The sequence below is a fragment of the Sarcophilus harrisii genome, chromosome 1 (genome assembly GCF_902635505.1).
Source record: "Sarcophilus harrisii chromosome 1, mSarHar1.11, whole genome shotgun sequence".
NCBI lineage: Eukaryota > Metazoa > Chordata > Mammalia > Dasyuromorphia > Dasyuridae > Sarcophilus > Sarcophilus harrisii.
Genome location: NC_045426.1, coordinates 57,319,083 through 57,895,798, shown reverse-complemented (window position 1 = coordinate 57,895,798; position 576,716 = coordinate 57,319,083). Strand labels below are relative to the sequence as shown.

At 44.9% G+C, this 576,716-nt stretch overlaps 2 protein-coding genes and 1 pseudogene across 2 annotated transcripts; 2 read left to right on the top strand and 1 right to left on the bottom strand.

The window, feature by feature from the left end:
- Nucleotides 1-178,346: 178,346 nt before the first annotated feature.
- On the top strand, nucleotides 178,347-179,574 carry LOC100925939 (annotated as a pseudogene).
- A 111,131-nt stretch (nucleotides 179,575-290,705) lies between these two features.
- Nucleotides 290,706-568,050, bottom strand: PLXNA1 (plexin A1). Its single transcript, XM_031964586.1, has 32 exons — nucleotides 567,977-568,050; nucleotides 549,592-550,833; nucleotides 528,535-528,717; nucleotides 425,376-425,516; nucleotides 416,175-416,251; nucleotides 415,686-415,857; nucleotides 415,017-415,158; nucleotides 414,784-414,939; nucleotides 412,446-412,545; nucleotides 389,538-389,652; nucleotides 381,176-381,376; nucleotides 362,695-362,791; nucleotides 362,296-362,486; nucleotides 361,431-361,509; nucleotides 360,127-360,376; nucleotides 358,203-358,370; nucleotides 357,248-357,341; nucleotides 356,692-356,931; nucleotides 356,382-356,525; nucleotides 355,565-355,799; nucleotides 351,329-351,471; nucleotides 347,519-347,775; nucleotides 344,821-344,887; nucleotides 333,244-333,390; nucleotides 332,015-332,174; nucleotides 331,247-331,350; nucleotides 328,595-328,691; nucleotides 327,905-328,095; nucleotides 326,304-326,473; nucleotides 317,545-317,757; nucleotides 314,356-314,506; nucleotides 290,706-297,301 (listed from the first exon to the last, which is right to left on the bottom strand). The coding sequence occupies exons 2-32, from the start codon at nucleotides 550,726-550,728 to the stop codon at nucleotides 297,206-297,208; spliced, it is 5,718 nt and encodes a 1,905-aa protein (XP_031820446.1). The 5' UTR covers nucleotides 550,729-550,833; nucleotides 567,977-568,050; the 3' UTR covers nucleotides 290,706-297,205.
- LOC116423161 (basic proline-rich protein-like) lies at nucleotides 566,341-568,150 on the top strand. Its single transcript, XM_031964507.1, has 2 exons — nucleotides 566,341-566,643; nucleotides 566,747-568,150. The coding sequence occupies exons 1-2, from the start codon at nucleotides 566,341-566,343 to the stop codon at nucleotides 568,148-568,150; spliced, it is 1,707 nt and encodes a 568-aa protein (XP_031820367.1).
- Nucleotides 568,151-576,716: the final 8,566 nt, after the last annotated feature.

Sequence of the window (576,716 nt, the reverse complement as noted above, 5' to 3'; positions counted from 1 at the left end):
CGTCTCCCTGAGTTAGAATCTAGTCTTAGACACTCACTAATTATGTGACCCTGGGCAAGTCACTTAACCCTGTCTGCCATGGTTTCCTCATCTGTAAAATGATCTGGAGAAGGAAATGGCAAAACCATTCCAGTATCTTTGCTAAGAAAACACCCAATAGGGTCAGGAAGAGTTGGACATGAAATGATTGAACAATAGCAATAACAAACTAGAACATGTTCAGAAGTCAGCAGAGTGATGATAATGGCACAATTAAATTCAACAAACTTTTACTGTATATTATACACACACACACACACACACACACACATTATATATCTATTTATATGTGTACATGCTATTTCCCAAATGGAATATAAGTTTCTGGAAGATAGGACTATTTCATTTTTATTCTTTGTATCCACAGTACTTTGTACAGTGATGTAGAGTAGGTTCTGAATCAAATCCTTGTTGACTGGTCAAAGTACCTACTACGTGTGAGACACTATTCTAGCTAGACTTGGGAGAGCCTTGAATGCTAGGCAGGCTAAGAAATTTTCATTTTACCTTAGAAATAATTGGAGAGTGATTTAATGGATGACCTTAGAGTCAGGAAGTCCTGGATTCAAGTTCTGCCTCAGTTTTTATTGCTTTTTACACCTGTCTATTAGACACTATCCCCGAGCAATTCTCTAATATTATAATACATAGGAATTGTATCCACAGCTGTGGAAGGAGATTCCACACCTGGAGTTTCACATATGAGTGAATTCACAGATTTGAAACTAAAGAAACTGGGAGGCAGTGAAGGCTTTTGAGCAGAATAGTTACACATTGGGAGAGGTGATAAAAGACAATTAGGTAAGTGAAGAGAAGGGACATATTTAGGGTTTTCTTGGTAGAGACATTGGAGGGGTTTGCCATTTCCTTCTCCTACTCATTTTGCAGATGAGGAAACTGAGGCAAATAGAGTTAAATGACTTGCCCAGGGTCATACAGCTAGTAAGTGTCTCGGGCCAGATTTGAACTTGGGAAGATGAGTCTGCCTGACTCCAGGCTTAGTGCTCTAGCTGCTGCACCATCTAGCTCTCTGTTGCAGGGTCAAGTGAAGTTTTTTTTAAAAGATGGCTGAGACTTGAGCATTTCACAAAGTAGAATAGGAGTCAATAATTAAGAAGAAATGGAAGGTAAGACAGAGAAAAAGGATGATCAATGGGACAGGATCCCAGAAGAGACAATGGATTAGGATTGAGTTTATCAGAAGAGGGATTAGCTCTGATATGACTACATAAAGCTCTAGTTGGATGAGAGGTGAAAGGAAGAGGGATAACAGAGTTCATTTCAGATGGTCTGAGTAGAGTAAGAAGTGGGCATGTTTAGGAATAATCAAAGGAACTGAGAGTTTTTATCCTGAGAGAAGATCATTTCACATATCGTCTGGTTCCTGTTAGTCAGACATTCCCCAAAGAGGGAGAGTCTCTGTTTGCTGAGACACGGGACTGAGACCCACAGCCCTTGCATTCATGTCCTGAATCACAGTGTTCACTCATCAGGATAACAGGGTGACTACTGTCTGACAGCACCCCGGATAGATTAGGAGACTGCCCACCATTATTAGCCTGACCTGATTTGTGGGGTATCTGAAGGAAGGGATTAAACTCCTAACATACTCGGGACACATTTATTGATGTGCCTTAATATTTACAGCTACTAGTCAGCAGTGAGGGCAATGAAATCCAGAGGTGAATGTCACAGGACAGGGAGAGAAAGAAGGAAATAATCTGGAAGAGAAATTCGGCAGAGTTCTAGGTATTGTCTACAAGCACGTGCAGAATTCCTGCTGCCATATACCAAGAGTACACTTGTGTGGTCCTGGAGTTAGAGGTATGAGTTCTCATCTGGAAGGAGATTGTAGATTTTTTTTCTAAAGCTTTACTAGGGTTCTTTTTCTGGGCATAGCTGGTTCAGTTCATTACTGCTCCATTGGAAATGATTTGGTTGATCTCGTTGCTGAGGATGGCCTGGTCCATCAGAACTGGTCATCATATAGTATTGGTTGAAGTATATAATGATCTCCTGGTCCTGCTCATTTCACTCAGCATCAGTTCGTGTAAGTCTCTCCAGGCCTTTCTGAAATTATCCTGTTGGTCATTTCTTACAGAACAGTAATATTCCATAATATTCATATACCACAATTTATTCAGCCATTCTCCAGCTGATGGACATCCATTCAGTTTCCAGTTTCTAGCCACTACAAAAAGGGCTGCCACAAACATTTTGGCACATACAGGTCCCTTTCCCTTCTTTATACTCTTTGGGATATAATCCCAGTAGTAACACTGCTGGATCAAAGGGTATGCACAGTTTGATAACTTTTTGAGCATAGTTCCAAACTACTCTCCAAAATGGTTGGATTCGTTCACAACTCCACCAACAATGCATCAATGTCCCAGTTTTCCCGCATCCCCTCCAACAATCATCATTATTTTTTCCTGTCATCTTAGCCAATCTGACAGGTGTGTAGTGGTATGTGGGAGATGACTAAAAACCATTACATTGAATTCCCAATCCCTATATTTATGCACACCTGCATTTTTGATTTCCTTCACAAGCTAATTGTACAATATTTCAGAGTCTGATTCTTTTTGTACAGCAAAATAACGTTTTGGTCATGTATATTTATTGTGTATCTAATTTATATTTTAATATATTTAACATCTACTGGTCATCCTGCCATCTAGGGGAGGGGGTGGGGGGGTAAGAGGTGAAAAATTGGAACAAGAGGTTTGGCAATTGTTAATGCTGTAAAGTTACCCATGCATATATCCTGTAAATAAAAGGCTATTAAATAAAAAAAAAATAAAGCTTTACTAGGGGATTAAGTCATATCAGGTGTAACAAGTTAGGGGGTGGGGTCCTAATGGTTTGATCTTGGGTTAATAGGGCCAGGAATTTCCTAAATGGGGCCCAAGTTCGGGAATATATTTCCCTACTTGTTTTCCTGACTATCTATCAGGAAGATGAGGCACCTCTGACTTGCTGGTCATCAGGGAGGCTTATCACAGTTTCCCAGAAGAACATTGTGGGGTATAACAAATGATCCATTGACTGCAAGAGCAGGCAAACTATGGACTGGGTAAAAGGGGGAAGAACAAGAGGCTCTGAGGGGATCATGCACCTCTTTGGGGAGCTATATCCCATTTTTAGCATATTAATATCAAAGGATCACATTAGCATTGCATACATTACAAAGATAAAAGAGAGAATGTGCTAGTTGGTCTTCAAATCTTGAAGGATTTCTATTTAAAAGAGAAATTAGCTTCTTTCTGTTTAGTGTCAGAGGGCAGAGCTAGGACCAATGGGAGAAGTTATAAGGAGGCAGATTTTAGTTAAATGTAAATAAGAGCTTCCTTGTTTGCAACTGTCCAATAAGAAAAGAGTCTGTCTTATGAAGCAGTGAGCTCCCTGTAATTGTTGATGTTCCAACAAATTGGATGACCATTTGCTGAGGATGCTTTGAAGGATTCATGTATCAGGTAGGAGCTTAGCCAGAAGATTTCCCAAATCTTTTCTAATTTTGAAATTCTAGAATTCTGGGCTTTTTACAATTCCATGGTAGCGAGTAAGGAAGTTGGAAGCTAGAAATAGTAAAATGACTTGCCAGGTTCCTGGGAGGTAGTGAAAATGGACAAGAACTTCTCTTCTGACTTTAGAGTTTTGATTTTTTCATCCAGTTGGTAGGAGGAAGAAAAGTTTGGAGAGGGATGAGGTGATGAGGAGGGAGAAGTACCTATGTAGACCTCGGGGCCATTCACTTGGACTGGAACAGAAACTCTGTTGTTGAGATTTCCCTGAAACATCAGATCAGAAGGAAAAAAACCTTTTCTCCAAAGCTAGAACCGTGATGAATATGTCATAGCTGTGGCACCCATCTGAAAATCAGAAATCTGGGATAGATACTGTGTGAGATCGAAAGAATCTAGACCCAGAGGCAGGAGAGGTGGCCCAGATCTAACATCACACGACCTTGAACAAGCCTCTCCTTTTCCGCTTCAGAGAATATGCTGCCCTAGATGGTCTCAAAGGGCTTTCTTTGTTTTGGAAGTCTACATTCTAAGATTCTTTTCTAGCCCTAAATCCTATAATCTTTTGAGATATAGCCAGTAAACAAAGTTGAAGAAAAGAGAGCAGTCTAAAACCGTAAGTGGCTTTAGGTCACTAATGAGTGGATAAGAAATTGAGATATTGGTTAAGGGTCAGACAAAGTCAGGTGCACAGGTAGGGAAACGGCGAGGTAGTGGGAAGGATTCTTAGGAGGTAGCTAGGGAGCTCATACCTTTTAACTCTGTATTAGAGCTTTTATTCTTGCCCTGTAGGCTTAACCCCCTTCCAAATGAAACAATAATGCTGGATTTTTAGGCATCCGTGGGGAAGATGTTTCTGGCCACTGTGGGTTCCTATATTATCCCAACAAAGGTAACTGTGAACTCTGTCTATGCTTAAGGCTTACCCAGAACCCAAAATCTCCACCAATATAATAGGATAGGTACAATTTTTAGAGTTATTCCTCCTTTAGGTGAAGGGTGGATCAGAGATATGAATTCTGAGGATTAATGGAAAATATAAGACACAATGGTGCCAGGTAAAAAAGGAAGATTCGGCTTAGAAGATGAGACAACTGACTCTGGGGGATGGGAAGGTGGGCACTGAATCCCCTCTTGTAAAACCCAGAAGACAATCAGCCAGCTCTAATGAGAGACAGGTATGTGCGACAGACAGAGGGAGTGTGATTTAATTATGACTCTACATCTATCCTTCCTTCTTGTTCTCCTTCCTCCACCCCAGCCTTTCTATTTCAAAATTAGCTGTCATGTCGCTAAAAATGTTACAGCCTTCGGCAATCAGTCCACTTAATGCTAACACAGCAGAGGGGATCATAAAAATTAGAGCTAGAAGGGACATTGGGGATTATCCATTCCGGTCCTTCTCCTTTTATAGATGAGGAAACTGAAGCACAGATAAGTTAAGTGAATTGCCCTGGGTCATTTAGGTAGTAAATAATAGAGTGAAGAATTTAGCCTCTGTCTTCTGACCCCCAATCCAACGTTCTTGCCATTATGCCATACCGCTCCTCTTGTGGTAAAGCATGACAAAAATAACTGGAGGTGATAAGAGAGCTGTCAAATCGAGATTCGAGTATTTTCACATGAGGAAGTTTCCCAGATAATCCTAGTAATGTTCCAATCCTGGAATTATCTTATCCTTCCAGCCTCTCCCTCCTTTCCAGATCTGGGAGCCAAATCCTCAATTATCTACAATCTTAAGCCAAGCCAAGTATGCCCATGACAGCCTCCAAAGCTATAATTTTCTTAAACTATAACAACATCCATTCATATAGGGCCTTAACATTCTAACTAACTATAAACTAACGTTCATATAGAGCTTTAAAGTTTGCAAAGCACTTTATGTAATTTCATTTGAGCCTAATAATGATCCTGTGAGGGAAGCATTAAAGTTACTATTACTGCCATTTTATAGATAAGGAACCTGAGGCTCAGATAGTTTAAGTGATTTTCCCAGGGTCATATAACCAATAAATGCAAAAAGCAAGATTTGAACTAAAGCCTTCCTGATTCCAAATTTGTCATTTTTGTTCATTATGCTGCAATCCCTTGTGCAGGGTAAGGGAAGTAATATTTCTTCTAGGATCTGTCCTGGTCACAGATATATATGGTCAAAGCCTTTAACTGAGTTTTCTTGCTCTTGAAAGCTTTGGTGATTTCAGCTTATCCCCCTTTCCCACTCCCACCCCATAATTCCTTGCTGTTCACTTTCTGACTCCTTCCCCTTTGAAAGCAGTTTCCCTGGTGGCTGTACCTTAAAGTCTTTTCAACCTTCTCCAAGATGGACAATTCATGTTTCACTGGCCTTGATTTGGGGCAGAACTGGCTCCAACCAGATGCTAAATTCTTTCTCTTAGGCTTAGAGAAATACCACATAGCCACACATTCTGGAGTCCTCCCCCAGGCCTTTGTTCCTCAGTTATCTGAAGGAGCTCTGTTGCAGCCATGATGCTGTACCAGTCAGTTCAAGCTTTGGCCTTTTGGTTTTCCATGGCACTAAAGGGTGTGTGTGTGTGTGTGTGTTGTGCGCATAGGAAGATAGAGTTTGGTTCTGTTGCAAACTGTTGGGTCATCTTGCATAGCCCTGCTGCAGGAGGCAATGGGATGAAGTATTTGGGGAGGGGGTGCTGAATCAGTATATGTAAGGGTCAGCTTTCTCCACAGTGAATTCATTGGATGGTTGCCCTGTTAGGTTTTACGAGGCAGATGAAATGACTTTTTCTCTTGCACATGATTTTTATCTTGAAGGAGTTTGTAAAGATCAGAGAAAATATCTCATCCTTTATCTTGTCTGTCCCGTAACTGGAAAGTCCACAGATGTATTGATGGAAAGGACCTATATAATCCAACCCTTTCATTTTAGAGATGGGGAAACTGAGGCTTAGAGGGGAAAATGACTTGTGCATGGCCCTGCAGGTATTTGTACAAAGGCCCTCCAACTCCAGATCCATTCTTTTCTTCATTGCACCATACCAAAGCTGAAGCATTTAAGTTAGAGCATATACAGAGGAAAGATATTAGGGAGCATCTAGAAATCACATCATTTGAGGAATGGTTGAAGAAACTTTACCAGAAATGGATTACCTAATACTTTTGTTTATTTTTTTCTTTTTTCTTATTTTTTTTGGCTGAAGCATTTGAGGTTAAGTGATTTACTCAAGGTCACACAGCTAGGAAGTGTTAAGTGTCTGAGGTCATATTTGAACTCAGGTCCTCCTGACTTCAGGGCTGGTGCTGTATCCACTGCAACACCTAGCTGCCCCTATTTTTATTTATTCTTACAGTTTACAAAATGCTTGTACATCCATTTGAACTCTACTACAATTCCATGAAATAGTCAGGGCAGATGTTATTTTTATTTTACAGGTAAGAATATTGAGGCTCAGGTCATACACATAGTAAATGACAGACTAAGAGTAAAATAATGAAATAACCCTCAATAAAGTTGGAATACCAGTCCCACTGAAGCCTTAACAAGCACACCCTCTATAACCTCCCCAACAAGGCCATGTGGTCTCTTCTTGAATATTTCCGGTGTTGGGGGACTCACTACCTCTCAGTATCTACCCACTTTTGGAAAAATCTCTTTTTAAGGAGTTCTTCCTAATATTGGGCCCAAATACGCTGTCCTATCACTTTGCTCTTAGGTCAGCCATCTGGGACAAAAGAGAATAAGTGGATTTCTCTTCCTCATGACAGTCCTTTGTAGTGCGGATGACCTGGACTAGAATCCTACTGCAATTTAAGTGCTTGGAATATTTTAGGCAATCCAATTGTCTTCTATAAACATCAGTGAATTAGTCATCTGTTAAAAGATGGGATTGGACTAGATCCGATCTTTGTGGTGCCTTCCAGCTCTAATATGACCCTGCCATTTCCTTTGTATTCTGTGGTCTAGATTGAAAAATTGAAAACTCAAGCAATTACACATTGATTAAACAGTTAAGCTCAAAGCCAGGAAGAGCTGTGTTCAAATTCTACCTCTAGTCCCTACTGGCCATGACTCTGGACAGATCATTTTACTTCTCAGAATTCTGAGAAACTCTTGAAGATTGGAACTTGCTGAGTAGATGCTAACCTGCGTTGAGAGAGGATTTTCCTCACCTGGGAGTTTCTTATTCCAGAGGATGGACATCCTCTGTTCCTTTAGCTCATTCTTCCTTTAAACCCATTACTATAATCCTTCTCCAACTTGTCAGTGTCCTAAAATGTGAGCCACAAAGCTGGACACAAGATGTAGTTTAGCCCAGGTAGAATGAGACAGGACTAACCCCTTCTCTAGGCAGCTCAATAAATAGAGTGCTAGTCCTGGAATCAGGAAGACCCGAGTTCAAATCTATCAGCAGACACTTACTAATTGTGTGACCTTGGGCAGGTCACTGAACGCTGTTTACCTTAATACCTTGAAGAAGAAAATAGCAAACCATTCCAATTATCCTTGCTAAGAAAACCTCATGGATAGTATAAGCTCCTGTAATTCACAGGGTCACAATTCAGATGAGGCTGAATGACTGAACAACCACAAATCCCACCCTCACCTCCCCCTTTTACCTCCTAATACTATATTTCTGTCTCATCTTGTTATTCATCTTCAGCTTGTGGTTCCCCTGGGTCTTCTGACTCTTGGTCCCATTCTCCTTCCCCAAACATCTCTAGGGCTTTCTCCTGGAAGACAGTCTCTGTAGATGCACAAGACAGAATTAGAATGAATGGCAAGGGTGAGAGTGAGGGAAACTATAGGAAAACATATTTCAGTTTACCACAGGGAAGAAATTCCTGTCACTGAGAACGGGCTGTTCAATAATAGAACGGGGCTGTCTCGAAAGACAATGAAATATTCTAGGATTAGCTATTAACCAATTACCTTCCTGAGGCATTGTAGAAGGGGTTTATAGAATCACACCATAAGCCTTGACCTGGACGGGCCCTTATGGCAATTTATTCCAACCCCTCTCATTTTAAAAATGAGGAAACTGAGACCCAGAGAAATGGATTTGTCCATGATCACACAGGGCAGATTTGAAATTTGAACTTGAGTTATATGACTTCACATTTAATTCTCTTTTCACTCATTAGACCACAAGTTGTTTTTTTTTTCTCAAATCTAGGATTACATGATTTTATGAATCAAAGAATTGAAGGTCCCAAGTTTCAACATTCAAGATTCTATGAATCCAAGATTTTAACATCATTCAATGCTATATCTAGGAGGAAAAGGACTTTGATGATCATCAATCTAAGTTTTTATTTTACAGATGAGGAATTGTGGTTCCTCTAGGTTAAATGACTCATTCAAGGTCAAAAAGGTGGAAATAAGAGACATAGGATTTGGATCCTCTGACTCAAAATCTATATTAAAAAAAAAGTCCTTCCCTTTCTGTGTCCTCTAGGGGCAGTTTTACCAAGGGGATGAAGTCTACCCACTGCTCTCAGTTGCTTATTTTGAGGGTAAAGGCCAGCAAAAAGATGGAAGAAACATGACCGGGGAGGGGCTGAGGGGCGAGTGCTGTGGCAGAGCTGAGCCCAGCAAGAATGCTGCTGAGAAGAGTCCCCATTCCTGGCCCTGATTATGCATTTAACTGCATTTCTAAGCACATCTATTTTTTCGCCAGTGCTCGGAAGTGCAATTTTGCTGCTATTCAGATACAATGTGGCTTCTCTCCATGCTCGCTCTCTCTGGGTTTTAATTACAAGCGGCTGGCTCCGGCTTCTCCAAGCTGGCCGTCTAGGAGATTCATAATTTCAGCCTGACACCATAGTAACCACTTAGTTTGATTCAGGACTCTGGTGTCATCACTGGCTGAGCTTGAATAGAATGGAGGGGGGCCACAGATGGGGGGAGATAGAGGAGAGGATAGAGGTTTGTATTTCAAGACAGTAGCTCATAGAAATAGCAATTATTTCTGTTTCGTAGGGAAATGTAAACAAAAGGTCAGCTTTGGCCAGGGTGCTTAATTTTTATTCTTCTGCATCAACTGGACCGCCATGGAAAAATTCGATTTGTTGGTTATTTTGTTTTATAGCGCCCCGTTCTCTACCTTTCTTTCCCCTCCTCTCCCTCCCCCCACCACTTAGTGACAATGGCAGGCACCAGGACAGAAAGAGAAGGACTTCTTTGTGGAAAGAACATTAGCTTCCCATTCATTGACACTTAGGCGGTTTTTCGGAAGCCCGCAGCAGCATCTCTGGTATCTTTTCGCTTTCTTCCACTTATGAGACCATTGACCTAGTTCTAGCCTTTTACACTTAGACTGTTGCAACAGCCTCCTGTTTAGATTCCTTGTTTCTCCTCTTTTCAATCCACCTTTCACATAGGTGCCAGAATCATCCTCCTAAAATTCCACTTTGACCGCGTCATTCCCTACTCGAAAGCCTTTGCTGGCTCCCCTTTTCTTCTAGGATAAAAAATAAAACCCTCAGCCGGGCTGTTAAGTACACAGGGGTTTGGGTTTAATCTACCTTTCCAGGCTTGTTTCATGTCATTCTGCTTCATATTCTTCCTATACTTTACATTACAGCCAAATGGCACTATTAGCTATTCCCCAAACTCACCATAATCCCTGCCCCCATGTATTTGCACTCCCTGCTCACATCTACATCCCAGAATCCTCATCTTCCTTCGAGTTTCAGCTCCTGCTTCTCTGGGATGTCTCCCCTGATTCCCCCAAAGCACTTCCCCCTTCCCCACAATTGTTCCTGTTCTCTGTCTCCCCTGACAACCTCCTATTTACTTATTTATCTTCATTCTTCCAGTAGAATTTAAACTCCTTGAAGGCAGGGATTATTTCATTTTCATTTTTGTATCTGTTGCCTCAAAAGAGACAAAAGCTAGATATGTGGTTTCATTAGTAGTGGGATGGAAAGGAATCACCTTCTACTATTTCAAATTAGCCCCTTTCCTTACAACTTCCTAGAGCCCTGAGAAGTGACTTGTCTAAGCTCCAAGGTTGCACAGCCAGTATGTGTCAGATACAGGTACTGAACCTAAATCATCTTGGCTTTAGACCAGTCTCTATTCACCATGCTGTACTGTTTCATTCCTTAATTATAGGAAATGGTAAGTAAATGCTGAATTTATTTGAATCTGATTTAACTTTTTCTTTTTTTTTTGCTGAGGCAATTGGGGTTAAGTGACTTGCCCAGGGTCACACAGCTAGGAAGTGTTAGGTGTCTGAGACCAGATTTGAACCCAGATCCTCCTGATTTCAGGGCTGGTGCTCCATCCATTGCACCAACTGGCTGTCCCTGGTTTAACGTAAAAAAAATTACAGAGAAGGTAAATGGGGCCCAGAAAAGAGAAATGACCTAAAGTTCACATGGTGAAATATGGGACCATTATGGACTACATCAAACAACAGTTGGAATGTGAGTTAACTGATCTTTTCAACTGTTAGAATGTAGTAAAATGGATGCCCTGGGAGAGACAGTGTGAGATAGTGAAAGGGATCCTGGATCATTATTTGGAACAGCTTGTTTCCCAACCATGCTACACTCTATATGACCTTGGACAGCTCATCACATTCATTGGTAAAATGAAGATCCAAATGAGATGATCTCAGGGAATCCTTCAAAAAGCCCGATTCTGACGACATGGAGCAAATTAATCCCTTTACCTTTTCGAATCTGTTTCCTCACCTGTAAAGAGGTGCTTCTATTATTTACTTCATAGGGTTATTGGGAGAATAGTGCTTTGTGAATGGTAAAGTGCTTCAAAATGAGCTCTATTAGTATTACCTCTCTTGCTTCCTTTGCTTTTCCTACCAGTGGTCCTCAAAGTGTAGTCCAAAGAATCGTTGGGGTCTCTGAACCCTCTCAGAGGGTCCACAAATTCAAGAATCTTTTTTATTTTTAATATAGTAAATAGCTATAAATAACCCATGTGAACAAAAACTCTTTGAACAGATGCTCGATAGTTTTTTAACAACATGAAGATACTGAGAACAAAAGTTTGAGAACCACTGCACTAGGCAGTCCAGAACTAGGGTACTCCCAAACTGCTAAAATGTTGCCGTCTCTTCAATTCATCTGACTGCACACCTGAGATAATTCTGCCTCTAACTTCCTCTGGGGCAAGAATGACCTCCTTGAGGTTTGGGCCTCTCAGTCAATCCACATTCCTTTCTTAGATACCTAATATGTGCCTGGCATGGAGCTTGGCATTCCCAGCAACCCCTCCTGTGGGTTGTAAATGAAAACCAAAGTTAAACTGGGCAGGGAGTCTCTGATGATCTCTGGTGAGCCAGATTATTGTGGATCCATTTAAGAGGGCTTACCTGCCCGTCCAGTGAGGAGATGGTTCCCTGCAGGGATTTGATTAGCTATGTACACAAAGCTCAGATCCTTTCCAACACAGCTCAGGGTTTTTTCCCTGTCTATTATCCACCCTCCTTCCCCCACTTTGTCTCTCTGCCTGGAGTAGAAGACATAGTATTCACAGCAGGTTGAGAGGGGGTTGGGTGACATGAGGCGGATGGTCGGTTTCCTAGGAAACTCAGGCTCTGGACAGGGAAAGAGATGAATCAGTCCACCTGCTTTTTCCTCAAACTCTCAAGCCCATGAGCATCTGCATTCTCCCTAAGAACTGGCTGCATACTGAGACCCTGAGGTGTGCTTAGCAATGCAATAAAATCCCCTTCTAACAAAATGCCAGGACGTAGTGTGATGTTGGAAGAGGAACGTAGGCTGGGGCAGGAGTTAGGCAACCAGAGATCTGGCCCTGACCTTGTCACCAACTCACCATGTGATGTAGGGCGAGTCGCTTAATTACATAGGACCTCAATATCCACATCTATAAAATGGGAGCAGCTAGGTGGTGCAATGGATAGAGCAACAGCCCTGAAGTCAGGAGGACCTGAGTTCAAATCTGGCCTCCAGTACTTAACACTTCCTACCTGTGTGACCCTGGGCAAGTCACTTAATCCCAAATGCCTCAGGAAAACAGAATCTATTCTACCTATTTGATGCTTTTGCTAAAGCTTTCTTCAATATTTTTTTATGGTACAAAGGTGGCTCTGGGGTCTCTAGGGCAATACTAATAGATTATAGATTCTGGCAGTTCCTATTCCATTGGTGAAACTCTGGACACAGGCCAGGTAATGGACTCTGTATCTGTTATCTAGGCAAGAGAATTCCTTTGGAGAGACTTGTCATGAGGAGACTGACCCTAGGTGTTATAATGTTAGTTATAATATATAATTTTAGTTATAATGCTTTTTTTTTGGTTAAGGCAATTGGGGTTAAGTGACTTGTCCAGGGTCACACAGTCAGGATGTGTTAAATGCCTGAGACCAGATTTGAACTCAGATCCTCCTGACTTCAGGGCTAGTGCTCTACCCACTGCACCAATTAACTGCCCCTAGTCATAGTGCTAAATACAAAGCTTGTCCTTTTCTTCCTCCCTTCCTTCCTCTTTTCCTTCCTCCCTCCCTTCCCCCCTTCTTTCCTCCCTTTCTTTTTTCTCTCTCTCCTTCCCTCCCTTTTTTCTTCCCTCCCTCCCTCCCTCCTTCCCTTCTTTCCTCGCTTCCTTCCTTCCTCCCTCCCTCCCTTCCTCCTTCCCTCTCTTCCTTCTTTCCTCCCTTCCTTCCTTCCTTCCTTCCCTCATTCCTTCCCTCCTTCCTTCCCTCCCTCCTTTCTTTTCTTCCTTCCTTTCCCCCCACCCCCTCTCCTTTCCTATCCATTATTAGTGTAACTGTAAATTAATGCAAACCTTATGGAAACCAATTTATAACTAATGCAAAAAAGGTGGCTGAAATGGCCATGTCCTTTGATCCAGAAATTTCACTCCTGGGCATAGATTTCAAGGAGAGACTCCTTCACAAGAAAGACTCTGTATATAACAAAATATTTATAGAAATACTTTTTTGTGGTAGCAAAGAACTGGAAACAAAGCAAAACCAATCCGATATTCAGTACACATTTATGCAGTGGCTACTGTATGCCAGACACTGGGATAAGTCCCGGGAACACAAATAAAAAGAAACATTATTCTTTCCCTCAAGGAGCTTCCACTCAAAAGAGGGAGACAAGACACAAAGGGGAACTGGGGGAGGAGAACACCAGGCCGTACCCCGCAAGTAGAATTGTTCCGTAGGACTGAAACCAGAGGAGCAGCAGAGGAAGAGTGGAGTGAGCTCAGAGTCCAGATTCTACTCTCCATTAAAGAAAGCAGAGGAATTTGGTACTCCAAGCCGCAGCCCTTCAGTCAGAGGGGAGAGAAGGGAAGGGAAGGCAGTGATAATCCCAGCTTGGCTCGGCAGCTTGGGGTGAGGTTAGAAGTGATGTCACCTGGGAGGGACAGCTTGTCTCTGGGAGGTGAAACCAGGTAAGGCAACAGATGCAAAGTCATGAGAAGTGTCCATGGATTGGAGAATGGCTCCTCTAACTGATGTATGTAAATGTATTTTTTGCATTGTACTAAACAAGAAATGTGACAATACAGAAAAGCATGGGGGCACTTATATGAACTGATACAAAGTGAAGTAGATGGGATTGATTATCATGTGGAGGAGAAACAAATCTGGAGTGAAGTAGCCAATGAAAACAACTGCTCCAAACACAGTGGAGAAAGAGAAAAATATTCCTAGAGTCAATCAAGACTCCCTTTTTGGTCTTCATTCCTAGGATTTTTTAAGATGTGGGATATTGGGGGAGCTAGGTGGTGCAGAGGATAGAGCACCAGCCCTGAAGTCAGGAGGACCTGAGCTCAAATCCCATCTCAGATATTTAGTACTTTCTAACTATGTGACCCTGGGCAAGTCAACCTCAATTGCCTCAGGGGAAAAATATATTATATTGGTATATCTGAGAGGCACATTCATAGATGGAATGCGTTTTCCTGGGAGATTTGTCACTAAAATAATGGAGATGGGAGAAAGTTGAAAGTTAAATATCAGTTTGATGCCAGAACAAGAGAGATAGGAATATCCAATTTCAATTAAGCTCTCCTCCTCTTCTCTTCTCTTCTCTTCTCTTCTCTTCTCTTCTCTTCTCTTCTCTTCTCTTCTCTTCTCTTCTCTTCTCTTCTCTTCTCTTCTCTTCTCTTCTCTTCTCTCTTTCTGTCTCTTTTCTTCTTCTCTTCTCTTCTCTCTTTCTGTCTCTTCTCTTCTCTTCTCTTGTCTTCTTCTCTCTCTCCCTCTTTCCTAGAATAATAATATCTCAGTGCTAGGAGAGGTATCATGACATAGACTTGACAGTGTTGGAAAAGACTCTAGAACATAGTGCTAGAACTGGGAAGCAACTTAAAACATGTATCTTTCTATTCCCAGTACCTAGAATAGCTACTTGCACAAAGAAGGCAATTAGTAAATGCTTCTTAGACTGGATGATACCTAGAAAGTAGAATGTCATATTTGGAAAAACACTCTTGTGATAGAATGTTGGAACTGCAAGGGACCTTAGACACCGAGGCATCAGAACTGGGAGGGACCTTAGAACAGAATGACAATTTTGGAGAGGTCCTAAAACATAGACTGTGAGAGCTGGAAAAAGGTCTTAGCATGTCATAATGATATATAATGGAATGTGAAAGTATACAAATTAATAAAAGTTAACTTTTAGATAGTACCTACTATGTGTCAGGGACTGTGTGAAGCACTTTACAAATATATTTCATTTGATTCTCCCAGCAACTGCTCACAACATTTTACAGATGAGGAGGTTGAGGAAAACAGCTGAAATAACTTTCTCAGGCTCACAGACCTAATCAGTGTGTCTGAGAGAGGATTTGAACTCAGGCCTTCCTAAAACTCTGTCCATTACTACTCTCTTCACTGTATCACCCAGTTGTACTGTTATATAGCTTATTCAGAGGTGTGAATCATTTTAGGACATAGAATATGAGAGCTAAGAGAGGCATTTGAACATTAAATATCTGAGCTGGGAAAGATGTTAGAACACAATGTCAGCCTTGAGTTGGGACCCCAGGATTTAGAATAACTGTACTGTGAAGAGACTAAGAACTCAGAATGTGAAAGGAGACTTGCAAAGCAGAACTAAGAGGAACCTTACAACGTATTGCCTTTATAGTCCTGGGACCTGCATAATGTCATGCACAGAGAAGATGCTTGTTGGATTGAACTTGAAAATGGAAAAAAACAGTGGTGCTTAAAAAGTGCTTAGACATCATCCAGCCCCTTCACTTTGTAGAGGAAGAAACTGAGGGTCTAAGAAGACAAGTATATTGCCCGGTGGCCCCCTGAGAGTAAGCCGAGAGAGCTGAAGTCTGAACTCATTGTGCCTGCTGGAGAACACTGGCATATTAGTACCATGGTCTTAAAGAGTGACTGCTACATGAACGGTGACCCAAGAAAGAATTTGTATGCCAGGGCTAGTCATTGTCAAGAATCTGTTGTTACCAGATCAGCCCAGCAGCATTTCTGTGGACCATCTGTCAGGATGGGGAAACAGCTTCATTGTGGAGTCCGCTCTGCGAGGGCACCGAAATCAGCTTTTATTGAACTAAGAGCTTTCCAGGGATGGAGCAGGGGATAGGGGATGCTGGTTTCTTAATCACCAGCTGGACCAAGAGGGAAGAAGCAAGTAGCCCAATCGCCGGCAGGGTGCTTTCACTGGCTCATTGTCCAACTGGCAGTTTGGGGCCAGCTCTAACCCCTATGAGATTGCATTTAAATGCTTTGGTCAGCTAAGAGAAGAAACAAAACCTGCTTGTCACCAGCAATTATGGGGAGAAACTGCCCTGTGCCAGCAATTATTTCTGTTGAGTTCAGTTCCAAGGGAAGAAAGGGGACCTTGGGTTGGCTTCTCTGGTTCAATCATATTTAATCTTTTTAAAAGCTTTTTTAAGGGCCATACTCCAAAGATTTCCTCATTAGAAACTCAGAGACACTAAGAAATCACCTCATCTACCCTAAATCCCTCAGTTTTGAGGGAAAACTCAGATTCCAAGAAGGGAAAAGCCTGAATCACTGACATATAGAACCAGGACTAGAACCCATAGTCTCTCAGGGAAGATCTGGAGTCAGGAAAATGCATCTTCCTGAGTTCAAATCTGGCCTTTGACATTTACTAGCAAGGCACTTAAGCATCTTTGTCTCAGTTTCTTCATCTGTAAAAGCGAGCTAGAGAAGGAAATGGCAAACCACTTCAGTATCTCTGCCACAAATAGGATCACAAAGAGTTTCACACAATTAAAAATGACAGAACAAGAGATGGTCACTTAAACTGGGTTTTTTTCTGTGTACATGCTCCCTCAGTAAGTCTGGACTTATATTTTTTGAGTCTTTAAGTCACTTTAAAGAAAGTAGTCTGCATCAGAGAGCATAGATATTGACTCCTTTTTGTTCTAAGGGACCATACCAAGCAAATAGATCAGTAAACATTTAGCTGCTGCACACTTCTCATAGGGAGCAGAAGCTTAGATCTATAAGACAGGGGAAAAGAAAGGAGAATTTCTCCCTCTTGAGACCTTTGCAGAATTTTCTATACACATTAGTGATTTCAAAATCTTTCTTCTTGTTTTTGCTCCACTAGGAAATCTGAGACCAGCCAAAAAAGAAAAGTAAGGAATAAAAAGGCTTTCCAAATTAGGAGGGCAAGGAATAGTTTACCTGTCAGATCTTTGGAGAAGAAGGAATTTATGACCAAACAGGAAATAGAGAATATTATTAAATGCAAAATAGATAATTCTAATTACATTAAATTAAAACAGTTTTTGCACAAACAAAATCAATGCAGCCAAAATAAGAAGGGAAGCAGAAAGTTAGGAAACAATTTTTGCAGCCAGTGTTTCAGATAAAGGCCTCATTTCTAAAATATGTAGAGAACTGAGTCAAACTTTTAGTACAAGTCATTCCCCAGTTGATAAATGGTCAAAGAATATGAACAGACAGTTTTTAGATGATGAAATCAAAGCCATCTATAGTCATGTGAGAAAATGCTCTAAACCATTATTGATTAGAGAAATGCAAATTAAAACAACTTTAAGGTACCACCTCACACTTATAGATAAATGTGGGAATGAATGTGGGAAAAGTGGGATATCAATGATAGAATTGTGAACTGATCCAGCCATTCTGGAGAGCAGTTGCCAAAAACGCTATAAAACTGTACGTACCCTTTGATACAGAAATGTCTGGGTCTGGGTCCCAAAGAGATCATAAAAGAAGGAAAAGGACCCACATGTGCAAAATGTTTATAGCAGATTTTTTTTTTGTGGTGGCAAGGAATTGGAAATTGAGTGGATATCTATCAATTGGGGAATGGCTGAATAAGTTATGATATAATGAATGTAATGGAATACTATTATTCTATGATGAGCGGGTTGATTTCAGAAAGGCCTAGAAAGACTTACATGAACTGCTGCTAAGTAAAGTGAGCAGAACAAGGAAAACATTGTACACAATAACAGTAAGATTGATTGATGATCAGCTATGATAGATGTAGCTCTTCTCAGCAAGACAATGATCCAAGATAATTCCAAAAGGCTTTGAATGGAAGATGCCATCTTGCCTTGAGAGAAAGGATTATGGAGACAATGTAAATCGAAACATAATATTTTCATCTTGTTTTGTTCTTTTTTTCTCATGGTTTTTCCCTTTTGTTATGATTTCTCCTTCCCAACATGATTCATATGGAAATAGATTAAAAATGATTGTACATGTATAACCTATATCAGATTGCTTGCTGTTTTGAGGAGGGGAAGGTAAGGAACGGAGGGAGAAAAAAATTAGACTTTAAAATCTTACAAAAATGAAGTTGAAAAACATCTTTTATGTGTAATGGAAAAATAATACACTATTAATTTTTTTTTAAAAAGAAGGCTTTCCTGAATAAGTTGAAAGGAGAAGTTGTTTGCCTTGAGAGAAAAAAGATTTGAAACTAGAGGAAAGCTTCCTGTAAGGGCTTCAGATGTAAAGCTGTCCAAGTTCTTGAGTGAATCAAAAATCTGTGTTTCACTTAAGTCTGGCAAAGAACTAAAATCATTCTAAGCAATGAACAAGAATTTCTAGATATTGGTAAGGTACCTAACTGTACTTAGATGTTTGTATTTCTTTATATCTTGCTTAAATTACATGTATCATTTTAATATAGCTTTTAAAATTATGCTTAATTTTTCTAATAAAAAGTACTGGTTTTTGGAAATTTAAGCAAGAAAGCATTATCATCCATGTCACTTTTTTTTAGCCATATGTATGGGGAAATTTACTAGTTAGACTATCTCTAGGTACCATTTTCCCCTATATCAATGTCTACAGGTGACAGTACAGGAATCTGGGAGAAAAACAAAGCCTTTATTGCCTAAGCCTTCCAAACTTAAACCTGTCACAACTCCAATGCCATGATGGGTTCTGGACTTTCCTAGGTGCTGGCAATCAACAGTACACTCTTTCCCTTCCACTTTAGAGGATGTGAAATTTTCTTTGATGTTCAGCTCACTTCTGGTTTTCTTCAAAGATCAGTATTGTATACATACTTACATGTAGACATGTCATCTTCTCCAATAGAAGAGACATCCTACTTAGGGAATAGCACATCTTCACAAATAAATGCATAATGGCAGGTGCTAACATTGGGGGAATCACAAAGGGGTTCTTGATGACAGTGCTCCTTGAATAGAGTCAGTATTACTGAGAAACAGAGGAAAGGAGGGCACAGGGCACAGCCTGGGAAAGAACATGGAAACAGTAAATGAAGTGAATGAAGATTAAAAAACTGGCCAGTATAATTAGAGCTAGCATGCATGTAGGGGCAGTAATATGTAATTCTCCCTGAAAGATTGGCATGAGTTGCATTGGGAAAAGTTTTTTGCTTTAGCTGTGGCTCCCACCTCTCAGGGGTTATGTAGAATGGACCATAGTAAATACTTGATGGTCTGACTAGCTCGGCTCACCAAAGCAATAATCCAGATTCACATGTCTATTCAAGTCAGAGTCAAGCTGGCTCTATATAGCCTTTATCTTTCCCATGCTTTACAATATAGAAAGTCTAAGATCTCAGAGTGTTCTGTTTCTGCCTCCATTACCTACCACCAGGTAATTAGTGGAGTCTTATCAGTGTCACAAACAAAATGGCTAGATTAATTTCAAGACAGGGGTAATGGAGACCACAGGGCTATCCCATTTACTAGACTCATCCATGCCTTTTAGAAAATAAAAATGTAATAAATCATTTAGACATTAACATATAAATTATTTACCTTCACTTTCTACTTATAACCTGGGAAACGCTAAGAAGGGGTTAAAATAAATGAAGCATTTAAATAGTATCACAGAAATGCAGAATATTAGAGCTGGAAGGATCTGTAAACATGCTAAAAGTGGAAAGATCACAGAACATCAAAGTCAAGGCTGAAAACAACAGAGCTATTGATATTAATAACAAACTGATATTTATATCATATTTAAAATTTTACAAATCACTTTTCATACATGATGTCATCTGATCCAGTAATTCTGTGGTGTATATCCTATCATTATCTGTGTTTTACAGAAGAAGCAACAAGTTTAATGTGGATAAATGATTTCCCCAGGGCTAGTAGTTAACATGTATCTGAGGAAGGACACAAAACCAGGTCTTGACCCTCAAGCCACCAAACACTTTACTCACTACTCAAAATGCTGGGATTTTGCTTCTTTTACAGAAAAGAAAGCCAAGTCTCAGGAAGAGAAAAGGCCATGTTCAAGATCATGAAGCAATTTAGCAACAAAGATGGGGCCAGAACCCAGTTGTCTTGGCTCCTGAACTAAATCTAAAATATCGAGAAAAATTCTAAGAGTTGATGGAGAGTGATGTGACAAGATGATAAAAATGACGCCAATGACACCATTGCTAAGAAGAAGTAAAACTGATGAATTTTAACGACCAATCTCCTTCCTTGAGAACTGTTCACAAAACACATCTTTCCTTTTACTAAATAAGTGAATGACTCCCAAGACAAAATCTAGTAGACCCTATTAAGTAGACCCAAGTAATGCTTGGTTTTTCTTAAATGTTTTTCTTCATTATAAGGGAAGGTTCAATGGTATGGTTGGAGAGTTAATGATTTTAATAGAGACAATAAAATACAACAATAAAACCTTAAAAAAGAAAAGAAATGCAAATGTTGTACCTTGTTCTAACTAAAATTGTTATCAATTTCTTTAAACATTACCTGTTTATCATTTGCTTACTTATTGACTACCCCAGCCTTTTAAAAAAACCAACTCATTTATCAACAATTTTATAATGTCAGAGGAGGAAAAGATCTTAAAACCAAGAATGTCAGACCTGGAAGAGACTTCCTAATCTACTTCCTTTATTTGATAAAGGTAGAAATTGAGTCCTGGAGAAAGAAAATAACTAATCTAAGGTTACAGCAACAATCCATAGCAGAACAAAGAGGAATAATAAAAATAATAATAACAATAATAGCTAGCATTTGTGTAGCTCTTTAGGATCTATAAAGGGTTTACAAGCACTAGCTTATGTAATGCTCACAACACCTCTGTGAGGTAGACACTATTATTATCCCCATTTTAAAGATGAGGAAACTAAGAGAGAGGATTCAGTGGTTCTCAAAGTATGATCTAGAGAATCCTGGGGATCTCTGAAACCCTTTTAGAGGGTCTACAAATTCAAAAATAGTTTTTATTTCCAATATGGTAAATATCTATAAATATAATCCAGATAATCAAAAACTCTTTGGAGAGATTCTCGATAAATTTTAATAGGATAAAGATACTGAAAACAAAAGTTTGAGAACCACTGGGTAAAATGATTTGCTATCAAGTGACTTCCTGGTCACACATTAAGTGTCCAAGCCCAGATTTGAACTCAGGTGTTCTTAACTCCAGATTCAACACTCTTCCCACTATACTGTTTACTTTGGTTGGTTGTTATCTTTCATTCTCAAAGAGGAACAAAATAATATCACATATTAGAATTAAGGTACAGTCAACTGTCTGACTGTGGCTGATCAGACCAATATGAGCTCAGGAGACTCTACTAGAGGTCAGACACAAATAGCCCAAACAAGCATTGGGAGTAAAGATGGCTCCAAATTTGCATGTTTCACGTTATTTTGGAGCTTCTGCAGTTCTGTTTTGCTCAGAGTTCAGTGCCTTCTTTGCTGTGAGCATACCATACTGCGTCGTCCTTTGCCAAGTCTCCCATGTTTTACAATCAATTCCAGAGTTGTTCAGAGAGACCTCGAGAGTTTCTTTGTATTGCTTCTGTGTGAGTTTTCCATAAAATACTCTTTTGGTCAAACTCACATCTGGCATTCACACAGCATGGCTAGGCCATTGGAGTTGTGCTCTCTGCAGTAGAGTTTGAATGCTTGGCAGTTCTGCTCAAGAAAGGACTCAGATGGCTGGTACCTTATCTCGCCAGGTGATCTTTTTAAGAAAACCTAGCTCTGGATTAGAATTTGTCTCCTGATCCAGATTTCCTTTCCCTATGTCACTCAACCCACTTTGGATTTCTTGGCTCCCAAAAGTCCACTGCTTGGTGTCCAATATTTTCAAACAGAAATAGTTACGATGATGTGATGAAAAATATGCAACGGTCTAGGTTCTGATTTTCTAATGGATTGTCTAGGGCGAATAGTTTACATGGAAGAGACAATAAATATGTAGAATAGAAGATTGGTCCTTGAAGCCCACAAGGGCTCAGAACTGCCTGAAATCCATCCCATCAATTACCTGATGGAAATTGGAAGATTGGCCCTTTGAGCTGCTAACAACCAGCCGCCACTAGGGTCTCATCAGGAGGGGAGGGAAGAGGGGAAGGGACAGGGAGTTTTCTTTCTGCCAAGTCGGGAACAGAAGATGCTAACTTGATCCTAAGCCCCTTCCTCCAAATCCCCACAGCTGTCTTGAGAACAGCTAAATGTGGAGCTCATTATTATGCCACGATCCCTCAAATTCTGGCTATAAATTCATAGCCCTGAAACATCTAAATAGCCTTACTACTTATCCCAAAACAATAATAATCAGAATCATCATGGCTTACATTTCTATGGCACCTTATAAATACAAAGCAGGCAGCACACAGCAGTGTGGGAAGAATTGGATTTAGAGTCAGAGGACCAAGGTTCAAATCTAGGCTCCAATACTGGCTACCTATGTGATCTTTGAAAGTATTGAACTCTTTGGGGCCTCAACTTCCTCATCTGTAAAGTGAGAGTGATAATAATAGCATCTAGTCAGAGAGTAGTTGTGAGAATCAAATGAGATAGCAGAGATGAATTGTTTCTTAAACCCTAAAGTCTGTCCAAATGCTAGCTATTATTGTTAGCAGACTTTTATTGGTGGAATTTGATGCAAATTTGTCCTACTCTATAGTTTCTTTCCATTGATAGCTAGACACTATGGAGAATGCTAAAAAAAAAAAAAAAAGGTTATCGGCACATTGATACATTTCTGGTGGTCAGTTTAGTTGAGGTTATGAGGGAGAGTTTCATATGAAGGACAAGCTTGAATGGATGGATGGTGATTGAATTAAATAAGCATTTTTTAAGTGCTTACTATGGCTCTTGGCCAGGTGCTTCATGCAATGGTTACAAAGTCATGAACGGTAATTCTCTGTCCCTTAAGGAGCTTGCAATCTGATTGGACAAAACAACACATTTAAAATTAAGAAAAATGTAAAAATATATGCAAAGTAATAAAAAAAATCATTTCAATGGGAATGAAGGAAAAGGGAATTATTAACAACTGGAGAATAATGGAAACTCTCCTTTAGAGGATAGTACCTGAGCTGTGCTTTGAAAGAAGGTTGGAAAACTAAGAGGATGAGTTGAGGGGGGACGTTCTGGGGTTTGGGGCCAGCCTGTGCTAAGGTATTGATATAGAAAATGGAATGTGAACTGTCTCATTGGAATTTAATGAACATGTTGATGAAATCACAAAGGCATCTACCTGGAGAAGCGAAATGTGGAGAATGGACACGATCGCTGCCTGCAAATTGATGTTGGATAAAGCAGACAGTCTATAGAGGTAGATTTCATGTTGGTAAAGAACTTTCCATCAGTGAGAACTATACAATAACGGAAAAGTCCTAGAAAAAGTAATGAGCTCCCTGTAGCTAGTAGCTCCAAGACTCTTGTTTCTAGGTATGTGGCCCAAGTAGGGCTCATCTCCCAGCCTTATGTTAGGCAAACTCCCAGTAAACATACTCTGCATGCTAGCCCTTGCTTCAGCCTGTGTCCCATCCTGGCTCCATTTACTGGCTAGAACTGCTTTCAATCAGGATGGTGAAAACTTGGAGTCTTCCCTAGTCTTCACTCTCAATCTCACCAAAGACATATCAGAAGTAAGCACTGTGTTGGGGAAGGGTCCTGATGCTTCCAAATGCTCTGTTCCTGCTTAGAGAGTAGTGATGCTGGAAAGAATCTTTCTGTTCCTCCCTCTTTTCTCCTCAAGAGCCAGACCATAAAGCCTATAAAGTATCTGGCAAATGAGCAAAAGGTGGCACACAGTTCCTATTGTACTTTTCTCCTGAATTTGGGCTCTCCTTCTCTGAGCATCATGCTGTCCTCCGTCCTCTGGACCAGGTTATCTTAAATTTCCTTATCAAGTCTATAATTCCGTTCTCTGAGGTTATGATTCCTTTGTAAAAAATTATTTTTCTTTTGAACTTAACAAACACCAAATGGAAGGGCATTTCTATATAGATTGTAGAAAGCAAAAGAGAATTGTACATGGAACTTCAAGTGTTTATATGAAAAACATGCTTTTCTTTTAAAGTAAATAATAAGTTGGACGTGTAGCTTTCAAAGCTGTCCTTGCCTGTGCTTCTTTTTGGTTTTTCTTCTGTTTTCTTCTTTACTTTGACAAAATAAAATGATTGAGGCTATGATCATTTGCCAAGTACTTTAAAAGGCTTTTCAGTAAATCTATTAATCAGTGCAATTTCTGAAAATCTGTCTCTCTTCACCTCTTTCCCCCTTCCTCCTCCCCTCTGTCTCTCTTTGTGTAGATATGATTGTGCGTGTGCACATGTGTGTGTGTACTGTCTCTTTCTCTCTGTGTTTCTTTGTCTGTCTGTGCTTCTCTCTCTCTCTCTCTTGCTCTCTCTCTCTCTCTCTCTCTCTCGCTCTCTCTCTCTCTCTCTCTCTCTCTCGCTCTCTCTCTCTCTCTCTCTCACACACACACACACCATCACTACCATCACCAGATCTGTTGTATTGTACTATATTGTATTCCAACATCACTCCAATCATTTAATTTCTAAAATGATCTTTTTATGTCTGTGTGTAAAGATAGAGAGTATATGTGGGTGTATACAGAGTGTGGGCATATATAATATAATATATAATTTACATATATACATACATATAATATATATTATGAGGGGCATGATATATAATATATGTGAGTGTAAGGATATATATATATATATATAAATATGTGTGCAAACATATATGTATATACCCCTACACTCATTATTTATATATGTGTACATGTGTGCACATATATATCACATATGAGTATGTGTATATGTATATATGTACATATATACATATACACATACTCATATGTGATATATATGTGTGTACACACATTATGTGTGTATATATACATATATCCATCACTAGTTACTTAATTGGCCTATAATGAATTGATGACTATTATGTAGATCAAGTGAAATATTACAGGTAAAAAGAATTTTGTGAACATTCATATGCTTTACAAATATAAGCTATCGTTCTTCACATAGTTGGGTCATTCACCAAGTAATTCCAAGATAATCAATTTGTCTTCCAGCTTATTGTAGTGGGGAGGAGGGAATCCTTCATTCTGACACATGTCTCCTCTTGGCAAGTCATCAAAAATGGGCCCTGGCCAAAATGAGCCACCTGTTTGCCTTCTCCATCTCGGGATGGACAGACGGGCGGCTGAGGAAGCAATGGCCCCAGCACTGACAAGCTTGGGGCTGGGGGTACCCTTGTGGGCCTCAGGGGAAGGGCAGCTTGGAGTGCTGAGAATTCTTCTGAAGCTCCAGTGCCCCCAGCCATGCCCCTAGTTAGCTTCTAGTGACCGTCAGCTTTTGACAACACCCTTTTCCAGCGAATGCATCATTTTCCTCCTGCCTTGGCTGCCAGCCTGTGGAGACTGGGGAGCTGTCAATTATATCAAGTGCGAATTCATTAGACCTGATTCAGGAGAAGGAGGGAGTCACTGAGAGCCATCCTCCTGGTTTAGCTTGAGATGCATTCTTTCCCCATCCTCTCTCAAAAATATTTATCTATGCTAATTGAGCACAGAGGCAGCTAAGTTCTGTGTGGGGAATTGTCTTATTCATTTAGCTGCTTGAAAATATTGTATGAGCTCTGGAGATTGCTTTGCGGTCTTGTGGGCTGAGTAGGAACCTCCCCCCATTCATTCTGTTCAGATCCCAGAACTTCTTGTTCCCTGGGGGTTGGGTCTGCCCTATATAGAAACAAAAATAGATAGTTGTACAAATGGTGTGATTGGAGCTGGAATACAATATAATAACACAACATTATACAGCAGAACCCAAAGTGCTCTGTATGTGTATTGTATGGTAAGGACCAGGATCCCAATATGGGTCAGCAGTGTGATGTCATAGCCCCTAAATCTAATGTAGCTTGGGATGCTTTAAAAGAAATACAAATTCGAGTAAAGAAGTCAGACTTTGCCCTGGTCAGACCCTATCTAGAGTATCATGTCCAGTTCTGGATACAGAAATTTTGGAAGGCATAATAAGCAGGTAAATATTCTAAGGATGGCAACCAGACAGGTAAAAGTCAGATAAAGATGAATTGAAGCTGAGAACATTTAACCTGGAAAAGACAAGGCTGGAGTGGGAGGCAGAGAGTAGGAGACATGATAGCTGTGCTCTCGAGTGTTGGAAGGGCTACTATGGGAAGAAGAGATTAAATTCATTTTATTTGGCACCTGAGAGAAAAATCAAGAGTGATAAGTGGGAGCTGGGGGAAAAAACACATTAACAGTGCTTTCAGGAAAACCTTCCTAACACCTAGAACTGTGCCCCAGTGTCATGGATTCCTCTTCTTGGAGGTCTTTGAGTAGAGGGCACTACTTGTCCAGTATTTTATACTGGGGATTCTTTTTGGGTATGGGTTGGATTAAATGCTCCCTTCCAACTTTCAAATTCTGTGATTTTGTGAAAATAAAAGAAATTATTCACAGCATAAGGTGATTCAATGCAACCTAACACAATAAAACAATATCATCCATACCATTTCATACCAAATATAACTGGGTGTCCAAGTGGGTAGAACCATTAGATCTAGACTCAGAAAGACATGAGTTCAATCTTGCCTCAGGTTGCAACCTAGACAATCACTTAATCTCTATTTGCCTCAGTTTCCTCAACTGTAAAAAGGGAATCATGATGGCATTTTCTTCCTAGAGTTGTTATGATGATCAAATGAGGTAATATTTATAAAGCACTTAGCACAAGATCTGGCACATAATAGATGCCTAATAAAGGAGTCCCTTCTTTCTTTACTTCCTTCCTTTCTTCCTTCTTTTCTTTCTTCCTCCTTCCCTCCCTTCCTTTCTTCCTTCTTTTCTTTCTTCCTCCTTCCCTTCCTTCCTTCCTCCCTTGTTCCCTCCCTCCTTTCTTTCCTTCTTTACTCCTTTCCTTCCTTTCTTGTTTACATCCATCCATCCATCCATCCTTCCTTCCTTCCTTGTTCACATCCATCCATCCTTCTTTTCTTCCTTCCTTCCTTCCTTCTTCCTTGTTTCCTTCCTTCCTTTTTCCTTGTTTCCTTCCTTCCTTCTTCCTTGTTTCCTTCCTTCCTTAAGGGTTTTTCTGCTCTATGCACTGCTCTAAGCACCAGAGAAGACAATTTCATACTCTTCCTCTTCAACATCATTCCCCTACATATTTGTTTAGAGGCAGCTTAGAGGGATAAAAAGAATCTTCAACTTGAGGGTCAGGAGACCTGGGCTCTACTCCTGGTTTTACTACTAATTCACTCTGTGACTTGGGTTAAGTAATTTTTATTTTCTTCCTCAGATGAAGGGGTTGGATGAGGTAATCTCCAAGGTCCCTCCTAGTTCTAATATTACATGTTCAAAGTTTCTTTTCAGAGTGTGGCCTAAGGTCTCCCCAAGTTCTAATTCTCTGTGCCCTAAGGTCCCTTCCAGTGAGCCTCAGGAAAGAATGCAGAATCATAAAATCACTGACTCTTCGAATCTTAGACTCCCAGGACAAGAATGTTAGTTTTGAAGTCATCTAGATTTATTCCTGGGAGTGCCATGGTGCCTCCTAGAGCATCTCTGGCAGGTCTTCATCCAGACATGGATGGACATGCTAGTTACAGGGAGCTCATCACTTATCAGAGCAACCCTGTTTTATTTTCAGAAAACTCCAACAATTTCATCCTCAGATTAAGATGAAAAATTATTTTCAAGTATTCACCCCAGTTTAGCCCTCTGGAATCAAATGCAGTATATCTAGTCATTTTTTTTTCACATGACAATCCCTCAGGCATTGAAGACAGTGACCTTATTATCTCTATTCTCCTTTCCCAACATTCAGTAATTTAATCCTACTTAATGAAATTTTGAAATAACATCACTTCCTTCAACAATTACTTAAATAACGTAGGGTATTTTTTTCCAGTTTCCTCACTTTTTGGTCTTTTCTTAAGTGAGGGAGACCAAACAATCCAACAATTTCTGAATTTTTCCTTAAATGAGATGAGTTCTCAATGCAATTCCATGATACTTAGATTCGGTAGTTTTATGATTCTGCAATCTTTCCTGAGGTTGACTGGCAGGGACCTTAGGACATAATCTGCTGAAGCTAGAAAGAAACTGAACCTGGACCATTAGATAGAAAGGTCCTTAGAGTTCACCTCGTTCACCACATTACTGCCAAGTATTAACATCCTGATACTAATATCCTGTTCTTTGCTCCAAGATCTCTCTGTTCTCAAGTTCCTGCCTACTTTAATGTTGTGTTCTAAAATTCTGTCCTAAGGTCCCTCCTTTATTGTTTGGCCATTTTGGTCATATCAAACCCATTTAAGTTTTCTTGGTAGAGATACAGAGATGGTTTGCCATTTCCTTCTCTGGTTCATATTACAGATGAGGAAACTGAGGCAAACAGCATTAAATGACTTAGGATCACACAGCTATGAAATGTTTGAGACCAGATTTGCACTCAGGAGAATGAATTCCTTATTTCAGATCCAGGACTCTATGGCAACACCTAACTGCCTCCAAGGTCTCTTCTGGCTTTGACATTTCATGTTCTAAGGTCCCTTCTTGTTCTCTCAATCTAATGGTCCTCCTGGCTCTCACACTGTGGAAGTGTTTTCAGCTTTCTTCTAGATTCTGGGACTGGGACTAAATCCTCACCGTTGGGGTCACTCCCTAAGGGCCTTTTGGAGCCACAGTTGTCATTCTTTGGGCTCGCCGCGTCCTGTCAGTGCCTCTTCTGAAGAGCGTGGTAGCCAGCCCTGGACACAATGTCAGAGCATTGCTGAGTACAGCAGGACTATTGCCTCCTGTGATCCAAACACTTTACTTCTATTCATGCAGCTGAAGATTGCATCTTTGCTCTCAGAGGGAAAGGGAAATATTTTTTCTCTCCCTAGTGCTTCCCAGGGCTGTAAATGAAATACATTTAGCTGTGTGAAAAGCCCAGACAGGGGAGGAAGTGAATTACTTTGGATTGGGAATGGAACTAAATTGTCAGGCAGCCCTGGTGTGACAATTGCAACAACCATGAAGAGTAGGGGCTCTAATTCCAGGCTCAGCTTTTTTTGAGGGTCTTCCTCCCCTCTCCACTCCCTCCCTTAGGAGGGGTTCCTAGGAGTTGGATGAGGAGAAGTCCAGATCCCCTGGAGCTAGAAAGTAAGGAAGGGGGGATTGCTGCATTCAGCTTTCCAAACTGCCTTTGAAAGTCTGGTAGTATAGTGGGAAGAGTTTTGGGTGTGGAGTGGAGTTTCAAGTTCTGGTTTTATTAAGTGCATGATGTAGGACTTTTTTACTCTGAGCCTCAGTTTTCTCATCTTCAAAATGGGAATAATCATGTTTGTACTATACCTCTCAAGGTTGTTGTGAAGATAGTTGCTTACATTTAATGTGATATTATAGTAATTATATATATATATATATTTATATATAATTTCATTCCACTGAAACACAGGGAAAACTGAGTTGGGTTTCCCTGGCCCATTTCCATTGAGTCTCATAGGTTCAAGCTCAGTGCTGAAGTATTTGGCCCCTTGGGAAGATCTATTCATCCCTTGGTTCCTATTATGGAAACAGGGGGAGGGAGACGTATCAGAGGATTGGCCTCTAGGCTAAGAAAAACCAACTATTCAATAAATTTTAGAAAGAGAGACAACTTCTATTCTTGATCTAATTATTCCTTCTCTCTGAAATGTGTGACACAGAACTCTCCTCTCCCTTTCCCCCCTCCCTCTTCCTCCCCCATTTCTTTCCTCCCTCTTCTTCTCCCCCTTCTTCCTCTCTTTCCCTCCCTCCCTCTCATTTCTTTGTCTCAGACTCTCTCTCTCTATTTTTGTGAATTGGAGAGGAGACTTGCCCTGTCCAGGTCTCTTTGGTCATTTGCACACGTTAGGCACTTTTAACCTAAGCCAGAGCCCACCCCCCCAGCCAAGCTGCTTCTGCTTTTGTGTCTTTTCAGGAACACAGGTGACAGGAAAACAGTCGTGAGATGGATACTTCCAGCCTTAGAGGTGACCTCATGAATTTGAAAGGTCAAGAGCTCCTGGGTCCCTCAGTCAGAGCTGATTGACAGCAGGAAGAGGTTTCAACTCTAGCATTCCTTGAGAAAATGATTACAAAAAGATGATGATCTCAAGCCTTGGTCTGACTGTCCAGGCAGCAACCCCTCCTCCGATGGGATCTAGGGTTATACATAGATGACAAAATCTATAAAATGGTACAGAAATGGAGGATACGGTTATTGTTATTTTAATGCCACAGAGAACTAGCCCCATGTTGGTTTGTTCATGGGTTATCTCTAGGTAACCATTAGTTCATTCATCATTCAACTAATATGAAGTGTTCCCAATGTTAAGAATATTGTGCTCGGAGCTGGGAAAAATACCGAAATAATTGAGACAAGATTTCTGCCACTGACAGAACTTACAGTCTAAATGTTCAATACTTTAATCTTGATGAAGTAAGTTCTAATGATGGAATTTCAGACAGTGGGAGAGATAATTTGTGAGCACGGGTGAGTCAGTATCTCAAATTGCTACTCAGAATACACTGAGTAGGTAATCCATTCTTTATACTATGATCTTTCCTGGACCATCCATCCTGGTATGGTGGAAAAAAGCCTGAACTTGGAGTCAGAAGAGCTACTTTTAAGTCTATGCTCTGCCACTTACTATCCAAGTGATCTAGAATAAGTCACTTGACTTTTTAATTCTTAGTTTACCTTTCTATAAAATGGGTGGAACTCAAAAACCTCTGAATCAGTCCTAGAATTCCCTTTCAAATCTAAATTTATGAATCTATGATCACCTCCTTTGGGTTGTTTCCCAATTGCCTGTTCCTTTCCAAAATTTTCCTCTTCCTCTGCCATATTCTTCTACCTCAGACTGAGGGGAAAAAAAGGCAGGCTTGCCACCTCCAGGGTTCTCTAAAGATGGAATGGAACTGAGTCCACAGCTTTGGGGAATGAAAGCGAGTTCTTGTCTGTTTCTCAGAGCTATGGGCTTTTAAATTATCTTTACTACTGCATTTTCTGTGGCCTCTCAGAGGAAGCCATCCCCCAAAACATGGGTGGGATAGAAAGATATCAGTGTGATATGATTGACAACTAATGAAAAAACGTTCGTTTGTATACATATGTATATATACACATATTGAAAGAAGGAGGGAAGGGGGAAGAAAGGGAAAGAGAGGAAGAAAAGAGAAAAAGAGGGAGAACTATCTCAATCAGGTAAATTAAAGATGGAGGCATTTCTGTCTATGCAGCTAATGAAAAAAAATGGCTACCCACACTCATGTGGTTGGCAACAAATGTTCCCCTGCACCAAGGCTGTCTCATAAAAGCATGTCCCTGGCATTTTCTACTTAAGTATCTCCTTTTTAACTGGCATATGCATGTGCCAAAGCCTTGGTATACAAACGTACCCAAGAGATATTAATTACAGACAGTAATATAAGAGACATCTATGAATAAACACTGAAAAACAGAGGAAAAGTAAATTATCCCCGAATGAGGTAGAGAATGCCATAGATTCCCAAGAAAACATGGAATCACAGAAGACTATTCCAGAATGCCTTAAAAGAGAAATAAAATTGTGAAAGCAAGTACACAGCAGAAATAATAAACAGAATAGAAAAATTTAATCCATGATAGCGAATCTTGCCAAAGAAACAAGTGAGTTTCTTGAGTGAATTTGTGAATTGTAACTCTCAAGAGTGAGATCGGGAATACAAATATACAAAAATTAAAGACAATCCAAAAGAAGAGTAGCAAAAAGCAATAACGTTCAAAGAAAACATGATCACCATATCAGCAAAACATATTGCTCTTGAAGACAAAATGACAACTTAATGATTATGGGTCTCTTAGAAGAATATGACAAGTAAAAAAAAATGTAAGCATGATAATGCAAGAAACAACACTGTCCAGAACTTCTGAACACAGGAAATAAAGTGCCAATCAAAACAATCCACAGATTGCTTCTAGGAAAAAAAAAAAGAACCAACAGCCCACATTGCAATATCCAAGCATACAGTGGTTAAATTTAACAGTTTCAACAACAAAGAAAAATTCTACAAGTGGCCAGCAGAAAGATCTCCAAATATAAAGAAAGGAAATTCAAATAATGCAAGACTATTCTGTGTCCAACAGAAGCAATGGAGGAAATGGAATAATAATGTGTTACAAAGAGAAAAGGAATTCAAAATATAACTCAAGGTAAAATAATCCACAAATTTGAGTCAAAAATGTAGATAATTGATTTTTAAAAAAATAGACATTCAAAGTATTTACAGAAAAAAAAAACATCAAACATGAACATGTTTTGCTTTGAAAACAGAAATTTAAAAAATCTTAACTACTACAACCAAGGACAATGACAACAAAATAACAGAGACCACTAAGAAATATTTTTCTAAAAGTACACAGGAACAAAAGAGTGAAAGCAGAAGACAAATAAAAGTAATGGTAGAGAAACAGGCCTGAAAGCCCACGACATCCCTCCTATAGGCAAATTAATGTTTTTGTGGGAATAAAGCACAGAATGGAAGAGTGTATAAATGGGTAAAGAAAGTGAAGAAGATTGGAGATTATGTCAGTAAAGTTAAAAGATAACAGTGAAGGGAAAATAACTCCTGTAGTGTCTCAGGAAGAAGAAAACCTGTAGAAGAACTCAAAAGGAGACAAAGGAAAGAATTAAAATGGGATTAAAAGGAGAAATCTTGTCCAAGTGGTGGGAGAAGGTACCAATGATGAATTCTACAAGGGGCAATTGGGATGTTACAGTGGGCTTAATTTGCGTAGATTTGGGCTTAGAATGATTACTCAGAGGAAGGGAATCAGAATTCCTGAGAGTGACTAACTTTGAGAAGAATGGGAAGGCATGGACTAAGGAAGGAAGAATATAGGGAAAAATGATTATTGGCAAGATAAAGATTAATAATGAATTGTACAATCAAGAACATAGGAAGATTCTCACAATGAGGCAATATTTTTTCTATCACCTGCAGGAATTTGTAGTTGCAAGAGTTAAACACAACAGAAGAAGGGGTATGGGGGCAAAATCTTCAAGGCATTAACATAGAAACTGTTCACAAGAGAGAACCCCAAATAGCTAACTTAGATGCTATAATTCCATGAAAAATATAAAGACTAAAGGAAAACTAAGTAAGTATAAGGGCCATGAATGAAAAATTACAAGCCTATGATAGACAGAAAGGGAAGAAAAATTTGATAAAAATGAGAGATTCTCTTTAGAAAAAGATGCAAAAAATAAATACTAAAATAACTAGTAAACAATATAAGTTGAAGATTAGGAAAGGAAGAAGGATTTTACTTGATACTTAACTAAGGGGGAAAGAGGGATAATGAGTTAAATAATTGGAGAAAAAAAGGAAGAACACCAAAGGAACCAATAAGTGAAATTGCAAAACGAAGGAAAGGGGTAAAAATCAGGAAGGGGAAAGGGGGCTTGAGATTAAGGGGAAGAAAGCTGATGGAAATAGGATTTTCTTAAAGTAGATCAAACTGAAACAACCAAAGGGACAAAGTTTTATTTATAGAGAACAAAGGAGAAAACCTTAACTTGAGAAAAAAAATGTTAGAAACAAAAGGAGGAAAACGTAACCCTAACTCATAATTTTAAATGAGACAGCTAAGTGGAACAGTGGATGGAGCTCTGAGCCTGGGCTCTGAGTTCATATCATACTTCAGACACTTATTAGCTGTGGGAACCTTGGACAAGACACCCAAATTCTTTCAGCCATTTCCTCAAGTGTAATACTGTAAAAGGTAAAAATAGCACTTACCTTCCAGGATTGTTGTGAGGATCAAATGTGGCAGAAGATTTCAGTGTCCTTTACTTAGTTTTGTATAACCATAATTGAAAGAGAAACAAAAAGGAAAATATAGAATTGAAAATAGCACTGGAGAAACTAGAACTAAAAGATTTGTGGGACTTCTAAACAGGACTGCCCAAGAATACACATAATTTCCCTGCACCATATACATTTTTCCAAAAATTGACCATGACCAATAGCAAAGAAATATTACAAAGAAATGTAAAAATATAGAAAGAGCAAACATAGTCTTTATGAATTATAACACCATAAAAATAATAAAGTCAGGGAGCACAAATAATCTTAAATAATGAGTGAGTCAAAAAATACATCAAAGATGCAATAGTCACGTAAGAGAAAACTATAATGATGAAATAGCATGCCAAAATGAAATCCTCAGGGAGAAAATTCATATCACTACAAACATATATTAACAACAACAATAATAATAAATTGAATATTCACTTAAAAGGTTATAAAATCAAAAAGTAAATTTAGAATAAGCACAAAAGAGGAGATATTAAAAATAAGAGGCAAAAAATAGATAAGCTGGAAACACAAACTATAGGGGTGATGAGTAAAACTAAAATCTGCTTCATCAAAAAGATTTAATAAGATTGATAAATTTTTTTGTCAATGTGATTAAAAAGAATAGGCCAAAAATCACATTAAAATGTCAAATGAATAAAGTGAAATCACAACAAAACCAGAACAAAAAAGAATAAATATTACCCTTTATGCACAGTAGTAGGCTAACAAAATTAAGAACCTTCCTACACATACACACACACACACGCACGCGCGCGCGCACACACACACACACACACACACACACACAATAAAGGAATACCTTTAAAGTATAATGAAAGATCAAGCAGAGTTCTCAAATAATTCAGTCTCAGGGGAAAATTATATAAATATAAAGGAACTTGTTTTTCATTCATTCAGTTGTGTCTGACTCTTTGGGATCCCAAACAGTTTATAAGATTTTCTTGTCAAGGATACTGGAAGGGGTTGCTATTTCCTTCCCAGTGGATTAAGGCAAATAGAGATTAAATGACTTGCTCAGGGTCATATAGCTGGGAACTATTTGAGGCTAGATTTAAACTCAGGTCTTCTTGTTTTCAGTTCTAACACTATCCACTGATCCACCTAGTTGAATATCAGTTCAAAAAAAGTTAAATAATATCTTATTTAAGAGATTCGGAAAATTCATGCAAGAAATCATTAGTGGTAACTAAGAGTTATAGCAGGGATGGAAGGATGGTACAATATGAGAAGATAATCAATGTTTTAATCTTATTTTTATGATTAATAATATTAAAATTAATCATACCAAAAACATAAAAATTGTGTAAAAATCAATATAGAGTCATTTAGGCTAAATGGTCCTAATGCAGATAGGGACATGTAGACAAAACAGATTCTGTTAATTCTGTCAGGCAGGTAAGACTTGCAGCTTTTTGTTGGAATGGACTTTTGACCTGCTGCAGGAGCCGTAAGTCAATTCTCCCTCTGCTGCTCTAGAGAGTTAATGTTAGATCCTCTCACCAATTTCTGGTTCTAATAAGGAAACTTCCCCTTACCAAGCTTCATTCACACTCGTGACCTTGAGAAATCTTCCACCCCATCAGAGTAATTATGAATGTCCCCCCATACCTGAAACCAATTACATTTTCTCAATCAAGCCCATACTTAGAGTATAGAAATTTGCCACCTAGCCCCATTTTTGAGCATGTTCCCTCCCCAACTCATTTCCCTGACCCTTTGGATGGAGTGAATTTCTTGCATGTGGAGACAAGTTTATATTGCTATACTATGTGTGTTTATGCTTTTGTTTTGCCTCCTTGCTGTATTGCAAAATAATGATTGTAATATCTTCCTAAATACCAGTTTTCTAAGAATTCCCAAACCCAAGTATTTTCTTTAACCTAAGACATGCAGCTGAGGAAAAGGCACATGTAAAATGATTTAATTATCTCAACAGATGTGGAAAAAGCCTTTGACAAAGTGTTTATACCAAAAATTCTACAAAGTATAGGCATAGAGAGAACTTTTTAAAAAATATATCATAAAAAGTATCAGTATAAAATCAAAAGCAAGCATCATATGTAAAGGGGATAAACCAAGACTTTCCCCAATAAATATAGGAATAAAACAAAGAGGATAGAAGAAGTGATCATTTATATAGTGCTTATTATGTGCTAAGCACTTTACAAATATTATTTTATTTGGTCCTCCATAATAATCTTGTAAGGTAGGGACTGTTATTATAGATATTAATATAACATCTATCCAATAGTTAATTTTATAGTTGAGGAAACTGAGGCAATCAGAAATTAAGTGATTTGCCTGAGATCACGTATCTAGTAAGTATCTGAATCTTCAGACCTAGCCCTCTATCCACTATGCCATCAATTAATTCTAAGCAAAGATGCCCACTTTCCCCACTATTATTTGAAATAGCTCTGGAAATTCCAGCAATAGCAATAAGTCAAGAGAAACAAATTAAAGGCTTAAAGACAGGCCAAGAAGAGATAAATCTGCACCTATTTGCTAATGATATGATGATTTACTTAGGAAATCCTAGGGAATCAGTAAAGATGCTAATTGAGATGATAAATAGTTCTAACAAAGTCATAAGCTATAAAATAAACCTTCCAAATCAACAATATTTCTATATAACAATAACAAAATTCTAAAGACATTAATATAAAAAGAAATCCCTTTCCAAATAACTACAAAATGCATAGACTATCTGGAAATCAATCCATCAGAGCACATAGAATACATGTATAGATTGTGTTTCTTTAAGGAGTATTTGTAAAAAGTATTCCTTGAATAAATAATTGGAGGAATATTCAGTGCTTGTGACTTGGCCATGCTGATATAATAAAAATGACAACACTGCCAAAATTAATTTATGGCATTAAGGAGATGCCCATCAAATTATCAAAAAGGATACTTTGTGGAACTTAATAAAATAATAACAAAATTAATTTTTAAAAACTATCTAGGATATAAAGAGAAATAATGAAAAGAAATTGAATTGAAAAGGAATAACACTTCCAGACCTCAAATTGTATTATAAAGCAACAATCATCAAAACTATCTGGTATTGGTTAATGTTGAGAGAGATAGTTCAATGGAAAGACTAGACAAAGGAGAATAAAAAACAATGGAACAAAATAATCTAGTGTTCGATAAACTGAAAAATAGAAATTACTTAAAAAAAAACTTCCTATTTCGATAAAAAACTGCTGAGAAAATTGGAAAGCAGGCTGACAGAAATTAGGCTTAGATCAACACTTGGCATATTTCACGATACATTTTTAAATAGATATAACTTTAAAGTTATAAATGTGACCTTAATATTAATTATCCTACCATGAAAAATTAGAAGAGAAGCAGATCATATAGCTTTCACAGCCATGAGTAGGAGATGTATTTTTAACTAAACAAGGTATAGAAGAAAATAGCAAAGAGAAGAGACAACTTTTATTACTTAAAATGGAAAAGCTTTTTGTGCAAACAAATTAATGCACCTGGGTTAAGAAAGGAAGTATTCAGAATTGGAGTTAGATTTTTTGCTCCATTATTTTTTAAAATCAGATTGGCTAAAGTTGATCAATTTTATTATTTTAGAGAATCAGCATATCTACATATATGCATATATATATATATATACTCATATATGTATGTATGTGTATGTACATGCATACCTCATCTACAGGAGAATGGTGGTGAGAGACATACACATATATTTTAATGTCCTTTTATATATATTTAGAAATCCATTTACATATGTGTACATATATATGTATGTACACATATACAAATACACAAAACCAAAAGCTGTTCCCCCCATAGATTATAGGTCAAAGGATATAATTAAGCAGTTCTCAAAAGAAGAATTGCAATATATTAAAAACCACAAGAAAGATTCTCTAAATTCTTTATAATGAAAGAAATGCAAATCAGAAGGTCTTTAGAGGTTTTTAATCCTGCAAATTAGCAAAGATGACCAAAAATAGGAGTAGTTAAAGTTGGAGGAATTGTGGAAAGTTATACTAGTTATACTAGTACACATTTTGGTGAAGCTTCAAATCAGTACAACCACTTTGTAAAACATTTGGGCATTATGCAAATAAAGCAACTAAAATGTCTTCCTCCTTAGTCCCAGATATCCTGTTACTAGACATACACACCAAGTAGACATAAAAAGAAGATATTCAAAAGAAGATAGTTTCCATATGCACTAAAATATTTAAAGCAACATTTTTTTGTGATAACTAATAATTGGGAACAATAAATTGGGGAATGGCTAAGGACGATGTGGTTCATGAATATAATGGAATATTACTGTATTATAAGAAAATGCATATATAATAAAATACAAAAAATCATTGAAAGACTTATATGAACTGAAGCAAAGTGAAACAAAAAAGAAAATAATCAGTGACTATAACAACATAAATGGAAAGAGCATCCACAAAAATAAAAAATCTAAAGGAAATACTGCAAAATCACAAAGAACAAGTATGACCAGAGTGGAGAGATATGAGGAGACCCCTCTATTCTACCTCTCTTCAAAGGTTAGAGATCCATATGTGTGCTAGAGTACACATATTTTCAGACTTTTTTTGATATATTGATCAGTTTTGTTGGTTTTTCCTTCTTTATCTTTACAAATACTATTTGTTAAATGGGATGGCTTTCTGGAGGGGGAAGGATTTTGGAGAGCATTGTAGTTATTTTTTAAAAAAAAATAACAAAATAACAAAATTAAAAATTTGCACCAAAAGAACAATAGAAATTCCCTGACAAGGAAAGTTTCCCTTTTGTCTTTGTCATCCCAGTATCTAGCACCACACCTAGTATATATAGGCTTAATAATTGCTTGTGAATAAATTGATTGAGAAATGTTACCTGAGAGAAAAATATATCAATTCTTATTGTTATAGAATCTTCCCTCCTCCCTGCTACTCATTAAGACCTCAAGGACACAGATTCTTCTTAAGTATTCCCTTTTCCCACAAGAAGAGCCTTGAAGGTTTTCTCCAAATGTCGATTCAATTAAGGGACATGAGACTACATCCATTTCTCACCAATCACTGTTATTGCATGAGCTGGTACTGGGGTGCAGAGCTTATACCCAATCTTCTCAGCGCCCCTGGTCTTGCCCCTCCTTGCACTCCTAGAGATGCAGACCCAACCCCTTTGCCCACTCAGAGCCTCCCAATTTGCCACATTCCACAGGATGACATCCACAGATTCCAGACAATCACATTGATCAGTTCCTCAAATTCAACTCTGCTCCTCTTCACCAGCCCATCTGAATTCTTCTGCACTCATTCAATAACCATTTCCAGCAACCTGCTATAGAACAGATCTCTACCCCCATCGAATCATGATCACTAGCATAAAAAGTATATATTGATGCTCTTTTACAGTTCAGGATTTAGATTACCATTAGCAGCAGTTTCATAGCTCTTTCTGTCTTCCAGACTAGCTGGCTGTCTGCCTTTCAAGCATAGCCTTCAGAATGAGCTCTCCTAGGATTCACTTTCACCTTTGCTGATTGCCGAAATGTTCAGAGAGCCTTACTTTCTCATAGCCTTGGATCCTAATATCATGAGTTAATCCATTTGAAGTTTAATGTGTATCAGCCTAATCTTCCACTGAAGTCTTTATGATGTTTCATCACGGCATGGAGGTGACATTTAAAGTCTATGCCAGTGGGTAGAAAGTGGACAGGTCTTTCCAAGCTAGAAAGACTTCAAAGCAGGCAGCTAGATGGTATAGTGACTACAGGGCTAAACTGGGTGTCAAGAAAAAATGACATTAAATCCTGCCTATCATGCTTGCTAGCTATATGATCTTGGGCAAGTCACTTAACCTTTCTCTGATTCAGTTTTCTCACTTACAAAATGTGGAAAGTAATAGCACCCACCTACCAGGGCTGCTGAGAAGATTAGAAAATGTAAAGTACTTTATAAACCTTAAAGTACTCTCTAAATGTTAGCTTTTATTATTAATATCACCTTGGTGAAAGATTGCAGGTATCACCTGAAGGTCAGGCAAGCTAAGTGCAGAAAAGCACATCACCAGTGGATTGGACTGAGGTGATGGATTTACTTGGCCAGAGCAAATGGTGAAGGCGTTATAATTTTCATCAGTTGGATGAGTGCCCACATTGATAAAATCACAGATATCTCCATATCAGTTAAAATAATGGCTCCGCACTGTTCATTACCTACACTTTTGGTCTCTCATAGAGAGACCAAAAAATCTTTGAGAAGAGGCAGTAATCAGGTGGATTTAGCTTCAATTTCTTTATCTGAGAAATAACTGTAGTAATAGCAGCAACAACAACAATAATTCACTTCTATAAAATACTTTAAGGTTTGCAAAAACATTTTATATGTGTTATGTCATGTGTTCCTCAAAACAATCATCTGAGATAGGTGCTATTATTATTCTCCATCTTAGGGATGAAGGAACTAAAGCTGGAATTAAAGGATTCACTGACTTGCCCAGGATCACTCAACTAATAAATATAGGTGGGATTATTTGAACTCAGCTCTTTCTGACTCCAAATTCAGTACTCTAGCCACTATTCTACCTAGATGCTTCATAATTCTTATCTTGTGGAGTTACTATGAAGACTAAAGGTGATCATATATATGCAACCCCCTCTCCAGGTTTCTTTCCTTAACTTTTACTCTCTCTGGTGGTTTGGATCCTTGAGGACCACCAGCAAGGACCCCCTGTTGGTGACTATTCCCAAAGCTCTATATCTGACAAGCCCCCACCAGTGTGTTCTTCTCAACAATCAGCCTTAACTCTTAACAATGGCTTCCATCGTGATGGTATGGTAAAAACAGTCGTGACCAAACATTCCCCTCACAAATCTGGAGTTTATTCTCCCACAAATACAGACCACATCTAAGGTGAGAGTAATCACACATTTAAAATATAACAGTAGGAGATATATGTATAGGAAATATTTGTTGCCATGACAACTTCAGAGCCATAGTGACCCTTGATGCCATTTCTTTCTTTTGTAGAGTATTCATGAATTTCATTGTATGATATCTATACTGTACAATATAGAGCTTGCTTCTCAAAGAGCACAATATTTCCACTACACAGGTTGCTTAGTTGGGTGACTTACTTCTTGGCTGGCAGATAGCTTTGCTTAAATTTCCTTAGTCTTGTAACTGGCCCACTCTCAGTGTGTCAAGGCCATGGCCAAAGGTTCATATAGGGAATGATCTATTTTCTAGTTATCTAGTACCCTTAAAGAAATCAATTCCATGTTCTCATTTCCCATTAACTTATGAGAAGTTCCAGAATAGATTAAAAGAAATAAGGTTGGCTAAGAGCAAAAGGGGTGGGTGAGAAGAGGGAAGTACAGAGAGGCAGACTGAAGCTTAATGTTGGGAAGAGTTTCCTCATTATGGGAGCTCTCCAAAAAGTGGAAAGGTGTGCCTTGAGGGGTATTGAGTTAGTACAGTGTGAATGGTCACTTTTCAGGGACATTCCCATTCACTTAGTTGAACTTTTAAGGTTCAGCTGCAACTGCCACCTAGATTCCTATGCTCTTTCAGAAAGATGGGGGAATCTCAATCTAAGCACAGGAAGAAATCTCTCTAGTTCTGCTACATTTAGGACCTTGTCTCTGAGGTTTGGTATCTCCTACAAAGTATGAAATTGGTTATTGATTGATTAGTAGTTAAAATGTTTATTAATCACAGCAATAACCATTGTAGCCAATTTCTAAAGGCTTAGATTGAGAACTATTTTGCGTACGCCTTGATAGTATGATACTTGATAGGAGACTGCATGTTGCTTTTAGTGAACCTGTCAAACTGAAGAAGATAAAGAAGATGAATGAAGAGTGATTCAATCTGGTCATGGAATATTTATCTTCACACTGAGTCTCTGAAGTACAGGGGAATATAAGGTTGAGGACTTTCTAAGCATGTTGACTAACCCTACTACTAGGGGATCTAGAAGAACTTTTTTGTAAGTCAGTGTAATTATAGATCAATCACAGTCCTGATTTAGTTGGCCCTAATCGACAGTGTATAATGGACTTATATAACCAGAATGTTTAAAAGCATTCGCTGAATGTAAGCTGTGTTTCTGGTCACTGAGGGAACCATTGACCTTTTTTATTGGTAATTGCTAGCTTTACCAATAAATAGATTATGCTTAAACATTCATGTCTCAGTTTCCCATCATTTTATAAGGCATAGAATGATCTATCCACATCTGCAACTAAGTGTAAATATCAACTGAGAGGGATGTGCTATTTCATCTCATCTTGTCACTTGACTCTTACAACTGAGAGGTCCAAAAGAGAAACATTCTTGTATTTATATACACTTAAAAAAACCCTTAAAGTTCTCAATAAATATCATATTATTTGGAGTCTAAGAGATCATATTCTTCAATCTTATAATTTTACATGTTGGAAAACTGAGTCTACTTTTCCAATCAGCTTTTTCCACAGGTTATAAAAGACTAAAAAAAGTCAAGGCTGTTAACTCTGATCGCAATACTTCTCTGCTCAATGCTAAAAGTGGTTCTCTACTGTCCAGAGTACAAACTCCAAAGCCTGCTATTCAGGACCTTCCCTGATTGGATCTAAAACTGCCTTTCCAGTCTTATTCACCAATGCACGTATTCTGCATTTCATAAAACTCAGCTACTTGGTTTCAAAACACATCCCATGCTCTCCTGCCTTCGCTGTTCCTACCCCCCCCCCACCTAGAGTTTTCTCTTGTTCTATTTCCTCATAAATAGCCTCCTCAAACCAAATTGGAGTCCAGTCAGCAGTGTGGGCACTATTCTCTGTAATGTATGGTTCCTTTAACAGATCTTGGAGGAGAGAATTTCTGCCTTACTGTGGAATACTCCTTTCCAATGCTGGCTACCTAGGTGACATCTCCCAGCTGCCTGGTGACCTGGAACAGGGGCGGTCATAGAATCCTCACCCAGCTGTTTCTGGCCATATGGCCAAGCTCTTAACAACAGACCTGAAGTGATACCCTTGAATAGGTCTGAGGGGAGCTGATCAAGGCAGGCGAGGAAGGAGGGGAGAAGCTAAATGAGGTGACAGGCCGAGGCTGAGAAGCCCACAAGATAAATGGGCCTGCAGGAAGCTGAAACGGAAAAACGAGAGAGAAAGGAAGCCATGGAATTGATTTCTTTCCTGAAAATAACCTTCCCTCTAACCTCGCTTTCCTGGTTCAGCATTTCTAGAGGCGATATTTTACAGGAATAAAAGGCAGGCAGGAGCCAGGTGTGTAGAGAATGAGGGCAGATGTGTTTCTCTAAAACCAGGGATGCCCCCAGTAATGAGGGAAGATGGAGATGGGGCTCCCTAATTACACTGACAATGACCTGGATTCTTCATGGAAAAGAAGAGGGGGTGGGGACATTGGTCACAGCTGGATGGGGGTGGGAGGAAGAGACACAATTTCCATCAGAGAATCCTTTAGAACTGAGAGGGACTGGCTGCTTCCTTGCCTTGGTATTTTGAGGTGACTGAGATAGGATTTGGAGCTGTTCCTTTAGGAGGGGTGGGAAAGATTGTGGGCATTGGGGTCAATCCCACCAGAGGTAGAAGATGCCTCTAATCATAAAGGAAAGCTCCAGCAATCTTCCACACCTGCTTCCTTCTTGCCACCTCCCCTAACATAGCAGATTTCATCATTTCAAGGACCCCTCCCCTTTGTTTCATTTCTAAAGCTCTAAACCAATCATCTTGAATTCCCTCAGATTTCGTATCAAAGCACAAATTAGTTTAATTAATCTAGTACAATCTATCTGGGCTAGTTTGGCCCAAGGATTCATCAGGAGGCCTCTCCCTCCCCCATTTCTTTTTCCTCCTCCCCTCCTCCCCAACTTTCCTTTCCAAGGACCTGCTCAAGCCCTTTGCAAAAAGGGGCCTGTAATTTCTGCAAGGGTGGGGAAAAAGCGATTGACTAAACCATCCCTCACTGGTGGCATTGTCTCCATCACCATGGTAACCACTGGTCCTGACACATGCATCTGTCAAGCACGATAATGGCGAGTGGACCCTGTCACAGCGGAGGCCGGTGCTATTCAAACACACACTCGGCAAATAATTGTGCGTGTCACAGGAGCCATGCTTGCGATTTGCCTAGCACCATCCCCCAGAAGGGGAGAACCGCCTGGCTCTCCATGCAGAATGGCCTGCCCTTATCAAATAGGCAATTTGTGGATAATTTAGACGATTAGAAATCAGGGGGGTGGCGAGGGAAGGGGGATGCAAGGTGCTCAATAAGTAGCCTTTATAATTGCACTGAAAGCTAAGCGGAGGTATAAGGGGGGTGGGAAGGAAAGGGGTGAATAAGGAGGGGCATCATGGGAAATTAAAACAGCCAATTCTACCAGGTTGTTAATGGAGCCCTTCTTCAGCTGTGGTCAGGTAGCTCATGATAGATTTTTAATTATGATGGGGGGGGAAATTTTCTTTTGAGGGAGAGTATGTGAAGGAAACAAGCCAGTTTTCCCAGCTTTGTTCTTTCTCTCTCTCTCTCTCTCTCTCTCTCTCTCTCTCTCTCTCTCTCTCTCTTTCTCTTTGTTTCTCTCTCTCTCTCTCTTTGTTTCTCTCTCTGTGCCTCTCTCTTTCTCTTTGTCTCTCTCTCTTTCTCTCTCTCTCTCTCTCTCTCTCTCTCTCTCTCTCTCTCTCTGTGTCTCTTTCTCTCTCTCTGTGTCTCTCTCTTCTTCTCCCTCTTTCTCTTCCTCTCCTACTTCCTTTCCCTCTCCCTACATCTCTCCCTCCCTCTTTCTTCCTTCCCTCCTTCCTTTCTTCCTTCCTTCTTTTCTTCCTTTCTTCTTTCCTCCTTCCCTCCCTTCTTCCTTTTACAAACATTTATTGAGAACCTACTGTGGGCAAGGTATTGTGAGAGGCATAGTGTTAGGCATTGTGAAAGATTCAAGGATATCCAAGAGACAGCTACTGTCCTGTTGTCTGGTCATGGAATAACTGGCCAAGGAGGGACACTCCCCTCTTCCTTGGGATACAGCTCTTCCCCAGAGTTTGTCCCAGAGCAAGGGAGGACCTATGAGTATTCTGTTCAGTTTTCATTCCCTCTACCTTTTGAGAAGAGACAGGTGAAAAAAGTGCTGAATTTGGAATCAGAAGGCATGTGGCTTGAAAGACAAATCTGTTACTTACTATCCATGTAATCTGGGCAAGCTACTTTTTATCTTTGTCCCCTTTCTTCCTTCCCCTACTTTTCTTCAGTGAATTTTAACTGGACAGCTCCTTACCATTGTGGAAGATTTACCCTGGGGAAAATTAACTGCCTCTAAATGGCACTGGACTAGGAGAAATGGACTCTGAGCAATGGTTTCCCAAGATTAATGTCCCTGTGGCATTATATTGGATAGAGGGAAGCCCAACCCCCTTCCCCTGGCAAGATGAGATGACTGGAATAAATAGGCACTTCTAGATCTAAATCCTATAACCTTCCCCCTGTTTCTACAGATTATGCCCTGGGCAGCAACTACAGCTGATGGTCACCCTTCAGTTAGTCAGACAATTAATCAACAAATATTTATTAAGTGCTTACTATGTCCCATGGTACAATTTAAATTTCTTGAGCACGTGAATAGTAAAGTTGGAGCCCAAATGTCCTTCACTCAGGAAAGTTGAAAAGCACTTCAGTCATGGAGAACCATGGGCGGATCACTAGAGATATGTTATTATGCAAAGGAGCTGGAAACACGAGGTGAAGTGAGATCAGAACTCATCTACAAAATCTCAAGAAACAGGTGAAGAGAGGTGGCAGGGCCAGGCCAGATAGCAAGTTCAGAGCTGACAGAATGAGAAGTTGAACAAAGACCCTAAGATAATTTGCGGCAACAATAAGGCAGTATCTTCTGAATATGGATTGGCTTTATCCCAAGGTATTGGAGACTAACCCTGTCTTCCTGCTCCCTCTTCCGCTGGACAGCTCCCCAGGACTTCTATAACTTGATATAGAGATAAGGAAGGATTGGGAATGGAGAAGTCATCTCTAAGTGTCAGTTGGCAGTGAGTAATAGGATTTGAGCCTGTCTTAGGAAAATGAATGTAGTGGTCAAGGTGGGGAAGTGAACTAGATTGAATAAGCCAGTTAGAAGACAACAACAATATTCTAGACACTGGATAATAGGGGTTTGAACTAGAAATAGAAAATACCAGAATGTGGAGGCCTTAGGGCTTCTGGAGGCTGGGGAGATGAGTATCTTGGAATGTAATGCTTTCAGAATGGCTCTGCCCAGATCAATCTCCAAAAGTACTTGAAATGCTACCATTTTTTTTTAGTATTGAAAGACTTATAAGGTTATTTAGAATCATTTAAAATATTTCAAATAACTCTAAAAGAGTTACTCGTTACTCCAATCTGAATAGGGATTAGCTGCCATTAAAATGGGAGCAAAATCTTAAGGGAATTTGATTCTAGATTTGCACTAAGAGATTGGAGATGTTTAAGGACCATGTCTAGGGTGAAGGGGCAGGTCAATTCTCCCAGAGCCTCCACAGCTATGAATCCTAACCCTTGAAGGAGTTGCAAAGCAGCCTTTATTTATGCAGATGTTCCTTGCAAATTGGGAATGAAATAAATTGGAGGCAAGAGGAAGAGGAGAGAGATCAGACAATGCAACTGCCTCTCAGTCTCCTTGTATCATCATCATCCTCTGAAATGAAGAGATCCATTCTACAGGCCTGAGTTAGACCTCCAGCAGCCACTGGCAGATGGCTCCCATATCACAACAGAGGGGGTGAGATACGGGTACTGAGAGGAAGTAGCTAAAGATGAACTTCTTAGATATTTTTATGTTCTCTCCTCATAGCAAATAAGCAAATAAGACATAATGAGACTGGGGAACAAAGGTGCCTCCCAGATCTCCCCCTAGAATTTACAGAATGTGGTCTTCAAGAACAATATCAGGCTTGCCCTTAAACCGAGGTAGCTATCAATTTGTCCTCATGTGGGCCCAAAGAAATCACTTTCTTACTGGCTATAATTGGTATCTTAATGGAATTTTTAAAAAGACCTCACTCCAGCCTTAAGTTTTCAGGTACAGAAAATCCTGGAACCATAGACATTTAGGCTCTGTACACAGCTCAGCTAGGGCTTGAGGTAATCATCATAATGTCACCTGCAACAGGAATGGGCCTGGAAAATTTCACCAATTACAGAGAATCCATCTTCTATTTGGACATGGCCTTGATGTCCTTTGAGATGGAAACAAAATGCATTCGATAATAATATAGGTAAATATAAATAATCAGTGGGCCCTCAAATAAGATGATATCTATTGTCAAATCTTCCAAGAAATACTTTTTGGAGAGACAACAATTAAGGGGGTATTTTGCTCTACTGAGTCCATTTTTTCCCATGGTCAACAAACAATGAACTCAGTGAGTCCTTGTATTTACCACACATACGTTTTATCCAATTGTGTGACTGTAAAGATGTGGTCCAGTAGAATTCTATTTAAATAGTCTATCTATTCCTTTCTTAAGCCCTTCTCTAAGATGCTCTTGATGTGTGTATAGATTTTTCTCAAAAATTCTTATAGATATGGGCAAATAAACATTTAATTGAATAGCTAACATTTTTTTTCAAAGCCTTTAACATCTTATTTTTTGGATTATGTTAATAGTGCCAAGTCCTAGAATTCTGCTGAGGTTTTTAAATGAAATTGAGTTACTCTAAGAATTTGGCCTAGTTATCTAGATGAGGAAAGCAGAGTGGCTATAAAATATCTATTGTCCAGAGATATGATATATTTGATGTTGGACAACCCATTGATCTGATCTAATAGGACAGACACAGCAAATATATGATGACATCAATCCAATTGAACCCAGAGAAGGAAACCAGGGTGGATGGCTGTTGGGAACTGCACAGTGCTTTTAATGACTCCTGGGTTCTTTCTGAAAGGTCCATCTTTTAAAATGTCAATATTTTTCCTATAAAGTTGTATGGAGTGGTGGTAAGGAATTGGAAATTGAGTGGATGCTTATAAATTAGGGAATGGTTAAATAAATTATAATACATGAAAGTAATGAAATATCATTGTTCTATAAGAAATAATGAATAGCAGTGATGAAGAGAGCCATCTACACCCAAAGAGAGGACTGTGGGAGCTGAGTGTGGGCCACAATATAGCATTCTCACTCTTTCTGTTGTTATTTGCTTGAATTTTGTTTTCTTCCCCAGGTTTTTTTCCTTCTTGATCTGATTTTTCTTGTGCAGCAAGATAACTGTATAAATATGTATACATATATTGGAGTTAACATATATTTTAATATATTTAACATGTATAGGACTACCTGCCATCTAGGGGAGGAGATGAGGGGAAAGAGGGGATAATTTGGAACAGAAGACTTTGCAAAGGTCAAGTTGATTGAAAAATTATACATGCGTTACTACTGGGATTATATCCCAAAGAGATTATAAAGAAGGGAAAGGGACCTGTATGTGCACGAATGTTTGTGGCAGCCCTTTTCGTAGTGGCTAAAAACTGGAAACTGAATGGATGTCCATCAGTTGGAGAATGGCTGAATAAATTGTGGTATATGAATATTATGGAATATTACTGTTCTGTAAGAAATGACCAACAGGATAATTTCAGAAAGGCCTGGAGAGATTTACAGAACTGATGCTGAGGAAATGAGCAGGACCAGGGAGATTTATATACTTAAAAAATACTATATGATGACCAGTTCTGATGGACCAGGCCATCCTCAGCAACAAGATCAACCAAATCATTTCTAATGGAGCAGTAATGAACTGAATAGCTACGCCAGAGAAAGAACTTGGTGATGACTAAAACCATTACATTGAATTTAATCCCTATATTTATGCCTATTTGCATTTTTTGATTTTTCAAAGTAATTGTCAATATTTAGTCTGATTCTTTTTGTACAGAAAATGTTTTGGTCATGTATATTATTGTGTATTAATTTATATTTTAATATATTTAAATCTACTGGTCATCCTGCATCAGGGAGGGGTGGGGAGTAAGAGGTGAAAATTGAAAAGAGGTTCAAATTGAAGTGAAAGTTACCTTATATATTCCTGTAAATAAAAGGCTATTAAATAAAAAAAAATAAAGTTCTCCATTTCAAAAAAAAATTATACATGCATATGTTTTGTAAGTAAATTTTTAAAAAGAAATAATTAACAGGCTGATTTCAGAAAAGCCTGGAAAGACTTATGTATGATGTGAGGAAGGAGAGTAGTGGAATATTATAAAGTAAAAGATTATGTAATCATCAACTATGATAGATTTATTTTCAGCAATAAAGGATCCAAGAAATTCCAATAGATTGGGATGGAAATGCAGGTTTCGAAAGGAAATATGGAAAATGAATGCATAAAAACACTATTTTCATTTTGGTTTGCTTTTTTCTTTTCATGTTTCCCTTTGATGATTTTTCTTTCCCAATATGATTGATATGGAAATATGTTAGAATCATTGTAAATGTATAACGTCTATCATAATGCTTTCTGTCTTATGGAGGAGAGAGGTAGAAGGAGGGAGAAGAATTGGGAACTTAAAATCTTATAAAAATGAATGTTGAAAACTGTCTATACATATAATGGGAAAAATAAAATACTGTTGAAAAGCAAAAAAAAAATTGTATTTAACACCTCAGCTTCTGAAGAACTAAAGTTATAGGGGTAATGGAAAGGCCATGCTGAATTTGCTGCAATATTTTGCTGGTAAGGACTTAGTTATGCAAGGAAGGCAATGTAAAGGATGTCTCCCTACAAAATTTGACTATAGATCACCTTCTCCGGGATATTCTTTTTTCTCTGGGTTTTTATGACATTTCTCTTTCCTGGTTCTTTTATTGTTCTGCCAACTCCTTAATTATCTATTTCCTGGACTATCACAATAGCTTTCCAAATGGTCTTCCTGTCTTATTTCAATGCATACTCTTCTCATTTGCCAAAATGATTTTTCTAACTTGTAAGTATAACTGTGTCACTTTGCTACTCAAGAAACTCAAGTGTCTCCCTATTACCTCCAGGATTACATATAGAATTCTCCACTTAAAATCTAAAATTCTTAATAACTTGAACTTTTCCTACCTTTCCAATCTTCTCACCCAATATTCTCCTTCTCAAACTCTTTAAACCAGCTACATTGACTTACTTGAAGTTCTTCTAACAGGACATTCTATGTCTTATCTCCTTGGCATTGAACTAGCTGTCTCCCATGCATAGGATGCTCTCTCTCATTTCCTCTGATTCATAATTTTCTGACTTCCTTCAGATCTCAATTCTGCCTCTTGCATGAGGTTTTTTCTAGACCATCCATCCAACTACTAGTGCCTTCTCTTTTAAGATTACTTTCATTCTGTATGAGTATATATATATATATATATGTATATATGTATATGTATATATACATATATTGCTTGTACCTAGTTATATGCATATTGTATTTTTATAAGATTATGAGACTTTTAAGTTAGGGACCATATTTTTTGCTTTTCTTTGTATCCCCAGCACTTATCATGGTGTCTCTCACACACATAGTAAGTGACTAATAAACGCTAGTTGATTCCTGGATGATTGAGAGATATAACTGAAAAAAGAATTGGGTTGGTCATATAGCAAGAACAAAATAATTAACTTGTTCATTATTATCCATTCAATATCAAGATATCTTGAAGAAAGAATCCAGTAACTTGGGTGGATCCCAAAACATGAATAAGAGGTATATAAAATGATAACAATGGATTGATTTCAATCTATGCAACTGAAAGAAATGCTTGACTTGATAAGCACATAAATCTATTCAAGTATTCAAGTATCAAAGGAAATGAAATAGTGAAATATATGTGCTATAAACATCAACTATGATTTATTATTAAGCCATAGTTTCCTCTTCTGTTATTTGAGGATCATAGTATTTAAGCTCATAGGATCCATAGATGAAAACAGATCTAAGAGATTACAGTTAGATATACATTATTGTGAATTAATCCCATGAAGCGAGAACTGCATATTTCTATAAGGCTGGAACTAATGACCATATTACATATAATCATCATTTTGAATAGTATAAATTTAAATACATGTGACCATTTCTTGAGATTCATTATTCACACTAATTGGAACCTACATGGTTCTAACTCACTGACACAGTAGCACCAGTCAATGCTTATGCCTATCTTGAGGCTAGACTTCTAGAAACTCCAGTAGACCCTCACATTCCCTGCCAAAAGAAAGAGTTGGAGGAAGTTATAAAACCACCCTATGTGGTCCACTTAGAAACTTAAGTTGGCTAATCTTAACTGGGCTCTCGCTGCAGTAAGGCAATCCTAATTACTTCTCTATCTCACCATAGTAGCTGATACAAACATTCTTTACCCCCATCAAGCCTTTCATGGCACCCTCTCTCTTACTGAGAATTTGATCTCATGTGTCACAAAAATTTTTTGCAGTCTTTTACTTTCTCTTCTTATCTCACATCCCCAACATCATTCTTTCCTATCTCCTCTTTCGGCCAGTTTCTGGTGAAGTTATCAAACTTACTAATCTCATTCTAAACTCTTATTTGATCTCTTAATGGTCAAATTAAATGGCTTTTTCTCACTCTTCATCCTCTTGACTTCTTTGCAGCATTTGACACTTTGCCTCTTGAATATTCTCTCCTATCTTGGTTTTTGTGACATTGATCTTCTGACTTATCTAAGTCCACAAAGGAAGTTAGGTTTCATAGGTTCAATTATTGCTTCTATGACTCCAAGATCTATGGATCCAGCCATAGATTTTTCTCCTCATATAACCAATTTCTTTTTGAACATTTCCCACTGGATATCACCTAGAATATTAATGATTTTGCTTCCCAACCAACTCTTTTCCAAATTTCTATTGAGGATACCATCATTCCCCTAGTCATCTTGTTTAACAACTTTGACATTATTCTTAAATCCTTGCTCACACTTATCCCACATATCCAATCTTGTCATTTTTTACCTTAACAACATTTTTCATATGTATATGTGTGTGTATAAAACATCCACACACATATTCTCTCTATTCATACAACCACCATTATACAGACTCTCATCATCTTTCCTGAATTCTGGTCATAGCCTCCTGTTTCCCTGACCCTTTACTCCGCTCTATCACACAGTTCCCAAATTGATTTTCCTAAATTATCTATCCCTAAACTATTTGCTTAACTGTGTTATGACTATGTCATAAATAAACTCCAAAGGCTATCTATTACTTATGGGAATCAATCACATGTCTATCAAAGCATCTTCACCCTGTCTGTGAAACAAGGCAGGGAATCATATATAACCAGGGCAACTGAAACACATATTCCTAGACTAGTGTCCCAGCTGGAATATCAATTTTCAATGTTGCTGCTTGTCTCTTGTAGACCTATCAATGTCATTTGTTGAGGTTATCAAGCCACAAAATGCTCTGCTCAACAATTGTCTCTTCCAAATATCTGTTTGCTAGAATCTCCACTGAGCTGTTCTCTATTGCTGTCTCCATCAAGCTGCTCTCTTTTGGTACTCACTAGAATCTCTACTGAACTGCTTCCTGCTGCCATCTGTTGGTCTTCAATTACTATATGGACCTTTTTTGATTGGGCAAGAGGTGTGGCTCTTTTGTGATTCCAAAATCCTCAGCCAGTTACACCCAGTCAGCTGAGGGAAAAGCACCCAACAACATTGTAGGATTTTAATTGTCTTTTGGAATGAATTCCCCTGGTACTGCCTGGATTTTCTCCACCTTATTTCCCTTCTCAATTATGATTTTAAAATTTATTTTTTTTTAATTCCTGTTGTATCTTTAGTCACTAGTCTGTGTTCCTGAATATAGTAAAAGAGATTAGGTAAGGCAGCTAGATGATACAGTAGATAGAACAGTAGTTCTGAAGTCAAGAGGATGAGAGTTCAAATCCTATCTCAGTCACTTTATACTTAAACTGTATAATTCTGGGCAAGTCACTTAATCCCTGTTAGAGAGAGAGAGAGAGAGAGAGAGAGAGAGAGAGAGAGAGAGAGAGAGAAAGAGAGAGAGAGGAGGGAGGCAGACAGACAGACACTAGGTGAAGGGAACAAAGTTGACACCATTTCCCTGAGCAAACAAATTGTTGTATTATGTACATCATTAATTTTTTTTTAGCACAAAATAGAATCTTAAATAAACATTAAAGTTTTTCTTCCCTCAAAAGAAGTAATTTAGTGGATAGTCAGGTTTAGGGGCTTAATCTGTGGCTATGAAACAGAAACAAACCATCTAGCTATAATCTATCCCCCCTCTTTTGTTACTAGCATCTTCTAACCGCTAAGATAAATAGTCTTTGCCCTTAGGAGAGATAATAACCACCAAGCATGGTAGGCAGTGAAGACAGACATCATCATGTTTCACAAAGCCATCAAGGCCTTTCTGCCAGCCTCTCTCAGAAACCTCCCTCTGAGATCTCGCCAACTCCAGCTCCAAAAAGCCTGGCTCATGGCTTAGGACATTGGTGCCCTCCCCTGAACATCCTTGGGTAGGAAGGTGATTAGAGGGGAAAGGAGGCAAAAAGAGAAAAGATGGAAGCCAGCCAGGGAACTTGTTTTCAGCAACATCTAATCTGTAATTGGGCTAATTCATCAGTATTTGTGCCTCAGCCTCTTTGTTTCTCCGGCGTCTGTATAACTCTTGATTGGAACATTTGCTGTTCCTTTTGTGAGATCCTAAATCCAATCCTCTCTGATGATGTACATGAATGTGTTTCTGATGGATGTTTTCCAGAGCCCTTTTGTTGCCTCAATTAAGGGATAATGAACAAGAATTGTGTCTATTTGTAAAACAGCCTAGCCATTTCTCGCTTCCCAATTGGCCGGACAATGTGTCTTAATTAAGCACAAAGACTTGTCGCTTAATCTACTGTCAAGAGCTCCCAAGTAGCAATAGTAAAGGTAGAAGGAAAGAAAAGAAAGGTGGGACATCCCAGTGGTCTGACACCCTTGGGACTGGATTTTGTCTTGAGGAGCCAGGAAAGGTCAGGTGAGATAGACTCCAGATCTTCCTCAGTAGTTCAATGGAAAGAGCATGGATGTCACAATGGGTCACGAGTTGGGAAAGAAGATGCAAAGAAGGGACTGGACCATATCAGCAGGATGGACATGAAACAAAGTGGGAAAAAGAGGGCAGCAGTGAGTCAGGAGGCAGGTAAGTCAACAGGGATAAAGACATTACACAGTCAAGTAAGGTGGAGGGTGCAAAGTCCAATCAAGAGGTCCAACAGTTGGCAGATTTATAGGAAATGAAAGAGTAGAGCAAGGAGAGTAAGTCCAGAGACCTGAGGACAGAACAAAAGAAGAAATCCAAAGCCCTTCCATATAGCTAATAGCTGGGAGGTGTTCAGTAATTCAGAAAGTCACAGTGTCTTGAGATTTGCAATAGAATTTTCCTCCCTTTGTGTACAAGCATTATTACTCCCAATTTAAGGATGAGGAAAGTAAGGCTTGGAAAAGTTACATGACTTGCTTAGGACTACACAACAAATAGGTATGAGATTGAAATCCAGGTCCTTTGACTTCAAGTCTAGTATTTTAACCATGGCACTATATTGTTTAACCTATATCTTCCAGTGGGAAGCAGCAGTGGGGACAGAATAATGAATTTGGAGTAACAGGACTTGATTTCCATTTTGCTACTTATATCCCAGGTTACCCCTAGGCAAATCATTTCTTCTTCTTGGGCCTCAATTTCCTCATCTGTAAAAATGAGGTGATGAGAGTTAATGATGTCTAAGGTTCTATCCAATTATCTATGACTTCATGCTAAGGAGTCCCAATTCCTCTCCGGACTTGGACTCATCAATTTGAGCTACAAATGATGTCAATGTCCCCCTAGTGCAACTCCATTTTGAGATGAAGTTAAAAAGCTCTGATGTCCAGTGTCACTCACAAAGTAACAGATAAAGGATTTGATCCCAAGTCTTTTAACTCCAAATCTAGGACTCATTCCAAAGGACCCTGATGTATTTTCCTGAGACGTGAGGCTAGATCACCAGTGTACCATTTTCTCTTACTCATCAGCTATAGAGAATGAAAACTCGGACGGCTTTGCTGAGAATAGTACATCAGGATTTCATACTACTCAAGCTCTCATCACCTCTTGCAGGGACAATGGTAATAGCCTTTTAATTTGTCTTCATTCCTCTGTTCTATTTCTCTCTAATCTACCCTTCATATCAATGACCAATTTTCCTAACACATTGTTCTTCTCATGTCATTCCTTTACTCTAAAACCTTAAATGTCTTCCCACCTCCTACCAAATAAATTATAAATGCCAGACGCAAGCATCAAAGGCCCTTCCACAATCCGTTTCCTGCCTTACCTCACACTATTTTCCTTCATGTATTCTATACCTCAGCAAAACTGGTCTACTCCCTATGGATGATCTCTTCTCATCTTGTCTTCCCTTGCTGTTGCTCATGATAATTGCTATGTCTAGCACTGACTCCTCATTTCCCTCTCTCTTTGTCGAAGTCTCCTTTCCTTCAAGAGGCAGCTCAAATGGTATTTCTTCCATGAAAACTTGCCTGACAAATCCCCATATGAGAGTGAGTTCTCTCCAGATTTCTCACAGTTTTTTGCCTGAATCCTTTCAGCACACTTATGAAATTCCTTATATTTAACATATCTGTGTACATTACTTTTTTCCCTAAAAGATTGTAAGATCCTTGAGAGTAGGACTAATTGTCACATCTCCCTTTGAATCCTCTCCCTCCACCTGGCACAAAGCTTCATGCATGGCAGATTTTTAATTATTATGGAATTAAATTGAATTCAGGGTGTCCCTCCCTTGCTTGAAAACCCTTAACAGCAATCATAAAATTGATATATTTTATATATATTTTATTTGCATAATGCTTTTTTAAACCAAAGTTCCCTCCTTCATGGAGGGATGGATGAAGGAAGATTTAGATCTATGATTGCATGATTCTAAGACAAGGTAGCAGTGTGGAACACAGATAATTTGGAACCAGAGGAAATGTGGTTGAATCTTGGCTCTGCCATATCTTGGGCAAGTCATTTTCTTTTTTAAAAAAAAGGGGGGTTTTACTATATCTTTTTTTTTTAACATGGCCTAAACTTTTCCTCCACCTTATCCCACTCAGAGAGTTATGTCTTATGAAAGTAAGAAGAATAAAAAAGAAAAGAGAAAAAAACCCCGTAAAATCATGTTAAAGAAAAAACCTCAATCCTGACATTATAGAGGCAAGTCATTTTCATTTAACCTTTTCTGTGACTCAGTGTCTTCACTTATGAAATAAGGAAATTTATGTGATGAGGTTCCATGTACCTTCTAGCTCTAAACCTATGCTCAATCAACAAGCAGTTATTAATATCCACTGAGGATAAAAATACAAATGCAATATTCCTTGCTTTCAAGTAAATCGATATGTATTTATTAAGTATTTGCTAGGTTTCAGACATATGTGGAGGACTCAGGTTACAAAGAAATGGAAAAGTAAAATCCCTGCTCTCAAGAAGCTCACAAATTCATTAGGAAGACAATATACAAACAAACTATGTACATTCAGGATATATACAGAATAAAAGAGAAATAACTTCAGATGGAGGGTGCTGGTAATGTTGGCTACTTTTAAAGAATGGGATTTGAGCTGTCTTGAAAGCAGCCAGAGAAGACAGCAAACAGAGGTGAAAGAGAGTATTCTAGGACTTTACATTCTCACGAGGGAGGTGACAAGTATATATAGGTAAACATAGTCAGGATGAATATAAGGAGATAAATACAAAGAAATACAAGACAGGAAAGGAAGACACTAGCAGTTGGGGTGGAATGGGGTGAGTCGGGAAAGCTAGGGATCTACAGCAGTGCTTGAACTGCATCTAGGATGAGAGAGTATATTTCTAGTTTACTCCAAAGTTCCTGAGCTTGTCCTTTTCCAATCTGGTCCCTCCCAACCCTATCTCCTACCACTCCCAAGCCCAGTCCTTTCAATCCATCTAGCCCTACCAGGTTACCAGTCCCACTTACTGAGCCTTCCCAACCCATGGACCATACTTATTTTCATTTCCTTACTTTTACTTTTCTTGTGCTCCAGTCTGGAAAGCCTCCATTCTTTTCTGCCCATTTGGATTTTACCCATTGTTTCACTCAAGCTCCATCTCCTCTTACCATCACATGTAAATGCAAAGAATAGAATGAGACACACAACTATAGATTCTAACAATTGGAAAGATCACCAGTATTCTTGATGCTGCTTATGTAGCTTCTGCTTGGATATGCTCAGTAATGAGGAGCTCACTACATCATTTGCAGTGATGGAGATGTTCAAGCTGGAGAAGAGAACGCTCAAGTAGGACATGATACCTGTCTTCAAGAATGTGAGGGGTTGTTTGTGGAAGAAGTATTACACTTGTTTTGCTTTGCCCAAGAGCATAGAAAAAAAGGAGCAATGGATGAACGTTGTAAAGAGGCAATGTAAGGAAATGTTTGATGTTGCCAGTGATTACGGCTGTCCAAAAGATGAATGGGCTGTCTCAGGAAGGTGTATGTGACACTGTTTGACAACCCTTTTATTACTGAGGGTTTTCAAGTAGAAACTCAATGACCACTTGTCATCAATGTTGTAAAAAAGGATTCTTGGTCACACATGGGTTGGGTCAGATGGCCTCTGGGATCTGTTCTAATTCTGTGATTCTGAGATTCTTTTTAAGACAGACTTTTATATAAAGGGTAACTCTGTTTAGGAAGTTCTTAAATTTAAAAACCTTCTTCCCTGTAATTTCCCGTGATGGGGGAAGAAGACAGAGAGAGAGTGGTCAGATATGTACAAGAACTAGGAGAGAGAGTAATATCCACTTTTGTATAGTCCACAAGTCTTTGCATTTTCTTTTCCTATCGGGGTCTCAAACTATGACCCATGGGCCAGTTGTGGCAGCTGAGGACATTTATCCCCCTCACCCAGGGCTATGAAATTTCTTTATTTAAAGGCCCACAAAACAAAGTTTTTGTTTTTACTATAGTCCGGCCCTCCAACAGTCTGAGGGACAGTGAACTGGCCCCCTATTTAAAAAGTTTGAGGACCCCTGACTATTAAATATTAGAGTGGATAGAGTATAGAACTTGGAGTCAAGAAGATTAGAATTCAAATCCTACCTCAGACATTACTCTGTTGTGTGAAATCATTTAATCTTATTGTGTCTTGGTTTTCTTATTGGTTAAATGGGAATTATCACAGTACCTGCTTTACAAGGTTGTCATGACAATTGATGGACTGAAATATATAAAGCCTTTTGGAAATCTATTTACACTATCTAAATGCTAGCTTTGTGATAATGATCATGTTATATTGCTAGTAGTTACTGACAGCTCACAAGAATGGTTATAGATTCATTAGGTATAGAAAAATAACAAAACCCAGTTATACCATGTTCTGAAGGCCAGAATTTCAGAGGAGAACAAGCATGTGTTCTTGTTGGGTTGTTTCAAATATGACCAACTCTTCATAGCCCCCTTTGGGGGTTTCTTGAATTGGTGTGCCATTTCTTTTTTTTTTTAATAAAGCTTTTTATTTTCAAAACATATGTACGGATAATTTGACCACATTGATCCTTGCAGAGCCTTTTGGTTCAGTTTTCTCCCCCTTCCTCCCTCCCCCTCTCCTAGATGGCAAGCAATTCACTATGTGTTAAACATGTTAAATATATGTTAAATCCAATATGAATAAACATTTATACAATTCTTTTGCTGCACAAGAGAAATCAGATTAAAAAAAAAAGTAAATGAGTAAGAAAACAGAATACGAGTGAATAACAACAAAAAGAGTGAGAATGTTATGTTGTGATCCATACTCAGTCCCCACAGTCCTCTATCTGGGTATAGATGGCTCTCTTCATCACAAGATCATTGGAACTGGCATCAGTTATCTCATTGTTAGAAAGAGTCATGTCCATCAAAATTGATCGTTGTATAATATTGATCTTGTCATGAACAATGATCTCCTGGTTTTTCTTATTTCACTTAGTATCAGTTTATGTGAGTCTCTCCGGACCTTTCTGAAATCATCCAGCTGATCATTTCTTATAGAATAATAATATTCCGTAACATTCATATACCATAATTTATTCAGCCATTCTCCAATTGATGGGCATCCACTCAGTTTCCAGTATCTTGCCACTACAAAAAAGGACTGCCACAAACATTTTTGCACATGTGGATCCCTTTCCTTCTTTTAAAATCTCTTTGGGATATAAGCCCAGGAGTAACACAGCTGGGTCAAAGGATATGCATAGTTTGATAACTTTTTGAACATGATTCCAGATTGGTCTCCAGAATGGCTGGATCCATTCACAACTCTACCAACAATGTATCAGTGTCCCAGTTTTCCCACATTTCCTCCAACATTCCGCATTATCTTTCCCTGTCATCTTAGTCAATCTGAGAGGTATGTAGTGGTATCTCAGAGTTGTCTTAATTTGCATTTTTCTATCAATAGTGATTTAGAGCACCTTCTTATATGATTAGAAATAGTTTTGATTTCTTCATCTGAAAATTGTCTATTCATATTCAATTGGAGAATGGCTTGAATTCTTATAAATTTGAGTCAATTCTCTATATATTTTAGAAATGAGGCCTTTATCAGAACCCTTAAATGTAAAACTGTTTTCCTAATTTATTGCTTCCCTTCTAATCTTATCTGCATTGATTTTGTTTGTACGAAAACTTTTTAACTTAATATAGTCAAAATTATCTATCTGGTGTTAAATTATGAGTTTCAATTCTTCTTTGGACAAAAATTCCTTGCTTTTCTACAGATTTGAGAGGTAAACTATCCTATGTTCCTGTAATTTACTTATATAATATCACTCTTTATATTATGTAACTCTTTATTTCTAAATCATGACCCCATTTAGATCTTCTCTTGGTATGTGGCGTTAGGTGTGTGTCGAGCCTTAATTTCTTCCATACTAGTTTCCAATTTTTGCAGTGGGTTTTGTCAAATAGTGAGTTCTTATCCCAAAAGCTGGGTCTTTGGGTTTGTCAAACACTAGATTGCCATAATCATTGCCTATTTTCTCTTGTGATCCTAATCTATTCCACTGATCAACTAGTCTATTTCTTAGCCAAGGATCACACGGTTTTGATGACCACTGCTTTATAATATAGTATAGCTGGCACAGCATTAATTCCCTTGAAATTCTTGACCTTTTGTTCTTCCAGATGAACTTTGTTACTATTTTTTCTAGATCTGTAAAATAATTTCTTGGGAATTTGTTTGGCATGGCAGTGTCATTTCTTTCTCCAGCTCATTTTACAGATAAAGAAACTGGACTTGTCCAGGGTCACACAGCTAGGAAGTGTTTGAGCTTGGATTTAAACTCAGGTCTTTCTGACTCTAGTCCCAGAACTCTATTCACTGTACCAATTCATTATCCTCTATGTTCTTACCCATAGGATAAAATGCCTCCAATGGACCCTGAACCATCACGATGCTACTTCTTGCCAAGACATGTACTCCTACTTGATCCTCTCACTCACCTAGCACTAAGTCATCCTCTGTTCACAAAATTGTAAAAGATCTGGTCTAAAGATCACCATCAGCAATAGCATCATTGTTTTTCTCCTTTAATATTATTGTACCCAACTCTGGAATAGATGGTAATGTCCCAACACTTTCTTTGTATAAAAGATTATACATGTTCTCTTCCCATTTCAGTGGTTGACGCTCCCTATACAATGAAAAAGTCCTTAATGGCAGAATTTCTAGAGAAGTTCCATTAAGGAACTCATTTTATGGGAACTGGGATTGTTTCAGGGTCCCCCAAGTGTCCTCTCTTCCTTAGTAAAGATAACCTTTGTTGGTAGTGGTCATGTGTAGCCATGGCCAGTGGGACATGGTGAGCTTCATCCAGGTCTGTCTCAATCAAAGACCTGAGTGTCAAAGAGAGCCCTGGCTGTGTAACTAAAGGATTAACTAATTAACCAACCCCATCCCCCATTCCCTAAGGAGGAAAACTATTACTTAATCTCTAGACAAAGAGACATCTTAACTACAGTCTAATAAAGAAGATTTAGCTTATAAAGGAAAACACACTCCAGACCCAACCCCTGGGGAAAGAATCAGCTTTCAGAATAACTCCATCCACAGAAGGAGTGGTCAAGCCCACTCACTAGTACAGAAGACTAGAGAATTGGCTGGGAGCGAGATTTTCTCAATTGAAAATTAATTGATCTCATTTTGGCATTTGAGAAACCAGATATTTATCTGCTAGGTAAATCAAGTGGATGCAATCAGAGGAACTGTGTGTAACTGGTATATTGGATGTAACCTGATGTAAACGAATGTGATTGAACTTAATCGTCAATGAATGATTGAACAAAAGTAGGCATTCGTATTAGATGTAATCCAGTGGGAAGATATTCAGGCAGATAGCACAGGTGTAAGTGGTTTGGATTAGGTATAGTATAACCAGAGGCAAGCCAATGAGATCCTTTGAAATGTATTGATACGGGCAATGCTATTGGCTTTCAATACCCTGCAATCTCTGATTGCCAGGATCTTGTAGCTCTCATATGAGAAGTAAGGAAAGGGTCCTAAAAGACGCTGAGAAGGCTACTGTTTCCTCTGAGCTTGAGACTAAGTAAAAATTTCCCACCCTCTAGTTTTCTCTCTGTCTTCAGTCAGCTATCAACACAGCCTGCCACACAAGGCACCCAAGGGACACAACAAAAACACACTGAGAAAGACATTATGGAGCCGCAGAATCCCCAGAGTTACAAAAAGTTCTCAGTTGGAGAATAGGTTCCAACCTATATCCAACTCTGCAATTGAAGTCCGACTTGCCAGCCATCCCAGAGGCTCTGTTTTTATATGTTGTCAACAGGTATTCTCAGATCGAGGCTGGGGCTCTTATCCAAGTCATTGGCAGAGATTGTTGCTTTCATGATACCATGCCCAACTGTTAGGGCTACCTGAGTATAGAAAGGCCAACTTGGTAGATCCATAGGACCTTACTGAAGTAGAATTAGCATAACTCAGTGACTTATTTGGTGTAGGGAGGTGATAATGAAAGAGGAGAAAAAGGTTAATGTTTTGAACTCGGATGAAAGGAAAGATTATGACTGGAATAGGAAAGTTTGGAGGAGGAGCAATTTGTAGGGCGGGGAATGGTGGGGAGTTCAGCTTCCAGTGATGGCTAGACATCTGGATATAGATGTACAGAAGAGAATAGGACTTTAACTCCTGATTCAAGAGAGTTGGGATCGGACATGGAGATTGAGAAGCCAATGATGGGATTGGATGCAATATCTGAAGGAGAGGGCATAGAAGGAAGAAGGGCCACTTTCAAATGGCCACCTAAATTAAATAGTATTATGGGATCTGAGAACTGCAAAAGACCTTAGAGATTACATAGCTCAACTCCATTTTTTTTATAGAGGAGGAAATTGATGATCAGTGATTGAAAATGTTGGGTAGTCTTTAGATTTGGAGGAAGGGGGTATACCTGTTCACAAGATCTTTCTTTGTTGTAATGTCAGAGAAACTGAGGCAAGATAGAGATTAGAGAGTTTTTAATATTTTATTTGAGAGGGAGAGATCATCCTGGGGGCATGTTGCCTGCAGGGCTGATGTCTCAAAGCATCCAGCATAGAATGTGAGTTCTCAATGACATATATATGGCTCTAAGCTCAGGTAGACAAAGGGGGGTGGAGTCCAAACTCTCCAGAATCTCCACGAAGGGGCCATCAATCTGGTGCTGACAGGTTGGGGGTAGGATCATAAATTCTTGCAAATTGGGAGGACTTAGGAGGTGTCCAACTAGAGCCAGGAAGTCTGGGACTTAGAGGTACCAATTAGTTATCTGAGATAGGACATCTAGAGTTTTTATCTTTTGGAATTCCAGATCTCCATAGCCCTAATTATCTCAATTCTAGTGAGCAGAAAAGTGGGGTTGCAACCAGGGGGATTGAGGCAGAACAATTCAAGGAACTGAGGCAGGACAATTTAGGGAAATTGAGGCAGGACAATTAGAGGAGACTGGAACAACAATGTTTTTTCTCATTTTTCACTGATTTTTCCCATCTCTATTCCTAACATCTCATCTATACCCCTTAGCATTCCTTGTGTTGTTCTAAACTCATGTTCTACATGGAGTTTTTTTCTCCCATCAATTATCTTTCACTGAGTTTTATTTATCTATCTTTTACAAATATTTATTCTGTGTGTGTTGTTTCTTCTAATAGGAGGAATATCTCTTTCAGAGCAGAGATTGAGTCTTTTTTCTTTGTATCCTATGTCTGGACACATAGTAGGTGCTTAATAAATGTTTCATCAGAGTCAGGAAATCCTGCCTTAAATACTATTTTTATCTTTATTTTAAACACTAGGTTAAGTGACTTGCCTAGAGTCACATAGCTATTAATATTAACTCAGGACTTCCTAACACCAGGCCCAGTAGTCTATCTACTAGACCATCTAGCTATCTCAAAAAACTGAAAAATTGTTTGAAAACTATTATGGTGAACATTGAAAAGTAACTGATTATTTGTCATTTATTGCCTTAGAGATTTGCCCGGGGTCACTAGGAAGTTAAGCAATTTCTGGAGCCTTCAGCCAGTATGTGTCAGAGGTTCAATTTAAACTCAGACTTTCCCAATGTCAAGACTGACGCTGGGGGCAGCTAGGTGGTGCCGTGGATAGAGCACCACCCCTGAAGTCAGGAGGACCTGAATTCAAATCTAGTCTCAGACACTTAATACTACCTAGCTGTGTGATCCTGGGCAAGTCACTTAACCCCAATTGCCTCAGGAAAATAAAAAAATAAAAAGATTGACTTTGTCCACTGGGCCACATTCTTTCTCATCAATGCTAATAACAGCTTGTGGAAGGAAGGAAGGAAGGAAGGAAGGAAGGAAGGAAGGAAGGAAGGAAGGAAGGAAGGAAGGAAGGAAGGAAGGAAGGAAGGAAGGAAAGAGAAAGAAAAAGAAAGAAAGAAAGAAAGAAAGAAAGAAAGAAAGAAAGAAAGAAAGAAAGAAAGAAAGAAAGAAAGAAAGAAAGAAATTCCAAGTCTAATGGACAGCTCAGTGGTGCTGAACACCAAGCTTGAGATCAGGAAGATTCATCTCCATGAGTTCACATCTGACCTCAGACACTTCCTATCTGTATAACTTTGAGCAGATCACTTAATCTTGTTTGTCTCAGTTTTCTCATCTGTAAAATGAGTTAGATAAGGAAATGGTAAAACCATTCTAGTATTTTTACCAAGAAAAATTCTAACAGGGTTATGAAGAATCAGACATGAAAAAGACTTTAAGATGTAAGTCACTTTACATACATTATCCCATTTGATATTCTCAACAATCCTGTGGGGTGAGTACAATTAATTATGAGTCTATTTCACAGATAAGAAAACTCATTCTCAGAGAGGTTATTACTGGTCCAGGGTCACACAGCTAGTCAGCGAATGAAACAAGATTCTAACTCAGATTTTGCTGCCTCCAAGTCCGTGCTTTATTCATTATGACAAGAGCTCTTTATCGCCTGTAGGGAACCCCCCAAGTCCCCGTACCTCTCAGCTCTAAGACACATCCTCCGACAGGGTTTCAGTAAAGAATGCTGATGAGCCTAAGTTCTTGTTAGGTATTCCAGGAGCAGTGTTTTGTCCTCTTCTTGTACTCATTTGTAATTGAATCCTCCTCAGGTATATTAGTGTGGCCCCAGGTGGTTTTTGCCTTTACTAAGGGAGAGAGTCAGTGGGAAGCAGAGAAGTAAGATAAAGGAATTACTTATAGAGACCAGGCTAATGGAGGAACAATGTAGTACCCCTGATGCTTCCAGGTGCTGAATTAATCTGGTGTAAATTATCAGATGATTAATGACTAACATGGAATGAGATCTTTTCCCACTGAGTCCTTGGCTGGTCTTCCTGCCAGAGGCAGAGAGGACTATGGGCAGAGACTCGAGGCAGTGCTGGGACAGAGGGGGGAAGCTACTGAATTCAGAGGTAGAGGACCTGCACCCCACAGGGTCGTAGATTAGAACTGATAGGATCGACCACTTCCTTTACAGATGAAAGCACTGAGGCTTGGAAAGATTGTGACAATTCCAGATTCAGCATTCTCCCCCCCTGGACTATAGCAGAAAAGGAACCAAAATTGGAGGCTGAGATCTGAATGGTAATGCTTGCTCTGCCACGTGTTCTCTGCATGATCTTAGACAAGTCACTAAATGGGTGCAGAGATAGAACACTGGACTTGGACTCAGGAAGAGTTATTGCCTGGCCTCAGACACATCCCAGATGTGTGACCCTGGACAAAGTCACTTAACCCTGTTTGCTTCAATTTTCTCAACTATAAAATGGGAATAATAGTATAATGGGAATAATTAGCAGCACTTACCAGACAAGATTGGCATGAAGATCAAATGAGATAATTATATGCAAAATGCTTAACACAGTCTGGCACATAGTAAGTGCTATATAGATATATTGTTTATAAATATACATATATATATATATATACACACATATATGTATATACTATACATAGTATTTTCATTTCCAAACATGTCTTCTCTACCCCACCCCTACATTACATCCCACCCCCTTGGGTGGCAAGTTATTCCTTGTACTCGGGACAACTGGACACTGGACAACCCAAATAGTTCCATTCTTTGTAATTGGAACAACTGGTCTCTGGATAACCCAAATGGTTCCATTCCTTGTAATTGGGACAACTGGCCACCAGATGACCCAAATGGTTCCAGAGGAGAGAGTGAATGAAGCCCAGTGCCCCATTAAATCCTTCCTTTCACTCCACCCTTTCTCTCTGACCTGATCTCCCCATGATGTACACAGGACTCTTCCCCTTTCCCTTCTGAGGCAGCCCCCTGAATGAGCCCCTTCATTCCCGTATAGTACAAGGGAAAGTTACTGGCTCTGGAAGCCAAAGACCCTGACTCATACTCTGCCCTATCACCTTGTGTGATTAACCAAGTAATTTCTCATTTCTGGTCTTCTATCCATAAACTGAGGAAGCCAAACTAGATATCTCTAAGCTCTCTTCCAGACCTAGACCAGTGATTTTACTCTTTAGTTTCCTTTTATCTTTCTTCCTTCTTTTCCTTTCTTCTCCTTCTTTCTCTGCTTTCCCTGACTATTCTTCTGCCTTCTCCTTCCTTCCCTCCTTCCTTCCTTTCTTCCTTCCCTCCCTCCCTCTTTCTTTCCTTCTTTCCTTCCTTCCTTCCTTCCTTCCTTCCTTCCTTCCTTCCTTCCTTCCTTCCTTCCTTCCTTCTCCTTTTTTCTTGCTTCTCTCCTTTCTTTCTTCCCTCTTTCTCTCCTTCCCTCTTTTTTCCTCCTTCTCTCCTTTCCTTCCTTCCTTCCCGTCCTCCCTCCTTTTTGCTCCCTCCCTTCATTCCCTCCATCTTTCCTTTCCTCTTTCTTCCTTCCTTCCCTTACTTTATTCCTTCTTTTCTATTTTCCATCTTTCCTTCCTTCCTTCTTTCCTTCCCACCTTCCTTCCTTCCATGTTTTCTTTTTTCTTTCTTCCCTTCTCTCTCTTTCTTTCTTTCTTTTTTCTTTCTTTCTTTCTTTCTTTCTTTCTTTCTTTCTTTCTTTCTTTCCTTCCTTCCTTCCTTCCTTCATTCATTCCTCCCTGCCTTCCTCTCTTCCTCCCTTCTTTTCTTCCTTCCTTCCTTCATTTATTTCTTTGCTTTTTTTCTTTCTTTCTTCCATCTCTCCCTTTTTCTTTCTCCTCCTCCATTTTTCTTTTTCTCCCTTTTCTCTCTCTTTTTTCCATCTCTCCATTTTATCTCTCATATACACATATATACAACTCTTCTTTCTTTGAGTTTTTCTCTTTTTTCTCTCTTTCTCCTCTTCTCTCCTCTCTTCCTCTCTTGTTCTCCCCTTTTCTTCTCTTCTTCTTCCATTTCTCTCTCTCTCTGCCTCTTTCTTTTTTTTTTTTCTTTCCATTTCTCCCTTTTATCTTCCCACACATACAAGTATTCCTTCTCTCTCTTTGGGCTTCTCTTTTTTTCTTTTTTTCAATTCTTCTTTCCTCTCTTTTTTGTCCTCCCCCTCTATTCTTCTTCCCTTTCTCCCTCCCTCTATCCCTTTTAATTTCTTTTTTATCTCTCCCTTTTATTTCTCTGCACACATATATATTACACCTTCTCTTTCCTCCCTTGGGCTTCTTCCTCTCCTTCTTTCTCCCCCTTCTCTCTCCTTTCTCCCTCTTTCTCCCCTCCTTCCCTCTTTCTCTCTCTTTGACCTCCTTGTTTTTTTTGTCTCTTCCTCTCTTTACCTTTCTTCCTCCTGTCCCTTCCCCTACTCCCCACTCTGTAACACACACACACACACACAAAACACACACACACACATATACACAGAGAGAGAGAGAGAGAGAGAGAGAGAGAGAGAGAGAGAGAAGAGAGAAACTATCTGTGTTCTTTTTGATGAAGAACTGTGAAATTCCCTTTGAATATTGCAGTAGAGAATTGGCAGTTTCCAAGGGAACAGGTTAGGGGAAAGTGGGGGGGGGGGAGGAGGCAGGAGAATTGGTGGGGGGAGGGTAAGGAAGGGAGAAGAAAGGGGGGAAAGGGAGGGGGCCTGGTGCTTCTTTCTGTTTTCATCTTCTTAATACTTCCTTCTTCCAGAGCAACAAAGGTGGATGTGTGCATTTTAATGATTTTTCCCCAAGAATAAACAAAAATAATCAGCCCTAATCTTGGTTGACTAAGAGCCAGGAGGGAAAGAGGGGATCTATTGAAGTCACTCTTGGGCATCGAGGGGAGGGAGTTAATGTCAGGCCTTTGTGTATGAAGGGCCTATTAGGAAGGCCTGTGGAGCAGTTTTCCTGAGTGCACTGGTGCCCATGTCACAAAAAGTGGTCCCAATGTGATTGTAAACATGCTCACTCTGCCTCCCGCTGGCCCCCGGTCGTTTCCATGGGCTCCCACTGGGAAAGCGGGGATTTACTGCTTCAGTCACAAGATGAGGTCACAGAATGCAAGGAAAGAAGGAAACAGGAGACCTTGCGAGGGAAGGCTCAAGACTCTCTTGAAAAGTAATAATTTATCTCCTTCCTTTCCCTGGAGAGAAAGCTTTGTTTCATTCAGTAAGATTGCCAACCAAACTGAGACCTTGAGACAGAAGGATGGAAAACCCAGGTGGCCCAGGTAACAATGGAAATGAGTGATGACAGTCACATGATACTGAGGAAACTTGAGAGCCAGGAGTCTTGGATTTTGCTCCTGCCTCTGACACTAAATTGCTATATCATCTTTAGTGAGTCTCTTCCTTACTCTGTACCTCAGTTTCCTTTTCTATAAAATGAAACAGTTGGATTAGATCAAGAATTTTTATCCTGAAATGTGTAAACTTGGCTTTAAAATTTTGAATAGCTATTTCAATACAATTGGTTTCTTTTGTAATCCTATGTATTTTATTTCACATATTTAAACAATGATTCAGAAAGGAAATCTATAGACTTTGGGGGGGCTACAAAAGAGATATAGCACATAAAATATTATGAAGTCCTGGAGTAAATATTCTTTGAAATCCTATTGTAGGATTGTCTTCAAGTCTAGGAGTTTCAATTTAGGATTTTAGGAAGGGTGCTAACCAGTTGGGACCTGCCCAAGCAAAGATGACCAGGGAATTCAAGACGATGTCATATGAGAAGTTTTACTTGCAGAAGAGTAGAATTTGGGGGAGAGACATAAAATCTCATGGAGCTTAGGATCTCACATATGACTGCCCCACTGCCTTACCAATAAGATGGGGAATACAGTGGGAATTGCCATGATGTACCTGGAGTTCATTTAACCTCACTTACAGAGAATTGTTGCTTTTGAGTGATAAAATTAGGGGAATGACAGGGAAACTAGTTAGGGAAAGTAGATACATTGACCCCAAGCAATGAATAAATTAAGTTTGACAAGCATTTATATACTATATTACAAGAGGTATATGAAGTGCTCAGGGAGGACTGGCACCTCTGGAGATAGCACTGCTGAGCACTTTTCAGAGCTGCTCGTCCATTTCTGGTGTCTACCTGTAACTCGTTTTCTCACTTGTGGCACCAAAAAGTTGTAGCATGCACAGTGATCATACCATTATAAAACCATCTTGGATGGACTAAATTAAATGAGATTGAGGGTAACTGGCAGTCCTCAAACCTGTGGTTTATGGAGGGTGTCTATCCCAAATATGTGAAGACTTTCACAAGTGGAATTAGCAGATGAGAACAATTCATTACAATGACCATGAGGGTGGCAGAAACAAGTGTAATGGAGTGCTTAGAGCTTGGTCAGACATGAAAGACCCCAAGGTCATCTATTGCATCCTAGGCTATTCCCATTTATCCTGACTTTTGTCTTGCCACCAGACTTTGATGAGTCTAAAAGAGAGAGAGTGAGGTGGATGACTTTATGCAATTATGTCTCACTTAAGTTTAATTCACCATGAGTCAAAACATTATCCATCCTATGATATCAGTGTCTCTTTGAAAATATAAAATGAAAAAAAATGTGGTGCAAGCTTCTGTTGTCGTTCAATCACAAACAACTCTATATAAACCCATGGACTTTGTCCATGAAGTTTTCTTGGCAAAGATACCAGAATGGTTTACCATTTCCTTCTTCTTTCCCCATTTTATGAATGAGGAACTGAGGCAAATAGAAGTTAAGTGATTTGCCCAGAATCATACAACTAGCAAGTATCTGATCCTGGATTTGAACTCAGATCTTCCTGACTCCAGGGTCCATGCCCCATCCGCTGTACCCCTAACTGCCAGCCTCTTTATTAGCTATTAAATATACAAAGACAATATTCCAAAATGATCCCTATTTGCAAGGAGTGTAATTACATTCTCCTGCGCACAGGTTAATAAATATAATATATGTACAGAGTCAATACAAATCAACCGCAAACAGCTAATAATTAGAGGGATCAAGAAAGGTCTTGTGTAGGTGACACCTGACAACTAAGAATCCCAAGAAATAAAGATGGGAGAGAGAATTCCAGGCCCACTGGTGTTATATGTGGCTGAAAGGTAGAGTTTACACAGTTCTTTACAAATATTATCTCACTGGATCCTCACAATCACCCTGAAACATAGAGGTTATCCCCCTATAACATAAGAAAATGGAAGCAGACAGAGATTCGAGTGGCTTGCCCAGGCTCACAAAACTGGGAGATATTTTAAGCTGGATTTGAAGTCAGGTTTTCCTGAGTGTAAGTCTGAACCTCTATCCATTACAAAGGTACCTTATACAAGTGATGGACAGCAAATGCAACCCCAGGCTATTTCTGAAAGAGTTTATTGTTAAAACGACTCATAATTGTGGAATGCTGACACTCTCATCTCTTCTCTCATTTTCTGTCCCTACAACCAGTAGTGTGGTAGCACCAAGCATATAATCAAGTGTGTATAAGGAGAGAAGAGGAAAGTATTGTCCTGGAATCTTATTAAAGGAGAGATGCACAAAGAAATGCTTACAAGAGAGATTCCTAGACAGTAAGGAGACAGTGTAGTAGAGATTACTGGCTCCAGAGTCAAAAGTTCTGAGTTTAAATCCTACAACTGATTTCATAATATATATCACTGGGCAAATCACCCAACCTCCCTGAGGCTCATTTTACTCATCTGTGAAACTAAGGGTTTGAATTAGACTGTCTCTCAAACTTTAGAGCTATGAATCTTCCTCAGGCAGCCTCACTCTCCCCCAAAACTATATGTTCACCTAGGTCTGAGGTGCACTGTGAAAGCAATCAAGGCTTTATGACAGCAGCCAATCTATTATTAGTCACATCTGCTAGTATAGTCCTGTCCCCCATAATGTCTGTACTATGCCAAGATGCTGAATGATCACAGCTCTCAGCTTATCCACTGCGCTGTCCAAGGTGCTGGGTGCCAGAAAGGCTCAGAAGGTAAAAGGATACAAAGTAGGTTAAAAATAGAAGCTAGGAGACCATGGCAGGGGTTTCAAGACCACCTGGGAACAACCAGGAGTCATAGACGGCTACAAAATCTCAGTTAGAGTCATGGGCTATTCTGAGAAGTCTTTACCAAAGTCAGGAAAGATTGTTTCTTGTGAGGATCCAATGAGATAATATTCATAAAAAAAATCAAGCCATTCTCCAATTGAAAAATGGTCAAAGAATATGAACAGACAATTCTCAGATGAAGAAATCGAAACTATTTCTAGTCATATGAAAAGATGCTCCAAGTCATTATTAATCAGAGAAATGCAAATTAAGACAACTCTAAGATACCACTACACACCTGTCAGATTGGCTAAGATGACAGGAAAAAATAATGATGAGAGTTGGAGGAGATGCGGGAAAACTGGAACATTGATGCATTGTTGGTGGAGTTGTGAACGAATCCAACCATTTTGGAGAGTAGTTTGGAACTATGCTCAAAAAGTTATCAAACTGTGCATACCCTTTGATCTAGCAGTGTTACTACTGGGCTTATATCCCAAAGAGATTATAAAGAAGGGAAAGGGACCTGTATGTGCACGAATGTTTGTGGCAGCCCTTTTTGTAGTGGCTAGAAACTGGAAACTGAATGGATGCCCATCAGTTGGAGAATGGCTGAATAAATTGTGGTATATGAATATTATGGAATATTACTGTTCTGTAAGAAATGACCAACAGTATGATTTCAGAAAGGCCTGGAGAGACTTACATGAACTGATGCTGAGTGAAATGAGCAGGACCAGGAGATCATTATATACTTCAACAACAATACTATATGATGACCAGTTCTGATGGACCAGGCCATCCTCAGCAACGAGATCAATCAAATCATTTCCAATGGAGCAGTAATGAACTGAACCAGCTACGCCCAGAGAAAGAACTCTGGGAGATGACTAAAAACCATTACATTGAATTCCCAATCCCTATATTTATGCCCACCTGCATTTTTGATTTCCTTCACAAGCTAATTGTACAATATTTCAGAGTCTGATTCTTTTTGTACAGCAAAATAACACTTTGGTCATGTATACTTATTGTGTATCTAATTTATATTTTAATGTATTTAACATCTACTGGTCATCCTGCCATCTAGGGGAGGGGGTAGAGGGTAAGAGGTGAAAAATTGGAACAAGAGGTTTGGCAATTGTTAACGCTGTAAAATTACCCATGCATATAACCTGTAAATAAAAGGCTATTAAATAAAAAAAAAAAGAGATAATATTCATAAAGTGCTTAGCATGTGAATAGCACATAATAGGTGCTTAATAAGTACTTCCTCCCTCCCTTCCTCCCTCCCTTCCTCCCTTCCTTCCTTCTTTCTTTCCTTCCTTCCTTCCTTCCTTCCTTCCTTCCTTCCTTCCTTCCTTCCTTCCTTCCTTCCTTCCTTCCTTCCTTCCTTCTTTCCTTTTCCCTTCCTCTATCCCCCCTTCCCTTCTCTCTCTGGCACTATACTAAGTGCTTTATGATTACTATCTTATTTGATCCTCCTGGCAAGTAAGTGCTAATATTCCCATTTTACAGATAAGAAAACTGAGGAAAAGAGACATTAAATGATTTGCCTAAAATCAGACTGCTAATGAATGGCAGACTTGAGATTCAAGCCCATGTCTTGTGAGTAAGATTATATGGAATCATATAATCTTAAGGGATGGAAGGTAGCTCAGCAGCTTTCTGTCTGGCCATAAATGTAGGGCACTGCCAAGACTAGTCTTTCAGAGTCCAAGTAAACCACAGGGAGCAAGTTTCCACGATTGATGATACAGGCAAAGTTGAGACCTGAGATTCAAGTAAAGGGCTTGCTCACCAGAGGAGCATGTAGGACAGTGACTGGACTGCTGAGTGTATTACACTTACAGGAAAGATGAAGGGGAAAATGTTCCAGGGTTTCATGAATTAAGAATCAACAAGCTTGATAAAAGAGATTATGGAGCAAGGCAAGATAACTTTTTCCAGTTATCTCTCCCAAGTATCATAAAATCCTAGCGTCTTCAGCCCTCTCAGAGATTGTAGGAATCACTGATCACTGAAAATTAACACTAAAAGAGACTTTAGAATACTGAATTTTAGCACTGGAAGGGATTTTAGAGCAGAAACTATCAAGGCTGGCAAGGACCTTAGGACATAGAAAGTTAACACTTTAATTAGCTGGGAGGGATTTTAGGATATAGAATGTCAGAACTGGGAACCTTGGAACAGAGAATATCAGAATTTGGAAGGGTCTTAGAACATAGAATGTTGGCTTTAAGACACAATATCAAAGAAGGAAGCAACCAAGCCATCCAGAATGCTGTTAGAGAGAACTTTTGACATCACCTAATTGTAGGGTCCAAAATTGTTTAAGCTGCAGTAAAAAAAAATGAAGTGGACCTCTGAGCCAATAAAATTATTTATTGTTTTTTTATTAAAGGAACTGGACTCCCTTTAATAAATTGGACCTCAGATCTTCCTCACAGTGTTTGATACATGGTGAATACTGATGAAGCAAAGTAAAATACAGAATTTCATTGGTTGATAGATCTTAACTTTGATCCTTCAGGAGGACCTACATAAAACACAGAACTTCTTTGGCTGACTTCAAAGATATTAATGTTATAGCAAGGTTTACTGAACTGACAGACGGACCCATGGACTGAGCCAACAGTTGTGATGTCAAAGCATCCACATGCCCAGTAGGCCAGTAGGCAGGCAGGTCATGGCAGGTCAACAAATGGGATCATTTGTTGGTCAGATGCTCGTGACCATCTCCCTATGTTAAACAATAGAGGAATGACAAAGAGCAGATGGTCTTCCATGTCATTGAGTCATCTCCACTATGTTTGGCTTAGTTTTCCACTCAGCAGCATGAAAGAATGGAGGTCCTATGGTTAACTTTCTAAGATTAAACAAGTAGACTTTATGATAAAGAACTTACAGTCTGTAGACTAGACTAATTAAATGTATGGTGGTAGATAAATATAATATTAATAATCACTATCCTTATTTAATCACACTATACTGATTAATATTGATTGGAATAAAATGGAGGTCTAATTATTTATCCACCATATAATCTAACTCTTTGATTTTACGCATGAGAGAACTGAGGTCCAGAGAGAAGAAATAAAACCTACTAGGCCAGCTCAAAGATATGTCAGAAATTTATGAGGTAAAAATAAAAAATCCTGTGTGCTAGATACTGTGGATATAGACAAAAATGAACAATTCCCTGTCTTTAAGGAGTCCACAGGATTATCTGAAGGGGCTGGGGAAGAAAACATAGCTCAAATTTGGGAATAATGTATACAAAGACAAAAAAACTGCACAGAGCAGCTTCTCTGAGGAATAATATGCAATAAAAATAATATGAAAGTAAGATCCTAGGTGTCATATAATAATGATTTATCTACTTCACAGATTTAGAACTGAAAAGAATAGGAGTTATCTAGCTCAGCACTTCATTTTATAGATGAGGAAATTGAGTCCCAGGGACTTTCCCAAGGTCACATAGAAAGTAGTTGTTAGAAGTAGAATTTGAACCCAGATCCTCAGACTCTTATGTCAATGCTCTAAGGAATTAACTTGAAGCAGTTTATGGGAGTAGATGTACAAATCATATATTCCTTTCTCTTCCTCAAATCATCCCCTTACCCACAAATCCCTTGGCCGAAGCCAGCACAGTTGTCAGCTTAAATAAAGGTCTTGGCAATGGCTGAAATGTTTGCTTTTATTTCTATCTGTATTTCTGTCAGCTTAGTCTGAGAAGCTCTCAGGGTTTCACTTGGACATAGAGTCATTGACATCTCCCAATGTATGAGGTGCCATATCCTATGACATTAAGTCCTAGGTAGTAGCAATAGAATATATATGGAGAGAGGGCTGTGGTCAAGAGAACTGAAGAATTGCAGAAAGTCAGATAAACACAGGGGCAGGCCTGAGAGGAGAAAGTCTCAGAAGCTAGCTACCTTAGAGGAACTGGGGGACCTGGAAGCACATGGACAGTCTTGGACAGGGACATAGCCAAGAAGGACAGAGCCAGGAAAAGGTGATTGAACAAATCAGGAAGATGCTAAAACTCTGAGCAGTCAAAAAAAGCACATGATTCTGAAAGAGGGGGTCAAGAGAAAGGACTTTGGACCCCAGGCCCAGGCAACTGAGCCACAGCAGCAGTGACAAGGAGATCAAGAACTAAGGACTCATTTTGTCTCAGCCGGAACCAGATGCATTGGTGTGGGAATATCCTGTTGGATAGCAAGGACTATCAATTGTGAGAACCACACTGAAGTGATGAGTTTGAGCATATGGAGAAGGGTAGCTGCTAACCTAGTCAGGTCTGGTACTGGTGTTGGAAAAAGCAATTTAATTCAACATTTACTCCAGACCTCCCTGGTCAGTACTCCCCAATGGGCGTTCTTCCCCTTATTAAAAGGTAAGTTCCTGAAGGGCAAGGACCATCTTTGGTTTTGTATTTGTATCCTCAGTGCTTAGTTTAGTATTTGGAAAATAATAAGTACTTAAGAAATGTTTCCTTTTTTTTTAACCTTTTCATTGCTTTTTTCCAGGTTATACATGTACATTAATTTTTAAATATACATTTCTTTATGATTCATGTTGGGAGAGAAAAATCAGAACAAAAGGGGAAAACCACAAAAGAAAAGAAAATAGAAGAAAAAGAAAAAGAAAAAAAGAAAAAATGTTTCTTTATTCAGCCATTCATCCATCTATTCGCTTATTAAGTTTCTGCCAATGTAGCACCTTGCTACATATCATGAATTGCAAACTGAGCACAGTTCCATCTACCTTGTGCCAAACTTTAGTTAGGTAGAGACCCTCTCTGCCATGCTCCCCACCCTGATCACCCCATTCCCAAGAACTTCCTGTTGTAATACCATCTGTTCTAGGAGACTACAAAGGCTCCCTGATTCCAGAAACTAGCTCAGTCATTAAGGTCATGCACGTCTTATTTAATCAGCCATCTCTCCCTTCAAGGGACCAGCTCCTCCATGAGGCTTTCTCTTCCCCAACTGAAAAGGATTCAGTTTCCCCTAACTAAAAAGGTTTGCTTCTTTATCGAATGCTTTTATAGCACTTTGTTTTTCTGTTTTTTTCCCAAATCTCTTCTTTGCTTCCATCACAGTCCCTCATTACATATTTATTGTTGTATATATTGTATTTGCCATTAAACTGAAGACTTTTGAAGATCCAGTGAGGTCCTTGATAGAGATTGTGTCACTTTTCATCTTTGCATCTTCAGTGACATGGGAATAAAGAAGTCCCAAAGAATATCAAGCTTGTCTTGGAGCTTATTGAGTTCCCCAGCAAAGCAGCCTCTCATAAAGGTGCAGAGACTTCCAAAGTGAGATTATGTAGGACTTTAATATGCTTAAGCCACAAAAGAGGGGGAAAGCTTCATGCAAAAAGGGAGGGGAAAGGAGGTTGCAAGAGCTAGACCAGTGATAGCCTTCCCAGACTTCTGAAATTGTGCCTTCAGAAGCTACAGAATATTTGAGAGTGGAAATGAGTTGCACCCAGCAACACTCCATCCCAGACTGCGTTTGTCTTGTTCCAAACACCCAGCCACGTGCTCAAGGAAGCCACCTGTGGTGCCAACTTCTGGGTTGACAGGCTCCATGCTCGGAGATACAACCTGTCTCTGTTCCTTCTCTCTGTTTGCAAAGCCTGGCCTAATTAGAGTGGAGGTGATGATCTAATTCCCTCCAAACAAATGCTTTGGATGCTGAGTTTTCCTTAAACAATGAAGCAGTGGCAGATGCCCCAGCCTGGGAGAAATCTGTTTCCACCTTTGGGAAGATGGAGACAACCCTATCTTACTGCCGCCAATAGTTGAGGTTGGAAATAAGCCCCAACCCTCACAGGCCAGCCAGCTCCCTCAGGAGCCAGGAGCCTCAGGGCCAGCCCATAGAGAGAGCGAGTCAAGAGTTCACACTGCCCATTTTGCCTGGACTCAATAATGGCCCGGTGTGGGGGTGAAATCCATAGCCATCCATGTGGCACAATCATAAAAGTACCTCCCTGATACCTCCCCAGCTGGGTCTCTGTGATACCTGGAACGGACCCTCATCACCCTTTTAGGATGTAAATGTTCCCTTCGAGGCAAAGCTTCCCTACTCACACAGAATCTCACAAGTGGGAAGGATCCCAAAGGTGATGTACTCTAGTTTCTTCCTTAATCTTCAATGGAACTTCCCAAGAGAGACCATTTTGCTTTGGAAGAGTTTTAATTATTAGGAAACTTTGCTTTATGCTGAACTTAAATTTGTGGATCTGCAAAATCCTGTTTCTGCCCTCCAAAACCAAGCAGGAAACAGATAATCTTGGGAATAGAAAGAAAATTTAAATTGGAAGTGGCTGCCAAACCTTACTCTGCTGTCAATTACCTACCTAAGCTACCATTCCCTCTCAGGGTCTCAGTTTTCTTCTATGTAAAATGAAGGGGTTGCATCAGATCTCCTATATGATCTTTTCTAGCTCTTAATCTATTAAATTAATCCTGCTACTGACTGAGTTCTAATCACAATGACTGTCGGGGTGGCAATTGCATAGACTTACACAGCCTTCTTTGAATTTTAGCTCCTTAGTCTAGAAAATAAAATAAAGTAATTGGGATGGAGAAGAGATCTCAATATAACTCCCTCATTTCTTCAAAAAAGTGGGGAACTTTAGGTGCCGAAAGGTTCACATGCTGTCCAAAGTGGACTTTTGCTGTCAGAAGGATTTGATTTATTCTTTGATATAAGGGGAAGCTCATTGGTTGAATGGGGTCAGCTGGATGGGTGAGGGGGGAAGGAAGGAAGGGCAGAGATGGTATATCCAGAAAGGATTTTGATATGAAAAGAAAGATATTAATAAAATGTTCCTTTTAAATTGGTGATTTCATTGATATAAGGAACTTCCAGGTAGACAGATAGATAAAGCATTTATTAATTATTTATTGAATGCCTGGCACATGCTAACTTCTAGGAATAAAAATACAAGTGAAAAAGAGACTCAGAAGCTCACATTCTAATGGGAAAGGAAAAATGAAAACAACTCTGCACATGCAGAACTTACATGTTATTTATGATTTAAGTAGAAGATAATCTCTAAGAGAATGCTTTAGCAGTTAGGAGGCCTAGAAATGTCTCCTTCAGAAAGGGAGAATTTGAGCCAAGACTTGAGGGGAGTCAGGAAAGTCACAGCCAATTGGTCAGAGACACAACCTAAGCCTTCCTGGATTTGAGGTTGGCTCCCACCTCATTACTCTATACTGCCTCTCTTGAAAAAAAAAAGAATGAAAACTCTTCAAATGTATATTTTACAGATATAGGATCATAGGGACCTACAATCTTACCTCAAACTTCTTATCCGCATGTGCTTTAACTAGAGGAGGAGAACACACATTTATTAAGCACCTACTATATGTCCAACACTGTGCTAAGTGATATACAAATATCCCATTTGAACACACTCCATTCTATTTTCTGAACCCAAATACTTTCTCACCTTCACTTTTTTGCTAATGGTACTCACTATACCTGGAGTGCCTTCCTCTGATTCTTCATCTTCCACCTCCAAAAATCCATCTATCCTTCATGACCTGGCTTACAGGCTACCTTTTCCATGAAACTCTCACTGATTGATCCTCTCCTGTCCAATGTGACATTGGCTTTACTAACCCTCTGTATTATCCATATTGCACTACAGCTCCTCTGGAGTTCTCCTCTGGGACCTCACCATGGCCTGATCTGAAGCATAATCTCCAGCAAGCAAGCCTGTCTGTATGATCTCCCAGCAAGATCAGCTCTGATCTCCTGGGATGAATCTATCTGACTTGATCGGTTCAAGTCATCAGATAGAGAATTGCTCTGCCCACAAAAACTCAGAAAACTGTCTCGTTGGACACAACTTTTTGTGGGAAAAGTTTCCACATAGATCTTGTGTGGGAGCTGCGTGCACTTACCATGCCCCAGACCGATGTGGTGGCTAATACCTGGGATCCCACTGTAGGAACAGAGGCTGAGACTGACCTGTGGAAACGGGAGTTCTGAACTCCAGCTTAAACCAATCAAATGCCCAAATGAAGTTTGGCACTAATTGCCAAATGGGGATCCCTTGGGAATTGGTGACAGTGAGCGTATTGGGTTACTTAAGGAAAGGTGGAACTGATCCAACCATTCTGGAGAGCAATATGGAAGTATGCCCAAAAAGCTTGCAAACTGTGCACACCCTTTGATCCAGCAGTGTCTCTACTTGACTTGTTTCTCAAAAAGATCATTAAAAAGGGAAAAGGACCCCCATGTGCAAAAAAGGTTTGTAGCAGCCCTTTTTGTAGTGGCTAGAAACTGGAAAATGAGTGGATGCCCATTGGTTGGGGGAAGGCTGAATAAGTGAATATATGAATGTTATGGAATATTATTATTGTGTAAGAAATGACCAGCAGGAGGATTTTAGAGGCCTGGAGAGACTGGCATGAACTGATGCTGAGGGAAATGAGCAGAACCAGGAGATCATTATATATGGCAACAACAAGACTATATGATGATCAATTCTGATGGACGTGGCTCTTTTCAACAATGAGGTGATTCAGGCCAGTTCCAATGGTCTTGTGATGGATAGAGCCATCTGCACCCAGAGAGAGGACTGTGGGGACTGAGTGAGGAGCACAATATAGCATTTTCACTCTCTCTGTTGTTGTTTGCTTGCTTTTTGTATTCTTTCTCATTTTTTCTTGTGCAGCATGATAACGGTGGAAATATGTATAGAAGAATTACACATTTAACATGTATTGGATTACTTGCCATCTAGGGGAGGAGATGGAGGGAAAGGAAGGAGAAAAAAATTTGGAACACAAGATTGTGCAAGGGTGAATGTTGAAAATTTATCTATGCATATGTTTTGATAATAAAAAGCTTAAAAAAAAGATGAGTTATCTTGACTGCAAGCCTGGTGTACTATTCATTGGGCCACCCAGCTGCCCCATTATACAACATAGTAGGTACTTAATAAATGCTTTTTGGAATGAATAATCATTTTCAAATTTCATTTTCATTGGATGAACCTCTTCCTATACTGGGGCTTTGATGTGTTCTTTTGAAAAGAGGATAATCATAGGTAATCATAGATCTCTAGCAGACCTTAGAAGCCATTCAGCCCAACTGCTTCATTTTACAGATAACCCAGAGAGGTTAAATAGCCTAGTCGATAAAGTGCCAGACCTGAAGTCAGGAAGGCTGGACTTCAAATTCAATCTCAGAAGCTCAGCAGCTTTGTGACTCTGAGTAAGTAGTTTTCCTTGCCTCAGTTTACTCATCTATAAAATGGGGATCATGATAACTCCTACCTCCTAGGGCTGTTGTGAGAATAAAATGAAATAATATCTGTAAGACATGTTGCAAATCTAAAAACATTATATAAATGACAGATGTTATTACTTATCCAGTGTCTCACAGACAGGTAAGTATCACAGGCTGGAATTTGAATGCATTGTTTCTGCATTCAGCCTGCCATATTGGAACTCTTTCCACTATATTCTGGGGTGGAACAGGATAGTTTCTAAGGTCCTGTGTGGTTCTAAATCTTTGCCCATATAAATCTTAGTTCTAAGTCATCCTCCTCACATTTCACCACCAATCCCGAAAAATGCCCCATTGTTGAAATCTACACTTCATTGGTAATCTTGCCTGGAAGTAGGGTTTGGATTCTGGAGTTGTTTTTTTCTCAAGCAGGGCAAATGACCCTTCATCCTGGGGCTGGGAGCCCCCGGGCCCAGGGGATTCCCTACACATAGGGCCAGGTGAGGCAGGATAAGTCCCCAGGGCATCTTCCCTGCCAGAACTCCCCTTGGCAGCGAGGACAGCCTGTCTATAATGGATCACTCCAGGCAGAGTCATGGGGAAACTAAATCCCTTTTAATATTCATGGCCAGTCTCTGGGAGAATGGATAGAAGGACTTTATACTTTCCTATAGGCAAAGCCATGCTGTTTATCAAAACTAAAGATGCGTGTACAGTTGGAGAACTTCTGGGGAAAGCACCTCTCTCCAGTTGAAGGACAGAGTAAAGGAAGAATGAAGGGCTGACGCACAGGGGTGTTTGGAGAAAGCAAGGGAGGGGGAAGAGCAGGGGACAGAAGGAAACCTCGTGCCTCAGTATCCCTGCAGGGTCTTTGCTTAGAGGAGACCCTGGAAAGATCAAACAGTCCTGAAGATTTCCCCCTTCCTCCCACCCCTTATGCTTCGGGAGCTGGCTGGAGGAGGATGGGCCTTGCACTTGGGGTCAGAAGACATAGATTCAAGCTCCACATATGGTATTTTCTAGCTGTGGAGCAGTGGGATGGCTGCTTACCCTCTCAGATCCTCACTTTGTACTCTAAAATGTTGGTAATGATTGTTGTATTACTTTTCTCACAGAATTATTGCGAGTAAAAGCCTCTGGAAACCCTATATTACCACAGAAACCCTCAAGGCATACAGGTATAAGATTCCTGGGCTTTGAGTCAAGACTTGAATTCTTATATTTTTTGCTGAGGCAATTGGGTCACACAGCTAGGAAGTTCTTAAATATCCAAGGTCAAATTTGAACTCAGGTCCTCCTGAGGTCAGGGCTGGTGCTCTATCCATTACAACAACTAGTTGCCCCAAGACTTGAGTTCTAATCTTACCTTTGACAGTCATTAGCTGTGGGACCCTGGGAAAGCCATTTAACTAAGTGTAAGATGAGGGAGTCTCTAGAATTCCTTCCAGTTTTAAGTGGATGATCCTAATCATCTTATTTCAAAACTCTTTCAGAACTGAGCATTCACAAACAACATTCACTGCAGAAGAAGAACGCTAGTTAAAGGTCAGTAACTTGTCTCGTGGCATGTTATAGTTAATAGTCAGAACCAGCTTTGGCCAGTCAAAGCCTTTGTTTTTCTTTACTAGCATGGAAAATAAAGTTTAAGGAGCCTTCACACAGAAGGCAAGATACTGAAAAAGAGTTCATTCCTTAATTCACATACAGAACAGCTTGGTTGTATACATTTTGATTGGATTAGGAAGAATTAATGGTTAATTTTGTTCCCCTAAAATTAAAGCTCTTCCTGTTTTGACATTCACCAAATGCTGAATGATGGACCCGGAAGAATTAGGGGACAGTAGCCCTGGCAGGGAACTTGGGGGAGAAACAATAACAAACAACTTTGATTTTTCACAATGGCCTCGTGCTCTTTGAGGGGGCACTGGTGACAGTGACCACAGATACGGGGCTTCAGACAGCAGTCCCCTTTTCATAAGTCCTGGTTTCAATAAAATAGAACATTACTAATACTTAGCTGTTTCCATATCCAAAATCTAGTTTTTCTCCCTTTTTGAAAATCAGGACACTTTCCCATCTCCATTCTTCTGTCTCCTCTTCTGAGCTCGCCGCTCCTCAAAGATCACCGACAGCGGTTCAGTGATCACATCTATAAGTCATTTCTGTACCCTGGGATGTAATTCATCCCAGCCTGGTGACTCGAACTCATTTAGAACAGCTGGGTACTCCCTTACTATCTCCTCACTTATCTTGGGCTTCAATTTCCTTTTAAACATGTTTGTCCTACCTTTCTAGATTAAAGATCATTCTCTTTGATAGAGAAGATGGAAGCAAAAGAAGATTTGAGTAGTCCTGTCTTTTTTATATCATCTGTTAACATTACACCGACTGCCCTAAGCAGGAGATTTTTCCCTTTCTTATTCTTCTTGTTCTGAATAAAATTTAAAGTGCACTTTTTGTTGCCTTTAGCATTGTTCCCAAGCCTTAGTTCATTCAGGGCTTTAGCCTTTCTGACACTGCTTTTACTGGTTCATGCTGCTCTTTGGAAACAATCCTTGGTTTTTTACCTATCCTTCCACCATTGGCATATGTCCTTTGAAGATAAGAGCCCATCAGGGAGCTTCCAAGTAGCATCATCCATCTCTTCAGGCACTTCTTCCCTTTTCTCTTCATAGGGATCATTCGCTCTCACCCCCCCCTTTACCCCCCCCCAGTATTTTACTATTTTAGTTTCCAGTCTTCTCTTGAGCTAACATCCCTTTCTGAGATCTGCTTCCTTAATATCTCGGACCCACATTTGACTGTCCAGTGCTCATTTTCTTGGGAATTATGAACTCTAAGATACCATGCTTACTATCTTCCAAGGTTTCTGTCAGTTTTATTTCACTAACCAATTATTTCTTCTTAGTCATAAGTGAGCCCATGGAGTCTCCTTCATTTATTCCTATGCCTCATGAGAGATGAAGTTATCAACAAGGTAAGTAAAAAATGAATCAAATTTTAGCTTTAAGCAAAATGAGACTCTTAGCAGATGTTAGGATAGCTGAACCTCCCTCGCCTCCATCTCTATTTTTTCTCCCTGCCAGTTTTATGATCAATATTCTGCAGTATACCTATCATTCAACTGGCCATGCTTTCTGTATCTCTTCTTCCTTGAGCCCACTTTTATTCTTCTTTCTTTTTTATCTTTTACAGAACTCATAGTCTGCACCACACACTTCATTAACCTTGTCTTATATGGTCCCTAATGCATATGTATAACAGGGACCCCATATATTATGTTTAATATAGGATATATAACCATACACTTAACAAATAACAATATAACATAAAATAAATAATTATTAATAATATATCTGATTAGCATATGTTTCAATACACACACATACATAATATCATTCTAACTAGATCATAAGAATTGCTTATGTCACTCAATATATCCTTTTGATTAGTTCATAATACCACAGATAGCCCCTTAGTATCTCCAGATGGATCAGTCATCAATATTAACCTGTCATTACAAAGTGGATCCTTAGTTATTTTAAAATAACAAAGAATAGCCTTTCATGTTTTAAACTTATTCAAAAGAGGGGGGGTGAGTAGTTTAGTTTTGCTCTAGAAGCCTGAGAAAATTGACTTTATTACTCAGTCTTTTCTTGATAATTTTCCTTATTTATCTTTTGCTTTAAATGTTCACAAATCAAATGTGTGGCTCACCTTTGGTTTCTTTTGCAAGAAAGACTCATATGCAGAATTCTGCTTTCTTTAAAGTTCCTATATTTTCATTCATAATTAGGCACAGTTCAGCAAGATGTCCTATTTAGGGGTGTATATCAATCTCTTTTCCTTTTTTGGAATGTTATATTCCAAACACTTCCCTGAGTTCTCATAGGTACAAAGTAGCCCAGAGTTATTTTAACTGATTTTTCTTTATTACTAAGGACATTTCTCATGATTTATCATAAAATTTATTGTTTGTCATTGAAATTCTGAAATTTAATCATTATACACTTTAGATTTTCAAACTTAGGGATTTTCACTATTGGAGAACTGTGGATTCTATAAATGCCATGAGTTTTTAAAACTTTGGAGAAGTTTTCTTGTATTATTTCTTAATAATGTAGTCAGCCCTTTGGCTGAATTAACTATGTTTGGCCAATCTGGTAGTCCTCTGTTCCTTTTGGCATTTTTGTGTATCCTTTCTTTAAAATCATTGTTCCCTTGGCTTGTGAAAGTGTGAATGCACTTTCTGTTAAGGTTGTTGTCTTTTACTTTTATTCTTCCAAATTTTCTTCCATTTATGATTTTTGAGTTTCACACCTGCCATTCTTTTTGGAACATCCACTATTTTGAAGAGATTCTTGACTGTATTTTCTAAGTTGTTCTCTCTGTTATTTATCTTATTTATTTCTTCTTTGGCAACTCTGATTTCTGATCTCATTTGCAATTCACTGCTTTCTTTTAAAGTTTTTTTTAAACACTCCAGAATTATGAGATATTCCATGATCTATCTAGGGAATCTGACTATTTCTCTTTTTTCAGTGGGAGTTTTTGATTTATTTTTTTCTAAAGCCTAATACTTATTCATTGGATTATGACCTTTTCTGCAATTCTTATTCTTTTTTTCCTTCTGTCTTTATGAATATCACTTTGGGTTTATGTGGTTTGGAGCTGGTTTTATATCTAGTCTTTCTCTCTTGACCTTTTGGTAGTTTGTTTCAATGTCTCTCTTCACTGCAGACCCCTGAGTCTGGGCAGCTCCAGTTTTCTTGAGTTGGAGGGGGGACAACACAGGTGTCTGACTGAGTCTCTATCCTATGTAAATTCCACTAGGAGTGATGTGGCTATAGCTCGTTTCTTTATTCCTTTCCTTTTAAGTACAGAAATCCCTTTTTCTTTTACTTGTTCTTCACTAATATGTCTGCTTCTTCCTTCACAGTTGTACCCCCTTTTCATCGAACTGGAAAAGATCAATGTTTTCTAACTCTTGTGACCTGAGGGGATGGAGTATTTAGGTTATGTCAGCCATGAGGATAAAACATGGAGGACTCTGCAGCCTGAGCTTAAAACATAAGTCTATGATGTTTGTGTTTGCTGTACAGGGTGGGCTGGAGGTTATTATGGGCAGTGGGAGCTTTAAGTAGTTTCACCTTCTGCTGTTATTTCAAAAGACATGTGTGTGTTTTTCTAGTTTCTCTTTGTGCATATTTTAATTAGCAAAGATTTGATGCATTTCTTCTTGCTTTGAAATTGTTGGGTAGGGAGGTTATTCTGAAAATGATTACTCTGTTTTCCCCTCAAAATTGGATCCTAACAAAGTCAACAAAGATTGAGTTTCTGTATAGACTATGGTGAATGAGAAAGACAGAAGGAAAGGAGAGGGAAATAAAGAAAGAGAAGATGAAGAGAGACCAATAGAGACAGAAAGAGACAGAAAGAAGAGAAGAAGGAAGAGGAACAAAGGAAGGCTGGAGATAAGGAGAGAGGGAGAGACACACACAGAGAGAGAGTTAGAGACACATAGAGAAAGAGGCAGAGAGGAAGAGCAGAAAATAGAACTGCATAAAAAGAAGAGTAAAAATTTACTTTTAATTATTAGATATCAGATACATCAATTGGGAGCTGACTCAAGCCTCTTATACCTCTCCAATGGAATAATCAAAGACTGTCTTCCTTCATCCCACTGGCTGTCCCTCCCATTGATTCCAAATCAGGAAGGTAAGGGAGTACAGACTAATGGGCAAAGAGAATACAATTAGCACCCAAGTGGTTTCATTCTGGGCCTGTCTTTTAGTAGCTCACACCTTGCTGCAGTTATCTTAGGTGAAGGGCTGTTTTTCCTTCTCACCTTCCCCTTTTGAATTCCCTAATGTTTTCGCTGCAGCAGCCACTGATGCATTTTAGAGAAGGGGCCACTGTGTCCTTACTCTAAGAGTTTCTAAGCTTTCTTAAATCACTAAGTCTTAATAGCTTAAAATAAAATGCCAAACTTTGATGCACTGGTGAAGTTTTAGTGATATATGTATAAGGGGAATGATAATAAAGCAAAATTTATCCCTATTTGTAGCCAATCATCCATGTTAAGTTATTGTCTGATTCTCAAAGTTATTGTCATGAATAATAAGTACATCCCACTCTGGTGCTTATGGTGTCTTGGAAGTGACCCTGCGTTGTTGAAGGCTCTGCTAGTGGAATCCAAGTTGTGAGGGGGTCAACCAAGGTGAATAGGTTTTGAACTTGGGCCAAGTTCATTCATCCTAGACCATTCATCCTAGGGCCAGCCTCCATGGAAAAAGGTTTCAAAGGATGAGCTTTTGAGAAATAGTCATACAGCCCCTGCTAAAATTGTGGAATGGTTATAATTAGAGGAGCTGCTCGCATCAATGAAATAATGGGTCTTTAAAATTATTGAAGAAACCAGAGTAAACATTCAAGCTGCAAAGTTGGTGATACAGGTTACAAAATAATTTCACTCTTTTATGAAGCATCAGAGCCAGGAGGGAACTCACAGGCCACCTTTCCTCTCTTCCTTTACTCTAATCTCTGATGATAAGATGGCCCTTCTCACCAAAGCCAACTCTTCTACTGGTACTTTGATCCCATCCTTCCTTTTCTCTCTAATCTCTTTCTGTCTCATATGCTCATTTCGTGCTGCCTACGGAGAAGCACAGAGCTTCCACATCCTGAAAACTAAACACAAAACAAAAGCAACAGCTTCATCATGCCTATTGTATTAGAAATATCAACCCTAAAATATTTTGAAAACTGATCGCATATAATGCAAACATCTTTGAGAAACCAACATAATACTTAAGTGTTAGCAGAGCTTAATTTCTCCTCAAAGCTACCACTCACTTTATGCTACTTTACCTCAAGTTATCATCTTGTACCTGTCTTCCTTTTCAAAGCAAAATTCCTAGAAAAAGCTATCTCTGCTCATCATCTCTGGCTTCCAATGTCTTCAATAGCTTGACACAGAAGTTACTGATCTCTCCAAAGTGACCAGGGATCTCTTGATTCCCAAATATGATGCTTTCTTCTCAATTATCATCTTTATTGACCTCTCTAAATCATGTGGCACTGTTTACTACTCTCTCTCTCTCTCTCTCTCCTCCTAGTGATTTGGTCCCCTCTGGGTTTTTGTGACATGGCTCTCTCTAGACTCTGCTCCTATCTGTCCACTCCTCAGCTTCCATATTTGTATATATCTTCTCCCTGGCACATGTAACCCAAGGCTCCCTTAGGGACTTTCTTTTCTTTTCTCTCTCCATATTTTCTTCTTTGTTTATCTTATCAGCTTTCAATCTTCATCTCAACACAAATGACTCTCTACCTTTTAAAACCTGCTTCTGATTCCCTTTTGAACTCCAGTTCTACATCATCATCATCACATATCTTATAGGTAACCCAAATTCAACGAATCCAAAATAGAATTAATTACCTCTTCCCTCAAAATGTATTACTCATGATCAGCAAGATGATTACAGAGAGCTGGAGAGACATGAACTGACTAAGTGAAATAAGCAGAACCAAGAGATCATTATACACAGCAACAACAAGATTATATGATGATCAATTCTGCTGGACATGGCTCTCTTCAACAATGAGATGATTGAGGTCAGTTCCAATGATCTTGTGATGAAGACAGCCATCTATGCCCAGAGAGAGGACTGTGGGGACTGAGTGTGATTCACAACTTTTTGTTGTTGTTTGCTTGCACTTTATTTTCTTTCTATTTTTTTTTCATTTTTGATCTGATTTTTCTTATGCATCAAGATAATTATATAAATATGTTTATACATATTGGATTTAATGTACATTTTAACATATTTAACATAGATTACATGCCATATAGGGGAGGGCGCCGGGGAAGGGAGGAAATTGGAACATAGGGTTTTGCAGGGGTCATTGTTGAAAAATTATCCATGCATATTTTGAAAATAAAAAGCTTTAATTTAAAAAAAAGTATCTTCTGAATTCCTATTCCTCATAAAGGCACCACCCTCTTTCTACTAACTCAAATTTGTAACCTAGGATTCATCTTTGACTCTTCATTCTCCCTCATAGAATGTAAGCTCCTTGAGGGACAGATCTATTGTTATTTTTGTCTTCATATTCCCAGTGCTTTGCACAGTGCCTAGAACAATATAGGTACTTGATAAATGTATATTGATTGTTTGGTTGAACAAAGTTGGAGATGGAGGGAGTAATTCAATCTGTCTCTTTCACAGAGCACCAAAAAAACAGATCCTCAGATACCACTTAACCTAAACTACTCATTTGCTAGGCAAAAAAGTTGAATTCCAGAGAGATTTCAGCATGCTATCCTGGAAAAATCAGAAATCTAGAAGACAGTAGTCTTGAATGGGAGACCCAGTTTTGCTGTTAATTAGTTGTGTCACTTCACTTTCATAAAATTTTAGAACTAAAGAAATCTTAGATACCATCAAATTCAATTTCTGTATTTTATAGATTGGAAAAGAAATTACTTGTCCAAGTTCTCAGAGATGGCAAAGGCACATCTGGGATATGAACTCAGGTATTCTGTTTCCAAATTCTATGCTCTATTATACCACACAATGTTCTAAACTTTTCCCACTAAGTCATACTGCCTCTCTCTTCTCTGGACCTGTTTCTTCATCTGGACAACCAGAAAATTAGACTTAATATTTAATTTTTTCTCTCTCTCCCCCCCCTACCCCACATACATGTATCACACGTACACAGCTAATGACAAAGCTGTACTTGGAAATGTACTTGGAAATTACTGTGCCTTTCCTTTAGGTAGCACAATAAATAGAGAGCTGGGACTGGAGTTAGAAAATCTGAGTTCAAATCCAGCTTGAGACTTTACTAGTTGAGTGGCCCTAGACAAGTTGCTTAACCTTATTCGCCTGTTTCCCCATCTGTAAAATGAGATATAGAAGGAAATGGCAAACCACTCAAGCATCTCTGCCAAGAAAACCCTGAATGCATGAGGAAAAACAACACATAGAGTTCTCTTTCATTTTTCATCACCCTAGAAACCAGCCCTAGGTTCTCCATCCTTGACCAGTCTGTATGTGTGTTGGGAGAAAAGGGCAAGTGATGGAGATGAAGGCCTTGTGACCAAGGTCCCCCAATTCCTCTTGGCAGGAGACAAATAGGTTATTAGTTGAGCATCAATTTGGGACATAGGAAAAGCAGATAGCACCCAGTCTGACCAGGCCCCGGAGAAAACATAAATATGTAACAGAAATGAGTTAAAACCTACAGCATATGTCACACATGTCTCTTCCCAACATAGTCCCCCTGTTAGTGTCAGGCCAGCCTCGGAATTGCCTTCAGTCTCCCCCAAACAGCCCGGAAGAGGTCATGAGTTGAGATTTATGAAACACAAAGGCCAAAAGCAACAAGTGGTGGGTGAATGGGACTGGGAATCCATCTCTGCTTTGATACTGGGGACTGTCAAACATGACCCCGATGTACTTCTCAAGAGGATTGCTGAGTCCACAGTTCTTTGGCCAGCAGCAGCAGCCCAAGCAGGACTCTCCAGTTCTCTCTTCTGGGCTAAAATTGGCTTCTCTGCAACAGACATTTCCCCAGGAGCCAGAAGTTTTGTGGCAGGATGTGGAAAGCTGCGAAGAGAAGAGATAAGATACTCTAACTCCTTTCTCCACACCTTTGAAGTGACCAGGCCTGGAATAAGATCCATTCTTACTTCTGCCCCATACAGTTCCTGATTTCCTTTAAGATATAATTCAAACAACATTTTCCACAGCAAGTCTTTCTTGATTCTGTCTTTTCCTCAATAACTAGTATTCTCCCTCCCAAATTACCCTAAATTTATTTTATGCATATTCTGTATTTATTTCTGTACTTATTGTCTCCTCCAAAAGCAGACAATATCCTTTAGATATTTAGAGAGCAGGGATTGTTTCTTTTTGTTTGTTTGTTTGTTTTGCCTTTAATTTCCAGTGCCTGGCACATAGTAGGTGCTTAAAATCCTTGTTATTGATTGAGTCCAGCAGTAGAAGGAAGGAAGGATGAAAGAGAAGACGATAAAGCCAATGTAGAATGAGATGGGAAGAAGAAAACAGAAGGGAGGTTGAGGAGAGAATTGGGGAGATGAGATCAAGGACAAAGGGAAGAGGGAAAAGGAGAGAGAGGAGAATGGTAGAAAGATAGAGATGCTGAGAGGGAGAGGAGAAAGGAGAGACTGAGAGACAATAAGGGAAGAGAAAAGGGAAAAGTGAGGGAAGGAGGGAAAGAGAAAAGAACAGAAGAAAGAAGAAAAGAGAAAGAGAAGATGTGGAGAAAACGAGGAGGAAACAAAAGGAGATAGAAAGATAGAAGAATGTTAGAGAAAGCTTTGGTTATTAACAATTTACCTCGCAAATAAAAAAAGTATAAATGTTAATAGAGCTTGTGATGTAAAAGAGAAGAGAATTTTGTTCTGATTAGGCATCCAATCTCTGACGACAGACAAGTTAGAATGTTCAACCAAAAATTACTGGCCCAGGCTCAAAGAATCAGAATCTGGTTCACCAGGACAATCATCTACCAAAGACATGGTCAAAAAGACACAGCCACCAAGGACACACTCATTATGGGAATATCAAGGGCGTTTCATAATCTTGGATACAAGGAATATCCAAACCAACTGACCGCCAAAGACAGACTTTACTTTCCTTATTTATCCAAGTAGCTATTTTTGTTCATTAAAACCTAGTTACTTGCTGTATCTGGCCAATATCCTGGAGTTCGTGCTTGGTTAATTTAAGCGAGCAAAGCTTTGACGAAGTAATTTTATTGTCCTCTGGGATTGGCCAGCTTATGCCAAGCCTCACTATTGCAGATGAAATTGAGTTAATTTTCGCTGAAATTGCTTCTTAGCAGACAAACACATTCCCCATCATTGTGGGCTTATGCCTTTGCAGCTCCATTATTTTTTAATTTACACACCCAGGCAGCAAGGGATTAATGCCCGAGGTACACAAAGACAACCTTGAGGGAAAGAGGGAAGAGAGAAAGATGCTCCTACTGTGGACACTCAAGGGTGAAGAGGTCATGGTTCTTGGACAAGATTAGAATTAATCCATGAATCCACCAATTGTCAAGCATTTTCTGTACATTCAGCCCTGTGCAAGATATTGTGGGGAAGAGGTGAACAGTAAGGAGAGAGAATACATGGCCCCTACTATGTTTAGAACTTAGACGGGGTAGCAAAATAGACATTTAAAATGAAAAAATGTACTGAAGAACATGGAACTGCCGGCAGATGCTCAGCCATGATTCTTTTCAATGAGGAGTGCTCAGATTCTGGTAGTCCCTTGATTACCTTGACAATTATTGGCGCCCCTCAAAGTAGGAAGGATCGTGAATGCAGGGAGGCAGGGATCTTTTTCTGACCTTTCTCTTTGCCATTTTATGAGTGACAATTGTTCACTTTGTTAGTTTGAAGGAATATAGAATGGTCAGTGTAGTTAGAATCTTGGCTCAAGCTCTTACCTACTGAGAAAAGCTTCACTGTATTTCAGGAAACTCTAATCATTAAACAAAACATAATGGAATCAGCCATAAAAGCATAGCTTTTATATATACATTTTATATAGTCTTACTCATGATCCCAAGAAGAGAAAGCAATATAATCAAAACATATTAATTCAACTACTGTTGACTCTGGACATTCACAGATTCAGAAAGTTCAGTCCCAGGCTATTGGCTTGCCACAAACACTGGTATTATTATTCCCAGATGCACTTCGGATGCCTAGATTCAGTTATTTTCAGTGGGAATTTCAAGAGTTTCTAATGTTGGATTTAGCAAATGCCCCCAAAGTTTTCCAACATGTCGACAAAATAAACCCCATAAGTGTCTGAGCTTGAATTTGAACTCACATCATTTTGATTCCAAGTCCAGTGTCAACAATGTCATTTATCTGCCTCATCTATAGAATGATGGAGTTGGGTTAGATCAGAAATTCTTCAACTGTATTTTTCAAAACCCTGTTATTTCATGTGATATGAATGGAAATTATGTGAGAAAAATTTCATGCTAGTGATATTTTTCTCCCTAAAATATTAGATGTGATATTGCTATGTCAAAATACTTGTCAAGTAATTTCTCCGTATGAGACTAGACTTAATATTCTCTATCCTTCTAATTTTCTAAAATTTCTCCACTTTACCTTTATTCTAAGGCTAGTCCATACTCTCAGAGATTTTCTACTCTTATCAGACCATACATGGGTGAATCCCCATGTACTGATGGTCGTAATAGTTTAAAATGTGTATTCATTGATGATACCTAAGATTCTTTTGAATTCTTAGGTTCCAGGATTTATAGGACTTTGGAGTTTAAAGGAGCATTAGAGAACACATACTCTACCCTGATAATTTTACAGATGTGAAAATTAAGGGTATGAGAGATTAAAGTGACTTATTCAAGATCACACAAGAAATCAGTTCCTTATATGATTAATGATCACTTCTTTGTAGAAGATTTAAAGATCTACATAACCCATCCTGGTTTCTGTCTCACATTACCCACTGCTTATTGGGTTTCCTATCGTATGTTCCATCAACATTTCAACTTTGGCCTGTCCAAGGCAGAACTCACTCTTTCCCTCCCTCATCCCAAACTTGTTCATTTTATGAACTTTTGTCAAGCAACTTTCTTCTAATTTTCTAGGACTACAGTCTTTAGAGTTATTAGCTACCCTCATTACAGGGGTCCTCAAACTATGGCCTCGAGCCAGATGCAGCAGCTGAGGACGTTTATCCCCCTCACCTAGGGCTATGAAGTTTCTTTATTTAAAGGCCCACAAAACAAAGTTTTTGTTTTTACTATAGTCCGGTCCTCCAGCAGTCTGAGGGACAGTGAACTGGCCCCCTATTTAAAAAGTTTGAGGATCCCTGATTAATATATCCAATCTTTTTTCTACCTCAGTTTTCACATGTGCCCCCTGGTCTCCCTTCACATAGCCACTTTCTTGGATTTTCATTACTCTTTCATCTAGATTATCATACTAGCGTCCCAATTATATCTCCTTAACTCAAGTGCCTCCTCACTTCCCACCACCCCGGCTACCAAAGTGTTTTCCTGTACTACTGGTCAGACCAAGACCCACCCTATTCAATAAACATCAGTGTCTCCCCACTGTCCCTAGGATAAGATACAAACTTTTCTGTTGGCTGCATACAGCTCTTCACAGCATGACTCCAGACAACTTTGCCAGGTTTATAATCCATGATTCCCTTTCATACACCTCATATCTTGGTCACACTGACATGCTGGCTATTCCTAATGCATGCTATCTCTAATCTCCCTTCCTCTGCACAAGTCATTTCCCCCATGCCTGGAATGCAAACCTCTCTTACTTCCATCTCTTAAAATCAGTAGCTTCCTTGAAAGTATAACTTAAGCATTCCCTTTTATGAGGTCTCTTTTTTTAAAAATCTCTTCAGCCACTAGTATCTCCCCTCTAAAATTGCCTTTTGTTTACTCTGAAACCTTTCCCAAAAGCCAGCTTGCTGTCCACAAAAGGACGATTGTCTAGGAGCAAATTAGACTAAGGAATGGTTTTGTCCCAAAAGTGCTACTTCAGAGTCAAAGGTCCTGTGTTCAAATTCTGGCACTGCCAGTTACCAGTCCTCAGTTTCTTATTCTATAAAATGGGAGGGTTGGATCAGATGGCTTCTAATGTTTCCTCCGACTCTCTCTATGATCCATAATCTATGAAATGATCTAGATTCAAGACATCAAGCAGAAGGAGTGATGTTGGCAAGGGCTCCTAGTTTCATTTGTTCCTTCTGAGTCCTTATTAAACTCCACAGTGCATCCACAGAGAAGGAAACAGATCCTCCTGAATGGGCACGTATGGGGAAAGAGAAAAACTTTAATAAATAATAATCCATAAGGAATAACCAGCCCCTTCAGATCCAGAGACATACACGTTGGATCATGAGCTCATCCGAACGCCTTCCCTTTGCCTGTAAGAAATGTTACGTTTTTTTCTCAGGTAAATCCTATTAGAATCTTGGAATAATCTCAGAACTAAAAGGAACCTAAGGGCTTCCTTCTCCTTCATGCGAGCATCTCTTCTAAAGATTCCCTGACAGGTCGTAATGAATCCTTTGCTTTCTCATATACAGGCATGGAGAACAAGGCACTCCATTGCTGGACAGCTCTAATTGGTAGAAATTCTTTTTTATTGAGTCAAAATTTATCCCCATAACTCCTTTTATTAGTCTTAGTTCTGCCATCTGAAGCCCCATGGTGCAAGTCTGCTATATCATGGCAGCCCCTCAGATATTAAAAGGCCAGAGATTCTATTTTTCCTAAATCTTCTCCTCAGGCTAACGTTATTAAAGGAATGGTTAGTGAACATCTAGATAAGGGAGTGGTGATCACAAAGAGTCAGCGTGGCTTCATCAAGACCAGGTCACGCCAGACTAACCTCATTTCCTTTCTTAACAGGGTTACCGGACTGGCAGATCAGGTGGAGGCTGTCGAGATCATTTTCTTGATTGAAGCAAAGGATTTAAGAGAGTCTCTGAAGCTATTCTTGTGGGAAAGATGGAGAGATGTGGGCTCGATGATAACACAGTTAAGAGTGATTGAAAATGGGTTTAATGGTTAGGCTCAGAGAATAATAGAAACCCCAATCTGGAAGGGATCTCAAAGGTCACCTAGCCCAATCCCCCACTTAAACAAGAACTCCAAGTACAATATCCCTAACAAGGTAGTTTTGAGGCCCCCAAAGGACAGGGAACCTACCATATTTTCTGAATCTACTTTTAGATATCTTGAACTATTAGAGTCTTTTTTTTATATCCAATCTAGAGCTGCTTCTCTATGACTCATTGCTCCTCTACAAGTTCTGCCCTCTGAGGCCACACACAAAAAATGTCAAATCCTTCTTCCCTAAAATTGCCCTTTAAATACTTAAAATAGTCCTATGCTATAGTGGACACAGTACTGGTCTTAGGTTCAAGTCCTGCTTCTGATACATAATGGCTCCATGACCCTGAGCAGATCATCCCACATCTCTAAACGCTAAGCCACATTTAAAGAGCCTAAGTTTCTGAGAAGGTACTAATCTGCATTAGTGGATGGAGTTTCCTGATCTGGGAGTTCTCTATATCAATGAAGTGACAGGCTTGGTCCCTATCTTCTATCAGGTCTCCTCCCTCCTAAGTCTTTTTTCCTCCAGCTCATATTTCCCCAGGTCTTTCTATGGATCTCAAGGTTTCAAACAGTCCAGCTGTCCCTCTCAACATGTGGTCCAGATTATCTCTGTCCCTCCCATAAGGTGGCACTGAGAACTGAGCTCATTCCCCCAGAGATGGGCTGACTAGGGCTAACCAGAGTGAAGCTATCACCTACCTCTTTCTGCATACCGGCCTTTATCTCAGTATGGACTAAGATGGTATCAGGGTTTTGGGATCTGTCACATCAGTGATCACAGGATAACAAATTTGGCCCAAAATGGGAATTGGGAGGCTACCTCATCCATCCAGTTTACAAATGAAGAAACGGAGGCTTTCATAGATAGTGACATGTCTATGGGATATGGGATGTGACATGGCCAAAATTTCATGGGAAGTAAGTAGCAGCTACGGGATTTGAACTTTCGTCCTCTGCCTTCATATTTAAAGTGCTCTAATACTTTTAAATTATTTACTCATATTGAGCTGATATAACCCTTCCTATGTAATAAATAACATAAAATATAATAAAATTCTTTACATAATATATATGCATGTGTATATGTGTATATGTTTCCATATCTATCTACATACTATATGTAAGCTTACATGATCCATCCATCAGTTTTTTCCTAAGGAACTATTGCCTTTTTTTTCCATTTGTATCCTCAGAAATCCATGATGTGGGGCACATAGTAGGCACTTAATAAATGCCTGGTGATTGTCATTCACACCTCCCACATCCAATATTTATGAAATGATTTGTTTAATCCAAATTTAGAAGTGTGCATTTTCCTCTGATAAATTCCATATGGCTAGATTTGTTCCATTGTTCTAGCCTGCCAAGATCTTTTTGGGTCCCAACTCTAGCATCCAAAGTTTTAACTATCCCTCCCAGCTTCATTTCATTTACAAATTTTTCTCCCATGGCTTCAACTAAATCATTGATTTAATATATATATTTAATATATATGTGTATGCATATATTATATATATATTGAATAGACACAAGAATGTCCTGGGGATACTTTGTGAAAGATCTCCCAGGAAGGAAAGCTGGCAGAGACGAGGACAAATGTGCTCATAATGGTTATGGCTTTTCACTTCCTAGTTAAAGAATGACCCCTGCTTCTAGTTCTTGGGAACCATCTTATCCCTTGGAAGGGGGGCACTGTCAATCCCAAACTGATGCTTACCAGTTTGACACTGAATCATTCTTGTTGCTCTCCTTCCTTTATCCATTTTTTAATCCCAGTTCTCCAATACTGATTCTTGCCTTATTCTCCAAAGACCAAGGTCCTGTCTGGGGCCCTAAACTTCCCATGGACTAAATTTCTTGCCCTCATGACTCTCTGCCTACAACCAGACCTTTCCTGATGATGTCAGCCCTGGGAATTTCTGGACCTTCACTGCCTGTCTACCTGCCTGCCCATCTCTATAGCTTTCAGTGTTTGCCTTCCCAATGTGCCTCCTGTTCCCCCACGGCCCTTATTACGTACTGCCTTGTAGTCAGTTCCAATTTTGTTTGTCCTTCCTTCTCCAAGAGGACCATGACATCAGGGAGGTGACGCCATGACATGCAAGGGAGGGAGGATTATACAAGGTCATGGGTCTCACTTTCCCTTTCAGAACCCTCTGGGTCCAGTGGCCAGATATAAATCAGATTGACTGAAGATGGCCAAGGTCTCATTTTGACTGAGGAATTTGACTCATTTTGACCCATTCAGGGATTAAGACTAGGTAAGAATTGAGATAAGGAAAGGCCTCTTAGGAAAAAAATTAATCCAGGAGGGGAAAACCCTCAGGATTTCTAAACATAATAGATACAAAAGAGATACAAAAGCCATTCTATAATGACCCAAATGATGACCAACTGGGGTTTAGTCTGTGACCTGTTGTCACTAGACTAGAGACAAAGTAATTTGGATTCAAGGCATAGTCCTTAAGAAATCTAGCTGGTGAACCCCAAGATATGTTGAGGGGTTTCAATGTTCAAAAAGAAAATTTGCATTTCTTTGGGCATCTCCTTAAAAGAGAGATTCACTTATTCACTTTCCAACTCACCACCGGGCTGCTAATTCCAGCCTTGACTCTCCCTTTCTCAGCTTGCACTCCCCTCCGATTGGGCCAAGGAGTATTAAACTCCTCCAAATGCCTTCCTTTAGAGAGGACAAAAACCGGACTCTCAGCTCACTCCCTTGTACATCTGTTGCCATGCCGGATATCAGTTCCTAAGAACAAGATGCCAGGTTCTCCCTATTGTCCTGCTCTCTCCCCCCTTCCAACTTTTCTGCCTCCTTTTGCATGTTATCTCCCCTTTTAAACTGTAAATTTATCGAGGGCAGGGTCTGTCTTTCTTTTCATTGATTGTATCTCTAGTGCTTAGTGTTTAATATGTGTTGGATTAGATTAGATTGGACACCCCCACAATGCTTGGTACGGGGTCTTCTTGCCCCCTCAAATATTTTTATGCTGATTAATTCCTTTGGTTTAGTATTGCTCAGTCCTGGCCTCTATTTGAAGAGGAGGTGGTTTTCCATTATTAATGTCTCCGGGTGAATAAATGAATATTGTAAGGAGAAATAGATATAAAAGTATAAATAGGCAGGGAATGTGAGGACACAGACTAGAGAATGCTCAAGCTCTACAAGGCTGTGGAATGTTAAATGGAGAACCCAGACCCTTAGAGATGAGAAGCAGCATGGGACCATGGGTCGTCTTGGACTTAAGGAAGACCTGAACTCCAACACTTACTCTGTGGCAAAATTATGTAACCTCTCTCAGCCTTAGTTTTCTCATTTGTAAAATGAAGGAGTTCAACTTAATGACCTCTGAAGTCCCAACTCTAAATCTATGATCTTATGAATTTAGAACATAAAATATTATCCACTAATCCCTCAAAATCTGTGCGCAGCATAACAGATAATAGTGCCCCTCCAGTGAAGACTCTAATTAGCAAGGGTCAGGGAACAAAATAATTACAGCATACTCAACGTGAGGTCATATAGGGGAGAAAAGGCAGGAAATTTGAGTGACAACTGGAAGAGAAGGGAAAAATAGGAGAGAAGAAGAAAGTGGCAGTTGTGTGTGTGAACGCCAACATCCCACTGGGATTTTCACCTAGACAATGCTTTGCATTCTTTTAAATACTTGACCCAGGTTTCTGTAATCCAGACTGACATGGAGGCAAGAAACTAGGTTTCCTGTATTTCCACAGAGCCCAGAAACCAAGATTTTTGCTATTTGCCCCAGGTAGAACGAGGGATAACTAGACAGAGACTGTTTCCAATGTTAATTTTTAAACACCTGGCTAAGAACAACTTGTACTCAGCTCCTGCTGTGTGACGGAGAAGGGAATTTTAGAAAATGGGTGATGAGGGTGTTTGCTATTAATTGTAATCCTCCTGTTATTTTTCTCATGTTTCTATTTTAAGTAAATTTTTGCATTACTATGAGGGGGCATGTGTGTGTGTGTGTGTGTGTGTGTGTGTGTGTGTGTGTGTGTATGTACCTGTCTGGTTGAGAATCAGAGGGAAAATGGGCATCCAAACTACTGCTAGGTCCTAACATTTGGGAGAAATGCACTAGAAATTAAAGGAAATCGTAAAGGCCATCTTGCACAGGGATTCTTAACCTTTTTGTGTCCTGGACCCCTTTGGAACGTTGGTTAAACCTCTGAATTTCTTCTCAGAATCATGTTTTTAAGTGCATAAAATAAAATGTAAAGGATTAAAAAGGAAATCAATCATATTGAAATATAGTTATTTATATTTTATTTTATTCTTTTGTTGAGGCAATCAGGATTAAGTGACTTGCCCAGGGTCACACAACTAGGAAGTGTTAAGTGTCTAAGGCCAGATTTGAACTCAGATCCTCCTGACTTCAGGGCCAGTGCTCTACCCACTAGCTGCCCCTAGTTATCTCCATTTTAAAAACTAATTTCAAAACTCTTTTTCTAGTCTACTTTCCTCATTTTGCAAATGGGGAAATTGAGGTCCAGAAAAATCAGCAGCATAGACAATAATCATACAAAGAATAATATGAGAATACTATTACACCAAGCTGAGCTGCCATCTCCTCCAGAAAACAACTATGCCCAAGTTTTCGTGCCCTGGCTCAGGTACATAGGCTTTCTATTTCCCTGGTATTATGGGAAAATCCTGAATCCTAGTGATAGCTTTTCTAAGTCATTGTTTTGTTTTGGTCTAATGACTTCATCTTTGTGACCCTCAGTTTCCTTTTCTATAAAATGGGAACAGTAGCTCCTGTCCTTCCTGCCCTATAATATACACCAAATTAAGCCATGGGATGGCAAAAAGCTTTAAAGGCTATACTGGGCGGGGGGTGGGGAGGGATTACTATTTTTCTTACAGAGGAAGGATGACAATTTTTCCTCTACAGATTTCTACATTTTCTGATCTCCCTGTTCTGTTTACCACAACCTGTATTGAAAGAACCACTAAAATCCAAAAAGCAATACATTTTAATAAAATGGTTGTTGAATTCTCAGGGACTGTATTGGGCTCCCTTCTGTTTTTGTTGTTTTCACCTTTCAAATTGATTCCCATTCTGCACTTTTCTCTGCTCTAAAATGGAGCAGCCCACCCTCCACCCTAAACCACACATGATCAGCCAGTCAATAATTAATCATCTTAGTATCATCTGTGGCCCAAATCCTTAACAATTCCCCCATCTCTGACCTGGCCCACCTCATGCTCCAAGCGCCCCCCTCCCCCTCTTCTCTCTCCTTGTCTTCTTCCTCCCTTCATTCCCTCATTCCCTCCTTTTGAAGCCCCCTCTAGGCAGCTCTTGGTGGAAATGAGTGTCCTGGAAATGAGTCTCCTGGCAGGAGGGAAGGAGAGAGCGCAGCAGGGGAAGCTTCATTCATACTCTTCTGGCTGACTTAGGAGCAGAGAAGACAGGAAGCAGAAGGCCCAATTCAGTCTGCCCATTTACTCCTCTCCCCAGCATGTCAGCTGAGAAGGTGGGCCCCGTTTTGAAGAGAGGGGAGACAGGAGGAGAAAATTAGAGAAAAACCATAAAAATCAGGGGAGTAGAACTGGGATAGAGGAGAAGGAAGGAGTGGATCTGTCAGGTGAAGGCAGACTTATTCTGTTTCTGTTGTGCCGGGTTATTTTGGATGTCAATTGTAAATAATAATTACTAGTATAGTAACAGTCCTTACATTTGGAAGATGCTTTTTACTAAGAGCATAGAATATTAGAACTAAAAACGACCCTAGAGTTACTCTAATACCTCCTTTCACATAAGGGAGAACTGAAATCTAGTGAATATAAATAATTTGGTCCGGTCAATCAATCAAAAATATTAAGCATTTGTCACATGCCAGTGAAATGCCAGAGAAACTGAGACAAGACAGAGATTATTTTTTAATCTTTTTAATGTGGAGAGTTTAGGCTGGCCAACCAAATCAAACTCATATTCAAAAACATTCCGCCTCAGGGAACTGAGGCAAGAAACTTTTATAGGGTTTTTAGCTAAACAGGATACATAGCCTGAGTATACAGTTTTGTAGTGGAATAAAGGCAGATGGGAGGGGGGGGGAGACACAGGGTTGGGTGGACAAGCCATAATTCCAGGAGAGAACCATAACTTAGTCCTGACAGGATAAAGGCCAAGATAAGAAGGGCAAGGGCAAGAGCTGGAGAGGTACAATACTCAAAAGGAGGGGAAATTATCCCAGCAAGGAATGAGATAAGGCACCTGGAGTTTTATGATTCAATGGTATTTCAAAGTTTCATTTCTGACTCAATCCTAATGGCAAGGAAAAAGGGTGGGGGCTATAATAATTTTATTCAGGGCTCTTTTGGGCACTAAGGGTGCAATGCAAAGCTAAAAACAACAGATCCTGTCTTCCAAAGACTTACATTCTATGGAGATCATGTTATATTATTTGGTTTGGTTTTTAATTTTTTAATTTTATATTATTTTAATTTTTATTCATATATATATAACATATATGAATGTATTTTATATAAATACATACATTAATATATATATATATAAATGTATTTGTATATTATGTAAATATAAATATAGTTATATTATTTTATTAAGCATTCACTCCCCCTCCCCTTTTCTTATTTAAAAGAAAACCCTTGTAACAAATGTTCATAGTCAAGCAAAACAAACCCCAACATTGGCCACATTCAAAAATGTATGTTTCATTTTGCATCTTGAGTCCATTCCATCTCTGTCGGGTGGGGACAGCAGACTTCCTCATTGGTCCTTTGGAACAATGGTTGGTTATTCTTGCTTTATGTTCTAGGATCATGGGGCCAGCCAGGACATTAGCCCAGTTCTTCTTGAGCTGGGACTCTCCCTGCTCATTCCACTAAACCTCCCATATTATTTAATTGTATCTGTCCAACTCTCCTTCCATATTATATCTGAGCAGAATGCAAACTCCTCGAGAAAGGGCTGTTTCACACTGACCACTGTCTTTCCCAGGACTCAATAAATGCTTGTTACTGCATTGAAAACAATGGGTGGGATTATTATCATTTGACAGATGAAGAAACTGAGGCTCAGAAAGGCGTTCATGGTAGAGCTGGGCTAAGAACCAAGATCTCCCTAGTCCCACTCAACCTCCACTGGAAGGACCAGCCAAGACTAACCCAAGTGGAGTGATCGGCTGCCTACATGCTATGATTTGAGAAGTACTTTCTACATAAAAGTGCTTCCCCCACCACTTAGCAGCAATCAAGATCAATTCCTTTGGGGGCATTAAAAGCTTCTGTTAAAATGCAAATGTTGTTTGCTGGCACTGGCTATTAACACCTCTGATTAGTTTTTTCAGACTAGTCTAGTAGAGAGCAGGGATTGAAGGGTAATGGGGCCCAGATTTAATATTGGAAGGAACTGGGAGGTCCGTGGCACCCAAAAAAGGTAAATCTTTGTGGAAATATTTGGTTGTGGGCAGGGAAAGGAGGAGAAGAAAAATCGAGGTTAGGACTGGAGAAACGGAGATTGGAGGAAGCACGGAGCTCCTGGGAGTGTAGCACATGAACGATGGGGTCTGAAAGGAGGCAGTAACATATGGAAAGGGAAGTCAAGGGAGGCTAAATAATGAGGGAACTTGAAACCTGCTGTAGAAGATTTAGTTGGAAATCCGGGGCTGTTTAACCCAGAGAAGAATGATGGCGGATTTGGGGGAGGGGAGGACATGGTCACTGCTTTCGGATATCAGTTAGGCTGTCACATGGGAGAGGAAGGAAATTCATTTTGTGTGACCCCCCTGAAGGCAGAAGGAGGACTAACGGGGAGAAGTTTCAGCTCAAACTAAGTCAAGGCTATTCAACGGTTAGAACTGCCCAATGACTTGTACAGTAGTGAACTCCCCATCATTGAGTTATACAAGTAGAGGCTGGAGAGCTACTTGTCAGAGAAGCAACAGTGGATGTTCTTACCTCAGATGTTTGAGGCAGAAGATCCCAAAGGATTCCTTGAAAATAAACAGCAGCCACTTTGTAGGTCTGTTTTTAATTGTGCAATTAGTGTTCCTTGTATTGATAAACTTATAGAAACTTCTAGTTTTGATGTGGAAGAGATTTTAGAGATCATCTAGCCTAATTTCCTTATTTGACAAATGAGGAAACTGAGACCTGGAGGAATTTATTGACTCAAGATTACTCAGAATAGAAATTAAAAAAAAACATAAAAGAAATATCTAAAGTCAAACAAAATTGTTTTCTTTGAGAAGCATTGTGATATAATAAAATGAAGTCATATTTGGAGTTAAAAGATCATTTGGAGTAAAAACTTCTGGGTTCAAATTCTAGCATTGACTTTTGCCTTGGGCATCCTCTCAATTTCTTCTTTCACAAAATGTGGGTAAGAAATACAGAGATGACTCCAGGGAAGCCACATTCAAGGTCTCACCAAGACAGGGAAATGACTTTGGGTTTCAAGGCCATGCCACAGAAGTGCAAGGTCCGGGAGAGGTCGGAGTGCCCTCGCCACTTGAAAAGGTTTTGTGGATGTTTCTGATGGCAGATTATAAATGCTGCCTCAGAACCTGCCAGAATAATTATGGGGAGGATCATCTCAAGTGGGCTGACCATTAAGGAATGAATTCTTTGGCCAAGAAGATCCATGGAACCAATTAAAATGCAAAAACATGCCTGAGTCTTTCTACTTTTTTCTTAGTCTTTCTACTTCTAAAGATGCCCCCCATCTCCAATTTATCTCTCTTCAGTCTCTGCCCATCTCCTATCTCCTTCCCTGCTGCCTCTCGGTACTACCCCAATAATTATTGTTCTATATCTGTCCTCCCTTCATGGCTAAACAACTTGAGAAAGCAGCCTGTATTTGGTGGCTCTACTTTCTCATCCATCATTCTCTTCTAAAGCGTCTGCAATTTGGGGTTCTGATCTCATAATTCAACGGAAATGGCTCTTTCCAAATCTCTTCATCTCCAACGACCTCTTCATCGCCAATTCCAATGGCATTTTCTCAGTCTTCTGGATCTCTGGATCTCTGCTGATTATCTTTTTTTCCAAAATACTCTCTCCTTCCTAGCTTTCCATGCCATTGAACTCTTCTGCTTCTCCCAAATATCTGGCCATTCTTTCTTATTCTTCTTTGCTGGTTCTGCAACTGAGTCATACCCACTAATCATGAATGTCTCTCATAGCTCTGTCTTAGGCTCTTTTCTTTCCTTTTTTTGCATTTCTTTTATTCTCATTTCTCAGTACAGTGCCTAGTGAATAGCAGGCACCTAATAGTTTATTGACTGACTGACTGGTGACTTCTCCTGATTTACATACTTAGTGGGTTTCTTAGGTAGGACTCAAACTCAGTTTTTTTTTTTCATACTCAATCCTACATTTTATCTACTGTGATCAATCATCTAAATGGCCATATTTTTACAGGGTCAAAGATGAAAAAATTTTGTTGTGTTCCAAATCTCTTCTATGCAGGCTGAAACTCTATTTTCTGATTTTTTTAGTTTGCTTGTATTTAAGGGAAGACAATTTTGACTTATTAAATTCAAATAAATATAGGGACCATTAAACCTTACATAAGAATTGATGCCTTCTGGGATATGTTGACTTAGAAAACCACATATTAACATTACCTAAGTGCTGGGGACACCAAAAGAGGCAAAATAACAATCCCTGACCTCAAAGAGCTCACAATCTAATGGCATCTATAGATATATACCTTGATACCTAGATATCTAGACACATGGACACATAGATATAAATATACACACACAAATATAGAATATTTGTACATTCTATATCCTCTATATAGAATATACAGGATAAAAGAAAGTACTTAACAGAGAGAAGGCACTAAACTAAAAGGGGTTAGAAAAGGCTTCCAGTAGAACATGGGGTTTTAGTTGGGGCTTAAAGGAAGCTAGTATTCAGTAGATGGAGATGAAGAGGGAGAATATTTGAAAGATGTGGAACAGAGAAAATACCCAGAGCCAATAAATGAAGTATCTCCTAAGTAACAGTACCAAACCATCAACTGCCTCTGGATGGCCATATCCAAAATAGAGCTTAACATCTTTCCCCAAACCCTCTCTTCTTCTGAGTTTCCCTATAACTATTCATGGAACCAGCCTTTTGGAACTCCTTTATATCTTACGCTTGTTCACCCAACATAATCAACCCATTGCTCAAGCTTGTCTGTCTTGTCAACTCTACTTTTAGAAAATTTCTCATTCTTTCTCTTCATTCATAAAGCTCCCGTTCTCCTTCAGGTTCTCATCACCTCTCACTAGGTTCATTATAATAGCCCCCTAATTGGCCTCCTTGCCAAAAGTGCCTCCCTATTCCAAGCCATCCTACACTGAGACACCAATTTTTCTTTTTATAATTTTTTTCAATTAAATATAAAAATAGTTTTTTACATTTTAAAAAAAATTGGATTCCAATAAATAAGTGAAATTTTGAGTTCCAAATCTCTTCCTCTTTCCCCCCTCAAGCTTGAGGGGCAAGTAATTTGATATAGTAGTCATGCAAAATATAATTTTATATTAGCCAAAGAGAGACTCAAAAAGTCCTAAGAAAAAGAAAGAAAGTTTTTTTTTTTAAAAAAGGATGCTTCAGTCTGCATTCAGATTCCATCAGTTTTTGGTCTGGAGATGGATAGTATTTTTCATCATAAATCTTTTTTTTTTTTTTTTTTGCTGAGAGAATTGGGGTTAAGTGACTTGCCCAGGGCCACACAACTAGCATTAGAAGTCTTTTGGAATTGTCTTGAATCAGTGTCTTGCTGAGATGCCCAAGTTATTTCCTGTCAATAATGTTTTTTCTAATGTCTGAACATGTCACCTTTCTACTCAATAAATACCAGTGGCTCCCTAGTACCTCCAGGATCAAATAAAAATTCTTCTCTTTGGAACTAAAAGCTCCTCAGAGCCTGGCCCCTTCCAACCTTTCTAATGTTCTTTTATTTTGTTCCCTTCCAAATACTCAACAACACAGCAGCACTCTCCTACTATAAATGCTTGTCACTGGCTGTTCCCTCTATCCAGAATGCTTTTTTATTGCATTTTTGCTATATTGTTTTCTCTAACTTTCTTCGGGACTTGAGTCAAACCCCACATTCTTCCGGAGTTTTCCCCCCAGAGTCTCGGGTGGCTGTGCCTTTCCCTCTCAGACTTCCCCTATCTTCTCTGTATGGACTTCATTATTTACACATTGTCTTCCCTATTAGAAGGTAAGCTTCTGGAGGTCAGGTGCTCTCTTTGCCTCTCTGTATCTCCTGCATTTAGCAAAATACCCAGCCCATACTGAGAACCTAATAAAGAAACTTGACTTGACTTAATATGACAGGAAAATCTGAAATTTATCTCTACACAAATATAAATGTCATAAAGATTCCATAATAGATTTAATGACAGAAATAATGTTGCTCAATGAGCGATGGTTAAAAGATTGTTAATATAAAATGCTATATAAATGACACATAAATACAAAATGATGTATACTGAGAAGTAGGCTTGCTGCTATCATGAAGGAAGTCTTCTACAAAGTTTAAGTGGCGAGCTCCTCCAGATGGTTTTTGTTTGAGGATAGCATTTTGTTGGTTGTATGGAGCCTCAGAATTCCCTTAGGGATACTCAGTAAGATCTATGGCCAAAGAGATTTACCTAACAATCTACACAGTAAATTCCAAATGGATGAAAAATGACAGTTGGACAGGCCATATATTAGAGAAATGCACTACAGATGTTAAGTGAATTTGGCAGAGAACTGAATGAGAGTAGACTGGAATCGTAGTACAGTGAAAAGGACGTGGATCAAACAAATCAGTAAGCATCTATAAAGTGTCTATTGTGAGTCAGGAAAACTTTCTGAGTTCAAAACCAGCCTCAGACACTTATGACCCTAGGCAAGCCACTTAACCTAACCCTGTTTGTCTCAGTTTCCTCAGCTGTAGAATGAGCTGGAGAAGGAAATGGCAAAGCCCTCCAGTATCTTTACTAAGAAAACCCCAAACGGGGTCATGAAGAGTCAGACATGACTGAAATGAAAGAATAACAACAACAACAAGAAGAAATGTGCCATCCACTATGTCTTCTAATGCTGGGAATACAAAGAAAGGGAAAAGATGATCCCTGTTTCCAAGGAGTTTATAGTCTAAGTCAGTGGTCCTCAAAGTATAGTCCAAAGAATTGTTGGGGTCTCTGAACCCTTTCAGAGGGTCTACAAATTCCAAATTATTTTTCATTTCTAATATAGTAAATAGCTATAAATATAACCCATGTGAACAAAAACTCATCCTCGATAGTTTTTTTTTTAACAATATGAAGATACTGAGACAAAGGTTTGAGAACCACTGGAACAATTGTGCAAACAATTATCCACGACGCAGGGTAAATTGAGATACCATTAGACGTAAAGCCCTAGTATTAAGGGGGACTGGAAAAAGCTTTGTGAAGAAGGTGGGATTTTAACTGGGACTTAAGGAAGCCAGGAGGCTTAGGTGAGGAGGAGGAGGATTTCAGGGATGGGGGATGGCTAATGAGAATGCCCAGACTAAGAAGATAGAGAGATAAAGCAAGGAGGCTAGTGTCATGTATCACTATAGGAAGGGAGATAAAATTTATAAGACAGAAAAAGTAGTGAAAAGTAGGGGAGCAGGCTATGGAAAGATCTGAATGCTAAATAGAGAATTTTCTGTTTTATAAAGGAGGGAGTAGGGCACCGCTGGAGCTTATTGAAAAGGAGCTGGGGTAACCCATAGGAGCTGTGCCTTAGGAAGATCACTTTGACAGGAGTGGAGGATGAGCCTCAGGCTGGAGATACGTAAGGTAGGGAGCCTAACCGGCAGGGTATGGAAACAGGCAGGTGATGAGGTTCCTGCCAGGGAGGTGATTGTGTCAGTGAAGAGAATGGAGCACAGTGGGGAGATGCTGCAAAGGTAGAACTGACAAGACTGGATCTGGGGGTGAGAGGAACTGAAGAATGGAGGATGACACTGAGGGATCACCTGGATGATTGGGAGGATTGCTAGGCATTAATGGGAAAGTTAAAAAGAAGGGAGAATTGGGGGAAAGAAATGAATTCTGTATTGGAAATGCCAAGTTTCAGATGTCTGTGACATGTTCAGTTAGAGATGTCCAGTAGAGATGGGAAGTAAACAGGGCTGCACACCTATTCCCCCTGCGTCTGCTCTGCCCCTGAAAACCTCTGCCATCTCTGAAGTTTTCTTGGTCTCAGTTTCTTCATCTGTAAAAATGGAGGGTCCCAGGAGTCCTGTGGTGCATCTGAGAAACGGTGCCATGTTTCTAATGATTCCAAACTGCTCCATGACCCAAGTCCTTTTTTAACCCCCCGCTTCTCCCGATGATGTGATTCAGTGTGAGTTTTAGATGCGGGATCTACAAATAATCAGAACTGACCCAAAGGGCAAGAGAAAAACTTAGATTGAGTGTCAAGAAGCCATCAAGAGCATGCGACTAATGATGACCGTTAGTGAGGGAAAGCCTGGTCAGAAAAAGAGTCCAGTCCTCTGGGTCAGCCAGGAGATGGAGGGCTGCCAGACGGATGGCCCAAGCTCAGCCTGGTGCCCATGGAATGGGGAAGGATCTAGGGGAAGGAGGAGAGAGGCAAGAGCTGGTCTGGATGAGAGATGGAGCACTATCAGAGCCGGGAGCTGGTTCCCCGGGTGAGATGACAGCAGTGTTAGGATAATGACACTCTACCACAGCCTGAACAGCCCTGACTATTTTCCTCAAGGCTACTCCATGGGTAAATTATCATCCATATGTATATACACATGCATTCATACACTTGCAAGCACACACTGCTGTGCATTTCATTACATATATGTATAATATGTGTATATATGCAGACTCATATCACAATGCACTGCTTTGTACATATATGTATACATATGAACAGTACATATACAATGCATTTATATGCATGTATTTTAATGCACGTGTGCATATATGTATAGAAACATGCACACTGAGATGTATTTGCATGCACACATGTATCCATCTTGTGTAGGCGTGTGTTTGCATGCATATTAACACCCATGTGCACAGAGCACTAATCTCTTTGGTGAATTCCAGTCCTGCTCTACCAGCTGCCTGCTGAATACCTCTGGGTGTCCTGCAGTGCTCCCAGAATTAGCATATCCAAAATAGAATTATTTTATTTCTCCCCAAACCCATGTCTCCTCCAAATTTCTCTTTTTTCTGCTAAGGACCATTATCCCTCCAGTCTCTCAGGTTCACAATCTGGGATTTGTCCTTGACTTTTCTCTCCCTCCCATCTCATATCCAATCCCTTACATGTTCTGGTAATTTTAATTTTACATTTCCTTCCTTCCTTCCTTCCTTTCTTTCTTTCTTTTTTTTTTTTTTTTTGCTGAGGCAATTGGGGTTAAGTGACTTGCCCAGGGTCTCACAGCCAAGAAGTGTTAAATATCTGAGGCTAGATTTGAACTCAGATCCTTCTGACTTCAGGGCTGGTGCTCTATTATTTCAACATCTCTTGCATTTATCCTCTTCTCTCCCCTTACCAGCACCACCCTGAGTCAAGCACTCAGCATCACCTACTTGCTCTATTACAAGTCTCCTTGTCTTTTTCCCCATTTCTCTCCAGCTCCTCCTCCTCCTCACCATCACAGCTTGTTCTTCCTAAAACATCATTCTGATCATGTCACTCCTTGCTTATGTGACTCCATATTTTCTCCAGCATAAAATACAAATCCTCAGTCTCTGCAATCTGTCTCCCCCATTCCTTTGCAGCCATTCTAGTCAAAATGCCCTGCGAGTGATTCTGTTTTCCACCTCCCTGTCTTTGGACACATCTTTGCTTCACAGAATCCCTGGCTCCCTTCAGAACACATCCCTGGGTCATCCTCTTCACAAGCCCTTCCCAATCACCACCAGGTGTTTGTGTTCCCCCTTCTTAACTAATGGCTGATCCACTTTGGTTTTATTTATCTGTTTCTGCATTATATCCTTTCAAAAAAATGGAAGGTCCTTGAAAGCAAAGCTTATTTTTGTTTTTCTTTTTCCAACTCCAGCACTGTGCCTTGTTCATAATTAACAATAGTGACAACTAGCATTTATATGGCACTTTAAGATTTACAAGGCACTTTTAAAATATCTCATTTTATGCATTGTTGGTGGAGTTGTGAACTGATCCAATCATTCTCAGAGAACAATTTGGAACTGTGCCCCAAAGGCTATAAAACTGTGCATACCCTTTGATCCAGCAGTCGCTCCTCAGTCTGTATGTACTCCAAAAAAGATCATAAAAAACAGAAAAGGATATTGTACATGTTTAACCTACATCAGATTGCTTGCTGTCTTGGGGAGGGAGAAGGAGGAAGAATAATTTCGAACACAAAATTTTACAAAAAAAATGTTGAAAACTTTTTTACATGTATTTGGAAAAACAAAATACTATTGAAAGAAAAACATATCTTATTGTATTTTGTATAACTGCAATGTGTCTTCTTAATGGGGGGAGGGAGGTAAGCTGAGAGAATCTGGAACTCAAAGTTTTAAAAATAAATGTTAAAATTGTTTTACATGTATTTGGGAGAAATATATATATATATATATATATTCACAATTTTGTAAAATAGATGCTAATATTGTCCATATTACAAATGAAGAAACTGAGGCAGGCAGACATTAAGTGACTTTGGTCAGGGTCAGGGTCACAGACCTTAAATGTTTGAGATCCAATCTGATCTTGCTCCATCATGCTCCAACCACTTGTGCCATTAATAATTGTTTACTGGATTGCGTTTGTTGAATTGGTTTTGGGAAAGTGAGGAAAATATAAAAAGCTTGAAATAATAGCTCAAGCTCTGAGGAGTAGCAAGGTGCACAGATCAGTGGTTTGGAATCCCTCCTTGGACACTTAACTAGCCCCGTGACCAACCCTGGGCTGGTCACTCTCCAACACTCAGTAATCTCAGCCGTAAAAACAGGGACTTACATTCAGTGACCTCTCAGGACCCTTCCAACCCTAATCCATGAATTTAAGAGCTCCCCTTTTTGCTTGGAAAAAAGCAGCGTTCACCTGATCACATCCGAAAGGTAGAAGACAAGGCTCTTCAGGGTTCCTGCTAGGGTACCACGGCCCCTCCCAGGAGTCTCTCTGCCTTCCATTTCCCCTAAAACAAAGTGTGGGAGGCCCCCCCAGTTGAGGATTCTCTGGGTCATGAACTCTCTTGTTCTCCTTCAAACGCCTGAGTCAGACCCTTCAGAAACTCCCAGGCAGCAGGCATTTAAGTCTGTGTCTTCCCATAGGCAGAGAGCTGTTCTGTAATTGAAGGAAGCATTACAGCTGCTCACCAGGCGGTGATGCTCCTATTCCCTCTGTGAGTCACTCACTTCCTTTCTTAATGGCTCTGCCTTCCATCACCCTCTGCTAATGAAGTCCCAGATTTCATTGGCTGAGTTTCCAAAGCCGAATTTCTGCAACGTTTCACTCTTGCCTCATTGTAAATTGGTTCCCTTTCCCTTGTCATTGCTTTTATTTTATTTTTTTGCTTCTCGGTCTTTACATCCTATCTTTTGTATTGTCTTCCAACTTGTTTCCATTACTCTTCCCCTCCAACCTCCCCCTCACTTCCTCTCTTCTCCCTCTCACTATGATCTCTTCTCAGTCTCACTAAGTTTTACAGACAAGGATCCTAAGATTACAGCATGTCAGCACTAGAAGGGACCTTAGAGCACAGGATGCTGGAGCAACAAGGGACTCTAATATGTAGAATGTCAGAGAGGGGTCCTTGAAACATAAGATTTTAGAGATTAAAAAGGACCTTAAAATGGAAATATCAGAGAAGAGATCTTAGAATTCAGAATTTCTTAAAGTGTAAATATCAGAGATCTTAGAACTCAGAATTTTAGTGACAGAAGGGACCTTAAAATATAAATATCAGAAGGGACTTTAGAACACAGAATAGTGCAGATAAAAGGGACTTAAGAATGTAGAATGTCAAATAGGGAACCTTAAAATACAGAACATCAGAGTTGGAAGGAGCTTTGGAAACTGTCTCAGTTCCTTGTGATGTAACCTCTGATTTCAGATGAAGCTGAAACTTCTTCTCCAGAATTACTAACCAGAGGGCAAGGATTTACTGTATCACCGAAAGAGCAATGAGCTTGGAGTCGGGGAACCCAAGTTTAAATCTCATCTCTGATCTTACTTCCTGTGTGACCTTAAGCAAGTCATATGACTGCTGTCTCTTCATTTATAAGATGAGGAGGTTGGATTAGAGGATCTCTGAAATTCCTTCAAGCTCCATGATCCTGTGATTTCTTAACTTTTAATACCTTTTCTCGGTCTTTATCCTTATTGCGCTCCCTACAACTGTTTGCATTGTTAATGACCTTCTTTCCCTTTCTGCTTTCTCCTTTCCCACTTTCCTAAAAATTGTTCTCTGGTTCTCCTACCTGTCTGGCAGGCTGTGAGCCTGGGGAATAGGGGGGCTAGTCCCACCCTTATTAGCAATAGGGAAGTTTGGAAGAGGGAACAATTTAGTGGGAAAGATAATGAGTTCAGATTTGGACCTATTGGGTTTAAGATGTCTACAGGACATCTAGTTTGCAATGTCTAATGAACAGTTGGAGATGTAAGATTGGAGTTCAGCAGAGAGTTTGGGGGAGAATGGACAGATGTAAGAATCATCAAAATCAAGATAGTAATTAAATCTTTGGGAGTTAATATGATCACCAAGTAAAGGAAGAAGAGAAATGGAACCAGTTCAGAGCCCTGGGGGACATCTCAATTTAGAGGGTTTAATCTGGATAAAGATCCAGTAAAGTAGATTGAAGGAGGGAAAGTCAGAGAGAAAGAAGGAAAACAAAGAGAGTGAATCTAGAAACTTAGAGAGAAGAGAGTATCAGGGGGGGAAAGGGTGATCGACAGTGTCAAATGGTCCAAAATAGACTTCATTATCTTCCCAAGAAAAACCATCCTGTCTTCAAACTTCCCTGTTTCTGTTGAAGGTTCCACCATCCTTCAGTCACCCAGGTTCATAACCTGTGTCATCTTCAATTTTTCTCTCTTCTTCACCCTTCATTTCCAATCAGCTGCCAAGTCTTTTCCATTTCATCTCCACACCTCTTCCATCTATTCCTTCTCTCCAGTCACACAGTTTCTACCCTAGTTCAGGCCAACAGCTTTCAACTGAATTTTTAATTGGTCTCCCTGTTTCCAGCATCTCCCTTCTACAAATCACCTTCCACAAAACAGTCAAAATAATAAGCCTAAGAAGCACATAGGACCCAATCATTCCCTAAAGTCCTTTACAATCTGGCTCCTTTCTGCCTTTAAATGGATCATAAAATCATAGATTTCGAGCTTAAAGGGACCTTAGAGACCTGAGTTAAACCTTCTCATTTAACAAATAAGGAGTCTGAAGCAGAGAAGATAAATTATTTATTCATCTGTTCAATAAACATTTATTAAACTCCTGGTATGTGCCAGGTACTGTACTAACCCTGGAGAAACAAACAAAAATCCAGGAAGGGTCCCTGCCCTCAAAGGTCTTACAATTGAATGGGGAAGACAACATGCAAACAAATGTAGGAGATATTCGATAGAAGGAAGGCACTAAGTTTAAGAAGGATTGGGAAAGGCTTTCTGTAGAAGGTGACAGTGAAGCTGGGAATTGAAAGAAGTCAGGGAGGTTGGAAGGTGGAGATGAGAAGGGAAAGCATTGCAAGGGAAGGAGACAGATGGAGGAAAGGCCCTGAGCTGAAGGACAGAGGGTCTTGTTTGTGGATCAACCAGGAGGTCGGCAGCGCTGGATCAAAGAATACGGGTCAGGAAGTAGGTGTCAGAAGCCTAGAAAGGCAGGAGGGGGCTGGGTTATATAAGGCTTTGAATGTCAAACAATCAAACTGGTCTGTGTACTATTTTCTGAATTTGGCGTTCTAATTACATTTCATCAAGTTGTTCCACAAGCCTCCTAGAATCCTTAGCTTTGATGGCTCTGGATGGAGTGATGTGTCTGGGATGAAGACTAGAATTCAAATCTAGCCTCAAACACTTAATAACTGTGATCTTAGAGCAGGTTACTCAGCTTCTCTGTGCCTCAGTTTCCTCATCTGTAAAGCAGGGTGAAAAATGATACCAATCTCTTGGGGTTGTTTTGAGGATAAAATGAGACAACATTTGTAAGGTGCTTTGCAAACTTTAAAGAGCTCTACAAATGCTAACTGTTATTAGTCTTGCTGTTGTTAAAGACTTAAGTCAGGGGCTACATCCTTCAGGATTTCCCTAGTTGCTAATGTTTTCTCTCATCCTCAAATTACTCTCTATTTGACTGTATTCACTTTATAACTCCTCGCACAACTCCTAGTAGACTATAAACTCTTTGAAAGCAAGGGATCTTTTTAATTTAATCTTTAAATTCCTGGCACCTAGAATAGCCCCTTTACTTAGTCCTAAAGTTTAATGTATTGGGCCAGCTTCTTTTTAAGAAGATTGAGACTCAATGAAACACAAAGTGATTTGCCCAAGACCTCACAGCAAATTACCAGCAGAACTATGATTAGAACCCAGGTCTCCTGACATTCCAGAACAACATCCTCTTTTCCTTTTCCTCCCCATCCCTTCCTTTTTGGCCCTCAATTTTTCTTTCACGTGTTCCTTGCTCTGACCTGTGGGGTTGGGAGACAAGCTTAAAACTGCACTCCCACTGCTGCCTCACTCCTTCCTAATGTAGGATATTTCCATTTTACAGCCGTCTAGATAGGTCAGTAAAAGACTGGGCCTAGAGTGAGGAAACTGAGTTTAAATCCAATCTCAGACACTTCCTAGCTGTGTAGCCCTGGACAAGTAACTTAACCTCTGCTTGCCTCAGTTTCCTCCACTGTAAATGGGTATTATAATGAATTTATTCCCCCGAATTGTTGTGAGGATCAAATGGGATCATATTTGTACAGTGCTTAGTACAGTGTCTGGCACATAGTAGGTGCTTAATAAATTTTTGTTCCATTCCATCTTTTATGTGCTGATGCTTCTACATCATCAAGCATCAAATTCTCCAGAGTATTTATATATTTTTTTAAACTAGTTTTGTATGGGCTGCTGTTCCTGGGGGATTTTATTCATCACTTCTGTAGTGTTAATGAGGCTGAGGATTTAGGATGGACTCACTAATGGGCAAGTCAATTTGGATCTTCTAGTTGTACATGCTGATGACTCATGCTGAACCCCAAGCCTGGTCATAGTATTCTAGCTCCTCAGTTGGAAGAGAATTTAGAGATGATCTAGCTCAATTTACCTCTTCAGGCAGTAATCTTCTATAAGGAAATGTATTTGAACATCTCCAATGATGGGGAGCTCTCTCTCCCACAGAAGCCTATATTACTTATGAATAACTCTCATTATTAGAAAGGTCTCCTGAAAGTGAACTGAAATCTGCCTTCCTATAACCCCTTCCCCTGATTGGTCCTAGTTCTCCCCTTCCAAGATGACACCAAACTAGTTGGCTCCTTCAGTTCTTTGGAAACAATTGGGCTCAATTGGGCTTGTCAGGAGCATTGTGTTCTTGTGTTCATTGAGAATGTGCATGGGGATCGGGGCAGAAATAAGATATGTTTTAGGGTAAAGACATGGCAAATTTGTTGTGTTGTTTGTCCTTTGATCTCAAAGACGACTATGACATTAGGGAGGTGATGTCATGACATTCAGGTGAGTTGGATTTAAGTAAGGGAGAATTATGCAAAGTCACCAGCCTCACTTTCTCCTTCACAACCATCTGGGTCCAGTAGTAAAATATAAATCAGGATGCCAGAGATGGCCCTGAATATAAAGGGAGATCCTGACCTTTTTAAGCCAAGGTCTTTCCCAGGTCTCAGGCAATGTCCATTCAGTGATTAAAGCTAGGTAAGAATTGAGGCAAAAAAGGCCTTTTTTTTTCCTTCCTTCCTTCCTTCCTTCCTTCCTTCCTTCCTTCCTTCCTTCCTTCCTTCCTTCCTTTCTTTCTTTCTTCCTTCCTTCCTTCTTTCCTTCCTTCTTTCCTTCTTCCCTCTTTTTCTTCTTCCTGCCTTTCCTTCCTTCTTTCCTCCTTCTCTCCCTTCTTCCTTCTTTCCTTCCATTTTTCCTTCCTTCCTTCTTACCTTTCTTCTCTTCCTCCATCTTTCTCTCTTTCTCTCCTTCCTTCTTTCTCTCCTCTCCTTCTCTCCTTCTTTCCTTCTTTCTTCATAAGATATTATACCTTTTCCTGCAGGTGCTATGCTCAAAGGAATATAATTTTTTTTGATTGCTGAAACTTCCCAAGATATTTTAGGCTTTACCGGCTAGATTTTTTTCTCAAGAGCCATCCTTTAAAACCTAATCAATCCCTCTGACTCTCGCTGATTGCCCTACAAAAGGTCCCAGGCCAAGCTCCAATTGGTCATTATTTGGGCTCTGATTGACTCAGTGTGAATGTAAATCACAATTGTTTCTGTTTTGGCTTGAAATCCTGAGGGTCTCCCCCTCCTAGTCTGGACTTGGCAAACAGAGCCAGGATAGAGGAAAGTGGCCAAAACGTTGAAAGGCCCATGAAAAGCAATTGTAGGAATTACCTGCAACGTGAGCTGGCCCCGGGTTCGCCTGAGATAGCCCAGATTCAGGATGTCATTTATGGAATAGCGAGCAAGCCCCCCCCTCTCTTTTATAGCCATCCACTCAAAGAGACTGGTGTGTGCCTGGAATATCTCTGTGGCCCAAGGAACAGTGACCTTGAAGAATGCAGAGAAGCATGCGAGGACTTCCATGACCTGATGTAAATCAGAGTAAGCAGACCCAGGGGAACAAAAGAAACAACGACTGCAACCATGTAAATGAGAAGCACATCAACAAGCCTGAAATTAAACATGAGGCAGTAAGAATGACCAACTCCTGAAGAAAAGACAAGAAAATGCATCTCCCTGCCTTCTTTGCAGAGGTCAGGCATATGCTGGGCAATATTGTGCCCCAGTCAGCAGATGTATCTGTCGGTTTTTCTGAACTGCTTTTTTAAATCTTTCTTTTTTACTCTTTGTTTACAAGCAATGGGTAGGAGAGGAGGAAGGGATAGACTAGGAAATGACAGTAATTTAAAACCAAAGATAGAAATTTTTTTAAATTAAAAATATACATCTCTCCACTCCAGCACACTGTCTGAAATCTCACCATCAGAGAGTCATTGCTCTAAAATAAAGTGATGCACATTCAGGAGTTTCTACTGAGATCCTTACCTTGAGTCCTAAGCTTAAGATATGGACATAGTAACTAGGTTAAGGTATCCCTGCTCCCAAGGAGAGGAAACCATTCACTGATCCATTAGCAAGGATTAATTTCCAATCACTATTTTGCCCGAAGCCTGCCCTGCTACCAACCATAGGCGTTTTGGCCCAAGGGGAGAATTGGACTCATTAAAAATAATTGTCGATGGTGTCTCCCTGAGTCCATTAATGCCTCTGGAAGAGCACAGGACATGCAGTCTCTGAGATTCCTTCTGCTTTTACAGCTGTTCTCTGAGAATCAAAGACTCGTAAAAAAGTCAGAGCTGAGATTTCTAGGACCTCAGACATCATGTAATCCAACTGTCCTCCTTCCACATTTTATAAAGGAAGAAACTGAGGTCCAGCGAGGGGGTAGGTCAAGGAGAGGGTGATCTCATAGCCCATTATTCATCATGAGATAGTGTGGCCCAGGGCAAAAATTTGGAGCTCAAATTCTTTTTTCAGACATCAGGTATAAAACATACCTATGCAGCTCACTCAGTCCTCAGTTTCAAATCTTAGTTCTGTGCCTAACTCTCTGATTCGTCTTAGTCAAGTCACTTCACTTCTCTGAGCCTATTTCCTCATCTATAAAATGAAGGAGTTGGTTTAAGTAGACACTAAGGTTTCTTCTCATTCAAAAGCTTTGATACTGTGAACCTCTAAGGTCATTTCCAGCTCTAAATTTATAATACTATGACCTTTTGTGCCTCAGTTTCCCCAAATGTAAAAATAAGAGAGCAATAAACCCAATTCCATGGAAATCTGAGGATCAAATAAAATAAGGTTTGGAAAGAGCTATATTGAGGTGAGTTTTATTCTTTTACCTCTGATAGAACTTTCCTCCTTCAGAAAGGGCAGCTAGGTGGCACAGAGGATAGAGCACCAAATTAGGAAGTCAGGAAGATGAATTTTCTTGAGTTCAACCCCAGCCTCAAACATTTACTAGCTGTGTGACCTTGGACAAGTCACTTAATCCTGTTTGCCTCAGTCTACTCATCTGTAAAATGACCTGAAGAAGGAAATGGCAAATACTCCAGTATCTTTATCAAGAAAATTCCAAAAGAGATCACAAAGAGCTTGACCCAGATGAACAACAACCTTGAGAAAGTGTATACTTTTATATCTCCATTGCTTGGCAATAGTCTGGCCCAGACAAAGTGCTTAATGGGTATTTGTGAAATGAAGGAATTTTCAGAATTGGAGCTAAAGTTTAGGTCCCCTGGAACTCAGTTCAGTGATATTTCCTGGGAAGCAAAATTGCTGCCTTCCCAACCTCTCAGGCCCAGGGCAAGCACAAGAACAGGAAGAAAGCATTTTGGAAATGTAATGTGCCTGCAGAGAGAGGGTACTTTCAGATTATGGATGAAGAATGTGCAACCTGGTGGCAGCAAGCATAGGCTTTGGATGTTTGGGAAGCAGAGGGGGAGAGAGGTCTCCATGAGGGATGTAGCAGGGGGCATTGGACAGCTGGGGGAAGCGTAATTAGGAACGTGGAAGCCCTAAGAGAGGGAAGAAATCTCAGAAAAAGGGGGCAGTGTTTGCCAGAGACAAACAGAGCCTAAAATCCATTCAGTCTTCCTTTAAAGGGGGCTCACAACTTTCCTGGTGCCTTCACTCTTCCTCAGAAGCTCTGCATGACTTCCCTGGGTCTCAGCTCCCCCTTTCAACTTCCTTTTTGTGTTGTCTTCCCCTCATTAGATCGTAAGTTCCTTGAGGATATTTTTTTTTGTATCCCAGCACTTAGCACAGCTCCTGGTACATAGTTGGTGCTAAATAAATGTTTATTAGATTTTATTAGATGAGGAAACTGAAGCCCAGGGTCACACAGATACTCCAATTTCAGTTCCTATCTGTGATGACTGAGGAGCAACCTGATGCAACAGAGAGTTTTAGATTTGGAGTCAGGAAGACCAGAGTTCAAATTCTGCATAAATACTTGCTGTGTGATCCTGCACAAGTCACTTAACCTCTCTATGCCTCAAGTTTCCTGATTTGTAAAATAGGGCTAATAACAGTACCTATTCCACAGGGTTATTGTGAGGATCAAGTGAGATAGCATATAAAGGACTTTGCAAATCTTAAAAGTGCTATATGTTTTCTATTATTATTATTACCTACCTTCCTTTGGTTACTTCCCACCTTGTCAATATTCTTCCTAAAAATGTGATGCCCAGAACTGAACACAACCTTCCACAGGAGGTCAGACCAGGCTGTTCAGGGACAAAGAGGGGACCCAAGCCCAGGTCTGGGGTGCAAGTCCGGCCTTTGATAAGAATAGTTGCAGGCCTGAAGAGGAAGCTCCATTCCTGCCTAACCTCACAGACCCTGGCCGCCCTCCGGTCCCGCTCTGTTCCGGCTGCTTGGCCTTCGCTTGCCAGGCGGGAGAGGCTCTGACACAGCATTAGACCAAATCATCCTTGTCAAGTATGATGTTCTCCGGGAGGATTTCTCCTGGCAGGTTAATGGCAGCCAGACCCTACTGCGTCCGGCCTGGCCTCCCGGACCACACGAGGGATGACTTGATGGACAGGCGAGCCTTGAGCTGGCTGCTTCCCAATTGAGGATAATGGCTTCTAAACTCCATGATTGACTTTTGCTCTTGCAACAGCCTAAGAAGCCTTTCTGAGGGCCAGAGGATTCTGACATGGTGGAGGGAAGCACGTGGCTTCCCCAAACCTCCACAGTCTTGTCTTTCAAATGAATAAGCGGACTTTCCCTCAGCCTGGTGCCCACCCCAGTTTGTCTGGGAGGGAGCCATAGAGTGTAATGGAAAGGCATTTGTTCCTTCAAACACTCGGATCAAGACTGGGCACAGGTGGGATATAACACTTGGTTCTCAAGCGTCTTCCAGGAAAATGAAGCAAAAACCAGCTATGAGGTCTACAGTGCAGAGAGTGCCAAAGTCATCTTCCTAAAACATGGGTCTGACTGTGGCTTCCTCCCTAGTCAATAAATGTAAACGGCTCTGTTACCTCCAGGATCAACCCACCCATTGAACCTACAAAGTCCCTCACAGCCTGGCTGCTTCCTGCCTTTGCAGTCTTCCTGCTTAACTCCCCTTCAGAAACTGCTATTCAGTCACCTTTGCATATTCCCATCCTTCTATCTCTCATCTCCGAGGCTTCTTGTTGCTTCGCCTAAAATACTCTCCCCTTCTCACCTCAGCCTCCTTGTCTTCTTGACTTTCCTCAGGACTCAGCTCAAATCTTACCTCCTGCAAGAGAGCTCCCCGGACCATCCGCCTTCTTGCTCGTGCTTTTTCTCTGAGATTATCTTCCCTTCATACAGTATTTATATTTTGCATTATCTATATTTGCAAATAAATATATTTGCATTATAATGCATTTATATTCACAAATATATGTATGTGTGCATACCTAGATATAAGTATATATACAAATACATATATGCTCTGCATGTTGTTTCCCTGGATAGAATTTTAGCTCCCCGAGGAGAAAGATCCCATTTTTGCCTTTCTTTGCATCTCTAGGCTTGGCACACAGCCTGCCCCACTAAAGGGAAATCTGTTATTGGTGACTATGAGCATGGTTAAGCCAAAAGAAGAGATCTAGACAATGGGAATCTCCACAGGAGATTTCTGGGAAGAGGTGACAGCTCGTCTGGGCTTTGAGGTTTTCCTCAAGGTGTCCTCAAGAAGGGACACCAACAGCTGCAGATGGGTAGTGGGGTGAGGATTTTCATTACCTAAAGAAGAAATAGCAGGGTAAGGATTAATGAGGAGAGCTGGATGGAGATTAGGAGAAAATCAATACATGGGAAAGACTGAAAGGCAGAAAAGTTTTGAAAAGGATGAAATAGAGTAGTCCATCTGGAAGATGATCAGAAAAAGGAAGGCCTGGAGAGAAGGAACAATTAGTGTCACTTGCCCAATTAGGACTTTATGTATATGATCTTAGATAAGTCACTTCACTCCCCTCAATTTTCCTATCTGTAAAATGGTGGAGGGAAATGGACTCAACAGCCTCTAAAGCATTTTCTAGCTTTAGATCTGCATTTGTGGGGTTGGGAGCCTGGAGATTCAACAGGAGCTGTCATCTTGCAACAATAGTTGAAGCAGATGACGACCAAAGGCTGCTTAAGGACATCTGGGTCTGATGGATGCAAAGCTCCAGATATCCAGGGCTCATGGCCAAGAAGGGAGGTTGCCATCATCTTATTCAGGCAGACCCTGCTTGCTTCGGCAAAAGCTTAATGTTGGGGGAAATGACATTACTGGGGGCAGGGAACTGTCTAGGAACAATGTCATTCTATAAACAGGCAACTGGCCAAAAATATCACAGCAGGTTCCACGGCTTTAAAGTGGGGTTTGGATATAATGTACCAATGCTGTTATTGTGAAATGATTCGAGTCACAGCAACCTTATTCAAGGGACGTCTATGTAGCTCTTGGAATCTATTATAATTTAGGCTTTGGGGCCATCCCTCAACAGAAGAGGAGAGTAAGAGAAGTTGACTTGTCAACGTCCTCTTGCCCTTCCCAGTTTTCTCCCCATCTCTTTTCAGGAGGTAGTCAATCAATTCCACTCCCCATTCACTTTACTTCCTCCCTCTGCCACCTCACCAGAACCTGCTCTCAAGAAAGGTTTAGATAAATGCAAGTACAACAAGTTACGACGGCTGGGTTGAGTGTGATGTCCCCTTCCGACATGAGGGCACAGAATGGCAGAGGAGGTAGAGCATAAGGCCTGAAAACCTGAATTCAAACCCCCACCTCAGACCCTTAGGAGATTCCCCAATTACTGGCAAGGGCTTAACCTTTCAACATTTCAGTTTCATCATCTGTACAACAGAAATAAATGTAATTACCTCCATTCCTTACAAGGTTATTGTGAGGAAAATATCTTGTAAATCTTAAACTATATAGATACAGCCATTATTTTTATTTTAAAGACAGACAGAAACTTAAACCAAAGGAATGAAGTTCTAATGCCAGAAATTCGGTCAAATTAACTAATATCTATATGGTGAGAGGGGTCACTTTTTCAGCAGCCCCACAATATTACCATTATGTTGAGTGCTGAGAAACATTCCAACATGGTTAATATGTTCAAATGGTGCCAAGAGGACATCCACAGCAAAAGGAACTTCAGCAGTTAAGTCCATGATTGTGCTTAAAAAGGCAAGGTTTCCCCCTTCACCCAGGGCCATCTACAGGCTTCCTGATCTATATCTGGCCACTGGAGCTAAGTGTCTCTGGAGGGGAAAGTGAGGCGGGTGACCTTGCCCAGCCTTCCCTCACTTAAATCCTTTCACTTGCATGTCGTGGCATCAAGTCCCTGATGTCATGGTCCTCTTTAAGAACAAAGGACAAACAGAAGCAACAATAATGATTATGATTATGGGAGGTCACTCACAATTCCTGGTTAAAGAAAGTCCTTCATCACCTAGAGCCCACTGAAATTCCTTTTAGATGTAGCTCTTTGCTGAACTCCAAATGTTGATGCCTTTGGAGAGCCCACAGTCAGTACTTCCTTCCAAGAGCATTCATACTCCTTGTAGCCACTTTTTCATGGGTGACTGTTATTTCTGGTCTGGGGTCTTTGATCCCACCTAGATGCACCTACTGTGAACTGGTTAATCTCTTCAATCCAAAGATATGGTTGATGTGGAGAAGGAGAGAAGGGACAAATGTGTGTGTATGTGTGTGTGTGAGAGAGAGAAAGATATATATATATATAGATATAGATATAGATATAGATATAGATATAGATATAGATATATATAGATATATAGATATATATAAAGAGAGAGAGAGAGACAGAGACAGAGACAGAGATAAAAAGAGAGAGACAGAGAGAGACAAAGAGAGAAAGAAAGAGAGAAGGAGAGGGAGAGAGATAGAGACAGACACAGATATGAAGGGAGGAAAAGAGAGAGAGAAGGAGGAATAAAGGAAGAGAGAGACAGAGACAGAGGAGAGATAGAGAGAGAATGAGAGAGACTGATTCTCTTTTCCCCCACTCTCACCTCCACCCCGAGCACTACTCTCCCCAGCTTTCAAACTGGAATTCTCCAAACCAGAACTCTTCCCCCACAAGAATGGTCCACTACTTAACTGACATCCACTGACTTGCTGTTTTTCTGTGAAACCTAAGAGTTGTAGCTTCACCTTCTCAATAATAAGATTGTCTCCTCTGTGGCATCATCTTCCTTTCATCCAATGGTCAAAACCCTATAATCCTCTCAAATTGATTGAGGACTTAGTCACACCCAGTTAACACTTTTGATGGACTGATTCAATTGAGGTGACTGGTGGCTGCGTCTTTTGTGATCACATTAACTGGAATGAGGTAAAACCCCGTCCTTTCACAATTCAGTGCCAGCTCCAATAACTAGATGCCTAAAGCCAGTTCTTAGCCTTGGCCTGTCAGCATATGAGCAAGAGGCAAAAAAGTCCCCATAAGTCACTGCTGTAGCTACAGCAGGAGACAGAACCAACTAAATGACTGGGCGCCTTTACCAAAAGATGCAGGAGCCCCATCACCTTTATGATCTTTAACATCCCACTGGAGCTGATTAGGTTCACAGGTTATGATGGAACTAATTCTTGATTGAAGATAATAAAAGGAAGAAGAGAGAGATTGGTGACAGATGACCACGAGGAGAGAAAGAAGCAAGGAATTGAGACAAATTTGTTCAATCCTTCTGAAAAGCAATTTGAAGCTATACCCCAAAAGTCACTAAATTGTGTATACCCTTTTTGACCCAGGTATAACACTACTAAGTCTATTATTGTTTGGTTGTTTCCTACTCTTCATGACAGTATTTGGGTTTTCTTAGCAAAGATACTGGAGAGATTTGTCATTTTCTCCTCCAGTTGAATTTACAGATGAGGAAACTGAGGCAAACAAGATTAAATGACTGCTCAGGGTCACATAGCTAGGAAGTGTCTGAAGCCAGATTTGAACTCAAGAAGATGAGTCCTCCTGACTCCAGACCTGGCACTCTATCCGCTATATCACCTAGCTGTGTAGACTTTTGTTGTTGAATCATGTCCAACTCTTTATGATCCATACTGGGGGGCTTTCTTGGCAAAGACACTAGAATTATTTGTCATTTTCTTCTCCAGCTCATTTTTATAGATGACCAAGTCATCTATATTGCCAATTACTGGCAAGGACTTAACCTTTCAACATTTCAGTTTCATCATCTGTACAGCAGAAATGTAGTATATCGGTACAGATACAGGATTAAGTGACTTGTCCAGGATCACACAGCTATTCAGTGGTTGAGGTCAGATTTAAACTCAGGCAGATTAATCTTCCTAACTCCAGGTCCAGTACCCTATCTATTGCACCATCTACCTGTCCCACTAGAAATTTACAGCAGAAAGAAAGGACCAATATATCCAAACATATTTGTAGTAGCTATTTTTGTGGTGGCAAAGAGCTGAAAACAAAGTAGGTGCTTATCGATTGGGAATGGCAGAACAAATTATAGTATAAGAATGGAATAGGGAATCATTTTGCCATAAAAATGAAGAAAGAGTTGTATTTAGGCAAGACTGTCAACTGGACCAAACCAGCCCTAACCTATGGATGGCCAGAGATGAACAGAGCAGGCTAGAGAGGAGAGCCAGAAATCAAACAGAAGTTCCATTTCAAATGGAGGGAAATGGCTTACAAGATTAGCCACAGGTACCAGGGCCCACTCCTGGGACTCATTTTAGTATGGCTGAACCTTTTACTAGTGTTTTGTTTTGTGTGTGTGTGTGTGTGTGTGTGTGTGTGTGTGTGTGTGTGTGTGTATTTATATTTTGTGTCTAGACAAAGAGTCAAACAGTGTAGTGTAGCAACAGCAATGAGGCAAGTTGTCTAGTGACAAAAGGTCCGTTAATAACAGGGTTTCATGTATGGGCCTGTTGGTGCTTGCTGGGACTTAGCTCTGGAAAGCGGGGTCTCTCCTAATATTTTACTTGTATAGACTGATCCAGAATGAAGTGAACAAAACCAGAATTATTTATACATTAACCACAATGTTATAAAGGAAAGCAATTTCAAAAGACTTAAGAATTCTCATCTGTGCAAAAACCAATCAAAACTCCGGAAAAATTAATGATAAGGTCAACTTCCCACCTCTTGCTGGACAGGTGATGGATTGTAAAAGTAAAATGAGATTTGCATTTTTTTAACACAACCATGGCTACATATATTAATTTTGTTTGATCATACTTTTGTTACAAGGGAGAAATTTTATTTGATGAAAAGCAGAGTGATAGCAATTTAGAACTATGTCCAAAGGGCTTTCAAACTGCGCATACCCTATGTCTGCTGGGTCTGTATCCCAAAGAGATCTTAAAGAGGGGAAGGGACTCACGTGTGCAAAAATGATTGTAGCAGCCCTTTGTGTAGTGGCCAGAAGCTGGAAACTGAATGGATGCCCATCAATTGGAAAATGGCTGGATAAGTGATAGTATATGAATATTATGGAATAGTGTTTTCTGTAAGAAATAATCAGTAGGAAGATTTCAGAGAAGCCTGGAAAGACTTACAGGAACTGATGCTAAGTGAAGTGAGTAGAACCAAGAGAACATTGTACCCGGCAACAAGATTATGTGATCAACTGTGATAGGGCTCTTTCAACAATATGGTGATTCAGGCCAATTCCAATAGACTATTGTGTCCAATAGATGGAGAGAGCCATCTGCATCCAGAGAGAGGGTTTTAGGAACTGAATGTAGATCACAACATAGTATTTCTATCTTTTTTGTTGTTGCTTGATTTTTTCATTCTTATTTTTCCTTTTTGATCTGATTTTTCTTGTGCAAAATAATAAATGTGGAAATATTATAGAAAAACTGCACATTTTTAATCTATATTGAATTACTTGCTGTCTAGGGGAGAGGAATGGGTAGAAGGGAGGGAGATAAATCTGGAACTGGGAAATGAATGTTGAAAACTATCTTTGCATGTATTATGAAAATAAACTATATTTTTAAAGGGATGGAAAGCAGAGTGATACCAAAAAAAGGAAGGAAGAAAAATGTTGATGAAAAAAAAACAGAGCAGAAAGAAATTCAGAAGGGCACATAAACAAACAATATAATGCTGGTACCATTACATTAAATTAATATACGTAATTTATGGACACTTAAGTATTAACAACTATGTAATATATTCCTAGCTTCCTATATTATCCCACTTTCCAAACTTTTTTGTATATAGGAAGGTTCATAGTTATTAATGATTTGATAATTCACAACAATAATGAAATTTGATTTTTAAAAAAGTCATGTCAAAATAACCGTAAGTAAGAGAGTAAGTGAGATAGTAGAAATAGCACCAGTCTTGATGGCATGTGACCACTTTTTTGGTTTGATTCTCTGGAAGGATGTCTGAGGAAGAAGGATTAGCCCTGCACTGATCAACCTTAGAAGGCAAAACTAAGAAAAATGGGTGAAAGTTTCTAGGAGACAAATTTAAGTTTAACGTAAAGAAAAGCTTCTATCTACCTTGAACTATCCAAAAGTAGAAGTGGATCCCTCGGGAGGTAATGCAAAAAAAATCAGAGATCTTCAAGGGAAAACTAGATAACTTCTTGTTCAAGATAGAGATTCTAATCTGGTTCAAGACAACCCAATTGCCTTGAAGATCATCTCCATGTGTGTGAGTCTATAATTCAGTAATATCTGTCCTACTGTATCACAGGATTAGGAGGAGATAAGCACATTTTGCTATTTACACATAACCTGTTATTAGTCCTGTTGCTATTATTGCTATGTCTCCTGAAGTCCCTGGCTAAGAAGAGAAGGCTGGATTCTGCATACATTATTTTGCCGGGGTGGCAAGAGGCAGCTCCGTGCTTTGAAAAGGGGGTGGGCTGGAACAGTCTCCCCTCTGACTCTCCAAAGGGTGAGGACGGCTAAATACCAGGCTGATTAGAGATTTCCCCAACACTGAGCCCTGTGAATCCTCTCCACTGGCTCCAAAGGGCTCTTCACCTGCCTTTGCCAGGTGGCTCTCAGTGGAAGCCGTGGAAGATAAGATTCTATACACGGCTGGTTCATTAGTTGAAGATGACATTGAACCACTCTTGCTTCTCAAGAGCCTGTGATTTCTCAGTAAAGACTCTTCCACAACAGTGATGGTGATTGTTAGTGTGGGTGGGTAGGTGGGTGCATTCACATGTATGTATACGTGACTCACGCACATGGGAGGCTCAGTCCACTTACCCGGAGATGAGCACGCCATTTGAGGAGTCAAAGTATGAATAGATAATGGTGAATAAAGGGGAAAGCTGGAGAGACTTCGATCTGAATTATTTTCACCTCTTTTACCATGAGAGTTACATTCCTTTGGCTTTTGGATTTGTCCAAGTTAATAAGCAATTATTAAAAGTCCACCATGTATAGGGTACTTTAATAAGAACTGGAGGTACAAAGAAAGGCAGATGACAATCTTTGTTTTCTCTCATGGGAGAGATGACAAAGAATCACATCCCCTTCTTAAAATGCAGACCCACTCCCAGCCCCAGAAATATCCAATAATGTGAATCAAAGGACTTACATGAGGAACTTAGTCATTTAAACTTTCTGAGCCTCAATGTCACCATCTATAAAATGGAGAACATGATAGCTGGGCTAGCTGCTGAGTGGAAGCGTTAAATGGTGGAGAGAGAGCCAGCCTTGGTAGAGGATCTAGATTTCAGCCCTTCCTATGATAAACTGATTGTGGGACCATGGACAAGTCATTTAACTTTTGATGTAAGACTACCAGTTATTAACAGATGTGCATTGGTCCAGAGCAGAGGAAAGCAATCAGCCAATTTATTAAGTACCACTGGGGATCCAAGGAAAGCCATCACTTATTCTCACTCTCAAGGAGCCAACAGTTTAATGGAGGAGACAAAAGGCAAACAACTATGTACAGAAAATTTTTTTTAAATTGAAGATAATCAATAGAAAGATAATACTAGCATTAAGGGAGATTGGGAAAAGTAGGATTTTACTTGAGAGGAAGTCAGAAGAAGGCATTGAGAAGGAAGAGAATTCTAGGTATGGGGGACAACCAGTGAAAATACTGGAAATGGAGTGTCTTATGCAAAGGGTATGTCCCTGGATCACAGATTATGGAATGGAACAAGGTACAGAAAGACTGGAAAGGTGAAAAGGGGTCATCCTAAAAAAGATTGTTAAAGCCAAACAGTATTTTAGATTTTTATCCTATAAGTAATTGGGAAGAAACTGGAATTCATTGACTAGAAGAGTGGAATATTAGATCTGTTTGATGAAAACAAGAACAAAAAGATTCGACCCAACAGGATCATTAACCTCAAAGCTGAAGAATTCATGATTTTATAGATGCGGAAACTGAGGCCCAGAATGGATAAAAGATTTGCTCAAGTCACACAGTAGCAAATGGAAAAGTTGAATTTGGAAGTCTAATCTACAATTTCTACTTCAGGATTTCTAGGAGACTCAAAAGTTAATTGGTTTTGATTTTGCTGAATGCTATTTTTTCTTCTTCCTTTTAAAAACATTTCATATTATATGGGATGGCTCTCTGGGAAGAGGGAGGAGAAGGTATACAAGGGGAAATTTAAACAATATAAAAATGAAAGATATCAATAAAAATGTATTGTAAGAAAGTAAATTGGTTTGTAAATCTAAGAAGTTAATATAAACGTCAACAATTATAATGCTTATCATGTGTTGTCTCTTCCATCAGAATATGAGCTGGTTGAAAACAATGACTGTCAGATCTCTATTGCTATTCCTGGCATTTAGTACGGTGCTTTGCACATACCAGTCACTTGATAAATATTTTTTCATTCATTCATTCATATTTAGTAACCTTATATATGTAATGTTTCTAATAATACAATGTGGAGGATAAATAGCCTCAGAGCAGAACTATGGTTCAAGTGCTACCTTGAACATCATTATGTGAATATGGCCAAGTCATTTAAGATCCTTAGCAGACATAGTGAGTGACACAATGGAAAGAATCATGGACCTTCTGCCCCTTGTTTTAATAGACCAGTGCCTTAACCTTTCTAGAACTCAGTTTCTTCATTTATAGAATGGGAGACTTAGATTTGGTGATTATCCAGGTCCCTTCTAGTTCTCAGTCTATAAGCCTATGAAATTATGTCATGTGAGAGAAGGTGGAGAAAGGTGAGTCCAAGGAAGAGCAGATTTAACAGGAGGCATAAGAGCTGTCATTTAATATTTGAAGAGTTGTCATTGGGAAATGAAAACAGACTTCCCTGTGGCTCCTGATGATAAAAAATAGATCTGATGGACAAAAGTTACAGAGATAGATTTTAGCTCAATTTAAGAAAGAACTTTCTATCTACCACCCCAACCCCCACCCTTATTTGCAGAGGTGGTGGACTAGGGGTTTGGAACATCTCATACCTTGTCAGACTTACTTGATGTCTTAATTAGCTTGACGCTACTGCTTTTTCCTCTTTTTATTCTTTGTATAAGGGATGGCTTAGTAGATAGGGGAAGAGGAAGAATCTTTCTGAAAATGAAGGTAATGTAAAAATAAAAGATGTCAAAAATTTTTAAAGAAATTTTCTAAAAATAAAAAAGGAAAAAAAAAAAGAAATTTTCTAACTCTTTAGAGCTGTTCATTGTTCAGTGTAGACTGTCTCACCAGGTGGCTAGGTCCCCATCCCCTGAAGTGTTCAAGCACAGAGAGAGGTGACCATCTGCCTTTATTTTCCACAGGGGAGGGTGGTGTAAAGGAAGATCTTAGGATAATAGAATGAGAGCTGCAAGAAAGTTTGAAGATCATCCAGTTCAACTTCTTCATAGAGCAGATAAGGAAACTGAGGCTCAGAAAATGAAGGGACTTCTCCAGAGTCATTCAGGCCACCAAATGGCAAAACTGGAATTTAGACTCAGGCTCTCAGATACAAAATCCATAACTACTTTTTATGGGTCTTTCTATGGGATTTCTAATTTCCTTCCCAGCTTTCAAAAGCCATGATTCCAAGACTGCATGAGCCTCCCTTGTTTGGAACAGTCAAAGGTTCATTATGCCATTGATGCTTTCCCTAGGGCTCTCTCCCCTCTCTGAGACTCTGTGTTTTATGTCTTAATTAAACTGAAAGAATCAGAATTGGTTTAACGTCTGAAAGATCTGCCGGCGACAGAAGTTCCCAAGTAAGACTCGTGCACTTTGGGTAGCGGAGGCTGCAGAGGGCAGGACTAATAGATTGGTAATGCTGAGAGCGCCTGGAACCTGCTCCAGCCTCACACTCAGGCTACTCGAAGGCTTTTTCACACTGATATCGAATCAAATTACTTTTCATTTAAAATGCCAGCCCATAAATCCCTTGCACATCAGCAAATCGAGACTTTGCCCTGGTGACGACCACAAGGGGAAAGTTCGGAGGGAAGGAGGAGGTTTCAGGTTTTGTGGTACAAAGGAAAAACACTGGTCTCAAAGTCGGAGGAACTGAGTTCCTATCCTGCCTCTGACAGTCTTGAACAAACCACTCACATTGTCTGGACTGCATGGAAATGACCTCTGAGGTCCAGTTCTAGGTCTACAGTCCTATCAAACACCAGAAGCAGGGGTGTGTTCTACTGATAACCAGCCTTTTGTGCCATTATGCGCCAGACACTTTACAAATATTTCATTTAACAACAGCACTAGGAGGGTATGCTATTGTTATCTCCATTTTACAGTTGAGGAAACTGAGGCAGAGATTCAGTGACTTGCCCAGGGAAGCAGTAAGTTCTAAGGTCGGATTTGAACTCATGTTTTCATGACTCCAGGCACTGAGTACCTAGCTGTCGTTTCTCTAGGCATGAGGTTCCCTAGGATGAGTTCCCAAATATCTCCCCAGACTGGATACCGACCTAAATATAGAGATTCATTTCTCCAACAAGCTCCAAATCCAAACTCCTAGGTCTGATTTAGTTTATTCATTCATTCATGAGGCATCATGGTACTGGGGGAGAGCTGGATTGGGTCTGAATCTTGGAGCTGCTACTTACTACCTGGTTGTCTTTGGAAATCACCAAATCCCCCTAGCGCTCTGCAAAATGAAAGAGAGGGAAGGGTGGCTCACAAGGTCCCTTTCATCTCTCCATCTATGTCTGATAACTATTTATTAAGTATTTATTAGTATTGTTGTGTGCAAAGTCCTGTCCTGGGGGATATACAGAGATAATTAAAACACGTCTGTGCCATCATAATAACAATAATTCACATTCAGATAGTGGTCTGAGCTTTTCAAAGTGCTTTCTTTGCAACAACCCTTGAAAATCAGTAGTGAAAGTAGCGTGAGCCCCATTTTAAAGATGAAGAAATGAAGTCTCAAGATTTAGTCATAGTTGCAAAGCAAATAAAAATCAAAACTGGGTCTTAAGTTCATCTTCTAGCCCGACGATCATTCTATTATGCCCTAATGCCTCAGAGCATCCTCTAGATCCTCTGCAATCAGGTCCTGCCTTGGCTAGCATCCTCAGTCCAGTGCCCCCTCCTCCACTACCTAGAATCCAATGAGGGGAAGAGCACAGGGCTGGGACTCAGAAATGTGACCCTGTGCAAGTCTCTCTGTAAAATGAGGTGATTGGGCCAGGGGGTCTCCAGGGTCTCTCCCACTTCTAACAGCCCAGGGATCTGAGAATGTGTATTGACTCCTAAAATAGAGTTCATTTCAACTCTCTTCCAGGCCATCTGCATTCCCTGCTCTCCCCCCACTATCCCCTCTTCCTCTGAGAATCTCCTTAATTCTCTGTTCCAATTAGGCTGAGGCCCAGTCTGAGTGCATGTGCCCCCATCAGCAGATGCAGATTGGTAAGTGCTTGTGAAAGCCACTTAGGAAACTGTCAGGCTGAGGAGTGCCAAGGCAACAGCAGCAATCCTTAGGGAATGAAGGGCTCTGGTTCAGCTGGTTTGGTGTCTGGTCCTACTGATGTGATGGGCCTGAATTCTGCTCTGGGGGAGGGGATCACCTGAGCCCATCCTCACCCCCATTCTGCACAAACAATAAGGGGAGGACTTCACTCTTTCCTTCACTCTATTTCTCCCATCCAAACCTGCCAGGGATGAGGGAGAGGGATTGGGCCTAGAATAGTGTTTTCCTCCTGTCAAGAAAATCTTCCCTCTGGCTTCCTGCCATGCCATTGGAAGTCCCCTTGAGGTCATTTGCAGAGATCTGGGCTCAGCCTTCCTCTTGCTTCTGATAGATGCAAACAGTTATCAGCCCATGTCAGCCTTTTAGGCTGACTAGACTCTGAAGGCTCAGGGGATGCTATCACAATCAAAGCAACCCCCTAACTCGTCTTGAAGCCTTTAGTTTCTCCCCTTCCAGTCCATCTTGCACATGCTATCACAGTAAACTTTTAAGTGTACAAGTTGCTGCTCTATCCCTGAATTTTCAATGGCTCCTCATTGTCTACAAGGTGACAGAGAAACTCTTTAGAGCATTATAAGCAGCAAGGTGGTGAAGTGGTGAAGACCTGAGTTCAAATGTAGCCTCAGACACTCACTAGGTATGTGATCCTGGGGAAGTCCCTTAACTCTGTTTGCCTCAGTTTTCTCACTTGTAAAATGAGCTGGAAAAGGAAATGGCAAAGCACTGTAGTATCTTTACCAAGAAAATCCCAAATGGGGTCACAAAGAGTCAGAAGTGACTGAACAATAGAAACAAAATATAAACTCTCCACAACCTAACTTTGATTGATCCATTAGGATATAAACTCCAAGTGAGTAGCAATTGTTTAATTCTTTGTACTTCCATTTCCAGTGCTGAACACAGTGCTTGGCACATAGTAATCACTTAATAAATATTTGTGTTTACTTTTAAATAAATGTATTATTTATTTATTTTGTTTCCTTTTTTAAAAGTTGTGTTTCAAATTCTCTCCCTCCTTTCTACCCCGCCCTATATATTGAGAAGATAAAGTAATGTGATATCAATTATATGAAATCAAGCCAAATAGATTTCCACTTAATAAATACTGGTTGGTTTGACTTTCTAGATTTGTGTCTAGAAACTGACCCCAAACTGATGCTTTACCCAGTCACAGATAGAGATTTTTAAAATGATTTTGGGAGAATTGGTTTCTAATCCTAGCTTTGCGGTCATTAACTTGCAGGGTGACCTTGAATAATATTTTTGGCTCTTCTGCGCCTCAGTTACTTTTATCCATAAATTGAAGGGGGGTTAAATTCAGGGATCTCTTTCTCATTTGTGCATTCTCTGTTTTAAAATTCTGCCCAGCTTTCACAATTCTGTTTTACAGTACCTTCCAGTTCAGACATTCTATGTCCTAGGGCTCCTCCCAGCTCTCATTGTCTAAGCATCCTTATGTTTCCAGCATTCTATATTCTAAGGTATCCTCTACCTCTAGTGTCCAGATTTGTGATTTTATTCCCCTACACAAGTCTGCCATTCAAACAAGACCAATCACCAACCTACCCTCTCCCCAGCCCCAATATTGTAAAGGAGTTTCTTGTATGGGATTCTGTCACTCCCAAGGTCTTTAACTCCCAGCTTATATTCTAGCCCTGATTCTCTGACCTTCTCTACTCCAGGCTCTGACTCCTAGCCTTGTCCCTGGCATGATTCCTAATAAAATTCCACTCCAAAAGTTCTGCTGGTACCATGACCCCGGCCTTGGTCTCAGGCTGTCTTCTGTCCATGGTGCTGAGAAGAGAAGCAAGAGTAACTGAGCATCCTCAGGATGATATTCTTGTCTTCCCTGCCCTGAAGTCAGCCCAGCTCTCCAGTCTGGCTCACAGAAAGTGGCAGCCTCAGTCGTTGCCCGGATCCACGGCTGGTCACACTCTCCTGCCTTTCCCATCAGGGGTTTGGAAACCAGTCTCTGAACCTGACAGTCCTGTGCCGTGAAATGTAATCTCGTCTCCTTGGCTCAGCAGGTGACCCAAGGTGGTGAGTAACCATGGAAACCGTGGTGTCAGGCAGCATGGGAGCTGACAGGGGATGAAGTAGCTCTGTACTAAACACCTGGGCTGGTCTCTTGCCCAGGAATCATTGCCCATCGGTCCATAACAGGCCACAATGGCGGTGTCTTAGAATGTAAAAAATTATGCTTTCAGTGCCCTGGGCAGGGAGAAAGAGTCTTCTCATAGGAAAATTCCCAAAGGCTCCATTCCAGTGAGACTTAGCACCTAAAAATGTGAACACATATTTAAAGGAGGCTTCTAGCTTTTTGCCTAAATCCTAAAAAATTCTTCAGTCAAAGCTTGGAGCTCCCAAAGAAAAGGGATCCCAGAAAGCATTAAGATAGGAAAATATAGTTCTTCCTCAGTGGCAATGCGAAAGAGCTACAGAGGTGATTGTGTTAGCATTAATCAATTTTGCTCTGTTCTTCGGACACAAATCTGAATCCCAGATATAACCTAAGCCTTTACTCTAGCCAGATAGAAAACTAGCTCTGTAGTTACAGACTGCAGACTGACTTCTGAATGGAGACTAACAGTGGACACAAAATGCTCCAATAATACAAGTCATCGACTGCTCCATCCTCTGCCTGCCTCATCACACTGTCTCCCTTCTCCTACTTTAACACTTTGGGAATCTCTGAATCCACTTTCATATTGCTGGCCCACCAGTCACATATGCAAATGTCTGGGGAGTGGGAGAGAATGAGTAGTTCCTGCATTGACTTAATTTGTGGATGACTCTACTTCCCTTCAGGCCACCCAAAAACTGAGAGGCCACGGACAGTCCAAATATACAGGCAAAAGAAACCTACCCTCTATAGGATCTATTTGAAGATGCCAAAATATCCCCCAAATGGCTTCCTCACTCAAGAAAGAACCCTTTCATCCATCTTTTGGACAGCCCCAGCTAAGGAATCTGGGAAGATAGTACAGGCTTAAAAATCTCTACCAGAAAAATGGGACACTTTCATCTGCTCAAAGACTGCACTGGGAGCTGCTGGGTCCTGCTTTGCTGACTGATCCGTAAGAGTAGCCAGACTGTCTGAGAGATATGCTGCTGATCAGGGCCATCTCCACCTGCAGTATGACACCATTCCCCACTTTCCCAGCTCAATGAGTAATTCAGAAAAATGCATTTATCTGGGTCATTAAATCCCTAATTAATTTGGATAATCAACCTTCTCCTATGGGTCTTAAGTTTAAGGCTGAATGCCATGATGACAGCAAGAAATGAGGCACAGGGGTCCTGCTCATCCTTCCTTCCTCTCTCTCATATAATCATCCCAGTCCTAGAAGCATTTATGCCTACTATGTTCAAGGCAGGGAATATGAAGGTAAAGTAAAAATACAGAAGCAATACCTACCCCACATTGAGGAGATAGCATTCTACTAGGGATCTGTAGAATGTAAAATATAGATTAAATACTTGATAATTAGAGGAATAGGAAAAATATTTGTAACTAGGGAGATTGATAAGATGGCACATGGAACCTCGGGAAACTATGTGGTTGTTTTCTTTTTCTTTCTTTTTTTTTTCTAGAAGCTTTTCAATTTTAATGATAAATTTACTTCTTAGATAACAAGTTCTTGTGAATATCAGTTCTTGATCAGCTTTTTTTAAAAAAATAACTTTTTATTGACAGAACCCATGCCAGGGTGATTTTTTACAACATTATCCCTTGCACTCCATCCCCTCCCCCAGATGGCAAGCAGTCCTGTTATGTGGCTGTTTTCATTGACTCCCCTCAAGCCCAAGTTTTCATTTCTTCCCACTTGGCCTGTTACTATAGCCTCCATAGGTCTCCCTGGCTCCATTCAGATTCAACTCTATTTAATGCATAAGATATATTACCACCATGTTACCCTTTCTAAAGCCCAACTGGGATCACAACTTTCCCCTGGGTCTTCAATGATTCCCATGTCTAAACTCCACAATCTGGCTTTAATCTCCTGCTCAAACACCTTTAATAGCTCCCTATTTATCATTGCATTATAACTAAATCCCTCAACCTGCCATGGCCAGGCTCATGCTCACACTACCGATCCCAGCTTCATTTACAATTGCTTCACTTCTGTCCAGCCTTCTCATTGTCCTCAACACAGCCTATGGCCAATTTTACCTCTGCCTCTTAAATAAATACCACCAGAACTTCAAGCAAGCCCTGGCTCCAATCCCAAGTTCTCCATGCAACCTTCTCTGATGACTTCTGCCAATGCTGATCTCTTCCTTCTCTGAACTACAAAGCCTTTACCCTCAGCACTACACAATTTATTACTCAATTATACCCTGTCTTGTATTATTCTCTGTTTCATGCATGCAAGTCTCTTTGACAGTCAGTGATCTCCTCGAGGGCAACACCCTGTTTCCTCCTTTTCCTGGCTCGCCCTCTTTTTGGCTCCCCTTCAGCACCTAGCACAGGGATAGGGAAGGATACTATGCTCAATAAATCATACTGATTAAATGGTAGAATGACTAAGAGTTCTTGCCAGCATCAAGCAGAAAGTTGGAGGTAGAAGCAGGATTAAACACGCAGTGTTGGGTGGTTCTTGAATGATGAATTCAGCCCCTCTCACTCCTGTGTTTTTAGCACCTTTTTTCTCACCCTCTCTATGGAGGGAGCTTGGCTCCAGCTGGGTGCCTGCATCTCTGCTTCTCCTCTTCCTTTAGGAATGGGGTCCACTCAGTGCCGTTGAACAAAGCACTTATAACACAAAAGACCCTCTACTAGATGTTAATGATACAAGAACAAGAATAAACCAGTTCTTGTCTCAAGGAGCTTCCATTCTAATAGTCTCTGCAACTTTAGAAAGACATATTTTGAATCCTCATCATGGGAGAGTGTCCAGAAGTTTAGAAGACATTTGTCACAAAGGATCCAAGTCATAAAGGAGAGGAGGGAGAATGAGCCTCCTAAGGACTATGAGTAGGTCTGCTCTTCAGGGATGGCTGTCAATAGAAAATCTGGGGGTGGGGCTGAGGGAGCTTCTGTCTCAAAATAATTTCCCCACATATGCATCAGTTCTTGTAATTTCCACAGTCCATTGGGTTAAATTGTTTGTGGCTAGCCCTAAGAGGGGAAATACAGAGAGAGCTCATTAAGACATTAAACATAAAAATGGGACGGGTAGTTTTATTTGTATAGGGAACTTCTGAGTTGGGAAACTCCCTCTTCTAATATAGATCAGCACCTTCTCTTCAATTTATAGTCTTAGAGTCACTAATTTATAAAAGGGTTAAGTGAGCGACCCAGATCTTCATGACTTTGAGCCCACGTCTCTACTCACTAAACTACACTGCATTGACTGGATCATACATCCTGAGGACCTGGAGTCCAGGGAGGTTCTGTTCGCATTCTGTGTTGGTTAGGGGCCAGGTCCGTCACCCGGCAGAGTGTCCCCTGTAATAAAGGAACAATGGGAAGGGGAGGAAATGGCAGCATTCCAGGAGAGAGGTAGGGGAAAGATATACAGGCCTCGGAGCCTGAAGTGGGCTGTTTGCCCAGGCTTAACCAGGCTGAGTGATAGGAATCAATGCATCTCAAAGTTAGAGGGCATCTTAAAGGCCATTGAGTCCCACATGTGTGCACCTGAACAGGAATTTCCTTCACAAGCTTCCTGACAATCAGCGCCCACTTGAAGACCTCCAGAGTCGGGGAACTTTCTCCCTCCCAAAGCAGCTTGTTCCATTTTTGGAGGGCTCTAATAGAAGGTTCAGCTTTATGTGGGGCCAGACTAGTCTTCCTATAATTTCTACCCACTGCCCTCTAATGCCATATTGAAAAAACATCATTTTAGATATCAAGAGGAAAAGGTCCTTTACGAGCCAGCTTCCTCATTTTTAACAGATATGGAAATTGAGGCTCATGGAGAGGAGTTATTAAGGTTTAGAGCATATAATTAGATCAAACACTTCAAATGCAGCCCTTTCCCCAAATGCAATGTGCTGATTCACATCGCACAGTATGAAGATCCTATAAGACAAGAATGAATCAAAGAGCCAATTTTTTCTGCTCCCCCCCCCAACAGGGTAGAAAAGTCAAGTCACTCAAGCTTTAGGTGCTTGGAATCAAGGAAGGCAGGAGGTGCCACGGAGCAGTGGGGATTCTGGCCCCATTCTCTCCCAGCCAGTCTGCTGAATTCCCTGCTCCAGTGAGCATCATTCTCTCTGCCTCCCCTCCCTCTTGCCTCCAGAATAGAGCAGAGCCATAATCCCACTAAGCGCTTGCCAGCTTGGTGAGTCACTCGGGAGACAATGAGACCTAAAGCCCCATTTTCCTGGAAGGGGAGAGGCAGCTGCAACCCATCCCAGCATCCTCCAGGCCCAGCTCAAGCTTCCAGCGGTGTCTGACCAGTGAGGAGAAGCTAATCACTGCCTCCCAGAGCTGGCCTGACCCTACCAAGACCTAGAAGGGTTTGCTAGGTTTCATTCCTCCCTACTCTTTGCCCCTCCCCTTTTAGGGTATTAAAAACTGGAATTATTAAAAGGAATTGTTCAAACCCTTTAATTAGCTCAGAAGATAAATTCTTCCCCTTGCCCACAGGTCACGGCCATCAGCGGCTATTTATTAGCTGCATTGATTGAGAAGAACAGCCAGTAAATGGAAATAAATTGAATTCTATGGCAAAGAGGATTCTGTACAGGCTATTAATGTAAGACAGGAGGGCTTAGCAATTGCTCACATTTTTTTTTTAATTTTTTGCTGCTGCTGCAACCAGACGTTTTCAGTCAATGGAAGCACTAATGCTTTTTAGCTGGTGGGGATATTAACAGAGCCTTCCTACCAGCTCATTTATTGTGGATTCCTAGGGAGTAGCAGGGGAAGAGAGGAGGCAGCTAACACTGGGGTATGGACCCTACTGTTGATTTATTTATTCATTCACTGCCTCACTCGTGTATTTATTCAAACATTTATTAGATGCCTACTGTGTGCAGAGCATTCTCCCTAAGGTAAGAAGAGCCATACCTATTTTTAGTGATTCAGAGAACTCCCCCTCCCCCTTCCTCCTGACTCCAGATGGAATAGAAGCATACCATCTCACTTGTTTTAATTTATTTTTATTTTATTTTACTCATGTATTTATTCAGACATTTATTAAATGCCTACTGTGTGCAGGGTATTCTCCCTAAGTTAGAAGAGCCATACCTATTTTTAGTGATTCAGAGAACTCCCCCTCCCTTTCCTCCTGACCCCAGATGGAATAGAATCATACCATCTCATTTGTTTTTAAAATAACATTTTTTCCAATTACACGAAAAGACAATTTTAAAGATTCATTTAAAATTTTTTTGAGTTCCAAATTCTTTCCCTCCCTTCCCTCCCATCTCCCTCCCTGAGATGGAAAGCAGCTTGATATAGGTTATACACATGCAATCATCACTTCTTTTAAGATGGGGTCTTAACATATTTAACTTGTATAGGACTGCTTGCCATCTGGGGCAGGGGGTAAAGGGAGGGAGGGGAAAAGTCGGAACAGAAGTGAGTGCAAGGGATAATGTAAAAAAACTACCTAGGCATGGGCTCTGTCAACAAAAAGTTATAATAATAAAAAAAAGATGGGGTCTTAAATGGTCCTTAAGGATCTCGTAGAGGCTTGCACATCAATGTCAGATTGAGTGTGGACATAAAATTGGCTTAGTCTTTCACAGTTCAGAACACTGGAGCTCAAGAGATCCCTCAGTAGGACCGCACCAAGCCCAGCCACCGTCCCAGGTCTTCAGGCAAAGGCTGGATGAGCCTTGGGGAAGTTTAGAGGGATTTCTCCTTTAGGGAAGATTTTTCTGGAAGGCCACAGATTTCCCTTCCATTTCTACAATCCTTTGTTTTCAAAACTAAGAGGGCTGTTTGACTGTGGAATGGGAGAATATAGAACATCAGAGCTGGACGGGTTCTTAGAAAGGAGAATGCCATAGCTGGGATGCTATATAGATTCTCCCCACACATACAATCCAACTCCTCATTGTTGCAGATGAAGAAACTGAGGTCCAAGGAAGCAGAATGTTTTGCCAAAGGGAAGCGGAATAATAGGGAAGAAATGATAGGGAAGAGCATAATAAGAATTATTAAAAATTTAAAAATCACAAAAAGGCAAGAAAAGAAGAAGCATTAACATCTAGTGCTGTCGGGTTTATTATTTTTTTCATGCTGTCATCCTATGATATGAATGTCAGGGACTTCTGTGTAATTAAGTACCAGATGAATGGTAGAGACTGTAAATGTTACAGGAGTTCAGAGGAAGGACAAATCGTGGTGGGAGGCAGCTTGGTGGGATGAAAAGAGATGAGGAGTTATGAGACCTGGGTTCAAGTCCCATCTCCAGCTGTCAAAGATGATCTTGACCTTTCCAAAGGAGGAGAGAGTTCGAGATGGAAGGGACTTTTGACACCAGCTAGACCGAGGCTCTCATTCAATAAATGGGGAAAGTGAGGTTCAAGAACATGGATGATTTATGAGGGATTACAGGGGTAGTGAATGTGTGTGTGTATGTGTGTGTGTGTGTGTGTGTGTGTGTGTGTCAGATGTACAGATCCCAGGCTCTCTAGACCCAAAGTTCCATTCCACACCACTTCATCCAGAAAATGCAATATCTATTTTATTTAAGGCGTTCCCTAACAATAAACCTGCAGAGCCGGTGATATAAATGTTTTTATACCCATTTTATGGATATTGCTGTAATGTGATTGTGACATCCATCCTCCCCTTTCCTTCCCCTTCCCCAAAGCCTTGCCTGCATCCTAGTATCTCTCTCAATGAGCTCTATCTTTCCTTAGACTCTTTCCATACTGAATTGGCCCAGCAGATAATCATGTAGGTTTCTTTCTGGGCTTTTCAATAAAAAAAAAAGGCATAAGCGTACATAAACACTGTTCTTCAGTCATATCTGACTCTTTATGACTTCATTTACAGTTTTCTTGGGAAAAATACTGGGAGGGGTTTGCCATTTTTTGCTTTGGCTCATTTTACAGATGGGGAAACTGAGGCACACCGGGTTGAGTGACTTGTTCAGGGTCACACAGCTAGTAAGTGTTGGATTTGAACTCATGAAGATGAATGTTCCTAATTGTAAGCCCAGAGCTCTATCCACTGCACCACCTATTGTACATGAGCAAGTTGAGACTTTTAAATATTAGGTAACTAGCCTAAGTTCCCATGGAACTAGCAGGTTTTGGAGGTAGAATGGTGTTTGAAGCCAGATCATCCTGACTCAAGGTCTAGTCATCTCTCCAATCTTCCAAAGCCCCCTCATCCCGGGCCCCTGCTTGTTAAGGCAGCCTCTGATTTCATAGTTTGCATAGCCTTTCTAAAGGGTTGCAACATATTCCAATGAACATACTATAATTATACAATAAAAATAGTTCACTAGAGAATATGTGAGCATAAAAAGGAAGATGCAAGTACTATGTGGGGTCTGAGGAAGGAAAGACTGCTACTATTAGTTACCTAATTTGTACTGATGTTTGAACTAATAGTGCTATTTTTCTAGGAAAGCATAACTAATGGGATCATGTGTTTTACACTTCAGTCTCAGTTCATAGAATCATAGATTCAGAACTGAAAGGGGCCTTAAAAGTCTTTATTTTACAAATGAAAAAAATTGCGTGCAGAGAACTTAAGGAACATATTCAAAACTCACAGGACTTTATTCAGAGGAACTGGATTTAAATTCCAGCTCTGCAACTTAAAAGCTGTAGGACCTTATAGAAGTCATTCCCCCTTGGCAGGGTTTACCTAATGAAGTCTTAATTGCCAAAATCTCATGTCCTTTTCTCAAACCCTTTAACAATCCTTCTTAACCTCTCTTTGCCATTTGGTGCTGTTGACCACACCCTCTGGATTTGGATCCTGTTTTCCCTTGATTCTCCATGTATTTGTTCTTTCTCAGTATCCTTTACTTGATTTCATCTATAATCATGCTCCCTAACCAAGGGAATGTCCTAAGGGTTCATTCTAGGCCCTTTTCTCTTCTTTCTCTATTCTCCCCACCTTCCTTCTGTCTCTGTCTCTGTGTCTCTCTCCTTTATCACTCTCTTCTTTCTTACTCTTTCCTCCCTCCTCTCACTCACTCTCTTCTCTTTCTTCTTTTCCTTCCTCTTCTCTAACTCTCTCACTTTCCTTCTTTTTTCCTCTCTCTCTCTCTGTCTCTCTATCTCTGTCTCTGTCTCTCTGTGTGTCTCTGTGTTTCTGTCTCAATGTCTCTCTCTGTCTCTACATGTGTATCTCTCTGTCTTTGTCTCTGTTTCTGTCTCTCTATCTGTGCGTGTGTGAGTTTGTGTTGTGTCTTTCTCTCTCAAATCTCTTCAGTTCCCATGGGTTTAATTATCGTCTCTTAGCAGATGCTTAGGTCTATATTTCCAGCCCCAGACTCCCTCTCCTGAGCTTCAGTCCCATATCGCCAGCTGCCCACATTGCAAACTGGAAGTTTTGTTGAAATTTGAAACTCAGTGTATCTAAAATCAAGCTCATCTTTTCTCCTCAAACTCATCCCTCTTTCAAACTTCTTCTATTTCTCCCAAGAGTATGACCATCCTTCCAGTGGCCCATATTTACAGCCTTAGTGTCATCCTCAATTGCTAACCCTCATTCACTCCCAATATCTAGTCAATCACCAAATCATATTATTTCTCCCATCACCAAAACAATCCTCATCTCCATTTTTTTCTCTCTTCCATAGTTCTGACCCTAGTTTGGGCTTTCATATCTTCTCACCTAAACTATTGCAATAGCCTCCTAACTGGTCGCTCAGCCTCAAGTCTTTCTCCATTCCACTCCATCCTATCCTTAATCCAGCTGCCAAATGATTTTCCCAAAGCATATGACCCTGTTACTTCCCCTGCTCCACAAACTCTTTTTGTTGTTGTTGCCGAGTTGTTTCAGTCATGTCCAGTTTTTCCATGACCCCATTTGGGATTTTCTTGCCAAATACCCTGGAGCAATTTCCTTCTTCAGTTTATTTTACAGATGAAAAAACTGAGATAAACAGGGTTAAGTGACATGCCCAGGGTCACACAATGAGTAAGTATCTTGGGCCAAATTTGAACTTCCTAACTCCAGGCCCAGCACTCCATTCACTGCACCACAATCCGAATCCACTCTATCATTCTAGCCTTATTATTACACTGTTATGTTCTACAAATACTACAATTCATCCAGCCAAGCAGATTTTCTCACTGCTCCTTATACATGACATTCAGTCTCTCACCTCCATGCTGATATGTATGTCCCCTCAATTTCACTTCTTAATTGCCAAAATCTCACGGCCTTTTCTCAAACCCTTTAACCATCCTTTAGTTTTCTTCAAAACTCAATTTAATCATCACTTTGTATATGAAACTTTTCTTGATTTTCCCAAAGACAAATATCTTTTTTTAACCAAAATTACCTTGTATTTCTTAAAAGTATTTACATATATGCATTATGTGTGTATATATGTTTTTACTTTCTTCCCTGGATAGACTGGAAGGTCCTTGAGGACAGGGGTATTGTATCTCTAATGGCTTACAGTTCCTGGTAGGAATTTAATAAATGCTGGTAGATTGATTAACTAGTTGAAAGTCTAGGAAAATATTCATAGCAGCATTTTTTGTGACGATAAAGATCTGGAGACAAAGTAGATACCCATTGATTGGGGAATGACTCAACAAATCATTGCCCATGAATGTAAAAGGCCAGTACTGTACCATGAGAAGCCAAGGGAAGCATGGGAAGATTTATATGAATTACCACAGAGTGAAGAAGGCAGGATCAGGAAAAAAAACAGTATTAGTAAAGCCTTCAACATCATAAATGGAGACACACACACACACACACACAAAAAGTGAATGTAGGATAATTGTGATGACCAAGAAACACGGCCCTGAGGAGATGAGAACTTGTCCCTCCGTGCCTTCCCTGTAGAATTGGATGCAATGGGTGTGGAGCATTGAGGGCCCAGCCAGATTTGATTAACATCCTGGTTAGTTTTGGTCTAGTACTCCCTCTATTTTTTTATTCTTTGATACAAATAATGGTTTCTTAGGGTTGGAGTGGAAGTGAAAAAGTATCCATTAATGAAGGTAAAGGTAAAAATCAAACATAACATTTTTTAAACGTGCAGGAATCAAGGTTGGCTCAAAGATTTCCTGCAGCTAGTAGAGGCATCCTAGTGGTATCGTCCCAGGACTCTGTGAGGAAGGATGTAGATGAGCCCGGCTTGGGAACTTCCAGAGGCTCTAGAGCTTTCAAATCAACCACGTGCCGGACTTTCCCTGAGGAAGATTCCTTTTGAGGTGGAAATAGCTGACAGGGCACCTCTTGGGACTCAGCAAATGGGGTTAATGGATCGTACAATTACATCTCACACAGGAGCCTCATTCATTACTGGGAAATGCTTCCTTGGGAGTATTTACAAGTCGCCTGGAAAACCACCTGAAGAGTCCCAATTTCCCACCCTTTCCTGTCTAACTGCCTTCCTTCCTTCTAAGAGAGCCCAGAGAGTAGAAACCAGTCAGCCGCTAAAGCTGGACCACTGACTCACGGAAAAGATCATCTGAAGGTCCCACTCAAAGAAAAAGGCGACTTAATTGAGTTGAGTTGAGGATTAGATTTTGTTTTTAAGACCTAGATACAAAATAAGTTCTACTTAATTCATCTTCAACATGAATCCTAATTCAACATTAGCTATTTTTAATCTTGAATTCCATATCAGAGATAATTAGAGGAGAGGGGTGTAGGAAAGAAAGCACAAAGAGAGAAAAAGAGAGAAGACATGATATTGTGGAAAGGACACTGGATTTGGGGGCAGGGAGCATCTATCGTAATCACTGTGTCACTCTCTCTATGGTCTTTGCTGAATAATGTAGGACGTGGGGTGTGCAGCCTGCCTCGACCTGGTCTGAGACTGGCGTTTGAGTCTCGGACTTGGCTCTGTGGCAGGAGCCACCAAACTTCAGGCCTACATTGACAATGTGAAAATTTATGATGTCTTATTATTCATGTTTAGTATGATAGTTGTTTTTTTTTCCTGGTCATGAGGGAAGATGTGGGAGAGAGAGAAAATAAATGCTTGGTAATTGGGGGAAAAAGAAACATAAGGAACCATATTTTTTAAAAAATGAAAGGTAAGATATGGACTGCTATTGCTCTTTCCAGCTTTATTAATAACTTATTTTTACATAGCATTTCCAGTGTGAAGTGCTATCATGGAATTTTAATAGAACTTCAGAAAGGTAGACCTATACTCAAAGAACTCTGAAATCTGAGAATTACTGATTCACAGAATCCTAGAATGCTAGAATTAAGAGAATGCTAGAATCCTAGGAACTTAAAATCTCAGAAAGATGAACTCATACAGTATCAGAGTGAGAGAATACCCTAGAGGACCACATAGAGAGAAATAAAGACCTTTGGCCTGGGAATCAAATTTGGGTTTGAGTTGAGGTTATTATTTGTACCAAGAAGAATTGTTTCTCTTCTCTAGCCCCAAGTTTCCTTCTCTGTAAAAGAAAGTATTTGGACCAGATAGTGAAAGAATATCCGGATCAGAAGGCTCCTTAGGGATGAATCTTCTAGTCTAATCCCTTGCTTTTATATCCAGGGAAACTGAGACCCAGAGTGGGGAAAGTATTTGTCCGAGTCACCCCTTAGCAGATCCAAGACTGGAATCCACCCTATACAGGAGAAAGGGAAGCACCAGGGGCTAAAGCCTACTTGGCTTATTAAAAATAAAATGACATTTTCCACAAAGCCCCGGAATACAAATGGGAATTTAACACAAGGTAGAAAATAGGACAGCTTCCCAGAGAGGAGTTTGGGGAGATAGTGGGTAATTGTGGGCCTCAAATCCAAAAAGCTGAATAGAGGAATGCAAAGCACAAAGGAAAGAAAAAGGGAACATCTCTGCCAGTGAACTCGGAAGGGGAGCAGACTAGTGAGGAAAAGAAGCCTTCCGACTTGATTGGATGGGGAGACAAGCTCTTCACAGGTGACACTAAAAAGAGGATGTTTCATTCCCCCGACTCCTTCAATCTCGTTTCCTTAGACCATTGTCTTCTACAAAAGGTTGGCTGTGATGGGCAACGGAAAGCAGGAGCTGCCCCCCTGGGCTTTATTGATGAAAAGAGCAGGGAGAAAGAACTTAAATCTGATCAGCATCTCCTCTCGCACCTCCATTTGTCATAAAATTATAGAATGACAGAGCCAGGAAGAATCTTAGAACATAGAATGTCAGAGCTGGAGGGTCCTTAAAACACAGAAAGTCAGAGTGGAAGAGGCCCAAAGACCTAGAATATCAGAGCTGGGAGGGGCCTTAGAACAGAGAATGTCATAATTAGGAGTGACCTTGAGATCTAGAATATTAGAGCTGGAAGGGCCTTAGGATCTGGAATGTCACAGCTGGAAGGATCCTAGAACCTGGACTGTCAGGCTGGGAGGAACTTTAAAACCTTATTCCCTACTTTATAATTGAGAAACTCGTGAAGCTGAAAGGACTTTCCAGTGGTCACCAAGCCCACTAAGTGGCAGTTCCAAGAGTCAAAATCTGATCTCTTGATTCTGAACCAAGGATTTCTTGCATTTTCCACATCCCATCACTCTTGACAAAGAGGAATCTTCTTGGTAGAGCTCTCCTCTGGCAGGGCCAGCAACAAGTCTGAGTTTCTCACCCTCCCGGGATTTGCAGCGAGAATTACTGGTGGCCTGGCAGGGCAGAAGCCTGACTGGGGCAGAGCTAAATCTCATAAACACTGGGCCAGCCTCAGGAATCGAGGGCCTGGAGAATGAATCGCTCATTCTTTCAAACAAAGATTTATTTGGCATCAAATTGTTGGGGTGAATTTTTTGTTTGCCAATTAATCAAACATCAATTAATCATTTATTAATCACCAGCTATATGTCAGGCACTGTGCTAAGGATTGGGGATACAAAAAGAGCAAAAGACAGTTCCTGCCCTAAAGGAGCTCACAACCTAATGAGAGAGACAATAAGGCAGCAAATATTTACAAACTAAACTCTTCTTTCATCTCTTTGGCTCTGTCACTATCTCTGTCTCTCTTTTTCTGTGTCTCTGTTTATCTCTTTGTGTCTCTCTGTTTCTCTCTCTTTCTGTGTGTGTATCTCTCTTTGTGTGTGTGTGTGTGTGTGTGTGTGAGAGAGAGAGAGAGAGAGAGAGAGAGAGAGAGAGAGAGAGAGAGAGAGAGAGATGATTAAAAGAGGGAAGGCGCTGGAATTAAGAGGGGTTGGGAAAGGCTTCCTATACCATCCCAATAATATGCTGAGTTGAGTGTGACTGACCCCACAGTTTGTCCTGAAACTTCTACCACAGACTGAACCCTCATTCCAGCAATAGACTGAGTCCTGACTGACCGGAACCCGGAGTCCCAACTTTTGCCATTCACCAAATTCCACGTCTAGTCCTGGACTGACCACTGACCCAAATCCCCTTAACTCCAGTCTCGTTGTCATAAAATGGTCACATAATTCTGGGCCCAGAATGACTTTTCTTTTCATCTCCAAGGTACAAATTTTCTCTACTGGGAAAGGGGATTATTCTGGGAGGAATCTTAGAATATAGTACGTAAAACATAGAATGCCAGGGCTGGAAAAGTCTTGTTACATCATACAATTTATTTATTCAATAGAAAAAACACTTATCAAGTGCCATAGTGCACAGAGTATTGAGTTCGAATATGACATCTAACACATCCTGTGTGACCTTGAGCCAGTGACTTAACTTTTTCCACCTCAGTTTCCTCATCTGTAAAATAGTACTAATAAAAGCACTTATTTCATAGAGTTGTGAGGATCAAATGACATATTTGTAAAAAGCACTTGGCACAGCACCTGGCACATAGTTAGAACTTAATAAATTCTTCTTCTTTTCCCCAATTATGAAGAAATTTTCTATAGAACTAGGGGAATCAGCAGAGGCTTCTTTTAGAAAGTGTCACTTGAGTTTCCTGAGATTTAAAGGGAGTGAGGGGTTTCAAGAGGATGTTAAAGCTAGGAAGGATTGCATCCAGATTTCTTAATTTACTGATGAGGAATCTTCAGCCTGGGGATGGGAAGACCCTGTCCAAAGTCACATGAAGAGCTCAAAGCAAAGCCCATTTCTCCTCTCTCCCAGACCTGCCACAAGCCCTAGACTGACTGCCCTGGTAGCTTGGTCTCCTAGCTCCAAGGCTCTCACTAACATGTTGCTCAGCACAGAGGAGAAATCCAGGTGGAGGAAGCCAACCCTTGATCTTATCTCCCAAGACCAAAGCCTGTAGTTTAAACAAAGTCGTTAAGGTGTTTAAATATAATCATTGATTATTGTAAGTGTGCTTATGAGCCTTATTGGCTTAGATTTGTATCTGCTGGAGGGCCGTTCATCTTAAATAAATATGTTTTTAATAATCCCCGGGTATTTATGGAACATAAAACTGTCAGGCAAAACTAAGAATTAGAGATTCTGAAAGATACTTACGGCACGTTACTCTCATACAAATCCATTATTAAAGTCACTCACCGTAGGGAAGTTCTTTTTTAGCTGCTCCGGAACAAATAGAGGGATTTGGTGGTTATTGTCAATAAGTATTTTTAACAAGTTGTTGGTAGTTATTTAATCTACAATAACCACTTAATAAATGTAATAAGTTACACACAGATTTAGAAATATTTTATGTCCCTGTCTGGCACTTGACACAATCAAAGTAGGGTGGGAGGGGAATGGGTGAGCTAGAATCAGAGAATCTCAACGTTCAAAGGCAGGCTTTGTGGAACTGGGGGAAGAATCTGCCTTTAGTCAGATAGCCAGGGTTCAAATCTCCACTCTGCTATTCATTTTCCAGGTAAAGTCCCCAAGTCTTTTGAAGAAGGAGATTGGGCTAGAGTTCCCTGACAATTAAATCCAAGATGATAAGTTTATCCAGACCAACACTACTGAAAACAAGAGATCCCTTCTATAGCCTCACAAAGGGAGAAGCTAGGTGGCACAGTGGATAGAGCTGGGCTTGGTAAATGTTTCAAAAACATTATTTGGTGTGAACCACTACCATCATTATCATCATGACCACCAACTTCGGAAGACTCATCTCTTGAGTTCAATTCCGACCTCAGACACTTAGTGGATGTTCTGATCCTGGACAAAATATTTGCCTGTTTGCCTCAGTTTCCCATCTGCAAAATGAGCTGGAGAAGGAAATAGCAAATCCTTCCAGTATTTTTGCAAGGAAAACTCCAAATGGGGTCATGAAGATTGATTTACAACCAAACAACAGCGGCAGCAACACAAAGTTGTGATTGTTCAGCTCCTGCTTCCAGTGATGAGGAGTTTGATAACTATGGGGATCACTTCTTATTAAAGGTGGAAGGAAGAAACAGTTGTCAATATTAGAAAAGTTCTGCCTTAGAAGCAGCTGGGTGGTGTAGTGAGAGTGCTTGGCCAGGAAGTCATGAAGATCTGAGATCAAATCCTGCCCCACTCTTACTAACTATATTACTATGTATTAGCCTCTGTCTGTCTTTGTTTCTTTAATTCTAAAATGAAGACAATAAAAGCACCTATTTTGAGACTCAAATGAGATGTTTGTAAGCACTTAACATAGTGCTTGGTACATAGTAGATACTAAATAAATATGTTTCTTTCCTTTATGATGGGAAGTCAAAATTGATTTCCCTATAACTTCACTTGGCTGGTTCTTCTAGATCATGTAGAACCTTTAAGATCTTAAGAACCCTTAAGATTACGTAGAACAAGTCACCTCCTGGGTGTTCTTTAAAAAAACTAGACGAAGTCTATGTCCCTTCTATATAACCCTAACATTATCCCTTCAATGAACTGATAACGTTCTCTGGAGAGAAACTGTCCCTCCTTCCAGCTTCTGCAGTTGTCTTCTTGTCTTTCTTATGAAAGCCCAGGATGTAGACTGGGGGCCCACTGAAGGTGATGACAATGTCATCAATGATGATGGTGCTGGTGATGCTGCTGCTGCTGCTGATGGTAGTGATGATGATGATGGTGAGAGTGGTGATGGTGGTGGTGATGATGATGGTGGTGATGATGAGAGTGCTGTGATGATGATGATGGTGGTGGTGAGAGTGGTGTTGATGGTGATGATGATGATGGTGAGAGTGGTGATGATGGTGATGATGACAATGATGGTTCCCACCATATAGTGTTTTTAAAATATTTACCAAGTGATTTCCACATATTCTCTAGAGCTCAGCACAAAATATGGCACATATTTATTTAGTGCATAACTGAGGGTCTGGAACCTCACAACAACACTGGGTGATGATGTCACCATCCCCCTTTTCCAGGTGAGGTTGTGACACGTCCCACAGCCAGTAAGTTTATAATGAGGTGCAAGCCCAGTTCTTTCTGGCGCCGATGAGCACAGGGGCAGATCTGGGAACTCATTCCTTGGGATCCTTCTCATTTCTTGAGGAAGACACTTAAGCTCAGAGAAAAGGAAGTAGTTTGTCCAAGGACTGACATATAATAGTGGTAGAACTGCCACCATAGACAGATATTCTGACCCTCCCCCCTATTCCCCTCCATGGCTAGGACTTTTTTCCATTTCACTAGACCGTTGGTTCTTAATCTGGGGTCCATAATTTTTTAAAAATATTTTGATAACTATCTTAATATAATTGGTTTCCTTTGTAATCCTATGTACAGGGTCTTACAAAGGTCTTAGTGCCATTTTAAGCTATTAAATCTTTTAAGCCTTTTTAATGCATTTAAAAACCTTATTCTGAAAAGAGCCCCATAAACTTCCCCAGACTACCCATGGATAAAGGATAAGCACCCCTTCATCACACTGATCCTCTCTCCCTGTCCTGTCCCACTGGAGGCATAAAAGTTAACAACGAGCTATGTAAACTACTTGCCTCCCTAATCCCCTGTTCTGAGGGGACTCTTAGATGCAGTTACAAGGAGAGTATCCTTTTGAATCAGGTCCCAGAATGGACTTGGGTCAGCCTAGATAAGTTCAATAACCCTGGAATAAGAAAATTTACATTGGGAAGGGCAAGTACCATCAACTGGGGCCCAATGGGCCATGTGGGTTAAAAGGAATAGACTTTCCTCAGTTATCACTTCCACTGCCTGAGGCTGGGGGTCAGAGGCCTTTTTGGAGCCTCTGATTCTTGGCCCTTCATTCCCATTATGATGATACAAAAAAAAAAAAACAAGCAACTAAAACTTATTTTTAAAAAAGAAAATGTTCTAATCTAATGTGTTTCATTGTTATCTGCACTGTTATTTCATCTTCCTATTAAATTGTCAGCTCCATGAGGGCAGGGATCCGAACAAATTTTATATCAATGAAAACTTATTTTAATATCTGCCTAACCATTCTATCTTCTTAATAAAATGTAAACTCCATGAGGACAGGAACTAATTTTATATTTTCCCTTGTGATTCATACCTATGGCTCATATATAATAGGCACTTCATAATGTCTGTTGAATTGGACTAAAACTCAGTAGAAGTATGTAGATTTTAAATACATAGAATGATTATCGGGGACCAATCTCTTCTTGATCCTAATCTTATCTTTATTCCGTTCCCTGAAAATAAACTCATAAGATTTAGAGCTTCAGAAGACCATTTAGTCCAAGCTCCCCCAACACCCATTCTACAGAGGTGTACACTGACATCCAGAAAAAGGAAGTGGTTTGCCTGACAAAGACAACACAAGTAGTAAACAATAAATTCTGTATGGGAACTCAGGTTTTCTGGATCCAGATTCTATTGACCAATCTTTTACAAAATCTTATGGTTTGCAAAGAACTTAACATACATCTCCTATCAGTAAATCCCAGTCTCTGTACTTTATTTTCCTCTTTGTTACAAAAAGGACACTAGATTAGATTAAGAATTTTTAACTTATAGATTGATTTCAGAGGGTCCATGAACTTAAAGGAGGAAAAAAGACTCGATTTCAATATAATTAGTTTCCTTTGTAAGCCTATGTGTTTTTAAAGTATTTTAAAGCATTTTTCAAAGAAGGTCTGTCAACAAGGTCCATAACACAGAAAATATTAAGAATCCCTGGATTCGACAATGAACCAAGGTCTCGAATGGGCAGCTAAGTGGGAAAGTGGATAGGCCATTAGGCTTGGAACCAGGAAAATGCATGTTCCTGGGTTCAAATCTGCCTCAGACACTTACTAGCTGTGTGATCCTGGGTAAGTCACTTTACCCTGTTTGCCTCAGTTTCCTCATCTGTTAAATGAGCTGGAGAAGGAAATGGCAAATCGCTCCAGTATCTTTACCAAGAAAACCCCTATATGTGGTCACAAAGAGTCAGATGCAGACTGAAAAATGACAGCAAAAGGTCTCCAATAAGTAACTAAAGCAAGTAATTAGGCTAATGCCAGAGATATGCTTAGCACAGCACCTGGCACATAGCAGGTTTTTAACAAATATATATTGAATGAATGAAAGCCACTGGGTTTAAAATCTGCTTTCTAAATCAAGGCAGATTCTGGCTTCCGTTGACTAGCTTCACTTAGACCTGAGAAGTTCAGTGATTAGAATGCAATGTAAAAACATGATCAGAATGGTGAGCTTGATTCCCAGGGAGAACTGTGCTTTGTTCCATGGCCACAGAGAGACCCTAAGGCCCAATCAAACAGTGAACCTGAGTCCTAGCCACAGACTGAGCTCCAAGCCCAGCCTCAGAATGATTTCTAACCCTTGTCTCAGACTGACATTCATATTTTAGCCAGCTGCCTAGTAATGTGTATTTTTATTCATGAGAAGGACCAGGCAAGAAAGCATAGGTATGCTGTGTATGATCAGCACAAACCCTCCTCAATGCTAAACAACTTAACATATGAGTCCCATGGAGGATGGCTAAAAAAGACATATATACAGAGGAGGGAGGACAGCCATCTTATTTTTATTTCTAATAAATGTGCCATGAGAATTGAAAGAGGGTGTTGTTGATAGTGCAAGAAGCCTGGAAAGCTCTAGGGACAGAGACCATTGTGCTGACCACCCTCCTTCGAATCCCAGAATTGGGGAGGAGCTGGTCGAGCTTTCAGGGGTGTATTCTCATTGTTTTTCCTGCCATCTGCAAACATGCAATTAATGGTCCTGAATCGCCATTGTCAATTCCTAAGAATCCCTGAGCCAGCTGTGCAGGGACCTCACAGACCAGGTTGAGCTGACAGAAGCACATATTACCTGAGAATCTTAATTAACCAAATTAGCACCATCGCTTCCAAATGGGACTGAATGGTAGAACAAGCAGGTAGCAAAACCACTAGTGCCTGGGTCATTCTGAGGTCCCTGTTCAGTGAAGAAGTATTTAAGGTCCTGGGTGAGAAATGGGCCTATGGCTGAGCTTGAGGGCTGCTTTGAATGCCACAGAAGAGATTGGGGTTGCTAAAAAGTTATTTATGATTAAACTCTCTCTCTCCTAGAAAGTAACAATAATATCTGATAATTATATATTTCTTTACAACTTACAAAGTTTTTTTATATATTTTAATTTCTCTCTATATTTTAAACCTCTCATTTGATCTTTATTTCCCAGGGAGAAAGGAAGCATTTATATTCATTTTAGAGAGGAAGAAACTCATGATCCTATGAGGTTAAGAGACAGTTTGCCCAAGGTCACACAGATAATAAATAAATGCCAAAGCTTGGATTTCAACCCAAGTCTTCTGCCTCCAAACCCAGTGCCCTTTTGACTATGTGATGGCTCTGAACAGTCCCCAAGTCAGAGCACTCTATTCAGTGATAAGATGGCAAGGTCTGCTCCCTTTGCTCTGACTCCATTCTAAGGCAGTAGTGAAAGCAGTGGTGGAAACATAAGAATACCTGTGGGCTGCATACTGACCTAGAAAACCATATTAATAGTATCTATATTTTATTCTATTTTTATTTATTTTTTAAAACTTTCCCAATTACAATTTGATCTGGTTTGGGCAGTACTTAGTGGGTCTCATGAGGTCTGCATATTCCTCTGTTCTAGACAACTCAGATGATAAATTATTGAGAATTGCATTGCTAAAGGGAGTTAACTCCCTTTAATAATCATTTCCCAATAAGGAAAACCCTATAGAAACCCAACCCAGCTGTCTTGTTATTAATGTATGTACTTCTATGAGCTAAGGAACCAAAAATGAGGAAGATTACTCAGAAAGACAGTCATTTTCATCCTAGCCACTTCCAACAGTACATATATGGTCATTCCCCAAGTCAGTCCAAATATCAACAAAATCTTATAACTTAATTTTCTTCAAAGTTCAAAACACTATCAATTATCCTTTCTGAATTATAGACAAATTTCTTTTCTTTGAAATATAACAGTGATGATTGAGAGATTAGAATTGCACAGCAAGGCTCACTATCATTTATAATCTAACAAATAACAGATTGCCATAACACAAATACATAGCCCAAAATAATTGAGAATTCAGAAAGAAAAAAATGTATTGGGATTGGAGTACCATTATATATTGAACTGTTTCCCAGAACTGATATTTAAAAGCTTAAGAACAACATTTTAATGAATGCTGCCACATAGAACATTCAATAACCAAACTACATAGAAAAAAGAACTTTCAAAATATAGAGATCTACAAGAAATATAAACCATATGGAGACAGAACAAGGTCTATATCATATTGTCTGTAATTGAGATTGTTCCAAACATACTTTCAGTGACTCCACAGAAGATGAGCTCATATCAAAATACTCTTATTCAATTACAAAAAGCAATCATTTTATCTACCTCCACAATAGGTTGCAGAACATAAAATCTGAAGTAATAATATCAGGATAATGACTTCTTTTCTGACCATTTCTATCTAAACCCAATCAAAAAAAGGTGAACAGAGTAATGAGAATAATAAATAATCTGATAATCCTAGCTTGGATTTATACATGAGATTTTCAAAAGCAAGTAGTATTCCTACAACAACCCTGAGAAGTAGGCAAACACAAGCATTAATATCCTCATTTTATAAAGAAGCTGAAGGCCAAAGAGGTCGAATGATTTGCCCAGGATCACCCAGTTAGTAAAAAATCAAAGCTGAGATTTGAAACCACATAACCTACCTGCAAAACAAAGCATTCTTCAGTACATTATGTTATTACTAAAGGATAGTTTACTTTCCACTTTGTAATAATATGATCTTGTCCATTTCTTCTTACTCCAAGAGTTTTTTATGGTACTCATTGCTATTTACAAGCTTGAATACAAGCTTATTTACAAGCCCTGCAAATCTCAAGATTGGTAAAGAAACCAAAGCCTACTTCACCATTTTAAAAGTTTTTGGCTAATGAATCCACTCACCTTATTCAATGATGAGTTACCCATGACCAAACAAAATCTAGGAAAAGACTTCTAAGACTGAACATCACCAGTCATGGTGGTCTATCTCTTCTCCAGTGTCCCAGATCTAGACTTTTTACCTCTTCATCTAATGATTTGAGCATCAATTATATGTTCCTTTCCTCAGTAAAGGGGAGTGATCATGAGGCACATAGAAAATTCAAAGTGCAAACTTTCTGGAATAATTGGTTCCAAGTCAACCATATGGCTGGAGGAGGACTTGTGGAAGCTAGGAGAATGATGGGTTTGCAACCCTTAGTAGAAATTTTTTATTGTTGTTGTTTTCTTGTAAATAAGCTCTGTATATTGTTTGTAGGTTCTATGTTCAGAACAAAAAACCCCAGCTGTATGCAGCATGCAGACAAGTGTTTTTGATTCAGAAGAGTATGAATTGACTGACTCAGTACAGTCAACTCTCTCATGCACATGATTAGTGCTCACTGAAGTTCAAAAAGAAGATGAGGTTCACAGTGCATATGGTCTCAGAGCTAAGTTGTAATTTGGGAGATCTATAAAAATCCACTTATTCCAGGATAGTAAATTGACTATGAGGAAGAGAGAGAGACACAGAAAGAAACACACACATGCTCATACACACTCACACACACACACATATCAGAGAGACAGACAGAGACAGAGACAGAGACAGAGACAGAGACAGAGACAGAGAGAGATAAAACTCAGGGATAGAAGGTTGCTGATGCTCTGAGAACCACAGAAAGCACAATACTAACTCAGCACTTCTCCCCAGCAGGACATGTGCAAGCCCCTAGGGTGAGTATGGGACTCCCTAGTGAGTAGCTATCAATACCACCTGGCAGTTAAATGAATATCAGCTTACATTTACATAATGATTTAAGTCTTACTAAGGACTTTTGCTCCCATTACAGTATCTTATTTGAAACTCCAAACAACTCAGAGAACTACTCCAAACTCTAGTACCATTTCACAGATGAAGAAACTGCAGGTCAGCAGAGTTAAGTGACCTGTCCAAGTTCACCTAGATGGCAAATGTCAGAAATTGAACACAGGTCTTTGGATTCCAAATGCAGGAATCTTTTCATTATATAACTGAAAACACTCTTTTTATTTCTTGGTCTGAACCTGTGATGTCATTGATGTCAAAAATTCCCAGTGAAGAAATTCCATCTACCATTGTACTTGGGCAACTGTTTTGCAATTTAGAGTTTAGAGAATTGCTTGAGGGTTAAATGACAAAGCAATGGAAATAGATAGCAAAACCCCATGTTGGACATGGTAACAGAAGTTTAATGGGACTATAATAAGGGGTAAATAAGACTACAACAAAGCATCAAGGCACAGGAGGATTTACCTCCATTACTTTTTTCCTAGACCTCAGTACCCATCTCTACCAATATTTTTTTCCTCAAAGGCTGGCTCATCATTAGATGGCCTGACACCTCCCTCCACCACCACATCCAGCACTGTCCTTCTAGCTGGGGAACCCAGAGGCCAGGTTAGCAAGGCTGATGGTTCAGATATGCTGTACTACATAGAAAATCTTAGTTTTTATCTCTGTTTCTTTCATAATAGCTTACGCTGAATGGAAAGGGTGAGAAGTAGTGCTAGGAACCAAGTCTCAAAAATTTCTTGACATTAAAAAACTCAAGCCCACATCCCATGATGACTAAACACTAGTTCTTTCTCATGATCTCTGTGTGATTTTAAGCCAAAATAAACACTCCTACCCTTCCTGACTAGGCTTGTATGTACTAGCACTTTCAGCACCCTGGACAACTTCCACTCCACCAACTTGCCACAAACAGCAGCCCATTGCTCATTTTATAAAACCGCTGAACATTGCCCAGGAGATTGTAATCCATTGCTCCCCTCCAATGGTAAGAGATGAAGAAGGAATTTTCCTTGAAATTGGAAGCATCTGTAATTCCCATCCCCTCCCAGTTTTGGAATACCACAATTTCTGAACAAGTGGAAAGAAAAGAAATTTTCTTTTCAATTCTTTGTAAAGAGTGGAAATGGGTCTGCTTCTTGAATCAGAGGACCTGGCATAAACTTTACCTCTTATGCTTATACTTATGTGACCTTAATTAAGTAATTTTTTTTCTTTCTGAACCTTTAGGACAGTCGTGGCAATAGTTAAGGATAGTTAAGTCCATTCTAAAGCTAAAGTATTTGAGTTTTTGTTCCCATTTTAAAAAGTTTACTCTACCTTTTTTTTTTATAAATATCACATCCATTTCCAAAAATATGCCTCCTTCTTTTCTTACTATTGAGACACACCTTCTAATAAAGATTTAAAAGTGGAGAAAGAAATAACTTTCTTATCAAAACTAACCAATACATTGCCCATAGAACCAGAAATGGTCAATACTACACATCCATGGTCTTCCACTTCTGCAGTGAAAGGAGGCCTATGATCTTATGATATAATGCATTGCCTAGGGTCACACAATGAGTAAGCAACTGGAGCCCAGACCAAAAAAAATCCAAGTTGAAAATCCCAAACTTACAGATTAGAGATCAATGTCAAGATAGGCATTACAAACCAAGACAGATGGAGGCCACAGGGTACCAGACTGGCCTGGGAGAGAACTGAATCTGTGATTATAGCCTCAAGGTAAATTAAATTGAATATCCTCAAGACTGAAGCTAATCTGACAAGCTAATTCATAATAACACCTGAGAGGTGTGTTAATAGTGAACAGTGGCTTCATGTGTTTCTCCTTCCTATCTTACTTTTCTCTAATGTAATAGTTTCATTTTCACTGGGGACTTTACTATCTTAAATCATCTAGGGGAAAGCAAGACTCCAAATACTAGAAGAGTTTAGTATTCAAAGAGCCTTTGATTTGAAATTAGGAGACTTTTCCAAAAATCACGGATATGACACTTACCAACTCTGTGGTCATTTAACCTCCCAGAGACTGCTTCCCAATCTTTAAATTGGGGATAATTATATATTCATTAGCTACCCCACAGAGTTGTTGTTGGGAAAAAAGGAACAGAACTTTTGATTTTCTTGGTATAGGGAACTCCCAACTAAGGAAACTCCCTTGATTAATACAAACCAGCACTTTCTCTGTAATTTATAAATTTAGAATAGTGGTTGACAAACTATAGATTTCAGCCCATATGTGGCCCATCACCTGATTTTGTAATGTTATACTAGCTAAGAATGTTTCTGACATTTTTTAATAAAGTTTCATGGAACTACTGTTTACATATTGTCTGTGGCCGCTGTCACACTATAACAGAATTGAGTAGTTGAGAAGGGGACCTTAGGAAGCACCCTCATTTACACTGTTACTCTGCTTATTATATCTCACAATGATACAACTATAATTCAGAAACCTTTTAAGTGCCATGTATATTATCATACTGTAATAATACCAGCGAACACTTATCACCAGTCAAATAAGTAAAGAGAAAAAAAGTTTTATTACATTTTTCTAGCTCAGGGCTTTTCCTGAATAAAACAAATCATGCTCAATCATTATTATCAAAAATTTTATGTCTTCAGAAATTCACTTTTGATACAAAATTGGTCATCTTTCTTAATTAATTCAATCTAAAATTACAAGGCAAAACAGCACCTATATGGAAACTTTCGCTCTGGTAAAGTCAATTTGGCAACCATTAGTGTTATTTGAATTTCAGATAATGGCAAGCTACTTTATACACCTGTAAGGCTGTCAAAAGTTAAAACACAAAGTGAAATCTCCATCCCCACACAAATTTGCAAAGGATATATTTCCTGAATCTAAACTACAGTTCCAACATTGTTTTTCAGATCTCAACGAAAGTGCAAAAGCAATTCTCACATTTCCAAATTTATTTCTCCATGCAGTTGGACTTCTACCTAACTTTCAGTTAGAAGTACAATGTAACAACATGCTTAAGGACAAATACAAAAAGAAGAATCTAATAAATTTCCATAAATGCCTTCCAAGCAATGAATAGACTTTATTAAAATCATATGTTCGTGCATTGATATCAGCATTTGGAAGTACCTAGCTATGTGAAAAGATGTTTTAAAAGATGAAATTATATAAAATCTCATTACAAATCAGAATAGATGAACATTTGTAATTGAATTTAATAAAGAACCCCAATTAAGCTAAATGTCATCTTCCCTTCTAAAAGAGTCCAATTCTTCTCATTATTAGAGCTGTATCACAAAAAACTGTACTCGATTATTATTGCCATATTTTTAATTTCATCAATTAAAATTTGTGGAAAATTTTCCCACTTGTTATTTAAATATCTACATAATGTTCTCAATCTGACCTTCGGGTTTATAAATCTGAAATATTTATTATGTTACCCTTTACAGAAAAAAATTGTGATGATCCTTGGTCTTAAAATATTGTCTAAAGCACTGAGAAAAAGGTAGGAAAAGAGGAAACAAACATTTATTAAGTGCCTATTATATATCAAGGATTGCTCTAAGAGCTTTACAAATATAATCTCTTTGAGCAACTTTGGGAGGTAGATATTATTATTATTCATATTTCAAGTTGAGGAAACTGAGGCAGACAGTGATTAAGTGACTTGCTGTGGAGTCACACAACTCATAGGTACCAGAGTTAAGACTTGAACCCAGATTTTTCAGGTTTGGAGGGAGGATGTTGTGACAAATTAGTTATCATTGTGAGTAAATTACTTTGTGAAATTTAAAGTGCTATAAGACTAGGCGTTTTTATTAAAATAGGAAATCAGTGGTAAAGGACATGGCTGCCTTAAATCATAACACATAGGCAACCATCTTCACCATCATTGCTTAGAACCAGCTCTGCTAGTAGAAAAGCTTCCCACGGCTCTTGTAAAAGTGAAGTAACCCATGTTCTGGGGAAGAGAGTTCAGCTGCACACACTGCCCCTATGCTCCCAGCAAAAGAGCTGACTCCTTTGGGATCCTGGATGGATAGCTCAGAGCACAAACTCCTTGAGGGCAGGGTCTGTGCTTTGTTTTTGCTTTTTTATCCTCAGAGTTTAGCACGTTCCCCTGCTCCTGGGACATTGTATTTGTTGATTGTTGTCTACTGTCCTTAAATAATCACCAATCCTCCCCACCACCACCATGTCTTGTCCCTTTTCTAGAAGTAAGGGCAGAAATGCATAGAATATCCCTAAAAGCAATAGAAACTTCCTTACAATAAGTAATGAAACAAGAGAATCAGGCAGCCCTCAAATGCCATCTTAGCATTGATCTGAAATCACACACAACATCAGAGATGTAGGGCCATGGAGTCATGCTATCCATTCTCCTTAGTTTACAGATAAGGGAACCAATGGCCAAGGAGGTTCAATTACTTGTCCAGTGTTTCAAGCAGGCTGAATCCAGGTCAGAGATCTTTTCAGGGCGATCCTCCACCTCCATTTTTTATGAAAACCCAAGGTTACCCAGAGAGCTAGAGACAGAGTTGAGTGTAGAATGTAGAATCTAAACTTTGACTCAGGGCTCTCTCAAATACCTCACACTTAACTGACGCTCAAAAAGATCATTTCCAAGAAACAAATGCTTAGGACAAAATCTCTTTTGTCCACTGAATCTAGTTCTATAACCCTGCGGGGACTATGTGCAAGGTAGGGAAGGAAGGGCTCATCCATATTTCTCCAGCCAGTCAACAGTGATACTGCCTCTTCCCTCCCCTCTGCCCACCATCCCTATTAGAGCATTTCCAGTCCCCCCTCCCTGCAGGCTCCCTTCTTCCTTTCCAACTCGGTAATGGAGACTCACAGCCAGGCATTCATCACCAAACCTGCTGCAATCTACCTCTCTCAAGCAGGAACCCAGTGATTAGGATGGAGGTGGGAAGGCTGCACTGAAGGAAACCCAGCTTAATGAGAGGCTTCAAAGCACTAATGAGTTCTCCCATTCAGGCCCAGCCTCCCCCTGTCCCTGACCTCTACAGGGGCTGGAGAAGTGGCCCGTTCCCCAGGGAAGGAGTCAGCCTTCTAAACTAAGTCTGTGAAGCTCTAAGAAGAGCATCCTAGATTTGGAATCAGAGGCCCCGGGTTTTTGAATGCTTCTGTTGCCAGGAGACAGAACTCCCAGTCGGGAAATTCTCTCCACCAATTCAGATTAGTTATTGTTCTACAATTCATTGTTTTAGAGAATTTCATGGAACTGTTAGAACTTAACTTACCTTTTCAGAATTACTCAGCGAGCTTGTGTCAGACAAAATCCAAATCTTCCTAACTTCACGGGTGACTTTCTAGCCATAACATCATGTTGCATCACAATATACTTGAGCTAACTAAGGCAGGGCTTATTATTCTTACTTGACCACTGGGAAAATGAAAGATCAGAAAAGTTAAACGAGTTGCCTGAAATCACAGAGCCTCTTGGAATCCCTAACTTTACTTTTTTTTTTTTTTACTAAGTTCAATTCATAAATCACCATCTTTATAAGGCTCTACTAATAGCCCAAATTACCTTGTATTTGCCTTATATATGCTTCTATGTAGACATGGCGTTTACCACCAAATAGAATATAAGCTTTATGAGGGCAGGGACTGTTTCATATTCTGAATACTTAACACAGTGGCTTTTACAGAGTAAACCTGCAGTAAGTGTTTGCTGACTGATTATGTGTGTGCAGGGTGAATCTGAGAACAGAGATATCACTAAGGTGAATTAGAAAGCTACTGCAACAGTCCAAGTGAGAAGTGATGAGGGCAGTGAGAGTGGAAAGCAAGGCTCAGATGGAAGATACATTTTAAAGGAAGGGTCAGTGATTTGTTCAATGATTGGATGGAAGCTATTAATGCCATCACGGTGCCCAGCACCTTGTTCACAGAGGTGGAATTAGAAGGGACATTGTAGAGCCCAGGGATTTGTATTTTTTTGTGTAAGAATCCTTTTCACCAAATAAATGTAATTGAAAGAAATAGCAACTTTTAATTAGAAATTGGTTTAAAAAAATGTATTTTTATCTATTTAAATTCACAGATTGTCTGAAATCTAGCCATGGGTCTCTGAAATACCCCACATCAGTAACCCTCTGATCTAGTCCAACCCTTTGTTTCACAAATTAGAGCCAAAATGACCCAAATAGGCAAATGACTGTTCCAAGACCATGAAAGTAGCAATCATTAGAAGCAAATTTAAATCCAGGTTCTGGGTTCTGGGTGCTTCTAGACCAAACTGTCTCACTAAGCAGTCTGATATTCTTATCCTTATATGGATTGTGTACCTGCTCATAAGAGCCTCTTCAGCCTCCTACCCTCTGCTCTATGTTCTTCTGGTGTACTTTCCCCTCTTTTGTCCTACTTCCTCCCCACTTACTTCAGCAGCAGGCACTTATTTTGGATCTTGACTTGGGTAGATCATAACGCACATTGAGCCCAAAACCCCGATGAATACAAAATTGTTTCCACAGGGCTATGGGGATCCAAAGATCTTTGACACCCAGTTCAGTGGTCTGGAAAACAGCTAACTTTGAAAAGGCCCCTCAGCTATTTCCTTCTTTATTTAAGTTGGGCTCCTCCAACTTCCTAATACAAATGGCATTCACTCTAGTTAACTGATCAGAGCAAGGAGAAAAAAACCTCTATACCATTAAAAAGTCTCTGACTTTCCAGAGCCATCTGTTATCAGTTTTCCCTCCCTGTCTATCAGAGAGGTGACATTTTGCTTGCTCTTCCTTATATAATTGAAGAAAGTTTTTCCATTACCTTTGCTGTCTCTTATAAGACACGGCTACTTTCTTGCCTCAGCGTTTCTGATCTTGTCCCTACATCATCTCACTATTTCTTTCACTCTTTCTGAGGAGACTTGACCTAATTTCCAATTTTTTGTCATTTCTTTCCAAAAGATTCAAGCATTCCATTCAAAAACACCAACCAGTATTTATTAAATGCTTTATTCATGGCTCTATGCTAAGCTCCCTAGGGGACATGAAGAAGACATTGTCTCTTGTCATCCAGGAGTTCAAAGTCTAGTAGAAGAGGGCTCTGGTGGTAGTGGTGGTTTGGTCATTTCAGCGATTTTCTTGGTAGAGATATTGAGTAGTTTGTCATTTTCTTCTCCAGCTTATTTTCCAGGTGAGAAAAATGAGACAAACAGAGTAAAATGACTTGTACAGAGTCACACAGCTGGTATGTGTGTGAGGTTACATTTGAACTCAGGGCTGATGCTATATCTACTGCACCATCTAGAAGTCCAGAAAAGAAGTAAGTTTTTGCAAATGAATATAACATGAAACAAAGAGCGCATCTAGTGCCCATGAAAGCTAGAAAGAGGTTACAGTAGGAGGCAGGAAAGTCATATATTCAAATTTTCTCTCTTAACACTAGTACCATGACTTTGGGTATATCATGTCAACTTCTTCAAGCCTCAATTTCTTTGTCTGTAAAATAGGGATAATAATAATCACAATACCTACATGTCAGGTAAAGAAGGTTTTTTGTAATAACAGGTCTTACAATTGTGAATTGTTGCTGACATCAAAAACAAAATGCTAGCTAGATTCTGGCAAATGCCATAAGAGAGATACAAAGGACAGAGTGCAGAGGAGATAGATACAGGACACGGCCTTTCACTAGGTTAGAGTTAGTCAGAGACACAAATTTAGGATGGAAAGTGAACCGGATTTGCATTCTGATGCTCAAATCCTGGCTGTAGGACTTGCAAACTGCGTGACCCTGGGCAAGGTTGAATCTCTAGAAGCCTTAGTTCTTCCTTTGTAAAATGAATCCAGATGCCCTGTAAACATCCTTTCTAGCCCTGATTCCATGGCCCTGTGAGATTTTTTTTTCTGGCTAGGGGGAGGATGGTAGAGATCAGGGAAGGCTTCATGGAGGAAATGGCATTGGCATCTGAAACAGAATCCAAAAGATGAATTTCAACAAGCTGGGAGGATATTCTAGTCATAGGAAACAGTGGGCAAGGGCATAAAATAGGAGGAAGAACTTTAGAAAAAGAAGAATTTTAGGGATGGGGGAGAGCCTTCTCTAAGATCCTGTAGCTAGTTAATGGCAAAATCAGAACTCCTGTCTGAAAAATATGATTTTTCCCCCAAAAGAATTCACTTTGGATATTTGTTCAGTCCTGCTGCATGTTTGAAAGTGCACCAGATGTCCCTAAATGGCTTGCCTGGGTAGGTGTCTGTTTCCTAGGTAACTGGAGAACCCATGAATCTTCCTCCCTGAAGTGGCCAACAAAGCCCATAGTCTCAGTGCTACTCTCTCCTCAGACTCTAGGCCATGGAACTACTTTATAATAAACCATAACATTATCTATCGGAAGTTGGAAAGGAGCTCAGAAACCATCTAGCCTCATTCCCTCATTCTACAAAAAAGGAAACTGAGGCCCAGAGATGGGGAGAAATATGCCTGAGATCATCCACCTTCTCTGATTCCAAATCTAGCTCTGCTTCCACTGGACCATGTCCAAGATGGAATCACTTTTGGATAACAACTCCCATTTATGCAGTAGTTTATACAATATTTCCCTCACAGTGCCCTCCAAGAGGCAGGTAAGGAAAAGACCATTAGCTCCAGGTAAGGAAGCAAATATGGAGGAGGAGGAGAAGAGAGCAAGCATTTATTAAATGACTCTTATGTGCCTTATGTGCTAAGCATTTTTAAACAATTTTTCTCTCTTCTGATCCTCACCACAACCCTTTGAGGTGGATGCTAATATTATTCTCATTTTACAGTTGAAGAAACTGAGGCAGGCTGAGATGAAGTGTCTTGTCCAGGGTCACACACTAGTAAATGTCTGATTCAAGATTTTAAGTCAGATCCTCCAGACTCTGTGCCCAGGACTTTAGGCACTAACCTTAGCTTTACAAAACTTAAAGTGTTTCATAAATATCAGCATGATACAGATGAGGAAGCTGAGAGAATGACATAAATAATAAATAAACTGAGAGAATGACATAAATAATAATAGGTGATATTTATATGAGGCTTTAAGGTTTCCTTATTTTCTCATTTGATCTTTCAAACACCTGTGAAATAGATGCTATTGTTATGCCCATGTTAGAGATGAATAAACTGAAATTAAGTGATCTGCTGAAAATCATATCCTAAGGATCTAGAGTGGAGCTCCAACTCAAGCTTTGCTGATTCCATGCCCCAATTTCACTGCTAATTGGAAATAGAAAATACGCCAATCTTAGAATTCCAAATCTAGTGTGCTTTCCATTATACCACATGACTTCCTAGGATCTCAGTTTCTTCATATGTCAAATACTTTGCTGGCTCCAAAGCCCACAAACATGACAATGCTTTGTAAACCGTAAGGAACCAGCATGACTAATCTATTAGGGAAGACGATGATGATGAAGGCTCCCCTTTCCTTCAGGCCCAAGAGAACTAATTGGAAGCAATTAGGGGTTAGGGTGTCTCTTTCCTCAGCCATCCCTCCAGAGCAGGAGCTGAGCTGAGCCGGGTTAAGCTGAACTGAATGACAGCGGGTGGAAGAAAGGAGGGTGTCAGCCAGGTTGCTACAGGAATTCCAAAAGTGACATGTGCTCCTTAGCCGCAGGCCTGGCTCCAGGCGAAGAGCTGAATCTGCTGTTCTCCGAAGGAAACTTCCTCCCAAACCATCCTGGGTTAATTAGGGAAGGGGAGTCTGGGGAAGAGGAGGATGGGCACCAGGCCAGGGAGCAGGGCTTAGAAAGACCTTATTTTGGATCCTGACCAAGGGCAAGAAGAGGCTCATTTGTGAGAGCAGTGTGTGTACATGTTTGCTCAACTGAGTGCTGTATTTGCATTTGCATTTCTGTGAATATTGCATGGGTATTTAAATGTGTTTGCATGTATCTTTGTGTGTCTGTGCAGGTCTGAATGGGTGGGTAGATTGTGTGTTTGCGTGCATTTGTATGTTTGTGTGTTTGCACATGTAGGTTTGAGTGAATTCTGCATTGTGTGTCTATATAACCTTCTAGGGGGCAGGTCCTGTTTTGTTTTGTCTTTGTAACGCAGCACTTTGTGTGTCACTTTGCATTACTACTAACTAAAGGCTAACTAAATGATTATCTGCATGTTTGTGTTGTTTACTGTAAGTACGATTGTGTGTGCTTAGATGTGCATTTTTTGTGCGTAAGGTATAACGGAATGAGTTCTGGATCTAGATGCTTGGACCTTTAAATGTCAAAAAATATTTGAATCCTGGCTCTGCGACTTGTGAGATCTAAGCAATGGCAATGTCTTTTGCCAATGGAAAAGTAGGAATGGATACTAAAGATGGACTATGTGTAGGTAGGGGTAACATCATTAGGACTTGGTGGCTAATTGAATGTGGAGACAGAGAAGAAGTGAGGAAGAAGAGGGAGTCAAAATGAACCCAAGATTCTGACTGAGTGACTGAAAGAATGGTGCCATCCAAAAATGGGAAATTAGAAGAAAGGGAAGGTCTTAGAGAGAAGATGAACTTTCTTTTGGACATAGAATCATGGACTTAGAGCTAGAAGGGACTTCAGAAGTCTGGTCCAATTTCCTTATTTCACAGACGAGGAAACTGAGGTCCAGAGAGACTGAGTGGTTTTCCCAAAGTTACATGGCTGCCTTTGAGGTGCCGGGGAAACATCCAGGTGGAAATGTCCAGCAGGGTGTCAGCTCAAGGAAGAGATGGGGCTAGATATCCAGAATTGGTGATATCTGCATAAAGGTAATAACTGAAGTCATGGTCATACAGGAAGGATTAAAAGGAAAGAATTTTAGGGAAAGAGAAGATGGCCAATGACAGAATCATGGGGAAGAGTCACAGATAGAGCACACAAGGAGAAAGAGGATCAAGGAAAGTGGGCACAGGACAAAAAAAGAGAGGATAACAGCGTGGGAACAAAGGAAGGAAAAAATATCAAGAAGGAGAAGGTGATCACCAATATAGAATGCCACAGAGAGGTCAAAGAGATGAAGGAATGAGAAGAGGGCAGTAGATTTAGCAATTAGACATTCCCTGAGATATTAAAGGTCAGAGAAAGCTTTAAAGAGTTCCCATTGAAATTAGACTAACAGAGGTTCAGGGGTCAGCGATAGCACCATGAAAGTAAACAGGTACAGGCTTCTCTCTCTAGTGATAGGGTGATATTTTGAGAGGTTAGCCAAGTTTGTATGGGCTTTTTCTATTTGCAAAGCCTTTTTACATTTAGGATCTCATTTAATTCTCTTAATAATCTTGGGAGGTAATCAAGGTAAGTACTATTCCCCCGCCTTTTCAGATGAGAATAGTCTTGTCAGAGCAGGGATATGACTTGTACAAAGTCACAGAGTAAGTTAGCTAAGAGAGCCAGGACTAGGACCCAGGTCCCTTAACTCTTATTCTGTTGTATCAGATGGTCTTTTCTTATTAGGAGCATCAGTTAGTATGGAAAGACACAATGCTTTCAGGAATTTTAAGTTCATATAGAACTGTTTGCCCCTACACTAAATGGCCCCAGAAAGGCTGATGCTCTAATTGGCTTTTCTTCTATTTGTTTTCTTGTGCTTACCATACACCTGATGACCAACATCTCTCATTCTTACAGCCTCTTCCATTTGCCTTTCCACTCCTGGATTCTAATTAGGGAAGAACTGAAGGTTTCTGTAGGATCAAATAACCAAGTAACATTATGGAAGGAAGAGGGCTTGTTTACTTCAGTCTCAAAAAGGATCAAGTGATAAGGTGAAAAAAATTAAGACTAGACATGAAGAAAACTGGATTCTCATCTCCATTCTTCCTTTTATTAATTGTATGGTCTTGTGTGAAACACTTAATTCCTTTCAGTCTGCTTCCTTATCTATAAAATGAAGGTTACGATGGCTGCCCTATTACTTCAAATGGGGCATTATGAAGATCAAATATCAAAGTGCTTCAAAAATCTAAGATCATTGAGCATATTTAAGGGATTATTATTAGGGAGTAAAGTACTTGCTCTTTGTGACAGATGTTTTGTTGGACATGGAAGGGCTGGGGTTTTTTCTATTTCTTGATCTAATGTGATTTTTAAAAGGCTAAGATTATCAGAAGTCTTTATTAGAAGTTTGATTGCTGGATAAGTTAGACTTAATATCCTATGTACTTCTACACTTAAAGATGGAAATTGTACTAATGTCCATTGTTATTCATTCAGTGGGGACAAGTAGGTGCACAGTAGATGAAGCCTCCAGCCTAGAGCAAGGAAAGCTCATCTTCCTAAGTTCAAATCTGGCCTTCGACACTTACTAGCTATGTGACCCTGGACAAGACACTTAAGCCTATTTGCCTCAGTTTCCTCATCTATAAAATGAGTGGGAGAAGGAAATGTCAAAATACTCCAGTATTTTTGTCACCATGAGTCACAGTCAGACACACTGAAATGATTGAACAAAAATTCATTCAATCGGGTCCTATTTGTAGTTCTATTAAAAAGTTAAATCACTCATTAGTTTGGGATACTGAGACTAGCCGGGCACTAAACATATGCAAAAAATGTTGGCTAGGAAATGCTTGAATCCAGTTCACATAAAACCCCCAAATCTTAGGGTTTAAAAGCTCAAAATATAAGACATTAGGACACAGAACATATAAGTTAGAAGGAATCATGGAATACTCATCTAAATACTTAAAGTGATCTTCCTACACAGAATGTTAGACCTTAGAACAAACACTCTCAGACTTGGGATGGCTTCAGGACATAGGACGCCAGAACTGGGAGGGATGTTCCATATAGAATGTCATGTTGAAGAAACATTAGAGATAAGCTAGTCCAACCCTCTCAATTTATCAGGTGATGTGCTTGGAAAATCCAAGCCCATCATCATTCTCTGGCAGGCAGTCAAAGCTGTAATAGACGAATAAGATCTCCATTTAAATTTTAAAACATTTTAGTTGATGATAGAAGTAGGAACATGACCCTCCTTAATGAATTTGTTAATAACTGGCCTCTGTTTACAAACATTAGTCTAAATAAAATCTTTAGCTTTTACAAGTGCTATGATAGAAAAAGCCCAGGACTGAAGTTAAGGAAATCTAGTTTCTAGTCCAACTCTTCTGCTGAACAATCTCTGAGACTTTGCTTGAGTCACTTATCCATTTGGGGATATCATCAGTTTCATCTATGAAATGTGCTGTGTGTATTTTGAAGGAGGGAGAGGTGGGCCAATTCTTCCAAGCTCTAAAAGATTATGAAATGCTATATTTCAGTATATGCCATCTATTTCTACCTCTATATTCTTATCCACATCCTTATCTATATCTGACCACTTGAAATAACAGTAACACATTGTCAGAAGGTTTGATGGTTACAGAATGTAAGAGGTGATATGTAGTAGAAAAAACATTTTTCCTTTCTTTTACTCACCTCTCTCATTCTTAGCATAGGAATAATAATCCCTCCTCTACTGATCTCCTAGGTCGATTAAGATCATTAAGTCAGCAGATTCAAGTTTGAGTTCTGACTTGAATGCTTATTGCCTGTATGACCATGGCTGGGTACCTCTCAGAGACTCAGTTATTGCCATCTGTGAAATGGGGATAATAGCATACATAATATCTATTTCATGGGGATGTGAGGAAGAAATCCCTTTGGAAACCACAAAGTATTATGAACCATTTTCCTCATGCATTACTTCATTTAACTCTCATTACTTGGTGGGGTAGGCATTTTAGGGGTTATTCTACAAATGAGAGGCTTCAGGAGGGTAAGTGATTTGGATAAGGCCATACAGCTAGCAAGTGGCTGAGAATTTTTTAGTTGTAGCATATTCTATAGAGAAGGTGGGTTCCTTCTTATAAAAATTCTTCCTGCCAAACTTAAATAGCTACTTGTCAGCCACGGTGTGCAGGAGATCCTTGGTCAGACCTGAATTAGACTTAGATAGTCTGAGTCGAGGGGAAATCTGAAACAGTGATTGTGTGACTCTCCAATACTCTTTGTATTTCCACAGAAATGATTTTATACACAGTTTTTTGTAAGGTTCTGCTCACAGAGTGGGAGTTCAGGACACTGTTAGATATGATCATTTGACTGTCATTTCCTTGGTTGCCTTCATCACTATTATTCTTCAGTAGAGACATTTTCAGTGAGAAGGTGAGAATAGGAGATAAATAAAGAAAGTAATAAAGGAACATTTGGGAACAGGGGGAGAAGAACTATAGACAAAAAAAAAATAGAGGAAAGAGAAAAGGAGGCAGATAGAAGAATTAATGAACTGACTTTTGGTGCCCAGCTCTACCATGATCTGATGCAAAACAATAAACTCTGAAAACATAGACTGTGTCTTATCTAAGTAACATATTCTATTCTCTGTATACAGTAGGTGGCTAATAGGTGTTTGTTGAGTGGATGAATTAACTTCTCTAATCAACAAGTATCAAAGAGATGAGATGGATTCAGATACTGCTTCTGCCATTATGAGAGATGAAGCAATTTCCCTTCACTTCAGTTTTCTCAACTTTAAAATGAGAAACTAATATAGTTAGCCTTCAAGGATTGCAAAGCACTTTAAAAATATTATCTCACTTGATCCTCTCTCCTGGAAGGCAGGTGCTATTACCACCTTATTTTACAAATAAGAAAACTGAGGAAGGACTTGCCCAGGATCAGGTGATTAGTAACTCCCTAGGCTGGACTTGAATTCAGGTCCTCTTGACTCCAGGTCTAATGCTCTATATCCATGTGACTTTCCATTTTGTAGTCTCATTTGGTGTATCTTTTTTCTATGATCTTCAAGTTTCTCTATGCCTCCAAATTATAAAATGTCAGAGTTGGAAATAATTTTAGAGCTTATCTAGTCCATCCTTATTCTACTTGTCCCCCTGATTTTACAGATGAATATAAAAGATTAAGAAAGGGGAAATAATGTTGCCAAGAAAACAGTGAATTGATAATATGGTCAGACTTAGAACTTAGGGATTGTCTGGATCTCCATCGAAGGCTTATTCTACAACAGCATATTTTGTTCTCTGTCTAGTTCTCTGCTTCTCTGTCTTTGTCTTTCAACTTTTTGTCTTTATATATCACTGTCTCTCTCTGCCTTTGCTTCTCTCCTTTTTCTCTTTCTCCCTGGTTTCCTCCTACTCCCTTCCCCTCTTCTTCCTCCCTCTCAGGCCTTATCTCTTTTTCTTATCTGGCCATAGCATTAGACTGATGTATGTGTATGTACACATATATGTATGCTTACATATACGTATATGTGTATTCTATTTATTGGAAAATTCTGTTCTATACTTTTAATTTCCAAAGCAGACATTTGTTTCTGTCTTTATAAAGACAGGATTTAGCTCCTAAATTAAGTTGCTTTTTCTCATGTGAACCTTAATTGATTTTTTTCCTGTGGGTCAATAACCTTGGATGGACAAAAAGGTTCTCTGCCCCATCCCTCCCTCTTCCCCATCCTGCCCCATGCAGTTCATACAGCTCTCCCTAGCAGGCTCTATTTGAGCCAACTGACTGGTCCAATGGAGATGAAGGTTCTGCGAGCCCGGGCTTCGTGCCTCAGTGACAGGGGAGCCGTCAGGAAAGAGTCCATTAGTAGTGTTGGAAGGAAGCCACTTTGCAGAGGGCTTTGACAGGCGGCCGGGATGCAGTGAAGCAGAGCCAGGATTTCTGGAGACTTAATGATGTGCCTGAAGACATTGTCAGGCATCTTAAAGGGGAAAAGATTGAAGGCAAGTGACAGGCAGCGACCAGCACAGGTAAGATCTATGCAGAGGCAAAAAACAAACGCCTTGATTTCTGCAGGCACCATCTTACCAGTGTACTACTAGGCAGCACCAAGGACAGCGCCATGCCGTTTTCAGCACCTACTCCTAGTAAGTCACTGGTCACTGCCCTTCACCTGCCCTGTTCTTCTAGATGGGAGCAAGGTTTAGGCTAGGCTGTCACCAAAATAAAATCATAGAATCTCTGAGATGGAAGAAACCTCAGAGACTGTCTGGTCCAATAACAGAAACTCAGTCTACCAAAACCCCAACAAAAGCTTGTCCACCAAATTTTTAAAAAGGGAAAAAACCATGAAAGCTTGTCCACCATCTGAACCTCTGCACTGACAGGGACTCACTACTATCCAATGCAGCATATTCCATTCAGAGATAATTATTGTTTTGGAGGGTTTTTTCCTTATATTGAGCCTAAGTCTGCCTGCAGCTTCCATCCATTGATCCAAGCAGAACAACAAATCCAATCCAATCCCTTCCCTCTCCCACATGAGAACCCTCCAAATACTTAACCCTCCCTCCCCCAATGACTGCAGGCTAGTTCCTTCAACTACTTTGTCAATAAATCAACAAGCATTTATTGAGTCTAATATGTACTAAGCACAATGGATGCAAAACAAAAAAGCAAACTGGCCCTATCCTCAAGGATCTTACATTCTAATGGAAGATAATGTGTACATTCAAGATACATATGGAAATTTAAAAGCAAAGTTTTGGTAGCTGCAAGAAATATAAAAGGGGAGGGTTGAATTGAATCTTGAAGCAAGCCAGGAATTCTGGGAGGTGAAGGTGAAGAAAGAGCACTGCAGACACGGGAGACAGACAGTGCAAAGGCATAGATGGGAGATGATGCATTGTAAGAAATGACCAATGGACCAATATGACTGAAACATAAGGTGAATGGAATGGAGCAGTGTATAAGAAGATTAGAAAAACAGGAAGGGTCTGGGTTAAGAAGAGCTTTAAATGGAAAAAAAAGGTCTTTTTAGTTGATCCCAGAGATAATACGGAGCTACTAGCTAGTTTATTGAGATGGGAGTGAGGGGTGACAGTCAGGCTTGTAGTTGGGGAAAACAATTTTGACAGCTATGTGGCAGACAGATTTGAGAGAGAAAAGACTTAAGGCAGGAAGCCCAATGAGAAAACTATTTTAATAGTCCAGGAGAGAGGTAATGAGGACCTGAACTAGAATCGTTACTCTTAAATAGAAAGAAGAGAATGTTTATAAGATGTTATAGAGATAAGAATGACAGGGTTTGGGGACTGATTGGATTTAGGAATAAGAGAGTAGTCAAGGATGACAATGAAGTTGCTAGCCTGATGACTGGGAGAATGGCGAGATCATCCACAAGCATAGGGAAGTTCAGAAGAGAGGAAAGTTGACTGGGATAGAAGGGACATAATGAGCTCTTTATTGTATACTGATGTATGCATGTATATTGTAATATATTTATTTATATTGATTCAGATGCCTATGGGACACCCAATTCAAAATCCTTTCACATCATGAATTTAGGTCCCTTCCCTATACTGGCTACCCTCTTCTGGACATATTCCAATTTGTTAATAGATTTCCAAAAATGTGGAGCTCAAAACTGAACATAGTACTCTAGATGTGTTCTGACGGGATTGTCTCTTCTGTCTTTCTGCTCACTATCTGGGTCAGTTCCATCTCTATGGGAGGCCATATATTGACTTAGAAACCCACAAAATAACATTACCTATGTATTGTATCTAATTTATTGAATTTTTAATTATTTTGCTAAACACTTTCCAATTATGTTTTAATTTGATTCAGCTTGTACTTGGGACCAGGCCATGAATTTGATAACTCTAGAGGCTGGAACTATAATCAAGAAGATCTGAGTTCAAATCTAGACTTAGATACTTACTAGCTGTATAACCCTGGGCAACTTCTATTTACCTTAGTTTTTTTTCCATATGGAACTCAGGATTGTGGTGAGGATCAAATAAGACAATATTTGTAGAACACTTCAGCACAGTGCCTGGTGCATAGTAGACAACTAATAAATGTTTATTCCCTTCCCCATTAACTTTTTTGGATAACAACATAGTATTAGATCATATGCAACTTCCAGTCCATTAAAATCTTTAACTCTTTTTTTTTATATGAACTATGATCTGGCTCCATGTCCTTGAAATTAAACTTATATCTGATGTCGTTTTTTAAAACCTAAATGTAGACTTTTCCATTAATTCCTGTTTAGTTTCTTCTTATTAGATTTGGCCCAGAACCATTACTCTAGCCTGTCGATATCTTTATGGATCCCGAGTTTGTCATTTAACATGTTAGCTAATGCTTCCAGCTTGGTACCATCTGCAAATTTCCTAAATATGCTATTTATGCCTTCATCTACATCATCAGTAAAATATTGGGCAGAATGGGGCCAGGCAGGAGTTCTTTCCAGAAGAGGAGGGGAGCTCCACCATGCCCCTCCTGGCAGGTGAGATTTGGCCATTTAACTTTCTAACACCACACAGCTGTTAACAGAGGGGCAGAAGTAGAACTAGTACCAAGATTGTCAGATGCCAAGTCACATTTCAAACCCAGCCGATCGTCTTATCATCCAGTCCACATGTCTCTGTGTTGCCCAGAAGAATATTATGTGAGGTTTCATCAGATTCATTACTGAAATCCAAGCTTGCCATGTCTACCGCAGTTCCCTAATCTCACTTGTCTAATAACACAAGGAAATCAGGTTAGCCTGGTATCCTTTGTTCTTGATAAACCTATGCTGTCTCCCTATTCCAAGTGTTCACAAATTCTCTTTTTTTGTGTTAAGAATTTTGCCAACATAAAAAAAGCAGAGACTTTCTCTGATAAAGGTCTCACTTCTAAGATATATAGCTTGTCCCAAAAGTCATAATTCAGTTTTAAGTTTTAATAACTTCAGAAGCATATATGCTGTGAACTTACAAAAAGCAAAATTTAGAAGGCTAATGATTTAAAAATTTTAAATATTTATATGTTTCTTATTCAAATTCAACCTAATCACTGTTTTTTCTGTACATCACTCTAGCTGATTTTAATACTTTAAAATTTTTCTTTGCTCAGTGATTGAAAAGATTGTCTGTGTAATCTTAGCCTTAAGATGATCCAAAGAATGGGGTTTTGATGTAAATGCACAACTGGTATCATATGACCCCGCAAGAAAAAATCTAAAGAAGACAGAATAGATGACTTGTAGTGGACCACGTTGGAAGATCCAGCAGTCTTAAAAAGTGTGACCCAGAAATTGTTGCACATGACAGGGTGGTCCAGTTTATTAAAATAAAAATTCTAAAAGCATTATTCAAAATTCAAAAAACAAAATATAAAATGAATTTTAATAATTAAAGTTTCAAATTATTTTTTTAAAGTCAATAACTTTTATACTTTTGAAGATATTAACACTTACAACTGCACTAAGACTTCTGGGATATTTCATAAAAGGAATTGATTGACATGTATAAGAACAAGACCTGTTCTTCAATTAAGAAATGGCCAAAGGATATGAACAGACAATTTTCAAAGGAAGAAATTAAAATACTCAATAATCACATTTTTAAAATGATCCAAATCACTAGTAATTAGAGAAATGCAAATAAAACAATTCTGAAGTTGTATCTCATTTCCATCACACTGACAAAGTTAATCAAAAGAAAAATGACAACTGTGGGGAAATAGGCACATTAATTTATAGACTTGGTAGAACTGTGAATTAGTCCAGTCATCCTGGAAAGCAATTTAGAACTATGATCCCAAATTTCTCATCAATACCATTACTAGAATCACACTCCAAAGAGATCAAAGAAATTAGAGAAGGACCCATATGCATGAAGACATTTGCATCAGTGCCTTTTGCAATGACAAAGCCTGGAAATTAAAGGGGCGCCCATAAGTTCGGAAATTGGATTAACAAATTATGGGAAATGAAGGTGATGGAAATATTATTGCATTATTAGAAATGATGGAAAGACTAGTTTCAGAGAAACCTAGAACTAGCTGTGAACTAATTCAGAATGAAGTGAGCAAAATCAAGAGAATACAATAATAACAACATTGTAAAGAGAAACAAGTTTAAAAGACTTAAGAAATCTGATGAATGCAATGACCAAACACAAGTCCAGAAGACCAGTGATGATGTGTGCTACTCACTCCCTAACAGAAAGGAGATAGATTCAAGATGATCGTAGCCAGTGTTGGAAGTTCTTTTGCTTAACGATGCATATTTGTTAACTTATGCATATAAGGCTTTGTTTTTCTTTTTCTTTTCCACTGGGGGAAGTGGGAGAGAGGGGAAGGAGAGAAAATACTAATTAACCTAAAAAACTAAAATTCAGTTTAAAAATAACTTTCCTAAGACGAAAGTCAAAGTTACTGACCAATAGCTTAAAGAATGTACCTACTTTGGATATTGTAACCACATTTACCCATCTCCAATCTTTCATTCTCCAGATGGAATTGACTCATTTTCTGATCTTTATGATTGCATCAATATATAATGGTGATCTGAGGATGAAAGGAGCCTAGAACTGGAAGGAACTTAAGATGTTATTGAATATAACCCCATCATTTTACATATGTGGAAATGGGTCCAGAGAACTGAAGTTATTTGCCAAAGGTCACAAAGCCAGAAGTAAAAGTCAAAAGTAGGATTTGAATCCAGGTCTTCTGACAACAAAGCCAAAGCTCTATTTACTATTCCAAATTACCTCTTTAGTGAATACAGTCACATCTACAATTTGCTTCAATATACAGGTTCTAGAATATCAGAGCTAGAAGAAGATTTAGCCTGCAGCTGAAGCCAACCTTATTAACAGATTTTTTCTGCTATCATGTTCTGAGGGTCTGGTTTTTCAAAGATAGAAGAATCCATAAGCTCACAGTTTGATGGAAATAATGATCTATATTTCATCCATAAAAAGGTCCTTGAGAAACCATCTATTCCAGCTTCCTTACGTCAGACAATGTAGATGACCTTATCCCCACTTTACAGATGAGGCAAATGAAGTCATCCATCCAGAAAATGTTTATTTAGCATCTGCTGTGAATGAGTCTGTGATGGGTGCTCGGAGGAACAGAGAATAAAACTTGTCCAATGTCATATAATATATTAGTGTTCATGATAATAATTAACAAAAACCGACCTTGTTTCCATGGGTTCAATTCTCATTTTCCACCAAATAATTCCTTATTTTTAAAAATTTATTCCGAGTCTCTCTCCCAAGCTAGGCATGTATCTCCAGCTGTTTCTTGGACACTTTGAGCTGGAAGTCCCATGGGCATTTCAAACTCAATATGTCAAAAATAGAACTCATTATTTTCCCTACAAATCTTCCTTCTGAATGTCCCCATTATTATTGAGAAATCACAATCTTCCCAGTTACTCAGGAGTACAACTTCAGTGTCATCCTCAACTCCACAATTACAGTTACACTGACCCCTTAGCCCACTTGGTCTTTGTTTGGACCCTGATAGCCTCAGACTGATTGTAGCTAGCAATTGTTTCTCTCTTGGCCAGAAACCTTGAGGATCCTCCCCTCCCAGACTGGCTTGCTTGCTTGTTTTCTCTCTTGCTTGCTTACTTGCTTTCTCTTTTCTTTTCTTTTTTTCTTTTCTTTTCTTTTCTTTTCCTTTCTTCTCTTTTCTTTTCCTTTCTTTTCTTTTCTTTTCTTTTCTTCTCTTTTCTTTCTTTCTTTCTTTCTTTCTTTCTTTCTTTCTTTCTTTCTTTCTTTCTTTCTTTCTTTCTTTCTTTCTTTCTTTCTCTCTCCCCTTCTTGCTCTCTTTCTCCCTCACTCTTTTCCTTCCTTCCTTCAATTCTTCCTTCCTTCCTTTTTTTCCTTTCTTCCTTCCTTCTTTCCTATCTCTGTCTTTTGACTAGGAAAGAAAAGGCCATTCTTTGCCTCATATCTTTCTTAACTCCCCCTACTCACTGAATGCGTGGTTGCCTTGGATAAACTGAGACCTGTTTAAAAAAAAAACTTACTTAAAAAGGCCAAAGTCCCTCACTGCATCCAGGCCATCTCCAGTGGTCCTGATCTATATCTCGCCACTGGACCCAGTCCGCTCTGGAAGAGAATGTCAGGCTGGGGACTTTGCACAGCTCTCCCTCACTAAATCCAATTTATTTGCACGTTCTAGCATCACTTTCCTGGTGTTGTGGTAGTCCTCAAAAATGAAGGATAGGATATGGAGCCGTTCTTGGGGATGGTGGGAGCACACTCAGTATGGCTACAGGGCCCATCTCTGAATGGAATCAGGTCAGGAATCAGTATATGTGGGGGGCCTGGACAACAAGGGCAATGAGCCACTGCTCTGGGAGCTCTTCCTTTTGGCAGGGCCCATGGTCCACACTCAATGCCCAAGGACCAAGTCACGGGACAGCACCATGGCTATGGATTTGTGAAATTCTGAGTGAAGAGGATGGGGACTGTGCCATTTATATCATGGGAAGCCAATATGAGTGAACAAAGCATCCGCTCACAACAAAAATCTGGATGTGGGGCCACCATTTTCAAGGGAACCTGGACCCTATGAATGATGAGAAGCTGCTCTATGATACCTTCAGCTTCTTGGGATGATTTTGCAAAGTCACAAGATCATGTGATTTCAGACACACTCATATGTGATTCAGGATTCAGACACGGGCAACTCCAAGTGTTACGTCTTTATTAATTTTGCTTCATTTGATGTTTCTGATACGACAATCTAGGCCATAAATGGGAAATATCTGTGAAATTGGCCAGTCACTATATCCTATGCCTTAAAAAAGGGGTCTATGGAGGAACACCGCTCTGCAGTCTCACAATAAAATCCGCCCAAAATTCATTGTCTCTGGCAGATCTGCTCCATCAGCTGATGCTCCACCCCCACCCTTTGCCCCTAATCCTGCTTCCTTCTTTGGGGTCTGGGCTCCCTTCACCAGGTGTGCCCCCACCAGGCTCATTCCCACCTTCAACACACCTCCTGGAGCCCTTCCTCCAGGAATACCTCCTCCTGTGCCAGCTGGGGCAGGAGCCCATGGCTCTCCATCAGCAGGAACCCCCAAGGCCAGGCATCCTGAACATGGATACTCACATCCCTCACCCCATGCAGGTGAAAATGTTTCAGATGCAGCTAGCCCACCATGATCCCCATGGCTTGGGACACCCCTACGCAAGCCCCCAGACTTAGGGAGACAGTCTCCTCAGCCACCACCAGGAATGTCTCATCCTGGCCTCCCTCCTATTATAATGCCATCCCAAGGACCCCCTTTTGGATCACTCATGGTTCACCCAGTCCCCAGGCCTTCTCATGGTATGGGAGGACCTTCTCCCCCATGGATAGAGTGGTCCCCCTCAACCTCCACCTTATACCCTGACCCTCCCCTCAATCTCTAATATGTCCTTGTGGTACCCTTCAGGGTCCTCTTCCTCAGTAGAGTCAATCAGAGGAATTGCTGCCCCTTGGGTCTGAAGCACTTCCTTCTTCCTCACATTTGTCCTTTTTTCCAGTGTTATTTCCCTCACCCATATTGGACTTTTTTCTATGTTGGGCTCCACTTCCCTAGATAATGACAATGAATAAAACTGGATCCCTTGTTTATCCCGTCATAAAAAAATAAGAAATGAAGGACAAATAACAGCCACACTCACCCTACATAACCAAACCATTGTCAGTTCTTCCTTCATAGACCTTCATGTAGGTTTCTACCTTCATTGACACTCTCACGTCAGCTTCCTCTCCATTCATAAACACAACCACTTGAGGCCCTCAACACCTCTCATCTGAACTACTGCAATAGACTTCTGATAGATCTCCCTGCCTCCAGGTGCCTTCTCCCGCCAATCCAGGGTGATTTTTCTAACGTGTAAGGCATGAATAAGGGCAGCTAGATGATGCAGTGGAGAGACTCGAGTCTAGAGTCAAGGAGGCTCATCTTCCTAATTTCAAACTTGGCTTCAGAAATTTATAAGCTGAGTAACCCTGAGATGGCAAAGTACTCTAGTACCTTTATCAAGAAAACCCCAAATGGGGTCATGAAGAGTTGGACCTGACTGATAATGACTGAACAACAACAAACATATATTTTCCCTGCTACTCACTGAGCTCAAGGACTCCCTTCACTTCCAGGTTCAGCTGTGTCCTCTCTAGTGGGCATTTAGAGCTCCTACTTCATTTTCCCCTTTTCAGCCTCCTTTTGTGCCCCAATTAGACTATAAACTCTTCGAAGACAGGGATTGTCTTTCTTTTTCTTATTGCTATCCTCAGAACACAGTGCCAAGCATGTAGCACGTACTTAATAAATGTCTCTTGGCTATCATTGATATAAAATATAAAAACCTTATAAAATAATATTAATCATAATTATACCTGCCTCCCAAGGTTGATATGAGGATCAAATAATATTTTTAAAGAGCTAGCACAGTGCTTGGTATATTCTTTCCTTCCTCCTTCCTTCCTTCCTTCCCTGTGTAGGCAAGAGGATACTTGAAAACTCACACTAATTGGGAGAGTTTGGCTGACCCAAGTTCCCAGGTAGACTCTGAAGAGTCTTCTTCTTTCTACTACAGTCTGAAGACCTTCACATTCACAGCTCTGGGGGCCGACCCCTCTGGCAAATGAGATCTACCCCCTAAGGATCCTGGCATCTGGACTTTGTTTTATGCCCCTTTTCCCTCACCTACTTGTTCTACTATATTCCTGTCTTAATACTTAGACCCTGGGTGAACTATAATACCCAAGTCTGTATCTTTTGTCTCTTTATCCCTAAAACCCACCACAGTGCTTGACACATAATAGGGGTTTAATAAACACTTGTGAAATGAAGAAAGGAATGGACTATAACCTGGGTCCCTCTCTGAATCTGCCAGTATAGAATGAGACATCTGGATGGATGCTTAGAGATCAGTTAGTTGAAGAAAGGCTCAGAGAAAAGGAGTAAGCTACCAAGGTTATTCAGTGAGTTACTGTCAGAACTGGGCTCAGAACCCTAAACTTCCTGTCCCCTCCTTCCGTTTGCTGCTCTCCTCACAATGCCTTATTGCAGCTCTTCACTCAGCATCCATTTGACAGCCCCCGATACCATCTCTTACACACAGCAGACACTTGGCAATATGTGAAAGAAAGGTAACCCTTAACCACCTGCAGCAGCACCCCTATCCCCCAACTCAGACTTGCCAATGTTCCTAAGCTCTGGTAGGAGCTAGTTCTGAGTTTCAGAAGGGATTCACAACTGGGGTCTAGAATAATTAGACTAAATCAGCCATGTGTATAGCTTTTTTCCCCCTTTAATGGACTGACATCAATGTGGAATTCAGGAAAGGAAGCACTTAATGAAATTATTATTTCATTGCACAGCTGTGCAGAAAAATGGGAAAATGGGGGTGATGGGGAAGTAGGCTCTCTTTGGCTGCAAGGGAAAACAGTGACAGCTTGTCTCTCTGTCCACAACTGAGTTAATTGTTCAACCCGTTAAGTCCTCCAAAATGTCCAATTAACAGGGGCCAGCAGGGAAACCCAGGAGCCTCCAGGACCCATGAAATTGCTGTCTTCCAAGATTCAGTCTCATGGAAGTTTCAGCAGCCAAGTAGAAAGAGGAGAAGCTAGAAATCTGTTATATGGCTTTGTCTGCCCAAAGGGAGGAGATCCAATGGGCCTGGGTTCCTGAGCCCTGATGTCATAGCTGGACAGGCCAGGCCAGAACAGAAGCAAGGGAGCAAAGGGCAGCATCTTTAGTGGCTCAAACCAGCTTGGACCCTCTCCATGTGCCAGGGCACCCTGGCAATAACAAGCTTTGACCAGCAGCTTCCAAGTGAATTCTGGCTCTGACATTTACCAGTCATTTGACCATTGACAAGATAGTTAACTTCCTCAGGTTTCAGTTTTTCATTAATAAGAGAAAGGGGATTGGATTAGATGATCTTAAGCAATCCTTCCAGATTCTGCATTAAATCCTGCATTATGGCAAAGAGGGCTTTCTGGAAGGGAAAGAGAGGGTTCTGACAAACAGGACTGGTCCATGAAAAAAAAATGGGTAAAGTCTGTCGTTCTCTATCCCACAAAAAGGTTTTCTGCCTTTTTTCCTGTGCCCTATCTTTCACAGCTGCAAATCTTTGCTACATTAACTATGTTTGCCTCTGGCAACCTGCCTCTCTTTCTTTTTACATTGGGTTGATAAAGCAAAGTGTCTGCCCGGTTAGAACTCTGTGTTAAATAAGAGTCAGGAGTGGCAGCTAGGAATAGAAATCTATCTTACCCTACAGGAAAGTAGGAGGGCAAAGAGACAAGAGAAGAAAGGGGCTGATAGAAGGGAGGGTAGTAGTCCAAAGCAAAATACTTTTGAGAATGGACAGGGTAAAAGGAGAGGAAAGAAGATAAACAAAGTGGGGAAAGAATGGATGGAAATACAGAAAAAGTAATCATAACTGTGAAAAAAAATCTTACAGCAAATTTCTCTCTTAAAGGTCTCATTTCTCAAATATATGGAGAACTGAATCAGATTTATGAAAATAGGAGCCATTCCTCAATTGATAAATGGTCAAACACTGCAATGTGCTGATGCAGTGTAGTGGGCACCATATTTACAGGCAAAGTAACAATGGATGAACTCTGGCTCTGTCACCTATGTTCCATTAGGCATGGCTCTTTATCTCTCTGAAGTTTTCTTATCTACAAAATAAAGGACTTTGACTTGGAAAAAAAAAGATAAATGGTCAAAGGATATGAACAGGCAATTTTTAGATGAAATAATCAAAACTATGTATTATCATATGGAAAAAATGCTCTAAAACTCTTATTTAGAGAAATGCAAATTGAAACAATTCTGACTTATACTTATCAGACTGCCTAATATGACAAACAAGGAAAATGATAGTAATTGGAAGGAATTTAGGAAAATTGAGACATTAATGCATTGTTGCTGGAGTTGTAAACTGATCCAATTGTTCTATCCCTAAATGCATGCATTTAGGGCAAACTTTTGATCCAATAATATCACCATTCAGTCAGAATCCCAAAGAAATTTGAAAGATGGAGGACAGGGATGATAAAAAAGGATCTACATGTACAAAAATATTTATAGCCTCTCTTTTTGTGGGTGGAAAAGAATTGGAAATTGAGGAGATGCCCATCAATTTGAGAATGGCTGAACAACTTATGGCATATAATTGTGATGGAATGCTATTGTGGTATAATAAATGATGAACAGAAGGACCTGGAAAGACTTACACAAAATGATACAAAGTGAAACGAGCAGAACCAGGAGGACATTGTAAACAGAAACATATAGTGTGATGATCAAGTGCAAATGATTTAGCAATTCTCAGCAATACACTGATCTCTGCCAATTCTGAAGAACTTGTGATGAAAAATGTTATCCTCTCCAATGAAAGAACCACTAGAATCTGAACGCAGATCAAAGGATACTTTCTTTTTCTTGTTTGGTTTTTTTTTGGTTTTTTCCTTTTCTTTCACAACATGACTAATGTTGGAAATGACTAATGGACAGGCCATGACTAATGGCTAATTGGTCTAATGGCTAATGGCTAATTATGCCTGGGTTGCATGACTAATATGGAAATATGTTTTGTATGACTGTATATGTGTAACCTATAGTAAATTGGTTGCCTTCTCAATAGAGGAAGGAAAAGAGGAGAAAAGGGGAGAGAAGATGATAGAGAGGAGAAAAATATATATAATAAAATTTTTAATGTTAAGAATTGTTTTACATGAATTGGGGGGAAATAAAATAATTTTAAGAAAAGTCATTAAGTTGGAATCTAATGAAGCTATTCAGGTGGTTATTAGTAAACAGTGAATGGAGAATTTCTCATCACACAAAATAAATAAACTCAGCAGTGTTTCCTTGGACAATGTGTAACAAACACTTCCCCTTCCTCTATTTTGTCAGGATAATGATAATTCCTTTTGTTTTTTGTTTTGTTTTTGTTTTTGACAGGATCAGGAAAATACTACAGATATAAATTACCTAGACTTATGTAAAACATTTGATTAAAAAATATCTTACGCCATTCTTGTGGAGAAACATAGTAAAAGAAAAGAAATAAGCATTTATTTGGCACCTACTAGATGCCATAATAGGGTTTCCTTTTGGGGTACATTGGCTGAATTAGATGACCACTGAAGCTCCTTCTCACCCCCCAAATTCTGTGTCCTTTGACCCTAAAAGTCCCAAGAGAGGAAAGAAAATTATTAAGATGTTTTCTCAGATACAACTAAGGGAAACATATATATGCAGGTAAAGCCAACCAGAAGAATCTTTCCCCTCCTCTCAGGTCATACTATTTCATCATGAAGAGCCCATACTTGGCACATTACTTTTCCTTCCATTAAGGACAACCAAGCCTGCATCAGTCATAAAATGGGTCCTCCTAAAACATCACTAAGGACAGAACTTCTCCCAGCTTTTACGTGCTGCTCACAGGGATTCCCTAAATGGAAGAGACATTGGGGCTCCCTTGGGGCTATTGCCTTCAGCTGCTGACTTGCTGTCCTTACAGCTCAGTTATCCTTGGCTTCCTTTTTGTGATCATAAAGTGTATGAGCATCATGTGCCCATGTCCATCTCTAGCTATAGCTATATCTATCTTTATCTAAAGCCCAGCTTCTCAAACTGTAGTTTGTGACCCCAATATGGAATCTCACAACTGAATGTGAGGGTTGCAAAATTATGATGTATTATCAATAAATGTTTGATTTGTGTATCTATTTTATATACCTATATACCTGGAATCATGTAAAAATTTCTCAAGTGAAAAGGGATCATAAGTGAAAAAATTTAAGAAACCCTAATCTAAATAGTTATACAGATACCTATTGGGATAGGCAAGATAGAGTTAGAGATAAATCTATAGAAAAACAACTGGGTGGAACTTTGGATAGAGAGATAAATAGAGCATCAGACAAAATTAGTCACCTCTTCTGCAAAATGGGAATAATTAAAGTACCTATGTCCCAGGGTTGTTGTGAAGATAGAATGAAATATTTGTTAAGTGCTTTGCAAATTTTAATGTGCTATATATAGAGAGAGATATATGTATAAATATGATGAGCATTTATATATGTAAATATGTTTGTTTACATATAAATATATGTATGCAGGCAAGTGTGGATATGCATTATGAATGTGTATGTTACACACATGTACATTGCATGTATACATGCTCATACATAAATATAGAAAGAGACAACATGGGAACCTGGGATAATAGATAAAAATAGAAAAAAGATTTCAAACTAGGAGCCAGGTTCAAGATCCTCATTGAGTAGTTCTAGCCAAGTCATTTAATCTCTCAATGCTTCACACAGCTCTCTGAGAGTTATGTATATTTGATGTGGGCCAGCTAATACCAGAAAAAAGAGTCCCCATTATGTTGTATCCAGCATTGTTCATCAGGGAGGTGGCAAGATGTCCACTGAAAGGGACTCAGGACCTTCAAAGGCAGCCCTTCTCCTTGTGGACTGAGCTGGTTGCCAGATAGTCTGCCTGAATCTGCCCATTGCTTCTACTTCCACCTTCGAAGACTAAACAGAGCCCCTCAGATCTTAAACTGCAGAAAATGTATTGACTGGCATTGGAAAAGGGAAACGCTTCCACCAAAAGTTCTCTCTACTCAACAAAATCCCAAATCCAGTTCCTATCTCCATACTATCGTGTAGATAATCCTTTGAGATATGTTAGATAGGAACTGAATGAATGAATGAATAAATGAATGAGCAAATGAATGAAAAAGCACCCCAACTCACTATGTGACAATCACTGCTCTAACTCAGTTTCTTAAACTTTTTCTACCCCATTACACCAGAGAAATTTTCATGCAACCCCTGGTATAAAGGTGTCCAAGTCAAATATGTACTGACAATAAATCATAATTTCACAATTCCCACATTTAATTATAAGGCTCCATATGAGGTCACGAGCCACAGTTTAAGACATTTTGGTCTAAATCATGGAAATATAAAGGCAGTCTGCCCTAGAGGAGCGTATATTCTTCTAGGGGAAATAATACATAAGGGGACCAGGAAGGAGAACTTTGATTCCCCCTCCTGGGGGACTGGGGTTAGAGAAGTTCAATGAAACATCTCATCATTGATATGATCATGTCAGCAAAGGAGAGGGAGACAGGGAGGAGAGGGGAAAGAGTACATGGTATTTGGCCAGGTAGCTGATGAGAGATAGCCAGAGTAGAGCGGGAAATGTAACTGGGCTTTCTGTGTAATAAGAGTATGGGTCACACTCAGACTCTGACAATTCTCTCTCCAGTGTCCTGCACAGGAAGAAGTACCTGGATGTGTCCCAGATCCCCACTTATGTCTGAAATAATGGTCCAGGAGAGCTAATCGCCAACCAGGAGAGGGAGCTTTAGGAAGAAAGTTTCTTCAGGGCTGAAAAGTGGCTGTTGAGACTGGGAATAGAGACTGGACTGGGATTTCATTGGCCTAGGGAATACTCCTCTCCCCACACAGAACAGTCTCCTGTGTGTGCCTAATAGTCTTTGAGGAACTGTGTGATTGGTGCAGGGTCATATAATCTGTCTATGTCAGAGGCAGAGCTTGAACTGCGGTCTTTGTGGCTTGGAAGTCACATCTCTGTCCACTCTGTAACACTGTCCCTTGTGTCCTTGTGATGTTTATGTACATCTGATATAAAAATTGAATATTAATCAATGTTAAAGAGGGTTGTTCAAACACATTTTATGTTAATAGGTGCACTTATAAACACTAATGTGGAACAGCAGGAAATTAGAAGGACAAGGGTCAACGAGACAGTGGCTCCAGTTGTTGGGAAGAGAAATAGCAGTGAATAAGAGTTGAGTCAGAGCAAGAAAGGGAATGGAGTCTCCAAAAGGGGGTTGGAGAATTAAATCCTAGGGCTGGATTTAAGGCTGATTGAGCCAATCCAAGAGGGAAGAAGACTGCAGAGATAATAACAGAAGATAATTCTTTATTGTTCAGAGGGGTTCAGGAAAGACCTTACTTGACCTGGGGATTAAGAGAAATGATTATTTCTCTCTTCTATCAATAACCAATTATTAATTGAAATTAAGATTTTAATTTTCTATATCCTTATGTAGAAATCAGTCCCTGTAAGATATTCATCCATTATTCAGTCTGAAGGACATTGCTGATGGATGAAATGACCCAAATCCTTAGAGTATATGCCTTTCCATCTTGGATGGAACTCCACCCAACTAGGAGATCTTACAAACAAAATCCAATCTAAATGAGATATTGTCCTTAGAAAATAAGCCCCTGCCTGTCCTTGGAACCTTCTATTAAAATTTAGGGTGACCAGCTTTTGGAGGGAAAAACCAATCAGCAAGGTCCAAGGACTCTTGCCCAGAGTGCTGGAAAGCAGCTGAATTTCATGATTAGGTCCCATTTGCTAAAGGAGAAGCAAAAGATTTGCCTACCTCTCTTTTCATTAGTATGTTGATTTTTTAAATTGGATTTTGGTAATTGATTGTTAACCAGTAAGACTTGATTTCTACCCTCAGGTACACCTCCCTTTCCAAAGGCTTTTAAGTATTCAGAGATTCCCAAGGGTCATTTTTAGTTTATGAGAAAAAGCCAAATGACTACCCTTTATTAATTATTTGCTAGCCATAATTGATTGTTAATTACTCTGAAATTATGTCTCTTGGACTTTTCATTTTTTAAAAGGATGAAGCAGGGGTAGGAAAGACTGAGAGAAGAAACCAATCTTCTTAGGGGATAGGACAAAACTTCTGGGCCAGGAAGTTCTGATGCTGCTGCTCTGTATCTGTGTAACTTGCTCACCAAACGTCCCTTATTCTGCCATCTAGCTACTTCTTTTCCTCTGAACAGCCTGGCTGAGTGTGATGAGACACTCATTACTAGGGAAAAAAGGTACAGAGGACAAAGGACTGAGGACAAAACAGAGGAGTCCCCCCTGGGGAAGTGGGGGTGCCCTGATGTTTGATCAACAGAAATTGGGATTTTAAAGTTTACAGATCTTTTGGGAGAGATTCAGGGGCATCATGTGGCACTGGGAAGACTTGGCCCTGGTGTCTCTGTAATGAGGGTAGAAAGAAGCAGACAAATTTTAGGGACTAAAATATATTAAGGAATATATACTGTAGGTATATATTTACTTCCCCCTGTGGCCCAGCCTTATAGATCAGGCAAGACCCCATATTCCAGGGAAGCTGGGGCACAGACAGAAAAAACAATCCTTTCCCTTTGACTACCATGAAATCTTTCTATGGCCTCTTGCTAAATTACTGTTGTTATTCACTTTAAGGATTGCTGAGAGAGAAGGAATTGGCTCCTACTGCCTGGACAAGAATCACGTAAGGTCTCGATCCAGTGAGACAGGGAGAAATAACACTCATGTGAAGAACAGCTACTGCTTCTCAAAATTTAAGAGATGGTCACAACACAAGGCAGGGGAAATTACCATCGGGCATTTCTTCTCTCCCTCCGTCACCCTGGAGTCCCTTTTCCGCCCCTCTCCATGTCAGGCAGGAGGCATGTTGGGGCAGGTAGGCTGCAACTGTCCCTCAGGAGCAGGACCAAGGAGAGCTACCGCTGTCTACACACAGTTCCTACATGGTGTGAGCTCCTGGAGAGCACCACTCTCTTGGCTTTGTATTTGCCATGCTTAGCTCAGTGCCTGGCATTCAGTAGGAATTTAATAAATGTTCATTGAAGAACTGGCTGATCTGTCCCAGCCTCCTCATTATAGAGGTGTAGAAAATGAAGACCAGAGAGATCGCATGATGTGAACTAGACAAGTCAGTCAAGAGCAGGTAATGAATATAGACGCTATCATGTGAGCAAGAAAGGTCTGGGTTTGATTTCTGCCTGTGATACTAGTCGGGTGACTGTGGTCAAGAAATTTATTTTTTATTTTATTTTTTAAATATTTTTTTATTTTATTTTTAGATGCAGCTCCCCAAGGCTATATATTATGCAGGAACTGGCAATCTGCATCAATGGAGAGAGATTTCACACTGGGAGTTCACTGCACAGATGAAAACAATCACAGGTATACTAAATATTAGCAACAAAACACTCACCTTGCAGAGCTGCACCCCCTGACATTCCTTCCTTATTTATCTTTCCCTGCTGACTTTCTCCCCATTTCTGCCCAACCGAAATGCCGTATTTTATAAGACGGAGGTCAGAAAAAGTGATACAAGAACACTCTCAAGAGCTCACAGGACGGGGGCGTGCCCATATCAAAGAAGGTGCTGTGCTCTCTGAGCAAAGCAGGAGGGTAGTGGCTCTCTGCTCCCTGGGATCTCACAGGGATGGACCTCTCCAATGCATTTGTTATGTGGTCAGATTAAGACATCTGCACGTCTCATACCCCTCTGCTACATTATGACCTTCAGGAGAGCAAGGGCTGTGTCTTTTATACCTTTTCCTGGCTCTCTGTGTATCACGCTAGAATTTTTCCCATAATATTTTCTATCTAGGGCTCTTGGGATGTATTAGGCTCTGCTCTTAGAAGGAGTTTTGTAAATATTTGCTAATAAATGACTACATTTTACAAATGATGCAGCAGTAAAGAAATGTGAATTTATTATTGTTGTTAAAACCATAGAAATTGCAGAGGTTTGTTATAATCATTAGTGTCAATTAAGTATTGATGAAAGAGGAAAAGGAATGGTGGGTAGATCCCCAGTTATTAGGGCAGCGTCTCTCTGATTGAAACAAACATTGCCAGGAGAAGATCTTAAACATGTTAGGTATGAGCAGGAAATAAAGAAGCAAATAGATTTCACTGGATGTCCAGGAGGGGCAGAATTTACCTTGTATTTTCTTTGTGCATTATATATACTTTCATATGTATACATTATTTCCCCAATAGAATATAAGCTCCTAGAAGACAGGGACTTTCGTGTTTGGTTTGTCTGAGTATCTCCAGAGTCTCGTACAACTCTTGATACTTTATTGGCTGATTGTTGTCTTTTGAACTCAGAGAAGAACAAAATTATATCCCCACATTGGGACCAAGTATATGCCCTTTGTCCATCTGGGGCTGATGAGACCAGTGTGTGCTTGGAAGGCTCTCCCACAGGTCAGACTCGAGCATCTGGAGCAGAGATGTCTAACCTTGCGCATCTCACCTTTCTTTTGAGCTGCTGCAGTCCTGCTTTGCTCACAGAGCACAGTGCCTTCCTTCATGGGCACACCATGCTGGACAGAACTGGGAGCTCTTGAGAGTATCTTTGTATTGCTTTTTCTGGCCTCTACATGAGTGATTGCCTTGTGTGAGTACTCCATCAAATGCTCTTCTGGGCAAACAAATATTTATCATTGGAACATGTAGCCAGTCCACTGGAGTTGGCTCTCTGCAGGAAAGTTTGAATACTCAGCAGTTCACAAAGGATCTCAGTGTCTGGTACCTTATCTTGCCATGAGATCTTCAGAATCTTTCTAAGACAATTCAAATGGAAGCAGTTCCTTTCCTGGCATGGCACTAGTAATTGTCCAGATTGGACAAAGAGATGATGAGGTTGATTCATTCATCGCCAGAGCTAGCTCAGTGTTTAGGAGGTTCCAAAGGAAAGTGTCGGAGAGAAGAGATATTAGACTGACTAATTGAAAGTCTACACAGCCTCATTGTTGGATACCTATTGATATATAATAGGTGGAAAATAAATGCTGTGATTGAGCTCACATCTGTAAGAAGAGGGCTACATGCTCTATTTTCTTGGCTTGAAGGAAGCTGAAGGTGTGAAGACTATGGTTTGAGTTAAAAACAAAAGGTATAAAGTTTGATTCCCACTTCAGCCTTCATGTTTGAAACTCTCTTTTTTTCCTTGTTCAAAAATCTCCCCTACCTTCCATCACTACCAGAAATTCCACCATTAGAATTGTTGAGGTTTTTCAGTCATGTCTGACTCCTCTTGATCCTCTTTGGGGTTTTCTTGGCAAAGATACTGGAGGGGTTCACCATTTCCTTCTCCAGCTCATTTGGCAGATGAGGAAACTGAGGCAAACAGAATGAAATGACTTGCCCAGGTCACACTGCTTGTATCTAAGGCCATATTTGAACTCTTGAACTTAGGAAGATAATTCTTCCTAACTTCAGCCCTACTGTGTCATCTAGCTGCCAGAATAAAAAAAAGCATTATTTTCTCTTAAAATGAAAATATCCTTGGGAGGGATCCTGCTTTCCAACCTGACCCATGCCAGAGATATGAGACAAGGAAGATTGGAAGGGCCAAGAGGGAAGGAGCCTACATTGGGGACCTGGGGAAAAGGGGGAACTTGTGAAATAAGAGACCCACAACAAGGGAGTAGGTGGGGAGAACCAAGAATAGTCTGTACTACACCAACTTCTCCATGCTGCTAAAGCCCACCGAGGAAATCTCACCAACAAGGGAATCTAATAATGTACTTTTTCCCCAAAAGAATTTCTACATTCTCTCTTGACTTTCATTTCTATGTAAGAATCAGTGAAATGGAATGTTTTGCTGATTCTGATTTATTTTAATGGACTCTTGGTTTTATCTTGGTTTAGCCATTTTTGCTTTGTAATCAGAGTTATTTAGAATGTCTCCTTCTTAAAGAAATTTAGCTCTGCTACTAATTCACTGTGTGACCTTGAATAAATAATTTCCTTTCTCTTGGATTCATTTTCCTCATTCACAAAAAAGAGGAAATTAGATAGATGCTTTCAAGGTCCTTTCCAGAACTGATATTTTATGCCCCATAATTCTTCCCGGTTCATATACTGTGTCTTCTAAATCTATCTAACTTTCTTTGCTTTAAAGTCTATTTTATTTTTAGCATTCTATGTTCTAATATTCCTTCTGGCTCTAATACTCTATGTTCTAAGGTTTCTTCTAACTTTTACAATCTGTGTTCTAGAGTTTTTGCAGCTCTGACTTTCTGTATTCTAGGGTTCTTTTCATCTGTGACTCTATGTTCTAAGCTTCCTTCCATTTTTATATTTTTTGAACTACAACACCTTTAAACTCTGACACTCCATGATCTAGGGTCCTTCAGATCTGATATTGTGTGTTCTAGGGTTGCTTCCAATTCTAATATTCTGTGTCCTAGAGTCCCTTCCAACTCTGACATTTAGTATTTTACACTCCTGTCCAGCTCTTAGGCCTCTTCCAACCCTGATACTGTGCTCTAGGATCCTTCCAGATCTGACATTTAGTTTTCTACAGCCCTTTTCAGCTTTTCAAAATATGCTGTTCTGGTGAAGTTTCCATACAAGCAGATGGTCTCTAGTTCGGCAATTTTCTGCCCCTAGCCTAGGGAATCCCAGCCCTATCTCTGTGACACACTAGGGTATGCCCAATGATCACAAGTGACCATGGGAAATTAAAGCAGGAAATCTCCAAACAAAATGAATTTAAATACATTTTAATTTTGTAAATAGCCATAAGCCGCAGCCACCACCACCCCCCTTTTGTTTGCTCAGGTTGAGAAGGCTGATTGCAAAATCAACCCCAGCTTCTCTAGGGATCCTCTGGAGTCTTTCCAAGTTTTTATCCCTCTCTTCTACACCACAGGTACCTACCTGGGTATCATTGTGAAGGGGAATTTCAATGTTGGCACTCCTTGGTGACAAAGCTAAAAGAGTCAGCCCTTCATTTTTGGCACATGATCGAGTCAGCAAATCCAGCCTTTAAAAACTTCTTACATCCCCTTTTCCTTATAGTATCTTACTTACCCTTTCTCTCAAGCTTGAATTTAACCTAACTTGAATTAAATTTCCAGAGACCCTTATACTCGGGTATTGTTTACTTTCTTTTTTTAATAATAGCTTTTTTATTTTCAAAATATATGCATAGATAGTTTTCAACACTCATCCTTGCAAAACTTTGAACTCCAAATTTTTTTCTCCCTCCCTTCCCTGCCCCAGACAGTGAATAATCCAATATGTGTTAAACATGTGCATTTCCTCTCTATATATTTCCACATTTATCATGCTGCACAAAAAAAAATCAGATCAAAAAAGGAAAAAATAAGAAAGAAAACAAAAAGCAAATGACAAATGATAAAAAAAAATTACTATGTTTGTGATCCACATTCAATCCCCAATAATTATCTCTGTGGATGCAAATGGTTCTCTCCATCACAAGTCTAATGGAATTGGCCTGACTCACCTCATTGTTAAAAAGAGCCAAGTCCATCAAAACTGATCATCGCATAATCTTGTTGTTGCTGTGTACAATGTCCTCTTGGTTCTACTCACTTCACTTAGCATCAGTTCATGTAAGACTCTCCAGATCTCTCTAAAATCAGCCTGTCCATCATTTCTTATTGAACAATAATATTCCATAACATTCAGATATTAGGTATTGTCTACTAATCCATCATAAAAATGGAATATTTATTAAGCACTTACTGTATGCAAAATACTGGGCCAAGCACTGGGGATACAAGGAAGGGCCAGACCATCCCTGTTCTCAAAGAGGAGACAACACTTGGATGGTTTGGATAAAAAAGTCCATGATTCTTAAGGGAGAGCTGCAAAGCAAGGTGGTCATGGCCCCTCTTTGATGTCAGGTTCACCAATAAAACAATATCAGTTTCTGACACTGACTCATTGAGAGGGCCAGGGACTTTGGTAGCAAGTCCTTATTGGAAGGAAGTCCCTTAGTGAAAGGCACTTTTCCTCATCTTCAGTATTTGTCATTGTCACAGCTGCAGAAGCAGTGGCCAGGCTGTACCTCTAACACAGAAGCAGTGGCCAGGCTGCATCTCCAACAAGGGCTGCTACCCAGGATGAGGACTCTGGGATGGAAGCATTGGTGCTCCCAGTGCTCTTGGGCTCAGTGATCTGGGCTATCTCCATCAAGGTCTGGGGGAAGATGATGGTCAAATTTGTGATAGTAGCAGCTTGCCTGACAGAGTTGCTTCCTATCTGCCTGTCAGGTGCCCTGCTGCTTCGGTTAGCTGACTCATCTGAAAAAAGGGGGGCATTTGGTTGGCAGTTGATGGGAATAGCTGGCCCCTTATTCACAAGAGCTACTTCCCCATACATTAGGGCTATGAGGGTTGGAGTAACCTAGGAGGGGCTGCCACTCTCAGGATTCCTGAGCCAATCTGATAAGGGTAGAGCTAGAAGAGGTCTTGGAGGTCATTCAGTCAGTCTACCTCATTTTACACATGAGGAAACTGAGGACTTTGGAGATCCTTGGGAAAAAAGACAGACCGGGGGAGGTAGGAGAGAGAGAGAAGGAGAACAAGAACAAGAACAAGAAGAGGGAAGAGGAGAAGAAGAGAGAGAGAAGGGAAAAGAGAAAAAGAGGAAAGAGGGAATGAATGAGGGGGAAAAATGAGAGAGAAAAAGAAAAAGAATAAAATTATAGGGATATAGAAAGAGCTTTCCCCCACACCAGGATGGTGCAATAGAAGAAATTCTTGGTCAGCTATGGATAGACTGTCTAGATGATTTCTGAGATGACTTCCAGCTCTGAGAGTCTATGTCTCAGATTTGGGATTCCAACCTAGATCTTTTCATTCCAAGCTTTCCCCTCATGGCTCTGCCTTTCCTAAAAGCCCAAGATCCTTGAAGGATGGAATCCCCGAGTTGGATCATCTACCACTTCCAAAAAACCAACACGTTTCCTGTTGCCTTTCAAGAAATCTCCATCACTAATGGGGAAAACAACTTCAGAACAAGAAATTCAGACTATCTCAACTGTGTTTCGATTTCTGAGTAATAATGACAAAATAAGGATGTAGGCTTGCCAGCAGACAAGCTGGCAGCCTCTTCTTGGAGCCCGTTGGGCAGCTGGAATCGAACAAGACACATCACAGCTCAGCCTGGATCTGGGGGTTTGCCTGTCAGGCACTACCCAGTGGCTGAGGCTGGAAATGGGGAGAACAGAATGTGTTAAGAAAGAACCATTCTTTTTTTTCACCCCAGCACCTTCATTTTTTCTCCCTAATCCTTGCCCTGTCTTCCTTTTTTTCTTCCTCCTTCTCCCTCCCCATCCTTCACTTCTATCCCTCTTTCTAGCCCATTGTCTCCCCTTCCTGCCTGTCTGCTTTTCTCCTTCTCCCCTTCCCCCTTTCTTTCTGGCTCTTCTTCCTTCTTCCCTTCCCCCCTTCCCTTCTCCTTACTTTCTTCTCTTCCATCTCTCCTCTCTTTTTTCTTCCTCCTTCTACCTTTCCATCCTTTACTCCTCTTTCTAGCCCATTGTCTCCCCTTCCTGCCTGTCTGCTTTTCTCCTCCTCCCCTTTCCCCTTTCTTTCTGGCTCCTCTTCTTTCTTCCCCTTTCCCCCCTTCCCTTCTCCTTGCTCTTTCTCCCCTTCCATCTCTCCTCTCTTTTTTCTTCCTCCTTCTACCTTTCCATCCTTTACTCCTCTTTCTAGCCCATTGTCTCCCCTTCCTGCCTGTCTGCTTTTCTCCTTCTCCCCTTCCCCCTTTCTTTCTGGCTCTTCTTCCTTCTTCCCTTCCCCCCTTCCCTTCTCCTTACTTTCTTCTCTTCCATCTCTCCTCTCTTTTTTCTTCCTCCTTCTACCTTTCCATCCTTTACTCCTCTTTCTAGCCCATTGTCTCCCCTTCCTGCCTGTCTGCTTTCCTCCTCCTCCCCTTTCCCCTTTCTTTCTGGCTCCTCTTCTTTCTTCCCCTTTCCCCCCTTCCCTTCTCCTTGCTCTTTCTCCCCTTCCATCTCTCCCCTCTTTTTTCTTCCTCCTTCTGCCCTCCCTTCCCCTTTTTTCCATCTCCTTTGATTCCAAGAAGGCAATTGCTTGCTGTATATCAGCAGCCTGTTTAAAAGGAGAGATGAAAAACAGAAGGAGAACAACTTAATTGAACCCTGCATTGTGTTCCACCGAAGGCAGCTGACCTCCTCCCTCCCCAGCAGGCCTGGCTCCACCGGGCTCTGCTGAATGCCTTAATTAAAGACAATGAGGGGCATTCCCGCTTCCCACTCCTGAGCCCGCTTTGCCAGGCTGCTGCGCTGCTGGGGGCCCGGGAGGCAGTGCCAGCCAACTCCGAGCTAATGTGCCAAAGCTGCTGCTGAGGGCGGGTCTGCCGCTTTCCAGAGACCCATGAATCAAGTTTCCAGGGGGGTTGTGTGTGTGTGTGTGTGTGACAGAGACAGAGACAGAAGAGACAGAGAGACAGAAACAGACAAAGACAGGAGAGAGAGAGAGAGAGAGAGAGAGAGAGAGAGAGAGAGAGAGAAGAAGGGAGAGAGGGAGGGAGGGGGAGCAAGGGACACAGGTAGAGAGATTTGGGGGGGCAGTGTTTGCCCCCCCTTCTGACAGATTACCAAGGAGATGCTGAAATGGGAGTCCTGGGCTCCCCAGTCCTGAGCAGCACCCCCTCAGTCTTCCCCATCCCCGCTGGCTTTGCTTCTCGGTTATGCTTGTAAGATGTTGAGCAGCCACGTTTGCTGCCAAGGTGATTTTTTCCCAAGCATACGCCAAACATAATGAAGGAGGGAAATCTGGTGGGAAAATCATATGTATGTGCATATCTATGTATATGTATATCCTGTGATCCAAACCAAATATAGCCTGGACACCTTTTGGCTCATCTGCTGTTTTGTATTCTCTCTGCGACTCCCATTAACACAGACCGTTAAGAGATTTGGGGATCTCAGGCAAGTTCCTCTACTGTCTGGGACCCCAGCCTTCCACAGAGGGCTGACACTAGAAGATCCCTCCTATGTCAGCATTCTATGACCAGAGATTTAGAGCTGAGAGAGATAACAAAGACCAATGAATATAAGTCTCTCCTTTTAAAGAGGAGGCAAAAAGCAGAACGGGTTAAGGGACTGGTCCAAGGTCATACAGCTAATGTCTGAGGCAAGATTTGAACTTCCTGATTCATCCAGCATCCTATCAAATACATTCTGCTGCCTTTAACATTCTATATTCTAGTTTTCTTCTCAGGTCTAATGTTCTATGTTCTCCTAACTCTGATATTCTGTGTCCTAAAGTCCCTCCCAGCTCTGACATTCCATGTTCTAAGGTCCCTCCCAGCTCTGACATCCTGTGTTCTAAGGTCCCTTCCAGATCCAACCCTTCTAAGTACTCATAGTCTATATTCTAATGTCTCTTTTAAGTTCAATTTTCCATATCTCTCTCTAAACAGCTGTGTAGGAGGTCTCTGCTTCAATCACAACAAGCCTGAATATTAAAGCAGCTTCGTGGTGAAATTCTGCCCTAACCTGCACCGCTAACTTGCATCTCTTCAGAATTGAGCAGGTAAAGACAACAGCAAGTTGAAGTTTTATGCAGGATAGTAAGTGGGGCAGCAAAGAGTGGGACTAGCTTGGAGAAAGGTGCATACTTCTAGAATTAATGGTGTCCCTGAAGTCAGGAGGACCTGAGTTCAAATCCGATCTCAGAAATTTAGTACTTCCTAGCTGTGTGACTCTGGACAAGTCACTTATCCCCAATTATCTCAGCAAAAAAAAAAAAAAAAAAAAGAATGAATGATGTTTCTAAAACCACCAAAACTCACAATAGTCCCTTTCCTGACTCCTTCCTTGGCAGTCTGCAGCCCTTGTCTGGAAGATGCTCCTTCTTGACTCTGCTCTCGAACTCTCTGTCTCCCACAGGTTTAGCTCACAGTTGCCTCCTGATTTCTACATTTGTTGGCACCATCCCACAAAGTTCTGTTTATTTGAATAAATGTTGACATCCACTCATCCATGTATGGGGAACATCCCCTCAGTAGAATATAAGTTCCTTGAAGACGGGAACGGTTTCATTGTCTAGCAGGGAGTGGATACTTAATACTTGTTGAATTGACTCAAGAAGTAGCTTCAGAACAGTGAGAGTTCCCACTAGACAAAAGGATTTAGAAACATCTATTAGACCTGAGCTCAACGCTTGTGTTGAGGCAGTCAGCTGGAGGAATGAGATGGAGTGCTGGGATTTGGTGTCAAGAAGCCCTGAGTTTGAATCCTGCCACGGGTACTTATTGTGTGACTAGGATCAGATCACTTGACCCTTCTTGGCCCATGGCCTTTCTAAACCTTACTTTATAAATGTTACTTATTATTATTACTACCATCTGCCAAACTAATGATGGCAACAGGGCTTCCCAGGATAATTGGGTGACCTGAAGGTAAGTTTAGGGGACAGCAATGAATGATGGTTTCTTTCTTCCTTTGATTTTTCCTTATTAAGAGGAAGGTGGAATGTAGTCCATACATTTCTACACATTTGAGCAGGGAATGGATCTGACTGATTTAGCCTCAACTTAGATCATAAGCCAGAAGGGATCTTAGAGATCTTTTTTACATATTAAGAAATTGAAGTGCAAAGGAGTTGCTTTGCTCAAGGTCACACATGCAGTCGTCCACATACAGGGTTCCATCAGCATTAAGCTGGTCCATGAAGGAACCAAGGATTGCCAGATATGGGATGGATCCCTCTTAAATAGCCAAAGGAGGAACCAATCTTGAAGGGGACAATGAAGAGAATGTGGAGGTTGAGAACAGCTCAACAATGAGGAGGAGAAAGAGGAAGAAGAGAAGGAGGAAAGGAGGAGGAGAAAGAGAAGGAGGAGGAGGAGAAAGAGGAGGAGAAGGAGGAAGAGGAGGAGAAAGAGGAGGAAGAGAAGAAAGGAGGAGGAGAAGAAAGAGGAGGAGGAAAAGGAGGAGGAAGAAGAGGAGGAGGAGGAGGAGAAAGAGGAGAAGAAGAAGGAGGAGGAAGCAGAGGAGGAGGAGGAGAAAGAGGAGGAAGAGAAGAAAGGAGGAGGAGAAGAAAGAGGAGGAGGAAAAGGAGGAGGAAGAAGAGGAGGAGGAGGAGAAGGAGGAGGAGGAGAAGGAGGAGGAGAAGAAAGGAGGAGGAGACGAAAGAGGAGGAGGAAAAGGAGGAGGAAGAAGAGGAGAAGGAGGAGGAAAAGGAGGAGGAAGAGGAAGAGAAGGAGGAAAGGAGGAGGAGAAAGAGGAGAAGAAGAAGGAGGAGGAGGAGGAGGAGGAGGGGAGGAGGAGGAGAGGAAGAGGATTCCCCTCAGGTTAGTTGACATAGTGAGACTATATTCACAGATAATTAGGTTTTAATGTGTTAACAAGTTGTTAACACCCTTGTCTCCCTTTACAAGTAGGAACACCTCCTCCTCCCTGAGGTGTAAGAAAGAAACAAAATCATTAGTGAGAAACAAATGGGCCACACCCTTACAAGGCCTGAAATAGTTAATTCAGACAAAGTTCTATAATTCGGACTGTAGCTCAGGAGCATCCTGAGAAAGAGAAACTTTCAAGGGGATCTCGAAGGGATTTCCTGCTTCTCCCTCCCGTCTGCCATGGCATTTGACAAGGGAGCTGCTGCCCAGGAGACATCCCATTCAAGTTAGATCGTTCAAGAAGAGTCCCAGGGGCAGCTGATGGAGGTAAGACACCTACTCTAAGGCAGGACTGCTTAAACTCTTTCCATTCATGAGCCCTTTTTGCCTGAGAAGTTTTTATGTGACCCCAGGTATAAAGGTATGTAAAATAGGTATATTAATCAAACATTAACTGATAATAAATCACAATTTCATGACCCTCCCTTCAGTTATGTGCCCCCACATGGGGTTACGACCCACAGTTTAAGAAGCTTTGCTCCACAGAATTGGACAGAGATAGAGAGTCACTCAAAGTCAGAGGTTACATGAAGGAGTATGACTTCTCAGGACAGATATAGATTTACAAGAGATTTAGCCCTGCCAATTATAAATAAAGTTGTGGAGATGATTCCTCAAGAATAGAAATGTTGTTTTGTTTGTTTGTTTTTCTGGAACTACCTACAGTATAGAAGCTGTGAGTTCCTATGGCCATATGTTCCATACATGTATGCCCCACTATCACTATATTGTAAGTTTGTCTTCTGTACACACAGATGATGTATGTATTTGTGGGAATTTGTTACCTTGGTTTATAGGGAGGGAAATTTTTAAGCTATTATTTTCATTATGTCATATTGGTAAATGCCTTTGCTAAAAATTAATTGTGTCTAGTTGATGACTGTTAATTGGAAGCACACTAGTGGGGACTAATGAGTTATAATATTATGAATGCAGACCCACAAAGAACTGTAAGACCGGTTCCCCCATGGGGATGGTAGCTACCCTCTGGGCACCTAATTTGAGTTTCAGTGCCAAGGTGGGAGAGTGGCCTGGAGAGAAGGCTACAATTACTATCTTAAAATTTGATAGGTCAATAGATATATGATCTCATCTATGTTTCTCCAACAGTGCAAATTGCAACCCATTCAGATCCTTTTCCAGTGAAACTTCTGAAATCATCTACACAGGATCCACTTAACAGACTTGTAGAATACCTCAGAAGCTCTTGGCATTGTGTGGGTGCTACAAATTACCTCTCGATTTCAGTGAATGATTCACACCTGTCAAACATTTCTTTATATCCTTTCTTCTTTTCTTTCTTTCCTTTCTTTCTTTCTTTCTTTTTTTCTTTTTTTCTTTTTTTCTTTTTTTCTTTCTTTCTTCTTTCTTTTTTTCTTTTTTTGCCACTTTTCCTGTGTGTTTCTGAACTGGTAATATACTCCAGCCCCATCATATCTCCCATCTGTCCCTCCACAGAGCTTCAGGTGTCCTGCCAAAAATCAGCATCACACTTCCTAATAATATTAGTGTCATCAAAATATCTCACATTCTTTAGTTAGCTTACCATTTTTATAGAGGAATTCTCCCAGAATAGTTTTTGACATCAGTCAGTCAGTAAACATTTATTAAGCACCTATTATGCACTAGAGACTTACATACTGACAGCAAGAGGGAAAGACAAAAGATAATTCCTGCCTTCAAGGAACTTACAGTCTAAAGACAAGAACAAGTAAACAGACAAATTAGATACAGGATAAATTTGAGATAATTAACAGAAAGAAAGCCTTAGAATTAAAGAGAAATAAGAAAGATTTGCAATAGAACATGGGGGTTTAGCTGGGATTTGAAGGAAGCCAGGAGACAGAAATGGAGAGGGAAAGAATTTTAGACATAGGGAATGGTCAATAACAATGACCCATAATGGGAAACAGGAAGTCTTGTGTGACATTTCCTCAGGGCTCTAAGGTTTCCAAATGCTTTATACACACTATCTCATTTAATCATCACAACTCTGTGAGATAAGCAATATAAGATATTATAGTTCCTCTCTTAACAGAAAATCAAGCCTCCATGTGCTCAAGAAATGGATATAAAAATAAAAAGTATCAGAATATTTCCTTATTCCAAGTCTATTCTCTCTCTAGTCAACCCAAATATAGATGAGGAAGCTGAGGCTTAAAGAACTTGACCAGAGCCTTGTTCTCAAATCTAGATCTCCTGACTGCAAATCCAGTGCTCAGCATGATGATCTCAGTTTGAAGGCAGCTTCCAGAGGTTGTGGAAGTCTCAAAGGCGAGAGGCAAGAAGCCCAATGGAACATGTAAATTAGTAATTAAACTGGGGCTAGAACTCATGTCCCCTAATTCCCTTTCTTTTCAACTTACCAGCTACAAAGGGTGTTGGGGAAGAAAGAGAAGGAAGAAGAATCTATATTATATAAAGCTGGAGGCTTCAGTGGTTCAATGGTCTCAGAAGTTTAACTCTAACCAAAGCAGTACCCATCTAGTTTATCAGAAAGCCTTGGAACAGAGGTTCTGCCACTAAACAGGAATCCTTTCCCTTCTCCAAACTTCTGAAAATGCAAGGGCTGGGCTTTTAACATCCCTTCCAGATCTAACATTCCATGATCTAATCAGTTGTGTCATTTGAAGACCAACCAAGGAAAATCCTGAGATCACTGGAAAGGAGGAAATTACCAGGGTGGTTAATATCCAGTGAGAGATACCTCACTGGAATTATCCTTTGTTGGAACCATTGACTCTGGGAGGGATATGAGATAAATCCATCAGTCACTGGGAGGAGCACTTGCTGCTTTGTCCCACTGGTGACATGACTAATGTGTATGTGCTTAAGAAAAATCTATGACCAGGAGAGAAAAGAAAAATAGAATTCAAATTGAGAGGAAAGCACAATTTAGAATCCAGGTCAGATCTGGTGCTAGGATGTCCAGGTTACCCTAAAATCCAAAGAGTTAAAATGAGTGGAAGGATCAATTGCCAGTTAAAAATTCAAAGCTGAGAAGCCTTATGAGACCACAAATCTAAAATATGAAGAGTGCTGGGAAATCAACTATTTTTCTGACTCAACTGAATTCCCCACAGTTTTGCTTTTGTGCCTCAACTGTGTAGGTTCCCAGCCAACCCCATCAGTCCCTGAGCTGATATAACTAAACACATTGGAAATGTTGGTTGAATTATGTTGACCCCTACCAGCCACAGGTTCTGGGAACCAGCAGGATATACTTTATCTTGAGGTGAGGGAGGGGAGTGGAGGCCAGTCCTTTGTCCATTTCAGAGGGCACCCTTTGAGAAGATACACCTTTGTTGATGGTCTTTCAATCTTTGAAGACCTTGTGACTGCAATCTTGAGGTGATGGGCCAAGAGTTCTGACAGACAGGGATCACCCACCTCGAGATTTTAGACAGCAAGTAGCTCTGTGGGGTTATTCACTTCCAGTGACAAAACAAAGTACTCCAAGGAGAGAAGTTGTTCAAGACCCCACCCCTTAAAGACAGAATGAGGCAGGATCAGGGGCTGTCAGGTTCAAAGAAGCCTGCCAGAGCCAGCACTATGGATTATGGGTCCAGACTTTACCATGGGATATGGAACCAGGGGACTATTGTATTCCAAAGCTAATTAGAAATGCAGGACTGAGAAGTCCTTGTGAGACCATGAATCTAAAACATGAAGAGTGCCGGGAAATCAAGTTAACCCAACTGGATTCCCTACAGTTTTTCTTTTGTCCCTCAACTACATAGTTTCCCAACCAAGCCTTCTACTGACTGTGGGACTCAAGCCTGTCTTTGGGGGGATCTGTAACCTCTGAGGCCCCTAGAGGACACGGATTTCTGCACAAAGCCAAGATCATTACCCATTAAGTAAAAAAAAAAAAGGCTGACGTACACAGGGAGTAGAAGCTTCAAAGGGGTGAGTAAATTGGTCTGGGGCTGAAGTTAGGAATCTCTTCATGGTCTCAGTCTGCAGCTGGGGGCAAGAGCTCAGTCCACAGCCAGCAAACAAAATAAAGATCAATGCTTACTAAGCCTGTGATGGTGGCCTTCGTGTCTCCAACCATGCCCCCAGCCTACCACCATGCTTTGTGCCCGTTTTCAAACCGGGGTTCCCTAGTAGTGGCACTTCTCCAGTCTGTCTGTGATAGCAACTTTGCAGATGGTGCTTGGTCTGGGTAAACCCAAGTCAGGCCTGGTAGTGAAAGGACAGATTACTGCACAGATGTAGAACTCAAATCATTGAAGATTCAGTGTAAGGGGAAACCTATAAATACCCACTCCCTTCAGTTGGGAGGGATTAACCACAAAGCAATTAGGGGAAAGCTGAAGAAAGCTTTCTCATTTGGAGAAAACATCACTGGCTTCCTGTAACACAAAGATTAAAGTAATGAGTGGGCAGGTTTCCTATCCCTTTCCCCTGTTAGGGTAGCCATAAAAACCCAATTCCACCCCCTCAGTTTACAAATGGAAAATATAAAACCCAAAAAGCAGAAACTATTGGTCCAAGGTCATACAGGAATGGTAGGGCAATGGTAGGGCTGGAACCCCGGTTCTAGAACCCAGATTTTCGGACTAGAATCCTGACACAAGTCCAAGGCTCTTAACCCTGTGCCATACTTCCCTGCTATAAAAACATTTTCCCAGAAAAAAAAACTGGTTAAGAGTCTGTTACAACGCCAGAGAGAAGCGATCCAAAAGCCTTCATTGTGCTGACATTTGGTTGTAGTAAATAGTACTTGGAACAAACTAGAAGGATTTTTTTGGTTATACAGAAATTTATACAGAAATTCTTATAGCTTGGAGTAAGGGATGGAGAGTCTTTCGAGTAAAGAGGGTCCGAGTTCAAGATTGATGCATCCTGATGGATCCTGGCTGTGTGACGCTGGCTAAGCTGCTTACAATGCAAAACATTACAGATCTGCAATGGGCGCAGGGAGATCCCTCGCAAGAGAGCTGTCCGTAATGATGAAATTACAGGAAAAATAAAAATTAAATTAAATTCTATTGTCCCTATTAAAAGGGGCATTGATAAGCTAGATCACATCCAGAAAAGGGTCACCAGATATTGAAGGGTCTCCACATCCTATCATTGTGAGGAACAGTGGAACAACAGTTGAAGGAGCTGGGGATCTTTAACCTGGAGGAGATTCAGGGGACATGACTGTCGTCTTTAAGTATATCTGCTGAGCATGGAAGAAGACGCATAATGGTTCTAAGAAGCACCAGCAAAATTAGGAACAAACAGTAGGTGGAAATTAAAGACAGATACTTTTTTTCACTCAAAAGAAATGGCCTCATGTGTCAGATGCTGAGCTCCCTGTCTCTGGGAGTATTCAAGGAAAAGCTAATTGGCTTTTTCTCAGAGATGCTGAGATCCCTCCCTTCTGTGAGACTAATTCTAAGCACATTTTAGATCATATGCAGTAATCTTTGAAATCAGTTGAGGGTCTTCTTCCAGGAACACTGTTCCTAAGGCATCACGCTTTTATGTATTTCAGAACCAAAATATCTGAGCTAATGGCCAGAAGTTGGTCATCTGTTACCATGTATTGCGGGGTATGCCTTAAATCTACCTTGACTTTTTTCCATATAACAATTCAGGTTTTGATTTGTACTTGACATATTAGTTAAACTTTGATTTATCACCCTGATCCCCCCCCTACTTCAACTTTGGTGATTTCCCCCCTTGACTATCTTCTTCTTCTACCAAGACTAGCTTTAGTCCTAACCTGGGAGGAGGAGGTTTAGCCACTATGGCCCAGGGGGCAGCTCCACTTTGGAGCTAATCGTTGATTCAGCTTCTGTCGACATCCCCAGCACAGCTATTCCCATCACTACTGAATCCCCACCCCACCCCTGCCCCAATTTGCTCCTACTCTAGGTCGGGTTGGGGAGAAGAGAGGGACCAAAGGATGGCCCGATCCACGGCAGGCTTTCTAGGCACACTTTTATGAAGAACCGCAGGCACTCTCCCCTCCCGGAAGGGCTCTTCTCCTGTGGATCAGTCCTTCAGTTTAACACAAATCAGTGGAAGTCTGCCCTCACCCCAAAATCCTGGACCTGAGTGCTCCCCTTCCTCCTCCGGCTGGACAAGAGAGCTGGGGCACACTCTTTGCCACCCCCTAGTCTGAAGGTTCATAGATCCAGCCAATCTTCAACATGGAATCTTGTCTAACCTTCTACTCTGGGTAAGAATCTCCCATTTAGGATCTGAGAGTTTTGTCACCACCCACTGCTTGAGCTCTCCCAAGAGCAGGAAGCTCACTACCTCACAATGCAATCCTTTCCATTCTTGCCCAATTTAACCACTTTTGGTTCTCAGAAAACTACTCCTTCTCTGAAAGTGAAATCTATAGACTGCACTTAATTACTGATCCCTGTTCCACCCTCTGGAGCTCCTCTCTCCTCCTCCCAACAACCCTGCAGCTACGTGAGGCAGGGATCACTCTTTCATGCTCACCCCCTACCTTCTCTTCTCCAAGCTAATCAGCTTCAGGTTGAAAGAACTTCTTTATAGGACATGATTTTTATACTTTTCACCATCTTAGTCACTCTTTGCTCTAGTCTTTTAAAATTGTGGCACCCAGGAGGAACACAACACTTCAAATGTGATCTGAACAGGGCAGTATATTATGGGACTATCATTCTCATTCCTTCTGGACATAATCCCTTTATTCCTGTGGCCAATGATTAACTTAAGTGGAGAGGGGGCAGCTGCTTTAGACTGTTTACTCCTATGGAGCTTATAGTCCACTGAAAACACCAGATCCTCTTTTCCACAAGCGGCCTTTTAAGCCAGGTCTTCCCCATCCTTACGTTGGGACCTGGGAACAGAAAGTCTCCTCATTAAACGTTTAAGGAGCGCTAAACCTTGCTCAGCATCCCAGCATTTTAGTAAACTGTGGTGGAGGGCATGGGGAAGTCACTGGCCAGAGTCCCAGATTTTTGCCTTCAGTAATGGGTTCTTCCCCCTGCTTCTGACGCATCCCAGGGCTTCTTGGCTTCCTTCAGTCCTAAGACCCTTCGCCTACATGTGGTTGCTGTGGCAGCAGCAGCAGCAGCAGGAGGAGGGGGTCTCAGCTCCACACTCATGTCTTTCCTGGGGCTCAGGGTCAGGTTTCACGGCCCCCTAATGAGGGCTCATTAAATACGTGAGAGTAACACCTTCCCCGCTGCCCCTTGTGGAAACATCCACCACTGACTCCTGCACCCACACATGGGGGCCCCCACAGGCCGGACCCCTCACTCAGACCGCCACCAGGAGACCCAGCGGGAAGGGGGGCTGCAGCCAGAAGCCTGATGGAACCCCACGTTTGGTTCCCTCCTTGTCGTTGTGGGGAACTTTCCTCCAGTCCCTTGTTAGATTCAACTTAAGCTCAGTTTCTGTGACACATGGGCCTAAAATGTATCTGCCAAAGCCATGTCCTCCAATTATAATGGTGATAAATAGAGTTCTGGGCTAGCAGCAGCATTCAGCTCCCAAGAACAGCTCAGGATGTTAAATCAAGGGTTGGCAGGCGCTTTTTCCTTGTCGTAAAAAGGAGGAAGCAAAGGGGGGATTGGCAGGGGTGCTGGAGCCTGTCAGCCGCAGACGAGGTTTTTCCAGAGAGAGGAAACATCCGGGGGGGGTTCTGAGGCAGGGGGATGGGGGGACTATCCTCAGCCCCAGGACCAGGCTCTGACCCCCACTAGGCCATCCCAATAATAGCTAACATTTATGTAAGTGTGTACCGGCCTACGGACTTCACAAATGTCATCTCATTTGATTCTCACAATGACTGTTAGGGAAATGCTGATAGAACCCTCATTTTATGAGGAAACTGAGACAAACAGAAGCCCGAGAGCCGCCTAGGATCCCCAGTGCATTAGCTGGCTGAGGCTGGATTTGAATTCAGGTGCTCCTAACTCCGGGGCTTTACCCATTGTACCACCTAGAAACCTCTATTTGCCCTCCCCTGAACATCTCCCCGGGGTCCTGGGCTGCCCTTGGCTTCTGACCACAGGAGAAAGCTTTTAAAAAGGTTTCTGGAGGATCCAGTTACCGCTTCAGTTCTTAGGTCCTTCATGGCTCGCCCTCCTGCTTGATTTCTGATCCACTGTAATTCTGCCCAGATCTCCAGGTCCTGTGGGCTCCTTGGCTCTCCTGGACTGGATTCTTGGACCTTCTCTGTGATTCCAACTTTTAACTCGATTCGACTCCACAGCCAGGTAAGCAGCCCCATGTATCTCACACCGTGCCAGGTGCCAGGGGCTCAATAGAGGAAGGAAATCATCTCGGCTTTCAAGAAGCTTTCTTTGTCAGGGAAAAACAGTACATGCACATATAAGCAAACACAAAATACTTACAAGGGGAATAAAAATTAAGTCACTGGGTAAAAGAAGAGCAGGAACAGTTGGGGAAATTGGGAAAGAGCTCACAGAAGAGATGGCTCCTTGAGTCGAGCTTTGAAGGGAACAGAGAATGCTAGGAAGGGCAGCTGTGAGGTGCCATAGGGCATGGAGCATCAGGGAGTCTGGAAGAGTCCTCTACTTGGGTTCAAATCCATCCTCAGACAATTACTAGATGTGTGATGCTGGACAAGTCACTACCTTGCTTGCCTCAGTTTTCTTATTGGTAAAATGAGCTGGAAAAGGAAATGTTAACCATTCCAGTATCTTTGCCAACCTCAAGTGGGACCCTGAAGATTTCAAGTCAACTGAAATGACCAAATTGAGCTACCAAACTATGCTCCCCTTTGAGATGTCCCAAGGTCACAGAATCATAAGAGTGAGAGCCAGAAGAAAGCTTTGAGGGTAGCACCCCTCGTTTTATAGATGAAGTAGCTGAGGTGGAAGGGAGAGTCACTTTGTCCAACTTTCCACCCTAGGGAACTAAGGTCTAAAGAGTTTAGTTGATTTTCCCAGAGTCACAGCAGGATTCAAATTCACATCTTCCCGATTCTAAAATCAGCATTCAATGCATGTCACTCATGAGAAAGAGCTTGAGTCCTCTGTCACTAGAGTACCCTCCCTAAAAATTACTTTGCATTTATTTTATAGACATCACATATATGTCTTCCTCTAGAGAATAAGGAGAATAAGCTCCTTGAGGACAGGGACTGTTCCTTTTTGTCTTGATATTTACAAAACTTAATAGGATGCATGGCAGATAGTAGTTGCATTATAAATAAATTGATTGATGATTTGAAGAAAAGAGATGTTCTCTAAGAAAACATAAGGATGATAAGAGTAGAGTGAAAAAGCTAGAGAACATGGCATTTGAGGATCAGTTGAAAGAAATTATTTTTAGACTGAAAAAAAGAAAAGATTTAGGAGAGACATGACAGGTATTTGAAGATTCAAGTATTTGAAGGCTGTCATATTGCAGAGAGAGATTAGAATTGTTCTGCTTGTCCCCGAGGGCAAAAATAAGAGTAATGGATAGGAGCTGGTAGACTTGGGCTAAATGTAAGGAAAAACTTCATAAATAGGTTGTGAAATAAGGGGTGCCCTGAGGGGTAGCAGGTTCCTCCTCACTGGAGGTCTCTAAGGGGAGGATGGATGACCATATGTTGACAATGTTGCAAAGGGATTCTTATTCTGAACTGGATTTGATGTGACGGCCACTGAGCTTCCTTCCAATTCTGAGATTTCTGGCTCTTCTGACTATCAGTGTAGAAATTTTTTCCACCAATGCAGATTGAGAGCCCTACTCTTTGCAAGGCTGGTCCTGAGAAGATGGTCACTGTCCATGACAAAGTCCATAGTTGAAGGCTTTCCATCGTTTGGAGACATGGCAGAGTAGGCTGGGCTGAGCATTGAGGGGCTGCCCTAAGCTCAGGAAAGGACCCCAAACATTCACTTACATCGAGGCAGCAGAATTCACATCGCATTAGATAACAAATGGTCTTGGAAGGTAAGAAGGAAAGATGGTGCATTTCCATTTTACAGATCCAAGGAGAGGTGATCTGGACAGTTCATCAAGGGCAGAGCCAAAAACCAAGTCTTCTGACTGTTCTTTCTACTGCAAAGTGCCCAAGCAATAGAGTTTGGCCTATCAGGAAGCAATGGAGGCTACTTTGGGGAAGAGAGCCTTCCCCAGAAATCACTCTAGGTAGGCGGCCCCCTCTTATTCCTACACACAAAACTGGTCTGGCTGACGGCGGTCACCCATGCCTGAAAATTACAACCCCTCCTCATGTCCATTTCTTGGACTCTTTAGCTTTCTTCAGGATAGATCAGATCCCACCTCCTCCCCAAAATCTTTCCCCATTGTTTCAACATGTTCTGACTCTTGAAATGATCTCATATCATTTTAGGCAGCTAAGTCTCAGATATTAACTGGCTGTGTGATCCTGGGCAAGTCACTTAACCTTGTTTGCCTCAGTTTCCTCATCTGTAAAATGAGCTGGAGAAGGAAATGACAAAGCACTCCAGTATCTTTGCCAAGAAACCCCAAAGAGAATCAAGAGGAGTCAGACATGACTGAATGACGTATTATTTTATATAGATTTACCCAAATGTACTTTGGGGCCCAGTAGACTAGATGCTCCACTAGAATAGTAACTGAATCATTTTTGAATCTTAGTGCCCAGAGCAGTAGCTCCCTAGATGACATGGTGGCTAGAGAGCCAGGCCTTGAGTCAGGAAGACCCCAAGTCCAAATCCAGCATCAGATACTTACTATGTGACTCTGGCAAATAACTTAACAGCTGTCCCACTTTTCTCAATGATAAAATGGGGGTTAATAATAGTGCCAACTACACTGATGCATTGTTGGTGGAATTGTGAATGGATTCAACCATTCTGGAGAGCAATCTGGAACTATGCTCAAAAAGTTATCAAACCCTTTGATCCAGCAGGTTTTTACTGGGTTGGAATACTAAAGAGATCTTAAAGGAGAGAAAGGGACCCATGTGTGCAAAAAGTAGTGGCCAGAAATTGGAAACTGAGTGGATGCCCATCAATTGGAGAATGGCTGAATAAATTGTGATATATGAATATTATGGAATATTATTGTTCAGTAAGAAATGACCAGCAGGACGATTTCAGAAAGGCCTGGAGAGACTTACACGAACTGAGGCTGAGTGAAATGAGCAGAACAAGGAGATCATTGTACGTGGCAACATCAATATTATACAATGATCAATTCTGATGGATTTGACCCTTTCCAACAATGAGATGATTGAGGCCAGTTTCAATGATCTCATGATGAAGAGAGCCTTCTACACCCAGAGAGAGGACTGTGGGAACTGAGTGCGGACCACAACATAACATTGTCATTATTGGTTGTTTTTCATTTGCATTTTGTTTTCTCATTCATTTTCTTTCCTTTCTGATCTGATCTTTCTTGAAAAGCAAGATAATTATACAAATATGTTTACATATATTGAATTTAGTATATTTTAACATGTAAATAAAATAAAATTCATGAAGAGCTTTAAAAATGAAGTTTCTGAATAAAAATGAACAAAGTAAAAAAAAAAAATTAGTCCCAACCATTGGCTAAGAAAGTAGTTGATCAGTGAATAGGTTAGTCAATGACTATAGTTATCTAGTATTTGAGAAATGCAAAGACTTCAGGTTCTGTGATAAGAACTCATTATTTGACAAAAATTGCTAGGAAAATTGGAATATAGTATGGCAGAAACTAGGCATTGACCAACACCTAACACCCTATATATACATAGGTCAAAATGGGTTCATGATTTAGACATAAAGGATGATACTATATAGGAAAACAAGGGGTAGTCTACCTTTCAGAATTGTAGAGAAGGAAGAAAATCATAGCCAAAAAAAGCACTAGAGAACCTTGTGAAATACAAAATGGATAGTTTTGAATATATTAAATGAAAATTAAATTTAAAAGGTTTGGGCAAACAAAACCAATTCAGCCAAGATTATAAAGGAAGCAGAAAACTGGGTAAAAAAAAATTTACATTCAAGGGTTCTGATAAAGGCTTCCTTTTAAAAATAGAGAAATGACTCAAATTTATAAGACTATAAGCCATTCTCCAAATGATAAATAATCAAAGGATATGAAGAGATAATTTTCAGACAAAGAAATTAAAGCCATTTCTAGTCACATGAAAAAAATCCTCTAAATCACAATTGATTATAGAAGTGCAAATTAAGGCAGCTCTGAGGTACCACTACATACTTCTTAGATTGGCTAAGATGACAAGAAAAGATAATGATGAATGTTGGAGGGAATGTGGGAAAACTGAGACACTCATACATTGTTGGTGAAGTTGTAAATTGATCCAACCATTCTGGAGAGCAATCTGGAACTATGCCCAAAAAGCTATATAGTATCTGTACATACTCTTTACTGTCTCTACTGGCTCTGTATCCCAAAGAGATCATAAAAGAGGGAAAAAATGTGTAAAAATGTTTGTAGCAGCTCTTTGTGTAGTGGCAAGGAGCTAGAAACTGAGTGGATGCCCATTAGTTAAGGAATGGCTGAATAAAATATGGAATATGAATGTTATGGAATATTATTGTTCTGTAAGAAATGACCAGCAGGATGATTTCAGAAAGGCCTGGAGAGACTTACATGAATTGATGCTGAGTGAAATGAGCAGGACCAGGAGACCATTGTACACGGCAACAATATTATGTGCTGATCAAGTGTGACGGGCAAGGCTCTTTACAACACTGAAGTGATTCAGGTGATACTAGACTTGTGATAGAAAGAGCCATCTGCATCCAGAAAGAGGACTACGGGAACTGAATGTGGATCATAACATAGTATTTTTACCTTTTTATTGTTTGCTTGCTATTTTCTTTCTCAAATTGTTTTCTTTTTGATCTGATTTTTCTTGTGCAGCATGATAAATGTGGAAATATGTTTAGAAGAACTGCACATGTTTAACCTATTTTGGATTACTTACTGTCTAGGGGAGGGGAGTGGGAGGAAGGGAAGAAGAAAAATTTGGAATACAAGGTTTTGCAAGGGTGAATGTTGAAAACTATCTTTGCATGTATTTTTGAAAATAAAAAGCTATTATTAAATTTTAAGAAAATAGTACTAACCTCCCAGAGATCATTGTAAAGCACTTAGCAAAGTGCCTGACACACTAGGTATTTAATAAATGCTTGTTTCTTTCTTTCACAAATGTGTGTTAAATTGGTAAATCATTGCTTTTTCTAGTAAGTTTCCCATTCTCTGTGGATAATTATTCATTTTTAAGGAAACTGATTTAACTACTCCCTGGTCCATCATATTTGGATTCTGTAGCAAGGGTACTTGCCATTAGAGGACAGAGAGATGCATTTCCCCAATTTTAAAGTAAAAGAAAAAGGGTTTGAGACCTTTGGCATCCCCCACCTCCAAAATGAACTGGTTTCTGCTAACCAGGCAGAGGATGCTGACCTACTGTGCTGCCTTGATGCCAGTCCGATGAATGGCTTTGTCAGACATGGACATCATAGTTCATGGAGAATGGGGGAGAGCTTGAGGTACTCCCCCATGGGGTTGGGAGAATGAGATAAGGATTCTCCTCGCTCTTTCCCCCAGGTACCCTGATTTCCACCTTTCTGGGATAAAGAGACCTCTCTCCACTTCAGCAGGTCCTAAAATAATCCCAGAGAAAAGGGAGACTAAGGTGCCACAGCCTTTGACTGCTATGTCCTCTGATGTAAATGTGGCTGGAGAATGGACAGGGATTTAGGTGCGTCACCACCCAGTCTTAGGCACAGAACAGGTACCCAGAACCCCAAGAAGTTATAGCATGACCCATGCTGAGACTCTCACAAACACAGCGAGAGAGGGAGCAGGTAACAAGCCCTCGAGGGAACATCCTGCCCCAGGGACACCCCACCTAGCTCTCCTTCCAGCCTGCCCTCCGGGTCTGCCTCTGCTTATCCACCTTCTGAGTAGGAGAAAGCTGGTTTCATTAACACTATTGACAGCAGCTGCTGCTTCTGGTCCCATACATCCATTTTCCTGCCTTCCTGATTGTGGTAACAATTAGTAAGCCAGAAAGGGTCAAAGTCCTGACCTGTCTAGTAAGTGGGGTGAGATGGGAAGCAGGTAAAGCTGGAAGCAGAAACTACCTTAAAAGAGAAACCTTTCTCTTCCTCCACCCCAACCACCATTCCCAGTTCCTAGTCCCTCACTAACGCTACTGCCGGGCTCCCTGAATCCCACAGATTTCAGGTGTTCCCCTCAGAGTCTGAGATTACTTCCCTGCTCCCTTTCTCCCAGCCCCAACTCATACCATGTAGAGCCCTCCCTGCCTCAATGTTTCTCTCTTACCTGCCTGCTACAATGCATGCTGGGAACATATTCCTTCCACATCTCAACCCACTGAAACCCTTCCCTTTCTCTGGTTAGAGCTCAGAGGCCACCCTGGCTACGGGAAGTCTTCTCCGATGTCCACATGTGGAAGTAATTTGTCCCTTCTTACATTCCCCAAAGGCACCAGACTGGCTCCCCTCGGTCCTGCTCCCCTGCTGTCTTACAACATAATTGCTGGAGCCTACGCCTTATGCTCCCATTAGACGGAAGCTCTATGTGGGCAAGGGCTGCCATTTTTCAGCTTGTGTCCTTCCCCCCCAACACATACCGCCTGGCACTAATAGGATGCCCTTCTGGCCCTGTGCCCTAGCATGTGGGCAACACTGATCAATGTCTTCCCTCGGAATCTAGGGCAACCAACCAATCATGGGCATTTCTATTACCTGGGCTTTTCTGTGTAATTCTACCCTTTAATTAGATCTTAAGCTAAACAAGTTTCTAAGAGAACTTAAAACAAAACTATCCTGGCTGGAAAGGATCTTGGAACATGGAATGTCAGCTGAGATGTGCCTTAGAATAGAGAGTGATAAAATGGAAGGGGCTACGGAACAGAGAATGTCAGGACTGGGAGTGCACTTAGAATGCAGAATGTTAGATCCGGAAGGAATCTTAGAATAAAGTATGCTAGAGATGGCAAAGCTGGGAGGGTCTTAGAACAGAGGATTCATAATGAAGAGGGCCTTAGAACAGGGAATATCAGAGATGACAGGACCCCTAGAACAGAAAATGTCAGATGAGAGGGACTTAGAATATGAAAGAGATGGGTAGGACCTTAGAACAAAGAATATGAAAGCCAGCAGGGGACTTAGAACAGGGAATGTCAGAGATGGGAAGAATCTTGGAACAGAGAACATCAGAAATGTGAGGAGCCTCAGAGCTGATAAATGAGATGGGAAGAACCTTAGAACAGAGAATGTCAGAGTGAAAGGAACCCTAGATTGCAAAATGTCAGAGATGAAAATGACAGAGATGTCTTAGAACAAAACATGTTAGCATGGGAATGAATCTTAGAATGCAAAACCACAGAAATAGAAGGCAATCAATCGACTGGTCCAATCTCCTCAAAACCAAATAGGTAACTTGGATAACCAGAAATTGACTACTTAGTGTAGGATTATCTCCTCCTCTGTCCCAAGACTGATGAGCAGCAAACTCCTATAATTGAGTCTTCTAATGGTTTTCAAAGTCTAAGGAAGTCCTGGGAGCCACCTGAACAAAGGGTCCCTCTCTCAGCCGCACCTGTTGCTCTCACCATCCACGAGCTTGCCATTGATTGATCATCTACCTATACACACCCACAATGACTGCACCCTCCACTAAACTCATACACACGCAACATTTCCCCTACAATCATTCTCTTCTCTGGTCTTATCCTCCTGATCTTCTTTATGCAGAATCAAGTCAAGTCAACAAACCCTTATTAAGCATCTAGGCCCTGGACTGAGCCCTGAACCAATAAAATCAGCCTTCATATTGCCAGTTCCCTGTAACTCTGATATATCTGTGCTTCTAATTGCACACACACACACACACACACACGCACACACACACACGCACACACACACACGCACACACACACACGCACACACACACACACGCAGCTTGCTACCCCCAACTGGCTGAGCTGCCCTTTTAAATGCTTGGGAGGAAAGCCAGAACTCCTGTTCTACTTGAGTTGAACTGGGCTTGTAGTATCAGCATGACTGCCTCCTCTGAATGGGCATCCTCTGGGCCAAAGCTTCTTGTCTCTGAATCAGCAGACAAGAGCTCCAGAGGCTCCCCCTTCCTCCAGCTGCTTTCTCCTCTGCTAGAGAGCCAGTTACTTTGTGCAGTCGTATCTGAGCCTGAGAAAGGCTCTTCGAACCGATGTCCTCAACACGGACCCTGACAGTCCCTACTTTTTAGGTCTGCCCTGTTTGCCATACTAACAAAAATACATCTATGAGTTTGTGTTCCTATACACTCATGTGCTCGCATTCCCCCTTAGGATATCATATATATAAGCAAACAGATGGCCCACATCTTGCCTGGTCACAAAATGGCCAAGACAAAGAAGAAAAGAGTTAAACCAGATTGTTGAGATATACTAATATATTATAAGATCTGGAGCTGAAGAAAAGAGAGGCTCATCATCTCCTTATTTTACTGAGGAAGAAAGTGAAAAAGAGTCACCTTTAAAATCATCCGGATTCTTAATATGGAGCCCATCGAATTCTTTTTTTAAATTGATAATTGCATTTCATTATAATTGGTTTCCTTTTTAATCCTCTGCATTTAATTTTATGTATCTAAATCATTCTTTTTTTTAAAAAAAAAAAAGGGGATCCATAGGCTTTACCAGATTGCCAAAGGAATCCATGATCCAGAAAAGATTAAGCATCTCCGACCTAGTCCAACTCCACTATTTTTACAGATGAATAAACTGAGGCCCAAATAGATAAAGTGACTTGCCCACAGTCACAGAGAAAGGACATAACGGAATCAGGATTTGACCTCAGACCCACAAGGCCAGTGTTCTTTCTTCTATTCGCCCTGCTTTTCTCAGGGCAGGAGCTAGGAAAGAATTCCTTATAGAGTTCCAAGTCTCCCACACTTCCCAAACACACTCCACTCCCTCATTTCTGCTTTGCTCTCATTACCATCATTGCCCCAGCGTTCGGCTTCATTGTAGCTCAGAATAAGGTAATTGTGCTCCAAAAAGAGTCACAGGGTGTGAATAATAAATCAGCTCCTTCTCACCAGCTCATAGAATTCATAAACACATTTAAAAAAAAAAAACAATTACTGCAAATAAAACACCTCACCCCTAGGGTCCACAGGTAACTGGATGTTTAGGTTGGGGGTTAATCTGACTGCACACGATGTGATTGTATGTTAATTGCCGACTAATGATTAAAAACACTTGGGAGTCATAGCTCCTAAAACTTATGCCACATGGACCTTCTACGTGAGCCGAGAGAGCGATTTATCATGCAGGGAGATAATCACTTATGGGTAAGAATCCCTTGCATTTGTAGAGCATTTTATCCTTTAAAACCTCTTTATATCTATTATCTCATTTGATTCTCACAACAATTCCTTGAAGTCGACAGGGCAGGGATTATTCCATCCTTCTCTACAAAGCTTGAAACCAAGGCTCAGAGACAGAAAGTGAATTTCCCATGATCACACAGCTAGTGAGCGGCAAAGCTGACACAAAAACCCAGGTTTTCTAATTCCCAGTTCAGTGGTCTATTCTCTCCCCTAACTCTGCAGAAAATCTTTGAAATCTTAGAGAGCAGACAGATTGGATTTCTGGGCTGTGATGTTTCATTTGATTGCCTGAGGCTCAGGCTTTTAATGGGGCGATGCCTTAGTGGCCAAAATGGGTTTGGTCATTCAAATACTCCCTGGCTGGGTATTAAATCGATCCTAGAGAGGGAGGAACCCTACAATCTATCAACTAATCAAACAAAAGATATTGGGGATCCATAGTCCAGTCCTTCGAATGATCAGAGCTCAGAACATAAGGCTATGGACTCAGACTAGATCCAGGCTTGAAAGCTTCTCAATACAACTGATTTGTGCTCCCCAGGAAGGATCAGATTTTGCCAAACATCTAAGACTCCACACCCACAAAAAAGGAAGCGGTACTCAGGCTAACAACTCATTAAAAATAGGCAGCTTATAACTTCATGACTAATGTCATAAACAGTCAAAACCGCTCCTTTTCTCTCTCCTCTATGTTTCTGCCTTCCCTCAGGGATGTTTACAATCCTCCGGAGTCATAGTACTGCCCTGGGTTGGGCCGGTCTCACAAGAGAGAGTATTTGAGATTGCTAACTATGAAGCAAGGTATTTCTTGACGTATTGACCTGTTGGGGTCCCTCATCTAAGGAAAAAGCACTTAGGATTTGGTAGAGAGTCAAGTAACCCACCCCTAAGGGGACCTCCATCTTCCCCAGGGACCTTTAGTGTCATTTGGGGAATAAAGGTTTCTGAAACAAAGAAAAAACTCAGCGTCACTAGAGACCTGACCTCTCATCCCTGACAGGCACAATCTATGTAAATCCTAGCATCCATGAAGGACCAGGGTGGGTCTTACTCCTTTTCACCCAGTGCTCGGTGTTCCTGAATCCCATATTTCCTGGCTTGACCCAAGCCCCAGATTGATCCGGGAGTTCCTCTGTCACTGATACTGGCTCTCATTCTTACTGCTCCCAAATCAGCCGGCTAACTCATCACTGCAAGCCTTAGGTCACTACTATCCCGGAAGCCACATGGGACCTCAGAGAGGATTTTCCTTCTTCTGATGAATTCAGTCTGGGTCATCATCCCTCAGTCAACAGGCATTTACATTGTTTCTAGTTCTTTGCTATTACAAAAACATTTCTATAACTATTTTGCTGAATATGTGGCCTTTCTTTTGACCCCCTTGAGTCCATATGATGAGACAATTGGATCACTGACATTTTAGTCACTTTCTTAACATAATTTCACATTGTTTTTCAAAAAGGTCGAACCAATTCACAGCTCACCAACAATATATTACAGTGACCGTTTTCTACAGCCTAGCCTCTACCCATCTTTTGTCATATTTGCCAGTTTTCTGAGTATGAGGTAAAATCTCGGGTACATTTCTCCAGTCCCTTTTCAAGACCAAATCAAAAGGTACAGTGTCAGGCAGTATCCAGGACAAGGCAAGTTCATATGCTGTCAAGGAAACCTCTTCAAGCACCAAAGCGCAGACATGGGTGGGAGGAGGAAAGGGAGACTGTGGGGTGGGGAGGGGGAAAGGGAAGAGATGGGATTTACTCCTTGTGGGCCAAGGAAATGCTAGAGGGAAGATCACGGCTGAGAGAATAACAGAACAGACATTTCTGAAGGGTTTCCTGTCCCTTCCCAAGTCCTAGCATAGTCCTAGATGAAGACAGCAAGGAGATAAGAGTGGCTAGTGTACAGGACCTGGAGTCGGAAAAACCTGAACTCAAAACCAGTCTCAGAACACATACCAGCTACGTGACCTGGTAAATCACTTAACCTCCCATCACCTCAGTTTTCTCAGTTGTTAAATGGGGGTATTACTAACCTATTTTCCAAGGTTGTCGTGATGATCAGTTGAGGTGATAGTCATAAAAACCACTTTGTATAGTACCCGACACGTGATAGGTGCCTTATAAATATTTGTCCCCCTTCTCATACCTTATCCTGTTTCCCACTCTATGCAGTGCACCTTGTGCTTGGCCCTGGGGAAGAGTGAATGCAGCAATAAGTAAGACACAATGGCTGCCCTCAAGGAATGTGCCATCTGGTTGAGGGGGTAAAGCAGATGGACAGATAAATGGAATATGAATTGGAGAGAGGAACAGAGACAGAGACAAAGAGACTGAGGGAAGAATGGAGAAGGGGGAAGGAAGGAGAGAAGGATAGAGACAGGGACAGAGAGAGACAGAGAAGGAGAAGAGGAAGAAGGAGAGACAGGGGAGGGGGAAGGATGAAGAGTGGGGAAGAAGAGGAAAGGAGAGGGAGAGGGAAAGGGAGGGAGGTAAGGAAAAAGAAAAGAGAAAGGGAGGGGGAGGAGGAAGAAGAGAGAGAGAGAGACAGAGAGGAGGGGGAGAGGAAGAAGGAGAGAGCAGTAAATAAGACACAGTGCCTGTGGAGGGAGAAGGAGAAGGGGAGAGGGAGAGAGAACAAGGAGAGGGAGCAGGAGAATAAAGTAATTGTCCATAGCAGTATCTCCGCAGCCATCGTCTTAATCCTAGAGCACTAGAGCAGAGGGTTTCACGGGGTCACTGTCAGCTCTCAGTTGTCTTCCTGATCCTGTGCTTTCCTTATTCAGAGAAACACCAACAACTTGACTGAACAACATTCAAAGCTAAAGAGAGGGAGAGCAACTATTTATCTGCCCAGATTGTTTACAACAGAACTGCTCATGCCTATCCATGCTGGGTTATTTTTATAATATTCAAGTGACATTTACTTTCCAAGAGCCCGTGTTATTAACAATGTCCATGGAGACTTGGAATTCTGGTCAGAAAATTCTGTAGTCTTTGAGGCTTAGACTGAATCACCTAGAAAGCATTCCTAGGCAAACCTCTGCTCACCATGATCTTTGTCTTGTTTTAAATTCCCTCAGCCTTCTATATACTGTTAATGCCATGTTGTTTTTCACCAACTCTATGCTATATGGGAATTGGTCTTTAGGCAACAGGATGCCGTGTGAGAAGCCAGAACCAAGTGACTAAATTCTAGTTTGAATTCTGTCACTGATTAGCTGGGAATGTCACTTCCTCACCTTGGGTCCTCACCTGTAAAAAATATGGAGCTGATGGTTTAAGATCCTTTCTAATTCTGACACTATTTCAAGCTCTCTTCCAAACCAAAAAAAAAATTATCTTTTTGGCTCATTGGTCCCACCTGGATTTGCTCTAGGAAAATCCTCTGATGTACTCAAAGTTTCCATAAACTTAAGTAAAAGGTACTCAGTTCTTTTAGAAGCACTCAAGGTATTGAACACATATTGGGCAAAGGACAGCTTTTTTCATACCACAAAACATTGCAGATGGATGCAAAGAACATTCTACGTGTTAAGCTTTCTCCCAGCCTGAGCTATAACTTCCATTAAAAAAACTGAGCAAGCAATACAAAATGCTTCCAGGTCAAGAAGGATAAAATGTGCCCTTAAACTTTTAATCTTTTTAAAGCCCTCCAATTGGGGTTGGGGGGATTTTCTGAGGCATCACTCTACAAGTGGAGGCAGAGAATCTGGAACCGGGCAAGATTGTTTCATAGGATGGGAAGAAGAGGAAACCCAAAACAGAACAGAAAAATACATGGACCTCTCAAATATAAGCTCCTACATTCCCCACAGCACTAACACACATTTCCAAACACAGTCTCTCAATAACTACAAATTGACTGGAACTGGCCATGCGTGATGGAGGTAGAGACAGATGAGAGCTCTCCTTTATGACCACCAAGAAGTATAGGGGCTTCTAGGGCACTGCCTTCTCATAAACAAACCTGTTCAATCCCACAGTTTTGTTCTTCTCCTCCTTCATCCCCAGTGGCACAAGAACTGGGCTGAGTGTTTGTTTGCTAGCCCAGATTTTGTCATTTTTCTAGTCATGTGACCTTAGCCAACTCCTTTCCCTTCAGATGCAACAATGAAGTGAATGGGTGAAATTGTTTCTAAAGCCCTTTGCAGATTTGAGGTTCTAGAAATTCTTGAGGATTATCTTTCAAGTTTCCCCTCTTCTCCCCTTAGCTGAAAATCCTGGGCATTAAGGTGATTACCAAGCCAAATAATCCACAAAATGGGATTATAGAGCTTTATAAATCCCTGATCCTCTCAATTAATTATTGGTCAGAGAGGGCATTGAGAGAGAGACAGAGACAGAGGCAAAAAGACAGAAGCAGAGACCCAGAAAGAGACAGAGACAGAGAGAAAAGAAGGATGCAGGGAAGGAGGGAGAGACACAGAGACAGAGACAGAGAGACTATCAGGGGCAATCTTCTGAATCTACAAAAATAGATTTGACAATAATCAGGCAATAAGCCTACCAGCCAATAGTTTGTCATACTACATTCATCTTATGTCAATAGGAAAAACTCCCAGACTCCATGCTCCCGCAGATGTTTCTTGAAGACAAGTTATTTCTATGGCCCTTCCAAATCTGTTTTGTTATATCTAAAGTTTCTTCTAAGTTACATTTTATGTTCTAATATTCTAGCTCTGATGTTCAATGTTCTAATTTTTTTCCATCTTTGGTATTATACATTCCAGGTCCCGTTCAGTGCTGGCATTTTATGTTCTGAGATACCTTCTAGCTCTGATGCTGTACTATTCTATAGTTAAAATCCCCCCCAATTTTGAGATGCTATAGTCTAAGATTTCTTCCATGTTCTAAGATCTCTCCTGCCCATAGCCATAAAAAATAATAGTGCAAGCTATACAAACTATACCCAGATCAAGTGGGATTAAATCAGCTTTTAAAGACACATTCAGCTCTGAGACATTACCCTATGGGTGAGGAGAGAGACAAAGAATCTGGGACCCTGCAAGTTTGCTTTGTAGGACAGGAGGCAGAAGAAACCATTTGGTAGTTTCCTATTTTAACTAATTATTCATGATTAGTGGATGCTAAACTCACTTGTTTCTACCCTGCTGAAGGAATGCAAGTGTTATCAGCCCAATCTAAATTTTAGCACCCTGGGCAAAGCCCCATCTGTCCCACACTAAGTATAACTCTCATCCCACTTCTAACATTCTGTGTTCTAAGACTCCTTCTAACTTGAACACATTATATTTTAGGATGCTTTCTCTTCACATTCAGTATTCTGAGGTCTTTTGTTTGCTGAGATCCTGGCCTTTTGTCTGTTCCTTGAACTATACAGTCTATCTAGAGACTCCTATATCCCTCTTAATTCCATGCCTTACTCCTATTGATTATTTCACATTCATCCTACATATATCTTCTGTGTTCTTAGTCATTTAGGCTATCTCTCCTAGATAGTGAGTTTCTGAGATCAAGAATTGAATTTTGCCCTTTTCAAAAAAATTCCCAGCACTTAGCACAGTGCTTGGCACATAGGGATGCTCAATAAATGTTTATTGATTGACGGAATAACTTTCCAAGTCTGGGATGCTGTGTTCTAAGATCTCTTCTCTCTCCCACATTCTATATGCTGAGGCTTCTTCAGCTCGGACCATGTGATATAATACTTGATATACTTTTCACAGAACTGTTAAATTCATTAGCACAATTGGCTCATGCAACATTCTATGAAGTACAAAACAAAGGAGTAATTTCCCATTTTGTGGATTAAAAAAATTGAGGCTCCCAGAGTGGTAGAGAGAATAGAATCCAGGTTTTGATTCCTGGTCCGAGGAGTTTTCTACAATACCTTCCTTGAGCTTCAGGGTAAAGTCTTTTGTATCACAGGAAGAGAAGGGAGACTACTAACTTACTCAGTGGCAAAATCAGAGGAGCAGGGAGAACACCAAATGCCCCCACCCATGCCCCTAGGGCTTATGGGAGTGTGGTGGGGTAAAGTAAAGTAAAGTGGGGGGAGGTACTGTCAGAAACTCAATTGTCTCCATCTTAGGGAATTGATATGTGATAGCAAAATTCCCATGAAACTCACTTGTACACAAAAATGACAGTCTACTGAAGGAAAAATAAACAACTAAATGTCTTAGAGGCACATATTGAGTTGGTCAACCAGATAGATGGACAGAGAGACAGGTAGATAGATTGACTGCTAGAGATGAGTAGATGATGGATGGATGGATGGGTGGATACCTAGCTCAAAAACCAATTCATCCATGACTCTTCTGATGTTTTCCTCCCTTCCCCACCCCAACCAAACTAGAAGAAGTCTAAGTATTTCTTATGCATATACTTATCAGAGTCTAGTTTGTATGACAGGCAGCTGGACTGTGCATAGAATATTGGGCCTGAGTCACGCTGACCTCTCTTCCTGAGTTCAAATCTGGCCTCAGACACTTACTAACTGTATGACTCTGGGCAAGTCACTAAACCCTATTTGCTCCGTTTCCTCATCTATAAATGAACTGGAAAAGGAAGTGGCAAACCATGTCAGTATCTTTGCCAAGAAAACCCTAAGTGGGTTCATACATAACCGAAGAACAACAATTTTATATGTGTCCCTGTAATGTCTAATTATATTTACTAGACCATATAAACTTCTAGAGGGAAAAAATGAGTCTTATTTATTTTCACATCTCCCCCTAGGCTGGGTAACATATGTGCATTAATAGGGTTTAATAAATGTTTGCTAAATGGTTGAATGAATAAATGAATGAACAATTCTAGGGATAAATTATCAGGTCCAAAGGACCAAGAACCCCATCCAACTCTTAAAAGGGTGTTTGCAGTAATGAGATAAAGGCTAGAGGTCATGTGTGTTCGTATTCTCTTCTAGATCTTCTGTATGTCCAGAGCAGGTACCCCTTTAGTTGGCATGGATTATAAGTAAGCCACAGTAGAGCTTACTTAAAGGGTCCTTAAAGTTTAGAGGAAGTAGCAATGTAGGGAGGAGGCTAACAAGCTATTGGAGCAATTTTGGTGATTGACATCTGTCTGTCTGACTAGACCACAGGATTTAAAAAGTTTGAGTGAATAAGCTCCCAGGCTCCAGCCCCTGTCATCACCCTGAACTTTCCCTCACACCCTCTTTGGCCTTCTTAGCCTGTCCTGCTATTTAGTTTCCCAATGACTATCTTGGATGCCCAAAGATGCTATTGCTTTATCTGTTGCTCATGCCCTGGAACCTTGAGATGGTACAATGCTTTGCTATGTTCTCTGGCTTGTTAACCCAGGTTCCCCACATATGCTGACAAGGGGTCAGAGAATAACAAAACCTAAGACTTGGACAGGAGCTTGGACATCATTTAGTCTAAATCCCTTGTTTCACAGGGAAAAAAAAACAAAACCAAGGGTTACTGAAAGCAATTATTCACCCAATAAATGAAACCAAATGTATTTAAACCCAAGTCTTCTGACTCCAAACCTAATGGTCTCTCCATTCTATCATTCTCCCCATAACTCTTTTCAGAGATTCCTATGGATTCCCATAATCTTAGTACATCATTTCTCACACATCATAGATATCCTTCCCAGGAGGAAGAAATCCATTCAGTTTTGGTTTTTTAACTACTGTTCTGGGGTTGAAAGTGATTAGAAAGTGAATAAATTCACCAAACTCTCCATATGTAAATAGCCGTAAGCCAGACCATACCACATATTTCACCCATCTACTCATCCACTCAGACCATCTTCTTGTTTTCCCCTAGCTGGAAATATTTCTTCTTCCCCTTTCCAACTCTTGCTTTGAGAACAATAGTCAAATCTATATTACCATGTTTCTGGAGAGAGTATTTCAATGGACTACCCCACAGCTTTACTCACCATTCCTAGGACTCCTCTGTATTGTCTCTGCTCCATTAGTATGTAAGTTCTGTGAGGGCAGGACTATCTCACATTTTCATGTTTGTCCCCAATGTCTGACACATAATCAATGCTTAATTAATACTTTTCACTCATTCATCATTTCTATCAATATTCTATTATTCTCCATCATTCACAACTTCCCATTAAACAGATTAATTTGCACTCATTAATGACCCTTAGGGAGGTTCCATTTAGTACCCCTGGTTTAGTACCAATCAGAGAATCTGAGTTTAAATACCAACTCCTAGATGCTTGTGTTAGTTACTTCTCATCACAGACTCTTAATTTTTTCATCTAAAAAACGAGAGGGTCAGAATGGATAATTTCTGGTGACCCCCTGGGTTCCAGTTCCATCTCTAAATTTCTAGCAACATCCCTTATGAGACACATATGATGCCCTGAAGGATGCCCATTTTTTCATCTCCCAGCTTTCATCCCTAAGGTCCTCCTAGTGGGAAAAGAGAGTTAAAGTGTAGACAAAAGGATATTCTCCCCATCAACCTTGTCTTATACAGACAAAACTTGCCATTTGGAGAGCTAAAACAACTTCCACTGTCGATATTAAAAAGCCAAGAAGACATTAACACAGTCATATATTCCAAATCTTATTCCTGCCTCATCCCATCCCTTCATCTCCTAATAACCATTTCACTAGGGGTACAGTCTCTTCACAAATCTCAGGCCCTGATCCTTCTGCTCAGATAAAGCATAATGATAATGTTTTTTTTTTAATTTAAATCTTAAAAAAATCTTTACAAAGCATTTTCCTCACAACATTCGGTTTTGGTAATGAGTAAACTGAAATACAATGAAAAATCACAGGACTTTAGAACAAAACTGTCTTTGAGACTATCCAATCTAATCTTACAAGTGAGAAACTGAGGCCCAGAGGAACTGGCTCTTCCATATAAGTGATTTACTCAAGTTTATCCATTTTCCTTCCATGACAAAACACTATCCTTTGCCTCCCCTAAAAATACTTCCCTCTGTCCTGCTCATGCTCCAATAAAGTCTTTTGCATTCCCCTTCCCCGAGTTATATCTATGGATGGAAAGAGGAAGACGGGTAGCAGGGGAACAAGGAGGAAGAAAACAATGGACGAGAGGAAGATAGAAGGAGAGTGTCTCTGCTGGGTCTGTATTCCAAAGAGATCATGAAAGAGAGAAAAGTATCCAAATGTGCAAAAATGTTTGTGGCAGCTTTTTTTGTGGTGGCAAGGAGCTGGAAACTGAGCGAATGTCCATCAATTGGGGAACGGCTGAATATTTTACAGAATATGAATATAATGGAATATTATTATTCTATAAGAAATGATGAGCAGACTGATTTCAGAAAAGTCTGAAAAGACTTACATGAACTAATGCTGAGTGAAGTGAGCAGAAGCAGGAGAATATTGTACACAGTAACAAGATGATCAGCTATAATGGACTTGACTCTTTTCAACAATGAGGTGATTTAAGGCAGTTGCAATAGACTTGGGATGGAAAATACCAACCACAACCAGAGAGAGAACTATGGAGTTGGAATATGGATCAAAGCATAGTATTTTCACTTTGTTGTTGTTGTTGTTGTTGTTGTTTGCTTGTTTGTTTTTTCCTTGTGTTTTTTCCCTTTGATATAATTTTTTGCACAGTATAACAAATATGGAAATACGTTTAGAAGAATTACACGTTTAACCTATATCAAATTGCTTGCTATCTTGGGGAGGAGGAAGGGGAGAGGAGAGGGAGAAAATTTTGGAACACAAGGTTTTGCAAAGCTGAATGTTGAAAACTTTCTTTGCATTTATTTGGAAAAACAAAATACTGTTAAAATAAAATAAAAAAATAAAAACGAGAAGACTGTAAGTGAGGCTACAAGGTGAGATTTGTTTAGTGGGCCAGGTTAATGTTTCTAGAATGCAGCTCAAAACCTTTAAGAAATGAGAAAAAGTGGGAACATTGGGGAGAGAGGGACATATTGATCCTTCCAAAACAATATATTTCTACAAGTCAGTTTCTTGCCAAAGTCCCACTTTAATAACACCTCGAAACCGCTGCTATTTACAAAGAGGTCACAGACATCTCTTGAATTGGAGGCTGGAAATCCTGTCGAAAAAAGCACTGGTCAATCCCTCACCACTCCGGGTCTGCTAGCTGGGAAGCTTCGATTCCCCTTTTCATAAATCTTTTTTCAGAAAAAAATCTGCTTCCCTTAAGACTCCCTTTTCTCAGTCTTATGTAACCATCTTTGCACAAGGTGGCTCCTCTCTCAGCACAGTTAACAGCAAAGTTGGGGAGAAAAAAAGAAACTCTCTAGAACACAAAAGCTGCTTAATTCAAATAGCTGTTCTAACTCTCCGAGGCCAAAAGACTTAACTGAGGTTATGAAAGTTGAAGAGAGAGATTTGAGGCTGATTTTGCTTCCTTTCTCAGTCACTATCTGCAAATGAATGGCAGACTGGAGAATTCATCAAATCACTGAGACTTTGGAGATCTCCTTGTCTAATAAGATCAGTTTATTCTGCGGCTCTGAGAGAAAAAGTTGTAGCATCATCAATTCATAGGCTATTGCAACTGGAAGAAATCTTAGAGCATAGAATATCAGCCCTGTAGGAGACCCTAGGACACAGAACAGTGGAGCAAGAAAGAACTCTAGAATGAAAAATGTCCAGGCTGGAAGTGACAGGACTTTAATTTGTTTTTGATTTAGTTTTTGCAAATCTTAATGTGATATATCGATCCTATTTTTATGGGAATAAATTATTATTATATCATATATTATGTTATTATAGGAATATATCGATCCTATTATTAGTTTTATTTCTTTTCTCTGATGCAATGAAACATCCAGTGAGAGTTTTGTTTGAGATAATCTCTTAGTGAATACAGCAGTAGGTAAATGCAGGAGGACATAGAGAAAGCTTCCCACAAATTTCTTGCCTGATGAGGACATGTTCAATACTCTTCTCCTTCCCCTACCTTCACTGTCCATCTCTCTACCATCTTCTTCTCTACCTCCTCTCTCTCTATTCCCCATCTACTTCCTCCCTCTCTCTCTTCTCTTTCCCTTCTCCCTTTCCCTTGCTGCTCCATTTTCTTTTCCTGTGCCTCCCCCTTTCCCACTGCCTTACTTCTTTCCCCATTCTCTCTGTTTCCCTTTTCCCATTCTTTCCTTCCCTCTCCTCTTCTCCTTCCCCCATATTTTTCTTCCTCCCCCTGTGCTTCCCCTTCCCCTCTACCTCTTTTCTTCCCTTTCCCCAATCTTCTACTCCCTTTTCCATTCCCCTTCCTTTGCCTCTCCTTTCCTCATTTTCTTTATTCTCTGTCCTTCCTCTCCTCCCCCATTTCCCTTTTTCTTCCCTCCCCCTCTCTTCCTCTTCTCCCTTCTCTTTGTTCTCCCTCCCTATCCCTCTTCCTCTGGACTCTCCACGGCTCCCTTTTTCCAGCCCCCTTCCTGTTCTTTCTTATCCCCTTCCCCTTACTTACCTGTTTGTCTTCCTCTTGGCCTACACTAATTCCCAGCCAACCACAGGACCTTAGAGCATTAAGTCAGTGCTGAGAGAACCATAGAGTACAGACTGTTTAAATCACTGAAGAGCATCTGGTTTAACCCTTTCAGAGACAAGAGGAACTAAGACATTAAATGAGAATCAGCAGCCAAAAAGCTAGAAAATTGGGATGAATCTAATAAGATAAAATGTAACCGGGGTGAATTAAAAAAAAGTACAATTAAGCACAGGAAATCAACTTCAGAAATATAATATGAGAGGAATGATTGGATGGCAGTTTAAAAAAGAGCAGCGAGTTGTAGTGGACTGCAAGCTCAACAACCAGACTAATATGAAAGGCTTTCAGGTAAGACAGTTAGATAGGGTCCTGGACCCGAAGTCAGGAAAACCTGAAGACAAATCCTGCCTCATACACTTGTGTTGAGCAAAAACCTAAATTCCCTTCCCTTCAGCTTCCTGATCTGCAAAACAGGGGCAGTAATAGCCCTCCCTTCCTTCCCAGGGCTGTGGTAAGGTTCAAATGAGGTAATTTACAGGACTTTGCAAACTTTAAAGTGTTATCTCAATGCTAACTATTATTAAAGGCAAAATAAAAACTATTTTTACTGTTTGTCCTATTCTATACAAGTATTCTTACTATTCTATACAAAGGCCATTATTATTATCTATACTAGTGCTATATTACTATCATTCCCTGGGTAGTAGGCATTACATTTCTGTTTGACTGCAGGGGTCACAATAGGAGCAATGAGTAGAAGTTGCAAAGAGATCTGTTGCTGCTTAAGTGAGGACAAACTTCCCAACAATTAGATCTGCCTCCAGGTGGGCAGCACTCCCTGGGGAGGGAGCAGGTTCCCCTGCCCGGGAGCTGACGGCCTGTCAGCTGGGGTGTGAGAGAGAGCCCCCTTTTGAATGTGGGCTGGAAGACCCGGCTGCTAAGGTTCCTTTGATGGAGATCTTTCTCCTACCCCTCTTTTCTTTCCATCCCCCACCTTTTTTCTCCCCTCCCCATCCCCCCCTTCTTCCCTTTCCTTTTCTTTTCCTATCTCTTTCCTCTCGGGAAGTGATTCTCCACAAAGAAATGGGTTTCTGTCGGCAGTCACAGCCCTCTGCCCTTAGGAGCAGATGGGGTTTGTGAATGGCCCCTAAGCCCATTCCATCCCCACTTAATAAGAGGCCGGGAGCTTCCGGGGCGACTCTCCGCTGTCCGCAGAACCCCTCCCAGGCCCCCCGAAAGCCAGCCTCCATTAACTCGGAGGCAGCTGGGACCGGGAGACTTCTCCGGCATCTGATTAACATTTCAAGTGACTAATCTACAAACCTTGAAATTTGCTAAGTCCACAATCAGGAGACGTTTCGAGACCGAGTGTTCAAGGGAAGTGAATTTAGAAGAAAAGCCAGGAGAGAAAGTCCTTTTCAAGTGATACTGATTTATAGGAACACTTCAGACTCACGCAGCTACCAAAGGTTTATGAAGCTCTAAGTAGGCTAGAGCCCCAGCACAGCGCTACGTGAGAAGACTGAAACCGGCGCAATTACACCCGCAACCAAGTTCTCGGGCGAGGCGGCAGTCACCCGGCCCGGCGCGCTCCTCTTGTACCGCGGTGCCGTCGAGACGAGACCAGCGTAAGCCAGGCCATCTGAACCCTCAGTCAACAAGCACTTAACGGGTGCCTACTATGTGCCGGGCAGTCGGGGTGGGAAGGAAGGGTGGCTTCTGGTCTCCTGGAGCTCACACCCTACGGGGGGAGATGACATGCAAAGAATTGGGTACAAAAAAAGATACACACGGGATAAATTGGAGATAACCTCGGAGGGAAGGAGGACTGGGAAAGCCCCCTGCAGAAATAAGGCTTTAAACTGCGGCTGAAGGAAGTTGGGAAGTGGAGGAGAGGCGGGGGAGAGTTCAGACACAGATGACAGCTACGGAAAATGCTCTGCTGAGAAATCTAGTCATGTGTGAGGAGGAGCAAGGGGCCAGGATCACAGGATCACAGAGCAGTGAATCTAATAGGATTGAGAGGTAGGAAGGCCTCAGGTTAGGAAGGGCTTCAAAAGCCAAACAGAGGATTTTTTATTTGATCATAGTGAAAATAGGGAGCCACTGAAATCTATTGATTAGGGGCGGGGCAGGGGGATATAGTAAGAACTAAACTATAGAGATGTTAGGGGCAAAGGAAGATTTGGGGAGGAAAGGTATTGTGTATATGATGTTTAAGAGGTCTACAAGGCATGAAGTTCAAGAAGCTGAAAAGGCAGTTGGAAATGAGAGATTGGGGGCTGCAGAGTTTAGGGCCTGAAAGTGGGAAGGAGTCAGATTAGGAAGGGCTTCAAAAGCCAAACAGAAAAATTTGTATTTGATTTTAGTGATAATAGGGAGTCACTGGAATTTATTGATTGGGGGATATTAGGGAAAAGGGAAGATTTGGGAAGGAACGATAATGAGTTCAGTTTTGTATCTATGTTTTTTAAGATGTCTATAGGACGTGAAGTTCAAGATGTTTAATAGGCAATTGGAAATGAAAGACTGGGGACTGCAGAGTTTAGGGCTTGAAGGTCTTCAAAAGCCAAACAGAGGATATTTTTTATTTGATCTTAGTGACAATAGGGAGCCACTGGAATTTATTGAACAGGGGTGAGGGCAGGGGCATAGGGTAAGAACTAAACTATAAGGATATTAGGGAAAAGGGAAGGTTTGGGGAGGAAAGATAATGAGTTCAGTTTTGTATATATGGTTTTTTAAAAAGTCTATAGGACATGAAGTTCAAGATGCTTAATAGGCAATTGAAAATGACAAGTTGGAGGGCAGCTAGGTGGATAATCAGTGGATGGAGTATCAGCCCTAAAGTCAGGAGGACCTGAGTTCAAATTTGATCTCAGACACTTAACACTTCTTAGATTGTGAACCTGAGCAAGTCACTTAACCCCAATTGCCTCAGGGGGAAAAAAACAAAAATGAGAAGTTGGGGACTGCATAGAGCTTAGGGCTGGACAAGTATTTCTGAAAGTCAATTGCATAGAGACAAATTAAAATTGTGGGAACTGATGAGGTCTTAGGTGAAATAGTATGAAGGAAGAAGAGAATGGAGAGGATGAAGAGGTGGGGAGATGGATGGAGAGTGGAGATGGAGGAGGTAGGGAAGAAGGAGGTGAGGATGGAACTTTGGAGGAGCCCCACTGTTAGTAGATATGCCGTAGCTGAAAAGTCAGCAAAGGAGACAGAGAAGGAGGAGTTAGACAAGTAGGAGGAGAACCAGGAGAGGGAGAAAAGGGTGAATGACAATGTCAAAGGTTATGGACCAGCTCATCGTCTGTCTCTAGGGTGTCCATTCTGATGCATGCTAAATCTGGACAATGTTCTTCACCCATTTGGTCATTCCTGTGTCTGGGCAGGCCAAAATCACAGGCATGACACGGATCTCTTCCTGGAGGTTCAATAATGTTTTGGGGCTTAAGGCAATCAAAACAATGTTACCCTCAAATGGGATCATGTAGAGACCCTCCGTCCACAGAGAAGCCCTCCTTCATCCAGGCTCTGCACTAGATCTCCTCCATCGCAGCAACAAATATCTTTGGTAAACATATATCTACCTGTTTTGTGTCTTGCCTGGTGTTTATTATCAGAGGGTCATTGAACAGGTTATTTCTATTATTATATATTCTGAGAAATCTTGAACAATCTTGATACATGAATGAGAGACACTTTGTTGTAACAGAGCCTGTAAGGCAGCATTTTGTTCTTCCCAGGTAAAAGCTGGGGGAGAAAGGAAGAGAAAGTGTGTGTATATGTGTGTGTGTGTGTGTGTGTGTGTGTGTGTGTGTGTGTGTGTGTGAGAGAGAGAGAGAGAGAGAGAGAGAGAAACAATAAGCACAGTGGGATGTGGGATGTTATATTCTCTGTATCCGTTAATTGTGAGATGATAAAAATGTGGTTCATTGTTAAATATCATTTGTGAAAGCCTGCTTGTTTGCTTGTTCCCTACTAATAGCCTCATCAAGAATACCCTCAGTTCGTATATAGATGACCCTCATAAAGATTTTATATAGCTGGGAGAATAGACATATAAGCCAGTAGTTAATATTTCTCAATCACCTTTGTTGGAGTCAATAAGGTCTGAGATTTTTCCCCTCTGTCTTTGGTATCTTCCTCTCCTTTAGCTATGTTGTAAATCAGTTCCTCAGTTCCCTCATAACTGTAATCATCTCCAGCATGGATTCATTCAATGCATATCTGGTCCATCTGTTGCTCCCATCTCTGCTGCCGTTAGTGCTTTTTCTGACTCCTCTATGAGGCCCTCAGAGATTAAGATGTTAGGATCCCAATGTGGTGGTTCCTCTATCCAAGATGGAGAAAACAATTTGTTGTAATATTTTTTTTTTTGCAAATCTTTTCCATTTTTCTTCTGTTTGTGGTTCTCTTTCTGTTTTCATCTTTGCACGTCCTTGGGATAACTCTGCTCAGTTGGATATCTTGCCAAGGTTTCTTTAGACTGATTCACCCTCCACCGCTTCTCTTTGCTTTATGAGATAATATTGCTCAAATTTTTCCACCATCCTTCTTCATAAAATTTTACAAATGAGTTTATATTCTAACCCAGTGTTGCTTTTGGCAGCCATCTTTTTCCATTTGGCAAGTAAGTCAAATGTTTGCTGACTAAGGTGCTTTCTGGAATCTGGATCTTCTTATTATAGCAATTAATTTACACTGGTTTAACTTCTGGATAAAATTATTTTTTCTCTTGAAACAAAGAAAAAAAAATGGCCAACACATCTGCCATGTCTGACAACTTCTTCCCCTTATATGAGATGAAAAGAATTTTCAAATAAATACAAGATTGAAGCTTAGGCATCCAAAGCCCAAGTTTCACCCTATCTCTCTATTCTTTCTCCTTCTGGAGATAATGCTGTGTATAATGGGCTAAAATTAAGCTGTTTCATTTAAATATGCTTAAGAAGTATAATTTACAGCACCTCTTCTAGGATACCTTGCCAACTTGCATTCACAAATTAGATCCTTTGGAGGAACCCTGACTCGGGTTCAAAGTATTCAGTGGGTCTGGATTCCTAAAACTATAGTTTACAAGAATCCACCAATGCATTTGCCTTGAATAACCAGCCAGTTGACACAATTAGCTCAAGTCAAAAGCATTCATTTAAATAGCAGAGCAATAGAAATAGTAGACTGTCTTCCCTCCAAGTCTGGGATCTACTCTTCCACAATAAACCCAAAGTCCATGGAAAGAGTGGGCACATACATAGTAACAGTGAGCTCACACCCAGGGGGACACACGTGAACAAGGTAACGCATCTATTTGGCGCTGCCAGACCTTGACGACATCTCTTTGTGGTGTGCTCATGTGGCTCCCCTTGGGTACAGTATTTCTGCTAGACAGAACCCTCTGCTGGCTTCTCTGAGCTTGCTTCAATCTACAAGTCCTTTCAATTCTGCAGCTGGACTCTCCAGTCCTGCTGTCTATTGCATTGGCCATCGAGATAACACTGCCAAGAAGAGGATAGGGAAGGGAAGGAGGAAGGAACCAAGCATTTATGAATGTGCCGGACACTGTGTTAATCGCTTTACAAATATTGTCGCATTTAATCCATTTTCCAGTCGAAGAAAATGGGGCAGGATTTCTATTCCTGAACTGGGAGCCATGAGCTTGGTTTTTGTCAACATTTTTATCACTGTATGTTAATCGAATCAGTTTCCTTTGTAATCCTAGATTCTTTATTTTGTGCACTCAAAAAACATTTTTCTGAGGAACACATAAACTTCACCAACTACCAAAGGGGTCCAGGACCTTGGAGTTTTTCTTTTGTGTCCTGAATGTGTTACCTGGGAAGGCAATGGGTTACTTTATTATTGTTATCAAGTTAGCAAATTTTTGCTTCAGAACTGAGGAGGGAGTCAGCAAGCACCACCAGTTTTCCCTTCATCTTCTGACCCTTATAGAATGATCTACCACCTGAGGGCATTTGTGTCTGTAATGTATGTGTGTGTGTGTGTGTGTGTGTGTGTGTGTGTGTGATACACACACATATGTATATATATATATATATATATAGGTGTGTGTGTGCAAATATACACTCTTACAGAATGAACTATCACTGAGAGAATCTGTGTCTATAATATTATATATATATGTATATATATATATATACATATATATATATATATATAAAATATATAAATATAGGAGCAGCTAGGTAGCGCAGTGGATAGAGCACCAGTCCTGAAGTCAGGAAGACCTGGATTCAAATCTGGTCTCAGACACTTAATACTTCCTAACTGTGTGACCCTGGGCAAGTCATTTAACCCCAATTGCCTCAGCCAAAAAAAAATACACATATATATGTGTGTGTATATATGCATACATACACATATGAACCAGTGGTTCTCAAACTGATGATATAGCTGATCTTCTCAGTATATTTGTACTATTAGTAATTGTTGAGGGTCTATCCAAAGAGTTTTTGTTTATGTGGGTTATGTTTATGGATATTTCCCACATTAAAAATAAAAACTAATTTTGAATTTGTGGACCCACTGAAAGGGTTTCAGGTTTCTCTGAACCGTACTTTGAGAACCATTGATATACACACATACACACATATACATATGTGTATGTATGTATGTGGGTATATATAAATGTATATATGTATGTGAGTTCCCTGTGCAACTGTATTAGTCTCTTCAGATAATTCCCATTTTTTCTTCCTCACTGGATTTTATTTTCCTCTGGGCTTTCAGAATTTTATTCTCAAGATGTTCTCTCTCTCTGGACTGATTTTCCCTCCTGTGGAGCTGGGAGGGTTATAGGAATCAAGAAAGGACCTAGCTTGGCTAAGCTGTGAGAAACTTCTTCCTTTCACAGAAATAATAGAAAATAACAACAACAACAATAACAACTAACATTTATTTAATTCCTCATGTGCTAAGGCACATTGCTTGACATATAGTAGGGCACTTAGGAAATGTTTATTCGTTGATTATACATTTGGTCCTTAAAACAACTCTATTAGATAAGTGTTGTTATTATCCCCTTTTTCCACATGAAAAAACTAAGGCAGACCCAAGTTAGGTGACTTGCCTGAGATCACACAGTTAATAAGTATCTGGAGAGGGATTTGAACTCAGATCTTTCTGACTCCAAATTTAATACTCTTGTCCATTGTGCCACCTGAGAGCTGGAAGAGACTTTCCAAATTCTGTTTTACAGAGAAAGATACTAAGATCCAGAAACAAAAAGTAACTTTCTTGTAACTACTCAGGAGTTGGTCTAGCCATCCACACAGGGAAAAACAAGAGGATAAAAAACGTCTATTGTTCAGTTTATGACACATAATTGGATAGGAAAACTAAAGAGCTGATCTATCAGAACATATCTGTTATATAGATACAAGAGATAGATAATGTTCTGAGCCACAAATTAAAGTGGAAGAAAAGAAAAGTTTTATTTATGTATGTAACATGTTTGACTCTGCCCTAATTTTCTCAGGCCAGGCTTGTAGCATTTTACCCCCTCAGGGTTCTCTGATAGCTGGAGGAGGTTGGGGAGTCTCCTTTCTCTGCAGCTAAGCTCTCAGTGATTGCATTTTTATTTTAGGGACCCATTGGTTGGCATCCCAGTTCCATCCAGCACTTAACAGATCAGATTATATATATATATATATATATATATATATATATATATATATATATATATATATATATATAAAACTATTTATTTTAAAGATATAGAATGAACATACAAACATTTCCTCCAGTGCCTTGGGGGCACAAGGGGGACGTCCTTATACTATTGTGGTGTGTGTATTTGTTTTAGGGTCAGGATGAAGAGAGTGACATTAAGCTCAAAGATTAATTCAATTCCTCCATAATACTAGTCCTAGCAGAGTCCAAAGCTGGTAGTACCAACTACGCTAGCTACTCAGCTGAAACCTTTGCTGCTCAGAGCATCACTGCAGGACTGGCTACAACAGCCAGAGGGGGACTCCTGGGCACCCCTCTGCCATGATTCTTGCTCTACCCATGATGAAAAAGCACCAACAGTCAGGACCATGTGGCTTAAGGAAATCGGGGAAACAGGTAGACTTAGTTTTTCCCCCCTTACTCCATTATATGAATAAAGAAATTCAGTACAAAAAGCCACAATGGTGCTCAAGTAGATAGTTTTTAAAATGCAGACAATTTTGGCCATTCAGTAAATAGGAAACGACCTCTCCCAACCCACCCAGGGAGCCTGTACAGAATATTTACCAATGTGCATATTTTTCAGTCTTCCCAAAATCTTCCATATGAGTGTATTCTAATGGCAGCCTTTGCAAAATTGCTCAATGCTTTTTTAATGACCTCAAAGTTCTTCCTGGAACAAAGACCCATATTTGAAACATCAATATCCTTCCAGTGATGCTATAAAACACTAAATAAATGTCAATTGTCATTATTACTATTCTTCCTCTAAAGTCCAAAGGAATTAGCAAAGTCCCACATTGCCAATCCAATCTGTAGGTAGGAGGGGAAAAGGAGAGGGAGGGAGAGAGGGACAGAGGGGAGGGAAGAACAAGGATAAGAAGAGACAAGGATAGGGAGGAAAGGACAAGAAAAGGTATGGAGGGATGAAGGGAGGGAGAAGGAGGAAGGGAGAAAGGAAGAAAGAAAGGAGATAGAAAAAAAAGAAGCACAATAAGCTCAAAATGGATAAAAGACCTGAATATTAAAGGTCCTACCATTAAAAAAATGCAAAGAAAATCAGTTTAAACAATTTTCATGGCAAAGGGAAAGAATTCTCAACCAATGATGGATAGTAATGATTAAAACAAAATAAAATAAATAATTTTGCATGAAATCCAAAAAACTTTTCAATAGCCAAAAATGAATGTAACTGAGAAGGGAAGTAGTCAAGTGGGAACAATATCTGCATCAAATTTATTTTATAAAGTTCATATAATCAAGATATATTGGGAACTGACACACATATGTGTATATGAATGTATATATATAAAGGTATATGTATAGATAAATAGAACTCTTTTACACACACACACACACACACACACATGCAACACACACAGTCCACAGAAAGAGATGTATAATATCAATCTTACACAGAGTAAGTGCTTATTAAATGCTTATTCACTGAAATAAAGACATTTCTAACGTCACACAAATACGCACAAATTGACAAAGATGACAAAAGATGATAATAGTAGATATTGGAAAGGTTATGGAAAGACATTAATCCTTTGTGGACAGAACTGTGAATTGGCTCAACCATCCTTGAAAATAGTTTAAACCAATTAAGTATTGTAGAGTAGTTGATCAGTAGAATCGGTTAGGTTCACAAGACACAATTGCCAATGACTATAGTAATCTAGAACTGGATAAACACAAAGATCCCAGTTTCTGGGATAAGAACTCACTATTTGGCAAAAATTGCTGGTAAATTGGAAAACAATATGGCAGAAACTAGACATTGACCAACACCTAATACCCTATACCAAGATAAGACAGAAATGAGTTCATGATTTATACACAGCAATACTATAAGCAAATTAGAAGAACAAAGGATAGTCTATGTCTCAGATCTGTGAGGAAGGAAGGAATTTGTGGCCAAAGAAGAACTAAAGTACATTATTAAATGCAAAATGGATAATTTTGATTGCATTAAGCAAATTTTATACCAACAAAACCAATACAAACAAAATTAGAAGGGTAAAAATTTTACATTCAAGGATTCTGACAAAAGCCTCATTTCTAAAATATAGAATTGACTCAAATTTATAAGCCATTCTCCAACTGATAAATGGTCAAAAAATATGAACAATTTTCAGATGAAAAAATTAAAACCATTTCTGGTCATATTTTCATATATGCTCTAAATCACTATTGATCAGAGGAAATGCAAATTAAGACAACACTGAGGTACCAACACATACCTCTCAGACTGACTGAGATAACAATAAAAGATAATGATAAATGTTGGAGGGGATGGAACAATATCTATATTGCATCTGTATCCCAAAGACATCATAAAAAAGGGGAAAAGTCCCACATGTACAAAAATGTTTGTGGCAGCCCTCTTTGTAGTGGTAAGGAAGTGGAAATTGAGTGGATGCCCATCAGTTGGAGAATGACTGAAAAAGTTATGGTATATGAATGTACTGGAATATTATTGTTCTGTAAAAAATGACCAGCAAAATGATTTCAGAGAGGCCTGGAGAGACTTACATGAACTCATGCTGAGTGAAATGAGCAAAATCAAGAGAATCATACACAGCAACAAGACTATACAATGATCAATACTGAATGTGGATCACAACATAGTATTTTCACTTTTTTGTTACTGTTTACTTACATTTTGTTTTCTTTCTCTTTTTTTCCTTTTTGATCTAATTTTTCTTGTAGAGCATGATAACTCGAAATATGTATAAAAGAATTGTGCATGTTTTAACATATATTAAATTTTTGCAATCTAAGGGAGGGGGTAGGAGAAAAGGAAGGAGAAAAAATTGGAACACAAGGTTTTACAAGGGTGAATGTTGAAAACTACACATATCTTTTTAAATAGCTTTTTATTTACAAGATATATGCATGGATAATTTTACAGCATTGACGATTGCAAAACCTTTTGTATTTTTCCCCTCTTCCCCCCATCCCATTCTCCAGATGGCAGGTTGACCAATGCATGTTAAATATGTTAAAGTATAAATTAAATACAATATAAGTATACATTATACATATCTTTGGAAAATAAAAAGCTTTAATTTTTAAAAAGTACTCTAAAGACTTACATAAACTGATGCTGAGTGAAGTGAGCAGAACAGATCATTGTACATGGCAACAAAAAAAATTATAATGATCAATTCTAATGCACATAGTTCTTTTCAACCATGAGGTGATTCAGGCCAATTCTAATAGACTTGTGATGGTGAGCGCCATCTGCATCCAGGGAGAGGACTGTGGGGACTGAGTACAAATCACAGCATGGTATTTTCACTTTTTGTTGCTGTTTACTTGCTTCTTGTTTTCTTTCTCATTTTTTCCCCTTTTTGATCTGATCTTTCTTGTGCAGCATGATAATTGTGGAGAGAGAAAGAGAAAGAAAGAGAGAGGAATGTTTAACAAATATTAGATTGCTAGCTATCTGGGGGAAAGGATGGGACAGGGGAGGGAGAAAAATTTGGAGCATGGGTTTTACAGGGGTAAATATTGAAGACTATTTTGAAAATAGAAAGGTATTATTTGTTAAAGTTATGATTCTATTGGATCTACATGCCAAAGAGATAATAAAGGGGGGAAAAGGACCCACATGTGCAAAAATGTATGTGGCAGCTCTTTTTTTTTTTTAGACAACATTTTGTTTTTTATTTTTTAATAGCTTTTTATTTACAAGTTATATATATGGGTAATTTTACAGCATTGACAATTGCCAAACCTTTTGTTCCAATTTTTCCCCTCCTTCCCCCTGCCCCCTCTCCCAGATGGCAGGATGACCAGTAGATGTTAAATATATTAAATATAAATTAGATACAAAATAAGTATACATGACCAAACCATTATTTTCCTGTACAAAAAGAATCGGACTCTGAAATATTGTACAATTAGCCTGTGAAGGAAATCCAAAATGCCGGTGGGCAAGAATATAGGGACTGAGAATTCGATGTAATGGTTTTTAATCATCTCCCAGAGTTCTTTCTCTGGGCGTAGCTGGTTCACTTCATTACTCCTCCATTGGAACTAATTTGGTTCATCTCATTGCTGAGGATGGCCTGGTCCATCAGAATTGATCATCATATAGTATTGTTGTTGAAGTATATAATGATCTCCTGGTCCTGCTCATTTCACTCAGCATCAGTTCGTGTAAGTCTCTCCAGGCCTTTCTGAAATCATCCTGTTGGTCATTTCTCACAGAACAATAATATTCCATAACATTCATATACCACAATTTGCCCAACCATTCTCCAATTGATGGGCATCTACTCAGTTTCCAGTTTCTGGCCACTACAAAGAGGGCTGTGTGGCAGCCCTTTTTGTAGTGACAAGGAAATAGAAATTGAATGGATGCCCATGAGTTGGGGAATGACTGACTAAGTTATAGTATATGAATGTAATGTTGTAATGCAAATTGTTCTATAAGAAGCGATGAGCAGGCTGATTTCAGAAAAGCCTGGAAAGACTTATATGAACTGATGTTGAGTAAAATTAGCAGACTTAAGAGAACATCATACACAGTAATAGCAAAATTATGTGATGATCATCTGTGATGGATTTGGTTCTTCTCAGCAAGGACAATGATTCAAGACAATCCCAAAAGACTTGGAATGGAAAACATGAGAGAGAACTATAGAGACTGAATGTAGATCAAAGCATAGTATTTTCACCTTTTTCTTTTTTGTGGCTTTTTTTCTTTTGGCCTGATTTTTCTTGCACAACATGACAAATATGGAAATATGCTTAAAAGGATTGGACATGTTTAACCAAAAAAAAAATGATTATTTAAAAATCCATCCGATTTAGCAATGTCGCCGCTATTCAGATTCCTCAAGGAGGTTAGCAATGAAAAAGAAAGATCCCATCTTTACCAAAATATTTACAATAGCACTTTTTGTGCAAAGAACTGGAAACAAAGTAGTCACCCATTAGTTCAAGAATGGTTCAGCAAATGTGGTACAGAGATGTAATGGAAAATTACTATGCTCTCAGAAACAACAATATGATGAATTCATATAAGAATGGGAAGACATAACCAATGCAAAACAGAGTAAACAGGACCTGGTAACAATATATACAGTGATTATAACAATGTAAATGGAAGCAACTAACAATAAAAAATGGAAACTGAATGCTGTAGAATGATAATGACCACATTTGGTCCCAAAGAAAAGCTATGAGAATGCATTTCCCTTCCTTCTTTACAAAGGTGGGGCACTATGGTTGTGGAACATTACATATAATGTCAGACTTGGTTGATGTCTTTAGTTTTGTCGCACTGTTGCATTAAGGGATGGCTTTCTAGGAGGAGTAGCAGAAGGATTTATTGGGAAATATCGGTTTCCCAAAGACAAAAGTTTTCTATAAAATGCATTTTAATAAAATTTTTAATTTTTAAAAGACCAAAGAAGTTGGAGGAATAAAGGAGAAATTACCAAAAATGATGGGTGGAGGGCAGGAGGAGGAAGGAAAAGAGAACTAAAGGGAGAAGAAAGAGACAGAAAGAAAAGGGGAATAAAAAAGGTGGAGAGAGGGAGGGAGGGAAGTAAGGAGGGAAAGCGGGACAGAGAGAAAGAAAGTCAAGAGAAGGAGAGAGTGAAGGAAAGAAAGAGAGAAGGAAGGAAAAGGAGAGAGGGAGAAAGAGAGGAAAGGAAGAGAAAGAAAGGAAAAGAGAAAAAGAGAAAAACTGAAAGAGAGAAGGGGCAAGAGGGAGAGAGACAGAGACAGAAACAGACAGAGATAACCACAGAGACAAGAGAGAGAACACAGAGACAGAGAGAGAGAGAGAGAGAGAACAGAAACATAGAGGCTGCACACCTGTGGTAGAGACCTGGCCATCTCCCCACAGGCAGATGGAAATGAGAGTCGTCCTTGGCACCTCTGTTGCTCTGCCTGATGGGCAAAGGCTCTGCCTGAGTGGGCAGAGACAGCCTGCATCCAAAGGGTTCCTTGGGGCACACGTCCAGATGGGTTTTGTACTTCATATAAAGGATGTGGATGCCAGAAGCATACACACAAGACTACCTAGATTTTTTCTTTTGCTATTTTGGACTTTTTTTCCCTTCACTGGACTGGAAAGCACCAGGGTCAAAGAGCAGGGAAATGGACATCCCCTGGACACAGAGCAGGTCAGGTTTCCAGCCTGAGCCCAGATGCAGACATATCCTTTTTCCACCCCAAACTAATCTGGAAATGCCTCTGGGATAAGGACTCTATCCTTTACTTCACCCATGTCTCCCGCAATCCACCACATGGCCTGGGGTACCTCCAGGAAAGGCTTGTTGTTCAGTACTATCTGGGGGTTTGTGGCTGGTAGCTCTGAGTCTTATAGGAAAAATTGCTTGCACAATAAAGTGTAAATGTCAAGTATTATTATCATTTTTTTATTTGCCAAATAGGGATAATCATACCTACTCAAAGGAGATATTGTAAGAATCAAGTGATCATGAGCCTTCAGAAACCTTAAAGAAATCTAAAGTTCTAGGCTACATGAATATGAGAATATTATAATGATTATTATTACAGGGTAGGGAGGGAAGGGAATAAGCATTTATGTAGAACCTACAAATTGTTAGGCACTGTGCCAAATGCTGCAAATATTATCATAGGAGTTGTGTGACTATTGTCTGCATTTTACAGTTGAGGAAACTGAGGCAGATGCGAGTGAAATGACTTGCCCATAACCACCCAGCTAATAAGTGTCTGAGGTTGCATTTAAACTCAGCTACTAGCTGGGTAATATAATAAGAATAATATAACCTAGAAGAAACCTTAAGAGTTCATCTAGTTCAAACTTCTAAATTTTCAGGGAAGAGACAGAGGGGTGTGGAAGAGAGCTAAATTCAGATTCAGAGGTCCTGGATTCAAATCTTGATGCTTCCACTTAATAGCGATCTTGGGCAAATTGAGCCTTCACTTTCCCCACCAGAAAAAGGAAGGGATTTTTCTTGTATTTTTGTTTGTTTGTTGTTTGTTTTTTATTTGTTTTCTTTTGCAATATGGTTGATGTAGAGATATGTTTTGCATGCCTGCAAAAGTATGATCTATAATAACAAATCGCTTGTCTTCTCGAAGAGGGGAGAGGGGAACAAGGGAGAGAATTTGGAACTCAATAATTTCAAAAACAAATGTAAAAAATTGTGTTTACATTTAATTGAAAAAAAATCTTTTAAAAATATGGACAATAGCAACAAATCTGAAAACAACAAAAAAGGGAAAAAATGAATTAGATTTAAAACTAGATGAGATTTTGGAGGTAATCTGATACAATCCATTTTACAGATGAAGAAACTGAGTCCCAAACAAGTAAATTGATAGTCATTTCACTTCTCATCTTCAGCTTTTTCTCTTAAAATAATTGGATTAATAAAATAATCTCCCATATGGCAGAGCTAGGATTCCCACTGGGCTCTATTGACTTCCAGTCCAAAAGCAGGAAGGACTAGCTCTCAAATGGCAAAATGGGCATTAAAAGCTTCCACACTTCTTCCTTCATAGCACCTCCTACGCAGGTCAGTCAGTGCCCTAGTGCCACCTATGTTAACTTTGGCTGGCTTCTTGACATTTGCGAGTCTGATGAGGTAAAAGTGGATGATCTCTAACTTAGGTCTCTTCCAGATCCAGAACTAAATTTTTAAAAAAGTTTACCAAGATTTCTAGTCTCTTGAAATTGAATCTGACAAAATAGTCCAGGTTTCTGTGTTAATGAGAGCAAATGGATTAGTGAGTTATAGTCAAGCATGTGTCTTTCATCCTGGAACTACTGGGGACATAATCCCATTATGTAAATAGTTGTACAAAGCACAAATGGTTTGTGACTGAGAATAAGGAAGAGGGCCCAACATACCCAATAATCAAGTAGATAAAGCCAGAACTTAGGTGCCTGCAATCTCACTGGCATTAAGTATATATAATCATTACTCACTAGGGAGTCACTTAATTCCACATAATTGCCTGTTAAAGTTTAGAGACCTTTTTGTTTGCTTTTCAGAAAATCTCAGAGATGCTCCATTTTGCATATTATTTTCAAAATTGAAATTTTGTTTCCACCAGACCCCCTGATTCTATCAGTAACCCCCATTCCACATGCATTACTACATTGCTACGGTCTACTCTCCATATCATAGAATCCCAAGGTTAAAAAGGACCTCAATAGTTAGCTAGCCAAGCCCACATCTGACTGGGAATCTCCTACATCATATGACCAAGTCTCCTACCTCTTCCTGAAGATCTCATGACGGAGAATCCATCACCTCTTAAAATAGTCTGCTCCACTTTGGGATGGCTAGGACTTTGGGGAAGTTTTTCATTCTTTGCAACCCAAATGTGCTTCCCTGCAACTTCTACTTACTGTTCTTTGTTCTGTCCACTGGAGCTAAACAGTACATGTCTTACCTTCCTCCCACATGAGAATCCTGCAGATATCTTAAGGCAGCTATCACAAGGCCTTTGTCTACCAAGCTTCCTCTTCTCTAGGCTGAGCATCCTTAGAGCTTTCATCCTGTCTCACTAAGCATGCCTTCATATTCCCTCATTGTCCTAGATACCTCCCTCTAACTATACACAAGATATATCCTTCAAAAATACACATCCTCTATTGAATGTAGTTGTTTGGTCATTTTCAGTTATGTCCAACTCTTTGTGATCCCCATTTTGGGTTTTCTTGGCAGAAATACTGGAATGGTCTGCCTTTCCTTCTCCAGCTCATTTTACAGATGAGGAAACTAAGGCAAACAGGGCAAAGTGACTTGTCTAGGATCATACAGCTAGTATCTGAGGCTGGATTTGAAATTAGATCCTCCTGACTCCAGGCTCAGTGCTCGGTGCACTATGGTGCCACCAAGCTGCCTGAAAGATTTTTAAAAGTCCAGCCCATTATTTTACATATAGGGAAACTGAGGACCTGAGAGTAGAAGTCACTTATTCAGGGACACAAATGTAGCAAATGGCAGAGCCACACTTTGAAGCCAAGGCCTCTGACTCTCAATTCAGTGTTTTCTGTCAATCTTATCCTAGTGAAGTCCCATGGCCACCACAGTGATGGGGCATGAGAAACCTACTAGAGTAATCTGCCTCATATGAACGGATGCTAGAAGAAGTAAGTAGAACCAGGAGAACAATTTATACAATAAATCCCACACCATAAAAACAAACAACTTTAAAAACCATAAGAAATCTAATCAACACAACGACCAACCATGATTCCAAAGGACCAACAATGAATAGATACCTCCAAATAGAGAGACCATGGACTCAAGGTGCAGGATGTGACAGACATTTTTCTGTGTGCCCAATATGGAAATCTGTTTAACTTGACTGTGCATTACATTGCATTTGCAATAATTTGCAATCCTTTCTCTTTTTTTCCCTTTTCATTGAGAGGGAGGAGGAAGAGGAAAAAATTGTTTGCTTATTAAAAAACAATATAAAAATTTTAAATTTCATTTTACAGGATCATCTTATTCATCTCTGCTTCTTCCCCCAGTTGTCTCTCCCCATAGGGGGTACATAATCAGTAGTGGTGGTTGAATTAAAATAAATGAAAATGCAGTATGTAGAGCTTGCTCCCTACCTCTTTCTATCAATGGCATTTGCTGCTTTTAATTGCTTGGCAAATTGTCAGAGGCTGGCCCGTTACTGACTAACAGCTCAGCTAAGCTGTAACAAGAGAAGCAGGAATATTGAAGATGCTGAATGTTCCCTCTTCTTCCTTCTGTCCTCCATCCATGAAACACAAGAAGAAGGGTGGTGTATCAATCAAAGGATGCCACAAGCTGATCTAGGATTTCTCAGAAAAAAAAGTATAGGGACTATTGAACCCCAACAATGAAAATCAATGTCTTCCTTGCCACCTTCCAGGGAACTGCTCAGAAAGAGGGATTTCCAGCCAAGACATGGACATTCCCTAATGGGACAGCCCCACATGGCTGCATCCCTGACTCACGGTGTTCTCATGCTCTCTTTGATGTGAAAGGTACCTATTGTCTGCTGTGAGTAAAATCTTACCTACGGGGAAAAGCAACTTTTTGACTTTAAGACACATCATTAATCCTCTCTGAGACTAAACTGGAATTAATTATTCCATTATTCTGTTCAATTATCTGGAAAGTTCTTTCCTGCTCTGATATTCTATGTTCTAAGGTCCAGCTCTGATGTTTTGTTTCTAAAGTCCTTTCTAGTTCTTCACATTCTATATTTGAAGGTTCCTCTCAGCTCTGACATTCTCTGTTCTATGGTCCTTCCCATCCTGACATTCTATGTTCTAAGGTCCCTCCCATCCCTGACATTCTATATTTCAGAGTCCCTCCCAGTTCTGAAATTCTGTATTCTAAGATCTCTCCAACTTCTGGCATTCCATGTTCTAATGATGCTAATATTCTTTGTTCTAAGGTCCCTTCTAACCCTGACATTTTGCTTTAAGATACTGTCTAGGTCTGACATTGTGGGTTTTAAGGTCCCTTTCATCTCTAACACTCCATGTCTTAAAGTCTCTTCCAGCTCTAAATATTATGAAACTTGCGGATGGTCCAACTGGGAATACAAAGAAAAGGACGCAGAATAGAAGGTGAAATATGCTGGTGATAATAATATTAATAATAATAGGTAATCTTTTATAATGTTTTAAGGTTTACAACTGCTTTACAAGCATTATCTGATTTTATTCCCACAACAACTCTGGGAGTTGGATGCCATAATTATCTTCATCTAACAGATGAGGAAACTAAAAGAAACAGAGGTTAAATGATTTTCTCAGAGGCAATTGGCTATAAATGTCTGAAGCTGGATTTGAACTCAGGCTTTCCTGACTCAAAGTCCAGCATTCTCTCTCCCGGCTGATTGATAAGGCTCTAGATGTTACCTGAGAGAAAAGGAAGACTTGGGGGTGATGATAACACTTTTGTTGCTTCTTCTCAACTAGCAATGAAGACAGTTGCTCAAAGGCACCCCCACCTCCATCCCCATTCCAATGGGAAGGATTAAAAAGACTTTGTCAGGATTACAGCTGCCAATCAAGTTCAAGTGAATTTTTAAGAGCTTAATTTGTGGCACTGGGTTTCAAATAAAATCATCAAGTCCAGTCGATTAAGCTCATTAAGCCCTGGCGGACTGGCTGGTGTTCGGGTGCTACTATCAGATTCGGAGACATGAGAATTAATTAGGCTTCTGTTATCCTTTGTCTGGATTAGCAGGCGCAGGCCCAGAGGCCTGATGATTCCTTAAGAGAGGAGTCTGATAATCTCTTTAGCAGGGCCGCTGGGACAGGGGGAGCCTGGAGAGATTTCTCAGGGATCAAACAACACAAAACAGGGATGTCCTTTGATTGAGTAGGGTGTCCAAGTCTGGAGCATGGGGAAGAGCAGCTTGGACATGTGCATAATGTTTCCTGGAAAGCTATAGGGCTATAGAGTTGATTTGGGAGAAGGAAATTGGGAATGTAAAACAGCAGAAGGATGTCATGAGAATGAATACTGGACTTGGAACACTCCACCTCTGACACTTCTCAGTATTTTTTAGAGAGTATTTACTCTCTAAATTTTGATTTATTCATCTGTGAAATGGGGACAATAATACTTGCACTATTTACCTTGTTATTGATGCGAGGAAAGCTTTTTGCAAATCTTAATGTACCATAGAAACATGAGTTATTAATTAGTCAAAACTGTCACTAGTAATTCTGGTGCCCAGAGCACACAATGCAAAAATGCTTCTGGAGTGAGCAGTTTGAATTGCGCTGGCAAATAGGAGTTTTCTTGGTGAAGAGTGGAAGGATAGACCCGACTAGGTAGAAGCTCACCTTGGGTTCATGATGACCACCATCAGAGGAAGCTTGCTTACTCTAGAGCTTCCTGTGAGATACTATGCCCACATGTAACATTATGTTGAGAAAGGGTGGGGCTCCAGTGTTTATCTATCCTACTTTAAAGTAATTATCCTTCATTTAGTTAGAGTATTGTTTGAATCATCAGTGAAAACCGGAGTGTGAACAGGGCCTGTACACCACTTTGAGTAAATCAAAGCCTTAAGTGAAAGTCTTGGTCAGAGCCAGAAGAATTTGTATGAAAAGGAGGGGCTATCTAAAAATTAGAAGGTTATTCTGAGGGGTCCGAAAGCAGGGAGCAAAGAGTGGAGTAATACAGAGCTAAGACAATAAGAGGTAGCTAAGGGAGAATCAACGAAATCAGGAAAAGAAGCTGTGGCAGAGAAAGGAGATATGAAGGAGGGTCATAGGCCCTAAAGGCAGGTCAGAGCAGAAGATCAGGCTTCCACCACCAGTGCTGGCTACATAATCAGAGTCTGAAGGAAACATCATAATAAAGATCTGCTCTTTCCATAACTTCCCCTCCAGGTGCCTTCTTACCCAAAGACATTGTAATATAATCTGCTTCATGATACACATTTCTAGTCCCCAGAATCTTAGCTCAACTACAAAGAGGCCAGGGATTCATTAGATATAGAACTAAATGGAAAGTGGAGCAGAAAGCCCAGCCCCTGCCTAAATGTTAGGAAGTTCCCTAACTGTGAGCGGTCTCAACTTTTTGTCTAAAACAAACTTCTTAAAATCACAGAGGATGAAACCACAGGGAACTTACACGTTATTAGACATCACATAAGTATGTCCAAACATATAGCCAAAGCTCTGGGACAGGCTGAGGTGCTCTAAGATCTGGCACACTCCTCAGAGAAGGGGAGGACTGTTATGTTAGCAAGTATATGCTACATGCGTCAAGTAATATTTGGGCTCTCCATGTATTATTTCTCTTTTACTGTATAACTGACTCAAGTAAGGTCCATGACAGCTTCAGCTGATAACTCTCTCTGCTGCTCCTTATATCTCTGACCAAGGGGTTCAAGTTTGAGTTCAAAAGGAAATCCACTGTCTGTTCATGCTAAAGGAGGAAAATACATCTTAAGTTTATACTCACTGTTAGCTATTCTCCATCAAACAATAGTTGCACAAAAAACTATCACAATACTAAGTAGTGAGCAAATGTATTTATCCAAGCAAAAGAGCAAATAGAAGTTGAAGCTCTACAGATTAAAATACCCCAGAACAAACATAAAAATAAAAAATGCTCTTTAGTTGGAAGCAAGGTAAGATTTCAACTCAGACCAAGAAAAAGAACGATTTCATACTGAGAAACTCTTCTCTCAGCATCTTCTGGAATTACACACCTGGAATTCAGAAATATGATGTTCCAGTAAGTTTTTGGAGGTCTTGGGACCAGCTTTGGTTTCAGCAGAGTAATCATCCTGAGAATATCCAGGGATCAAGTCCAGAGTCTTTATTGTCTCCTTCACAGTCTGTCTCTTTGCCTGGGGCTCAGCTAGCTTCCTGGAGGACCTTCAGACGGGACTTTGTCTCAGTGGAGAAATGCAGGAGGATACACCAGCCACCCCGAGGCTGATCAGAGATGGAAAGTCTCTCTCCCAGTCCTTGTTGACTCTTATATGCTCTATTATAATTACATCATCATAGGTGTCAAGCTTGTAGAACTATACTAAGTACTAAGCAAATGTAAACTAGAGAATCATTATCTTACTTCCACTGAGTTAACACCTTAGTCATACTGAACTCAATGTTAAACTAGATAACTGTTGTCTTATCGATTCCTCTGAGTTAACATCTTCTTTCAAGTATACTTCTCCAGAGTTCTGCTCTTTACAGTGAGGGAGCTCAGCTTCCCTATAAGACTGCAGTCCACCAAAGTCTTTCTCAATTGCCTCTCTTCCAGGTCCTTTTCTCACATCTTCCCTAAGATTGTCTGGAACTACTCGACTAAACGTTTTATACAAAGTGTCCTGTTCAGCATTCTCTCTACCAATTAGAAATCACATCTTGCTCTGCCATCAGCAGCAACCTATAAAACCTCCTCTAGGCTTGGATAGACACCAAGTTACATTCCTATTTAAATTAATTATCCCTGTTAACTAGTTGCTAAGTTCAGTTATTTTTAACCTGCCAAAATAGTACGTAGCCGACAGAGCCAATATCATCTAAATTTCAGTGCCCTAGGACAGAGGCCCTGTCACCCTGCCCTAGTTAAGGCTATGATGTGATTGTTATTATTTGTAAACAAGATAGCCAGAGGGGTAGAGTACCAAGTGACAACCTAAGGTAGAATTAAAAAGTAGGTTACAATGAAACATATATTTTTTAAATACAGAGAAGAGAACCCTGGGGAAAATATAAGCAGGGAGGTTTTATTATTATTACATTAAATTTAATATAGATTAAAAAATAAACAATTAGTTCATGGCTTTGAATACCTTTGTATGTTCTTATTTGTATATCACAATGGACATGTTTATTAAGTTCAAAATAAGAACAAAAAGAAAAAAATAGAAAAGATTTATCTGTGAACCCACCTTGAATAGCATTTCAGGATCCGAGTTGGCTTTGGCTCCCTACATCTGTATCAGTAGTTCTCAAGTATCTTTATACTATTTAAAAATATTGAGTATCTGCCCCAAAAGGTTTTGTTTATATTGGTATATTTATAAATATTTGCTATAGTGGAAAAAAACTAACTTTGAATTTGTGGACTCTCTGAAAGGGTTTCAGAAACCCCCAGGATTCTCTGAACCACACTTTGAGAACTGTGGGTCTATATGAACACTTTTCCTACTGTGTCCTATCCTGGGTTAATTTTCTCCCCACCTAAATATCCCCCCCCCCAGATACAATATGCTATCATAGAAAGATGTGATAGGGATCCACAGGGGGAAAGAAGCAGATCCCAAGCTGTCAGCTTCAATTCTTTTAAAAAGTAGTCATATTTTTCCAAGCTAACTTAGCTATATAGCCAAATGGAGTATTCTTCCCATTTTAAGATGAGGAAACTGAGGCTCAAAGTGTTAAAAGTAATGTGCTCAGGATCACTAATCACTGTTTGTAATAGTGCCAGAAACTGGTTCTGAGACCAAGGCTCTTTTCCACTCCACTCCATGAAGAAATTTAGCCTTGTTTCATACTGAAAAAGCTGCCACTTGTAGTAGGTTGGGAAGTAATAAGAATGGCCATTTCTATCCTGCTTTGAGGCTACACCATCTCACAGTTGGCAAGGAATTCAGAGGCCTTTCTCCAAATGCAAACAGGAGCCTGTGCAATCACACCCCGACTAAGCTGTTGTCCAAGCTTTGCTTACAAATCTTGAGTTTGGGGAGTGGGGTGTCCTTCCAACTTCCTGGGCATCCATTTCCCTTGGGAGCAGCTTTGATTGTTAGGAAGATTTCCCCTATTTGAGCTAAAACTACTTTTGCTCTTAGTTCTTATCTCGAGTCCACAGAGAATCCATCTAAATCCTCTACCCCATGAAAGCTCCTCATTTCCCCTCCAAGTCTTCTCTCCTGGCTAAACACGCCCTCCCCAACTCCTTCACCCAGTGCTGGATGAGCATGATCCTGAGGCCATTCTGATCATTCTCCTCCACTTGCTCTCCAAATGGTCGGGATTCTTTCTAATATGAGGATTCCAGGATGAACACAATGAACACTCCACACAGGGTCTGAGCGTGGCCGAGTATGGCAGGATTGCGGTTTATAAAGAAAAAATTGCAAAACTCTTTTCTCACATCAAACCTATGGAGGTAGCTAAGACAGACATTATCATCCTGTTTTATAAATGGGGAAACTGAGGCCCCTTCATCAGAGAGATGAAATGTTGCACTAATCCCAGAACTAGAGAATGACAAAGCTGTACTCCGCCTCAGGTCTCCATCCAGGATTCTCTAACCCATTTTGCCTCCCTAAGCATCACATTGTGTCACATATTTTAGAGAGAAGAAACATTCTAAGCATCAGCACCTCATCTTGAGTGAGCAGGTTTCTGTGAAACTCAGTTCAGGCATCCTTTGCCTAAATGAATCTCCTACTGTCACACACGAAGCAAGTCACCTCTTGGATGAGCACCACAGTCCAGAGCTTTCATGAACTGTCAGAAGCTGCTGCCCTCCTTTCCTCACTTGTCCTGCCACAGAAGCCTTGGATTCTCATTCTCGTGCCCCCTTTCCCAGCCCCCCTTCCTGAGCTGCCTTTTCATGTGCCCCCACAGCTTGCGGGAGCCGTGCCAGGAACTGAGCAAGCTCTGAAACAGCAGGGAGGCCTCCCTCCCGGGAGCTCTCCCTTCTTACCTCCCACACCACCACTGCAGCCAAAGAAGAGAGCTTTGATGAAATTTTAAAACCACATTCATATTTCAGAAGGAGGCGATGGATCAAGGAAGAGGCAAGCACGGAGATGGAAGCTCCCTTGACTCCTATCCTGAAACCAGCCTCGTAGCCAAAAAAATGCCCAGGCAAGAAGGCTTTGCTTTTGGAGTAATTGTAGAATGTCAGAGCTGGAGTGGGGGTGGGGGGTTACTGAGAACACAGAATGTCAGTGCTGAGAGTAGTCTTGGAGCGTGAAATGTCAGGACCAGAGGGGACTTTGGAGGACAGAAGGATGTCAGAGCTGAAAAGAAGCTCGGAACCAGAATGCCAGAGCTGGGAGGGACCTGGAGACATTGAATGTCTGGGAAGGGCCTCCAGATTCAGCATGTCAGAGCAGGTGGGATCTTAGAACAGACAATGTCAGTTGAAAGGGGCCTTAGAACATGAAATGCCAGAGCCAGAGAAACTCTAGAACATAAAATGTTGTCATCATTGAGAGAGATCTCGCATCATAGAATTTCAGAACCAGGAAGGACTTTGAATATAAAATGTCAGATCTACGAGAAAATTGGGAACATTGAACGTGAGATCTGGGTTGGAGCAGGGCAGAGTACAGCAGTATTAGAACACCGAACATCAGAACTGGGCAGGACATGACAGCATAGAATGTCAGAGCTGGGAGAGATCTGGGAACATAAAATGTCAGAGTCGGGAAGAGCCTTAGAATGTTGAAGCTCAGAGCAACCTTAGAGAAAAGAATGTCGAAACTAGGGAGGATCCTAGAAAACAGAATGGCAGAGCTAGAGGAAACTTTAGTGATAAAAATTATGTCAGAGCTGGGAAAAGCCTTGGGACATAGAATGTCAGAGCCGGGAGGAACACTAGAATATAGCAGGAAGGGGCGCCCCAGATGTCATTCCTTTTACAAATGAGAAAACTTGTGTCTCAGAAAAGGAAATGATTTGAATAAGGTCATACTACTAGTAAGTTTCAGGACCTGGGCTAACTCTTCTAATATTCTTTCCTTCAAACTGCAGATGGGCAAGAAGATTTAGACCAGGGGTCCTCAAACTATGGCCCACGGGCCAGATGCGGCAGCTGAGGACAATTATCCTCCTCACCCAGGGCTATGAAGTTTCTTTATTTAAAGGCCCACAAAACAAAGTTTTTGTTTTTACTATAGTCCGGCCCTCCAACAGTCTAAGGGACAGTGAACTGGCCCCCTATTTTAAAAGTTTGAGGATCCCTGAATTTTATTTTAGATGATAAAAATTATGTCAGAGCTGGGAAGAACCTTGGGACATAGAATGTCAGAGCTGGGAGGGACACTGGAACATAGCTGGAAGGGGACCCCTAGATATCTAATTCAATGACTTCCTTTTACAAATGAGAAAATCTGTGTCTCAGAAAAGGGAGAGTGATTTGAATAAGGTCACAGGACTAGTAAGTTTCAGGACTTGGGCTAGTTCTTCTAATATTCTTTTCCTCAAACTGCAGGTAGGCAAGAAGATTCAACTATATTGGTTGAATTGTGGCAAGGACTCCAACAGGACTGTGAGGGGAAGCAGTGATGGAACTAGAATGCCAAGAAAGAGTTGCTTGGACCTCCTAATCACAAAGAGCATTCAAAAGGAAGCCAGAGAATCTTGATCTTAGGCTCTTCTTTCAGCATCCCCTTTTCCTCTTTTTATCCCATGTGCCATTGCCCAGGGCTCTGAGTTGGCATCTCCTCCCAGTTAAAGTGGAGAGGAGTCAGTGTGTCATGATGGAAAGAGAGCCAGTCTTGAAGTTAAAAGTGCTAGGTTTGATTCCTAGTTTTAAAATGTGCTTTCTGCGTGACATTGGGCAGGTCATAAATTGTGAAGTTAATGTAGCTGTAAATCTTTTAATGCATCTGTGGTTTGGTAATTCCATCAATTAAGGTAGATCTTCCATTGATCCAGATTTTACAAGACTGTTTCAATTTGTACAATTTCTTTATGTTGCCTCTCATAAATCCAACAGATAATCTACCCAATGTTCTAGGTATTCCTCTTGGACTCTGGTCACTTTGTAGGTATCTCTGCTAGGACAATATCTCCAAAAGAAAAAAGAAACAAGAAAGTATCTGTGGCAGTTCTTTTTGTGGTGGAGGAAAATGGGAAACGAAGGGGATGCCCATCAATTGGGGAACAGCCAAATAAGTATATGTAACAGAACATCATTGTTCTATAAGAAATGATGAAAGGGATGATTACAGAGAAACCTAGAAATTCTTACATGAACTGATGCAAAATGAATTGAACAGAATCAGGAGAACATTTCGTACAATAACTATGATGTTGTAAAAAGAAATAACTGTGAAAATCTTAAAAATTCTTCTCTATATAATGACACAATCCCAGAGGACCAATGGAGTCAGGGTACAGATTCAGACATATATATATATATATATATATATGAATTGAACATGGCTAAAAAGTGATTTTTCTCCCTTGACTTTGCATATTTGTTACAAGGATTTGAGTTTTGTTTTTCCCAACGAGGATGAAAGAGGTCAGATCAATAAACTCTTTCATGGCAGAGATTGTTTTTTGCCCCTTATTGTGCCTAACATATATTTAAATACTTAATACATGTTGACTGATTGAGAGTTAATTGAAAAAACAATTTAATTTAAAAACATCTTCTATGTACCAAGGAAGCCCTCAGACTGTTCACCTATCACTCCAGGTGTTGTTAACAGAGCACCTAGCACATAGTAGGCATTTAATAAATATTGAATGATTAATCCCTCACTTGCTGTATAAATAGATCACTTAGTTTTTCAATCACATGTTTCTTAGACTATCTTTTACTATACTTCTTAGATGCCAGCTGGTATATTACTGATAATATACTACAACCTATTCACAGCCACCATGGTTCTCTTTGTTGCCCATGAGGTCATTTGAAGTTTTGTTTATTCCCATACTCTGTAGAGAGCCAGAACTCAGTATGGTGCTTATAGTTAAGTACTTATTCAATGTGAGATGATTCTCTATGGTGATGTAATGGTTGCTCATGCTCAGGATGCTGTAGTGATGTAATCATACTGAGATATTTAAGGGAGTCTCAGACACAAAAAGCTCTCTCAGCCACAGACACAGAGAAGACTTCAGACTTCAGACTCCAGATTCCAGTCTCCTGACGCCATCTTTGACCATCCTCATGCCCCCCCTGCCTCTTTCACTCCTCCAATAAGACCAAGGACTCGGACTGATCCCAAAGTCCTCCAGAGAGCTAGTCCGGACATTACAATACTCTAGCGTTACAATATTCACAGCTATAGCACATTTCTGAAAGAGTGCTAGTTGGGGAAGGAGGGTTAATAAAAATGAATTTTTGTGTTGTTATGGTGCTTAAAATTGTTAAAAAGGACTGTTCAAGTTCTTAAATGTAATTGATCCCTATCTTTTGCTCCTATTCGACTTTGGGCACAGTTTATTGCCACCTTGCAGTATCTGTCCAACTAATGGACTGATGTATTGATGGATGGGCTGAGTAGACCACCCATTTAGTTGTATGGCATGCTTTGGAAAATAGGAATTTTCCAATCATTTGGCTTTTCCTGTGTGGATTGCTAGGCTGAGCTCTTTGGAATAGCTATAAATGTCATTGAAGAAGTTCTATAGTATTCTCAGGCTTGATGCAATAAGAGTAATATCACCTATAATCTATAATAGTTTTTTGAAATATCATTTTTATTAAAGGTTTTTATTTTCAAAACATATGCATAAATAATTTTTCTTTTCCTTTTTTAAATTTTTATTGAAGCTTTTTATTTTCAAAACATATGCAAGGATAATTTTTCACCACTGACTCTTGCAAAACCTTGTATTCCAATTTCCCCCTTTCCCTCCCACCTTGGCAAGTAATCCAATATGTGTTAAACATCAACTTATAATAGAGAACTTTGGCATCTACAGAGAATTCTTGGTCCATTTGGACACTGAAAATGCCTTAAGTGAGCGTGCTGATTTCCCATGTCTCATTTAAAGTTATAATCAAAAGATTATTGAATAGTTTATATTCACATAACATGTAAGATTTTACAGAAATTATCTCATTTGTTTTTCATAATTTTGAGGTACAAATATTATCCTAGTTTTATAGCTAGGGAAACTGAGGCTAGTAGCTTTTCTATGGTCAAAAGACTAGTAAATGTCAGAGGCAGGTCCCAGCCCCTGCTGCTCCAACTGCAGGACTCTCCAATAAGTCATGCAGCTAGAGTTTTCAAGAAATCTTATGTAATTTTAATATGTGCATAAGAAATAAGAGGAGAACCTTTAGGTCTAAGTTTTATTCTACCAAGTGGAGTGCTTTTTTATAATTAAGAAGCATTTGCAAAATGGGTATAGGATCTTAGACTGAGAGGGAAAAAGGGCCTTAGAGAAATTTTAGTCCAACATCCTCTTTTTACAGGTGAGCAAACTTAGGCCCACCTAGAGTAAGTGACTTGGCCACATTCCCACAGGTAGCAAAAGTTAAAAGTAGGATCTGAACTCAGGCCCTCTGACTTGAGAGCCATTATTTTTCACTATACCATGGGATCTCCCTGACTCTGAGACAGGATTACAGTGAGGAAACTTCACTGAAAAGGGAAAATGCTGTCCAAAATATTAGTAATATGACAGTGACCCCCTCTCAGGAGAATCGGCACTTTGGGGGACATCAACATCATCTACATTCAAGGGAATAATGAAAAACAAGTAGCAGGGCAATACTTTGAGGCAAGAGTTTCTTCCTGGCATTTCCTCAAATCACATCATGTAGGCAGCTGTCTACATTGCCTGGTTATAAAATTGACCCTGATATCACTACTCAAGGAGCATGGGAGCTTCTCTGTTATGTATAACCCTAGCAATGCAATCCCATACTCCCTTCTCCTATTGTTAGCTTTAGACTCTCAAATAGGCCTTTCAGATGATGGATCAGAGTTTTAGAAAATGGACCATATCAGAAATGTTGCTGGGGCTGTCTCTGAAAAGCTTCTCATCACGGACTCAGCCCTTACTGGAAATCACTTGACACTAGAGAGAGAACAAATAAAGCCATAGCACACAAGGCTCTTAGGGAAAGGAATGAACAAATATAATACACTACTTCCTCAGCTCCTTCCTACATCAGTCCCCTGGGGAAGAAACACAGAAACAAGTTCACATGGGGAAAGCTTCTTTTAAGGAAACAGAGCAATGAAACCACAGCCTTTCTGTGGCTCAGAGGCCCTTCTGGGTCCGCCTTTCATTCTTTGAACAATCAAGCTGCCAGTGAAGAGACCTTGCCAAGCCTTAAACAAACTCACTAAAGGTGCCTCCTGCTCTGCCAGAAGAAGGTGAGTTCCCTCCAGTGTTTTCCCTAGCTTTAGTGGTGACCAAGTTGGCTACTTCCCCTAGCCGTGGTGCTGATGGTTCTCAACTACCTGTATTAACATTCCATCTCCTGACCTCATTCCCATGGGAATTCAGCCCAGTTTTGTCCTCATTGTCATAATAGAAGAATTGAATCTAAAGCAGGAAGAGATTTTGGAGATAATTCCTTCAGTCCTTTCATTTTACTGAACCCCAAAGAAGAGAAATTGCTTGCTCAAAATCACACAAGAAGTAAATAGCAAATTGAGAATTTCAACCACATTTTTGGGTTCCATCATGCTACCTCTTCATTAAAAAAAAAAAAAAATCTAGGAGAGACAGCTAGGTGGAACAGTGGGTAGAGAACCAGCCCGGAAGTCAGGAGGACCTGAGTTCAAATGTGACCTCAGACACTTAACACTTCCTAGCTGTGTGACCCTGGGCAAGTCACTTAACCTTAATTGCCTCAGGAAAAAAAATCTACTACATACAGGGGCATATTTGGGAGCTAAAGAGATAAATTGGCCCTACACTCTGCCCTCAAGGAGGATAGAGTTGAATAAGGAAGATATAAGCAGATAATTAACCATCTAAAGAAGTAGATGCTGGGGCAGCTAGGTGGCTCAATGGATAGAGCACCAGCCTTGAAATCAGGAGGACCTGAGTTCAAATCTGATCTCACACACTTAATGCTTCCTAGCTGTGTGATCCTGGGCAAGTCTCTTAACCCCAATTGCCTCAGCAAAAAGAAGTAGGTACTAAGTGACAAATGAATTGTAGAGATGAGTAACTCTGATCTAAGGTCAAAGAGGAGTCAGAGATAGTGTAGAAGAGTCCATCTCCCTCTTCTGGCTAAACTGTTTCTCATCTCATGAGCACCTGGGAATTCACCCTCTATTATCTTCCAGGGTCAGGGGAGGTCGTGAGTGATTAAGGCTTCCATGGGGAAACTGAGATACAAATAAGTCCCAACCTCCTTCTGTCTCTAGTTTCTGATATCAGAAACTAGAAACAGAACATATAGTGGAACAAAGGAATATGAAATCTCTACACCCAAGGTCTTTCCAATTGAACCCCAATGACCATCTGCCTGAATTTCAGAAAGAAATGATGTAGGGGAAGAGATAACTTTTTAATCTTTCTCCCTGCCCTTCCCATTTTTCTCCTAGTCTTCATATACTCTATTCCTTTGTCCTCTTTCTTTCTTATGCCTTTCCTTCCTCTCTGTATTTTTCTAATCTCCTTTTCTCTTTCTTTTCTCTACCTCCTTTCTTTGTTCCTACCCACTCCCTCCTTTTCAAGCTCTTTGGAATCTCTCTCCTTCCTTCTCTCTTTATTCTCATCCCCTATTCCTCCTCTCTCTTCTCTCTCTTCTCATTCTCTCATCTTAAAAAACAAACAAACCTCCCTCACCTCTCCGACATGCGCTACAGAACACAGATCAGCAAAGGGGGACAGGGAGAGGGGGCTGTCATGGAAAGCACAGGTGAGTGATGGTGCAATCCCACAGAATGATTACTTCTCCAAGAGGCTTCCTCACTGCACCTGGGGTCCTGGGAAACAGGGAGTGTATATAGTATAGGATCCTAATATGGTGAATTTTCTGGGGGGTAGTTAGTCATAATTTCAAGAAAATAAGGTGCATTTTAATGAGGCGTTGCAAAATGTGCAAAAAAAAATCCTTTGTTTTACCAAGTATCTCAACTTTTCTTTAGTAAACTAGATCACTGCATGTATTGATTGCTCATATCCAGTGAAAAGAAAACCTTGAGGTCTGGGAGAGGTCTGTGGCTGGAGGTGGGACTCTGCCAATGTCCAGCTTGGGTCAGGTCTATAATCGTGAAGGAGTATCAAGCTCAGAGCTCCCAGCTAAACTTCATGACTTTGACATCATAGCCCACAGCAGGACAGTGGGGGAATGAGCTATAGCATCCCTGGCCCCTTTTCCCTAGAGTCTCTGAAAAACCCTTCTTCTTCCCTCCTGTTCAGCTCCATTCTCCTTATCGCCCTCCCCTCACCCACAAACCTGGATGACAGAAATTGCACTAGGTAAATTCATCAGTGCCCATTCTCTGAAGCATCTTCTCTGGGGCACTAATAATAACTCACTGGTTGGGAGACTCAGAATAGACAAAGGGAGATGGATGGGCCAGAAGAGGCTGGGGAATATTGGCTCCAGGCCACGGTTCCTTGGAACTAACTCTTCCACCTATATCCCTTGCCCTTCAGATGCCAATTGATTGAGAAGAGGGAGAAAGGCCCTCAATAAGACACCCATCCCGAACTTGGATCTCCTCACAGGGAGGGCTGATGGTGGAATGGAGAAGTGAGGGAGGGGGTGCAGGGAAGGAGTTGGAGGGAAGTTCTAAACTCAGAGTTAAGAAACCTAGTTTGAGCCTTGACTTTGCAACTCACTTGTCTAATAACTTTGGATAAATCATTTCCCCTGTCTGAGCTTCAAGATAGCTGACAGAGATAATATTTAAGGGAAAGAGAGACTGTCAAGTCCCCCTTCCTAAGAAACAATCCTGTTTCTTCCAATCGTTCCCTCCCTTGTCACCCTCTTCTCCCAACCCACCCATTCAACGCCACCATGCTGCCCTTAATTCTTTCCTCCAACCAAAGTAGTGTCTACTGAAGCCAGAGCTCCCACAAAACTAGATGCTCCCTCTAGTGGACAGAGGGGACTCTTTCAGAATCCCTACCCTCATTTCTGGGGAAACAGGGTTTCCTGTCCCCCTCAAAGCTCCCAAGATGCTTCTTTCCATCATTAGCATTAGCTCTTCTGGAAGAGAACCAAGTCAAAAGCTGTTCCTAGAGCCCCAGACAGGACTGACCCTACTCTCAGGTAGGCAGGTCTTCCCACCCCTATTCCCAAAGGGTCTCCCCACTCCTTAGGGACCTCCTGAAGAGCTACAAGATTAAAGAGACATTACAATAGAGTAGGAACATTAGACTCCAGTTCCAGGTGGCTTGGGGGCTTGGGTGACCTTGGGTAACTCTCCTTGCCCTGAGCCTCAACGGGGAAATGAGGGGGTTTGAGTCGATGATCTCTAATGCCTCTTGCAGCTCAAAGATTCTAGACTGATGATATGAAATCAGATTAAGGGCCCTCTCCTCCCCCCATATCCCCCTGCTATCCTCCATTCTGTAGCCTGAGAATAGGAAGCTCTTCAGGTCAAAGAAAACCGGAGCCCAAGGCCCTGGAGAGGCAGGTTGTCTTGGTAGCAGAAAATCCTTGGCAGTCCTCAAGTGGATGTGCTGTGTTTATGTGTTAGAAGGGGTTGTAGATGTGTGAGGAGGAGGGGCTGCCGAAGGGCAGTGAAACCCCCCCTCACAGTGCGGAGCTGCAATAGTCACTCTGGGGAGTTGCCAAGACTAAATGAGATTGAGTTGTGCTGAGATTGTCTGTAATCCTTTCAGACCAGGTGGCCCAGGCAAAGCCAAGCCTCTGGACAGCACCTCCTCAGAAATTCAATCAGCCTTCATTCACTCACCCATGGACTCCCACACCAAAGCCCTTCCTCTCCCCATCCCCCTGCTAGTGCACTCTCGCTCTCTCTCTCTCTCTCTGCCTCTTTCTCTCTCTCTTTCCTTCCCCCCTCTCCCTTTCTCTCTCCCTCTTCTTCTTCCTCTCTCCCTCTTCCACACACAAACTACCTTGCATGTAACTACTTCGCATACATTTGAATGTATTAATTCTATATTTATGTTGTATATTCTTATATACGTACTTGTTGTCTCTCCCATTAGAATATAAAACTCCTTGAGAGAAAGGATTATTTTATTCTCTGCACTTAAGTTACCAACGTCTAGCACAGTGGGCAGGATATAGTGGGAGCTTACTAAATACTTAACTGATTGATCAATAGATTTTCATACAATCTTTAAATACACACACGTGTCTGTTTCATTCATATACACAATATAATACTCACACAATCCAGTATGCTTATATACACACATATATGGGACCTTAAGATACTCCCACAGAATTACAAGTGCACATACACACACACACACACACACACACACACACTGGTTTTGTTGATTTACTTTTTTTTCCTCTTTTTAAAGATCAATTATATATAAGTGATGGTCTGCTGGGTAGAGGATGAAGGAAGGATACATTCAGAAATGAAGATGATGTAAAAAGAGTATTTCAATAAAAATGAGATTTTAAAAAGAAAAACAATAAATGCTTTGTGCACACTCCTTCACACAGAAACTATAGATTTGAAATTTGGAAAACCTGAGTTCAAATTCTGCCTCAGACACTTTAACCTGAGCAAGTCCTGTAAACCTGTCAGGATCAGAGATTCTGTTTCCTCTTCTCAAAATGGGGAGAATGATGGCATCTACCGCAGAGCTGGGGAAGGGCCAAATGAAATACATGTGATTCACTCTGCAAACTTTCAAGCACAAGGTAACTGTGAGCTATTATATAAGGGATCCCCACCCAAACATACAAACAATCTCCTACAGCCGCCCCCCACGCACCCCATGTCCAAACACAGACCTACACAACACCCTAGCACAGACACATTCCCATTGCCATCAGTGTCTCTATGTTCGCAGATGCAGAGGTAGAGACGGGTGCACTTGTGTAGACACACACAGACGTCCACAGATGTGCACACCCTTGCACACACAAGCCTGAAACACGCACATGCACAGGCTGGGTAGCTACTCCTGCTTCTCCACCTGCTCCAAATTCAGCAGGAATTAGAGGGACTCCGAAAGTAGCCCCCTCCTCGCTCCCCGTCTCCTCCCGGGAAATCAAACCTATCTAATCCTGGCCTGAACAAACACCTCCCCGAAGCACAAAGCTGATATAAAAAACAGAGTTCGATGTCAATAACCATCTTTCCCTCTCTCAGCCCAGGAGGAGAGACAGAAGCGGGGAGAGGCAGAAGGAGAGGAGAGAGAGACAGAGTCAGACAGAAACAGAGACAGACAGAGAGACAGAGAGAGGCAATGAGAGAGACAGAGAGGCAGAGAGAGATAGAGACAGACAGAAAGAGAGAATGTGAGGACAGAAAAAAGGGTTAATTAAGGCCTCCATCTTGGGATAAATTTAATCCAGAGCTCTGGGGTTAGCCCATTGCCAGGTCCCCTCTTATTCTATTTCCCTGTAGCCAGTAAGGCCTGGGGAGGCAGGCTCCCTTCCAGCCCCAGCAGCCACAGGGATGGCAGCAAGGGGAGAGACACCCTGAAGGAGTCAGTCCAGGACAGAGAAACAAGAGAGCTAAAGAAAGCAAAATTAATTTAAAGCAAAATATTTGGTGGGGGTGGAGGAAAATCTGCCAAATCCTTCCCAGTGACTGGAAAAAACAAGAGAGATTCATTGAGCTGGTTTTTGTGTTCCCTAAGAAATATTTCCTTCTTTCACTCCTGTCTCCTTCCTCTATTGTGCCTCCTCTTTCTTCCATCCCAAGGAGCCCCAGGGCTGGGCCTTTGGAAGCACAGAGAACTTCCTTGACGGACATGGTGAATGAGTGGGGATCAGGACCCTTCCTGGGAGCTGCTGTGACTGGGGTCTCTCTCCCTGGATTGCAGTTTCCTCATCTGTAAAAGGAGAGGTGCAGCCTGGATAAGAAGAGCCATACTTTGATCACACTTTGAAGGTTCCCATATGACTGTCTTCCCACCAATAAGGAAAGCAGATAGTGAGAGCATCATTATTTTCATCTGTTACAGGGGATTCAGAGATCAAGTGTCAAATGGGCCCATAAGGACGGATCCTGGGGCTCTCAAGTCGAAGGGGTAGATCTTTTCCAAATCAAACCCCCTGCTCCCTGGGATGATCTCCAAAGTCCTTTCCAGCTATAACTAGTGGGACTGTCGTTATCGTTATGGGAGAAGGAATTAGGCTCGCATTACCTCTAAGTTCCCTTCCTACTCTGGGATTCATTCTATCCTCTTGTGATTCTTTGCCCAGGAAACGGTGATGGAGAAAGTACTGCACAGTGTGAAAAGGAAATCCCAGTATCCCTCCAGGTCTCTGCTTTCCCAAGAGTTTGGACTCAATCGTTGCTAAGACCCCATTTTATATTTAAATCTCATGATAATTTGATTAGGAATTTTCTCGGGAGAAAAGAAAAGAATACTGGGATAGGAAGAATATCGGAGAAGTACAATGGGATATAGAAGATTGGACTTGGTGTCAGGAAGACTGGGCTCAGATCCTATTTTAGATATTTCTGAGCTGCATGACTCTGGACAAGTGGTTATATTTCACGAGGCCTCATTTTTTTAATCTATAAAACTGAGTAGGTTGGATTCAGTGATTTCTAGGCCCTTTTCAGTTCTGAAATGATCATGCTCATGTTCATTAAATTTGATCATACCAGGCCCTAAAAGACCTATCTTTATTTGCTATTTATTCCTTATCTCGGTTCCATCATCACCATCACGAACATCATCATCATCATCATCATCACCATCATTACCAGCAGCAGCAGCTATAGCCCAGCTTCTCAAACTGTGGTTCATGACCCCATATGGGTCCTTATAATTGAATGTGGGGCATATAAAATTATGACTTATTATCAATAAGTGTTTGATTTGTATTCCTATTTTATATGCCTGGGGTCACATAAAAATTTCTTGGGTGAAAAGGGATTATGAGTGGGAAAAGTTTAAGAAGTCCTGATCCCTTGTTCTTTAAGCTTGGAAAAACATTTTACAAATACTAATTTACTACTTTACTATTTACTAATTTTTACTATTTTTACTATTTTACTATTTACTAATCCAAATTACTAATTACAAATAATAATCCTAATTAGTTTTTACAAATACTACTTCCATTTATACTGAGAATAACCCTGAAAGGCAGGTGCTATTATTAATCTCATTCTATAATTGAGAATAGTGAGGCATCCAGAGGTAAAGTGACTTATCACAGATTTAGCAACTGTTTGAGGCTGAATTTGGACTCAGATCTTCAGGACTCCAGGCCAAGGACTCTTTCTGCTTTGCCACCTGGCTGCCTCATCTGTTCCTAGCTGACTTTCATTAAGAACCCCAGCACTGGAGCAATATGAAGAGAAGGGAGTCAGAGAGTGTGACCTGTAAAACAACAGGGGAAAACAGGCAGGTCCCAGGAAAGACACTGCAGATGAACTTAGGTGGGGAAAAGGAGAAACCCAGTTTCCTCAGTCCTGCCTCTTTCCCTCTTCCATGGCCAGCCTTCCTCTCCAACCTTCTCTGCAGGTACATTCTGGCAGAGGAAACCAAGAGAAATGTTTCAATAAAAAAAACACCTGCTGGGGTTGGGGGACTGGGGATCCAGAGAGGAAAGGGAATAAGTCCCCAACCTTGATATATAGAGATAAAGGGTCTAGCTTCCAGGGCTCACACAATAAGGTGCAAGACATGGATATGACCTATCCAAATTAGCCTCACTCTATGCCCTCCCCAGCTAGAGACCTGGGCTCAAATCTGAGCAGTGCCACCTTCATTGTCCCTCTGCCTTCTGGTGGGTCTCCTTATCCCTAGCAGGGACTGCCCGCCACAACATCTGCCATTCCATCCTCCCAAACCTCACATTAATTATGAAGAATGAGCCATGATTTCAGTCTTCAGGTCACTAAATACTCCACCCAAACCTGGAGAAAGTTGCTGCTTAAAGAAAATCTGAAATGGATCCCAATCAAGCTATAGACACATCTTTCTCCTTCCCTAGGAAGCCCAGTGGTCGGGGGTAACGTACGTATAGCTTTGAATATTTAGTGCCCTCTTTTAATTCTGGCAATAATTCTGGGAGGCAGGACAAGGTGAGTCTTACTAACCTCTCCTTTGACAGATGAGGTCCATAGAAGAAACGTGACTTGTCACACAGTTAGTTAAGGGAAGAGCCATGATGAAAGCCTGGTCTTCTGACAAGTAGTTTGGGAGTCCCTTTCACTGGACCCTGCTAGAGCATCCAGAAAAACTCAGCCCTTCTGAGGCTACCAACCTCTCAGCTTCTCCGTTGGTCTCTTCCCACTCTGGATTTCCACCAACTAATTTTAGAGAACACAGCATTATCACAGCTGGCAGGGATTCTGGAGATCATTGAGCCTACTCCCCTCATTAACAGAGGAAAGAGAAAAGGTTTGGGAATAGAAAATGGATCTGAAAATCTGAGAATGGTGAGGGACCTAATGGGTCCAAGCCATATCTGAGCCACATTCCCAACAAGTGACTTGTGCTGGAAAACTTCTAATGATGGCGATGCTCACGTCCTCCGGGGGTAGCCCCTTCCATTTGGATGGCTCTAATGGTTACACAGTTTTTCCTCTTAATAAGTCAGTCTGCTTTTACAACTTTCTACCTAGTTTTCCTAGTTTCTGGATGTTCTTAGAATATCAAATGTCAATGGTGAAAGGGACCTTGAAACTTTAAATGTCGAAGGAAGTGGAAGGCACTTTGGAACACTCGAATGTCAAAGGTGGAAGAAACCTTAGAACATCAAATGTCAAAGGTAGGAGGAACTTTAGAACATTAAATGTCAAAGAAGGTGAAAAGAACCTTAGAATACCAAGTAGAACAAGTCTTTTCTCTTTTCCATTTCATGACCTTCAAATATTTGAAAAGAACCATATTAGTCCCACCAAGTCTTTTCTTTTCCAAACTAAACATCTCATTTCCTCTGACTAGTCATATATGAAATGGTTTCCAAACCTCCTGCCGATCCTGGTTGTCCTTTTCAGGAAATGGTATAGCTTGTCAATACTTTTTCTAGACTATGGTGCCTAAAACTAAACAGAGTGTTCCGGATGTGGTATAAACCAGGGCAGAGTTCTCTTCCCCAACACAGCACTACATACGACCATGGATCTTCGTGTTAGGGACTGCCAAGCCACACAGTTGACTCATATTGAACTTTTGGTCTCCCAAAAATATAAGGATTTGTCACATAGATGGGAGCCATGCAGTGTTCATCATCTCTCCCATAGGAAGGAGCTCTCCATATTTCCTTCCACATGCGATAGGTTTCTCTCATTCATTTCTTCAGAAGTCATCAGCTAGCAACTATCATATATCAGCTATCATGTTAGCCCATCTTCCCTCCCCCTGTTTGCTCCTGTTCTCTCACTAATGAACTTTAGCATATTTGTTCTGCTAAATACCCCGATCTCCCAGTCCCTTAATCTATCCAGCTCTCGTGGACAATTTTCCACTCCATCATAGCTGTACTCAGGATGGTCACTTCCTGTTCCATATGTTCTTCTAGGACTGGGGATTCGGAAATCCCATAATCTTCCATTCTATTTCTCTCTCTGTTTTTTTCCTTCTCACCCATTCTTCTTCCTCAGTGTAACTTCCCATCCTTCCACCTGCCAGTAATTTCCCAAGCATCACCTTTGCTCTCTCTCTCATCTCCTCTCTTCCCAGTCCCTTGAGAAACAAACTTGATTCTATACAATCTTCTATCCTCAAGTTCCTTGCTTCTCTATTCTATCATTAGTCGGGTCTTATCAAAGACCATGGGATGGTCAGATTGCTCCCACAATTCATCTCCTTCATTCTGGTTCATATTCTAATGAATGGAATTGTTCTAAGATCCCTTCCATCCCTGACATTCAATGCTCTCTTATGCCTCTGACATTCTATGTCTTAAGGCTCTTACCATTGTATTTTGTAAGGTTCTTCTCAGTGCTAACATTCTATGCTGTAAAGCTATCAGCCACCTCTGACAATCTATTTTAGGATTATAAGATCATAGATTGGAATTCTAGGATTCTGTGAATGTCTGCATCAGGGAGATGATAGTTACTAAATCTGTAAGTCTCTACTCCACAAAGAGGAAATGGATACCGATTCTGTACAGAACTGGCCGATTTGGGATAGAATAAGCCTTGGAATTGACCCTAACCCTATCATAGAGCTTCGGATGCTAGTAGGCAGGTGCTTACAATGAGTATGGGAGCTGGTAAAATCCCTCTCACCTTGAATGGACATCAGTGATTCAACAGCATAACGAATGGACATGTCCTTCCTTCTATCTACTTATTCTAGAACCACAGGGTATGGGCTTGTTCTTCTCTCTATATTAGGATCATTCTGAAGACCTCCTTACCTCCTTCCCACCAAGCCCCCATTCAACTCTGCTGGGTCTTCAATACCTAATGATTTTTTAAAGTCCATAACCCTGAAATCTTCATTAATTATGAATTTTGCATAGCAACTGTTGCCATGCAAAGTCTCCTTTGAAAAGGATGCTCAAAGAACCTGAAATCACTACATCAAATGGACAAGGAATGAGGGGAGCTCAGGAAGATAGAGTGGCATTGTATAGCATGGGATGGTCTCCCTGAGGGCCCACTGGAGGTTAACACAGCAAAAACCAAAGAACTAAGTTTCCTTACTTTGAGTCAGGAACTCAATCAATTTGGTCTGCATTTCTTAAATATCATTGAGTGCAAAATCCTATTCTTTGCACCGGAGGTGCAAAGTATAAATAAGACTTGGCTTCTGCCCTCATGGAGCTTAGTTCATAAGGGACATAAGATTCTCAAATAGATAACTGAAAACATAATAATGTCTCCTAAGTTCACGAGAGGTACAAGCAAAGTACTGTGGGATTTCCAAAGTAGAAAGATATTGACCAGGGAAAGAAGGTAGGGGGGATTAGTATGGCTCTTTAAAGGTCAAATCTTAAAATCTATTGTGGACAGATAGAAATTTAGAGACCTGGGACTAGGAAGGCAAAGTCAAGGGAACACATGGGCCAGTGACAACAGAACTACATGGGTCTCTCCATAGGGGGTGGACTATTCTTGGGCAATGCACTGGGTCACTAATCAGAAGACTAAAGTCTAGTCCCAACTCACTATGTGACTGAAGGGAAGTCATTTAAATCTAAGCCTCAGTTTTCTGAACTGACAAATGAGGATGCTAACCTGTGTTCTGTACCACTCAGAGAATTGTTATGAAGTTTTAATTTGATTTAAAGCACCTTGAGATCAAGGACTGCTTTATTTATTCAATCCATCAAAAAGCCTTTATTAAGCTTTTATTATGTGCCACGTGCTATGCTAACTGTTGGAGACACAAAAGAAAAAAGCAAAAATAGTGCTATAGGAGCATAAATTGCAAAGAATTAAATATGCATACATCATAGATGGAGAAGATACTCAAGGTGGAAAGCTTGAGGTGGGGGAAGAATAGAAAATGTCTCCTATGGAAGGCAGAGTTTGAGCTGAGTCTTGAAGAAAGAGATTCTAGATGACTGAAATAGTCATCAGGGAGCTAGGCAAGATAGCAGAGATAGGTAGAAGGGAACAACTCATAAGTAAAGTGAAAAAGAAAGGGAGAATCCCAATTGGGAAGAATTTTAAATTTCAGAGTATTTTATATCTGCTCCTAGAGACAAGCAATTCGTTACTGAAGTTTATTGATTGTGGGGGAGGTGACCTGTACTTTAGGCAAGTCCCTTTGGCAAGCAGGTGTGGAGGGGATGGACTGGAGAGGAGAGCAGCTCGAGACTGGGCAACCAATTAGGAAAATATCACAGTCATACAGGCAGGAAGAATAAGAGCCTGGATCTCTCAGCAGCATCAGGTGTGAAAATGCACCCTTAGAATGGGACAAAAAAAGCATTCTCCTCCTTGCTCTCTGGCCAAAACTCTGGACTTCCTGGTCCATCTTGGTGTAAGATGGGGCCACTACGGACCAGAAGGGCTACTGGAGTAATGATTTGGTTTTTGTGGAGTGAAGATAGGGTCTTTTAGCAGGGACTTATTTCTTTACTCTGAAATAACAAAAACCCCTTTTTGTCTTTTGTTATTAATAGAACAAGGAAGAAAATCCTCCTTAGTTCACTTTTGTCTCCATGTTGGTATTAAGTTAATTTGATCGAACAGCATTAATTAAGTACCTACTACAGAAAAGGTACTATGCAGGTCCTAGAGACGTAAAGTCACAAGCACAACAACCCCTGCCTCCAAAAGACCCCAGTTCTTCCAGGCAGGACATGGCATGGAGACATAAACAAAGAAGGGGAACTCGACCAATTCTCTACTTCAGAGAAAGTAGGAGCTGAGCCTAGAAGGAAACTAACGCTTCTGAGCTGAGGAAAAGACTAGGAAAGGCTTGCCAGACGTGGGATATATTTTGTGGTTGGAAGCAGGAAAAGATGGGCTCGATTCAGGGAACCAGCAGAAATCTGGGTTAGCTGAAATGAAGAGCTGATGCAAGAGAATGGTTTGAAATAAGACTGGGAAAGTAGGTGAGGATCAAGTTGTGAATAGACTTAAATGTCGGGTTAAAGAGTTTATGTTTTGTCTTCTAGGCAATAGGAAGCCATTGGAAATTAGTGAGCAGATACCAATATTTGGGATTGAAAAATTGCTGCTAGGTCCCCATTAGTGTGAGTCCAGTGAGATGGGATGCATTATTCAAATCCTTGGTGAACTATTTCTTTGGCCTGGAATCAATCACCATATTTTTACATACATGAGATTCACACTAATTGGGACCTAGCTGTAGAAGCAAGTGGCTAGCAGGTAATTAGGTAGTTGTGAGATCTATGAAAGAGAGAATGAGGATCTGAACTGGGATAACGGTTGGGTAGAGGGGACAAATGGGAAAGATGTTGTGGAAGTTGAATCTAAAAAAAATTTTCAATCGATTAGAGATGGGAGAAGAGGAGGCAAGAGTCAAGGATGACTGAGATTATGAAACCAAGTGACTGGGAGGATGGGAGCACCATCGACAGAAATAGGCAAGTTTGGCAGAAGAGCAGATAACAGTGAGTTCCATCTTGCATATGTTGAGTTCCAGATATCAATAGGATATGCAGGGGGAGATATTAGGAGATAACTAATGGTGCGTGAATAGACTTCAGGGGAGAGAGTAGGACTAATGTGCACCTTTCAGGGTCATTTGTGTACAAATTATATTTTGATGCTTGGAAGCTAATGAGATCACTGAGAAAACATATGGATAAAGAAGAGAATGGGGCTTGGGATGATAAGGCAAGAAATGGATAATATTCTAGCAAAGGATTCTAAGAAGTAGCCAGATAAACAGAAGAACCAGAAGAAAGAAGTCTCCCAGAAGTCAAGGGGAAATAAAGTGTTCAAGAGAAGACTGTGGTCAGCAAGGTCAGGAGCTGCTGAAAGCTTGAGGAAGGTAGGATGGAGATTAAGCCATCAGATTTAGCAGGTGGGAGATTATTGGTTACCTTGAACAGAACAGTTTTCTGTCCTTATCTCTGTGCTTCTTCAATTGCCCCCCCCCCCCCATGTCTGGAATATATCTTTTTCTTACATCTTTCTCCAAATGTCTCTCTTCCTTTGAGATACAGCTTAAATGCCATCTCCTGCACGAAACCTTTGGTCCCTGAACCCTCCCAGCTGCTGGTAAGCTTCCTTCCAAACTATCCTATGTTTAACTATCATGTGTATATTTTTGTGGGTGCACATGCACACTTGTGTGCTAAAGCTATTAAAGCTTAGAAGTGCATTAAGAATTTTGGGACATTATGTATATTCATGTATACAAATGTATGTATTTATTAACGTTCTATTGATACCATCTATTTTTAACATAAATTCAGCCCATTAGAATGGATCAAGAACTAACTCATTAAAATGTAAGCTTATTCTGAGACTGCAAGCTCCTGGAGGGTAAAGACTGTCATTTGCCTCCTGCTGAGTGCGGTGCCTGACACACAGTAGGCTTTAATAAGTGTTTATTGATCGAGTGTGAGCAGAGATTGTTGAATTCTTTGTATTTATATCCTTAACATCTACCCCGTTCCTGGCTTCTAAAGGAAGCCTTAATAAATATTTCTTGATTGATTGCTGAAGTGGTGAGATCAGCAGCTAGATTGTGAGGGCTGGGGGATGGGAGGTGAGAAGGTGAAGGCAGTGAACGGAGACAATTTTTTCTAGGAGTTTGGCACTGGAAAGGAATCGAGACACAGGATGATAGCTTGAGGATTTGGCAGGGTCAAGTGAAGGTTTTTAAAGGATGGAGCAGACCTGAGTGTGTTTGTAGACAGCAGTAGATAAGGAAAAATTGAATATAGGAGAAAGGAAGGGGGAGACGGAGGGAGAGAAGGGGGAGAGAGAATAATTAATGGGGTTGGTTCCTGGAGGAAACAGTAGGGGATGAGATCAAGGTCTCATTCAGTTAGAAGGGTTAACCTTGGCGAGGAAAATGACCACCCCTTCCTCAGAGATGGGAGCAAGGGAAGAGAGATTAGATTAAGATGTAGAGAGCTCTTAAGCAGGGGGTAGTGGGAAGCTCACTACAAATGGTCTCTGGTTTCTGGGTCAGGTAGAAGCTTGGGGTGCTCTGCTGAGAGGGAGAGGCAAAAGGACAGTGACAGACGCTTAAGGAGAGAAGAAAAATGGGACTTGGCCCCTGCATGGAGTGGAACAAATTGACAATCAAGAAAGAGTGCAAGTTTTCCCCATACAACAATGAGGGCCCATATACATGTATAATCAGAAAAAGCAATTAATGAAAAAACATTTTTTTAATCTGCTACACAATAATAAGGGAGGTTAGGGAGGAAGGGAAAGAAGGAAGGGAGGGAAAGAAGGAAGGAGGGAAAGAGAAAGTAGGAGGCGAAGGAAGGAAGGAAGGAAGGAAGGAAGGAAGGAGAGAAGGAAGGAGGGAAGGAAGGAAGGAAGGAAGAGAAGAGAGGGAGGGAAGAAGGGAGGGAGGGAAGGAAGGGAGGGAGGAAGGAAGGAAAGTAGGAAGGAAGGAGAAAGGTTGGAAAGATAGATAGATAGATAGATAATAAGTCCTGGTAGTTATGAAGTGTGATGAAATGGTAGGCCAAGATGCTCAAGAAGACTATGAGATGTCTATGTTGTTGATGGGTCCAGTATCTCAATAATACATTTCTTCCATGATGCAGGTCATAGCCCAACCACCCCGACTCTTGTGCTCTCATAAGCTCTCCCCAGGGGGCCCATCCACCTTGCTAGAAGGACTTCCTCTAGAGCCCTTGACATTGTGTGGATCTTATGAAATATTCAGATTGTTCACTTCTTATTCCTCATTCTTCCGAACTGGCCAGTTCAACCTTTTCTATCACGTACCTCTCTAAAGATGTCCTTTATGCATTTTTCCTGTGTAAGTCTTCTTTGGCAATATGTCACAGTTCATTATGGACTTTTCCATTGTTCTTTGGGTGGCCCTCAACTCTAATTCATTGAACACTGTAGTATTCTGCACTTGGAACATGCAGAATATTGTTAAAACGATCGGTCTTTGTTTCAAGGTCATCAAAAGCACTGCACATTTCCATGAGATAATCCAGCCTGCTCTTCTTCTGGTGAATTCTGGGTCCTACTTCTGGTCATGAGGGGAAGAAGGGTAGGGAGATGAGTCATGAATTAGTGGGTAGTGATAGTGATAAAAAGAAAGAAAAAGGGCTTCAATAAAACAAACATAAAAATATTCAGAAGAAAATAAAAAGAAATCCAAAAGGGGATACAAATAAACAGGGCAATTTTGTTATTGCCTTATTAAATTTAATATACACTTTAAAAAAATCAGACCATGGAACAAGTTCACAGCTTCATGTATTTTAAAAATTCTTCTTTGCATATTGAAATATTTGTACTTGTTGAGGATTGTTAAGGTCATAATAAAAAAGAAAAATTTAAACCATTAATTCTGGTCCCCAGCTCACTGTTTATCCATATATCTGTATAGGACCTGTTTGCTCCAATGCTTTTGTTAAGAGACTCCAGAGATAAATAGGGATTTAAAAAAAAAACACAGACACAACTGTTAGTTATAAAGCACCAGCTTGTGTACAGATGGTTCTATTTTTGGAATACTTACTTCAAATATTATTGTCCTTAGCATCCTTATGTACTGCATTCATCCATTAGAATATAAGATCCTTGAAGACAGGGACTGTCTAGCTTGTATTTGGCTCCTCAGTGCTTAGCATGGCGCCTGACACATAGTAAACACTTAAGAAATGCATTAATCTAATTTTAATATACAAATGTAGATAATTAGAGTTTAATCAGTGCACTTAAAAAGATGAATGTGGATGCTCCCTCCATCAATACAAATAGCAACTCCTCCATGTCTTAATAGATTATCTTTATGAATTACCGTAAATGAAAAAATTCATCACCCACATGGCGGCAGGGAGAGGAAGGCACTATATTTTCCCTTTTTGACATGAGCGATGTCATTTTAGAATAAGCCTCCATTTCAGTGTAAATAGGCAGTTGTGTCTGTCTCGTGTGTTTTGTCTTCCTTTATTCCAGATCTTAGGCAAGGTCAACCCCAGAACAGACTCTGCCCTGACTTGGACCCCTGAGGTCAATGCCGAGTAGCCGTTTAGGAAATCTCTGTCGCCAATTGCTTCAGAAAAAAAAAAAAGGAAATACAACAAAATGTCCCCAAAGTCAATGGCAGATTGGTTGTGAACCTCTTCTGGCTGTATTTTCACAAGTAAACGTGGGAAATGTCTGTAGTTCTTTTTGTTTGTGGATGCAGATATTTTTTCATTTCTGTGACATAAGCCATTGGTGCCCAAAGTACATGGACATCTTGGTCCTGACTTACTTTAGCCAGCACCACTACCTCCCAGTGATAGCGATGGAAATTGCAGGCACAGTAGCCTGGTGGAACTAAACTAGGTGAAAGGCTCTTGCAGATTTTGCACAACTCTTTTAAAGGACTACAAATGTCACAAAGAAGCAACTTCAATCCATCCTTGGTTCTAATTATCACAAATTTTGAGTCATCATATTATGATTCAGTTCAACCACTATTTATTAAATACCTATGAGTTTTCTGTTCTAAAAATGTCCTAATTTCCAAATCCAAGGACCCCTTTCTGCCAGTCATCTCCTTAACCCCCGGGGGCATCTGATACTACTGACTCCTTTACCCTGCTCCAAGTCCCTAACACTGAATATACTCTTCCCTTGACTTTCAGAGACAATACACTTGACTGGTTCAAAGACTGAGCCAGTAAGCCCTCCTCATCCTCTTTTCATGGCTGTTTCCATGAGAAATATTTTCTCTTTGTGTGACTCTGTGTCTCTATTTCTGTCTCTCTTTTTCTCTGTCTCTTCCTCCCTCTCTCTGTCTCTCCACTTCCATCTCTCCTCCCTTCCCCTCTCTCCTCTCCTTTTCTCTTCTATTCCTTTCTTTTCTCTTTCCTCTCTTTGCTTCTCTTTTGTTCTCTTCTCTCCTCCTCTTTTCTCCTTCTCCCTTAGCATCTGATTCACTGCCACAACTTAATTCAAAATCTTAATGCAAATGACCCCTAGATCTGTAACTCTAGCCCTGATCTATCTTTTGAGCTTGGGTCATATTTTTTTTTTTTAAGAACATTTTTTATTGATAACTTTAATTTAATATATTTTAATTTCCCCCTGTATGATTCCCTCTTTACCCTCCCTAAGAACCACCTTATATAACAGAAACCATTCGGATGCCAGTGGGTCTGAAGCCTAAGTCATTATCTTCCCCCACAATCTGTTCCTTCTGCCTTCCCTCTCTGTCTGCGACTCAGCCAGGCACCCTGCCTCCTGTGTTTGAGACTCTGGTGTTATTCTTGAAACTTCACTTTCCCTCAGTTTCCATCTCCAAGTCAGTTACTGAGTCCTGACAACTGGACTGACTCTACTCCCATTGAACCAGCCCTAATAATCATCTGCTTGAATGACCACAGTTGCCTTGTAACAGGTCTCCCCTTCACTTTCTCTCTGTGCCAGTTCATCCTGAATAATCACTCTCAAAAAGTAGATCTGATCACGCCACTCTCTGTTGCCTGTCAAGGAAAGTTCATCCTCCCTAGCCTGCTGTTTAAGGTCCTGCAAGATTTGGTCCTGTCATTCCTTCCAGCCTCATCTCTCATTACTACTTTTTAGCTAAACCAGACAAAGATCTCTAACATAGCCTGTAAGTTTCTCTGCTTTTGTGCCTTTAATAATATTTCCTTTGCCCTGAATGTTGGGCACCTAACTGGGAGATAAGAGCATGGGCTTGGAGGGAAGAAGACCTGAGTTCAAATGTGGACTCAGATATTTTCTATCTGGATGAGTCACTTACCCTGTTTGCCTCAGTTTCCTCATCTGTAAAATGAGTTGCAGAAGGAAATGGCAAATCATTCCAGTCATGAAAAATCGGACTTGACTCAACAACAACAGCAACACCCTGAATATCCTCTTTTCTCCTTAGGTGAAATTCTACTTTAGCCCTATCTCTCCTTTAAATAAACTCAAATACTACTATTTCCATAAAGCCAGATGGCAGGATAAATCTGAGTTCAAATTCAAATCTGAGCTCAGACACTTCCTAGCTGTGTGACTGAACAACTCACTTAATCTCTCTCTGCCTCAACTGCTAAATGGGGATAATAATAACATCTGCTTCCCAGATTATTGTGAGGATCAAATAAGATAATATTTGCCAATATTCACACAGTGTCTGGTATATAGCAGGTACTCTGTAAATATTAGATATTATTTTTTATTATCATTCATCCCTTTCCCCTCAGCAAATGCTGACTTTCTTTTTCAGACCGCATAATGCACTTTGTTTGCAATTATCTAAAGCATTTGTCTTGAGTTGCAATTGCTTCTTATGTCTCTATTTGGCTGGAAGCTCCATCTGGGCTGGGCTCTTTTCTAAACTTTTTAACTAAGTCAGAACCCACCCCAGTTGTATTCAGTAGGAGTTCAATCAATGCCTGGTGTATGAATGAATGATCAGACTCAAATAAAGAAGATTTTTCTGACTATGGTATGAAGGACAGAGAGGGAAATGATGAGATAAGGGAACAAGCCAATTTAAAAGGTTGTGAGGTTGTGGGACGGGGGAGAGTGGAGAATAAAAAAGAGAGGACGGATGCTAGGGATGCTGCAGTATTGAAATGGAAGAGACCGAGAGATAATTGGAATCGGAATGTGAAACATGGAACATGGAATTTCAGAGGTGGGAGGGTTTTGGAATATGGAATGTCAGAGCTTGGAGCAGCTTTTAGAACAAGGAATGTCAGAGATGGGAGGGGCTTTGGAACATGGAATGTCAGAGCTTGGAAGAGCTTTCAGAACATGGAATGTCAGAGCTGGAAGGGGCTTTAGAACATGGAACAAAAGCTGGGAGGACACTTTGGAATACGGAATGTCAGAGGTGGGAGAGGCCTTTGGAACATGGAACATCAGAACTTGGAGGAGCTTTTAGAACAAGGGATGTCAGAGCTGGGAAGGACCTCCAGTACTCAGAGTTAGGAGTTTTAGAACACAAAACTGTCTGAATTATATATGACCTTGGAACATAGGAAGTCAGAAATGAAAGGTACCTTAGAACACAAATTATTAGCCCTAGAAGGGACCTTTGTTGTTATGCAATTATATCTCTTTGTGATCTCATTTTTGGTTTCTTTGGCAAAGATTCTACAATAGTTTTCTATTCCCTTCTTCAACTCATTTGACAGATGAGGAAACTAAGGCAAACAGGAGTAAGGGACTTGTCCAGGATCATACAGCTAACAAGCATCTGAGGCTGGATTTGACCTTTAGTCCTCTCCGACTCCTGGTCTGGCACTCTATCCACTGCACAGCTAAGTGCCCCATACTAGAAAGGACATTAGAAATTAGTCCAGTGTTGTCCCATTGTACAACTGATATGGCTGAGAATCAGGGCGTTGTGAGCTCCTTGGGGACACCCGGTGTGATATGTAGGGGCAGAGATGGAGCAGAACCCTGCCTCCTGCTGTCAATGCACAGCACTTTCTGCTTGCCCCTGCTTTCAGAACACAGAACATTGCTGCGAGACACACACAAAGGGGCCAGGAGTGTGTTTTAGAGTAAGGAGAGGGATGCAAATGTCAAGATGGAGCGAGGAGAGGGAGTTTCATTTATCAGAATGGGAACTGTCCAAAGGCATCTGATGCTCAATGGCATGAAACTGGCTATTAAGAGAAAAGGAAAATATTCCACCCCAAGGAAAACAGAAGGAAAATGGGCATGAGGGTGGGGCGGCGCAAGGGTCTGAAGGATTCGTTGAAACAAGATTCAGTCTGAAAATCTGAAGACTGAGGAGCAAAAAGTCAAGCAAAATGGGAAAGTTTTAGGGCTGGCCATTTAAGAAGATCAGAATGAAGCTTGCATATATAGTAAATGGTTTCCCTCAGTTTAATTGGAGCACTACTCGGGGAAAAAAAAATCTATTTTTAAAAAATCTTAGGATGAAGGTGCATTGGCCTCTGGGGAAAAACGAATGAGTTTTTAGAAAATCCATTGTCAGTGGGAGCCAATTTTTAGAAGTGTGTGAAGGATGGAGGAGTGGATAGAGGGCTGTGAATTAAGAGGGGAAAAGATTGAGTTAATTGGAGCAGGAGGGAGAACCAAATTAGAACTGGAAGGAACCCTGGATATCAACTTGTCAAGCACCACCCTTCCCCCACCACTACAACCTTGGACAGAACGCCAAACTGAACCAGAGAGGGGAAATGACATCCAAATATTTCTGCTAAATTAAAATCCCAGGCTGGTTTCTGGGGAAAAGCAAACGTGTTTTCAGAAACGCTATACGATGAGCCCCTGGCAAAGATGGCACTGGAATCCAAGTCTCCTGCCTCCCAGTGCCACACTCCTTCTGACTCATCCACAGTGATGAGGAATGTCTGGTTTCCTCCTTCTCCTTTCCAACTAGAGCCAGTGGATAGGGCAGTGGCTTCAGAACCAGAAAATGAAAGGGTCATAGGTGACCAATTCAGAGATGGAAAAGCCCTTCAGGGTCGTTGAGCTCAACCCCATCATTTTACAGGTGAGGAAACTGAGGCAATCAGGGTTAAGTGACTCACTCGCCCAGTCGAGTATCTGATTCCAACTCAGCTGTTGCCGACTCCACGGATTCTATGAATTCTACCATCCTCACGTCCCAGCTTTGCCACTTCCAAGCTCTATCACCCAGACAATTTGCTGAAATCTGCTTCTTTATCTGTAAAATGAGCAAAAATGGAAATTTTATGACCTCTCCTGTAGGGTTTCTACAGTCTCCAAATACCACATTCGTGATTCTTGTGTTTGCACGTGCTCTAAACAAACTCATTTCTCCACTTCTGCCCCATGATCTCTGAAGATATCGTACCACCCGGGGCTCCCACAATTGTGTTTAATGTCATTCTTCACACTTGGGCACACCCTTTCTTACTCTTACCTGCTCCAGCAGCAGAATCTTGCCCAATCCAGTACTTAGTGTGGAACTTCGCACATAGTAGGTGCTTAATAAAGGTTGATGCATGGATGGCGCTTTCCAACTCCGTCAGCCTTCCCCACCATGTCTTATAATACATATAATGTTCTGTATTTGGCCCTGGAGACAATGACAAAAGCAAAGCTGTCCCTGCCCTGGGTGAGCTTACGTTCTTCTGGACACAGAGCGGAGAATTTGCTTAAAAATAATCTGAGGAGGAAGAGAGTCATCATAGCTTTAATCATAACTTTATCAATGAAAGAATCAATAAGTATTTATACTGTCTACTATATGCTAGGTGGGGCAGTGGATAGAGTCTAGTCTTAGTCCAGAAAGCCCCAAGGTCAAATGTGACCACAGATATTTATTATCTGTGTGACTCTGGACAAGTCATTTCCCCCTATTTGCATCAGTTTCCTCATCTGTAAAATGAATAGAAAAGGAAATAGTAAATCACACAGGTTAACTTTGTCAAGGAAACCCCAAAGGGGTCACGAGATGTTGGAAATGATTGAAAAATGAACGTGCTAGTGAATGTACCAAAGAATGAGGCAGCTCTCCCTCTGCCCTCAGATTGTGAGGGGCACAGATTCTAACTCTTGTTCATCTCCGGTTCTACCCCCTCCTCATTCCAGTCTCGAGCCAGTCCAGGTTCTCTATGTAGCAATGGCAAGAACACCTCCACATGAGAAGACATGGGTGGAAGTCCCAGTTCAATCAATCAATCAAATATTTATCAATGAGCGCAGGGACCTCTGCTCGGCTCTGGGTGGACAAATACACAGAATGAAAGAATCCCCACTAGCAAGGTGTTTGTGTTCTAGGGCTCTATGCTCATAAAAGAATGCCCAGGCTAAATGCAAAGGGAATATTTTTACATATTTATATATTTTATACATATTTATATATGTATTTTTATATATTTATATAAATTATTTATTATTTATATTTATAGTATATGTTTAATCTTATTTTTATACTTGTAGCCAAGATAATTTGAAAATCATCAACTACAAAGTAGTTAAATACAAGGTAGCTCAGGAAGGGCAGTGCTAGCAGCTGGAGGGATTAGCAAAGATTCATGAAAAAGAAGATTCCTGATGCCTCTCCCAGGAAAGGAGGGACTGACTCTGAGGTGGAGGTGAGGAGGAAGTGCCCTTGAGGCATGGGGGTCAAGGGCATGGCACCACAATAAAAAGGGTTTTAAAAGCTAAAAAGCCAACTGGGTATTTTACTCTAGATGCAATAGGAAGCCACTGGAGCTGGTCAAGCAAGAAAGTCACACGATCAGATCCACATCTAAGGAATATTACTTGGGCTAATTCTGCTGCTTACACCTTGGGCAAGAGGCTTTTCTGAAAATCCAATTTTATTTTTTCCAATTACATGTAAAGACAGATTCCAAATTTTTTGAAATATCGAGTTCCCAATTTTCTCCTTCCCTCCCTTTCTTGCCCCCTCCCTGAGGCTGTGAGCAATTCGATATAGATTATATATGTGCAATCATGTAAAACAAATTTCTATATTAGTCATGTTGTGAAAGAAGAAACAGACCAAAAAACAAAACAAAACAAAAAAAATAAAGTGAAAATAGTATGCTTCAATCTGCACTCAGACACCATCAGTTCTTTCTCTGGAAGTGGATACCATTTTCCATCAGGAGTCCTTTGGAATTGTCTTGGATCATCGTATTGCTGAGAATACTTGTCATTCACAACTGATAGACGTACAATGTTGCTTTTACCGTGTACAACGTTCTTCCTGCTCACTTCTCTTTGCATCAGTATATGTCAGACTTTCCAGGCTTTTTGGAATCCACCCGCTCATCCTTTCTTATAGCACAATAATATTCCTTTACTTTCCTACACCACAACTTGTTCAGCCATTCCCCACTGATGGGCAATCCTTCGATTTTCAGTTCTTGGGCAAGAGGCATTGAAGTGGTAAGAATAGAGTTCTATCTTCACACTACAGAGCACTGGGTTCTGGCATCAGGAAGTCCTGAATTCAAATGCAGCTGTGTGACTAAACAAAATGGGGATAACAGCAGCACGTAGTTCATAGGGCAGTTGTGAGAATTGTCAAGGTATGAGGAGATACCCAGTTTTCCAGAGCTAAGGCCCCCCCAGCAAACTGTTCTTGAGCTTGACATAACAACAGTCCTTTGCACTCACCCTCCAGATGATCTCATCCTCTGGCCAAATCACATTATTTTTGTATGGCTTTGACCAGCCCAGGGGTTCTCTGAGCTACAGTGCCCGTGTTCTGGGCAGGATCACATCATTAAGGTTACCCCTCACTGTCAGGGATTCCACTCGTTGTGCAGCCTTTGCTCTAAGCGCTGAGCTCTCCCACACTGCCTTGGATCTCCCACTAGGAGTAGGGTCCCAGAACATGTGTCTAGCTCCCCTCCTTGCTTACAAGCTGGTTCCCTCACTTTGAAATTAAACTTCTGTTTAATTCTTGCCTCTAGTCTGCTCTATTCCAGTCACAGGTTAGAAGCTGGTTCCATCTGGTTGACGGGATAAAATGGGATATTTATAAAGTGCAATGTAAATACTAATTGTTGTTGTTGTTGTTATACCTGCCTCCCCAGTGGGCTGCCATTTCTTCCACTGCAGAATGAGAGAGTCAGATCAGATGTTAGCTACGGTCCCTTACATTTCCAGCATTATATAGGGGGTTCCAAAAGTCAGTCAATAAGCATTCATTGAGCTGCCGCTCTGTGCCTGGCACTATGCTAAGCATTAGAGACACCAGAAAAGGCAAAAGTCAGTGTCTTTGAGGAACTCACAGTCTAATGAGGGAGACAACATATAAGCAACTAGGTATAAACAAGAGGAATTTTTTAAAATTTTAAGTATATGTATTATTTATTTATTATATATACACATTTTATTTTAGGGTGGTATGTATTTTTGTTTATGTAAATTATTTATTATTTATATTTATATTATATGTTTAATTTAATTTAATTTTTATATTTAGAGCCAAGATAAATTGAAAATAATCAACAGAATGAAGGCAGAATTGAGAGGAATAGGAAAAGACTTCCTGGGGGAATTGCTTGGGAGACCCTGAATACATTTTAAGATCCTGTTGAGTTCTAACTTTTTTGAGGATCCTTCCAACTCTGACATTCTTTGTTCTAAGCTTACCTCCAGATTTGATATTCTGTGTTCTGATGTTCTATTTCCCATTAGTGTATGTTTTGAGGTCTTTCCAGCTCTGACATTGCATGTTCTAAGCTTCTTCCAGCTCTGATATTCTATGCCCTGACATTCTGTTTCCCAACAGTGTGGGTTCTGAAGTCCTTCAAGCTCGAACATTCTATGCTCTAAGCTTACCTCCAGCCCTGACATTGCATGTTCTAAGCTTCTTCCAGCTTTGATATTCTGAATTCTGATGTTCTGTCTCCCAGTAGTCTGGGTCCTGAGGTCCTCCCAGCCCTACATTCCAGCCCTAATATTCTATGTGCTGACTGTCTAATTCCCACAATCTGTGTTCTGTGGTTTCCTCCCAGCTCTGACATTTTATGTTCTAGGTCTCTCCCAGCTTCCCTCTCATTCTAGAACAGAACAGTAAATGTTGAAAGAGTAGATGGATGTCTTGAGAGGCGAATCGGGGCATAAATCTCCAACAGGCTGGAAGTGCCCGACATCAGCCCTCCCCCTCCCCTGCCTCCTGCCCAGCCCCACTCTATCTTTATTACTTTGTCAGCCGCTTTTGAGCATAATACTTATATTTTATAGTTCTGAGCCACAATATTATTCAATTTGCTTTATAGGTCTAGTTTGATCAATCTGCCCCACAAGCCCCACACCTTGGTAATTGAAATGCATTGCTCAGCAACCAGGGAATTTCAGCATTGGGATCAGCCTTCATTTCCTTCCGTGACACCCTGTCACTGCCTTGAAACCAAATTAGGCCAGGAGGCGGCCCAGCGCCGGGGAGACGGTCGCTGTTCTCGCAAGAGCAAAGGATTTTTTGCCAAGGCGAGAGATGAATATCTCCTCCAACAGATTCATTTTCCAAATGGGGAAACTGAGGTTCGGAGGAGAGAACTTCCCAGGATTGCACACACAGTCCGGGAGCCTCTTTTAAACCCAGATCTCGGATGGCAAATCCCACGTGCTTGACGCTCCGCCCTTCTGGCTTCCTCGTCCCTGCCCAATTGGATGTAAACAGCTGGCCTGGGCCAAAACCACCTAGGTTACTCTTCTCAGTCTTGTCTGGCTGCCTTCCTCCTCAGAGACCCCTCTCCTGCCTCTACTCAAGGAGCTCAATTTGCTTCCACTCTTCCCAGCTCTCCCCTCTCCCTCCTGGCTCCATTCCTGGATTCTCCCCATCCATAACCTGAGCTCAGCGGAGGCAGAAGCAAAGGAGTTAAACTTTTTTTAAGAGTGGAAAAAAGGAATTTTAAGTGCTCTTAAAGTGGCTGGATAGTAATGAATCAGCGTTGTCCTGTCGAAAAAGAGGCTGTGAATTTTTAAAGATGCCTTGGGGCACCACGTTTGACAGTCTGTCTATCCCTGCTTGCCTCTCAGAAACATCTTCCAAATTTATAAACTGCATCTGACTCTCTCATAGATGAAATTCAAATTCCTTAGCTTAGCACTTGAGCCTTCTCCCCCCCACCATCCTCATCTCTAATCTTCCACAAGACACAATTCAGATCCATTCAGCTTAATAAACACTTATTAAACTCCTACTATGTACGACCTTGTGTGTTAAGAGTTGGAGATGCAGTCAAAAATGAAAAAAGGGTTGGAGGCCATACAAACTGCACACAGATCATAATAATAGTGAGCACTTCTATAGCACATTAGAGTAGGTAAAGCGATTTCCATATAGGATCTCATCTGTTCCTCATAACAAGCTTGTGTGGTAGGGGTAACTTTTTCCCTTTATTAAAGCTTTTTTATTTTCAATACATATGAATGGATAATTCTTCAATATTAACTTTTGCAAAACTTTGTGTTCCAGTTTTCTCCTGTTCCCCCCACCCCCTCCCTTAGGTGGCAAGTAGTCCAATATATGTTAAACATGAAAAAATGTATGTTAAATCCAATATATGCATACATATTTATACAATTATCTTGCTGGACAAGAAAAATCAAATCAAAAAAAAAATTGAGAAAGAAAATAAAATGCAAACAAACCATAACAAAAAGAGTGAGAATGCTATGTTGTGGTCCACACTCAACTCCCACAGTCCTCTCTCTGGCTGCAAATGGCTCTCTTCATCACAAGATCATTGAAACCGGTCTGAATCATCTCATTGTTGAAGAGAGCCTCATTCATCAGAATTGAGGTACGTATAATTTTTATTGTCATTTTGTTGTTTCTAGTAATATCTGAACCTTTGTGATCCCATTTCGGGTTTTGTTGGTCTGCCATTTCCTTCTCCAGATCATTTTACAGATAAGGAAACTAAGGCAAGTAGGGTTAAGTGACTTGCGCAGGGTCACACAGTTAGTAAGTATTGGAGGCTGGATTTGAACTCAAGAAGATGAATCTCCCTGATTGTAATCCCACTGCCCTATGCACAATGGCACTACCTACCTGCTCAGGTATTGCTTTTCTTTTTTGAATTTCATAGTATTTTATTTTTCCAATTATATGTAAAGACAGTCTTCAATATTCATTTTTGTAAAATTTTTAATTCCAAAGGTTTTTTGCCCTCCTTCCCTTACCACTGCCTTCCCCAAGACAGCAAGCAGTCTGATACAGATTATAGATGTCCAATCATTTTAATTTTTACTTTAATTTCCATATTTGTCAGTTGTGAAAGAAAAACCAGAAAAAAAGAAAAAAACACAAGGAAAAAAGCAAACAACAACCAAAAAAAAGGTGGAAATAGTACGTATATGTCAATTGGCATTCAGGCTCCACAGTTCTCTCTGGATAGGGATGGGATTTTTTGTCCCAAGTCTATTGGAATTGTCTTGGATCACTGTCTTGCTGAGAAGAGCTAAGTCTACCATGGTTGATTATTACGTAATCTTGTTATTTTTTGTGTACAACGTTCTTGCCCAAGTATTTCTTAAAACAACCTTAATACCTCCTTGGGGATCCAGTCATTCAATCAATTCAGATTCCACCTATTTCATCATCTACGTGACTCTTCATCTTGTCTGTAAGAAGATCACAAGAAATATTTGTCAAAATCTTTTCTAAAATCTAGGTAAAGTACACCGAGAGCCTTCTCCTGTCTCCCAGTGTAGGAGCCCTGATGAAAAAGGAAATGAAGTTGATGTGGCTTGACACGTCCTTGATGTATCCCTGCTGATTCTTTGTGCTCACCACTTCCTTCTCTAAATGTTCACTAACCATCCCTTTAATAATACATCACAGAATTTCCCAGGAATCAAAGTGAAGTTCATTGGTCTATAGTTTTCAGGGTCTGTTCCCTTCCTGAGGAAAAAAGTACCCTAGAACGTTTGCCTCCTATATTCTTATAGCAGCTCTGCGATTGGCCATAAATTTTCAAAGACCACTGGCAGCTGGTTAGCAGTCACATAGCTTCTCTGGCTCTGTAATTTGAACTCAACAAGGGAAGAGGAGGGAGTCTCCTTCTGCTCACTAGGTGTTTTTGGCAGGGTCCTTTGCAGTCTAAATGTCTCTTTAGCAGAAAACAAAATATCAGAAACTTAAGAAGTTAAAGTAGTATCTGTTCTCCATCATTCATTATTGTTGCCCCACCTATCCAAATAGCAGTTTTCCTCCTTGGCTAAGATGCTCAAGTTGAGTTTGCAGCTAAGAGATGGTTGCTAACTGTGGAGAGACAACTGAAGCCATATCACTAAGGAGAATTAAGCATAGTTGGGCAGAGATGCTTTCTGGCTTCCCTGGTCTCCTTCCAGACTTAACTCACATCCCATCTTCTTCAAGAGGTGTTTTCTGGTCTCCTTCCCTCCTTCTCCTCTTCCCAGCTGCTTGCATTTATCTCAGACACTCCTTTCAGCAGATTTATCTTGAATGTACTTATTTATTTGCATATTGTCTCCTTCATTAGAATGTGAGTTTCTGGAGGGATGGGGACCAGGTTTTTGCCTTTCTTTATATCTCCATTGCTTTGTACAGTGCCTGGCACACAATAAATGTTTAATAAAGGTTTGCTGACTGACTTTTTTTTAAAGAGTTTGGTAGTAAAAGTAAGGAGAATGTCTAGGAAAATAATTTGAAAGGATATTGGAATAAGCAGATGATTTGCAAGGATGGAAGGAACCTTGAAATCTTTGTAGGAGTCAATTTTCTTCAGTCATTTTTCAAGCATGTCTGACTCTTCACGATCCCATTTGGAGTTTTCTTGGCAGAGATAATATAGTGATTTGTCATTTTTCTTTTCTTTCTTTCTTCTTTCCCCGCCCCCCCTCAGGCAATTGGGGTTAAGTGACTTGCCCAGGGTCACACAGCTAGGAATGTTAAGTGTCTGAGGTCAGATTTGAACTCAGGTCTTCCTGACTTCAGGGCTGGTGCTCTGTCTACTGCACCACCTAGTTAGCATTTTTCTTGAGCTCATTTTATAGATGAGGAAACTGAGGCAAACAGGGATAAGTGACTTCTCCAGACTCACACAGCTAAGTAAGTGACTTTGAATTTGAACTTCCTGACACTGGGCCCAGTGCACCCTATTCATTGGAGTACCTAGCTGCCTGGAACTGAAGAAAACAAGAGAGAAGGAATGATTGGTGAGGATATGGCAGGAGGAATAGAATTGGGGGCCCAAGTGTTTAACCTTGACAAGGAGAACTAATGTATAAGAGTAAAGAAAGAGAAGATAGGTAAAGATGTAGAAAGTTCTGAGACGTACAAAAGCAGAAATGAGAGAGTTCACAGGCTTTCAGACTTCTGAGTCAGGCAGAAAACAAGCCCAGAAAAGGGGTAGCAAGGCTTGGCACAAGAGGTCTGCGGGCCCTTTTATAGTCTAGAGGGTGGGTCAGTATTGGAGGAGAAAGACTTCCATGTGGGATAGATTGAGTTAGCTGGGATAGCAAGGTGGAGATTTCCTATAGACCATCCGAGACGTGATACAGGACCTAACGGGCTTGGGGGACATCCCAAAGGAGGGTGGTGCAGTAGACAGAGCCTGGGCATGAAATCAGAAAGACCGGAGTTCAAATCCAGCCTCGGACACTTAACTGCAGGACCCTCAACAGGTCATTTAACCACTTTGTTTCAGTTTCTTCAACTGTAAAAGCAGGATAATAATAGCACCCACCTGTCAGGGTAGATCCTATATAAATGCTCATTCCCTTTATCCGAAAATGGATGATAACTCATATATGCCGCTGTGCAGTGGACCACTGCCAATATGAGAGTAAAATAAAGGAGGGGGCGTGGTGGGGCAGGATCCTTTCATTTGGACTCTAATTTGAGTCCCAGGTCTGCCACTGAGTGACCTTAGAGAGATCACTTCCTATTTCTGACTCTTAATTTATTCATCTGTAAAACGGGAATAACAATCTTTGTAAATACCTACATGTTACATGGATCTTGTGAAGGGGGAAAAAAAGTATTGTAGGTTTTCAAGTCCTAAGTAAAAATGGAAGCTATTTTTATGATTATTTCCATTCACAGTCTCCAGTCTGAGTTCACTGCTAAGCCCCTATTAATAGCTGATTATTTTAATATCCTTGATAAGCTAATATACAGATCAATCAAAATACAGTTGATTCCGGCACTGTACTTACTGTATAATTACCCTTGATAATCTCTGATGCGGCTGCCTCTGATTACGGCGCTGTGACAGGCGCTGACTGATTTCAGGGACGGTTCTGCTCCATAGCGTGATATAACGAGTTGTAATTGACTCGGTGCACGCCTAATGCTGATTGTGGATGTCTCGGGCTGGAAACCCAGAATCGGCTCGATGCTGAGAATGGGACCCGTCATACTCTAAGCAAGATCTTTTTTCTATATTTGTTCCTCATGCAATTTCAGTCATTACCTAGTTTTTTGTTGTTTTTTTTTTTTTTTTTTTTTCTTTTTGAAAGCTGAGCCTTCTTTTGAGAACAGCACAATCGGCTCCCAGTGACTTGGAAGCTGAGCCAAACTGGTGACTAGTCCCATCCCAGCCCCAGAAACCACCAGGAAGTTGTGCTTGTTCTCCATCGATGCCATAGGTTCTTATACATGTATAGGTGGAATCTCTCCCAAATACAGTATTTGCTGACAATAGTAGGTGCTTAATAAGTGCTTCATATGTATATTTCCATATCAGTCTTTGTATATCTATCATCTACCTCCCTATCCATTTATCCACCCATCCAGTCTACTCCATCATTTGTCATCCATCCACCTCTCTATTTATATCTATCCATTCATCCATCCATTCTCTCATCTATCTCTGTTTATTTACATCTGTCCATCCATTTTTTCTCCTTTCGCTTCTCTCTCCCTTTCTCTTTCTCTCTCCTCTCTGTTTCTCTATCTCTCTGTCTCTCTCCTCCCTCTGTTATTGTCTCTCTCTGTCTCTGTTTCTCTCTGTGTGTCTCTTGTCTCTCTCTTTGAGACTGGACTAGAAAGGTGAAATAATTTGCACAGGGTCACACAGCTAAAAAATGTTGGGTTTGAGATAGGAACCCAAGTCTCTTGACTCAGTCTGATGAGCTTTCGCCATATTTCCCAACCCAACAGCACCCAACTGCATCAAATGTGTGTGAGTCAGCAAAGTTATAAGGACTAATGGTCCTTAGATGTAAAAATCTGTAAATGCAAAAACTGGATTCTTCTTTGTCTGGGTCCTGCTCTTCCCGTTCCTGCTCCTTCCCCTTCCTCTCCCAACCCTTCAGCCAGCACCATGATGAGCAGACCTGGAGCAAAGAATTTAGATTTCAGTCCTCTATCGACTGGGAACTCGTGGGTCAGACTGAGATGTTCTCTCAAGTCCCCATGATCCTAATCCTTGCACAACTTAATGGTAGAGCAGGGGGCCAGTTGGCCAAAGGTCATAGGCTCAATGTCCAGGGCTTGCTTTTCACCCCTACTCCCAGCCTGGAGTCACGGTTCCTCCCAGGTGAAAAGCAGGCGAACAACTCACAGTTACCCAGCACCTGAGGGGCAGTGGGAGCACAAAAGGGAGGGGTAGGAGCCCTGGGTGTGAGACCTAGGCCCCCAAAGATATTCTCTATCACTTGAGGCAAGGAACATCCTCTGAGACTCAGTAATTGAACCTTAATCACCTTTTAAATCCTCTGGTTCCAGAATTTCTGATCTTAAGAAGCTACTTCCACATATTCCAACAGAGCTCAGCCCTTTTAACTACCTAACTGAAGGACTGAACCCCACCTGAAGAAAATGGCTTTTGTTTCAAAGTGTAAACCCCTATCACGAGGGCTTTCTTGGCCTTAACCACTTTCACTTACTTCTATGGAGGGACCCTTAGAGATCTAGGCCAGGAATTAATCCTAGGGTGCTGGAACTTCTTTCAAAATATTTTGGTGCCTGTGCATCAATAATTGCGTTTTCTTGAAATTCTTTGTATCAGATACAAACAATAATGTTTAAAAACATTATTGTGGGAACAAAATGTGGATCACAACATAGCATTTTCACTTTTCGTTGTTGTTTGCTTGCATTTTATTTTTTTCTCATTTTTTTGTTTGATTTGATTTTTCTGGTGCAGCATGATAATTGTGGAAATATGTATACGTATATTGGATTCAACATATTTTTACCATGTTTAACACATACTGGAATACTTGCCATCTGGGGGAGGGGGTGGAGAAAAGAAGGGGAAATTGGAACACAAGTTTTGTGAGGGTTAATGTTGAAAATTATCTGTGCATGTATTTTGAAAATAAAAAGCTTTAATAAAAAAATTATTGTGAAAAGGGATCCTTGATAAGAAAAAAAAAAAAAAAACTCCTTATCCAGCAAATCCCCTTATTTTGCAGATTGGGCTGAGAGTTAAAAAGGGTAAGCATCTTGTTGAAGGTCACCTAGCAAGCCCATAGCAAGAGCCAGTGGATCTCACCTCTTGGTCCCGCGTTCTTCCCCAACACTAATGCCGCTTCCAGTCCCACTGGCTTTTGTCAGAGAGAGGCTCAGAGACTTGGAGTGGTCAGAGCATCCCAATCCAGTGCCCTTCAAGTCTATAGTGGGAGGGGTTGCCTTCTGCACTTCTGGACTGCGTCTGTGGGAATGACTTAGACTCAAAGGCCCCGGGAGCCGGAGAAGAGCTTAAACAACAATCAATGCAACTCCACCAGCCTGGGGAAGTTAGGCAGATAATGCAAGTGGTGACTGAGTAACATCACAAATCCCCAAGTTGGAAGAGAGACCTCTCTTAGGTGGGCAGCTCGGTGCAGGGTAAATCAGCCTGGAGCTGCACTCAATATGGCCTTTGCCGATTATTTAACCTTCCTGAGCCTGCCCAGAAAATGAGGAGGTTGGACTCCATGACCCCCAAAGTCCCTCCCAACCCTGTCTCAGATAAAAGGCAAAATGCCCCGCACACTTGTATGGTGTCCCTGGGTATCTTGGGCACACAAAATAGAGCCCTCGGGCTCCGGCAGTGGCCCTTCCTGGCATTCTGTGGGCTCTAGAATTTGTCATCCCGCCTCAGATGCTCCCTCCTCTGACCGGTGAGTTCCTCTAGGAACCATCATTCTGGGGAAGCGCCTGGTCCAGCCATGCTCATGCTGCTCCTCTCCAGGGTTCTTCACCATGTCTTTCTGTGAATCTCTTTGCTCCTTCCCACTTTTTAGTTACCTCTTCTGTATTTAAGTTTCTTAATTCACCTCCAGTGCCTCTTCTCACTGATTGAAGAGCACTGAACTCCTTCAAAAGCCTCCCTTTTATAGAGGGCTCATAAACCTCCAGGTTAATTCCATTTTTCACAGGGAGCTCGGCCCAAATTTGATATTCCAAAGAGCATAATCCCAAGTACACCTGGGGAGGGGGCAATTACCCCTCCCTTTTTCCAGCTTCTTTCCTGGCTTGTGGTCTCCCCTCATTATAAGTTCCCTGAGGGGTGGGCCTGCACTTTTATTTGTATCCCAGTACTTAGCATGGGGCCTGGAACTTAGCAGGCATTTAATGTTTATTGCATTGAAAACGTTGTCTTCCTTACTCAGAGGGAGACAATGATCCCAGACCAGAAAAATACTACTGCCCCCCACACAGGGAACCTCCAAGCGCAGACTGAAGCACATTTTTGTCACTCTATTTTTCTTGTATTTTTATTTTCCTAACCCGGTCAGGTCAGTAGGGAACTATCTTGCATGACTTTGCACAAAAATCGCCATCAGGTTGTCTTCTCCAAGTTCCTCCTCCTCTCACAGTCCCCTCACCCACCAGAATGCGCCCCTCGGAGGGAGGCTGGTCCCCATCCCCTCCCCATCCCCAGTCTCCCCGTGCGGTTAGAGCGGCGGGCCCGGTAAGAAATAACACCAGGAGACACGAGCTTTAGCAAAAATGTTTAATCTCTCCTTGATGCGCTTTTATTTACAAGTACTAAATCTGAAGAACATTAAAATAGGAAATAGCGGGATATTTACACAATCCAAGGGCACGGGAGCCGGGGGCCCCACCACTTCCAACGTGGAGCGACTGAGTAACGTTATCGGAACCACTGATCAGACCATCAAAACCATCTGTCTTCTCTCCATTTGAAATGTGGACGACGACATTAAGGGACAGCTAATTGTGCGCTTCGTCTTAAAAATATAAATCTCTCTCTAAATATATCTATCCGATCTGGTGAGGCCAGATTTGAGCCGCTAATTCCAAGACTGGGGGGCTGGAGAGCGGGGAGGGGGACGGGAGGGTTTCCTCCAGAGGCTGTGACAGAAAATGGAGCGGGTATAAATCTGGTTATCTGGGGGAGTCTGGGGGGGGGCGCGGAAGGCGCCCCATGGATTCTACGGAGCTCGAGAGGCAGTGCCGCGCTGTTTTCCCTGGTGGTGAGTTTCAGGAGGACTTGAAGCATGAAGGACGAGGCCATCCCGGAAGGAACTGACTTGGGGGTCCACTCGTAAGCATGGGCTCACCTTACACTAGAGTCTCCCAGGGGCGTGGAAGCGACCCGGGCTCTCAAAGACCCAGCCAAGGCAGGTTTCCCAAGCCGGAGAGGCTTCTGGGCAGCTCAGCTCAAGGCAGAAAGGCTCAGGCCCAGAGGCTGCTGGGCCAGGGAAGGAGGGGAGGGAGAGGAGGGAGGAATTCTGGGCCTGAAGCAGTTCTCAGAGACTTCCGAACAAGGCGGAAGCAGCCAACCAGGCCTCCGGCCGGAGGCACAGAAGCACTCCCACTCCCATCCAGGGGCAGAGGAGCCAAGGGGGCTCCGGGAAGGCGAGGGTCAGTGCCGTGGGGCACGGAGAGGGAAGCATGAGGTAGATTCCGGTCTCCTTAGAGATGGCAGGAAGACCCAGTTCCCTCTGGCAAAGAAACACAGATGACCCTCGTGGTGTCCCTTGCTTCTAAGACCCCTTGGAGCTTTCTTGAAGAGTCCCTGCCTCTACTGCAGGAGAGGAAAAGGCAGTTGTGTTTGCCCGGTGGGAATCTTGAAGCTGCTGTAGCCATTGGATCTTCTTCAAAATATCCTCCCTGCCCTCCTCACCAAGGCTGTTATTAGTAGATGGGCTGCGGGGGTCCTTTGCATTCAGTTCCTTTCCTCCACCCCTGTTTTGCCAAGGAGAAAATGTCCAGAGAGAAGGGGCCTGATGAGGTCAGGGAGTTGGAGTCAAGGCTGATTCTGGCCCCAAGATTTCTTGCTCCAATCTCTGGACTCTTTCTTCTACCCCCTACAGCTGGAGTTGTTTCTACACTCACCTTTCTGGCTTGACTTTAGGACTCACTGGCTGAAAAAATGAATTATACCAACCCAAAGCCAGCAAATCTGCCCAGAGTGGAGGGAGCTCTGGTGACTGGGGGGACCCTGGAAGCCAAAGTTGAAAAGGACACAGGACTTGCTAGCAGAGCTTGCATTTTCTTACTCTTCCCCTATCAATGGGCCTAAGGCACAACCAGCAATAGCCCTGAAATTGACTGTTCTGCAGGAGGCAGCAGAAAGAGCTATGGGAGCAGGGGACTCCGTTAGCTCTGACTCCTGGGTTTGGGCTCTGGGGCAAGGGGAGCTGCCTTAGAGGCAAGCCTGGTTTGATGTGTTTTGGGAAGAGGGGGCGGGAAGAACCAGACCTAGCACTTCATTGGTGCAGGGAAATCCTAGTGAACAAATCCCCTCCCCCAAAGGCCATGCATGGTCTTGGAGGGTGTGGGAGGCCCTGAGAAGTGATCTGCCCAAGATGATGCAGCTAATATGACTCCCTGACTCCAAAGGGCCCCCACACACACTGTCCCCAAGTATGGGTTACAGACTTAAGAAATGTAGCTTTCCTGCTTTTAAGTGCATATGGTAATTAGAACCAGGCAGAGGAGGCACTCCCTAGTCGAATCCTTAGGGGACTGGCTTTAATGAATAGATAAGAATGATTTATAATTAGCATTGTCAATCATTTTGTATAAATGGAAGCTTCTAAAGTGCTTGAGGAGGCTTGAAGCCAATCTCAAGTAGGTTAAACATGCCCCCTGCTCCCCTCCCCCAAATGACTTAAATCCTTATCAGGTAACACAGAGGGAAGTGTCGGCCCCACTGCCATCAGTCTTTTTTCCTGAATGAGTGGGGTCTGGTTTTAGGAAGCCCGGGTACCCCTCACGCACCGGGCTGGCAGCAATGCCTGTGGATGATATGAACATGGGCCAGTCCAAGGGACATATCCAGGGCAAAGCCATTTTCCTCAACTATTTGCAAGACTCGATGAGATCCTTTAAAATAGGAGACTTCGCCTGTCTAGCGCTTTCTCTCAGGAGCCTTGTAGAATTGAACTTAATTTGGATCCCTCAAGAGCAAAGCTGGTTAGCCACAGAAATCCTCTTCCTTATCGATACCAAAGTCTTGGTCTAGAACCTCGGTTTCCAGGGTCTTGCAGGAGGGAAATTGGGAGTGGGGGGTGGGGACCATAATACCACATGCTAACCTTTAACTTGCTTTGAATCCCTAAAGGGCTCAATCAAAGGAAATATTTAACTGAGCCCTAAGCTAAGCCGCCTGGCTTGGGGAAAGTCTTTATCCAAATTCATTAAAAACTGAACAGAAGTGGAAACAGTGGTCCCTAAGCATCAATCTCCATCTTGTTTCTGGAGCCTCACAACTGGTTTCCTTATCTGTCACGTTTCCCAATAGCTTAATGATGAATGAGCATTTCCTGAATCAAAGATCAGGTCGATTCCAAAGTAACTGGCCCCCCCCTTTTTTTGAGGGAAGTCCTGATGACTCTAAATGACCCCCCCCATCCATGACTAAATCCAATAGGGGCAGAAGGTGGGGAGAAGAACCCTGAGGGGGAAAGGGGGAATCCAGTGAGCAAAAGGGAAAAAAAAAAAGAACCAAAAATTCTAGTTAGATCATTGAGGGATTCTCCCTTTGGACCTAAGTCTTCACAAACAGTGGAAACCTACTTTTTGGAACTAGCCTCCCAGGGTTGATTCCCATCATCAAGGAACCCAGTCACCTCAGAGAAGCAAGAGTTCTCCCTCCTCTGGGCCTTCCTGAGACCTCTTGGGAAAGTCCAGGCGCCACAAGGAGTGGTGACTGCCGGTCCCATCACAGTTAGCTGTCCCTTAAAGTACACAGAAACTTTTAGTACCGTTTTAGAAGTAAATTGGAAAAGTTAAGTCTACTTTCATCCATTTTTTTTCCTTTTACAAGAAGTGACAAATTAATTAAAAATCATAATAATAAAAAAGGTCTAAACAACCTCTAGTATTCAACACTTGCAGTTTTAAAAAGATCAACTCAGACTAAAATCTAGCACGCTCATGCAGTAATTCGCGGGTCCTATGAAGTCCCGGACTTTCTGAGGACTTGGGGTAGCTTTTTCTTCCTCCTTGAAGTTTAAAAAAAACCAAAAAAAAAAAAAACGAAATCACCGCATAATGAGAGGTGTTCAGGCTTCAAAGATTGTTCCGCTTGGTGATAAACTCTTGGAAGTTCCTTCCAGACCATTTGGTATATTTGTTTTGTTTTTGTTTTTGTTTTTTTAAATTTTTCTCACTGGTTTAATTTTCTTATTCTATATCGTTTTTCTTTTTTTTCCCCTAAATTTTCTTCTTTAGTCAACTATACAGGACCCTCCTGGGGCTGGAGATTTAGGTTGTAACCACATATATATATTTATATATATATACACACAATTCTCTGTTTTTGAATTAAAAACTTCATTTGTTCTTACTTGGTCACTGAGGGTATGAACGGACACTGAGCAGTCCCTCGGGGTCACTGGAATGGCCCACTCGGAGGACAGGCCTGGCTCCCTGTGGTCCGAGGCTGAGGCAGCAGCAATACATGTTGTGAACAGCATCATCTTGGCCTGGCTGGGTAACCGAGGGAGCCCTCTCCCAGGTGTGGTTCTGGTCTTCACCAGTAAAACCACGGTATGAGAACCAAACAGGCTTTCTCTTTTCTTTCTTTCCTCTTAAAAAAAAAAAGGCAAAACCAAAACCTCCCTCCCAATCCCATCTCCACTCTGAGGTTCACCACTTGGTGCCAGATTCCAGACTAGACAGGAACTTGGAAACCACCAGGGGGAGAGGACAAGAGGGGAAGACAGAGGAAAGGAAAGAAGACAGACAGAAAAAGAGAGAAAGAGACAGAGACAGAGAAAGAGAGAGAGAGAGAGAGAGAGAAGTAAAGACACTCTGAACAGATCAAAGAGCTAGTCTCATGAAGTTTTCGGCCTGCACCAGAAGAGATCAAAGGCTATCTTTGGCCATGCTTGGCCAAATTGGTGGGGAGTTGGTTTAATGACTGGAAGTTGGTATAATAAATACCTAGACAGTGATGTTCAACCATAGGTCCTGGGGGCCTTCGGGAGACCCCCAAGCACTTCCACAGGCCAACAGACAGCCTCCCATGGTTGAGCATAGGAATTACTGTGGTATAAGTTGCACAGAAAATATGAGTTAAAAATAGATGTCCCCCGGGGGGACAAGGCCAAAAAAAGGACTCATTTAGTTGGGGATTCTGTGAGAGGAAAGAAGAATTTCAAGCACGGTTGGTGGGAATAACCTTGGGGATGATGACCGTGGCGCTGGGTGATGGCGTTCCTGAGAATGGTGGTGACGGCGATGGTGGGCGATGGGAATGGAGATGATGGGGAGGAAGGAGGAAGGTGGTGGGAAGGCCCAATGCCATGCTCACCAGTCTACCTTCTAACCAAATTCTCTATTTCTTCCGTTAGTGAGGCCGGGAGAAAAGAGCTTGTGGCCGGCTGCTGCTGGGGAAGACTCAAGGATGACAGAAGACTGGGGCCAGACAAAACGGAGTGATTTATTCCCGCTCCCCACCAGCCAGAATATCCCCACCCCCAAACTGATTGGGAGAGCCCGCTGCGGCTGGCCCCTTCTCTCTCAGACCCACTGTCAGGTTCTAACAAGGGTCCCCAGGGACTGGGAACAGGCAAGCGGCCTGGCTGAGAACTGCTCCCCTCCCTTTCCCACCCAGGCCTGGGAGGCTCCTCTGGAGCCAAGGTCTCTGCCACTCAACCAGAAGTGAGGATTCTTGTCGATCCTGCGGGGAGGGGGCTGGGGAACCTGCCTCTGTCCAAGCGCATCAGTGAGGGGCGGAAAGGGGCTGGCTCTCTTTGCCTCTCCTCCTCTCTGGTCACATGACCACGGCCCCGGACCAAGGAGTTCTGGGAAGTGGCGGCCAGAGGCTTTGGCCATTCCCAGGAGTTTAGACAAACAGGGAGCTCCAGGCTCGGCACAGCCCTCCGCTGAATGACTCTGTCCGGGGCCAGAACACGGGTCTAGCAGCAGCAGAGACATGAATCCCACACTGAGCCACACCAAGGGGCGGTCGCTAATTTGAGAAGCCCGTGGGGAGGGAGACAGACTGGGGCTTAGGATACTGCAAGGAAGGAAGAAGCAGGGAGGGCGGAGGGACCCAGAAGTGGGCCACATCTCGCCCCCTCCTGTCCCACCTGCCACCTCCCAGCAGCCCTTGGGAATGATGGAGGGCAGAACCAAAGCCCCCAGAGCTGCCCCCCGCCATTCTCCAGCTCTGGGTCCGGGGAGCACCTCAGTGCTTTTCTCTCCCGCTTGTGCTGAGGGTTACACAGATGACGCGTGCTACGGGACAAGAAACTTCAGCCCCCACGGGCACCCCTTTTTCTGTGCAGCCTGGGGCTCTGATGACCACTTTACAGGTTTCCCCTCTCATTTTGGGGGTGGGAGGGAGAGAAGCCAATTTCATGTCATATATAAAACCTTTCTCGTTACATTTTTTCCTTTCTATTTGTGGATTTGTAAAAGGAAATCCTGATGTTCTGTAAGCTGTGCAAATAGAGCAGGTAAATGAGAAAGATGGGGAGGGGGAGGGGAGGGACTGGATCCAGCGGGGACAGATGAGAGAGTGGAAGAAAACAGTCAGTCACATTTGGAGGAATTAAAATCTGAAGCCTCCATGGAAGAGGGGGCGGGGAGCGGAGGGAGGCTCCCCGGCATCGTCCCCCACAGGGAGCACCATTCCCACTGTGCCAGCCTTCAGGGAGCGGCGGAGGCGTGACGGCCTCTGCCAAGTGACTGCAGCCTCCTTCTCTGCCTCCCACCGCGGCAGCTGCCCGGAAAGGTCATTCTCCCTCTCTCCCTCCAGGCAGGCGGGCGGGCGAGTGGGCTCTGTCCTTCTCCCTTCCTCGGCAGGCCGAGTGTTGGAGTTTCCTTGGCTTGGCGGTGCTGGCTGGCTCAGGGAGGGGCTCCGGTGAATGCAGCGTGGTCCCCCGCGGTCCCCCGGCATGGCGGGGGTTGAGGACAGACACCCTGCCCCCGCTGCTGGCCTCTCTCTCTGTCTCTTTCTCTCTGGTTCTCAGAGTCTGCCACTAGGAAAAAGTCACCAAGGGCCCTCCCAGACTTCTCAGCTGCTCAGGGCCATAGTGTCTATCACCTGCTCCAGCTTACTCCGGAGCCGCTGCTTCCGTGCCTGTTCGTCCTTCTCCAAAGCAGCCAAGATCTGGGGACAAACAAGAAGGAGAGAATGAGGGGAGCGGCTGCAGGAATCCAGGAGTTCCTGAACAGGCCCTGGGAGAGAACTCCGGGTCATGGGGGGGCCCCACAATCCTTGCACCAAACAGGCTGCAGGCAGTCTCCAATCCACACGTGGCCCTCCTTTCTGTACTCTGCTGGGAAGGGCCCCCACTTTTAAAAGAGTCTAACCCAGACTGGCAAACATTCAGGGAAATGATGTCATCTGGACTACCTCCGGCTCACGAAGGTCCTTCCACATCACCAAAAACTGATTTCCCCAGACCCATAAGACTAATTTTGCAAGCCCAAACCTAGGAAAAGCCCCATCTCCTAATAATCATCAACTAACAGGAAAGCCCTGTCCTATAGGTCAGGTGTCAAACCTGCCTCTGCAAAAACTCCACAATTCTGGGAAACGAGATCAAACTGTAACTGGGGAAACATTTAACAGCAAAAATAACAATAATAAAAATACAGTAACATAGATAATATTAACTTGTGGTTTTCTAAGTCGATACAGTTTCTGTTTTGAGACATGCTGTAACCAATGTCAATTCCAATCTCTGTGGATCATCCATTGAGAAGGTCTCATCACACATTGTGAAATTAATGAGATAGAGCCAAGCTACAAACTCTGACCAATCAGCCCCATCTTACTGAACCTGTCAGCCCCTGGGAAGGCTCCATCCCCTCTGATTACTGGTCACAGAGTCCAAAAACTAAAGGCAAGATAAAGTAGTCGAGAAAGCTCCAGATCTGGAACCAGAGAACCTGAGATGTCCATTCCCTGAGTCTTAATTTGCTTAGCAGATAGAAAATCAGCAATGGTTCTTCTATGGTTCTTCTCTGGTTCTTCTCTGGTCCTATCTATGGTTCAAGCCTTTGCCACTTAATAGCTTTGTGACCATGGCAAATGAACCTCTTTCCCCAAACTGAAGGAACTGGACCAGATGACCCATAAGGTCTAGATCCAATGAGACACAGAAGGTGAAGAGCCGGCCTCGTAATCAGAAAGACCGGCCCCAAGACTCTCCCCTAAGACTCTCCCCTGACAAAGCGTCTGTGTGATCTCGGCAAAGCACTTAACCTCTCAATCCCCTGAGCAATTCTCTTAGATCATAATTTGGGAAGGAGATCGTCTGCATTGGTAGAGGTAGTTTCTTATTAAGAGAATTCCCTATACCAACCGAAGCATTTGTCTTCACGATACCATATATCCCAACTTGTGAAAAAGCCTCCCTCCATAAGCTACAACTAATAACCTCCTATCTATGTAACCTCAACCAATAAAAAATAGGATGCTTCATTTACTGGAGGAAGCACGAGACTCCCAACTGGATGACTGCACATATATCTCAGATCCCCCAGATCCCCCACCTGCCTAACTGCTGAGGTCAGAAGCTGCAGAAACCCCTGGAAGCCAGAAATCTGATCTTCTTTTTCTCCCGAGAGCCACAAGCAAAGCTTAGCACCCAAAGAAAGCATGCATCAAACTTAGGATGAACAATCAGAGCAAAGAAACTTGTAAGGTCGGAAGAAAGGCCATCAAAGTTCACTCAAGTATTGGAAAATCAGACCCACAGGGAGTTTAAGGACTGAAGGAGCTGAGGCCCCCAGAAGAGAGAAGGCTATGTTCTGATGAAGGCCATTTAAAAGTCACCTCTAGGGAAGAGGAGCTTGAGCTGCAGTTAAAAGGATTCAGCTAAAAAATAAAGGAACCTTGACTACAATAAACACAATGGAGACCAGGAGATAAAGCCAGCATTGAGTCAATAGAACTGGGTCAGAGACAATGGACAATTTTGGCATTATATTATTAGTTAAAGCACCCATCCATTCTTCCCGTCTCTTAACCAGCAGTAAATGAAAAGGGGAAAGTGATGAAGAGTTTCCATCCCATCATTAGGAAGTTTTGTTTAACTGTTTTCTGGGAATGTTCTTTGCAGGGAGTGGGGTAGGGAGTTTGGCCATTAGTTGGAAAAGTTCCTGATGTGTCCAAACACACACACACACACACACACACACACAAACGAATAAACAAACAGAAAACAGATCAATAGAAAAAAAAAGTCTTTGTGAAAAGGTAGAATTTCTTGCCATAAGAGCAATTTGTGAGTGAGTCAGAAAGGGAGCCACAGACTGAGACAGCAGAAAGAGACAGTCTTTGGGGGCTGAGAAAGTAGCTAAATTAAGAAACTTCTGAAAATCCGCCAGGCCAACTGTCTCATTACCAGAGATGGCAAATGATCCGAGGTCACAAAAGCCAGGATCTGAACTCGGGTTCCCAAATTCAGCTTTTCCATTCAATTTGCCGTAGCACATAAAGCAAGAGCTGAGAAGACCTTCTGAGAACAGCAGACACCCTTGTGTCCCTACTTCAGAGCATTTTTACCACTCCAATGAGGTGGGTTAGCGCCTACTCTCGTACTTAGAGTAGAGGAGGGTCCAAAGCAGCAAAATAACTTATTTGAGGTCACACTGCTAAAGGACAGGCCCAGGCCTCAAACTAAAGTCCTCCAACTAGCAAAGTTCCCGCTACACACTGACTATTCCCATCCCAACTCGTCTTGGGCTCCGGGCTGAAACACGTCCTGCCTGCTGCCTCACCCTCTGGGGATGCTCCACCCCAAGGCTGCTCTCTGAACTGAAGGCTAGAACTTAGCCCCCATTAAACTCACTTCCTGAAGTGCTCCATCTCTGGCCTTTCCCCCTCAAAAAAAGGGAAAAAGGCCTATCCCCATTTTTTTAGTTCTCCCTATCCTCATTTTCTAATTCTTCTTCATGATTTATCTTTTCTGTTTAGAATTTAAGCTATTTGAGAATAGGAACTGGGCTTTTTGGATAACTCCTCAGATCAACAGTTCTTAAAACACAGTATGTGCTTAATATATGTCCTATCTATCAATTCTTGATCCCTTCTATCCTCTAACTCTTCTACCCATCTTTCCCATCTATCTATCTCTTCTATGATCAATCTTTTCTGTCTTTTCTTCTATCTATTTTTCTACCATCTATCTTCCCTCTTGTATTTCATCTATCTCCATCTCTTTGTCTAACTTGTCTACCTATCTGTATTCATCATTGATCTTTTCTAATATTTCTATCTCTTCTATCAAACTCTTCTGTCTCTTCTCTCCATCTTTCCTATCTATGCTCCCATCTCTTCTATTGCCTCTTGTCTCTCTCATCATTGACCTTTTGTTTACTCTTCTATCAGCTACTTCTAACTCTTTTATCATATCTCCTCTAACTCTTCCATCCATCTAATTATATATCTACCTATTTAAATGATCTTCTCCCAAGCTATCTATGCTAAGAGTTGGGGAAATAGCTCTTGTTCTCAAGGGAGCTTATAGTCTAAGAATATTTACTCTAGATTCCAAAGAGACTGGAAAAAGGAGAGAGGGATGCAATTCTCAGCGGAAATTTCATGGAGGAGGTATGTGTAAGTTAGCTGGTTACTTACTATTAAAGCAAAAAGGATTTTTAGAAGGAATCTAATACACTCTCCTCCTTTAACAAAGGAAGGAAATTGAGGCCTGAAGAAAGAAGGGACCTGCCCATGGCTCTGCCAGCAACTTGTTGCCAGAACATCTGAGTCAACAATCTGATGTCTGAGTCAGGGCTTGCTTGATAACAGTGGTAGTCTTTCCCCATACATAAGGGGGAAATGTGGAATTCCCATGTAGTTGGCCAAGTCCCAGGTCACGGGATCACGATTTTGGAGGTGGAAAGGGCTAAAGAAGCTGTCTAATTCCATGAGATTCTCACAGTTAGTGAAGGGGAAGAGTCAGAATTTGAATCTAGGCCCTCCGGCTGCCTATCCAGGGTCCTTTATGTTCCACCCTGCTGCCGCCAGGGGCCTTAGAAAATGCTTCCTTGACTGAGCCCCAGAGTCAGGTATTTCTGGTTGAATAATAAAGTTCCTTGAAAAATTCCCATCTGCCTTGGCACACACTTTCACAATTAGCTGGCGAGGCACCCCCTTGGTCTCCGCTCCTCGAGTCAATGGGATGAACCATTTCATCGGGTGTGTAATTGGAAATCAATTGCTAGCTAATGAAGGGGTTGGCAGGGAAATAGGGGATCTCAGACTGTGCCTTCCACAAAGGGAATCTCTCACTGCTCCATGGGTTGGGTACTGCTGCTCTGTGGCAAGGAGGGCCGAGGCCGGGGGCTCACCCAGAAGTCAAATGGAACCAGAGAAAGGTCCAATTCCCAGCTGTGCCGTTTTCTACCCGGGTGACATTGGTGGGGGAGGTCTCAGCTGTGAAAGGAGCTGCTTGGACTGGGCCAGGTTAGGTCCCTTCCAGCTTTAATTCCTTTGACTCTACAAAGTTACCCCATCTACCCGGCTCATCTTACCCCAGCTCCAGCTGCCTGGGGATCTCTGATGTCTGATTCCTGCCACCTCCCACCTTTGTTAAAGCTGGGCTAAGCCAGTGGGTTGGGCTGGAGCCTAAACAAGGAGGACAAGGCCCCATCCAATCAACCAACAGCCCTGCTTTGTGGTTCTGGTGGGCTCTGAGGGTGGGAGGTGGGAGGGCACTGCCAGCCAGGTTCATAAAGTTAGAGCTGAAAGGCCTTTTCTAGCTCTAAATCCAAATAACTCTGACACTGTATTACACAGAACCAAAACCTCTGATTTCTCCCTGCCTTCAAAGTCCTCCCCAATCTGGACTCGTGCATTGCCCCGTGGCATCCTCCCTTCTCTCCAAGGCACACTGGGGCACTCTCTAATCCTGTTGGATTTGTCTCTCCACCCACACCCCATCCGCATCCCTATCTCTGGGCCTTCTTCTCTACCAGGCAGGTACCCTCCATTCTCTCCAGAAAATTCAGGAAATGACTTGGGGTAACAGGGTAACAGGAAGGTATTTAGTCAGGCTATGTTTGCACATATAACCAGGGCTGATGAGTCCCTTTAGACAACTAAGGTGGACATAGAAGCAAGAGCTCTGCCACAAACTAACGGAGTGGCTTTGGACAAGACACCATTACTCTCTGGGCTTCAGTTTACTCAGGCATAAAAGTGGGTTGCTAGACCAGATGAGGTTTTTGTGTCCCAGACCTTTGGGCAGTCTGATACAGCCATGGGACCCCTGAACAACATTTCTAAATGCAAAAAGGGAAATACATAAAACTATGAAGGAAGCTGATCATACTGGAAATAGAGATATGCAAATACTAAAGTTTTAAAAAGACAAGTTTTTAAGTTAAGGGACTTTAAGTTAAAAACACTTGCACTAGATGACCCCAAAGGTTCCTTCTGGCTCCACAATTCTCTACAACAGATTGGCTTGGCTGGAGATGAAATTATCCGCTAGAGGTCCTAGAACTGGTGAGATGCGGGGGCTGTTGGCCGCGAACATGAAAGGTCAGGCTGCTACCTCTGGGTTTTTCATTATTTCCAGTCAGGCCCCCCAGGGGTTTTACTTTATCAGCCTGCTTTGTCTTGTCTTGTAGCACACATGGAAAAGACACCCTCCAGACGGTACTTTAGGAAGATTTACCCAGGAGCGTGTTCAGAGACACTCTGGAGATGAGAAAGCCGAGAGCCACACAAAATACAGGAGCCAGGAGACAAACCTGAGAGATGACACAGTCTACACCTCCCATTTTATGGAACCCGAGGCCAGGGAAGCCTCCATTGCAACTGAGCACCCCAAACCAGCCTCAGCCATGTACCAGAGCTGGGACAACAGAGACCCCTTCAAGAAGCCCTTCCCCAGCTTGGAGCCCCGGGCCTTAATAAGCTGGCTGGTGGGGCTCAGGTGACCCCGTACCTCTCTGGCCTCCCAAAGCACCGAGGAGGGAAGAGCCACAGGGAGCCAGAGCAAAGGCTTCCCTGTTGTGCACAGTGCCAGGCAGGAGAACCAGCAACTGCAAAACCTGAAGTGAAAATTAATTATGATTCCCATTCAGCACCAATGACGGCACATTATTGCAATGAACAACAGGGAAAAAAAAAAAAAAACACGATTCACTCTCATTTTGTATCAAAGATGGGTTGCAGTTGGGCTCTGCATAATTGTGTCTAATGAATGAAAACAAACAAAAGAAACAGCTGCGATTTATTAATCCCATTACTGGTAAGAAGAGACGTTCCCTGGAGCGGTGAGCACCAGATTCCCATCCCTGTCCCCTGTAAGTCTGCCCACCCAGGGATGGGTGTGAACTGTCAGCCTGCCATCAGGAGGGAGCTGGAGGTTCTGAACAAGGTGGATCTGCTGGGAGGATTTCAGAAGCCCCAAGATCCATGGAACAATTCTAGAAGGTCCATAAACTTGGATGAGAAAAAGCTTCCATCTTTATTTTCACTAACCTGTAATGGAAATTTGACATTTCCTTTGATTGCTTTTTTTTTTTTTTTAATATGACTCTGAGGTAGGGGGCCAGAGGTTTCACCAAACTGCTGTCCAAGGACATGGACACACACACACTACAAGCCTCCGGCCTAATGGAAAAGACTTAATGGATCACAAGATTTAGAACCAGAAGAGACCAGAGACTGGTGACCAAGTCTATGAAGGAATGAATGAAAAAGCATTTATGAAACACTTCCAGTGTGCTGAGCACTGCCCAGGCGCTGGGAATACAAACAGAAAAGGCAAGATGTCCCTGACCTTAGAACTCCCGTTCTCATTGGGGAAGGCAACCCCAAAAGAAAATGTAGCTTCAGGGCAGATGGGAAGGGCTAAAGTCCCTAGGGCACAATGTGAAGGTGAATGGGAAGGATCCTAGGGTTCCTAGGGACATCTAGCCCCACTCTGGCAAAGGAGAGGGCTGGTCTATGGTCTCTGACTCTCCCTTCCCACTGTGGCACTCTGTCAGTCTGTCACTGAAGATTTCAGAGAATAAGCTAATTTGACAGATGAGGAAACAGTGACCCAGAGGAGTTATGCTGCTGATCTAAGGTCACAATGGAGAAGGCATGATGCCATGACTCAAACACAAGACTTCAAACTTCATTTAAATGTGTTCTCATTCTGTCTGTCTCTCTCTTCTCCTTTCTTCCCCCCCATTCTCTTTCTTTCTTTCTCTAACCCTTTTTTCCTTCTTTCCCTCATCTCTCTCCCTTTTGTCTTTCTCTCTTTCTTCCCTCTCTTTCTTCCCCTCTCTCCCCCATTTTTCTTCCTCTCCTCTCTCCTACTCCCCCCCCCTTCCCTCTCCCCACCCTTTCTCTCTGCCAACCCACTCACTGGGCTCCAAAGACCAGCTCAGCCACACACTGCTGTGTGACAGCTCAGCTCTTAGCAGTCCATTGTTCTAGGCTTCTAAAAAGCCTGGCTTCTTCTCAGAATGTGACCCTTTGAGAGGGTATCCAACTCTATCTCTGCAGAAGGATTAAGGATTAAGAACCCCCAACAAGACAAAACAGTTGCATTTATCAACCACCTTTCTCCCCTCCTAGAGCTTAAAGCTTTCATTTTGAAAGGGCCACTCAGGAGGTGACCAGGCGATCGGCTCAACTCTTGCTAAAGTCTTTTTTAGACATCATTTGGTTGGTAGTGAGAAAGGCATTTTGTGAATCCTAAAGCATTATATAAATGTGAATTATTATTATCTGAATATCCCCTTCCCCTTCCCCAAGGCATTTGTGGCAAGGACAGAACTGACTATAATTACCCACATGGGGCCAACACAGTTTGGGAGGTGGGAGAGGGAAGGTGGGAACCTAACGTCATAGGAGAGGTGACAAAGTGACTAGGTGGATGGAAACACTTTAGCCTGACATTCAAGGCCTTCCATGCTTTAGCGAAAGCTCTTTTCCAGCCTTAGCCTTCATTTCTCTTCTACCATTATATTCTGAACTAGAGTTAAATTCAGCTCCCCCACATGCCCCATGTTTAGTCACCTCTGCTCAAGCTGTTTCTCCACAAGAGCCCCCTCCTTCTTTCCCCTCTATCCACTCTTCAAGGCTCAGATCAAATGCCAGTCCCACTAGCAAGTTTTCCCTAACCTTCTGTGGTCTTCCACTGAGGGACAATCAAATGGAAGGGAATCTCTCTTTCTCTCAGCTTTGATCACTTAACATCTCCTTTTATGATACTCACTTGTATTACAATTATTCACAGATACTTATTTCCTCTCCAAGCTGATAACTCTTTTGTCTAATTATCATGCTTTCATAATCAGGGCAAGGAAGTGAATAATTTCTCTTTCAATCTCCCCCAAGTACCAGGCACAGAATTTCATTCATAATAGGTGATCAATAAATGTTGGATAAATGAATACTTTCTCAATCTTCTAAATTACCAAAATATCTCCTTTAGGAGTGAAACACTTCTAAAATGGCTCAACATTTTTTGCTTATCCCTGTTCTATTGTATGTTTTTATCGATGATTTTGATGGAGACATGCTTATCGAATATGTCTTAGAAGGCCTAAATATAACCAAAGAGGTGGAACAATTAATTGAACACTGAAGTATCACAAGTTGAATTTTATACAACAAAATCTAAAGAAGAATAAATATAAAGTTCTATACTCAGGTTCAAAAAGTCAACTGCCAACTAATAAAATGGAGAAGGTATGGCCACAGAAGAACAATTCATGCAAAAAAGCTCATTTGTGTAGAGCACAAGCATCACAGACAGTAACAATGTGACAAAACCTAAATAAAAACTAATGGGGACTGAGCTGGTGTGAACAGAATCAAAGAGCCCAGAATCAGAAAAGCAGGAGTCCTGATATAACTTGTCTCATTTCGTTCACTGTGGTACTGGTTTGTTTCTAAATCATAGTTCAAAATACGGGAATTGAGGATTCTAGAGTAGACTTGGAGTCCAGTCTTCATACTGGAAATCAGTGATCAATTCCCCACCTAATCCTTCTCTTCTTCAGGCTAACACTCCCAGTTCCTCCAATGATTCCCAAATACCTTGAATTGAAAAATGTTTACCATTCTGTTTATTCTCCTCTGGGCATTTGCCAATTTATAAATGTCCTTTTAAAACTGCCTCTACTAGAAATGAAAACAGTACTTACTGCAGTTGTGGTCTGCCCAGGGCAGAGTCATGGAAAACTATTACCTTCTTGAATTTAAAAAGGTGATTTTTTTTTACAAACAAAAAAAGCATAAGATAATTAGCCTAAAAGATTATTCTCACGCTCTAATCTGTCAATTTCTTTATCTTTGGACCAAGAGATCCTACTATTAGGTATGCATCCCAAGGAGAACAAAGCCAGGCATGTATACCAATATAAGCCAATAGCAGTACTTTCCCCATAGTAACAAAGAACTGGAAACAAAGAAGATGCCCATCAATGAGGGAACAGTTCAATAAATTATGGCCCTTGAATGTAACCCAATATTATTGTGCTGTAACAAAAGATGAACGTAAAAAATTCAGAGAAATGTGGGAAGACTCACATGAAATGTTGCAGAGTGAAAAAAGCAGAATGAGGAAAATAATATACATCATGATTATAACAATATAAATGGAAAACAAGAAACTGAATTGTAGAATTAGGATAATGCCCACATTTGGCCCCAGGCTTTGTAAAAACATGTGCCTCCCTTCTACTTTGCAGAAGTGAAGGGCTAACACTGCATATAATAACTACAAAAATAGGAATCTATACTGATTATTCTTCTCAAACTGCTTTTTTTGGTCTTTTTTTTTTAAACTTAGTCTTATCTTTTTACAAGAGCTAGCTTGCTGGGTAGTGGAGGAAAAGGAGTAAAGATTACAGAAAAATAAGTCAAGTTTAGTTAGGTTGTTTTTTTTTTTTTTTTAAGAACTCTTTGGATCTTATTTTTGTTATCCAGTATGTTAGTATATACTTTTAGCTTAGTGTCATCTATGAATCTGATAAGTATACAGCCCAGGCCATTAACAAATAAATAAAATAAAATAAAAACAAAACCAAAAACAATCACTAGCAAAGAGCCAAGCAAGCAAAGCTTTACTGGGCACTTACTGGGCACTCTACTGGCAACATTCTAGCAAGAGATAATATTGAACCATTAAAGGCCACTCTTTGAGTCTATTCATTCAACTGGTTCTAAATCTATTTAATCATATTTTCATCTTACCTATATCTCTGTCTTTTCTATAAAAATAGTAGGAAATACTTTATCAAATGAGATGTTTATTGGGGAATCTAAGAGGAATAAAAAGACTCAAGTTAAAAAAATCAACTACTTACTTATAAGACACCTTATCAAATCCATGTAAACTAGACTTATTAAAGTATTGCCCTCATCTATCTGTTTTGAAACCCCGTCAAAAAAAGAGATAAAATTAGTTTGGGATGAACTGTACTTGATGAGGTCATGCTGACTTTTTGTAAATACCAGTTTAAAGATTCTCTACATCAGAAGTGTCAAATAGGGTGGCAATGTGGCTCACAGTGCTCCTGATTACTGCCCAAATCAAATTAAACTGTAACTGGGAAATACTTAATAAAATAAGCAAAAATACAACAAAACACAAATAATGTTACTATGAAGTTTCTAAGTCAATATGTGGCTCACAGGGACTTATGTCTGGTTTAGTGCCTAGTCCATCCCTCTCACTTTCTCTTTTTTGACACCATTTCTCTATATAGTCAAGACCATACTGTAGTGAAGGGTTTTATTCCATCAAATTTTAGAAATAATTACCTATGAAGTCAAATTCAAACCCTTCAATTAGGACTTTTAGTTCTTTCTCGTTGCTTAAACTTTTTAACATGTGAAAGGCCATGGGCCTTATTACTGGCTTCTTTCTTGGATTTTTGTCTTCTGTGAACTTCTGGGTACATCAATGACTTTTCTTTATCCCCGAGTGTAATTCCTAGATGGTATCAGCTCGGTGGATATGCATGAGCCTTGTTCACCTCCCCCAGCCCTTTTATTTCAATGCCCTTTTGATTACAAGGTACTGACAAATATTTTTTTTAACCTGTCTTTCTCAGTACATTCCATCTCTGGACAAGAGTTTGTCATTCCTCCTCTTTAAGTCATGAGATAATTTACATTAAGCACTCTGTAAACCTTAAAGTGCTGGATAAATTACAGCAACTATTTTTATCCTAATGGCAGATGGAGAAAAGAGAGAACAATGCAACCCTTATATTGTTTCTGTTTTTTGTGTCAAGGAGAATAATCTTTTGACTAGGAAGAACAGCAGAGAAATGACTAGAAAAAGAACTGAAACCTGATATAAGAGAGATGGAATAAGAGAAGACTTTACTGGACTTGATGGATTCTGGTCCAAATGAACTACAACCAAGGTTAAGGAAAGAACAGGTGAATATCATTGCAAAATACTTGTCAGTGATCTCCAACAGACCTTGAAGCCTGGGAGAGGTGCCTCAGTACTGAGGAGCAAATACACAAGGCAGAAGTGAGGTGGGGAGAGAACAGCGTCTATACTATAGTCCGGGGAGCTTGGTTTTGATTCCTGGCAAATTCTAGAATGTATCTGTAAAAAGAAACACAGTGATCTGAGAGAACCAGCACGGCCATTCACTAAGAAGTCACTGCCAAATTAATCTCATTTCTCTTTTCCGAGACAGGATCACTCCCCTGGTAGTTTTAGAGGAAGGTGGTAGCTACTGACCTAGGTTTTAGTAGGGGGACTTGGCAGAATTTCCCCTACTGTATTTGTGGAGATACGTGGGATAAACCAGGACTTTTTAAACTTATTGTCTTTTTGCTTGAGAAATTTTTATGTGATCCCAAGTATATAGTTATAGAAAATGGGTACACAAATCAAACTTTTATTGATAATAAATTATAATTTCATGACACCCCCCCCCATTCAGTTACAAAACCCCATCCGGGTTCATGATCCACAGTTTAAGAAGCTGTGGGCTAAATAATAGTAAATTCAAAACTGTCTGAATGGCCATCTCTATTCAGAGGTGGCTAGATTGCCCAGTGGATAGAGCACTAAAAGATCTAAGTTCAAATATAGGCTCAGATATTTCCTAGCTGCATGATCTTGAACACTTATTCTCTATTATCCTCAGCTATAAAATTAGGATTATGATGGTGCCTACAACCAGACTTGTAAAGATTATGTATTTTCTAATGATGATTGTTGGAGGGGATGCGGGAAAACTGGGACATTGATGCATTGTTGGCGGAGTTGTGAACGAATCCAACCATTCTGGAGAGTAGTTTGGAACTATGCTCAAAAAGTTATCAAACTGTGCATACCCTTTGATCCAGCAGTGTTACTACTGGGCTTATATCCCAAAGAGATACTAAAGAAGGAAAAGGGACCTGTATGTGGACGAATGTTTGTGGCAGCCCTCTTTGTAGTGGCTAGAAACTGGAAACTGAGTGGATGCCCATCAGTTGGAGAATGGCTGAATAAATTGTGGTATATGAATGTTATGGAATATTATTGTTCTATAAGAAATGACCAACAGGATGATTTCAGAAAGGCCTGGAGAGACTTACACGAACTGATGCTGAGTGAAATGAGCAGGATCAGGAGATCATTATATACTGTCAACAACAATACTATATGATGACCAGTTCTGATGGACCTGGCCATCCTCAGCAATGAGATCAACCAAATCATTTCCAATGGAGCAGTAATGAACTGAACCAGCTACGCCCAGAGAAAGAACTCTGGGAGATAACTAAAAACCATTACGTTGAATTCCCAATCCCTATATTTATGCCCACCTGCATTTTTGATTTCCTTCACAAGCTAATTGTACAATATTTCAGTGTCTGATTCTTTTAGTACAGCAAAATAACGGTTTGGTCATGTATACTTATTGTGTATCTAATTTATATTTTAATATATTTAACATCTACTGGTCATCCTGCCATCTGGGGGAGGCGGTAGGAGGTAAGAGGTGAAAAATTGGAACAAGAGGTTTGGCAATTGTTAATGCTGTAAAGTTACCTATACATATAACCTATAAATAAAAGGCTATTAAATTAAAAAAAAAAGATTATGTATTTTCTCACAGCTATCAACTTGGCTAAGATGATAGGAAAAGAGAAGGACAAAAGTTGTTGGATATGTAAGAAAACTGGGACACTAATAAATAGCCATTCTGGAGAGTAATTTGGAACTATGCCCAAAGGGCTAACAAAGTGCATACCCTTTGATCCAGCAGTGTTTCTATTGGGCTTGTATCCCAAAGAGCTCTTAAAGGAGGGAAAGTGACCTACATGTGCAAAAATGTTTGTGGTAGCCCTCTTTGTAGTGGCAAGAAACTGGAGACTGAGTGGATGCCCATCAGTTGGAGAATGGCTGAATAAGTGATAGTAATGAAATATTACTGTTAATAAGCAGGCTGATTTCTGAGAGGCCTAGAGAGACTTTCATGAACTGATCCTGAGTGAAGGAGAAGAACCAGGAGAACATTATATATATTGACAGCAAGGTCTTCCCAATTCTGAGTCAAGTTCTTTATCCTAAACTATCCTAGCTCTATCCTAAGGTATGCTGAAATTTAAAAGGAACACATGTAAAGTTTCACACGTGGATTTTAAAAATTTTCCAGAGGGAGAGCACAAGCTCTTTATGAGGATGCTAGATGACCCTTGTCAGGAATATTGTAAAGGGGATTTTTTTTTTTTTTTTTTGGCCCAGAGATGGGTTGGATGAGATGGATTCTGCCGTTCCTTTTTAACCTGAAATCCAGATTTCTCTGATAAATTGACATGAACATCGAAGATGTGTTCACCTCCTTCAGGAGGCCTTCCCAGTCAGGTAAATTGGGGATAACCATATGGTTAATCCATACACCCAGTAAGGGAAGAAGAAAAGGAAAACAAATAACAACAACAATCCAAAGCTAATTAAAACAGTAATTAAGCAACTCAAAAATCTCAGAGCTGGAAAGAACTTTATAGATTAATCTACTCCAAGTCCTCCATACTACTGAAAGTAACAAGGCTCATTTCCTAGGGTGACTTGTCCAAAGTCATACAAGCTAATTCATGGCAATGGTGGGCCCCGGTTTCTTGATTTCACATCCATTGCCTGTTTTTATTATACTGAACTCTTCATTCCACATAAGAAGACTCAGGCCCCATTTAGGAAGCACATAAATAGAAGAAAAGGCCTGTGCTTATACCAGGCCCAAATATATGGGCTCCCCCAGAGTAGAGTATCCCAATGGCATCGGTCTATTTAAGATTCTGCCCAGAGCTGGTCAAATGCCCCTTAAAGCTAAGCCCTTGCACATAAACAACAACCATATGAAAAAATGCTCCAAAGCATGAATAATAAAAGAAACACAAATTAAAACCACTCTTTGGTCTTGGTTCACACCCATCAAATTGGCAAGGATGATAAAAGATGGAAATAGCTGATGCTGAAAGGGTTATGGAAAGACTTGCATACAAATACATCATTAATTAAGGATACTCTACTAGGCCCAAAGAGATCAAAGAAAGAAAAAAAAAGGATCCATCTGGACAAAAATATTTATAGAGGACTTTTTTTGTGGTAGAAAAGAACTGGAAATAAAGGGAGTGCCCCATCAATTGGGAATAGCTGCAAGAGTTATGGCATTTGAATTCCATGCAATCCTATTGTTCCACAGGAAATAAGAACAAGAACCATTTCAGGGAAACCTGGGAAGATTAGTGTGGACCAATCACAAGTGAAGTGAGCAGAACCAAGAAAACAATTTATACACTAACAACAATATTTTAAAGAGAAAGTCTTGTGAAAGCATAGGAATTCTGATTAATCCAATTACCAACCATAATTCCAGAGAACTCCTAATGAAATATGTTACCCACCTCCCCTGTCAGAGAGCTGATAGGCTAAAGAATGAAACATGTTTTGTGGGCATGATTATACAATAATTTTTTGCTTGGCTATATACATACACACATATAATATATAATGTGTATATATGTATGTGTATGTGTGTACAAATACACACACATATATAGATATATAATGTATGTGTGTGTTTGTTTCAAGAGTTTGATTTGATTTTCAGTGGAAGAGAAAGGAGTTGGGGAAAAAAAGACTAGTTTTGTTTTATTATTAATTGGAAAAGATGAATTACATTAAAAAAATATTTTGTTACTTGATCTGTGGGTTGGCTAAGAAAACAATCTGGAAAAAAGTCCCATGAGTACTAATCTGCTCAAACCTTTTGACCTAGCAATTCCATTACTGGGCATGAACTCAAAGAGATCAAAGATAGGAAACTGATAACATACAACAAAATATTCACAGCAACACTCTTGAAGGTAGAAAAAACTGGAAAGAAGGTGAATGCTACTGATTCAGAGAATGGTTGAATAAGTGGTGGCACATAAATATTGTATACAATATATACATGTCATATGTGATAAATAAATATAAGCAAAAATTATTTCCATATAAAAATGGACAACCATTAAGAATTCAGACCTCTAGGTCTGGTAGAAAAACCAGTCTGGTAGACAAAGGCAAAAAAAAGTAGAAACAGGAGAACAGTGTAGGCAGTTGCAATGAATACAATCATGTTCATAAAAATAATGCTAAAAAGCAACTCAAATTAAATGCGATGATCAAAATGAGTTCCAGAGTATAGATAATGGGGAGGAGGGAGTTACAGGTGCAGAATATTACATGTTCTCTGTTTTGTTTAACTGTTACTCTGTTCCTGGAGGGGGTGTTTGGGGTGGCTGGTCAGCAGACTGGGAAAGGACAGTGACAAAACATCTTTCAAGCCCTGTCCCCTCTGAGATTCTAAGTTTTACAGAGTCCCTTGATGGTCCTGCCCTAGAAGGAGAAGCTTCCTCTCCGGGTCACAAGGGAGGCTCACGACAAGGCGTTCAAGGACAAGCTTAGCCCAGATCTCTGGAGGGAGGAAGCCTGTGCGCCAGCCTCGGCTGCCTCTGGGAGCATGATAGCGGTCATGTTTTACGGGCAATTGTAAAGACTTGCAGTCTTGTGGGCGAGATATCTTTTATCGTGGCTGTTTATTTTATGGCTTTAATAAGGGATTTCTAGAAGTATGTTTGAAGAGTGGTTTACAGTGCTAATTAGCCCAAATGACAGCAGATGGGGTGCTGCTCCCTGCAGGGCATTCAGATTGGTGTGTGAGCTTATCCTAAGCCTGACCATGAGGAGCAACCAGGGACCTTGGACAAAGAAGACTGGAGGGTTGGAGGCTCCCCAAGTCCCAGCATCCCTCAATTCACAAAGTTGGAAGGGGGCGGGAGTGGGGGCGGGGGACGTTACTGAGGGTTCGTTTAAATGAACAGTAGAGCTGGGAGGAAGACTGAGTTTTCTCACTGTCGCTTCTTCACCTGCCCCCTCACTTCTGCCTCAGCTTCTTCCAAGACTCGCTTCCAGCCCTACCTTCTGCAAGAGGTCTTTCCCAGGCCCCCAGCTGCTCATGGGCAGCTCAGGTGCAATCCAGCCTTAGACATTTACTAACTGTGTGACCCCGGGAAGGCCACTTAACCCTCTATCTCCTCATCTGTCAAACAAGCTGGAGGAGGAAATGGCCTGCCATCCAGCATCATCACCAAGAAAAGCACAAAAGGGGCCATGACGGAGAAACACCAAAATAGCAGCTGATGCCTTCCCCTTGGATTACTAGAGCTACTAGAGTCACCAGAGATTCCTAGGAACTTTTCTCTGAGAAAAGGAAAGGTTCAGAGCAAGTTCCAAATCCCAGAATCCCACGTTTTGATGGGCCCTTAGTGATCATCTAGAATCTTTCAAATTCGTTAGCACAGTGATCACAGCCCCGTGCCTTCAAAATGATTCTCATGGGTCAAGACCTCGAGACTCTTGGCCATCCTGTCTGCCCTTTGAGACATCCTTCAGGTTCGTGTGATTACCAGCCGCCCACCCTGTCTGATCTCACCCCTCCCATCCCCTTCCAATCTGGGCAACAACTTCCTCCTCCCTTCCCAATCTCTTCCATCCAGCTACGTGATCTATGTGGTGGTCCTCCATTCCTCATGGCCCACAGCTCTGGGTGAGGACTGAGAGGGTGGAGAGGAAGGGAGAGAACAAACAGCTAGAACAGACAGAATGAGCAGGGGAAGGGACCGAAGCCTGGGGTGTGAATCCTCTCCGCAGGGCCTGGCAGCTGACCTGGGGCGGGGACTCCTACCTCATCCTTGTACTTGGTAATGTAGGAGTAGATCTCATGCAGGGCACTCATGCTGTTGAACTGGCTGAGGTGTAGCCGGGACTGTTCCGCCAGGTAGGCACTCATGTCCTGGTCGCTGATTGCAGGCATCTTGGCGATGTCTGAGTAGTACCTGTGGGAAGGCGGGAGTTTGAGTTGGCTGGTAGAGAGAGATCATTTAGCTTTGGGGCCCACAGAGGATCTGAGGGAGTGGTCCGTGGGGCCCTGTAAGCAACTGAGTCCACTGCTGCTCTGAGCTCAGAATCCCTCCCTCTGTGGGGCCACAGGCTTTAGAGAGGAAAGCAAACTTAATGATGTCGTTTCACACATTAGAAAAATAAGACCTGTGGGATTTATTTACATGGTTTGCCAGCGGTCAAGCTAGGTTCAAACCCATATCCTTTCACTCAAAATCCAGTGCTCATTCCTATATATCAACTAGAATAGAAGCAGGGCAGGAGGAGATCGTCAAGTTGTGGGCACAGTCCTGGCTCTGCCATTTATGGCCTTAGGAGGGGCCTTACTTTCCCTCTATGTAAATTGAGAGGTGGAACCTTCTGATTCCTTCTGATTGTCTAGGATTAACGTATAGTTAGGGACGGAGCCTGTAATTTCATTAGTATAAAGCAGAGCTTCTTAAACTTTTTCTACTGGCAACCCCTTTTTGTCTGAGAAATTTTTATGTCACCCTAGCATACAGTTATAGAAAATAGGAAAACAAATCGAACATTTACTGATAATAAGTCATAATTTTGCAACCCCTACATTCAGTTATGAGATTCAATATCAAGTTTACAATTCAGTTTAAGAAACTGGGCTATAAAGAATAGAAAGGGGAGGAAACTTCCTCTACCTGCAGGCAGGTATGAAGAAAAATCTTTACAGAGTTGCCTGGGGGCAGCCCAGTATCTGTCAGAAGAGCACCTAGGGCAGCTCTACCTACTCTGCCACACTACCTTTATATGTCCTTATAACATTAGGCACCTAATGTTTATAGAGCTGGTAGAAATATTGTCTACTAGGTGTGGCGTGTACTAGTTAGCAGACACTGATTGGGGGAGGGGGAAGACAGAACTTTATTAGCTAGTGCTCATGGAAACTAAAGCAACTAGGTGTCCAGTAGACAGTCAGGAAGACCTAGATTCAAATCTAGCCTTAGATACTTCCTAGATGTATGACTGGCCAAGTCACTTACCCTCTACCAGCCTCAGTTCCCTCAAGTATAAAAATAAAGAAAATAATAGTACTTATTTTGCAAGGTGCTTTGTCAGGATCAAATGAGATAATATTTGTAAAGTGCTTATCACAGTACCTGGCATAGAGTAGAAACTATAGGCATGCTCATTCCCTCCTTCCTCTATCATAGCAACCTATGTAGTTAAAACTGAGGTCCAAGTAAGCAAAGGTAAAAACTGCTGGAAGGGATAAGGGAGAGACAGATATGGAAGGAGGGAAGGTGAGAAAGGAAGAGCGAGGGAGAGGGAGAAAGAGAGAGAAAGGGACAGAGAAAGAGAGGGAGAGGGACACAGCGAAAGAGAGGGAGAGGGGAAAAGGACAGGGAAAGAGATAGAAAGAGAGAGAGGAGGAGGGAAAGAGAGAGGGGGGTTGAGAGGGAAGGAGGGAGGGAGGGATCTCTAATGAAGTTCAGATAGGGCAGAGGAGGCTGGCAGCCCCACATGGGGCAAGATGAGACAGTCCTTGACTTAGCAGTATTAATGGAAATTGGCAAATCTGTGAACTCCCCAGATCATACCAGGTCAATTTCTTTTATGTATCTGTAGCTTTATTATCCCCGAATTTGCCCTTTCCCCTTATAAATATACCCTTTAGAAAGCACATCTGGTTTCAAGAGGATGCGAGACACAGGGCAAAGATAAAGAGAAGAAGCCAATAATGGGAGAGGGCTGCAAGACAGTGGGCTGGAGCGCTGCGGCTAGCATTAGGGACAGTAGGATCTCTCTCAGCCGTAGACTGACCAGAAGTAGAGGAAGCAAGCGCTTGAGACCTTTAAGTCATGGATTAAGATATTTAGAGGTTTCTGAAAGGAAACCAGGACCCAGGAAAAGAACACATCTAATTTTTTATCTGTACCTGGGAATCATAGCAAACCTGCTTCTTAAAAGAAGCCTCATTGTTCCAGGGGTTATATTTTATAATAACACATTACTGGTTTTTGAAGCAGAATCACAGAGGAATTTTATCCACTGAGCCTCTGTCCCTCCTCTAAGGGCTAATTCTTGACCACAGAAAGCAACTTCCCTAAGTCAGTGGGAAGCTCCCTCATCTTCTTGCTAAATGGGACTGCCTTTGAGAAGCAGAAGAACCCTAACTCAGTCTCCTAGAACTGAACAGAAAATGCCGTTGGGGCAAGAGTCCCAGCTCCTTATTCTTTTGGGAACTGGCGGAGGGGGAGAAGAGGCAGTCCCCAGTGAAATCTGGGATATGGAAATAAAGAGAGCAGCTTCTTTGTTCTTCACAGATCCTCTTCCCTCTCCACCCCACCCCCATACACGCATATACACAGCACACCTCAGCAAGGAAACACAGGCTCAGGTTGTACACAAAATACCCTCAGGACATCCTAATATCTTTACTCACAATCCTCTGCAAGTACTCCAGCTTCCAGATAAGGCTCATAGAGGAGGGGATTTGTATATCAGCACATCAGTGAGTAAGAATTCAAAATGCAATGCAAATGTGAATATTTAGACCCTCTAAGCTAACCTCCTAACCACACATTCAGGTAAACACACCCACAATACCCCTGAATACACCTGGATACCACACCTGCATAACATATAGGCCTGTATACACAGAGCATCAGATATAGAAACAAGAAAATGCATCTTTACACATGATTATCACACAAGCACAGAGGCCAGACATATTTACAACAATAAGGTCCAGGCAACACTTAGATATACACTCACAACAAGGTAGAACACCCATGAGTATATGCATATCACAGAATAAACACAAAAGTCCCTAGGGCCCAGAAACAATCCAATTTGTGCATCCATTCACTGTTCACTAACATACCATCGGGAATCAAAAAGTGGAGACCAAGCGGGAGATCTGGCCAGGTCCCTCCAAGGAGCTCTATCCCCTTCCTGAGGTGGCAGGATCACTAAACTTTAGGAACCCTTATAAACAAAAGGAAGCGAAGCTCACCTCTCCACCCAGCTCTTGTAGTTGGGGATGTCCTTCGCATACAGCAGCTTGTTGGAGGGCGAGTCCTTGCCCAGCTTGTGCTCGGAAGTGGAACAGGAATCCATGAATGTCTGGGCCACCACAGACAGGCAGGCGTCCGTGATGCTATTCTTGTGGATGTCGAACACAAACTGTGGGTTCTTGATCACATTCACCCAAAAGCGCAGAGGTAGGCTGAGGAGGGCAGGGGAAGAAGAAGGGGGAGACATGTCAGTGGAGTCCCCAAGAAAGGAGCTCACACATATGGCTCCTCCACTGGATCTGAGCATTAAAATAACACAAACACATAGAACCTCAGAGCTGCAATGGACAGAAGATCATGGAGAGTTAGAACTGAAATGGACAAGAGAACACAATAGTAGCACGTAAAATGTAGAGCTAAAGGGACATCAGAAGACAGAATGGTAAAGCTGAAAAGGATATTAGCATATAGAATGTTAGGATGAAATGTTAGAACCAGAAAAGGTAATAGAACACAGAATGCTAGAGCTGAAATGGACAATAAAATAGAATGATGATGGAGGTGAAATGGATGAGAACACAGAAGGTTAGAGCTGAAACAGACAATAGGATAGAATGATGACAGAACTGAAATGGACATTAGAACACAATGTTAGGGCCAAAACAGACAATAGGATAGAACGCTCAATTAGATAACAGAACACAATGTTAGAACTGAAACAGACAATAGAACAGAATGATGGACATTAGAACACAGAATGTTAGAGCTGAAATAGACAATAGGATATAATTATGATAGTGTTGCAAGGGACATTAGAACACACAATTTTTGAGCCCAAAGGGATATTAGGACAGAATGATGATAGAACTGAAATAGGCAATTGAACAAGGAGAACCAGACTTGTCTTGGGCAATAGAATACAGAATGTTAGAACTGAAAAAGAAAACAGGACAGAATGATGATACAGATCAATGGGATATCAGAACATGGAATTTTAGGGCTAAAAGGACATTATAACAGAATGATGATTGACCTGAAAAGGACCCAAGAACTGAATGTTCAAACTCTGAAAGACTAAAACTCTGATCTATGATAATATGGTAAGTCCAGAGGACGGAAGATGCAACATGCTACTCACTTCTGCCAAAGAGATGATGTGCTTAAAATGCAGAATTAGACATACATTTTATAGGACAAAGTGATATTTTGTTTTCCTGGCCCATTTTGTTATGAACATTTTATTTGTTCCTACAGCCTCACTTTTTTACTTTCTAAAGGTATCACAGAGAAGACTCAGCCAATCCTTTCTGGTCAAGTGAGGGTCCTGTGAATTCACTGTTAGAAGGTACCCAGTTCCCTGTCACTTGCCAACTCCAATAAGCTTCCTGGACCAGTCATCACCTGAAGGCCCAGATCTGAGAGACTGTTTTTGACTCTGGGGAGGAGGTATTGGGATTCTTGGCTTATAGAACCTACAAATCAATATTGTAGGCTCATGGGAGGGATCTCAATTGTAGCATCTTATGAATGAGGAAACTGAAGACCAGAGAGAGGACTAGAACAAGGTGATCCAAGGACTCAACCTCTGACTGAAAACAACAGTACAGTTTAATAGGAAAAGTACTGGACTTGGACTTAGGACTCGTCATGACTTTTGATGTTTGCCTCAGTCACTCATTAGCTGTTTGACTCATGGGCAAATCATATATTTAACTGCTAAGAATCTTAGTTTCTTCATCTATAGTTTAAATGCCTAAACTTCCTAACTTACAGGGACTTAAAAAAAAAACACCATGTAAACATTCAAACTTTATAGGAATATGAATTTTTATTATTATTCACGTCTTCTAATTTAATGTTCATTATTCTGTGCAGTGTTACCAGGTCTCTTCTTGCTGCTGGGACTCAAGGTCTATTACATAAAAAGGAAGGGGAAAAGGAAGAAGGAAAAAAGAGAAAAGAAGAAAAAAGAAACAAGAAAGGAGGAAGGAAGAAAAGAGAAAGAAAGGAAGAAAAAACAAAGGAAGGAATGAAAGAAAAAAGAATAAACCCTCCATGTTAATCAACTATAAGGTAGTGGGCAATGATAGAAATAGCACTGCTGAAGGCTTCAATTCAAATTCCACCTACTGAACAACCCCTCTGGGCCTCAGTTTTTCCATCTGCAAAAAGGAGTTGGAATATATGATCTCTATTCTCTGATTCCTGTGATCTAATATACTAGTGCAAGTTACTAATCCATAAATTAATATGACTAAGTCCTGTAATAAAAGAATGGCTGATTACATAGAAGTATATTTAAAAGGTCCCAGGAAAGGGATTGTACCTGAGGCCAAGGAGCTGAGAAGGCCCCGAGAGAGGAACTAGGAAGGGCAGGAACAGGCTCCTCAGTCCCCAAACCTGAAGAATTGGGTATTTTTAGCCACAGCATTAGCCACTGACTGAGCAATATCATTTGTACTCTGCCTGTCTAAAGTATGGGAAGTAAGACCATGGGTGTTTGCAATAACATGGGCAGGGGGGTGTTATTAATAACATAGGCAGGGAGGTGTGAGTGTGAATCGTTGCAAATGAAATCACTCTAAGCCAAGGACTGCCTGTATCTCTCCCAATTCCCACAAGGCCTCTTGGCTGCTGATTTCTAGGTCCTTGGGGAGAAGTCATGGAGTAACTGGAGAAGGAAGGAAGAGGGAGAAAAGGGGAGGGAGGAAGGAAGGAAAAAGGAAGGGGAGAAGAAGCAGGGGGAAGAGAGAAAGGCAGATAGAGACAGACAGAAAGGAGGGGAGACCCAGAGAGAGACAGCGCCAGTCCACTAAATGATGTCAAAGAAACAGAGTATGGTGGAGACAGCACTGAACTTGGATTCAAATCCCAAGTGGGATCAGGGGCCGTGCCACACAAACAAGCCAATTGATCTCTCCACTCCCCAGTCGCCTCCCATGAGCTGGACCTGACCTATAGTACTTCATAGGCCTGTGATGAAGAGCAATTGGTATAATAAGAATGTGATGTAACTGACAAACCTTCAAGGCCATATCAATGTCACTTAGGAACAGGACTGTTTTTAAAGAGGCCTGGGCCCTACCCCAGGGTCAGTGACCCAAACCTCGGTTTCCTCATGTGTAAACTAAAGTTAATAATGTCTGGCCTAGGAGTCAGCGTCAGGTGCGCTAAGTCGGGGCTGCTACTCTCTGGCGGTATGATTTGGGGCATTCTCCTTCTCTGGGCCTCCTCTGAAAATGGGGTCCCTTCTAAGTCTGCCATTTTGATAATGCAATTCTGGTCATTATAGGCCAGGAGGGCCCCTTGTCAGGCACCCAACCATCCCCCAACTCTAAGCCCCCGATGCCAAATGGACCATCCATGCTTCCTTTGCTTCCTGATTCCTTCTGGGTCCTCAGACCTCCCCCCCCCCCAATCACATTAGACCATATTCTCAGTCTAGCAGGAGCTCTTAGAAGAGACAGGGGGAGAAACTGGCACTAAGGAAGTAGGATGAATGAAGAGGGAAAAGGTCTTTATATTTAAAGAAAATTCTTAAGTGTATTACTACTTTTATATCCCTTTCCTTTCTAAATATAACTCTTCCCTCTTTCCTACTCAGGTAACTATCCCTTAAAGTAACAACTTATAAAAGAAAGGGGGAAAGTAGTCCTACCAAAAAAAAAAATCAACCTATAAGTCATGTTAGACCATATGGGCAAGATTTTACACGCCTAATCTCCCACCCCCACAAAGAAGTCGCTCCTCCCTTACTCAGCGCCTCAGTTTCCTTGTTTGTATGAAGGGGATGATGGCATGAGTCTATTTGGTAGAGGAACTATAGGAATTCACAGAACTGTGGGGGCAAAACATGTGAAAGGGAGCGTGGGCGAGAGGATGGAGAGCTAGGCTCAGAGGCAGGAGGAGCTGCAGGAGGAGACAGGACGGTGCAGAAGTTAGTCCCCAACCTGGGGTTGGAGGAGTAGTCAGGGGTTAAGAATATTAAACTCTGGGTCTGCCACATGATTCCAGCGGCTCTGAGCTTGCTTTCTCTTCATTAAAAAGAGGTCCTAGAGTCAGAAGGACCCAAGTTCAAATGTGGCTTCAGATGCTTAATAGCTGTATGACCCTGGGCAAGTCACTTAATTTGATTGCTTCAAAAAAAAGATGGGGGGAGTGGATTTAATAACTTCTGAGGTTTTTCTTTAGCTCTACATCTACGATGACCTTCCATTCCAAGGCCCACCCATGACATCCAGTGGCCAGCTGACCCCAGAGGACCCTCAATCCTAACACAGCTGCAGATGTACACTGATGTAAGGAGTTCCTCAATCTCAGTGAAATTACAGGTTAAATAATAAAAGAACATGCTAAAACAAAGCAGCGTTGACACAGAAACATAGAAGCGACTAGGGAGGTAGAAGAGAAACAGCCTTAAGTTGGAACTGAGTGGGCCTGGATTCGAAGGCAAACTTGCTGCCACTCGCTCTCTGTGTGACCCTGAGCAATCACTTCCCTGGCCCGTGCCTCAGTTTCCTCATCTATGAAATGAAGGGGGTGTTAGATGGGAAGACCTCTAAGAGCTCTAGAGCTCTTCTGTCACTACATGCATGTGTGCAAACACACACACACACACACACACACACACACACACACACACACATACACACTCAAGGTCAAACCCAGAGGAAGGTGGCTCGCAGACACAGTAAGACACAGACACTCTAAGGCAGGGTCATGGATGCATGTTTGCACACGAGCCTAATCTTACACCTGTGGCAGGTGGGATATTACACTATCAAGGGCTCCAACAGTAGCAAACACAGACGCATTTCCAGGCTGACTGGGACAGCTGACAGTCAATCTATAAATAATAACAAAGGAAAATCCTCACATTTCTGTGTCCCCCAATCTCCAAGGAGCCCGGCCTTATGCGGACAGGAATATAGGAGCCGTTCTCCCAGACCTGGGCTAGATTCTTCTGAATTAATTGGGGTGATTTGGGAAGCACAGATCAACTTAACCCGTAGACGTCTCAGACTCCTAATTGTGCATCTGATCCCAGGACCAGCTTCGCACTAGCAGGGAAGAGGGGTGCCTGAATGGTGGGACAGGGGTCACACAGAGCCAACCTCCCGACTGTGAAAGATTCTTTCTAACTAATGGCTGAAATGATTAAATATTGCGGTAGATTCAAAGACGCATAGAATGTCAAAGCTCAGAAGGGACTTTAAAAATACCAAGTGCTGGAGATGTGAGGAGTTGAGAAAAGAGAATGTTAGAGCCATACCCCCAGGCCAGAGAGTGGCAGAGCTGGGAGGGGCCTTGGAATCAGGACCTGGAAGGCACCTGGGACCTGACAGAGATTAGGAGATGGAGACGCCTCAAAGCAGAGACAGAGACAGAGACAGCTAGAGATGACAGGGAGAGAAGCAGAGAGACCTAGACTAGCAGTTGGAAAGCCCCTGACTACATATTAGCGGTGTGACATTGGAGAAGTCACTGAACTGCTCTGGGTCTCCATCTCCTCATCTATAAAATGAAAGGGTTGGACGAGATGACCTTTAAGATCTGTTCCAATCTTAAATATATGCTAAGATGCACAGTGACAGTCAAATATGCGTGTTTTCTCTCTGTCTCTGTGTGTGTGTGTGTGTGTGTGTGTGTCCATGTGTCTCTCCCTCCTCTCTTCTCTCTCTCCTTTCCCCCCTCTCTCTTTCCCCTCCCTCCCTCTCCTTACCTCCTTCTCTGTCCCTCCCTCCCTCTCTCTTGTCTCTGTGTGTGAGTGTCCCTCCCTCCCTCCCTCCCTGTTTCTGTTTCTTTCTCTCTCTCTCTCTCTCTCTCTCTCTCTCTCTCTCACTCTCTCACACACTCTCTCTCTCTCTCTCTCTCACTCTGTCTCTACACATGCCAGGCATAGGGACAGGTTCTCCACTGAGAAGATTGGAGGGGAGGGAGGAGGCTGCCAGAGAGGCAAGATCCAGAAGCCTCGAGGAGAAAGAAAAGTGAACGCATGGTTGGACTTTCCCCTCTAAACCTTGGAAAGGTGGTTCTACTTCCTGAGGGTTAGGCATGGGACAGGGTACAGAAAAGGGGTGACAGGGACGACTGCCCCAGGGCCTTCCATGAGCCTGCCTTCTGGACTCAGACACGGAGCTGCATCTTCATCACCCCCTTCCTGTAATCCTCTCCCTTCCCTGTAGGGTAACTTCTTGGGAGTGAAGAGTTCAAAAACAGGATTGGGAGAGGAGGGGTCAGGGACACAGACCAAGGTCCTGGATTGGGAAACAACCTTCGCCCACCTTCTTGCTGACCTCTGTCAGAGCAGGGACTTCACCCCTTTTTGCATCCCTGATGCTTAATACAGTGCCAGGCACAAAGGCCATCTCCATCTCTATAGTCAGTGCTCTCTGGCCCACCCCAAAGTCTGCAAACGGCTTTCCATATTGATATTCATATTTTTGACATTTTTTTGATCTGGGTCCACATTGTTTTTCTCCCCAGTATAATTAAGTTCCTTGAGGGATGGGTTGTTTCAATTGGGGTTTTAGATCCCTATCTCTTAGCACAGTACTTAGAATACAGAAGGTGTTCAAAAATGCTTGTTAATTAGCAAAAGGAACCCTGGGCTTGAAAGTCAGGAAAACTGGTCCCATGACCCACTTATCATGAGACTTTGGAAAAATAAAGAAAAATAAAATAACCCAGTCCTTCTGAAATGGAAAGAACCTTAGAACTCATCTTGCCCAATCCCTTCATGGGATTTATAGGAAAGAGAAATGGAGGGTAGGAATAAACATTTATATAGCACCTGCTCTACACCGGGAGGAAGGAAGAAGAAGGTGCTATTATAATCCCCTTATTACAGATGAGGAAATGAGGTAAACAGGGTTAAATGACTTGCCCAGAATCACACAGCCAGGAAGTATCTGAGGTCACATCTGAGCTTAGGTCTTCTTGACTCCAGGCCTACAGTTCTACCTACTCAGTTTCCAGATTCCAGGGGAAGAAAGTGGGGGTTACACAGAGAGGGAGCAAACTTGCCTAAGATCTCATAGTGACTTTGTGGGAGAACTAGGATTACTATCTCAGACTTGTGGTTCTTTCACTGCACCCTCTCTGGCTATAATCCAGAAACCCTACTCAGTCTTCAAAGGGCAATTCCCATGTCCCCTCCTCTATGAATCCTTCCCAGAGTTCTCCCAACTCCCCTTCTACCCTCTTCTGGCACGCTGTTCTCCTGTTTCTTATGGCACTTCATAAGAACCATGCTATGGCTTATGCTGTGGCTTCACTTTATATTTCCCCACGTACCGCTGAATTGAACCCTCAATTCAAATATCCTTTCTTAAGGCGGCACACATACTTATCTCGTGCACAACTGCAAAAATTCTAATGGTATCGATCTTGGTTTGTTCACTATCTCTTCTCTCATAAAAAATAAGGATGAAATAAAGAGTAGGTGCTTAATAAATGTCTATGAGTAAACGAATGAATGAATAAATGAATGAGCCAAGGGACATTCAAAGGGACAGATGGAAAAATGTAATAAAGACAGAGTATTAACCACAGAATCTTATCACGGAGCCCACAAGTAAATCATAGCTACTGCGGGAAGCAGAACAGATACTCAATAAATGTCTGTGAATGCATGAGTATAAATTAAGGGACATTTAGAGGAATAAGACAGGACATTTAGATCACACAGCTCATAGGAAACCGAGGCAGTTTGGTAATACAGTGGGGAGAGGGCTGGCCTTAAGGTCAGAAGACTCTCTTCTGACACTTCCTAGCTATGTGACCCTAGGCTTCTGCTTCGGTTTCTTCATCTGTAAAATGGGGATATTAATAGCACCAACCTCTCAGGATTGCTGTAAGGATCAAATGAGATAATATTTGTACAGCACTTGGCAAACCCCAAAGCCCAATATAAATGCCAGCTATCGGTTAAAACTGTCCACAAGGATGGACACAAAACAGGTGCTCAAAAAATGTCAGTGAATGAATGAATATAGATTAAGGGGAATTCAGGACACGAAATACAACATTGGGAACCCATGAAATTCAAAGTCATCTCAAGGGAAATCTCCCGGGTTGACTGCTGTAGCCACAGACCATCCTCCATGAATGTGTCCCCTCTCATGCCAGGAGTCACAGCGGAGTTACTTCCAAGACCTGACACCTGCCTGTAAAAGGTCAGGACCATGGACAGACACGGTAGTATCTTCTAGCAGGAAGAGTTCTTGAATTGTCATGGATACCCATGTCCTACTCTTTAAAAATCACTGGGGAATGGGATTCTAAATGCCTCCTTCAGTCCTCCAATTCTAAATTCTGAAATAGTAATAACCGCTGACATTTACATAGCCCTTTACAGCTATAGAAACCTTGCATAGATTTTCATGTGAAATCCTTACAACAGTTCTATGAGACAGACACTAAAAGTCTTATGAGTTCTATGTATACAGGTGAGCAAACTGAGGCTCAGAGAGATTGGTTTTCAAAATTACTGAATAACACAGCCATAGCTTAAAGCCTTGTTTACTGACTCCAGGCCCAAGACTTTTCCCACGTATATATATATATATGATGTTTTCTCCATAGTAATGGAAATTCTTCTCACTGTTTAACCCAACTCCCTCCTCCCATGAAACAATAAAATGTCTGGCTTCTCACCAAAAATCACCCCTTAAGTTTGCTCTGTTGTCTTCCCTGGCCTGGAGCCCTTCCTCTTCTCCTGGGCCTGCCCACATCACAGAGACAATCCCCCACTTACCAGTTGCTTTTCCAAGTATGCCGAACATCATAGTCATGGATCTGGTGTTTGTCAGCTTGCTCATCCAGGAAATCAAACATGTATTTGATTGCAAGGGGGAGAGCACTGCCCCTGTGAGCTGTACTGAAGATGGTCTCAAATAGGTCATCCACAAACTTCTGTAAGGTTCCCTGGAAGTGGGCAGGAGAAAAGAAGCGAATGTTGAATAAGAAATATTTGGCAGGATGGGGGCCCTGAGTTTGTCTCGGCTAGAGCTTTATTCAATGGTCACAGGCTGAAGCCTAATCTTAGCTACATAAAGAGGCCTGCCCCTGGCTACAGAAAGGCCTTCCTCCATCCACTCACATATGGAGGTCTAACTATGGGTGCAATGGGATTCTTGATCCTAGATACAGACCAAACCCTAATCAAGATATGCACCTGACCTCTGACCAACCAAAAGGAGACTAGATTGGGCAAGGGACTGTGAAGTGGAGCAGGTAAATCCCTCCAACGAGGGGAGCCATGACTGACAACGGCTCAAAAGCACAGCCTTCCAGAGTGATGAGAGACACGATGCCGGGCCCCACACTTTACAGACTATGGTTTTCCTAACTACTCCCTGGGAGGGGAGGGCAGAGGGTTTGTCTTCTACAGAGATGTGCTTGACATCCCACAGTCAAGGTCAGGCAAAACAGAGAAAATAAAGTAGCTTTCTATTGGAAGAAAAACGAGATTGAAATTTGTGAACCAAAAGCCTTTACTTCTCCCCAGCACCTCATTTGTCCCCCAGGTATATGGAGGTGTAAACTTGGTACATGAATATCTGACCCAATCAACACTGACTATTACCTTGGGACAAGGATGACTGAGTTCATTTCATAGAACCGGGAGGTTTACAAATGGATTTACATATATTTTCCTAGTCAACAACTATGGGAGCAAAGCAGATTTCTCAGAGAGTTCTAAGGAATTAATAACAATCCCTCCAATCTTTTGCAAAGTGCTTTCATATTTTTGGGAAGGCTTTTTACTTTACTTGTGTAAAGAACCTCAGGAGGACCTTTAGAAGGGAGACAGGGCAGGGATTACAACCCCCACTTTACGGATAAGAACACCGAGATCAGAGAAGGTAAATGAGTCACGGCATCATTCTCTGGACATCATCAGTTTCTTCCTCTGAAGAAGAAGTGGGTTTGATCAAGAGATCTCTAAGATCCTCTTCCAGCTCTAAATGTTATAATCATAAAGCCTAAGCAAGGGTACTCTAGGAAGTACATAAGTCAGCAGTAAGTCTCCTACATTCTGAGTCCCCCAGTTTTTTAAGACATATTCAAGTTGTCGAAAGTGAGAGATCAGAGCTTGGAATGCACCAAACTAAGTGTGGAGTGCATGCTTGCTAAATGACACCCTTAACCTGGGCCCGCAGGATTGGGGCTCAAAGGGAGTTGGAGCATCCAGGTAGCCCCTCCATGAACAGATGAGGAAACTGAGGCCCAGAGAGAAGAGCCTGCCCAAGAAGGAGAACCCCAACCAGGGTTCGAACCTAGCTGTTGTCCAGCTGCCCTTTGGGTCATGGCTCCCCCCAAAGTTTCAGGCCCAGTCGCCCCTGCCCCAGATACCTTGGTGGCCAGCAGCCGGGTCAGGTAGATCTCGGAGACCATCTTGCTGCCTCGGTCCCCTTCCCGCTGGTCTAAGTGGTCATGGTTCTTGACCAGGTGCCAGAGCTTGGTGCCACTCTCCAGGTCAGGCGTGATCATCGGGGTGCGCGAGCGCAGACTGTCGGGACTGCTGGCGGTCCTGAGCATGCTCTCTGGGGGGACACAGCGGGGCATGACCAACCCTGGCCCAGGTCAGTCCCCATGGCATCCCAGCTATCCCTACGTGCTCTGAGGGACCTCCATTAGCTCACACTAGCAAAGACCGCTGCCCATCTTGCGAGTCCTGCGACATATTGCGAGTCGCGCTTTTCCAGGAATTCCCCAGAGACGAGCTGTCGGGGACTGGCTTAGGATTCTTTCACCCTTTCCTTGGTACTAGAGCAACATGGAGGCTCACTCAGCCTCTGTTTCACCACAGGCAGGGCAAGCCTCCCCCTTTTTCTGAAATCTGTGAGTCTGTCTGGGCCATAGCTCTGAGCAGCTCGGTGATAAACGCTCAGTGGACCCTCCCAACCCCTCTCCAGCCCCCCCAGAGAGGAGTTCTTATCTCCTTTTTAAGTTGGGGAAGCTAAGACAGAGAAGGGCTAAGTGAGTCTGAGGCTGGATTAGAATTCACATGGTCTCGATTCCAGTCTCTGCCCAAGGACTCACCGTATCTGCTGAGGGACTTCGTGAAGGTGGAGGAATTGGAGATATTATAGGCTGAGTTCTGCTTGGGCACCAGGGCCACGGATGAGCCGTCGGTCACCTGTGGTCAGAAAGGCTGAGGGTCAGGGCCCTACCTGGTTACAGCCTCCCATTCATTGCCCCTCCCCACCCTTCTGCTCAAAGCAAGGACACATTCTCGTACAACCAGATTCTACCAAGCTTTTCAGCATGCATCGCTTTCCCCACGGACCCTCACAATAACTCACATCTTTCCAGGATCCTTTCAAGGCCCCAAAGGGCCACTCTCCTCTAGCTCCTCTCTCTGTCTTTTGAAATTCTGCACTGTCTTCAAGGGCCAACTTAAATGGCACCTTCTTCACAAAGCCTCCCCAGTGCCCTGCTCCCACGGTGGCTTTCCCTCCTCCGAGCTCCTGCAGCTCTTTCACAGGGCTTGTACCCTTTTAATTCATACTTCTGTGGTCTGTATACAAGCCTTATCTCCTCACTCTAAGGTGACTTCATGGAAGGGAAGGACTCAAACCTCTAGAACATGGTTATATGTCTTCCCTCCCCGTCCTACCTCCCAAGGTGCTACATCATCTGGGCTCTCAACAAAATCTTATTTTTTAAAAAAGTATTATTCATTTATTTTCAGCATTCCTTTTTTTTCTTAAATTCTGAGTTTCAAATCCTCTTCCTCCCTCTAGTCCTTCCTTCAACCATTGAAAAGGCAAGCAATACAATCTCAATTATACATGTGAAATCATGCAAAATATATCTCTCCATATTTGCCATGTCACTTCTTTTTCCTCCCCTCCCCCCCAAAAAAACCTGCAAGAAAAATAAAGCAAAAAATTGTCTGCTTTAATCTATACTCGAGTTCATTATTTCTCTCTGGAGGTGAAGAGCATTTTTCACCATAGGTCCTTCAGAACTGTCTTGAATCATTGTGTCTCAATGAAATTTTAATGAATGAATAAAAAAGCCTGGGAAGGGGCAGGGGAGCTATTATTATCCCCATCTACAGATAAGGAACAGAGTAGGCTGGAAGTCAGAAGACCTCTGTTTGAGGCTCAGCTCTGCTGTGAACTGGCTGTGTGACCTTGGAGAAGCCCCTTCATGACTACCCAAGTCAATCCCTAGTGAGCCTTTGATGATAACAATAACAGCACTGATATCACAGTTTAAAGAATTTACATGTTATCTCATCTAATCCTCCCAAAAGCCTGAGAGTCCAGGGCCTTAATATCCCTATTTTACATGTAAAAAAAGTGTCAAGAAGCATAAAGGTCACACAGTCTGTAAAAGTCTGAGGCGGGATCTGAATCCAGGTCTTCTTGATTCTGAGTTCAGTGCTTGGTACACTATGGTACTACATGCCATCCAGTGTGGGCACAGCATCAGGCAAATGGAGTAAAAGGAGCACAATGTGCCTCCTTCCCTCCACCACCTGCCTCAACAGGAGGGATTAAGACAAGCACAAAAATAATTACAATAAAGAAAAAAAAACAGATGTCATAGGAAAAGGACATGCAAAGCCCTCTGGGATTCTGAGAAAGCTCTGGGGATCAGAGAAGGACGATGGAAGGGGGCAGCTGAGCTGGTGCTGAAAGAGATCAAGTTGCAACAGGTGGAGAAAAGGGGTAGGGAGGGGTCAGATGGAGTAAATACACAGATTCAGAAATGGGTAGGATAAGGTTGGGGAATGTCAAGGAGCTCAGACTGGCTGGGAGCAGAGAAGGACGATGGAGGAGAGAATTTACTTGCTTGAACCAGGCTGTGGTATCGATATTCAATTCAATAAGAAATGGGGAGCCAAGGGTAGTAGTGCTTGAGCAGGAGAGGAATAGGAACTTAGGAAACATTTCTCTAGAGGCACAAAAAGGCAAGATTAGCAGGGGAAGAGATCCAAGGCAGAGAGAGAGGGCAGGGAGCTACTATCATAGGGAATGGGGGCTTGACCAGCATAGGAATGGGAATCTAAAGAAAGGGGTGAAGGTTGAAAAACAAAGCAGAAAAAGAACTCACATACTGTATGGAAATGAGTTTTAATTTCCTTTTTGTGAAACAGGGGCCTGGGATTAAATGAGAGTCTCTTTTCCAGCCCTAATATCCTGTGTTCTAGGCTCCTGCCAATTCTGACATTCCCTGTTCTAAGGGAACATTCCAGCCCTGACATTCTCTGCTCCCTTTAGCCCTCACCTAACTTCCCCATCTCTGATTCTCCGATTCCTTCCATTCCCAATTTCTTTATGCTAAGAACTTGTCCAAGGTCAGTTACAAGTCAAACATGGACTCAAGCCCACACCACCTCGGGGGGCCGGCCTCCTCCCCTCCCCCCCCCCCCCCCCACACCTGCTCAGAGGCAGAGCCCACGCCTACAGCCCAGTCCCCTGTGACAGGCCCGAACATGGCTGCCCAGAGAGCACTCAGGTAAGGAAGAGGCACCAGTTCTAGGACGTGGGGACTTTGAGCAGCCCCACATGCTGAGCATGGCCCCCACACACACACGTATCCATTAAAGTGGCTGTTTTTATTTGCAAGGCGACTGGGGCTAGGAAGTGTCAAGGGCCTGAGGCTGACTCTGAGCTCAGCCCTCCCGCCCCCAGGGCCGCTGCTAGGGTTCCCTGCAGAGAAGCCCCGGAAAGGCCTTACCTGATAATGGGCCAGAGTATTGAGTCTCTTCCAGTCATTGTCTATCTTGGTGGTTACGTCCTCGTCCTGCAGGATGATTCTGGCCATTCGGCCTTGACGCCACTCTATACGATGGGGGCAAAGGGGAGGTTAAGGCTCAGGCAGTGATTCCTAAGCAAAAGTCGGGGGTGGAGAGTGGGTCTTCTGCTGCCATCCCCCTGTGAGGGGGGCTTCCTGACTCAGGAAGCCAGGGCTGGGGCTCCTGCTGCTGCAGCTAGAGGGCTTCCATCACACCACAGACAAGGGCAGGAAGAAGCCACACTCTACCTGGAAAGCATTTGTATGACTTCTCAGCCTTACAGGGGTCATGTCTAGACGGTTCTGTGCCTCCCCAGACACACTAGTTGTGCTGGACCCCCCCTTCTCCTAATTAGCTTTTGCCATCGCACAGGGTTCAGCTCAGACCCTGAACCCTCCAGGCTGCTCCGCTCCTGCCCTCCTTGGGACTGCTAAAGTAACTCAGTCTGCACCACACAAAGCAGCCCCCGACTCTAGCCAGTGAGTATTTCCCCAAGAACAGCGCCAGCTTCCTGAGGATGGCAATGTTCTGTCCTTCCCGTATCTGTCCGGCACAGTGGGTAAATAATCTGCCAGGGGACCGAGAGCCCCGGGTGCCGCCTCCTCTCCCTATAATCTGGGTCTCCGTGAGGCACTGTGGGGGGGCTCCCCAAACCCTCCTGGGCTTGCCCCAGAACTCCCCCTCCCAGCCCAGGCAGGCCCCTGGCTCACCCAGGTCCATGTCCCCAGCCTTGGGCCTCTGGGAGTAAGGAACCCCCTTATAGACGGCGTCCAGCAACTTCTCCTTCACTTGTGTGATGGTGTCGCAGTTGAGCACCTTGACTGGGATCTCTGGAGCATTCTCGTTCTCTGGATTCACACAGTTCAGCGTCTGGATTGGGGAAAGGATGGGGAAAAGCATGACCTGAGGCAGGGCAGGAGGCTCTCCTGAGGCTCCTGACCAAGGAGCGGCCGTCTTTTTCTCCTCTTGGCAGCCGTCCCCGATCTCCCCATAGACCATCCTTCACTTCAGGCCCAGGACGGCAGGAAGAGATGCTCACCCGCCAGACAAAGGGCCGAGTCACTCAGTTAGCTGGCCCACCACCCAGCAAATGGACTTTAAAGGTCACATGCAGGAGAAAATGCCAGGGAGAGGGACTGACTGCCTGTAAACTCCTGTCACCACTGGCCAGGCTCTTGCCGGACCATTAATCCTCACCTACTCCTACACTCGGGGGTCAGACAGTGCCAGGGAAAGAGAAGACAACTTAGAGCCAGAAGATCGGAACTGGGGTCCCAGCTCTGTCACTTATTAGCTACAGGTGCTCAATAAATGCCCTGCCTCCCGCATAAGGTGCTGGGAGAATGCAGTGGGATCATGGAGGACACATTGGGTGATTTGTGAAATGCTGAGACAGAAGGCCCTCACACAGACTCGGACCTTAGAGGCTGCTCGTCCAATCCCCTAATTTCACAGAATTGAGGCACTGTGAGCCACCCTGTGGGACACACTGGTAGGGACTGACCCGCGACTCAGGCCAAGGTCCGTCACAGTGCCTCCCAGGAGCATCAATTCTTTAACCACCTGTGTGAGCTTTCTCTCCTGTGCCTTCTCCCTGTAAATACTCTGCCTCCTGAACCCTATTTTCTGCCCCCAGACTTGACAAAGGCCCAGGGCACTTCTCGGTGAATTCTCGCTGAAGAGACACCAAACTCTTGGCGGGGCTTGGAAAACTTCAAGGCGGTAAGAGAGACCAGGAAACTCCAAGTGATGAAAAGGACTCGGGGTGCAAGATGGAACCATAGAGAGATGCAGAAGGGATCCCAAAGGGGGATGGTCCCTGAAGCAGCCGCATGCAGTGAGGGATAAGAGCCCTTGGGGAACTCGGCATGGGAGTCCATACCACATGTGCCCCCAACCTCTCAATGGGACACAGGGAGGAGGGCCTGGCGGGACTCACCAGCATCTTGTAGTCAATCTGCTGGCGGATGAGCTTGTCTTCACTCAGGGAATAGCGAGCCTCTCCAGTGATGGCATCAATCGGGCCTTTCTCCATCTGCTGCTTGATAGCGCAGTAGAGCATAAAGAGGGGCTCCCCTGCACACTCCTGAGGAAAGAAAGGAACACCGGTCAAGGAAGAGCTTCCATCAAGAGGCTCGCACAGCCTCCCCGGAGGCAGCAACTCGAGAACGGGCCATCCCAAACCAAGCACAGGAGCTCCTTCAAAGCGGTCAAGAGAAATCTCAAGACTTACCTCCCCAGGAAGCCCACTGTCCACTGACTTCCCTCATGGCTGAATTCCTACTTATTAATCATCTGAACCATGCTCTGTTTTTTAAAACTACTTTCCTCTAAATTACATGACATTTTTTCCCAAATTTTGAATTCCAAATTCTTTCCCTCCCTCCCCACCTGCCCTCATCAAGAAAACAGTTTGACGTGGGTTACACATGTGTAATCATGTAAAACACATTTCTGTGATCTACTGCTTTTCTAAATGAACAATTCTCTAACTGTTTCAAATGTAGGACTTACTCTCTCCCATCAATATAACCCTGCAAAGGTTGTGACCCAGGCCCATGTGTACCCCCCACTCTTCTCAGACATGAGACTTGCCTGAATTCCACTAGCTAGAATCTCTTCCTTCTCCTGCCAAAGTTACTTTGTTGATATTCTACATCTATTTCTTTTTTTTTTTTTTACTGAAGCTTTTTATTTTCAAAACATATGCAAGGATAATTTTTCACCATTAACCTTTGCAAAACCTTGTGTTCCAACTTTCCCCCTCTCCTAGATGGCAAGTAATCCAATATATCTACATCTATTTACACACATACGTGTTGTTTCCTCGGTGGAACATAAGATTGTTGAGAACAGATACTACTTCATTTTTGTCATTACAGCCCAAGTGTCTAGCAGAGCACCTGGGATACAGGTGCTAAATAAAAGCTTGTTGATGGTTTGACTGACTGAGAAATATCAGCTGTGCTTGCCCAACACGGCCGGAACCTTTCTCATCTTTGTATCCCAAGTAGCCCTTGGTCCAGAGCTGAATGTCTAGAATTCCTATGCTGTTGCCTTTGCCTGGAATCCTACGTTTTTCTTTTCCCCACCTCTCCAAATTCTATTCATCCTTCAAAGTCCAGCTCAGCCCCACTCTCTGTGCAGCTTTCGAAGATTTCTGCTACCTCCAGCATCTTCCAGAACTTATTATCTACCTGGCATAATTACACACCTGATTCTATACTGCCTCATAAAGTCAGTAATATTTCATTCCCCACCCCTCTTGGATTCCCCTTCTGTGCACAGAGTTTGTCGTGAGCATCAAATGAGATTATCTGGGGAGAGAGGATGAGAGGAAGAGGGTCTGGACCTGGGTTTGATCTATGGAAGGAACTCCCAGCATGATAACTTCTTCCACTCAATGAAGGTCAGCAATCATCTATAACTTATAGTTTTAGAGAGAAATCCACCTAAGGCACTGAAGGACTTTAGAAAGATTTGAACTTTACCGACTCACAATGAGCCATTTTCATCTAACAAAGTCACATGTGCAAAGTGCTCAAAAATGTAATGTGTTTAGATAACCTAGATCAAATTGCTTACCATCTTAGGGAGAAAGGATGAAAATTCAAAACTCAAAAATTTTTCAAATGGATATCGAAATGTGTCTTTACATTTAATTGGAAAAATAAAATAACATTAAATAAATGTAGATGATATAAAAACAAAACTTATCAATACATTTTAAAAAATTTAAAAGGGTAATGGGCTACAGCGGCAGTTATTCATCTTATTATTAGATGGTAAATTTCTTGAGAGCCAGGCCTGAGGATTTTGATTTCCATGTACTGCCATAGTGCCAGCATAGGATTGGCACAAGAAATAACCAATATCATACACGTCTCAGAGATGCCGAGCATCCTGCCCAACATACGAGGAGCCAAAAGGGGCAACCTCTGCTTCTAGAGGGCATTCAAATCAATTCATTCAGAGGCAGCAGCCCGGCACCATGTAGAAAGCCCTAAACTTGAGGGCAGAACCACCTGTGATAGTTTTATTTGTATGAGGTTGGGCAAGTCACATAATTCTATGGCTCAGTTTATTCATCTGTCATATAAGGCGAGGTGGGATTTCACCTCTAAGGTTCCTTCCAGTTAAAAACCAACAAGCCTGTGACTTTGTCGACTAAATGGGGATTCCATGTTATACTCCTTTATAGTTCTGTAAATATACTTATGTTTCAATAAATATAGTTATGTCTCTAAGAATATTTATTAAAATTCATATAAATGTATTTGTTTCTATAAGTAGTTATATAAATATATTCATACAAATGTATGTTTCCATAAGTATATTCATATAAATTTATGTATCTTTATGTATATTGTATGTATGTATCTTTAAGTATATTTATTTATATGAATGTACTGTTTCTATAAGTATATTTATACCTTTATATGAATGTATTTATATTTCTAAGTATATAGAAATACTTTTTTTATCTTTATATTCCTTTCTATTTTGTGTGAGAGGTTCTGGGTAAGTGGCAATAAGTATAAGGAAATATATTCAGGAATCCCTAGAGGAAGTGAGCTCAGCTGAACCTTGAAGGAGGAGTCAACTTGAGAGAATTAGGAGTCATGTTCCACAAACACCTGTCGTTTGACTATGTGATGGGATGAAGTGAAAGGAAGGGATTTGGGAGTCCTGGAGGATTCCAGTCGGAATCTGGAAGAGATGAGCCTTAGACAGACTGCTTACGATCCTACAATCCCAAGCCATGGCCATGAAGCCATTCACCAGGAAGAGAATCAGCCACGCTGTGGCTCCTCCTGTGGATGGGCCTCCACCTGCGGATGGGCCTCCACCTGCGGATGGGCCTCCTCCAGGTCTAGTCCCCAGAGGTCTGGCCAAGGTAGAATCCCCCAAGTGGAGCTACCTGCCTTCTCGCCCAGGGACAGAGGGAGGGCGGTAAAGTGGGCCTGGGAGGTTTTTGAGTGGGAAGGCTGCAGAGAAGTTCCAATAGCCTCTTCCCTCCTTCCCGGCCACCTCACAAATAAATTGTCCTTTGGACCAAAGTGCACTGCTCCCCCTGTCACCATATGCTGTTAGCATCTCGTTAGCATCTGCAGTAATTAAAGAGACAGCTGCTAACGAGCAGGAGCATGCATATATCATCCCAAGACCTTCCGACAACACGCCTGTCTTTGAAATTATGTTTCATTTGCAAACTCGGCTTCATTAAGTCAGCTTCGGGAGAGGGGAAAAGGGTGAGGGAGAAAGGGAGAGCGAGAAAGGCGACCCAATTTGGAGGCTGGGAGCCGTTTATTAATAGCCATCTCTCTTCCTGGAAGATACAAAAGCAAAAAGAATGACCGCCAGGCAAGCAGCCTTGTGAGTGGCCCCTCTACAGAGCTAAGCCTGCCTCTCCCTGTCCTGTCTCCGCTCCCTCCACTTTTGGGATGCTTGGAACTGGGATGCTTAAGTAGTCCCTGGACAAAGCTGGGGGGAAAGGGAAGGAGGGAGCAGTTCCCTGCTTTCCTGGCAGGCCCACTGAGGGAGGGAGATGCTAGAAGAGAGCCAGTCCGATGGAGATTTGAGAATGACGGGCCCAGCCTCTCCAACTACCCCAGGAGTTTGAGTGACTTTAAGCCAATTCTCTCTGGACCTCAGTTTCCCCATCTGTGAAATGAAGAAGCTGGACTCAATACATGAAGTCCAAGCAAGTTCCTCTAAATGCTACGGTTCTACGTTATTTCATTGAGCCTCAGCTTCCTAATCTGTAAAATGGAGATAATGAAAATTAGTTTACCTCATGAGACTGTTATAAGGGACAGCTGGAGGCAAAATACAAAAATTCCTTACAAAACATAACATAAATAGGATTTCTCCTTATCCAATGCCCTCCATGCTCTAGCCTACCTGAATCAACAATTACCTTTTTCATGAAGTCCTCCCTAACGATTAGCATCAGCCTGAGAATCACAAGACCTGGGCTCAGACTCTGGCTAGCTTGTCACCTTGGACAATAGTTTTCCACCCCAATCCCCAAACCTCAATTCCCTCATCAATATAGTGATGATCACATCAAAGATGGGAGGGGGTCTTAAACTTTTCTGTTTTGGACCACCCCCACCCCCCAGAGTATGATGAAGTCTATGGAGCCCTTTCCAGAAGAATATTTTTATACAGGAAATCAGTCACGGTAAAATAGTTACCAAAATAGTTTTGTTTTGTTTTTTTAAAAGCCAAGTTCATAAACAAATAGTCATATACTAAAATTATCTTTACATAAGTTTCTAAGTGTTTGGTCATTCTGTGTTTTGAAGCCTTCTTCAGCTCCAATGATCTATCTTGAAATATTCTATATGGTGCCTTCCATCCATGACATCCCATGTTCTAAAAGTTTTACTTCTAACATCCCATGATATAAGATCTTTTCCGGTTTTTGAGTTTATATTCTAAGGTTCCTCTGTTCCTAAAGTCTAATATTATATTCCTACATTCTAAGATCCATATATAACACAGTCTATATTCTCTATATATTTCTAAGGTCCCTTCTAGTTCTGACACCTTATTTATATTTCCCGCCCAATTTAGGCAGTCTATGTCCTAAGATCCCGGCCAACATTGGGATCCTAGCATTCCATGTTCTAAGGTCTCAGGACAATCTAGACTCAGCAGTCACACCTAGCCCAGACAGGGCCTACTCCTTCCACAAAACAACTTGCTGCTCTACCAGAATTCAGCAGTCCCCGAAGGGCTGCCAGGGCCAATGGCTCCTGGCACCCTCAGCCCTGGTTGGGAGCCGACTGATGTGCTGCTCCTTCCCCACGTGCAGGGCTCCAGCCTGAGAACGCTGAGCACCCCCGGAGCTGAGACCCGTTCCCCCCCCCCCATATGCTGCTGCAGATGAGGGGTCCTAAGGATCCCTTCAGGTGGGATGGAGTATACAAAGAAAGCTCTGGGGAAAGCATGGTTGGGGGCTCGCACATATAATGTACATTCTGAGGAAGTTTCCAAATTGGAAAAGCCTCCCATGGGAACAGTGAAATCACGGGGGGAGATGGCCATCCCTGGGCTCAGAACAAGGCTTGTTGTGAGCCAGCAGATTATCATCCTCCTACAGTTCCCTCAGTCTCCCAGCAGTTCACAACAGGCCTTTCTTCTCCTTCCCCTAATAGGCCTGTCCTGGTCTTCAGGGCCAAGGGGTGATCTTGGGTATCAGGTATGAGAAAACGAATTTATTGGGGGCAGAAGAGCCTAGAACAAAAGAACTAGAGTTTAAATGAGTTTAAGACACAGCTCCATCATTCCTCTGGGGTTACCCGGACAAGCCACCCAGGCTTCTCCCTTGGTCTGTTTTCTACCTGTAAACTTGGGTAATAACTCACGTTACCCACTTCTCAGGGGTATTCTAGGAAAAGGGTTTTTGGTAAGCATCCATCAATCAATAAGCCCCAACTATGTGCCAGGTACTGTGCTAAATGGGAGGGAACAAAGAACAAAAGGAAATGAGTCCAGTTTCAAAAAACTTACGTTCTGTGGGGGGAAATAGTGTGAGAGTGTGTGTGTGTGTGTGTGTGTGTGTGTGTGTGCGTGCGTGTGCACATATATACAGATCAGCCTATTAAAATATGAATACTATAAAGATCCAAACTATATTATCAGATATTATCCATGATTATATTATTAATTCCAACATAATACTGACTGTATTATTAGACATAAATATCTAAAAATATATAAACCCATGTATGTTATATTGATATATAATTTTCTATATACATGTAATCTATACCATATAGATTATATTATCATAATTACACACACACAGAGCTATGTTACAAGACTAAAAACGGTGTGCTCCTTCCCTAAGGAAGTGGAACACAGTCTATTTTGCCGTGCAGGGCCGACACTTGCCAAACAGCTCTTTTTCCTCTTGCTTTTCTAATCTTCCCTAAAAGGAATGCCTGCCTGGTAGGAGAGAGGGAAGTGATTAGTTTTTTTAAAAAATGAGAGTGGACTAAGAACAAAAGGTATAATAAATATAGTGTTTTTTCAATGTAGGCTTCTACCCTTGGCTCTGGATCTAGTAAACATTTTTATCAATAACTTGGATGAAGGGATACCTGGCAGATTGAGGAAATTTACAGATGACAAAAAGCTAGAGGAAAAGAAGGGGGAGGGAGAGGAAAAGAGAGAAGGGGAGGGAGAGGGGAGGAGACAGAGAGGAAAAGGAGAGACAGAGACAGAAAGACAGAGAACACTAATGGTGAATGATAGACCTGGGTACCCAGAGCCATGTCAATAGAGAGAAGGTATGAACATAACAAGATGGCATTTATCGGAGACAGATGTGCAGAAACGGGCAGAGCGAGTGGCCAGTCACAGGCCAGGCACTTCGGTGGGTGGCCACCACAGGCGTCAGCCGGCCGCCCTTAACGTGTGGGCCAAAGGTGTCGTGCACTGGATGGGGGCCGGACCACCCTTCGGCCCCTGGGCAGGTCTGAGCGGCCCATGTGGCTCTGAGTTACCCACCCCCCCTGGATGCCCCATATATACAGGACACATATTTAGCTCTCGGTTTCCTTCTTCCACCCCATCTCTGGTCTTGTCTGGAGCTGCCCTGCCGAACCATGGGGCCTCCAGGAGCACGTCCCACTTCCCGAGAGCTCCGGGGACACGAAGCCTTTTTCCTTTCATTAACTATGAGAAGCTGAGAAGCCAAATGAAATCTACCTTTGGCCTTGGCAGAGAGGTGGGATCCTGCTAGGACAGAACGCTGCATACATTCTCAGATGCAGGCCCAGTACTAGCTTTCTGGAGTCGTTTAATGGCTTTGTTTTGATTTCTCAAGGGGGTTTTCCATTGCAAGGAAGGATTTAATCTGGTGCCGGGCCGGGACTGGGCAAGAGCCGAAAAGTATGTGACGAAACCACCAACTGCTCGGGTGCCAGCTCCCCGTCTCTGCTCTGCGCGGTGAGGGCAGGGAACGTGCTCCCGGTGCCAGGCTCATCCCTCGGACTTCCTCTGCACTAGAAAGCGTCACGCACTCAGAGACCACCTTTGGCTGGCCACTAATCACTGAAAAGGGGTCTCTCCCTCAACGACTGTGCAAGACCCTTCTCGGGCAGGATTGTGTCTCAAGAGCCACAAAACAAGGGTTCCGGTTTGGAGGGAATCCTAGGATACAGAACACTAGAAGAGAGAACCTTAGAGTAGAAGCCCGGCCCAGAGACCCTCAATCTGCAGCCTGTCAACTTGTTTATTTTAATATAATTGCTTTCTTCTGTACTGGGTTTATGCATTTAAAAGCCCTGTTGTGACTTCCCCAGACGCTGCCCAAGGGGTCCAGGAGGTTAAGAACCCTTGTTCTAGTGGAATTCCCTTATCTTAAAAATGGGGAGCCTGAGGGCATCAGAAGGCCCATGGCCGGCCCAAGACCACTCAGTGAGCTTCTCCTATCCCCCATTAGCACAGGAGTGCTGACACAGTAGCTGTGTGATGGACAGCAGTGGGTGAACTGATCCACTACGGTCTCAGGGGAGAGGTCAGAGGGGAAAGCCACGGGAGAGAATGAATGGTTCTCTTCATTAAAACCCGCTGTGGACTGAGGGAATGGGGGGTGGGGGGGGGGGCCCGGGCCTGCCTGAGTCCCAGGTGGAGAATCACAGGACACACACTCCTCCTGCCCTGCAGATTCTGGTCACTGACCTTCCAGCAGCCTCCCCTCCCCCACTCTCCCCCCTGGTATCTCCCCAAGAAGCCCTCAAGTGACATTCCAGAAAGCTCCAGGGGGTTTCTCACCTCATTAAACAACCCCCCCCCCCAGTCCCCAGTTCCTGCGGCTAGTTCCAGCCTCCCAGAGATGATAATCACAGCTTACATTTTACATTTGCTTGAGGACTGACAAAGCACTTCACATGTTCCCTCTCCCCCTGGTCCTCACGAGAGCCCTACAAGGGAGCTGATGCTATTAAACCCATTTCACAGGTGGGAGACTAAAGTTCGGAGAAGTTAAATGACCTGAGCTCCTGGTGGGAACAGTATTGTTTCCACCACGGCAGAGAGAAGACCTTTCCTGGTCCTTTTACTGCATTGCTCTCTGATTTGAAGCGAGTCACTTTCCCTGGCTTGGACTCGGTTTCCACGTCTGTAGAATGGAGGGGATCCTTTCAGAGTTCCCACATCTGACTGCAGGTTTATTTATGTTATTTCTCTCCCTGGGAGCCAAAGTCAGTGGCCTGCACACTCACCGAGTCACTCCATCCATCCCTGAATCTACAAGCACAAAGAAGGCTGTCCCTGGGCACTCGGTCCCTGTCCAGAACAGAGCCAGGGGACTCTACCTCAGAGTTCCCTCCAGCCTGAGCTCTCCCAGGGCCGCCCTTGGCTTCAGCCCTCCCCACAGGGCCCCGGCCACCCCACCCCCCCCAGGTACCTGGGGTCTCAGGGGGGTAGCTGAGACCCCCACCCCCTTTTCTACTCTTGTTTATGGGGCGTTTTCCCTGGAACACAAGCTCCGTCTTTCTGCTGGTTCCCAGCCCTGGGCAGAGCGCAGAGCCTGAGAAAATGGCTGCTGAATGACAGGCAGGCGCCGTATCGGGCGCCGGACACAAAGCGACCCAATGCCTCATCCCGTCTGCAGGGAGTCTCCCCTTCCCCCCAGTCCGCTCCCACTGACCCGAATCCCACTTGCCTTCCCTCCCCGCCAGCCACCGTGAGAGCACAGGCAGCTTCACTGGCAACAAGAAGGCGCTGAGGGGCTGATCTAATTGTGAGGAGTGAGAAGGCAACTTAGCACTTTCTCTCTTCTCTCCCCCAGTGGGCTGCAAAGGACCGCGAACACCGGAGCCCCTTCGCAGGAGGAGGTGCTGGGCACGCCGAGGAGGGCCACGGGGCTTCCACTGAGACCGGCACGGAATGGCTGGGGCTCAAACCAGGTAGGGCCCCAAACCAGACGGGGCCCCAAACCAGGCCCGGACCCAAAGCAGGCCAGGCCCCAAACCAGGCCCGGACCCAAACCAGGCCCGGACCCAAACCAGGCCGGGCCCCAAGCCAGGCCGGTCCCCAAAGCAGGCCAGGGCCACCGCCAAGTGACGCTCATCTCCTCCTAAGTGCTTAGGGTCCTTGTGGTCATAGGGGGATCTTGTGGTTCTAGGGAGAATCTTGTGGTTCTAGGGGGGATTTTGTATCCTTGAGGGATCTTGTGGTCCTAGGGGGGCTCTCTGTGTCTCTAAATAAGGAGAGCAAATGGAAAAATAATGGGTGCTGCTGCTTTAATAATAATAATGAAACAGATGGGTACAAGCATCTAGATGCTGCAGTGGATAGTCAGGAAGACCCGAATTCAAATCTAGCCCCTGACCTTGACCACCTGGGGGATGCTGGCAAGTTCTACAACTTTCCTATGCCTCAGTTTCCTGCTGCGTAAAAACAGCAGGTCCTCTCCAGCTCTAACACACTAAGGGCCCTGCAGGCTCCTCCATATCTGAATCCTGCGACTTCACGACCTTGGTCCCTGCCCACCCACTGCCGACTAACGCCCGGCCACAAGGGTCTGGGGGAAGGGCCTCACCCAGCAGGCCGAGGAGACCAGCTGCGTCTTCGTCTCCAGGATAACCTAGGGGTCCGCTGCCCCAAGGAGGTGTCTCCAGGCAGAGACGGCAGGCTGCCCCCCGGCCCGGGGCAGGGAGCCAAGCACCTCTAAGAGGCCTGATCAATCACTTTTCCCTGGCACTCACTTGGGACCCGCCAGTTCCGGGCTTGCCCACCTTCCTTCTTGGAAGCAGTTCAAACCCACTTTGTCTTCATGATGAATGGAAGCCCTGGGAATTGGCTCTTCTCGCTGCAGGCTGGCTGCCGTCGCTCCCTCCCCCTGCCCTCGCCCTCGCCTCTCTCTCTCAAGGGTTATGGGAGGGTGAGGGGAGAGTTATGGGCCCCAGTGACCCGGAGCTCCAGGAGGGAAAGCAGCCCAGGGGCCCTGGGTCTAGTCCTGAGGCCTTCCAGACAGAGTCTAGGGGAGTGTGGGTGGGTGGGTTTGTCTGTCTCTCTGTCTCTCTCTCTGTCTCTGTCTTCCAGTTTGTCTTTCTCTCTGTTTCTCTGTCTCTTTCTGTCTCTGTCTGGTTAGGAATGTTCTGTATTTTTGGGAAAAGGTATTTAGATTTCACTGCTGGGGAAAGAATGGACATGGGGGTCAGGGAGGATGTTGGGCAGGAAGCAGCACCTGATGGAAGCCAGTATTCTCTCCTACATTTACTGTCTGTAGTCTGCTAGGGGGCGCACTGAGGAGAGCCCCAGGCCGGGGGTCGGGGAGACCCCACCTCAGACAAGAGCTGTGCGACCCCAGGGGAGTCACTTAGCCCCGTCTGCCTCAGTTTCCTCAGTAGAGAGAAAGAAAAGGAAACGACTCAGGATCTTTGCTAAGACGGCCCCAAAGGAGCCACAAAGAGCTGGCCCCAACATTTACACTCTCGCCTCCCTGTGAGAAGGGAGGTCCTTGGGAGCAGTCTCTCCCCAGGCTGCCTACAACAGGCGCGCCACAAATGTCTGATGACTGTGACTTATTGCTCTGTGGATGTATGGTATCATCAGAGGGTGGAGGGGCAGCAACTGGGGGCAGGAAATGGCCTGAGAGGCTGCTCGTCCAAGTGCCTTGTTTTATAGATGAGGAGGGACAGGAGGAGAGAATGACAGCCCTGAAGTGGACGCGTCAGCAGCAGCAGTGGCAGGATCTGAACCTGGCTCCCCCAACGCTAAAACCACCTCCCCCTCTGAGCTTAAGCAGGGTAGACCTCACCAGGGGTCCTGGGCGGCCTCAGTTCTCTCATCTGTACTGTGCAGTTCCCCCACCCCCACCCCGGAATAATCCCTAAGGTCCCTCGGGCCAGCATGGCTCCCGTAAGGTCTGATTCCTTTGGGTCAGAGACAGGTGAGCAGAGGAGAGACTGCCTGGGGTCTCACAAGCCGCAGACTCAGAATTCTAGCCCCACAAGTTGGGAGGGGGCCAAACCCAGGTGGGAAAAAGAAGGCGGAGCGCAATCCCAGTGTGGGAACGGAACGGACTGATAGTCTGTGCCACGGGACATGACAAGGGGAAGAACTTGGAAAAACCTCAGAAGAGATGGGCTGACTGACCCACACAGACCGAAGCGAGCAGAACCAGAAGAAAAGTGTAGCATAAAACGCACAGGAACGTTCCCTGCAGGGTGATAAGAGAGTGGAGCTGACTAAAACACCCTCCTGCCGTTGGCAGAGGGTGGGGGGCCACGGGTGCAGAATGGGGTCTGCTTTACCACACATGGGCACTGTCATTTGGAATGGGAGCTTCTGCTGGGAGAGGAGTCATCGATTGTCAGAGTAATGTAAAATAAGAGAGGAATCCTAAAAGAGCAGAGGGGGTGTTCTCCATGCTGGTCGTGGTCCTGGAGCACTCTGAGCCCAGGGGCCCCCTTCCACAATGGGAAGGCTGGGAGCCCCACTCGCCGACTCCCCTCCCAGACCACCAGAAGAAAAGGCTTGGGGGACTCACCTTGAGAAACTTGTACAGTAGAAACGTGAACCAGTTTGTCAGCATTTTCTCTGCTACCGACTCCGTCCTGGAAGAAAGAGGGAGGAAGTGATAGGCACGGGGAAAGAAACCCCAATACCTCAGGGGGGCACCTGTGCCATGTTCCTGCCCCCCTGGCCCCGAGCTCCCCCCCTTCCTCTGATTTAAAGGTCAAGGCTGGGAAAGCGGGGGAGCAGGGAGGGAGGGAGGAGGGGAGGAGCGGGAGGAGGCCCACCTCTCTGGGTTGCCATGACAAAACTCTAAAGATAGCCCTTGCCAATCATGGCCGGCTCTTACCCTGGCAGAAGCTCATTAGCTGGGGACTTCAGCTATCTGCAGGGCCCTGCTGGGAGAAAGCCGCTGGAGGAGACGGGAGGAGGAGGAGGGCGCCAGGGCCCAGAGAAGCCCGGACTCGCTGCCTCCCCATCCCCCCGTAAGGGCATCTCAGAGGAGGCTGAACCGTGAGCCCGGCATTCAGGGCCCAGCCCAGGGGGGGAAGCTGCACTCCCCCTGCCCCACCCAAAACCCCCGCGGATTGCCACCAAAACCTCGGGCTCCCATAAAATGGGGCCATGAGGGCCGGAACACCGCAGGAAGGAGCCTGAGGAGCCCTACTCTGCTAGCGCTGGCTCTGGCTGTCATCCCCACTGATTGCCTGGCTCAACCTCAGGGTCTCCTCCTGTAAAGTGAGGGTGGAAATACCTGGAGCACTCCTCCCAGGGCTCGTGGCCAAGTGCTGGTTATAAAGAAATGTCAGCTTTCTCAGTCAGGGCTTCCCGAAGGAACACGGGGATGAGGGTCATCCCCACTGGGCCCACTGCGGTTTCCTGCCCCCTAACTTTATCTGGACCGATCCTGCCTTCTCCCGGACTCTCGCCTTCTACCAACCAGCTCACTTCTCAAGGAGAGAGACCGCTCACATCCACCATGGCGGCTGTTCTTGAGCTCACAAGGTTGGGAAGCTTCACTCACTGAGTGCCAGTCTGAGACTTGCCCTTCCCTCTGCCCACGGCTATTCTAGAGCACTGGGTCTGTCTCCCAGGGCTAGTCCTCCCCCACCCCACCCCCAGAACCTTCATGCGAGGTGACCCTATCAGCTCAGGAAGGGACTGGACCGCTAAGAAAGCCAGGGATCACATTCTGCAGACCATGCCCCGTGAGCCGTCCCTCCTACGGATCCCCGGGAGGCGGCAAGTTCATGCAGACCCAGATGGGACAGCTGTGGCAGACTGGACCCAAACCCATGCTCTCAGGGCCGCACCCAAGTCGCCCCCTGCCCAGCCCCGGCCCACAGTAGCCGCCTTCCTTTGGCCCCCGTGTTGCACAAACGGCCTGGGGACCAGGAGAGCCGGCCGTCAGAGGGCTAAGGACTCATCCCACTGACCAGGCTGAAAATATAAACAGGCCCAGGAAGGTCTGGATGGACTCTCCGCTGAGAGCTCCCTAAAGGGTTATTAAAGGGGGACAGAGTAAATCACAGCTGTCTGGGAGCTGAAAGGGCCCTCAGGGCCTTCGAGCCCACCTGGCACCCCTAGCCCAGTGAGAGGTCAGAGACCGGCCCTGAGCCTGGGCTGGCAGGACCACAGGACCGCCCGGGATAGGGATGGGGGCCGCGGGACCCCAGGGATGTCTCTTTCCGGCCGGTGAAGGACCGGTTCAGAATCTGGAAGGATTCTGTCCCCGCCCAGGTGGAAGACAAGATGTGTTAAGAGCCCAAGAGGACGGCCTTGGCGTCCATAAAGGAAAAAACCCAAACATTTGTCGCAGCTGCTTCTGGAAGGATTCCCTGGACCCCAAGTGGGGCGGGGCTACTTAACTCCCCTTCATTTCACAGGCCCCAAAGAAGCCCAAGGTCAGATCCGGAGTCAGTGTCCAGAACTGAGAGCCAATGGACCCGAATTCAAATCCCCCCTCAGATGTTTATCAGCAGTGTGACCATACTGAAGTCATTTAACCTCCTGAGCCAGGGAGCTGATGAGACTCCATGCCCCCTGATTCTCCATGACCTTCCTTTTACCCCGATTTCTGCACTTGAGAGCCCGTCTCTGGGCAGAGTCCCAGAGGCAAGAGGCCGCCCCTTCTAGCTCCCCACCAGGCAGCAGGAGGGCCAGGGATCGCCCTGTCTCACTGGACTCTGAACATGGCGAAGACCCCAGAGAGAGAGTGACCCCCCAACAGCTCCCACAGGGAGTGAGGGGCAGGCCCAGACTGCAGCCTCCTCCTGCTGCAGGGCATCCAACCACAGCCATGACAATGGTGTTGGGCCCAGCGCCAGAGGACCCAGATTCGAACCCTGTCCCCACTCCTCATCACCCATGGGGCCTTTGGCTAATTATTCATTTAATTCCTCTTAGCTTTGGTCTCCTCCTCTGGGAAGAGTGGGCCTGGGTGACCCCTGAGCTTAAATCCACGCTCTGTCGAGGCCCCCGTCTCTCCTCAGTGACACAAGGGCTGCTAAAGTACGTCCCTGCCCACTCTGAGTCTGCAGCATCCTGGGACTCTGCGAGCCCCAGTACTGAACGGGCCCCCACTGAGCAGAGAGGAGCAGCCCAGAAGTCTCTCCCTTCCCCGAGGGAAAAGGCAGGTCCAGTGTTCCAGCCGCCGCAGAGAGTGCCACCCCCCCACCCCCAGCCACAAAGGGGTCTCCGTGGCATGCTTGGGCCCGGGCCCCGGCACTCACCTCCGCAGCAGCAGCTTGGGGTGGTTCTTGCTCTCCAGGTTCTTCTCAATGAGGTCCGAGAGCAGCTGCTTCAGGACGCCTGTGGCGTACTCCATCTCGCCCTGGAGCGCCGTCATGATGAGGGATGCCACGTTGCCACGGTCCCTCATGGAGAAGCTGCGCTGGGCCTCCAGCGTGCGGATGAAGGTCAGCAGGAAGTGTTTCTTGTTCAGGAGCTGTCCGAACAGTGTGAGTGACTTCTCCACATTGGCCTGGACCTGGGCAGGAGAGGGTCACGGTCAGGCTCTGTCCCATGATGGTCCCTCCGGGCGAGGGGCTCCCGGCCCCTCCAGAGAGACCCTCGACTGAGCGCCCCTAATCTCCGGACTGTCCTGTCCTCAGCCGGGGGGAGGCCAAAAGGAGGAACAAGAAGACGCCCATCTCTGAGCCCCCTCCTCCCCAAGGACCTCTGTTTGTCCCTGTACGCGCACAGCTTGGAATGGAGGCCCTGTAAATCCCACGGCACTGAGAAGGGGCTTCAGGAGATGCAGCTGCTCCATCTTGTGCGCTTGGGACCCTCCAAGGGGCCGGCGACTGGGCAGGCCCTCTGGGAACTTGTCGGGGTGGGGGGATTTTATTTTCTCTTTTGTAATTAACATTTTTTAAATTTTGTTTTGCATAGCCCACATTTCCCCATGCTTCCCTCCTGTCCCTTTCTGGAAAGCTGGTCAGAAAAAAAAGGGGGGGGAAACTCAGTCAGACTGAGGCAGTCACAAATCTGACAAGTTCGGTGCTGCATTCCTACAGCTCTCCCATGGGTGGGAATGTGTATTCCCCATCACGGGAAGGGAACTCTGGCTGGTAACTTTGGCAATGCTTCCATCAGCCCCCTGACATCGGGCCTGGACCTGGCTCAAGTGCTGCTTCCCACCCCCTCTCCCAGCTGATCCAGATATTCCTGGGCCCTACAGTGGTAATCCCAATCTGGGTGGGGCTGGGGGTGGAGCTGGGGGCGGGGCAGGCTCAGGCTGTGATTAATGAGTGACAAGAGCTCCCAGGGGAGGAGGCAGGTAAAGGCCCCCTCAGGCAGCCCTGAATCCACGGCAGGATCCGAACAAAGGTTATGCTGGCTGGGAGGGGCTCGGCCATCTCTCTATGACATAATGCCTCGGAATAATAAAACACCGACATTTGCTGGCCCTCCCCACATCAGTGTTATTGCCCCCTTTTAACTGCAGAGAAGGCCGAGAGTCCATATTGGAGATTAATGAGACGAGATCCCAGCCCTTGGGAAGCCTGGAGTCTGACAGCAGAGGAAAGATGTGAAAAGGGCCCGGAACCAAGGCAGAGGAGACCTGTCCAGCTCCCACCAAATAGCAAGGTGACATCTGAGCGAGGAGAAGGAGCGGGCTCTGAACAAAAATAGGGGGCGGGAAGACACCTCCTGGAGGGGCCTTCCAGGGGACAGAGGCCTCCGGGTGTCCGGCTAGGACAGAACAGCGGCCCACCCTGGCCTGGCTGAGGGCCCAGGCCGTTGCCCCCTTGGGGAGGGAGTTCTCACAGCGATTCCAAGGGACGCTGGCCCGGGCAGGGCTGCCTGCTAACCCCCCCCCTCCCCCAACCATCCATCAGTGACGGACGGGCCGGGGCCGAGGCTGTCCCAAATTTTCATTCTGAGCCAAATCACTGTTGTCCGGGCGGCTCCGATCAGATGTCACAATACTATCAGGGCCAATCCTCCGCTACTGAAACAGCCGTGGTAGCGATAAGCTCCGAAATTGGTCCTGTCCTACATGGGTGATCTTATCAGAGATTGCAGAGAGAAATGGAGCAGGAGCAGGAGACGGAGGCGGGGAGAGTGACATGTCGAGCGGCTTGCTCTATCTCAGCCAGCTCCCTTGGGGCCTGGCCTCGGGAGCTAGGGGACAAGGTTTGTGCTCTGAGGGATGCGCTGGGCTGGGGTGGGGGGCCTGGGGCCCAGGGCCGGCCTCAGCTCTGGGACACAATGGCCCGGTGTCGGGCAGAAGAGGGCACCCAGCTCAGGCGGGCCCCGGGAGAAGGGCCCCAAGTGACCTCAGAGTTGGGGCAGGACCAGTGTTAACACCTGGCTAGACATCCTTGGCCCTCGCCCATTCTCCCCTGAGTCAGAGTCTCCTAAAACTCAGACCCCAACGGTCTTCCCTGAACCTGCCTCATTCACTTACTGTTAACTTGCTGTTACCATTATCCCCATGCAATGGCTGGGGAAACTGAGGCAAGCAGCAGGTAAGTCCCTGAGACTGGATTTTAGCCTCCTGCCCCCACAGAGCTCTGGTTTGCTGTCTCTGAAAACACTCACCACTAATGAGAGATGTCTCTCTCATTGCTCCATCTTATAAAGACAAAGAAGGGGCTTTAATGGAAAGCTTGCTGATCTAACTCAGGACCTAGTACAGAAGCACAGAAAAGAGCCTGGGCTTGGAGTCCAAGGGACCAAGGCTAAAACCCTGGTTCTGAAGCCTCCTAGCTTTGTGACCCCAAGAAATACACTCTGAGACTCAGTTTCCTCCTCCTAAAATAAGCATAACAAGCCCTCTATCACAGAAGGGCTATGAGAAGTAATTTGCATAACTTAAAGCACTGAGTTGCTATTATCATTATTTCTGGCAAGAAGAATTATAATAGGAATAAAGAGTAAGGAGAAATTGGCTTTAAACTGAAATTTGCCATAGAAGAAATGCTCAGATGAGAATGTCAAACTGCGTATTAGTAGGAGCCAAGATACCCCTCAACTACATCAAGGTTCAGAAAAAGCTCAACAAGCTGGAAAAATGGGACCCAAACTTAGAAGGCGAAACTTCACAAGGATAAATGTACAATCCCGAACTGGGTTAAAAAAAATGAACCTCAGAAGCATCAGGGAAATGAGGCGTGTTCACTCACACACAAAAAAATCTGGAAGTGCTGTTTGACCACAAGTTCAACGATGGGTTAGAGCTGCTTAAAAAATCACTAATTCCACAGAATGTGAGGGACTGGACTGAGACGGAAAGTCGTGTTTTCTGCAGTGTCTGAACGGGCCTAGAGTTCTGCGAGTCATCCGCCCAGCTAGGAAAATCCGGATAAGGTGGTGAGTGCTCAGAGGAAGCCAATCAGGATGGGGGGGAAGTGAGCAAGCAGAGTGACTGAGGGGCATCGGAGGGCCTAGGACCATGAGCATCCTGAGAAGCCCTGAGGGAGCCCAGGTCTGCAGAAAAGAGCAGCTGTCCAGGTTCTGTGGGCGGCAGAAGCAGGCCCGGGGAGAGGTTCTGGGAGGTGGATCCCAGCTCAGCGGGGGGAGCTCACTATCAGTCTGCCCCAGAATGGAACTGGAGGCTCATTGGGCAGGGAGCAAGCCAGAAACGGGCCTTGGCTCTCGACCTGCGGAGCTGCTCCCCAACACTAACCGCTGTCCCTGCCTAGCGGGGCCCGTGCAGCCACTGCTGACTGGCCGGTCTGATGCGGAGTCTTCTTGGGGCCGATCTGACTTTCCCACCAAATATCACAGAGGAGGAAGAGACATTTGGGGAGGTCAAAGAGCACTGAGGTGAGTCGCTGAACATGAGCCTTCTGTCCCACCATACTCAGCATTTGGCGGGGAGGAAACGTCAGACCCTTGGAGCTTCTGAATCGTGGAAACGTGAGATGTACCAAAAATATATATAGTTACAGAGATCTTTGTATACATATTCATGGTAGGAACTTTTATAATGGGAGAAAATGGAAAGCAAGAGACAGTTCATCAGCTGGCAGATATATGAGTCAAATGGAATCTTCTTACTCTGGAAGACACAGATAACCATGGGCACCTACCTCCATCTCCTTCAGCACCGGGTGGTCCTCGATGCCTGGGAAGAGGACCCTCATGGCGTATGTACGGTAGTCCAAGAAAGGGATGCCGGCTCCGTCCAGGTCATTGGTCAGCTCATGGATGTCTGTCTGCAGCTCTGCAAAGGCTGGATTGCAAAGGAGAGGAGGAAGAAGGTTAAGGGCCGGTGGAAGTGGGGCAGCCCATACCACCTGCTGCTCTCCTCCACAAGCCGGAGGATGGGCCCAACCCGGAGACCAGGGTTTGGATCTCAGCTGAGGACCTAAAGGCCCCATAAGTCCCAAGTGTCTCTTTCACTCTCCACAGCGTCCCACTTCCCAGCATTAAACATCCATCCATTTGGGGGATTTCAGAGATTGCTGTTAAAATAAAGCTGTTGCCTGGGAAGGGGAGTACATTAGGCTCTAATCAGCTGCTAATTAACACAGTCTGAAGGAGCTTCTTAGACTAGCTCTTGTCACCTAGCAGGGCTCCCGACTGTGTGTGGGACAGGGAAGTTCAGACCAGTGAGAAAGGGTCAGGAAGACCCTGAAGCCCTGCTCTGACTGAGAACAGTGACTGAGGAAGGGAGCTCCTGAGAGGAGCCAGTGCCGAGAGCTGCCCTGGGTACGTGGGCACTGCACCCTCAAGTCCTGCGCTAACAGAACGGAGGTTCTGCTCCTCCCTCTTCGGTCACTTGAGAAAGGGTATTTCTTGGACCTTCCAATGAAAAAAGGGAAGGATATGAGAAGAGGGGGGCGCGGAAAGGGAAGCAAAATCTGGTTTGGAGCAAGTGTTTCCTGTCACCCAGGATACCTAGGGAGAACCTAAGGAGAACCTAGCGGTCCCTTCCTACCAAAGTGATCTCAGGCCAGCCCCCAAATCCCCCTCTCGGGCCAGATTCATCTGCAAAGCCTCTCCCTGGATTTCCAGAGGCGTTTGTCCGATGATGAGGGGGATGGCAAAGCAGGGAATCGCAGTCCCTGACTGACTGAGGGGGCAGGGAAGCCCGGGGGGGGGGGGACTGGCAGGAGCCGTTCTTTTTGATTGCCCTCACTCCTCTCCTCGCTAGTCCAGGCTTGGAAATGGTGGAGGAAAGGCCATTCACTTCCTATCTCTTTAGGAGAGGAAGGATGCTCTGAGATTGGAGCCTTGGAGTGGGGCTGTCACGACAGACAGACCTGCAGAAAAGTTCGGGGAGGGACTCTCTAGGGGAGGGGGGGACCTCACAGCATTGTTTGAAATCAAATTAAGGAACTTCAAAGGGAGCACGAGGCTGCGCCAAGCAGGCTGGTCTCAGCCGCCCGAGGCAGGGACCAAGCCAGCAGCGGAGAAGATGCTCTATCTTATCTGCGTCCTGTGCAAGAGGGAAGAGAAAGGCTTCTGCCGAGATGGCAGCTTTTAATTAAAAGCTGCTTCCTTTTATCTCTCTGGCAGCCCCACGCTGTTGTCTCCCCGCCCATGCCAAACGCTTTTATTATCGTGTGTCCAGGGCCCAGTCCCTCCCCAGCTCGGCTGCCTGGCAGGGTCATGGGCCCAGGCAGTTGCTCGTGGAGATAATGGGCAATTAGGCCCTGACAGTGGGACTTGGAGAGGCGTTTGGGCCCAATTCCCAGCAGGAAGCGGCAGCATAATAAGCTGCCACCCCCTTACACACACACTCACACACACACACACTTTCCTCCATCTCCCAACTTGGAACCACTTTCAGTCTCTTCCTGAAAACTTATTCCTTTCCCAAAATTCCTAGCAAGGGGAGCAGGCCAGAAAACATGGGAACTCTGCTTTCTCCTGCCCAGGAGGCCCGTCTCTGCTCTGAGAATCCTCTTCCTTGGACCCGGGGACCCTCAGGATGATAACCAGCCTCCCACGGTCACTGGGTCACCCCGAGGTTCTCCAAGCACTGCTGCTGTGGACAGACCTTCCCCTGCCGCCGCGTAGGTACGAGCCAGAAAGGGCCAGGGAGGGTCCTGGACGCAACCCCTTGGGTGTGAAACGCAGCCCGCTGCTTGGCATCCAGCAAGTGCTCAATACTTGCTGACAGACTGACTGACTGGGAAGAAACAAAGCTCTGACCAAGGACTCACAGGGCCTGTGAATCTGCCCACTCCTCCCACCGCCTCTCCTCCCAGTCTCCCAGGAAAACCAAGCCCATTTTCATCTTCCCAATCCTTAGCAGAGACTTCCCCGGCCCTCCCGGATTCTAGCCAGATTGCAAGCATTCCTCAGGGCTGACTCAAGGCCCCACCTCTGCGGCCTCGTGGGTCAGCACCTGGCAAATGGGCCCAGGGACCGCTCCCTTCTCTGACCTTCCAGAGCTAGGGGAGATACATGGGGGAGGAGGGGAGGTCAACACACACACACCCTCCCCCTCCCCCTCCAGACCGTCTGACTCTGACAACAGCAAAAATCAATAACCCTTAAGGTTTGTAAAGTACTTTACCTATACTACCTTGCCAGCCCTGGGAGGGGGAGCTATTATTATCCTCGCTTCAGAGGATAGGTGAACAGAGGGGAGCGGGAGGAAATGGAGGAGCCGGTACTTCCAAAGCCCTCCCTAGGAGCTAGGCCCTGTGCTAAAAGTGCTTTACAAACGTTCCCTCACGTGGTCCTCCTGAAGTCGGTCCCGTTCTCTGTCCCCATGGAGGAAACCGAGGCAGGCGGGGGCCCGGGACAGATTAACTGAGGGAGTCTGAGCCTGAGTTTTCCTGACTCTGCACCCAGAGCTCTTTCCGGGGCGCCCCCGCCCGCACAGCACACAGACGGAGCCGGCACAGGGAGGGAGCCCCGGGCGCAGCGTCAGGGATGCTGGCTCAGAGCCGGGCCGTTTATAGCTCATGAGCCCCTGACCCTCCACAAGCCTCAGTTTCCCCACCTGTGGAAGGGAAATGCCCAGCAAGGGAGACCGCCGCTCCCTGGCTCAGAGGGGGAGAGAACTGCCTGCTCTAACACTGCTGCCAGGTTCTTATCACCCTTACAAGGGAACAGCCCCAGCCTCCTGTTACTCGTGTGAGGCTCTGCGGAGCATCCCGCAGGGAGACAAGGGGACGGCTCCCGTGGCTGGGGGCCGGCGGGAGCGGGGAGCGAGGGGCCGGGCGCTGCAGCGGCAGCAGAAGCCCGCAGACGCCCTGGCCCGCACATGGGGAGGAGGTGCTCCGGCGGCCGCATCCTGCCTCGTAACCCCGGAAGGCTCCCTGGAAGAGGGGAACGCTTCCGATGGGAGCTGGGCAGGGAGATGATGGTCTTGAGCCAAGGCTCAGTCAGCAGAGGGGGTCGGAGAATCCCAAGTATGAATCCTGCCTTCTCACCCACATGCGCCTCAGGCTCAGGTTCCTCAGAAAGGATGGGAGGAAAGGAGGGAGGGAAGGAAAGGGAGGAAAGAAAGGAAGGAGGGAGGGGGGAAAACTGGGGAGAACCTTGCTCTGCTGCTATTTTGATAATCGTATTTAAACATCTTGGCTATTACTGTTACCCTCTGTATCTTATTTTACACTTCAAAAACACAACCCTGAGAAAGGCGCCACTGGCTGCCAAAAGGGCACAAAAGGTCTGGATGATATTGGTGAAAACCAAAGGAAGTCAGGCCAAAGAATCGTCACAGGCCAGTGTCGGAGTCAGAAGAGATGGAGTTCCTCCCCTGGGCGGGAGGAGGACCATGGGGCCAGAACGCTGCATCTCCTGCTGGAAGTGGCTGCTCTCTGGGCTTTTTTGGTTGGCGGATGTTCTTGTTATGTGAGAAGGCAGGGGAGGGAGGGGGACTCATCACTATCCAGAGACACCGAGAACAGGAGCCGTGAATGACGAACCCTTAGGACTTATTGACCCTGAACAAACTATTTTGCCTTCTGAGAATAAGCTCTTCCCACCACCCACGTTACCGGCCTGGGAGGAAAGGGCCATGAGAGCGCCTGGCAGCCTCCAAGCGGGTCAGAGCACCCGGCCCCGAAGGCCAACTCCCAGTCCGTCCTCAGCCTGGCTACCTGGGGGCCTCTCGGCCTCACCTTCCCCATCTGTAGAATGGGGGCAATAACAGCCCCTGCTCCCAAGGTCGTTGCAAAGATCAGGGGAGGTTCCGTGTCAGGGCATCCCCCAAGCCCCAGTGCGGCCCAAAGCTACCCGAGGTAACAGAGGGGATGCTGAAAGCCTCCCTGTGGGTATTTCAGAAATAAAAGGCCAAGGCGGAAGATCGGGGCCCCCACAGAGTCCTTGGGGAGCGGGGGTGACGGACCCCGGGCCCTTACCTTCCTTGCACTCCAGGGCCACCCGCGACTCCAGGTTGTCCATCTGCAGCTGCAGGCGCTTGAGGGTGCGGTCCGCATCCCGGGACTTGCGCTTGTAGGCGATGAGGACCACGATGATGACGAGCAGCAGCAGGCCGCCCCCGCCCCCAATGCCGATGATGGCCGGCAGTGTCAGGAGGCTGTCCGAGTACACCTGCAGCGTCCCCGGGGAGAACTCGAAGCCGCCCGCCTTGATCTGGGGACCGGAGGAGGCGGGGGGAGGGGGTCAGTGGTGGCCGGGGTGGGGAGCCCAGGAAGGAGGGCTTCTCAGCATGGGGCGGGGGTCAGCAGAGGGGGCGGGGGGAGGAGCACTTCTCAGCTTGGGGGGGGGGAGAATCCAGGGATCTAAGGCCTTCCCCTCGGCCCTGGTCACACCACAACAACACAGACCTAGGCCCAACCAGGTAAATGCTGGCAACAGTAGTGACGCTCCCTGCAGAGCCCGAGCCCAGAGCAGGGACAGGGCTCCAATGGGAGGAGCTCTCCCAGTGCTGAAGCGGCTCCCCAGGCCCGGGAAGGGCGAGGCCAGGGCTAAAAAGGGCCTTGCAGAGGGTCTACCCGGAGACGGGGGAATGGGTTCCAGAAGCATCTGGCAACTTTCCCACACTGGCTCCCCTTGTGCCCTTCCATTTTATGTAGCTAGAGCCTGACTGAGAAGGGACCCAGCACCTGCGGAAGGCCTGAGCGCTAACGAGGTCAGAGCTGGTGGAGCAGGAAGGAGTGAGGGCCTGGGAGCGGGGGTTTCTGGGAACCTGGGAGTGGTGGCAGCCGCACATACCGTGACTTTGTGCTGACCAGTGAGGTTGGGCGACTCGCACAGCAGCTGGGTCTCGGACACGGTCAGCACACAGGGGGTGGACCCGATGAGCACCGTGTAGTTGAGCCTGGAGTTCCCTGACGCAGGAGGGAGGAGGTTCCGGCCCTGGGGGAGGAGGAAGGTTGATGAAGGCCCCTTGCAGCTCCATCCCCGTCCCCCACAATGTCCCCTCTCCTTTCAGAGTCCACCAATGCCCACAGGGCCCTGCCCAGCCCCCAGCCTCGCTCCCACGAGATCCGGCCCAAAACGTCAACTCTGGGGAGACCCCCACCTTGAGGATGAGGGGGGAGCTGGGCTTGAGTTCCAGGATGCCGGAGGGGCTGAGGGGCTCAAAGACGGGATCGGGGTAATAGAGGAAGTTGGTGCTGTTGATGATGAGCAGGGACCGCACGTTGTCCATCACGAAGCCCAGTTCGTCTGGCCGGTCGCCCAGTTCGGGGGGGCTCCGGGTGGGGTTGTCAATGGAGGGGGCTTGGCACACCATGGTAGTGTCGTTGTACACAACGCAGGTCTGTAGACACGGGGAAAGAAGAGGTCCCAGAAGGTCAGGGCAGACCCCGGCGTCTGAGGGGGGCTTCCGGGAGGCGTCTGAGGAGGGCCTCTGGGAGCTGTTCTGCTCCTCCAAGGCTCTGCCTCCTCCCTTCATCCCAGATCCCCCCTTAGGACATGTTACTGGGGACACGAGCCTCCCGAGGGTGGTCCCGACACCCAGGGGCTGGTAATCCAGTCGGCAAAGCCCTGGGCTGGGAATCAGAGGGGCTCAGAAAGGCCAGGGCTGGGAGGAGGCAGCTGCCACGTCCGGGTTCCCGTCCCACGCCAACACTCACGTCTTCCCTCTCAGCGCTGCCGTACTTGGCGCGAATCCGGGGCTCTCGGATGGTGGCCAGGTTGGTGCCTGTGACGGTGAGCAGTGTTCCGCCGCTGTGGACCAGAGGGCAGACCAGTCATCCGAGGGGCCGGAGCTCCCCCTCCTCCAAACCCGCCCCCGGCCAGCTCAGGCTCCTGGACCCCGGTCACTGGCTTTGCCCCGAGCTGAGCTAGGGATGGGCCTGGTCTTGTCTCCCTCCCCCAAATCTGAGAGGGCTCGAATTCCAGTTGGGAGAACGGGACCAAGCGCCATCATCTGCTCGAGCCCGAGCCCGAGCCCGAGCCAGGCCGGCTTCCAGAAAGACTTGAGGTGATCGCAGATTAGAACAGAGTGTGAGGTCAGACCAAGATAAAGCAGGAAAAAGACTATGTGATGGGCCAGGAGGAGCTTGTGCTTGCAGGCCCCGGGCCCGGTGGGCTCCAACACGTGGGCAAGTCTGAGCTTTGGGGGCCCGACTGACCCCACAGGAAGCATCATGGAGCTTCTCCTTTCTGAGACGGACAGCAAATGCTTTCCTGGGAACTCACTCACAGCGGGAGTCACCGTGGGAAAGGGTCAGGGAGCTGCTCCCTTGCCTCAGAAACCCAACGTCTCCCAACCCCACAGCTCCCGGGGTGCAGGGACAGAGCCCCAACCCAGAATTTGTCGGGGGCCCTTAAAGCCCATCTAATCCAGCCCCTCCACTTCCGGAGGAACCACGTCTCAGAGACACTGGGGGACTTACGCAGGGTTACACAGCTAGTAGGTGTGCCTGGGGAGACTGGAAATCTTGGTTCTCCTGACTGAGACCAGCAGGCCACAGCGCCCTGAGCCTGGTTCTGTCCGCCCTGGGGCCCTTCACCCTCCCTGAGCGGGCCCTGCTTTGCTGACTGTTTTCCAGGGTCAGGGTCCTGCTGCCCCTCCGTGCCTTCTACCTGTTAATGCTCCACTCCGGGTCGATCTTCTGGATGGTGGGGTCCTCGGTGTAATTGTATTTCACGTCGGAGTTGCTGAGCTCAGCCCGGTTTATGTTGATCACAATGCTGGCGCCCCCAGGGTTCTGGCCCGGTGGGGTTCGGCAGCGGATTTCCCGGGAATTCCTCCTGGAGGGAGAAAAATGGGGAGAGGTCAACAGCTGCTAGCACGGCCTGGGAGAGCCTGAACGTGGCTCTGGACAAAATGCTGAACTTTTCTGGGTGGTGGTTTCCTGGTCTGGAAAATCAGGTTCTCAGACTAATGAGGAGCTATCTGAGCCGCTGGGCTTTGGGTGAACCTTCCCTTACACCTTCCCCACTAAAAATGGGAAAAAATTTTGGTTAGAGTTCATCCTGAAAATTCCCAGAAGAAATAAAAACACTAATTCATTGCAACAGAATCATACTGCAAAGCTCAGGCCGGGAACCCCCCAAATAGATATAGTTTATGTTTCAGTTCTAGATGATGGTTTGCCTAGAAATCCTAGAAAGTTCACACTAAATGATGGCTCTTCCAGCGGTCTGTGTCTAGGGATCAGGGCACTTCAGAGATGACTCGTGGCCTTCAGAGATCAGATGGACTCAAGAGAAGCCAGGACACCTCCCGCTCTTGGCCCCGGACACCTCAGTTCCTGCTCCTGCTGAGCCCCCTCCTGTACCCTCAGTACCTCCCTCGGCAATCAGCCTCAGCCTTTCCCCTCCAAAGCCTGGGGGCACAGACGGGACGCTTTGGCAAAACTCTCCATCAGGTGCCAGGGCAGGGAGGCTCTTCCTGTCTCTGCCCTCCCTCAGTTCCCCGATTAGTCAAATGAAGTGTTTTGAGCTGAATGATCCTAAAGTCCTTTCAGTCTCTATTCTATAATTCAATTGTGGGGACCCTCTGTATTCTCTCCATTAAAAAGTCCCTCCTTCCTTCTCTTTCTCTCTCTCCCTCCTTCCTTCTTTCTCTCAATTTCTCTCTTTCTCCCTCTCCCTCTCCCTCTCCCTCTCCCTCTCTCTCTCTCCCTCCTTCCCTCTCTCTGTCTCCCCTCTGAGTCACTCCCATTTGGTCACTAAGCACACAAAGGTCTCCCGGACACGAGGCAGGTCAGCCTCCGTGGCTCGATAGGGCGCATTTCCTGTCGCTCCCCAAAGGGGCCGCAAGTGATGGAGGCCGAACTGCCCCCATGTGTGGGCCCGGGGAGGTGGCCCCAGCCCAGACACCCACCCCTCCCCGACTGATGCCAGCCTCTCGGCGCGGGCCCTGGGCTGCTGCAAACAGCAATGATTAGTGCTGATAACTGGTAATTACCACAGGAAAATATTTAAAGAGCCGCTCCATTATCATCCCTAATCTAAAAATTATCCACTTCGAGCCTAGGGGCTTTTGTTAACATTTCTTTTTTTCTCTCTTAAAAAAAAAAAAAAAAAAAACACAAAAATTTAAATACTTTTCCCCCAGATTCATTTTCCCTGAAAGACAGTGACTGGGTCTGAGCCAATCCAAGGGCTGCGTGTAACTCCAGTGTTCTCACAATCACAGCCTGACCCCCTCCCACTGCTGGCCCTGCCCCATGTTGGGCCTCCTCAAGGCCAGCCTGCAGGAGATCCTGCCCCCCCCCCCCACCTCCCCTGATGGCTCCTGGCAGAGCCCTGCCTCCAGCCCTCCCTATCCCAAGCTGGCTCCCTCCACTCTCCCTGGGGTTTCCATGGTAACCTTCCCCCTCCTCTGGGTTTCCATGGTGATAGCTCCCCTAACCCAGGTTTGACATGGCAGCTTTCCCCAGCAAGAGCGTCTCCGTGGTTTCCATGACAGCCCTGAGGCCCACCCCCCACCTGCCCACAGCAGCCCCCTCCCTCTGCTACTTCCCCCCCAGGGAACTCCCATGCCCGCTCCCTGACATACCAGGAGAAAGTACAGGGCCGGCCCCCAATGGAGACAGCCACATCACTGCCGGCATTCAGGTGATTTCCTTCAATGCCAATCCAGGTACCCCCAGAGAGTGGACCACGGGCGGGGGTCACCCGGTAAAAGGTGGGGGTCTGCAAGAAAAGGACAGAGGTCAGGGGAGCTTGCTGGGTGCTCTGCAAGGAGAGCCCACCGAGGCCCAAGCTCGGGGCTGTGCTGGGAGGGGGCGGCAGCTGGGGAGGAGGGGGTCAGACCAGCCTTCTAATCCCCAGACCACCCACCACGTGCTCCCAGAGAAGTCAGTGCTCCCACTCCCACCCCCCTGTGTGTACAGGGGCCTGTCTCCTTCCACACAGAACAGCAAACAGGCCGGGGGAGCACAGTCTGCACGAGGCAAAGTGGGCTTGTCTTTGCATTTCCCTGCCCAGGGAAACTCCATCTGAAGGAGAACGACCTGGAGGGAACTGGCTTCCTCCCCAGAGGAATGTTCCCAGATGGCGTCTTGTAGTGGGGGAAGTGGGGGCCGGTGTGGCTCACGCGGGTTCTAGTCCCAGCTCTGCCCAGAACGGATGGGCTGGTGGGCAAGACCCCATCCCAGGGCAAGGACCCATCTCGGTGGGCAAGGCCCCATCCTCATCCTGTGGGGGCAAGGCCCCGTCCCTTCCCCCAGTGGGAAGACTGCCCCCAGGCAAGGCCCTATTCCAAAGGGTGGGGGTAAAGCCCCCTGTGCCTTTTTGCCCCATGCGCGGGAAAGTCTTACAGAACGTGAACTCTTTGGGGGAAGGGGGGTAGTGGGGGAGAGTCCCCACGCAACCTCCACCAGGGGCCGTGGGTCGCCGGGCCTTTGGCCTAATTCACAATTCCTGGAAGCCAAGGGCCACGGGGACTTACGGGGGAAGGGCCTGCCTCGGCCGTTTGGGCGTACCTTTTGAATCTTACAGGTGAGAAAGAGGTCGAGAGGCGCGGCCCATCCAGATACTTTAATTTTATTCAGACCTTTCTTAAGGTCATAAAAATATTTTAATTGTTGGAAACCCACGGAAAAGTGTGATCCCTCTCTGAGCCTCCATTTTCCCACCTGTGAGATGGGCACAATATTTCTTGCCCCGCCTTCCTCACAAGTCGGGTGGGGGGAATGGGCCCCAAGGACAGCCCTTGGGACTGAGGTTATGAGGGTTGCCCCCTTCCGGTCTGGCGGGTCCGAGCCCAGCGAGCCCCCGCCTCCCTCCCCAGCCCATGGCCTGCACTCACTGCTCAGCGCTGAGCCGCCCGAGGATTCCACACCCCCCAAGCCTGCCCACGCCCCCAATTCAGGCCCAGGTTCTCGCCGGTGATGGTGAGCCGAGTCCCGCCCTGCCGGGGGCCCGTCTCCGGAGACAGCTAAGGAGAGAGGGCAGGAGCATGCTGGGCCCGGGACTGGCGCCCGGAGGGGGCCGGGGAAGGACAAAGGCCTCACAGGGGCAGGGGACTGGGAAAGGGGCTGGGCCACGGGTGGGAGGCCCGGGGGCGGGCAGAACCCCTGCCTGTGAGGAGCTCCCTCCTTCAGTCGGACACTAGGCCCCAGCGGCCCGAGGGGAGCCTTCCTGCCCTGGAAGGGCCCTCCCGGTGAGGGGGGACTCAGCCACTCTGGGGGCACGACTGTGATTTATCCGTTACAGTCACACACGGGAGGAGGCCCCGGGTTCCTGATTGGTGCAGGCCCAGGGAAGCCAAGAGCCCAGAGCGGGACATAGCGTCCGGCCCCCGACCAGCATCCCCGGCACCAATGGCTCCGTGGCCATGTTACTGAGGAGGAGGAGGGAGCGACCAACCATGGGAACAGCCCCGTGCTCCGCCGGCTTCGTCACAGACAGCAGAGAGGCTGGGCTGGCTCAGTCTGTGACCCGGGTTCGAGGTTGGCCTGTGGCTAACGCTGGGGGTCAGGAAAGGGTTGAGGGTCTGGAGGCCTGGACCCTGTGGCCGCGGTCTGTGGTGAGACTAGGATCAGGGAGAGCCTGGGGCCAGGAGGAGCGGCCAGTCTGTGGCCAGGATGGGGCTTAGCGTGGGGAGGGGCAGTGAGACCAAGGTTTGAGCCCGGCCCCAGGCCATGGACAAAGCTGACCCAGCAGCCCCAGCTTCCCTCCCTCCGGGAGGCCCACAGTCCCTCCCTCCTGACGCCCGCCCTACCTTCAGGATCTTGGGGTCCGCGCAGCGACTGTTGCCGCTGCTGGCATGCATCCAGCCGACGTCTGGCGCAGGGCAGTGGTGGCGCAGGGAGCAGCGCTTCTCGGCCACGCACCAGCCGCACTCGAACCGCGGGTCCGCTTTGAGGCAGAGCCCGCAGCTCTCTCGCAGAGCCGAGCACTTGTACAGGTGAGCTGGGGCAGAGAAGGGCAGGGTCAGGGGCACGGGGCGCTCCTCTCTGAGGGCAGCCCTTCCCTGCCCGCCACAGCAGCCCCCTCTGGGCCGTTCCCAGGAACTCCTCATTCTTCCCTCCCGCCTCCCCCCACCTACCTCGCCAAAGAGCAGGACGGGAGCATCAAGGCCAAGGTCACGGTCGGCCCCGGGGCCAGTCCCTCCACTCACCTTGGATGTTCTGGGGATTGTCGATGACAAAGTTGCCATTCCACACAACAGAGAGATTGACGGGCAGGTCACTGATGTCATTCCCTTCGTAGGTGTACTGTGGGTGGGACAAAGAAAGCACCTGGTCAGGCGGGGGAGCAGGGACCAGTCCCAGGAATTGGGGAAAAGCCACGATTTAGCAAAACTCTGCAGGGCCCCCAGAGGAAGAGTTCTCTTCTTGTTAAACATGGTAGAAATATATGTTAAACCCAACATATGCGTATTTATGCCATTGTACCGCACAAGAGAAAAAAGAGAAGGAAAACAAAAAAGCAAGTGAACAGCAACAGAGTGAGAATGCTGTGTTGTGGTCCACACTCAGCTCCCACGGTTCTCTCTCTGGGTACAGATGGCTCTCTTCATCACTGAGCAAGTGAAACTGGTTTGGATCATCTCATTGTTGAAGAGAACCACAGCCATTAGAATCCATCCTCATACAGTATCATTGCTGAAGTATATAATGATCTCCTGGTTCTGCTCATTTCACTCAGCATCAGTTCATGTAAGTCTTCTCTCCAATCCTCTTCTGTACTCATCCTGTTGGTCATTTCTTACAGAACAAAATATTCCATAACATTCACATACCATATTCAGCCATTCTTCAATTGATGGGCATCCGCTCAGTTTCCAGCTTCTGGCCACTACAAACAGGGCTGCCACAAACATTTTGGCACATACAGGTCCCTTTCCCTTCTTTAGTATCTCCTTGGGGTATAAGCCCAGTAGTAGCACTGCTGGGTCAAAGGGTATGCACAGTTTGATAACTTTTTGGGCATAATTCCAGATTGCTCTCCAGAATGGCTGGATTCATTCACAATTCCACCAAGAATGATCAGTGTCCCTGTTTTCCCGCATCCCCTCCAACATTCGTCATTATTTTTTCCTGTCATCTCAGCCAATCTGACAGGTGTGTAGTGGTATCTCAGAGTTGTCTTAATTTGCATTTCTCTGATTAATAATGACTTGGAGCATCTTTTCATATGACTAGAAATAGTTTCAATTTCATCATCTGAAAATTGTCTGTTCATATCCTTTGACTATTTATCCATTGGAGAATGGCTTGAATTATTTAAATTAGAGTCAATTCTCTATATATTATGGAAATGAGGCCTTTATCAGAACCTTTGACTGTAAAAATGTTTTCCCAGTTTGTTGCTTCCCTTCTAATCTTGTCTGCTTTAGTTTTGTTTGTACAGAAGCTTTTTAACTTGATATAATCAACGTTTTCTATTTTGTGATCAATAATGATCTCTAGTTCATCTTTGGTCATAAATTCCTTCCTCCTCCACAGGTCTGAGAGGTAAACTATCCTATGTTCCTCTAATTTGTTTATATCATTCTTTATGCCTATGTCACAGACCCACTTTGTTATACAGTATTATGTGTGGGTCAATGCCTAGTTTCTGCCATACTAGTTTCGAATTTTCCCAGCAGGGAAAAGCCATGATTTAGCAAAAATCTCCCGGGCCCCCAGAGGGAGAGTTCTGAAAGATTTAGGGTTCCAACGGCAATGTGCAGGGAAGGCTTCCGAGCTATGAGGCCATCCCGTACCCTTGACCCACAGATAAACCCGCAACGTGGATCTGCTTGCTTTGTGCGACGTCCTCACTCTTGCCGCTGCCTCTCTCCTGACCCTCCCAAAGATGGCCTTTCCTGTGCCGGGGGAGTCCCCTAAGCATGGGCACACAGGACTCCTAATGTTGGGGGGCTGGTGCACGAGGTCAGACTCTGCTCCTAAAGACCCCACAGGTCATTGGTGGCTCCTGCTCTCACCTGGGAGAGCTCCCATGCTCCCCAACAGTGCCCGTGCTCGACCCCTGACCACCCCCATGGCCATCTACTCCTCTCTCCTCCACACCACCTCCAGGAAGCCTTCCCTGACCACCCGGGCCCCAGGACTCCACCACTCCTCCCTAAGGACAGCATTCAGCTGCTCCTCCATTTTTTCACGGCTCTCAGACTCCATAAGGAGGCCGCCTCCAGCTAAGAGAGGCTCGGCGCACTCCCCATATCTGTCAGCTTTGGTTATTTAACTCTCCTGTGCAAAGCTCCCAGCGGTTCTCCACTGGCAAGGCGGCTCATCCCAGAGTTCTGCAGACCCGGCCAAGGTCCCCCTCTGCCCCACCCAGGTGAGGATCCTGAGCTCTTGCGCCCATTCCAGATAAGGCAACACCTCCCGCCAGCAGCGTAAAGTCCGGGTTTGTAGCCACATCCTGGGCCCTGCCCCACTGATCCCAACACAAACCTCCCATCTCCCTCACATGAGCCCCTCTCCTGGGAGGCAGCATTTCCCACTTCCCCCAAGCCTGATCTTCCCCCCCCCCCCCCCCCCCGGCCTCCCCCCCCCCCCCCCCCCCGCAGGGCCTGCTCACGGCTCCAGTTGGGAATGGTGGGTGGAGGTGTCTCACTGTCAGACTCCCCCCTCCTCTCTCAGGCCCAATCTCCACGTCCCTTCCTCTGTGCTTCCCTCCTTCTGTCCCCCAGAAGCCTGGCCACATAAGGAGCTGGCGTGGGGCAGGATCCAGAGAGCTTCTGGAAGAGGCGATGTGAGAACCCTGGCAGGAGCTGGGGACTGCAGGGAGGCAGAGGTGAAAACTTTGCCCCTGCCGGACAGGAGAGAGGAAAGGGGGGGAGCCCAGCTGGCCCTCAGGGCACTTCTAGTCTCACTGGAGAGAGAACAGGGCAAGAGCCGGGGAAGCCATGAACACGCTGGCTTAGAGCTGGAAATGCAAGCTCCTCTCCCCAGAAAAGGCGGCAGAAGCTGGGTCTTGGACATCCATACGGGGAGATAGGGCGGCAGGGGGCCAGAAAACAGCCCTGGGAGGTGGTGGCAGAGAGCCCAGCGCCCTTGCTGCAGTGTGACAGGGTGGCTGAAGTCAGGAGTTGGGAGTGGTTTTTAAGTCATGGCCCCCAGGAGCAGTCCTGGGAATCCCCTCTCAGAAGGCTTTTAAATGCACAAAATAAAATTAAGAGGATTGCAAAGGAAGCCTGGGGAGGTGCGGGGTGGGAGGTGACCTGCTCTCTGTAAGTGAAAAGGGGAGCGGGGGTCCTGGGTAGGGAGCAGGCCCTACTGGAAGGTGCTGGGGGCCCCTTGAGGGCTGGGTGATGGGCAGAACAGATGGGGAGAGGGGCGGGGGCAGGGCAGATCGATGGCCACTGAGGGTTTCTAACTGAAACTGGCATTTCCAATCTGTGCTCTGACACGTCTCACTGGGGCCCTGGGCCAAGCAAGAGCCGTCCGGCCTGTGCAAGAGCCATCCAGCCTGTGGCTGTCAAGAACGCTTCCCCCGGATCTCCTGGCTTCCCCAGACTGGGACCGTGGGGGTGTGGGGGAGAGGCAGGCAAGAAGCCCACCCCCTAACATTTACTCAGTGCCCAGAGTGGAGAGGGGCTGCCGAGGGTCAGAGGACCTGCCCCAAGTCCTGGTGCTTCCACCAACTACCACCCGTCAGACCCCGGGTAAGGCAGCTTGGGTGGTGCAGTGGACAGAGACAGACACTTGCTGGGTGACCCTGGGCGAGTCACTTCCCTCTGTTTGCCTCAGTTTCCTCATCTGTAAAAGAAGCTGGAGAAGGAGGTGGCAAAGCGCTCCAGTATTTTTGCCAAGAAAACCCCAAGTGGGACCATCAAGAGTTGGACATGACGGAAAAAATGACTCAACCAAAATAATAACAAAGGCACTGAATCTCTTTTGGTCTCAGCTTCCTCCTTACGTCAGAGGCAAAGTATGGCCAGGTCAGAGGCATCAGGCTGGTGAACAGATTAAAACCAGATTAAAATATAGCCTTGGGTCTGTGTCCTAGAGAGATCACAACAAGGGAAAGGACTCCCATGAACAAAAATGTCTGAGTGGCTACACACCTGTCAGAGTGGCAGGGAAAGATAACGCGGAATGTTGGAGGGGATGTGGGAAAACCGGGACACTGACCCATTGTTGGTGGAATTGTGAACACATCCAGCCATTCTGGAGAGCAATTTGGAACTATGTTCAAAAAGTTATCAAACTGTCCATACCCTGTGATCCCCCAGTGTTACTACTGGGCTTATGTCCCAAAGAGATCTTAAAGAAGGGAAAGGGACCTCTATGTGCCAAAATGTTTGTGGCAGTTCTTTTTGTAGTGTCCAGAACTGGAAACTGAGTGGGTGCCCATCAGTGGGGAATGGCTAAATTAATTGTGGTATATGAATGTTATGGAATATTATTGTTCTGTAAGAAATGACCAGGAGGATGATTTCAGAAAGGCCTGGAGAGACTTACACGAACTGATGCTAAATGAAATGAGCAGGACCAGGAGATCATTATATACTTCAACAACAATACTGTATGAGGATGTATTCTGATGGACGTGGCCCTCTTCAGCAATGAGATGAACCAAATCAGTTCCATTAGAGCAGTAATGAACTGAACCAGCTACACCCAGAGAAAGAACTCTGGGAGATGACTATGAACCACTACATAGAATTCCCAGTCCCTCTAGTTTTGTCCGCCTGCATTTTTGATTTCCTTCACAGGTTAATTATACACTATTTCAAATTCCAATTCTTTTTGTGCAGCAAAAATAACTCTTTGGACATGTATATATATATATATTGAATTTAACATATACTTTAACATATTTAACATGTATTGGCCAACCTGCCATTGGGGCAAGGGAGTGCGGGGAAGGAGGGGAAATATTGGAACAAGAGGTTTGGCAATTGTCAGTGCTGTAAAATTACCCTTGCATGTATCTTGTAAATAAAAAGCTATAATAATAAAAAACAGGAAAAAAATGTCTGAGTAAGAACAGAACAAATGCCCATTGGCTGGAGAAGGGAGAATGACAGCTGAGTGTAAAGAGCCATTTTTGTTCTACAAGAAATGACGAAGAGCCTGATTTCAGGAAGACCTGGAGACATGAACCGACGCTAAGTGATGTGAGCAGAATCAGGAAGGTGCCATATACAGTAACAAGATTATGGGACGACAAGCCGTGATGGGCTTGGATCTTCTCGGCAACACGGTGAGCCGAGACAATTCCAGGAGACTTATGGTGGAGAATGCCATCCACGTCCAGAGAAAGAACTGTGGGGAGTGAATGAGGAGCAAAGCACAGTATTTTCAACTTTTTCCCCTTTCTTGTGGTTTCTCCCTTTTGTTTCAGTTTTTTACAGCATGAGTAATATGGAAATATGTTTAAAATAATTGTACATGTATAACTTATATATCAGACTGTTTGCTGTCTTTGGGAGGGGAGAAGTAAGAGGGAAGGAGAAAAAGATTGGAACTCAAAATTTTACAGAAATGAATGCTGAAAACTATCTTTACATGTAATTGGAAAAATAGAATGCTATTAAGTAAAAATACATACACACAAATATATATATATATATATATATATATATACACATACATATATGTATGTATGTATATGTATACATACATACACAGCCTTGGGAAAGGCTTAGAAAACAAAAAACACAATAAAACACAGATAGTGTTCATTTGAGGTTTTCCAAGGCAATATTCAGCCCCTGAAGGAACCTTCTCCTGAATTTGACAAAATGGGACTGGGTGACTTTTAAGGTCCCTTCAAGGTTCAAATCTATGATCACTAGGATCTTCCACATGGGCACAACAGTGCGATCCGACAGCTACAAATGGTAGGTTCTAGCACCCAGCATCCCTTGGCTGGACGAGGAGCCCAATGCACTGAATCAACCCCCAGACTCACAGAACCATTTTCAAGGGCAGAGCGAGCAGAAGCCGGCAGAAGGCCCGGAGGGCCAAGTCTGCCCCTCACTGACCTCTCCCTGTGTCTCCACCAACACCCTCTGCCAGTCTGGTCCCTGGCCGTTCTACTCCCACTGAGGAAGCCTTTCATCCCTTCCTCTCTCTCCAGAACTCAGCCCTCGGTCCCTCTCCGACCTCCTCTGCCATGGTCGGGCAGCCCGGGCCTCCGCCGCCCCAGTATGACCACAGCGTCCCCAGGCCCGCGGGAGGCCCATCTCCTGCCCACCTGCCCTCACGCCGTCTCGTCCGGCCCATCACAGCCCCTTAAGAAGACCCCACCCATTCTCTCCCACCCGTTCTCTGTGCCCAAGCTTGTGCACACACACAGATGGCTGCACTCCCTTACAAAGTCACTTATTAGGCTCTTACTGCATGGACCCCACCAGACGGAGCTTCTTGTAAAGATCGTTTTCTGCCTTGCTTTGAATCCTAGGGCCTAGAAAGGGGCCTAGCACCAAAGCACGTGCTCAGCTGCTGCCTGACCCACTGATGCCCTCCTGTGCCAGGTGCCACGTGAAGTCACTTATTCTATGGGCACATGTACATCGTCTCAACCCTGCATGTCTGTACTCTTTTCACCTCCCTGTTTAACCTTCTCTACTCCAGCATTTTACTTTATTCCCTACATAATCTCTCTCCCTTCCCCTCCTTCCCTCTTTTTTTCTCCTTTCCTCCCTCCTTCCCTCCCTCCTCTCTCTCCCTCTCCTTCTCTCTCCCTTCCCTCCTTTCCTCTTTCTCTTTCTTTCACTCCTCCCCCTCCCTCCCTCCTTCTCTCTCCTCCTCTTTTCCCTCCTTTCCTTTCTTTCTCTCCTTCTCCTCCCTCCCGCCTTCTCTCTCTCCTCCTCCCTTCCCTCCTTTCCTCTCTTTCTCTCTCCCTCTCTCCCCTTGTCCTCCCCCCTACACATACATACACTTACATACTCACTCATTCTCACAAGTATTCTTCACTCATTCACTTATTCAGAAAGCATTTATTTATTTAATTAGCATCTGCCTCCCAGTGCTGTTGGGAGGAATAAAACACAACTCTGTGCAGTATTCTGTTCTAAAGCACCTTAAGACTGCCACTTATTACCATCACCATTATTATCATTAGCCCGCGATGTGCAAGATGTCACACTCGATGCTAATGAGACAAAGACAAAAAGCACAAGGTTGCTGCCCTCGGGAAGCTTCCGCTGCCTGGGACAGTGGGCAAAGTGCGGACAACTAAATTCAGACTACAAAGTCTCCCTACAGAGAGGCTTGAGGGCCCGCCAGCACACACACAGGCGCATCCTTCCCTTGCCCACGCCACAAGCGTTCTGGGGTGTGCACGTGCAAGCTTCGGCTATTAGAGCCCCCCAAATTTTAGGGTCTCTGTGGGCATCTAGCTGACATCCCCCAGGACTCTGCGTGCTGGGAAAGGGGAGCCGCTGGGGGCTTGGGAGGGAAGAGAGAGCTGGCCTTCAACTGACCAGCATGTAGGCAGGGAAGTTCCAGCAAGACCAGATGCTGGATGGAGAGAAAGCCCTCTGTGAGCCTCCGAGGGTCAGCTTTCTGTCTCCTCAACTGGGAAATGGGGATAAGGAATCAAAGGCCCATTGCAAAGATCACAATATTTGTAAAGCACTTGACTGTACTGGTATATAGTAAGTGCTTAATGAATGCTTGTTCTTTTCCCCTCCCCTCTCAGTTTTCTATACATTGTTATGCTTGGTCCATACAAATACATTTTACTTTTCTCTGTCTCTTTTTCTAACTCCCTCCCTCTTTTTCTTTCCTATTTCTTTCCTCCCCTTTTCTTCCCTCCCTTCCTATTTTCACTTCCTTTCTCTTTCCTCCCTCTCTCTTCTCTTTCTTTTCCTTTCTTTTCTCTTTCATCCCTTTCTCTCTTCCCTTCCTTTCTCTTTCCTCCTTTTCTCTCTTCCCTTTTTTCCCCTTTCTCTTCCCTTCCTTTCTGTTTCCTCTCTTTTTTCCTCCTTTTTTCTCTTTTCCCTCTCTTTCTTTACTTCATTTCTCTCTTCCTTTCCTTTCTCTTTCCTCCTTTTTCTCTTCCCTTCCTTTCTCTCTTTCCTCTTTTCTTTCTTCCCTTCATCTTTTTCCTCTCTTTCTTTCCTTTCTTTTCCTCCCTTTCTCTCTTTCCTCCCTTTATTTCTCTTCCCTTCCTTTCTCCCCTTTTCCTCTTCCCTTCCTTTCTCTCTTTCCTCCTTTTCTCTCTTCTCTTCTATTCTTTCCTCCCTTCCTTTCTCTTTCCTCTTTTTCCTCCCTTCCTTTCTCTTTTTCTCCCTTTCTCTTTATTTTTCTTCCTTTTTTCCCTCCCTTCCTTTCTCTTTCCTCTTTTCTTTCTTCCCTTCCTTTCTCTTTTCCTTCCTTTCCTTTCTTTTCCTCCCTTTCTCTCTGTCCTCTCTTTTTCTTTCTTTCTCTTTTTCCCCTTTTGTTCCTGCCTCTTCCTTCTTTCTCTCTCTTTGCTGTTTCTCTCCCCTCTTCTCTCTTTGCCCCTTCTCTCTTCCTTCCCTCTCTTTCAGACACACACACACTTTCACTGACACTGGCTCTTCCCAGACCCCCGGCCCTCCCCGGCAGGCTCCTGCACTCAGGTGAGCCCCCTCCCTCCCCACCAGACCCCTCCCCTCCCGGCATCCCTCTAACTGGGGAGCGGCTGCAGCTGTGTCCTATTTTTCTGTCACTGATGACCTCAACTCCTCTCCAGCTCTTTGGGGACTGAAGTAATGTACATCGTGTCTCTCCGGGGCTCAACTGCAATTCATCATTATTTTATCTGCAGGAATTTAATTGGATCCTATCAAACTCTCCTGATACTCCCTCTTCACTTTAAACACTGCTGCAGGAAAGATAAATGCGGGCCCGGCCAGGAGAAAGGGAGTGCGCCAGGAGCCGGGCAAGAGCTGCGCCAAAGGAAATCTCAGAGCCGGGAGCCCGGGAGCCTCATTTCCTTGTGTCTAACTGCATAATTAGGGCTCGCCGAGGTCCGCGCTCCGGGGGGGAGGGGGAGATGATTTATGGAGCCTGGAAATACTCGCCAGCCCCCAGGAAAACCCTGACAACCAAGGTGAGGCTCACAGACACTTCCTTCCCACCTCCTCTCGGCTGGTCAGCGGCCTGGGCTCCGGGCCCCCGGTGCTAGGGATGGCACCGGCTCACAGGGCTGAGGGTGCAGCCCAGGGCAGACCCGAGAAGCTCCCAAACCAAGCCAAGCAGGAAAGGCCCTGAGCTGGCCCGGGGAGCCTTCCACCCCAGCAACCGCCCCATGATTCTGACAGGTCAGCAGCGCGCCCATTGGACAGGTGAGGAAACTGAGGCTTGCCGAGGGGGAAGGTCACCCAGCCAGGAACCAAGGCCTCCTGATGGTCACTGAGACCCTGACTCAGAACAGGGGGTGAAGGGAAAGTCAAGGAGAAATCTAGAATCACAGGTGGGGAAAAAGCAGAAAGCAACCCTGCATCTGGTCTAAGCCCCCTCACCTACTGACAGACAAGCAACCGAGGCCCGCAGCCATCACTGCCACACAGGAGTCCAGTCTAACATTTTACTGGAAACTCAGGCCCACGGGAGCAAGGTCACAAGGTGGGGTTAAGGGACTCGCCCAGGGTCACACAGTCATCAAGTGTTAAGTGTCTGGGGCCATTTTTGAACTCAGGTCCTCCCACCTCGGGGCCGGGGCTCCATCCACTGCGCCACCTAGGTATGAAGCAGCAAAGTCACCCTGTGGGGAATCCAGGAGGCCTGAGTTCAAATCTAGCCTCAGAGGCTTCCTGACCACGTAAACCTAGGGGACGTCACTAAATCTGTCTGCCTCGGCTTGCTCATCTATAAAATGGAGTCACCAGCTTCAACCTCCCAGGATAAAAAGAGATATTTGTAAAGTGCCCTATAAATGCTAGTTTAGTAATATTAACTACTAACCGGTGCTATGAAAGCCACAATTGGAACCAAGGACCTCTGACTCAGATCCCGCACTGTTTTCGGTGTCCCACAAAGCCAAGGGTGAGAAAATGTACCCAAAGGGGTCAGAGCAAACCCATGCCCCGATTAAATCAGAGCGGGCAGCCTGCCTTCAGCTGCAAACTTCTGGAGAGCAGAATCTGTCTTTTGCCTCTTTGTGTAACAGCTGCACTTAGCATGGTTCCCAGTACACAGTAGGTGCTTAATCAGTGCTTACTGCCGGACTGACCAAAGCAAAAGGCTGAGCAAGGTAAGTGGTCCAAGATCCAGAAGACAAAGTGAAGGGAGAAGTTGGGAATGGGAGGAGGAGGGTCTGGGAGGGCAGAGCTGGGAGAGCTGCCTCCAAGATGGGTCCAAGGCCCCTTTCCTGACCACTTGTGCTGGAGAGGGTACAAGCCCGGGGCTCAGCCAGTGGTGGTGAAAGGGCAGCTGACTCAGACGAAGATGCGAAAGGGACAGACCCAGATGCATCAGCTCCTTCCTGGCCATGTCCAAGACCCTCCTGGACAATCACCTCCTCGCCCAGGCTTTCCCATGAGAGCAGGGAAAACAGTCCCGAAAACCAGCACAAGGGATTTCATCGCATCTCAGAAGGTCTCAGAATAGGGACCTGAAAGGGCAACCAGTCAAACACTGCATCTGGCAAAAATCAGAAAAGATACGCCTGGAGCCACAGTCAGCATTCAAAGAAGCACCTACTATGTGCTGGGTTACTGCTAATAACAGAAACCCCTGGTGGGAGGGAATCACAGCCAGCATCCAAGGAAGTACCTACTATGTGCTGAATATAGTATTATTACTGGTCACAGAAACCCCTGGAGGGAGGGAGTCACAGTTAGCATTCAAGGAAGCACCTACTATATGCTGAATTATTGCTGGTCACAGGCACCCATGGAGAGAGGGAGTCACAGTCAGCATTCAAGGAAGCACCTACTATGTGCTGGGTTACTGCTAATAACAGAAACCCCCGGTGGGAGGGAATCACAGCCAGCATTCAAGGAAGTACCTACTATGTGCTGAATATAGCATTATTGCTGGTCACAGAGATCCCTGGAGGGAGGGAATCACAGCCAGCATTCAAGGAAGCACCTACTATGTGCTGAATCATTGCTGGTCACAGGGAACCCTGGTGGGGGCCAAGCCTGAGAAGCAGGTCTCTGTTCTCTCAGGGCTTGACTTTACAGCCAGATGGTACAATCACAGAGCAAGATGTGTTCAAATCCTGGCTCTGCTAGCTAAGTGCTCTTGGGCAAATCACATCATTTCTGGCTTCCTCGGTTCACTCACCTATGAAATGACCCCCTCTCAGGGACAGTGTTTGGGTAAAATATAGATAATATATGGAATTAATTATCTGTACAGTGCATTATAAATAAGCCTTGAGCTTACACATAAACATTAGTCATAATTATTAGTTCCACTGTCCCACAATGCCTCTGTAACCATCTGCTAAATCAGTAAAATAAAATTTAAAAAATTTTCAATAAATTTAGGACGTTTTGAATTTTTAAAAAAACACAAAATTATATGCATCTGATTACGCTGCTTTTAAGGCAGCCAGGTGGCGGCAGAGTGCAGGGAGTGCTGGTCTGAAATCAGAAAGGTTCATTGTCCTGAGTTCAAATCCTGTCTCAGACATGGTCTGGTTGGGTGACCCTGGGTAAGTCCCTCGACCCTGCCTGCCTTGGTTTCCTCATCTGCCAAATGAGCTGGAGAAGGAGATGGCAAAAACACCCCCAAATGGGGTCACAAAGAATTAAACAAAATGCTTGACCACCACTGCTACTGAATTAAATTTTAAAAAATTGTCTTCTCTTTGCAGTGTCGGAGACCCCTACTTTGCAGATGGAAAGGTCAGGGCCAGCTTGGGGCAGGTGCGTGGACTCAACTACATGCCCCCGAGAATGGAGGCGTTCTCCCCGAGTGAACACTGCACAGACCACCCATTTTCTCTGAGTCACCGGAACAAGAATCCTAGCTCGCTTACGGGTTCCCAGAATGATCTCTGAAGCTCTGTAGGATTCAGCTTCTTTGGTTTAGAAATAAGGGGACTATGTGGCATCTACACTCACTTCTGACTGAATCAATGCCCCAAGACTCCCTCCCACCCTATGTGTTTTTGCCTCTGTATTCCCAGTGCCTAGCACATAGTAGGGACACAAGAAATGTGTCAGGACTGGCTTCCTCCTCCTCTGCAGCCACTGAACAAGAAAGACCCGTCTCCACCAGGCTGTGCAGTGGCTAGCAGGCTGGGAGTCAGGAGGAGTTCAAATCCACCAATAACCTTTGACACTTCAGCAGTACAACCTTGGACATGTCATTTAACCCCAACTGCCTGCTACCGTGTTCTAAGTCCTTCCCGGTCCCCATACTCTGGAGTTCTAAGATCTCTTCCAGTTCTAAGTCTGGATCGTACGGTTCTAGAGTCAATGATCCTTGGATCCTAGAATTAGGATAGATCATCAATTTCAAGTCTGAAAGGTCCCCACAGGTATCAAATACGTGATCCACAGAGCTCCAGAACCAGATCAGAAAGCAAGAATGAATATTTATTCATAATATATAAATAATATTTACAAATAAATCAATAAATTTAATGTTTAATGAAAAAATTAAAATACCATAAAAGATAATGTTAATATGAGGTTTTCCAAGTCAATATGCAAGGCAGGGATCCTTACGGACAGTTCACCGGCCCCCGTTTCCGTTCCAATTTGACACCATAGATTCCGTCCGACCCTCCCCCTTTCTAGGTAAGAAAACAGACCCATAGTATTCCCGTGACTTGTTTAGGGTCGCTTAGACAACCCGCTCGGGCACACGCAAGCACACACTCCCTCGTTCCTGGGTTTGTCCAACAGCACTGTGACGTCCGACACAGAACCAACACGTGCCCACCAAGCCCCATTCTCCTCCTGCGTGATGGGGCCGGGAGACCCCCGCAGGAAGTACCCCCAGCTCCCTGTTTCCCGGACGTCTGCTAAGCAGACCTTCCCATTAGCCTGCACTCCTCCATGTCTACGGCACAATGATAACTGACATTCATAATGACGGCCTGGAGGCTCTGCAAGAAGCTGAAGTGTCTTTTGAATCATCAAAGAAAGATTCAATTAGGCTTCATGTAGTTTCCCTGTTAAGAGTGTTTTATTATATTCTAATTCTTGGAAAATGGGTAATCCACACGTGGTACCTTTCTAATAATCAGAATCTGAGATTTGACAGAGCACCGCATTCTTTGGCTCAGCCGGAGAGCAGGGAGACCTGCTAGAGAAGTCTGCTGCTGCAGACTATGGGAGAAGGGTGACCCACCCCGGCCCACCGCCATGGCCGTGGGGGCTGTTCTTCAATCTAGGGGACTCTCTAGATCACAAAAAGATAATGATCACTCTTATCTGAAGAGTGAGTTAGATTCCCTGGGGCGCTTTCATCTCCCTAATCTAACTGGATTGTGCAACTATCTTGAGAACAAGAAAAGGCAAGGAAGGGATTGTTGTACCCATTTTGTGGATGGGGAAATTGGGGTTTCTCATCTTCTTCAAACAGCCTCCTCTAGTCCAGAGAGGGCATTTTAAAAAAGCCCCAAAATATCTGAACCAGCATAGTTTTTGTGGTGGCCAAGAACAGGGAATGACGTGGGTTCTCCCCCAGATGGGGAATGAATGAACAAACTACAGGGTGGTGAAAACGCGGTAAGAAAGGATGGCCGCGGCTGCTTCAGAGAAACATGGAAGATTTACATGAGTAGACCCAAGGGGAGGGAACAAGCAAGAAGAATATACACAAGCAGTGATGACCGGTCCAAGTGCAGGTGCCTCCCTCCTTATCAGTGGTTTTGGTTCAGCGTTTTTTTTTGTTACAGGGGAGGGCTCGGTGGGGAGATGGAGAGAGACGTCCACAGGGGACTGGGATGTGTGAATAATGTGCACGGAGAGATCACCAAAAGAGGAAGCTAAATTCTGATTAGTTAAAATAACCCATCGTGGTCCAGGAGAATGGGCAGTGGAACATGGCGAGAAGCGGGCAATGTATTTTTGCTCAACCATTTTTGTCTTTATTACAAGGACAGGTTCAAGGATTTTGGGTTGGAAATCTATATGTGGAAATGGCTTTGGATTTTTTTTAAAGAAAATATCAATACAATTTTAAAAATAATGTTCTCAAATGTATTTCATTTCCTCACCCAAACTCCTTCAAGGCGTGAGCATAAAACCTCCAGAAATAAGGGCCTTGGAGGTGGGCACAAAGGCACGAAGCCTTTCAGAGATGAAAACACCAGGAATTGCCAGGAAACCGCCAGGATGGGAGCAACGTCTCCTGGCACCAAAAGCTCCTTCTCGGGTCTGTCCCGTCCTCTCACCAGGGTGGGGGCTCCTCCCCAACATGCTGACGACAGTCTCAGCTGTCTCGGGCTCGGAAGCTGAGCGCCTTGCCCACAGTCACACAACATCCAGGATCAGTAAGCGTCAGAGGGAAGAACTCTGTCCACATCTTGCTACAAGCCAGCGCAGCCCCACTAGCCACCACAGAGGCATCCGGCCAAAATAGGCCCCGGACTACCCAGCACACCCTGGGGGCACTGACAGCACTCGGGGTCAAGATGCTCTCAGCTCCCTCTCTCAGGGGTAATCCTCCCCAGACCCTGGCCCTGGAACGTTTCCACAACGACCCTGGTGATGGTGTGCCCTGGCCTTTGGCAGAGGAGCTTTCCCAGAAGGACCAGAGACGGGGGTTTCCTTTGTTTTCCAAAGCTCAAGAAATCCAGATCTCTGATTTACACTCTAACAGGAAAGGTGTTAGCCTGCTATCAATAAACATTTGCTGACCTAAATGACTAAATAATTGATCATAAAGAAGTACTAAGTACCTTGTATCTCATTAGAAAAGCATCTGTAGTGTTGACTTAGCCAGCAGGGGGTTCCTAACTTTTTTTCCCTTGCTATTCACTGGCCTGCTTTATTAAGTGTGCAGACTTCCAGCTAAAGAAAAAAATGGGCAAATTGAGGTAGACCCGTATTTAATGATGGGCTGGCTTCCCCCTCAAACCACTGCCCTCCAACTAAAAGAAGTTATTGTAAAAACAAGGGTATTCCACTCTCCCTGAATGCCCCGCCTTAGTCTTAGGGAAAAGAATAAAATCAAGAGCTCTATCATCAACACAAACTGAGCTGATTCTCATTTTACCAAGGAGGAAACCGAGGTACCGGCTTGCTCCGAAGACCTATGGTCAGTGGATGACAGCAAGAACCAGGATCACCCGCCTTCTGGGGGAATCTTTTCCTTAGAACACCCTGCTTTGGGGGGTAGAGAGGACAGGGAAGAGAGCCTCCGGCAAACAGGAATCGGTCACCCAAAGCAAGGAGACTTAAGTCTCATGGCATCCAATATGGTGCCCACCTGTAAGTTCAGTCTCACCCAATCTATTTTCCAGACCCAGCTCTGGAACCCCAGAAGCAGAGACCAGTTCAGGAACTTCACAGAGATAGGTAAGAAGACCTCTTTATAGGCTGTAGGTGAGCAAGTCCTTTGCCCCAGAGCCCCCTGGAACGCTGCCACACAAGCAGCGGCAAAGGTGGGAAAGCAAGATTTCCTATTTCCAGGCCGTGTCTCCTCAAGCCTCTGTGCCCCAGAGATAAAACAGATCTGGTCACATTTTATAACCGAGTGGCTCTGTGGCCCCTGGGGTCTGGCTCTGGGAGCCTGCGCCACCTCTCCCTGGGCTCCTAAGTCAAGTTCCGTTCCCCCCAAAAGGCTGCATTCCCTTTCCTCAGCCTGTGATCAGTGCAGGCGAATAGCTGTGTGACTGTGGGATAATTGGAGCCAATCCGGTGGCCCAGGAGGAGCCCAGCGCAGAGCTCATCGCCGCCACTCTACTCTCAGGATGACTGTGGGCAAAAGCAACTTGTTCTCTCCAAGACTCAGTTTCCTCATGAGTAAATAGCAGGGGTCCAGCTCAATGGCCTCTGAGACCCCTCCTGACTCAAAGATCTGTGGCCTGTGATCTCTGGGCCCCATGTTTCTCCTTTGGAAAAGGCAGGGGCTGAACTCGATGGTCTCTGAAGTACCCCTGGCTCTGGCCAAGTGTGCAGCAGAGCGAGGGGCAGTGGGGAAAACAGGAAGGACAGATAGACTGCCCCCTCCTTGCTCTCATTCTGACTTATAAAGAATCTCCAGATGGTGGAGAATTGTCCTGTTCTCTCTTCCTTTTCCCTAAGACCAGGAAATCAAGATTTGCCCCCCTTGTTTTCTCATCCGGTCTTCACTTGCACGCCCTAAAGGGGCTCCCTCCTTCACTTCTGGGTCCAGCCCTCCTCTATAACCCTGACTTTTAGGCTTTGGGTCATCCCTGTCTCCAGCTGGTGCTCCATGAACAGGAAAGTTGGGGCGCTTTGATCCTCAGCCCCCTCAGCAGAGTCCCTGGGACCGACTGGGCAGTCCCCTAAAGGGGAAGCAAAGGCCTAAGTATAGATAAGTCTCCCCAAAGGGAGATGGAGGGCCTCTGATTGGGCTCCCCTGGCCCAGACTCTGACCCAGGCTCTCCTGACCTTTGATGTGTGTCTGCACTCCCCTGCTAACTCCTGGGACATCCGAGGGGGTCTCACTGGACCACAAGCTTCCAGATGCAGAACCAGTATCTGAGCCTCGGTCTCCGGACTCAGGAGGAAAGCTCGCTGCTTTCCCTTCCACCCCATTTTTAGCTTGTCGGACTCAGAACCTGGAATGTAACTGGGAAGCGCTCCCAGGTTCAGCAGAGCAAGAACCTTCTCTAAAGTGTTCATGGGTCACCCGCCTCTGCCGTAAGGGCTCAGGGGAGACCTGCCTCGAGCCCAAACCTCTTCCCTGCGGCCCAGAGATGCCCATTCCTCTCCAAGCTGAACAGAGGGAGACCTTCTCCCACACAACAGCTCTTCAAACACGTCCCCTCGGAGTCCGCCCGGGACCAAGGTCAGCATGATGAGTCCCATTCACTGACAGGGTCTATTCGGTCCCTCAGCATCCTGGTCATCCTCGAGTTGTCACAGACCATGAGACCCAAGGATGGGCCAGACCTCGGAGGGATACGGGGGCTTCCGGGGCTGACCTGGGCAAGGGGCCTCCGAGGGCTGGGCGACCAGGCCAACAGCCATCCCCAAAGGAGAACGTGGGCATCTGGCCGAGGGCCCGGGCACTCATAAACCACCAACACAGCACGCTTCGCAAACGCAAAGTGCACGGGACGCGCTCACCGCCCACCCGGCAGCACACAAAGGAGGCCCACAGCAAAGATGCCCGGGGACACACAGAAATCCTGGAGCCGGGGGTGCAGCTGGGACAAAGGGAGGCAGGGAGAGGCCTTTATGGGGTAGAAAATACCTATTATACTTTTATTGTACTCACAGATTCAGAGCCAACTCCCTGGCTAATGAAAATTTAAGAATATAATTTTCATCATTATGTTGAAAGGCTGAATGATCATGTTTGGTCTATTAGAGATGGAAAAGCATGGGGAAATTTGGAAAGTCTTCAGACACTGCTCTCTGTTACTCCAAAGACCAAAACAATTTTTTAAAAAATTAAATTTCTTCCCATCAATTGGAGAATGGCTGAATAAATTGTGGTATATGAATATTATGGAATATTATTGTTCAGTAAGAAACGACCAACAGGATGATTTCAGAAAGGCCTGGAGAGACTTACGCAAACTGATGCTGAGTGAAACGAGCAGAACCAGGGGATCATTATATACTTCAACAACAATACTATGTGATGACCAATTCTGATGGATGTGGCCATCCTCAGCAATAAGATGAACCAAATCAGTTCCAATGGAGCAATGAACTGAACCAGCTACACCCAGCAAAAGAACTCTGGGAGATGACTATGAACCATTACATTGAATTCCCAATCCCTATATTTTTGCCCACCTGCATTTTGGATTTCCTTCACAGCCTAATTGTACAATATTTCAGAGTCCAATTCTTTTTGTACAGCAAAATAACGGTTTGGTCATGTATACTTATTGTGTATCTAATTTAGATTTTAATATACTTAACATCTACTGGTCATCCTGCCATCTGGGGGAGAGAGTGGGGGGAAGGAGGGGAAAAATTGGAACAAGAGGTTTGGCAATCGTCAATGCTGTAAAGTTACCCATACATATAACCTGTAAATAAAAGGCTATTTTTAAAAAAAATTAAATGTTTTAGAAAAGCCCCCACCACCTCCATGAGAAATGCTTTTGACATCCTTTTCTTCCTCTGTGGACTGCCCCCAAAATGGTCTTTGCTCCCTGTGTTACGCACTTCCCCATAAGCACAAGGACGAGGGGAATAGGATGCAGCCCTAAGCCACGAGCTCCAGGGGCATGTCCTCCCCCGACCGGTCACCCTTGGGGCGAGGGCCACACGAGAGCTACCCCAGGGTAAATGAGCATCCTCAGGCTGGGGGAGAGAAACCTCCTGAGCCAGGAGGGTCACAGAAGACCGCTGGATGCAGGGGGGCCCAGCTGGGCAAGTCACTGACCCTTTCTCAGCCTTCCAGCGCCCACAAGGACCCACTGGGAAGATCTCTGAGCTAGGTCCTTAGAAAGCCTCTTCTTCCCAGGGTGCCTCTGCAGAACCCTGCTGCCCACGCTGCCCACTCAGGGCCAGGCCAGAGGCACCCCCTGCGAGGACTCCCTTGGATGCCTGGCTAGGGCCCCCGGGATCAGGACTCCCGGCCCCAGCAGAGCGGGGCGGGCACACTCACCGACGTGTTCTGGCACTGGATGCTGGTACTGTTGAAGCGCAGGGCGGTGACGCGGGCCGGGCTGCCGGGGATGTGGAAGATGCACTCGTAGTTGCGCTGGCCCGACTGTGGCTGGGGCAGGTTCTTGGCTGTGAGCGTGATGGGCTTCACCACGCCCACCGGCACATAGATCTGCGTGGACGGCAGGATCTGGGGGCAGTCCTGAGGGGCAAAGAGAGAGGGGTTCAGTGAGTGGCCCCCGGGTTGCCGACCAACAACTGGCAAGCGCAAGGGGTGCCCGCATTGGACCTGTGCGTTTTACAGTGGGGGAAACTGAGGCTCGGAACATAACACAGCTTGCCAGGGTCACTGAGCCAGAATAAAAAGGGCCGGCTCCAAAGCATTAAAGGAGACTTCAGAAGCACAGCAGTCCAAGCCCCTGACTCACAGATCAGGAAACTGAAGCTTGGAGGGGCTTTGCTAAGGTCCTGGATCTGAAGCAGGCCCTGGGACTCTGCTAATGACAAGTCCAGGGTCACGGGCTTTCTGATCCCAAATCCGACACAGCCTTTCTCTGTTCAGTTCCAGAAGAAAGAATGAGAAGTGACAGCGAGAGAGATTCAGAAGAGGAAGGACCTCAGAGAGCATCTGGTAAAACCTCCTGCCCATTTTAAAGATGAATAAACTGAGGCCCGCATTCTCCCAAAGACCGACTTGCTGAGCTGATTTCAGGTTTGGATTGTGGCAAGTCCAGGAGATCTCAGCATCCTGGTCCCCACCCAACGTTCATTTGCCCAAAGCATCCAAATCATGAAATAATAAAGACCCTCATTAAGAAATTAAAAATATATTTTTTAAAAAAATGTACAAGTTGATTATATTACAGATGAGGACACTGAAATCTAGTAAGGTCAAGAATTCAGGCGGGATGGGCTGCCATAGATGCTAAGAGATCTAGATTCTGGTCCTGACACTTCTAGGGGCTACCAGGGCAAGGCCGGGTCGATCACCTCACCTCAGTGGGTCTCAGTTTCCTCATTTGTAAAAAAGAGCTTGAACTAGATCACAGACTTAGGGTGGAAAGGCCTTAGAGGACCAGCTTCTGAAAGTGTGGGTCACAACCCCTTATGGGGTTTTGTAACTGGATGTGGGGGTTGTGAAATTATGTTTTATTATCAGTACATATTTGATTTGCATGACTTTTATATAACTATATAGTTACATAAATTATACATATAAATTATATAAATTGTATATACAATGTAATTATAATACATAATAATATAAAAGTAACTAAGTATATTTATAAAACTACATATAATGTTGTAATAAAAGTAACAAACTATATATAAATGTTACATAAACTATATAATATGATGCTATACATATATGTTCTAATAGGGTCACAGGTGGAAAAAGTTGAAGAAGCCTTGATTTTGACTAAGCTCCTCATTTTACATACGAGAAAACTTGGGGCCCACAAGGGTTAATTAGCATGTCTGAGCCCACAAGGGAATGAGAGTCGGGATTCGAATCCAGGTCCAGATCCAGCAGACTCTCTGATGCGCCCCAGGGGGCCCCAGATCCCCTCAAGCTCCTGCCACCATGGCCCTGGCACATCTCAGGAGCTGCCAGGGGCTGATGGGGACAGCCGGCCAATAATGAGGGTCTTCGTGCAGGAAGAGAGAGAGGGCTGGCTGAGGGCTGGGGGTGACAGAGGAATCAGGTCCCGGGGGCCCAGGCTTTGGGAGTCCCCGGAGTGAGGAGGGGGAGACAAGGCCGGGGAATTGGGGAGAGGCCAGAAATATCCCAGAGTCGGGCAGAAAAACAGCTCCGGGTCTCTGGGGTCAGCCCCTTCGGCAACAGGGGCCTGATGCAATCCACTCCGCCTGCTTGCAGTGCCCGAGGTGGCCAGGGAATAGCAGGCCACGGGAGCTGGGTCCCCAAGAGCCACTCCCTTTAAATAGAATTAATAACCTGTTTGGAAAAGCAGCCCAACTGCAAGGCTCCCCGGGTAAGGTGTCTCTGACCCAGGTCCCGGGGGCCCCGACTGCATGGGAGACCTGAGACAAGTTTACTTTTTCTGCCCACAATGGAAAAGCTAATTCTGGGAAGCATCACCAAGGCAGAAAGCACGGACAGACCGCTCCATCTGCCTCCTTCCCGGGCCTGCAGGCGGCGCCCAGGCTAGGCCCTGCGTCCCCACAGCCCCAGGATGCTGGGAGGGGTCTCGTGGCTCCTTCTCCACGTTCTTGCCCCGCTGTGGTCCTCACTGCCTGGGGCCTGGCCCGGGTGAAGCTCTCCTCCCGCCAGGGGCAGCTTTCTCCAGGCAAGCCCCTCTCCACTGCCCTACACCCCTGCTGCCAGCCATCTCCACGGGGCACCTGCCCGAAGCAGCTTTCATCCGGGTGCCATGCTCCCCCCCCCCCGGGGCCGCCCCCGCCCCCCCCCCCCCACCCAGTGACAGCCCCATTGCCCCTCATCCCATCGCAGGGGACACGAGACAGCTCTCTGCTCATCCTCCAGATGCGTCTCAAAGGCAGCTCTCCCACCATGGCCACGGCCCCTGGACCGAGGACTGTCCCCCAAGCCCCACCTCACCCACTTATCTCAGGTTCTCCCTGCATCTGGCCTCCCACGGGGCCTTTGGGCAAACCCCTCATTAGGAGGCCACAGTCAGAACTGCCCAGACAGCCCTAAACCCTTTGCTGCAGCCAAGAGACACTTTGCAGTTTCTGAGATCCGGAGGCAAGCGGATGAGTCCAGAGGACCCGAGTCAAATCCTATTTTGGACATTTACAAGCGATGGGACCTCGCTCAGCCCCAGAATTCCTTCATCAAAGCATGAGGATAATAAGAGTCCCAAGCTCTGAGGGACACTGGGAGGGTCAAAGGAGGTAACTTATAGCAGCATGATACCCACTGTTGTTCTAACATTAGCTACCAACACCTAAGGCTAAGGGGGTCTCTCTGGGTCGGCCTTCGCAGGGACCACCCCGGGGCCTCCACAGGCTCAGGACTCCGCTGGAGCCAGGCCTGGTCTCCTAAGGAGGACACGTCCCCGGACCCCCCATCACCTCAGCCCTCCCATCATTCTCAGCCCTTCTGCTCTCGGAGACTGGTCCCCCGCAAAGAACCCAAAGTCTCCCCGGGAGCAGAGATCCTCCCTGCCCACTATTTCCCAGCAGCACCAGGTGCAAAGTAAACCATCAGGAAAGGCTTGTTTGGCAGGAGGGGCTGAAGAAATGACTGGTTTGTTGGATGATTCAATGAATAGTCAGAGAAAACCTACTCTGGGCCTAGGTGTGATGTTTCCGGGGGTAATTCGGATGCGCTTCCAGCTGTTGCTTAACTTCAATGTTCATGCTACAAGGGTAAGGGTCTACCTTTGTTCCCCTGCTGTGTTGCCCGGTGGAGATGAGGATGAGAAGCAAAAAAGAAGGCTCTCAGGGGGTGCATTTTCTAGATGTTCCTTCCCTTGCCCCAAGGCAGGTAGGGGAACCCCAGAAACTCCCTCAAAGAGTTGAGAAGCCCCCCTTCTTCCATTCTGGCCCCCAAAGAAGAGACTTCTAGCAGAAACCTTATTCCTCTAAAAAAAGGAGGGCCCTCGGAGGCCTCTGTAAAGGGTAAAGAATGATAAAGGGAGCTGATTTTGTTTTTCAGTCCAATATGTCCCCTGGGCCAAACTGAGCACAAACTTCACCACTTCCCCCATCACACGTGTCACAGGCCTCCTCATGCCCACTGCCAAGTCTTTGTTCACAGCATCCCCTTGGAATCAGGGTTAGGGTCATGTTTCTAGTGAGCTTTAAAGTTTGCAAAGTCACAAGAAGCACCTACATAAGATATCCCCGGCGGTCAGCCGTCTGCCTGCTACCTAGTAAGTAATACTAATAAATAAGCTTCTAAGTGATTGATTTGAGAGGAACTATTATTCATAATTCACAGATGAGGAAACGGAATCTCCTCAATAAGGTCAAGGACCAGAGCTGGGACCATCTTGTGTCCTGAGCACTCTGCAAGGCTGCCTCTCTCCAACTTCGAAGCAGAACACAAAATTAAAATAGATAGAGAGATAGATAGATATCTTTTTTTTTAAAAAAAGGAAAATCAAATTGTTGCTGTCAAAAGTAAAAAAAAAAAAAAAAAAGGAGAATTCATAGCAACTGCATAAGAAATAAAGAAAATTATCAGAAATTTGGGTGGAAAAAAATAAAAGAATCATATACTTCACTCCTAGACAGGCAGGTGGTCTGAATGGATAGAACTCTGGGCCGGGGTCAAGAATATCTGAATTGAGACACAAGTATCTGGGGGACCTTGAGCAACTCACTTAACTAATCCTAGCCTCTGTAAAGTGACCTAAGGATCAAATGAGATAATATCATGAAGCATTCAGCACAGTGCCTGGTATACAGAAGGTGCTAGATTAATGCTTATTCTCTTCCTTTCCAAGAAGTCTTCCCTGACAAATGCAGAGCTCTCTGAACTCTCGTCCCTCTGAACAGGGGTCATCATCAGAAATGCATAATGAGCACATGGATTGTCTTGACAACTGACAAGTTGATTTGGTCAAATCCCAGTGAAATTCTGAATTTCCAAGGGTCAAAGGAGAGGGATTCAGAGGCCTAGGAATTGTGTGGCTGTGCATACAGTCGGCACTTACTAAGTATGCACTGCCTGCCTGACCCCCGGCTTTCTTCAGGAGAGGAGAGACGAATCCCAAGCAGGCTCCAGGTCTAATGTTGCCTGTTAACCACTCTTCCGGCTCTGGCCCTCAATGTCCCAAGGTTCCCTCCGGTTCCAGGGCACCTTGGGGCGGGTACACAGGGGGTGCTCGGCAGAGAGTCGGCCTGGACCTGGATTCTCCCCTTCTTCCTCCATGTAACAGCCTCCCATGGCCCCGCTTCCGGCTGGCCCGGCCCTGGCAGTCCCCAAGGGGTCGGAGAACAGAGACCATTGTCTACCCCGGCCCTGGGGAGCACACTCCACGCAGCCTCGACCTCGCCCCCAGGCCCCCCACTCTGGAGCTCCTTTCTCCGGCCATCCCCGGGGACTTCCATTTCCTTCCGGCTGCATTCCACACACACCCCTCTTGGCCCCGGCTCCCCAACCCGCCCCCCACCCCCACTTCAAAACAGGAAGCACCTGGCTCTGGCGAGGTGGCCGCAGAGCGCCGGCCACTGAGACGTCCCGCTCCAACTTGCCAGCACGGTGTCCCTGCCACCACCCTGGAAAGGCAGGCCCTGCCCCAGGAGGAGGCCCCGAGCCACGGCTCTGCCGACCCCTTGCAGTCCGGCCTGGCCAAGGGCCTGTGGCTGGCAAAGCCACACCAGCCGGAGCCGTTCTCACTGACCCTTCCCTGCCAGGAACGTGGGTGGGCGGGTCTTGTGTCCATGCGCCATCCCAGGGTCCTCCGGTCCCTCGGCCCATCCCACGGCCAGAAAAGCCTAAAGGGGCAAGTGTCTCCTGCGGCAAAAGTAGCCCCGATATCCAGAGGGGCAGGGGGCCTAGAGCTTGAGAAAGCCCCGTCCACCTGCACTCGGGACCGGCTCCTCCATTAAACCATGTGAGGGGGGCACGTGGCCCAGTAGGGCTCGCCAACGTCACCTGGGAACGGTGTCCCCGGACCCCCAGCCCTGACAGCCTGATCACCTCCAAGGCTCTCCTACAGCCCGGTTAAAAGGGACTGCCTGGCCTAGTGCGCTCCTGGGTGCCCCAGCTGTCGGAATAAAAAGAGTTGGGGGAGAAGGGTGAGTCAGACTAGAGAGTCTTGGGTATCTAGTACTGACAGTGGTGGTGGTGGTGGGTAGTAGTGGTAGTACTAGTAGTAGTAGTGGTGGTAGTAGTAACAGTAGTGGTAGTAACAGTACTAGTAATGGTGGCGGTGGTGGGTAGTTAATGATGGTGGTGGTGAGTAGGAGTGGTAGTACTAGTAGTAGTAGTGGTGGTAGTAGTAACAGTAGTGGTAGTAACAGTACTAGTAATGGTGGCGGTGGTGGGTAGTAGTGGTAGTACAAGAAGTAGTAGTGGTGGTAGTAGTACTAGTAGTGATAGTAAGAGTACTAGTAAAAGGGTGGCGGGAGGGTAATAGGTAGGTAATGGTGGTAGTACTAGGGAATAGTAATGGTGGGGTGGGTAGTGACTAGTAGTACTGGAGGTGCAGTAGGCAGTAGTCGTGGCAGTGGTAATGATGACAGCAGCCGTGGTGGCGGGGGCCACTAGCAGCGCAGCAGTGGGGCAGGAGCGCCCGTAGCACCCATTGGCAGCGCAGCGGGACTACTTATGCAGCACTCCAAGGCTTGGCCAACTGGGGCCCAGCTCACACTCACTAGGGGCCTCCCTCAGGGCCAGAGGAGGCCGCTGGACGCAGTGACCACGGGCAATCTCCCAGTATGCCGTCCCGCCCTCCATCGCCAGCCTCCTGCATGTAAAGTCCCTTCCAACCTTAAGATTCTACGATTCTAAGAAAAGCCACTAAGACATAAATAAAGTCGCTGCCTCACCCAGGCACCAAAATAATTACTACCTAATTACTATCAATTACAAAGCAGCGCTTCAAATTACTCCAAGAACAGACAGGCTGCTTTGCCAGTTAATCAAACCAAGTTTCCTCACCCCACAGGAAGCCATGGAAACAAGCCTCCCTCCCACTGCCAGCACCCCAAAGACCACGGCCGGCAGGCTGGGTGAGCCCCGGGCCTTTCCCCAAGCCCAGCGGTGGCCGGCTCTCCTCCAGAGGCTGTGCCGAGGGGGACCCGGAGGGTCGGCCACACTGAGAGGGAGCCAGAGGGTCGGCCCCGCAGCATCACTGGCGCATGGGGTTCCGGTCCGGGCTTGCTGAGTGGCCAGCTCCAGGCCCGCCCCCTCTCTTTAAGTGAGGAGAGGAGCTGAGGTTCATTCTGTCCCAAATCTAAAACATGACCCCCTGGCCCCGAAGCCAGGCTTTGCTTAAACGACTTCCAAGAGAGGCTCTTTCCACCATGTCCACTATCCCACAGAAGTTCCGAGGGTGATGTACAAAGCGGGAGGTGAGGAGATCTCCAGGGTCTCTCCTGCAGGGCAGCAACTAGCCCCTGGCCTGTAAAGCCAAATGAGGCCGGGAGCTCCTATCCCCTTCCCTGTTCTTGGCTCCTGAGTACAAGTCCTTGGGCACTGCAGCCGTCGCCCTTCCAGGGCAACTGGCTTCTCGCCCCCCCCCCCCCCTCCCCAGCTCCTGTGGAGGGCTCCAGTTGCAATCCCAGACCTGTTCGGGAGAGGAGGGGGCGGGGTAGCGCAGCCAGCAGGGCTCTAACACAATCCCGTGGCCTCTCTCCCCAACCATTCTAATTGGGCCCTGCCAAAGCAACGAGGGGCATGTAACCTGGAGAAGGGAAGGCTCTGGGAGTGCTGAAGGTGCGCATCTAGAAGCAGAGGCAAATAGGGAGGGGTCTGTCCAGCCTGCCCAGGGGAAAGGGTTTGGAACCATGGAGGAGAAATGGAGAATTACTCCAAGAACCTGACAGGACGACGCAGGAGCAGTAAAATGCAAGGCTCCTAGCAACCAGTCATCAGAAGGGGGGATGCTCAAGGCTGGACTCGTGTCCCACCCTGGGATACTTTCAGACAGAGACTGAGACAGAAACATGGAGAGGGTGAAGGAAGGAGAGAGAAATGGATAAAGTGAGAGAGAAAGGGAGGGAGAGAGAGGGGGAGGGGAGACAGAGAGAGAGAGACAGACAGACAGAGAGAGAGAGAGAGAGAGAGAGAGAGAGAGGACGATACAGAGATAAAGGGAGAGAAAGATAAAGTAATAGGAAAGAAGGACAGAGATGGAGAGAGAAAGGGAAAGAGAAAGGGCAGGAGTCTCCAGGTCAGATGCAGTAGGGGAAGCACGAGGGCCAACAGTGTTTGATCACGTGAGCTTCCGCTGGCAGCAAGTTGAGAAGACAGGAGACAATGAAAGTCTATGGTTCTCAGTTTTTTTTTTTTTTTGCTGGGCCATAGAATGTTTGTTCTAGGACTACAGAAAGTTAAAGAGCAGAATGCTGGCCTGGAAGGGACCTTAGGGCCTAGAACAGGAGCGTGTAGAACTTTCAGAAGAGACCCAGAACACCAGACTGGACCAGGAGCTTAGAACTTGGAACACGGGTTAGGAGCGTTTGGGATACTTTGTGGCGGCAGACTGTCCACATCTCATGGGCCGGGACCACAGTTTCTCCCACTGTGGCTCACAGAGAAACACTGGGATGGCCCCGGGTTCAGGTACTTTTGTACTGGATAAGTTCTTCCCTTTTCCCGAGTTGCCTTCTGCATTAAGCGAGGAGGAGGGATCGTGGCTGTCCCCACCCGCTCTGAGCCCATGGCCCTCAGACAGGTCAAGGAGGGGTAGCGGCAGCCTTACCTCAGACACGTTGACCCGGCCCTCCTGGAAGGAGCAGTCGGCTGCATTGTGGGTGCAGATGTGTCGGTATTTGCACCAGTGACAAGGGAAGGATCCATTCACGCAGGACAGGCAGCTGCAGAGAGAAGGAGAAGGCCACTGGGTCATTGCTCCTGGGCCCACCAGCCTCTGGGCCGCCCTCCACCCCCTGGGTCGCCCGCCGGACAGTCGTGCCCTCTCCGCCATCTCCCAGGGCACACGCCAACCTCTGGGCCACCTGCTGGCCAGCCATACCCTCTCCACCATCCCCAGGGCACGACAGCCATTCCAGACTCCTACCCCTCTCCACTATCACTCACAGCCCTCACGCCTGACTCAGCACAAAACTGCAGCAGAGAACAAACTGGCTTTGGAGCCAAAGGCTTTGGGTTCAAATCCTGAATTTGCTTTGGTTTCCCTGTAGGTCATTAAACCTCTCTGGACCTTAGTTTCCTCCTCTGCAAGATGAGAGGTCAAAGATAGATGACACTACAACCTGTTCTGGTTTAAATGTGAGATTCCCAGGTTGGGGGGAAGGGGGGAATTGGGGTGGCCAAGGAGTATCTCACATTAACCCACACTAGCTCACATTTCCAAGATGCTCCACCCTGAATCTTTCCCCATTGTACCAAAATGCTAGTTTCTTCCACTAGAAAACAGAGAGGGTGATTTTTAAAATCCAAATTCTCTGTTAGAATTAACATGTTTTATATTGGATTACTTGCTGTCTAGGGGAGGGAAGGAAAAGAAAAAATTCTGGAACACAGGGTTTTGCAAGGGAAAATGCTGAAAATTACCTGTGGATATGTTTTAAAAATAAAAAGCTTTAATAAAAAAATAATAATGAAATTTGCAAAGAAAAAACCAAAATAGTTTTTGAATATATTCTGACCTTGGAGTCAGTAGGACATTTTAAAATACCTTCTTGGGAAAAAAAATAGAATTAACATGTGTTACAGAAAAACATGAGAAGATGTCTAAGAACTGATGCAAAGAAAAATAAGGAAAACCGGGAAAATGCTATCTACAAAGTGACTACAATACAACCAAAAAGAACACACAAGAAGGGAAACTGAAGGCTATTTAACTATAATGATAGTTTGTCCTTTAGGAGGAAATGACCATGTTCTTTCCTTTCTTTATACAGGTGGGAGACTATAAGTATGGAATCCTACATCCATTCAGACTTGGTTGGTTTTGCTAAACTGCTGCCCCCCTTCTTTTTTTTTAAGTTTCTGTTGCAAGGGATGGCTCCCTGGGGAAGAATATATTTGGGAGGAAAGGGACATAAAACCAGAAAATACCCATTTACCATTTTTTGAATGAATTTATGTGCTACTGCACTTTCCAAATATATCACACTGTATACTAACATTCCACACTCAAAGGTCTCTTCTAGTTCTGATGTGTTCTGTGTTATAGCATCTACATAACATTAAATAGTACAAAAAACAACGCTGTGTTCTACATTGTGGTACGTATTCACTGACTGAAGCTCCCTTCCAGCTGACTTCCCTAACGCCGAGCATAAAGAACTAAACAAACTGCATTGTTAGGGGTGCACTGTCCAGCTCCCCTAAGTGGGCTGAGTTGGGGGCTCTGACATGTTATTATGGAAAAGAGATGGGGGTGGTAATGAAAAACCAGCTCGGGCCAACATGAGTCAAAACAAGAGGCCGTTCGAGTCGGGGTCAAAGCTCAGGCCTCCGAAGAAACCCCAGCCTGATTCACAAAGGGAGTCAGGAGCAGACCCTGGGACTGGCCACCCCCAAGGACTGGGCTCTCTTTCTTTCTTGAACAATGGCCCAAGAATGGCCCATTCTTGAACAATGAGACCTCCCCCTCAAAGGCTGCTCCTCCCTCACCCCCAATCCCAGCTCATATTCTCAATCAGTCACCCAAAGGGGCTGGAGTTAGGAGGTCACAGTCAGATGGCCAGCCGCCCACCTGAAGCAGCTCCCCAAGCTGCCCAGGACTAGCCATGCTCAAGGCTCCCCAAGCTGCCCAGGGCTGACCGAGCTGCCCAGGACTGGCAGAGCTGCCCAAGACTGGCCGAACTGTCCAGGACTGGCCGAGCTGCCCAGGGCTGACTAAACTGCCCAGGACTGACCAACCTACCCAGGACTGGCCGAGCTGCCCAGGGCTGGCTGAGCTGTCCAGGACTGACCAAACTGCCCAGGACTGGCCGAGCTGCCCAGGACTGGCCAAGATGCCCAGGACTCACCGAGTTGCCCAGAGCTGACCAAACTGCCCAGGACTAGCCGAACTGCCCAGGACTGATCAGGCCAGGGGAGGGGAAGGCCATCTCCAGTACTAATATGAATACCAGGGAAGGCAGAAGCAGCTTGAATTATGGAACTGTTCTATGACTATCTCCAGGATGGGAATCTAAAGACTGAGTAAAATGGACTCTGCCATATCCCAGTGTTACAATCTGGGCGAATGAGGAAGGGGTCCAACGTGAGCCAAAAGTTCCTTGTATCACTCATTCTACAAAACTGCTCATCGAGTACCTTCTATGTATCTCTTCTTCAGTTCTCAATGACATGAGAAATACCAGGGAAAGGCAGGAAGTCACCTTCCTACAGTGAAAAATCAGGAAGGCTTGAATTCAAATTTCACCTCATACACTTATTTTCTGTGTGACCCTGAACTTTTAAGACACTTAACTTCTGTCTACCTCAGTTTCCTCATTTATAAAAGATGATAACAATTTAATATTTATAAAGTACTCTGTAAACCTTGAAATTTTATAAAATTGCTAGTAATTATTACTTTATTTCTGTTGTTCAGTTGTTTCAGTCTGACTCTTTGTGACCCCATTTGGGGGTTTTCTTGGCAAAGAACCTAAAGGGTTTCATTTTCTCCAGCTCATTTTACAGAAGAGGAAACTGAGGCAGGCAGAGTGAAGTGACTTGCCCAGGATCACACAGCTAGTAAGTGTCTGAGATAGATTTGAATTTAGGTTTTTAATCCATCTAGTTATCTTCATTATTATTTATTAAAGAGGATTGGACTTCTAGGCAAAGCACCTAAATTTTGGGCTGGCTAAAATTCTGCTTGTGACAGAACACTCAGGGCCTCAGTTTACTCTGAGATTCCATCTCCAACTGATCAGATTGGCAAAGATAGCAAAAAAAGGAAAATGACAAATGGAGGAAGGACTACAGGATGCAGAAGCATTAGTACATTGTTGGTGGAACTGTGAATTGTCTGGCCATTTTGGAAACTATGTCTAAATTGGGCATACCCTTTTACCCAGCTTTCTCATCACTTAGCCTATAATCCCCAAAAGATCAAAGGAAAAAGAAAAGGACCTATATGTACGAAAAGATTTATAATAGCTCGTTTTGTGGTAGCTCAAAATTGGAAACAAAGGGGCTGTCTTTCTGGTAGGAAACGGCTAAACAAATTATGATATGTGAATATAATGGAATATTATTGGGCCATAAGAAATGACAAAGATGACAATTTCACAAGGAACTGGAAGGACCTATTTAGACTAATGCAAAACTAGGGGAACAATTTGTAGAATGACAACAATATTATAGAGAAAAACAACTATTATAGAGAAAGATTTCAGAAGTCTGATCAATGAAGTGAGAACCCATAAGGCTGAAGAACTGAAGATAAAACACTCGGTTCACCCCCTGTCAAAGAGGTGATGAACTTAAAAGGAAGAGGCAGATACATTTAGACAATGGGGACAACAGTTTCGGAGGACAACACATTTATTTTGAAAGTTTAATTTCTGAAGGAGAGGGAGTTGTTGTTACCCAATGTGAGGGAGCAGAATAAGGGGCAGATTACAAATTCTCGTAATAGTAAACATTTATTTTTAAAAATGTAAAAATAAAGTAAAACAGAGCCAGGACTGTGCATATTCTCAGGATCCATTGATGTGCTGGCTAGTTTTACTGAACTTTTATTTCCTTTCTTTTAATTCTGTGTTGCAAGGGATTATTCTCTAGGGATGGGAGGTAGAAGGGATATATTTGGAAATGAAGGTCATGTTAAAACAAAAGATTTCAACACTTTTTTTAAAGGTCCCTTTGAGCTCTAAATTCAATGATGCTAGATAGGATAAAACTATCACCCAAATCCCTCTCCTCTCTGAATCTTCCCCTGACCCCTCCAGTTTAATTAACTCGCTCTCATTCGATATCCCATCCCATTACTTTCTGTGTACACTACTCATCTGACAGTGTGGGACAAAGCATCAAGATATGGGGGAGTGTGGGGGAAAAGGGGAAAAAAGAGCTGGCCCCAAGTCACTAGTCTGGACTTCATCGAAGCCTCTGCAATTTACTACCAGCACGATCAAGGGCTAATTCTTAAACTCTCTTGGGCCTCAGTTTGTAAAGTACAGGAGTGAGACTAAGTCTGAGTTTTGCAGATCTGTGGTCCCGTGATCCCATGTCACTTTCTCACATACTTCACTTGATATGGTTAGATAACTAATCAATTATTGAAATTTGATTTATTAGGTAAATCAATATTTATTTTATATTGGTTGGTATCATCACACCCATATGATAGGCTGAGGCTGATACGGTTATAAGCTTCAAAAGAAAGCTGGGTCAGTGCTGGATGTCAGTGGTTGGACAGGGTGATAAGAAACACAAAGGTGTTTGAAAAATTATCCATGCATATGTTTTAAAAATAAAAAAGCTGTAATAAAAAGAGAAAGACAGACAGACAAACAGATAGATAGATAGACAGATAGATAAAAAGAAAGAAACACAAAGGTAGGAGGAGATGAAGAGGGAGAAAAGAAGCAGAAGGAGAAAAATATTCCCTGTCTGGGATCCAGAGAGAGCTATGGAGAGAAATGTGGAGGGACATGAGGAACAGGAGAAAAAAATGACACAGGGAGGCTAAAACGGGGTCTTCATTGTATTTTAGTGAATTTTCTTCATCAGAAAACTGCCAGTTCATATCCAAGTGATTTATCATTTGGAGAATGAACTCATTCTCTTACAAAATTAACTCAGTTCTCTGTATATTTGAGAATTGGTTGTTTATCAGAAATGATAAATTGATGAAATGATGTTTATCAGAAACATTTGCACAAATAATTTCCCCTAGATTTCTGCTTTCCTTCTAATCTTGGTTGCATTGGTTTTGTTTATGCAGAACCTTTTAATTTAATATAATCAAAATTATCCATTTTATATCTCTTAATGTTCTCTGTCTAGCTTTGGTCATAAATTCTTCCCTTTTCCATAGATCTGACAGGTAAACTATGGTATCACTCTTTATATTTAAATCACGTTCCCATTTTGACCTTATCTTGATATATGGTGTAAGATGTTGATCTATGCCTAGTTTCTGCCATACTCTTTTCTAGTTTTCCTAGATGATTTTATCAAATAGTGACTTCACTAAAAATGTTCTAAAACCTTTAGAGCAAAGCAAATCAAAACAACTCTGAGGTACTGTCAGCTTGAGTACTATGACAGAAAAGAAAAATGATAAATGTTGAAAGGAATGTGGAAAAATTACAACACTAATGCACAGTTGGTGGGGGTGTGAACTGATCCAACCATTCTGAAGAGCAATTAGGAACTGTGCCCATAGCTATAAAACCACAAAACATACCTTTCGATCCAACAATATGACCACCAGGTCTGTATCCAAAAGAGATCATAAAAAAGGGAAAAGGATCCATGTGCACAAAAAAAATATTTAAAGCAGCTCTTTTTGTAGTGGCAAGGAATTGGAAATTGAGGGAATATTTATCAAGTAAAGAATGGCTAAACAAATTTGATATGTGAATGTAATAATGGAACACTATTGTGCTATGAAAAATGATGAGCAGGATGATTTCAGAAACACCTGGAAAGACACAAATGAACTGATGCATAGTGAAGCCAAAAGAACCAAGAGAACATTGTACAGAGGTAACAGCAACATTGTGCAATGATCAACTTTGGATTAATTTAGCTCTTCCCAAACTCTCCCAAGATAATTCCAAAAGGCTCATGATAGAAAATGCTATCCCCATCCAGAGAAAGGAACATGGAGTCTGAATGCAGATCAAGCATTACTATTTTCATTTTCTTTCCCCCCTCTTTTGTTCTGTTTCTTCTTATACACATGACTCATATGGAAATATGTCTTACATGATTTCAGAAAAAAATGTGATACATATATGATATATATATATGCATATAACATATATCAAACTGCTTACCATCTTAGGAAGGAGAAAGGTATGGAGGGAGAAAATTGGAACTCAAAATTTTATTTAAAAAAATATTAAAAATTATCTTTACAGGTAATTGGAAAAATATATATATAATTTAAGTAAATAAATAAAGCTTGTTCTGAGGCGATAAGAAGCAGTATGATAGAGAATGTGGAGAGCTAGACTGGGGCCAAATCCCAGCTATAACACTCAATACTCACAACTGTGTTACTATGGCCCTCAATGTTTTCATCAGTTAAATGTGGATCATAATATTGGCATTCCTACTCTGATGGGTTATTCTCAATGAAAGGAACACAGAGCGGTTTTGATTCTATGAATAAAGACTACACTTGGTCATTGCTTTAGAAGCCCAATGGAGAGAGGTTCCTGGAGGCCAAGGAAGGCATTATGGAGGAGGATCCCAGGCCAGTGAGCTGGAACACATCTTGCCCAGTCTTGTTCCATCCCTATGTAAGAGATGGAAAGACTGAGACCCAGAGAGAGGTTGAGAAACTATAAGGAAGAATAATAGGACTCACCAACTTTAAGTCTTCCCTTCCTCTTCAGCCCTCAGTATTTCTTATAATCCTGGAAAAACCAGGAGGAAAGTGCTCTTTCATTCCCTCACTCCAACATCATCTGAGAGTAAGGGAGGAAAGGAGCGGATGGCCTGGGTTGGGGATGGGGTAGGAGTGCAGGCCACATTCCATGCTCCCAAATATCCTCCCACAATCATCAGCAATTCTAACCTTTCCATGGGGCTTGCCTGGGGCTGGGAAGCTTCTCCCAGCCCCTGTGGATGGTCCAGAACAGTACTTCCCAACTTTTCTTTTTTTTTTATTTTTATTTTTTTTAATTTTCAACCTTAACTCTTACAAAACTTTGCGTTCCACTTTTTTCTCCCCTAGATGGCAAGTAGTCCAATGTATGTTAAACATGGTAGAAATCCAATATATGCACACATATTTATACAATTATCTTGTTATGCAAGAAAAATCAAATCAAACTGGAGAAAAAAATGAGAAAGAAAATAAACTGCAAGCAAACAACAAAAAGAATGAAATGCTGTGTTATGAGCCATACTCAGAACTCTCTCTGGGTGTACATGGCTCTCTTCATCACAAGATCATTGTTAAAGGGAACCACGTCTATCAGAATTCATCCTCATGTAGTATTGTTGTTGCCATGTACAATGATCTCCTGGTCCTGCTCATTTCCATCAGCATCAGTTCATGTAAGTCTCTCCAGGCCTCTCTGAAATCATCCTGCTGGTCATTTCTTACTGAACAATAGTATTCCATAATATTCATATACCACAATTTATTCAACCATTCCCCACTGATGGCACCCACTCAGTTCCCATTCCTTGCCACTACAAAAAGGCCGCCACAGACACTTCTCTTTCAGGACACACACCCGGAAGCCTTCCGGGCCAGGCCAGCTTCACATCCTCTGCCCCCATTGTCCCTCCCAGCTCTGATTGCCCTTGGGACCATCCACACGCTCCACATAAGGCCTCTGCAGCCCCCTTTCTGCCTTTCCCCTTCTGTAGATTTGGGTCAGGAGCTCTGCTTTCAAAGACCAGCTCAAACCTCTCAGCAGCTCTTGGATTAAGTCACACTGCCTGGGTCCCTACAAAATTAAAGGGTCTCCAGAGTCAACTTAACTCCACTGGACTCAGAGAGTCTCTGTTTGACCTCCTTCCCCTCCTCCTTACAACCTGTAATATGAGGCTCACAACACACTCACTGCCCATTTTACAGGGCTGTGCAAGTTATTCATTAATTACTATTAAAATCTAACATTTCTAGAGCGCCAGTGCTGCCGGGTCCTGTGCGGAAGCACTTTCTAAAAGCATCCTATTGAATCTCCCGATTCTTCTGGGATGTGGGTGCTATGATCATTCCTATCTTACAGACGAGGAAACTGAGGAAAATAAGGGTCGAATGGCTCGCCCAGGATCACAAAGCTTGTGTCTGTGATGCCGGATTTGAACTCTCTCTTCCCGATGCAGGCCTGGCGCTCCATCTACTGAGCCTCCCCCTCTGTAAATGTGAAAACAATGAACATTTTCACCTGAATGGCCTTCGCAGGCTGGGAATTACCTCTGCAGCACGGCACTGGCCAAGGTTATCCAAGGGGGCCTGCACTACCGATCCTACAGAGGAGTGGCTCAGAGAGGTTAATAGGTGTGACCAAGGCCACACAGCCTGCAGTACCCCGTCTTTGAACTCCATTGGTCTAATTCCTCAGCCAGTCACCAGATAAAGGGGCTCCTGATGCTCTACTTGAAGATGGCTTAAAATGGCTTAACTCCATCCTTGAAGACTCTGGAATTGGTGGAAGGGAAGGGAGAAAAGCAGGGCCCAGTGATTCATCCTCCTCCATGAATCTGGGGTCACAGGGCCCACGCTGAAGCCCTGGCTCAGCCCCTCATTCCCTGCGTGACCGCGAGCGGACCCTGAACCTCTGTGTTCCCTCTTCGGAAGAACAGGATAACCCGTGATGTACCTCCTCCTCGAGCTCGCGGCTCCCATCAAAGCCAGTCTAATAAAGGTGCAAGGTCTAATAATGACGGGTTACAATCCTGCCCACAGCTGAGAGGTGCCACCTGCCTAACAAAACCCACTTAAGGTGGAGGCTTGTGGTGCTGTGCAATGCAATCATGTAAATTCAATTTACATCTTGTAAATGTACTTAAAGAACAGATTTCACCAATGTCAGGCTGTTGCTGTTCCATAAATGATTTTTTTTTTTTTTTTTTTTTACTTTTGAGCTTTAGGTTAAACAGTTTTTAAAATGAGTTTACTTAAAATTAGAAAAAGCAAACACAAACACGCAGAGGAACTCATTAATTAATTAAGGTTCCAGAATCCGGCTGAAGGGGAGACATCTCCCTGACTGGTTAAAAATGTCCTTTCTCCAAAACAAATCTTTGCACCAGGTGAGCTGGGAACAATCTGTGAGCATCACACAGGCCAGAGATGGAAAGATCCCCAGACTGGGGGCAAAGGAGGAAATGAGAACTACCAGCAAGTTCAGAGAAGCCTGGGAAGGTCTATGTGGCCTGATGCACAGCGAAGAAAGCAGGAGGATATTTTCCCTTTCCAACACACGACACTGGCCATCCTCCTCCTTTCCCTCCCCCAGATCTTCAGCCTCTGCCTGGGGGAAGCCGGGCACCAATGGGGGTGACCTGGCTCTCTCCAATCGACGCTGCTCCTACCCCTCCTGGCCCAGGTCCCCAGGATGTCCTGACTTTCCCATCTGAATGTAAGCTCCCCAAGGGCAGGGGCTGACTTGGGGACTTATACCTCAGTGATTACCATACAGCCTGGGACACAGTAATCACTTTAAAAAAGCTCTGTAATAGCCTTGCACTTTACGGAACACTTTACCAATAGTATGATTTTATCTTCACAATAACCCCTGAGGAGCTTTTAAGGTAGGTGCTCTATCTTGCCGTCCATCCATTCATCTTCCTATCTCCATGTTCATATCTTTCTCAGGCTGTCTCAAGCTATCCATCAGTCTCTTATCTCTAGCTATCAATCTTTATCCATCTCTCCCTCTGTTTTTCCTCCTGTGTCCACCTCTTCCTGTTTCTCCCGTTGCCGTTTATCTCCCTATCTCCATCTACCACAACATAGACCCAATGATTACAATAATGTGAATTAACAAGTCATTAAAAAGAGGGTGAACTCTAAGCAATGGAAAGACCAATGAAGGTCTTGGCAGAGAGAAAGTAGAACATATGGCTCCCCAACCTGCAAAGATGTGGGAGACAAACTAATCGGCCAATGAATATTTATGAAGCATTTACGATATTTCAGGAACTGTGCTAAAGACTGGCAATACTTAGGAAGGCAAATTTGCTTCCTGCCCTCAAGGAGGATATACTTTAATGGAGGCAGGTGGGTGAGGCACTGGATCTGAGTCCAAATTCTGGCCCAGGGTGAGTAATTCCACCCCTCCACCTCAGTTTCTTCATCTGTAAAAGGAGAACACTACTAGTCCCTCCCTCCCTGAGAAGATCAAATAAGACAATCTGTATAAAAGCTTTTTTATGTAAATGCCAACTACTATCTAACGAGGGAAAGGCAGACAACTTATCAGGTACATTAAAAAAAACAGAAGACATGGAAGTTCCCAGGGCAGAAAATGACCAGGTGATGCTCTTAGAGTCTGTGCGTGATGCAATCACAGAAGGGAAAGGAAGGTTCTCTTCTGCCAAGACCCCACCCAGAGCTCTAGAAACTGCTCTGGAACAAATAAACAGGAGGCCAAAGAATCCAAAGGCATCTGTCCATCTGTCTCACTCTGTTTGTTGGTCTCACTCTGTGTCTGTCTGTTTTGCTGTCTCTGTCTGTGACTCTCTCTCTCATTCATTCTCTCTCTCTCTCTCTCTCTCTCTCTCTCTCTCTCTCTCTCTCTCTCTCTCTCTCTCTCTCTCTCTCTCTCTCTCTCTCTCTCTCTCTCTCTCTCTCTCTCTCTCTCTCTCTCTCTCTCTCTGTTTCTGCTTTCTCTGTCTGTCTGTCTGTCTCTTTCTGGTCCCAGCCACCTGGCCCTGCCTGCTACCGGGTCCCAGATATACAAGAATCACAGGATCTAGATCGACAAGGACCTCAAAGAACATCTCCCTCTAACCGCCCTGGGCCTCCAAAAGCATCCTACCTCCCCCCCCCCCTTTTACAAAGGGACCCAAGGTCACACACAAAGAAGAAGAAATCAATCAGAGCCAGGGCCTGAGCTCAGGGTCTCTGACCTCGATTGAACACCCTTTCCAATACACAGGAGCCTTTCCTTTAGATGTTCTTAGGCGGGGACCATATAGGCTGCCAGGGGCCTGGGTCCTTGGGAGGGCACAGATGCAGTCCTTTGTCCTCCAGCCCGGGGAGCTGCCCTGCAGCCAGCTGTGGTCCCGCGGAAGTCTCCTAGGGGCCCCTAACCCCAAGCAGGCCTTGAGTGTATTCTGGCTCCAGGAAGGCTTCCCCGGGACCCCGGCCTTCCCCACAAGGGCAGCCTTGGGCTGGAAGCCCGCCTGCATTTCTGCCCCAGCCCCTCCCCGACGCAGCTCTGAGGAGCAGCCTCTCTCTGCCAGCGACAGCCTGCCTGGCTTTCCTCCTTTGATGACCTTCCCCAGAGGACAGAATGGGCCTTGGATTTTCCAATAGTGTCATGGAGACTCCCAAGCACCTCCCTGATCTTAACAAGGGAAATGGGAATCTGGGACATTGGGAACCAAGGTGATCACTACTGAACAATCTGGGACCCCAGCCCCCATGGCTGGAGCTTGCCGTCCTTCCCCTTCTGATTCTTTCCACATCTACTACCTAGAGGCAGCTGCAGTGGACAGAGCTCTAGGAAAGCCTGAGTTAAAATCTGGCCTCAGACACTTGCTGGGTGGCCCTGGGCAAGTCAGAATTTATTTGCCTCAATTTCCTCAGATATAAAATGGGGATAACAGCAGGGTTGGTATGAGGGTTAAATGAAATTACATTTTAAAGTTCTTAACACAGTGTCTAGAAAACAATGGGTACTATATAAATGCTTATTTCTTTCCTCAATGCCTGATAAATTTTCTTAAAACACTTTTCTGCCATGTCCCTTTATCACGTAGTAGATCTCCCATTTTGGCCAAAGTTACTTAAAATAACTTTCTTTCTATTTTAGAAACCTAAGATTCCATTTCTCCCACCTTTTCCCCACCCCTTCTCCATGCTTTTCAGCCCCAGTAAGGTGTGTCCTCATGTCCCAAATTGCAGGCTCACTGCCCCCCTCACTTCCACCCCCCCGTGCCTATTCTTCTCCCACAGCACCCTCCTTTCCCTCCTGTGACAGGAACAAACTGACTCTCAGAACATGGCCCAGATCATGCTTCTTGCATGGACTTGAACTGAGACCTTGATGAAAAGTCTGTGGCTGCCTGAAGGTACCTGGAGATGCTGAAGTCCCAGGAATGCGAGGGCCTGGGTCACCAACGCATCCCCCTGCCCTCCAATGCATTCTCCGGCCCAGTCTGAGGAGTCAGAGGAAGTTTCTTTTTCTTTCCTTTTTTAAAATACCTCTGTATGGCTAATTTTCCAACATTGCCCCTTGCAAAACCTTGTGATCCAAATTTTCCCCTCCCCTAGAGGGGAAAGTAATCAAGTATATGTCAAGCATGTTAAAAATATGTTAAATCCAAGATATGCATACATATTTATACAATTATTTTGCTGCACCAGAAAAATCAGAACAGGAAAAAAAAATGAGAAAGGAAACAAAATGCAAGCAAACAACAACAGAAAGAGTGAGAATGTTATGTTGTGATCCCCACTCAGTTCCCACAGTCCTCTCTATGGGCACAGATGGCTCTCTTCATCACAAGGTCACTGGAAGTGACATTGAGGTTTCTCTCTGGGGTTCCTGCTCATTTTTCCAAGGCCCTTCATCCCCAAGGGGCCCCCCAGGACTTAGCAAAATTAGCCCACAAGGAACCCCTGGCTTCCTTGCTTTTACTCCCAGAAGACTGATGTCCCTGCCTTGATCGGGAACCCCTATGAGCTATTATCCATCCCCACCCAAAAGGCTACTTAAACCCAGAGCAGAAAATAACAGACCACCAGTGACCAACAGTCACACTTCAGGCTCTGGTCCAGCTCAGTACCTGAGGCGTAGACTGTGAATTGCTGCTCAGCCTCCTCCCCCCGACCTACCTCCACCTCCCTTCGGGCCTTTTATACACCCTTCCCCATCCCACAGCCTTGTGATCCAGCACCAGTGGCCTCCGCTCTGCCCCTCATACATCCCATCCCCATCTGCACTGACTGGAATTCACCTCCTCCTTCCCTGGTCCCCACAGGGACCCTCCACAAGCACAATCACCCCCTTACACACACAGGAATAAAGACAGAGAGATGGACGGAACCCTCTGGTTGGACCTTCTCGCTTCCCGGATAAGGACACCAAGTCTCGGACTCATCCCTAGTGAGAACTTAAGGCCGGACACGATGCCCTCCAGCAACTCTCTGATTCTCATGCACCCGCTCTGCAGGCACCTGTGACGTGCGCACATTCTCCCACTGTAGCGGGCAACCACATGGATGTAATGGGCTTGGAACTCTTGAGTTGATGCACTGAAGTCAGTTCAAGCACTTAGGGCTAACTACCGACTGGACAATACTCTATGGGCATATGCTTGGGGAATGGTCCTTCCCACTATTCTGTGCTGGCTCAATGATTGGTGTATACAGAGGTTGTAGGAGGGACTAGGGGGTGGAATAAGATGAGCCAGAGTCACTTTGGCAGTAGATGAAGGAGAAGGTGGTGGCAGAAACTCTGCTTCCATCCTGTTCAATCCTGAGTCTAAAGACCAAGAATAAAGATTGAGGACTTTTGCTTATCCTGACTCCGGCTGATTCTGAGGTATCCTGGGTGCTAGTGCGGTTGTCAAATTTGGTGCCCAAGTGTGGACCACTGAAAAAGTCCCTGGGGACCAGGAAATAGGATGAGTATTTTAATAGACAAACAGGGAACTTACTTTGTTAAGGGCTAAACTAGTAATCTTTTCTAACTGAACTGAGGCAGATATTAGGAAAAGATTCTCCCCCAGGCCCACCCCCACCCCCACACCAAGGGAGTCTTATAGAAAGTATGCGCAAGTTAATCAACGCATTATTTAATTATAATTTATATTATATAATATAATTATAACTTAATTATAACTTGGTTGCAGATCGCTAGACTCTTGGGTACATTAGAACGCAAGTCCCCTTGGTTCTTAAAGAAAGAGAAGATAGGGCCAGATAATTGGAATCTGGTAGGACAACAATTATGCAAATACTACAATGATAAAGGTCCTCATTCAATTTCCAAGGAAACAATATATATATATACACACACATACACACACACACACACACACCAAAATACAATTGGCCTTAAAGAATCCTGCAAGTTATAGGAAAGAGAAAAATTCTAAGAATGGCCAGATGGGGAAGTGTGAGGAAAATGAGGACAAAGGAAGGATTAAAAGTGATATCACTGGAGGGCATGGGGAGTTAAGTGAAGATGAAGGACATGATGATTCAACCCCCATCAACCCCCACCTAAACCAGAACTGGTTCTTGACACGCCCCCATCAACTTCACCTTCTGGGATGGAGGGGGAAGGAGTAGTGGGAGGGGCAGTGATATCACCAGCACTTCCCCCTCAGCAATCACCCCCTCCAATGACTAGATTGCAAAAGGCAGTACTTAAAGCCACAGAAGAAGGGCAGAATTCAGGTGATCTGAAAATAGGAATGTATCCTGGGATTCAACAGTTTAACCCATCAGGTCAAGAAAGTAGAAGATATGCTCCTTTTGATATAGAAATGCTCAAAGACCTGAAAAAGGCTTGCACTCTTTATGGGGCTACATTAGCTTATGTTAAGATGTTATTACAGAATGTTATTACAGAATGGACTATGAAGTCTTAACCACTAGGGACTGGAAATCTATAGCAAGGACATGCTTAGAACCTGGACAAAACTTGTTGTGACTTTCTAAATACAGTGAGATCTGTAGGATACAAGCCCAACAAATAGTCATAGTGGAGTTAATCCTCCAATCATCTGTGACCAACTAACAGGTGTAAGTTTTTATGCAGACATTTCAGTACAGATTAATTACTCCATAGCAGCATATGAGCAAATTGCTGCTGCTGCTATCAGAGCATGGGCATCTCTCCCTGATGAAAACGATAAGGGAGAGGCCTTCACAAAAATAACAAACACAAGGGCCAATTGAACCCTTTGCTGATTTTGTGGGACATTTGCAGACATGTCATAATGGTGAAAATGCAGTAACCGACATTATGATAAAGCAACTTGCTAAAGAAAATATTAATGAGGGTTGTAGAAGAATTATGCTAGGACTGCGCAGGGATGCCCCTTTAGAGGAGATCATAAGATGCTGTGCCACAGTGGGCACAAATACCTTTTATAGCCAGGCTATGATGCAGACTTCCCAAGATCCCAACATGGGAAGACTGGGTCCTTTTTGGCAAGGGACCTCCAGAGAGACTCGTCAATGTGGTAAAGTAGGGCATCTGAAAGCTCAATGCTGGCATAGAGACAGAGTGAGAAAACAGGGTGGGAGAACACGACCCAATACCCCATGTCCAAAATACAACAGAGGCTTCCACTGGGCATCAGAATGTAGATTGATTAAGGGAAATGGGATGAGGGGCCCAGCCCCAGGGCCCAAGACAAAAAATACTTAGGGCATGATGGCAGCCGATGCTACACCCAGAGAGTGCCTAGAAGTCCAGTATCCAGACATGACCAATCAGCCAGGAAGCCATATGATGGGAGAAGGGGATCACACAACCAATCAGCCAGGAAGAAACCTGATGGGAGAAAGGGATTACAATTGGGGAGAACAATGCAGCTTGGGACAACTGAGATACCCTCTGGAGAGGTTCCTTTATGGCCTTTGGATGCCTTGGCTCCAGGCACAGTAGGCTTGATCATTTCACCTCCTGAGAGTACTTACAAAACAGTGTCCATCCATACACTGATGTGGGAAACTGGGGAATGTGTAGATAATATCCCAGTCACTAATATAGGTAGACAATGTGTGACTTATCACCCAGGAGAAGGAGTAGCATCAGGTTTACTGATACAGACTCTTAATAAAGCAATCTGGTGATAGTCACCCACATTCTGACTCCAAGCAACAAAGTCCAGGAATATACTAGACAGCAGCTGTGACAGCTAACTGACCTATGCTCAATATCTATATAAATGACATACCATTAGAAGGATTGGTAGACACAGGTGCAAATCGTACAGTCATTAGAGGTGCCAACTGGCCTAGTCACTGGCCAAAGATTAAGGCAGACACCTACATGTCTGGCATAGGAGGATCAATAGCAGCAAAAGTTAGTGCTGCCCCTTGGAGATGGATATTTGAAGGTGAAACAGGAATTTTTACTCCTTTTATAGTTGAAAAAATCCCCATCAATCTGTGGGGAAGAGACATTTTACAACAATTAGGGCTAAAAATGAGTACTTCGGTTTTTTAAGCAGGGCTGCTGTTGCAGACCTGCCAACACTTTTACCTGTTCCTATCCAATGGAAAACTGATACACCAGTGTGGATAGAACAGTGGCCCTTAGCTAGTGATAAAATTCAGGCCTTATTAAATATAGTACAGGAGCAACTTGACCAAGGACACTTACAACCTTCTCTGAGTCCTTGGAATTCCCCAGTATTTGTTGTAAGAAAGAAATATGGAAAATGGAGACTGTTGACTGATTTAAGAAAGGTAAATGAACAGATGCAAACTATGGGAACTCTTCAGCCTGGGCTTCCATCTTCTATTCAATTGCCTAGAGAATGGCCTCTTTGGGTTATAGACATTAAGGATTGTTTCTATTCTATCCCTCTAGATAAGGAGGATATGAAAAGATTTGCCTTTTCAGTGCCCAGCGTTAACTTAACTGAGCCTTATAAAAGATATGAATGGACAGTTTTGCCACAGGGAATGAAAAACAGCCCTACTATGTGTCAAATGTATATTGCTGCTGCTCTTACTCTAGTAAGAAAAGCATTTCCAAAAGTAATGCTATTACATTGCATGGATGATATATTAGGATGTGCACCTGAGGAACAAATGTTAGAAGCATGTCTACAAAAGACCATGGAAAAACTAAGGTACTACCAAATTGCATATAGTTCCAGAAAAAATTCAAAGACATGCTCCTTTTCAATATTTAGGATATGAAGTATATCCCAAGGTGCTCACAGTACAAAAACTTTCCTTAAGAACAGAGAAGCAAGCAATCATTCTAGCTCTTACTTATTTATTATCCAGGATATATAAATACAATATCTGATTCGGCCTACTCAGTAGGTGTGATACAAAGAATTGCCACAGCCCAAATAAAATTTGTAGCTTCTAATATATATCAGCTCTTCAAGGAACTTCAATAGCAAGTAAGAAAGCATCCAGGTAAGATTTATATCTTGCATGTCCACTCTCATAGTAGACTTCCAAGTCCTATTTTTTTACAGAAAGTCAAAGACAGATAGCCTTCTAAGCATGTTGGCCAATACTCCTTTATTTCAGGAAGCCCAAGAATCTCATTTGAAATGTCATCAGGCTCTCGAGCTTTATGTTTTCAATTTGGAATAACAAGAGAGGAGGCTAGGAGCAAAGTAAAAGCCTGTACAGCTTCCCTTCCTTTCCACACTCCTACACTGCCTCCAGGGAAGAACACTCATGGTTTGAGACCCAATGAAATCTGGCAAATGGGTATGGCCCATTACACATTTTTTGGTCATCTGTCTTTTATCCACGTTGTGGTAGACACCTTTTCAGGATTCACTTTTGCAATACCAGCAGCAAAAGAGACAGCCCAAATGGTCACTGAATTCCTCACACAAGCATTTGCCATTATGGGTGTGCCACAAGCAATAAAAACAGATAATGGACCTGCATATACTTCCAAACATTTTGTACACTTTTGTGCACAGTATAAGATTTTACACACCAATGGCATACCCTTTAATCCTCAAGGACAGGCAATAGTGGAGAGAAGAAACAGAGACATTAAGATGCTCTTCCAAAAACAAAGGAAAGGGGGAGCCACAGGTAACCCTAGAGAACTTCTAAATCTAGCCCTTTATACTATTAACTTCTTGATTTTTAACAAAGATGCCCTGGCTCTGGCAGACAGGTTTTATAACCCACTGTTAGGGCAGTGCCCAGTACGAGCAGCTCCACTACCTTTAGATAATCACCAGGTGACGTGGAGAGACCCAGAAAGTGGTGAATGGAAGGGACCAGATAGGTTAACTGCTTGGGGGAGAGGGTTTGCTTGTATCTTTACAGATGGAGAAGGAATCAGATGGGTGCCAACGAGTAGTATTTGCCCTGTCCATCACAGAGAGACGAAGCAGACCTTTGAAATGAAGGAGAAAACCCAAGAAACATCGGGTGGTTCCACTGCTGATTGTGCTCACCATTGAAAGAGCGTGGCAGTTATAGCGTTTGACTCATGGACATCAAAAATTGTTGGACTTCAAAATCCTCAAGAATCATGGGAATCCCTGAGACATGAAAAGATTGTTGTAGGACTTGAAAACCCTCAGGAATCTTTTGATTCTCTGAGACATGATAAGACTCTTGTAGTACTTGAAAATGCTCAGGAATCATTGCATTTTCTGAGAAATGATAAGACTGTTGCAGGACTTCAAAATCTGCTGGAATCATTGGATTCCCTAACACATAAAAAGACTGTTGCAGGACTTGAAAAACTTGGGGGAGGGGGGATCATTGGATTCCCTGACAAGTGAAACAATGGACAATAGATTGGTTTTGGACTATTTCTTGGCTTCTGAAGAAGGCATATGTGTGACTGTTGTTTACATACTTTCCTTCTAGGTCTTCTGGAAATCTTTTACAACACCATGTTGATTCATATTGTTTGTTATACCACTACTTGCATGTACAATTCATGTTTGTTGCACCACATTGAGTCTGCACTGACTGTGGGGAGAGTCATTACTAATAGCCTGTGCATTATTGCTATGTGCTTGTGTAATACCTCCCATACTAATCGGTTTGTGCATACCTGTTTCTAATAAGATACTCCAGCCCAGAAACCCACTAGTAACCCCCACTTCCCTTTGGTGCTTTTCATCTCCCTTCCTGAGATGTCAGGGAGGGTGTTATCATTTCCTTTTTAGTGCTTTCACCTCCATTTTGGGGAGCTCTCACCTCCCTGAGAAGTCAGGGATGGCGTGACCACCTGTGTTCTAAAACAAAAGAAAGCAGGAGATGAAATGGACCAAAGCTCTTGAGTAGATGCACTAAGGTCCCAAGCACATGAGGCTAAATAGCAATTGGACAACACTCTATGGGCATATGCTTGGAAAATGGCCCTTCCCACTGTCCTGTGCTGGCTCGATCTTTTGGTATATACAGAGAATTGTAGGAGGGAGTAGGAGGTGGAGTAAGACTAGCCAGAGTTACTTTGGAGGGAGAAGGTGGTCGCGGAGATTCTGCTTCCATCCAATTCACTTCTACCCCTAAAGACCAAGAATAACGACAAAGGGCTTTTGCTTATCTTGACTCCAACTGATTCTAAGGTATCCAGGATGCTAGGGCAGTCATCACACGTGGAGAACAGAAAAGATTCCATTTCCATCTAGATGAAGCCCACAGCTCCATGACTGTCCCTAAAGGCTTCTCAGAGCTGGACGGTCACTGAGGGATCTAAGATCACTCAGCACTGCCCCCGCCACAAATGTTGAGACCTCTGTTAAGCATCCCCCACACAGATTTGGCCCCCAAGGTAACTGCTGGGACACCTCCAGATGTAGAATTCATGACGTCCTCAGGAAGAAGTTCTCATGTTTGAACAGAGGTTTTTCTTACACTTGCCCCGCTCTGGGCACCCCTTTACTTTGCAGACCCCCCTGGACCGACCATCCCAGCAGCCCCGGCTCCCATCAGTCCCTGAGACGATGGCTCACAGGACACCATAAAACCTGCTGGGAGAATGAAGTCTGGGCACTCCGTTCTGTAAGATGAGGAAAGCCAAGTCCAGAAGAGGAAGGACACAAGAGAGCCTGCTGCTGTTTTCTTTCCAGCTGACCTCTAGGGCCAGCTGCTTGCGGTCCCTCCCTGAGGAGACAGACCAGCACAGAGGGTGTCCCTGCCCCTCCAGCAGAGTCACTGTTACAGCCAGAAAACCCTGCCATGCTGCAGGAGCTTAGTAAATGTCTGCTGCTTAAGTAACCTGCTCTCCCCCTCCCCAAGAAGAGCCCATGGAAGGAGAGCAGACATATGCACAATGAGTAATTCAAGGAAGTGCTGAAAGTCAGTGATGTCAAGGGAAGGAAGCAGAACCGAAATAAGCAGCTGGTGACGTCAGCTGCAGAAGCAGTGACAGCAGAACAGCCCCCAGCCCCTCAGAGAGTGGGGAATCGGGGACAGTCTCCTCCCGCTTTGGATGCTGCAGGGGCCCCAAGGGGATGGCTGGGGAGTGAAGCCAACAGCCCAAGGTTCCTGGGATGGTCCGGGCCAAAACAGGGACTGGGGGAGGCAAAGGCAGAGGAAGCCGGCTCCGGGAAGGGGGGCAAGGCTCTTGTAACAGGATTGCCATCCCAGAGGCAGAAACAACATGGACCTGGAGGCCTGGCGAGCCTCCCTCAGGGTCAGGGCCCCAGAGAACACCCTCCATGGGGACCCAGACGGGAACGTAAGGTTCCAGGGGTAAGGCCCTTATAGTCTGGCCAATGTCCCTGGGGGGGAAGGGAGCAGCGAGGAGCACAATCAATCCCTGGAAATGCGGACTCAGAGGCTGTGCCCAGTTCAGAATAAGGACCAGACCCTGCCTCTCCGGGACATGCCCTGGCTCTCGGATCCTGGATCATGGGACACAGCTTCAGGAAACGCCTCTGCTCCTCTGCCCCAAACTTTCCACATATGTGACCAATACCCCATCTCAAACTGAGAAAACTCTACCAGTGGCAAGTTTATTGAAAAGACAACGGGGGAAGAAAAGCTATTGTGGCATGTAGACAGCCCACTGGGCTAGAGGGAGCAGCTATCAAGCATCTCTGTGGACCTGCCCCCCCCCCCTCACCCGGCCTCTTCCAGTATCATTCACTGCACCCCTCAGGTGCTCAGCACAGGTGCCCCAGAGCAGGAGCAGCAAGGGGACCTCCCATTATCTCGTGCAAGCCCGACACTTAACATATACAGCAAGTGGGGCCCAGCCATGCCTCGTTCCCAGCCATTCAGCTAAGGATCAATGTTGGCTAGATGCTAGGGAAGGCAAAAAGGATACTTGCAGAGGTGTGATTTAGCCTGGGAAAGAAGGAAGAAAACAATGTGATCATGGGGAAGAGAAAGAAGAGGTTAAAGGAAAAAGGAACAGAAAGAAAGGGAAGGGCAGGGGAACTGAATGGGGGGGAAGGGGAAGGGGAAGGAAGAAGGAAGGAAGAGGGAGGAAACAAGGAAGGAAGGAAGGAAGGAAGGAGGGAGGGGGGAGGGAGGAAGAAAAGAAGGAAGGAAGGAGGGAAGGAGGGAGGAAGGAGGGAGAGAGGAAGGGAGGAAGGGAGGGAGGGAGGGAAGGAGGAGGAGGGAGGGAGGGAGGGAGGGAAGAGATAGGGAGAGAGGGAGGGAGGGAAGGAAGAAGGAAGGGAAGGAGGGAGGGAGGAGGAGGGAGGGAGAGAGGGAGGGAGGAAGGGAGAGAGGGAGGAGGAAGGAGGAAGGAAGGGAGGGAGGGAGGGAGGAAGGAAGGGAGGAAGGGAGAGAGCAAGAAGGGAAGGAGGAAGGAAGGGAGGGAGGGAGGGAGGAGGGAGGGAAGAGGAAGGGAGGAAGGAAGGAGGGAGGGAGGGAGGAGGGGAAGGAGAGGAAGAGAGGGAGGAAGGGAGGGAGGAAGGAAGAAAGAAGGAAGGAGGGAGGGAGGGAGGAAGGAAGGAAGGAGGGAGGGAGGAAGGAAGGAAGGAAGGAAGGAGGGAGGAAGGAAGGAAGGAAGGAAGGAGGGAGGGAGGGAGGGAGGAAAGAAGGAAGGAGGGAGGGAGGAAGGAAGGAAGGAGGGAAGGAAGGAAGGAAGGAAGGAAGGAAGGAAGGAAGGAAGGCAGGCAGGCAGGCTAGAGGGGGACATTGAGTCGAGAAGCATCTGCCTCCCCATAATCCTCCTCCTCACGCACAGGCAAGACCTGGGAGATGGGGAAGAGCTGGGAAGCATCATCACGCCTGCCCCAGGTTGTCGGGGCAGGTCCAAACTCCTGACTGGGCCTTCCAAGCCATCCCTGAGCAGGCTCTGCCCCCTCGCTGCCTTTCTGCCCTCACCAGCCTTTCATTCCACCTGTGCAGGCCCCTCCTTGTTCCCCGAACGGGGCCCTGCATCATTGACAAAGAGCCTGGGGCCGACAGCGGTCAGACCATCCCACCGCTTCCTTCTAAAGGTGAGCAGGCGGGCTCAGAGGGGCTGAGAAAGGAGGTGGCAAAAGTAACCCCTCTCCCTAGGGCCCCCCCACACACAGGGGGCCACACACGGGGCCAGAACAGGGCCTACACTCAGAGCTCCCACACATGGGGCCCTTCTCCTTGAGGCCCCCACACACGGGGTAGTGAAGAGTCAGACAGGACTAAACAAAAGGAGGAGGAGGAGGAAGAGGAGGAGGAGGAAGGCTCTGGAGAAGGCTCTGCCAGGGGGAGACTCATTCCTAGATAAGGAGACAGAGGTTCCGAAGTGCTGGGTTTGCTCCAATACTGCCGGGAGCACAGCCTGACCTCCATGTTCCGGGCTCTCCTCTGCCTGGGCTCCCCCACCCCCACAAAGGGCCCCTCCTCTGGCCATGAAGCTCGGCGGTCAGGAGTCGGGGCCAGGGGAACCAAGGACAGGCTTCCTGCCAGGGGGGGTCAGGTGGGTTTGCTTTGTTCCTTGGCTACAGCCTGAGCCCTGACCTCTGTCCCAGCATGACTCCTCACGCTGACCCCAGACTGGCTGCTTGCACCCGCCCCAGAGAGGCCCCTGTCTCTGCCCCCCTGCCCCCAGCATGGTCTCTGGGACCCCTGGGGGTGGGTGGGCTGCTCACAGGCCCCGGCCCTGCTGAGAACTCCGGGCTGATCCGGCTCAGGGCCTGCCCAGGACCCCACAGAGCGTCTTCCACAGGCAGGACCACCCAACCCTGGCTGCTGGTTACTTACGACTGGTGGACGCTGCAGTTGTAAAAGACAAAATCCACAGATGCGAACTTCTTCCCTGTCTCCTTGGACTTCAGGTAGAGCTTCACCACCCTCTTGTCTCCTTCAAGAGAGGTGAGGGAGAAGGGGTGAGTGGTGGGAGAGGAGAGGGGGGCTGGGGTCGGGGGCCCAGGCCCAGGGCTCGGCCCCAGCTCTGCTCCTCTGTTGGATCTCTTATCTCGCAGGGAGCACTGACACCCGGAGGGAGGGGTCACTGCGAGGTGGGGTCGAGCCTCTGGCCTCCTGCCCGACCCATGAGCAGTGCTGAGGGTCCCAAGGGATGCCGCAGAACGGAGGCCTCCGACACCAGCAGAGAGAGGCCCCCCAGCCTTCAGGGTGCCCCTGCCTGTTGTCCGTGGCAGGGGAGGGGATGGGAGGGGAAATGCCGCATGGAGAAGCTTCCTCCCAGGGCCACAGCCTCTCAGGCCCGGCTGCCCCCCCCCCCCGCCTCCCCCAAGCCGAGGCACCCCCCCATCTCCTCGCCCGGACCTCAGGGGGAGCGGCGCCCCTGCGATCTCCCCCCCCCCCCAGGCTGTGCGGAGGCCCCAGGAGCTCTACCCGAGGGCGCTCTGCTCAAGGCCAAAGGGCCAGGCAGGCTCTCCCATCTCGTCAGGGAGGGGGGTCAGGAAGACACTGGGATGACCGTTTCAGGGTGACCGGCGTCCTCATAACCCCGCACAGGGTACTGAGGCGTTTAAAGGCATTTGGAGACCATGCTGCCCGGGGTAGGGGGCATCTGTGCAGCAGAAAGGCCGAGGGCTGCGGGGCAGGAGGGCGCTGGGAGTCCCCCCCTGCCGGTGTCCCGGAGCCCCCAGGAGGTGGGAAGGCGGGGGCCCCACGGGCCTGCTCCCTCTGTGCCCTTGGCCCCTGGCGGCCACTGTTTGTGTCATTATGCTCCTGCCTGCAGTGATCTCCCCCTCCCTGAGCTCCCTGCGGGACCGGGAGCCACAAGCCCCTCACCTGGGCTCACCCCGGCTGGGGTTCTCAGGTTTTCCGGGGTGAGTCTGGGCCCCTGAGCCGGCCAGCCAGGAGGACCCGGGGAGAGGCTGCATCTGCCTGGGCCCGGCCTGCGTCAGCCCTGTCCCCCCCGCTGGCCTGGCCTCGGGCCCCCTGCAGGGCCCCAGTATCTGCCCAGGCCCGGCCCGCCTCCACCCTGCCCCCCGCCGGCCTGGCCTCCCAGCCCCGGCACTCCCCCTCAGCAGCCTCTGACCCGGGGTCTTCGAAGGAACTCGGTAAACATGAGTTCAGATGCTCCCCGGGGGAGCTGGGCTGGAAATAAAAACAAACCCCTTGTCCAGGCCCAGGAAAGCCCTGGGCGACAGCGGGGGGTGGGGGTGGGGTGAGGGGCGCTGCGGGCTCCCGAGAGTGACTCAGCCCGACAGGATGACGCGGCCGTCAGGCCCCCAGGCCAGCCTCCCCAGGACACACTGCGGCCATTCAGGCGGGCTCCGGCTCAGCACTGACCAGATGCCGGATTTCTCCCGCCCCCGCCTGTGTCTCCGGGGCCCGCGGGGGGGCGGGAGCCTTGTGTTTGGGACCACGGGCCCTGGGCGCCCATCAGCCCCAGTGACGTCACAGGCACAAGGGAGCAGGCCGGGCTGGGGGAGAGGGAGGGGGCTCCCTGGAAACCACAGTCCTGATCCCTGGGGACGGGTCAGAGATGGGGGACCACGCTGCGGGGGCTGGGAGCCTCGAGGGCTCGCTGCCCCCCCCCACTCCCAAGATCTTTCTTAGGCTGAAGTTGAGCCCGAGACTCATTTTGGAGCCTCTGAAAAAAGCCCCCGTCTCCTTCCCCCAACCTCTCACCCATGAGCCAAAGCAGATAAACCATGCCCGGGGCTCCACGGGAGCTGCCGAGCCCACCTTTCTCCTCCCGCCCGCGGGAGGCCTGTGAGCCGCGCCACCACAGGGGACTGGGGCTCCCGCGCACGGTCAGGGCCCTGGCCGCCGGCTCGGGCGCTGGTGCCGGGGAGAGCCCGGCCGGTGCCAGCTCTGCCCACCGGGACCAGGGGCGAGGCCACCGCATCCGGCTCCAGATTCGTGTCAAGGGCCGTGAGGGGCTCACGCTGGGAGAAGGGAGAAAGGTCCGGTCGGGAGGCCGCTGGGGCACGGGGAGCCTCGGCCAGCAAGCCCGCGCAGGCTCCCCGGCTCCCGCGGTGCGCCCGGGCCAGCGCCGGCTCCTGCCCCACCTGGCTCAGCCCGAGCCCGGGGTTCCTGGCCCGAGGCGGCGCTGGCCCCAGGACGCTCTGTGGGGCAGACCCCGGGCTCCCTGCGCCAGGGCGGGGCTCCGCCCCAGACTCACCCTGCCCCCGGGTGATGGGCACCACGTCCTTGGCGGAGGGGGAGCGGCAGTGGATCTTCCCGTCCTCGATGCGGCTCTCCGACTCGGTGAAGTCTTCGAAGGAGCAGTTGACCCCCGCCGAGAGGTCGGGCACGTTCCAGGCTTGCAGGACGAGCTAGGGCCGGAGGGAGGGAGGAGAGGCGGGGTGAGCGGCCAGGAGACGGAGACCCCCGGGAAGCCTCCAGGCGGGCGCCGGACTTCCGACACGGTGACCGAGATGTTCTTGGGCCGCACGGTGAGCTGCACGCACTGGAGCAGGTCGGAGGCGAAGCGCTGGGGCTCGTCGGCGCGCTCGCAGCGGTCCTTCCGGGAGCAGCTGGCGGGAGGGAGAGCCGGTCACCGGGAGGCAGAGTCCTGGGAGGCAGAGTCCTGGGCCGGGCTCCCCGGTCCTGCCCCCGGCGCAGGGGAACTGAAGCCCAGGAGGGGCGGCCCGGTTCCCGGCCCCCGGCCCAAGGAGGCGCCCCGCCCCGCCCCAAACGGGGGAATGGACCCTCCGCCCCGGGGCCCTGGGCAGGTTCTCCCGGGCCGGGAGGAAGGCCACGCCCCTCCTCCTCGGCCTCCTTTTGTTTCTTGGCCCGGCTGCTGCATTGGCAAAGGGAAGGTCGCCCCTGGGAAGGAGCCAACAGCCTGAGGGTAGGTAACAGTCAGCACAATCCCCGAGGGCAATCAGCAGAGGCCTTTATCCCAGGGGCTGGTGACTGGCTTTCTGGCCAGGAGGCCGCGCCCCTCGCCGGCAGGCCACGCCCCTGTCCGCGGGCCACGCCCCCACCGAAGGGCCGAGCCCCCTCCCCCCCGCCGGCAGGCCACGCCCCTGAGCTTATTAAGCTCTCCCCAGGCCCTGCGGTTGGAGGTCCGTGACTGACAGAGCATCGGAACCGCGAGGGGACTGGACGAGTGGCAGCCCCAGCCTCGGCCACGATCCCCCAGAGAGGCTCCGGGCCCGCGTCCCCGCGTTCTGGGCGCCCAGTCCTCCTCAGGGGGCGGGGGAGGGGCAAATCCCCCAACTGGTGCTCTCCCAAAGGGGGAAGGACCGGCCTGGGGGGAGGGGGCTACAGGGGTGCTGGGAGGGGGGGCTAAGAGAGAGCCGCGGCCACACACACACGTTAATATGCATATATGTGCATTAACATACAGACAAGAACACGTGTGTGTGGATAGAAAAAGGTTAGCGTCGCCAAGTTCAGAATGAAGAAGCGGGGCGGCACCTGACCGGGTGGGCTTGAGTTGGGAGACCTCCCCAAACCCTTATGGCTTTGTTATTTATTTAACACATAGAAAAAGGCCCGCCCCGCCCTGGCCCCGCCCCGCCCCGGCCCCCCAAGGGAGAGACCCTCACACCCATTTGGACGCACCACCCGATGGGGGTCCCGGGCCGGGCCAGCCTGCGAAGGGCGACTGCTGCAACCCCCACCCCGGAACCCCGGGTCACCTGCAAGCAAAGGACAGAGGCTCGAGGCAGAGGCTCGGGAGGGGGCGCTTCCCCCCCCGGTGAGGGGGGACCTCCTGGCCGCAGAGGGCGGGGCCGCCCAGCAGGGGGCAGGATTCCGGGAGGCTCCCGGGACAGCAGGCGGGGTGGGCTCGGAGCAGAGCCTTCCGCAACGTGGAAGCAGCCCAGATTCCTGCCCTAACCCCGCCCAAGGTTCCACAGCCCCATTTCACCCGCGCCCCCCGGCCCCCCCAGCCCCCCACCTGCCAAGGCCCGGCCGCAAAACCCTCCCCGCCCCCGCCCGCCCGCCCGGCCCCCAAAGCCTTTCTCTCTGATAGAGGGAAGCCCGCGTGCGCCCGCCTCACGCCCAGAGGGGTCGGGAAAGCGGGGAGGCCCCAAGCCAGGCAACCGGCCCCAAGCGGTTTCCGGGGGCCCAGGGCACCCCTGCGCGGAGACAGGCAGGAGCACCTGAACAGACCCGCACCAACGGAGGCTGCGCCAAAGGGGCAGACCCGGGAGGAGGGCCGGGGCGGAAGGCCAAGGCCGGGGCCTGGCCAGGGCCCAACTCTCCCGGCCGCGGGATGAAAGCTCCCCGAGGAGGGCCCGCCCGGCATCCAGGGGCGCGGGGGGGGGGAAGGCGGGGAGGCCCGGGGCCCTTGGGAAGGGCCTTTGGGGGTTCCCCTTCTGTCCTGCCTTCTCTCGAGGTGACCAACGTGGGAACGCGCTCCACAGGCTGCAACACGCATAGCCCGCTGTCGTAGGGAAGCGGGGGCAAGGGGGGGGGTCGGGCCCAACGGGAAAGCGAGCTTTGGTGCAGCTGGGAAAATGGAAACTGTTCACCGGGTGAAGTAACAGAAGCGGTATTCTCTCTCATCTTTTGTAGTAGTGCTAAAAGCACTTTCTGTCTCCGGCTTTTCTTCTCTCTCGGTCTATACTTAGATTTCGATTCTATTTCTACTTTCTCCGGCCACTCGCCTGCCCAGGCTACAAGGCCCTCACCTTGTTCCTCTCTTACAGCGTGTGGCAAAGTACCGAGTATAACGCTGAAGGAATGGATGAATGACGGTGGGAATGAATGAAGGAAGGTGTGAAGGGCAAAGTGTGCAGAATATAACGCTGAAGGAATGAATGAATGAAGGAAGGTGTGAAGGGCAAAGTGCGCAGAATATAACGCTGAAGGAATGAATGAATGAATGAAGGTGTGAAGGGCAAAGTGTACAGAATATAACGCTGAAGGAATGAATGAAGGTGTGAATGAATGAATGAATGATGGTGGGAAGGGCAAAGTGTACAGAATATAACGCTGAAGGAATGAATGAATGAATGAAGGTGTGAAGGGGCAAAAGTGTAAAATATAACGCCGGAAGGGGAAGAACCAGAATGAAGGTGTGAAGGGCAAAGGTGCAGAATATAACGCTGAAGGAATGAACGAATGAATGAAGGTGTGAAGGGCAAAGTGTGCAGAATATAACGCTGAAGGAATGAATGAATGAATGAAGGTGTGAAGGGCAAAGTGTGCAGAATATAACGCTGAAGGAATGAAGGAAGGTGTGAATGAATGAATGAATGATGGTGGGAAGGGCAAAGTGTACAGAATATAACGCTGAAGGAATGAATGAATGAATGATGGTGGGAAGGGCAAAGTGTTCAGAATATAACGCTGAAGGAATGAATGAAGGTGTGAATGAATGAATGAATGATGGTGGGAAGGGCAAAGTGCACACAATATAACAATGAATGAATGAATGAATGAAGGTGTGAAGGGCAAAGTGTACAGAATATAACGCTGAAGGAATGAATGAATGAATGAAGGTGTGAAGGGCAAAGTGTGCAGAATATAACGCTGAAGGAATGAACGAATGAATGAAGGTGTGAAGGGCAAAGTGTGCAGGTTCGCTGGAAGGAATGAACGAATGAATTTGAAGGGTGTGAAGGGGCAAAATTTCGGGAATATAACGCTGAAGGAATGAATGAATGAATGAAGGTGAAGGGCAAAGTGTGCAGAATATAACGCTGAAGGAATGAAGGAAGGTGTGAATGAATGAATGAATGATGGTGGGAAGGGCAAAGTGTACAGAATATAACGCTGAAGGAATGAATGAATGAATGATGGTGGGAAGGGCAAAGTGTTCAGAATATAACGCTGAAGGAATGAATGAAGGTGTGAATGAATGAATGAATGATGGTGGGAAGGGCAAAGTGCACACAATATAACAATGAATGAATGAATGAATGAAGGTGTGAAGGGCAAAGTGTACAGAATATAACGCTGAAGGAATGAATGAAGGTGTGAATGAATGAATGAATGATGGTGGGAAGGGCAAAGTGTACAGAATATAACAATGAATGAATGAATGAATGAAGGTGGGAAGGAAGATGGGGGTAAGGCTGGAGAAGAAAAAAGAAGTTAGGAAGGGTTGAAGTTTGGGAGCAGGGAAAGAAGCCCAAAAAGGGAATTTGGGGTCATGCCTCGAGTGCCTGATGGAGGAGACCTAGACCCATCCCCAACTTTGCCAGTGACAAGTCATTTGAGTTTTCTGGGCCTCGATTTCCCCTGATAAAAGTTGGGGATGGGGGAGGTTCCCTCCTGCTCCCGGCCCCCCCCACACACAGTCTCGGGTCCTTCTCCTTGAGCAGGGTGTCTGGTATGAACAGCGATGTCAAACTCAAACAGAAAAGGGGCCGCCTGTTCTCCCCTTCCCCCATCACGCAATCTCTGTCCCCTGCCTTGTGCTGGCCCGGGTCTGACCCCTCTGCATAGTGGGATGAATAAAGGTCTGGGGAGGGAGAGGGTCGTCAGTCCTAATCCTCTCCCTGACTGGGCGGTGTCACTGAACCTCAGTGTCCCCATCTGTAAAACAGAGAACATACTCCTAGAGACCCTTTCTCACAGACAGAGGCACGGGAACCCTTTTCTAAGTCTCCCACCCAGTGTTCCAGGGTGACTTCCAAGTATGTCCTTCCTGACCTACCAGCCCGTGGCCTCCACCACCAGTGGCCCCTCACCCAGCTCACACGGCCTCTCAGCAGGCCCCTGGGCACCTATCTGGGCGCAGGTGAGAAGGAGCCAAGAGCAGGAACTCAACAACAGATCGAGGAGCATCCATGAAGCCCCCACTGCGTGCCAGGCGCACTGCAAGCCCTGGGAAACCCCAGTGACCCCTGCCTTCGGCCCAGACGGCCACCCGGTACAGGGAGCCGCCCCTTGCTGGTCACAGGTCCCAGCCCAGGACCCGGCACAAAGGGAAATCCTTCAGCCAGAAACTGCAGTTCACACATCGCCCCAACAGTGGCAAGGAAGGGATCTGTTGCTAATTTAGATGCAGGACAGAGGCTCCAAGAAATTCTAAATAACCACTTACATAAAGAATCAGAACATCTGGGCATGGATGGGAGAGAATTAGCTCGGGAGAGGTCAGACCGAGAAAGCTGCCTGCCGCTGCCCCTGCCCCTGCCCGCTCCCCCATCTCCAAACAGCTCTGGCTCCAGGAAGGATCCAGGACCCAAGCACCCTGGCCAGGTGGAACCCAGGTATTAGCTCAGGGAGGGATGAGGGATAACACGCTGTTAGGGAGCCTCCAAAGGACCAGGTTCACTCTGCCTGACTTATAAGGCAACTTTGGAGGTTACTGAGTCCGTGGGATGGAAGCAGAAACGCTCCCTGCTGGGTTTAGGACGCTGTCAGATAGGAGCCCAAGGGCAGCTCTGAGTCTGTGGGCTCTCACATGGGGCCAGCCGGGGCCAGGTTTGTGGCCAGTTTTAACACATGGCCCTGGGTCTGTTCTTCCTGGGTCTTGGTTTTCAGGGGCAGTTCAGGTGGGCCCGAATGGGTTCAAGGGGACCCAAAGTTTTGAGAGGAGCCTAGGCTGATTAGGACAAACCCTTTTCCCGTTTCGTTGTTTCCTATTTTGGGACTGGGGGCCAACCCTGGGTTCCAAAAATAAAGGAATTGGGTTTCAAAGGATCTTGGGGTTTAAATATCCTTCCCTCCCTCCCCCTGGAAAATCCTGGTTCAATTCCCAACTTCCTTTAACAAAAAGGGGGAATAGCCCAGAGGGGAAAGGGGAGAGGAAGCCCAGCCAGGGGAAAAGGAAAGAGGGAAAGGAAAAAAGGGGAAAACAGGCCAAAAGGGGCGGGAAAAAAGAAAAGGAAAGAAAGGGGGCAAAAAAAAAAGAAAAGCAGAGGGGGAAAAGGAAGGAAGGGGAGAGAAACAGACGGGGGAAAAGAACAAAAAAGACAGAAAAGGAAAGGAAGGGAAAGGGGAAAGGGAGAAGAGAGAAAGATATATTCAAAGAGGGAAAGGAGGGAAAGAAGAAAGATGGAGGGAGGGGAAGAGAGAGAGAGAGTTAGTTTAATGAAGCTCCTCTCACAGTTTATAAGCCTTCTCCTTCCTTCCAGAGATTGACTATCCTTAGAGAAATCCTTAAGAAAATTCAGGGAACAAGAAAAAAAGCCAGCTGCCTCCCAAGCCTCCGTTGAACAAAGCTGCTCCCCACTTTCACCTTCCCAGAAAGCCTCTTGAGTTCCAGGGCCATCACCTGCACCTCCTCTTCCCTCCAGCCTCTCCTGGGGTGCCCAGCCCCGCCCCAGCTGGCAAGGCACAAACACAGGCAGTTACCAGGGCCTACAAAGGCCTCCTGGGCCACCCGAAATCCCAGTGGACACTAGGGCAGAGCAGGCCAGGGCTGGCCACAAGGGAGAAGGCTGGGAGCCGGACCTCTGGGCCCTCGCACCCCAAATCCTTCCCAACAAACTGAAGTGGGAGTGACTCCTCGCAACCCGCAAACAAAAGGCGGCCTGACAGATTCAGCTCCTAATTAATAGCTCCTCCAGATGAGATTAGAATCCCCGGGAGCTCCGGGCCCCAGGAGCCGGGACACAATTGTTCACTTAATTACTTCTCTGCTTCCCTGATAACCACAGCCCTGGCAAATATTTCTTTTTATTAATCAACTGAGCAGAAAGCGGGAAGAGCGGCCAGATTGCCCTCAGCCCCGAAACAGAAGGGAGGCTGGCCGTTGGCCGGAAGGGAGGCTGGCGGCTGGCCGGAAGGGAGTTTGGCCACTAGCCGGGTGGGCCCAGAGGTCGGAGCCCCCAGAAGCCGGCGGTTCCAGCAGACTCTGGCCAGGCCATTTCCTTCTCAGGCTGGTTTCCTCGCCTGCCAAACAGGGGAGAAGCAAGCAGGCCAGAGGCTTCTGGGAGGGCCAGGCCTGGAGAGGAGCGGGGGTTGTGAGCACAAAATCTGGGCAGCCCTGCCCTCCAGGAGCCTCCGTTCCACCAAGAAGAGTCAAGGTCTGGGGATGGCCTGGGGAATTCATGAGGAGCAAAGGAAAAACTGGGGCAGAAGGAGCCTCCCAGATTGTAGAAGAACTGTTATTTAATCCGAAATTTGAGCCATTACACTCAAATATGAATCCCGGGGCGCTGCCTGTAACTACCTCTCCATGTGACTTCGGGAATGGAAGAAAGTAAATAAGCATTTATTAAGCACCTATTATATGTCAGGCCCCAGACTTTACAAATCATCTCATCTGATAATCAGGCACTTGACAAATCATCTCATTTGATCCTCCCAACAACCCTGGCAGGGAGATGCTCTTGTTGTCCCCATTTGACAGATCGGTAAACTGAGGCAAGCAGCACCTACCCTGACCCCTGTCAATTCCAGGGCCTTCCTCCCATTTCCCACTGATCGTATTCCCCTCCTGTGTATTTACCAGCCGGTAGGCTCTCCTCCTCCTCCATGACCATAAGCTCTTACTCTTCTGCTCAAAGCAGGTACTCGAAAAATATTGATGAATGGATGAATTTATGTGAATAAAGTCTGACTTCGGGGAGAGAGACCTTATCCGGCAGAAAGACACGAAGACGTCTCCCGGAGAGCCAAAGATCATCCACGCCAAGGTGGGAGGGGCTTCCCCCGAGAACGAGGGGCCGCTCAGTGCCGGGCCGGGGGCTGCCTGGCCCACCCATGGCCATGAGAGAAGGAAAGAATATTCCTCCCAGTCTGTTATTGGGGAAGAGAGGCGGCAAAGAAGGTCAGTGGGGTTCCAAGGGGCAGAAACAGCTGGAGAGAGTGATGGGAAACTCAACCAGAAGCGGGCCTTGGAAAGGAGGATGCAACAGCGACTCTCACTCTTTCTCCTCCATCTCTGCCTCCTTCTGCAGCTTTCTCTCTGCCTCTCTGATTCTCTGTCTGACTTTCTATATCTGTCTGTCTGTTTCCCCCCCCCCCCCCCACTTCTCCCTCTCCTCCCTTCCCTCTCTCTCCATTCCCCCTAGGAGACGGCTGCCCGGGTGACTGCGTGGGGGACAGGAGCCACCCCTGATTCACCTCCTCAGCCTCAGAGCAGCCCCCAGTTCAGTGAATTAGGTCTCAGGTACCGGAGGGCTGATGGTGCCATTAAACTGGGCCCCCTGTTTCTATGACGCTTCACCCTGAAGTATGGGGGATGCTTCCCTTTCTGGGGAGAGCTCTTCCCCCCCCCATCCCTGGGGACGCCCCCCACCCCGAGGGGCAGCTTGGGCCTCCCGCTTCATTGTGGATGAGGGAGCAAGGTCTGGGAAGGTAGACAGCAGCCTCAGGGCGGGTTCCAGCCTCTGGCCCAGACTGCCTGGTTTCTGGGGCTGGTGTTTTTCCATGGGACCACGTTGCATCTCCACACTTGGAGGGAGATATATATGGATCAGTGGCTCCCAACCCCGGCTTAGCAACACCCCAGGGTGTATCGCAAAAGCTATAATAAAATTCTTGAAATCTGAAAACAAAATTATTTTTAATTCACTTTCATTTAAGGAATAAGCTTGTCACAGAGCCCCCCATCAGGAAGCCCTTTCAGAGAGGAGGAGGGTGTCATCGCTCCTCGAAGCCTGAGGCTCACTGACAGGTGCAGAAGCACGGAGGCAGCCCAGCCTTTCATTGGGAAGCCTCCTGCTGTCCCCACTTGAAAGATGAGAAAACTGAGGCTCAGAGAATAAATTCTACAGGCAATGAAATGTCACAGCAAGGGCAGAAGGAGCCGGGTTCAGGTTTGTCACTGTGTGAGCCTAGGCCAACACTGAAGTGCACTCACAGCACCAGCAACACACAGCCCCGGGGCACACACGTGTGCGAGAGCCCAGGGCAAACATGCATGTGAGCAAAGGTGCAGGGGCAGGAGCAGGTGCTTCCCAGGGCTGGCAAAAGCAAGTGCATCGACACAGCAAACAATGTGGCAGAAACTCATGGCCTAGGCCCTGGCTGTGGCTGTCTGAGTGGAGGGCACCCTCCTGAGTCTATGCTCCCTCTCTCTCTCTCTCTCCTTCCCTCCTTCCTTCCCTTCTTCCTTTCCTCCCTCCCTTCCTCCCTCCCTCTCTTCCTTCCTTCCTCCTTCCCTCTCTCTTCCTCCCTCCCTCCCTCCCTCCCTTCCTTCCTTCCTGCCACCTCTCCTTCCCTCCTTCCTCCTTATTTCCTCAGACAGACCCTTGCCCAGAGAGATCCCCTCCCGGTTCCTGTGACTTTCCTTGAGACCCCTGGGAGTTGGACCCCCTGTGACGCCTGCTGCCCCCCCGGGCAGGAAAGGCCAGTGACTGCTCCATGTGCGCCAGCCTCGAGCTCCCCAGGGGCAGGGGCTGTGCCCTGGCAGGCCTGGCTTGGGGCCAGGCAGTGGGAACATTCACTGTGCCTGCCCGTCCCAGGATCTCGGGCCTGGAAGGGAACCCTGCGGGAGCCAGACAAACACCAGCCAAGGGAAGAGGGGCCCAAGTGAGAATCCTGCCTGGCTTCTGGTCACCTCCCTTTCTTCCTACATAAACAGGAGGGCAGAGAACTGGGCAGCTCCGTCTCCTTCTGGATCCAAGATCCCACCCATGAGCTGAGCCCCTCCCCTCATGGAGGAGACCCCGAGGCTGCACAAAGAGAAGGCCCGGCCTGATCGAGACCCAGGTGGCGGATGGGACGGGACTGCCCAGGGGCAGTGATTAAGTGCGGGACAACTCTCAGGCCCAAGCCCCTTTGGCCCAGCCAGAGCCTCGGCCATGACATCTGCTCAGCAGCCTCCGTGGCCCCAGGTGCTCCTCACGACCCCCTGGGGGCTGAGGCGGGGGAGGGGCTGGGGCTGCCCCCGCCGCAGGAAGCAATGAATCAGTGAGCAAGGGGCTCGGGAGAAACCAACCGACTGAGGCTTCTAAAGTAGCTTTCAAAGGGGTTTTCATCATTATTATTATTATCTGTCCTCTCTCCCAGATACTTCTGCTCGGGCTCACTCAGTCTCTTCCCTCCCACCTTCCCTAGCTTCCCACTCCCTTTGTTTCCTCCCCACTCCCCACGCTCCCCCCTCCCTCCCACTCCTGCCCTCCTTTTTCCTAGCTTTCTCTTCCTCCTCTAATTCTCCCTGACCTGGCTCCCCTCCTCTCCCCACCCCCTCCCATTCCTTCTTCCTTTCCCTCTCTCTCCACTCCTTGTTCCCTTCTTGTCTTTTTCTCACTCCTTCTCATTCCTTCTTCCCCTTCTTCCTCCCCCCCCATCCTTCCCTTCCCTTTCCCCCACACCCTCCTCCCCCCTTCCCTCCCTCCCTCCTTGTTTTCACACCCCCCCTTTTCCCTGATGAACAGGAGGCCCTTTCCAGATGGGCCCGGAGGGCAGAGGGTCCAGAGACACAAGCGTCTGAACGTGGTGAAAGAGAAGCCGTGATTGGGTCTGGGGCTCTGACCCCGTTCTGGGCCCGAGCTGGGGGGGAGGGGGAGGAGGGGGGGGGACAGGCCTGGGGGGAGGGGAGGGCCCAGGCCTGGAGCTGGGGAGGCCCAGGCCCGGCCGGGACCAGGAGGCCTAAGGCCCTCACATCACCTTCTGCACTGTGAGGTGCAGAGAGTGCCCCCTCAGGATCATTGCAGATTCCTGTGAGTGCTCCCGCACAGCGCTTGGCACACAGTAGGTGCTTAATAAATGCTTGTTCCCTACTGACCACGCCCCAGGGCCACCTGTCAGGCAGGAGGGGAGGGGGGTCGGGGCTCCCAGCGCCTGACAGAGGGAGGTGGCTCTCTGTGACCCTGTCTGGCGGCACCATGGCCCGGAAGGCTCCCCCCGGCCCCGGCGCCCAGAAGGGACCCCCCGCCCACGCCCGCTGGTCCCCGCAGGCTCGGCACCCACCTGCTTCTCGGTCATGGCATAGATGTACTGCCGGCTGGGGCTCAGGACCAGGTCCCTGAGGATGGAGCTGCCCTCGTGGGCCACCACGTTCTCATACTGCAGGGCGGGGCGCCCCCCGGGGCTGGACAGGTCCACCAGGATCTAGGCAAAGCAGAGGAGAAGGTCGGATTCTGGGCCAACACCTAGTGACCCTGGAGCTAAGCAGGCCCGGCCCCTCCCTCCCCGCACTGCGGTCCCTCCGAGGGCTCCCACAAGCCGGACCCCGGACCCCGTCCCAGCCACAGGGAAACCCCATCACCCACACAAGCTGCACAGGAGAGAGCGGCCACAGACCTCTCAGAGCTGAGCAGGCCCGGCCCCTCCCTCCCCGCACTGCGGTCCCTCTGAGGGCTCCCACGAGCCGGACCCCGTCCCAGCCACAGGGAAACCTCATCACCCACACGAGCCCACACAGAGAGAGCAGCCGCCGACCCCTGGACTTGGGAGACGGAGAGGGAGGCCCCGAACGGGGATGTCGGGAGAGGCCGGATTCAGTCCCAGCTCGGCTGCTGGAGCCGGACTCGGCCCCTCAGCCTCCTCCCAGGCCAGACCCGGCCCTCGCAGACTCCCGACAAATCCCCCGTGGCCGTGCTGTGTGTCCCCATAGAGCGGGTGGCGGCCTCGGGGAGCCCCGGAGCAGCCCCTCTCACCAGCCTGCTGGGGACCCTCACCACTAATCCCCCTGGGTCGCAGCCCGTCCCCAGGAGGCACGGCAGGGAGGCCGCTCGCAGCTCTGGATCCCAAGGCAAAGGCCCCGGGACCGGGTTCCCACTTGGCCATTTGCCACGTGACAGAAAAGCATTGTGGGGGCCCTGAGCGAGGACAGGAAGAGCGATGGAGATGCAAGTTTGAATCCCGCCTCCCCGGCCCTGGGAAGGGCTGGACAGACATAAGCTGCAAGTGCCGCATCCTCGTCACTCATTAGTGCTGTCATTAGTGCCCAGAAGCCCTGGTGGGGAACCCCACCAGAGCCCCCTCCGGACCCCCGGTCCCCTCCCAGCTCACCCCCTCCTCCCTCCTTCCCCTCGACTGGCTCGGCTCCAGTCCTCGCCCGCCATGACAGAGCCCCGAGTCATTTGCATAGTTTCCCATCCAGAAAGAGGGAGCTGGGGGAGAGAAAGGGGGCCCCCTCGCCCCCAGCCACCTTATTAGCATGGAAATGTATTCCAGATCACAAACAAACTGGGGGCCGTTTAATTAGAGCGACTCCTCTGATTCCCCGCCAGCCAGCCTGCCGATAACATCAGCCAGGAGTATTTTTAGTCGCTTTCACAAAACAAATGTATTTAATTAAGAGAGAGAGACCCCTAAGGAACTTCCCAGAAATGTGAACTTCCCTGCAAACCACAGGGGCGGTGGGATGGGCGGCTGACCCAGGGGGCTGGAAACGGGGGGCAGAGGGGCAGGACCCCAGCTCCTCCCCGGCTTCCCCGGCCCATACGAACCCTCTCAGGCAGAGGCAGGCACCGGGATGAGGGGAGGGGCCGTGTTTGTTAGGGCTGACTCACCCCAAAGCCAGCCCCTGCCTTGGGCCCTGCTGGAAGGCACGCAGTGTGTGGCGTGGGGCCGACGAGGTGGCCAGGGATGGGGCCCGGGAAGAGGAAATGGGGTTGGAATCTCCCCCCCCCCCCCCCCCCCCCCCCCCCCCCCCCACCGCGGCCTTCTCCAGGCCTCCGCTGGCTCACCTGCAAAGTGAGCATGAGCCCCTGCAGGCTCTGACGCTGCGGTGGAGGCCACGGCTATTTCATGGTTACAGTTGTGATGGGAAGGGGATGCAGAGGGGGCGGAATGGAAAACGGGGGCCGGGGTGGGGGATGGGCTGCAGGAATGGCCGGCACCCTTGTTCTGGGCTCGGCTCATCCCAGGAAATCCTGGAGGAGCGCGCGCCCCAGGGAAGAAACGAGGTCAGTAAGCCATGGGGAAGGTGCTCACAGCGGAGGCCTGGGACTTCCGCTCTGGCCACGAGAAGCAAGGCAGGCAGCAAGGAAGGGGCCCTGGGGCAGAAATAGATCCCTCCATCCGAGGGCCCAGGGGGCTGCTGCGTCCCTCCCTCCTATCCCTTCTGGTCTTCCGGAGGGCTCTCAGGGGCAGCTAGCACTGGCTTGTGGCCTTTCTGACTCAGCCTCTCTCCTTCCCCTCCCCCTTTTCTTCTCCCTCTCTCCTTCTTCTCTCTGTCTCTATCTCTCTGTTTCTGTCTCTCTCTCCTTTCCCCTCTCCTCCTCTTTGTCCCTCTCCCTCTCCCTCCCTCTCAATCCCAGTTCTCTGCAGACTCAGACCCTTTCCTCACCACCCTGTAAGGCAAGTAGTAGAAATAACACAAACACTTGATTTTACATATGGGGAAACTGAGGCTCGAAGCAATGTCCTTCTCATGTAACGAATGGCAGTTGGACTAACTGGTCTTGCAGCCTCAAGTCTCTCCCTTCTCCAATCCATCCTTCAAACTGCCACCCAAATGAGTTTCTTTAAGTCCAGGTCTGAACATGTCACTCTCCTGCTCAGTTACCTTCTGGCTCCCCTTTCGTTCAGGATCAGACACAAACTCCACCCTGGCAAGTCCCCCTCGCACACTCATTAGCTCTGGCCCGAGCCCGGCCATGTTTACAACGGACTCTCCCCTCCCACCATCTCGGCCCCTTAGCTGACCCGGGGCCGCTTCTGAGTGCTCCCCCACCTGCCCCCAAATTAGACGTCCACGGTGTGCGTTTGTGACCCTCGATGGGAGGGTATGACGTTTTCCTATGGACTCCCTGACATGTGTTGGTTTTCTCCAAACAACGCAGGCTCCTGGTGAGCAGGGACTCTTTCACTTGGGTCTTTCTATCCCACAATGCCTTGGACAGTACAGGCACTTAATCGATGCTCATTGAATTATTGCTAAATCAACATTTGCTGAATTAAACTCCACTCCAACTCCAGTCTTCTGCGATTCTGGCTTTGAGTGCGTCCAACTTGCCAGGGAGCTGGGAAAGGAGAGGGTGTATAAGGGTTTTTAGGATATTCAAGGGCTACAAACATTACCTCCGCTTATCCTCAGAACCCTGGGAGGTAGATGCTATTTTAATTCCCATTTTAGAGATGAGAAAACTGAGGCAGAGTTTAAGTGACTGGTCCAGGCTCACACACCTAATAAATAACATCTGAGGCTGAATCTGAACTCACATCAGGTCCCTGAGTCCAAGTCCAACGCGCTAACCAGTGCACCACTTGGTTGCCTCACAAGGCAATCAGGAGCTCTACAAAGGGCTAAACACCAGGAAAGAAGGTCCTGAGGAAGGAATCTGGAAGTAGAACTATTTGGAGACAACGGGCCTGCGTCCTCGTCTAAGCTCTCTGCGCTTTACTGGCCGGGAGATACTGGATGACTCAAACCCTTCTCCAGGCCTCAGTTTTCCCATCTGTAAAATGAAAACCCTGGACTAGGAAAGCAGATTTAGACACAGAAGGAAGAGATCCAAGGGAACCCAGTTTAACACTTTAAAGGCACCACGGTGACTTCTCCGGCGTCGTGCAGCCAGTGAAGGGCGGAGAAGAAGGAAGAACTCGGACCCCCGACTCCCAGAAGTCTCTGGGGCCCCTTCCAGCACTAACCTTCTGAAATTCTGTGAGGGGGAAGGGACGAAGGAAGCCAGCCGGGGTGGGAGACATTCCTGAAACCCAATATGCAAAACAACGTCTGCTTCCCCTCCTGGCTCCCACATCCGCTCCAGGTCACCCCCTTGCCAATCCCTGGCCCTGTCTCTAAATCAAACCAGACAGAACCAGAGAGAGCTCCGCTTCCAAGAGGAAAACAAGGCTGCGGGATGCCGTGGGCCAGCCGCCTGAGTCATGGGCTAGAGCCCGGGGGAAAGCCCTGCGCCAGGTGGAGGAGGAGGGCAAGGCTGCAGCTGGCTCCTCGGGGCGGTGGGCAGAAGCCCGGGGGGAGGGGCTGCCCAGGGATCACTTAATCATTCACTAAAACCGCAGGGAACCAGAGCCCCGAGTCAGAAACTGCGGGAGGGACGGAGAGGTGAGCCTGGGAGAGCTTTCATTTCAATCCCTCAGTCAATAGGCATGTATTAAGCACCTGCTGTATCGCAAGCTCTGGGAATATAAAGTGGGGGGAAACAGCCTCTGTCCTTCGTGGGGAAACTGAGGCAGGCAATGGCTGGGTGATTTTCCCAGAGTCACACACCTAGTCCAGATTTGAACTCGGCAAGATAAATGTTCCCAACTCCAAGCTCAGCGCCCTATCCCTGAGCCCTTACTGAGCTCTCCCTGCATTGTGCTGGTCTCACTGGGACCACATCTAGAACCGACCAAGCTTCCTACACGACCAGGTCTTGTTCAGCACAGCTGCCCACCCAAGGAAGGTCGGTGAGCAAGAACTGGGAGCCACGGCTGGTCTGATGCAGAGATCCTTCTTGAGACCTCCCCGGACACTGTGGCCGAGTTGACAGCCTCAGGAGGCCACTGGGGCCCTTGTGGGGGAAGCAGGACCACGTTTCCTCCCCAGGGGACAGTCCATCTAGTTTTGCTCGCCCATCCCTTGGTCACAACTTCAGGCCCCTGATGTTCGCCTCCTACCCGCTCTCCTCTTGGGACAGACTCCCACATCGGCACACTCCTGCTGCTCGCCCCGGTCCGACCTCTAGGCCAGGAGCCAGCTGCCACCCCCCAAGCAGGCCACTCTTCCCGTGCACGTGGGGCAGAAAGGCCCCCGCCTCCCGAGGGGTCTCCCAAGCTACTCCCATCGGCACAGGGAGCACAGAACCCTGTCGAGAGTGTCAGCTTCCATTACCCAAGACCACGGCCAGGAACGTATGCAAGGCCGCGGACACGCTGCTGCTGGCAGGTCTCATAAATCCGCTTTCCCAGCCAGAGACACCTGACGCACATGGGACCCAGCAAGGTGGGAGGGAGACCCGGGCCTGCCAGGTGCCCTCTTAGCCCTCCCAGACCAGCCTGCAATCCCGGCCTGCAAATCTGCCTTCAGCGGGCCTGGGAGGTCCTGCCTGTCCAGCGTGGCCAGGACAAATGTACCCGAGCAATCAGATCTCCCCCAAAATCCTGAGGAGACAAAGCGGTCGCCCGCAACCCTGACAGCCAGAGAGCACTTCCCTGTGGCCTCCTTTCAGTAACCCAGAAGAGAAAGCATATCCCATGACCAGACCCTGAGGAGAGAGAGCACCGAGCCCCTGGAATCCTGGAGGGACATGAGGAGGGAGCCCACTGGAGCTGGCCAGGGCAGACCCTCATGGGAGCTTCCGACCCAGCCGGGTTCTGGCCGAGCGAAGGGAGCAAGAGAAAGCGAGCATCTCAGAAGCATGGGGCCTTGTCCAACAGGAGTTCTGTTGGTTCTAGCCACTCTCTACCCGGATGATTTATCATCCCAAAGTATCTGATAATCAGTGACTGCCCCAAGGACTGATGAGCAAAGCCTCTCAGAAGTCATTAGTCTAACCTCCCCACTCAGTACAGAAAGCCCTTCTATGCACCTCTGACAGATGGTCAGTCTCCTGAATGGGGAAATCACTACCCGCCCGGGGCAGCCTGAAACCATGCTGAACAACCCGCATGATTAAGGCTACAAATACTGGAGGAGAGAACCCAGACTTCCCTAAATCTTCTCCCATGTAAAAACATGGCAGCAATCATTATAATAACATATGGCATACAAGTGTAACATATAGTAATCAAAGCTATTAAAATAATAATAATAATAATAATCACTTATAGAGTGCTTTAAATACCACACAAAGTCTCACTTTCTGGAAAGGCCAGAATTCGATCTCAGGTCTTCTGACTCTTAAGCTCTGGTGTTCTTAGTTATACACCATTCCACTCCTCGGCCTTGTCCAGTAATGAGTCCGGCTGGTTCTAGCCACTTGATAACCGGATGATTTATCATCCAAAAGTGTCTGATAAACAATGACTGTATATGAGCCCCGAGGATCGACAAATAAAGCATCTGCCCTCAGGATCTTATATTCTAGATGGGAAGATGGAGCATGAGCGTTCAAATCTGGTAAGAAATGGGTAGAAAACAAGGGGAAGAATTAATTCCCATTGCTTCTCACGGAATCTACGGCTCCGTTCAAATGCAAACTCAATTTCAAGAACCCTTTCCTCATTTCCCTAAAGTTGGCTGTGCTCTCACTTGTGTGTGTATGAATGTGAGAGTGTGTGTGTGTGTGTATGTGTGTGAGTGCGAGTGTGTGTGTGAGTATGTGTGTATGAATGTGAGTGTGTGTGTGTGAGTGTATGTGTGTGTGTGTGTGTGAGTGTACAAGCATCAGAATATAATTACAGCAGGAACACTTTTGGGGGGGACAGAGTATCTTTTACAGAATGGCCACTCTGATGTCTGCCCACAGACATTTAATAACTGCTCGGTGAATTGACTTGAATAATATAAAAACCACCCTGTGGGCCTCAGCAAGGCAACCCACTGATCAATGAAGATGACTTGCTTTAGCAGGACTTACCACCCCTGTGTGCCCAGCCCGGTGCTGGTGAGATACCCTTCAGGGAGAGCAGACTCATCTTCAGAATTAAGTTTTGCCGAGGGACAGGTGAAAATTGTTTTGCATTTTCTAAGCACATGCTAACTGATCGCCAAGGAGAGCTGAGCCGGGTGGAAGGTTTAGCGGAAGATGAAATCTTTGTCTTCCCCAATAATGGATGTCATCATTATGGCAGAGAGGGAGCGTGGAGAAAAGTCGGGGAGACCAAGTTGAAGAGGCAGCTCTGGACAACAAGTTGGGAGCTCTGGGCTCCAGCCTGAAGTAAGGGATTTCCTTTTCTCTGCCTCAGTTCCCACCTCTTCATAATTAAGGAGTAGAACTAGGCCAGAGCTTCTTAAACTTTTTCCACTCTCAACCTTTTTTCATCCAAGAAAATTTTACATGACCTTTGGTATGTAGGTATATAAAATATAAAATATTTCTATATAAATATATATTAATATATAAAATAATCAACATTTACTGATGATATATCATAATTTTGGAAGCGCAACATTGAGTTACAAGACCCCATATAGGGTCACAAATCAGAATTTAAGAAGCTGGGAACTAGATAATCCAAGACTCCCTCTGGTTATAACTACATTATAATTCTATGGTTCATCACCAAAAAGTAACTGAGGAACCATGACTATGTATAAGGTATGAGAATAGCGACATAAAGAATCTAAAAAAGTTCTCTGTCCTGAGGAGCTTATACTCTATTGAGAAGACAGAAAAAAATGAATATTCATAAATAATTATAAATGCTCCTGAATAATCATTGGTTTTTGTAGCACTAGATCACCAATACATCAAAGAAAAGAAAAAAAAAATACAAATTAGGGGAAATCTAGAAGAGGAATAATGAGAAACCAATATGCTACGCAATTTCTAAAACTCAAGCCTGAATCATTTAAATAAGTAAACGAATAACGAAAAATGGTAAGTAGACAAGAGAAATGGCATGAAGACCAATTATATTAATTTGTTCCATTTATCCAATGTAAATCCACTGGCACAACAAGACCAAAAGAGCACCAAAAGTGCCTTGGTCAGCAAAATGAAGAAGACCAAAGCCAATGGAAACAATGGTTTAAAAAGTAACTTCATTCACAAAATCCTATAAGGAAGAATAATGGACGAGTATGAATGGTGCTGTCTCATGTGGCAAGAAATCTAAGCAAAGCTGTCCTTGAGTATGAAAGTGGAAAGCAAGATGGAAAAGATCTGCAGAGATTTGTTTTCCCCATCAAAGACAACGGGGTCACAATCCAGTCCCAATTTCTGATGTACTTACGACAGGGAAGTAGAAAAAAGGACAAAGAATGGAAAAGCAGTAAATTGTGAGGGCTTTCAAGGATCAATACTCAAGATATATAGAAAAGGAAAAGATAACTATTTGGCCGAACAAATGATGGTATATGAGCATAATGGAACAGTACAGTGACAAAAGGGATGGTTTCAAAGACACAATGCTCTGACAGGCAAATGCTTGTTGAAAATGTGTCTGAATTGATGCAGGGGACAGTAGGCAGAATGAAAGGATCAATTTATAAATTTTTTTTTAAAGAAAAACAATTTAAGTCTTAAGAATTCTATCAATGGGACAGCAAGATGGCACAGTGGACAGAGCAGTGGCCCTGAAGTCGGGAGGACCTGCTTTCAAATCTGGCCTCAGACATTTAACACTTACTAGTTGTGTGACCCTGGCTAAGTCACATAAACCCAAGTGCCTTGCAAAATAATAATAATGATAATTCTGACCAATGCCAATAACTAACCACCATACCAGAGGACTTGTGAGGTAACATATTACCCACCTTCTGAGAGATAAGGACAGACTCAAAGTGCAACAGGACAAATATTTTGGGACACATCAAATTGTTTTGCTTAAATAAGGTTATTTATTGCAAGGATTGCAGTTTTCATGTTGGACAAGAAAGAATTTGAAGGCAAGAGTGAAGCTAGCAAAGGGTTACCAAAAAAATTTTTTAAAAGATGGCAAACTATAGGGTCTATATCCCAAAGAAATCATAAACAAGCAGAAAGGACCCATAAGTACAAAAAGATTTGTAGCAGCTCTTTTGATGGCAAGGAATTAGAAATGTTGGTGAATGGCTGAACAAGTTGGACTACATGAATATAACAGGCTATTATTGTGCTATAAGAAATGATGAGCAAGCTGATTTCAGAAAAGCCTGGAAAGGTGGTGGCAAGGAATTGGCCGAATAAGCTATGGTATATGAATATAATGGAATATTATTGTGCTATAAGAAATGATGAGCAGGCCGATTTCAGAAAAGCCTGGACTTATACATGAACCGAAATGAGCAGAACCAGAAGAACATTGCTCATGAAGAAGAGCAACATTGTGTAATGATCGACGATGATAGACTTACTCTTCTCAGCAATAAAGTGATCCAAGACAACTTCAATAGACTTGGGATGGAAAATGCCATCCGTGTCCAGGGAAAAAAAATACAGAGACTCAGAGTAGATCAAAGAATACTATTTTCATTTGTTTCATGTTCTTTCTTTCTTGTGGTTTTTCCCCTTTTGTTCTGATTTTTCTTTCATAAAATGATTAATGTGGAAAGATATTTAACATGATTGTACATGTATAACATATACCAAATTGCTGGAAAAGAGGAAGAGAGGAGAAAAATCTGGAACTCAAAATCTTACAAAAATGGATAGTAAAAACTACCTTTACATGTAAATGAAAAATAAAATAAAATATTACCAAGATAAAAAAAAGAAAGAAAAAGAAGTATTTTTAATAGGCACAGAAGAGGCTGCATTTTTATAGTGTTTTAAAAGTCAGCAAAGTGCTTTATAAATATTACTTCATTTTATCCTCACAACTTAGAAAAAAGTAGGTACTTAGGTTAGTCCTATAGGAAGTTCACAAAAAAAAAATAGATATGCAGGGCAACTTTAAAAGTAACAGGTTCGATTCATTGTATCCACATATAAAGTATCTACGTAAAATATATTATGTACATATATATTAAATCAAACTGCACATAATAGTCATGTTCTTATCTTATAATCCTCTTTTTCTGTCCTACTTTGCATATACAAATTTCTTGTGTTCAATAAATTCAGAATTTTAGGAATTAATAATGGCCCCCTGGAAAGTGTGTGTTATTGTGATGGGGAAGATACAGCACAGAGTCCAAAGTAAAGATGGATTCCCTGTGGATGGCGAGCTCCTCCCTCTACTCCCATTCATTCATGACACTGTTCTAGTTGCCAAATATTGGAGAAAAGAATCCTCAAGTTTCACTCAAAAACTCATCCATACAGAAGATACTAGATGAATAAAAAGTAATCATTGTGCTCAAATTATTCCACGGAGTTTGTCTATCGGCAATATATGTGGGACAAAGAACACACATGCACCCTGCATGGTGGCAAGGGCAGGCTGGATTGCAAAGCTCTCTGCCTTCTAGATACCAGCATCCTGCCAGGGTCCCTGCAGCAGTAACACATGGAATACAAGTCGCAGGTGAGTGTCCCCCCCAAGGGCATGAACAGGTTGCAAGCACAACCAGTGAGGGACATCAAAGGAGGGTCACCAGAGAAATGCATGCTGGGAATATCTCATGATGACGGATGGCAGGTGGAGAGCCAGAGTGAACCACCCACTGGTAGCCTCAAGATGTCAGGAGAAAAAAGGAAAGGCTCTGGATTGGCCAACTTCTGGGAGGGCATGGCCAAGAACCACACAGGCCGGGGAGGGGAGCTGGAGAGGACTCCGAACCGATCCGATCACAGAGCCACTTGTCTACCTGAGCAAGCTGGCCTGCTGCAAGGGCAAGTGCCAAACACAGGATGAAAAGGTGGGTTCTAATCCTGGCTCTGCCCCCCACAAATGAGGAGGTTGGATAAAGTGATCACTCAAGTCTCTTCAAAAGCTTTTCAAACCTTGAAAGCAGAGAGTCGATTGAAGTAACTTATGCTGGGGCAAGTGAACAAGTCCCGACATTGGATACTGTGAGCCCTGGGGAGATGGGGGAGAGAGTCTGGGAAAGGCCGAGGAACCGGGCCCTGAACAAACAGATTGTAGAGTGCATTCCAGGCCGAGGGGACAGGGGAGGAAGAAATGCACAGGGGTGGGAGCTCACCTGCTCTGGGTGGAGGAACAGGGAATAAACCAGTTTGACTGGAGAATTCAGACAGCTAAGGCAAGGCTGACAGGGGCTGCCAGGGGCCCCGCGTGGGCCTGGGAGAGGTCACTCCCCCTGCCTGGCCTCCTGCCTCCCCTGGACAGGGCTGTCATTCGCATAAGGGCTGTGTGCTCCAGGTTGGGGGGTGACGGCAGAAGGGCCCTATCTCTTGTCAGTGCCTTGAGAGTTGAGGACTCAAGTTCAACATGTAAATTTATGCAAAACAGAAGGCAATTAGGAGTGGGATTCAGAGCCTTAGAACCTCTGGAAAGATGTCCAGGCTCACCAGCCTCTAGCCAGGCTTCTTATCTCCTCCCAGCAATTCTTGGTTAGTTGTGGGAGCTCTTTGCAGCAGACAGGAAGTGGGATGCGAGGTGGGATTCAGCACAGGCAAAGCCCCACAAACCACAGTCCCCCAAAACCTCCTCTCTCCTCCACCTGCAGGGGCTGAAAGAAAACACAGCGAGAGGATCCCAATTCTGAAACTGGAAGGGACCCCAAGGAGGCCCTCGCCTGATTCCTCACTCTACAGGTGGGAAACTGAGACCCCTAGAATCCAAGGGACTCATGTGAGCATCAAAGGCAGAGTCTGCAGTGGCTACAGTGCACAGAGCCCTGGGTCCATGAAGAAAACCGGCTCCTAATCCTGGCTTTGATACTGTGAGGGAGCTTCAGGATCTTAGAGGTGCCCCATTCCCAGCCTTTTATAGTAAAAAAAGAAGCAGCCCAGGCCCAGAGAAGGAGAGATAAATGGTCAGTTACTGATTCACTTTATGAGCATTTATTGTCAGTGAGTCACATGTCCAAGCACTCATACAAAGATCACCCCCAAAACACACGGCTGTCTTCAGGGAGCTTACAATCTAATGAGGAACATTAAGCAAGTAAATACGGCGAACAGCTACAGACAGGATACACAGGAGATAATTAACAGAGAAAAAACTAGAATTAAGATAGGTTGGGGAAGGCTTCCTCAGGTGGGATTTTAGTTGGGCCTTACAGGAAACCCACGTCCCAGCTGCTGCTGATTCCACAAAGGAAAAAGCCCTCCCAGTGCTTACTTACAATGTGGGGAAGAACGTAGGCAGAAAATGAAAAGCCAATAATTTATGGAGGCGGGAAGGGGGGCACACCAGTACCCCTGACTTGTACCACCACCTTCCCCATTCCCCCCACCTGCACCATGTTTCTCGGAAGAAACACAGACTATAATCTGGACAAGGTTCCATTATGGGTGAGTCACAAAGGTTGGTATTTCAGAGGTTTTTCCCCTCATTTCATCAGGAATTCAGTCAGGGAGCCTCCCCAACCCTTTAATCCTGCAGTTATGTGCCGGGGCGGGGGGGGGGGGAAATGAATGTATTCACTAAGATGGACAAATACCGGTAGATCTTCTCATCCCACTGCCACGAGGGTCAGAGGGCTGGAGAGAGGTTGGCAGGAGACCCAAGGCCTGGGCCTGACGCAGCCATGAGCTTATCCTGTCACCTTGGCCAAGCCGGGCAGTTCTGGAAAACACAAAGCAAAGTTCTGCATCTGGGTGGTGCAGAGGGCCGGCCTTGGAGTCAGGAAAACCCAAGTTCAAATCCGGCCACAGATGCTTACCAAACTGGGTTACCGTGGGCAAGTCTGCCTCAGTTCTTTAATCTGCAAAATGGGGATGAGTAACAGCATCTGTCTCTCAGGGTTGTTATGAGCAACAAATGAGATTATAAATCATACAGTACTTAGCACGCTAAAAAACCGTTAGCTATTAGCTATTATTACCATTATTCTCATGGCCAGTATTTGCTAAGCGTGAATAATTATGTGAGGTAATCAATCAACAAGCAATATGCTCAAGGTTTCATCCCATTTGAGATAGTGACGCTAAAAGTAAAAAACGCATGGTAATAAAAGTGATTGCTTAATAGGACGAGTGAAGAGGAAGAAGAGGAAGAAGAAGGAGTCCTGGATTCAAATTCTACCTCTGACACATACTGGCTATAAGACATCAGGCAATTCTCCTCACCGCTCTCATGGAAGACAACCTTTCCCTAAGATTGTAAATCGAGATCCTGATAGAGGCAGCCAGGAATTCCCTACCAAAGAGAGTAGAGGGTTGGTCCTTTCCCACCTTCCTGAGAAATGGAATGGCTCCAGACTATTCTTCTTTCTCCTCCTTTTTCTCTTCTTCCTCCTCCTCCTCCATCATCATCATCACTCTTACTATTAAGCAATCACTTTTATTACCAGGAGTTTTTTACTTTTATTATCAGTATCTCCAATGGATTGGAAGCCTCTCTAAGCCCTCTTAATTCTGCTGCCTTCCACAATGATTTCCTCTCGATCCTGCATTTCGCTCGTTTGGACACATTTGTCTGCTGGTCACCTCCCCCTGCCGATTGTGAACTTCTTGAAAGCAGAGACACAGTGGCACACAACAGGCGCTTAATAAATGTTTACTGGCTGACCATCCCAGTGATGGGACCTCTGAAGGTGGTCAGGAGGATTAAGGAGAAGGACTGCCCATTCTGGCCTTCTGCAGGGGAGGCTTCTTGCAAAAAGCAGGACATGGTGTTTTTAGGGAAAACTTGGGCTTGGAAGCAGAGGAGGAAAGTAAGATGAATGGTAGAAGCAGAAAAGTATGATCAGCTTGGAGAACATAAGAAAGGGCTCCTGGAAATGCAGCAGGATTGTGGGCTTTAAGGTCAAAACACGGATTCCTATTAGGGTAGCCAAGGAATCTCAGGCAAATGCTTTACTGCTCTGGGGCTCTGTCTCCTCCCCAACATAAAGGAGGCGGCTGAGCCAGTCTTCAAGCCTCCTTCCCGTTCTAATTCCATCAATCTGGTGTCTCAGTTTCCTCTTATACAAATGTAACCAGGGTTTGGACTGGCGGGGCCTAAGTCACTTCCAGCTCTGGATTCTGTGATTGCCTTAACCCAGTCTGGCTTGTACGGAAGCTTTATTTAGGCCAGTCATGAGGGATAAAGCTGGAGAGATAAGGACAGGACCTTGACAGCCTTAAGTGAGAGGCTAAGGCCGCTTATTCTGCCAGCTGCCCCTGACGTGGCAAAAGCCAACAAACATAGAGAGGCTCCCACTTCACAAAGGGCTTTCTCTCGAGCACCCTGCAAGGCAAGGAGGTAGACACTAGGATTGTTCCCATTCTGCAGCCAGTAAATGTGGATCTCCTAAGTGGGAAGTGATTAGTACAAGGTGACCCAGCTCTGGTGACTGGGCTGGAATTCAAAATCAGGTCTTTGGATTCCGATGACTTGCCTGCCCACCCTAGGCTGTCCACTAGGTGTGGCGCTCTCTGAAGATGACCTGGAGCTTCCCTCCCCCTGATGACGGGAACATGTGGGGCCCAAGGACCTCCACAGCAGGGGACGGGTCCAAGAATACCCTGCGTGTCTGCAAGGGCTGCTCCTGCTGGAGTTTGGGGAGGGGGCAGTGAGGATAAGGAGAAGGGGAGGGAGGTCAGGGAGTGTGTGAGGACAGGCCAAGATGGGCATGTAGGGAATGCAGACCTTCCCCTTGTTCTCCTCCCTGCCCAGCCCTTCAGTCACAAGCTGATCTGACCCAGTCCCATAAGGGTCTCGGGACAAGACAACAGGTGGTATCTGACAACTCGGGCTCTTCAGAGAATTTCAAGGGGTGCGGAGAAGCAGCTCAAACAGATGCAGCCGTCTGTCCGTCTGCTGGAGTGACCACCTGTCAAACCCGCCCCCCACCGTGCCGTTGGCAGAGGCCCCTTTTGTACACTCAACCAGGCCGCGGGGAATCACTCTTCTCTCTGCTGAGAACCGAGGGGGGCGAGGGACACACAATCCCTGCCCCTCGGCGTCCCTGCCTACCCCCCCCCCCCCCCCCCCCCCCCCCCCCCCCGCCAGGGCCAGCTGCTGTGAAGTGAAGCAGCCCATGCTAGGAACAGCGGGCCAGGTTTCCCTGCACGGCACTGACCAGTTCATTGAAAATGAGTAGGAGAAACATGGCACGAGGCAGAGTGGACCTTAGAGCAGTGGTCTGCAAGGGGGGAGAGTCAACACTCAGGTAACTGTGGGCCTTGGGCCTCTGGACCTCGGCTTCCTTTCCTGTAAGTTGGGGGGACTCTGCGGTCCCTTTCTAGGTGTTATTCTCTAACCCTACAACCCTGACATTACCGAACAGCTCTTCTTTGTCCCAATTTCCCCTGGAACGAAACCCCCCCATTTTTAAGACTTCTTATGGCCCTGACAGTCTGTATTCCCCAATCGACAGCATTTTGGGTTCTAAGGTTCTTTTCTATTCTAACAGTCTATGTTCTACTTCTAGCTCTGATACTCCACATTCTCTAAAGCCCTTAAAATAATTTGTATTCTAAGGTCCTGCCCATCTCTGATGTACTAGTTTTCTAGTGTCCCTCCAAGCTCTGACATTCTATGTTCTAAGGTCTGGCTCCGGCATCTATCTTCTGAGGCCCTCGGAACCTTAGAACATTTACTTCCTAGAGTCCCTCCCGGCTTTCACAGCTTATATTCCAGGTTCCTCCCAGCTCTTATAGTCTATCTTCTGAGGCCCTTTTTAGGCCCGCAGCTCCAGGGGTCTGGCTGGAAAGACCTCCCCCCTCTTTGGGGGGAGCTGGGTGCACACAAGGTCCATGGCAGATGCCTCTCTGCTCCCCCAGCTGCTCTCCTGAGGAATCTGCCCCTCTGCCCTTGGGAATCAGGCCATGGCCGCTGAGGGACAACAGCTGGGCCCAGTGCCCTGGCCCCCCCCCGGCACACACGCACCCCGTCGGCTGCCTGCCCTCCCACCCCGTCCTTGTCTGCAGCTGGGCCTGGCTCTTGCTCAGGAACAGCCTGCCTGGGCCCATCCCAGGGAATTAAGTGATCAGCAAACATTCTTGCCATATTTCATTCATGAAACACTGGCTGCCTTTATACACTAAGTCTCGCTGAGGAGAGGTGTCCTGGAGACAGGGAGCAGGAGCCGCGGGAGGCCCTGGCAGAGCCGGGACCCCCTGCCCCCCCCAGCCGCCTCGGTCAGTCATTTCATTTATTATGTTCCCATAAGCACTTTCACATGTACTAAACCATCCACTGGCCCTGGCCCCGACTCACAAATGGGGAAACTGAGGCAGGGAGAGGGCACTCCAGCGGGCACCAGAAGCACCCCCCTCTCCAGCCTCAAGGTCTGGGCCCCTTCCAGCGGACCCACTCATACCCAGGCTCCTCTCAGCCCCCTGCTCCCAGAACAGCCCGTGCCTCTGGGACCCGGCAGAGCTCAGCACAACCACCCGGAACAATCTGGCAGCCAGTCCGTGTCGCGGTCCTCCCACTTCCTGAGCCACCCACAGGGATCTGAGGGTCTGTGGGCTGGGGAGGGGCAGAGGAAGGAGGGCCAGCCCTCCGTCCGCAGCACAGAGGGCGAGCAAAGGCCGCCGGCCACCCTCCAGGAAGTCTCTGACCCGGTCATCGCCAGACAGACCAGGGGCCGCTGATACCTCACACCCACTCCCCGTGCCTGCTCTGGGACCCAGGAAGTCCTGTACACGGCCCCAGCCTTTGAGGAAGCTCACGACCTCGAAAGACCATGTGGGCCACAGTAAACACGAGGAGACTCTGAAGGGCCCAGACCTGGAGTCAGAGAACCTGAGTCAGAGAACCTGGAGTCAGAGAACCTGAGTCAGAGGACCTGGAGTCAGAGGACCTGAGTCAGAGGACCTGGAGTCAGAGGACCTGGAGTCAGAGGACCTGAGTCAGAGGACCTGAGTCAGAGGACCTGGAGTCAGAGAACCTGGTGTCAGAGGACCTGAGTCAGAGAACCTGGAGTCAGAGAACCTGAGTCAGAGGACCTGGAGTCAGAGGACCTGAGTCAGAGAACCTGGAGTCAGATAACCTGGAGTCAGATAACCTGGAGTCAAAGAACCTGGAGTCAGAGAACCTGGAGTCAGAGAACATGGAGTCAGAGAATCTGAGTCAGAGAATCTGAGTCAGAGGACCTGAGTCAGAGGACCTGGAGTCAGAGGACCTGGAGTCAGAGGACCTGAGTCAGAGAACCTGGAGTCAGATAACCTGGAGTCAGATAACCTGGAGTCAAAGAACCTGGAGTCAGAGAACCTGGAGTCAGAGAACATGGAGTCAGAGAATCTGAGTCAGAGAATCTGAGTCAGAGGACCTGAGTCAGAGGACCTGGAGTCAGAGGACCTGGAGTCAGAGGACCTGAGTCAGAGAACCTGGAGTCAGAGAATCTGAGTCAGAGAACCTGGAGTCAGAGGACCTGAGTCAGAGAACCTGGAGTCAGAGGACCTGAGTCAGAGAACCTGGAGACAGAAGACCTGGAATCAGAGAACCTGGTGTCAGAGAACCTGAGTCAGAGGACCTGGAGTCAGAGAATCTGAGTCAGAGAACCTGAGTCAGAGAACCTGGAGTCAGAGAACCTGGAGTCAGAGAACCTGGAGTCAGAGAATCTGAGTCAGAGAACCTGGAGTCAGAGGACCTGAGTCAGAGAACCTGGAGACAGAAGACCTGGAATCAGAGAACCTGAGTCAGAGAACCTGGAGTCAGAGGAACTGGAGCTGGAGTCAGAGAACCTGGAGTCAGAGAACCTGGAGTCAGAGAACCTGCCCCAGAGAGCACGGGCAGGACTTATCCTCTCTTTGGGCCTCAGTTTACCCTTCTGGTCTCCCCCAAGTCTCTGTCCTGAGCCCTCTTCTCTCCTCGCTCTACAATCTCCTCCAGCTGTCTCACCAGTTCTCATAGGTTCAATGAACATTTCTAGCCAGGATACCCAGTCCTGATCTCGCAAAAGAGGGGCAAGAGCGACGGCCCCTCAGACACCGCAAACAGAAGTTCTGTAGGCATCTCACTCCCGGCAAGTGTAAAACATCCCTCGTCATCCTTTCTCCCTGGAAGCCTCCCTCCTCCCCATCTGTCCCATTACTACTGAGAACATCCCCCTCCTCCTCCTCCTCCTCATGCAGGTTCTGAGTCAGCCTCCGCTCCTTACTCTCACACCACAGACCCCGGCCAGGGCCCAGTCCCTTCGCCTCTGAACTCCCACAATCCCTTCCACACACCCCTGTCCCTGCCCGCAGAGCCACTGCCCAGGACGTCCCCCCTTCATGCTGGGGGCATTGTTCATTTTTATAATTACATAAAACAAATCTCTGTTTCAGCCACACTGAGGGAAAGAAGAAGAAAATGTGCTTCGAGTCCATCAGCTCTCTCTGAAACAGCATGTCTCATCATGAGCCCCTGGAACCCCGGTGGGTCGTGGGGTTCGTCACAGCAGCTATGGCCATCCCTGCAACACGGTGGCTTCTTCGCTTCTGCCAGCTTCACTTTGCCTCAGTCCGTGTGGGTCTTTCCAGGTCCCTCCGACACTGGCCCCTTCACCAGCTCTTAGAGGCCAACAGTTTTCCAGCACCCCCTGTACCATGTCTGGCTGCTCCAGAGCGGGCAGGCTTCCAGGGCCTCGCTGAGGCCACAAAGAACCACGACAAGTGCTCTTGTCCACACCGGCCTTATGGCTCTTTCTCTGATCTCTTTAGAGACTGAGTAGCAATAGCAATGCCTTGAGGGAAAGTGAAGAGAGACAGAGAGAGAGAAATAGAGAGAGAGAGGGAAGGGAGAGGGGAAGGGAAGGGAGAGGGGAAGAGGGATAGTATTTAATTTTCTTGAACTATTACAGCAGCTTTTTAACTCGTCTCCCTGCCTCAAGCTCTTCTAGTCACGTCTTCAATCAGTGTTGTTGCCTTTTATTTATACCCTAGCCATCAGCACCCGGCCTGGCACGGAGTACACACTTAACAGCCATTTCCTGACTGACCTAACTATAAAAACCACTTAAAACAAAAAAAATGCCCTTTCCAAAGTTTGCATCGTGTGCATCTCCGAACACATGATCATTTTTCGATGGCGTCCAGAGGAGGGGGCAGGAGCAAACGGGAGGAAAGAGGGGTAAACCAAGGAAATGGGAGATGAGTCCCCAGAAGCCGGGAAATCATGCCAAGGCCTCGAAAGAGGCGTTGTTGAGTCAAACAGACATCCTGGCCCCAAAATATCTTCCTGGAGGAGTCGGGAGGAAGGCTGGCAAGCTGTTGGGCTTCCGTGAACCCAGGGAACCGATGCTGCCGGAGTCAGCCTCCCCCAGGCACCCGCTCTGTGGAATCTCTGCTAATCCTGAGGAGGAGAAGGGAAAGACGGAAGCACCGAACGGCCGCTGTCTCTCACCCCCAGAAATAATCCTCGTTTAATAAAGATTAATCCAAGCTGAGCCTGCGTTCCAGGCCTGACAGGGCCTCAAGCTAGAGAATCCTGGAGTTTTAATTACATCAGCATAATAAAGCCAAAAACAGGGTAATACTTAATCTAAATCAATGTTCATAAGGCCAAAAAATGAGAAGCAGCGAGCTCCGGCTGACAGATCTGACACCGGTTAAGCTAACCAGATTCCAAAGGAAAGTTATTAACGGTTCGGCGAGCGTCTCGCGTGCAGGAGGCTCCGGGCCCGGGGAGAAATGTCCATCTGCCCAGGTGCCCCCACCCCAGAGCCCTTGTCCAGCTTCCTGGACACCCCCACCCACCCACCCGGGGCACGAAGGCCTCAAGGGCACCCCGGGACAGCGGCACGGGGACTGGGCTCAACTTCCCCTCCCTCATCTCTAAAAGGCCTGGGACGGATCTGATCCAGTTCAGTGAATGCTGATTTTGCAGCTCCTCTCTGCACTAGACTGGGCAAACCTGAAATAGCTTTAGCCCCTGGGGAGACCCAGTGAACACCAGGAAGTAAATACAAAGTCATTCCCAAGAGGAGGAAGCAGGATGAAGGGGAAGAGGCACAGAGTCAGCAAGGACTCGGCTGGGGCTGGGGGAGGTGGCCTCCAAGGACCCTGGGGCTGGGTGGCTGAGGGGGAGGGGGGGAGGCGCTATCCCCTGCAAAGGCTCAGAGAGGGCTAGCCCGTGAGCAGGGCCAGGCCCAGAGGCCTCTTCCGAATGTCATAGAGCCATCAGCCAGCCCTCCTCTCCCTCGCCTTCTCTCTCACATCCCCCACGAGCACCGGGGCTCGCTTGGGGGCCGTGACAGGACACGCCTCCCTGTGTAACCCAGACAAGAGCTGGGACCCATCAGCCATCCACCAGGGGCAGCCACTGTGTTAGGGCTGGGCTGGGGCTACCAGGAAAGGCATGTGACAGTCCCTGACCTCTAGGGGCTGATTGTCCAAGGGGAGAAGACCAAGAAGCCACCTTTGCTGTGGTTCAGATGTATCCAATCCTCGGCGAGCCCATGGAGGGGGAGGGGGTGGGGGGGGCGCTGCACTTCCTGCTCTAGCTCATTTTACAGATGAAGAAACTGAGGCAGGCTGGGATAAGGGACTCAATGTCATGCACTAGTCTCTCAGATCCTCCTCAGGCTGGGCCCAGGGCTCATCTAACTCCCCTGGGACCACCCACCGATCATTCATTGTCTCCTCAGTGATGACTGCAGCGAACAAAGGAAGCCCCAGCTTCAGTCCCTGTCCTCAGGGAGTTTACAGTCTGAGGGAGGAGACAAGGCTAAGAAGGGGGCTGGGGGCAGGGAGCAGCCAGCAGAGGGGGCAAGAGCCCCCGGAGAGCGGGGAGGGAAGCAGCCAGGCAGATGAAACAATTCGGCACCTGAACCTAAAGGAGGGTTAGAGCAGATGGATGGGGACTGAGAACGCCAGCAGATAAGGGAGGCATTCCCAGCGAGAGCCAAGCCCTTTGGAACCATAAACTCCCCGTCCTCCCCCCACGCCCGCCCAAAGCCAGCCAGAAATAAGAAAGGAGGAGGTAGGAAGGTGGCGCCCCGGGGGCTTGGGGCCAGGGCCCTGCCGGCTCCCACACGAGCCCCCAGTCGGACACAGGGACGAGGCCCGCAAGCCCCCTTCCGCTCCAAAGCCCCAAGCCAGGTGTGTCTGAGGCAGCCCTTTTGTTGACATTCCCTCCCTCCCTCCCTCCCTAGTAACTTGTTCTTCAACTTTGGTGGGGCGAGGGAGGAATGCGTAAAGTGTGCCCTTTGGGGGGGGAAAACATTCCTTTGGCACGGAACCAAAAATGGGAACCCGGCCACGGGGCGACGATGGGTGCTCCACGGCAGCGGCCCCACAAAGTCAGGCTGGGCAAACTCCCTGTGCCCGCCCTCTGTCTGTTTCCTCCGCCCCCACCAAGCTCTCCTAACTCAAGAATTCCGGCTCGCGGCCCCGCTCACTCTCCCAGCTCCCCCAGGCCCGGCTCCCTCCCCGGCTCCCCCAGGCACGGCAATCAGAAAATGCCGGCTCCACCTAAATGGGCAATTGCTCCAAAAAGGGCCTATCTGGTTTTCTTCAAGGAAAGGGAGAAGCACAATTTGAAGCAGCTCATTTGGTGGCTCGCTCACCTGCTCCAATCACTTAATAAGTGCTTTATAGAGCACCTACTGTGTGCCCAATTCCCACCAAAGGGATAGGGGGAAATACCCGAGGGAGCAAGACAAATTCCTGAGAGTAACCAGTCTGGGGGCCATATTCTGGCCTTCCACCCAGTTTTAGGGATAGGATTCTCCCCTGGGTCAAAAGTGGGACCCTTAACTCTTAGATCACAGACCCGTCTGGGGGAGCTGCTGACCCCCGAACTTTCCAATGCAAAATGGGGCCGAGCTGCGGCCTTTAAGGAGGCAAAAAATGAGAATTCTGGGGGGGGTCCCTTTTTGACTTTCCAAAGCAAAGTAGTGAATGAATGAACTCCCCCCACTCTTACTGGAGCTCCATCTTGGAGAATGGCCCGGCTCTGGGGAGCAGGCCAATTTCAAGGAAAGCAACCAACTCCTATTGGCTTCCTGCACCAACCATCTGGGATGAACTTTCCTGGGGAAACAGTCCCTCCCCATTCGATCCCCTCCTGCCCAAATGCTAGCAGATGGAGACGGGGCTATCCCAGGCAGAGTTTGGGGTGCGGGGCCGTCGCCACGTTCCAGAAATAATGTTCATTTCTAACATCCTACCTCTCCCAAAGGGTCTTCCATCGGTGTGATTATGTGGGATTCATGGGATGATCACAATCACTCACACCGACATAGCAGTCAGTTTCCAGCAAGCTTTTGCTCAGGATCACCTGCTGAGGACACATGGCCAGGATTCGCGTACCCAATGGCACAGCCCAGAATTATAGCCTAACTGCCCAGTCTCCATCTCTCAGATAGGGAAACTGAGACCCGAGAGACAACCAAGCCAGAGCTCAGAGCACGAGCGGAACAAGGTCTGCCCTCAGATTCAGAAATACTCCCCAAGAGATTTGCCGACTTGTCTCATTCATGATCCTTTTTGGCGGAGAAGTTTTAAGGAGACCCCAGGTAAACAGAATAGGTGCACAAACCTCCATTTCCTGACAGTAAATGAGAATCTGCAACCCCCACTTTCGGTGACAAGGCCCCAGATGGGTCATGGACCAGTTTAAGAAGTTGGGGCCCGAGCACCAAGGGGTTATGGGATTTTTCAGCACATATTAAAGATGGCACTCAAACTCTGACCTTCCAGGCGTGGGCCCAGTTATCCATCTACTACATGATGGTGCTCACACTCGGGCTACCCAGCCATCCGGATCTGAAGACAGCCCCCCGAGGCCGGGTCAGTCAGCGGGCACCTGTGAGCCTCTGCTCTGCGCCAGGTGCCAGGCTAAGTTCTTGTGAGGGTTCTCTCGTTTAAAGGCTCTGACAGGGCACCCGCTCCCTCCCAGGGGGGTTCATCCCCCTCCAAGAGGGCTGCCTCTGCCAAAACAAAGGGCGGATGAAGAAGCCCTTGCAGCCCTCAGGGACAAGATGCTCCTTCCTCCGTCTCCTCAGGGTGAATGTGCCTAGCTTCACCAACCGGGCCCCACGGTGTGATGTCCAGCGCCCTCCCCCTCCCAGAGGCCTCTCCTTCCCAGGGCCCTCCCCTTCCCACAGTCCTCCCCCTCCCAGGGCTCTCCCCATCCTGGCGCCCACACTCCCAGCACATTCTACTCGGGCACTGCCCTCCCCAAACAGAGGCTCAGAACCAATATCGTTCCGCCGTGTGGTCCGGTAAGGACATCACTCCGATCCACCCAAGGCCTGCTCCTGTGAAACACAGGTTTGCACCGGCTTTTCCTCCCATTCACACCGAGCTGCCGACTCAGCCAGAAGCGCCAATGAGCCACTCCTTCCCTCTGGGCCAGGGGCCCAGGGTCTCAGAGGGTCTGGGAGGCAGCTGTGGGAGCAGACACATGCGGGCCAGCTGGTCAGAACCAGGGACTTCTAGATGCTCCCATTCTAGAGTGCTCCGAGCTGGCTCTTCACTTCCCCACAGCCTTCAGAGGTCTTGGCTCAGCCCTCACACCTTCCAGTTCTCTGGGGAACAAGGGCCACCTTCCCCTTGCACTCACCGAGGCCCTGGATCCCAAACTCCCTCCTGGCTCACCTCGGCCTCGCTGGCTTCCCCGCTAACACCCCACCTGCCCTGGGCGGCCTTTCTTAGCCCCCTTAGAGCCAACTCACCTTCCCTCAGTCAGACAGCTCTCACTTAATCCCAACAGAGCCTGCCTGTGCAGGGGGTCCTGTGGTGTGTCGTTTCCCCGCCCCCCCCCCCCGGGGGATCCTCAAGAGTAGGGCTGCCTTCTGCCTTCCCATACCTCCTAGCACTCAGCAGAGGCCCGGCTGCAGCAGCTGTTCAATAAATGTTTGCTGACTTGTCTTCGACTTCTTACCATGAGCTTATTTATCCTGGATTCCAACTCCTCGTTAGCCGCCCCTGTTGTCAGCCAGCAGAATTAGAGAGGGGCCGCTGGATGTGGCGGCCTGGCCCCTGGCCCAGCCTCCACCCAGAGAGAGCCTTCTTGGTCACCTCCTCTCCCAGAGGCCTGGCTGGGCCGGCTCCCCCTCTGGCCCACCTGGCCCCCAGCCCACCCCCCCACCCCGTGAGTGCGTATGTGTGTGTGTCTATCTCTCTCCCCAGAGTCGTTCTCCTTTTCTCCCCAGCCTGGCTCTTCCTTTGTCCCCGGCTAGGACACAGGCCCCAAGTCCCAAGCTCCACCTGGGCCAGCCCACTGTCCTGAGGCAGCCCCGGAGCCCCCCACCGGACTCACCCTCCCCGGGCCGTGCCGGCCACCCTCGGCCTGCCCTGTCGGCCCTCACTCCCAGGCCTTTTCCACACCCTAAGTGGCTCAAGGAGTTCCCGGGCATCTGCACGAGCCGCTTTAGCCCATCTCCCCCTCGGAGGCTTCTGACTCGGGATCCAGCGCTTCTCAATTAGGCCCCCCTTTCTCCAGCAGATGTCATAATTCTACAGCAAAGGGGAACAATTAGCAAATCTATGAGCTGACCTATTTTTTTTATCATGACTCAGCACTTCTTAATTTTAAATAAGATGATCCGGGCAAACAACAGCTACATTTCTTAAATGACAACAGCAACAAAACTTCTGAAAAATGAGCCTAGAAGTAAATAAGATATCCTGCCTAGGAGAGTCTCCAGCAAACATGGGTAAATAAAAAAGGCATTTGGCTCTCACACCAGAGAACTCACCAAATGCTGGGATGTTGGGTTTTATCTTCCACCTGGCCATGAGTGCACCTAAATCAACCACTTTCTTAACCCTTCTCCAGACCCTGGAGGACTTACGGTCTGGAGCCCTGGAGGACTTAGGTCTGGACCTCACAATTTAGCATTGGAAGGGGGATGCAGAGACTGTACCTGGCTTCTAGTCCAGCCTGAATCTGTGATGCCATGTAATCAATAGTAGATCTGGGTCTCAGTTTCCCCATCTTAAAAATGAAAGACAAGGCCTTTCACGATTGAATGCAGGCCACTAGACCCATCATTCTCTTTCCAATAACATTGCGAGCTCCTCAAGGGCACAGAACATATCTCATGGCCTTCCATCTCCCACCTCAGTGGCTAATGGAATGGCACTCAATAAATTCTCATTAGTTGATTGATTATCTTTCAGAGTAGACCAGTAAACTGTACCCTGACTCATGAATTTGCTAATTGTTCTTCCCAGTTGGGAGACATGGCCTGTAGCACATCCACCACTCTGTCCCCATCTACATCAGCAAAGAAGACGGTGGAGAGTAATGACAAGAACGAGGGAGTTTCAGAGGGCGGGTCACCACTCTCTTCCCCAGGTTTGGGGGCCCTGATTCATCTTGGTTCTCCTGCTCCATGTTCAATTGGATGTTCCCAGAATCCTTTGCTGATTTATCATGTCCCTGAGTAGGGATGTTCCCCGAAGTTCTAGCCCAGGCCTTCTGCCTTCAAACTCTCATGGGCTGAACTGTCACTTCCATGGAGGGGAGTCACAGATGCTTATATGCAGGCCCAGTAACTCCCCAAGACTTGTGTCCCACACCCCTAACTGCCTACTGGCCATTTCGCACGGAATGTCCCGGAGATCCTACTTAAACCAACTTATTCGAACCAGAATCCTCTCCCTCCCCTCTCCTAAAAGTCCTTCCTTCTGTCAAAGATCTCTCCTTCTTCCAGCCTCTCACGCTCACAACCCCAGTGTTCCCTTGGGCTTCTCAGTACCCTTCCCCCCAAGGACCGGCCCTTGCCGTCTCACCCCCACAACACCCGGGCACCTGGCCCACCCTCCCCACTCACACTGCCACTACCTCGGGCCCTCTCCGGCTCCGGCCCAGATCGCTTCCTCATTCTCTCGGCAGCCCCGCCACTGCCGCCATTGTGATTCACCGTCCCCGGCGTGTTCCAGAAACCTCCGTGGCTCCCGCTGCCTCCAGATTCACTAGGGGCTCTTGTGCTGGGCTTTCACAGCCCTTCACAGTCTAGCCCAGCCATCTGCCTTACCAGACATCACTCTGGACACAGCCCCGGCAGGACCCAAACCGCCTCCCCTCTCCCCTACCACAGCCCCCTCAGTGCTGCCTTCTCCCACAACCCCAGACACTGCTTATGCCTTCTCACAATCACATTCTACTTACAGCCCCGTATTGTGCAGGTGCGTTTATTTGTACAGATGGGCAGTTTCCCACAGAACGTAAGCTCCCTGAGGGCAGGGAAGACTTACATTTGTCTTTACACCTAGTGAGATGTTTAACAAATAGGAGAGTTAATGATCTGAAAGATGTGAGGAAGAAAATATGTGAAAGGCTCTCCTTTACAGGGACAATAATCTTAAATTTTATTTTCTCAAAGTTTATTTTGAGTTATATAGACACACACAGACACACACATATATATTCACATAGAATATGTGATACTCATATATATATATAAAAAATTTTGTCCTTGTTGGGGAAAAAACTGTAATAAATAAATAAATGAGTAAGTAAATGAATGAATAAATAAAAGTCAAAAAAATTATTAATTTAAAAAAACACAAACCAAAAGGAGAGCTGGGCTACACAGCCTCTCAAGGGCCTTCCAGATCTGAGGCGGGGGTTCTAGGCAGATAAGAGACTCTCCCTCCGTTCACACACCAAAGCTCCCCGTGACCCCAAAGTTAGAAGCAGGCCCAAGGATCCTGCCATGACGAGCAGCAAGGCTGGGGCGGACAGGTGTCGGAGGAAAGAGGCCTTGGGGACGGGCCTGCCCCTGGGAGGGGCCTGCTGAAGGATGGAGAGGCAGGTCAGTTTAGGGAATCAGGCTTCCCCGCCTGCCCAGCTCCGCGACCCCAAGGTCTCCGAGCCTCTGCCAACCCAAGCCAGCTGGCCTGCCTGTGTCTGACCAGATGGTCCCCCGGACCCTGTGCCAAGCGAGAGCTATTTCCTGACAGACCACTGCCCAAGAGAGGCAGCTGACACCCTAAGAGGGCCCAGCTGTCCGCCGGAAAGGTGGACCAGCCCCCGCCCCCTCCCAAGCCGGGCAGCAGCCACGGTGCTGCCCGACCCCAGGAATGAGGCCACGTGGGGCAGCCTGGGACAAAGGTCCCATTCTCCCCCACGCAAGCCCCAGGGGGTGAGGGGAGGGTGGTTGTCCGAGGCCGGCCAAAGCGGAAGCCAAGTAAGACACGCGCTGACTGGCAGCCTGGGGCAATGGCCTGTTCGTGGGCCCAGAGTCCGAGAGGCTGCTCCCTACCTCCCCAACAGTCATCACCCCCAGATGCTGCTCATCTCCCAGCCTGAATCCCTAAGAAGGGCTCTCCCCAGCCAGACTGACTTCTCTTCCCCTCAGCTCGCCCTTGGTCATATCCGGAGGGGGCTGGGGCTTGAAAGGCTCCTGGTGGATACCCTCTCAGACTGTGGGCCCCCAGAGGCCTTTCTCTGTACCCCCAACACCCAGTGCCATGTCCAGCCCACAGCAGGGGCCTGAGAAATGTTGGCTAGCCTCACAGATCAGCAGACCAAACTCAGCTCCATCATATGTGGGGCAACTTGGTGTTGGATCAGCTCCTCCCAGACGAGGGGGAGGGGGATGGGGGGGGGAGAGAAAGACCTGGGTCCCACCCCACCTCCAGTGACAGAAGGCTGTCACTTCAGCCCCCACGCGTCTGTCTCGGCGACATCAGCGACAATTAGAATTTAAAATCCATGAGATCAGGGACAGTGTCTGATTCCATCTTTCAATTCTCCCAGATTTTCACACTGCTCTCTTCACAAAGGAGACATTTAATAAATGTTCGGGAGATGAATGAATTAATGAGTGAGTAGGTGGGTCCAATCAGCCAGTCTTTTTAAAGTCTCCTTCTGGTTCCAACAGTCTAAGTAATAATATTAATAACTTAATAACATTAGCTGATATTTACCTCTGGCTGTAAGGTTTGCAGAACATTTCCTATATATTACCCCATGATTCTCATAATCATCCTGTGAGACAGATCCTATCAGATATTTTAATACCCAATTTACAGATGTTGAAGTTGAGGCACAGAAAAGTTCAGTCACTTGCCATCTGAGTCTCTGAGGCAGGATTCTAATTCAGAGCTTGCTGACTCCAAGCTCAGTGCTCTGGGAGTGATATCACCCTAGGCTTCTGTTAGTGGAGTATTTTAGTTCCTCTCACTCAAAAAAAAAAAAAAAAAGAACAGCAGTTTGGGTTTGTTTTTTAAAAAATATAATTTGGGTAATTTTAAAAGCAGGACATTTAAAAATCCCATAAAGGCATCCCAATTAATAAAATGCGGTAAGCCCACAAAATGTGTGACAAATGACAAAGGTCAACATTGTGGAATGACAGAAAAGCCCTGTAAGCTCGAGGAATTCGTTGCTAGGCCCAAACGGAAGGCCAAGCTGAAGGAATACGTAATACACTGAACTACAGTTTTAAAAAAATGCTATTACATGTAGAATCATTTCCCATTATTCCAAAGCAGACACCAAAAAGCTGGAGAAAGAAAAACTACTCCCAATTTTGACCAGGTAAGAATCACAGAGCCCATCTGAATTATCACGGACTGATAATTAGTGAGCTCTAAATTACACAATCTACTTTTAATTGAATTCATTTAAATGCAACAAATATTTAAGAGCTCTGGAGCTGGAGCTGGAAGAGCTGGAGCAGGGGATGGGTCTCTGCTCGGTGGCTTTGTGATGGAGGAAGGAAAATGGGTCCTTCTCCCCCTGTTTGTCTGCTTGCTTGTCTCTCTGTCTCTCCCTCTGTCCCTCTCTCTGGCTTTGTGTGTCTGTCTGTCTTGGTCTGTTTCCTCACTTGGAAAATGAGGTTAATGATGCCCTCGTTAGGAAAAGTATTCTGTAAACTTTCAATCTCTATATAAACACATGACATTTTTACCATTCTCGGTGCCTGGGATGGAGAAAGTACTTACTTAATAAAATGCTTGTTAATTGATTGAGTGATTAGTTCCTAAGCACCTTGTACATGCTAAGTAGCTTACTGGGAGCTGGAGGATGCTGGAAGCCGAAAGTGTGACCCCAATCCTCAAGGAGCTGCCCCCTCTAGTCAGATGACCAATGTGGGCAGAGGGCCCGACCAGCCGGGCCTCCAAAGCCAGTCTGGGGCGCTCAGGTTCCCCCCAGCATCGCAAGGAGTGATGGGGCGGGAGAAAGCGGGCTCAGCCACTAAGGGCTGCCGTGGCCCATCTCCTCTTGGTGGGGGTGAGCCCCCGACTCCCAAGGCCATTTCCAGCTCTGACTATCTCAAGGCCTTCCCATCTCTGACAGCACAGACGCACTCTCTCCATTCCAGGTCCCACCGGCTCAGCCCCCATGGATCCCTGCCTACACTGAGGGAGAAAAACACTGGCCCAGAGTAGCACTAACAAAGGGTGGGAAGCGCCGGGCCTTTCATGACTCCAGTGTTCTCTGTGTGCGTCCTCTCCTTTTACCCCAACTCATTCACTAGGATGAGGTCCATCCATCAGAAATCCAAGTGTAAGCTCTCTCCCCAGAGTCCCATCTCTCATCCGGCCGGGCCGGAACAAGGGACGGGCTGGGGGATTTAGCAGGCGAGCACTTCCCCATCCAAGCGCCTGCTCCTTACACAATCCATCTGTTGGTCCTGCCCGTCCCTGGGGCCTGCCCCTCACACATCCCCTAGGCCGGCCCACACAGGGTCACCAGGTTACTGCTGCCAACGCCAGGGTCCGTAATACTTCCCCGGCCTAAAACCTTCCATGGCTCCCCACCAGCCCTACCTAGGCCAAAGTCCGAAGCCTTCGCCCAGCCCTGGAGGCCTTCTGCACATCCACTGCTGCCCAAACAGGGCTCGGCCCTTTCCTTACACACATCCCCCTGGGGGGGGGGGGAACGCTGCTCCAATCTGAGACCTTTCCCTTCAGGGCTCAGGGCCCACTTTGTCCAGGAACCCTTCCCTGCTCATTTAGCCCGATCACCCTCCTTTGAACCAGACCTGAAGCACCAAGGAGACAGTGCAGTATAACGGGGAAAGCGCCTGATCTCCTTAGACTGTAAGCTCCTTTAGGGCAGGAAGTGTCTATAATAGACAAGAGAGACAGAGATAGAAAGAGAAACAGAGATAGAGACAGACAGAAACAGAGACAGAGAGAATATATAGAGAGATACTTTTATTAGCATCCTCCCTGCCCAGCCCCCCACCTGGCACACAGTGGGCCCTCCCTAAGGGGACCTAGAGAAAGGAGACCGGGTTCAGCCAGCATGGCTCTTCCTGACTGTAACTTGAGGACAATTTCCTCTCGTGCAGGAACCCCTCGATCTGCTCATCAGCAGAATGGGAATAAGCATGCAATGACCTTCTGTCCCACAGAACTGAAGAATGCTCTCTGTAAACTCGAGAATACTATTTAAAAAGCCAGTTGTTCTTACTCATGCCTTTGATAAAATGTTCCCTCCCTGACAGTGGGAACAAGGATGTGAGAGCAGGTTTCGGGAAGGGCTGCTGGCCGAGCGGGGGAAAGGCCCAGAGAGGGAAGGGAGGGATGGGAAGGTCACAAGGCTTGTCCAGGCTTTCCACATGCCTCACTAATCTCCCTCCACGCCCAGGACTGCGCTGCGGCTCCCGGCTGCTCTCATCTGTCTCCAGGCCTGCTGCAGGGCCCAGCTGGCCCCCTTCTGACTCAGGGGGTCTCTCGGCCTCCACCACTTGCCCTGAGCCCCAGGCAGCAGCTGTCGGGGGCAACAAAGGGAGAAGGCGGCTGACCCGGCCAAGTATGCTCACAACTGTCCCGGACTGCTGCGAGGGGGGCTCAGCCGGCAAAGGGAAGGGACGGCAGGAAGCTCTCGGAATGCTGGAGCTGGGAGGGCTCTTCCCCAATTCCTCGCTAATCTCACCCAAGCTGCCCCGTTCTGTAGCTCCAAGGTCTGTGGGGACTGAATAGTCTTAGAGCCGACAAAGCCTCATTCAAGACTCTGAGATGAAGGACTCTGGGGCCCAGAAAAGAGAATTAACCAGTGGTCACAAGGGCCGTAAGGACCCAAGATCATCGTTCCAAGGGCAGTGGGACCCCGAAACCCACCTAACCCAGCCTACAGGCAGGGGACCAAGACACCGGGAAGTGAAGAGACTTGGCCACCGTCCCCCAGGCAGCCGCCATGGTGCACTCTGAATCCCGGCCCTCTGAGCCAGGACTCTCTCCAAACTGCCCAGGGATGTAATGTGACCAATATGGCGGGCGGGGAGCAGGGTCAGGGCCAGGATTCATTCCAACATCGAAGCCCACCCAGGGCTATGGGGAAACTGAACGAGGAGGCAGGAAATGAGACTCTGGTCCCAATTTCAATCCTAAAACTCTCTGGGAGTCAGGTGAGTCCACTGTCCAACTGGAAAAAACAGTCACCCTTGCCCAGTTCCTCCCCAAGGGCACTGGTCTAGGGAATCATTTCCTTAGGGAATGACTGCCATGGCTAAGTGACTGCTGTCATGGGAGCCAGTGACCCAACACGGATGTCCCTTCTTGACCTTCTTCGGGCCTTGCCTTCCCCATCGGTACAACTGGAGAAGGGCAGGGGCTGTGTCCAGAAGGGGCAGGACCCTCAGCCTCCACTTCTAGCATTTTTTATTTTGTGGTGGGAAAAGCTCCGGATCGGAGTCGAGGAATCTGAGTTCTCTTACGCATCAAAAGGTGGGCCCAGAGGCAGGAAGGCCTGGACTCAAATTCTTGCTCAGACTTATAGCCCGGTGACTCTGGGCCAGTCATTTCAGGTCTGGCTTCCTCAAGTGCCCAGTGGCCAGCAGTCTCCTCCCAGGGCCGCCCACTGAGTTCTCTTACGCATCAACCCCCCCATCCCGCCGGCCGCCTCTCAGGGCCACTTCCAGGGCAGCTGTGAGGATCAATGAGATAATGACCATAAAGTAAGTAGGCGCTTAATAAATGCTTATTTGAATCTGAACTCAACTCCAGGCCCAGGGTTTCCACTGCCCCACCCACTATTGAACATGCATTTATTAGGCACTTACAGGTTTTCCACATTGTGGGAGACACAAAAGTGCTCAGAGTCTATGGAAGCTTTGGAGAAAAACCACTCGAGATAGACATCAAAGTTCCCGCTAATAAAGCAAATTCTGATTCCCAGCCATGCCAGGGAGAGACGTCCTCCAGATTGACGCTGATGCTGCGAGCATGAAACAAGACCTCTGCAAGGACCCAGCTGCGATATCACAAGTAGGCTATTAATGCCTTTGCACCACAGAGGCTCGTGACAAAAACCGGCCCACCGGAGAAAGCCGGCCTGCGGCGCTGTCTGGGAACTTGCACAGTGCGTGGGGCTGGGGCATTCGGCCGCCCACTACCAAGAGCCCGGCCCCAGGACTGCACCCTGGCTTGGGGGAGCAAGAGGGTGCAGGGAGAAGGGCGAAGGATTCGGAGCTGGGGGAAACCAAGGTTTGCATCCTCCTGAAACCCTAGTCTTTTCTCGTCTGCAAAAGGAGCAGCTCAGATTAGGCAGGGGCTTCTTGGCTGCTTTTAACTGCATCCCCAGCAGGACCCCCTACACATGGTAGGCCCTGGTGGGCAAGGACTGTGATGACGTTCAGTCTCTGCGACCCCACTGGGGGATTTCTTGGCGCAGACCCGGGCGCAGTCACTTCCTTCTCCAGCTCGTTTTATTATGAAACAACTGAGGCAAACAGGGTGAAGTGACTTGCCCAGGGTTGCACGGCTACTATCTTGAGGCCATATTTTAACTCAGGAAATGGGTCTTCCCAATCCCAGGCCTCCTACTCTATCCGCTGCATCGCCCAGCTTCCCTTGGGATTGGTTATTGCTTAAAATTAATGTGGGCTCCATGAAGCCTTGCAGGGCTAGAAGACAAGGGAAGATCCATGAAGTTGGATGGTAGAAAACGCTGCATCTTATAACCTATATATAACCTTATAACTAACCTCAAACTGCAATTTGGCATTTCCCCTGATTATTGAAAAGGGGCCCATGGGCTTCCCCCGGAAATTCCTTCCAATTCCAAACCTATGACTGTAAGAGATACCCTTTGGAAAACTTTTTTTCATGGCTAACTTTTTTTTATTAAAGCCTTTTAGTTACAAAACATATGCATGGATAATTTTTCACCATTGACCTTGAAAAACCTTCTGTTCCAAATTTTGCCCCCTTCCCTTCACCCCTTCCCAGATGGCAAGTAATCCAATATATGTTAAATATATACCCAAAAATATATCCTTTGGAAAACTTAAGGCACCCGATAAGTGCATGTTTTTTCCCTTAAACCATCTCTGGGATTTCACTGGTCTGAAGAGTTCCCCCCGTCAATGCAGATCAGCAATAACTCGTCTGTAACGTAAAGTTTTACAAGAGCTGCCTGGGACAGGGGGAGAGTTGAAATGGTTTGCCCCATGGGCTTAGAGAGGGAGGATGTGAACTCAGATCTTCCTGAGTCTGGATCCACTTTCCTCCTCACTCCATTCTCTGACCTCCTCCAGCACTGACTGTCCTGGCCACTCAATGAGCATTTAGTCAGGTGCTCCCTTGTATTCTAAAGCCATTTTGAAGGGAGGGGATCTTGTTTCCTAAACTAGACTGGGAGGTTCTCCAGGGCAAGAGATAGAGCTTACAAATTCAGCATCAGTTCAATTTAAGAAGGAAACACAAGAGTGCTAACATTGTGCTAAGTGCTGGTCTCAGAAACACAAAAGTAGGCCAGCCTCTACTCAGAGGGCAGGTTTTTTAAGTTTTAAGTTACAAGCTTTGTCTCTCCTTCCCTCTTTTCCCTTCCCACTACAATCTGATACAGGTCATACATGGGCAATCCCATTAAACAGATTTCCATACTAGCCATTTTGTGGAAGAAAACTTCATAATCAGCATTATTATTAACATTTCCTCCATTACTTTCCTAAGTGTAGACTACCCACAAAATGGTAAATGGAGCCGTGATTTGTAGCATTTGCCAATTTCCCAGGTGTAAAAAGCTCACGCTGAAAATACAACAAGTAGAAAGCAATTAGAGCTGGTGGACTGCCTCCAGCAGACCCCCCAGCCAGGAGGGAGTGGAGAGATGGGCCACCAAATTGCCAAGAACACAGAGTAAACTGAACTGAACTGGAGACAAGCTCTCTGCTTCCCTGCTCAGCCGGGCTTGGCGTCCAACAGACGAATGTTCACATACACACACAGGCCTCTCTCCCCACCCAGACTACACGCTTCTTATGGGCAGGGATAGGGCTCCACTTCTGAAGCTCTATTGGGAATCCAGAGAGACTTGGATACTCTAACTGACAATTAACGTTTGCGGGACCTGGATGAGAAACAAACTTCCAAAGCCTTAATTTCCTCTTCTGTCAAGGGGAGATGATAAAACCTGCAATCCCTCAGCTCCTGGGATGATTACTAGACTATAGTTCTGTAAGTGCTAAATCATGATATGAGTGTGAATGACTTTTTGTATTCTTCCCTAGTGCCCAACACACTGCTCTGACCACAAAATATCTGCCAACTATAAAAAGAAAAATAACAGAATGGGGAAACACTCCAACAAATATATAAAAATGTTATCATCGATATAAAAAGAATTGGTACATATATTCTTGAGCAATACATTCCCCAATAAATTAATGGTTAAAGAAAAGAAATGGATAATTTACGAAAAAGAAGCTACAAATTATATACCAATTATCTGAAAAAATTATTGTCCCTAATAATTCAAATGCAAATTAAAACAATTTTCAGGCACTATCTCACATCCACTAAATTGAGCCCCCCCCCCAAAAAAAAAAAGTTAAAGGATAAAACAGTGCTGCAGAATTGGGGAAGAATAAAGATACTCAGACATTGACAGAAAAGCTTCAAACTGATCAAAACTTTATGAAAAACAACCTAGAAGAACACTCAGAGAGAGTGTTCTCTCTCAGAGAGAGAGAAGAGAATTGTCACATTGTTGGTTTTTTAGCCCAATAGTCCCATTATTAGGAATACTCCTTGTTAATATTTTCAAAAAAGGGCAAAGCTATCTGCTCACAGATTTTCCAAGGAGCATTATCTGTTACCTGAGAAAATCCAGAAATAATCTAAATGTCCGACAATTCAGGAAGACAATACAAAATATAAGCAAAGCTACTTATGTAAGCAGGCGCTATGGTGAAGTCTAATATGAGGAATACAAAGAAATATGGAACCATATCCATGATGGAGTGTGAGCAAAGAGCAGGAACCAGAAGATGAGTATACTCTAGCTCCAGGTATTTTATTATCCAGGACTTGGGAATTCATGGATGCAAGTTACTCCCAATATGGACACTCCTTTCACCCCAAGTGCAGATTTAACAAACGGTTCAGGGGATACAAAGAGCTTAAGTGCTTGACCAGAATCATACATCTAGTAGATGTGAGATGCAAAGCTCCAACCTAGATCCTCAAATCCATCCCAACTTCCTGACTGCCCACCACTCAGAGCTCTCACCTGGCAATTAGAAAAATAGAATGGGAAAGTATATACACAAAGATCGAATCAAATGACAAAGACAATGGAAGGGAAGATAAAGGGAAATAATAGCTGTGTTGTTATCTGTAGGTAAATGATTCCTTTAAAAATTCAACTAGTTATAAATGTAAGTTTAATTTGGTTTTGTTGTTCTTTAAAGATAATTTTGCAAAATTGTCTTTTTAATTGAACTTTAATGAGATTAAATTTAATTTTTAAAAAAGATAATTTGCTAAGAAAGGATTGTAGGATTATGGATAAAAAGCTGGAAGTCCCAGGCGGTCTCCTGCTATAATCTCCTCCTTTCACAAAGGACCAGTGGAAGTCTAGGGAGTTCTAGGTGGCTCGGGGAATGGCTGGACCTGGGGGCAGGAAGACCTGAATTCAAATGTTGGCCTCAGGTGGATGACTCTAGGAAAGCTACTTAACTTCAGTGTCCTCCTCTGTAAAATGGGAACAATAATACTAGCATCTATGTGCAGGGATATTGTGAGGACCAACTGAGATAAGGTCACAGTGACTGGCTATAAACTTACAGACAGACAGACCGACATAGATAGGGAGATAAATTATATAGTGTTTATATACATGAATAATATAGAATTTATATACATATATATATAAATTATATAGATTATACATATAGATTATGTAGCGTTTATATATATAAATCATTTATTGCTTATATATATAAATCATATAGGGCATATGCATATAAATTATACAGCACTTATATATAAATTATATAGAACTTATATACATATATAAATTATATAATGTTTATATATATGGATTATATAGAACTTATATATATATATATAAATTATATAGGGCTTACACATATAGATTATGTAGCATTTATGTATATAAATCATTTACTGCTCATATATGTAAATCATATAGGGCATATGCACATAAATTATACAGCACTTATATAAATTATATGGTACTTATATACATATATAAATTATATAGTGTTTTAAGTACACATAAATTTTATAGTGCTTATATATAAATTATATAGGGCATATACATTTGAATTATATAATACTCAAATTATATAGAACTTATATACATATAAATTATATAGTGTTTATATACATATAAATTATATAGCACTTATATATATATAAATTATATAGTGCATATATATATATACTCAAATTATATAGTGCTTTAATATATGTATACGAATTATAAGTGCTTAGATAAATAAAAATTATATAGTGCTTATATATACATATATAAATTATACAGTGCTTAGATAAATACTAGCTATTATTATTGACTCTCCCAAGGTCCCACAAGTTCTTAGCCTCAGAGCAGAATTTGAACCCTATCCTGTGCCTCTGGCAGCTTGGTGACTCAGGTGCCAGGCCTGGCCTCAGATACTTCCTAGCTGTGTGACACTGGACAGTGCCGGCCTGCTACCTCTGGTCTGTGGGGTCCCAACCCATGACTCTAGAGTCAGTGCTGTTCAAAGGAAGACAGGGAACGGGGAAGAGGACAAGAAGGAGGAAGACCAGGCTGGACTTCCTGAGGATGGCATGTGGCTCCCTTCGAAAAGTGGGACCGGGCCCAAGACCAACCTGCAGCCTGGGATGCTTTTCCTGTGGCCCTGATCTAAAAGGAGGCTGGAGCTGTTACTTTAAAAGGCCTCCTCCGGCCCACTTGGGCAGAGAAGATGCACCTGAGCCCCCGGCCTGTACAGGACAGCGAGGGCTCCTCTCCGGGCTCACACTTTGCCCCAGTGTGAACCCGGGGCACGGAGTGCCTGAGGAGGAAAGTCTCCCCACTTTCCCCCCCCCCCCCCCCCCCCCCCCCCCCGCCTGCCAAACCAGCACCTGCTGGGGCGGCTCCCACACGACGAGGTGACATCTTACCAGAAAGCAGGGTGTGCAATGACTGTCTCTTATTTACTCACCGAGACGAGAGCCGAGTTCAGAGCCTCGTCTCCCTCGAGAAGAGTGGGCTGGGTGCTAGTGAGCTCCTGATAGGGGCGGCTGCTGCATTTCCAGGGAGATGGCAGCTATTCCCTTTGGAATGGGCCAGGGCACTTTTCAAAGGTGGCTCAGCTCCTGTTCTCCCATTGGGCCTAAAGAAGGGGAGAGAAGCCCCCGAATAGTTCCATCCTGAGCTGGTGGGCTTTTAGACTCCTCTTGGCACCCAGCAAGGAAGAGAACTTGACAAGTGGGCAGGGAGGGCGGCGCTGGTCCTTGAGTCTCTGGAATTGGGCTCTGCCCGCTGCCCATCCCTGTGACTGGGCAAACCATGCATCTCTTTCTCATAAAATGAGTAAAAAGTGATGTGGATAGAGCACCAGGCCAGGAGTCAGGGAGACTCATCTTCCCGAGTTTAAAAATCGCCTCGGATGCTTTCTGAGTGACCCTGGGCAAGTCACTTCACTCTGCTTGCTGCAGTTTCCTAATATGTAAAATGAGCTGGAGAAGGAAATGTCCAGCCACTCTAGTACCTTCACCAAGAAAACCCCAAATGAGGTTATGGAGAATTACTCACAATAAAAAAAAATGACTCAACATCAACAAAATGAGCGGTCACTAAGTGACTTCTGGGACATTGAAGGTCACTGCCAGCTCTAAATCTCACCAGTTAAAGAAAGAATTATTGAGAGAATAACAGGAAATGTTAAATGGGACAGGAAAACACCATCGCCTACCACCACATACAAACGTTAACTAAAAATTTCAGACGTGATTTTTTCATACACAAAGGCAATTTCTAGAACTCAAGGAAAACCCCAGCCACTCCTGACATGTGAGAGAACTGAACTGACACTTTCTGAATGACAGCTACCAATAGTCAAAGAATTTCTATGGCTAGAATATGGGCAGAGAGAACAGAGGCCTGGAAACCAAAAGTTCTGGGTTCAAGTCTCTACTATTAATGCAAAAAATGCAACATTAAAGAAAAATGCTATCCATCTCCATAGAGAGAATTAATGACATCTAAGTGCAGATGGAAGCATTTTTCCAGTATTAACTTTTCTTGCCTTTTTTAAAATACAACATGGCTAATATGGAAATGTTTTTAATTATTTCAAATGTATAATTGATAGCACATTGCCTTCTCAATGGGTAGGGGAGAGGCGGAAGGGGGAGAGAGAAGTTGGAACTCAAATTTTTTTAAATGTTAAATATAAACAAATAACATTTTTTTGAAGAGATAATAGTGGTTAACATTTTATATTACATATATATACAGTGCTTACTATGAATGTGCTATGTGTATAAATATGTGTGTATAGACACACATGTAGACATACATACATGTATGGTACTTACTATGTGCTAAGTGCTTTACAAATATTACCTCATTTAATGCTCACAATAAATCTGAGAGGAGGGTGCTATTATTATCCCCATTTTACAGATGAGGAAATTGAGGCAGATGGCAGTTAAGTGACTCTCAGGCCACATTTGGACTTGGACCTTCTTGACTTCAGGCCCAGGGCTCTGACCACTACAAAACATCTCCTCCGCGCACAATATACTGTTAAGTGCTGAGGATATGGAGGGGAAAAATGAGCCTTCACCCTCACAACTCGCTCTTGCCCACCCAGCCCGATTGCCAAGTGTCTCCGAGTCAGAGCATGAAAGGCTTTCAATCCGGCTCCGTCCGACCCCCAAGGTGCACTTCAGCCTCCGATTGTCTGTGTCTGTGCAGCCCCCCTCCAAGGGAGGGCAGGGAGACCTCATGCACGGCGCTGACGCTAAGGGGTGCCCGCTCACACTCAGGGATGACTCCGAAGCAGCAAATTCATGCCCAGGTAAACGCAGGATGCCGAGAGCATCTGGGGGCCAGCCTTGAGGGGGATGAACTGGGAGGCAGGGATGGAGTCACAAAAGCCAAGGGCCGGAGGGCAGCGACCCGGCCCAGGGGAAAGAGCACAGGCTCGGAGGCCGGGCCCAAGTCCAAATTCTGGCTCCGGCTTCCCCTCAGAGTGACAATGGCTGGACCTCGAAGGTCCCACCCAGCTCCACACCAGGACCGTGGTGCTCCCCAAAGAAAGAGGCTGACACAAGGGGACGGCGCGGCCTTGGCTAATGCGAGGGGATGGCATGGCCTTGGCTAATGTGGGCAGCGGCCAAACTCTGTTTGAACCTTCTGCGTAAGGGTACAATGGGCAGGTTGGGCAAGAAAAATGACTACTGAGGAAAAACAAAAGAAAATAACCTAAAACATTTTTAAAGTCGAGTCCCAGAGTCACTAGAGACAATCTTGGCTTAAAATTAAGGTTTCGTTGTCACTGAATCTCGATCTCTCCATAGTCACTACTCACCTGGCCGAGGATCACAGAGCACTGGGGCTGGCGGAAACCTCAGCCCTCAGCACCCAGGGTGGGAAGGCTCTCAGGCAGAGGCACACAGGGATGGGTCCTCGGGGCAGGAGGCCCAATTTTGAAGGGATCTTGGAGGGGAGGATGCCCAGGCTGGATGGACATTAGAGCATAGGATGCCGAAGCTAGAGGAGACCCTGGTTCACAGAAATGATCCAAAATACAAAGGGCGTCTCAGGGCAGTCCTACCCCAAATCCCTGGCACCACATCCCCAACAGGGTCAGCGAGCCCCTGCTGGAAGACTCCCAGGGACAGGGCGCTCACTGCCTCCTCCCACAGCCATCCCGCTTCTGGGGAAGTGCCAGCTTCTAAAACTCCATCTAGCTGACACCTCTCTCTATATCGTCCGAGCAGATACAGATACCCCTCCCGAACGGCAACTCCAGGGCTTGGGATACAGGGCCCCCTACAATGGGAGGAAGATGGAGGGTGTGAGCCAACCAATCCACCAACTGTCCCTCCGCATTTACTCTGTTTGCGAGGTTCCTGGCAGCCCTGGGGTGCAGGGGAACGGCACAGACCCCTCCCCTCAAGGAGTTCACAGTCTAGTGGAGGGCAGAGAGAGAAGCAGAGCCCTGCCCTCCCCTCATTTATTAGCAATGCCGTCCCACATAGGTTCCATGCTAAGAAAGGGGTGGAGGACAGGAAACGCTGGGAAGAAACCCTGAGAGGGGTGGGGAGGAGGAGAATGGAGACCCCTTGGAGGAAGGAGGGTCGGAGCCACAAGAGATCACTGCGGTGCATTCAGGGTTGGGCAACACAAACTTCATTCATTCCTTCCTCTCCCACATGCTTCAATTTTAGAAAAAAATCTGCGCTTTCCTGTAGGGCCAGAAGCCCCTTAGGGAAAACCATCTGTGCTCCTCTTTGCCCCCACACAGACGGGCTTTCTCGCGCAAGAGGCCCTGATGTAGGAGCACGGATTAAGTGCTCCTCCGCCCCACAAGCACCTTTTATAGAAGAGGGACCTGAGACTGGTGGGGCTGAGGGGCTTCCCCAGGGTCACAGAGCCTCGGACCGGTTCTTCTGGACTCAATCATCCAATGCCCTGCCCACACAGCTAAACAGCTTTCATTATCAGGCACCGGCTTGGGCAGAATCCGGATCTCTGCGTATATTTAAACCTGGTCCATCTTCTGGGGATGCAAAATCGATCTACAGGCTCCCCCCACACACACATGCTGGAATATCACTCCTGAGGCTGCACTTAGAAAATGAATAAAACTGTCCAAGGGGAAAGTCTGCCTTCCTGAGACTGGGGCTCAAGGCCAGGAATTTCGGCCCCACGAGCTTTGCCACGAGGGAAGGCGCCTCCCATGAGCCCCACAGGAAAGCAGACAGGGGAAGCCTGACCCTGGAAAAGAGGCACACTCCCCATCACTTCTCTGCACAGAAAGGGCCGGGGGGCTGGGTGCAATGGCCCAGCTAGAAAGCTGGGCTGGGCAAAAGTAATTTCTTCTTTGTTAGAAGAGATGGCTCTGTGGGGAGGGAGGAGAGGAGAGGGGGCAGGCTTGGAAATGAAAGGGATGTAAAAACAAAAAACAATCCATTTTCTTAAAAATTCAAAAGAACAAAAAACAAAAGTGAGTAACACAACAGAGAGGCAAATGTACTAGGATGAGACAGATTCCGAAGAACGAGGTTCTCATTCAGCCGCAGCACGGCTTTGCTCGACCAGCGTGGGCAAAAGTCCCCAACTCTTGGTCCACTTCCTTCTCTGGGATGTGAGGCAGCCGGACCACAATCCCAAAATTAAGAGGAAGCATTCCTTAGGCTGGGCAGAGTAGGAATAATCAAGAACCTGGGGTCACAAGCCCCCTTTCTGGACCTCTCAGCAACCTGATCTGTACTATAAGCAAAGTGCTCTAGAATTCTAAGGGTTTAGGCTGGAGAAAAATCAATCAACCAATTAACACTTATGCAGTTCCAGCTATGTGCTGCAAACCATACTTGGCACTAGAGACACAAACACAAAAATCAAAGTGTCTGCCCTCAAGGAGTTGTGGTCATGGGAACTCTAATCCAACACTTTTAAGGAGGGGGAAGGAGCAAATGGGAGGAAGAAAGCAAGAAAAAGCAGGGAGGGAAGGAGGGAGGGAGGGAGGGAGGGAGGAAGGAAGGAAGGAAGGAAGGAAGGAAGGAAGGGACAAATCTATGTCCTTGGACTCCAATTTCAAAGCTCTTCCCACCCATCAAGAGTCTGTCTCTGCCTCTCTGTCTCTCCTCAGTCTTTCTTGTCTGTCCAAAGCCCTCTTGTCTCTCTTGCCTGTCTCTCTCTGTTTCTGTCTCTGTTTCTCTTTCTATCTCTGTCTCTCTTGTCTGTCTCTTTGTTTCTCTCTCATCTGTCTTTCTCGGTTTCTCTTTTTGTCTCTGTGTCTTTCTGTCTCTGTCTCTCTCTCTCACTCACATATACGCCCCAGCTTTGAACACCTTGGTATTCACTTGCTCCCATCTTCCCACCAAGTTTTTCCATTCCTGGATCAAGAGCCTTTTTTTTTTTTTTTTTTTTTTTTTTTTTTTAATTTCTTAGAAAGCTGAGGAGCAATTTGATGCAGGAAAAGCAATTAGCAGCTTCCTCTTGGCAGTAATTGGATAATTTAAAAGCCGATTTCCATGAGGGGTTGCCCAATCCTGAGCGCCTCACACCTGTGTAGGAGGCTGGGGGGGGGGGGGGGGGGGGGGGGGGGGCCTGGGGGGTTATTCATCTTTCCTGCCCGGCTCCATCGGGCCAAGATACAAGCAGGAAAGAGCATCAAGGGGAGCTGATGCCCGTCCCCTGCCAGGCAGGGAGGATCAGGCAGCCAGGGACAGCCACGGCCGCCCCAGAGGGGAGCTGAGAGGCCACGAGGCCCCAGCAGGCCCAGCCCTCCCACCAAGGAGGGAAGGCCATTTCTGACGAGGCTATCAGCAGGAGACAAGATTGGGCCTTGCAAAGCCAGCCCCTAGGCTTCCCCTCTGTGCCCTCCCAGCTGTGCCAGGGGACAGTGGGAGGGAACTTGTGCCTTTTCTGAAACACTCTGTGACTTTGGACTTGAAAGAGAAAAAAAAAGGAACAAAAAAATTCACCAGGGATCACAAACAACAATCATGCTGCCACCACGGAGCATGTTCAAGCTGGAAGGGAGCTCTGGGCCCAATGAATCCAGAGCCTGGCTTTCCACCAGGGACCCTGAGGCTTGGGGAAGGAAGGGGCACAGCTAAGGTCCTCGGGGACCCAGGTCTCCTGCCTCCCGGCTGCGCGGCCTCTCAGACCACAAAAGTGAGGGAGGAAGCAAGCACTTTGCCGCCAACTCTGGCATCATGGGGGCTGAGCCTGGCAGGGCCGAGAAAGGAGCGCTCCTCGAATGGAGATGGCTCGGGATGGCCAAAGGGTGTGGAAAACAGTGATAATTAAAGTTTTAATTACTGTAGCCAAATGACTGGTATAATTACATCTCTCCCTGCTCTGTATGTCTGATTAAGGAGCAAGCTCAGTATCTTCATTTTGTCTTACTTTCCCTCATAATTAGGCACAGGAAGGAGGGATGTCAAGGGGGCGCCAGCTATGGGTATGACTCTATTCTCTCTGCTGGAGTGACCGTGACATCGATGCCAGTTGGCCACCAGGAAGGCCACGGAGCCCAGGAGAGAGGCTGGGAGGGCTTGGAACGGGACACAGAGCTGAGGAGTCTTAGAATGTAGCATGTGGAAGGCAGGAGAGGCCTTAGGACACAGAGTTTCAGGGCTAGACAGAACACAAAACATCAGAGCTGGGAGATTATTAGAACACAAAATGTCAGAGCTGGAGGAGCCTTAGAATGTTAGAGATGGTGAAGCCCTTCGAACAAGAGACATAGAGTGTCTCAGGAGAAGAGGGCTTTAGAACATGGCATGGCTTCCAAACTGAAAAAGCCCTTAGTATCTAGACCAGGAGTCCTCAAACTAGGGCCAGATGCAGCAGCTGAAGACGTTTATCCCCCTCACCCAGGGCTATGAAGTTTCTTTATTTAAAGGCCCACAAAACAGTTTTTGTTTTTACGATAGTCCGGCCCTCCCACAGTCTGAAGAACAGTGAACTGGCCCCCTATTTAAAAAGTTTGAGGACCTCTGACTATCAAAGCTTAGGAGGGATCAAGAACACAGAAGATTAGACAGAACTGGAAAAGATCTTAAAACATAAAATGATGGAACCTAAGAACTGAAAATGTCAGAACTGAATCCAATAGAACTCAAAAACACATGGAGAGGATTTTGGAGTTGCTCAATTACAATCTCATTTTTTAAAAAACTGAGGAATCTTAAGCCCAACAAGTACCATGAGACCCCTTTGCCACTTTGCAATGGGATGGGGTATGGAGTGCCCAGCCTCAGGGAGACCTGAGTTTAAATCTGGCCTCAGCCGCTTCCTAGCTGTGTGGCCCTGGATGGTCATTTTACTCTGCCTCAGTTCTCTCCTCTGTAAAATGGAGCTAGTGCTTCCCTCCCAGGTTGCTGTGAAGATCCAGTGAGATAATCACTGCAATGTTACTACTGGGATTATATCCCAAAGAGATTATAAAGAAGGGAAAGGGACCTGTATGTGCACGAATGTTTGTGGCAGCCCTTTTTGTAGTGGCTAGAAACTGGAAACTGAATGGATGTCCATCAGTTGGAGAATGGCTGAATAAATTGTGGTATATGAAAATTATGGAATATTACTGTTCTGTAAGAAATGACCAACAGGATGATTTCAGAAAGGCCTGGAGAGACTTACACGAACTGATGCTGAGTGAAATGAGCAGGACCAGGAGATCATTATATACTTCAACAACAATACTAGATGATGACCAGTTCTGATGGATCAGGCCATCCTCAGCAACGAGATCAACCAAATCATTTCTAATGGAGCAGTAATTAACTGAACTAGCTATACCCAGAAAAAGAACTCTGGGAGATGACTAAAAACCATTACATTGAATTCCCAATCCCTATATTTATGCACACCTGCATTTTTGATTTCCTTCACAAGCTAATTGTACAATAATTCAGAGTCTGATTCTTTTTGTACAGCAAAATAATGTTTTGGTCATGTATACTTATTGTGTATCTAAGTTATATTTTAATATATTTAACATCTACTGGTCATCCTGCCATTTAGGGGAGGGGGTGGGGGGGGTAAGAGGTGAAAAATTGGAACAAGAGGTTTGGCAATTGTTAACGCTGTAAAGTTACCCATGTATATATCCTGTAAATAAAAGGCTATTAAATAAAAAAAAAAAAAAAAAAAAAAAAAAAAGAGATAATCACTGCAAGATACTTAGCACAGTACCTGGCCTATAATAAGTACTACTTAAATATTAGCTGGTATTATTATCATCACCATTCCAAACTCCAGCTGAGTTCAAGCCACCAAACATATACTATGTGTAACCCTTTGAACCGGGCACCTAAGAAGGGACAAAAGAGAATTCGTGCCCTCAAAAGAATGTCTAATCTACTGAGGAAGGGGAAGGAGGCAGCCCAGGCCCCCAGCCCCAGTCCCTGGGAAAGACAAGCATTAGCCCAGGGCTCTACTGCCGAGAAGCCGCACAGGAGAGCAGATGAAGCAGCCTGAGAGAACACAGGAGAGGGATGGGGAAAGCCTCGGTGGAGGAAGGCTCTCAAACCAGCTCCCTTCCCTCCAGGGCAGGAGCCCAGATCCCCAGGGGCACTACCAGACCCCCCGTGCTCCCGCTGCCCAGAGGGCCAGCTATCAGGTCTTTCCTTCCAATTTACTCATGACAGAAGCCCAGCTCCAGAAGCTAATGGCAACAGAGGGGCGCACACAAATACACACTCACACTCACACACACAAATACACACACACACACACTCACACTCACATACACATGCACAACTTTCTCTCTCTGAACATAAAAACCTTAAATGCTGTTAATAAGCGCAGGATTTCGAAATCACAATCCTTCATAACAAAAAGCATTTAGATGCCAAACTGCCCATGACCCACATTAGGGATTGTGAAAAACGAATTACAATATAAAGCTTATTACTTTCAGACTCAATCTCGCAGGGCCAAAATCTCTGGCAGCTCAAACCTATGATCTTATGAGCACTGAGCTAGGGTGTGAGAAACCGGAGCCTTCTCCAAGCTCTGGCGCTAACTCGCTGTGTGATCTTGGACAAGTAATCTTCCTTCTCAGGGCCCTGTCTCTCATCTGTAAAATGAGGGGACCGGCCTAAATGATCTCGGGCTCTTTGGCTCTGCAGGGCCGTAAATTAATGCCTCCAGTAATTAGAAAGGGGACAGAGCAGGAGCCAAGGATGGACTGAGCAGTTTGCCAAGCTAGAGTGTTCTTCACACAGTAACAAAAAAGGGAGGGAGAGAGAGAAAAGGAAAGGGAGAGAGAGAGGAAGGGAGGGAGAGAGAAGGAGCAGAAGGAGGAGGGAAAGGAGGAAGGAAAGAAGGGAAAGAGGAAGGAAAGAAAGGAGGGAGGGAGAGAGAAAGGGAAGGAGGAAAGGAGGGAGGGAGGAAAGAAGGGAGGGAGGGAAGAAAGAAGGGAGGGAGGGAGGGAGGGAGGGAGGGAGGAAGGAAGGAAGGAAGGAAGGAAGGAAGGAAGGAAGGAAGGAAGAGGGGGAGAGAAGGAGGGAGGGAGGGAGGAAAAAAAGCTTTCAAGGAGACCAGTTAAAATACCTGCCCCATTTTCAGGAGAACTAGCTCTGCTCATTTAAAAATCATCCCTCTCAAATTCAGTAAACCCAGTTCCCACAAGGCTCCTCCCAGGCCACCCTTGGTTAAACCTCTTTGGAGTAAGAACAAAAGAAGAAAATTGCAGATCTCTGTAAATATTCCATGACTCGCCTGCTCTACCCTCATCTGGCCTTCGTCCCTTTATGAAAGAGCTGAGAACACGCCGGGCTTTACCGGGCAGGCAGAGCTTCCCGGACTGGGGAGAACACCTATAGCCGCAAAGAAAGCATTTCTATGAGAACAGAGATCACAGAAGTAGCTGAGACACCCGCCCCTCCCTTCACTTGTCAGGGGAAGCGACTAGTCCAAGGCCTTCCGGGGAGCACAAACAGCAGTGGGTCCGGGGTTGCCGCATCCAGCTGCAGCAGGGGTTCTCTCAAGGGCCACAGATCTCTTTGGCCATCTAATGACCACCATGGACTCCTCAGAACAATATATTTAAATTCAAAAAAGGAAAGCATGGTATAAGGTTACAATTATGATGTAGTATAACATGACATAACACAAAAGGAACTAATTATACTGAAATGCAATTATCGGAACATTAGAATATTATCTCACTCATCTGGGCTCCGTCTATCACTCTGAGCCTCCCAGCAAAACGGGGTATGAAGAGGCGAGCTCAATGAGAGCCATCACGGCCGCAGAATTTGGGTGGAAGTCTAGCTTAACAAGCATGTGGGAGTGGATCCAGCAATGGGTCTGGCTCCCGAGAATATGGGTTCTGATCTTAACTTAGATACTTATTAGCGAGAACCCAGCAAACTCCCATTCCTTCGGGTCTCTTCCTTCCAGGAACATTTTGGAACTGTGCCCAAAAGCCCATAAATCTGTGCCTACCCTTTGACCCCAACACCACTAGGAGGTCTGCATCCCAAAGACAGAAAAAGGGAAAGGACCCACGGGTGCAAACCGGTTTGTAGCAGCTCTTTTTGCGATGGCAAAGAACTGGAAATTAAGGGGACGCCCATGAGCCGGGGAAGGGCTGAACAAGCTGCAGCATTTGGTTATGATGGAATACTATTGTGCTGTAAGAAATGACAAGCAGGATGAATTCAGAAAAGCCTGAAAAGACTTGTACCAATAAGTACTGATGCAAAGTAAAATAAACAGAATCAGAAGAACACAATCCACAGAAACAATAACTGTAGAACAATCAACTGAAAATGACTTCGCTCTTCTCAGCAAAACAGCGATCCAAGACAATGCCAAAGAACTCGTGGGGAAAAGTGCTATTAACTCATCTCCAGAGAACGAATCGATGGAGTCTGAATACAGACTAATAAGTGTAATTTTGTTCACTTTCTTTATTTTTCTTGATTTTCTTCCAACATGGCTAATGTGGAGTATGTCTTGCATGACTTCACATGTATAATTGATAGCATATTTCTTGCCTTTGCAATGAGTAGAGGAGGAACTGAAGGGAGGGAGAAAATTTGGAACTCAAAAATTTTAAAATAAATGTTTAAAATATATAAATAATATTTTTAAAAGCTAAAGCTGCTTGTAGCTCTGATTCCACTTTTCTATAAACCTATAAGTTACTTTTATCCTCTGGGCCTCAGTCCCCAAAATCTTTAAAACAAAAGGGTTAGAATAAAGATAAAACATGCTGTACACATTCCTGACAAAGAATGAGAGACCCAAAATGTAGAATGTGGGAGGGGAAAGAGGTTTGCGAGATTATATATAATTATTATGAGTTTTATTAATTTTTTATTATTCAATGGGAAGCAGGAGGGAGAAATAATAAATGCTAATAATATATATATTTTCTATTGGGTCTGTATATACATATATGTATACGTGTGTATAGATATTTACATATACATATATGCGTGTGTATTTATGTATACACACACACACACACACACACATACACACACTACATTTATTGGTTTGTCTGTCTGTTTGTTGATGAAAGGAAGGAAGGAAACCTGGCTTGAATCTACCACCACAGGTCAATACAACCCAAGGGACCCACAATAAAACTTAGGCTACTTGAGGGCAGGATAACTTGAGTTTTTCCAGACTTTTTGCCCTTAGCGAGTATTTAATGCATTTGGATTGAACTGAAAGAAGGAACAGTTCCAGCCAAAGTAGGCAGGGCTCAGCAACAAAGAGAGATGAGCCCTGACATCTCAGCTTCCATTCAAAAAAAACTTCAGGAATGAGGCTACATGCGGGCAACAGGATGCACCAGAGGCACCAATGCTGGTTTGCAAATTCTTAGGTGGATGGCTGAGAGCGTTTCGGGCATAGCCAGCAAACATGATCTAAGATTTAAAGGTGGAAAAGACCTTAGAAGTCAGAGTTCAACATACTCATTTTAAAGATGAGGAAACTGAGACCCAGAAAGGGGCAAATGATTTTCTCAGAGTCACTGAGCTAGTAGTAAATATCTTGGATTTGAAAACAGGCCCAGTGCCTTATACCAGTAATGTCAAATTCCAAGAGAAACTGATCCTTGCAGCTCATTTCATCTTGACTTAGAAAATCACAAATTAACTTTATCTGAGTTATATTGTATTTTGGCTTGTTCTGTAAGCATTTTCCAATTCCACATTAATCTGGTTTTTGCAGCCTGCCCACTTGGTAAGAGCTGGCCACCCATGCATTTCACCTGCAGCCTCCCATTCAAGAACAGAAGATGGAGGGGCTTGTGATTTCACTTCCATGAGAAACTCTAGAAGGAAGCCTCCCTCTCTCTATGCAGGTGTGCACCATCTCTAACTTGAGAGTCTGAGAGCTGCCAATTGGAACTCTGAGAGATGAAATGACCTACCCAGTGTCACAAAGCCAGCATGGATCCAAGGTTGAAGTCAGAAAGTCCTGATTTGCATCAGCTTTTTAGCCATTTTGCCATGTTTTCTCTCATTTCTCAATTACAAGAATACCATCTCACAATAGAAAAAAAAATCATCTCTTCACTTTCTTTAAAAATATTATCTATTAGAATAATGATAAGAAATGATGAGCAGGCTGATTTCAGAAAAGCCTGGAGAGTCTTACATGAACTGATGTTGAGTGAAGTGAATAGAATAGAATCAGGAAAACACTGTACACAGCAACAACAAGATTATATAGTGATCAGTTGTGATCGACTTGGCTTTTTTCAACAATGCAGTGATTCAAGATAATTCCAATAGACCTCAGATGGAAAGTGCCATCTGAATCCAGAGAGAGAACTATGAAGACTAAATGCGAATCAAAGTACAGTATTTTCACCTTTGTTGTTGTTGTTGTGTTGTTCATTTGTTTGTTTGTTTTTTCTTTCTCATGTTTTTTTTTTTCTCTTTTGATCTAATTTTTCTTGTACAGCAATGTGAAAATGGAAATGTTTAGAAAAACTGTACATGTTTAAGCTACATTGGATTGCTGGTGAGGGAACGAAGGGAGAAAAATTTGGAACACAAGGTTTGCAAAGTTGAATGCTGAAAACTATCTTTGCATATATTTTGAAAAAATAAAAAATTACAAAAAAATAAAAATAAATTATCTGGGTTCTTTTTGTTTTTACATAACCTTCATTTTAAAATACACAATATCCCAACAGTCTCAGAGCAGTTTGCCCTAAGATTTTTGGAACATCCGTGATATTTCTCCTCTACCCAGAGAGCGATTCTTTGTAACAACAAAATGTAAATGAAAAAAGAGCAGGTCAGCAAAACCAACTAGCACATCAACTATGCCAGAAAGCATATACAATGTTACACACCCAAAGTCCCATTCCTCCACCCCCACTTCTGGAAAAAAAGGAAGGGACCTCTCCACTTTTAGAGAGAAAGAAATTGAGGCCCCAAGAAGGGAATGAAGGCAGAAAAGAGACAAGAATCCGTGGCCCTCCAGTCCAAAAGTCTCACTTGGGCCAGGTTCCCTCACTATAAATAGAGCCCATTCCCAGGTATAAGCTGGTCTGATCCTTGCATTATCCCCATCCCCGGGGTAAGAATTATCACCCTCATTTTCAAAGGGGAGAAATTCGAGAATCAGAGAGATTCAGCAGCTTGACCGAGGTCAGGGCACAGGAGCCAGCGGAGCAGAGAGCCCAGTCTCTTGGACACTGACAACACCCTTCTATCCAAGACACCAAGGAGCCTTTCCAAACCGGAATCTAAGGGGACAGCGGTTCTGAAGAACTGAGTTTCAAGGGACCTGTGGGAAAGCCGAAGCCCTTGTGGAAAATATTTCTCATCTACGAGGCCGTTCTGCAGAACTCCCAGATCCGGGGCTCAGAGTACAGAGTATTGAATGCTTTTCTTTGCCCACTGATGAGCCGATGTGGCCTGCAGGGTCCTTATCGAGAACATTTACTTTCGTTGCACAGAAAGGAAGACGTGTAAGTGTGTGGCAGTTTGGGCTCGATGAGGAGTATTGAATTCAGGAAAAAAATGAGAGGCCTGGATGAGAAGATTGATCACAGGACATGGAATGTCAGACCCTGGAGGGACTTTAGAATTCATAATATCAGAACAATAAACCCCAGTGCCAGGAGGGGAATTTGGAACACAGAGAGAGTATCAGAGCAGATCTTCTGGATCATCTTTTGGGCAATCTCTCTCATTCCCTCTCAATCTACTGGTTTTAAATGAATAAGATAAGCTACACTGTGTTACAAGGAAACCATATTGAAGTAGTTATCAAAAATAAATTTTAAATTCACAGATCCATGCTAAGAATCTCTTGATCTCCTCTATCTCTTCCTATTTACAGCATGGGAAAATCAGTCCCAGGAAGGACAACTGACTTGAGTACTCAATGAAACAGTGACATGGAGATGGGACTTCAGACTATGTCTTCAGAACCTCAAATCACAGCTCTTCTCAATACCCTATTCTTGTCTCTTTTCAGGTCCTTCCATAACTGACGGTGCGAGTCTGTGAAATACTTGGTCACTTGACAAATAATAATAAATTACCAACATCAAACAGTCTTCTGGCTTTCAGAAAAGCTCAACACGGAAATATACATTTTGGTTACTGAAGCTGCTGTTTTCTGAATGCCAGCCAATAAAGATTTCCTGAAAAAGCCCATCTAATGAGGAATGGCTAACCAAACTATGGTCATTGCACCTTAAGGAAGAAAAATAAAGAATTCAGAGAAGCACGGGGAAATTGATGAACTGATGCAAAGGGAAGCTAAAAGCAGAAAGAATAAAATAACAAGACTGATTATTTATCAATGAGCAGCCATTTGTTAATTAAGACGTCGTGTCCAAGCTTGGTTCTGGAAAAGAAGTGAAAAGAATCACCACCTTCTCTTTTGTGCCAAGGTGGGGGACTACTGGGAGGGAATACTGTAGGTATCATCAGGCAAGAGACTCATGAGTCAGTCTGTTTTGTTCCTTTGTTCTCCTTTTCTATTCTTTATTACCAGGAATGCTCCCTGAGGAGGAGGGCGGGGTGAAATATATTTGGAAATAAAGATGCTGTAAAAACAAAGGATCTCAAAAAAACTGTTTAAAAAAAGATTTTGTGGTATAGGACTAGCACTGATCAAGAAGGGCCTCTGTGGGCATTCCGCCCATGTGGAAGAAAAGGAATACAGTACAAAGAATCTGGGCTAGGATTCTGGCTCAGCCATTGACTTTCTGAAAGATCTTGGACAAGATAAACTACCTCTCTAGTCCTCAGTTGCTTCATCAATAAAGTGGAAATCAGGCAGCTAGGTGACAGAGCACCAGGCCTGGAGTCAGAAAGAATCATCTTCAGGAGTTCAAATCCAACCTCAGACACTTAGTAATTGTATTATTCTGAACAAGTCACTTAATCCTGGCTGCCTCAGCTTCCTCATCTATAAAATGAGGTAGAGAAGGAAATAGCAAACCATTCCAGCATTTCTGCTAAGCAAACCCCAAAAGGGGACTTGGACACAACTTAAATGACTGAAAAACAAAACAAAAAAATGGAAACCATAGAATATCAGAGCTGGAAGGGGCAGGAGAAGCCATCTGGTCTAGGAAATGATCCCCTGAACAATAATAATCCCTGCTAACTCATCCTTGAGTAGGGGTCAACTTAAAGCCTTCCAGGAAAGAATAACTCACCAGAAGCCAGCATTCAGAGCCAGGTAGGTCCGCTGGCTTTGCCTTTGCCTACCCCATCTGTTCCCACCTCACCACTCAGATCCCTGAAATTTGAGGTACATCTGCCCCTCCTTTGGCCCTCCACAGCCTAGACTTGGGTGCTCTCCATGAGGGCGAGCCTAAGGACATACTGGGAAAAGTTCCAAGCTCTTTGCAAGCTTCTCTTTTATCCTATCCTAATAGATAGTTATCAAATATCAATAAAGTCACTTGAACAAAAAAAGGGAATAAGAAGAGTAAGCCACTGACCTCTGGGCCCATCCACTGAAAGCTCTACTGGTCCCACTGAGGCTAAAGGACCTCTTTGCAACTTCACTCATGGCTCGAAGCTCAGCCTTAGGGTCACAGAGTCAAACAAAGTCCTTTCCCATGTAACAATCTTCAATATTTGCAGAGTGATCACACAATTTAATGCTCCTCTGTCCCCTCTTCTCCAGGCAGCAGCCCTGTTTCCTTCCATCTTTCTTCATATGGATCCTTATCAGGTCTCCTCATTATTCTCATTACGTTCCAAGGGGCACACATTGAGATGGTTCTTTCCTGTGACACAGCTCCTGGCACTGCATAAGATATTGCCAAACAGGCCCAGGACCGCCTCCTCCCTTAGTCTTGACTCCATGCCCCTATGTGGAGTCAGAGGATTCAAATTCTGCCTCAGATAGTTACTGGTTATGTGATTCTGGGCAAGGCACTTATTCTCAGGGCCTCAGTTTCTTAATTTGTTAAAAGAGATTAGACTTGACAGCCTCTAGGATCCCTTACAGCTCTCAGTGGATGATTCAGGAATAATATCCCACCAGATTTTTTTCAGATGACACTGCTGATGTGTATCAAGATTCTAGTCCACTAAAATCCCCAGCCCCTTTTCAATCTACTCTCTATCCATGTCGGCTCCACTTTATCCTTGTGAAATTAATTTTTGGACCCAAATCTAAGCCTTGACATTTACTCCTCTTGAATGTCATCTTATTAGATTCACCCCAATGTCCTAGTCTCTTGCTACCCTTTAAGATTCCAATGATACCACTCCCTCCTCTGCCCCCCCTCCCCCCCCTCCCACAATGTGTTCATTAGTGATTCCTCCCACCTTTGTTTCTCTCTACTAGGTGTTCCACCCAAGGCTTTAGACAAGTTAGTGACAAAGATGACGGACAATGTCGGAGTCGAGCAGAAATCGCTGGGGTACTCCAAGCTAGCCAGGAACCATCCATAATTCCTCCTTTTTCCCCTTCTAAATGTTTATTTGGATTCTTAGAAACATGATGCATATTGTTCTCGTGACTCTGACTTCAATACTCTAGACATTAAACCCTAATTGTTTTAACAAATTCTAAGTTTCCACCCAAGTGTTAGCATCTGGCCTCCATCCCTCCATCTTCTCCACAAGCATGACATGAGTGACTTAGTCACATACTTTGGACTATTAAGTCTCAAGCTTTGCATCCCCCACATATGATTCTGCGTAGACTACTGGTCCTGCAGTCACAGTAAGACCTGGATTCAAATCCAGTCTCAGACACTCACTGTGAGACCCTGAGCAAGTCATTTAACCTATTTGCCTCAGTTTTGTCATCTCTAAAATCAGAATAGTAACAGCATCAACCTTTATAAAGCTGTTGTGAGGATCAAATGAGATAACATATGAGATAATAAATGAGATAATGCTGTACCTGGGAAACAATAGGCACTATACAAATGTGTATTTCCTCTTTCTCTCCCCCCCAAAAAAGAGGCTAAAAGGAGAGTCTGGCATCTGCTGTTGTGGACCAAGGCATCCCGGCTGGGTCCCTGTAATCACTGTTTCCCTTTTTAGCTGTTCTCTAGCCCTCCCTTTAAATTTCTAGAATTTTGCCAGGAATTAAAATAAAATTCACCAGTCTATAGTTTAAAGGCAATTATAGCTGCACGACCTACCTCACAGAGGTGTTATCAGAACTAAATGAGATGATAACTCAAATACTTTGTAAAGTATTACGCAAATACTGCCATGACTATGAATCATTACTATTAATTATATTAGGTCAGTTCAGCAGTCAACACATCCCGAGTTCACACTGCGCTCTGTTACCCAGGGGATAGCAACCCCAGTCCTTGCCCATTAATGGTAGCTGGGGGTGCCATAGGGCATAGAGGGCTGGATCTGAGTTCAGATCTGGCTTCAGACACTTCCTAGCTGTGTGACCTTGGGCAAGTCACTTCACCCTGTCTGCCTCAGTCTCCTCATCTGTCAAATGAAATGGAGAAGGAAATGGCAAACAATTGTACTATCTGTATCAAGAAAACTCCCCTTCTCTGTGAGATCACAAAGAATTAGACCCGACAGGGAAACAACTACCTTGCCCTCCAAGGCTTATATCACTAAGCAGCAGCAGCAGCATATAGCAGCAGATAAAGCACGCATCCTGGAGCCAAGAAGCCCCCGAGTCCAAATCTCACCTCAGATATTGGCAGTGTGGCCCTGCTTAACTTCTGGAAGGTCAACCAACCTTCCAGCTCAAAACGTATAATGCTGCTAAAAGAATTTTTTTTAAAAGGAAAAGCTCATTTTATAGTCCCCTGAATGCCGCTGGCTTCAATCCCCAGGATGGCCCCCACCCTGCCCACCTGTTCTTAAAAGAACATCTTCAAACAACCTTGCGTGGCTCCCCCCTCCAATATGAATGAGCCTGTAGCTGCCACAGGAGGGAATTATTAAAAAACAATTTTGCAAAGGTATCCTTTTCAAATAATAATCTACTAAAAGACCAAGTGTTAGGAATTAAATTCCCAGTCCCCTATCTCAAATAAATACCATCAGAATTTTAAATGAGATGTAACGGCTTTAGCAAGGTTAAAGCCACTAATTCGTATGGAACATGGAACGGCTATACATCATAATCACCTCTCGTATCCAGGCTATTATTTATAATTAGGCAGTATACTTTTAAAAAAAACACATAAAGCCACCCACACAATGCTAGTGTTGCTGGGTTATTGCTCCTAAAGGGGCTTTGGAAAGGAAGGTAAGAAGAAAACTCGTGTGCCAAATGAACCCAAATTAGGAGGGGAAGGAGCCAGAAGAAGGCCACAGCAGAAAGGAAGGCCTGAAACTGGCCTAGCTGACCCCAATCCAAAAATCCTCCACTGTCGCACTGGCTCACATTTAAGGAGCATCCTGTAGTTTATTAAATCCTTCCCTCATGATAATCCTGTGAGGTGGGCTGTACCCATTTCATAGATAGGGAAATTGAGGTTCAGGAATACTTGGTAAATCATAGGGTTTAAAAATAGGAGCTAAGAATCAAACCCAGATGTTCTAATGTCAAATTCAATGCGTTTTCCTATTCAACATTTTGTTTACTTCCAATCAGAAGAGGAGGAAAAGGTGGTGACAGAGTCATGAATCTATCTGGGTTCCCTCTCCTTAAGGAAAGTGATCTGGAGTGAGGAAAGAGCCATGTTCTAACCCTGCCTTTGGTATCTGCTTACCATGTTTAAGGGCCCACAAGCATCAGGCCCCGTTTCCTCAACTGCAAGATGGAAGTAATAGGACTCTTGTGAGGACCAAAGGAGATCAATGATATAAAGCATATCACAAACCTTAAAGTGAAATCATGAGGACATCCCAGAAGTCCTGTAGCCGTTTTAAACTCTTAAAGCTGATACATACAATCACTCCAACGATTATTTCTATGATCTGTGCTAATCGAAGCCATCAGATTCCAGGACCCCAGCCCACCCTTCTCTTCCTCCAAATCAGATACTCCAACAAACGCCCCAGTTTTCAGACATCTTGTATAATCTGCTCACCAGTTCTTTAAGATCTGGAGCCCCTTGCAGCTCCTGAAACAACATGCTAAATTTGCCGGGTTTTCGAGTCTCTGAGAGATCACTACCTAAACCCCAAGGGGCTCAGCAGCTGGATGGCTATCCCCCTAGGCCAGGCCCTTTCATCCCAACCAGTCCAAGCTATAATCCCTTCCTTTCCCTGGATTATGGGTTGAAATCAGTGCTTGAATCAGAATTATCCAACGTCACTCCAGACCACAGTCTCTCCATGGTGTCTACACAGCAGAATCAAAAAAATCTCCTATCTCCAGCCTCAAATCTTAGCTAACTTCCCTACTGGTATGCCTAAAATCTATAAACCAAATGATGATCATTCAATCAACAAGCACCTAAATACTGAAAAAAGAAAAAAAGAAGCAATCCTTGTTCTTAAGAAAGTCGCATTCTATCAAAATAAGTAAAATTGCATGCGCCTGCAATCCAAATCCTAGCCATGTACCAATTCCAATTTCTTTAGAAATGTGTTAATGATGGCAGATTGGGAGCATACCATGTCCAAGGCCTTCAAACTCTTAGACCTAGAAAGCCTCAGAGATCATGAAAAATGACAATGACATATTAACAGGCACAAAATGATCTGTTAATGGCAAGGAAATAATTTCCAAATCAACTATTTCTGCATAGTCAAAATCAATACCAAACCAGAAATAAGCATAAAGATGAAAAATATACAATGTAGAATTAAAACCATTTCAACCTGACCTATTCAAATTATTGACTTAAATGGATAAAGAAAAAGATATGGGCCATTATTTCTGAGGTAAAACTGATTAAAAGGTTCTGAGAATTTAAGGCTCCACAATCTTTGAAATTAGATGATTATCTAAAAATAAATAAATAAGCCACTTCCTATGGAAGTTTAATTGGCATAATGCAATCACCACAAAAAAAAAAAAAGTCCAAAAGAGCTCAGAAACTACGTCAGAAAAAAAAATATGATCTTCTTACAAAATAGAGATGTGGCTGCCAAACGCAAGAGTGATTTCAAAATATAATCAACTCAACTACAAAGTTATATGAAATAGGATGGAGGAAGTAGTGGGCAGTGTCACCTCATAAAAACATCAAAGAGTGGCTAGGGGCTAAGGGAAGGAAGTATGGAGGGGCGACCAATCAGGTGTGCAGAAATCTTAGCATCAGACTGGATTAAAGCACATCACGCCAAGAACATTTATATATGAGACCGGAAGAGCAACAAATAGACCAAAAAGGAAACAGATCTGTCAGCATTTCTGTAACAAAGTATGTTTTTCATCAGTATCACTGGAACTACTATATTAAAGCCCTCACATCCCCTCCCTGTCTCTCCCCCCATGTGCTACAAGAGAAAGTTCAAAGAACAGTAAAGAATAAGAAGGAAGAAAGAGCAAATGGGCCAAAAATAAGCAACTGAGAGAAAAAAAATGATATGCTGGAAGCCATACAACTTTTAAAACATTACAAAAGATAGACTGTTTGCTAGACTAGGGACAGGTATAGGGACTGGACTGTGATGTCACTGGGATGAGAAATTCCATAGGAAGTGGCTTATTTATTTATTTTTAGGTAATCATGCTTATTGGAAGGAGGGGGCGGGGGGGGGGGGGGGGGGCCCCCCTCGCTATTAAGTCAGCCTGTCTTTCATTTATGAAATAACGTGATTGGGCAGAGCAAAATGTAACTTTAACCTTCTCCACCTACAAAGTATTTCCCATGTATCTCTTAAGGTCAGAAAGAAGAACTGAGAGAGATACAATAACAATAACTTTGTTTGATGATCTTATTATCTGTCTCAAAGCTGCAGCTCACAAAGAGGCACAGGTCCCCAAAGTGTCTGCCCAGTCCAGGGCCTAGGCGGGTAGTACTTCCCTACAAATGGTGAGATCCCGAGGATGCATCTGCATATGACATTATGCTGACTGCATGAAGCCACAAAAGTGCCACAAATGAAATAGTTTACACTAACAAACCCTTTGAGAGCAGCCAGCTAGAAAAACCTCCGAGAGAGCCTGGTGGTGCCATAGAGTCAGAGCACCGGGCTTGGAATCAAGAAGACTCATCTTCCCGAGTTCAAATCTGGCCTCAGACACTAGACGGGAGCTCTTGGATAAGTCACTTTGTCACAATCTGCCTCAGCTTCCTCATCTGTAAATTATAAGACTAGCACCTATCTCCCAGAGCTCAGGAAGAAAAAGTGAAATAGATCCCTTCAGAACTATGTAAATGCTAGCTGCTACTATTATTAATCCATATCGGGGGGAAAACCAATAGATAAAGAACGCCTATTTTGCAGACTTGGACGTTCATTTGGATGGACCATCCATTGAATTATTTATCTGGGACAAAGCCAGCTAATGGAAAATGAGTTGGACCCTTAATTGAGTACAAGGAAGAGACCAAGATGGATTATATTCGGGAAACTGCAAAGCATTTTTAACAATCCCAAGGTGTCTCCCTGAAACAAAAACCTCTCTTTTTAACAACAGCATTATTCCAATGATGCTATCCATGTAGGAGCAAATCACAGAACACCATTACCTTCACCAACACAGCAACAACAACAACTAAAGAACAAAATTGCTGGTGACCTCAAAGGTAATGGAGATATTCATGGTGGGTGCAAATGGGTACAAGCATATAACCAATGATGACTTTCAGAAGTGGAATAAATAGCATCAGAGAAAATGCACAAGTGGGGAAAAAAACTAGTCCGTCACATAGCTGCCATGGTACCCAGAGGAAGGAATCCAATGCAGTGGGTAGAATTTTATGGAGGATTTGTGGGAGAACAGAACCAAGAACTATGCAGGACAAAAAGGTTTGGATGGGTTTTAATCTATACACCGAAGGGATAGTTAGCCTGCTGCCATCACAGATCCACTCCAACGCTAAAGTGTAAATTACAAAAAGATTCATCTGAAAAAATTTTATTAGCCACCATTTTGTTTCGAGATAAACGGCAGGTTCATAGGTAGAACTTTAAAAGTTGAACAAGTATGATTAAAAAACAGACAAACCTCTAGCCAATTTGTTCCAGTAGAATTGCAAACCCCAGATGCTCAGCTGTTGAATCGAAATAAGAGACCACATTTCTATTTTCACCTAGACTCCAGGGGTCCAGGATCAGGTGCTCAATAAACATTAATTGATGGCGATCCATAGGGTGACCTTAACTCTTGGAACCATGTCTCCTGGCTCCCTGATGGGCAGAAGACCCAGGATTCCTGGGTTTTGTCATCATCATTGTCACTCATTCACTGGACTCCTCAATTACCCAATACTTTATTTAGCACAGTCAGAAACTGTGGAAAGACCAGGAATTAACCAGAGGCAACAGCCATAAAGTGCATCTAGACCCTCAGATTGATTTTAAAACATTTTCTCCATTTCATGGAAAAACATGAAAAATCGAGAGATGCCAAAAGGCCAGGTTAAAACAAGTTCTTTCTAACACCCCTGGGCAAGGAAACTTAAATCACTGCTTATTGGAAGGAGGAAGGGGGGGGGGGGAGGCATGGGAAGAGTGACCCAATACTTCATTCTGCAGTCCTTGGGCAAATGGGAGCAGGGAGTGGAGAGGAAATCTGGGCTCAGGCAAAGTGACTGTGAGGGAGCGGATTCCTGGCAGGCACACTGGGTTAGGAGTCAGGAGAGAGAGCTCTGCCAATAACTCACTCCACTGGAGCAAGACCCTTTGTTTGCCTAATACTCTAAGTTTCTTCATCTTGAGAACACAAGAGTTGGGACAGATCCCTCCAACTCAAGGGTCCCTCCAACTCAAACATCCTAGAAATGCTTGCTGTCCACTGGTGGCTGTCTCATTTTAAGATTTCTTTCACCTCTCGTGTGTCTGTGTTTGTGGGGTCACAGATTAGAGCTAGAAGAGACCTGGGAGGTCTAGTCCAATCCTCTTATTTTACAAATGAGGGAACTAAAGCCCGGAGAGAAGGGACTCACCCAAGATAGATGGCTAGTAGAAAAAATGGAAACTTGAACCCAGATCCAAAACTCAGGCTCTTTCCCTGGATGCACTTTCTAGCATTCTGTATTTTAAGGTCCCATCACCCTCTGAAATTCTGTTCTGTGCTCTAATGTTCGACACCATAAAGTTGTTTCTAGGAATCTGATTTAGAAGCCAGCTCCCAAGGGAATGAGGTCACCCACAGAAGGAAGACATAGGCTGGGGACACCAAGAACTAGGGCACCTTGCAGCCAAACCTTCCAGTCCTCCAGCAGGAAAAGGCATTTTCTTAGGTCTAGGAACCACCCCCTGCCCCCACTCGACAGCAAAGCACTCTGTGTGAGCTGCCAAGTCAATTTAAAACATCTGCAGAAAATGCCATCATACACCAGATCCCCAGAGAGCTCTGCAGCAGCCCAGACCTGGGAGCCCAAGTCTTAACTAAGAGCCGGAGTCTTAACTAAGAGCTCGAGCCCCAGGGGGAAAATTCAGTTACAGCAAGGGAGCAGGCAGACCTGAGTTCGAGGGCAGACCCCAGCCCTAATTTTCTCTGCACTAATTCAAGTCATCTCTGGCAAGCACAGAATGGGGCTCACCCCTGTGCAACCTGCTCACAGGCCCATGCAAAGGAGAGCATGTAAGAAGGGTCAGCAAGGTGGGCAAGGATGCTGTCCTTGGAAGGAAAGAAGGAACACCTGGCTGCGAAGCCCCCCCACCTCAGACGCTGACCACCTGTGAAACCCTGGGCCAGTCCCTTCAACCAAACCTTCCCAGTTTGTAAAAGCCTTGAGGGAGGTGGGTGACTGCCAGGCCTGCAGTGAGGAACACTCAGCACTTACTAACTATTGGATCCTGGGCAAGTCACTTCACTCCGTTTGCCTCAGTTTCCTTATCTGTAGAATGAGCTGGAGAAGGAAATGGCAAAACACTCCAACGTCTCTTCCAAGAAAACCCCACACGATGTCACAAAGAGTTGGATGCAACCAAACAACCACCACCAAAAATCCCCAAAGCCAATAGCTGTTGTTACAATGAAAAGGAAAGTGTTCTGAAAACTAAAAATCTTAATTGTGCCACCTCTGGGACTCTCTGGGAACGAGTTCCAAACGGCTAATTTTCCAGGGAGCTGGGGGTTCCCCCTTTAGCCCAGATAATTTTCTCTCCCTTTGTTAAACTCCTTTGTGTAGAATCTTACAAAATGATTCAGATATGCTTCCCTAGTCTTCAAAATAGAAATTACTAATGTGATCTGACCCCTTTTTTAATGACTCAGGATCATGTTTGTGAACACATGAGATCAGGATCACAAATTTAAAACCCAGAAGGGACCTTACATCATCCAGCCCCCAGCTATGGCATGTCGTAACTGAAGCTGGGGGGTCAAGAAATTAGGATTTACTAGCAGCAAATGTTTGATTTGTGCCCCTATAGTATATACTCATACACCCAGGGCTGTGTAAAAATTTCTCAGTTTAAGAAGCTCTGATCTAGCCCAACCATTCCCTCCCCATTTTAATGAGCTAGGGTCCTTAAGGGACTTTTTCAAGGTCACATAGGTAGTAAGTAAATGACAGAAAAATAATTCAGACCTTGAGCTTCTAAATCCAAACCCGATGCCCCTTCTTCTGCCCCTGCTGCTCTCAAGGCTGGTCTGAACGGCTGTCCAAGCCTGGGTCTGAGAGAGGTCTCTCACTTGCTCACTGTCGGGCAGCCTCACGAGCACTTCTCCAAGCTATGAATGAGTGGGCTTCCCCTGCCTGGAGTCACCCCTCTACCCGCGTCATTTACTATTTCTAATCTGGTGTGGGTTTACACAAGGGAAGCAATTAGACCTCCATATAAAGTACAAGGAAAAAGTCTCTAAGTAAGAGCCTAGGAGACTCGCCCCTAGACCCTGTAACACGGAATCTCAGGGGCTCAGAGGCCCGGGTTCCGAGGTTCTGTCTGGGACAGTCCTATGCTAAACCAGCACTTCTCAAACTCTTCACTCTCAAGACTTCTGTATACTCTTAATAATTTTGGAGGATGCCTCCCCCCCCCAAGAGCTCTTGATTGTTTATGTTGGTTCTATTCATAGTCACTGTTAGAAATTATTGGTGTTAATATGAAAATAGTTTTGACCTCAGAGACCTCTTGAAAGGATCTTAAAGACCCCCCCACCCCCAGCAGTCCCAAGATGCCACCTTGAAAAGTCAGGGGAAATCTGGTACAGGGAAAAGGAGCCCAGCTGGGTGTAGGGACACCCACCTAGAGTCCCAGCTCTTGGCAAGGCCGCGGTCAGCTCTCCAGGGATTCTGAGCCACAGCAGGCGTCCATATAAAGTCTGCCATTACTAGTGGAGTAAGTGGGGGGGGGACCCTCAGGATTAGGCCTGTGAGGCATCCTGAAGCTTCAGTCAGACAAGGAGACACAGTTAGGGTTTTTTTTTTTTAAAGAATCCTACACTTGGTGGTCATCTGTAAAATGGAAATAAGTAAAATACTTGCACGACCTCCCTTACAAAGGTCTTGTAAAAGAAAAAAAAGTGAATAAAAGTCTATGGAATTCATAGATTGCTCGGGCTGGAGGGAGCTGCAAAGACTACAGTGAGACCCCCCTTCATTTCACAGAAGAGGAAAGTGAGGCTGACTAGCAACATTTCACAGCAGAGTCCCTGGGAAAGCTCAATGTCCTGACAGCTAGTCCGGGGTTCCTTCCATGGGCCCCCACCATGTCCTGTAGGGCAATCAGGAGGCGGGCTCACAGCGTCTCAATAATGTAAAAGCTAAACCCAGGCTAGCAAATAACGATTCATCTCAAAGCGTAAGATAAATGGGAGCCAGCTCACTAGTGTCTCCATCTGCTCATCTGCCGTTTTTATCATCTCTAATATCACCTTATCTCTACTGTCTACAAGCATTGGTAAGTTTATAGAGGAAAGTACGCTAGGGAGCTGGGTTCAAATCCAGACTCTGTGTGTTTCCCATTTCCGTGGCTATTGGCTGGCCGGTAACTTGATGTTAGTGGGATTCTATTACCCCACCTGTAAAATGGGTCTCCCTCTGGTACTGAACCCTGTGAGGGTTCAACAGATGGGCAGCAAAAGTGAAGCTGTGAAAGTTGGATTAAAAAGAACCCGAGGGGCCACCGGGATAGCCCAAGTCTGACCTGGGGGGGAGGGGGGAAGGAGGAGCTAGGAATTCCCCATGGGAGCCCATAAGGGGCTGCCGGGCAAAAAGCGACCTCCAACCTCCAGCCTCTGCCCAGATTCCCCAAAGGGAAGACGAAGAGGCAGGGGGATGATGGAGGAGTCTTGTGACTCTTACTCACTAGCGAGGCCCCAGAGCCACTGGGACTGTGCTGGAACAAGCCTTCTTGGAAGGGCTGTGGGAAAGGAAGGGCCCCTCCCAGGGAAGGCTGGCCTTCAGCCTTCTAACCCCAGAAGGCCCATTCCTAGGGAGGAGGCGGGGTCTGGAGAGCAGGGCAGCCCAGAGCATGAGTCAGCAAACTACAAAGGAAAGCCCCAGGAAAGGATGGAAGGTGACAGAAAGACCCACAGACAGGGATGCACATGATGGAGAAGGGGTGAATGCGCCCCAGGCACCGGGATCAGCTCTTATTTTATGGATGTGATCTCGGGCAATCCTCTCAAAGAGCCTGCAAGGGAGATGCTATTACTGCCCCTTTTTCAAGGAAAGAAACTGAGGGAGAAGCTTGCCCAAGTCGTGCAGTTATTAAGTATGCAAGGTGCCTTTGCCTGGGTCCTCTTGACTCCAGAAGATGCGCCGTAACATCATTGGACTCTTACAGACACCAGAGAAAGCAGTATCAGGGATGAGAGGAATGATAGATGGTGGAAGGAGAGACAGACAGACAGGAGGCGGATGGAGAGACAGACAGACAGGCGGATGGACTGCGGACAGGAGACGGACAGAACGCAGACAGAAGACGGATGGACCGCAGACAGGAGGCTGGATGCAGAACCTGGAAGACCTGAGTTCAGATGTGACCTCAGACATTTACTAACTGGGAGATTGGGTCCCAACCTCTGAGTTCAGCTTCCTCATTGGCAAACGGAGATTAAGTAATAGCACCTGCTGCCCTCCCTTTTATGAGAATAAAATGAGATCATAGCACTTTGCAAACCTTAAACTCCACATAAGTGCCAGCTGTAGAGGGATATAGAGAGACAGACAGACAAGCATTTGTCAAGGGCCAGTTCCAAGCCCCCTTCGAATCACAGGGTTCTAGAGCTTAGAAGGATAATTGGAACTCACCCAGCCCCCCACTCTCAATTTAAAGGAAACTATGAAAAGAAACAACTTATCCAAGAGCTCAGGGGTGCTTGGTGCCACATCTCAATGCTCTCCCTTATCCCCAAAGCTTTGAAGGGACAAGGTTCCCCTTTCCCCTCCCCCTCCTCTAGCCCAAGTGATCCCTAACTGAATACCCCCAGCTTAACACAAACAATGCAAAAGAGTCCTTCCCTGCCCTTCACAGCCAGCCGTTAACCATAACTCCTGCTCCCCCTCAAGGAGCTCGAAGGACACCTGTGGGGATTCAGAAGGGGAGAAATCCAACCCATTCACAGGAAAGTTGAGGAGTTTTCTCTCTTTCAGATCAAATACCTGTCGCTGGTTTAAGGAACCGCAGTGAGGAAGCGGGCTCTGCAACAGCCCAGGGGGCCCCAAGTCTCTGTATGGTTTTACTGCACTTTGGGGGCACCTGTGGAGTCCTAGACCTGTCCTAGGCACTGAGGGGGGAAGAACCTTGCCAGGACCCCAGAGGGACCCCAGTGAGGGATGCTGAGCAAAGAGGCGAGTTCCCCCAATCCCAGGGCAGGAGTTGATAGCGCCCCCCAGTGCCCCTTCCAGACCCTGAGGGCAGCTCTCCCCAGTACTCAGTGCCTCCAAGCTGTGAAGAAAATGCACAATAAGAGAGGCAGCCCCTTAACCAACAGGGAAAGAGGACGGCTCCTGGAAGAGAGGGCACGAGAGCGGACCCCCACTCCCACAGCTGCCCCGCCACGGGCAGACAGCAGCCAGGACCCCCCAAGGACACCAGCACTGAGGGGGTGCCGGCTCCCGCCCCTGCCCAGGGCGCCGCAGCCGATCCCGACAGCCAAAGGGCCCAGGCCCCGCGGCCGCCACAACATACAAGCTGGCCCAGACCCCCAGCAGACACAGCTCGCCAGCGCCGGCCCCCCCAGCCAAGCGGACCCTACCCCCACCCGGGCTCTGGCGGTGCCGCTGAAATTGGCAGGTCTGAAATTAATTGACTACAATTTTACACAACAATACATTTAGCAGGGACCTGGCCCAGGGCCAGGCTGGCTCCCAGAGGCTCCCCAGACACTTTTTAAAACGCAGGGAAAAAAAAGCTCCAAGAGAAAGGAAGGAAAGCAAGAAAGGGAGAGGGGGGCCACTAACTGCACCAAAAATCGGGGGAAGGCGAGCTCCCCCATCCCTTCTCTCTCCTCCCGCCAGCCCCCACATCCCTTCAGCCGGTGATAGCCCCCTCCCCCCGCAGGGCCCTCCCTTTCCAGGCGTCTCCTTCCCCGGCCTCCAAGGCCCATATTCCCAGGGCCGCAGGGGAGCTGGCCCACCCGCCTCCCATGCTGGGGGCGGGCCGGGCCGGCCAGAGTACCATGGCAACCGAGGGCTCGGGGCTTCCAGGGCCAAGCCGGGCTCTGAGGGAGAAAGGTGGAAAAAAGCAATTGAACCACACATTTCCAAATGGCTCCGACCAGGCCGCCTGCTTTGTCCCCCCACCGGGAGACTCAGCAGCAGCACGGGATCCCCCCAGGCCACTCCCAGGAAGGGGAGGGCAGAACAATGAAGCCAGAAGCACCCATGGGGGGGGAGGGCACCGAGCACCGAAATCTGGGGCTCCGCCACCGACAGAATAAAGTTAGCAGGAAGGCTCCGACATCGGCCTGAGGCGCCTGAAAGAGCAAAAACAAACATGGAATGGGCCCCAGAGATCAGTCACAGAACCTGTAAGGGCCAGAACCATTCTCAGAACACAATGTCGGGACTGAAAATGGCCCCTGGAACTCAGCCTGTCAGGGCAAGAGGCCCCAGAAGGTCGGGCCTTCTGGCCCTGGGAGGTGCCTCAGAGCACGGCATGCCAGTGCCAGATGGAAGCCTAGAATATGGTTAGGAGGAACCTCAGAATACAAAAGGTCAGGGCTGGAAAGGCCCTGAGAATAAGAATGTCCGAGGCTGTGGAAGCAGAAAGAATTCTGGAAGGAATCCTGGAATAGGGAATGGGAAAGCTGAGAGAGGCCTTGGATCTTGGGGGGGAAAGGGGGGGAGGATCAGATCCAGTCCCTACAGAAGGGAGACTGAGGCACCAGAGAGAAGAGGACACAGGCAGAGGGCCCAGCTCAAAGCAAGGAAAGCATCAAATGTGGGCCAAGCCCTTGGCCTCTCAGAGCAAAAATACTCCAGTCTAAAGGAGACAGAAGAGCCAGGACAAGGAGGTTCATGATTAATTACTTGGTCCATTTTACAGACAACAAAAGCCATCCCAGTTCAGGGGAAGCGGAGAGTCCTTCTGGACACAGTGGTCAAGAAAGCTTCCTAGAGAAGGGACTCAAGCTGGGGGAGACCCAGGGTGGGGGGTCAGAAGAGATGCAAAGAGAAGGGAACCAAGAACTATGGAGGGGCCCTGAGGCCTTCAGCTCTGGAGAGATAAGATAGGAAGGCATAAAAGCAAAAGCTAGGGGAGGAGGCACCCTTATTTATTTAACCTCTGGAGTAAAAGGAAACATCCTGTCCAGGAAAGAAGTCTTTGGGGTTTGAGGTTGGTTTGTTTGTTTGTTTGTTTGAATACTAACACAAACCTAAATCCAGACCAGGGTTCAGAGTTTAAGCTGCTGCAGAGGCAGAGATGGGATTTCCCCAGAAGACAGTCAGGAATTTCATGAATGGCAGAAGTTTGGGACTCCAAGGGAGCTTAAGAAGTGGAATGTCTTATCACAAAGAATGGAGGTCGCTCCAGCAGCAGCCGGGCTTCCATCAAAACTGAGGGAAGTAAAGAAAAGAGACACGGACTGGAGCAAACGGGACTGGGGAGCCGGGCTTGGCTACTTCATACTTGGGATCAGGGCTCAGTCACCTCCTCTCAGTGAATCTTGTACATGGAGACAAGTGAACTAACAAATGCTAAAATTACCTTAAGTTCTAAGGCTTTTTGTTGGAGGTTTTGGGGGGCACAGGGATTCCACAGGAATTCCATTTGCCCAGAGATCTAGAGTCTATGGTATATTTTGTATGTCTCCCTTTTTGAAGAAATGTTCATTTTGAATTTTCAAGGATTCCAGAAACTAAATCTTTCTCTCTCTCTCTCGGATTTTTTGAGAAACAACTATGGCTTAAACATTCCCTCTCCCAAAAGGTAAAGAATCACCCCTAGCAAATGACTATCCTCCCCACACATATACACATCTTGACTAGAAAAAGCCTTAAACACATGGAGGGAGGGGGAAATATAAACAAGGAGGACTCAGTCAGTTAACAAGCATTTATTAATCGCTTACTATGTGCCAAGAATCAAGGTGGTACTGAGACAATAGGAGGCAAGAGAGGAAGCTGGGAGCTCTCCAGTGTGGCCTAAGAGGGAATTCTGCATCTCCTCAGAATATGGAGCCGATCCAAGCCATTACTGTTACCCACTGAGTAGTCACACCACAGCTATTGCAGTGTACAAAGGCCAGGCCCTAGGGCAGGGTTCTCCCAAATTTCTGCACAGGTAAGTCCTGCTGTTCAAGGATCCCCTCCTTCACCAACAACTGCACCTGTACTACTTATCCTTGACCCAGAATGTCCTCTCACCAATACCTGCCCATCTAAAGTCTACCCATCTATCCTTCTAGATCCAGCTCTTCCCTGTTCTCTCACTCCAACTCCCCCTTCTAATTTCTCTTACAGCCAAGTGTCCAATAATAATAGGAAGTGCATGGATTGCAAATAAGAGAACCTTTGGCCCAAAGCCTATTTCTTTTGAAGCTTAGGAATTTTGGGGTCAGCCCTTCCTTTCTGTGACCAGTTTCATTAACTGTGAAAGAAGAGGATGTTTAAGGCATCTTCCAGCGCTGACAACATTTACCACATGCACTCTGCTTCATATTTTTATCATCCAGGGCCTGTCTGTCTAGTACATATTACTAGAATATAAACTCCTTGTGGGCAGGAACTCTCTTATTCATCTTGTAATCCCCAGAATGCCTCTCACAGAGCTTTGTACACAGCAGGTGCTCATTAAGGAATAAATGAATGAATGTCCTCTTTGCCTACCCTATTCCCTTTAGGCTTTTTCTGACATAAGATGATTCCATTATGTGTTGTCCTCAAATCTCCAGTGCTTAGTGCTGTGACTAAAACAAAGGTGCTTAATAAATACTTGGTGAATCAATAAATGATTGATTGAGCAGAGTTCATCAGTTTGGAAATTTCCTCCCAAAATGCTGATGGCAACCTGATGTCCACCTATGTGACCCTAGTCCAATGAGAGCCCCAGGTCAATAGAGGAAGAAAGGAAACAGCTTATTTATTATGAAGCATGTGCTATGTGTCAGGCTTGTGATGAATATTCGACACATTATCTCATAACATCTTTAGAAGATAAGGGCTGTTAAATTCCAGCACAGTAAACCACCGATCACCCACCTGGCTCCGGAGGCCCTTACTGAGCTAGGAATGAGAGTAGAGAAGAAACCTAAGACAGTAGTAGCACCTGATGAGGGAAACGGAGGAATTTACTCTAAAGCCCTACCTGAAAGTTCCCCATTAGTCTAATTATTCTTTTTTAACTTTTTTTTTATTTTTAACACACACGCATGTATAATTTTTCAACATTAACCCTTGCAAAACTTTTGTCTTCCAATGTCTCATCCCATCCTCACTCCCTCCCCTAGATGGCAAGTTATCCAATATTTTAAAGTAATTATTCTTGCTAACTCTCCTTCAAACCTGTGGCCCCAACCACCGGGGCTATGCATGATACAGCCCTTCCCCTAGCTGAACACTGCCCAGCAATGGTACTTTACACCCAGTGGTATAAAGGAAAGCTGAATGAATGTTCATTACAAAAGAATGGACAAATGAATGAACGAATGAATGAATTTTACTTCTTACCTAAAACCTTAAGTAGAACACGGTACAGAAGTACATGGTGTATGAGTGAATGCGAGCCCCACTAACTCTCCCAATAGGCTCCGTGATCACCTAGCAATGAGCACTGATGAGGGTGAGCCCTTTTGAAAGGAAACCCCTTTGATCTTGACCGATGAAAAACACCCTGTGAAATGTGAACAACCAGGCCTGAATGTGCTGCTCTTGCCAAGTCTGGACATTCCTGTTACCTTCTACCTTCTGGGGGGCTTTTCAGCGTCTCCCTGGGAGGTCACTGCGACCAGCCTCTTCTTGCAGGTTAAGAAACTGAGGCCATCAAGCTTAAGGGACTTCCCAGAGTAACTCCTCAACCAGCTAGTTACTGAGAGAGGACTGCCGCTGCCCAAGACGATGGAGAACACAGCCAGTGAGTCAGGCTGGGCTTCGGGGGCACTGTGGGGGGCTAAACGGAGTTAATGACTGTAAAATCAGGTGAGCTCAGCCTCAGACGCTGTGAACCTGAAACAGCCCTGGGAGGCTTTGGTCCTAAAAGTTTCTGAGAGAGGAGAGTGTTCCTGCCGGGAATGGGATGTTTGGGCCCCTGCGGCCTCGGGCGAAAGCAGTAATTTAGCTGGGAAAGCCTGGCTTGTTTCCCAAAGGGGCACAGCCCCTAACTATGCCCTCCAAGCTACCTTCAGGTACGTGTGTGAGTCTCTCCTTCCTATAAAGTGTCAGAGATGGGGATACTGTCCAGTCCCTCTCAGAGAGTTCTAAGGAAGGCTGAGCCAAGAGTGACTCTTTGCTGAAAAGTAATAAAACTAATAATTCATTATTGTTGTTGTTATTTTGAATCAATCTTATTTCTATAAAAAGTCTTTTTCAGTAAAACAGACAATCATGCTAATCCATCTACAGTCTCAATCACCATCTCCAAAGATTTGAACTGTCCCAGTCAGGCACAGGGAGGGTGGGTTCAAGCTGAGCTGGAGACAGGAAGCTGAGGCTCCCAAACATGCCCCAGACTAGCTGTGTGATCTTAAACAGGTCACATTCCTTTCTCACAATCCAGGTTCGTTAAATGTACAAAGAGAACGCCAGATTAGATAATCTCCACTGACCCTTCCAGCCCAGACATTCAATATCAGTCAATCAATAAACATTTATTAAGTGGCTACTATGTGCCAGTCTGCACGATAAGCAGCGGGGAGACAAAAAGTGGCCAAAGACAGCCCAGTGCACGAGAAGCTCACGACCCAATGGGGAAGGCAATAACAAATCCTCACAAACAGGTTAGGCAGAGGGCAAATGGGAAATGATTGAGGGGGAAGGCGCAAAAAGGGAGGGAGGAGGGGACATTCACAGAAGATTCATTCTGACGTCTAACAGTCTATATTTTAAGACCTCTTGAAGCTCTGGCATTTTGTATTCTAAGTTACCTCCAAGCTCTAACATTCTCTGTTCTAAGACCCCTCCAAGTTCTGACTAGGCTTCTAACTGTCTCACAGATCTAAACAACCCTGAGCATCATGAGGCCAGGTTTCCCAGAAACCAAGAAGAAATATTCTCAGGAGGGCTGAAAAGTAAGAGAGGAAAGAGGCACACAGCTACCTTGGGATAAGAATAGAAAACCAGTCTAACCAATTCAGGGAAATAGCAGGAGAGGGAAATCAAAGTATAATAAAACCGGAAACCAACTACCTAGAACCCCCAATTAACTAGAATGTTTTCATCGTGCTTGAAGGGGCCAGTGACCGGTCAACAAACTGAGGTTGGGATTCCATCCCAAACAAACCCAAATCCCCTCGTATGTCCCAGGATCAACAGATCAGAGATTTTTCCACTGACCTGCATTTCATAGCCCTGAAGAATAGAGGAACAGATACTGATGGCCACAGACAGAGAGACAAACTGATACAGAAAGATACAAATACTGACAGGGATAGATACAGATAAAGATACCCAGAGAGATACTGAGATATACAGATAGAGATAAAGAGAGAGAAATTGTTACAGAAAGACACAGAGATACAAAGATTCAGATACAGCCAGTGGTTGTAAGAGACGCACATGATGGGAAAGGGAATGAAGTATTCCATGGGATAAATAGTTTCTCTTTTCCTGATTAGCCAGAAGGTGATCTTATTTACACTTTTAAATACTTTTGGCATAAAACTCAACTAGAGAAAGCAGCAGGAATCTGAGAGGTTGAAGCTGGGAGAAGGTAGGGAGAGGGGAAAGAGAGTCTGGGTCAGATTATAGGGTAAATAAGTGTTTACTTCTATAGACTCCCACTTTACATGGCACCTAAAACTCCACCATTAGAGAATCATTCCTAAATCTCTCCTTGAAGATATAGGCCCACTTGGACCTATCATCATTATCTCATCTGACCCTAACAAAAGCCCCACATGATACAGAGAGATACAAATACTAAAAGAGATAGATACAGATAAAGATACAAGAGATACCGAGATATACAGATAGAGATAAAGAGAAGTAGCTACAGAGAGACATGGAGAAACAAAGATTCAGATAGTCAGTGGTTCTAAGAGACCCACAGGATGGGAAAGGGAATGAAGTATTCCATGGGATAAAGTTTTCTCTTTTCCTGATTCGCCAGAAGGTGATCTTATTTACACTTTTAAATGCTTTTGGCATAAAACTCAACTAGAGAAAGCACCAGGAAGCTGAGAGGTTGGAGCTGGGAGAAGATTGGGAGAGAGGAAAGGGAGTCTGGGTCAGATTATAGGGTAAATAACCTTTACTTCTATAGACTCCCACTTTACATGGCACCTAAAACTCCACCAATAGAGAATCATTCCTAAATCCCTCCTTGAAAATGCAGGCCCACTTGGACCTGTTATCATTATCTAATCTGACCCCAACAAAATCTCCACAACAGAAAATGAAGGTGAAAACTCTTGTCCTAATGGAACCCCCAGTCCAAGAAAGTAGAAGAGATCCTATGAGTATACAAAAAACTATGCCATAAAGTAGAAAAAAATGATTAGGAGTCAGGCATTTATTAAGCACCTACTATGTGTTTAGACATAAGACTAAGCCTTGGGGCTGCAAATAAATAAATAAAGCCAAAAGGGAGTCCTTCTTCTCAACTCAAGAAGTTCACAGTCAAAGGAGAGAGAGAATGGACAAAATGTTAACTATCATGTATAAACAGAAAAGAACCAAGGAAAGCTCCAGCACTTGGTGATATTAAAAAAGGTTCCCTGGGGAAGATGGAACTTGAGCTGAAAGTAGGAGAGAGAAAAGAGGAGGAAGCATTTCCAGGCATAGGAAATCACCAGTAATAATGGCAGCCAGCATCAGGAAATGACATGACATGTTCATGAAGCAGCCAGGAGATCAGAGTCGCTGTGCAGGGAGTACAGGGAGGGGCGTAAGGTGTAAGGAGACTGGGAAGGAAGGGTCAGGTCATGGAAAGATTTCTAAGCAAAAGAAAGGATGCTCTATTTGATCCTAGAGGCAATAGGAATTGATTGAATGGGGGAGGGAGAAGAAATATGATTAAGGGGGAAAGAAATGAAGCCCTGTAGAAATAAAGATGATGGATCACTTCTGTCCAGGGAAATTAGAGAAATCTTTGGGGAGGAAGGCAGCAGTAGATCTGGGCCTTAAAGGAGAGGGATGGTTTCTGTGTGTTCCCTGTGTGCTATGGGGAGAGCAAAGTTAAAGGCAGAAAACTGGGGCTTATCCAGAGAATCCCAAATAGTCTAGTTTGTTGAAATCTTAAGGGGCATGAAAGAAATCAAGAAGATATGGCTGGACAAGGGGCCCAAGATCAAACTATGGCAGGCCTCCAAGGCTCTGTGATTTATCAGGTCAAGACAAACTGACAAATATTTAAGCATCTATTATAGGGCAAAATGGCTCAATGTACTTGGGAGTTAGAAGATCTGAATCTAGACTCTGCTACTAACTAATTTTGAACAAGTTGCTTTCTCAAGTGTGCCTTAGTTTCCTCTTTGAAAAATGCTAGGGTTTGGATAGATTCATACAAGAAGGACTCCATAAAAAATTAATAAATAAAATAAGTGGGGGAAAGATTTTTTTTAAATTTGTTTTAAAATTAAATACAGAATAGGGAAAGGAAAAAATGGCATATGCACAGCAAAACATAAGAAAGGATTCAAAATATAAAGTAACAAATTTTCATTTCAAGAAAGCCTATGTAATAAATACTACACAATGTGCTCAGAGCTGTCCATCTTTGTTTTGCTTCCTTGTAGGCTCTCTGCTATGCACTTTTTACTTTATTCATTTTTTCCCTTCCTCTACTTCCTCCCTTCTTTCTCCCACTTCCCACTCAAGAAAGCTACAATTAAGAGCAAATACATACACATACACACACAAACACACACCATCCCTATATATAAATATATAATTATCCATATACATAGGTATTTATACTTATACCCATATACAATATATTCATATGCACTACACTTACTTTTCCTGTTTTTCTGAAGGTGGATAACACCTCCAAGTCTTTCCATATTTTTCTAATTCCACTAACTCATCATTTCCTACACCACAGCAATATTCCAAATCATCTACTGCCTAGATATTTTAAATAATCTAAAATAATATTGATAAATATGCTTGACATAAAATATAGTTTCCCTGCTTTTTCTCTTTTGATTAAATCTTTTTTAGCTTTAACTTTGTCTGATATCATGATTACTACCCTTACTTTTTTTTCTGTTTGTGTTTCTCTCTCTATTTCTGATCCCGTCTGACTCCTCTGTTTTACTTCTATCTTGCTTTCCTATTACTTAATCCACCCCCTTCCCACCAAGGATTCCTCTCTTATCCTCTCCCCCAAACTTTTCCCCTTGCCCTCATTTTTATCTGAATTTAAAAGATTTTTATAGCCTTCCAAATATATATATATATATATATATATGTATATATGATGTTCCCTCTTTATCCTGCTCCCATTAATCTGCACATCTTTCTATGCCCCCCACCCTCATCCTATTCCCTCCCCCTGGCTCCATAAAGGACAATTTAAAGATGATCTCCCCCAGGTGCCTCTTGTTCTACACAGAAGGAAACTGAGAGGACACGGTACCTTCAGAATGCTCATGTATTGTGTTCATTAACTCCAAGCAAAGGCAGGAAGTAATTCTAGATTCCGGAGGTAACCTGGGAAAGTTATAGGAGCGCTGGGATTGAGGGTCAGAAACTTAAATCCAAGATATTAATCAAATGTTTGGTATGATGCAATGTACTTCATTAAAATGCTTGACTAGGCCCCAGAAAACCTACATTCAGCTCTGGATTCTGCCCAGAGACTCAGTTTCCTCTTTTGTAAAATGCAGTGATGAAGTTAAATGCCACCCAAGCATTTTTCAGGGTCTAATTCTACGATCCAAGGCTTCAAACTCCACATAAATGTGAGTTATTGTTATGATAAGCAAGGCACCAGAAGCTACAGTTCCCTATCATGATAAACCAATGTGGCTTATCTGGCTCCCATGAACCCAGTCCCACACGGTCTTAAAATAAGGTTCTGCTTCCTTTCCCAGCTGGGTCTCCTCCTCCCAGGGCTCTCCTCTCTCCCTTCCCCATCATGACTATGTCCTTGGCTAAGAGGCCACCATGAAGAGCCCCTCTCCAGTACAGAATGTGATCCCGTGACTAGCTTGGGGTTAATATACAATAAATATGTATTATGACAAGCTTCCTAAGGGCATCTGATAACAAGGAGCCATTTTATTAACAAGAAGCATTTTTCATTTATCTGTCCCCTTTTAATCAAGTGCTCAAAGCACTTTACAGACATCCGAGCACCCTATGTTATTAATAAATACTGTTTGTTGACGGTGATGGGATGCCTTTTAACTGATGGGCAAAGTATGACACATTAAAGGGGGATGAATAAGCCAAGTTTAGATTAGAGGCAGAACCAGAAGGAACTCAAAAGGATCAAAATGCTAGGCAGTGACCCTAACCCCTAAGCTATTACAGCCCAAATGGAGGCTTAGGCCTGCTTCAGACTTTGGATCATCCACCAAAATGCTGAAAGGGCCAGCCACAGAAGTCACACGAGGGGGCCGGCGACAGAGAGATTAGTGGGAGCCAATCCAAACTGTGCACAAGCTCCGTGTCTCCCTCCTCACACAGGGAGAAGGAAAGGGAATCAACATTTATACAGCACCTACTATGGGCCAAGCGCTGTGCTAAGCACTTTTTGCAAATAGATCAGTCTACCCTCACAATAAATTTGAGGTAGGTGCTCTTATTACCTCAGTTTTACAGCTGACAAAACTAAAACAACAAATGTGGGTTAGGTGAGCTTCCTGAGATCACCTTGCCAATAAATGTCTGAGACCCAATTTGAACTTGGGACCCCCAGACTCTACATACAGAGCTCTATCCGTGCTCAACCAGCTGCCTCTCAGTTACGGAGCAGAGGGGAAAGGAAGGAAGGAGGAGCAAGTACCGATTTGTTGGAAGGAAATGAACCCTGAAACCGAACATTGCATATAATGATCTAGCTTGGCCCCCGAGAAGAGATGAGAAAACATACATCCCTCGTCGGGGACAACTAGGAGTGTTTCATATGAAATATGTGCTGGCAGAGTGAGTAGACCCTGAATTGCTTTTTTCCCTTCTTTCATTTTAAGTATTTCATTACAAAGTATGGCTTGCTGGGTAGGAGAGGAAAGGATTCAGAAATGTGAGTGATGTAAAAACGCAAGATGGCAATAAAAAAATTTTTTTAAAAAAATGTTTTTGGAAGATTCACCGTTTGAAGAGGGAGGAAAAGAAAAGGAAGGGAGAAAGAAGGGTAGGAGATAGAAGAGGGATAAAGATAGAAGAGGGAGGCAAGAATGAAGAGAAGGGAAAGAGAAGAGAGGAGGGATATATGTGGATGACAAATGAATAGGAAAATTAAGAGATAAGGGGGGAAAGAAGTAAGAAAAATAAGCACTCAAACAAGACAGATTAGACACTGGAAGGAATCTGAGAGGTCACTTAGTAACCAGTCTCATTTTACAGAGGGGGAAACTGAGGCCAAAAAATATTAAACAAACTGTACAAGGTCACAGGAATACTAAAGAGCAGAAGCAAGGAAGAAAAAGCAAAAGGGAGACAGAAGCTATTTAGATGATAAAGTCCCTGGTCACAGATGTAAAGAGGAAAGAGGGCATTTTCCCTCCCCTTCATTCCCAGCTAACATCACTCTTCTCAAAGGTTCTCTTTAGAATAAAAAGGACCCGAATTAACCCTTTAGATGCTGAGTGACAGACTAAACTCCAAATGGCAGCTCTGGCTGCCAGTCCCTCCCAGCTATTTGCTGATGAGAAAGAAAATACTCTTTGCCTTTGTGAGGATGCCAGGTGACCAGCAGTGCCCTAGTGCTGGCATTCCATCCCTGCTATCCCCTAATTGAACCCTTGAGGAAGTAGGCAGATGGCATGCCACGGCCCATGCCAGGTGGTGGTGTCTGTCCCAGAGAGGCAGAGAGGGGTCAGCATCTAGCAGGGCGGACTTCACCTTGGGTCTTTGGATTCGATCCCACAAACGGTCGTTTTCTCAACTTCAGTCTAACTAAAACCTAGAGACAGATGTGGGCATAAGAGGAGACTTTTTAGACTCAAACCCCTCTGCTGTGCAAGCCGACAGTCCTGGGGCTTTGAGGGGCACCCACATTTGCCAGTCCCTGGAAAAGCTCATCTTCAGGGAGGCCCTCCAACAGCCAGCGCCACCGAACAGTAACTCGCGATGTTTCAGGCACAGGGATTTTCAGGTGGAATCCTGGTGGCGTGACCCTGGGCAGCCCATTTCCTCTCTCCAGGACACTCAGGCTCCTCGTACAGAGATGAAGAGATATCAGAAAAATCCCTTATGGCGCTAAATCCTCCAGGCGCACGAAGATGGCACACTATCATATAAACGCGGAGCACGTTTAGCTTTGCTCAGAGCAGTGGGGCACATTTGCTCAATGCCAGCCTCACTCGCTAGCCCAATATTCCTCATGCCCAAGGGCACAAACAGATCCATAGGATGATATAGGTACCAGATGAGGAACAAATCTAATGGTATCGAGGGTCAATACTTCTCTGGCACTAAACCAGATTAACTGGCACATGAACATCTCAAAGCCATATCCAAGACTAGAGAGAAATGAAAGAAAGGAAGGAGGGAGGAAAGGAGGAGGAAAGGAGAAGAAGGAAGGAAGGAAGAAAAGAAAAAGGAAGGAAGGAGGGGAGAGAAGAAAAGAAGAATGAAGGAAGGAAGAGAAGGAAGGAAGGGAGAGAAGAAGAAAAGAAGGTAGAGAAGAAAGGAAGGGAGAGAAGAAGAGAAGAAGGAAGGAAGGGAGAGAAGAAGGAAGGAAGGGAGAGAAGAAAGAAGGGAGAGAAGAAGGAAGGGAGAGAAGGAAGGAAGAGAGAGAAGAAGAGAAGGAAGGGAGGGAAGGAGTAAGGAAGGAAGGGAGGAAAAGAGGGAGGAAGGGAGAGAGGGAGTTTAAGATGTTTTTAGGGAGAAGGAAAGGGGTGGGAGGGAGGATGCCTGGAAGAAGCAGGATCATAAAATGTCAAAAGTTGGAAAGGACTTTAGAAAACAACCACCTCATTTCACAAAGAAAGAAACTGCTCAGAAAAAAAGGTGACCTTGGTTTTTTTAAGGCAACACATAGCCTAAGACCACAGAAAACTGATAATCAATTGACAAATATCTATTAAGTATCTATTAATATGTGCCAGGAACTGACCCCGGGTGAAACTGACCCAGGAGCTTTCCCTGGAAGCGTCTGAAGCACCCCCACTCCCACTGCTCCCTAGGGTCCTGCCCACAGCCCAAGGGGACAAGGAGCGATTGGGGGGAGGGGGACGTCTGGGGTCTCAGTTGCCCTGAATCTGAAGTGGAAAAGGAGGCTTCAGCAGGTGGCCCAAGGTAGGCAAAGTCACCGAGCCAAGGTAGTACCAAATTACCTCATTAAATTTCATTACATTAAGCTAGTTTCATGAATTTAACATCATCCCTGGACTATTGTTTGTCTGAAAATTAAATTACGGCAACATTTGTTCTTCCAATGAATTTGTCAATTACAAGCAAGGCCGGCGGAGGGCAGATCAGACCGTGGGGAGGAGCCGAGGGGCAGGGGCAAGGGGGGTCCCGCTCCCTGCATCCTGCCCGTCAGCACCTGCAGAGGTGGGAGCGGGGACCTCGGCTGCTCACCCTCACCTGCTGGGGCCGGGGGAGCTGGATGGAGAGGCCCGGAGAAATCAACCATGGAATTTCCCGCAAAGCAGTCAAACACTTAGCTTGTTCTCACAGGTCAAAAGGGACGCGTTTAAAAGGAAAAGATGAAGTGTTTTCACACATTCGATTGTAAGCAATCTGCTTGTCCGTATGGATTTGGGGCCAACTCAACCAATCCCCAGCGATACAAAAGAAAGACAGGTTTGGGGGGTTACTTGAAGGAACCTTGGGAAAGCAAAATGAAATTCAATGAGACAAACAGTTAATAAGTAGGAAGAAAAAGGACAAATAAATGACATCACTTGACCTTAGACGTCGTAGCTTTTCACGAGACTTTCAAGACTATCTTTGGCTATTTCAAAGTTTTTAACCTGGAGTCCATGAAATTATTTTTTAAATATATTTTGACAAATGTTTTCCAGTCTATTCGGCTTCTCTTGTAATCTTATGTATTGTATTTTATGCATTTAAAAATATGATTCTAACAAGAGTAGCCCCCAGTCCACGGGTTCCCCCAGAGAGGGATATAATACCATGTCTAAGTTACAGATGACAAAATCTGGGCCCAGAAAAGGGGAACCACCTGTCCGTGTCACAGAGTGAATGGCAAAGCCAGAAAGATGAACTAAACACACTGCAACATGCTGCCTCAGAACACACAGCCCATCTGAAGTAAATGCTGACTTGCTTTAAATAGGGACAGAAGAAAGAGGGAGAGGGAAAGGGAAGGAAGGAGGGAGAATTGTGAGGGAGAAAGAGGGGAGGCGGGAAAGGGAGGAAGGGAAGAAACCCTCCAGAAGAAAGGAAAGGAAGAGGAGAGAGGAGAGAGGGAGGAGGGAGGGGAAGGGGAGAGACTCAAACTCAGGGAAAGTGGAAGAGAAGGGGAAGGGGAGGGAGATAAGGGAAAGGGAGAAAAAAGGGAAGACAGAAGAAGGGAGGAGAGAGAAAAACCAAGGCAGGGAAAAAGGAAGGAGAGAAGAGGAGAAAGGGAATTAAAAAAAGGAATGAACGAAGAAAGGAGAGTAAGAACAAAAGGGGAAGAAAAGGGCAGATAAAAGGAAAAGAACAAAAAACATTTCTCTCAAGATTTCCCTCAGGTTACAATAAGGTGAAGAACGTTTGCCCCAGTCAATAGCAGTCCCCAATCTGCATGCAGGGCATTTATTTCCTGGCCTAGCAAATGCTCATCAGTCAAGCCCAGAAGGCCGGAGCTGGAGCTTGGGAAGGGGGCAGGGGAAGCACCAGAAGTGTTCCCCCCGGCCTCAGGATGCCCAGCTCCTGCCCCTTGGCAGGCCCAAGGACTGGGTCTTTCTGGAGAGAAGGCATGAGACAGGGCACCAGCAGGGCGCTCAGCCCAGGGGGAGAAGGAGAAGGCAGGAAGAAAAATCCCTTCTCTGGGGATGTGGTTCTGGATCACGCAGCAGGGCAAAAGCAGGGGTGCCCCAGAGATGGGGGGCACGGGCAAGAGCAGTGGCGGGGAGGCCAGATTCATTCAGTTCTGGCCAGAACATTCCCGTGTGGAGGCTTCGTGGGGGGGCTCTCATGAAGAGGCTCTACAAGTTCCGCCGTGCTCATGGTGAGGAGGGACCCGAAAGTGCTCCCTCAGGCCACGTGGACAGCTGTAAGCCCCAACTAGGTGCAGAGCTGGGCCACGGGCACAAAGACTTGCCCAAAGCCCAGACACGGCCCCCTGGGCAGCACAATCTGTCCACGGAGGGGGAGTAAGACATGACCATCAGAAGGGCAAGTGAAGGCAGGCTTTGTAGGGAATGAAAGAAGCAGCAAAAATGCCCCGGCCGCATCCCAGGCCCCAGAAACAGCGGGAAGGGAAGCCAGTCTGCCAGGATCAGCTCCCTGAAGTATGGGAGGGCAAGCCCCGGGAGGAGCCAAGCTTTAACGCTAGAGGGAACAGGCAGCTCCTCCCAGGGCAGCAGGGAGCCACAGAGGACCAAGCAAGGACAAACACCTCAGGAAGATCATCCTGCCTTTATCAGGCGCCTGGCTGTGTGCCAGACCCGGGATACCAATTCAAAGAAAGAAACAAGTCCTCCTCAATTAGCTTAAAGCTGACAGGAGAGAGGGAGGCAGCAGGTTACAGAGCAATAATCCAGACTTGTGAGAAGGCTGGACTTTAACACACTGAACAAGCCACTGCCCCTTCTGAGCCCCGGCTTCCTTCTTCTCTAAGAGGGGTAAGAATCCCACATATCCCGGGATCATTAGACTTAGGGCCAGAAAGGGCCTGAAAGGTCCATTTATCTAATTCCTCATTTTACAGAAAAGGAAACTGAGGCTTCCAGCCCAACGCACATGTCCAGACTCCAAACCCACCACGGGAAGCAAGGCTATCACGGGCAGAACAGCTCTCTGTGAACCTTAAAAGAGCTAAAGAAATACGAGCTCCTTGCCCCATCCTCCATTTACTCCTGATATGGCCTGTGGGCTTATGTCACTCTTTTGGCATCTAATAAATATAACCAAAGACCAGGTAAAAATAGAGATGCTTGGGCTCCTCTCCAGGTCCTGGCATTTCTTCTGCATGTCCCAACTTCCAGGTCCTTAAACCCCCCAGAGATGACTCCCCTCCCCCCTGCTGCCAGCACCAGCACCCGCCCGAGGCCTGCTTGTGATCAACAGAAGACAAGCCCAGATGGGTTAGGGAGGAGAATGGGGAAGGTGGGGGAGGCAGGGAAGGGCCTTCAGTGCGCCAGAGGATTCTGGGAGTGCCGTTGCCCCAGCCCTTTCCTTTCCCCTCCTCTCACGGCTGCCTCATTAGCCTGACCAGCTCCCGAGCGCCGGGAGGGGCCCAGTTGGGAAGGGGGTGTGTGAGGGGACAGAGTGTGGGGAACGCTCTCTGGGGACGAGAGGCTGGGAGCGTCTCTGGCCCTCAGCTGTCAGGGCAGCCGGGCTCTGGGGCCATCCCTCAGAAAGAATCATTACAGGGGGAGGGGGCCGCAGAATCCTTGGGGGGAGAGAGGTTTCTAACGGCCCAGCCCACAGCCCAGTGGCCCAGCTCCCCCGGAGAGACAGCAACGGTCCGGTTCATTGTTTCCAGGCCCCCGGAGGTCCAAAGCCAGGACAGAACATCAGCAGGAGTCCATTCCTTGTCATCCCACCACCCCCCCCCCAGGAGTCAGCCTGCTCCCCGCCCCCACCCCAGGGCGCAGGGGTCCAGCCCGCCCTCCCAGAGCCAGATGGGGCTGGGGCTCAGGGCCTGTCCCACCAAGCGGGGAGGGAAAGACAATCCAGGGAGAAGCGGCGGGAAGAGAGAGGAAAGGGGGAGGGGGGCCAGTTCTGCCAGCACAACAAAAGGGCCTTGTAGGCCACAGACAGCTGGGGAGAGGTCCCCCTTGTCCGCCCGGGGCTCTTGGCCCAAAAGGGGCCCAGAAGGAGGCAGCCAGGCACATGACGACCATATGAGAGTCCCTTGCTCCAGCCCCAGGAGGAAGTGAGGGTCCAGAGCAGCTGGCGGGGCCCCGGCTCGGGGCCATTCTCCCCAGGCCCTCACGGGGCCCCAACAGGCCTGGTCCCCAACATTCTCATCCCGGAGGTGGCGGAGGAAGGGGTGAGGGGAGTGTCTGCTGCCAGTGCCAGGTGCATCACAGCCCAAAGGTGCCCAAACTGAGCACGAGGCAAGTCCCACAGGACAAGACGGTCATTGTTAGCCAAGCGCTCGGGGTTGGAAGTCAAGGACCCCAAGTTCCTGGCCAGGCTGGTTGCTGTACCTGGGGACAGCCCTCTCCGGAGCAGACTCCGGCCTGGCGGAAATGGGGGCCTAGAACAGGTACCTCGAAGGCTTCGCCTGGCCACCGTGCCTGCTGCCATTCCCTGAGGCTGCAGCTTCCTTTCCTGGAGAACCTGAGCCCAAAAACAGGGAACAAGAGGGGCTCCAAGAACACTGGGTGGGCCAGCAAAAGTTCTCACCCTGTCTCTTCCACAGCAAGTCTTTTTCTCAACCTTGGTCTCCCCCATTGGCAGAGAAGGCCGGGCCCCCGAGCCTCCCTCATGCAGTGATTTCAAGGATGAAGAGAAATGTGGGCCATCTGAGAGGCTCAGAAAGCTCTGGGCCCCTGGGCAGGACGTAGGTGTCCAAGAGCTGGCAGTGGCACAGACCTGGGCACTTGTGGCTACAGAGTCTGGAGTGGCTGGCACTGCCACCCTGCATGCCCCTGGCACGGCACCCGGCCTCCCGCTCACTTGTGGGACACAGGGCAGCTTGTACCCTTCAAACCCTGGCAACCGAGCAAAGGCCAGGGGCAAGCTGAGATTTTATTAAGAAGCCCCAGGAACCGAATGGCCTGGCCCAGCCCAGCCCCCAAAACAAACCGACTGGTGGAGCAAAGCTGGGAAGCCTCCACTGCCCAAGAGGCCCCAGACCCGCACACGGCCATGATGGAGATTCCCCAGGAAGGTCTCTGAGCAGACACTGGGTTGCGCCCCACAAAGGGCCACCCTGAAGTGAGAGGGATTAGCTGAAAGGGCTTCACTATCCTTCCCAGCTCTAAAGCGCCTCCCAAACCCCACAGTTTGTGGTCTGGATAAGTCACTCGGTGTCCTATCTACATCTATGTTCTATGTTCTAGGGACCTTCCTCTCCTGGGAATTCTACACAGTATGATTCAGGGTTCTATGTTCTAAGGTCTCTCCCGTCTTTGATGTCACACCTCCCCTCCTAATGTTCTTCTCCAGCGGGTCTACAAACGACAGTCCCACTGTGTCTATCAGGGTAAAAATCAGTCCTAGCTCACAGATCTTACAAAAGCAGGGACCCCTACGTCTCCTGTTCTGATGGATCTTTCCAGATCCAACGTTCCTTGGGCTGACTAACCCTGCAGTCCCTTCCAGCTCTGAAATTCTCTGTTCAAAAATCCTTTCCAGCTCTGACTGCCAGAGAGCTTTTGGTCTTCCCTAGGAGATGCTCCATCCCTTCCCATACCTCTCCCTTTCATTCCAAGTATGGAAGGAGCAGAAGCCTGGTGATCAACCCTGGGGAAGTGGAACTAAAACATTTCCAAGGCAACCAAGTGCCTCAACAGTCAAGTCATCCACAAGCATTTATTAAGTGCCTACTGCATACCAGGCACTTAGTTTCGGACTGAGGATACAAAGAACAAAAACTCTGAGGAAACAAGAGGCAAACAAGGTATTTACAGGATATGTGGGTGAGCGAATCACAAAGGGAAAGCATCAGCCTTACCGAAGGACCAGGAAGGGCTTCTTGCAAAAAAAAGTAACATGGAGCTGGGGAAGCCAGAAGGTGAGGAGGAGGGAACATCCCAAGCATGGAGGACCACTCCAGAGAGGCAGGGTCATGTTTGGGGGACAACTGGGAAGACCGGCAACATGCAGCTCTGGGCTCTGTGAGGGGCAAGGAAAGTGGCCTGTGGGTCTCGGCCCGATTTCTCCTCACGGAACGACAGCTAGCTTCCCTCAGAGCAAGGCTGAGCATCGCCCCCGAAGACAGCCTTCCCCTCCTCCCACTTCCCCCAAATCACTTTGCATGTATTTTGTATGGATTCATATGTACATGTGTCTGAAGGCCCCATACTCGAACATCCCTGAAGACTAAGCGGCAGAGGGACGCTCACTGCGCTGGAAGAGGGAGTTCCCTCACCCAAGAGTCCCTCCCAGGTCCCCTATCTCTCCCCCACAAAAGTGGGCACAAAATTCTAGTTTGTGAATCTCAGTCCGTCCACTGTACAAACCACCGTCCTCCCCTTCAGTGCAACTAAGGAGGTGGAGACCCAAAGTTCAGCCCCTGGAAGATGGGCGAGTCTGGGGTTCAAAGCCGGGCTCTCTGAACCCTGGCCCGGTCTGCTTCCCTCCACGTGGGCCCCTCCTTTATGCTGTCAGTCTCTCCAGAGACACCTCACTACCCCAGGGGCAGAACTGGGAAGAGCCAGGAATTTGCTCCACTTGGAAGGTGTGGGAGAAGGCCAGGGCCCCAGGTAAGAAGGGGGGGCTGCTCCAAATGAAGCGAGCTGCTCCCCCTCCTCTTTGGTGTGGGGAGAGGCAGGAGCTGCGTGCCTGGCCCTGGGCTCTCTATTATCTCTCAAGGGCTCGCAGGTTAGGAGCTGGGGGTCTGGATGGATTTTCGGGGAGAGTCACCGAGAGCTCAGTGGGAACAAAAGCAGACTCCTGTCTCCAACCTGGTGACCCTGGGGTATCGGGCTCCGAGGGCCCCTCCAGCTCTTTCCGTTCCAACCTCCAAGCAAACAGTTCTCGCCAGCAGGGATCCTGGCATCCTACAAGGTCTCTCCCAAGACAGTAATCTGTGCTACAAGCTCGGGCAAGTCCCTCCTTTCTCCAGGTCTATAATAATCGCTAATATTAACCTAGCGCTTCTAGAGTCTGCAGAGTCCTTGACACATCATTAGACAATTAGGTGATATAATGGATAGAGTGTTAGACCTGGAGTCAGGAAGTCCGAGTCCAAATGTGACCTCACGCACTAGCTATGGGACCTTGGGTAAGACACTTGAGCTTTGTCTGCCCACTCACCTCATCTGTAAAACGGGAGTGATAAAATCTGCTGCCAGGACTACTGTGGGAATCAGATGAGATGGTGTTCTTACAAATCTCTGCAAAACTCAAAGGGCTATTGTTGTTATTATTATTATTATTCTAGCATCGTATTTGATCCTTAAAACAATGCTGTAAAATGAGTGACATCCCATTTTACAGATGAGGAAATTTAAGCTGGGGGCGTTTAAGTGATTTTTCCAGAGTCACACAGTTAATCAATGTCTGAAGAGGGATAGAAATGAGTTCTCTGAATAGAGTTCACCATCTACTACCAAACTTTCCCTAAGCCTGGAGGAACATCCCACACTAACTTTCTTTTACTTTCCGGAATTCTTTCAAGGACTTCCTCAAAGACTTCCTCCATGCAGTCTTCCCTGATTATCCTCCTCCTCCTCCTCCCCAAAAAGCTGACTATGAGTGGTCCTCCTCTCCCCAACCCTCCAGCACCTTAACCTGGTCCTCATCCCCCTCAGCTCTAAACCACTATAAAATTTCCTTCTAATCTGCTGGGCTGCAGTTGGGTCCTTTATAGTTCCCTTTTTGTGCTCTCCTCGGAACCCGATCATAAAGGAGAAGTGCCGGAATGAATGAGTGAACAAATGAATGAATCTTCCCCCCTTCTCTGAGCACTACCTCACTGGTGATCTCAGATCCTTGCTGACTCTCCCCGCACTCTGTGGTTCAGCTGAGATAATAACCTGGTAGAGACCATTCCAGGAAGCCTGGGTGTGACCCCAGGACTTCCAGCAGGAGGGAGAGGCCTGGGAAGACTTTCCCAAACACCCCCGGGGGTGCTCCTCCTCGGAGAAGGGCAGGCAGAGCCTGGCTGCCAGGGCACCGGAAGGGCACTGGAAGAAAGGAGGCTGGGAAGAAAAACCGTGCGTACGTGTGTGTGCATGTGGAGGTGCAGGAGTGTGTGCGCACTGTCTGTGTGACATCCCACGTGGCGAGTATCCACTGCAATAACAACAAATGGTCCCTCCTCCCAAAAACAAAACCCAGTTATAAAAGGAATACACATACATACATACACACACACACACACACACACACACTCTCTCACATACACACAAACACACACACACATACACACTCACTCCTCGTTTTGCTAAAAAAAAAAAAAAAAAAACCAAGCCTTACTGAAAAGCATTTAACAAACCAAGCGAGCAGGCTATCCAATCCTCCGAGGCAGAGCCCCCTTCCCAGCACAAGGAACTGGCTCCCACATGGGCTGCCTTGCTGGCAAACAGGGACCATTCCACGCTCTGGCCTGCGCCCTCCAACCTTCTCTCCCTATCTCACAGAAGCAAAAGCACAGAGCTGCTGGGGGCATTGAACTCCACCATCCCACTGGCTCGCTTCGTCACTCAGGAAAAGTGTTTTCCTTAGGTTGGTCCCAGGGACAGTAACAAGGGAGTCATTTGCACCTGCTTCCTCCCAAACCAGAGCCAGCACACTCTCCTTTGCCATCGTGCTTCTGGGTCACGGGAAAACTAATAGTCCTGGATGTACTGCTCTCTTCCCACCAAGGTCTAGACCCCGGCCTCTCCAGCCCCCTCGGGTCCCGAGTCCTTTCTGCTGAGAGCCAAAGAAGAATAATTGTATCCACCGATTTAGAAAATTCATGAAGACAAAAAGCTACTAAAAATTCAATAATGATTTTAAATGAATTTGTATTTTATTAATCTCAACAGCATCAACGTACATCTGAGAAACAATAACACAAGGGTGGGGAAGACAAATTACTTATCTCATCTACCAAAAAACATGTTTGCTTATTTATTATACTGAGTCACCCATGAACGAGGGGCCTCTTCTAATAACTCGCAACCCCCCAGGTCCTCAGCCCATGTACATCTTGGGCACCTGGAACAGCCGCCATGGTTCAGAAGTGTTCAAGATGCTGCCGAGGGGCCATAACGTCAAATCTAGGGGGTGTCTTGGAAATTGTTTAAGCCAACCCCCTGCTCCTACAGATGGCGAAGGGCGGGGAATAAGCATTCATTAAGCACTTACAGTATACCACTGTGGTAAATGCTTTACAAATATTGTCTCACCCGAGCCACACAGTAACCCTCAGAGGTAGGAACCATCATTATACCCTTTTTACAGTTGAGAAAACTGAGGCAAGCAGGGCTTAAGGGATTGAGCCCCACAGCTTGCAGGTGTTTGAGCCGGCTTTGAAGTCGGATCCTCCTGACTTCAGACTTGGCGCTCTGTCCACCGAACCACCAGTCAGCAATCACACTATAAATGGCACCTTAGCAATTTTCCTCATCTGGGAAATGAGAGGGCCTGCCTAGAAATCTTTAAGATTTCTTCCACTTTTAAATACTATGATTCTAAGTGGAAAAAACAAAACAACCCCAGGACTTGAACCAAGGGCCCCTTGACTCAACGTGTGCTATGGGGGAAAAGTGGACTGAACGTGGAAGCAGAGGGCCCGAGTTTGAATCCCACTGCTCCTCATTATCACCTCCCCTCCAGAGTCTGAGTCCTCACTGGGGAAATGAGGGCGCCTCTCGTCTCTCCACAAGGCTGTCAGGCCCCAGCAGAGCACAGAGTGAGGAGCCGAGAATCTGGAAGCAGAGAGACCAGCCAGGGAAACTGAGGTCCAGAAGGAATGGTTGGAGGAGGGGACAAAGGAAAAAAGTTTATCAAGTTTTTAAGCCCTTACTTGAGCCTGCTCTGGATGAGTTCCTGTTTCAGGGAGAGGGTGCCTCAGGGGGGTTCCCAGGTCACTCAGGGAATGAAGGGGAAGGTTGGGGCAGAAACAATTCCTCTGCTTCAAATCCAACATTCTTCCCATCAGAGGGACAGCCAGTCAGGAAACACTTATTAAGCACCCGCTGGATGCGGTGCCAAGGGCACTAGGGCTCGTCTCCCCTGCCCCCTGCAGAAGAGGTGGGGCCAACTCCCGCCCAGGCTCCCTGGGCCTACTCCCACCAAAGCTCAAAGGGCTACCTGACCCACAGAGCACTCCAGGCCTGGATCAGCCAACTAGGGAAGGAGCCTTTGTTCCCAAACTCCTACTGGGCTGCCAAGCCCCGGGAGGCGGCCCTGGGCCTATGGGTCACCCCTCGCTCAGGGAGTGGCCAATAAAGCCAGGACAGCCCATATGAAAAGATGCTCCAAGTCATTATTAATCAGAGAAATGCAAATTAAGACAACTCTAAGATACCACTACACACCTGTCAGATTGGCTAAAATGACAGGAAAAAATAATGATGATTGTTGGAGGGGATGTGGGAAAACTGGGACATTGATTCATTGTTGGTGGAGTTGTGAACGAGTCCAACCATTTTGGAGAGTAGTTTGGATCTATGCTCAAAAAGTTATCAAACTGTGCATACCCTTTGATCCAGCAGTGTTACTACTGGGATTATATCCCAAAGAGATTATAAAGAAGGGAAAGGGACCTGTATGTGCACGAATGTTTGTGGCAGCCCTTTTTGTAGTGGAGAAACTGGAAACTGAATGGATGTCCATCAGTTGGAGAATGGCTGAATAAATTGTGGTATATGAAAATTATGGAATATTACTGTTCTGTAAGAAATGACCAACAGGATGATTTCAGAAAGGCCTGGAGAGACTTACACGAACTGATGCTGAGTGAAATGAGCAGGACCAGGAGATCATTATATACTTCAACAACAATACTAGATGATGACCAGTTCTGATGGATCAGGCCATCCTCAGCAACGAGATCAACCAAATCATTTCTAATGGAGCAGTAATGAACTGAACTAGCTATGCCCAGAAAAAGAACTCTGGGAGATGACTAAAAACCATTACATTGAATTCCCAATCCCTATATTTATGCACACCTGCATTTTTGATTTCCTTCACAAGCTAATTGTACAATAATTCAGAGTCTGATTCTTTTTGTACAGCAAAATAATGTTTTGGTCATGTATACTTATTGTGTATCTAAGTTATATTTTAATATATTTAACATCTACTGGTCATCCTGCCATTTAGCGGAGGGGGTGGGGAGGGGGGTAAGAGGTGAAAAATTGGAACAAGAGGTTTGGCAATTGTTAATGCTGTAAAGTTACCCATGTATATATCCTGTAAATAAAAGGCTATTAAATAAAATAAAAAAAAATAAAAAAATAATAATAAAAAAAAAAAAGCCAGGACAGCCATTAGACCTGGGACAAGAAGCCCTGGATCCCAGCGCCAGCCCAATTCATTCACCAGGACACCTCGGGCGGGCTCCTTCAGCTCCGGACCCTCTTCTGCCCGCCTAAACAGTGAGCAGGAGGAACCGGACAAGGCCCAAGGCTCCACGGCAGCCATTCGCCCCTCTGTCAAAGGCCCAGCCAGGCTCCCACCGAATGAGCCACAGCGTCCCCCAAGCCCATCTCCTCAGGCCGACACACCTCTGGAGCAGTGAGAACAGCTCTGGGATAAAGGAGAACAAGTCTCCCGCCGGCAGAAACAGACACCCCTGTACACTGCCCCTCCATGCACAGACACCCCTACAACTGATATACACAGCCCTATACATACCAGCCAACAGCTATAACCTATCACACATATTTCCTCTCCCTCCCTCCTTCTCTCTCTCCCTGTCTCTGTCTCTGTATCCCCCCTCTTCTGCCCTCCCTGCCTTCCTCTCTCTGCCTTCTCTCCCTCCCTCCTTCCTTCCTTCTCTGTCTCTGTGTGTGTCTCTCTGTCTCTCTGTCCTCTGTCTCTGCTTCTCCCTCCCTCTCTCCCCCTCCTCTTTCTCCCCTTCCTTCCTTCCCTCCCTCCCATCTCCTCCCCACAGGAAAGGCTTTGAGGGGGTTTGTTAACTTGTTGACCTAAGCAGCACTTAGCTTCCTGGGCTTGTGAAGCAGTGTCAGACTCAGGGGACCCAGGTTCCAATCTCACCTCTTTTACTTACTACAACTTCACTTATGCTCAATTTCCTCATCTGTAAACTTAGAGGTCTGGGCAAGATGGCTTTGGAGCCCCCTCTAAGCTCTAAATCTCTGATCTGGGGCTGGGAAATGTGGGATTTTTAAAAACTGTCCCCTCCAAGCACAACATTATAGAAACTCCCCCCTACCCCTCCTTTGGAGCTAAGGAAGCTCATGATAGATGGCGAGCAAGTGGGATTCAAACTCATTTACTCCAAATCTCGGGGCGGCCCCACTGCAGCACCCCAAGCCAGAGAGAGAGAAGAGCTCATTCTGAGCCTCACCCTGCAAGCTGGGGGCCTCAAATTGCCAGGCCTGTGCCCCCTACACTAACCTTGTCCCTGCTGGCTCAGCACATGGCTGGGGAGAGCCAGGGGGGCATAGAGCCGCTGCTGGGCGGAAGGGCAGGGGAGAGCTGCCTCAGCAGACACCCGATCTTTCAGGGGAGCCTCCAGCAGTCAGAGCCTCCCCAGCTCTCCTCCCTTTCCCAAGGTACTGGGAGGGACATGTAGAGGGAGGAGCCGGCTCAGTGCTCCAGGAGCCCAGAGGGGTTGGGGAGCCCCTGGGTTCTCAGAAGCCCCCCATTCATTAGGGTGATCACACGCCCCCCTCGTCACATGAAATCCTGCAGGATGGCTCATTTCACCTCCTCCAGGAAGCCTTTTCTGACCACTCAGCAGATGGCATTGCAAAAATCCTCGTCCTGCCCAGCAGGTCAGGTTACCAAAGTCAAAACTTAAAAAAAAGGAGAAAGAAAACACCAAGCTGTACATGAGCCATGAGCAAGACACAAAGGGCAGACAAGACTACTGCCCGAAACCCAGTCCCAGCTAAGTCACTGGCTGCGGGCATGACCTTGAGGGAGTTGCGGCCCTGGCTCCCCGAGCTGTTAGAGGCTCCGACCCTAGCCCTGGCTCCCCGAGCTGTTAGAGGTTATGGCCCTAGCCCCGGCTCCCCGAGCTGTTACAGGCTCCGACCCTAGCCCCAGTTCCCTGAGCTGTTACAGGCTCCGACCCCAATCCTGGGTCCCCGAGCTGTTACAGGCTCCAGCCCTAGCCCCAGCTCCCTGAGCTGTTAGAGGCTCCAACCCTAGTCCCAGCTCCCCGAGCTGTTAGAGGCTCCGACCCTAGCCCTGGCTCCCCGAGCAGTTAGAGGCTATGGCCCTAGCCCCGGCTCCCCGAGCTGTTACAGACTCCGACCCTAGCCCTGGCTCCCCGAGCTGTTAGAGGCTATGGTCCTAGTCCTGGTTTCCAGACCTATTAGAGGCTACAATTCTACCTAAGGTCTTGGAGTTCCCTCCTTTCTCACCTGCCCCTGAGGCAGGAGTATTAGACCTGCATTAGAACAGGGTCAGGTCCGTACTGTCTCACTCTCTGTGACCCCATATCAGGTTTTCTGGGCAGAGACACTGCAGTAGTTTGCCATTTCCTTCTCCAGCTCATTTTACAGATGAGGAAACTGAGGCAGGCAGGTGGGAAGTATCTGAGGCTAAATCTGAATCCAGCAAGATGAGCCCTTCCTGAGTCCAGGGCCTGGGCTCTAGCCACTGCACCACCACCTTCTCTCTGTTCACTGCACCTATGTGGAACACAGCAGGTGCTCAATAATTGTTTCTGACTGAATGAATGATGCACTGATTCCTCCTCTGCCACCCTGTGATCCTCCCCCAGCCCACAAATCCCTATTCTGGAATCCGTTTCTAGGATCTCATTCACAGAATCCACACCGCTTTCGCTAGAGCAGGTCATTCAGTCCGGAGGTCCAGCACCTGGGGACCAGAAACATGGGTGTTTTTTGTTTTTTTTTTTTTGTTTGTTTGTTTGTTTTTGGGGGGGGGTTGCATTTTTAGTATTTTGACAATGACACTCCGGGAAATCGGTTTCCTTTGCAATACACTGGATGCGTAAGATTACAGGGGAAGAGCCGAGGAGTGTGAAGCGGAAGAGGAAGGTGACCAAGGAAGCGGGCCTGGCCTGGAGCCTGGCCAAGCCCAGCCTGGCTGGGGACGGAGAGGATAATTGCTGATGGGGGATGGGGATGTTTGCACAGTGATAACTGGGGGTCATATTTCTGTAGCTTCACTGTTTACAAAGCGGCTCGCTTTTCTGTCAATACTTCAAATTGTCCAGAACTCGGAGCAGGGCCTGGGCTTCGATTACCCTTGGATCCCCAGTGCCAAGACCAATGCTTTGCCTGTAATAGGTGCTTGATAAATGTTTGTGAGATCGGCTGTGCCCCAGGGAGTGAGTCCTATCCACCTACACCGATCCCAATACCCCTATGCCCTGAATAAACATTTTAATGAGTTGCTGGGCCCAAAAAAACGATCCCCAAGTGGCCAACCTTCCCTGTTCTTTACTGGGCCCATCCTTTGATTGAGCACAGACAAATACAGTCTGCCACTGGGCTAGTTCTCAAAACAAGTGAAACCGAGGGCGGTGCCATCAGGACTTTGGGCACTGAAACGGGATGGACAGGGAGAGGAGAGATGAAACTTTCTGTCACTGGTAGTCTTCTATCCCCAACCTCCAAAGCAAAGCTAGTCCTCGGGGGCCGGCCTGCCCCAACCTCTGTGTGGCTAGCACAGGAAGGGGTGCAGATTCGCCACTGCGCCATCTCCCCTTGCCACCAATCTAATCTGCCCCTTTCCAGCTGTGTGGGATTCCAGAGCTTGTTTTTCTCTTGCAGATTCCTTGAAAACTCAGGGCACCACAAAGCACCAGAGGAAAATTTTAGCCATCAGTCCGTCCACAAGCATTTTATAGGCCCTACTGTGTGCAGGGCACACTTTAAATACAAAGAAAGGCAAAAAATAGCCCCTGATCTCAAAGAACTCTAACGGAGGAGAGTGATGGGGAAGATCACCTGCTCCACCGACAATGTACAGACAAGATTAAAACAGGATAAACTGAGCATAATTTCAGAGAGAAGACAGATTAGATTAAGGAGAACGGGAAAGAGTTTTTGTGGAAGATGTAAAGGAAGCCAGGAGCCACGATGAAAAGGGAAGACAATCTGGCCATGAGGAAATGGCCAGGGAAAATACCCGGGCTCTGGGAATCAAATGCCACAGTGTGGTCATATATGACCACCCTCATGTTAGAGATAAAGGAACTGAAGTCAGAGGAGAGCTTCGGGTTGCAAGGTCTATTACTCGGACCTCTACTTAAACTTAGGCTGCCAGTCTGGCGTCCCTCCTGTCTCCTCCCTCTGCCTCCTCCAAAGCTCCAGCTCCGGCTCTAGGGAGAGTCTTGGTAGCCGTCAGGCACAAAGTACCCTTCACCACGGCCTCTCTGCAGGCCGACATCCTCCACATCATGGCTTCCTCCACTCTAGACCTCCAGGTTTACACAAATACTCATTATCAGAGGCCCATGAGGAGGGGCCGTTCTCCAAGTGTTGCCGAGGGACAAGGATGCTGAGGTCCTCGGCAGTGAAATCACCTGCTCCCATCACACAGGTGCGAGTCCCGGATGGTACTTGGAACTTGAGACTCCCAATTCTAAATCATCTGTATCAAACTGTCTCGGTCCAGAAAACTAGTCCTCTTTTACAGCCATTTCTACAGCAATATTTAGCCTGTATGTGGTACAAACTTGTACATGGACAGATGACTTCTCGTGGCAGAATGCAGGCTTCTCAAGGACAGCGACCGTCCTGCTTTCTATCTCTGGATCCTCCTTGGCTTGCCCAGCGCCTGGTACACAGGAGGCATTCCATAAATGCTTGCTGACTGACTGTATGAATTACCTCCAGTTTTAATCAGGCTGACCCAGTCCTGACCCAGAAAGGAAGTCTTCTCTTAGTGGAGAGAAGGGGAACAACATACACTGAGGAGAGAAGTGGCTGCCAGACTTCCAGTCACCAATGCTACCTCACCTTTTCCAAGGCTTGACTCTGAGCGTCTCCATTTCTCAGATGCGGACTACTTCCCCCCCTCCCCCCCGGGTGGCGAAGGAAGCTCGTGGCAGAATGGGAACTAAGAAAGTAGGTCTCGGATTCTCCTCACTCCCCCAGGCCCCCACAAGGCCACAAGAGGCAAAGCTCAGGAAGGAGGATGGGCTTCGAAGGCCTCCTCCCTAGTCTCTTGGGAATCCCTGGAGGGTCCCTGGGAAGTGGGGTCTCCCTCCAGTCCCAAGGGTGGAACTTCCTGCCCAGAGACAAAGCTTAAGTCCCTGCTCCGCCCTGTGTGAGCTGGAATAAATGTGGTGTCTGTTTACAGAGGCCTACACAGCTGTAATTATAGAAAATATGTTATGATAACACAGGAAATCCATGCCCTGTGGAGATAAAGAAAGAAACCTCACCAAAATCACATAAAACTCTCTGCTGATTACCACTCACAGGGAAGGATGGAAGGCATGGAAGAAGAGGGAGAGGCAGAGAAAGGGGCCACAGTGGGTCCCCAGGAAACCGGGTCCCTCTCCCCCAATCCTTCCACATGTTATTATGGGGCTCCCCAGGCCTTAAGAATCAATCACCAACTTCGACTTCAGTAATACGTCCCAGCGAAAATCCTGCCTTCTGCAGGAAGCCTTTCCCAATCCCCCTTAATGCCAGGGCCTTCCCTCCGGTGATTAGTTCCAATTTATATGCTGTCTCCATCTTCCCTGTACAGTTTGGCCGACTGTCTCTCCCATTCGACTGGGAGTTCCTAGAGAGAAAGGGCTATCTTGTCATGCTTCACAGTCCTGGAATATAGTAAGTGCTTAATAAATACCCACTCACTGAATGACTAATAATAACAGCAGATATTTATGCCGTGCAATGGGGTATATAAAAAACTCTTCTAGAGCTGATCTCTTATCAAAAACCCCCCGCTGTTCCCATGGAACCAAAGGCCTAGCTCTGCCCTGTCAGGGTGGGGGGGTCTAACCCCCAAACACACACTGCTCGCTCCCATCTTTGTGCTCAGAGTCAGGGAAACATCAGTCTAGAACCGGAAGAGACCTTAGCTCAATGAGGGACCTGGTGACAGAGGCCATGGGGCCCCAGCCCTGGAAATTAGAAAGACCCGAGTTCCATGTCACCTCAGATATGACTGGCTGTGTGACTCTGGACAAGTCATGTAATCTCATCTGTAAAATACTAAGAAGAGCATCTACCTCCCAGGGAAGACCAAAGGATAATGTGGACAAATCACGGCAGCATGCTTGACCCAGTGTCTGCACTATCTGCAAAAGGGAATCCCTCCTTCAGGAAGCCTTCCCTCAGTTCCCTAGTCCCTTCTCCTTGGAGCACATCAGACACAATTGTATATAACTGTTATGTTACTGTCTTTTCCTCTCATCTAGACACTGTCTTCCTCAAGGGCCCAGGATAGTGGTTTGCCCATAGTGAGTACTAGTGTTTACAGAATAAATAGATTTAATCCAAACAGTTTTTTTTTTTTAAAACAAGGTCAAACAAAGTAAGGTTTAGAGCTGGTTCTTCCCTCCCCAATCTCTCCCAGCTTTGAACTCCTATGGACTGAACTCTTTGGGGTCTGCCATCTGGCAGCAGACATACAGCACTTAGGAACACTGGAGGTCATGGAATCCCATAATAAAGATGACGGGAGCAGAGGATTCTGGAACCAAAGAACTATGGCCTTGTTTCCACTGAATGGCAAGAAAGCTGGTGCTCAAACCTCCTTCTGCTCCTCCTCCTCCAGCCTGCCCTCCTCCCCGTCCCAAGTGCTCACACCAAAACATCCTCCTGCCTCCCACACCAAAAGAAAATTCCTCCTCAGCTAAGTCTGGTTCCCATTAAGGCAACAAGGAAGGGTGACTGAGGGACATAACCCTTCCTAAGCAGGAATTTTTAAGATTCTTTGATTGGAAGAATATACCAAAAGGGGAGGCAGATATTTCTGAGGGGAGAAAAAAGGCTTTAGGTGCTTCTTGCTCATTGTGGACAACTCAGCATTTGTTAATGTCCTACTCTGTACAGAGCACTGCATTAAATGCTTGGTAAAATATAAAGCTCATATAAGTCGATTTAAGAGCTTACTATGTGCTAAGTGGGGATACAAAGAAAGGCAGTTTAAATTTTCCCGGAGGGACAGGAGTCACAAATAGTTACTTACAATATACAATATTATAGGGCCAATCGATTGACAAACACTTATTAAGCACCTACTAAACATCAGACACTGAGTGTGCAAAGACAAAAAAGGAATAACTCTAAACTTTAATGACCTTACGCTCTTTAAGCGCATTGGGAAAGTACAGAACAAAGCACTCTCTACCAAGAAACATAATTTTTTATGACGATAGGTGGACTTCCTGAAAGAGGTGACAGTAAAGTCACTTAATGTTCTTAGGCCTCAGTTTCTTTATTTGTAAAATGAGATCTCCAGATCTGACAGATCCATAGACTAACGGGGCTGAGCTTTAGTGATGGGCAGGGCCTTGACAACAGCCTCTCCATGATAGGAGAAAGAAGGGTGAATCCCCCGGTTCACCTGACAGTGGTCCGGGATGGCAGAAATGTTAAGGAGCAATATGCGATAAGGCTGAAAGGGAAGGCCTCCAAGGCCGGGCGAAGGGGGTTGGGCTCAGCCAGGCGGGCACCAGGGAGCTACCGAGCCGATGTGGCGGCCCCTCTAGAAGGACCGGCAGCTCCTTCCATAAGCTTTCCGGGCTGATGTTTGTGCTGGTTGGTCTGCTAAACTGCCTTCTGTTTCCTTCCCCATCTCAGTTACAGAGACATATTTGGGAATGAAGGCCAATGAAGGAGATTCTTTGGCCACCTCCCAGCTACCACTGAGCCCTATTTGAGGGGTCCTGTGTGGCCTAGGCAGGACCCCCAGTGGGGAGGAGGAGGCAGGGAATCCCATGCAACAGCACTCGGCTCCAATCAAGGTGCTTCTCCCTTCCCAGGACAGAAGTTCTGCCAAGTCTGCCATCAGGATAAACACTCCAATTCTTCCTTGGGCTCCTGCCTTTCCCCACAGGGATTGGTGACTCTCTGATGGATTAGGGAAGAGACCAAGAATACACAGTTATTGGGTAGCCAATGGAAACCCAGTAAATATTAGCTGAGGAGGCGGATTCGTTTCAGGCAAGGTGTGGATCAACAGCCCCAGCAGAGAGGAGGAGGGCGGCCCGTTCTTGCCTTGGCCGGGAGCAAATGCTAAATCTTCCCAAGGCAGCAGGAGCTGGCAGTACTTGGGGAACAGATGTGGATACCAGTTCTGTTAGGTTCCGAATGGCACCGAGGGGCCGTGCTTCCATCCCACGTCCCACACACTCCACCAGATCCCAGGATGTTCTTTATTCAATCACCCCATAAGCCCTTCCGAAGCACCCACCACATACACTGCACCAAAGCCCTGGGAGATGCAAAGTTTAGATAAGAAATGGTCCCCAGCATAAACACATGAAATTATAACGTGATTATTTGGGGTCGGATCTGTGATTTCTTGTGCAGGGAGTGACATCCCCCACCCCACCCCACCCCCCGCCACCAATTCCCTCCAACACATCTGTGATCCTCAGCAGTGGAGAAGGGCTCATCAGCCCGATGGCGCCCAGCCAATGGGTGACTGAAACTGGCTCCTGGTCTGCAACACAAGCTGCCGAATGGAACTACAAACACCTCCAGCCTGGTCATCAGAGCCCTCATTCATTTGCCCCATCAGAGTACGGTAGTTAGAGCTGGTGGGAGGCTTTTCTACCTCCATCCGGGACCTTCACTCTATGGGCCTCTGTGGGATGTGGAAACCCCCTGGAGACCCAGGTGGAAATGCTGAATCCACCCCGGGACAAGGTGTGCAACTGCGTGGTGAGACAGGAATCGCACCTGCACCTCTTACCTGTCCCCTGGGGCGGTGATGGGGGCAGCCAAGCCGGATGGAGCCATGTCAGCGGAGCACAGGGCAAGCTTTAGATACCCTGATGAGGACAGAGTGGGCCCATTCCCAAGGTCCTACAGCCGGACACCTGAGCAGCAAAGGACAGGCTCCTGAAGGCGTCCATGAGGCGCTAGTCTTTCCCCAGAACTCTGATCCAGCATCTGTCCCCACCCACATGTCCCAAAGGGGCAAAGGGGAAGGGAAACCGTTAATTAAGGGTCTACTCTTTAAGTAAATGAAAGTTACTTTGGGGAAGACTCTATTCTGTAAGTACAAAAAGCCCCCTCCCTTCAAGGCCTTTACAGGGGTATGGAGGGAGTAGGGGTGGAGCGAATACGAATCCACATCTGGGAGGTAAGTGAGGAAGTATGTCAGGGAGTCCCGGAGGGTCAGTCAAGGCTTCAACAGCCTCAAGGACAAGGTTGCGCATAAACTGAATCTTGAATCAAGTTGGAGGGAGATGGAGAGAAGGAGATCAAGGAGAGCTTGGGCAAAGGAAGAGAAACAGGAGAGGGGCCATCACAGCGTGGAGCAGCAGGCTGTCTAGTTGGGGAAGGGGGAGGAAATAAGCAGTTATTGAGTTCCTTGGCCAAGCAGTTTATAAATATTCTCATTTGATCCTCACAACAAGCCTGGAAAATTGAGGCAGATAAAACAGACAAAAAAGTTGAGTGACTTGTCCCGAGTCACACAGCTAGGACTCTGAGTCCGGATTTGACTCCAATCCAGAGGTCTACCCACCAAGCCGCTCAACGATAATCAGTTCAGGAAGAGAGGCTGGAACTACATTAGGAAAGACTTTAAATGAGGAACAAAGGAGTTTCAGGCAACAGGGAGCTACTGATGCTTCTTGAGCAGGGCGGGTATGGTCAGGCTATGTTTTTGTAAAATCAAGTGAGTAGCTGCATGGAAGATGGATTGAAGCAGAGGAAGACGGGAAACTGGGGGTTAATGAGTCAGTCAGCCAATAAGCTTTTATTAGGTGCTCATTATGTGCCAGGAACAAAGAAAGACATAGGCTCTGCCCTCAGGGTGCATATACTCTAATTATGCCCCAACATTGGAGAAAAAAAATCTGCCAATAACTAAATACATATAAGATACATAATGGGCAGTCTGAGAGGAGAGACGAATGCCATAATCGCTGTAATTAGAGGCAACAGGGCTCTGCACTAAGGTGTGGGCCGTGGGAAAGGCCAAAAAAGGAGATCCAAGAGATGAGATGGGGATAGAAGTGACAGGATATCGGGCACGAGAGGGGAGAAGCATGGATGCTTTCATGGTGGTAACCAAGGGGACTGTAAGAAATGGGGGGCCTTTGAACAAAACAGGAAAGCTGGAGGGAGGTGAGTTTTAGGGGAAATTATATATGATGCAGTGAGTTTAAGATAATATTTGTAAAGTACTTAGCACAATGCCTGGCCCATAGTAGGCACTTAATTAATGGGTTTTCCCTTCCTTGCCCCTTTGGGACATTTGGGTGGAGATGTGGGACAGGCAGCTGATGATGCTGGATTAAAGTTCTGGGGAAAGACTAGCTGGATATGTAGATTTGGAAGTCGTTTCTAGAGATAAAATGAACCCACTCTGAACCTCAGTTTCCTCTTCTGTACCAAGAGGAAACAGGGCTTGATAATCTAAGCTCTCTTCCAGCTCTAACTTTCCATGGAATAGAAATTAGAAGGGAATAAATCTGGGGCCCTAAAAAAACTGCCCTTTGTCCTAAGGGAGGAGGAGAAGATAAAGGGAGAAGGTAAATGGAGAAATCAGCCTGGAATTTCCTCTGAGATATAAAAAAATCCCTCTGTGGACCCAAAGGGAAGCTACATAATGGCAGGAGTAGGGGGAGGGTGAAGTATAAGGGAGGATCTTTCTACTCCCTTATCAAGGCAAGGTCAAAAGTCAAAGAAAACAACCTGGAAAAGAGAGAGCTTCATCCAGGCAGACTCTAGCAGTGAGTCAGTGAAAGGGGTCGGCAGCCAAGAGAAAGCAGGCACAGCTCCCTTCCCATGCCTGGGAGCCCAGAGGCACCTTCTCTGCTCATGGGCTTCTCAGGCTCACTGTAGCTCTGCCCTTTGGATTGCTGTTTTAAATCCCTCTGTATGTCTGCATGTTTCCCTATAATTACCAACAGTCTTTTTAAAAAATCCTTAAAGAGGGAGGTTTGCTATCTCACTCAAAACCGATGTTCAACAAACATTTATTTAAAACCTGCTATGTACAAAAATCCTGTGTCTGGCACACATTCATTAAATCATTCAATTCAATTCATTCATTCATTCAGCAAACATTTTATGAAGCCCTCCCTGTTCAAAGCCCTATGGCTAACATGCAGATCCATTCAATTCATTCATTCATTCACTCATTCAACATGTTTTATTAAAGCTCACCCTATGCAAAGCCCTATATCTGCCACACAAATAAAGTCAATCATTAAATTCATTCATTCAACAAATATTTTATTAAGGCCCTCCTTGTACAAAGCCCTGAGCCCAAAGATTCATTCATTCATCCATTTATTTACCTGTCCCAAAAATATATATTAAATCCTTCCAAGTGTAAAGTCCAGGGCTGAGCAGAAAGAGTCATCCATTCAAGCATTCATTCAACAAACATTTATTAAATGCCTACGACAAGCAGAAAGCTCTGCTGTGCTGGGCTGCATGAAGAGGCAAGGGGGAAGAAATAAAACATTTAGATAAAAAACAAGTTACCTGCCCTCATGAAGCTTACAGTCTAGTGGGATGTCAGCACCAGCAAAAACTCACCTATCTCTGCTACAAATTGACTGGGATGTTGCATTTCCCTGCTCTAGGGAGGTGGCCGTTTATTCATCTCTGAAAACTAAATGACAGATAAAGGATCCCTCCAATTCTAGATTCTGTGATTCTAAATGGTCTCCATTGAGCTGTAACCAAATACCAGGTTGCTTCTGCTAATATAAAAATGTTCCTGTCATTACCCATCATAAACACTCAATATTCCCACTCCCTTAGAAAGGAAGGAAGAAAGGAATACTCCAAGCTTAAAGGCTTATGACTGCCTTTTCATCACAAAAATCCTGTGAATGGGAGCAGCTAGATGGTGAAGTGGATAGAACATCAGCCCTTAAGTCAGGAAGACCTGAGCTCAAATCCAGCCTCAGACATTTAATACTTACTAGCTGTATGACCCTGGGCAACTCACTTAACCCCAATTGTGTCACACACAAAAAATTAATAAAATCCTGTGACTAATTCCCGAGAAGTAAGAAAATGTACTTGTCTCCCTTTACTATAGAGGTGGGGAGCTATGGATGTAGAACGGTGTATACCTTATCATGAAAAGTCAAGATAGTGATTGGTTTTGCTGAACTTCCTTCCCTCCTTCCTGGAAGCAGTATTTTCAAAACTGAATATGGTATAGAAACAAAAGTTGTCCCACCAAAAAACTAAAATCAAAACTCAATGAGGAAGGCAAAGTATCAATGACTCCATTTAACAGACGAAAAAATTGAGGAACAGAACACCAAATGGCCTGCCCAATGTCACATCATGGTTATATGGGTTATAAATGGGATTGAAATTCAGGCTCCCTCCCCCAAGACCAGCACCACTTCTACTATATCATGAAAAGAACACACATACCAAAAAGGAAAACCCTCTCTTGCTTACAGAGAGAAATGTGTATAAATTACTCTGGGCTTCACCACTTGAGGAAACTGTTGACATTATTGTCTCATTCACCCAGGAATGAGGACAGAAGACAGCCCCCTCATTCTATCATCTCCATAATTAGGAGGCACCCTAGAGGTCAGTCTTGTCCAGTCTGTCACCTGACAGCCCAGTGACAGCAGTTGGTCCCCACAATCCCTCACAAAATTTAGATGATTTTATTAACAAGGAACTCACTCCTTCACCCAGCATCCATTTCTAATGCGCAACAGCTGTCATCACCCACGAAATCTCTTAGGGCAATTGTGAGCATCAAAGGAGAAAACAACTACAAAGCACTTTGTATTAAGAGAGAGATACTATTACCAGCACGGATTTTAGAAATGCTTTGAAGGGACCTTAGAAGTCATCTACTCCAATTCTCTCATTTTACAGATGGCAAGTATATGTGAAAATCTGGGATTTGAACACAGATCCTTTGACTACTGTCTTTCCACTATGCCATATTCTACCCCAGTGGTCTCAGCAGTGCCCCCTGCCTTTCAGTTCAGTTCAGAAACCCTTGGTATTCTGCCTGTTGTTATTCAGTCATTTCTGACTCCTTTTGACCCATCTGAAGTTTTCTTGACAAAGATACTGGAGGGGTTGGTCATTTCCTTCTCCAGCTCATTTTACATATAAGGAAACTGAGGCAGACAGTTAAGTGACTTGCCTGGGTCACAATCAGAAAGTATCTAAAGCTGGATTTGAACTCTGGTCTTTCTGACTTCAGCGCAGTGCTCTCTGCATTATGGCACCCTTACCTGCCCCTTGGTCCTCTTAGCCCTCTCTAAACCAGAATCGGATTTATAGAGAAGAAACCTTGGTTTCTGACCCTTGTCCTACTCTTCAAAACCTCAGTCACCACAGAAACCATCTCTCTGTACTCCCTCCCACAATCACAAAATCTCAGGGTTGAAAAAAACTTCAGAAAGTTGTATTCCAACCCCGTAGGAGTGTTCCCTCATGCTCAACCTACAACATCCTTCACAAGGGGTCATTTGCATTCTGCTTAAAGACCTCTAATGCCAGGGATCTCACCTCCTCCAGACCAGTCCACCCCAAGCCTGTGGAATGGCTCTAATAGTTAAAAAGTGGGGGGGGGGGGTGTTCCTTATATTAAGCCAAAATCTTCCTCTCTGTTACTTCCACCCATTGTTCCTGGCTGGCCCCAGGAAGCCAATCAAAACAAACCTAATCCCTTCCACATGACAGCCTTGTATGTGCTTGAAAACAAGAGATTAAAATAATAATCATAGCTGGCATTTATAAAGTACATGAAAGCTTACCAAGCGCTTTACATATGCTTATAACATACATATCTTCCAAACAACCCTGAAGAGAAGGTGCTATCATGATCCCTATTTCACAGATGAGGAAACTGAGGGTGAAAGAGATTAAGTCATTTGCCGCAAGTCAAAGTTGTTAAGAAAGGATCTGAACTTGGCGCTTCCTGACTCCAGGTCCAACACTCTACCCACTAGGCCACAGATCTCGTCAGTTATCCCTTGTATGGCTCATCTCTAGTCTCCCTTCTCTAAGCTCACTCCAGCTCGTCATTCCCCTTCACAGACAAGCCTCCCTACTCCTAGGTCTTTCCCAGGGTTCAGATGTCTCACAATAACTCCCACCTGCCTGCATCTGAAATCTTGCACTGGACTTTTTCCTCATCGCTCTATGATCACCGTTTCACCAGAACCTTGACAGCAAAACCCACTGTCTGGATGCTCAACCCAACCCAAAAAGACATTTCACGGAATACACCCTGAGCCCTGCAGGCAAAACCCAAACTCCATAGCCCAACTCCAAGTTATGGCCTTGACCCCTACAATGCACAACACAGACTTCTGCATTCCTCTTTCAGCAGATTAAACGGACAGGTCCAATCCCTGCAACTCACCAAGTTACCCCAGAGGAATGCGACGAAGAGATGCTGACGTCACCGGCCAAAAAAAATCACAGGAAAATGTCAACCCCCTCCCACTGGCCCACAGACCATAAGATCAATTACCTTTTTGATCCGGCCACTCCGGGTCCCCGCAAAGACAACCGTATGGCCCTGGTAGTCATAGGCAGCCACTGATGTCATGCCGTCCTCCTTGTCCACAAAGAGCGGGGTGCCCTCGATGGTCACGGTCCCACCCAGAGGCTGGTTAAAGTCTTGCCCACAGAAATCATCGTCAATCTGCAAAGGCTACAGAGAGAAGAAAGGAGGATTAGCATCGGAGAGAACACTAGGAACGGTCCTGCAGGACAGGGGCAGGGAAGGGGCTTTCCCAAACTGATTCAGTTAGATGACTCAGATAATACTCCTGATAATAAACTGATAATAATAACTGATAATAACATGTTTCTCTGATAATAAACCTGAATATTTCCCCTGTCCTCCAACATCTCCCTGTCATAAAACCAGAGAGAGGACTGTTAAAAATATTTGGTACCTATGTGACATAAGGAAAGGGATCTGTAAACTGTAAAGGGCCAAACAAGCATAAGGTGCTCTAATTGTGCAGAAGTCCCAGGCTAGATGGGCCTAGTGAGAGAGTATAAAGTCCTGGAATATATATCGTTAAGACCTTGGGAGCACAGGGAGCTTTTTCCTCACCCTGTTAGTAAACAAAAAGCAAGAGCTTCAGAAGGATAAGGCAAATGTGGGCAGTGAAGAGATGAAATAGATATAAGCAAAGACAAAGAAAGAAAGACATTTACACAGATACAGACACACACTGATGCAGACATAGACGTTGACACAGACATTGACACTGACATATAGATGGAGATTCAGACACTGACACTGACATAGACAGACACAGACAGATGTAGATACAGATTGTTGTGTGTATATGTGTAATATGTATATATGTGTTCCTATGTGTACTCATCTCTCCATTAGAATATAAGCTCTTTGAGAATAAGGATTTGTTCCTTACTTATATTTGTAAACACTGTTCCTGGCACACAGTAGGCACTTAATAAATGCTTGTTAATTGTTAATTACAAAGAGTGTCAAGGAATAAAACCTGGATTTCTGGACCATAGCTTAAAACATAGAAATGAGGGGCTAAGATCAGGAATAGACAGCACCTGATAAGGGGTGGTAGGAATGTGTTTGCTCAGTGTTTTGCATATCTAATCAATACATACTAAATTACTTAGAGGGGTGGGGAGCAAAGAGAAAGCTCTGCATCCAATGTGTTTGAAGAAAATCTGATATCTAACATATACAGGAGATTAATACATATAGTCCAAGAGTATAAGTAAACAGATAAGTAAGCAAACCTTTATCAAGCATCAAGCATGTGGCAAGCATTATGATCAAGGGGACGAAAGAAAGAAACACAAATTATAAACCACATGAAAAAATGTTCTAATTTTCTAATAGTAAGAGAAATAAAAATTAAAATAATCCTGGAGTTTTACTTCATAGCCATTAAATTGACTAGATAATTTTGGAAGGATTTTAAATTGTGATTTTATTGGTGAAGGGAGCTCCAAGTAAGGAAACTCCCTCTTGATACAAAAGTGGACAAAATTAGAATATCTTTTAACTGGAGAATGGTCAAATAAATTGTGGTATACAGTATAACATTACTGAACTGTAAGATATAATAAATATGAGGATTTCAGAGAAACATGGGAAGATTTGTACTAACTGACTCAGAATAAAGAAAGCAAAATAAAACACACAATAGCTAAAATACCATAAATGAATACAATACTAAAAGGCAGCCAAAGTCAGATTAACTTTATTTACCAATGCAGGCCCCAGAGAACAGATGATGAAACACATTTTCCCCTCCTCCCAGTAGAAATGAAGTGGACTGCTGGGACGGGGTGCTGTATGAGTTGTCAGATGAGGCTGTTTTGTTGGTTGGTTTACAGGGGAGGGTTCTATGGGATGAGGTATACTGGGAAATGACGATGCATAAAAAAACCAGGAGGAATTAATAAAACTTTTTTAAGGTGACCTTAACCTACAAAAAGAGGAGGAAAAAAAAAATTTCACCTATATATCACTCACTCAAAAAACTGGGTAGCTACATTATAGTAGAATCAACAGTAGCAATGACCAGAAATTCAAAAGAAACCAATTCCAAGAAAGAGGCTACAGCAACAAAGTATATAGCGTCAGATATCTGTATACAAATGAATCAAATGTGGGTATGAGATAGGTGCAAAAAAGCAAATTTAGGACCACAGGTATCATTGACAGGACTCACAACTAGTATTTTGCTCTGGAAAGGTACACCACATTCAAAAGAAATTAAGACAGGTAAAAGAGAGACGGAGTAACTCTACCTTAAGAAGATATATTTGTGTGGGGAGAAAACGAGAACCAGAGGAAGGAAGTATAGGGGGAACCCTTAAGTAAAAATCAACTAAGTCATAAACTAGAGAGCAACATTGTGTGCTACAGACCACCTGTACAGAAAGACTTAGTAGATAAGTAGTTCAGGAAATAGCTACAAACCCAGCCCAGGATTGATCACTTGGCACAAAAGTATATTAAGTATAAAGGTAAACAATTTACATTAGCCAGACATCTATTGGAGTGCTCTCAATCTCTCTCTCTGCCCCAAACAAGAGCTACAAATAACCATTTCTTCATTTGTTACTGTAACAGGATTGCATCAGCCAAGTACTCTACTCATGCTTCTAAAGATGGGGTTCATTGGCCAGTTCCCTGTTACACTGTAAAGATAATTTTATCTTTCAAGAGGTAAAAAAGCTAAAAAGGTAAAAGGCAAACATTTTATGGATCTAGTTTGTCACCAAGAAGAAGTAATTTTGGTGGCTAGGACAGATCAGTCACAAAGCATTTATTAAGCAACTATTGGGAGCAGGTAGACAATCTGATATAAAGACAACTCTGGGGAAAAAAATCCCTGCCCTCAAGGAGCTTGCTTATATTCCTCTGAGGAAGACAAAATTGTATATAAATAAAGACAAACCCACAAGGCAGTGGATGATTCAGGCATGGACTCTGCCAGAACAAAGATTCTTCACCTTTTCACATGTCCTAGACTCCCATGACAGCCTGGTGAAGCTGAGGATCTCTTTCTGAGAATGTTTCTAAATGCATTATGATCAAATACACAGGGTTGCAAAGGAAACCAAAGATGAGGGAAAATAAAAATGTAATTTTTTCTTATCCAAATTCATGTTGTTGTTCAGTTGCTTCAATCCTGTCCAACTCTTAGTGATGCCATTTAGGGTTTTCTCGGCAAAGATACCGGAATGGTTTGCCATTTCCTTCTCCAGCTCATTTTACAAAAGGAGGCAAACAGGGTAAAGTGACTTAACCAGCATCACACAGCTAGTGAGTATCTGAGGTTGGATTTGAACTCAGGACTTCCTGACTCCAGGCCTGACACTCTATCCACTGTAACATTTAGCTGCCTTCCAAATTCATGGATTCCCTGAAATCTATGGTTAAGCACTTGTGATGTTTGAAGTGTCCCTTCATCTGGCGATAGCCTTGGGGAAGTAAGCACCCCATCTCAGAATTTGTGATAGTCTGGATAGGAAAGCGAGGGATAATCTGATGTGCGCCCCAGACTTACGAGAGAAGATGATTTCAAAGAGTTTCAAAGAGGGATTGGCAGCTTTCCATAAACTAAGAACTCGCATAGAAAATCAGTCCAAGAAGGAGGGGAAGCTCTCAAGAAAGAAATCCTGAAGAAAAACGATTCTAATGAGGTGGAAAAGGGAAATGGGGAGGGGGTATCTGCAGAGATCAATGTGGATAACTCCTCGATTAACTTAAGATTTTTGAAAGATGGAGAGAACTGGAAGCAAAGACTAATAACAGAAGGCTCAAGTCAATTTAAACATCACCTTCACAAATATTAAATTCACCCCTGTTTATCTGAAAAAGCCTGCAAGATCAATGAGGCAACAATTTGACACAGGATTCAACTTCAAGTCTTTTACTGTGTGAACAGAAAAAAATCCAACCCGTACTAATATAATTTATTAAGCATTGATTAAACACCTTCCTTCAAATCTTAAGTAAAGGCCGGCCTCACATAACAAGCCTTCCCAGTCCTTTTTAATCATAGTTCTTTCCTGGAGGGCAGGAACAGGTTAATTAAGTGACTTGCCCAGTTTTCTTCCGACTCTGAGATTCTGGAACCTGAAGATAATAATAACCATAATTCACATTTCTATATTCCTTCCAAGTTTATAAACCCCTTTTTCTCACCCAGTAAGAGAAACAGTGCCAATGTTATCATCCCCATTCTAGAGATGAGGAAATCATAGGTCCATGAAATTGTATTTCCTCCCCAACTACTGTATTTGCCTATTCTGTATTTATTCCTTTTATTATTCCTTTTGCATAAACATCTCTAGCTGTGGGCTTTTAATCTCCCTCATTAGAATGGGGGTAAGCTCCTTGAGGGTACAGAATGTCTCATTTCTTCATTCACTCAGACCTCATCTGCCCACTTGTCACCCACCCGGAATAAGCCACGCTCATCTCCTCCCACTGGAGGGTTTCTCCCAGGCCTTCCACTTGGGACCAGGGTCCAAGCTAGCCAAGTTTCATTCTCCTGCTGTCTCTGCTTCAGACTTTACAGACCTGGACACCATTTTTTGGAGGGGAGGGGGGAATCATTCCCCCCAACACATTACTTTTCAACTCCCACCAAAATGTAAGCTCTTTGAGGGCAGGGACTGACTTTCCATCAGGATCTGCATCACCATCCCTGAGAACAGTGTTGTTAATAACAAAGTAGTCACTTAATAAATGCCGGCTGCCGCCTGGTCTTTGTTATCCTGGACACAGGAGGCACTAAAAATGCTGTCAACTGAATGGCTCAACAGACCACTTACTATGTATGAAAATATAAAGGGTTCATACATCCTGCCAGTAACTCCAGTTAAGGTGGCAGCTCACCTGGATGCCCTAGGAGAACTTGTCCAGCTTCAAGCTAGGATTCTGCATTAACCTTCTAATTTCAGAGGAGGATTCATGCCAGAGAGCTAATATGCCATTACTCCAAGGTTACCGGCTGAGCCCGGCGCCACCTAAAATACAGGGATTCTCCCCAGAAACCACCTCAAGGCCTCCGTCTCTTTTCCCCATCCAAGGGAGAATTTGGCCAAACTCAAAGAGCCAGGTAGTCAGGGGGGTTGGGCTGGGACCTCTGAAGCCAAAACCCCAGGAGCTCTGGCTCGGAGGAGTTTAGAGAACCTTCCCTATTGAACCCACCCCTAAAACCCAGGATGTGCACATGAGAAGCCTGTGATAAATTAGACCACAGGATATCAGATTACCAACTTAGAGATTTTAAAAATCGTTCCCAAATCCTTAATTTTACAGACGCTTAAGTGACTTGTCCAGGATCTCACAGCCAGTAAGAGACAGAAATTAGGATTTGAATCCAGATCTATCTGATCTGAAATCCAACACGCTGAGCTGCCACTGGACTGACCCAGCCAGGGAAAGTAGCTTTCAGTAACTAGCAAGTCTCCCAGGTAAGACTCTAAAGTCTCTTTCTCAATCCTGACCAGGTCCTGGTTGGGGAAGACCAGCTCCCAGCTTAGGAGGGTTCAGGAATCTCAGGATGGCCCCAATTGCTTCACAACCTCTGGGTAAAAAATCAATTCCTCAAACCCCATCAAACCGTATGGGGCCTCAAGGCAGAGATAAGGGGACGGTAACAAAGCATCCCCCAACCTGGAAATCACTCTCTAGCTGGAGCTCCACAGTTCCCATGGCAACCTGGGATCCACCAGCCTCTTGCCCAAGTCCCCAAGGCCCCAAAGGAGGGAAGGAGGGGAGGTGGGCCGGGAAAGAAAAAACAGCACCCCCCACTTTTGGCATCTCACACACCAGACAGAGGCCTACTGTTTCACGGTCCACAGGATCCGTGCCAAGGGACCCTGGTGTAGGTTAGACAGACAGAGGGAAGCAATGGAGAGCCCTGGGCGCTGGGGGTCCAGAGAGCTGGCTTCCAGTTGTGTGGCCTCGAGCGACTAGTTTGTGTCTCTTTTCCTTTCTGGACCTCAGTTTTCCCAGAGTGTGGAATAAGAATGCTGGAGAACAAAGCAGGAAGAACCAGGAGGAGCATTTATGCATGGACCACAATGTGGTAAAAGGACAGAACAACGATGAAAGACAGAAGGATCATAGACCGGGGGATGGAGTTGGGGGAGGGGGGGTCTGCTTGTCTCAAGTGAGTGAGCCCTGAAGAAAATGGATGGCAGGGAAGTCTCTCAGCAGAGGTGGCGGACTCCAGGTACAGAATGAGGCAGATGGCGGGCCTGGCCAATAGTATCATGGGATCGTGTTTGGCTGGGCTCTCCTTTGTCAGAAAGGGAGAAAGAAAGAATTGGAGAGGAGCTTTTGAGCAATCGTGATAATTTTTTTTTTTAAAAGGAGCCCTGATTAAGGGCAAATGATTCTGAAGATTCCTCCCAGGATGTATAAGCCATGCTCCTTTAAGACACTGTTAGGAAAGGACAAAGGGCTAAGCATAAATGAAGGTGTTTTCCTGCAGGCCCATCAAAGATTTCTCTAACTCTCCACTGCTGAGATAGGGCAATTTATCAGCCACTCAAAGAATATTTGGGCTGGAAACAGCCTGCGAATATAGATTAGGCCTGGGAGAGGCCTTGGAAGACAAGATGCAAGAGATAGAGAGACCTCAGAATGAGCCATTGGGCTGGAAGTGCCTGGGAACAGGGAATGGGAAACGAGGCAAGCCCGAGGCGGGTGGAGCTTGGGGAGGACCCCTCAATAAGGACTTTTGGCAGCCCTCCTCATTCTGGGGAACAAGAAATGAGGATCCAGAGTGGGGAAAGACCTGGCTGGGCTCCCACAGCCCCCTGGGGCCGGACCAGGGCTTGGGGTCAGGCCAAGGACAGACCCCCCCCACTCCTGCTCCGACACCTCTGCCAAAGGCCTCCGTGTGTCCCAGAGCCTGCGGTGGGGAGGCCTGTGTGAACGTGAGGCTGTGGGGCTCAGGTCTGGGCAAGGCTCTGGGTATAAGAAGTGAGAAGCCCTATGAATGCGTGATTGTGTGGGTTTGGGTGAGGCTCCGAGTCTGCATGAGGGAGTGGGCCTGGTGGGAATGTCTGGGAGCTGGAAGCCTCGGGGTGTCCCAGGGCTGTGGGAATGGGAGACTGTGGGTCTCAGAGAGAGTCCGGATGGTAATAATGCTGGTAATAATAAGGGTAATTAGCATTAGTTACCCGATAATACCCAATCATGATCATAAAACTGGAGAAGTTAATTAAATGACTTGCCTAGGGTCACTGGGCTGGCAAGATTTGAATTTGGGGCTTCCTAAATTAATTGTGACACTATGGAGCGCCGGTCAGCTCTGGAGGATGTACTTGCTAACTCTACAGGAGTCCGGGAGGGCTGTGACTCGGGGCGGGCACATGTGGGTGAGGGTCTTTTCGGTGGGGAGGGACCTTGCTGACTTTGGTGAAGCTGGATGTGGGAAGCCTCCAGGGCTGGGTGCAAGACTGCCCAAGTCGGGATGAATAGTCAACAAGGTGGGTGGGGCAGACCCAAATTAGCAGGTGCCGGGCCCAGCTGGCTATTTTCTGAAGGGACAGGCTCCCCAGGACCACTTAAGCCAGAAAGAGTTCAAAGCCAGACTATCTCCCACACCCACAGCCACCAGCAGCCCCACCCGGCCCAATGGAAGCCCACAACTGGCATCCTACTGGAGGAAAAGTGGGAGCGGCCCCAGAGACCTGAAGTCACCCACCAAGGCAGCTGGAGGCCAAGGAGCAACAATGGATCTCCAGCCAAAATCCAATGTTAATTCTCGCATTTATAAAGCACTCCATGGGCTACAGAGCATTTTACAAGCGCCCCCTCATCAGATCCTCACAGCCACCCTGGGTGGGTATTGTTACTATTCCCATTTTATAGATGAGAAAACTATAGATGAGGCTACAGACTGGTGTGTGATCATGCAGCTGATAAATATCTGAGGCAAGATTCCAAGGAGCTCTTCTTGACCCCCAGGCCGGGGCTCTACCCACTGCACCACACTTTCCCACAGTCCGTTCCCCAGCTTGGACGGCACTTTTCTCAAGAAGGAACTCACTCCTTCTCTGAACATCAGTCCCTCCTCTACTACCAAATGAGGACTCTGTGACCTCCCGGGTTCTCTTCTGTCCCGGGGCAGAGATTCTCCAGTCCTCTGAATGGGACAGACAGTGACTACCATAGGATCCAGGAGGAGGAAGGGGCTGTTAGGGGCTGGGGCTAGAGGTCCAGGAAAAGCTATCTGGGGCAGGAAGCTGAGGTCCAAGGATCTGGAGACCAGTGGGGGAGCCTGAGGGAGACAGGAAAGCAAAGGAGAGGGGAAAATCAAAGAGATTTAGCTCTTGCTGGTCCGGGGCCTTTTTTCCCTTTTTATCCTTTAGCCAAAGCTCATAGTTGGTGCTCAATACCCATTTGCTGATTGACTGATTCTGGGAGCTCAGAGGAGAGAAGAAATCTCTATGGGCTGGACTGCACAGAGAAGGCTTCTGGGGAAATCATAGGGACCTCAGAGACCACGGTGTCCAAACTCTTCATTTGACATATGAGGAATCTAAAGCTGAGACTGACTTCTCGGAAGCCGAGAAGGAAAGGGTCAAAGGAGAAAGTCAGCCAAGCCCCCAGGAAGGGAGAAAGACCACTAAGATCTTACTTCTAATGATTCACACTGCTAGATCAAGTTGGAGTTAACAAGAAAGAAGGGACTACGAAGTAAAGGACTTCTCCTTCTCCTGTTTCTCCTCTCATTCATTCTCATTCTCATTCTCTCTCTCTCTCTCTCTCTCTCTCTCTCTCTCTCTCTCTCCTTTTTCTCTCTCTCTTCTCTTTCTCTCCCTCCCTCTTCCCTCCCCCCTTTCCCTCCTTCCTTCCTTCTCTCCCTCCCCCTTCTCTCACATACACACACTTCCCCTCTCTCTCTCACACACATAACTATCTCTCACATACCTACACACACACACACTCTCTCTCTCTCTCTCTCACACACACACACACACACACTCTCACTCTCTCTCTCTCTCTCTCTCCCTCCCCTTCTCTCCCTCCCTCCCTTCCTCTCTCTCTCACACACATACAAACACACACACTATCTCATACATACACACTCTCTCTCCCTCCCTTTCCCTCCCCCTCCCTCTCCCCCTCTTCCTCTTTCCCCCTCTCCCTCCCTCCTCCCCATCATGCCTGCAGCAGGCTCTCAGCAGGGGCCAGGCCCCCTTCATGTTATCCTTACAGAGTGATTCCCATCTCTTTAACATGCGATTAAGCTCCTAGCAGGGTGACCCTCAGCCCCTCGGCAGCCGTCAAGTGCTACTTTCCCCCACTTTCCCCAGTCTGGGAGGAGGGGCAGCTCAGCCTGACTCTTCATCCTCCCAGGGAGAAGAACAGGGTCTCCTCCTCCTAGAGGCGTCAGCCAACTTCAGGTCAAATGACAAACATGGAAAAGAGGAACAGCTCCTTAGCCCCAAACAAGGAACGCCAGAATCCAGAGATTCTTGTTTTATGGAAGAAGAAAATGGCCCTCACAACAAACATGACCTGACCAAGTTCATGCAGCAAGTAACTGGCAATGAGGGGACTAGAAACTTGGCCAAAGAGAAGGAGGGGAAAGGGGGAAAGGAAGAAGACAGAAGATGGATGGAGAAGAAGAAGAAGAGAGGAAAAGAAAAGCTGAGGGGGGAAAGGGAGAAGAAAGGAGAGGGGCAAAGAAGAGGAGAGGAAGAGTATGAAAGGAGGAGGGAGGAGAACTAAGAAATGGGAAAGGAAGAGAAAAAGAGAAAAAAATAAGGGGGGGGGGAGAAGAGAAGGGAAGAGGAAAATGAAAAAGGGAAAGGGATAAGAGAATGAGTAAAAGAGAAAGGAAATGAAGAAACAAAGATGAGGTCTTTGGATTGCCTACCTGCATTTTGCAACACCCCAGGGTGCCTCTAATTACATCAAAGAGTGTCACAACACTGTAATTCAGCTTAATTTTTTAAATACCTATAAATCAACAAGTAGGTTTTGGGCACCTGCTTCTGGAAAAGCCCTGCACTATAAAGAGACAAAGTCCCTGACCTCAGAAAAATTACAGTCTAATTGAGAAGATACGATTCACACACAAGAAACAAGCAGAATACTACCTATCAGACTAGTTAATATGACAGAAAAGGAAAATGATAATGGTTGGAGGCGATGTGAGAAAACTGAGACACTAAAGCACCATTGGTGGAGTTGTGAACTGATTCATCCATTCTGGAGAGCAATCTGGAAATGTGACCAAAGACTATAAAACCATGCAAATCCTCTGACCTAGCAAATAGCACCACTAGGTCTATATCCCAAAGAGATAAAAAACATAAAGGGAAAAAACCTGCATGTATAAAAAATAATTACAGCAGTTCTTTTAGTAGTGGCAAGGAATTGGACATTAAGGGAGGTCCAATAATTGGGAATTGGGAATGGCTGAACAAGCTATTGTATATGATTGTGTATATGACTGTGATGGAATATTATTGTGCTATAAGAAATGATAAATAAGATGCTCTTACAAAAACCTGGAAAGACTTAACATGAACTGATGCAAAGTGAAATAAGCAGAATCAGAAGAACATTTAACCTAGTAACGGCAATATTGTACAATGGTGATCAGCTGTGAATAACTTAGCTAGTCTCAGCAATACAAAGATCCAAGACAATTTCTGAAGGACTTATGATGAAAAATGCTATCTACCTCCAGAGAAAGAACAGGTGGAGTCTGAATGCAGATCAAATCATACTTTTTCTTTGTTTTTTTTTTTTTTTTTTTTTTTTTTTTTAGGATATTTTTTGTCTGTGTTTTCTTTCACAATATGACTAACACGGAAATATGTTTTGCTTGACTTGCACGTGTATAACCCATATCAAATTGCTTGTCTTCTCAATGGGGAGGCAAGAGAAGGGAGACAAAGAATTTAAAACACAAAATTTTTAACTGAATGTTAATTTTAAAAAAAAGAAAAAGAAACAAGCAGACAAAAACAGTACAACAGCTAGGACTGTGGAGGTCCAGAAGATGATATGGAATATTTGATGATTGAGACAGTCAGAAAGGACTTGATGGATAAGGAAGAGACTAAACCTAAATAATAATGCCTAAGCAAGGCATTAAAGCACTCTAAAACGGCAGAGAGGTGTCCATGGGATACTCTCAGGATACAAGGGGAAGTGTCAAGACATCAAGATAACTCAAAGAATTGATTAAGGACCAGGCTCAACCATCTGTGACGAGATCCTGGCTCACAAGCAAAATTTCCATTTTATCCCAGTCTTTTCCTCAATACTGGGGACCAGTCAATAAAGTTTCAATTCTGTTCTAGGAGTGAAAGTTCAGACTTGGGAATGTGCTCCAAGGATCACAATAATACTAATCACTTTAACTTCTAATGCCGTAAACATCAATAGATGTGACTCACATAAATAAAAGGGCCTTGACAGGTTATTCAATAATTTTTATAAGCATAAAGGGATCTTGAGACCAAAAAGTCTGAGAACCACTGGGATAAACGTTGATAGGAAATGACCTAGAGTTAACTGGCCACTTTCAGTGGTAAGAGGGAAGCTGCTTTGTTTGGTATGTAAAGCTTTTCGTAATTTGGCCCCAACCTATCTTTCCAATCTTTCCTCTTCTTCTTGTACTCTACAGTGAAATACTCCTTACTCTTCCTCACACAGGAGATGCCTTCTCCCCTCTCTGCCTTTACAATGGCTGTCTCTCAAGCCTGGAATGCATCTCTACCTCACCTCTCACTACCTACCTCTTCAAATCGTATATCCTTTTTACAACTCTGCTCAGGCAGCATCTTCTATGGGAAACTTGTCCTGATTTCCAGTGTCCCTGCCCTGCAATCAACTCCACTGCTACATTTGAAATTTGCCTTGCATGTATTTTATATATGCTTATTAATGTGTGTATAGAAATAAATATGTGCTTTTATGTGCTTAATAATGTACATTAATCTCCTCCAAATGAATGTAAACCTCATGAAGGCAGGCACTGCCCACCCCCCTTTTTTGTTTGTGTTCTCAGCACTTAGGAGACACATTAGATAAAGGAGCTGGGCCTGAATTAAGAAAGACCCAAGTTCAAATACCACCTCAGACACTTGTTTTTACTGATCTTACTAAATCATTGCAGTCACGCCTGCTTTTTTGAGGCTTTCTTGATAAAGACATTGCAATGGTTTACCATTTCCTTCTCTAACTCATTTTACAGGTGAGGAAACCGAGGCAAAATTAAGCGACTTGCTCAGGGTCACACAGAGAGTAAGTGTTTGAGGCTAGATTTGAACTCAGGGAAAGGAGTATTCCTGATTTCAGTCTTAATGCTCTATCCACTGTGCCTTCTAGCTGTCCCCTCAGACATTCAATAGCTGTGCAATCTTGGCCAAGTCATATAATTTCTGTTTGTCTTGGTTTCCTCAGCTATAAAATGGGGATAACAACCCCTACTTACAGAGTTGTCATGAGGACCCATGAAATAATATTTCATATATATATATATGTAAACATGTTATTTTCATCACCCTAACTGGTATGCTTCATAGATGCAAGTTGATGGACTAACTGATAATGAACAAAGGCCCAGGGAGGGCAGGGACTTACCCAACTCAGAAGAACAGCCTCAGATTGGCAGGAAGAGGGTAAAAAGCTGAAGCATACAAGGACACTGAGGCGGATGGGGGGAGAACCCCTTAGGGCACCAGCTCTAGCATAACTTGCTCTGTGAACCCAAGTGCTTTTCTTTTTTCTGGACCTCAGTCTCCTCATGTTTAAAATAAGGCATTGGGGAGAGGCAGAAATACAGCCTATCTATGGCCCTTCCCAAATCTGAAAGAGCCCTAGAATCCCACATACAGGCTGGATGTCAGTTTCTTCATCTGTAAAATGGGGATAAATTTCCATTGACAGGTGAATTTTGAGAAGCCAATGAGATCAAGGCTGTGGACTTACTGTGAAAACCATAACAGAAGCTGCAGTCGTAAGGGATGATAATTATTATTCTAGTTCTCTCCTGTTTCCCTCTCCAACAGTAAGCAAGGGGATGGGGGGAGAGAGAATGAGAACATCAGTGGCCAGGTTGATGGCAGACTAAAGGGGTGTGGGAACTGTGAAGAGTGATGAAGGGGAGGGAGACCCCACTCAAGCTGGTTTATTCCTAGCCATCACTAACCCCCACCCCATCCCTCCTCCCCAAAATGAGAGACAGAAAGGGCTGTGGCCTCTACCGATTCCAGATGAGGAGGCAAAGGCCCCCATTAGCCAAGACTTAATGAATAATCAGGGGTGGGGAGATCCACAGGCAGCAGCAGGGACCAATTTACTCCCAGAAAACTTATTTGTGTCTCCTCCCCAGAGGGCCTCAGGGCCATTTCTCTACCAGCTGAGGCCCTGAGCAGTATTGGCTCACTGAGCAGAGTTAGAAGCCTGGAACAGAGCCTGTGACTAGGGCCAGAGTGGGGAGCAGGGGGCTCACTCTGTGACCAAGATTAGTCAGTCAGTCTGTGACTTCCCCCATCAGAAAGATAGGCAGCTGAAGAAAAAAAAAACAAAAAACATCATGACTCTGCCTAGGGGAACAAAGATCAAACCTGATTGGTGCCCCTTACCCCATTCTAATCCCCCTGCAGAATGGACCCTACCTCCCACCAGTGACCTTTTCTCTTGCCTTAGTAGGGGGAGGGGAGGGAGAGAATGGCCCAGAACTCCCATGATCCCCTCTCTCCAGTATGCTCTGTGGCATGTGCTGAACCAGCCACTAAGCAGGAGGGAGCCTCAGCTGGAAAGGAGGGCAAAGATCCAATCCCTACTGAGCTGGAGCCAACATCTCCTGGCTCTGCCATGCTCCTCCTTGGGGCTAGGGCACAGACCCCAGCTGAGTGAGCAGATCCCAGAGGAAGAGGAGACGGAGATGCAGCAGAGAAAGCCCTGAGCAGGGGGAGGGAGGAAAGAGGAGAAAGCTGCTGCTCTCAACACCAAGGTAGGTCTCCATCCAGAGCATCAGCACCATCAGCCCTGGTCCTCCTCCTCCTCCTCCTCCTCTTCTCCCAGGCACACTTCACTGTGCAGTTTCCTTAACCTCATCTGCTGCTGAATATGCAAGAGGGTAAATGTTTATGGTGTTTACCATTCTCTGCTTTGTCTCAACAGACTCACTGGGAGATGGCAAATACAGCTGTACTGAGCAGTGAGGAGGCTGCCAATTGGCTCCCTAATTTCCTCATTAGGAAAGTGTCTTTACCCCTCCCCACCAGCTCAGGTAGAAGAGCTTATCTGTTAGGCAAAACTGACACTGGTTGGCCCTGCAGCTGGGGGATAGAGCAGACAAGGCAGGCTGACCCCCATCAGACCCAAATGGCCAAAAGACACAGATTCCCTTGGGAGGCAAGATTACCAGCTGACTGGTTTAGAGCTACCTTTTAAAGAATGAAGAGACTGATGTTCAGGGAGGTGAGAAAACTTGCCCAAAGAAGAGAGTCAGGGTAAGGGGATGAATTCAGGTCCTCTGATTTAAAATGCAATATTCTTTCCAATGAACCTCTCTTAGCAGAGGCAGCTAAGGGAGCTTAGTGGGTAGAGCACCAAGTCTGGAATCAGAAAAACCAGAGTTCAAATCCTGCCTAGCTATATGATACTGGGCAAGACACCTAACCTTAATTCCCTGAATTGTAAAATGGATGCAAGAGCAATACCCACCTCCTACTGCTGTTATGAGGATCAAATGAAATAATATTTGTAAAAGCCTTAGAATAGTGCCTTCCCTTCCTTCTTACGAGACCTTTTTCTTTCACTCATATGCCAGATGTAGTCTATTGTTATTTCACTTTGGGATGTATCTAAGGTAATATTTATCAAATGCCCAGATCATCTGACAGTAAAGCATTGCCAGTCAACAAGTATTTGGATTTTTGGAGGGGTTTTTTTTTCCATTTTCAATGTAAACAGTATTTTATTATTTCTAATTACATGTAAAGACAATTTTCAAAATATATTTTTATAAGATTTTGAGTTCCATCTTTTCTTCCTCCCCTCCCCAAGAGCAAGAAATCTGATATAAATTATACACATGCGATCATGTAAAACACATTTCCACATTAGTCATTCAATAAGTATTTTTTAAGTACTTACTGTGTGCCAAGCATTGTGCTAAAAGTTGGAAATACAAAAAAAGGCGAAAAACAATCCCTGTCCCCAAGGAGGTTACATTCTAACCCTACCATGTAAATAACTAGAAATATGGGTAAATATGCAAAAATTGATGGCCCTAAAGAGAAAGAGGAAGGCTCCAGCAATAAGGGGCGAGCAAGCGAAGACCTGGAAAAGGTGAGGTTTGAGCTCAGCCTGGAAGGAAGCCCCAGAGTCAGAGAGGACAGGAACACGGGACCACCACCATAAAAGAACAGAGGTGAGAGATGGTAAGCTGAACTGGGAAGAAAGCACAGCCAGATAAAGAGTTCAGAGAGATCAGCAATAAAGTTGGGGGCGGAGGATGGGGGTGCAGCTAGGTGGTGCAGTGGGCCCCTGGAGCCAGGAGGAACTGAGTTCAAATTCAGCCTCAGGACACATCATTTACCAAGATTGCCTTTGGAAAATAAAATAAAGATGACAAAGGTCAGAAAGTCAGATCCAGCATTAGGAGGTCAGAAGGAAACAGATTAGAGAGATGGGAACAAGATTTGGCATCAGATGACACTATGGTTGAAAGTTGCACTGACTTGCAAGATGCTAATATCTTCAAAAATAATAGTTCAGAAGGGAAGAGGGTTTGGAGAGAAAAATAATGAGCTTTTATTGGACATGCTAAGTGTGAGACGCTTATAGGATCTCCAGGTTCAAGATGTCCAAAGGCAGCTGGCGATGCATGACCAAGGTGGAGAGAAAGGTCTGGGAATCATTTGCATCTAGATGATGACTGAAGCCAGAGGAGCTGATGAGGTCGCCAAGTGATAAGGCAGAGGGCCCAGGACCAGTCTCAATGGCAGTGAGCCGGCTGAATGATCAGCAAAGGAGACAAGGAGTAAATGGTCATCCAGAGAGAAGGACTGGGAGAGCGCAAAAAAAATCTAGAAAGGAGATCACCCAGGGAAAGGTGGTGATGGAGAACGTTTAGTGTCCAAGAAATATGAGGACCGAGAAAAGGTCACTGTGTCGGGCCATGAGGAGATCACTGGAAACTTTGGAGGGGGCAGCTTAGAGGTCTCAGGCCAGATGGGAAAAAGAGTCTTGAAAGAGAGGAGGTCCAGATGCCCAAAAGAGCAGATTTCTTCAGGAGGTTAGCCATGAAGCAAGATAGGTAAAGGGTTACAACTATCAGGGATAACAGGATCAACTGAGGGTTGGCTGGTTAGTTTAATAGGGGGAATGATGGATGATAAAGGGGCCAAACTTTTGAAAAAAGCAGAAATAATTAGGACAGAGAATAGGAGGGCTGCTTTTGGCAAAAAGAGTCACTTAAAAACATGAGAAAGAGAAGTAAAGCCAGAGGAAGTATGAGAATGGTTTTCTGATTATTTTCTCCTTCTGAAGAAAAGGAAGAAAGAAAAGGAAGAGAAAGAAGAAAAGAAATTAGAAAGAAGAAGCAAGGAAGGAGAAGGAAGAAGAAGGAAGATCACTTTAAGGTTTGTACATTTCTTTCCTCAGAACCTGGTGAGGATCATTCTTCCCATTTTACAGATGGTGACACTGAAGCTTGGTGAGGTCTAAGCAATAGTTTGCGCAGCGAGGGCCAGATGTCAGACCCCACCCTCTGGACTCTGGAATGGCCTAGCACTGCTCTTCCCGGGTCAGGCCTCTTAGAGAGTGAATGCAGCAGGAAGAAAGGACAGGTGCTCGCTCCCGCATGGCCTGAAGCCCAGCTCAAGCAGGCCAAGGTTAGAAAGCCTGGTGGTGACAATCTCATCTCTTTCCAACCTGACTGGATTAAAAGGAAGATAAAAGCGGTTTGCCCAATTCCCCAGGAGCCTGCAGGGCCTTCACCTTGTCAGCCAGCTGGTGTGCTGTCTCTCAGAGGGGAGGAGCGTGGCCGAAAGGGAAGGCCGAGCATCTGCACCCTAAAGAACATCCTCAGACCCCCCAGGAGGCCCTGGCCTACCTTCCACATGCATGGTTTCAGAAATGGTGGGTTCATGTGCTTGAGCACCCCACCTCCCCCACCCCCCGGCTCTTAACAGTCTGTGATTCTAGGCTTCTGGTAGCTACAGTAAGAGTGTGAGGAAGGCTCATCTTGCCGAGCTCAAATCCGGCCTCAGACCCTTCCTAGATGCACAAACCTGGGCGAGTCCCTTAACCCAGCCGGCCTCTGCTTCCTGATACAGCCAGGAAATGTCTAAGGATAGATCTGAACTCTGCAAGATGAATGTTCCCGACTCCAAGCTCCAGAAATGGAAGGCTTCTTAATGGCCACAGAAAAAGCGCTGGCATCTATGTAGTATTTAAACGCTCTGTGTGCGTTATCTCATTTTACCCTCCAACATTCTTGGAAGGGAGGGGCTACTACCCCCATTTTACAGATGGGAATTTGAAGTATACAGTGATTAAGTGACTTGCTAGTAAATGGCTAAAGCCAGATTTGAACTCCAGGAGCTAAGTCTTCCCGACTCCAGGCCTGGCACTCTATGCACTGAACCAACTCACTGCCCCTCCTGTCCTACAACCATCAGGAAATGATCTGGTCTGCGTCTCCTAAACTGTGTTTGGCAAAAACGGGTATTCTATAAATGATGGCTACAAGGCTCTGGATCCTATGAATATGTTTCCCTCTAAAATATTAAATGTGAAATTATGTATGTAGCAAAAATACTTATTACATGTGGCAAATTTTTTCAGCATGAAAATAGGCTTCATTTACTCTATTGTACTCCCAAATTTCCCACCCACTCCTTCATCCCTCCCCCACAGACCAACATTCATGGATCCCATCAACATATTTTAAGCCCCAAAGTATTCCCAACTTAGCTTGGGAAACTCTGTTCCACTCCCGAGCCCTTGGGTCTAAAGGGGCAGAAAATGAAGGCAAATCACAGGGGCACTGGACAGCCGGACAGCGTCCTTCTGTCTCCCACACCCAGAGGTCATCCAGTTCAGTCTGTCTTACAGAAAAGGAAACCAAGGCCTTGGGAGGTCAGTCAGTCAGTAAATATTGAGTACCTGATATATGCCTGGCACTATACTAGGCACTGGGGACTCAAAGAAGCAAAAGACAGTCCCCTGCCCTCACAGAGCTTACAAGCTAATGGGGAAGACAACAAGAGGACAAATGTTGTACCATGCAGGAAAGACAGGAAATAATAAAAAGAGCAAAGGCACTGGAATGAAGAGGCTTCCTGGAGAAGAGAGCATCTGAGGGGGGCCTTGAGGGGAACTCGCCTAACCACCCAAGTCCCTGCCTAGGAGTCTTTGGTGAGCCCCCTGCCTCTCCAGGCCTCTCTGCCCGGTTTCTGTGATAGGCCGTCTCAGGAGACAGAAGCACCAGAGGTCAAACCACATGGGAGAGACCCCTAGCTCTGCCCCATCCAGCGCATTGGGAGCCAGGAGGGAACTGCAGTGGAAGGCCGCCCAAGAGCAATCTCCGCTCCCTTTAATCCACCTCCTGGAGCAACTCTCTGGACCGTGTTATTAACAGTTCTGTGATCTGCCAGCTGATCGCCTCCTGCCCGTCCCTCCCAGGGAGATGTGGGGAGGGGCCTGTGGGAACACACACCCAGGGGAAGCCAAGAACGGGAAGGGGGTGAGGGAACACGGAGGCAAGCAGCCCACAGGCTCTCCAGCCTCTGCCCAGGCAGTTTCTAAGCCTCAAACCCCAGAATCCTGGAATCGCTGACAATTAAGGTTAATTGGATGAGTCAGCAAGGAAAAAACATCAAAGGGGATTGTGAGCTCCCAGGGCCTGGGAGAAAAAAGGCAGAGAAGGGAGGGCCCCCGGAGCCTGCAGGGCCAGGCTGGGCAGGAGGGGTGGGGGCAGGTGCCTAGGTCTTGCGGGCACCTGTCTGGCAGCATCTCCGTCTGTCTGTCTCTATCTGTCTTCCCCTCCTTCTCTCCCTCCCTCCCGTCCTCCTTTTTTCTCTTTCCCCCCTTTCTGTCATTCCTATCTCTGCGTGTCTCTTTCTGTTTCTGTCTGTCTCTCTGTCTCTCTAGAGCTCTGTCTCTCTTGTCTCTCTTGTCTCTCTGTCTCTGTCCTCTCTCTCTCTCTCTCTCTCTCTCTCTCTCTCTCTCTCTCTCTCTCTCTCTCTCTCTCTCTCTCTGTCTCTCTTCTCTGTCTCTGTCTCTCTCTCTGTCTCTCTCTCTCTTTCTCCTTTCCCACACCACTTCAGTCTTGGAAGTCAGCAAATCCTAACTCAGATCTCACCAGCTGAGTGAACCTGGGCAAGGCACTTACTCTCTCCTCAGGGCCTTGGTTTTCCAAATCTGTAAAATCAGGCTTAGGGCTCCATCAGCATTAAAACCTCCGCTCTCTAGACTAGAAGCTCCTTCAGCACAGGGTCTGTGCCCCGTTCATCTCTGCAGCTCCCCCCCCAACAAGGGGCAGGAGAGTCAGTGTGAGAAAGTGGAGAGACAGGGATGGCCCCTCTCCCCGCTGGGGCCCCAGGCGGTTCTTGGAGACTGAAGGCTACAGCGGAGCCGCTGTTATGTCACCGGGAAGAATTTCTACATGGCAATTCCCCCCAGTGATGAAAGCAGAAACCCAAAAGTGCATTAACGAGGGAACAGCCCAAAGAAGGCACTTCATAAAGGCATTCATCAGGCTGCATCAACTGCCTCATTTTTTCCCTAGAAACTTGTGAGAACAAGGACAATAAGTATCACGGTCCTCATTTAGCAGACAAGGAAACTGAGGCTGATGTAAGGCTCACAAAGTGAGCCGGGGCAAGAGGCACAAAAACTGGGTCCAAGGCTCTTTCCCTCGGACAACAATGTCTGCCTGTGTCAGGGCTGGCCAATCTCTACTGTCAGCTTTCACGTATATATCATATATTTTGTATACGTGTGTGTGTGTGTGTGTGTGTGTGTGTATATAAATAAAACATATACACACACACATATTCCTGCAGGAATAAGCTTGCCCATTACATACAGAGCCCTGCACACAGTAGCACTAACACATGTATGAATTACGTTGCTAATCTGTAACGATTCCGTATTTACAATGTATATCTGAGTTTTCTGAAACAAAGTGACAAGACTTTGGGACTCACTGCCGGCTGTGAGCCAGAGAGAAATCACTGATGGCTAAAAGAAAAGCAACGGTCTCCGACCGACCGGAGGCTTTGGATGCCCAACCAAAGCTGTCTCATTTTCTGAAAGGGCGCCCACGTCTGTAACTCGGGGGAGGGGACGGTCCTCGCTCCCCGCTGTCTCACAGACGCCTTGGAGAGGAGCTCCTTGAAGGCAGGGCCAGGAGGGTTCAGCTCTAGAGTCACTTTCGTTTTTGGGAGAGGAGACCCAGCCCCCATGCTGTCCCCCTCATCCAGGCTCTCCGTTAGCTCAGAGCCCCCCAGGGTTCTCTGCCTCCCCCCTGCCCCCGCCAGCCCTGCCCTGGAGTCTGGCCCCCGGGCTGGTCAGCCAAGCTGGCCGGGCCCACGTGCTCTGGAATACAAGGCGTCAGAGCTGACCAGGGTCCCAGGGATCCCCCTAGGCCGGCCCTTCCTAAGGGGGCCCAAAGGAAGGGAAATGGCCGCCCCAAGGCCCTGCATCAGCGGAATGGGCGCGAACCCACTCTCTGGCTCCGGATGCAGGGCTCCCCCAGGCTGCAAGATGGGTCCCTGCTCCGATGCCAGCTCAGGGCGAAGACAGAGAGAGACCAAGGACCTCCCTGAGGACAAAGGGTGGCAGGGAAGGCCCAGGTCTCTGGGACTCAGGGGCCACTCCCCCACCTCGCTCTCCACGGAGTGGGGGCTTAATAATGCTGAACTGCATTCAATAGTTCCAAATTACTTAGAAGGCTGGGAGCAGAGGGGAAGGCTGCAGCCCCCCCAACCCCCTTTTTCCCCACCCTAGGGGGCCCTGGCAGGACTCCCCCCCTCCCCAGCCCCCTCCTACACTTACCGAGTTGATGCAGCCCAGCTCCTTGTTCAGGAGCCAGGGCAGGGACAGCTTGCCCTCTCCCCGGTAGCAGGACTGGATCCTCTCCTTGATCTTGTCCTTGATCTTCTTGAGGGTGAAGAGGCAGAGGACGGACTCCTTGGGCGGCTTGACGCGGTTCTTCTGGCCCTGTGCAAAGACGGTGAAGAGCACGTCGTCGGCCTGGGAGACGCCGAGCTGGCGCGCCAGGGCCCGGCCGGGCTTGCTCAGGTAGGCATCCTGCACCAGGCGGTACTCGACGCCACCCTGCACGCAGCCGATGGGGAACTCCACGTACGAGTAGAACTTGGGGTCGTCCACGCAGAGGCGGACGATCTTGGAGGTGAAGAACTGCTCGCCCGTGGAGTCGGGCGAGGTCAGCTGCGTGTCCAGCTGCAGAGTCAGGTAGTAGACGAACTGCTCGCTGCTGAAGCTGTAGATGTAGTAGATGTCGAAGGCCGGGAACTTGGAAAGCGTGTCTGAGGGGATCTTGAGCTGGCTCGAGACGAACTCGTCCTGGTAGACGAAGCCGAACATCTCGGCGTTCTCCTCGTTCTCCATCAGCTTGCGGCTTGACAGCGTGGGGAAGTACTCAGACTTGCCGTCGATGGGTGTGCCGATGAAGAGCTTGTCGTGCCCGCCGGGGACCTCGATGAGCACGCCGGACATGGTGCCCGACTCGTTGACGCTCGACAGGTAGTGCTCCTTGCGGTGGTGGGGCTCGCCCAGCTTGAAGAGGTCGTCAAGCCGCAGGAACTGGCAGATGCCCTGCGAGGCACTCCCGCAGGCCAGGAGCCGGTTGGCCGCGTAGTCCAGCAGCAGCAGCTTGTTGACATTGTTGGTGGTCACCAGCCCGTGGGGGCAGCTCTGCACGCTGGGGGGCGGGTAACACTTCTCGTTGTCGTCCACGGGGCCAGTGACGTGCGTCCGCAGCAGGGTCAGGTTGCTCGAGAGCTTGTAGATACGGTTGACGGCGCCCACGTACACCTCACCCGTCTTGTTGTGGACGACCAGGTGTGTCAGGCTCCAGTCGCTCACGGGGAAGGTCCGAAAGGGGGGCTCGGCCATGGCCCACACAGCCCCCAGCAGCAGGAGGGCCCAGGGATGCACAGCGGCACGCATGGCGGTGGTCGGGACGGGGTGGGGGAGGAAAGCGCTCCGATAATCCCTCAGACCTTTCAGGGCTCCACATCTAGGGCCTTAGGGAGACAGCCGGTCTGGTCCGCCCTGGAGGAGAGGAGAAGCGGGTTAGAGCAAGCTGGGCAGGAAGTGCCACCAGGGCATGAGCTGGCAGGGGGAGGGGGGACAGACCCCAGGAGGAGACTGGTTCTGAGAGCACCAGTATGGTCGACTGGGAGGCCTCCCTCCTCCCACCCAGCCCAGGGGGGCGCCCTCATGCAGGGCCCCCTCCCCTCGCCCACACTCCATCAACATTCAACCACCCACCCAGGCCGGGGAGCAAAAGCAGGGCTGCGACACCAACTCCTGCCTGGGCCTCTGCGCCCCCTCACGCCACGTTCCGAGTCCCCTCCCAGGTCCAGCGCTGCCCCGGAGCCGGCCTTCCAATGCCCAAGGCACCGACCCCCAGACCTGGCACAGGGAGGGACCAGCTCCTGCGGCGGTGAGGGCAAGAGGTCACCCGGGCCTGGCACAGGGAGGGAAGGACCCCGAGCACACGCAGGGTTGCTTTCCGAGATCCCTGTCACAGTCTGCCAAGGTGAGCCCTGCTGGTCCTGGCCAGAGCCAGGAGGGGAGGACATCCCCAAGAGTCTCCCTGCCCACCTCCCCTGCCTGCCCCCCTGCCCGCCTCTCGGGCCCTGAGCAGGAGGAGGTAGGAGGGCCCAGGCTCCCTTGCCCATTCCCACTGAGCCCCTCAGGGCCGGAGGCAGAGGTCAGGGGCACAGGGACCCAGGCTGGCTCCCCCTGCCCTCCCCAGCCAGGCTGTGGCAAGCAGCAAACATGGCTGCCGTGCATTCCCCCTACCCACACACCCCCTTCAGCCTCTAGGAACCTCTTGGGCAGACAGGCTGGCTCGGAGCCCGGGCCTGAAGCCGTCCTGGTTAAACAAACACAAAACCAGCACAAAGGAGACAGCGTTAATGTTGCCTCCCAAGCCACACAAACAGGGCTAAAAATACATTTCTTTCTCCCTGGCAAGGTATGCCCCAGGGCCTCGGGCCTCGGAGGGGGAGGGGGTCCTAGGAAGGAAGGGATGCCCTGGAAAAAACGTGCAACCCCCAGTGAGCCCGGCAGTCTCGGGGCAATTAGCCAAGCTGAGCAAGGGAATTGGGGGGGGGGGGGAGTGCACACGCAAGGACATCTGTGTGCTGGGCCCAACCCCCGTGTACACATGTACGCACGAGCACGGGTGGGCTCAAAGGTACAAAGAACTGGAGGAGCTAGAACTGGGGGGACCCTCTGGTCCCTCCCCCTCATTTTACTAGGGAACACCAAGAGCAAGAGACAATCAGAGCCAAGATCTGAACCCAGGTCCTTGGATTTCAGTCTATTGAGGAAGAGGGAGAAGATGAGTCATGACCTTGATTGTGTCCTGGGCCGTTTGAGTCTGAAAGAGCCATGGAACCTCCTCAGACTCCTCATTAAATGCAGAAAATAAAATATAGAAGATTATAGAGGAAAACAATTCTATTGAAATATAGTTATATTTTTTTAAAAAGCAGGCTACTGAAGCATGGATTAAAAGTCCCCACACAAAGGGATAGAAGGTATGTGAGGGACTTTGCATATATTTTCAGATATTTTCAAAGCAAGGGTCATTTTTCCCTGATATTTTTCTTTCCCCCCCTTTTTTTTTAAATATAATTTTCTATGGGATGCCTCTCTGGGAAGAGAGAGGGAGGATAATGGGAGAAGTATTGGTGGCATAAATGACAAAAGACAATGATTTCTTTTTGAAGGAGCCCTGCAAGTTCTGGCCACTTCTGCTGCCCAAACCCAGGTCCCTGAGAGGTCCAAAACAAGAAGGCTCTAGGAAGGCCACGGAACTTCCTTCTCTTTGACTCCCCAGGGTTCCCAGAGCCCAACACTGCAACTTGCTGACTCCGTTCCTGATGGCCCAGAGCATCCCCAGCAAGACACGAACTTGGTTCAGAGATTGGCTCTTCGGCATATATGCTGTGATTCTTCCTTCCTACACATCTGAAACCAAACTTAGACCCTCCCTCCACCTAAACGGGAACTTGGATCAGCCTCCGGGATGGGGAAGGACCAAAGCTCCCTGAAGATCCCCAGGAAGATGGAACCCTTCCGACCCTGCCCCCATCTGCTGGCCCCCGCAATCTCGTGTTAGTCATGGGACTTCCCCAAAGTCACTTCTGCTGAGCACCCCGGGGAAGTCCAGGCCAGACAGACGGAGGCCTCCCCAGGAGCATTCTGCCCCCACAGAGATCCAAGATCCCCAAAAACACAGAAAGGGGCCATCATTCTTGGGTCTTGTCCACGGGAATGGGCTACACTGAGGTGCCCTGCTCCTGGCTTTGCCCAATTTGTGACGGGATGGGTGTGGAACTAGAAGAGGTCCAGGGGTCACAAGGGTAAAAGGACTCAGAAGCAGGATTTGATCCAGATTCTCTAACCTGAAACAGTATTCCTCCTACTGCACTAGTGGCACGGGGAGGGGTCTACCTGTAGTAAGGTGGGGAAGGGGACAATACACATGAAGACAAAGAGGAAGGGGGAGGGGAGGAGGAGAGAGAACAGCTGTCATTACCACAGTTGTGCTTGGCATCCAAAGCGCATGGAATAGGGTGGGCATTCTACTGTACCCAGGGAGCAGCTGCCCAGGAGTCCCCCTGGTCCCGGATTCACTGAGGAGCCTGGGACAGGTCAGCTTCCCTCTCTGGGTTTTTAATTTCTGCCTCTGTCGAGGGAGGGGATTTGATGAGCTGACCTCAAGGATCCCCTCCTGGGAGACGATTCCCTGAGCCACAGCTCCCCTGTTCTCCAGGAGGCCCTGGGAGCAGCTCCACACTTCCCTGAGCTCACTATGGATCATGGGCCAACATGGGGGAAAGGGGAGGAACGGGGGTGACTCGGGGAAGCGGAGCCCTGCTCTAGCCCTACCTAAGAGGGAAGCAGAGGTGGGCAGAGCCCCAAAGCCCCAGCACCAAGCCCCATCCTCAGATTCAAGCCTCCCCAAGGGAAAGTCCCTGGGGAAAATATGCGTCTGCTCTAATGTCACAGGCATCTCAAGCATCCGGACCTACGGGGCTCCAAGATGTGCATGAAAATACCCAAGTGTGGCTGCTGCCTTCTCACATCTGTGACTGTAAACAGGCAACCCACCAGCGGGAGCATGGGGAAGCCCCAGGATGCGAGTGTAGGCATAAAGTGAGTGTTGCAAACACAAGATCACAGCCTGTCCGTCCCATCGCCGGTCACAGCCAGAGGAAGAGAAGGTATCGAGGTGGGTAACCCCCCAAAGAAAGGATACGACCGGATTGGCCATGATGAGAGAAGTGAAAAAACCTTCTCAGGCATCCACTTCCCTTTCTCATGGGGCGAGCTGCATCCTGGAGCTGGGGGCTGGAAGAAAGCCCTTCACATGGACCTGAGAACACACAACTCTAGAGCTGAGCACTTAGCACGGTGCTTGGCACATAGTAGGCACTTAAAATATGGGTCCTTCAGAACACAGAAGGTGGACACTGGAAAGGATTTCAGAGTTGGAGGTCCTGGAACCAAGAGCAGAGCAGAAGAACCTCAGAAGGGACCGTGTCAGTGGGAAGGGAACTGAGAACAGTCACAAACGAGAAGAGTAACTCATAATTCCCTAGAACTTTGCACGGACAAAGCATTCTTCCTTCCCATCTCCTTGGGAAGCAGCTGGTGTGGAGGACCCCCATTTTCATAGAACCCCCAGAAGAATCCTCATCAGCAGGAGTCCTCATTCTGAACAACACAATGCCGGAAGTCTCCGATCACTACTAGGAAACAACCAGTGAGGAGTGATGCCCATTCTATTCTTCACTATCTCTGGTGACCAAAAAGCAAGCTACAGATCTGAAAACTGAGGCTGGAAAAGAATTAATTGATCTGTCCAAGGTCATACAGTTAAGAGGTATTACAGCCAGGGTTCAAACCAGATGGTGTCCTCCAAGCCTGATTCTTTTTCCAGCATACCACTCTGATTCATCTCGCCATGCTTGGACAGAGTCAACCAAGCAGACCAAGGCTGCTTCTAATTAAAAGAGGCTCAAGGATTAGCAAAACATCTCAGCTGAACGGGATCTGAGAATAGAACGTTAGCGCCTAGAGAGATCTCCGAACGGAGACGGGGCTGGGAGGGCTCTTGGAACAAAGAATGCCAGAGGAGGGAGGTGTCTTAGATCATCGGATGCTCAGTGATGAAACATTAAGAGCGGGATGGAAGCCTTAGAGACCACACAGTCCAAGGGACTCCTCGCCTGCTCAACCAGAGATTTCTTTTAAGACAAAATAAACAAATGAGTTTGTACCTGTTTGTTGACTCACCTCATTAACAGGGAAATATGTTGGCACAAACAGGGCTCAGGCCTGAAGCTCTCATGCCCCCCACCCAGATCCAGTTACAAGCCTCCAAGGGGCCCACTTGGGGACTGGAATCAAAACCTTGTGGGCTAACCCCGGTCCTACTGCTTGCTCTCAATGAGATCCTGGCCAAGAGCCTTCCCCTCTCTGGACTTCATTTTTACTCCTCAGTAAGATGAAAAGGCTGCCTCAGTTTCCTCATTTGTAAAATGCAGGTGTTGAGTTCTTAACCTGGGATCTGCCAAAGTGGGTTTTGTCTTGTTTTCTAAAGCTCATAACTGTACATGAATATCATTGACTTCTTTTGTCATCCTTTAGATTCTATTTTATTTTATGCATTAATAGCGTTTCAGAGCAGGGTCCACAGGACTCACCAGAGCGCCCAAGGGAGTCCAGGGTACAAATCATTGGACCCGATGACTTTGGAGGTTCCAATCAGCTTTCAACAGTCTGATGTTGGCCACTGGCCTCATTATGCAGCTTTCTGGGGTCTAACAACCTTCAAGAATTCAGGGTCACCACCCCACAGAATAAGGCCCTGGTGCACAACTTGCCACAAAGACTAACTTGATTGGATTAAAAATTTTAAAGCTACCAAGTACAGATAAGTCTCTCTGATGCTAACCGAAGTGTATGTGAACATAAAAGACAACGCTTCAAAAGTTATCATCTATAAAGATTAAGGAAAATCCCTGACCTGACCTAGTCCTGGTAGCTCTATCTGCAAAGGAGGAAAATGGGGTCCACAGTCACCCAGGTGAGCTTATCTTAACCTTAAACTTATTAAGTGTGTACTATGTGTCAGATGCTATGTAAAGCACTCTATGAATATTATCTCATTTATAGGCCCACCACAGCTGAGTGTGTGACTCCTGCCCCCTCAATAGTGGACACTATTATCATCCTCACTTTACAGATGAGGAAACTGAGTCAAAAAAGGTTAAGTGACTTCCCCAGTCCCATATAGTTAAAAAGTACTGGAGGATGGATTTGAATTCAGGTCTTCCTGCCTTTAGGTGCAGAATTCTATCCACTGTGACACTATCAAGTCCCACCCAGACAGAGAAAATGGTTATATGCTAATTCTGTTACCATTGATGGCTCCCCATCAATCCCCATCAAAGTGATCATGAACCCTAAGTTAGGGTGTAATGCTGAAAAGATAAGAGGGCATGTGTCAAATAGCCACAAAATGACATCTATCAATAGGCTAACAAGCAGAAATCCACAGTGGGGAATAGAATATTCATACCTCTACTACCCAAGCACAGGTTTGCATGGGACAAAGCTTCTTAAATTATGGGTAACAAAATTCTGATTTTTTTTTAAGTAATCGTTTGATTTGAATACCTATTTTACATACCCAGGATTGTATAAAACTTTCTTGGGTAAAAAAAAAGGGACTCAAATGGAAAAAGGGTTTTTTTGGTTGCTTTTTTTTGCTATTTTTTATAGCTTTTTATTTCTCCAAATACATACCAATTGAGTGGGAAAAGTCTGACTAAGGTTGGGTCAGGGGTCAGACAGGACATCCATCTGTGGTCAGGATCAGTGGTCAGTTTAGAGCCACATTAAAGTGATCAGCCCACAAAAAACCTAAACTTATAGTAGATTATGATTTTACTACAACTTGACCCAATTTACAGAAGAAGAAACTGTGTCCCATAAGCAATTTACCCAAGATCACTTATCATTTAATGAAAAGAATCAAGACTGTGGGATGTGTTCCCTCAGATGACAGTAGAGGTTCCCACCTCCATCAGCAGCAAAAGCTGGTGACCTCTGGCTGGGAAAGGTTATTCAGAAGGCTGTTAGATTTAGGGATGTAGGGAGGTATGAATGTAGGTATATAGGAGTAAGATGTTTTACATTTAACCAAAAGTTCTTTAGAAAAAAAAAAACCAAAAAACAACAGGCAGGCTTTCCGGTTTAACCTACATAATTAACATTTCCTCCATCACTTTCTAAAGTCCAGACAATCAATGAGACAATAAATCAAGCTGATCTATAATGTTTGCCCATTTCCAAGATATAAATGCTCCCAATGAAAATTTCATGATCCCTGGGGGTACAGGCTAGCCCAGAGAAAGCATCTGAGGTGCCTCTGGCCCTGAGGTACCAACATTCCCTGGTCTAGGAAGCTAAGATTCAAGTAAACCAGCAGCACAACAGTCGCCTTGCATAAATGGGGACTAAAAGTATTTTTATTCCTCAGCCTCCACTCCTCACCACTTAGCACACAATTACCACCTTCGAGGGTCACACCATACATGGGTGTGTGAATCCAGCCTCCTCATCCAAACAGGGAAGCCCAAGGCTGGGCCAGCCCTGGAGGTCCCTTCTGGGTCTGGGGGCCTCCAACAGTCTCTTTCCGTGGCACAGGGCAGGGCACACAGGAAGCTGACACCTCCCATTCCCCAGGGCTGGACCTCAGCTAGGGCACCGTGTCCAGTTCTGGGTACCATGTTATCAGAAGGACATTGATAACTGGAGCCTGGCCAGAGGATGCCATCTAAAAGAACCAAAGACCTTCTCACGTGATGATCAGCTGAAGGAACTGGGCGCATTTAGCCCAGTGAACAGAAGACATAAATGCGACATGACAGCCGTCTTCCAGTATCTGAAGCATGATGATGAGGGGCTAGATTTATACTGAATGGCCCCAGAAAAAAAAAAAAAAAGACAATGGGTAGAAGTTACAAGACAGCAGAGAGGATGTAAACAGGGCAAGAACAGAACTGGGCGAGAACCATCAGAAGTTACAGGGGGAGATTATTTCAGCCAAAATCTCAAGCGGAACCTCTGTACCCCACTAAGATGGAAGGCACAGTCTAATCAGACAGGGGTTCCCTGTATGGGAAGTGTGTGAAGGAAGACTAAAGGCCCCCACAGCAGAGATGCTACAAACAGGCTTCCTCCTAGACCATAAAAGGGATGGAGCTTGGAGAGCCTGCCCAACGCCGACATTCTGTGAAACCCTTGCTCTGGCTGAGGACTGATGGGTGGCAGACAGCATTAGTCATCACCCTCAGTCCCTGGAAGGCTCCAGACCCCAGAGAGGGGGTGGCAGAAGGCAAAGATCCCACCATGTCTTTACTGGCAAGATTCTCTGGCCTTCTTCTGGCTCCGGCATAGAAAGCTCAAACTGTGAAAACAAGCTTCTTTGGGGCTGGTATTGTGGACGGGGGCTTAACGCTGGTGAACTCCAAAGAAAACATGAATCACTCAACATTTATCAGTTCAAAACAGGCCTACAATTAACAAGGGGTGTTTTTTTTTTCCTCCTACAGTATAATTATATACATCTTAATGCAATTACCATCCCTGTATTTTGTATATTAAATAGTAGGCAAATGGAGTGAGGAAGAGGCTTCTTAAACTTCCTCTGCTTCCCTCCCCCCACCACTCAAGTCCCCTCCTCCCTTGGCTAAGGATTCCTGAAATAACTAAGAGTCTAGCCCTGCTTTGTTGGGGGTTTGGCTCAGAGTATCAACTTCGGTCAGGCAATAAGCATTTATTAAGGGCCTACTATGTGCCTCCCCAAAGAGAAGGCAAAGATGGTTTTCCAGCCCTCCAGATGCTCCATCTAAGGGAAACAGAAGGCTCTCTAACACAGTCCCTTCCATTTACAGATGAACAAACCCATTCTCCAAAAGGCAAAATGAGTTGCCCAAAAGTTGTTACCATAGGAAGGGATAGAATTGGGATTCAAACTCAGATCTTCAGCGCTCTTTCCCCTGAACTACAGGGCCCCTCTTCAAGTAGGGAAGGTCGGACAGTTTGGATGTGAGAAGAAGGAAGAGGGAGACAGGAAATAGCCAAAGAGCCTTGGTGATAAGGAGGAGTCAGCAGGGTCTTTCTGGAAGGTCACTGTCCCTGGGGTGGGAAAGGCCTGGGGCCAAGTCCCAGCTCTGAATCTTAGAATCAGCCCAACTGAGTCTCTTAGCCATCTCTAAAAGTGGAATAACATCACCTGCTTCTTTTAGGACTGTGCTTAGGAAGCTTTCTGTAGACTATAAAGTGCTATGTGTGGGGGGTTTTACAAATAACATTAAATACATAAATAACATTTTCTTTTTTTGTCTTTAAAAGGAGGAATACTGGGAGAAAGCATGGCGATGTAATTAAAGCAGGAGCAGGCAAAGCGTGTGAGGTCTAACCTCCCCCCAACCCCAAGAATTCCAAGAAGGAATTGGGAGGGTGGGCTTCGGGGCAAGGTCACCGGCAGAGCCAGAGTTCCTGACCCCCTCCAGCTGTCATCAGGAAGAGGAAGCACTGGAAAGGACTGAGGAGGAGAATGTGATGCTGGAGTGAAAGCAAGCTTGGGGATTTCCTTCCTCATCCTGCTCCAGCACTTGTGACTTTGAAGAAGCCCCAAACAAATACAAGATCTGAGGCAAGCCATCCACTCTAAGGGGATCCATAACCCCTGACCCAAATTCTAGACTGCATATGACCGGCCAAGGCGGGGCAAACAAGAAGTGAGCAGGGCCTGAGCTAATGGGATATCATTAGTCCCAGCCCCACTACTGGATCCCCACCAACAAGACACGTTACCCCTGAGCTCAGTTTCCTCATCTGTCAGCCAGGGATAATAATATTCCAACCATCTTCCTCACAGCATCATTGGAAAGATCAAATGAGATAACCTGCACAAAGGACTTTGTAAATTATGAAGCACTCTATAAATGTCAGCCATTAATATTATTATTACTGGTGTGAGTTATTAGGCAGTTGAAACAGTGACCTTTGAAGGCCCAACCTGGATTGTTCCTCTTCTTCCCATGGATGCCCAGATGGGAGGGCTGAGCCTGGCTAAGGGCAGCTAGCTTCTGGGCCTGGGCACGGTCACCCACCACACAGATGAGGGTCTTCTCCATCGGCCTTGGCTAAAGAAGTACTGGATGGAGAAACTCTCTTCCATGTCTGAGGGTTTTTTCTAGTAAGGATATTTTGGAGACAAAACCTGTGATTTATTCCCAGTAAGAGCAGGTGCTCCCAGTATAGAAACTCCCTCTTTTCCAGGAGACATGAGCGATCCCCCTGAAACTTTATAATTTTAAGGCAGATTTGTTTAAGGTCACCTAGACTTGAACCCCAGGCCTTACTGATTTACTGACCTATACCTCTCTTTATTTATAGGTAGATAGATGGATGGATGGAGAGAGAGAGAGAGAAAGAGAGAGAGAGAGATTATAGTTCTAGCATTATATTACTGATGACTGAAGATGTCCCAGCCCTCACACTTCATTCCCCAGACTGTTCAACAGTGGCTCCTCATAGAATTCTAACTCTGGAGCTAGGAAGGTCTGCGGTGGTCACCTAGCTCGATCCCTTCACATCACAGAAGAGAAAACTGAGACCCAGAGGGATTCATTAAGTGACTTGTCCAAGATCTCATAAGTAAAAAGCAGAAAAGCCAAGGTTCAAACTTGGGTCCTGACTTCAAATCCAATGTTCTCTTGATGCAACTAACAACACTCTCTCCCTGTACTGAAAGAAACACTTTAGCCCTGTATTCAAGATCCTCTACCTAACCCCACCCTTCCTTGCCAATCTGTACACAGGGGACCCTTTACATGCCTCCCACCATGGGCTGCCCCCCCCCATGCCCCTCGATCACTCTCAAGGTGTCCATCCACCCAACAGCCAACCCTACAAGAGAAGAGAAGGGATTTGGAAACTGGTAGAATCACAAGTCACCTAAGCAATAACCTAAGCCAGCCTCTGTACAGATGGAGAAACTGAAGTCCAGAGACAGGAACTGACTCAGAACGAATTCATCTTTGGATTGTCCACGGTCCTGACACAGGCTTTGCTCAAGCTAGGCCTCCCACCTCACATCTCCTCCTAATGAAATCCCGCCAGTCCCTGGAGACCCAGCCCACAGGTCAGCCCCTCCGGGAGAGCTGCTACTTCCCTTCCACCCCCTTTTTCCCCCAGCGCTCTTTCTAGCAGAATATCCAGTGGTGAATCCATCACAGTGTTCAGGATGACCTGCACCCATTCCTAAAAGTCAAAGGGCCTCTATTGTTCCTACTTATTACCTGTGACACCCTGGCTAAACCACCTGCTCTTTCCAGAGGCTGGGCTAAATGATCTAAGGCTGCTTCCAACTCTAAATCCCTATGAACAGATCCTGTCCCAAAGAATATGCTTCTTTCTGAAGAGGGAATCAGTCCTATTCCCCTGGACAAGCCACTTGTAGCAGGATGACCCAAGCCCAGCCTGCCACTGATCGCAGCTAAGAGGCAACCCGGCCACTGTCCCCTACAAAAGCAGCTGCTCAGTAAATGTTTGCTGGGGGACTAAACTTGTGGGAGAAGGTAAAAACCTACAGTTTTCTGGGTGTTGATCACACACACATGCTCCAGCACACACACACACACCCACGGCTGTTTAGAAACCAAGCCACCTGGGCTGTTTCCTTTTTATAAAGGAAACACTGCCAGCCTCAGAAATCCAATTTCCAGTCGGAGAGAGCCCCAGAGGAAACCCAGGCTAGTCCCTTCCAAGTCTCCACAGGATGAGAGAACAGCGCTTCCACTCTGGACCGGTCCATCTAACGGGGAGAGCCCAAGATATTACAGTGGTTTGCCATTCCCTTCTCCAGGGGATTATGGCAAACGGGGTTCAGTGACTTGCCCAGGATCATACAGCCAGGAAGGCCACATCTGAACTCGGCTCTCCCTGACTCCCGACTCCACACTCTATCCACTGAACTGCTTCAAAGATCACAGGGGCACAACAGATTGAGAACTGGAAGGCCTTTCAAAGCTCCACAGCCAGGATTCAAATCCAGCCTCTGACACCCAGACCACCTCCTTTTTCCCCCCGTCTCACAGTCCTGCACCATAGCATGACACATGCCAAGATCGAGCGAGGAGCATCACAGGAGCAGCCTGAAGAGAAGCCCACCTGTCGAAATAGGACCCCCAGGTGAAGAACTGAGGCAGGATTGGGAGCTGGGTCAAGAGATGCTCTTCAGCTACAGATACAGTGGAGAGATCTCTGGGCCTCAAATCACAAGACTTGAACTCAAATCTGGCCTCGGACTCTTGCTAGGAGAAGCTGGTCAAGTCACTTCATCTCAGTTTCCCTCAGTTTTCTTACCTGTAAAATGGGGATAATAACCCTCACTTCCCAGGGCTGGTATGAAGATAAAGCAAGATAATATTTGCCAAATGCTTTGGGAACCTCAATAACCATATAAATGTTAATTATTTATTATTATTATTATTATTGTAAGGGGGGGGTCACCCACACCAAGCAGATCACAGATCTTTGAAGCACCACAAACAATAAATTCTGAAAGAATACAGCCCTTGGGAGCCCCCCGGAAATGGAGGGGGCTGCTTGGTTTTTTGCCAGTATCTCCAGTGCTGCCCTGCCCAGGGGTCCTCCCCCCACACACGTAACTGGCATTTGATAAACAGCTGAATCATTGTGGCCGGGAAAAAATCCAGTTGGCCTTGAGAGATGTCCAGATGTGGTCCAAACTGAAAGGAAAGGTAAGAACCTCCCAGAGAAGGAAAATGGGCAAACCCTGTTCTCCTCCTAAGTCCCCCACAGCAACCCAGCCAGAGTGCTCAGGACATGCAAGATGAACAAGCCTGAGATGGGGCTGGACCCAGAGAGCTCTGCACCAGAACGGGAAAACCTGGGCTCCATTTCCACTAGTTAGCTGGATGCACAACTCTGGGCAAGGCACCCAATCTCCCCTGAGCCTCAATTTCCCTTTCTGCAAAATGAAGGAGTTGGATAAAATGATCCCAAAGGGATCATTCTTAGGGTTAGTATCATCAAGATGATTTTTTTTGGTTTGGTTTGGTTTGGTTTTTTTTGGGGGGGGGTAATTATAACCACCCAAGAGTTCCCTTTGAAAATCTCCCTCCAGATCCAGGTCTTTCTTACAGGGGATCAGGTTGGGATGTATAAACCTCAGGATTGTCAAATCCCTTTATTAGAAAATTAGGAAATTCCTGAACCTTAAAGGAAATGACTAAGCCAAGGTCACACAACGATTTAGTTACAGTATCAGGATTAGAACCCAGATATTCTGACACCTAATCCTGGGCTCCTCCCACCACACCAGCCTGTCTCTGTCATACTAAATCACTAAAAAAATGCCCAATAAAAATTATTTTCAGATCTTCATTTATCAGTTATTGATGGTCACCTGGCAAGGCCACCACTCCCCAGATCCTACCCCATCCTCCCCCAAAAATGTTTTATATTATTATTTTTTTAATTCAACAAACAAAACAAACACATCTATTTGGAAGAGGTGCCTGTGTTTACCTGAACCTGGACAACAGCCCCACTGTCTACACCACACCAAGAATGCCAGTATATTTCCGGCGCCTAGCTGACAGAGGCGGCGTAATTTCAGCCCATTCAGACAGGGATCTGATTTTGATTTGCTTTGATTTCCGGCTCATTTCAAAATTGCTGCTAAAAAACCGACAGGCTCAGAATATCTCTCAGAGCCTCCGGGGAGATCTCACTGACATCCACACTGATTCCTAGAGCAGGTTTCGAAAGACTTTGAAGATCCTTCCTTCTTTTGCTTGAGGGGAATGTGTGAGTGTGTGTGTGTGTGTGTGTGTGTGTGTGTGTGTGTGTGTGTGTGTCTACTCCTCCAAAAAGCCTTCAACAGCTCTCACAAATGGGCAGAGTGATCTGGAAAGGCTGGGTGCCTGGGTAACAAACACCCACTCTACTCCCTAAAGGGCCACAGCGTCTTGGACTTCATAGATGCCTAAGATTTCAGAGCCTGTTAGGGTCCTCAGAACAAAGAATGTCACAGCTGGGAGGGATCTTACAACCGAGACCGTCACAGCCGGAAAGGGCTTTAGGACATGGGATATCAATTGGAAGAGACTTAAGAATACAGGACTACACACAGAACACAGAATACCCAGCTGGAGAGAACTTTAGAACACAGGATTTCATATCTGGATGAGACCTTAAAAGTCATCTGCTCTTAAACCCCTCATTTTCCAGAGGAGAAAATTCAGAAAGTCACAAAGTAATTTGTCCCAAGGTCATACCAGATCAGTATCTGGCCCTTTCTGATTTCTCCAAACAAGGGGTGATGGAAAGTCATGAAATCTTTTGAAATCATTTAGGCAGATAATTAGGTTCAAGATTTTATTTTTTTAATCTTTGTTACCTGGCCAGTGTGGAGAAGAAGGGCCGATAAGATGGGCTAAATGGATTTTTTGTTCTGCCTAAAACCAAAATAAGGTATCTATATCAAATCCATGTATTACACACATACACACACACACACACCCCTATATATGTATATAAGGGTATTACCTCTTAAAAACAAACAAAAATCTAAAGCATATAAGGCTAATCACACAAGGTCCCAGATGAAAGTAGTTTGCTCTGTCCAGTGACACTTCAGCAGCCCTACACATTCAGATAACAATACAGAGCAGGGCTGTGAGGACTAGATGCCAGGGGAAGAGGGAAAGCAGCCCTCTCTTACTCCAGTCTGGGATCTGGGACTATTAAAAGGAATTTGTTTTTTAAAATGCCTTAGGAAAAATGGGGCAGGGGAGGGGAGAGAAGCCATGGAAGAGGTATAGCCAAACATGGCAAGCAAAAAATATATATATACCATTCATTATAGGAAAAAAAAAAAAAAAAAGCCGGACAGGGGGGCCATCAGGGAAGAATTTCTCTATGTAGAGAATCCTAATTGAAGGTTTGAGCCCAAACCAACAGAGCTTCTCAGAGGCAGCATTTCTGACCCCTAAGAACAAAGGCTAGGGAAGAGGTCAGATTTCCTGTGGGCCTCCTGCCCTTTCTTTCTCACTAAGCACCCCTCCCCCTTCCCTTCCCATCCCACATCTCAGCATCATCCAGATCCAACTAGTCATGCCCCACCACCACTAACTGTCACCCTTTCCAGATTAACTGTCCTCTTTACTCCCCCCCCCACCATCACTAACTGTCACCCCTTCCTAACTGTCCTCTTCACCTGAGCACAGAACTGGATTTTAAGAAAGCAAGTTTACTTGGGCACTGGATCTGATTTTCTTTTAAAGAGAGAAATTCTCTCTCTTGGAAAAAAAAAAAAGAAAGAAAGAAAGAAAGAAAAAACAAAACTTAAGCCCTTCTCCTCACCTTGTTTTCTCCCAGAGTTTCTTCCCAGCCCCCTCGCTGGCACTGGCCAGGTCAGGTCCTTCCCTTCCTTCCCTGGCTGCAGCTTGGGAGATAGATACCCAGCCCTTCTACCCACTGAGTCTATACAAAAGACCTTGAGATTGTTCAGGAAGCAATTAGATGCCGAACAGAGGGAAATGGTGTTTTCAAATGGATAACCCTTGATAGTCAATAGCGGCCTCTTATTCCCTCTCTAGGCTGACCAGGAGGGGAAGAAGCTTCTGGGGAAATGTGCTCCCGGCAGCTCAAGGCCCAGGATGAATTTGTATAGACAGAACCCGAGCGCTGGGGCTCCCCCCCCCCCCCCCCCCCCCCCCCCGCACAGTTCTAGCCACTATCCATCAGCCCTAGGTAGAAGGAGGTCCATTTTTTTTCCCCCTGAAATATAGGGAAAGGCATAGTGAGGAAGAGAAAGTCAATCCACTTTGAAGAAGAGCTCCTTTTAACTTTGCTAGGCTGGCCAACCGACCTTCAGATTAAAGTCTGGCTTGCCGGGATGATTCCCAAACAGCCTTTCCATCCAGTTCCCAAAGGGAGAAATCACAACTTTGGCAAGATTTAGAAAACAACAACAAAAAGCATCCACCTCTAAGAAGCAAGCGGATGGGTCTGAGATACAGGAGACCAGGCTCGGCAGATTAACAAACACGGCATGACCTTGGACAAAGCACTTCCTTTCTCTAGGTCTCAGTTTCCCCAAGCGTAAAGTGAGGGTTCTTTGGTCCCTTTTACTGGGTCCAGAATTCTGGGATTCTAGGAGTGTTGAGACTAGGTTTGAAGGGCTGCCCGCCTTCTCGTCCCCACCGCTGCCACCACAGCGAGTCTGGGATCTCGACCTGGCAAGAAAGGGAAATACCCTGCAGGACTTCCCCCACGCCCCACTTCTAAACAGAAATACCCGTCACCCACCCCAAGTCCCACCCGGCTAAGCGGCAGCCCCCCAGCTCCAGCCAAATCAAACCTGCCACCCGTTAATGGGGCCGAGGCGAGCTGTGCAAACCTCGGAGCAGAGCTGATATTCCAGGCATGGCACGATCGGGCCGCCGCCCCCATCCTACTCTCCCTGCCATTCCTACCTTCTCCAGCCCCGCGGCAGTCAGCAGCCCTAGTCCTGGCCTTGCCCAGCCCCCCAGCACCAGTCCGGGGCTGGGCTGGGACCACGACCCCCCTCCCCGACTCCCCCCTCCCGGCCCTGGCCAGCTCCCCAGCCGCGCGGGGCTCGGCACCCCAAACACAAGCTGCCCCCCACCGCAGCAATGCGCCCCGGGGGCTAAGCAGTCCCGCGCGGAGGGGACAAGCCCAGGCGCCGGCCGGAGGTGCTGGCCGGCGGTAGGGGTCCCGGCCCGGCGGCTGGCGGGCGGGCTGGCTTTGTGTGAGGGCGCAGAACCCGCTGCGGGTGGGTCTGTGTGTCCTTCGGTTTGGGTACATACAGCGACGGGGGCCGAGGGCAGCTGCCCGCCCGGGGGATGCCCGCAGTCAGGCCCGAAGGCAGCCCGGGCTCCTCCCTCCTCGTCCTCCGTCCGCGGTCTCCCCGGCTCCGGGAGAGAGCCAGAGAAAGCGCCAGCGGCCGGCCCCACCTCCTCGGGAAGGCTCCCGGGCAGCGGGAAGGCTCCCGGGCAGCGCAGGCTGCGGGCGGAGCTTCCCCGGAGGCGGCTTGGGAGCAGCGGCTGGGGAGGGGGCGCGAGCCGCCCGGCCCTCGGCTCTGGCCCTCCACAGCCACCTCTGGGGGGCCCTGGGGAGGGGTCCCCCGCGGCCCCCCGGTGCCGGCCCCCCGACCCGCCGCCGGGCCCAGGCCGAGCCGCGGAAAGCAAACTTTTGCTTCCCCCCGACCCCCGGCAAAGGGCCGGGGCCGCCCTGCGAGGGCGCGGAGGAGGTGGCCGCGCGTGGGGGTCGCGGGGGGCTCCGGTTCCGCGCTGCGGGGAAGGAGCCCCGGGCGGCCGCCGCGGCCCCCCCCTCCTCCGCGCCCGCTCCTCCCACTGCGCTGGCTCCGGAGTTAGGTCACCACGGCAGCCCCCAGTGCGCGGCCGCCCCCGGAGGCTCCTCCGAGCCCGGGGCCGGGGGCTCGAGCCTCCGCCGGCGAGCGGCCGCGGCTCCTGCCTCCACCCGCAAAGCCCCGGGGAACCGGGCCGGTGACAAAGCGGCCGGCCGGACGCCCGCCCCCCAGCCCCCCCGCCCGGGCACACACGCGCGATGCCCCCGGGGGAAGCGCGCCCCGCGAGCCGGCTGCGGGGCCGGGCGGGCCGGGGCTGCCGCTCCTCCGCCCTGGGCCGCCGCCGCCGCAGTCCCCGCGCGCGGAGCGGGGAGAGGCGCGGAGCGGAGCCCGCCCGGCCGCGGGGCTGCCGCCCGGCCGCGGGGCTGCTCCCCGCCCGGCGCCCGGCTCTCCCGCACGCACACGCACACGCGCGGCCGGGGCCGTTCCGAGGCGGCCGGAGCCCCGAGCCCGGCACTGCCGGGGCACTGCCGGGGCACGTCCGGAGCCCGCCCGGCCCCCGCCCCGGCCCCTACCTGGGCCGCCGGGGCCGGGCGCGCGGGGGCGGCTGTGCGGGAGAGGGGCGTGCGGGCACATGCGGCCCGAGCCCAACTTGCGGGGAGCCGCCCCCGCCGCCGCCCCCGCCGCCCCCGCCGCCCCCGCGGAAAAGTTCGCCTCCGGGCAGCCGCTTACCGCCGCGGGCCGGGCGCGCCGCGCAGGGGCCGGCCATGCTCACAGTCCGCGCCGCCGCCGCCGCCGCCGCCGCCGCCGCTCGGGCTCCCGCGCCTGCTCGCCGCCGCTGCCCAGCATGAATGGAGGGGAAGGAATGCAGCGCGGGGCTCGCAGGGAACCAGAGCCTCGCTCTGACTTCCCGGGGCGCGCGCTCCCCGCCCGCCGCACGCACGCACACTCACACACGCCCCCCGCCCCCCCCCCCGCCTGGGGGAAGGGGCTTCCGCGCCGCCGCGCCGCCGCGAGCCTCTAGGGGGCGCCCCGACCTCTGCCCGCCGCCGCCGCCGCCGAACGGAGCCAGCCGAGCAGCGCCGCCTTAAAGGGCCCAAGGAGGGAGAGACGCCGCGCGGCCGCCTTAAAGGGGGCGACGCCGGGCCGGCGGGGCGGGGCCGGGAGAGCCGGCCCGGGGCGGCCCGGGGACGGGGAGCGGTCCGGGCAGGAGGGGGCAGTCTGCCGGGGGCGGGATGGGGGCAGGAGGGGGACGGGCCGGGGACAGGAGGGGGCCGCGGGCCGGGGGGGGGGTCTGTGGGGACCGGGGGGGCCGGGGCCGCGGGCCGGGGGGGGGGGCTGGGGGCAGGAGGGGGCCGGGGAGCTGGACCGGGCAGGCCGGGGCCGCGGGCCGGGGGGGCCGGGGGCAGCCCGCCGCGGGGCCCTGGCGGCGTTGCCCCCATTTCACAGAGGGGCGAGCCGAGGCGGCCGGGGCGGGGACGTGCCCCGCTCGCTCTGTGCCCGCCCCGGGTTAAGCCCTTCCCAGGTAATCGCCTCATTGCCCTCCCACCGCGCTCTTTGGGGTTCGAGCAGTTCAGTATTGTGATGCCCGTTTTACAGATGAGGAGACTGAGGCTGCGAGGGCTGAAGGAATTGCCTGACCGGCAGGAAGGCACGGTGGATGGATGGCGCTGGCCCCAGAATCAAGCAGGTCTGACTCCCGGTCCATCCTCGGGTTGCTTCTAGCTGTGTGACCCTGAGCGGATCACTGAAACCCGTTTGCCTCAGTTTCCTCATCTGTAAAATGGAACAACAGCGGCAGCACCCACCTCTCACGGTCGCTGTGAGAAACAACTGAGATGCTATCCCCAGTGTGCTTAGCGCAGTGCCTGGTGCGAACTAAACCCTACGTGAGTGTCGTTTCTTATTATTATTAATGCAGCTGTGAACTCAGAACCACCACCTAGCTAACTGGCTGACCGTTAGAGGGGCTAATTAAATCTAGCTCCTTTATGCAGAGCATCCCTTCCCACCTGTTCTCTGCATCCATGGAATCATAGACTCTGGGCTGGAAGAGAGCTCTGAGGTCAGAGGGTCCAGTTCCCTCACTTTACAGAGGAGGGAAACCGAGTCCCAGGGGGGTCCGAAGCTTAGCCAGCCAGCCAGTGTCTGAGGCAGCTTTCCCGACAGCCAAGAGGAGCCACTTTGTCCACTCTCCGATCCTGGCAGGGCTCTTTTTTACTGTACGATGATGTCTATTCTTGGTATTAGAGGGGCCTGAGCAGCTGCTGGGGGCTGGTTCTTCTCTGCAAAGTGACCTAATATTTTGACTGTTGTTAGTTTTGTTACGTGGGAAGAACACTGGGTTAATAATAACAGCCCTTCACATTTGTATAGCACTCTCCCATCCATTATCACATGTGATACCCACAACACCCCGTGAGGAACGCGGAGCAGGCTTATTATCTCCGTTTGACCGATGAAGACCTGCCTCTCTGGCGTGGAGGTGACCCTGGGTTTCCGAGAGCCATTTTGGCCAAAGGCAACTACAGATGGTATTACAAAACCAGAAAAGCTTGGCATTCTCAAGCCCCAGGGAGCGACTGTTTTGTGTTGCTGAGGACGAGCCTGAGTTTGGAGGGGCTCCGAAGCAGCTCGGCCACAGGGGGACAACGTACCCTTTCCTAGCTCAGACTGGATGAACGCAAATCCATCAATCAACAAGCATTTTTTGAGCGCCTGCTGTGTGTCGGGCACTGTGCTGCAAAGTCAAAAGTGAGACTCCCTATCTGAAGGAGCCTGTATTCTACTTAGAGGTGTGAATGGTTCTTAACCTGGAGTCCACAGGCCACCTGTGTGGATAGAGATCACGGGGTCCATGAAGTTAGATGAGGAAGAAAATACATTTTTATTCCAATATAGGTGACAAAGTGGATAGAACACCAGGCCCGTAGTCAGGGTTCCCATCCACCCTCAGACACAGTACCTATATAATGCTAGGCAAGTCATTTGGCATCTGTTTGCCTCAGTTCCCTCATCTGTAAAATGGGCATAATAATAGCGAGGACCTCCCAGGCTTCTTATGAGGACTAATAAGATAATAATTGTAAGATGCTTAGCATAAATAGTAAAAATTATATAAATGTTACCTATTATTATTTTAACAAGAGCAACAAGAAGGTTCTTTAGTGATAGAAGGTCATAATCAGAACTGCCCTTTAAAATCAGTTTGGAAGCTTTGTAAAAGTTGGATGTAGCAGGAAGAGACTACTTGCAAAGAGCCACTTACTGCAAAGTCCAGAATAGAAGTGATGAGGACTTGAATTAGGGTCGTTGTGGAAGTACAGAGATGGGTATAGATCCGGGAGAAATTGGGAAACTGGCATCCCAAGATTTGCCAAGTGATTGGGTCTGAGGAGGGAGAGAAAAATGAAGATCTGAAAATGGTCTATCCTGGTCTAACTGACGCTCTCTTAACCCATGCTGGGCTAGCCCCGATAATCTCCAAAGGGGCCTTTCTCCCCCTTCTTCTAGTGAAGATCATCCCCAGAAGTTCTTCAGTTTAAAATCTGACAGTGTTGTCTCCAACCCTGAAATGTCACACAGCAATAATAACCATTTTAAAGCAGACAAATTGCTTTACAAAGAGCATGTCATTTGAACCTCCAAACAACCTTACCAGATAATAAATTAAAGAAGTCACATTTGAGGAGTGCTTGAGAATTTCTTTTTTCACAGCAACCCTGTGAGGTAAATGGGTATCTTTTACAGATGGAGAAACTGAGGTTTGAAATAGTGAAATGAGATTCACAAGACCCGCAGCAAGCAAATTGTTCCAGATTCCTCTGGATTTCTCATCCATGTTGAAATTGTCCTATCTCTTCTCAGTCCCTTCCTGGGATCCTTCTCTGTCTTGCAAGGTGACAGTTACCTCACTCAATTTTAAAGCTGGATGAGAAATTAGATATCACTAAATTATAACTCTTCATTTATCATTTCTTATTTTTAGCAACTTGCATTTTATTTTTTTAATTCAAATTTATTTTTAGGTCTGCATTTTCTTCTTTCTACCTTCCTTCTCCCCTCTTCTCTCTAGTGAGAAAGCAAGAAAACATAGCACTTTTACAAACATATATGGTCAAGCAAAACAAACACCTGCATTGGCTATGTCATGGGTGTGTATGTATGCGCACACACATACACATTTACATATGTGTGTACAGTACATGTATAACTGGTCATTTGTGCACATGCATGTTGAGTCGCCTGCAGGTATGTGTGTGATGTTATGCGTGTGTAATGCATTCCCGTGTGTCCCTACGTGTGTGTATAAATACATGCTTGGCCATCGGTCTCTGTATGTGTCATGTGCACACACATGCTTCGGCCTGCCCCGAGTCCACCGCTTCTCCATCTGAAGGAGCTAGCATATCTGAGCGTGAATCCTCGGGGATGGTGGTTAGTCATCATGTTGATCAGAGTTCCCACATCTTTCAAGATGTCTTTACAATATGGTTATTTTTGTATAATTAGTCTTCCTTAACCCTCCTTTCCCATATACGATGGAAACGACTGACTGATCCAAGGGGACAGAAGCAGAGCTGGGCTTCAGACCGAAGTCCAACATGGAGCCATCGGCTCAGCCCATCTAATTAGTAGGAAAGGCCTGCAGGGACCTAAATAGTCAGTGGTCCAGCCATTTCCGAACACATCCGGTCAGTCTGCCCAAAAGTCAGATAGAAAAGCCAACGTTCTAGAACTTCTCATCTCACTGGGGGTGGGGGACTTCTCCCCAGTAAAGCCCTACTGACCAGTGGCAGACGGTGGATAAGTGAGTAAATAAGTCCGTATACAGACCCAGAAGTGAGGGATCACTCCGAGCCGAAGGGTCCAGGGCAGGCTTCTGAGAGACGAGCAGAGTTCAAGCCCCCTGGCTCCTCTGTGATCAACTCAGGTCCAGCAAAAGAAATTCCAGGCCAGGTTCAAGCAGAAGGTGCGGATGGGCCGTAGGGGGGGAGGAGAGGCAGGAGAGGCTGCCCTCCCACTTCCCATCCAGGGCCCACCACCTACACAGAGAATCAGCTCAGAACAAAGAGAGCCTGTGACTGGTCTGTATTCTTGTCTCCAAGGACAACATTGCCCTATTGAAGGAAGCAAGGAGACAGGATAGGAAACTCCAATAGTGGAGAACAATGCAGAGAAACAATCTGGATATGTATGTTCTCTGGGCACTTTGCCCAGGGTATTGGATGAGCCTTTTCTCCCTTACGTTCCTGGGTTTTAGCCATAGTCTTGGTGACTCTGATGACTTCTTGTAAAACAAGAAATAATTGTTCTCCCCGTTTTCTGTATGGGGAAAACTGAGGCCGAGGGAGAAAATAGTAAACTAACAGAAGAACAGCCCCTGGGACTTCGCTCCTTCTAGGACAGTATAAGGGTCCTCCTCTTCATCGGTGCTTCTTTTCTAAGGGAATCACCCTTTGGGGAAGTACCAGCCATGCTTACCCTTGCCCTGACCTTAATTTTCCTGGTGCAATGTCCTTCTCTCTTGCCAAACTGCCACGAAGCAGGCACCCTGCCTCCCCTCTGCCCCCTTCCAGCCCCCCTGCGTTTGCTGTTTCCCCCATTAGAATATAAGCTGCTTGAGCATAGGGATTGTCCTGCCTATTTGTCTTTATTCTCCCGTTATCTAACCTGGCACCAGGCACAAAGAAAATATTTTATCAGTCTAAAGTAGGGATCCAAGGAAGAAAGGAGAAGCCTTCTAGAGCAGCCTCCTTCCCTCTTCCTCCCTAAATCAGTTCTCTCGTCTGCTCCACAAGGAACCCTAAATAACGGCTAACTTCAGAGGAACAGCTCCTCCATTTTGTCCTTCCCTTCAGCCCTCTGAAACCTTGGATGACTTTTAACTCCTTCCCCTTCTGCCAGGACTTCTTCCTCACACACTCATGTTCTCACAGAAAAACCTGCGTTTCTGTAGTAACCCCACGCGCTCTGACCACCCTTCCCAAGGCCAACGGCTCCTTCGGCCTGACACTGGGTTTGGAGGAATTGACAGACTTCCTACCCTCCATCACCACGATCACTCGCATCACAGCCGTACGTACTTCGTACATTTTCTTCTGAGTTGGAATCAGCAGTTCCTGCCAAATTACGGCCCAACATGAATAAAATTCAGAAATCCCGTCTCGCCTGCAACAATAAGTGTATATAATACATGTTGAGATGGTTACTGGGAGTAATGTTGTTTATATAAGACATAGATCCTACTCTCATGTAGCTTAGGATCCATCCAGTAGGGGGATATAAAAGACAGTCATCATATGCAGCACTGGGTGCCCAGGATATTAGGGAAATGAAAAATAAGGCACTTGGTGTGTTCTGCAGGATGCAGGCTCAGAGGAAGCTTCTAGGCAGCAGTGGTCTCTGGGTTGAACTTTAAAAAATGGGCAAATGGGGCGGTTAGATGGCACAGTGGGTAGCGTACTGGCCCTGGGGGATCTGAGTTCAAATCCAGCCTCAAACACTTACTAGTTGTGTCACTTAACTCCAATTGCCTCACAAAAAAGAAAAGAAAGAACTAGGTAGGGATTCAATAGCTGAGGAGGGAGAATATTCTAAGCATAAAGGAAAATGTAAATAAAAGCAGAAAGCCTGGAAGCCCAAGAATGGGATACAGGGCAGAGAAGGAAGGAAGGAAGAGCAGGGCCCACCTGAAGAGACTCTCTAATGCCATGGGGAAGAAAAAAGGGAGCCCTGAGGATTTTTGAGCAAGGTGGACCAGTGAATAGTGTGTGACTTAAAGTCCAGAAGTCATGAATTCAAATCTTCCTTCTCCCACTTATCAGCTATGGGACTCTGGGCAAGTCACACCTCTCTCAGCCTCAGTCTTCCCATTTGGAAAATGGGGATAATTATAACACTTCCCTCTCAGAGTTGTAGATATTAGATAACAAATGTGTAAAGAGTTTTTCAAACTTTAATGTTATATGAAGGTATCACATAACTACATGGTCTCTGGTTCAAATCTGGCCACAGACACTCAGGAGCTGTGTGTTCCTGAGCAAGTCCTTTGACTGCTGTCTGCCTCAGTTTCCTTATCTGAAAAATGAGAGGCACTGTGGATAGAGTGACAGCCTGGAGTCAGCAAGATTCATCTCTTGAATTAAAATTCAGCCTCAGATACTTCCCAGCTGTGTGACCCTGGACAAGTCACTTCACAGATCAGTTTCCTCATCTGTAAAATGAACTGGAGAAGGAAATGACAAACCACTCCAGTATCTCTGCCAAAAAAAACCCACAATGGGGTCATGGAGAGTTTGGCTGCAACTGAAATATGACTGAACAACAACCAAATCCCTCGAAGCCCTAAATCTTGTGATTTTCTGCATACTGGACATGTGACCATGAGGCCTCACTTACTGCATCTGCAAAATGGAGCTAACCATTATTTCCCTTCCTGCGTCACAGGGATATTGAGATGATCAAATAGGAGAGTACTTTGAGAATGGTAATGTTGGACAACTGTGATAATGATGATAATGTTAGTTAGCTTTATGTGCCTAAAGAGCCAGATGGCACTTTCAGATTTATAAAGCAATTTACAACTATCATCTCATTGGATCCTCACAACAACTCTGAGAGGTGGATGCAATTGTTATGCCTATTTTATAGATGAGCAAACTGAGGAAAACAGAGGTGAAATGACTTTCCCAGTTAGTATCCAAGGTGCTATAGATATTCGATGCACTCTAGTTAATGTATTTGTCTAATAACATTATCTCCTCACTCCAAAAACGTCATTGGTTCCCTCCCATCTACAAAGTAAAATACAAATCCTTCAGCTTGACCACCTAGGCCTGTGTTTCAATGGGAACATCGGCCTTTCCCAGCTTTTCTCTGGCTACCTCCTTATCAGACCAGCTGACTCCAGGTTCACCCTCTTTCCTTAATTTCTCACTTATTCTGGATTGAACATTTTTGAAACTGGGATCAGGTTGGGGGACCCAGTGGCTGGAGGTAGAAAGGGCAGCTAGACCTGGAAAGGCCTAATCCAGAAGGAAGCCCAGGAGGACAGGAAGTGTGCTTTTCAGTGCGGGGGACACCAGCACAAACTGCTGGAGATGGAGTATCGTGGGAAGAACAAGGAGCTTGGAGAGCTGGACCATAGCTCAAGTGGAAAGTCTCCCTGATCCCTCCCCTATTTAAATTGCTCTTGTCACTCTGCTTGGACTCCTTGGCCTTTGCCATCTTTGAACAGATTTTAGAGAAAGCCTAGTACAGTGATGGTGGTATAGGGGATAGAGCCCTGGACTTGCAGTTGGGAGAACCTGAGTTCAAAGGTGACCTCAGATACTCCCTAGCTAAATGATCCTGGGCAAGTCCCTGATCCCTGTTTACCTTTGTTCTGCTTCTTCAAAAGAAGCTAGAGAAGAAAATGAAGTATCTTTGCTAAGAAAATCCTAAATGGGGTCATGAGGAGTTAGACACAATTGAAAAATGACTAAACAATCACAAAAATGGCACAGCGAAGGGCACTGGGGCTAGGGTCAGAGAGCCTGAATTCAAATCCCACTCTTGATACTCCTTTAGTTTGTTGGGCCAAGTCATTTAAATTTCCTTGGGCCTCAGTTTCCTCATCTGTAAAATGGGAGTAGACTAGCTATCCGCTGTAGTCCCTTCCAGCTCGACATCTATGATCCTATAAATTTTTATTGTATTTATTTTTGCCCTACTAGATTGTAAATTCTCTGAGAGCAGGAATTGTGGGATTTTCCCCCATTTTTGAATCCCCAGAACCTGGTACAAGGCATTGTCTACACTAAAACCTGTAGAATGGTATCTTATTGATTCCAGTGCCTGGCATAAAGCCGGCATGGACTCAATCAATTAAGAAAAAAGAGGATGTGGCAGAGTAAGTTCAGGATCAAGAGCCAGGAAGCCTGGGCTGAAATCTGGGGCAGGCAGGTCTGAGCAAATTACTTCATCTCTTTGACCCTCTATTTCCTCCTTGGAGCAATAAGGATGATAATCCCTGCCCTGCCCTGCCCTGCCTCCCTCACAAAAGTATTAGGAAGCTGGAGAAAAACAAAAAGTAATGGATGTACACTACATAAGCTATATTATACCAGGCAAATTAAACCCTCACTTAGCTGTAAAATAATCTTGAAGCCACACGTCCGTAGTCACACAATACTGTACATTCACAAGTACATATACATTCATAAGCTCACATATCCCTGCATACATGTATATACACATATCCACATATACCACTTCCGTGCAATCTATATATGCACACACGCATGTATATACATACACATATATGCCCATATCCACATTCATATGCACGGCTACAATGTACACCTCCATATACACATGCTGGTATACATATACATACATACAATATTTTTCTACATACTTATGGGCATGTATGCACATATGTGTGCACACTCACATAGATGCACCTACAATATATCCCTGCACATACACA

Excerpts from the sequence above, each read along its gene's own strand:
- PLXNA1 (XM_031964586.1), bottom strand. The coding sequence starts at position 550,728 with ATGCGTGCCGCTGTGCATCCCTGGGCCCTCCTGCTGCTGGGGGCTGTG. Across the intron at positions 528,718-549,591 it reads AGCTGGGCTGCATCAACTCG|CCTTTGCAGATTGACGATGA; the intron begins GTAAGTGTAGGA and ends TTCTCTCTGTAG. Across the intron at positions 344,888-347,518 it reads CCCAAGCTGCTGCTGCGGAG|GACGGAGTCGGTAGCAGAGA; the intron begins GTGAGTGCCGGG and ends TCTTTCTTCCAG.
- LOC116423161 (XM_031964507.1), top strand. The coding sequence starts at position 566,341 with ATGGCACGATCGGGCCGCCGCCCCCATCCTACTCTCCCTGCCATTCCT. Across the intron at positions 566,644-566,746 it reads GCCGGAGGTGCTGGCCGGCG|CGACGGGGGCCGAGGGCAGC; the intron begins GTAGGGGTCCCG and ends GGGTACATACAG.